Here is a 515,527-nt window from a genome sequence, read left to right on the forward strand (position 1 = left end):
ATGGACTTTGAGCTGGAATACCATTAATTAGCTTACAATTCACAGGAACAAAACGGCCCCACTGTGCGAATTCGCTAAGTATGCATAGATAAGCTTAAAACTCTCAGTTATGCGAATGGCCATGTATACATCCGGCCTCTCGGCATATGATGACTTTCACAGATGAGAAGCCTGGATTCCTCTCACAGGTTTTATAGTGGTCCACTCTGCTTGCTTTACCGCACGAAACTCTCGAACCCGTTCCACAGACAGGTGGAACATGCAGACATTAGTTACTTTTTTACGTAGCACTTCCACAAAGTCTTCATCGGTGGCAATCGTTGAGTTGAGCGAAGATCTCAACTTGGTGAGCGTTGGTTCTTCCACCTACTTCATCACAAGCGCTTTCTCCGTGTCCAGTGGCTGAAAAGATCCATCTTGGGGAAGAGTGCGGCTTCCGAGACAATTCGTGGAATTGGAAGCGATTCTTGAAATGCGCCGCCGCTCCATCTGATACAAAAATTATTTCAAAAAAGACTGGGAAATGAACATTAACATACTCTTTAATGGCCTATGTGGCTATACTTCGTTTCAGCTTCGGTCCGAGCGCGGCCGATGTTATGAGCCGAAGGGCCAATCAGACACCGCAAAAAGCGCAGCGTCATGGCGTGCTCTCTGCTCTTGAAAGGACTAGCCGGCGGAGGAGCGCGCACAGAGACACGGCGAATACCGGCTGGTCCTATCAACCGCATAGAGTACGTCATGACGATTCGCTTTTTGCGCTGTATGATTGGCCCTTCCGCTCATAACATCGGCCGCGCTCGGACCGAAGCTGAAACGAAGTATAGAAGAGCGTGAGCTGTGTCATGTGTCGTGTACCACCGGTGACAACGGCAAAGCTTTGCGTGCCTTGCGTGGACGTAACCACACTTGTGGAGAGAGACACGAGTTTTTTTTCAATGAAAACTCTGCACTTCGGTTGGAAAGAGTACTGTCCATTTTTCCGCAAAATCGAAGTGGAACATCACTGCCTTGGGTGGTAAGGCGGTTCTTGTGTCATGTATCAGGCTTCGTTCAAGGTCAAGGATGTAAGAATGCCTCGTATACTTTTCACTCTCCTATTGCCGCAGGAAGGCAGAAGTGTCCATAACCTTTTTGACGAGTTCGCCAGCGTCCCATAACGCGAAAAAGATCTCTTCGTCTTCGTCGAGATGAAGCGACTGCAGCGAGATGCTCTGCGTTTTTGGGCAATTTTCGCAACGGCGCAGAAAGCAATCGTTCTGTGGAGCGCAGAAGAGGTAGATGCGCTTGAGGTCGTCTTCAGTAAATGTCTTCTTTGGGGCATTTGTTATTGCCGTTAAAAGCAACTGAAAATTGACGCAATATATGCATGCGCACACCTCGTGCTCGGAACTTTTTTTTTTTACCCATTTTGTTCGTAGGGAATAAAATTTGGAGATGCCTAGTTCGGGATGGGGATGGTCCTTCCTAAACAGCTGGTAAGCTTCCTTAATAGAGCGGGTCATAAACCTTTTTACGACTTTGAACATGTCGTTGATCATGGCTTTGACGACGTCCTTTTTGTTGGGGCTTTGAACAGAGCATGCGAGGTCGTCGCGTGTGTCGTACTCAATTGCAACCCTCACGTCTTCGGCATTCGCCTTTTTCCCCATGTAGGGATCAGGGGTTGCCCAAACACCACCTTTGCGCTTCAGTTTTCATGTTTGATCAATCATGTAGGCAGTCGCTTCCGACACCAGACGCAATATTTTTTTCTTCAGGATGATTGGTGGCAGAAGCACGTACAATCGCTTGCGTTCCTGGTGGGAACTACATGCCTTCAGCACTTCGCAAAACGCGGCAAACCACTCTGCGCAGTGCTCACAACTGTCTTCAAGTTCGAGAGTTTCGTGCGGTGAAGCAAGCAAAGTGCACCACCCTAAAACTTGTCAAAGGAATCCAGGAAACTCCTCTGTGAAAGTCATCATATGCCGAGAGGCCAGATGTATACATGGCCATTCGCGCAACTGAGAGTTTTAAGCTTATGTATGAAGCATAGGTAGCGAATTCGCAGAGTGGGGCCGTTTTATTCCTGTGAATTGTAAGCTAATTAATGGCATTCCAGCTCAAAGTTCCTTTTCACGTCACTAATACTCACCGCTTATAAAAAAAGAATTTTAATAATATAAAATACATGCCATAACTAACGCTCAAAACGTTTGGTGCTGTGCGGCAAAGCCGATAGGACGAAGACGTCGGCTCGCTCCGAGTGAAGGCTTATCGTAGCTTTTCCCGCTTGGAGGTCATATGTTACTCAATATTTTGCCATAACAGGTTAGTTCAAGTCACTGCAAAGTGCCAAGGGGAGTTTAAAGAAAATAAAAGATGGAGTTTTTTAAATATCGACGCCCAATCTTGCCACATTTTGAGAAATCAGCCGCATTTCCGCGTTGATAACAAAAATATATTTAAGGGTGGGCATATTATCTTTATATATTCGTAAAGAATATTTAAATACGCGCATTTTGATATGTTTTGTGAAGTATTATGAAAGATGGTTTATTTTCAAAAAAAATTGTGAATATGTCTCTAAAACGCGTTTTTGTGCCATGTTTGATATTTTTGTTTGCATTGAAATATTTTATGGATATTTTTAATTGTTTGTGTATATGTTTTATAACCTTTGTAAAACCTATTAAAAAAGTTATGGTGCCGTGAAAGGTTCGATAAGGAAATGACGACTGTGCCAAGTAGCATTGTGAAATCTTCTCAATTTCCACGCCTCAAGCTTCTCTATTTTATATCTCAGCGAAAAAAGTTGTTAGGGCGTTTATATCTAGCTGAATGTTCCTCCCAAGAACATGGCTTTCATATATATTTTTAACAAAAATATCTAAATTATGACCCGGACCATCATTGCATGAACTGACGTGGAATCACCCTGTATATGCTGGCTGTATACGTCGGAGGAACTGTATATGCTTCTCAAGAGAGTTATACGCGGTTACTCAAGCGAGGCCATGCGATGCGCTAGTCCACTTCGTTTTATTGAGTACATACTTGGAAAATGTAATTCGAAGAAAGTACACGTTTCCTAAACCTACTTGAAGTAGTACTTTAAGTACAATGTGCTTAAAGTACTTCCTGACGTTTTATGTATTGGCCACAAGAACATCCTCAGCCCTAGACAACCTATGGTCATGCGGATCGCAAGTTAGTAAACATACCTCTCTTTCCGTTCCGTTAGATATCACCACATGTTTGTACTTGACCTTTTTTCGGCGTGAATTTTTGTAGCACTTTGCCAAAAACAGTTAGTTCAGTTCGAATGGTATACGCCCGAGCATAGGGCATTTGAGTAAACTTTTATGTGCACGAGCGATTGCACAGCCAAACGTTTGCCCAAACCTGCGCTCTCGCGTCTTCCCATTTCTTAACACTGCGGTAGCAGCTGCTCCTCCAGCGCTAGATTTCTATCTTCGATATAATTTCGGACGGTCGTGAGCGCGCAACCAAAGCGCAAAAGAAGGCCGCATGCGCGGACTAGAAGCAGGCCCTTTACCGCGCTCTTATTGTGCCCTAGACATACAAGATAAATTTTAGCACCCTTGTTCTTTTTTTAACAATCTTAATGAAGTGGCGATATGAGAAGTGAATTATTACTGCAGTACAACTTGTTGCAACATAAAATTTTATTTATTTATTCATTAAGGCGTATTCAAGCAAGCGGAAGCAACCATTTCGTTTTGTTGAGTACCCCTCACATTTTAGGCTGAGCGACGTGAATTGTAGTTCCTTTCAATTTCAAAGTAACGGTCACAAGTTTGGTGCCACGTTCGATGTGTGTTTTGATGCCAGAGAATTGTTCCTAAACAGCATCAGTTCATTCAGGATAGCATTTTATGAAATACCGGGTGCTTCGGAGAAAGCATTAAAAAATCTTTTAAAGTAGGGTGGGTGAGAAGAAGAAAACAACTCTTCCCGGGAACCAATTGCCAGCCACGGTGGAAGTCAGGGTTAGCAGAAAACACACTAATTACCTAAATAATTAACTAAAATTTACTAATCAACTTTTTAATTTACGAAAATAAGCATATAGTTCTAATCAGAAACCTGCTGAGCATTATCGAAAACCACTAAATTAACTCATTTTAGAAGGTCATATGGCAGATGCAGCAGTTTACGGCATTCCGAAACTTTAATTTGACCGCATTTTTAGGTTTCGGTTATCTATCAGAACGCATCTTTGCGCCAATGGTCCTGCCTCCCGGTAACCGAGACGCGCAACGCACGTGCGCCCTACTTCCTTTCATCCTGCGAGGCAGTCGAGGCGGCAGCTTCGCGCCTTGGCGCCATAGGGGCAGGGTCGCTTGCGCAAAGATACGCTCCGATGGGAAACCGAAAGCTAGAAACGTGTCAAAATTAAACGTTTTTTTTTCGGTACGCCGTAATATGTAATGAAAAATGCTGCACCTACCTTACATTTTACTAAAATGAGTTATTTAGGTTTTCAATTATGCGCCAGCTAGAATGGTTTTAATTTAAACCCCATGTAAATTTTCACAAGTTAAAAAGCGAATTGGCAAATTTGAGTTACATATGCAGCTAATTAGCATGCGCTTTGTAATCCCTCAAGTCCACCGTGGCTGGCAGTTTGTTCCCGGACAGAAAATATATTTTTTTCTCAACCACACTATATTTGAGCAAATTTTGAAGATCTTCGCTTGTTGCACCCAGTATAGTGGAATATTTGGCGATATAACATGGTGGGGAGCAAAACGTAAATAAAAAATTCACAGTTCAAGAAAAGCTCGACGCGCGCACGCAACCTGAGGTTGCGGGTACTCCTGCCCAGAGCCGTATATGTAGAGAGTTTGGTCAATGGGAGGCGCGGGCAGAGCCAGGGCGTGCGGCAGACTCCGAAAGATGGCTTGGCATGCCCTCTTGACCAACCAGAAGCCGAAAAGAATCCCCTAGCGGTAATAGCGAGAAACAGTTCTGAGCCGATCGATCATCGAAGGTCTATGTTCGTATATGGTTTTATTAAGTGCGTAAGAGTGAAGTGTAGTAACTCTTTGTGGTTGAAAATGGGGTGCATGTGTTGTTTCATCATGATCATGCAGAAAGATGTAAGAAACGAATGCGCCGCTCAACTCTGTTTTGCGCGGACAGAGTGTGACCGCTCTGACGGCAGATTCCCGGCGCTCGGCGTTTGGCGTAAGGATTATGTGGATCTTTCCGCTAGTCGCACTCAGTGTTGTACACGTTCCTCAAAAAAAGGAACGAAAGCTCGTTCCTCGTTCCTTCCGATTTTTGGAACGCGTTCCCGTTACAAGTTTCATATGTGAAAAAGGAACTCGTTCCCGTTACACTTTAAAAAATAGAACGTGTCGTTACATTACGTTACATTTGTATTTTTCGCTAATTACTATATTTAGTTAAATCAAGCAGAGTTTTATTTTTTTTATTTATCCCATTAATAGTCAGCATACGAGTTCGTATGTCGTGATGGAAGGGCACCAGGAGAAGAAAACACGCGGAAGCAAGGTTTCATTTGTTGATATATTCATGTTAAAAATCTCAGCTATTAACCATGTCCATGTTTGTAGTGGATAATTCAGACGAGCCAAATGTACTGTTACCGAGATTGCACGAGCGTTTTACAACAGCCTCACACGTTTCAATTCAACAGAGTCCCGTGTTAGAAGTTAACAACAGTTGCTTCTCGATGTTGCTGTCCGTAAGACGAGCAAGTGAAGGAGAGGGTAGGGCTTTTGGAAAGTCAGTCTTGAAAGCTACAAATACTTCGTTGTGAAGGTTGGATTTGTTGTTCACTTTGAAGGAGGGGGACAAGAGAAAGAATGAAGGTTATTTTTTTTTTTTTTTGTGCATCTTTTAAGTGAATAATGTTCGGGATACAAGCCTCATGGGCTTTGACGGACCCGAACTTTGTAAAACGAAAAGAAAACAATAAATTATTATTATTATTATTATTATTATACAAGGGTGAGTCCGATATCTAGCAATCTATGATCTTGTTGTAATTGGAGGCCTCGGTATTGAAGTTCAAAAATGGCTGTAGTCGGAATAAGATTTCTCGGTGTATGAGGATTCGTGGAACCAAAGAAAGTAGCTGAGTTTGAAACAACCCTCTTTCTTTGTCTTTTTTTACGACTAAAAGTTTTGCTTTTTATACCGCAGTTTCGGGCACTCAAAAAAGTATCAATACCCACCAGCTCTCCTGCACCCGAAACTCTTAGCAAGCGAGGACCACACTAAATAATCCATAAAATTAGTAGCCAAAAAGTTAAAGAGATCCTGCACCTCGTAAAGGCATTGTTTTTGTACTTTCATATTTTTCCTGTTAGAAATAAATTAAAAATCACCCCACTGGACGAAAAAAAGGAACGCCGTTACTCTTTCCGTTCCAGTAAAAATGTAACGCGTTCCCGTTCCAGTTCCAGCGATGCAAAATGGAACGGCGGCGTTCCTTCGTTCCTCCAAAAAGGAACGCGTTCCAGGAACGCCGTTCCTTGGAACGTCGTTCCGTACAACACTGGTCGCACTCTTCCACCATCATTTTAGATGAGTGTGATTGAAACATCACGTGTACCATATTTTCAGCCATCAAGAGTTACTCCAATGCAGTTATCAGGTTTGTTTCTCGCGACCACCGCCAGGGTATTAATTCCGGCTTCTGGTTGGTCACATTCGAATTTCTGAAGACGCCCTGGAACACGCCCAGCCCGCTTTCGGCCAATGGCGCCGCTTCATTTGTCTCCTATACTTCCCAACGAATGGCCAAACTCTCTACATATACGGCTCTGCTCCTGCCTGGCGTCGACTTCGCCGGTGAGCGATCGGGAACCGTGGCAGTCAATGTAATGGCCAGGAAAAAGGGGTACTGCAGCACTGAAATGATATTTTTTCAGTTTTGATCATGAGAGCTTTTTTGTTCAGTCGTTGCAAGAGGCTGCTAAGGTGCTCTTCGTGTTTCTCTTGAGCCTTGCTAGCGACAGTAAGGAATATCGTCGAGATGAGCATAAATGAAAGGGAATCCTCGGAGTTGATTTAGAAATCTCTGAAAAGTTAGGGTAGCTTTGCGCATTCCCAAAAGGCATCCCAGACATGAAAAATTTCTGAATGGTGTCGCAATTGCCGTTTTTGCTACATCATCCGGAGCGACTAAAATCTGACATAAGCACAGACGAGATCAAATTTGAAAAAAAATTGCGCTATCAAGGATCGACACAGCATCGTGAATATGGAGCTCAATGTACATTTCAGTCTCCGCAGCCACGCAGTTCCCATGTTCTGATTTGGAAATCATGTGTAGTGGTGAAGCACATGAACTGGGAGAGGTACATGTAATGCCCGGCTAAAGCATGTGCAACACCTTCTGGACGGTGCGGCACTTTTCCGTAGAGAGTCGTGGGTATTTGGGGGTGCTGGTCTAAAGGCTTTTATGAGGCCCTTGCTAATGATGATAATTATGACCATGGTGAGTGAGGTAGAGTAAGCGACTATAACGGCAATATGTAAATTTTACCACCTTGTGATATCTATACAATTTCATCTTATGATTATTGCAGAGCCTATTTTACATCTATAGATTCTATAGATGGAATTTAAGTTTCTCTTGCTGGCAATAGGGTGGAGATGCGATTGTTGATTAAAAACTTCTTTACAAATGATTAACCGCTCTAGCACTTTATAGAGTAATTTGAAGTACAAAACTCACATCAAGAAATTTAGCGGAAAATATTAAATGTTTAATTCACATCAGCAGCTTTACCAAGAAAACTAAACTTCCGTTGAAAGTGTCGACTTCGTTGATGAATTTGTTTGATTAGAACTACAACTAGATTTATTGAGTACATGTCCAGGCAAGCTTACACAAATTTATCAGGACGTTGACTTGTAGCAATAGTGACCCTCCTGCTAACATGTCAAGTGACACGAGTACTCACATATGCATTGAAAAAGGCAGCGACCGAAAAGATACCTGCGAAATTCCCATTGTAAGAAAACAAAATCTAGCTTCCCCTAAATGGCATGTTTCTCAACTCAACAGCTGTCACGAAAATCTAGAGCACTTGTTCTTGAAATTGTTCGAAACGACCGGAAGTGCTTTAACTAGTCCTTTGTTAATTAATTACTTACGCGAACAGTGAAGGAAGCAACACAGGTAAGATAGAAATTTCGCTGGTTGAAGAAGTCCTTAGGGAACAAGCTACTTCGTCCCCGCTGGTTTACTAGTTGAAATAAGGACTGTACATGGTCATTTACATCGGCTACATCGAGAAATATGTCACACATGAAAACGTGCGAGGTGGATGGCGCCCGATTGTCCCAGGAATCCGCGTGCCCGTGTCGTCGTCGTTTTTCTTGTTTCGTCCCTGGTGCTGGTACACACGAGCGGACACAACACCTCTTTCCCCTATGTTGAGTTCCTGTACCTGGCAGGCGGATGTTTCGTCCTTGTCGATTTGCGCAGCACAGGTTCTTCAACAGATGACTTCAAGTCGTTACTTTCTCGCTTGTGGTTACACTTCCGAATGTGCTTCAAGTGTCGGCGAACTGTCTCTTCTCCACACTGCACTAGCCATGAGCGTGGACCGAATTTCCTGACCAATGTGCCTCTAATCCATTCAGGTTTTTTCAGGAACTGTCGGATCATGACATGTCCTCCCACCTGCAGCTGGCGGTTTCTAGGTAACTTCTCTCAGTGGTGTAGCTTTGGTGGGTACAACAAGGTCTAGAAGAGTCGGTAATTCCTTCCCGAACAGTGCCTTAGCCGGGGTCATGTTCGTCGTCTGATGGACTGTGCAGTGCTGACGGAATAAAAACCTCGACAGCCGTAGGTTCATTGATCCAGATGGTTCCCGTGCTAGTGCCTTCTTCAGTTCGCCCAGGTAGCGTTCTGCCTGCCCATTAGTTGCAGGGTGGTACGGGGCAGACGTGATGTGCTGAATCCCATTGTTCTTGTAGAACGTTGCAATCTCGGCAGAGACGAAAGTTGTCCCGTTGTCCGACACTACTTTCTGTGGAATTCCAAACGTCGAAAACAGGGATCGCAGCACATCGATTACTGCCGCCGACGTAGGATGGCCTACTTGACGTACCTCCAGCCATTTGGTGAAAGCATCCACCACCACCAAGAAAGTGCGTCCCTCCACGGGACCTGCAAAATCCACATGCAGTGTGTGCCACGGTGTCGACGGTTGAGGCCACGGCGGAATATGGGGTTTTGCTGGGTTCCGCTGTGTACGCTGGCATGGATCACAAGACCCAACGGTTGTTTGAATGTCTTCATCCAACCCTGGCCACCACAAGTAACTCCGAACGCAAGTCTTCATAGCTATTACTCCTCAATGTCCTGCGTGAACCAGGTTCATGGCTTGCTCCCGTGCAGCTGTGGGAATGACAACCCTTGTTCCACAGGGGATGCAACCGCGATGAATAGCCAGTTCTGTGGCTGTTCTGCGGTGAGGTTTAAAGTCATCGCCTTTCAGCTGCTGCACCGTACCTTTTTGTATCGCTGTGTAGAGCCTTGAAAGTATGGCATCCTCCTGTGTTATTTTCGCTATAACGTCTGCTGTCAGGGGTGGTTGTGGCAATGCTTCGAACATTAGAATGTCGCCGGGGACCTGGGGTTCCTCGATGCGTGCTTCGGGACAGGTTTGTCTGTGGCGTCCGGAATGAACGCCTGCAACAGCAACTGTTCACCGAGAAAGACCTGACTTTTCAACGAACCTGGGACATCGCCCTGGCAACGGAAAGTGCGGCCAAGCAGCAGGATTCAATCAAAGGAATGTCTAACCCAACGGAAATTAACACGACGTCGATGCGGCAATCATAGTCGGCAGTACTCCAAAGTTACAGTCCGCGGACAATCTTTTGAGAGTTGCGACGTAGTTGCTGATCGACTCGTTAGGCAGTTGATTTCGTTGTTGGAAGACGTACCTGCTGTAGAGCTCCGAAGGTGTTGGGTCGAGGTGCTGCTGGAGCAGAGACACTAAGCCATCAAAGCTTACTTCACCAGGGGTCTTCGGCGCGACCAACGCGCACGCTGCATCGAAAGTGTCGGGGCCACATAGCGTGAGAAGGAGTGCTCGCCTCTTCTTTTCAAGCTTGATGTCGTTTGCCTCGAAGTAAAACTTGAGACGTTGGATCCAGGATGCCCAGGGGTGCTATGTTGCGCTTTTTGCACTCCCAGGAGACTTGGAAGAGGGAAGTGACGTCAACGACACAGCAAATGCAGATTGGATGTTGACAGAAGAAAACGAAATCAACACCCAATCTGCGTTTGCTGTGTCGTTGACGTCACTTCCCTCTCCCTAGTCTCCTGGGAGTCCAAAAAGCGCAACATAGCCCCCCAGGGGTGCTATGTTGCGCTTTTTGCACTCCCAGGAGACTTGGAAGAGGGAAGTGACGTCAACGACACAGCAAATGCAGATTGGATGTTGACAGAAGAAAACGAAATCAACACCCAATCTGCGTTTGCTGTGTCGTTGACGTCACTTCCCTCTCCCTAGTCTCCTGGGAGTGCAAAAAGCGCAACATAGCCCCCCAGTTCTTGCCTGAGAAGGGCTCAATGACGCCGTGCACTCCTCCTGTAGCCATGCCTGGCTTCCGTTTTTGCTCTCACTACTCGTCGCCAATGTTTACTAGTAGAAATAAGGACTGTACATGGTCATTTACATCGGTTACATCGAAGAATATGTCACACATGAAAATGTTCGAGGTGGATGGCGCCCGATCGTCCCAGGAATCCGCGTGCCCGTGTCGTCGTCGTTTTTCTCGTTTCGTCCCTGATGCTGGTACACACGAGCGGACACGACACCGCTCTTCTCATAACTTAACACTCGTGTCACAAACACAGACTTCTAGATTTAACAAGGCGTGAAATTGGGCTAGTTGGTTCATAATGCAAGTGAACGAACAGCGTTATGTTCGTTCACTTCTCGTTCTTGCTCCCTGTCTTTTTTGCGCTGTTTCCAAGTTTGCTTCTAGATTTAAACCCCGAGCGAATCTGCACGCGATTTTAATACACCAACCGCTGTCGTTCGAGTCCATTTACATTCAAATAATTTCTCATGAACATCAAGGTGATATATTCAAATGCTTGAACCTTCACACTATCTTTTTGAAGAGGGGAAATGTTTCAATCAGTTTTAGCACTAATCTTGTACCTTCGTAATGCTGTCATTTAGACCTCAGCGGTCATTTAGATATACGAGTCGAAGCTAAAACAAATAAGAAACCATACCTCAGAAATTGGGGAAACCATCGCAGTACTCGTATCAGTCGTTGGAAGAAAGAATCTTCACACGTATTGGCAGACCAGACACCGACTCTAGAGCAGTCGCTTGGAGTCAATCCCCATCGAAAACTCAAGAACCGGCTTCTTGAAGCGCCCTTTGGTGGTTATGGAGTCAGTGTCCGAATGGTCTAACGGCCCCTTTTTGCTTGTTTCAAACTTGTCATTATGGAGTAAATTCTGTATGAATTTCGCTAAAAGGTTTAAAACAGCATCTGTGTACCATGTGTTTCACTTAAGTAGTGTTTAGAAAAAAAAAAAAAAAAAAACTTGGTTAACTTCCGGCCCATTATTGTCCGTAAACTTCGCCAAGCGGGCCCCAGTACAAAAGAGAACTCCATGACAACCTTCCATCGAGCTGTAATTAGAAGAGACCTCAACGGTATCGCCAGCGTCGACAGCTTTGGCCCCTCCGACGACGGGCGTGGGAGGCCGCGTTACAATTTGCTACTCTGGCACGCACTTGTACAACAAGCTCACAAGTGACAGCATATAGTAGAGACAGGAACGTTATGGAATCCCTATTTCCCTGTTGGAAAAGGGGGAGCTAACGAGAAGACTAAAGCGCCAGAGGCTCTTCAGAGCGTTTCTTCTGATCCTGGTCCGAGGTGTCTTAAATGGGGAACGACTAACATTTTTCAAATTGTCAAGGGTCAGCATCGCAGCCCTCGACAGCATGGGGCCCGGGGCTGCAACTCCCTTAGCCCGCACCTTAATCCGGCCCTGGGTGAATATGCAGGGAGCCTGTAGCGGGACGAGCAATGGAGCTAGTCTGATTCATTGCGACTTCGAGCGAATTTTTGGGACGGAATGGAACGCAGTGCTGTCAGTGAGACGACGGTTGAAGTAGTTCACAATAAGACTGAATTGTTTCAGAAACTCTACGCAGAAAGTTATATATTGGGTATATGCAATGATAAAAATCCAGCAAACAACTTGAGACATTCCTAGAATTCAGTGGGTGGGAAGAAGGGTGCTGTTGAAGTTGGTTCCTCTAAGTTGCGGTGGTTGCCGATTACAACAATCTCAAGCTTTTGGAGGCAAGACTGACACCTCGGTACCGCTGTCTACTATAAAACGCGTCTTTGTGTCCTTATTCGGGAGGGAGAACAGGTGAGCACGACGTTCCGACAAGCCAGGCGTACTTGTCGTCGCTATTATCAGGCGCTGTTGTTTTCAAACGCGAAACAAATACATTTACTTGCACGAGTGTCGACCGATGGTACGAGCGCTATTGGTCGGCCAAACTTAAATTAAGGTGAGGACTATAAACCAATTAAAAATAGTATGCTTCTATCGATACTGCCTGGGAAGGCACAATTACCGATTGTGAGATCGGCTGTTTCGGTGAGCTGGCGAGTTGTTTCTAGTCCGAGGTGATGATCGCAGAGTGCGAAGAGCGGCCACCATTATCGCCAACTGAATGATGCGGTGCTCCGTGATGGCATAGATCTTAGAGGTGTGCTGAGGCGATTGAGGGGCTTGGTATACCCTCGGACTGAGCATCGCTGCTACGTCGACAATGCGATCCGACATTTTTTGCGAGGTCTTAGAGGGTTGCGCTGCCTGCTGATGCCAGCATCATCCGGACATCATTAAGTACGCGTTGCAGGAACAGCTGCTTTAGGAGTGAGTCATCGATTGTGGCGCTGATCAACAGGTGCCTCAACCGCCGCAGGAACTGGTAAGAACTTTTGTCTTCCAACATTTATGAAGTAAGCAGATTTTGTAGCCGTAGCTGCTTGGCCCGCGTGTCAACAGAGTTGCGCCTGGAGGGTGTCGTGAGTCGTGCCGGATGGAGAGATGATAATATCGCGCACCTCTGTAGCATCAGTTGAGGACAATGCACTTGTCATACGATGAAACCGTGTCTGCTGGTATATGATTCGTCGCAAGGCAACCTGCAATTTTGATTGCACGATCCACAGCTGCGGGTCCGCTGGTCAGAATGGAGCAGACGGCAAGTTCAGCGACTTGGAGTTGTTCAGGTGTGGAAGGTTCAGCCGTCGCAATTGTTGTTCACCGGGGTGTTCTATTGGCAGGTTCCGGGTGACCAATGGAGCTTTCCACGTACATTTACATTATTTACAAGTGAGCTGGATGTCTCTTGAAATCGAAGGTACTACACAAATACACGAGAGCCAATGGGTGTTTTCTTTTCGTTCTGTGAGCGCACTGGCGGAATCCTCTACAACATCACGTCTCTTTTCACCTCATAATTTTGTCAACGCACTTATCTACACTTGGGGGCTGGATGGCTCATTGAGCGAACAGGCAGGAAGCCACCGGAAGTAACCGGCTTGTCCCAGAAGTGAGCTTTTGACAGGCTTTCCAAATCTTCCAAAAAGTGTCGAAGGCGCTGGATTTGTTCTTGTTGATGCAAAATAATAACGGCATGCAGACCCCCGAAGTCTTCAAAGAAGCCGTTTGATGTGGGAGAATTTCGAGATTCTAGTTGATCAAGTGTGCATGTCCCACATTCAAACGCCTCACTCTTGGAAGTTAATACTAAAGGGAATTATCAAAACCCACTCAAAAACAGAAGACAGCGTGGATCAAAACATCGAATAAATGTACTAAGAATCCCAGCTGACGCCAGACTTCTGGGACAAGCGTCGCCCTTACAGTGGCTTCATTTACACCCGGCTCGAGAAGCGGCTAAGCGCTACTCAGCTCCCTATAGTGGAGATTAGTGCGCCAGCGACATTGTAAGATCTAATAACGTAAGATGTCAAGACGTGACATAACGTGATGTCACTTTGCACCATGACGTGCCACTTAATGCCACGTGACACCACCACTTGACACCGTAGTGTCACGTAGTACAGGGAAGTCTAGAGCGCCCCTCGCCCCTCTAGACTTCCCTGTACCACAAACCGCACTGCACCGGTGCGGTGCGGGACCAGACGAATTGGCCGAAACGGCCAATTCGTCTGAACGCTCGGAATTACTGTTTGGCCGTTTCGCGGTATGGCAGCGCGAAGTGGCTCCCGTTCTGAACTGATATTTACCCCGTGTTTGCTGTCGTTTGTGGCCAATGAAGCGTCATGCCGAATTAGTGTTTAATCGCGCAGCAAATGCATTGCGAGACGCCCTGGCTGCCCGCTTCATACAGCCTATCGAGAACATGCTTTAGTGGCGCCCTCTCAAGCCGTCGACAAGGAGTGCGGCAGCCGTGAGCGCTCGCTGAGCTCACTACCCCTCCTCTAGTTAACGGCCACCTAAGCAACCAAGGACGTCATGAAGGAGGTTATTTTTTGCTTGTTTGTGTAATTTTAATTTGCCTATAACTTTTAAAGTAAAGCGAAATTCAAGAAAAGAAGGGTTTCATTAAGTTACTACGTTCAGTGCGCTCAGGTTCGGTGCAAATCAAAAACCAATAAAAAAAAGTCCTTGCAGGGGCGTCGTCAGAGATATGGGCCCATCGGGACTACCAGCCGTCTATGCTCCGCCGTTCCGAAACGGCCCGAGCAGCGTATGGGATATTTCTCCCGAGATTATTATATTATATCTTAGGTTCCGCGTTTTCGGTTTCTATTTTTTCAAAATTCGGTGTACTTTTATCGGTGTTTATTTGAAAATAGAATTTTCGGTTTTTTTCGGTGGATATTTATGCCCACAAAAGTTTATCGGCTTTTTTCGGTGTATATAAAATAAACACCAACGGACACTGGATCAGATGATCCTTGTACGTAGCTCTGATATTTGTGATGACTCAAAGAATAACAGCACAGATACATTAAAAAAGAAATGGACACTTCATTTGGCAAATGTGTGCCACTGTAAAAGAAACAAGAAAAAAAAACATAGAAGTACAAACAAGTCAGACATGAAGCCTATGCCCAATAAACATGGAACTTCATTTTCTGTACATCAGGATTACGCGATCTCATTATAGTACACGCACATGTACTTGCCAAGGTTCTTCTCCTTAATCCGCACTCTTTCTTTTCTGTTAATATGACCCTGAGCTTCAAGAATGCCCTCTCAACGCTAACACCGGGCACTGACAGGCTGAGGAGATGAAGCGCTGCCTGAGCCAACATCGGCCAATCAACCAACTGTGACCGCCGAAAAAGGCACGGTGCGACGTTTTAAAGCACAACACAGCATGCAGAGCTTGCGTCACGTCAGTCTTCCTTACAACGAGTTTGAAAGCACGCTTGTACACGGCGAAGTCATGGGACATTTCGGACTTCACGTTCCGATCAATGATGCGCACAAACCAAAACGTCGTGATGCCATCCGTGTATCCCATACTTTCGGACACGTTTCGATACACTGTCGTTCCACTTTTTTGCCACGGCTCGGTTGTACGACTGGAAGGTCAAAGTGACCTTTTCCGGTTAAAGCTGAATTTTAGAAAATGAACTTGACGAACTTTTATCGGTTTTTATCGGTTTAAATCGAAAACGCCGAACCTAGAAACTGACCTTTTTCGGTTAAAACCGAATTTCCAACAATGAATTCGGCGTACTTTTATCGGTTTTTATCGGTTTAAACCGAAAACTCCGAACCCTAATTATATCTATGACGGACACTGGGCATCCAAAACTAATTCCCCATGAGACATTCCGAATAAAGGAATTGTATTAAAATGAAAGAAGGTTGAAATTTGTAAAAACACTTGTGAGTAGGAAAATGCGTAGCTAAGCTAGTTGCCGCATTAAAAAAAAGAGTAGGGTGTATAGTCACGCACTTGCGCTTGACTATACGACCGACCGAGACAAGAGCGGTTTTTAAGCCTCTTGTAACGGTTTACGAGCCTTTACAAGAACCTCAAACACCGGTCATGTCTCAGTCGGTTGTAGTCTAGCGCAAACGCGTGAACGAGCCTTGAGTGCCTCAAAGACAGGGACAGGGACAGGGGTCCCTGCCTTTGAGGCGCTTATTCTTCCCTCGTGAGTAGACGATTTTGCAACGTGTTCACTTATTCCTGTAGTTTTTGTGCATTTTTATATACTTTAAATCATAACGCCAAGTTGTTATTTCCACCTGTTTTGGCAGTTGGCTTGCGTTAAAAAAAAAAGTCGGTGGGTCAGCCATTTTTTTTTTATTTTTGGTTCATAAAAAAAAGCAACAAAAATATTTTTTTTATTGGGCACTTCCATATTTAGCCTGGAGTACACTCGCAGGTAAATTTAGGTCATTTGGCAGTGAACTATGTCTTGCCTCAATTTTTTTAAATATTTCGATGGGCCACATAGAGCTTACGAGCCAGATAAGCCAATCGAATGCCGGGTGTGGGTCACGTGACCGTCTGGACAGCGACGCTCGGAGATCGCATAATACGCTCAAAGCGTTGGATTGGCTGGGATGTTTCGTAGTGTCAGCTGCGATCCATCGCAATGTGAAATAAAGTATACAAGCGGCCAGTGTTGCCAGATCCTACAGAGCAAATAAAAATAGCTGGAAAGCAACCGGAAAATAACCAACAAACGTAGCAAAACTACAGTGGCTTAAAGGGTCTAGTGTAACGAACGAAACCGGAGAAGCGGCACAGCGTTGGAAGACGGCCGCGGGTGGCGCTGGCGCTTGCAGCACCGTCGTTCCGGCTATGGCTCCGGCTTAGCCGCTTTGCCAGCTTCGCTACGGCCAGCTCCGGCCGATTCGCAGCTGTCGACGACACTGTCGTCTGCTAGTTTCACATTTTTATTCACCTTCGAACACAAACCATGTTTTTGGAAGTTCACTGGAAACAAATAATTGTTTTTGAGGTATTTATATTAGTTATAAGCGTGTTAGGGTGCCTCTATCTGCCGGCCGATGGAGGCACCCTAACGGTGCTACGGATCGAAGCGCCACCTACACCGTCTTTCAAGGAGCTGCCGTTTCCGATGCATGGTGGAGGCTACGCGGTAACCACACTACCCGCTGTAAGCCACTGTAGCAAAACTATCGAGAAAAGTGCTAATAGCAGCTATATTTTTAGGCACGCGTCTTTGGGCAAATATAAGGCTTTCTGAGAGTTATCAGGGTTCGTTGGTTATGCAGTGACATACTGAGTAGAGCGCCTGCACGCTGAGCCCATGCATAACGACATCACCGCATGGACTCAAGGTCTCTGGATTGATATCAACGTTGTTACGCAAAATTGTATGCTGCGAACTCTTGCCAGTTCATATCTGCCAAGTGTTTCCGCGGCGGAAGACGTGATCATTTGGCGCCACTGTGCACCGGGCGACAACAACGAGCCCCAAACAAGGTGGGGCGATGCACGGTACTCTAGGGCCTCCAACGCACTGGAGGAACTCCCAAGCTCATGGAATACTGACGCATAATCATTTGCATCATGCATTGTACCTGATGATTGGAAGATGCGGTGCCGTTGTATAAGTCTAGTAATGCACATTCTGCACTTGATTATATACCTATTTAAATAAGTAGTGTTCCTTGCAACATTTTTGAACACATCATTTACTCCTATCTGGTTCGTTTTCTAAAAGATAATTCATTTTTCGCATCATCTCAGCATGGATTTCGTAAGGCATTCTCGCGTGAAATGCAGCTAACATCTCTTACCCACAAACTTATCTCAGCTTTAGACAATGGATTTTATATTAAATGCATTTTCCTAGACTTTTACAAAGCTGCTCGAGCTGGTTTCTCATGGACTATTATGCTGAAGTTAAGCAAATTAAAGATTAATCGTAGCATCATCGAATAGATTGAAAATTTTCTTTCTAATAGGACCCAATTCATAACCGCTAATGACTTCGAATCTTCACCTTCTCTTGTTAGTTTAGGTGTGCCTAAGGGCTCAGTTCTCGGCCCTCTGTTCTTCCTTACTTACACAATTGATCGACCTAACTCCATTAATTAAGATTTTTGCTGATGATTGTGTAATGTTTCGAGTAATCTCTTCTAATCCTGATACTAATATACTTCGATCTGACCTGAACAAAATCGCCTGCTGCTATAAGGCTTGGAATATGCCTTACAGCAGCAGGAGATTTTCCTGGTTGTTCATATACCAAGTTTTCTAGGGGTTCATATAACAGCTAACCTCTCTTAGGAAACTCATATTAACTATATTGTCAACAACGCTAGCCACATGCTGGGTTGTTTACGTCGTAACTTCTACGTGCCCCCTTTATATTTGAAACTACTTCTCTATAAAACCCTGGTGTGGTCAAAACTTTAATATGGAAGTTCATTGTGAGATCCATGCCTCGACCACTTTACTAATATCTCAAAATCCGTACAAAATCGTAGCGCGAGTTTTATTTTGTCTAATTACCGTCGTATGTCCAGCGTATCATCAATGAAAGCAACCCCACATCTTTCCCAACTTTTTTTACTCCCGAAATGGTCATGTCTAGCTCTTTAATTTCTCTAAAATATATTATCATAATCAGCCTCTAAATGGCAAAATTCTTTCCGAGCCTGCATATATAGGATCACGTAGAGACCATTCTTATAAAGTTTGAGTTCCTCAGTGTCGCACTAACCTGTTTTTTTACTCTTTTATTCCGAAGACTAGCATTGAATGAAACTACCTGCCCACCGGCGGTACAATAACAAACGCAGCCGCTTTCAAATCAGCGGTTGAAAATTACTTACCCTCTTAAGAGCCCGCATTTCTTGAACTTTGTTGGGGTAATTTTTTTTTTTCCTAAGTATTTGTATTTTTTTCATATATTCTATGTTTACCCACTCTCTTCTGTAACGTCCCCCGGGCCTTGCCAGATTTTGAAATAAATAAATTAATAAAAGGACGCTGGGAACGCCGGTTCAAGAAAGGCGAGAGTAACGTCGGGTTTGTAGAACCCAATCGCCGGAAGTCCGTCTGGGGAGGTATACCCCACTCGTCATGCAAATCGGCACTGGATCACCTGTTAGCGTGGTGCCACTGGACTTTTACAAAAAGTGCAAGAAGGTGGGACTGCTTGTAGCTGTAGCTGATTGGTATTCAGCTGGCATCTTCACAAGCAGTACGAGAAGACTTGGCCCAAGCTTAAGGAGGAATTCGGCTTAACGTACTTTCAGAAAAGCTTCCGGTGCTTGGTGAGTTCAACTTACAAGTCACCTATCATGGCATGACCGGGAACGGCAGAATAATTTTCTCGGGGGCTGCGCCGGACCACCGTTGTGCGGTCGGCACTTAATGCGGGACATAAAAAGTGCGGTGACTCGGTGCCACGCTTCGCCCCCGGACAGATGTCGTCAGAGAGACCAAAGGCAAGCCCCAAAGTCGACGAGCGACGCCAGCTTGCAAGCGTTGCTGACTGAGTACTTGGATCTGTTTAAGCCGGGCCTGGGCTCGCTAAAGAAACCACCAGTGAAGCTGCAGCTGCGTCCCGACGCTGTCACGAAGTTCTCGAAGGCACGACCTGTTCTGTACGCTTTGCGAGCAAAAGTATTGGAAGAGCTAGATCGCCTGATGTCGAAGGGGTGCTGTCGCCTTTGACGCATGCAAAGTGGGCAAACCCTATTGTCCCGGTAGTAAAGAAATATGGGAGCATTTGTGTATGTGGTGATTTTAAGTTCACAATGAACGCTGTCTGTCATATATAGCGAAACCCACTTCCCATCAGTGATCTCTTTTTTTTTTTTTTTCGTCGCTCAACAGGAAGGATGTGTTCAGTATTATCGGTTTTAGCAACGGGTACAGCCAGATTCATTTGGACAAAAACCGTCGCCAGATATTTGTAACTACCACGCAGAAATGTCTTCTTTGTTTTTGTTTGTTTTCGTACAACCTGCTGCCATTCGGAATCGCGTCAGTACCAGCCTTATCCCAGAGGAGAAATGTGCTCCCGATGAAGGAATTCCCAGGGGGTATAAGTGCACGTACCTATAGCCGGTGACAGGCTAAGAAAGAAATGGAAGCTCCTCTCACCCCTTTCCATTTCAGCGGAGCGAATGGTGGAGAGGAGGCCGCCTCCTCTCCAGCGTTCGCTCTACTAAAGTGGAAAGAGGGGGGAGGAGCTTCCTGCTTGCAGAAAGGGAGGGCCAGTCGACGCTTCGAACGGCACTGCAGCAGCTACGAGAGAACGGCGTCAAGCTCAACGAAGGCCACGGCAGATTTCGACAATCAGAAATTATTTCTACCATCAAATAGACCTATTGCTAAATTACTAGGTCAGGGCGTCGATTAAAAGTCTTAACCAGATTAATTGCCTCCTTTTATTTACAATTCTGGAAGGCAAGTTTAGAATGCAATCGTATTCAAAGCTGAATAGTGAAAATGGAACATCCAGCGCTTTAATTCACTACATCTACCACGGTGAATGGGGTATTTTTTTTTTACAGCGAAGCTCTTTATTGCTAGGGCCCCGTGAATTTTTTGTGCGCGTCAACAGAAACTCTATTTCCCCGCTAAATTTAGCGGGAAATTTTCCCCGCCAAATTTAACGGAAATTTTCCTCGCTAAAGTTAGTGCGGAAATTTTTCGCTAAATTTAGTGGCAAAATTTACCCGCCGAGTCTGGCGGAAAAACTTTCCCGCTATATTAAGCAAGGAAATTTCCCCGCTAAATGTGACTGGGAAATCTTTCCGCTAAATTTAGTGAGGAAGTTTTCCCATTAAATTTAGCGGGGAAATTGACGTCACGTGACCGCAACACCAATTCAGTTTCCCCGCTAAATTTAGCAGTGAACTTGACGTCACGTGACCTCAACACCAATTCAGTTTCTCGCTAAATTTAGCGGGGAAAATGACGCTACGACTTCATTTCGCATCACCCATGAACAAAAGCAGCGGCAGGAGGAGGGGAGGAGGAAAGGAGGAAGAGGTGGAGGGAAGCGCACCGCCCTCTCTTTGTCGTCGTTCCAAGCCCCGCTTGCGTGCCTAGTTTCCTTTCCTCCCGCCGGGTGGCGGTCCCGTCACACATGTCTAGTTTCCCCCGGCTCCTCGGGGCGGCGATAGTCCTAAACATGTGTGTGCGTACCTTTCATCACGATAAGCACCGATCAAGACAATACATTTGTTCGTACCTTTGTTCAAAATTCCGTGTCACGTCTGTGTCGTGTGCTTAACAGCTTCGCTTGTCATCCACCTTCAGAGTGGAATGGCTCATGATTTTTTTATGATGATTCGGAGAAAATAAAACTGAGAAAGGAATGTCACATCAAATTGAAAATAGGGAAGCGAAATTCGAGTTCCACGTTGATTCCTTTTATAATGTTGTAGACCAGTAAACAAACATTTCTTTAAAATACATGTAAGGAAGAAGTGGTTGCTGGCTTCTGGAGTCGTTTCAACCAAATCACCCGGTCGACGCGAAACGTGCGAGTTCCCCTCGCGATCGAGATCTGTTAAATCCAGTCTTGGGTAAGTTACTTTTAAAAAGTAATTCGTTACAGTTACAGTTACTTTCAGAAAAAAGTAACGAACTCACCGTTACAGTTACCGCAACAAAATGGTAACTCGTTACAGTTACAGTTACATTTATAAAGTAACGACGTTACTTTTCAGTTACTTTTCTATAACACAAAAAAATTAGAAAAAAAAAACTAGAAAACGCCCTCACAACGTTTTATTGCATAAAATGAAAAAAAGTACGCTTTTTACTTCATATTGTAACTTAGCAGCAGTTGCTCCTCGAAGTTAGTGTTTGAAAGTTTCCACGCCGGAGTAGGGGCACAAATCAAAATACGAAACATGCGCAGTGCCCTCCACGTGTATTGTTGTATCACGGTTGATTAACCCGATTAAAAACCGTTTGCACAGAAAAAAAAAGAAGCAAAAACACAACATAGATAGTGCTTTAAGACATTAAGATGTAAGTGCTCAGTCACAAAGTACAAGCGCGTGCGTAAAAATAACTAGATATTTTTTCATAAAATCTACACGTGGCTATATTCGGGTCGTGACTCGCGAGAAAGAACGTATTCACAACTTTGTGCAAGGCCAACTTGAAACTCGAAATGTCGGAATAGACGATTTGAAAAGTGCAAGGAATGGCTAAATTGCACTAATTCAGTGATATATTATTAATAAAACACTGGAAAGTAAAGACAAAAGTAACGTCGTTACTTTCATCGTTACTTCAGAAAATAGTAATAGAACTACAGTTACAAGTTACATTTTTAAAAAGTAACGCGTTGCAGTTATAAGTTACCAAAAAAGTAACAAAGTTACAGTAACGCGTTACTAGTAACGCGTTACTATTTAAGACTGGTTAAATCTAGGAAGTCGGTGTCACTTCAGCGTCCCAAAAAATGTGGTAAAACATGCTATGCCGTTTATTTAGTTTAATTTTACGGAAGTAAAAAAAAATTGCGCGTAACGAGTGATGCGCTTCTCAGCGAGCGATTTGAGATTTGTAAACTATTCTTCGTAAAAAATGGATAGAACGAATTCATCAATAGCCTGAATTCGCCGGGCCATGGCCGGCAGTTTAAGAAGTTCACAACATTTCTGCTTCTCTTTCGAGCAGAAGTAGCGATGTGACAAACTTCTGGGCCACGTATTCGATGCGGGAGGAGCTTTAGTGGCTGACGAGCAAAGGCTCGTCAGCAACTGTAGAGTCACACTTGGATATAAGTGTCGGTATCGGCAAGCCCAATGTAGCTAAAACAAGTGTGCGGCGCTTTGCAACGCAACTTTGCGCGCGTGCTCAGCTTATATGATAGCACGGCATTTACACTGGTGTGTGAGCAGAGCTAATGCCTTTACAGATCCGGAAAAACAAGAGTCAGAGAGGCTGCGCGAATAGCCCTGACGCACGCCGCGCAAGCTGTAATGCATGAAGCTCCATGCTTGTCTTCACACAATTTAAAGTTCCTTAGTTTTTTTTTTAATATGAAAATTAACTTTGAAGCGCTTGTATTCATCAGAAACATCATTTACAATATCATCATACAAGTTTCATTAATAAAGAAACTGTATTTAATCGGCATAAATGCGTACTAACATAGCCACCTCGTTCAATCAACATAGCGCGTCGTCTGCTCACATCCTATATACCCGCTCCGTCACAGGAGGGCGCCCGCAAGGTGGCGCCCTCCTGTGTCCAAAATTTTGAAAGTACGTTGTGGAGACGTTCATTCACCTTGGCGACTGACCACAAACCACTGGTCGGCATTTTTCAACATCGCGCCGTGCCCCAACGGCCGCTGCAGGAATTTGGCGTTTGCGCTGCTGCTAAGGGTCCATATACTCGTCGAGATTCAATACCGTAAGCAAGACCTGGACCAGAATGCTGATGCCATCAGCTGACTGCCACGATCGGCATTGGGAAAAGTGTCTTCCTAGGATTCACAGGATTATGTGCAAGTCATGAAAGCCTTAAATGAATCTTATTCCTACCACGGAGCCCCTGCGCCTGACAACAAAATACCTCGTTTTCCGGCGCGCGCACAGCCGTATCCTGAAGGCCTGACCTAGAGACTAGCACAAGGTGGTGTAGTGGAGATGTCCGGTACATAAAACTATTTATTATACTTGACTACACAAGGTACAGCAATACATGAGCGCGTTGGCCCCGGTGCGGGCGTGTCTCTCCGATCCCGAAAGTGTAACTCGAAACTGTTTACTCAAACGCCCGCGCCCTCCGGCGACATACCTCAGCAGGCTCTAGTTGCCAGACGCCGGAGGCGAAACCGAAACTAAACGTGTGGCGAAACCGAAACTAGACGTGCGATGTCCACACTACTCCCCCTTCCAGAAACGTTGAAAAATTAAAATAATACATGCACAAATCGTTACGGCACAAATCGTACGGGTTGACGAACCCTTCGTCCACCACGCGTCGTCGGAGAGTCTGCAGAATTTCTCGCCGGCGCACTAGTTGGAGTGGTTATTGAATGCTCGAGGTGAGCCGGCTTTAATCGATCCACCGAAACCACTTCTGATCGTCCGCGCACTTCGATTGTGTAGTGTTTCGTGCCACGACGAATGACTTTAAACGGGCCGTCGTACGGCGGCTGGGGGGGTTTTCTCACAGAATCGCGGCGCAGGAATATATGGGTACAAGTGTCAAGTTCCTTAAACAGGTACACGGTAGGACTCTGTTTAGCACGGGTTGGTGTCGGACGGAGGCTGTCCATGATTGTCCGTAAGCGTGACACGTACTGGAGGGGATCTGGAAGCTGCTCGTCTACGTTGGCTGCAACGAATTGGCCGGGGAGCCGCAGGGTAGTGCCGTAGAGCAACTCAGCGCTGGTGCACTGCAGGTCACTCTTGAGTGTTGTGCGCATGCCCAGGAGGACGAGTGGCAGCACTTCGGTCCAGCGTGAGGGCTCGCCGTAAGCGGTGATTGATGCCTTCAGGTGCCGGTGCATCCGCTCGACCAGGCCGTTAGCTGCGGGGTGATAGGCGGTGGTGCGAATCCGATGTGTTCCCAAGAGCGTTAGGAACTCTCTGAAGAGGGCAGATTCGAACTGGCGACCACGGTCGGTTGTGACCTTAGAAGGTGTACCGAAGCGCGCAATCCACGTCTGCAGAAACGCCTTAGCGACGGTTTCCGCAGACATGTCTCGCAGGGGGATAGCCTCCGGCCAGCGGGTGAAGCGATCCACACAAGTGAGTATGTAGGAACAGTCTTGTGAGGGCGGCAGAGGTCCCACAATGTCAATGTGAACCTCGCTGAACCGGGCATCGGGCGGCAGAAATGGAGAGAGCGGAGAAACAGTGTGACGCTGCACTTTAGAGCGTTGACACTGGGTGCATGTGCGAGCCCAATCTCGAATGTCCGTGTTCATGCCCGGCCACACATATCGGGCTTTCACCAATGCTTGTGTGGCACGGATTCCGGGATGAGAGAGGTTATGCAGAGAGTCGAACACTGAGCGTCGAAAGGACTTCGGCACGAACGGGCGTGCGGTGCCAGTGGAAATGTCACATGTGAGGAGCTGAGTGCATGTCGGTAGGGGCACGTCTTGAAAAATTAGCGTGGCTGAAGAAGCACGTAGATCTCTGAGCTCTTCATCATCTTTCTGAAGCGTTGCCATCTTGTCAAAATCAATGGGAGTAGCGGACGTAAGGCTCCCCACGTTGGCGCGTGAGAGAGTGTCAGCTGCGGTGTTTTCCGTTCCCTTTACATGGCGGATGTCGGTGCAGAACTCCGATATGAACGCCAGATGTCGAACTTCTCTTGGGGAGAGCCCATCCGTTTTGGTGGTGAAGGCGTGGATCAGGGGCTTGTGATCTGTCATGATGTGAAATGACCGTCCCTCTAAGAAGTGGCGGAAGTACTTGACTGCCATGTAGACAGCCAGCAGCTCGCGTCCGTAGGTGCTGTAGCGAGTTTCCGCAGGTGACAGGGACTTGGAGAAAAATGCAAGAGGCTGCCAAGTCTCACCAACAAGCTGCTGTAACACCGCGCCAACGCCGCCATCAGATGCGTCCACCATGAGGCGTGTAGCTGCATCTGGTTGAGGGTGGACGAGGAGCGCAGCTGCCGCCAGGTCTTCCTTGATCTGCACGAACGAGGCCTGGGCCTGGTCCGTCCACTCCAACGGAGCGGTGTTCGGTCCCGGGGATGACAGGAGATTGTTCAGAGGCTGCAGTGTGCGTGCGCAACCTGGGAGGAATCTTCGGTGGAAGTTAATCAATCCCAGAAATTGCCGAAGTTTTCGTTTGTTAACTGGCTGAGGGTAATCCCGAATTGCTTGCACCTTATCGCCGAGCGGGCGAAGACCGTCGGAGTTGATGCGATGTCCGAGAAAATTAATTTCACTAGCACCAAACTGACACTTGTCTGGGTTGATGAGTACACCATAGTCTTCGAGGCGAGCGAAGAGTTGTCGCAGATGTTTTGCATGTTCTTCGGCAGAAGTGCTGGCGACGAGAATGTCATCGACATACGCGTAGCAGAAATCCAGGCCTCGTGTTATCTCGTCGATAAACCTCTGGAAAGTCTGCGACGCGTTCCGAAGTCCGAAGGGCATACGGGTGTACTCAAACAACCCAAACGGCGTGGTGATGGCCGTTTTTGCGATGTCAGCTTCTTCCACTGGTATTTGGTGGTAGGCTTTGACAAGGTCCACCTTAGAGAACACCGTTGCTCCGTGAAGAGTGGCTACGAAGTCGTGCAGGTGGGGCACAGGGTAGCGGTCTGGTTGGGTCACTTGGTTGAGGGAGCGGTAGTCACCGCAAGGACGCCAATCTCCAGGAGTGGACTTGGGGACCATATGCAGTGGGGACGACCATGGGCTGGAGGACGGTCGCACGATTCCGAGTTCAAGCATGTGCTCGAACTCTCGCCGAGCCACGTTCAGTCGCTCAGGTGGTAGTCGGCGAGGGCGTGCATGAACGGGTGGTCCCGACGTGATGATGTGGTGCGTGATGTTGTGCTTTATGGGGCGAGTTGTGGTCACTGGAGACGTCAGGGAAGAAAACTCACGCAGCAAATCATCGAAGTCTGACCTGACTTGCGGTCGAAGTAGTGTTGAAGTCACCGCCCCCGTGGCCTCTGCGATGCCGTGCACGGACAGGAGCGTTGTGGCATCTCGTAGCCGGGTGTTGCGCATGTCAACGAGAAGACCGAAGTGGCGGAGGAAATCAGCTCCGAGGATGGCGTGACTGACGTCGGCAACCAAGAAAACCCAGCGAAAAGTTCGGCGTAGACCGATGTCCATCGTCTGAGAGCGCTGGCCGTACGTTGCAATTTTTGTAGCATTCACAGCTTGCAAGTTGTAGCTTGGGCGCCTCAGACGATCGACACGGGAAGCTGGGATTGCACTAACCTCTGCACCTGTGTCCACCAGAAAGCGGGTCTTGGATACTTTGTCCACAACATAAAATAGGCGTGGTTGAGAAGGCACTCCTGATATGTGAGACAATTTTCCAGGTTGAATTTGCGCTTGGGATGGCACGAAATGTTCACTCTTCAAATTAATTTTGTTATTATGAGAACTGTTCATTGAAGGCTCCCCCCGCTGCTCATTTTGGCTAGTTGGGCAGGTGGAAGATGGAGAAAAGCGGCGCGCCGGGAGGCCAGGGGCACCGGCCGCTTTCAGTGCGTGGCCCGGGTGTTTCCCTGTTGAGCGCAGGGCAGGACGCACTTGGTGGCGTTGTCGCCAAAGCGGTGGTGGTACCAGCAAACTCCAGTACTCTCAGGCGCGCGCGACGACCCACGAGGGCGAGAAAAGGAGCGAGGGCGTCTCGGCCGTGGTTTTTCCAGGGTTGCAAGTGACTGCGCGATGCGCTGGACCTCGTCGCGCAGGGCTCTGAATTCCGTGAAGGAAACCAGGTTCTTTACTTCGTTTGAGGCTGGAAGCGTTTGAACCGAGCTGTCGATGGCAGAGATGCTGGGTGACGCAACTTCCACTACCCTATCCGCCAGGGCAGCGAGATCGTCAAGCGTCATGTCTCCGGCACCCGCCAACACCATGCACACATTAGCTGGTAGGCGCTGCAAAAACAACTGCCGAAGGAGCGAGTCGTCGACCGTCGAAGCTTTCTCCCCGAGCAGCTGGCGCATCCCGCGGAGTAACTGGGACGGTTTTCGGTCCCCCAGGTCCTCCGCAGTCAGGAGCTGTTGCAGGCGCTTCTGCTCGGAGAGGGTGGTGCGGCGGACGAGCTCGAGTTTCAGCCGGTCGAATGGCTGGTCGGCCGGGGGAGAGAGTATGATGTCGCGCACCTCCGCCGCTTCCGTTGGGTTGAGGGCGGCGATTACGTGGTGAAATTTCGTTTGTTGGGAGGTTATACGTCTCGTCGCAAATTGGGCTTCAACTTGTGCGAACCAGAGGGCTGGGTTTGCGGCCAGAAGCACGGAAGTTTGAGAGCGACGGTGGAGACGGTGGGGGAAAGCGGTGCCTGGGCGGCCGTGTCAGCCGCGGAACCGTTGGTGGAAGTCATGTTTGCTCACCGGTGGTTGCTTGGGGTCGTGTGACCAAGGTGTGCTGTCCGGAACTCCGGGTCACCAATTATGTAGTGGAGATGTCCGGTACATAAAACTATTTATTATACTTGACTACACAAGGTACAGCAATACATGAGCGCGTTGGCCCCGGTGCGGGCGTGTCTCTCCGATCCCGAAAGTGTAACTCGAAACTGTTTACTCAAACGCCCGCGCCCTCCGGCGACATACCTCAGCAGGCTCTAGTTGCCAGACGCCGGAGGCGAAACCGAAACTAAACGTGTGGCGAAACCGAAACTAGACGTGCGATGTCCACAGTGGACAAGCAACTGAGGCCTTACTCAAAAAGAAAAGACGACGTCACGGCAGCCCACGGATTGGTCTACTGGGGACAGAGGGTGGTAATCCCCGAAAGAGCACGTGAGACGATGCCAAAACTTCTGAATGACTCCCACCGTGGCACCTCGGGAATGAAGGCCCTGGCAAGAACTTTGCTCTGGTACCGAGATTTATACGAAGACCTCGAACGAGTAGAGTAAAAATGTGCTGAATTATTTAAAGGTAACAGCACAAAATTGACACACACACTCAGATTACACGCACATCGTTAGAAAGGAACCTCTCACCTCGCGCTGACTGTCAACTCCTTTTTTTTTTTTGTCTTCTTTTTTTATTCAGATAAGAAAAAGAAAAGAAAGAGAAAGAAAAAGAAATGCTTGGGAGAAGAGCGTTTTATTCTTTCTTCATCCATGAAAAAGAAATGGTTATCACACTTTGTTGTTTTCTTTCTGCTGCTAAGACAACTCTTATTCTGCCTGGTATTTCGTCCTATTCTAAACAATTTCAGTCTTACGCACTTGTTACCTTCGAATAGAGTCTATAGGTAGAAAAACACATCCGAAAGTGATATAGAAGGATCGCTAACACAAGTGTCACCTTGCTTAACGATGCTTGCTGCTTCGATGACTTTTTGTGAGTTGGTGATGATTCTTCATGATTACTAGGGATGCCGCGAACTTTTTTCGAATCAAAGTTTCGATGATCGAATCAAGCGGTTCGAAAGGTTCGAAAGATTTCGATTTTTCGAATTGTCTACATCGTAGAATTCGACAGAAGTCGAATTTTCGAGCTTGTTAAGCTAAGAAGTTCGACGCTTTTCGGACCGTCGAACTTATTGCGCTAAAGAATTCGATCTTTTTCGAACTTTCGAATTTATTGAGCTGCAAAGCTCGATGCTTGTCGAACTTCCGAACTTAACTGACCAAAAATTCGATGAATTTCGAACTTTCGAACTTATTTATCAAGAGAATTCGAAAAGTTTCGAACTTTCGAATCCTGAAAGGTCAGAAGTTCGACGAACTTCGAACTTTTATGGTAAAAGTTCGACGTTCGTCGAACTTCGAAAGACCGGCGGACGGTTTCATTTGAATTCAGGTAGTGAGTACATTCGTAATTTTTTTTCTCTCGAACTTTTACACGCCGTGCTGCGTTCCTTACGGAAGACAATGCCATTTGTTTCAATGTTCTGGCATGCTTAGTTTTAAAGAAATAAATTCCCGAAGGGGCGAGGTAGGACGACGGGTTTTTGACGATTATCGTTTGTGCCAGATTTGAAGCGCGCTGTAGCCGAAGCTATATTATGGTAGAGATGTCATACTTTTTTAAGAATTATCTATGTATAGCCTAGGTAAGTGCCGTCTTAAGATGTGATTATTGTTATTTAACGTAACTTTCGAAGAAATGTCCAAATATGTATCTACATGCAATTATGCCCTAAACTTGATATTTATTTTCATCTAAGTTGTTTGAGGTATCGCATTTAAATTAACACCACAGACAGTACATATCATTGCCATCTGCAGAATACAAAATAATGTGTTTATTGTTTTTTTCACGTTAAGGAATAAAAAAAACTCATGGAAGAAGATTTCTAATAGTGTTCAAGTTCAGCACCTCATTAAAAGAAAACATTTTTTTTTTTTTTTTTTGCTTCACGTTCCTGGGACGTGTTTTGGGAAAAGAAACTTCTTTCGAAGTTCTGAACCTCTAAATATGCAAGAATACAACACTTCCGGCGAATTCTTGATAGTTTTTTTTTCCAGCTTTTTATCTCCGCATTTATTCGTTTTTTTTTTTTTTTTATTATTGGCACAGGTATTTAGGTTGAAAAGACATAGCTTTGAACTTCCGAACCACTAAGCATGTGACGAGTACTGCCTTCTGACAACGAGTTTCTAACAATGACCATTTACACAATCTTTTATGCAGTGAAGAGCGACAGTTGCTATACATATGCATAAATAATTTAAGATTAAAATAAGCGCGACCACGCCCTCTTTCCCCGTATTGTTTTCTTTAACAGTCCGAAATATCTGGAAAGAGGGGGGAAGAAAACTGAAGCCCCCCCCCCCCCCCCCCCCCCCCCCCCGCTACCCTCTTTCCCCCCGTTTTTCCTCTTCTCACGCCACTTGTATGGTAGAACGCTCCACGACCTCGAGTTGTGTCGGCTTTTTGCGCGCCGATTCCTCCGCCCCAGAAAATAAACCTCCAGGACAATTACAAACTTAACTTACTATATGCCAGCGTCACTCGGGCGGCATTCGATCGGATTACTACCAACGTGCAAGGGGTGGCGAGGTAGTTTGCCAGGTCGCTTCAAGGTTTTTCTGAGCCTCAACCTCCTGCTTGCCCCTGGCCGTTTCGAACTGGATGAGTCTCGTAAAACAGTGTGCTCGTGTGATCACTACTGCGTGATGCAGGTTAAAGACCCCCCCCGGGCTGGCGGTCACAATTACTGATCTATGGTCACACGTCACTCTGCATATGCGCTAGCAAATATTACAGCACCTCAGGGACACTCGTCGTCTCATTTCATTGCCTGACCAACTTCGCAGAATCTAGATATCACACCCTAACTTTTCTAAACTTGATTTTGTGAAAACCAGTCAGACGTGAAAACGTTATTTGAAAGTAACTGTAGAGGAACTTGAAAACCGGACTCCGAACTATGAAAACTTGGACTAGAAAAGAATTCAAAATCTTCAAAGTTTTTTTTTTTCGAATTTAGCGTTAAAAAAGAATCGAAACCTTCGAACTTTTCGAACTTTATGCAGAAAGAAATTCGGAATCTTCGAATTGTTCGAACTTCATGTCTATAAAAATTCGAAGCGTTCGAAGTTTTCGAATTTTATTTCCAAAGAATTTCGACATCTTCGAATTTATCGAACCTGAAGTAAAAAAAAAATATTCGAAATATTTGAATCCGAAATTTTAGAAACCGTGAAAGCTTCGACCTTTTCGAATTCGAAAGTCCACTATCATCGAAAGTTGCGAACTTTTCGAATTCGAACCTCGGTCGGTACGAAAATATCGAATTTTTTCGAAATCGAACCTCAGTTCGCTTCGCGAATATCGAAACCTTTCGAAATCGAACCTGGGGTGGTTCGCGACATCCCTAGTTAGCACCAACAATGTGGATGTGAGAGATTCTCGGTCTTATCCATTTCCTTCTAGGCGGTCCTGACACGGTCGTCAGCTCCTCAGCGGCGAATCCTACTTTAGGGACTTCATTCAGCGCTCAGCGCTCAACTTGATCCAGATTCAGCCCTACACCCACGTCCCCTTCGACTGCACAAGGCACTTCTTGACCGCGCGAGACAGCAACCCTTAGGCCATATCTCAGCTGCTGCGGCGGCACAAGAAAGCGAGAGTGGACGAGAGGAGAACGGAAGAGGGAGAGGGAGGACGCAGGTGAACGACATCCAAGTGGGACAGGATGGGTGTCCTTGAACACGCGCGCTTGTCGGTGTCGCCACCTGGCGACAGCCGGGGGAAATGTCCGCCGGGGTTGCGACACCGCGCGACAGAGCAGTGTGGAGGAACCAGCGCATCGCCGCTGTTGTCACTCGTGGGGATTCTCATATGTACGGAGGCACATCATTTATGGATGCAGAATTGCGTTCTCACCGAAATTAACTGATTTAGCTTTGAAAAAGGAAAACGGGTCAAGGTCAGCCGCCTCGGTGGCTCCGAGGCGAGAGCGCTGGGTTCGGATCCCGGCCGAGGTCCCCGCAATCTGACGGAGGCTTATTGCGGAGGAGGCGCCGTGTAACCGAGCTTTCGGTTGCACGCCAAAATATCCCCAGGTGGTCCAAATGAATCCTCAGTCCTCCGCTGGGGCGTGCCAGATGCCCGTCGTTGGTTTGGCACGTAAAACCCCCAAATTTGACTTTTTTGGGTCAAGGTCGAGGAGAGTTGACCGGCTGCCCAATATCCGCGCCGCCAGCTCTGCCGGTCACGCTAAGGTCACCACACAACTGTAAAAGAAAAAGCACAAGAAAAAAAAAAAGAAAAAAAGAAGAGGATGGAGTCAGGATTGCGAGTCAGTGAAAGAGGACTTCGCTATATGCGAAATATTCCGAAACCACTAAAAAATGAAGCCGCACAGAAGGAAGACGTTGCAGCGTAAAACTCGGCGTCACGTGCCTGGAAGGCTGGGACTAGAGCTAGCGTACGCTGCCTTCCCCATAAAACGAAATTCTCCATACGATGGCTTGCTGATAGGTCTAGGGTTGGGCGTCGATTAAAACTTTTAACGCGATGAATCGCCACCCTTTCCTCGATTAATTAATCGATTAATCGGTCTCGTTCATTTCCATGCAGAATATATAAAAAAGAAAAAATTTGTTTTTGTTTTGTTTGCCTTTGCCGATAATGTGACAAAAGGCGCAATATACAATTTTGATTTCGAATCAACGTCGATGTGTGGTTGAGAACGGTTCTAAGACTCACCGATTCTTGCTTCAGCTGCACGGAGCAAAGAGGTTCCTTGATATTCCCCGGCAAGAGCGAAAATCCTTCGATTGTTCACACTATAGTCTCTGAGGGCTCTAAACGGACACTTGAACGGTGGTGAAGTGCCACGGACACCTGTAACCTTCTGCAATTGTCTGGAGTTACAAATCTCGCCCCTACAGTTTACTTTAGGCTAAAATTTATCCCAAATTTTTCCATTCATACAGGTGTACTCGTCTACACGTGCGTGGTGAAAGCGTCTAACTTTTACTTTCCTTTGGTTCGTCAAAAGTTGACCGACTAAAAAGTTAAAAAAAAATTAATCGCGATTCAAGCATTAATCGATTAATCGCTAGGTTAATAGATCAATTGCAAACTTATAATCTAAAGGCACCAAAATTTTTGTTTTAAATTTATGTATACTACATTTTTTAATTTTTTTTTTTAGGTTTCGTAGGCGTGAGAAAATGAGTGCTCAATACAGCCAGTCAGCAAGAAGAACATAAAAAATAGGTAAAAAAAGATATTTGGGGGTTGTGCGGTGCCAAACCAACGAAGTGCTTCGGCACGCCCAGCGGATGAATGAGGGTAAATTTTAATTACCTGGGGATATTTTGACGTGCTACGGAAATCTCGGTTACACGGCACCTTGGCCGCACCAAGCTTCCGTCAGATTGGGGGCACCTCGGTCAAAATTCGGACCCGCCAACCGGGGAGAAAAATTAACATGTCAGCGGTTACATTAAGCTAGGTGTGAGCCAGTATGGACTGACCACTATTATAGTATATGTTTGGTGCTGTTATAAGTTCAAAACGTAAAGGGCACAGTTTCTACAAAAACGACCCGCATATTTTTAGTTTGCTGGAAGTCGAATTGCAAATGACTGCTCCTAGAATTGCTGTGATTTCTTTAAAAAATTACGTTGCACCTTGCTATTACGTATAATGTGATTACAACAGAATCACACCAGTTTTATAATAATCGTTTATTTCTTTAGTGCCCCAGAACAACTGTAAGCTTTTGATGTGGCGCATACACACAAAAAAAAAAAAGACTCAATGAGACATTGTTGTAGTCATGGTACAGCAGTATGTCAAGATCACGCTTGAAGAAAGCAGTCACGAAAAATATCAAAAGGTGATGACGCTAAGTCGTTCTCTGAAATTTGCATGCGATTTAACGGTGTCAGTGTGTCCTCAGAGGACGGGTAGAATACACAGGGCTTTCTACAGACGCGAGCAGGCGCATGAAAATATACAGAGCATAGCATGTCAGCATTACATTGACCGTGGATCACTTTGTGTAAAAATATAATATCACGCGAGAATCTGCGTGTCGATTTTTTTTTGTAAGCTTAAAGTGGTAAGAATATATTCGTAATCATAATCACACCTTCTATTAAAATGCTTGTCGTACAGAATGCGAACAAACCGTTCCTGTACGGATTCAATTCGTGACGCATCAGAGGTCGTCAGCGAGTTCCATATCACATTACCAAACTCAAGTTCAGTACGTACTAGACACGAAAATAAGCGAACAATGCGCAAAGCATTCTTGAAGTCACGAGATAAGCGAGATAACAAACTCAGCATTCGCATGGAAGAGGAGACAATCTGTGTGACATGATAAGAAAAAGAAAGTGTGGCATCAAAAGAGATCCCAAGATCTCGAACCACAGTGACTCGTGCGATTGTGACAGACTGGAGCAGAGATGGCAGCAATGACATTACTGTAATTAAATTACTTCTTGGAGTAATGTAATGAATTACTTCTCTAGGCTAGTAATTTAGTAATGTAATGAACTACTTTCAGGCAGTAATTTGAAGAAAATTACTGATTACTTTTGAAATTACTTTTGTCCTAAATTAGAAAATTTGTTTTCAAGCTTTAACGAACAAGAGAAAAAATATTTTGCACGGTGAAAAGTTGTGAAAGAGCATCAGAGGAAATAATCGACGGCCACCTAAACGCAAAGCCTTGTACGAAGTGCTGAACAGGCGCACAAAAGAGGGCTGGAAAGGCGAAGGAGAAAGCTTGCGTGCAGACATCGCTGGAAGTCAACAGCTTACGAACTCCAGGCACGACAGACCCATGGCGTCACGTCATCACGACGATACTATACTTTGTTCATCCCTAAGCTGACAGTGCGGTGGGGGCTGCAAGCTAACCAGAACCAATCAAACACCGTCTTTTAATCACGTGCCCAGTTCCTTTCTCTGCTCGTGGCTATGAATGAGATCATGGTTAGGTGGCGAACGATAGACGTGTGACTGCTCCAACAAACACGTTGCTTCCACCGTTCATCCCTAAGCTGACAGTGCGTCCGCTTTGGGATGAACGGCTCATGGGCTATAGACATCACCAGTGAGTTAAACATACTTTAAATCCTGAGAGGACAGGACAAACAGATCCCCAGCCTTGTGCTTTCGTCAAGCAAGGTCGAACCGTAAGCTTCGACCATTGTGAACAAACGACCGGAATAAATAGTTAATTCCAAATGCCTTGTCAAAGCCCCAGAACGTTTCGTGCATCCTCAAGGAAAGCAGGTGCCGCTCGCGGTATGCCTCGCTGCCTTCCCTTGGGAAGTTTATTCGGGAATAAGCTAGCCTTCAAACAGATATCGCCCCCCCCCCCCCCCCCCCCCCCCCCCTTTGTTGGGGAAGTACACAATTTAGCAAGATCGTGCCATTCCCAGTGCCGGATTAAGGCATTTGGGGGCCCTGGGCTTAGGCTGTTACGAGGCCTCTACCTATGATAATGGTGGTGGTGATGATGGTGGTGGTGGAGGTAACGATGACGACGGCAATATGTTTATTTTTGAACTGGTTAAATCTAGATATGTTTCATCGTATGGTTTAGATCCGTAGATTCAATGGAATTCAAGTTTTCCTTGTTGGCATTGAGGCGGATGCGATTGTTTAGAAGCGACTTCGCAAATAACCAACCCCTCCAGCAATTTACAATATAGTGATTTTAAGGTACAAAAATGAAATCAAAGAAACATTGCGGAAAATATTATGATTTGTCGTTCCCATCCAGCAACTTAACCACAAAAACAACAACAACAATAAAAAGCACTAAATTGCTTCCGTTTCAAATGTTGACTCCGTTCATGAGTTTGTTTGACTAGAATTACAGCTAGATGCATAGAGTACATGCCCGGGCCAGTTTATACAAATTTGTCACGATGTCGACTTGTAGCACAGGTGACCCTCTTGCTAACACGTCGAGTGACATCATTAATCACACTTGAATTGAGTTATGTAGCGACCGAAAAGGTATCTGCGAAATTCCCATTCTAATTTCGATTCCCCTAAATTGGCATGCCTCGCAAATCGACAGCCGCCACGAAAACCTAGAGCCCTTATTCTTGTAATTGTTCCAAATTATTGGAAGTGTTGTAACTTCTAACTAGCCCTCTGTTAATTTATTACTGGTGTGAACAATGAAGGAAGTGACATAGGCAAGAAAGAAAGTTTGTTGGTTGAAGCAGTCTTTATCGGGATCTAACTACTTCGCAAACGCTCTTCTAACAACTGAACGCTCGTTTCGCAAACAAACACATACTTCCACATTTAAAGCATAGGAGAAACTGCGTGCGATTCTAAGACATGGACCGCTGTCGTTCGGGCACATTTGCATTTAAAGAATTTATCGTGAGAATAGAGATGTTTTCTTTTTGTATCTACACGCTGTCTTTTTGAATGGGAAAAATGTTTCGCATCAGATTTAGTACTAATCTTGTTGTTTTTAAATGCAGTAACTTAGACCTCGGCGGCCATTTTGTTTTGTGACTCAACGTTAAAAAATAAGAGGTTATACCTCAGAGGTTGGTGAAACCATTGCTGTATTCGTATCAGTCGCTGGAAGGAAGAGTGTTCAGTTACACTGGTAGACAAGATATCGACTCTAGAGCACTTCCTTGCAGTCAGTACCCATCGAACACTGTTGAGGGACGTCTTAAGAGCCGGCTCCCTGAAACGCCTTTTTGTTGCTATAGAGACGGTATCCGGAAGATTTACGTTCACCTTTTCGCTTGTTTCAAACTTATCGTTCTGGAATAATATGGAGTTTCGCGGAAAGGTTTAAAACATATTTGAACCATCTGCGTTCCTTGCTTAACGCTTGCTTAACTTCCTGCCCACAATTGTCCGTAAAACACACTAAGGGGGCCCCAGTACAAAAGAAAGCTCTATAACCGTCCTTCCATCAAGCTCCAATTAAAAAAAAAAAATCTAACAAAGGGCATGGGAGGCCGTGTTAAATTTCGTTGTTCTGGCAGGCTCTTGTGCAGTACAACGAGCTCACAAACGCCAGCTAATCTAGAGACGGGAACTTTATGGCATCCTTGTTTCCTTGTTAAGGAAAAGAGAACGAGAAGGCCATTGCGCCAGAGGCCCTTCGGAGTGTTCCTACTGCTTCCTGCATAAACGTTATTCAAGAAAAAAAAAAAAAGCGACTAACATTTTTGAATTTTTAGGGGCCAGCATGGGGCCCCCTGACAGCCTGGGGCCCAGGGCTGCAGCCCCCTTAGCCCGTACCTTAATCCGGCCCTGGCCATTCCCTAGTTGGTGACGCTTCTGCTTAGTAATTATCGGGGCCCTTTGTTTGACAATGCGCAAAAGCATGGACTCTTCTGGTGTTTCGGAAAAATGCTCCTTGAAAGAAATGACCGAGAATAGGTCAACTATACTCGGCGACAACGTTTCTTGGCAATGCAGTGGAGGGTACAGGGTCGCGTTCCCTCTCTCATTTTGAGCGCTAAGTAAAGCTGTGCGCGGGCTCTCTTTTTTTCCACTGCATTGCCAAGAAATGTTATCGCCGAGTATAGTGCTCTCGGAGAATAGAATTAGATTCGTCCGGGAGGCGGAAGGGAAACGTTTCACGTAACGACTCCTTGTAAGAACGAGCTGCCATCGCCCGACTTAACAAAATGACACGGACTGCAACTTCTAAATCAGGAAGACGGAAACATATCATTCTTCTGTTAAGAACCTTCACCGTTGACTAAACAGCGAAACCGGTGAGTCGACTGTCTTTCTGAGTCACGTCTAAAGAAGCTATTCATCATGTTTAACACATGTCGTGTGCGCCAGGAAAACTACTGTTCAGTATGGTTCATTTTGAGGCACATAAGGTTGTTGAGGTGTAAACAAGAAGATCTGAATTTTGGTACGTATAGACCAACTCAGTTCTTTGACGTGACATCACTACGGTGGCGCTGCTGTCGGCACTGCGCATGTGCAGCGCGTCGCTTCTCCCGGATATGGTTCCTGCGCACGCGCTGTGGGGGCAAACGAAGGCTTGTTTTGTAAACACTGTATTGGTGTATACGGTAAATAAAATGAGCGCGAATCTCTGCCTCACGGTGTTCAAAAGTAATGTCAAAGTAATTTCAAAGTAATTTCATTACTTTTGGACAGTAATTGTAATGTAATGTCATTACCTTTAGTCTGCGTTAATTCGTAATGTAATTTAATTACATTTTGGCAGTTTTCGAAAATTAATTAGTAATGTAATTTAATTACTTTTTGAAAGTAATTTTGCCATCTCTGGACTAGAGTACGTAAGTGTAAGATAATATATCACGTTTTTAAGACATTGACAGAACTTTAGTTTAGCTTTGATTAAGATGCAAAAAGAATTCAGAACACCACTCATATACACGTAGTATATCGGCTTGTAGAAGACTGCAGTCGTATGATGACCGAACATTCATAGGGTCCCTATTAAAACACCGAAAATCAAGAGGCCGAATTATGAAAAGGCCGAACGTCAGTACGCCGAAAAATTGAAATGCTGAAAAATCAAAATGCCGAATAATAAAAATGCCGAAAAGACATAACGCCGAAAGCCACGGGAAAAAGAAATGACGCGCTTTGTGACTACCACTTGTTCGTTTTCCGCCAGCTCACTTTCCACTGACACCAGCCTATTTAACTCGTTCTGCAAAGGCACCGATATCAGTAGATAAAACTGATTCAGACATATCTACAACATTTCAGTCATATCTACAACATCGCAAACAGTGCGTCTCAATAAATCGTTATACCTCATCTTTGCAACTATTGAAGTCTGGTGTTCCGCAGGGCAGCATACTTGGCCCACTTCTGTTCAATGTGTACATAAATGACATCGTCAACATTTGTCAACACTCACGTTTTATAATGTATGCAGATGATTCTAGTATTTTTATTTCTGCGACGAATATCGATGAACTGATTATTAAAGGTAATGTTATCTTAGAAAAGTTTCTCTTATGGTCAGAAAAAAATGGCCTCGAAATAAATACTACCAAAACAAAAGCGATTGTTTTTAGAACTGTAAATAAACATATTGATGCTAGTTATTCTCTTAAGATTGGAAACAAGGAAATTGAAATAGTAAGTCATCATAAAACGCTAGGCATAATATTTTAGAGTTTATGCAATGGGATCATCATATAGAATTTCTAACTCACAAACTGGCAAAGGTAGCTGGCATCATCGGTCACTGTCGCTCTCTTTTGCCTACAAAAGTTAAGATTCAAATTTATCATGCTCTGTTCGCCTCACAAATCAACTACTGCCATTTAGTTTGGGGCACAACGACCAAAAGTAACGTCAACAAACTAATAACTCTTCAGAAAAAAATTATTCGTTTCATTGCTAATGCTCCGTACGACACACATGCTGAACCATTATATTTGAGCTGCAATATCATGAAAGTTTCTTGTATTTATGACTATCGTTTGCTATTTTCGTACGCCTTTTCAACTTTGGAGTTTATTGCTTTTTTGTCACAGCTAGCAAACCTGACTGAGCGTGAATCAGTCTTCGATGTTCGTCGTAGAGAATTCTGGAAGGTTCCCCATTTCCGTACAAATTATGCACTGCAGTCTCTTGCTCATAATCTACCCATTGCTTAACAACATTGTAATGAACCGCATCGATATTCATTGTATAACTAAGAAAACATTGCGTGCTTTTTTTGTGTTGTTAAATTAAGAAAAAAAATGTTCTTTAATGTCGGTGATTTTAAAATTTTTATTGGAACATTTTAAATTGTTTGATTTGAATATTGTAAGAAATATTTAGGATTGTTTAAATATGATTGTGTTCCCTGTACATGCAAGGGCACCGGACCCAGTCAAGCTAGCTTCTGTTAGCTTTTTGTCCGGTGTCCTCGGCATAATGTTGCTGAAATAAAGTTCAAAGTTCAAAGTTCAAAACTGACGCTCAGAACGGATTTCCAAGGGTCAACAACGCCGTTGAGGCATGGCACCGACGATAGAAGATATTGGCGGACACCACGTAAGCGTCTTCCGGCTCATCACCACCATGAAAAGGGAGCAAGCTAGAGTCGACGACGACATCGAGCGACCGATCAGAGGCCAACCCCGCCGCTCACAGAGCAAGAAGCAAACGTTGCGCGAAACTTGTTTGGCAGCTGCTCTGGACAACCAGTACAATGTCGACGTTCTAACCTTTCTTCGAGGAATTGCACACAACTTATCTGTCTGAATGCCATAAACAAGGAATCGCTCTCCTATGCAACGAGATATGCAGAAATATATATTTGCTTTTTCGAAGGCTTGAACTATGCAAAGGGTATGCTAAACTCGGGGACAATTTTTCGTGGCTCTTAGAAAAGATGGCGTAAGCGCGTGCACATCGGCCCGCGGAACCTCTCCCCTAACTTTGATCACTCTGCCATAAAAATTTATCTTGCCAAGAAATTTATCTTCCACTATAACTAGGTGATGCCAGCATTTTGATGTTTCGGCATTTTGATGTTTCGATGTTTTGACTTTTCGGCTTCTTGTACTGTTGCATTTTTGAATTTTCGGTGTTTTAAATTTCGGCCTTCCAATAATTCGGCATTTTGATTTTCGGCGTTTTGAATGCCACCCAGATTCATAAAGATCTTGATGTCGTCAGCAAACATTAATAAGTGTGAATTTCGTATGCACGATTCCAGGTCATTTACGAAGACGAGAAATAGGAGAGGCCCCAAGTTCGATCCTTGAGGGTACCCAGATGTTGGTTTGAAAGTATCAGAATAGCTGTCCGAAGTCCTAGCGGTGCTCTAACGTTCAGTCAAATACGTCCTGAACCAACTCAAAGGTTCCGGTGATACTCCGTACAAGGGTAATTTATACAAAAGAAAATCATGGTTCACTTTATCAAAAGCCTTAGTCATGTCGAAATACACAGTGTCGACCTGACCACGAGAATGAACTATAGGAACTGTATATTCAAGAGACGAACACAGATTTGTTTCCACAAAGCGACCGTTTCAAAAACCGTGTTGTAAACTGCTGAATTTCTGTCGGAAATAATAGGAAACATGCGAGTAAATAACCATCTCAAAGACCTTTGAAAAAGCACACAATAAAGATATAGGTCTGTAGTGGTTTACCTTAAACACATCGCCCCTTTTGTGCATCGGAACAACAACCGACCTTTTTAATGAGGCTGGAAAAACGCCAGTTCTCATAGAGAGGCTAGATATGTGTTCTAAAAGAGGAGCTATAACATTCGCGCAACCCTTTACAATAAAGTTTGGTATCATATCTATTCCAACTGGCAACTTTGACTTTAGTTTCATTATTGCTTTTAAGATATCATTTGTGTCAACGTGACCGATCGCCAAAGAATTCTGGCAACCTAGATTGTTAACTTTGGCACTCCCTGAAAATACACTTGAAGAGTAGCACTCTTAAAAATGGCTTTGGAAAAGGTTCGCGACTTCTAAAGGAGAACATGGGTAACCAGTGTCAGTCCGTAAACATATACAGTGTTAATTGCTTCCCGCGTGTGCTGCTTGACAAATTTCCAAAACTCCTCTGGTTTTCGGTGAAGAAAAGTTTCGATTTTAGGTTTATAGGCCCGTTTGTCATGTTTGAACAATTTTTTTACAAGTGTCCGATAGATACCGAACTTAGTGTACCATAATTCCAAACCACTGTTTTGAAACAATTTACGAAAGTGCTTTTTTATGCATGTAGTATTTTAATTCTTTACAAAACCAAGATGGATACCTTGAGTGCCTCAAGATTCGTTTCGGAATAAACCTAGCCATTCCATTCCTAATAATATGAGTAAAAATCTCTGTCGCAGTGTCTGCATTTTCGTCATTTAATACTGCCGACCAGTCAAAATCCCTAAGAAACACGTACAGTCCCATGTAATCTTTCGAAAGATAAATTGTCTTTGCTCGACATTACTTGTCATGAGTTTGCACACTACTTTGGAGGTTAACGGAAAAAGAGACAGAACTAGCGAACAAGGTTAGAAGCCAGAAACAAAATGTCCGCTTGGAAAATTTGAAAATAAGAGCGGCCAGCGACACGCGCTTTGCGACCGAAAGATCCTAGTATGACGTAACGACTCGTCGGATGTTCTTCGTGCTTTTCTGCGTTTAGTTACGTCTTCGCGAAGAAGACGAACGTGATATTAAAATTAACGGGATACAAATACTCTAGAATTCACCTCCAACTCGTTTTTTTCTTTCTACCAATAACCTTTTCAACCTTTTTCTTAATGCCACAGCCGCGACCGTTTTTTCAGTTCATAAGCTTAGTCCATTAAGCTATTGATGGCCCAATTGGACTATTTGTTTGTAGTTGGCATCGAAATCTGTTGATGCGCATAGCCAGGGCTTACATTTGAGGAATTTTTAATTCTTGCTTGAAATCGGCGCCCAATACTGGCAGATCAATTCTGGATGGTAAAACGTACAAAACAAGATTTCATTTTGAATATACGGAATATCATGATACTCAGGAAGTTTAAGAACACAGATGAAAAAAAAAAGCCCGCTCACAAATGTTTTAACAATCGCATTGAGCCTGCAGGGCACGACCCTTTGAATACTGCTTTCTTTATCAAATGGAGACGGCCTTAGATAGCTGTATATTCGCGAATACCATCCTCAAAACTTTCTACTGCGTGCACATGCGCTCCTATGACATGCGCTCAAGTGTTTGCACGCTCTCGTGTAGCTGCGCTCTCGTGTTGCATTCTCCCGTCGGCGCTCTCGTGCCGTGCGCTTTCGAGTTATACAGCCACACAGCGCCTTCCCTGTAATAAGCCTCTGTCGGATTGCGGGAACCTCGGCCTGCACAAAAACAGCGTTAATTCAAAATTCAAATTCTTGACTTCTCTGGAGGGGTAGCAAAGGTATGCTGCCTGGAACACGTCTCCGACTGGTCTGTTTAGCGTCCTATGCTGCCCATACATCAAAAGTGGTCCCCAAGTGGCAACAAATGACGTCACAGAAGCCGGAGTGTCATGCTGTTGACTGTCGCGATCCTGGCGGTTGGCCGTAGAAATGCTGGCGAAAAGTGCGAGCGAACGCGAGTGTAGCTGTCGTCACGGCGTCCCAACTTTCGGCTGCTGTAGCTTCCGTGGACTGTCACAGTGGGGAGCGACCAGCAGCAGAACAGGCGTCTGCCATATCCACCACAGCTGCTGAGACACCACCAGGGTCGCGACCGGCGACAGCATGACACTTCTATGACGTCATCAGGCGGAAATCGAGGGACCACTTTTTTAGGTGCGGTAAACACACCAGTCGGAGACGCGTTCCAGGCACCATAGCAAAGGAAAAGCAACTCAGGGTTGCTTGACAAGCACCTGCCCCCTCCCCCCCCCCCCCACCCCAATGCTGCAGCAGGGACATACACACATACACGAATAATATATATTCCATTACTAAGATACTTACCAACAAAGAAAATATTTGTATCAAAGATAGAAAAGAGAAAATAAGCTAAATCGTAGAATCACTTCATGTTCTTACCATGCAGCGACATCATGAAAACGACCTGTAAAAAAAAAAAAAAAAAGAACGAAGAAAAACGCATATTTTTTTTAGATTACACTTAAGTGACAAAGTTCAGACACAATTTACGGATGTGTCCACCTATCAACGCGTGGATATGCAGCGTTCTTAATGAATGAATGAATATGGCTGAACCGCCATTATTGGGTGACGTGTAGCATCACCTACCTCTGGCACACCGCTCGACGCAGCGGGGAGCGACGAGTTAGTTGAAGAGGTCGGTTCAGTTATCGCTGTCATTTTTCTATTTTGGCAATAATTTTTTATATTAAGAAACGTAACAACCGAAAATAGGATCATAGTGTACAGAGCAGGCTGCAGGTGACGTAAGATACTTGAATTCAAAATTGCAACACGCGTGATTCAAGCAAGATCATCCGGCTCGAGCGCATCCAAGAAGCAAGGGGCATGACTACATCGTTCGAGGAACACAGAAAACAAACTACTTTCGACCAAAATGATTCGTTATTCGAGGCTTACTAATACAGGCTTAATGTAGATCGAACACAGACTTGTGTGAGGACTATTTCACCATATTGCAACGTGCGCAGCTAGCCAAGTAGGCAGTGCGCTTGTCTCCTATACAGAAGCCCGAGGCTCGATGCCTGGGAGCGGACGCACGTTTATGTTATTAATGCGAAAGCATTAACTGTCCCATGGAGCGAACCGACGTCATCAGCTTTGAAGCCGCGCCAAACTGCCCCTTCCCTTGTCCCAATGCCATCTGTAGCAGACATGATTGATATGCTCTCACTCATGGGTGGATCCAGAACTCCATTTTGGGGGGGGGGGGGGGGGGGGGGGCGGAAAATTCTCCCACTTTGTCGTGTGCACCGGGGGGTCCACCAATGGCAAATTGCCCTCCGAGAAGGGGGGAGGGAGGGGGTCAACTTTGTTTGGGGGGTGGAGGGGCGGCCGCCCCCGTCGGCCTCCCCCCCCCCCCCCTCCCTGGCGCGCGTCATCAAGGAACGAGGCTCCCATTGGACGCGTTCAGTAGCGGCTCAAGGAGCTAAAGAGTCAGTCAGTCACTAGACGGCAAAAAACGACCTCCTCTCATGCACCGCTTCCAGAGACGGTGCATGAGGAGTGAAAGGAGGGCAGTATGACGTAATTCGGGATTGCTGACAAAGTTCCGGCGCAAAAGAGAGAAAAACAAATAAAATGGCGGGATAAGTTGTGTTGGTTTTGTCGCGGGTGTGCGGGCTTCCTCGCTTTTGTTAATGAAAAGTGCTCAAGGTAAGACGAATAACGCGTTTGAATTTATTTTCCAGGTAAGGCTCTCATCGGAAAATGCATTGGACAGTATTTTGTTTGGTTTGAATATGATAATACAAAATGTAAACGTTCATTTGACGCCGTGTCTTGATCGCCGTTGCACGGAAACTCGGTGAATATCGACGATAGTCCTGTCCGCGCTAAACAGAGCAAGGCAGGGAATAATAAACGCGACTTTGGTAGCCGGGAAGACACTCACGCAGAGCATGATCACGATTAATGTTTTGTCTGCGTAGGTAAATATGGGTGTACGTTAGCTGACGCTCGCTTGGGCCGACAAAACCTTGATCGCCGAGCGCGGCCGAACTTCCCGTGTATATACGAATACATTTTATAGGAAGTTCGTAACGAAGGGCAGAACAAACGCATGGCCGTATAAAAGTATCGGAACCGGCGGCGGAGATTCACTGAGTTTGATCATTTGCGTGTTGTGGTCGGTTTGCCTTGCTGCATACCCGACCCGGAGGAATAACACGGAGCCAACGGTTTCAACAACAAGAAACTACATTTAATGGGACATGGACGAGACGATTAACATGGTTACCAGCGGCGCCTGAGTCCAGGCAGCGACTTCCCGTGCGCCGCCTCTGATCTGCCTTATCAAGGCGGCGCATCCGATGTGCGCGTGGCTGGCGTGACGTCGCCGCCACGCGGGAAAAGTTCGGCTTGAGCCTCGCAGTCGGGCAACTTGGCTTGGGAGCCGCCAGGGTGCCCACACTTCCCCCCCCTCAAGCTTCGTCCGGCATGTCGATGACGGAGACGTTGTGGGCGTCAGGGGGTGGATGGCGCTGTTGGGCGGACTGACGTTGCAAGTCCGGCCGGCGCCTGCTGGACGAGCGCGGCGGCTGCTGACGAGCGCGGCGGCTCGGTCAGCTCCAGCTTGTCGCTTGTTCGGGATCAGGGCTCCACCAGGTGGCTGCTTTGCCCGTGGTCCTGTAGAGGGTGGCCGCGGTCCACGATGAGACCGGCCGCCGTGTCGTTCAGAGGGCGGGTGTGGCGACGGTTTTGTCCATGAGTCAGCTTCGTAGAAAACATGGAAGCAGACGACATGGGACTCAGTTGAGGGCTGAGCCTGACGTTATCTTCGGACCCCTTCCAGAAAGTTTGAAATAACGGATCTGAGGTGGGCACACAATCTTCTCCCCCCTCTCTTGAAAAAGGGGCAGATCCGTGGAAGTAGAAAACTACCCCCAAAATGCGAGAGAGGCAAAGCCAAGGAGACAAAAAAAAAAGTTCCTCTCTCTTTGGTGTCACCGACGTCGCAGGTTATACCGCCGCCTTGGTGGAGACAAGGGGGTTTCCGGAACGGGACTGCCGTCAGTGTCGTTCCGGTCCTGCGAGGAATCTTCGTCTTCTGCTTGGAAAAATCGTTTAAGGTCGGTGACATGAACAGGTCCGGTTTCCTCACTAGACTCACAGTTCACTAGTTTGTAAGTGAGTGGCGAGCACTTTTCACGCACGCGAAACGGACCTTCCCACCTGTTGGCGAGGGAGGCTGCGAAGCCTCGAGCGGCGTCACTCAGTGGGTGAGTACGCCGGAGTACAAATTCTCCCACCTCGAACTGCAAGTCACGTCGCCCCCGGTTGTACTGTTCAGCCTGCTGTACCCGGGCGACGTCGAGATTTTCTCTGGCCTCTCGAAGGTTATCGGAGAAGCGCTTTCGCAAGTCCTCTGCGAACTTCACGTAGGGGCGAGGCCTTCCTCCAGACTCTGTAGAAAGGAGGCTGTTAGAAAGCGGGAATGCGAGCTCCTTGCCGAAATTTAATTGGGCAGGAGTGAGACCCGTTGACCGATTAGTGGTTGTACGGGTCGCGAATGCCAGCTCGGGCAGTTTCGCGTCCCAGTCCTTGTGGCGCTCTGTGTAGGCCACTAGCATCATCTTAAGGTTTCGATTTACCCTTTCCGTGAATCTGGGGATCCTCGTGTCGTGGCCGCGACGGTCACCAAGCCATGGGTATCCTGCGAGTGTTCCTCAGGAAGTGGAGCACGAGAAAGCGCATCAGCAACTTTGTTAGTTGACCCCGGGCGGTACACAATGGAGTAGTCGTACTGTTGTAGCGTAAGCGCCCAACGAGCAAGACGTCCAGCTGGATTCTTAAGGCCCAACGGCGCCCAACCGACCACAATGGCGCCCAACGTGGGGCCATTGTGGTCGGAAACCGACCACAATGGCCCCACGTTGGGCGCCATTGTGGTCGGTTTGCCTTGCTGCATACCCGACCCGGAGGAATAACACGGAGCCAACGGTTTCAACAACAAGAAACTACATTTAATGGGACATGAACGAGACGATTAACATGGTTACCAGCGGCGCCTGAGTCCAGGCAGCGACTTCCCGTGCGCCGCCTCTGATCTGCCTTATCAAGGCGGCGCATCCGATGTGCGCGTGGCTGGCGTGACGTCGCCGCCACGCGGGAAAAGTTCGGCTTGAGCCTCGCAGTCGGGCAACTTGGCTTGGGAGCCGCCAGGGTGCCCACAGTGTGCTGGCGACGTTTTTGTCGGTTTTTATAGCAGAAGCAGTCTTTGCACCGCCCTGCGAAGGGCTCGATCGCGTTGGATCGCTTCGAACAGCAGCGCTGATGTGTACAGTCACTCGCTTTTTTTTTAAGGGGGGGGAGGGTGCAGGGATTTTATGATTAGAAGAATTTGAATCTCGTTATTTTTACGTTGTTTATCGTGTCCCGGAGGATAAATAAAACATCTCCTTCATTAAAAAAATGTTTCGATTCCGCTGCATAATCGCAAAGCAAAAGTCGAGCTTTTTCCCCCACCTGCAACCGCAAGTGGCAGCCGAAGGAACTACGGCGAGAAGATTACGTGACCTCGCTCGGCTCTAAGCTGCAGCATAACTCCCGCTAATGTCAGCAGAGACAGGAAGAGGAATTCGTCCTCCGAGAGTGCACACGGCACCTCCAATGACGTCACTAGGAGTGCGACCAGGTGTGACCGTGAAGACTGGAAGTGAGTTGAGGGGTGCCAGAAATGCCAATATTTATCTTTTTTTTTTTTTTACGCGACAACTAGGACACGCAGGCGAAAACGGGTTTCTGTTCTTTACTTCAGAAGTGTCAGGGGGCAACTTCCATAAATTTTTGACCGAAGTCCGGAAATCGTTGCACCCCTCTTTAACGACCTTGTCAAGACGTCTTCAATACCGGCGTCAAATAAAAGCAATCATGCTCGGCATCGTCTGCTTCCATTTTATTCGGAGACCGTCTGGCACAGGGGAGGAAACGGAAATTGCGTAGAAACAGCTAAGAAGCTGCGTTCTTTTTTTTCTTTTTTGCCGTTCAGTAGGCGCTTTGAGGACTCCGACTCAAGTTTATTCGTTCGGAGCTGAGGGAGGCGCTATTGAACGCGCCTAATGGCTCCCGTGCGGCGTAGTTCCAAAAAACGTCACCAGAGAAGCCCTCTCCATGACAGCGCAGCGTACGCAGCGACGCGGCCACCGGTAAGAACAGTAATGCCTCGTTCACACTTGCGAACCGGCGGCCGGATCCGCGAGAATTCTGACGCCCGGTGACGGAAGCAGGCAGAATCTCCGGCGGGAGCAAGATCGCTCTGGGACCAATTTTGAACGCCGGAAAAAAGTTTTCTCTCGCCGCCAGCCAATCAGAACGCACGGGGGAAGTGGCACTTGCTGACGTCAGATCCCCGCTGACGAGCTGGCGACGATGGCGACGAGACGCGCGCAGACAAGAAGGAGGTTTGGGAGCTCTCGTCAGCTCTCGTCTGTCCGGGAAACCACGAGACGCTCGCGCCGCGCACTCCGCAGGCGGCAACAAATGTAACTTCAAGCGAGCGCGCGCTCGGCTGTCAGCTGGCGAAATGTGGCCGTCCACGCCACTACGCCGGAGACAAACTAAGGGAGCGGAAGAACGACATTCATGCTTTCGCATTCACAACTCCTAACACGTGCTTAGGCGTCGTCGGATTTTTGTAGAGCGCAGCTCTTAGGCGCCCGTTTCCGGCTTGAGCGGCGTTGAAGTCGGCGTAGCCGCGAGTTGCATTATGGGGCATTTCCCATAATGATATCACACGTGACGTCACATGTGACGTAACGAGGGTCACGAGTGACGTCATGAAGGTCATAAGTTACGTCACAAAGGTCACTCGTGAAGGTCACGACGAAGGTCACGACCTTCCCAGTGACCTTCACGAGGCCTTCACGAGGATCGCGAGTGACGTCTGATGGTCACGAGTAACGTCACGAGGGAGAAGGGAGGGAAGAGGGGGGAGGAGAGGGTACGGAGGACCGAGGAAGGGCATACTCTCCTCTCCGTACCCTCCCCTCCTCCTCCTCAAGAGCTGCGCTCTAATTCGGCATTACAGAGAATTGTAAATGTCCTTCATTTTTTTTTTGTAAATGTTGTGCTCTAGTAAATTCGAGAACTCCGTTGCTTGTTTGAGGTTCGAACGTTGTATACAACGAAACCCCTACGCCGGTTGTTCCAGAAGCCCACGCGTGTACAAATGGGGCTCCACGTGGCGAGCCGGAGTTTCTTTCGCCCCAGCGCTCGATCCTGGGGTTACGCCGCCATCGTCATCGGCGACGCTATCCGTTCTCTATTTTGTTTTGGACACACGTTTTCGCCATTAAACGCTTAGTTTACTTCAGTGATTCGTCGCCTCGTCAATTGTCATTCCTGGCATTTTGGTGGAGGTGCGGGGTACCGCATTCTATGCCCGTGAAACGTATCCCTCAGAAGAGCTGTCAAGCTTGATCCTTTTGAAGTCCTAGAAAAGTAATCCCCATCGACGAACCCGAGACCCGATCCAGCCACTGCAACCAAGGCCAGCCTCCGGAGTTCGGTCAACTATCAGAGCAGCCGAGGAAGAAGACGCCGACGATTAACACAACGTCGCGGCAAGACTGAACGCTACCGAGGTCCATCTTCTACGTGCAGGCCCCACCACAGGTGCCGGCGAATTTCCTTGCAGACCCCACCACAGATGCCGGCGAATTTCCTTGGAGATCGTTATGCAGATGTAGACGACTGGTTAATCCAGTAGGAGCGAGTCCCGTGTCCCAAGCTATCAAGAACGCAGGACTCAACCTCCAGCCGACCAAATGTCGATTTTCTTACGAGGAACTGAAGTTCTTGGGCCACGTTGTGAGCAGCGAAGGTGTTGGCCCTGACCCTGAGAAGGCGCGCGCCGTAGCCGCATTTTCACCGCCGTCGGGCAAGAAGACTGTAAGAAGATTCCTGGGCCTTTGTGCCTACTATTAGCGCTTTGTCCGGGATTTCGCCAAGCTCTCTGCACCACTGACGCACCTCGCGAAGGACGCCGAAAAATTCAATTGGACGGAAGAGCAACAGCAGGCATTCGACAAACTGAAACGCCGCCTTCAAACCCCTCCTGTCTTTGGCCATTTCGACCGGTTTGGGAGATAAGAAATCTACACCGACGCCAGTAATACCGAACTTGGCGCCGTACTGGTCCAAAGGCAGCAAAGCACAGAGCGAGTCGGACGCTGTCTAAGGCGGAGAGCAACTACTCAACGACAGAAAATGAGGGCTTTGCTATCATCTGGGTGATAACCACGTTCCGACCCTATCTGTATGGATGTCCTTTCCGCATGGTAACATACCGCCACTCACTCTGCTGTTTCGCAAACTTAAAGGATTCCTCAGGACAGCTAGCTCGCTGCAGTCTGTGGTTGGTTTGCCTTGCTGCATACCCGACCCGAAAGAATAACACGGAGCCAACGGTTTCAACAAAAAGAAACTACCTTTAATGGGACATGGACAGGACGGTGAACATTGTTACCAACGGCGGCTCAGTCCAGTCAGCGACTCCTCGTGTGCCGCCTCTGATCTGCCTTATCAAGGCCGGCGCATCCGATTTGCGCGTGGCTGGCGTGACGTCGCCGTTACGCGGGATAAGTTCGGCACCTTTGCCTCGCAGTCGGGAAACTGGGCTGGAAACCGCCAGGGTGCCACAAGTCCCCGACTACAGGAATTTGACATGACTGTGGTCTACAAGTCTGGCAGCAAGCACAGTGACGCCAATTGTCTTCCCCCCTTCAAGCTGGCGTCCGAGCGCATTAACGACGGCGATGAGGACGATGTTTTTCTCGGCGCAGTGAACGTCGACAACATGACAGTACTTCAACGGGATGATCCTGAGCTGCGCAATATCATCAAATACCTGAAAGGCCGGCATACAGCGGTGCCCCGAGTCTTTTTGCGAGCTCTGCCGTCTTTCGCCACCCGACGGGTTATACTTTGCAAGAAGAGCTTCGGCGACAACAACACGACATGAATTTTGGTAGTCCCCAGCGGCCTTCGCAAAGAGATCTTCCAAGCCTGCCACCATGACCAAACGGCGGGACACCTTGGCTGCACCCGGGCACTCCACAGGATCCGTGAGAGGTACTACTAGCCTAAGCTTAAGGAGACCGTTCACCTCTACACCCGCTCGTGCCACGAGTGCCAACGACGGGAGAAACCACGGACTAAGCCAGCAAGACTCCTGCAGCCAATCGCTTCCCCGTCTGTGCCATTCCAGCAAATTTGAATGGATTTGCTTGGTCCCTTTTCACTATCCACTTTGGGGAACCGCTAGATAATCGTCGCCACCGATTATCCAACGCGATACGCCGAGATCAAGGCCATTCCGTCGGGAACTGCGGTTAAAGCTGACAAGGTTTTTTGTCGAGTTCATCGTACTCAGACACGGCGCTCCAGAGATGCCAATTGCAGATCGCAGATCGTCATTTATGGCGCAGCTAGCGCAAGCAATTCTTCGTCTCAGCCATACCAGCCATCGTCGCACTACGGCATACCACCCGCAGACCAACGGGCTGACGGACCGGCTTAACAGGACAATCGCCGACATGATCTTCATGTACGTCGACGTAGAGCACGAGACGTGGCACGAGGTGTTGCCCTACGTCACGTTCGCCTACAACACTGCGGTTCAAGAGACCACCGGAGTTACACTTTTCCAGCTGGCACATAGCAGGAAGGTAACGACAATGCGCGACACGATGCTTCCCCACGAGCCAGCTGACGATGACGATGCAGATAACCCGGCGGCGTCGTCGGCGTCGGCGTCGGTGGGATAAAAAAATCCCAGGTGTGTGACACGTGACGTCACACTTGGCAGCGCGCGTTCCATTATGGCGGAAAGCTGTTTCGCCAAATCTAGCGGGTCAATAGCGTCTGACGTCACAGCCACATGTGACGTCAGGCATAACGTAACGATACCGACTAGACCACGCCAACACGCTTGCACGGCTTGGCAACGAACACGCGTTTATATGAGAAGGCTTTGCGAACGGGACCCAATAACCCTACCAGGTTCCACTCTTAAAGGCGAAGCTTAAGTGTCCCCCAAGATTTTGTTCCGCATGCCGTATTTTTGTATGTTTAGTGTATTTGTGGGTTTACCACCTTATTGCTGGCGGTATAATATTTTCACATATGTGGCGAGGGGGGGGGGGGGGGGGCAGGGGGATCATCAAGAAGAGGAAGAGAGTTGTGACACCAATATTTAGTCCGGATGGTACCCGAGGGGAGAGTGTTAGAAGTTAGAACGGGCGATATCGAGGAACTCAGTCAAAACCCTTCCGAGCAGTCAAGAAGAAAAATCCCTTGGGTCCTTGATCGTGCCGGCGCTGCACGATCAGTCGTGCAGTGGGAAAACTAACCCAAGTTACCCGTTCGTAATTGTACCTTTGCATCGGATCATGTTACGCTGAAACAGAGGATCAGATGTAGTCACATCGCGATGAGCACGTGTACTCAGAAAACGAAACACATAAAGTGACTAACACGAAAGCCTCGCTGTCAAATAAGATATGTCAGAGCCCGATAAAAGTTGTTTTAATTTCTCGATAATTTTTGAACAAAAAGAAAAGGGCGGCTAGTCTTTGCTTGGCAACTCTTTCATTTCCTGCTTAGCCCGCATGCGCAGGCCGTGCCCACGGGTAGGGGGGCTGCGGCGGCTAGCGCTCGACGGTCGCGGCAGGAAGCGTGCTGGGAGGCAGCGACCCCGATGGGCGGGGGGCCACTGCCCCCTCGGGCTGACCCAGCGGCCCCCTCTCTCGAGGCACCAGCGCAGCAGGGCGAAAACAACGATTGTCTGCCGCGAGGTGCCTTGCCCCCGCAGGAAATCGTGCTCCTTCCAAGAAGGCGCCGTGGAATGCGCCCACGACGGACACGGGTTCGTCGGCCGCCCGTCATTAGCCGCTCTGCCGGGGCTCGCAAGAGTCGGCACCCCTATGGGCACCGGGCGCCGCGGCCGGCAGCCCGGGAGCGCGCCTCAAGGACGGGCGCCGGAATTCCCGGGACTCTGCGCTGGTGTCCCCGTCGCCAGTCGAAGCCGTGAGCGCCTAACGTCGCCGCGCTGTGGTGAAGTCGCGTGTGTTGTAATCTTGATTAGCACCAGATCGAAGCCAGAAGAGCAGGAAAGGCAGGAAAAATACCGGCACCAGAGAGGCCGGCGCCACCAACACCGACTCCGCACACGACACCCCCTCCGTAGTCTGATAAGCCATCTTTGGAGATGATTTGTGTCTGCGACTAGTCAATCCAGGAATTCTTTTTTGCCTGCTTCCGGATGTACCGTGCTTTTGCACGTTTTTGCTTGAAGGACAAGACGTTTCGAGCAGTTGGGTATTGGCGTAATAGCCCCCGAATTTATTTGGAGTCTTTTTGGCTTGGAGGCATTCATCGTTCCACCAAGGTTTGGGATGTTTAAGAAGATGTCCTGTGGTTTGGGGAATAAAGCTTTCGGCTGCTTTTACTATTGTTGACTTGATTAGATTTTTTAATTCATCGTTATATATTGATACAGGCAAGTCATTAGCGAGCAGGGTGGCATTTTCGTAAAGTTCACAGTTGATAGCCTCAAGCTTCCACAGCGGAGGACGTGAGGTCAGTCCAGGCAAAGGTTCTATTCTTGTTAGATTCACTGGGAAGTGGTCACTGACGTACGGGCAGACTTGTACCGTACGCACTACAAGTAATCAAATTACTTGTAATCGATTACTTTTTGGACTAATTTTGTAATCAGTTGATTACTTTTATTAGGCAGTAATCACAAGAGTAATCTGATTACTTTTTGAAGTAATAAAATTACTTGTAACCGTTACAATTTGACCACGGAAACCCCGGACCACGGATACTACACATGATCCGTTTCAAATCCTGGAGCTGCTGCTCTTTTGTATAACATGCGAGCTCATCCACATGTGAATAATAAAAAGAGCGACGCAAACTTTGAGCGAAAACCTTTGCTCAAGCTTAACAAGATCTAGAACCCCCTCCGCTCCACCCCCTTCACACACACACACTGGCGAACGCCCAAATCATTAAACGTCTTCAAACGAATTCTATGCTTGTGTCCGCATTGTGAAGGTGCAACGACCAGGAAGAGGGAGCCAGTTTTTCTTCTTCAATACTTGTGCAAATGTGAAGTATATGTTGGAAGTAGTTCATTGTTATGACCGCTAAAGATGTCTTCACACAATAAAGTAATCGGAAAAGTAACGATTACTTCTTTAAGTAATGTCCAATTACTTTCGCCGTCAAGTAATCAAGTAATCGAATCGAATACTTTTTAGCCAAGAGTAATAGCAATTGTAATCGATTACTTCTTTTTAGTAACGTGTACAAGACTGCGTACGGGTTGTCAATTATATTTCACTGGGAAAGGGTAAATAAGGCCGGGGAGCAGATGGCCAAATAAAACCAAGAATAAGAGCAGTTTGAGGAACTGAAAAGGTTGGTTCGCCTGTGTTGAGAATACAGTCTGATCTGGAGGACAGAAAACGTTCAATTAATCTTCCCTGACTATCAAGCCGCTGGCTACCCCAAAGAGGGTTCTGTGCATTCCAATCCCCAAGAATAATGAAGGGTTCTCGCAATAGACCTTTTGCGAAATCCCCCAAGCGCCCCGGTCCGTGCGGGAGGAATTGTGGGAAGGACTGTCCCTCGCCTGGCCGCTCTACCTTGAGATCCCATTGCTTTGTCGCTTGTCTCCTCTTAGTCCCCTGTTTTTCGTTTCTATTACCTATTTTTATCTATTCCAGCGTATTTATTTATTGCTTCTAAGTGTTTCTATTCTCTTCGGAGCGCAATATTTCTTGTGTATATATAGTATTTGTGTCTTTATTTTGCCTTTTTCGACGGGGGTGCCGACAGACAACACGCCGCTTCGCGCGTCGTTCCCCGGGTGAGTACTACCGTTGCTACCAATTCCCATCGCGCTGTTAGCTGTTCATTTTTGGTTCATTTGACCCGCGTACGGTCGAGAGGAGCCGTTTTTGAACACCCGCGCACATGCCATAGGGGTAGGCAGAGCTCTGAATCAACAATCGCGACGCGAAAGCCGAGTGCGCTGTGATTTCGCCGCCCGCGCTCGCTCCGTTGACTCGCACTGCAGCGTATGCCTTAAAGTTTTGCTTACTTGACCAAGATACAGCACGCCGCTTTGTCGACACGAACCATTTATCCGAATGTTTGCGAAGCTGAGGCTTATGCAACGCTGCGGCGCCTGACAACTGCGCGCTGCCGGCGCGATCCCTTCGCAAACGCAAACGGCTCAATGTCGCGGCTTGAATCCGTCTATGGCATGCCTTCGTAATTTATCTGCTAATCTGTTGTCTGTTGCCAACGCCCTTTTTCAAGTGCAAAGATGTGTTGCCGTGAATCATTTTTCCGAAAATCTGCGAAGCCGAAACACCGTTCGTCATATCCAGGGTTCTGCGTTTTCGGTTTCTATTTTCTCAAAATTCGGCGTACTTTTTTCGGTGTTTATTTTAAAATTCAATTTTCGGTTTTTTTCGGCGTATATTTATGACCACAAAAGTTTATCGGCTTTTTTCGGTGAATATAAAATAAACACCAACGGACACCGGATCGGATGATCCTTGTAGCTCTGATATTTGTGATCATTCAAAGAATAACGCCACAGGTACATTGAAAAAGAAATAGACACTTTATTTGGCAAATGTGTGCAGCTCTAAAAGAAACAAGAAAAAACCTGAGAAGCACGAACAAGTCAGATATGAAGCCTATGCCCGAAAAACATAGAGCTTCACCTTCTGTACATCACGATTATGTTATCTTATAATAGTACACCCAGATGTACGTTCCCAGGTTCTCCTCATTGATCCGCACTCTTTCTTTCCTGTTAATATGACCCTGAGCTTCGGGAATGCCCTCTCAACGCTAACACTGGACACTGGCAGGCTGAGGAGATGAAGCGCTGCCTGTGCCAAAATCGTCCAATCAACCAATTGTGACCGCCGAAAGAGAGACGGTGCGACTTTGTGAAGCTCAACACAGCATGCAGAGCTTGCATCAAGTCAGTCTTCCTTACAATGAGTTCGAGAACGCGCTCGTACATGGCGAAGTTATGGGGCATTTCGGACTTCACGTTCCGATCGATGATGCGCACATTATTCCAAAACGTGGAGATGGCATCCGTGTATCCCATACATTCGGACACGTTTCGATAGACACTGTCGTTCCACGTTTTCGCCACGGCTCTGCGGTACGACTGGAAGGTCAAAATGACCTTTTCCTGTTAAAACTGAAGTTTACATAATTAATTCGACGCACTTTTTTCGGTTTTAATGAAAAATGCCGAACCTAAAAACTGACCTTTTTCGGTTAAAACCGAATTTCCGAAAATGAATTCGGCGTACTTTTATCGGTTTTTATCGGTTTAAACCGAAAACTCCGAACCCTAGTCATATCCAACGCTGTGGTGCCTGACAAACTGCGCGCAGCGGCGCGAGCCCTTCTTAAGCGCCGGAGGCCCAACGTCGCGGCTTGTGTGCGCTTATGGTATATATGTCTTCTCAATCTATCTCCTAAGCGGTTGTCAGTTGCAAACACCCTTTTTCAAGTGCATAAATCTCCTGTCACCCAGGCAGGAGATTTCTTGAAGTCTCCTGCCGGGGTCTTGAAACTCGTGGTTCCTTCGATAATTTTATTTCTCTAGTCAAGATGTCAGCTCAAGGTATTTGATTTCGCAAGGTCACCTTCAGCAGCAACATGCCCAGTTGTACAGTTTGTTGTGTACCAGGCTGTGCAAACAATACTGCCAGCGCACAGCATGTTTCCTGGCACCGCTTTCCAAAAGACAGCGTCCTGCGAAGCATTTGGGGGAAGACAACTGCATGCTGCTGTCAGGCGCCGCAGCGTTGAATATGCCGAACGGCGTTACGGTTTTACAGGCATTCGGACTAATGATTCGCGGCAACACATCTCTGCGCTTGAAAAATGGCGTTGGCAACTGACAACAACTTAGCAGATAGATTACGAAGGCATACCATAGACGCATTCAAGCCGTCGGCGTTTGCGAAGGGATCACGCCGCAGCGCGCAGTTGTCAGCAGCCGCAGCGTTGCATAAGCCTCAGCTTCGCAAACATTCGGACAAATAATTCGTGGCGACAAAACAGCGTGCTGTATCTTGGTCAAGTAAGCGGAATTCGAAGGAATACGCTGCGGTGCGAGTCAACGGAACGAGCGCCGGCGGCCAAATCACAGCGCACTCGGCTCTCACGTCGCGATTGTTGATTCAGAGCTCTGCGTATACCCCTATGACATGTGCGCGAATGTTCATAAACGGCTTCTATCGACTGCACGCGGGTCAAATGAACCAAAAGGAACAGCTAACAGCGCGATAGGAATCACTAGCAACGGTAGTACTCACCCGGAGAACGGCGCGAAGCGGCGTGTTGTCCGTCGGCACTCTCGCCGAGAAAGGCAGAATGAACACACAAATATTATATATAGACAAGAAATATCACGCGCAGTAGAGAAGAGAAACACTTAGAAGCAATAAAATATACACTGAAATAAATAAAAATAGGTGATAGAATCAAAAACAAAGGATTAAAAGGAGACAAGCGACAAAGCAATGCGATCTCAAGGCAGAGCAGCCAGGCGAGGGACAGTTTCTCACACAATTCCTTGCAAGCGGGCCGGGGCGCTTTGGGAAAATTGCAAATCGTCTATTGACCTGTTAACTGCTCCAGTTCCTGGATTGATAAAAAGGAAGAGGGTGGTATGTACATTGAGCACACTGTAATGAAACGATCAATCAAAAGACGGACCGCGACCGCCTTTAACGTCGTCGCTAGAGGGATCTCAGATCGTGCTATCCCATGGCTTACGATAACGGCCACTCCATCCGATGATAAAGAACACGTTAGACGGCCCTTCTTAAACAGCTGGTACTGTCTTAAAAATTTGTATTGAATGCTTTTAAATAAGTTTCTTGGAGGAAAAATGCCACTGGTTCATGTTTTTTGAAGAAGAAAGTAGACATCCTCTAGATTATAAAAAATTAATCTGCAATTCCACTGCATAAGGCCTCCAGCCATAAGATATTTGTATAAAATACCAGTAGTCCACGGACCAGTGATTCTGACTTTCGTGAATAATCTTTTTTGGGTGCGTTCTAAGACCCTCCATGAGAGGAGGCACCTTCCGTCTGTGACGGGGTAACCTCCATCTCGTCCACCAACGCATCCGAGCCTTTCGCACGGTTCGGCGCGGCTACAACTTTCTTGGGTGGGTTTTGAGACCCATTGTGAGAGGATGCCCCTTCCGTCTGCGACGGGTAACCCCAGTCTCCCCTGTTGGTGCACCGGAGCCTTTATTATGACTCGGTGCAGCACCTGCCTGTGCAGCTGAGACGAAACGTCCAGGGAGTTTATGTCTCAGCCTGGGACCTGGGGACTTAAGTGGTTGCATAAGCTCAGAGAAGGACACATGCGTTCCTACAGTTGCCGTAGGCGGTGCAGGTCCCCTGCGCACTGCCTCGACAAACAAGCCTTTCTGAAACCCAGAGAGGCTTCGCTTCGCTTAAAGGTAGGAAATACCCTCTGTCACTTTCAGAGTTAGAATTTCTTTCTCCTTCTTGGAATGATCACAAGATCTGAAATATGCCGGGTGATGGCCTTCGCAGTTAACACACCTAGGAGCTTCGTGCCAATCCTCAGCAGTGTGCTCGCTGCTCCCACATTTAGCACATGTCTCCTGACCACGTAAGGAACGTGCGTCATGCCCAAACCGCTGGTAACGGAAGCAGCGGATAGGGTTTCGCACGTAAGGGCGGACCCTACAATCCCAATATCCTGCTTTAACAGAGGACGGTAGGCAATTCAGTTTGAAGGTGAGGATGATGTGTTTTGTCGAAATTTCCTTTCCATCCCTTCAGATGGTGATCCGTTTCGCAGCGACAACGGCCTGGCCACGCATACCTTAAAGAATTTCTTCCGCAGAACAGTCCGCGGAAGAAATGCGCGGTGTTATTTCACAAAGTTTCACGGTGTCCGCGGTGTTATTTCACCGTCCGCGGTGAAATAACACCGCGGACTGTGTTCAGTGTCCGGTGGGCAGAAATGGTTCCCTTTGCTTCCAGGATATGGTTAAGGCAGCGCAAAGCCATTGCCTCTTTTTTTTTTCTCTTGAATACCTCTACTAGGAGGTTACCAGTAAATATCTTTTTGCAGTTAAACCTCTCCCCTACCAGGCCTTTCAACACATTTGTAACAAGGAAAGGTGACATCTTAGGCAGTGGTTCGAATACGTCTTCGGCATGAAGCACAAAGATTTCGGTGATATAGTCAGTGTTACTTCGTGACTCCAAAGGAGGAAAACTTTCTTTGTTGCGGACCCTTTCCATGGACCGATGAGAGGTTTTGTTTTGCTTAGAACCCATATAGATGGGAAGGAAAGTGCAGTGAACGGGTGCACCGCCCACCACGGAGCCCAAAAAAGGGGTAGGTAATGTGCCATAGCAAGAAGGGCCTGGCTGACGGCTTCCGACGTGTTTTGGAACATTTTGTTGGTTGGAGCATGCGAGCTACCTGCTCATATTATTAATGAGTCAGCAGTATAGTCAGATACAAGTTACAACCTAATAAAGAGAGTGCGACGGCGAAAAGAGCGCGCACGAGAAAAGCCGTTGTGGAAAGGAGGTTGCCCCTCTGCACTTCAGCTTTCCTAGTTTCCGCCCTTTTCCCCCTCGTACTGTCTTTCTTAGGTCATATATGACTATAGTACCCACATGACAGTGAAAAGCTGACGGCGTCCATCAGTGGACAAAACAGTTGAAAGGGAAACGCTCCGCGTACAGAAGAGGAGAGTAGTGAAGGACAAATCCAAGAGGGAAGCGACGTCATAAAGCGGGAGCCAATGCTCGCGCGGAAGCTGGGATGAGTTTGAACTTGCAGGTTTGCGGAGCGCGTATGCCTAGGTTTGTGCAACAACAATTAAAGGAAGATAAATTGGTAGATCCTTAGGGAATGCGTTCGCATCACCCTTGGGAAACACCAAACACACATATTTTTGGGAAACGTTAACACTGACCCGTAACGAAGTCAAAAAGGAAGCAATACAGAAAAGTGAAGGGGTCGGCGTTAGCGTTTTCCAAAAGGGGACATGTGTGGCGTATCCCAAGGGTCATGCTAACGCATTCCCTAAGGATACACCATTGGATCTTCCTTTATTTCTTGTCCTCACTTTAGCTCAAATGCAACGCATTCTAAATTATTAGCTTTTTATCTGTACGGATTTACTCTACTTGTATATGCCTAAAATATTCCTGTTGGGATTTTATAAAGCAAAGAGTGATGACGTCGATGTAAACCATATATTGTGCAAATGTGTACGCCCTAAACATCCGAGTACCTGCGGGAGTCTTCAGAGAGCAATTATTTGGGTGTTGGTGCGCATACACATTGCCCATTTCAATAAAAACGGCAGAAAAAAGATTGCCTGTTCTCAGTTGTGAGTCATTTCAGTTTTTCTTTGGACTCCTAGGTAAAAATGAGCAACTTTATTAAGTAGGCACTCGTCATCAAGGCGTAAGTAAAAAAGGTCGTATCTTCGTCCACAATGTGCGAGGAAACGAAAGCGATATCTGCAGCACGGTCGAGCAATGCGAGTGGGATGGTGGTGTAACGTACCTGATGACGGAGGTGCGACGTGGTTAATTCTAATAGCCGTCGTGGATGTCCCTCACGACTGCCACGAGTGTTCGGTGCTTCGTAAATAAGTGGGTAAGCGCGGTGGTAGTTTCTCAAATCACCCAACATTACGAGTAGCGACTAGATATCGCCAAAGTGCGATTTCGCATAACGCGAGTAATCTTTGAAAACTAGTCTTTCAAGCAGACGGCAGGAAGACCCTCCCTTCGTCGAGTCGTTATCGTCGGGATGCCGGGGCGCCCCGCTGTTCTCTCTACGCGCTGCGCGGCCGACGGGAAAACCCGACTTCCTTACCTCGCACCAAGAGCGGAGAGAAAAAACGTTTCTCCTTTCTTCACGCCCGCGGCGACGACGACGGACGAAGTCTAAATCTCTACAAAGTGTCACCCGCAAAGCTATCGCTTCAAAAGCGTACGCACTCTTCCACTCGAAGCTACGGACCGCCCAGCCTGCGCGGCGGTACTGTCAAGGTGATGAGTTGGGCGAACGTGTGAGTTGGGAGGCACTGCCAAGCACCGCAGTCTAGGATGCCTACATGTCTGCCTGTCTTAGGGTGAAGACATCTTTTGTTGCACTGAGTGGGCCAGCGCCTGAAGCGCTCGCGCACTCCGTGCGTGACTTATCCGGTAAAATGGCATCTAAGATTAGCCAAGGCTATGCGCTCATGCTGAGTCACATCAAATTGCGCGTACTAAAAAAAAAACAAAAAAAACAACGATTGAGCAGAAAAAAATGGTTGAGATCGTCATTTCGTTCACTTCATTTATTTACACCTTAAGGGCCCGTGAAGGGCATTGCATAAAAAGGGGGGGGGGGGGGGGCATTCGAGATTTGTACAATAAAGAAACGCAAACACATGAAAATCAGAAAAGGAAACTAAAAACTTAACAAAATTAACACACTTAGGACTGCCCAAAATTACACAAATTATACGACCAGTAAGACGAAAAATTAAGTTTAATGCAAGATAGAAAATTATTCAAGTCCAGAGTGGTGGGTATGGATGATGGGAGGTTGTTCAAGTCGCTGATGGCCTGAGGGATGAATGATCGATTCAGTGCGTCCGGAGAGCCTGAAACACGTTTGATGGCACATGTGTTGTTAAAAAAGCCCTGCAATCATATTTAAGCGTCTACCTTTTTTGCGTTTCTGTACGTCTCTTGAGGTTAGGGCAAGCCAGCGGGCACGGAGAGAGTAACTAAATATTAGTGCGTCATATTTTAACCGGACGACGCGGAAACTTCCTCCATCTACGGGGGCGACCCGCGGTGCCGAAAGCGCGCAAAATGTGGTCTTTGGTCCTGGGCTTACTACCGGTCAGACCCGCTAAAAGCTTCTTTTTAGTCGAAATACAAGATATAAGTGGCACGAACCGTTACAATTATTTATAAAGGTAGTTTTTGTTCAGTATTTTATATCCGAAAAGATACAAATGCAGTTTATAAAGTACGGAAACAAGAAATGACCCGTCGACATACCCGCCACCAAGCGGTAGAAGAAGCGGCGCATACTAGAAAAGGTTAGTGGGATCAGACACCGACGAGCGACGAGCGTAGAAAGATCCCGGATGTTTGCGGCGCGCAGCAATTGTATACCGCGGCTCGAGGATCCGACCGGTTCCGAGCGTACCAAAGGAGTTCGGCGAGAAGGTTGGGTTTCGGTTTGGACGTTTGGCGATATGGCAGCGCTAAGTGGCTCCCGTTCTGAACTGTTCATTACCCCGCGTTTGCTGTCGTTTGTGGCCAGTGAAGTGTCATGCCGAATTAGTGTTTAATCGCGCACCAAATGCAATGCGAGCGGCCCTGGCTGTCCGCTTCATACAGTCTATCCAGGACATGCTTTAGTGGCGCCATCTCGAGTCGTCGACACGGAGTGCGGCAGCCATGAGCGCTCGCTGAGCTCACTAACAGTCCTCCAGTTCACGGCCACTCAAGCGACCAAGGACGTCACGAAGGAGGTTATTTTTTGCTTGTTTTTGTAATTTTATTTTGCCTATAACTTTTAAAATAAAGCGAAATTCGAGAAAAGTAAAGTTTCATTAGATTATTTACGTTCAGTGCGCTGATGTTTGGTGCAAACTAAAACCAGTAAGAAAGTCCTTGCAGGGCCCCTTTAAGGTGCGAAAAAGGTGCGAAGATTTTCGGTCGGGATGTGATAGCAACTCATTTTTAAGGTATGGAAGGTGGTAGTAAATGTTATGAAGAAGGCAGAGCTGGGAGACTTTCCTGCGAGCTGCAAAGATGGTTAGTTGGCTTTTTAAGTCGGAAACACTAAACGAAGGATCATGAATAGATAGACAAGATGAATCGGGCAGCCGTGTTTTCAACTGCTTTGAGATTCTTAATTAGGTAGATTTGATGGGGATTCCAGATGGCAACGGCCTATTCTAATTTAGGTCTGACGTATGTGTCGTACGCCAGCTTGCGGACAAGGGGAGGTGCCGATCGTAGGTTACGCCTTATTAGACCAACCACTCAAGTAAAAGCGCGTGTGTACGAGGCACTCAATCGCCTGCTCTGTCGCGCACTCAATCGCGCAGACTTTGATTTCTAGAAGGTGTTCCCTCCCCTTACAAAAAAAGAAAAAAGAAGAAAAAAATACAAAGCATGCGAGCGTTAAAGGGCTCGCAGCAAAAGTGACGCTTGTGTCGAATACACCATCGAAACAAATATCTGTGTTTTTTTTTTTATGCGCTTATCCACGCGTAACATCGTATAAAACTTATAACACGTAATATCGCGCAACACCACTTGTGCTCGTTGTCTGCTCGGTTCTCTTTTTCGCAGCGCCTCCCTTGGTCCCGCGACCCTTCCCTTGCGGATGAGTCACTCCATTCTCGAGAACTAGTTCACGTGACGTCAGGCGTCACGGACAGGTGCAGCAGCAGGGGAGCGGGAAAACGGGAGGCGACAGGGAACGCCGGAAAGGGTTTTCACAAACTAAACTTCTCCAGTTCCAGCAGCACTGGAGAAAATGAACTATGCATTAAAAGCTCGAAGTTGAAAGCGGGCTGTGACTGAAACTGTCTTTTGTGTACTCTGATTAAAGATGCAAGCACATCGAGATTAGCCAGAAACAATTCATTATTTATTAAGCATTGTATTAGCAGTTCAGTCAGCCGTTTTATTTCTGGGCTTGGGTAGGGCAAAAGTAATAAGAAAGAGGGGGGAGGGGGGAGGGGGAAATTAATCTGTCAGGGCGTGCTTTTTATAAGTGTGTAAAACGCTGATCTTCAGTGTATACACCAAACTCGATCTCTCATATTTAATAATAATATTAATGAAAATAATAATAATCTTTATTTCTTTTGCTTCACAAACAAAAGAGGGGAGACAAGGCAAGGTGCATCAAATTTGCAGCTTAACCTTCTACGGCAGAAAGCGGGACACAATTGTCCAAACTAAATAAATAAGAAAATCAAATTTCATACCTTACTAGAGGTTTCAATATAAAAACTGAATCAAGACACTATGTTATTTTGTAATCCGACATGCAGAAAAAGAATGAATTGAGCAATAAGCGTATTGTGCAATCTGTATCGATAAAAGATAGCCGTGGTTCAAGACATGGTGTCAGTGTTTCCCGCGGCGGGTCCGCGGGAAAAAATAAATGTCAATATCAACATCAATATCGAAATTAATGCGCCATCATAAAGCTCTTTCCAACAAAAAAACCTTCTTGGTTCAACAAAAGCGAAATTTCGAATTCGAAGCACCAATTTGAGCACCCGTCTGATCCTAGCCCCGTGCTGATCTTCAATCCATAGGTCGTACCTCTACAGATATAACCTCCCCATATAGTTATTGAACGGTACCGGGTGTTGAAATAGTACTCAGTTTTTATGTGTCTGGGCACCTGTTTCGCTGACATGAATGTTATGGTCCTTGGTGACTCTTTGCAACAATGGTTTCTTTTCTCGAATCAAACGTGCACCGGGCAACAGAACTACTCTTTCACAGTGAATCTTGTTTCGCGACGAGGGAGGCGAAGAAAAATCTACTGAAGTTCTATATTGAGTCTACGAAAGATTCAAGAGATTCCTGCATATATAGCCTTGAAATCTCTAGTTGAGAGGAACCAAACGAACGACTCCTCATATGTGAAATTTGTGGGGCGAAGCACTGTAGTCATCTACGGTGTCTTCTCTCGAATAAATCGAATGAGCAGCGGGTATCGGTCAGTTTATTCGGAGGCAAAAATGACAAATGTCCCGAGCGTGTACACGAACCACGTTGGCTCCGGGGAGTCGCTTTCTGCCCTGTTAACGCCGACCCCGAGTCGATGAATAAACGAGGGCGCTTTAGCGACAACCCCGCGACGACAGCATTGTCCGTCCGGATCTCTTGTCGGGAGGCGTCGACACGGCGTCCCCGACAAAGCCTGGTGTCGGCCGACGGACAAGCAGCCGCGCGACATGTGCACGGCGCAGCTGGTCAGCGATCCCACCGCACCGCAGAGGCAGCACCTGTCCCCGCCCCATCGGGTCCTTATTGACTGTCCCCTGCGGCGCTGTCCGGAGTCCAGTTAAGATGACGTAATCATAAAGGCGTCCCGGAGCCGACGTCCAGTTTTCCTTCCTGACCGGATATATGATGAATGGTGCGTGCCGGACGCGGCGGCTCCTGGTCCTTTGTGGCGGACATTGATCACGGGAGGGCCGGGGCCGGCGCCTGGCGCGACCGCCGAGTGTCGGCCACTTCATCCCGCGTCGAATGCGTGTAACCGGCCACAAAGGACCGTCCTGGCTACTGGGGGAGGGAAGCGCCGCTGGGGACGCGCGTGGCCCTCGCAGATGCATATCGCGGAAGTTCGTGTTCGAGACTTGCCCCCTCAAGCCCTCCGCGCGGCCCTCGGCCTCCCCGTGGACGGGCGTGTTGACCGTCCTTGGCTCCTGGTGCTTCGTGGGGCGACCTCGGAAGAACTAAGGCATGCGACGCCTGGCCTGCTTCTACCGCTCCTCAACCGGAGGACCGCTCTTTGATTATGCCCCGATGGACGGCACCTTGATGCGCTGGAAACGTGTTGTCAGGGTACGAAAAAGAAAGACAAGTTAAACCTCTGTATTTTGGTTGATGCCTTTGTAATCAATCAATGTTTGCCCTTAGCAAAAAAAAACAAAAAAAAACGCGTAAAGTTTTTTTTTTTTTTTCGTTACTGGCGATAGCTATTTATGGGTCCATAAAACATAAAGGCGCCGTCTTTCGTCAGAAGGTACTCAATCGGTCACCTTATATTATTTCTTGTCTCATTGACCGTTCACAGATGTCATATGTTCAGAATTTCACATTGAAATGCCATCGCGTCTAGCATTCCTACTTTTAACATCAACTGCTGGAAACGCCTTTTGCTAGTGGTTTATCAAGATTTTTTTAGCAGTGTACTGACTAGATCAGGAATACTAACCGACAGGCGTATTTTATTTACCTTCATTTATGAGCATTTTCCCATGATAAGAACAACCTTGCAAATGAATGTTTCTTAGTTTATATTATTTTGAAAGCCGCACCGAAGCCTTTATGATTATCCGGTCTTCTCTCTTGGTGCCCCGGACACCAAAACAGAACAAGGGCACACGAACATTCATATGTATCATTTCCAAACTTCTCAACATGTGGAGAAGCCATACATTTGCTGACAATGTACGCCAATATATTCCGGCTTTAAAACAATACTGAGGCCTTCAACTCATTCGATTCTCTGCCTTGGCGCCAAGGCAGTATAAGTTCCGCGAAATTACGTACTTGATTCATGCTACCGAGTATTGGTCGCTTCTCTTTCTTACCTGGAATATTCATTTCAAGCTTCCTGCCGAACTTCAACAAAACCTGCTTGTCGGAAAAGGCAAAAGCTTATCACCAAATTAAAAAAAAAGTGCTCATCAACATGGCATGAACGTTTAGGCAGCTATTGGGCCTACACATACCTGCCCATGTGCGGTCCCTTGCAGTCCTGCGACATTTGACAAGTTCTCAATTGATGCTTAGTTGCTTTGGAAGCCAAACCGACTCCTTCGGTGTTTTCGTCACTGTTCTGCAGTGCCGACTTCTCAGACAAGGAAGACTTAAACAAAACTAAACAGCTGATTCACTTGTATTCCTGAGTACGTGAACTCCGTTCAATCTATCTTTCTCATCAGCTTGGAAAGAAAATCAATCAGGCTTTTTGGGGAGGCCTTTATGACATTGTGTTGCTTTTGGCATACGTTACCGGACTTGTCACTACGACATGATAGTATTAAGATACGCTAAGGCGTGAGCCTTGAAACTAAGTAGCGAAAAACGGCATTTTTTTATGACGGGAAATTGTTTTAAAATTCCATAAGTGTCACGCGATTAGATGTGAGTTAATGGTATCATTAAAAGAAATCACGAACTGTTTTGTGCTTCGGCACTTTTTCTCTTTATGCGTATTCTTTAAGCCCCCCTCCACCGTCATTGCCCCTCAGAGGAGGCGAATGTACTACGTAAAATAAGGTTGCATCAAACACAGTTCTATGCGAAACTTATACCGTGTAGCTCGAAACGTATTTAGGGGTGAAGGAAGGGTTCAGTTCATATTTGTTGAGAGCGGCAAGAAAAGTTCGTTATTCTTCTGAAGTAACAATGTTAAAAGCATACCTTGCAATGAGTTTTTTTATTTTTTTTATTTTTGTTCACCTAGCGTATGCCCTGGAGGCTTCACAGATAAAAAAAAGAACAAAGATTCCAGGTTTACATTGGGCTGTCTGGGAAACATCCTATACTTCGTTTCAGATTCCGTCCGAGCGCAGCCAAAGCTACGTGTGGCCGGAGCCAATCACACGCCGGCAATAGGTCATGCGATCTCGCCTGCACTTTTGTATCACTCCGCTGCGCCGCCGGTCGGCCGCGCCGCCCGCGCTCGCCGAGTATTTCGTCTGCTACGGGTGTATCAACAATATCGTCTGCTACAGGTTTAAAAAGTCCCCTTTCACGTTCTGAAACCTAGTCACAGGGCATGATTGTGAGTACGTAGGCTGGCCGCTGGCATCTGTGTCCGAGCTTTCCACCTGTTCGGCATAGTTTTGAGTTGTAAGCACACGTTGCAAGGTTGACCCGGCCATTGATGTTTCCTTGTATTGTTTGGATATACCAGGGCTCGAGGCGCAGTCCTTTCCACCAGCTTCTCGGCGTTCAATGTGATCGGCAGGTAAAGGGGTGCCCTGATTTCGCCACGTATCTGAATTGTAGTGGCCCGGACGCTTTGATGGTTTACGACGCCTTCGCGGTACGACGCGGCCGGAGTGTCCTGCCGAATTTGAAAGTAGACATTCATCAGGACTTCTCGCGCCTGACGCCCAAACGTGCCTTTGCGAAAGGGCGTTTTGAAACGACTCGGTGAGGAAAGCAGCGAAGCACATGATTTGGTGATTACGGGAACGAAATCACACAGAAAAACCGAGCGCTGCAGCCGTGTTGCCAGCGGATATACATGCTTTCACCAAACCATATGCATTTACATATATTAATAGAAACATAAACTTCAGAGATTTGATTCCTTTAGTTGAAAATCATTCTCAGCAGTGCACATCTGGAACATTGTGCAGTTTTTACGCACAAAATAGTTATTTTAAAAGAAATTACTTTTGTGAACTACTTTGTGGTGCGTAGGAATGCTCTTCTCGAAGTTGCGAACTATCCCTCAGCCTTTGGCTGCCCTCGGACGGAAGCTGAAACGAAGTATAGCTCTTTTTACATTTCGGCAGTTAGGCGTTTTGGATAAATTCTTGGAGCAGTGGGCGCAGCAAATGCACGTTCATCAGTGACGAAACAAGAGTTGATTGAGAATACATATTTTTGAGGACTTGCTTGCAACCCATTAGGATCGACGGTGCCATGAAGGAATGGCACGGGACGGTCATACAGAAGCTCCCAAGAGGACAATGGGCTAAATTATCGCGTTTACATACATTGGGACTCGAAGTTTTTCGAACAGATTTTTTTCCTAAAATAAAACTCTCTTAATTTTTCTGGGCAAAGAAGCTAAGCTTTGTTTTTAGCACACACAATTAGCAGATGTTTATTCAGCGTGAGGTATGGCAACTAGTATTGGTTCACAATATAGGGAAAATTAAGCCGATTCAGTGCCGCACGCGGCACTGAATCGGCTTAATTTTCCCTATATTCGCATGAATCCTGCAATAGTGATACAGTGCCGCACGCGAGTACGATGCTCATCCAGATCAAAACGGTCAGGAGAGGAGATTAAAGCCAGAATACATGGGTTCTAAACGAGCTTTCCCTCCACCTAATAATTTTTTTTTTTGCTTTTGGTTGTTTTTGGTTGTTTGAACTAGTTTGGTAAAAAAAGGAATAAAAAAATCTTTTAACATACACGAACTGTAGATACATATTCGAGTTTCTTCTCCACATAATTGGTGCGTAGATTTAGTCCATTGTTATGCCGTGGTACGAGGTTTTGATAGCCCTCCCCAAAGAAGGTTGCTGCCCATGCTCCCAGTTATTTCATTATGCGTCAGCAAGACCCACACTCGCCACAGACCGTTTAATGTGCACGAAGAAATCTATATTAAGCTTCGGGAAGGGGAACGGAGGTCCTTGATGATGAGGGCCAGGGAAGAACGTCTGTGGTGAGTGACGGTCGTGTTGAACGCGTAACTGAGTGACTGAGGACCCAGACGGGAACTTTTTTTGGTTAAGGCATCGAAAAGCTTATGCCCCGCCATATTAGCTGCCCAAATCTGTGCATTGTGATTATGTGGAGAATCGTCTAGAGTAAGTATCTACATGATGTGTATGTTAAAATATTTTATCACGATTTGTCTTCTTACCCAGCTCGTCAGAAGAACTGAGAACCCCAGCACAAGCCTACTTTAGGGAGGCAGGTCCGTGGCCAAAGGGGGGGGGGGGGGGGTTAGTACCCTGCCCCCCCCCCTAGAAATTTTGGTTCCCCCTCCCCAACACCAAAATTTGCCAGGGGGGGGGGGGGGGGAGAGTTCTCCAGGACGGCTTCACGGGTGTCAAGCGAAATGCTCTCTTTTTTCTTTCTTTTCAGAAACACGTCGGTTCGAGCTATGTGCATGCACACGATGGCCCACCGGTTTAAGTCCATAGCCTCCAGATTTGATAGAGATGCGGTTTTCACATGCAAATGGAGGCTGGAAGACCTGTGATCGTCGGTAAACAGGAGGGTGCTCCTGCTGCACCGCTGTACCAAGAAACATGCTGACAAGCTCTCACCCCGTGCAAGGCTGAGCAGATTTTTCCATGCCCATGTCCTGCGGCGCTGAAAACATCGGCCAACCGGGTCGCTGCGTAAACGACCGGTTCCGGGAGCATCACAAAGAAGTAGAGGTCGCCGCACCCAACAGTCAGCACCCGATAGATAGACACGCGAAGACGGGAATATCGCGGCTGCGCTCCCGACTTTACCGCCACGACGTTGCTGGTAAATCTTTGTGATAGCGTCGGGAGGGAGGTTATAGAAGCCTTTGGAGTGGTAACGAGCAGTTAAATCATAGATTCATCGTCGTTTTTGCTCAGAAAGACCGCTGGGCCCCGGAGGCTCGACTGATGCCCTTTTATCCTTAACCCCCCACCCCTCCCCCTCTTATGCTAGGTTCTCTTTGAATAGCGTGGTCAGATCGCTGGCGTCCGGCAGATTTCAGGAACAAAGTCCGGAACAGGCAGTCGAGAAGCAGGGGGACAAACTTCACGAGTTTATTTCATATATAAATTTGGCAGGTTACGATAGTGTTCCGAAAGGCCGTTGCCTCGCGTCCAAGTGGACGCGAGGCAACGGGCCTCGCTCACAGGGTTCCTCAGGCGACACCAGAGACTTCCGCACCTCGAACGAGCTGCATAGCGATGACGTGGGACTTTTTTTTTTTTTTTTTGCACGCGCCTATACTTTTAATGGGAGCTTGCTTCTTCCCATATTGTTTCTAATGATATAAGACCTAATTCTTAAGTCTGTGAACAACCGTTTGTCTAAGAATTGTCTTTTTTCTTTCTCAGTAATGTCGCGTCGGGTTTTGTACTTGTATTTTCGAGTATTTCCTTGATGACTTTTTTTTTGTTTTCGCGTAAAATAAATTTATGTTATTTTGTTCGTCATCCCTTCTTTGTCGCTCTTCATTGACGAGACTCCCTACCCATCGCTTGGTGAACCGTCCACTCTTTAACCACGTTCCATTTAACATATCTTCGTGACAATGTTTACGTTGGTGAGTCAGTGTGGGATAGCTTCCGCGAAAGAAAATCAGGGGGCGTACCTTGAGGTCTTTATGTAAACGTTATTTTTTGTTCAAATGCAAAACGTGGAATAAACAAATAGTATACAGCCGCAGTTCGTGTGCGGCTTGCCGAAATGCACTCTAGGAAAAAATGGAGGAAAAAAGTAGCAACGGCGCGCCTTCCTCCCTTCTACCGACGCGCCCCCAAGCGGACACGAGAAAAGGGGAGGAACGAAATGTTTTTCTCCTTCTCCAGGCAGACGGGAGAAAGCTTTCGCCCTCCCGACTCATCGTCTTTCGGTTTCGATTTTCGAGCAGGTCGCGCGCGTTGTTTAATAAATAGCTGTTGAGTTGATTGAGCTCCAGCAGCAGCGAAGGCCGCCTGTAATTCCACCTTCTAGTTTAAACGTCCAGAACATTTCGGTTGCATTGACGTTTTTATCACTAATTTTATCAAACGAGCAAACGAAGCCGCTAGAAACAGCGAAGTTCGGAGCAGTGCCAGCAGCGCCACGTACACTGGGGGATGGCCGTCTCCGGATTGCGTGACTCGCGCGGCACGGAACGACGGAACTACAGCCACTGCAGGCTGCAGCACTACAGACTACAGTAGCGAAAGCACGCGGAACTATGTCGACATTTTCGACGTTATGGAAACTGCAGGAACTGCGTCCAAGACAGGCAGGCTTTGCTGCCGGCTGCCCGGGTGCCTTCCCCCCTGAGTTCGGTTCTGTTTTCCGATGCCGAGTGCAACCGGCGTTCAACGTGGTTTTGTGTTTGTGCGTGTCAGCAACATAGCTGCAACATCGTGATGACAGTGTTGGGTTGTGAACAGAAGACTGGAATTATCGCCGATGTGACCATGTGTTCGCGTATCAGTGGTGTAACAAAAAGATGAGATCGTAAACTGTTGGGCATTGATGCCGCTGGTCAAGTTGTGATCGGAGGGGGCGGGCTGTCGCAGGTTGACATTCCGCTTTACATTAAAAAGTTTAATACCACTTGAGGGATTACGTGCAATCGATCAACGTGCGGATAGTCATGTTGGAACGCTGGTCTGAACAGTAGAAGCTCCTATCGTACAGTGGCCAATGTGACTGTCGGAATTGTCTCGTCCCCGACAGCGATTGCGCTCAGGGGCAAGGACTGAACAGTACGAAATCGTGACGTAAAGTGCGTATATTTACAGTATGGAATTTCGGCATTAAAAACAATAGTAGGTCAAATCGAAAAAAAAGCTACCCTTTATTTTGCTGTTTAATTATACTACGGTTGCTGGAGAAACTGCCCTCCGTGGCGCGCTGGGATGAGCGCTAGAAGTTTTCGCGCTCGCCACGGCGTAGTTCCGTACACTTAACACCTGCCGCAAGTCGCGGCTTTGGCTGCATTCAAGTTGATCGAAAAGCAATTTCTCAGTCCGTGAAGCATCACTTCCAGCTTACTGAATATCCGCTCTACAGAGATTAATTCAAGACGGCAATTGCAGCTTCGCGCGAACAGCACAAATAGAAAAACAAATAGAAATACAAGCTACGACTTGCCGTGTGGGGAAACAAACTCATGGCTTCGAACCGCATTCGAGCGGCTTGGTTTATTGGCTTTCAAATAATTACGGCATGATTGAGCGTTTACTTTTTAATAAGAGATTCAACCCCTAAGCCATTCAAAATACTCTCAGAGGTATGACATTGCAGGGAAAAAATCAACATGCTGGGAATATTTTTAATTGCTTAGGGAGTCACCGAAAAGTTCCGCACGTTCAAAACGACAAGTGTAAAAGACGGAAACGCAGAACACGGGTGTAGTGTTCGGGTTAGTGTGGTGTTCCGTTGTATTGATATTTGTGTGTGCAGTGCATGTACTTAATGTATGTTCACCTGATGCTTGTAATAAGTGTATGGGTGTCATGTGTGTATAGCAGAGCCGTGTATTGAGAGAGTTCGGTCAATGGGAGGCGCGGGCAGAGTCAGGGCGTGCGACAGAGTCGGAAAGAGGGCTTGGCATGCTCTCTGGACCAACCAGAAGCCGAAAAGAATCCCCTAGCGGTGGTAGCGGCAAACAGTTCTGATCAAAAGTCTATGTTCGTATATGGTTTTAATAAACGCGTAAGAGTGAAGTGTAGTAACTCTTCGTGGTTGAAAATAGGGCGCACGTGTTGTTTTGATCATGATCATGCAGAAAGATGTAAGAAACGAATGCACCACGCAACTCTGTTTTGCACGGGCGTTCGGACGGCAGATTCCCGGCTCTGGGCGCTTGGCGTACGGATTATGTCGATCGTTCCGCTAGTCGCACTCTTTCACCATCATTTTGGATTAACACGATTGAAACATCACGTGTACCATATTTTCAGCCATTGAGAGTTGCTCCAATGCAGTTATCAGGTTTCTTTCTCGCGACCACCGCCAGGGTATTATTTCCGGCTTCTGGTTGGTCACATTCGAATTTCGGAAGACGCCCTGAAACACGCCCAGCCCGCTTTCGGCCAATGGCGCTTCCGCATTTGTCTCCTATACTTCCCAACGAATGGCCAAACTCTCTACATTTACGGCTCTGGTGTATAGTAGAGGGTCCTCAAGCACAGTAGTGGCCTGAGAGAAGCAAATTAGTTTTTGTAGAACATGAATTGGGCGATACCTAGCGCCACCTAGCCTAGCTACTTGCAATTACTCTGCTTGACCACTCCATCTGGTGGCTAGCGATTTAACCTTCTATCACGCTACGCGATAAACAGCGGCTTCGAGTTCGTTCTTTTGAGAGCGGCTTTTGGTTTCGCGGAGTGAGTTTGCCCTTCTCCGTGATGTGCGGTTGACGAAGGAATTGTAACTCGAGGAACACCAAAGGTAAGACGCAAAGTGCGCGAAGTAACTATGTATCGGTTGTCTCCGTTTAACATCGCAGTGCTGTCGACGAGAAGACTGAGTAACTGCTCTCGAAACGCAAGTTTCTGTACCTGTGGGGGGAGTCTGGCTTCGGAAATAAACACAGTTTGCGGAAAGCTCGTGTTACGCTTTCATTTGCTGCTGCTCTCGTCCCGTACAAGAGACGTAGCGTCCTCGTTAAGCCTTATTGGGCTCGATTTGCTCGATTCGGGGCCGCCATATTGAGATGCAAGCGACGGTGGAACTTTGCTCCCCTGCTTCAGGGACGAAGGTTTCTCCCTTTCTAAAGAAACATAGGTTACAAGACCGTTCCTCCCGTAAGGGAGGACTATCCGTACCCTTTTTATCTAAGAGTGTGTGCTTTGTGCCACATAAAAACCAGAATAGACCTAATTTGTCTAGGCTTATTTTTTTTTTTAATTTTTGCCTCGGAATAACGAATTTTCGAAGTTTTATCAAATATAATGGGACCAATCGGCCGTATAAAAATATAAAAAACACAAAATTTATCTACGCTGATTCTTACTGTACAAATTGCTGAAAATTCTGTGCCGTACTCATATAGTCATGGCCTTTAACAAGTGCACACACCCCATTCCCCCCCCCCCCCCCCCCCCCCCCTCACACTCCAAAAAAAATCTGGATACGGGTTTGTAGGGAGGTCATTGAGAAGCTTGTGCTACGTCGTAATGAATGCATTAATAAGTGGAGGGATTATGTGAAGAAATAGCTAGAGAGTGCATTTACATTCTTTGTATATATATATATATATATATATATATATATATATATACTCCACTTCGCCGAAGTAAAAATAACAACCCTCGCAATAATAATATTATAGTAATAGTAATGGTAATAGTAATAGAGTTATCCATTTTGAGTCGGGAGAGCTGCGGCGCCGGAAGGGGCAATTCGCCCAAGGCATGAAGATGCGATGCGCTGCTTTTAGTAATGATACGATAACAATCTACTGCGGTACTGCGAGCTGCATGACGTTCACGCAAGCAACCACCGATATTATCTTTTGAGTCTTCGAAAATTGCTCATATATACTTTAAGCCGTGACATTATTATGAATGCCAATTATGCATTTATACATATGATGTTATGGCCAAACAGATGATAGAGATATTCTAAACCAGGAGCACATATTTCTGTTAAAACTTAGACTACACGCATTTGAAAAGAAATCATGTCCGCATTTATTTTATTAACCTCAAGAGCTTCCAGGGGACGCATTACATGAGGGGGGTTTAAAACACATAATGCACATCGTATCGTTAGACAGTATGAGAAACGGGCGTAGGAGAAACGAAAAGTGAAACCGGGTGGTACTCGATTAAGATATGGTCAGTAACGTTATAATAACAAAAGTGGCAAAAGCAGTAACTGGACACAAAAATAAAAATAAAAACTATTTAAAAATTATGCGCTACAATGACGCAATGATTTACAAGTCAAGGTCAGCCGTTATACAATTGTTTGAAATGGTCTTTAAATAAAATTGCATTATAACAGACCCTTTCCGAAATTCAATCTAGCCACTTTAATCACTATCATCATCATCTGACAAATGTCATCTGTGCCGTACTAATGGCGGCCTTCTGTTTACTGATGAAGGAACAAGTTGAAGATACTCTTAAGCTGACGATTCGAGGCCTATACATTCGAGACGTTACCATGTTGCCAAGGAGGAATTGAATGCAAGAGCTGCGTAAGCGTTTATTTCTATAACTCGAGCCCAGTCAATCTGTTAGCGCAGAATCGACTTCCAAAGCCCCTTGATGTATAGGACTTTATCAAGGCACCTATCTGGGTTGGCGCTACGTTCTGACTGGTTGCATCTTCGCGGCCATCGACACTGAAAGATGTAATCGAGAAAGAATTGTACAGCTAGTGAAGAGCACATTCTCGTTTGCCTTTGACTTGCGAAGGTGACGGTACCTGATGAAATACTGCAGGCTACATGTTCATTGCCGCCATTAGTACGGCAAAAGTTAAACCGCCATTTCACCCACTAGATGGTACTGAATTTCGGAAAGGGTCGTTTGCTTTCGATATGATTAGGTACGTTGTTCCAGTCACTGATGCAAATTGCGAAAAGGGAAAAAAGAAAAGTGTTGGTGAGGCATTGAAACGGTTGTATTAACGCGACAGCTCGTGTCGCAGAAAAGACGGCGTCGGTGGAGTTGTAACGGGAAAATCTGAATGGACGATTTTTTCATGACGTCACAGCCACATGACCTCGCGCGGGAATTTCAAACTACCCACACCGCTCACGTGACGCGTGACGTCACGCGAGGAGTGAAACTGATTAAAAAACATCACATGTGATGCGAGTGGAATTCCGCCCCATGTTTCAAAGGATTTCACTTTATGAAGTAATTTATTTGCTTCAAAGGAAATAATTGAAGAGCTTTAAGCGGATTCGAATCCACGACCGTACCGCTGCGAGCCTGATACGGTACTGATTTCTTTTTCTTTATGGGACACGGTACTGGTTAGGCCATGTCCACCGTGCATTCTGCTCACTGGCAGAAAGAAAGAGCATGAGAAGTGAATGCGAACGGGACCCGATAACACTACCGCGTTCCACTTTTTTTTTTAATGAGTGACGTAGCGTGGTTGGTGTGATTTGACAGGGCGTCAATAAATATACTTAAACTGGAGATCGGTGCAATAGACTTCACGAAACATACACACACACACAGGCACACACGCACGCACACAAACACATACGCGCACACACGCACGCACAGGCACACGCACACACACGCGCGGACACGCACGCGCACGCACGCACACGCACACACATGCACACACACGCACACACACGCACCACACAATCTGGCTATTTTTGTATTTCCTCTAGAAGATGGAGGTTTTTTTTTTTAACTTTTTAACGCGAAGTAGCTTCGGGTGAGTAGATATTGCGTACGAATCAAGCTGATTTGTCCTGAATGTATTCCAGCCTCGAGATTGCCATGTTCCATGTGGGATTTAAATGGTGCTTGCGCACTCTAAATTGGGAGGATTGATGTTTTTTTATGCGAGAAGATTTATTTCAAGGGAAGCACGATATATGTTCGTCTGATCAAGTCAAGTGTTTTCAGTGCACGTTTGTCTGTTCGGTGTGCTCGTTTAAAGCTAGCGTGTCTGTGAAATGTATGCCCAAATATGATATTTGTTACAGTTGTATATCGCACTGATGTATATTTCATTGATCGAGAAAAGAAAGAACGCTGTTTAAGTAAGGAGCGTGCGATCGCTACGGAGGGCCTTCTGAGAGAATTAAAAATTACGAGGGGTGCCCAGTAAATGTCCGTCTTTTGGCCTGATAAGTCAAACACAAAAGTTTTCTTGAGTTTATTGAGTAGTCCAAAGTGGACTCTATTCCTTGACACTTGGTGTCGGAAGTCGCAACTATGAAATATTTTCACGTGTTGTGTTATTAACAATGGCGTCGGACCAGTCGACGCCTGTGTATCCTGAGTGCATCCTTCTCATTGCTTTCCTTTATTTGAAATGACTCCTTCTTCCCTGGTTGCCTCTTCAGCTTTGTGCTCAGGGGGAGATAGGGTGAATGATCTAGCCTTGACGTTAATTTTTACTATTTCCTCTATCTTAGAGCTCGACAATGGTGTGCCCTCTTCCCTATTCCCTGCCCAATTAGCTGACTTAATGTTGACTTTCTTGCAAAGAGCGATCATACTATCGGAAACGTCTGTTTACACAGCCTTTCCTGAATCCATCAAGTTCAAGTCTTCTAATAAAAAAAAAATAATCGAGAAACGTCTTGTTCGTTTGGCGTTGTAGCCTTTAGATTCTTGAACAAAATTCATGCATAAGTTTCCTCCAAGGGCAAGGCACCGACCTCGGACATGCTGGAGCTGCAACACGGATAATTCCGATCCTCTATCAGATGCGAAAACCAAAACGCATGTTCTATAATCGTGCGATGTGGCTGCAAGCTGTCTGCAGTTCCCCCGGCATTTAATTTAATGGTGGCAACTCGAGGGGTGGTTCCTAACTGTTCATAACCGAGGTAGTGTCATTTGCCAAGGATGATTAGTTACTAAAAAAAGCATGCTAAGTTTCCATCGCACAGAAATCAACTTAAATGAAGTCCTTTTTACTTTTTATTTGCGATCTCTCGCTCGCGTTTTCGATCGAACATTTTTCTTTCTTTGACTCGCGTCTACAGAGATTGCATCTGATATATTTTTACACTAAGTGAACTGAGCTTCATATGCTTTTATTAGAGTGCCTAATGTGAATCTTGTATATTTGTTGCGATTATAAGCGTGCTTTTAAGGAAGCCCAAATATTGAGACGCCGTCCTGTCTATTTTCTGTTTCTACTACGTTTTGACGTTTCTTCTCTACCCCACTCTCAGGTTAATCCAACATGAGTAAAGTACAAAATCCTTCATTATGGTGCGATCGGACTGATGAATCTCTAAAAAGAATCAATTAAGCCTCAAACAGATCACTCTGTTTTACTGTGAGGTAAACCTGACCGAAGGGTCTTGTATTCCGTTGTGCTTGTAAGTTATCATTTCATTCAGAGCTTGGTCGTTGGAGATTACCTTTACAGAGCTCATTTCCATCGTGCCTGTAAGTTCGCCGTTGTCTCTAAACGTTCCTTGCAAGCTTTCGTGTGGCTTGCGAAGGAATCCTACTTCAGCTTCTATGGTGTCTTAAACAAACTTTTTACGACCATTATGGTCACCATAGTTGCTTGGTTGCTCGGCTGTAGCGAGCAAACTAGCCAATTGACGAAACATATTAGTCTACTTGAGCGCAAAAAAAAAACAAGAAAAAAACACACGTAAGAGTCACCACAATGCAGAAATACGGTCGTCCTGCTGCGAATACTGTTTCTGATCCTTTCTTTTTATGTGGATTATTTATCTCGTGACTACAATCCCAATTCCGGAGCTAGAAACGACTGTTCGGGAGTAGCTATGTAAAGCCTCAAGCTTCAAAATTTGCACTTGACGAGGAACTGTCGAAAGCTGTTTACGATCCGTTTAACTTATTTCAGCGAGGTAGGAGGGAGTTTCGCAAATTTTGCCTCTTGTGTGTAGTCCTTTGGGTGAAGACGAAGGAGGATTATATCTTTCGAGTGTGGTCGTGCCGTAAACGTCTCGAGTAGGTCTCAGTTGTATGTAATATTGCACCCACACATAAAGAAGGGGCATATTGTGAGCTCCAAAGCCCTTGAATGCTTAGTGTTTCCTGCAACGTGAGGAAAATGTAAAATTGGTTAGGGTGCTGTCCGATGTCTACTGTTGCAAGATTAGGCTTTGATCGTTTCGGGATTGAGTCGAAGATTTTGGCTGGGCCATTGGAGTGCGGTATATACCAAAATGAAACCCCAGACGAACAACGTACTGTTGCGTTAAAATAACAAGTGACCCATTTACTTACTGCATTATTCATCAGAGTCCCGTCGATGGGTTTCGAACAGCCGGGTGCTTTGTCCGCCCAGGTCCTGCTAAATCTTTATTTTGCCGTCGGGAGACATCAGAACTACGTTCATTGTTGAAGAATACGAGTGACCCTAACGGCGTTTTTAAGTACCGTTTGCTCAAATCATTTTGATGGAACGCGAGCCTGCGAAACTCTCGATAGATTCATTATACAACAGAGCGAACAAAAATAGAAACAAATGAAAACGTGCACGAGAGACGAGTGCTCTTTTGTCTAATGGATCAGTACCAATTGGCCCAATTTTTAAAACTCCCGCACTGAATAAAACCCCCTTAAAGAAAAAAAGGAAATGTTTGTTTGGCAATTGCAAAGTGTCACGATTCAAAAGATAAAAAAAAAAAAAAAAAAAAAAAAACGAAGCACATTGGACGATGTGAATGCTCAGACAGCGAGAGATCGACCTGTTCTCCCATTAGAGATTGACGACAACAGTTCAACGCTACGTCGAAGCAACCTCGGCAGTACATTAAGCGTTTTTCAGTTCCCATCGTTATACTACCGTGCCAGTCCCCCTGAAGCATCGATGCTCGCGCGGTCTCAGAGAGGCTGCACGCCAGCGGTGGCCCGAAACGCGGTCACCGTCCAATAAAACCGCAACAGTAAGGCGGACGCAAAGAAAAAAGCCGGCGGGGGAAAAGCTCCAAGACGGCCGCCAGACGGGTGCAGGAAGCGGCAGGCGGCAACGCTGAAACTCCGCGTCACCTTACGGTGGAGCGCTTGGGCGGTCGCTACGAGACATCGGACCCAATCCGATGCTGAGGGAGTGTCACGTGATCATCCGACGCCGAGGGGGTTCCACGTGACATGTTCACGGCTCCGGTTTGGCTGGGATGGTTTGTAGTGTATAGAGTGCGGTCCGTCGCGAAGTGAGGTGGCGGAGTCTCGGGCGTGCTTGCTGCCCCGCGGGCAAGCGGACCGTCGCCTCGGCGCTGTCGGTCCGTGGGCGACGGGGTCTTTGACCCGGCCTCTCCCGCAGCCGCAGCTCCGGCGGCGGTCCGAAGCGGGTTAACTGTCGTGCTCGCGTGCATTTTGCCAAGGAGAAAGTGGCAAACTGGGCCGCGTACGTGCTCGCACAACTCGCGCCGATGACGACCGCTGCTGCTAGCCGCACTCACGGCTCCCTCGGAAAACCAGCGATATTGCTCTTGCTCGTCGGGATGGCTTCCAAGAAGAAAAAGAGAGGAAACGAAAACGTGGGCAAGCTCGTGAACCAAATTGATAATAAACCCTAAAAAAAAAAAAAAAAAAAAAAAAAAAGATTCTACACATTTAATGTTCAAACGCACAAAACGTTGTGTTTTTCAGCTTTATATATATATATATATATATATATATAGTTTTTTTTTTTTTTTTTGTAGTCTCAGGCAGCGGCGTAGACTTTCCATTTCCCCGGGGGGGGGGGGGGGGGGGGGGGGGAGAGCAGGAGGAGGGAGGGGGGGTGGTGGTGGAGCGTTTACCTTTTCGCCAGAACTGGGCATTGAAGCTAACGAAAGCATGCTGGGATTCTATTTCCCATGTATTTTGTCCATAAAGGCAACGTGGGCATTATTTTGTTTACATGCCACTACAAGAAGCTCGTTACATGGCACGTAAACAGCGTCTCGGTAAGGATCATGGCCCGGGCCCGGGGGGGGGGGGGGGGGGGGGGGGCACGACTCTCGATGCCACTTCCCCCCCCCCCCCCCCCTGAAGTCTACGCCTATGGTCTCGGTTTGAAAAATGGCGAGCCCATAACATCTACAGCTGTTCGAGTGTCGAGAGCGGTACTTTGAGCCAAAAGGCGTCTCCGCCGCACGTATTTGCCAGTAATTCATGCACAAGTAAGTGATTTCAGTTACTTTTCAGAGCAATTTTGAGGTTAAATAAGTACAATTTACTAAAGGTAATTGTAGTTGCAATTTAGTGGCACTTTGTTCCTTCTAATGCCGAATTCGAATTAGTTACGACTACTTTCTCTTGGATGAAGAAAGAATTAAACAACTTAAAACAGGGACAAGATGTAGCTGTGTTGTCCCTGTTTTAATCGTTTTATTCTTTCTTCATCCATGACTTAAACCAACACGCTCTTCTCCCAAGCATACTTTCTCTTCTAGAGCTTCATTCTGGAGGGTCACGGACAGGAGAAAAATACGCCGAGTGGCTGCCGCATTGCCCTTCTGCCAAATGGTGGGGCTTCGAAAGCGCGAAGACAGCTCCACGTTGCCGACTGTCGGCGAACAGCTGAGCAACTGTCAAAGCACCCGCAGAGGTGCGCTCACAATACCCCACAGAGAGCGAGACTGCCTTCCATTGTCGTGGATAGAGTAAGAATAAAATTAACGCAACTGTGATGTGTACAACGGATACGAAGGTAACCACTACTTGAATCAACTGTCGCTGAAAAAACCCACGGTGCAGATGTTTTGACGGCGAACGAAATTCGAGCCAATAAAAGCCCACTTTTCCTCAGTACACATCGCTGTACGAATCTAGTATCAATTGCGTTCATAGTGCGTGTTAGGCTTCACTGGATGCGTATGTCTTTCAATTCACTTCGTGGGGCGAAAGTGCGCAACGAAGTGGGACGCAATATCCAGCACGTAATATTCTTTGAAACCTTCTCTGAGACAATGGTAAAAACACACAGCACTTTTTGGGCTGGATTTCAAAAGACGATTTTGAATCGCAGTGGTGCAGAAAGAAAGAAGAAGAGGGGGCGTTATAAAAAAATAAGAGGGCGGTCGTGATGGGACAACGAGAACAACTCAAAAGATTTTCTTTTTTTTTATTGCAGTAGGCGCTACGCATGTTCGAGGCAGGTGCTAACCAAGTTTTGAACCGAGCACACGCTTGAAGGGTACGCAGATCCCTTAAATAACACAGGGATGGATGGATGGATAGATGTTAATGGCTATACCCTTTGTAACGGGCGGTAGCTTGCGCCACCTAGCGGGTTGCGCCACCAAGCCACACTAGCACTAGCGGCTTGTGCCAGTATACGAAGAGTATAATAATGCCCACACTGGTTGGCGACGCCTCAAGTGTGCGGAAGAAAATGGATTTCGCGTGACGTACTAGTGTAACGCCGCATGGGGCTGGCGATGGGTGAAGCGAACGACGTTCTCTCCTTTTCCTTCTCGATGATGAGCTGTCTTCGCTATATATATAATTATACACTAATTTTTGAATCCAACCACTAAACTGATGCCCTATTTTTGGACTTTTCAAAGGCTTTCGACCGCGCTGCCCACTGTCGCCTGCTTGCCAAACTTTCATGCCTCGGAATTGCGCCTCGGAATTGACCCCTCTCATTCTCTCCTGGATCCAGGATTTCCTCCCCTCTCGCACTCAATCATCACAATTAATAGTTCCTCATCCACCCGCGCTGAGTGTTACCTCGGGAGTTCCCCAGGGCTCGGTTTCTTAGTCCCGTTCTTTTTCTGATTTTTATTAATGACATTCCAGGCAAAAGTTCCTCTAATATCCGCCTTTTCGCTGACGACTGCGTCCTATATCGAAGGATAGCTTCTTTTTGAAGACCATCTTCTACTTCAAAGAGACCTGGACGACATCCAGGCATGGTGCACCAGGTGGTTAATGACACTAAACAAATCTAAATGCAAGTTAGTCCAGTTTTTACGAAAACGGCAAGGATCTCAGTTCCCGTACAAGTTTGAAATAACTTAGTCGAAGACGTCCCGTCGCATAAATACCTCGGTGTGACTCTAACTAACGATCTTATACTGGAACGCTCACATCGAGCTTATATGCGCCGAGGCGTCGCGCTGCCTCGGTTACATAAGACAAAACCTAAAATCGGCTCCCCCATTCGTGCAAAAATTGGCTTATGAGACATGGATTCGACCCAAATTGGAATATTCTGCGGCCATTTGGAGCCCTCATCAAATATACTTATTAAATCATCTCGAGGCAGTCCAGAACCGCGCAGCCAGGTTTTTTTTTTTTTTTTTTGAAGAAATATGATTGGCGAGTTAGTGTACTCCGCCCTAAAGAGCGAACTGAACCTTCCCTTTACTGAACGTCCGCCGTAAAATAGCGCGACTCCGTCCCTTTCACAAAATTTACTACTACGTCCCTGCGCTCCGAGACCCGCTCCTCCTACCCCTCAGGCGATCTTCATCGCGGCTAAATCACCCGCGTCACGTTTCCCGCATCTCAGACAGCACATCCTTTTTTAACTCCTCCTTCTTCCCTCTTGCTATTGTAGACTGGAACGACCTCCCCTTACTTATTGTAACCCAGACGGATCCCACCGCATTTCGCAACGCTCTTTGTTCTTATTTCTGCTAATCCCACAGTGCCGTTCTATTTGTCTGCCTTGTGCTTTACTGGTTGCCATGTATCAATGTTTTCATCCCCTTATGCTCCCCAACACCAGATGACTTCAGTCAAGAGGTGTGGCGGACCCCAATCATTTTAATAAACGTTTTCTGATCTTATGCTCACCATGTACCCAGACTAAAAGGTGTATTGCCGTTGCTCGTGACGATGCCACGTTGTTTTGCAGCACCCCATGTATTCGCATATCTCGTTGTTACTGTTTTATGCTCTCGTGTTATGTAATGCCCTCAACGAGGGCATTTCGGGGAAGTTGGTTGAATAAATAAATAAATAAAAAGTTGGGCGTCCAAGTTACATAACAAAGAAGTGTATATTTTGGGTCTGAAGTGTTTTCGAAAACGAAATAAATGCAGATAATCAAAAACGATCCTTGTTCTCTTCTTTAGTCGGAAACAGTTTGTGTGTTTTCAAGGCCAAGTCTGAAAAAAAAAAAAAATACAACTAGAAAGCACTCTGGGTGAATAAAAGAGAGCGAGTGAAGTGGAGGACGTTTCGTTTTGGGATGTTTAGTTGTGGCTCAGATTGCGAACGGGAGTCTTTTCTTCTGTTGCACTGGTACAACACCTGACGTCGTTCCGTTGGCGCCAGGTCACTGACCGAGAGCTCCAACTCGTTCCCGAGAGCGGCCTTATCGTTTCATCTCGATTTGCATAACTATCATGGCCGCCTTCACGGAGCGGCGCGCCGCTATATCTCACGGTGTCAACCGCGTTCAGTGACTGCTAAAGGCTACCGACACTGAGTTTTCACTGTGTTCGTGACTTCCCTTTTCATAGGTCCGGAAAGCGAGAAGGCAGATGGTTAGCTTTGGTTTTGCCAGTTTATTTGTAGGCACAGTGGTAAGCGTCACAAATTTTTTACAAAAATTGGGTAGCGTGTTAAGTCCCCAAAATGCAAAAAGAAAAAAAAAAAAACTTTTTGAGCAATGTTCTAGATTCGTCGCTATTGTCTCTTTATAGCAACGGTGCATCATTCCAGCACTCATGATGGAAATCCTACAACATTTAAGAATAGGGACGAAGAAAAGAGACACGCACGACACTAACGACACGAAATGCGCTGTGTCAGCCATGGCACACCGCCGTTCGTGTCGGACTGACATATGAATCAACACTTACGCCCATATTAGTTTCTCAGAATACAGCACTTCGAGCAATGCATTTTATCAATACGCGCTGAAGCGCTTATTGGCATACCTTTTTTTTAAAAAATTTTAACAATTCATCAGTGTTTCGAACACTATATAGCTTTGTTAACATTTAGGTTCGTCAACGATCAGCAACATGATATTTGATTAAATGTACGCATCAAAACGGCATGTAAAATTTTTGCTCTTACCCTGGAGCCTCATTACTGTACAATGCATAATAAATAAATTTGGCCCATTCATCATTCACGTGCATCGCAACCAAAACATGAAACTCCCTTCTGCAAAGTCTAACTGCCATGTCATCTTTTTATTCGTTCAAAAAGCGATACATGTAGATATGCAGCCTGTATGACTCATCAACATGTTTTTTTGTCTATCCGTGCTTCTTCCTTTTAGACACACTATCATCCCTCACATGCAAATACCCAATACACATGCATAAACAGCAACTGTTTTTCCCCTGGCTTTTGTGTGTCTTTTTTGTAGCTCTAAGAAATTTTGTATAAGTAGATTTTTCGGTTTTATTCTACATTAGCATTGTATATCGGTATTTTTTTTTCTGATATTAATTTAGTTTTAAATCCCTGTTTTTATCATATGTGCACCAGAATTGCTCTTTTATTTTGTGAAACTATTCTCGTTTATTTACAATGTTGTCACTCTGATGCTAAATGTTGGGATAATTTTAGATCACTAACTAACCTTTTACTACAAAACAATAACACTTCAACAGTTTAGAAACTTTAGAATTCCCGTAAGAATAAATATCTTACACATTAACAACTTGTTTAAGGACAAGAAAGAGCACATTTGAAATTTGTCGACACAATGTCTAACTGAAAAAATCGGGGCACTTACGCCACCCGTAAGGTAAAAACACTGAGACATCTGAGGTGTGACATAAGAGCCGCTTAGGTGTCATTTCGGAGCAGATGGACTGAATGAACGGTGATAATGCGACCGCGCATCATAGAGTTCACATGTGCGTTTCGTATTAAACCGAGTAACACAACGGACAAAATTTCGTAGCATTTTGGAACCCATGAGAGTGTATTAAGTACAGAGAATTTCGTGAACCTGTTAAGCAATTTTGTTGGACACAAACTAGGACTGCCTTCTGGATATTGAAGAACACTAGAAGAGTGGCGCCCCCAAGTTTGAAATCCAGGCAACGACGAAACTGCATGTGTATGGATGAACCTTTCCTTCTCGTTGCTATGATTGTCTGGACGTTTTATGCGATGTTATTGAACACAAACTAACACCGCCTTGTGGCCACTGAAGAAAACTTTCAAAATCTCTCACTCAAGTTTCAAGCATGCAGCTCCACCTAATTTCATGCCCGTGGTTTCACCGGCTTAACACCCACCCAGCGTTTTTGGTCTTATCATTCTTGAACCTTCTGGCATAATTATCGAAAAAGCTTTGCTTTTATGGTTTCCGTTATCAGCAGTCTCATTATTATATTCCTACGTGCCGCCATGGGGTTACGTGCCGTCATGACATCACGTGACTCACGGTGTCTCATGACGTCATTAAGTCGCGTGACGTCACTGCCCAACGTGACTTGACATGGGAATGTCACGTCATGGTGTCAGGTAACGCCAGGTCACAGGCGACGTGATGCGCTGCGTGACATCAGCGGCATGACGTCAACATGAAATCTTTTGGTGGAGGGCCGAAAATGGGCCCGCGTCGATATGAGCGCGGTCGTCGGCACGAAACGCGCGAAGTGTCCCACTAAGTGCAATCGCGGTGAAACGTAGGGCACGGTGATGCAATGATGTTCCTAATATAGATCATAGATCACATATGGGCTTAAGCATGAGCAAGAAACGTCGGAAAATACTGCCTGTGAAGTCGTGGTGTAAAATATTGTCATGGCGTCACGCGATACAAGGGCTTAACGCCGTGACGTCACGTGACACGTCGCATGACGTCAGGTTACGTGACGCCATGGTGTCACATGGTGTCATAGCGCTTGGCACCGTGACGTCACGTGACCACGTCATATAATATTACGCGACACGTGGCGTCACATGATTAATAACCAAAGCCGGTAAACAGCCTCCTCTACCTTCACACAACATCATAACACTCAAATGGCGCTAACTCACCAATTGGGCCCGAGCCAGACCCCGAAAGTCCTTCGTCACATTAGGGAGTTTAAGAATAGGGGGCGGCCCCAGTGCTTGGGGGGCCCCAAACAGATTAGGGGCTCAATCTGATCTGTACCCAAAGCGCCGGGGCGCCCTACTCTGAAGCTCTCTAGTACCTACGATTTTACAGCGCACACAAGCGGACACACAAAAAAGGGGACACTCACGCAGCGCTAACAACTCTGTTACGAATTCTGACCCCGAAGAAGACGAAGCAATATGGAAACGGTTTTCGATTTTAGAACCCACTGCAATATTCTTCGTTACATGCGCATGACCTTCTATTCACACGAGGAACCAGTCACTAACGACGCAGCTAAAGATAATGGCTGCGTTATGACATCCTTTTTCCATTAAGATTAAAATTGTGTCAGGCCGGCTTCCGGACTTGAGTGGAGCGTCGGAGAGGGCATTCTCGTGGTCTTCACTCGACGGGCAAGCTTGCTGTTGGGGGCTTGGATGATTGTGGTCTATCAAATTGCTCGATGAACCCGGTACTGTCGACGACCGTTGAGGAGTATGCCGAATCCCGTCGTTGGCTGGCGATCGTTTGCGTACATGGTCGGCATGGCGCTGTACCACGTTCGATGCAACGTTGTTGGTTACTATGCCTGCCCCTGTTGTTGCCGTGACTTTTCCAGGTATCCGCCTTTCTCATACTCCGTAGTTTCGGACATATTACACCGGGTCTCCAGGTTGAATCGTCGAGTCGTCTGTTTCCTGTGTAGATGTGTCGTGTGACGGAAAGCATGTGTCAACGCGAAAGCGAATTAGGCAGCCTAGCGACGTTTCAGAGGTTACTTCCCCGAGCCAGATTGTGTTCGACGGAAGTTAAAAAGAAGCCTGGCCAGGCTGGTCGCAATGTTGTCGCTCCCGATTGTCGTTAATCACTCTTTGATTGTTTGAACCGCCCGTTTTGCCAGATCATTTAACTGAGAATAAAATGGCGCTGTCCGGATGTGCGTTATATTTTTCTTCGAAATAAACGTAGCAAACTTGGAACTGGTGAGGGCTGTGGGATTGTCAGGGACCAAAATGCGAGGTATGCCCGAACGGCTAAGCAATTTTCGCAAACAGGACACGGTGGATGCGCTGATTCGTTTGCCCCTTTACTTATGCACATATTTAACCTATCGCTGAGAAATGATGTTTTCCCATGTCTTTGGAAAAAGTCAGTGATAGTGCCAATACACAAAGCCGGTGAAGCGTCTAGGGTAAATAACTACCACCCCGTGTCTTTGTTGTGTTCATTTTCAAAGGTTTTATGAGATAGTTTTACATACCCGTATTTCTTTTTGCTTTAGTCAAAAACTAAGCACCGTTCAGCATGGATTTATAGAAGGGCGTTCAGTAGAAACGAACCTTTGTTCCCTCCTTGAGTACACTGTCCTATTTGTTCTTACACGTGGGCAGGTTGATATTGCGTATTTTGACTTATCAAAAGCCTTCGATAAGGTAAATCATGACTTACTCTTGTATAAGCTGTCTTAATACGGCGTTTCGTCGTCTCATTTAAACTTGTTTCATAGTTATCTGTCGGATAGGAAGAGTAGAATAACAATCTTGAATAGATTCTCAGATGTATTTACTCCAACTTCGGGAGTCCCTCAGGGATCGAATTTGGGGCCGCTGCTTTTTCTTATATTCATCAGTGATATAGAATTGTGCATACAAAATGCGAAACTGCTCTTATTTGCGGACGATATTAAGCTTTATCTTAGAATCCAGTCGGAAGATGATTGTGCTCTTTTGCAAAAAGATGTATCACGTATCTCAAACTGGTGCTCATGTAACTTTTGCTGGTCAATCCAGGTAAAACAAAAGTGCTCTCTATGTGTGAAAAACGCGAAAGAAGTTTGCATCGATATTTAATCGGCAATTCTATTATTGAATGTGTGGAACAAGTTCGTGACCTTGGTGTTTATTTCGATAGTAATCTTACCTTCTCATATCATGTCACAGAAATTGTTGCTTCTGCCTTTAAAACAATGGGGATGATATCAAGTTTGACGCATGATTTTTCAAATATATGCGGAGGGCAAGTTCGTCTGCTTCTTGCGCAGGGGGGTAGCGGTGACGTCAGAACGCCGAGCCCTGATTGGCTCATCGCGACCCCCTATCTGAGCGTCGTCTGCACCTTTGCAACGTCGTCTGCTCGCAACGTCGTCTGCGTCTGTCTTACCTTTCCTGCGACTTAAGGAAGTGCAGAGGCCAGATTCACGAAACGATCTTACGCCAAAAATGTGCGTAAGAAAAAACTTAAGAATAAATTCGTATTCACAAAACGAAATTTTCGTAAGTTTTGCGCAGGTTACGACGAAATCCTACGACAGCTCCGAAGCTGTCTTACGCACTTCTTACGATCAAATCAACATGGCCGACAGCGTCACGGTCGCGACGACCCACGGACGTTTATTTTTCTACGTGAGCTTCTCACGCGTCCTGACTTCAAGCAGCAAAAAAAAAGTAAAAATTACTTGAAACAGAGCACGACGAAAAAGAGCGCTGAATCCACAGACACCGGGGAAAAGCTCCAACGGCGACGATTCCACCGAACGCGACCAAACGAGCTGGGCAGTTAGGCCTAGCAGGCACTCCGCGACTCGGCGACCGTCTGCCCACGACCGGCTGACGTGCTGAATGGAATATGCCCGCGCGACCCTTGTGAACCCTTCCCGTGTTATACTTTGATCGCTGACCTCAATTTTAGATTAAGAGGTCAATTTCTTCCTCTTGTTATCTCCTTGTTTCCCGAGGCAACGGTGACTCTCGCCGGTGAAAAAGCGGCGAATCTCCGACAGACGCAGGAAAGGTAAAACAGCCATCGCTCTGACTAGCAGACGTAAAGCAGACGACGTTAACTGCACAAACCCACTGACGCCGTTAAAGAGTGAGGAGTCTCGCCGCACACTAAAGGAGGGAAAACGTATTTGGGAGGGACCTTGGGGGCACTAACACGCTCACTCTCGGTTCTTAGCAAACAAACTTCGGCGCCTCGGGACACCTGCAGTGAGTCCTTTGACTTCTCTCCTTGAAGCGCGTCTGCTAGTTGTTAGACAAAAACAACGTACCTCTCGATTTATTTCGTCTGCCCTCCCTGAAAGGCGAAGTCGAGCTCGCTCGTAAAGTCCTGCACTTCCGAAAGTCGCAGGAAAGGTAAGACAGACGCAGACGACGTTGCGAGCAGACGACGCTGAGATAGGGGGTCGCGGTCAGCCAATCAGGGCTCAGTGGCGGATCCAAGGGGGGGGGGGGGGGGGGGCGGTGGGGGCGATCGCCCCCCCCCCCCAAACGCCTCGCCAGGTAACCCCCCCCCCCCCCCCCCCCGGGGTTCTTCGTCAGCTCGAAGAAAAAACGTAAGCAATCGACGCGAGAAACAAAAGATTAAAACAGCGGTGGGTGGACGCGCCTGCTGGGCGCTTCCAAAGTGGAGTTTATCTCCGTCAAGGTCACGGTACGTCTTCCCGACAGGGACGGCGCCAGGAGTTTCGAAGTGGAGAGACAGTGGGGAGGCGCACCAAATATCAGGGTCCTCGACTGCAGGCACACTTCCAAACAAGGCCAGCACGTTGAGCACAGGGGGAAAATACCTTCAACATATCCAGTCTCCTTTCTCCCTCTCTCTCTGTCTCCCTCTTTCTCTTTGGGGGTTGTCTGCGAAAAATGTGTGCCCTGAAAGCTCCCAAACGCAGACGTCAAGCAGCCTTCCTCAAGGGTAGCGGATTATCCTTCCTCTCTAGCGGCCGCCTTTTCATCACTTTTCGGTTGATGGTTTCTTCGTGGTTCTGGGCTTGTCTTTTGGCATGTCTTTTTCGGCTTGCTTTGAGATGCTGTTGCCCACAGGCTCACTAAAGGTATCTTATTGGCACGGTGTGCTCATTGCCAAGGGAAGTGTGGAGGGGACGTACCGGGAGGAGACGTTCCAGCGGGGGGGGGGGGGGGGGGGGGATGCAGCTTGTACAGTCAGGTGACCAATAGACCGATCTCACCAAGCGTTCGCCGCATGCGTGACGCCGCCATAACTGTAGTTTGTAGGAGGCAGATGTCAGTTTGCGAGACAGCTCATGCCGCCTCGTTCTCTGCTCGCGCAGACCTCCAGCGGGGTTGTCGCGCGTGCAGAAAGACTACAGCTCCCACGGTGCATGGCGGCAGCGGTGGCGTTCTTAAACTAGCTGGTGAGATCGGTCTATTGCTTTTCTTCTCAACTGAGAGGAAGAAAACGCTCTGGGTACAGTGTACTCTGGGTCTGAGCTTCTGCTGAAGACGCTCCGGACTTCCCCACGACCTTGGCTTAAACATAAGCCCGCTTTCGTCCTCGCCTCCATCCCTCACTGAGGATCAGAGGCCAGATTCATAAAAAACCTCTTACCTACGACATCTTAGCTACGATGTTCGTAAAGTTACGATCATCGTAAGATGAGGCAAAAACGGTATTCACAAACGCGTTCTTAAGTGAGAGGAGGAAAGTTACGACCTCTTACGAAGAAACGATGACTTCCGGTGCTGTTGCTATGGCAACGGCGTCTTCGTCAAAACGAACAACCAATTAGAGAGCTAGGCATAGTTCGGAGCACGTGGATTTTTAATAACAAACAGGCTAACCACTCGTTGATAGACGAGTGTATGTCCTGTCCTGTCTGTGTGTAAATGTTTAGTGTTCAAGCTGATTCTCATAACACGGGCGGCCTTTCCACCACCGCTTGTCTGGGGTTCGTGTCCGTGCAGTGGTATATCGACGCTAACACGATTTAAACGCTTCGTTGACTGCTACAAACTCGATCGCTACGAAGTCAACACAACTGTCATCGTTGGTAAAAGCCCCGTGCCAGTCGTTTGCAAAGCGACGTAGATGGAAACAAGCCGCCGCGGCGCTTCTCGCGGCCTCGGAAATGCAGGAGTGAGCCGACGTGAAACAAGATACGTTTGAACTACGAGAGTGTCAGCAAGAGTCACGCAAATACCTGTTCACACTCGGAGCGGACGCGTGCGTTTGATCCGAGTGCTGGATTCAGACTGCGTTTCGGTAAGCGCTTCGGGACCGATCTTCTACGATTGCAACTCGATACTGACGTGACACTTGGCAAAGAAAGTTTGGACCGGCATCGCGTAGCTCCCACAAACTGATATAGCTCGACAGTTAAAAATGGCATACTAATAACAAAGTGTACATACCGTGTTGCGAAGGTAATCCATACGGCGTTTATTTGAGCTCTATATCACACAAAACAAGGAGATAGAATCGAGGAGTCCCTTTTCAACGATAGCGTTCGTCACCGCTGCCTCGGAAAACAAGGTGATCGAGATCCTCTGAAATTTAGTTCAGCTATCAAACTATTCATACGGGGAGGGTCCACAAGGGTCGCGTGGGCATATTCCATTCAGCAAGCCAGCCGGTCGTGGGCAGACGGTCTTGGCCAAGGACCGTCTGAGCAATGCTGCGCCGGAACGGGTTGGAGTGCCTGCTAGGCCTATACGCCTCGCAAGTGGGCTGATTTTCGTCTTCTGCGCATGAGAAAGGAAGTAGCGGTGACGTCAGAACGCCGAGTCCTGATTGGCTGATCGCGACCCCCTATTGAGCGTCGTCTGCTCCTTTGCAACGTCGTCTGCTCGCAACATCGTCTGCGTCTGTCTTACTTTTCCTGCGACTTTCGGAGCGAACTCGACTTGGCCTTTAAGGGAGGGCAGACGAAATAACTCGAGCGGTACGTTGTTTTCGTCTAACAACTAGCAGACGCGCATCAAGGAGGGAAGTCAAAGGACTCACTGGCGAGGTGTCCCGGGGCGCCGAGGTTTGTTTGCTTAGTGTCTGCAAGTTCCCTCCCAAATACTTTTTACCTCCATTCGTGTGCGGCGAGACCCCTCACTCTTTAAAGGGGTCATGAAACGCTTTTCCAACTTTTTCCTGTTTCGCTTTCCTCCTCAACTCATAAATCGCGCATTCCACCAAACAGTTAAAGAAGACGAAAAGGGGGACTCCCCTCTTGCTCGACTCTCGTTTGTGTAATCCCGGACACATCCATTCTCCCCCTAGAAGATTAGCCCGTCGCTCAAAATTCAGACAAAAGTTGCTTTCCCCACCCCGTTCATTCCGAAGCTGACAGTGCTGTTGAAGCTACGTGCTCGTTGGGCCAGCCACACTTGCCACGTGAGCGTGGCAAATGTGGCTGCAGAGAATGAAGTCAGGTGATGAAAGGGAGGCGGCTGATTGGTCCGGCAAGCGCGTAGCTTCCACCACAATGTCAGCTTAGGGGTGAAGGGAATAAGTGAGGTCCGGTTGCGTGTGACGTCAGTTTGGACCCGATAACGCGCTTTTGGGGCCGCGGATGTATCACAGTGAAAAGGCAGAGAGGTTGCGAAGGGGAGGAGGTACGAAATAATCCGCTCTGTTTTCAAATTTTCGCACTGAAAGTCAGGCTTTTGACTTTCTACCTTTTTTCTTTTGGTCCACTGAACGATGTGCTATTAGTAAAATCCCAATCTAAAATGATTTATCCCAACCCAAAAATCGTTTCATGGGCCCTTTAACGGCGCCGGCGGGTTGGCGCAGTTAACGTCGTCTGCTTTACGTCTGCTAGTCAAAGCGATGGCTGCTTTACCTTTCCTGCGTCTGTCGGAGATTCGCCGCTTTTTCACCGGCGAGAGTCACCGTTGCCTCGGGAAACAAGGAGATAACAAGAGGAAGAAATTGACCTCTTAATCTAAAATTGAGGTCAGCGATCAAAGTATAACACGGGAAGGGTTCACAAGGGTCGCGCGGGCATATTCCATTCAGCACGTCAGCCGGTCGTGGGCAGACGGTCGCCGAGTCGCGGAGTGCCTGCTAGGCCTAACTGCCCAGCTCGTTTGGTCGCGTTCGGTGGAATCGTCGCCGTTGGAGCTTTTCCCCGGTGTCTGTGGATTCAGCGCTCTTTTTCGTCGTGCTCTGTTTCAAGTAATTTTTACTTTTTTTTTGCTGCTTGAAGTCAGGACGCGTGAGAAGCTCACGTAGAAAAATAAACGTCCGTGGGTCGTCGCGACCGCGACGCTGTCGGCCATGCTGACTTGATCGTAAGAAGTACGTAAGACAGCTTCGGAGCTGTCGTAGGATTTCGCCGTAACCTGCGCAAAACTTACGAAAATTTCGTTTCGTGAATACGAATTTGTTCTTAAGTTTTGTCTTACGCACATTTTTGGCGTAAGATCGTTTCGTGAATCTGGCCTCTGCACTTCCGAAAGTCGCAGGAAACGTAAGACAGACGCAGACGACGTTGCGAGCAGACGACGTTGCAAAGAAGCAGACGACGCTCAGATAGGGGGGCTCGATCAGCCAATCAGGACTCGGCGTTCTGACGTCACCGCTACCCCCTGCGCAAGGAGCAGACGAACTTGCCCTCCGCATATATTCTGCCGAGCTCGCTTGGTCGGTGGGATTGTTGCCTTTGTTGCCTTTTCCGGGTGTCTGTGGATCCTGCGTTCATGTTCGTCGTGGTCGGTTTCAAGTACTTCTTCATTTTTTTCTTTCTGTTTGAAGTCGGGACGCGCAAGAAGAGCAGGTAGAAAAATAAATGTCCGTTGATCGTCGGCGTCCGAGCAACTGAGCGACGTTGTCGGCCATGTTAATTTGATCGTAGAAAGTGCGTAAGACAGCTTCGGAGCTGTCGTAGGATTTTGTCGTAACTTCCGCAAAAGTTGCGACAATTTCGTTTCGAGAATACGGATTTTCTCTCAAATTTGTCGTACGCATTTTTTTCGTCGTAAGTTCGCTTTGAGAATCCGGCCTCAGCGCCGCAGCGCGGAATACAGAAAGAAGCCGACGAACGCCAGAAGGGGGAGATGTTTCCTCTAATGGGGTTCATACTGCCTGCGGTACGACTTCTCGTGGCGGGAAGCTAATAAAAGAAAGATAAACGGTACGAGCACTCGAAAGGCTGGAGGCTGCTTACACGGGGTCCTCAAGCCGACGCCGTAGGCATTTATTTGTATACAATGCCGTTTCAACTTAGGGTGGCGGGACATATTTTAGGAAAGGCGCCCGCTACCCCTTGTCTCCCCTTGGCGCCGTCTTTTCCAGTTAAACGCGGCTTGTGTGGATTGACGGCAGAGCTTTCGCGCGGCTTTGCAGGAGCGAATATGTGTGTGTCGAACGGACTTGGGGAAAACGAGGCCCTTTCAAAGATGAGGCTATACATAAATTAAATAGACAGTGCCTGTGCCCGTTCGAGTGAACACCGACTCCCAAACGCCCATGCTGCAGTCGTGATCGGCCTTTAGCCCAGTTGAGATTCCCCGACCTTACAACCGCTCTGCCCTATCGTATCTCTGCACCTGTCCTCTCGACCCTGACGAATGGGCTAACCACCCAGAAACAAGTAAGTGTTCCTTTCATACAGAAAATATCCAGACGAAGTGCAATCGAACATAATTTGGAAGGATCCATTGCTGGTTTAAGGTCTTGTCTAAGTTTAAAAGTTATAGTTGCCGAACTGCAACATGCTTTCAAAAATATTAAACAATTATTCGCTTTCGTTCTCTCGAGTTGCATCCAGAACACGTGAAAGCACGAGTTTAGGTTGGCAATGCCGTATGTGCTGCGCTCTGGACATTCCAAATATACGGTGAACAACCGACGAACTTGCATGGCAGCGTTCGTTTCGCTCGCTGCGTCAACAGTGTTTTGACGCCGCGAGCAGCGTCGAAGCCGCCGGGCCATTTTTGTCGCTTGTTTGCAACGTACTCGCTCCGCTGATTTAAGCCGCTCTTCCCGTTGCCGCAGCAGTTGAGCACTAGCTCCAACCAGAATGTCTGCCAAGGCAATGTCTTTAAGCTGCCCTAAATCGACTGCTCACGTAGTGTCGGTCTGAAACCCAAGTTTCAGAAAGGGTGGTGTCACCACAATTTTCGAGATACTTACCTCTAGCGTGGTCACCCGAAAGGTTTTAATTCAAAGAGTTCATCCCCGACATGTAAACCGATACAAAAGCTCTCAAGATCTATATTATGTTATCAGAGTTTAGTAAAAACGATAACACCACAAAAAATATAAACACTCCCCCCTCGCCCCCCCCCCCCCCCCCGCTGTTTTACACCGAGGGACCGCCCCCCCCCCCCCCCTAAAATGGAGGCCTGGATCCGCCCCTGTCAGGGATCGGCGTTCTGACGTCACCACTACTTCCTTTCTCATGCGCAGAAGACGAAAATGAGCCCACTTGCGAGGCGTATTGTGCGTAGTTCGATTGTTTTGTTCCCTTGTACGAGTTAAACTTAAATTTTGTAGTTCAGTATAGAATTCGCTAACAATAACCGATGCTGCACGGATAGAAAGAGTTCAGAAGCAATTTATACGCCTTGTTTACGATAGATATTTTGATAAAAAATATTATTTTGATTATAAATACATTCTTAGAGAACTTTCACTACAGAACTTATCAAAAACAATTGCTCGTGACATTATATCTTTATACAAAGTGGTTCACGGCCTAAGAGATAGCAATCTTGTGTCGTCTTTAAACTTTCATGTACCGGCCTGTGTCGTTAGAAACGCAAGTGTGTTTTATACACCTATTCAAACGAGACCATCCCCTTTGGCTCGAATGAAAATTTTTTAAAATGAGTTTCCCACTCATGGAGACATATTTTTAAATTTTGCTGCGTACAAACGACTACTTTATATGCATATTTCTGGTTTCTGATTTGTGAAATGTTTTAATTTGGAGGGCATATGTCGTTTGAGATTATGTACTGTTTCATGTGTTTTTTCCCTTTTTTAACTTTCTATGTGCCACCACACTGTAACAAATAAGTTGTTCTGGGGCATGATACAAATAAAGGATTATTATTATTATAGGAAAGGCTTCAACTCATTTACTGTGATCATCGACCATCACAATGATCATTTTGTCTTTAACGGAACCTAGAATTCACTATATACCCTGGAGCAGTTTTATTGGGTTGCGGGCCAATTTACTGGTGCCTTTGACCCTGGCATGGGCATCACTTGGGCGTAGGCGTCACAGGCCGCTGACGTGTGCTCTAGTTTTTGTCCAGTCCAGGCCACCAAAATCTAGATCTTGCCATTGCCTTCATAGCCGATGCACCCTGATGAGTATCGTGAAGCAGCTATAGGAGGCGCCTTTTAGCCTCCTCCGGCCAAATGACACGGTCGCCCCCATATACCAAGTCCTGAACCCACTGAGAGCTCAAGTTTCCTCCTATAAAATAGTTGCAGACTCGAATAGAGATTTTTATCCCTTCGGAACCAACCCTTTATAACGTAGCTTTAAACCTGCACCAACACTGAATCTGTAGCTTTCATCTGTTCCAACTCCCTAGCTGTCGCTAAACCAGTGTGTAAGATAGACAGGTGGGGAAACGGCCCATAGAAGCCTACAGCAGCGCCGTGACCGGATTGTGTACTGGTCTGCTTGCGGGTACCCCCGATTTGCGACAGATGGCGCTGCGGCGAGAGGGGAAATAATTTCATGCTATGCATGAAATCCGAAGTGCATGCGAGACTAGAAATAAAACAGCGCGGAGTAGGTAGACTGGCTTTGGGGGCACATTGCAAAACGCCAAACCAGGGAGTACAAGGAGACATGGGATGGGCATCATTTGAGAGCAGGGAAGCGGTGAGCAAGGTAGAATTTGAGGATAGGTTGAGGCAAATGGACGGGGAGCAATGGGCACGAAAGGTTTTCAGCTATTTATACATGAGGAGTGTAGACACAAAGTGGAGACAGCGCACTAGGAAATTAAGAGGAAAGTTTTTGGGCTATAGCGAAGATACCGAAGAGCAAGTCTCAGTTAAGAAGAAAGTTAAGGCCACAGAAAGAGATTGGTGGCTAGAGGGAATGCAGACAAAGACGGCTCTGGAAAGCTATAGATTAAACAAAAGAGTTATTGCCAAAGAAAGCATTTATGACAATTCTAGGGGAAGCTCATTGCTGTTTGAGGCAAGAACGGGTGTTCTGCGAACCAGAACATACAGAGTGAAGTACCAGGAAATTGATACAGTGTGCACTGCTTGTGGAGAGGAGGACGAGACGGCTGAGCACTTGATACTCTACTGTAAAGGGCTTCACCCTATGCCTACCGAAGACAACATAGATTTAATAAAGTCATTGGGTTTTAGAGACAGCGAAGGGAGAGTGGATTTCAAGACTGTAGAGATTACCAAGCAAAGATTAAGTGAATGGTGGCAGAAATCGAGAGAAAACTAGGTATTTTCTTATCCACTGATGGCAAGGGGGTTTCATAGCCTCACTTTCTTTGCACTGCGGAGTGAATATAGATTTCACATTTAAATATTCTAAGCTTAAATGGTAAAACAAAATGGCTAGGTGGCGTAAGCTACCGCCCGATCCAAAGGGCTCAGCCGTATTCATCCATCCATCCATCCAAAAAAAATCAGAATTGGATTTGCATGGAACTCTATGGGAGAGTGCGCAAAATAAACTGAGAGCACGACAGTCCTTCATTGAAAATCCACGAGAAACCATCTCCGTCAGTTTAGCCGGTCGCCACCACTCGCCCACCCGGAGTGAGAGTTCGCAGTGCTCTACGTAGATGGCGCCACAGAAAAAGAGAAAACCGAGGGGGACACAATCCTGTCGCTCATTTGGCTCTCGTTTTCCCACCTGTCTATCTTACACCCTGCACTAAACCCTGTTCGTACAACTACTCCATAGACTTATTCGGCAATCTCACCTTCAGGGCTTATTTCTGTGGCCGCTGATGCTGCAGCTGGTAGGGGTAGCCTGCTCAGGGCATCCGCGTTCGGCATCTCTAGCCCTGGCTTGCATCACAATTTGTAGCGGCAGCTTCCGAAAAGGAGTTCCCATTGTTGGATTCGGGTTGCAGCAATGACTGGAGTTGGGCGGTCGGGTCTCAGCAAACCTAGGTGCGTCTGATGATCCGTGACAAGAGTAAATTTCCGTAAAAAAGGGTAGTCTCGGAACTTCATTACGCCAAATATCAAAACAAGAGCTTCGCACCCTAATTTAGACTAATTCATTTCTGTGACTGTCAGAGTTGCAGATCTGAATTCGATTGGTTTGTCTTGTCCGCCTTGTCTGTGAGAAAGAACAGCTCCGATGCAGTAGAGCAAGGCATCGCATTCAAGCCGTGGTTTTTTTGTTGGAACAAAATGAGTGATAATTTTCGTCAGCTGAGAGCTTCGTTTGCTTTCTGCAACGTCAAATCCTCCGCTGATTCCCACGTCCGTCGAGCTCCCTTCCCAAGCAATTTGTAGAGACCCGCTAACAAGTTTGACATGTTAGGAACAAATCGGGCGTAAAATGTCCGCGTTTCCAATAAGGATCATGGCTGGGTCAAGTTCTCGGGCCGTGGTGCTTGTACTATGGTCTCGACTTTTGTTACCAATGGATGCATGCTTCCTCCTTCAATTCGGTGTTCGTGGTACTTAACCTCCTGTTCCTAAAACCTGCACTTGTCTTTTCCAACGAGCACTGCTGCACCGCTTCCACGCCGTGCTCCCTGAAGCGGTGCAGCAGTGCTCGTAAATTGAAGGCATCGCCGTCAGCTCGTTCCGACGATATTACATCGTTTAGGTACGCCGTTTAGGTCGTCGCAGCATGGTCCCTATCGTTTCTTGAAGTATCACCGGCGTGGAAGATAGTCCAAAAGGACGACGATTGTACTAGAAGAGCCCAAGGTGATTGTTGATCCCCGCAAACTTGTTCGAATCTTCGTCTATGGGTATCTGATTGTACGCATCCCGTAAACTTAAGGTGGTAAAGCAATGGTCGCCGTTCAGGAACGAAAACATGTCCCCAATACGTGGTAGAGGGTACTGCTCTACCTCGCATGCAGGGAACGATTGGAGTAGCTTAATCTGAGTGTGTGACTGGCAAAATCACCCCAACTTCCAACAACCGGTCCAGTTCTGCCGACGCCTCATGTTGCAGGGAGTAAGGGAGCGGTCTTGCCTTGTAAAGCTTTGACGTGGCACCTTTATTAGTTGCAGTCGAGCAGGTGGCCCTTGATCAGTCCGATTCCAGTTGTAAAAAGGTCATGAAACTTGCTGAGGACCTGTTTCATGTTGGCTGTGTTGCTGCTGGGAGGTACAGTGTTGCCAGCAAGATTTAACACGGGGCTGCCGGCCTTGTTCCACTTGGAGATCAAATCACGTCCACGCAAGCATGGGCCACACCAGTTCAGCATAGTTAGGCTTATTAGGCTGAATATTTGGGCGATCTGGTAGGAGTTCATAGTAAAAAACAACGCTAGGAAGATACACTGGACAAGCGTTGACTAACAACTGCCTGCGCGAGAGACAGCGTCAGTTTCGTATCTCTCGTACTAAGACTTAAGTTGCTAGTCAGCGCTTGTCCAGTGTATCTTCCTTCTTTGTCCTCGTGCCAGTCGCGCTGTTTTTTCCTATGAACAGTTGAACTGAAATCTACGAGAGTTCCTCAGTACCAGACTTGCGTGTGCAGTTCACCCTGGACTCCCGGTATTCATCCTAGGTAGCAAGGTATCTTCACATGTGACATTTGAAGTTTAGTCCAGCGTTCGTGGTGGTTGGTGTGGACATCTCGTCAAATGACACAGACGGGTGATCGAGTATCTAGTTCCATCAGCAGGTCGACTCTGCCACAGAAGAAATTGCGCCGCACTGCTGGAACCAGATCCACAGTTCTGCTCTCCATATTCCATTCCTGCAGCTCCTCTGTTTCTGTTTCTTCCGGCGAGCTTCCAGCAGCCTCTAGGGCTTTGGCTTGCACGTGCGATTTAGAATGTGAACTGCTTTGTTCACAATTATTGCAGTTCCGAGTCCAGCGACCAGATATCCTGCAGTGAAAACACGTCGTTGCCCTGTACCGGCAGGTGTTACCTTCACACTGTAGGCCGCCAAAACGCTCACATAGTCGCGCAACGTGGTTGTGGCAGGAATTTTCCAAACTTCCTTGTTTGAGCTTTTTTTCCCTCAGAACTTTCGAAGGCCCTTCTCGAGTCATTATTTTCACATTCATTTCGGCATTCTCAGCCACTGCGGCTATAACTTCGGCATCTGCTAATGCCAGTTCCTTTTTCGATAGCAATTGCTTTTAGAGATTTTTTTTATTGCACGCCACAGACGATCCTGTCCCGTAGCATTCTGTCGCACATAGTGGAAACATTTCAGTTGTCCGCTATTCAGCTAGTTACTACGATGAATTTATGGACACATTCTTTCTGCTTTTGGCAATGATTGTAATACTTAAAGCACTTCGATATTTCGATGGGCTTGGGATAGTCGTACGCATCTAGCGCTGATACACTTAAGCAAACGTGAGAGCGTTGGGCTTTCGTGGAGCTACTTTTCCGCAGTGAACTCGAACCGTCTTGGTTTCCAGTGCCGCTGCGCGCAACGCGCGTTTCTTCGCATCGTTCGTCCCCTCGTTGCCTTCGAAGTGAGCCTTTGCCTTGACGACATACGCACTCCACTTGTACCTGTCTTCATCGAACACCGGTAGTTCGTGATTTACCCTTGAATTGGAGGTCGTTCGGAGCGTTCCTAGGATGACTGAGGAATGACCTTCGCGGTGGATATCTTCGTTGTACTGACTCGTCGCCTCCGTTATAAATTTTGACCCCAGAGAAGACGTGTTTCGGCTTTGGAACACACTGCATGTTTTATTTGCACTTTACTTTTTGTTATCACAAGGAACCAGTCAATAATGACAAAACGAAAGATACTAGATACGTTATCATCAACCTTTCTTTTTTTTTTTGTCGTCGTTTCTTTTTTTTAACTGGTTAAAAGGAACAATTCAAAATCTCTTGAGCTGCATCCCTGAAGTTTTGGCTTTTCCCCGAGCAAGTTAACCGAAGCTCCGCGCTCCACATATGGAGGTGGCAATGCGTCATCGGGGTAACAAGTGCGCTTAGGTTCAAGGAGAAACGCGAGTAAGGTCCGGATGTACTGGGAATATCGCTCGTTAGGACTGCAGTTTGGGCGAGTTCGTTGTTGATGCCTACGATGTTACAGCGAACAAAAGCAGACACACTTTGCACAGGCACACACAAAAAGGGGGACACTCGAACCTCGCCGAGTGAAAACTCTGCTTTATAATATTGTAGGTTCGTTTAGGTTTGTCAGGGAAGGATTTATATTAATAACCACAAGTTCAAGGAGACAGTAAAAAGATTTTATATTGTGTATTTTAACGAGTAAAAAAAAACGACGATGAAAAAAAAACAGTTTGAAGCCAGCGCTGCGTGAGTGACCCGCTTTCTGTGTGTGCCTGTGGAAACTGTGTCTGCTTTTGTGCGCTGTAACATAGGAGGTGCGAACAACTAACTCGCCCAACCTGCAGTCTTCGATACATTCATTGGACACAAAGCCTAGCCGAGAAGTTACGCAACATTCGTGTCCATTCTGTGTCTGCGGTCCATCTCATTGTGGTGACCTCAAAATTCTAGAGCACAAGCTTTGGTCACTCTAAGTTATGTGTCTCCAAAACCCCGGCCTGCGGGCCTAATTCGGGCCGCGGAGGTCTTGCGAGCGGCACGGGATTGACCCCAATCCTTCCAATGATGTCCGGTCCGCGGCCCGCTTCCAGCAAGCAGGCCCGCTGCTAGCGGCGCCAAAATAAGCGCGCATAAAGAGACGGTGCACAGCGAGTCCTCTATTATCCATTCGACATCGTCACCATCAGCATCACCATTCCTAGTTCCCTGTTTCATATCTGTTGAACTACGTATGACAAAATTACTTGCAGTTTCTATGCGTATTGTATTGTGCCAAACGACCTTGGTCGTATATATCGCATATCGACAGCGTCAGTCCTGTCAGTCTCATTTGTCTTCTGCCCTGTGCGAATCTGTCAAAGTTCCTATGCTTTTCGATTTATGCTCGGTGAGTTTTGTGGGTTCGGATTATTGCATATTGTCATAATTAGATAAATATTAAATTTCAAAATAAACTACAGTCTAAAAAATACTTGCGCGTCTACTTACACGCAAAACACTCAAAGAGCCAGTCTCTCCTATTTACGAAATCAGCTCAGCGAATGATGAGGCGAAACATCCGTTCAGACGTAAAAATGAAGTCTGCGCTCTGGCATTACGCAATGCAAGCATGGCCCTTTGCATTGCGTAATGCCGCAGCGCAGACTTCCTTTCTAGGTCTGAACGGATGTTCCGCCTCATTATTCGCTGAGCTGATTTCGTAGATCGTAGAGATTGGCTGTTTGAATGTTTTGCGGGTAATTAGACGAGCAGGCATTTTTTAGAGTGTACAAATATTAATCCGCCTTAGATTTTTTTTTCTAATTTTTAATTTTTACTCTTAGCTTTTATTTTTTATAATTAAATAACCATCTAGGTTTATTTATTTAGCTTTTCTTATTTCATATTTACTTACCTATTTTCATGCCCTTGAAACAGCGACCGAAATCCGGCCGTTTAGCCAAAACGTTTGGAGACCCTTAGGGGGTGTAGAAGAAACACGCCATGAAATCACACCATATCTCATACATTTCAATTCTTGATATGACGATTTCACTGATACATAGAAATACAGCTGTCAGTTTTTTTTTGTATTTTCAAATAGTTCTTTGTCGCAATTAACAAAAAAAAAAACACTATTAGGCTGAACCGTTTTCAACCGGTTATCGTTAATTGATTTCCGGTAAAGTTCCGGTTCCGTTCCAAGATGACAGCAACGATTTCGGTTCGGTCCGGGTCCCGTTCGGCTAAAAATAACGGTTCGATTTCAATTTTCGGTTTGGTTCGGTTCCGGTTCGACACTCTGGGTATATATTTGCCATTGCCGGTACAAAGGCCCTCCTGGCGGTTGGGTCTATCTTTCATTAAGGTTGTTCATGATGGCGCAGAACATTTATTTCATTTGTACTATAGCAGCTTCGATTAAGGTCATTCCTCCCTCCACCTTCCTACGCCAGGGGGTGAGCTCTACGTCTGAGGTAGACTGCTTTGCATCTTCGGTTTCTGGGTGAGTAGCCGGCTAAATACCGTGGGTACGATGGTGCTGTCGAACTCTAAGGTATCCCATGCGGCAGAGCTTTCTTTGGTTGACAACACCGGGTACGTCCCCGGACCATGTTTCGGGGGTGCTGCGTTGTGTGGCGGGATTCTTTGTTGCTGCGAACATTTGGTTGGCGGCATCTGCCTTCTTTGCGGGATCTTGCTCTTGGGGATTGCTATAGTGGCGACCATGAGCGCAGCCACCGTTGACACACTTGGGTTACATTTTGCATTCCGCGGCGGTGTCGTGCTCCTGGCCGCACATGTCGCATCTGGCAATCATGATGGGGCACGTAACACTTACGACCTATCTCGTCACAGTTATGACACGCGAGGCTCCTCAGCCTGTACAAGTCGCTTGGAATGGTTCGCTAGCGAATCTCACAAAGCCTGATGGAACTTTTCCTCCGGACGTAATTAGTGCCGTTTTTCGGACTGACCGATCGCCCTTACTGCGTCGATCCTGTGCGTGTGGCATTGCAATTTCTGGATTAGGGCATCGGGCGTCTCATGGTTCTTGCCACCACGCCGGTAGATGAGCCCCTTAATCGGACTGCTGGCTGCGGCTACGTACGTCTTCATCTCGAAAACCTTTTGGGGCTTTTTGATCGTTATCTGCCTATACTGACGATCGGGGACTTCTTGGTTGTCGGGGAGATGGGGTTTGACTGGTCGTTGGTGTGAATTGTATAATCGTTCTTGATTACACCGAATTTGATAATTTCGTCTCGAATGCTCTTGCTTCTGATCTTGCGCACTTCGCGGCCCACGGGCCTGAGTATGACTCTGCGTGAAGGGGTACTTTGTGATGTGTTGCTCGGCGAGTCGGCAGACATGACGCGGCGTGAGTTGCCATTCTCCCTCGTTGTCTTCTCCGTTTTCGTCCATGTCCCTTCGCGCTATGTTGAACATCCCTTGTGTTGGAGTACTTCTACGAGTTCTTGCGAAACTTCACTCGTCGTGGTAGTGATAAAATCTTGTCGGAAAGAATGCCGAGAAGCTGCTTGTTTCGACTCATTACGAATCGTTTTCTGGCTTTGTTTCTATTGTTAAAATGATTTTTTGTCCTGCTTATTGTGGATGAAGTTCTTTCGTTTTCTAAATGAGGCGAGTTAACTGACGCGCGGGTTGTGTCGACGGCTCCTCGTTGAGAACGATCTGGTACGGAGTGTAAAGAAAGCCGACGCACTCGGCTTGGACTTTCTTTACAACGAAAACTGTTCTCTGCATTTGCATTATCTTTTCATTTCTTGTTTAGAACATCCTTTTTTGTGTAAAGCACCGAAAACCACTAATGCTAAAACATGAATTCTGGATTTTTTGTACGTTCAATGTAAACTTCGACAAACACGCTCGGATTTCCGTAAGAAATAAACCCAGAAAAGGCATAACTCGAGTGCAAACAAAGCAGCGTTCTATATCTGCCGAATAGACTTGCCGTTATGTAACTAACGTTTACTAACAAGGGAAATACCTAAATGTAAACATTTCGACGGAACTTCACCTAGTTAGGCAAGCGATATGAAAGGGGTACTAAGTAAATTCCAACCAATTTCTACATCATGCATGACGTTTCTAAGCCGGGTCGGCTCCTTTTTTACGAGTGACTGCATACGGGCCCAAAGGTCGCAATTTGTCGCACACACAGACACATGTCGCACGTCACACAAACACGACACACACAAAAACAGAAGAAGGAAACAATACTCGCAGAAAGAAGAGGATAACGACAGATTGTGACCTTTGGGCCCCCACACAGTCACCCGTGAACAAGGAGCTGAGGCGGCTTCGAAACGTCGGGCACAATGAAGACATTGTTTAGAGTTTACTAAGTACCCCTTTTAACAAGGGAAAGAATAAGGGGATTTTGAATATATGTCAATGTGAATGATTCGCTGCTTGCCGGATATGATCAAATGCTTGCTACAAGCTATAGAACTAGCAGAAACAACGCTGCTGCATATCTATATCTGGCCGGGAAGGCGGGCGCGAGGAGGACGAAAAAGACAAGAAGACTAAGTTCAACCAGAACGTCTTCTCGGACGACATTCAACGTCAGCAAAAGATACAATTCAGATTCGCGAAAAATAAGCGCCATTTACTTGAGATTATAAGTGCGTGAAGCTTGTGATCCTGGCGTCTTTTTACGAAGTGATTTTCTGCTCGTGTGGATGGGGTAAGCTTTTCTCCGCATCCATAGTTGCGATGTGAGCTTTCTCCCCGCCTCTCGCCTCTGTCAAAATAATCCAATTAAATAATAAAACAACAACAAGCTGACCGATAAGCCGATAAAGCAAACTTCTAACGTTACGTTACTGAAATATGGATACAGAAGTATACAAGTTGGCCCTCCAGTCCTGCGTACTAACCCCTCCAGTTTTAGGAGGGGTTAATACATAGAACTGGAAGTCATCCATATGTGGATCAGAGACAGGAGTCCAGTGTTTTTTTCATCTGTGAAGCGTACATCAAGACTTGCGTTTGCTCAGGAATTCGCTTCGTGGGCCCTATCGCGGGAACCTCTTGCGTCACCAACGACGGGACAAGTCCCCTCCCACTCTCCGCTTTCCGTGAAGCACGAAGTTTTGTGCCGCGTCAGTGTTTTCTGGGTCGAGCGCTGGTGGGCCGGAATGCAGATTTCAGCGACTGTGCGGAAGGAGCCGATGTAGATATGGCTAGCGCCCTGTCTCCGATTGATGCTACAACACGCGCTAGCTTCATGTGATGTTGCGCAACAACTTCGACAAAGAGGTGTTTTCGCCTTTGGGAAAACTTTGGAGAAACCATCGTTACGGTGTATTAATAAAAGACGGGCAGAGACTCATGTTCAAAGCATATTACTTGCGAGCAGCCCGATCGGGGCTTATGAAAATTTTCATCGGTGTTTGGTGCCGTGACTGTAGTACAGGCAAGGTACAGGGAAATGAAAAATCATGGTAACCTTAACGGCATGTAGTGGGACACATCCAAAAGTACACGGTCGGTGTAAAGAAAGGAGTCGAGAACTTCAGCAGCAGCATACTGTATGTATGCCATAAGCGAATATCGGAAATGTGTACTCCATGTCTTCCTTAAAAGTGGATGCCAAAAAGAACAACACCCTAGTTGGTACGAGACCGCAGCGATTGCGTGAACTCGAACAAAACACGAATGTAGTACCAACTTCTCTGTTGCTCCGCCGTGCCCTTTCCGTTTCTTCCTTGCGTTCAGGCTATCGCTGCTTTCCCGTACCATGAAGGATGCCAAGTTCTTCCTAATACCTCCTTCCGCAATCATCGTTCGAGAAATCCAGTCAGCGCGGCAACCGCAGTATAGCGCGTGTCCGTTATAATAAGTTTTGCGTGGTCTCGGGATCCTGAGTGCGCAAGCCATTCATCAGCTGATCAGTTCCAAGGTCATCGACGCTACCGTCAACGGCTACAAAAGCCGAGGGGCGGCAGCGCTCCTACAGAGGCCACGGCGGAGAAAAAGCGATGTTGGTCCAAAATTCGTTTCCTCTTTGCGTTCATGTTAGTACACGTCCAACCTTCTTATGTTAGAATCAACTGCGTGCGCTTAGTTACTCTGCCGTGCGCCTTAGCGCTTTTATGGAGTCCTTTCTGTAGTGCATGTCATTGCGAGTATCATTGTTGTTTCTGTGCGGCGATGTTGAACCTAATCCGTGTCCTACAAGGCAAGAAGAGTTGTTAAACAGTGTTCAGAATATCATTCCAAATATTCAAGAGAGTCAAACTACGATGATGAATGGCATAGGAACTTAAGGAGGGGAAAATGAGACAGCGCTCAAATAATACGCACCAGAACTACAGAATAGGAACTCTGGAGGGCACGTGTGCATCTGGATCTGCCAATACACCAGAAGGTCTGCATTCCCATATATTGACACTAATTAGTAAGTTCATGGCTCTGGAAACCAAGCAGTCTGATACGGAGGTACGATCGCGCAGATCGAACTTCTTGTTTCTTTTGTCATTAGCGACGCAGCAAGAGGCAAGGGCTGGATTTGGAAAGGACTTATTAGTCTTCGCTCCGATAAGCTGAGTGTTGACGCTTCACCAGGTAACACGGAGAAAGCCCATCACCGCGGCAGAAAGAACCCCGATAAGAAATGCCCTCTTATTGTTAAAGGTTGCCTCTTTAGTCTTACCGTTAGAAGTGCTATTTTCCAGAAAAACTATCTTAAAAAGTTAAAAATCGGTAAAGGAGGCAATGCATCCTTTAAATTGCGTTTTGATAAACAGTAGAAATTTTAGATACTGCAACGAAGTGCTAAGGAATACTCTACTTTACGTGTATTCGATTAATTGTAGAGTATGCTGTATTGTTGAAACCCTCTTACAAACAAGCTAATTGACAAGGTGGAAGCAATAGAAGATTGAAGTTCTAGGGTCGTTTCTTACAGCCGTCGTCCTTGTCAAACAACTACGGTTATAACAGCCCCTACTATAAACCTCAAGCTAAACATTTTCTATAACCTTTTACAACAACAAAATATAATCCAAAAGGAGAAATTCCTGATGACGAGTCACTACCTGTCTGAGAGACTAGACCACCCTTTCAAAGCTGATCTCTGTCGCACTGTCACTCATAATTTTTTCTTCGTACTGCAAGAGACTCGAGCGTGTCACCATTCTATTTCCTGTATTATATTTGCTATGTTCATTCTTCAACTCTTTATATACCACCTCCCCTCTAAAATACCCTGAATGGCGCAACGAAATGAAGTGTAAATAAATAAATAAATAAATAAATAAAACAAGTATGGTACAGTGTGGTCCTGGCATCTCTTGGAATAAGTGGCACATTCAGTTGACAGTGGAGCCGCTTGACCACGTAGTTAGAAACAAAGTGTCGAACCGGAGCCGAATAGACCGATCTCACCAAGCGTTCGGCGCATGCGTGACGCCGCCATAACTTTAGTTCACCGGAGGCAAATGGCAGTGCGCGAGAGAGTTCGTGGCGTCTCCCGCTTTACACGCGCAGAGCTCCAGCAGGGTTATCGCACGGTCAGAAAGACTAAAGTCCCCTCGATGCATTGCGGCAGCGGTGGCGTAGTCAAACTGGCTGCTGAGATCGGTCTATTGAACCGAAAAACGAACCGAACCGTTATTTTTAGCAGAACCGGAACTGAACCGAACCGAAATCTTCGCAACCATCTTGGAACTAAACCAAAACTTAACCCCCCCCCCCCCCCCCCCCCAAAAGAAAAAGAAAAGATAACGTTAACCGGTTTAAAACGGTTCACGGTATATATTTTTTTCTTTTTTGTTAGTATTACAAAACGAATATTTGAGAATAAAATATTGGCAGCTGTATTTCTATGTATTGATCAAAAAGTCATAAACAGAATTGCACTGTATAAAAAATGGGAGTTTTCGTGGCGCTTCGTTATTGGCACTATGATTAATCATGTGTCACGTCGTCACGTGACGTCATGGTGTCAAGACATGCTGCCAAGTAATGTCACGTCACTTGACCTTGGGACGTCACGGGGCTCATTGCATCAAGTCGATTTTAATTGTGAACGTCAATAGATTTATTAACGTTGTTGACACGTTACGTCACATGACATCATGACTTCGCGTCGCGAGTCACGTCACACCGTGACGTACTCGATTGTCATGAGCCCGAGTCGATCGTGTTTGTGTTAATGACAATCAGCATCGCCAAACATTCGGAGATTCCCTCGTGTTTAATCAAATATGAGAATAGCCGAACTCTAACAATACCTAAAGCTCAGCCCATGCTTTATGATTTGCCGACTCATCATGTCTATGATGAACACGGACGGTATATATTAGCGCCAGATCACGCCGTGAGCCGCGCTTGTTGTAATTACTAGTTGAGGAGGAGAAAGCTGTTTCTTTCTTCTATTTGTTTTTTTCGTGTGCCATTGTGCGGAGAGAAAAACTGATGTCTTTTTTTATTTTGTTCAGTAAACGGTAGGGATTAGTTCATAAAAGTATTTAGTGGCGATACAAGAATCCCAAACATGTTTTCGCTGCTGCTGAACTACCTGAGAAAGGTTTCCCCGATAATAGCATTGAAAGGATGATTAATCAGTCCGATGTTACATAGAACTACAAGGGTGTACGGGAGGGATAATTGAAAAGAAAGATCCTAGTGGCTTCAGAGGGACAGCCGAACGTTCGCAGCCCCCGTAAGTCTCATAGGAGTATCGTTCTCGAGTTTTGCTTCAAGCTTCGTTTAAACTTTACAGTTTTTGGCTGAAAAATGAAAGCCATGGAGGATTACTGTTAACAGGTTACACAAATATTATATATAATATGATACACCAATAATATAAAAAGGATTTTCTGGAGGAGCAACGAAAAATGAAAATGGAGGGGAGAGGGGGGGGTTTTAAGAACATACTCTGTTGGAAAGGTTATACACAGCTCAGCATCTTCAGCACTGACCATGGAAGCGTGGCACCGGAAACAACTTTATTAGCAAAAACACCCTTGCCAGAAAACGCGCTTTCGTGGTACCAGACGTTCGCGCCGTTCGTCACGATGCTGCATCAGGCAAGGCTAATTTTTGTCTCTCAAATACATGACTTGCACTAAGCGCGAACCTTCTGCAGCGTGAATTTTGCACCACCGGATTTTATTTTCTTAGCAACAAAACGGAAAGACCGCCAGCATAGAGAGCGATAACGTCACGGGCAAACCATGTTTAACATGGTTTGCCCGTTACGTTTCTGGTGAAATGTGTTGTTCGCAGCCCTTGCAAAATTAGATGTCCATATTGTAAAGTTGTGCAGTATATATAGCAGTCTCGGGAGGATTTTAGGCAGCCTAATAAAATGTTAAAGAGCCTGACTGATAAAGCACAGAGTTTTAAACTGAGGGCCCAAGACAAGTGCACGAAGAACCAAATATAACATTAGCCCCCCAAGGCAGTATTTCGCGAAGATTCGAGTTCATGCAAGCTGATGCCCAAATGTGATTTATGTCAGGATTATAAAAATCTTCATCTGTCCTTCGCGCTATTTATTTGTAATTAGGAATATTATTGCATCTCTATATTTCTTCTTGCGGCAAGACATCGGGTCTCGAATTCTTTTGAAGAATACCATTTATTATCTTTTTGTTTCTGCACATGTCGTGTATTTTCTTTCATATCTATCATGATAGCACAATGTCCTTTCTGGCATACCCCGCGGCCTTTTGTTTCACACCGCCAAACAACGGACAAAAAAAGCACGTTTCCATAGATCGGCTAAACAGCTGGCGTATTTTCAAGTATTGTCCGCTCGTGTCAGTCTCAAGCAGTTATGTCAACTCCATAGAGTAAAATATATTGATGATAATAAAAATGCATTCAATTGCATAAATAAAGGGCCGATCACCTTAAAGATATGCATCATAAGAAAATGTACCCCCAAATTATCTGAAATATGTTCTTCAAATCTTTTCCGACGGTTTTATCCTCGATAGGTATATACATAAGTGATTTTGGAGAATCTTAAATACATTTATCATTTCGAAGCTGATACAAATAACTGTGTTCCTGACACACATAACATTTTAAACATATAGAAGTATGTTACTACTTGCTTTGTGATGAACAGCTATTGTATATGTCTGGAACCAGATCAGAGCCGGAGGGAATGCTAGCGTCTACACGGCACAAGAGGAGGATCATAGTGAAGAAGACGAAATGACAACTGGGGAATAGGAAAAAGCAAAAGGTTCCGGCTGGAAATGCGACAGGTCCAGACGGCATACCGATGAGATTTATTAAAAGGTCTAGGAAAAACAAGCAAATTGAAACTAAATCGTGTGATTGACCAGATACTTATGGGAGGGGAGGTACCCAGTGAATGGAAATTGAGCAGGATGAGATTATTATATAAGGGCAAGGCAGACAAAGACAGTAGCAAATCCTACCGACCAATCACAGTAACTTCAGTAATATACAGACTAGCTATACAAATTGTAAGCAGAAGGGAAGAATGGGCAGAGAAAAAGAAGATTCTGGGGGAGCTTCAAAACGGTTTCAGGAGGGATAGACGACTAGATGATAACTTATTCGTAATCACGCAGTGCATAGAGGAAACAATGACAAGTCAAAGGCCATTATGAGTAGAATGTTTAGACATCACAGGTGAATATGAAAATGTGAATCAGGAAAAACTCTGGAACCAACTGAAGGGATATGGACTAGAGGTAACCATGGTTAAGTTCCTAGAACGGGTTTAACGGAGAATGGGGTGGTTATAACATGGGAAGCCGAAACTACAAGACCAGCAGCAATAAAAAGAGGACTTAAACAGGGTTGCCCATCGTCTCCCCTGCTTTTTAGGATATACCTCAGTGAGATGAAAAAAAGGTTAGAGCAGTGCAACCTAGGTTTTGACCTGACTTACATGGAGGAAGGACATAAAGTAAATCAAGTATTGCCAGGGTTAATGTATGTAGATGACATTGTACTCGTATCAGAACGCCGTGAGACAATACAGGAACTGATTAGGATTTGCAGCAGTGAAGGGGACAGTTTAGGACTAAAATTTAGCAGAGACAAGTCGGGTATAACAGTTTTCAACGACGAGAAGGGTGAACCCCTGAGGATACAGGACACATTGATAAAACACGTAGAAAAGTACTAATTTCTGGGAGTAGGGTTAAGTGAAGGAAGATCGTGTATAAAAGACCATGAAGATATTGTAATAAAGAAGGGGAAACGAGATTCAGCTATCATGAAACCAGGGTGTCGAACCAGAACCGAACCGAACCGAAAACCGGAACCGAACCGATATTTTTTCCGGAACTGAACCCGAACCCGAACCGGTATTTTTTCCGGAACTGAACCCGAACCCGAACCGTTATATTGTTATCGCGATGAACCCGAACCGGAACTGAACCGGAAAAAAAATAACGGTTACCGGCTCATGTCAAAACGGTTCGGCCACGCGCTGTTGACAATGAATGTGCTATCAATGCCATTTGTTTTTTAAGTGCCGTCAACTGACACACACCTCGCTTACATATTTTTCTTCTCCACTCAGTCTTAGGAATATAAACGTTGCATCCATGAATCTTGACAAACGCTGTATCCACGAATCTTGACATAGGAACCAGTATTGCGCTGTGCACGGAAGAAAAAGAATTGGAAGGCTGTGCAAAAAAAAAAAAAAAAATCCCGTCATGGGATTTTATTTTTCTACAATCTCGTAAATCCTAATTGCTGCTGTGTGCTCATTTCATTACACGTTCCTAGAACGCGCGAGTTCTTGAAGCTTGCTTCCATCGGAATGAGAAAAGAAAAGGCTGTGGAGTTTGATAATAATGCATCCGGTTTCGTATAGGCACTTAGAAGCTAACATATTTGTGAGACAGCGAACTCTTCTATTTTAATATTTATCCTATTACGTCCTTCTGGCGTTGCGTTCGGTGAAGTGTTTTTCATATTCCGTATCTTGTTTAGTGAAAACTTCTTTAAGGGTCTAATTTGAGTTACCGAAGGCTAGTTCAAATAAAGAAAGCTGTATTTTCTCCCCACTGTTCCTTCAATTGCTTACACGCCGAGGTGGCGGGATAGATAGCGAGTTCTACTTGTAAGTGGGTTTGTAAGGAGGTCGCGGATTTTACAGCTACTGCGTCGAACCCAATTAGATGAAGTCCGAATGCGTAAACGTCGGTGAGGTAACCTTTGAGTGCACATAAAGAAACCATTCCTGGTAGAAATCCCTGAGCCTTACACTACGATGTGTCCCGTTTCGTATGTGCTGATTTCAGATGTTTTATTTGTAATTTATTTTGATGTTGCAATTTGTCATTTATAATTTCCGAACCGGTTCGCGAACCGGTTCAGCGCCCCGAACCGGTTCGCGAACCGGTTCGCGGATCGAATTAATCGAACTGGAACTGAACCGGAACAAAATAAATTTACCTGAACCTGAACCGAAACCGAACCCGTATTTTTTTCGGTTCGACACACAGCATGAAACAAAGGGCACTATGCACCTATAATAGATATGAAGTCGAAAGGGGTGTATGGAAGGGATTCATGGTGCCGGGACAGTCATTTGAGAATGCGGTATTGTGTATGAGGTCAGAAATCCTGGCAGGTTTAGAGATACAGCAAATGAGTGTGAAAGGTTGGCATTGGGGGCACATGGGAATACACCAAATGAGGGAGTACTGGGGGATATGGGTTGGGAATCTTTCGAGAGTAGAGAAGCGATCAGTAAAGTAAAATTTGAACAAAGACAAGCCGAAATCGAGGATACACGATGGGCAGCGAAAGTATACAAGTATCTATATGTGAAAAGTCTAAACACTGAGTGGAGAAACCGAACCCGCAAGCTGAGATTTAAATACATTCAACGAGATGGGGCCGATCAGAGCATATCAGTAGAAAAGGGAGTAAAGGAAACTGAGAGGATATTGTAGGAAGAGAGAATGCTAGGAAAATCAGCTTTAACAATAGACAGGACACAAAAACAAGAAATAAAGAAGGGACAGCTCTATGATAATTCAGTGGAGGATCTCTCTCCTGTTTTAAGCTAGAACGGGGGGTACTAAGAACAAAAACGTATAGGGATAAATTCCAGAAAATAGACACTCTGTGCGACGTATGCAACCGCGAAATGGAAACTATAGAACATGAAATTTCAAGGTGCACGGGGCTTCGTCCCACCCTCTTGGGGGGGGGGGGGGGGGGGGGGGGGGAATGACCACGGATTTGGAGGGGGCACTGGGTTTTCCGGACATGGATGGATGAATAGCTAGGGAAAGAATTGCGGTAAGATTGGTGGAAGAGGTCTAGAGAAGGGTAAAAAAATACAGGTAAAAATAAGCAATGGAATCACTTTAAAAAAAAGGGGGGGGGGACTGTTTTGACAAAATTTAAACAAAATTTAAGAAAAGAAGAGATGACGAAATGTTAGGCTAGGTGGCGCAAACTGCCGGGCCCGTTACAAAGGGTATAGCCATTATCGCCCGCCCGCCCGCCCGCCCGCCCGCCCGTCCGCCCGTCCGCGCGCCCGTCCGTCCGTCCGTCCGTCCGTCCGCCCGCCCGCCCGTCCGTCCGTTGATTATTAGGCCACGGTCATCCAATTTCTGAAAGAGACATCGTAAGTTTTTTTTTTTTTTTTTTTTTTTTTTTTTGCGGCAGCGGCAGCACCTAGCGAACATCGCTAACCACGTACTACGCCTATTACAGTTGCTGCCCTGGGATCGTGCCGTGTCCGACAGTAATCTGCAGTTCAGTGCTGCGGCCTGCACCGTGCAAGCTGCGATCGTCAGCATACGTGTGTAATCGCATCTGTGGTATCACCTCTGGCCTTCTACCCTACATTGGAACCTCGGAGACTCTCCCAGCGCAAGCGCTGTTCAAGCACGCTGAGCCAAGATAAGCGGCGGGTTTCCAAGCGGCGATCATTTTGCGGCAGCGGCAGCACCCAGCGAACATCGCTAACCACGTACTACGCCTATTACAGGTCGGTAACAACTAAATTTTATTACCTTGGCCTAACTTGTGCTGCTGCTGCCGCTGCTGCCACTATTACTGTGTTAGTGTCTGAATTTGTGTTTCTGTAAACTATCAGAAATGGCTGAAACATGTTCCTCATGTCAGTTGCCAGCCAACGATACAGAGACGTTCGTAGAATGCTCCGAGTGTGAGTGCAAGTACCATTTTGGTAAATGTGCCGGAGTAAACAAGAAATCTTTCGCTGGGAAAACCGAGGCCGCTAAAAAGGGCTGGCGGTGTCCAGCCTGCAGGAGTGGTGGATTGCAGGCTGGTGGTGGTGAGGAACATCAGCCTGAACTCGACATGAGAAATCTTCTCGTATCTATCAACCAGAAGTTGGAAAGCCTCCCTCTTCTAAAGGAGAAGGTAGACAGTATGGAGCTCTCCATTCAGTTCATGTCTAAAAGCTTCGAGGAAATTAAACAGAACCTCAATACTCAAAAGACCGAAATCAAAGAACTTAGAAAGAAAGTAACTGAACTGGAAGAGAAGGATAATAGAAGTAAACATGTACAGGATCAGCTCCTGCAGGAGGTTAATGAACTTGAATTTCGGAGCAGGCGTCTCAATCTAGAGGTTCATGGGATCCCTGCGGCGCAGGACGAAAATCTGATTACTTCGTTGAATGAGGTTGCTCATAAACTAGAGGTACCTCCCCTCACCGAGTCCGATATTGTATCGGTTCACAGGCTACCCGCTAGACAAGGAAATGTGCCCGGAGTGATTATTGATTTTGCAAGGAAACAAACTAGAGATGCATGGCTTAAGAAAAAAAATAAGCTAAAGAACAGTGCCCCGCGATTGTTCATTCAAGAGAACCTGACTCGGCGTAATCGGGAGCTTCTTCGGGCAGCTAAAGAACGCGCCAATGCGAAGAACTACGCTTACGTATGGCATACAGACGGAAAGATTCTTGTCCGGAAAACTGAAGGAGCACGCGCTGTTCACATCAAATGCAACGATGACCTTGACAATTTGTAGACAACTCGGAGGCCAACTAAGTTTTGACAAAAATGGCTGTGTCACCCCCAGTAGATTGCAGATACTACGACGATTCATTTTTTAATCAAACATATCAAAGTTATAATTCACATTTTTCCTTGGTACATTTTAATACCAGGAGCATAAACAATAAAGAAGACAATCTAAATTTGTTTTTTGAATCATTATGTATAAATTTTGATGCGTTGCTTTGTACGGAAACGTGGATCCCTGAAAAATCTGAGCCCCCTCATTTCAGTGGCTATAAATGCGCCAGCCTGGGCAGGAAAAATAAAAGGGGAGGCGGGGTTGCGATTTATTTAAGAGAAGACATTTTTTGCCATGTGTTAGACGAGTTTTCCGCTATCTCGAAAAACGTCGAGTCTCTTGTTGTTGACGCCGGAAGTGTTATTGTTTGTGTTGTTTATAGACCACCGACTGGAGACAAATCTGTGTTTATATCTTACTGCGAGGACTTGCTTGGGTTTCTTGGCTCAACAGCTAAGCCATTTTTTATAATGGGTGATATAAATATCGATTTACTTAGAGAAGAAAAGCATGCGTTGGAATTACAAAATGTCTTGTGCACCTTCGGATGTATTAATACGGTAACACTGCCCACCAGGGTGACCTCAGATACCGCTACTTGTCTTGACGTGTGTATAACTAATTTAAACACTCATGAGGTATCTTCTGGCATTTTTACACACGACTTAAGTGACCATTTACCTATTTTCTGTTTTGCACCATTCCTTAAAAAAAAGCAAACTCAACGTAGCGGTTACAGTTACAGGAAAATAGACGAAGATTCCCTGATAAAGTTTCGTGACCTAATCACTGCCATCGATTGGAACAGTGAGTATGTTGAACACGACCCAAATATCGCGTACGCCAGCTTTTCTAAAAAACTTAAAATATGTTATGACACTGCCTTCCCACTTAAACTGACGAACAAAAGAAAAGGTAGATTGCGCAAACCTTGGATGACCAATGAGTTATACGCTCGGATTAAAGAAAAAAATAAAAAATACCATGATTTTCTTAAAAGCAGAGATCAAGATCTTTTAGCAGCCTACAAAAAGTACAGAAATAAGCTAACAACTGATTTGAAAAATACAAAACAAGATTATTATCAACGCCTATTTGTTCGCGTCCAGAATGAGCCCAGAAAAGTATGGGAAGCGGTAAATACCCTCACAAACAGTAGCAATCGCGCCACAGAAATACAATCTGTGATTGTCGATGGCAAGCGTGTGAGCGGTTTGGACTTATCTAACGCAATGAACGAGCATTTTGTAAAAGTTGGCCAGTGTACTGCAGATACGCAAGCATATTACAGCACACCTATGACGACGTCCTTAACAAACTCGATAATGTTATCACCAGTCACCCCACAGGAAGTAGAACTACTAATAACAAAAATAAAAAATAATGTAGCTGCTGGCATCGATGACATTAAACCAATTCCTATTAAATACGTTTACCAAGATATTAGCAACGTCTTATCGCACATCATAAATTGCATGTTAGAAACTGGTATATTTCCTGAGCAACTTAAAATTGCTAAAGTTACACCTGTCTACAAAGGGGGCGGAGAATACTTACAAAATTTTCGACCAATTTCGGTCTTGCCTATATTCTCTAAATTATTTGAGGGCGTCATACAAAGCAGAATAGACCAATTTCTATCTAAGTATCATGTGATTAACAAATCGCAATATGGATTTCAGAAAGGTAAATCCACTGAGCAAGCACTCGTAGAGGCAAAGGACAAAATAATATACAATATCGAGAATAAACTATATACGCTGGGAATTTTTTTAGACCTAAGTAAAGCGTTTGACACTATACAACACGACATACTGTTCAGAAAACTACATACATATGGAATACGTGGAATAGCTTTGGCTCTCATAAAAAATTATCTTGAAAATCGATTCCAATTTGTTAAAATTAATAACATTGTCTCAAGTACAATGGCAATCAAATGCGGAGTCCCACAAGGTTCAATCTTAGGTCCCCTTCTTTTTCTTCTATATATAAACGATATTACAGCAATCACGGGATCTCATGAGCTTATTTTGTATGCGGATGACACCAGCGTATTTTTTGCAGACTCATCCAAAGCCCAGTTAGAACTATTGACAAATAGCTTTCTTGCCGACCTAGCTACATGGCTTCAAGCAAACAAGCTAAATTTAAATACGAAAAAAACGAAGTATATACTATTTGCACCTAAATATAAACGCGACAGTATAAACTTAGTTATACATTTTAAAGATGAAATTATAGAACAAGTCCACGAACAAAAATTTTTGGGAGTTTGGTTTAATCAAGAGCTAAATTGGAACACACACGTGAATAAATTAAGTTCCGAGCTTTCACGGTCGGTTGGATGTCTATATAAAATAGGGAACCTTATACCAACATGGCTAAAGAAAAACTTATATTATTCGCTCTTTTACTCTAAGCTCTGTTATTGTCTTCTAGTGTGGGGCACGACATCGACCACAAACTATAACTCGTTGCTCACACTGCAGAAAAAAATGTTGCGCTTACTTGAAAATTATAAGGGTAAAATACAAGACCTGCATACTGCACCACTTTTTAAAAAATATGGCATTCTTAAGGTGAATCAGATATATTATTTTAAATTATTACAACTGATTCACAGACAAAAACTATATGTGACGGATTTAAGTGACGTAACGCATGCATACCCTCTTCGACACACATATAGGCGGCCCCCTCAGACCCGTACAAATTATGGAACACAAACAATGGAATATCAAGTCAGTAAAGCTCTGAATAACATTAAAGACCACATAAATTTTAATAACAATTTTGGTAAATTTAAAAGGGATCTCAGGACACTCATGGTGGGCAGTGATAACCCCTTATTATTTGAATTTGCATGTAATAACTAGTTGTTTTTATGGTATATTCAAAAATGGATATAGTGTTTAATACGAAGCGTTAACTTTGTAAACTGTGTGCTGCTGGAAAGCGCTGCTTTGGGGACAGGGACCTTTGTCAGGCTTTGAGCCTTTAGTCTCTGTCTCCATTTCGGTTGATTCCGGAAAAATAAACATTCATTCATTCATTCATTCATTCATTCATTCATTCATTCATTCATAAGTGATCTTAGTGTTCATGCTCGGTGCTTCTTGCGACAAGAATGTCTTCTATGTAGGAATATACGAATGGAATGGGCGCTTAGTACTTGATCAAGAAATCGTTGAAATGTCTGCGCAGCGTTTCTCAGGCCAAAATGCATTCGAAGAAATTTGAAGAGGCCAAACGGTGTTGTTATTGCTCTCTTGGACATGTCCTCGGGAGCCATGAAAATTTTATGTTAAACACGAACAAGGTCGATGGTGGAAAAAAAAACGCCGTTCGGTCAAGATTTGCTACCGCTTCGTGTACATAGGTATCGGTAGGGTACGGTGGCTTGATTGAGAGATCTATAGTTCCCGCAAGGACGCCACTCACCTGGTGTGGATACTGGCACCATGTGGGGTGGTGATTCCTACGTGCTGGAGTAGGAACGGATGATGCCCAGCTCCAGCATGTGGTCAAAGGCCCGTTTGGCAGTACAGCACTTGTCGGGAGGGAGCCTCCGGGGTTGAGCGTGAACTGAAGGGCCGGTTGTTTCAATACAGTGCTGGACGTTATGCTGAACATAGGTGGTAAAGGTGCAGGGGCGAACCAGGGATGGAAAGTCATGGCGAAATTTGGCGTATGGAGAGTCGGAAACGAAGAGGAGGAGCAAGTCCTACCAACTGCAGTTTCGTCCGAACTCTAGATACTGTCAGATGCGTTGTGCCATCAAAAAGGCGGCTATTGCGCAGATCTACAAAAAGGTTGAATTTCTACAGAAAGTATGCCCCGAGAACGGGGTATCGCGCGTCTGCAACGATGAATGCCCATCAGAATGTGCGACGCAACCCGGAGTTGATGGGGATGGTTCGCAGTTAGGGATGGCGGTGCCGTTTGCGGTCTTAAGCTTCAAAGGTTTTCCGTTACCGCAGTCTTGAGGAGATTGTGGTACCAACGAGACTTCAGCATGAGTGTCGGCCAGGAAACGTATATTTTTGTCTTTTTCGGTGACTGTGAGTAAGAAGAGACATGGACGACTGCTTCACTGGCCAGCCTCACTCGTCGTTCCTACTGGCCGACTGGGTTGTTTCACGTCTTGCAGGTACATTTCTGTGCGTCAGCCCCGAAGGTGCGATGAAACCAAAACTCTTGTGTGGAAACACTGTGAGGCTGACTAAAGCAACGAGTCGGGCAGCGACTTACCCGTCGGAGAGGTGAGGGCGAGAGTAGAAGAACAGAGACCATTTACGTGAGCTGGTTTACGCGACGTTGAATGCTGCTTCAAAAAGACAGCAGAGATTTTTTTTTTTTTTTTTTTTGTCGTTTGGTCGACGCCTCAAGGATTTGAAGCGTCGAGAATTTGATGGGCTAACTTCGCCAAGTCCTCTATTGTAGCCGCTCTCACCTGATGCCAACATCATGCGGAAATCACTTTGGAAGACGTTGGAGGAACAGCTGACAGAATAGTGCGTTGTCGATTGTAGCATTAGCGAGCAACTGTCTCATCCCACGGAGAAGCTGTGTTGGTTTTATCTCCTAGCTCCTCGGCAGTAAGCAGCCGCTGAAGTCTTCGTTGCTCCGAGAAGCCTGTACAACGGAAGAGCTCGTACTTTCAGGACATTGTAAGGGGTCACTGGAGGAAGCGCGATGATAATATAGCGGACCTCAGCTGCATCTCCGGATAATAGTGCGTGCACCAAGCAATAAAATTTTGTGTTTTGGTCGAAGATTCACCTTAATACGAACTGCGATTCCACCAGAACAAATCATAATTGTAGATTTGCCGTCCAGAATGGTGGCAGTCGGATTGCGATAGTTGCTACCTGCTGTGGATCTCCGGGGGTAGGGTCGTTTGTTGCCATCTAGGTGCGTCTGGCTGCGATATCACGTCCGGTCCGGGCGACCACTTGTGACGAGTCGTGCGTTAAGTTATATGATGACTATTTATTTACATTATTTCCAGTTGATTGTACGGACTGTCCTTACCAAGGAATGACATGGTTGCTCTGCTGACAACACAAGAAGAAGTGCTCACGCCCTTTTGCGTTTTGTTCCTCCGCCACCCCGTGGCTTATATGTGGTCGCCACAAATTAATCAACCAAGCGATTCATGCATTATTGTGCTTCCAAGCAGCTTGCATGCCTTAGGATGGGTGCGCATACATTGGGCGAAAGAGAACAAGTGACTAAGTAATTATGAGTAATACAATTTTCTTGAACTTTTCAGAATTAGTGAAGAAGTTCACGTTGAAGTTAATTAACTTGCCATATATACAAGAAAGAGTGAAAAGCTACATTTAGTTATAAAAATTAAAATCCTACGATAGACTGCTGCGCTTCCAATCACGTCACGTGCTTACAGCACACCCGAAATGGCCGCCCCTTAGAAGTGAGTGAGCACCCTCCCTAGTCATCATGCGTTTTGACGGCTGTAACTACTCAACAGGGTTACTTAACTACCCACTGGGCTCGAGCCATTGAGCGTTACCACCTTGTTGGAAGGTGACAAGCATGGGGTAGTCACGTTTTATAAACTCTTAAATTGAACATTTAAGTGCATGCAGTCGTTGAATACTAAAAGTCACTTCAAAAATCTCGAAAAGTACTTGAAACTTGTTTTCTTTGTGGGTTGGTTACCATTTATTCAAATTTGAACCGGTCTAAACAGGCGTGTGGCTCAGTTCGCCAAAACTGGCAGAAAACAAACATTGCCAAAGAGTACAGGCAACCTTGGTAGGCACCTACTAAAACCCGAGGCAGATAAAAAGTATGGCGGTTGTCTTTTTTGGTTATGTCGCGAGTTTTACCATGTACTGCTAGTAAACAGCTGGCAGCTGGCGTCGTGCTCGAGAAATTTAACTAGATATCTAGAAAAGCACAGGAAGCTACGCACAGGCGTGAGTTGACTTGAATGTTTGCCCGACGAGATACCCTTCTCGTCTTTTATTTTACGGTTCAGTAAAGAGCGTGCTCTCAATAAAGGTGTGATCGGTCAGTTCTGCGTGCAGATCAGTTGCAACTGGCCTCCTCGGTTCCGCCGAACTTGCGCGCCTGTCGTACCCAATTGTTTTGCTTTCAAGTGCAGTGAAGTATGAAGCATTGAACACCACGACTGAGGCCGGACAGGACGAACGTACACAGATATTTGGGATCATGACCGCGTATTTCAGTATTTCTCTGTCTCGGGATATATGATTCGCCTTCACTGGCTCATTTGACACATTTCATCGAGCATACTCGATAAAAAATGCTTCAAACAAAAATTCTTCAAACAAGTGTGTTTCATCGAAGGTGGAGTGCTTTGAAGGGGAATAGGATTTCAGGCCTCCCGGGACGCGTTCCTTTTACCTATATAAAAGATTCCAGGTAAATTTCCAAAAATAAGGCGTTGGAAAACATACACGTGCTATTTGTTTTAGATTTTTTTTTTTTTTTTAAAGTACTGCTGGAGACGCCAGCAGGTGCAGCGCAGAGAACTATGTTCTCGGCGTTCTTTGACGCTTAAAGCGTGTTTCACATGCAGCGATTTTGGCCCTAGAGCGGCACGATTTCTGCCGTCGCGGAGCTCGTGCCGCTCAACCACTGGTGCTGGCCAGAGCGCCGCGACGGCAGAAATCGCGCCGCTCTAGGGCCAAAACCGCTGCATGTGAAACACGCTTAAAGCGTGTTTCACATGCAGCGGTTTTGGCCGTAGAGCGGCGCGATTTCTGCCGTCGCGGCGCTCTGGCGAGCACCAGGGGTTGAGCTGCACGAGCGCTGTGACAGCAGAAATCGCGTCGCTCTAGGACCAAAATCGCTGCATGTGAAACACGCTTAAGGCCGGTTCAGACACTTGCGTTTCAATTCGTTTGACAGCGTTGCGTCGAGAACCGAAAGCGAGTCACCGGCACATCTGTGCTTCGTATGAAGCGTGGAATCCAATTCAAGGAATCATCTTGGCACGCGATATAAGCAGCAGGGATGTCCTGGTTTCTCGCTGCCGCAACGCAGTCAGACGCAGTCAAACGCAACTGTCTGAACCAGGCTTTAGATAATTTAGCATACGTATTTCGTGTTCGTTGCAGTGTAAGGCACGGGCCTGAAAACGACAATTGTGCACTGTCCTCTTGGCGCGAGCGCGAGCGCATAGAACGCATATTTGAAAGACACGCGCTTGAGCAGAAACAATTGTAGCGAAAAGAAGAAAACTGAAATAACGCTTCGGGGAAGACCGGCGGACGGGCTTCGCTAGAATCACCTGCGCGAGCTCAGTGTACTCAACATTTACTCAACCACCGCTGAAGTCATTCGGATATGTAATAAGAGAAAAGAAAAGGCATCAGCGTGTTCAGAAAGTTGTGATTGCAGAAATTGGTTTCGATAATTAATACAATTAATTAAACAGGCTTCTGTATACTTGAAGTGTAGGGAAGCGAGAAAACGAAACTGATCAAAACGTGACGTGTAGCGACTATTCAAATTTATTCAAAACCTGCAGTTCACTTTTGCAATGAATTACATTAGAGATACGAGCGCTTTCCTAAGGGCAGTAGAGGAAAATAATATATACGGATAAATCTTGCACAGTCTTTTCGTATTTATGCAAAATATGACAGTGGTCACCATCCTAATCGGTCACAGAAGATACAGCAGTATATAAGCTGATGGTGTCGACTGGGCGTGTGTATAGGAATGTGGAGTGTCAATATCTCATGTTGTCCCTTGTGCTGTTTGTGAACGCGTCCATGTATAATATCCTATGATGTCTGTAAGTCGCCTATGTGTGAAGTGTGGTGTGGAATATGCACACACGTGCATGGTCTGGCGAGGCGCTCAAAGCAAAGAAGACAATTGGTTTCTTTTTTCTTAGTTTGAGCGCTGTCCGTTAGGCGGCGCGTGTCGCCGCCCACTTCAAGGAGTCGTGCGTTTATGTGTCTACATATTTGAGTGAAAAACATAGAGGCGTTCCATGGCTCCACGGAGAAGCCACAAAGGGTCCGGTTCTCGGCCTCTCGTCCCTGTGGGATCAGTCCCATAGCCAGTTAAATAGGTGTTCCGTGCGGTGAATAGTGCGTGCAGAGACGCGGTGGGGATTACCAGGGACTTGAAAGTGGATAACGATTGCTAACAGGTGAACAGGAGTGTTGAACGATCAAAACCGACGCCGCTTGAATCGGTGATGCTTCGCCTCGCCGCTGTCAACCGAAAACGCCGGATCACTTGCGGCAAGCACAGCAAGCAGATGCTCTGTTCAATAAAGACATAATCCCATTTGTCGCTATACGATTCCTTCTTTGAATGCTTTCTAGCCGCGAAGTAAATGCAGCCGGCCGCGCCGAAAGCAGTCGCGGACAAACCCCCTCGAATGCCCCCCCCCCCCCCCCTCACATCGTCGCCCCTATTCGTAATAGGTGCGGTGCCGGTGCTTCGATGCGCGTTTTGGATTGCATTAGTGCGCAGGGAAGACAGCGAACAGGCGTACGCACTTGAGAATCATATTTTAGCAAAAAGCAGTCCAGCTCGCCAGGCCTTACTCGTATTGCTCCACTGTCGCTTGCCAGCCGCCATGTTGCTTTTGGGGGTGGTCACCGTGACTACCTGTTGATTGCGTGCCGTGTGACTACCCATGGTGTCGTTAGTATTACTAAGGGGGGTAGCGATATCTGTGACGGCTTCTGACTACCCCAAGTGTAGTACCCTAGGACTACCCTTTTGTTGAGGGTGTGCACCAGAGAAGAGCACCGCTCAGTAATAAGGTTTTGGGATGTAGAGGGTGAAAATCGCGCGGATTGCAGTATTGCAGTGTTTTAAATCAGTATGGAGGCGCCTGTATGTTACTTTAACGAGTGTACGACTGCTACAAGAAAATTTAAAGCGTAGGGTTAAGTCTGACTGACACACTTGACTCCGACGGGCTCACACTTGGACGGCGCCGCATATAATATCAAAAGTTGAATGGCTTGTACACGAAAACCGCCGTGTTTTTATCAATAAAATGGCTGAAGTATTGTACATTAGTCATGGCTCGGTACACCACATATTCCAAGATATTGTGCAGTAGAACAAAGTGTCCGCCATTGCAGGCGGGTACCAAAACAACTTACGTCAAACATGAAGGAGCAACATGTGAATGTTTGGGAGGCACTTTTCCAATGCCATGGAGCTGAGAGAGAAAATTTCGACGCATTGTCACTGACGACGATTCTCGAATCCACTAGGCCCGACCAGAGGGAGACCAATCGGGCAAGTAAGGAGTGGAGGCATACTTCGTCACCGACACCGAAGAAGTTCCGGTCAGTTCCGACGCGCAGCAGGGTTTCCTTACAGTCTTCTGGGATCATAAAGAACCAATAGTCCAACATTTCAATTCAGGGAAATTGAGTGTCTCACAGCTTGTCGTATTGTGAGTTTGTGACTTCCTCGAGAACAACTTGAAGTTTGTGATCATGTCAAAACGCTAGTGGTTTTCTGACCTTTGGTGTGTAACTTCAGAACGCCAATGCGCGCCCACACACAGCGCGTGCGACAACGAAAAAAAATTTCAAAGGTCTAACTTTCGTTGCATTCGAAATCCTCCATTCTCGAGGGACCTGGCACCGAGCAATTTTTATTTGTTCGGACGACTAAAAGCAGTTCTCGGCGGAATGAAGTCCAGTATATGGGGTGAGCTAAAACGGTGGTGTGACCCTGGCTTCGTGGTCACAACCACGATGTTTTCTTTCGCAGCAGCCACGCTTTGGAGAAGCGTTGGCGCACATGTGTTGAACGCAATAAGGCCATGTTGAAAAGCGGCAAATTAATTTTAATAATGTATGTATTAATAAGTTAATATGCTGATAAAATATATGGATTTTCACTTTTTTACTCCACCCTGTATAGGCTACGTATCTGTCAATGGAAGGCCAGATTCTAAGTCACAAGGATGATGAAAAAAAAAGTCGTGAATTTATTTAGTCGTCGGGAACATAAAATGAGATTCTTCTTAGTAGTAGGGGAGAATCAATAGCGTTCAGCAGCTCACACAGGGACATGACATCGCGAACTAATCGTGTACTGACAAGGGCGAAAAACCAACAACTTCTCAAATATACACATAATCATACAAAAAAAAAAAGTCTAATGCGGCGACAATATATAACTGCTTCAAGGCATCGTTGTGCAGACTCTAACCTACACGTTTCTCTAACGCCTAAGGAATTTCATACGGTAGAAGAAAATATGAACCTTACTAAACTAACGACGAAAGTAGGCTAGGTATTACCACGAAAGTTACGACTCATGCATGAAATAACGCCTGGCAACCGTAAAAAGCCTTTATTCATTTTCAAAGCCCGATAACTAAAATTAATTCGGGAATAAACCAAAACGCCAGTATTACGTACACGATGAGAGACGCCGTCAATGACACGGACCCAGCTGAGCAACTGCCGTCTTCACGAGCTCAGGGTAAAAAAACAAAAAACAAAAAAAAATAAAAATCATTTAAATTACTATCTGTACATTCATAAAAAGAAAAATCTAAGTGTCCCATCCCTATTGGAAAAACCAGCATGAAAATCAAACTGGTCAAGCTGGTAATTAAGGTGGTCAAGCTGGTAATCAAGGTGGTCAAACTGGTCAATGTGGTAATTAAACTGGTTTAGCTGGCAATCAAGCTGGTTTAAGCTGGGCAAGCTGGAATTTAAGCTGGTCAGTCTGGTCTAAGTAAAAACCAGCATGGTCTCACTCGAATCTGGTTTTAGATTCAATCTGGTGTAGCTGGGAGCCAGTCTGGTCTTAACTGATCAAACTGGTTTTCCATGGAGCCAATGTGGTCAAGCTGGGAGACTAGCTGGTCATGCTGGGAAACAAGCTGGTGAATCTGGTCGAAATAATAATCGTGGTGGTCAAGCTGGTCATGCTGGGAGCGCGCACGCCAAGGTCGGCTAGAGATAGCCGAACTGGCATTGCTGGGAGCGCGCGCGACAAGGTCGGCTGCTGGAACGAGGCCACGTCCTGTTCTTTGTCCTCTCGTTTTTGGTAGACCACCGGGCGCGTCAGGCGCGCTGCAAGCTACCTTTGTGTGCGAGAAAAGAGAGAGAGAGAGAGAGAGTGGTAGAAACGGAGAATCGAAGACGCGTTTGGATAGCTTGGGCAGAGGGCAGATCGAAGGGACGGCTGTGTGCGCGTTGTTTGGAGACTAGTTGAACGACGGTGCAAGCGAAGCGGGTTTTGAGAAGACAGCGAGCGGCAGTCCGTTCAGTGCGGGAAGATGTCAGACGTCCCGACTGCGGCGTCGCTTCGTGTCTTCGAACGTGTGTGTGCCCAAGAATGACGGCGGTGCCGAGGAGTATCGCCAATGCCATCCAAGCCACACGGATTTCCTCGCCTCTGCCGACCACGCAAGTTGCCGCTTCGCCCCCATCGCTGGCGGGACCCAGGTTCGCTTCTCTCGTCCGTGTAGTATTTTCGTCTGCTATTGCCTGTTTTTGGCCTGTGTCTAGTATTTTTTTCGTGTTGAGAGATAAGCAATCTGGTTTTATTAACATTGTAGACAATTTGCCGCGAGAATCTGTGCGTCGGTTAGTACTGTGTCAGCGCCGAGGATGTGTAGCATTTGAGTTCATGTGAGGCTGCCGCAAGTACGAAAATAATAAATTGGATGCCGAGTTGGCTTTTCTGACGAGCTTGGCTTTTTTATTCTGTGTATTAATTTAAACAGGTTAAACTGGTTGGGAAGTTCACCAGCATGACCAGTTTAACAGCATGACCAGCATGCCAAACTGGGCATGCTGGGGCAATAACCCAGCTTGAAGCTGGGACCAGATCAACCATCATGACCAGTATGACCAGATCAACCAGCATGACCAGCATGCCAAGCTGGGCATGCTGGGGCAATAACCCAGCTTGAAGCTGGGACCAGCTTAAGCTGGTTTTTTCAATAGGGATCTTTTGAATAATTTTGAATAATATATTTTTCAAATTTATATCTCGCCCGAAGTGCCGACATATCCACTCTCTCGTAATGCATGCGGAAGGAATCGCTGTGATTTGCGGAGAAAGCTCCCCGAATGCAAGACCGGAAAACTTACCGGGCCATAAAACAGACGCCCTTGTGCTGTCGCGTGAACATGAAGTTGCACATACAGTGGCATGCTCTGTGGGACTACAGACTCCCAATTTCGTGGTGCCAGCTAAAGTTCCGGTGCACTAAGACATGCCGCCGGAAAGACAGCCTCACCTCCAGCCTAGACACCGCACCAACAGCAGACACACGCCGCGAAGCGACCCGACATGTAATCGCCGTCAAGGATACATGAACCGAGCAAAATATAGCAATCTCCCCCCTTCCTTGCGGAGCACCCACCCCTCGACACCACCAATAACACAAAAAAAAGAAAAGAAAAAAGCTTTTTCACGCGTTTGTTTGAAACTATCGACCGCTGGTTTATACAGACTCCATGGTCCCTTATACTTAAGGATTCTTCTCAAATTATTTTAAACACACCACTTTCTTTACACAAGATTGAAGTTTCTTTCCAAAATGTACAGCACGCATTACATTCCGTAATATGTTTGTCTTGTTCCGATGATGGAAAGACGTTTTTCACACTTCTTCCGTGTTCTAAGAAACGGTGATTTAGGCACCGACCCGTCTGGCCCACGCAGCGGTGCCAACAATCGAATAGAAATTTTTAAACAGCCTCTTTTTATTTTGTAACCATTTTTTTTATTTAATCAGTATGCAGCATGTTTTTGCGGGTTCTGAATTACCCTTTTCCAAGGGTTCATGAAAAAAAAATTGAATAAAATCGAGGATGACTCTTTTTGTTCAATTGTCGCACAAAAAATTGCACAGTTTATAAATTTTCGATAGTTACAAAAGCTTCTTAGCCGCAATTAAAAACACAACAACAAAAACATTGACAGTATTTTAATGCTATGTTTTTCTTAGAAGAGAACAAAACATAAAATACTCCGCGCAAAAAGATTCAGCCACAAACTTAATTTTAAATGTGTAAAAATCGCCGAAAATGCCTAAATATGAAAGGGTTGCTCAAGTGTCCGTCTCTCATAATGCTTTATTTAAAAAATAAACATCAATGAACTACATATAACTACTTCAGGTAGACCATTTGGGGTGATTTATACAAACAAAATATTTATGTTTTAAACCATTTTATTTTGTATTATTGTGGCGCTCAAAGTTGCGTCTGTGCGCATTTGGAAAAACCGTAGTTAAACCTCCCCTCAGATACCATTTGTTTTACAAAAAAAGGAAGTTTCGCAAAAGTAAGGTTCATTATGCTGTGTGGACATGTTTCTCTACGTTATAAAAATTTAATTGAAAGCAAATAGCAGGTATGACACCTCTATGACCGTCCTTATCTGAACACACCCTGTACTGCTTTCTACAAATTTAAACATCACCAAGGTGCCATTACAGGCGTTTAAAATAAACAAATAGACTAATCAACTTCAAACAAAGGATAGTTAGTTGAAGATGGAATAGTACGGAAAGCACTAGATTGCATCATAAAACTGAAAATTAAAATAAGGGGATAAAAACCTACACATACTTTTTGTTCACTGTCGGAGTACAAAGCAGCTTGTTGAACCTCTCCCCCATTGAAAATAACCTTTATACTCTCATGTGTAGGGGCCGGACCTTTAGGCAAATGCCTATTTTGTTCCTTTGGTACCTATCGTGCCTTTTCTATATTGAGCACGAATCATGAGTTAAGAAGCGCTTTAAGAGTGGTTTTATCGTGCCTGTAAATGCCTATTTCGGCGTTTGAGCCTAAATTACCGTTTCCCGTTTATAAATGCCTATTTCTTACTTTTTTTGCTTCTCTACCCCAAAATGACTTGTTCTGTTTAGTTTCCATTTCAAGCGAACTGTTTTTCATCTTGCTGCAATGCATGGCAACAGGCTGCTCCAATCTCTGTCCCGAAATCCACCACAAACATCGTTGTTTTTTCTCCACACCTGTAAGCCAAGGCGCAAACGTCGCCTTCCTTCTAGTAGAAAGCCCTTCCCGCCCTTCCCCACGCATCGTCCTTCTTTCTATATCTCGCCGTGCTTTTGTTTTCTCCCCATCTCGCTTCCCCCGAGAGAAGTGGGTTTGTTGTCTTAACAGGTCTGGACAGTGCGGAGCCCGGGAGCTGCCTGGGGGCTGGAAGTCTGGATCTGGCTGATGTACTCCGTTTCGCCCTAAATGAACCAAAGTGGATGCTGGGAGCGTTTCAGCCAGTGCATCGCCGGGAGAGTGGCATGTGACGTAAAGTCTCCGCGTCTCGCTCCGCCTTACTGGAAGCTCCACTGACAACCTCGTAGTACTGGATCGGCTGGGGGGGGGGGGGGGGGAAGGGGGCTGGTTTTATTCGCTGCGATTCATCGGAAGATCGAGAAACGGAACAGAATACCCAACGAAAAGCTTCTTTTTTTAGTGAGTGAGCGCGTGCGTCTGTATGCGTATGTATGTGGGCGTGCGTGCGCGCGTGTCAGCCTACATGTGAGGTGAAGGAAATAAGAAGCCGCGGTTTGCTTCTTTCGCGTGCGCGTCGGTTTCGAACGTTATTGTGTCCGGTGGTCTGTGGTTTGTTGCCCTTTGCTTTCGCTGCCTGAAGCTCCTCAACAATGAAAAAAAAAAAATGTCTCAAAGAGCGTGCTGATTTGGTAATAAACCAAACATTCCCTTTGCTATATACATTACCGACGGGGATAGGGTCTTCTGTCAACCGTGTGAAAAGCAGGTAAGACACCTTTAGGTACCTTGTTTCGGAGAAAAACCAAAACTTGATCGAACGACGATTTAGCGAATGCAATCGAAATCACGACGTTTCATCGAATGACGCTGCAGTGAATGGCGGCTTCGTTTTCCCTGATCGACAGCGAGGGGTAACCGCGCCACTTTAAACGCCTAGCTCGCCACCGCCGAATAACAGCCTATTTGCTAAAATGGCATTCGCATAAACGCTCATCCGCTCAAATATTTTCTAATCACGAAGACTTCAGTCACTCATATAATATGGACCAAGAAAAACACCCTCATCTTTATTAAAGAGATGATGTGGATGTATTTATATAATGAAATCTTTACTCGTCTACGGGTTGGTGCAGAATTTCCTGCGTAAAGTTCACGAGCCTCTACAAAACGGTGTCTTTCCTCTCCCTGCGGCCGAGACAGGCAGACACATTTGTAATACAGAAGTTTCCTTAATTCTGGCAGCATGACTCTCCATAAACACTTTAGTAATTTTTATTGGACGGATACCAGTCACAATGTTTTTCGAAATCTATTAGCCCCGAGAATGAGTACAACCTATTGCTGTAGTCGCAGCGTGCTGATTGGTTGCTGTGTCGTCTCCGTGACGTCACAGTGAAAAAAGCAACCTTGTTCCCGTGAGATTAGGATCGCACGGATTAAACTGTACGCACGGTATTCAAAGACCAAACAGAAAAAAATATTCGAAGTTACGATCAGCCATTACCGGACCGTTCTCAAGGTGACTCGGGAAAAAAAAATTATCCCAGTGACGTCCCAGAGAAAGACCACCAAAAGGAGTCGCACAAACTTCGTGACGCTAATTGAAATTTTAATTATTAAATTAACTAAGCTCGGTAGCAAGACAAAACGCAGTGTCTTTCTATCGGATTGCTGATCTCCAGTACGTGCTTGTTGCCTCCCGTCATGCTTTGGTTGGACGTGTACAGTTGAAACTCGCGCTGGGGGCGAGGCAACTGAATTACCCCTTATCTTGCGCGACATAATCGGCAAACCAACTCTAGAGAGATGAAGCGTGCAGGATCTTACGATGCCCCCATAAACAGCACACACCCAATCTGGGCACGAGTGGTAGTTCACCCAATAGCCCTGCGCCCTGTTACCTAAGCGGGAGATTGTCTCGCAAGAGTGAGCTTTGGCAGAGGAGCGTATGGCAGCTGTGTGCTCTGATGCTGAACAAGCTTACACAATGAGTAGGCTTTTTCACCATTGTAAAACACATATATTTTCAATGTCGGTATATATAGAGGTATTAGGAAGATACTGTTTAAAGCCATACCCGCTCAGGACGCCGCACAACGCTTTTCAACATATCGTAATGTTGTTTTTCCACAGATTCTATGCGAGAAGTGCCACCTGGCACAACACGAAAAAACAGCAGGACATCAAACCAACGCAGAACGCAACGTTCCCTCAACGTCTAGGCAGTCATTTTTGAGAGAAACCCTCACGGATGGAAAGAAGAGCGCATTCTACGAGGACTTGTGCGAAGCCTTAGTCGCCGCAGATATTGCGTGGGCGAAAGTAGGAAACCCAGTTTTCAAAAAAAATTCTTACAAAAATACTCTAGTCAGACCGTACCGTCGGAGTCGACTCAGCGCAAGAACTACCTGCGGCCCGTGTACGAGGAAACATTGAAGAAAATAAGAGATGAACTTGGGGACTCGTGCATTCGGGTCTCCGTAGACGAAACGACAGATGCGACTGGACGCCTTGTCGCGCACCTCGTAGTTGGGAAGCTCGTATAAGGCGAGGGAACAACGCCTTTTCTTGTGTGCTCGAAGACGCTAGAGAGAACAAATGGGGAGACCGTGGCGTACTTTGTCAACACGTCCTTAAAGGTGCTATACCCTACTGGAGTGGAAGACAGCAGGGTGTTGCTACTTTACACGGATGCGGCGGCTTATATGCACAAAGCTGCCCACCTACTGAAGGCTTTCTACCCGCGGATATTGCACGTCACCTGCCTCGCCCACGGCATTCACCGCGTTTGCGAAGAGCTAACAAAACACTCCAAGCATGTAAACTATCTCGTAGCTGCTGTGAAGGCTGTGTTCCTTAAGTCACCATCTCGTGTTTGTGCATTTAAGGAACAGCTACCAGGGGTGCCTCTTCCACCAGAACCCATCGTGACGTGATGGGGAACGTGGCTTAAAGTTGCAGAGTATTACAGTACTGACTTTGCTGGTGTGAAGATGGTCATTAACGGGTTTCCAGCAGACGATAGTATCTCAGTCAGAAAAGCTCAAGATGTCCTGCGCGAGGACACTCTCGAAGGTGACCTGGCGTATTTGTGCTCCGATTTCACGTTTCTGGCGGACAGAATCAAGAGCCTCGAAAGTGCTGGCCAAACTCTGGCTCGGAACATCGGGCTCATTTCGAAGATACAAGAACTAGTCGACGCCGTCCCCGCAGGCCCCGCTGCTGTGCAAGTTCGTTCAAAGCTTCAGTCCGTCTTGAGCAAAAATAATGGGTTTCTGTACTCAAAGAAGTCTCGAAGGTTCTCACCGGGGAACACTCCAGGGTACCAGAGGGTGTGGAAACATTGAATATTCCTAAGTACAAGTACGCCCCGCTCACATCAGTTGACGCGGAACGCTCTTTTTCAGCGTACAAACTGGTTCTAAGCGACAAGAGGCAGAAGTTTGAACCCAAGAATCTTGAGATGGTGCTTGTTTGCTATTGTTTTCATAATTTTCCCATTGTTTCTAGGTGGACTATGCACAGCATGGGACAGTTTGGTACCGGTGCGGGCTTGAGTCGACTTTTTTTTTCGAATGTTGTACAAATTAAATTGTAATTCCTATTGTACCACTTAATTCTGTATTTGTTTGAATGGCAGAGGCCCTATATGCTTTCAGAAACACCCTGTGAATAAAAACTGATTGTGCTTATAAATGCCTATTACCAAGTTTTTAGTGCCTTTTATAGGCGCTTAAAAGGAGATATTTAGTGCCTAAACATCCGGCCTCTACTGATGTGTAATGGAAACATCGCAGCCCTTTAAACCCTTCCAGCCCATTAGACCCTTCAGCTCTTCAAACCCCTTCAGCCCTTCAGACCCAGCTTTTTAGACTCCCTCGCCCTTTCAACCCTTGAGACACCCGAATACTTGTGAATCATAAACAAAACACTGCTGTTGTTAAATACGTAATAGGAAGTTTATTTTAGACATTAAGCTTTACGTGCATTTGCAACTCAGAAAGACGATAACAACCAACATACACTCAAGCCTGGGCGCAAACAGCTGCAGACAGAAGCGATCATAACAAATAGTGGGAACTGAGTTCCTTGTCACCAAAAACTATCTTTCGGGTTATGCCGCCAAATAAATTCGTGATATGTGTGGTAGACCAACCCCTCAAACCAAGTGGGCACATTAGACACACACACTGTCAATAACACGTTTATCAAAGACTGCGAACGTGAAACAAACATCTCACGCCGTCGAGGAAATGCTGAGGACGGTCCTGGTGTTTTCCCTGGTGCCGTCGCGGTGGCGTCCCCGGCGTATTTTACACTCGCTGGACGAGATTATAAAGCCGGACGGACTTTTACACACAAGGAACACGGCATCGAGACAGCTTGTCTTTTTCCCGCACACTGGGCTGCTTGAGGTTGAAAGCGTGGGACGAAAAGCCGACACAGAGCGATCGTTCGTTGCGGCCTTCGGATACAAAATGGCCGGACGACATCCCGACGCATATATACTGAAGGGTTGCGTGAGATCTTCCATGCACCTGTTAAAATTATCTTGATGAATCAGGTGTTTTCCCGAAAATGATTGTGAGACCTTACAGGCCCCTCAAAAACTATGATGGACATTTCAGGCCATTCAGAAATCCTTGATGTTAGTTCTCTTAGAAAACTTCGACAGACCTCTCAGGTTTCCCAGAAGTTCTTGAAGGGTATGTCAAAACCTATCAGGAATATTTGTGGGCCCCACATACAATTTTTCAGTAGGAACATCTACGAGTCCAGATTGAGAAATGGAAGTTTCAGGTGGGATGGGAAGTTCTATATTGACCATTTCATTTCATTTCATCTCTATATAGATAATTTCAAGGGTCATTGTACATATTACTTACTGTAAATATCTGAAATACATTGCGGGAACTAACTACGTCGAACGCTTGCAAATGCCAAAGCCAAACGCCGGACGCCGGCGTTCCCCGTTATAACGCGTTCGACGAAGGCAGTGGAGACAAAGGCAGCTAGCTAGCTTTAGGTGTACCCACTAATCCTTCCAACCAGAGCTCGGCGTTCCGACGTCCCCTCTCGTTTCCTCCTCTCCCTCAGTTTCTCGGCACACAGGATCACCAAGGAAATATAAATAGGAAAGGGAAAATAACTGCAACTATTTCGATACACAGGGCACTGGGAATTGTAATAGTACATGTGAGGTAGTCAGGGGCATACGGGAAGGAGTCAAGGTACCTGGACTATCTTTTGACAATAAGATACTGTGTATGAGGTCAGAGGTTTGAACATGATTAGAAATTCGACAAGGGAGAGTGAGTCATTGACATTGGTTGTCCTTTAAGAGCACGGGGGCAATTTGTAAATTTAAATTTGACTAAAGATTAACTAAAATGGAGGACAAGCCTTAGGTACGTAAAGTAGACAAGCCATTCATTATCCATGAAAGGCATTTAAGTACAAAACGGACAAACCGAACCAGAAAGCTGTATGCAGGGGCGGATTTAGAGGGGGGGTCCGGATGTCCTGACCCCCCTCTTGATTTCTGCATGTGTAAAATTGATGGTGTGAAACGAGGGAGAGGGGGAGGAGGTTCCTAAACAAATGGTACGCTGGCCAACACCTGACCCCCCCCCCCCCCCTCAGGAAATTCCTGCATCCGCCCCTGGCTGTATGTTAAATGCCTACACATCAGTCAGTGATGGGGCTCAGCAAATTAGTTCAGTAGAATTCGTAAATAAAAAAGACAGAAATAAACATTTGAAAGAAGATAATGCAAAAGGGAATCAGCTTAGCAATGTAAAAGAAACAAATACAGCACATAAGAAAGGAACAGGTCTTTAAAAAGTCACTAGGAATCTCTTTTTTGTTTACGGCGAGATCTAAGGACAAAGACATATACGGATACATTTGAAAAAATGGACACATATGGGCCGTATGCCATAGTCTTAGCGAGACGCTTAAGCATGTAGTTTTGAAGCGCACGTGACTTGGCCCTTCCCTTCTTAAAGGGGTAAAGCATTTGACGAGATCGCTAGGATTTGGTGGCGGTATGCAAGAGAGAAGCAAAAAATTATAATAAAGAAACAGGTTAGAAGAATGGCAGAGAAGGTCCAGAGAAGCGTGATAATGCACAAAATGGATTAGGTAGATGATTTACGAGATACGCAATTTGTAACAAGATTTAAAGAAAAGTGGTGTAAATGTTTTTCGGCTAGATGGTGCAAAGTATCGTTCGACACAATGAGTGCAGTCAATACCACCCATTCATTCATCCACCCTATGATAGAAAAACACGCTTACTGGAAGTGTTCTGTTCGTCTTCAAAATGCCTCGCAAGAAAAAGGTAATCTTTACAACGCCTTGCAAGAGAGCAGCATTCGGCTAGGAACAGAAAAGCAAGGTGGGCTCGTTCTGCTACAACCAAAGGCCTAGCGAGGGAACGAGGTTCGTCTCAATTAAATCGGCGGAATATGGTTTATAGAAAAAAAATCAAACCGCTATTGCATTTTGACGGAGTCTGCAGCGAAGCACGGCAAAAACAGCCCCTTTTTTTTTTGTTTTTTTTTTTTTGTTTGCTTCATTTATTATTAGGTTGCTCTTCGGTCACTGGCTGATCGAGTTGACGTCTTGAACTTGAGATTGCCGCAGCTGTTTTCGCCAGCGCATTGAGGGGACCAGTGTTCTCAATTTCTAGTCCTTTCAAAACTTTAATGCTGAATGGGTCCCCGACGGTTTTGTATAGAGCTGCGCTCACATAAGCTGTCATTGATTAGAAATTGAGGTGGAGCCTGATACACACGATGTCTATGCGAAATGATCCTGTAATGAGACGCACCGTAAAGCCGTTGTCGCGCTAATAGAGAGTTTCAGTAGATCGTGTTTTCAGGCCACACTATTTGTAGCGGGAGCACGCGCTGCCACTTCGATGCATGCTCTGAAGCGCGCGCCCGTAGCGGTAGCGGGCCTTTGAAAACGATTTACTAAAACTCCCTCCGATTAGAATGAAAACGGCAGAGCGTCTCTTTCAAACGCCTGGCCTGTACCAGGCGCTCGTTGCCTTTCGATGTGCCCTGACTTCTACGTTCGACGCCCACAAGACACCGAAACGTTATATATGGCAGAAGTGAATAGAATATTTAATGTTCTTAATTCGTTGGAATGTCTCGATCTGATCGATAGCTCAGCCGAGTTGGTAAAGGCTGGGATACGCAGAACGAAAGAAATTTGTCACCCATATGCTGCTGTTTGAATCCACCTCGACGTACCGATATTTTTGTTTCCGTTTCCTAAACCCGGCGGCGACTGGGAGTTATAATGTCATTGATTACGTACTGATGACGTCACCGGCAGTTATTGAGAAAGACGGCCATGCGATTCAGACAGTATGGCTAACCCCTTCCTGTCGTTTACGCAGGATCTGTCAGCTTCTGCAATGCCACTCGAAACAAGTTACCGTGAATTGGACAGCACGACACAGATCGACCATTACGGATTTCAACGAGTCACTATCTCGGTGATCCTCGGCCCATCGGCTTATCCGGGAAGTGAAGACAGCAGCCTCGGGAGCACACCTGCAGCGCGACATCTGGCGTTGGATACTCCCTTCGGCGCGCCGTGGACGACAGCAACTTCAGGTGCTGCCTACGAAGATTTGCCACATCCCGACACCCACTTTAGTCATAGAGTGATATATTAAACGTAAAGAGAGGACACAGAAGCCGATTCGCGGCGCATATATGTGCGTCTAATGTCTTCCGCGCAGCGGCACTTCTGTGTAAAAAATTTTGAACTTAGTTTGCAGGTTTTGCGAATAAATACTTCGGCTGAAAATTGTAATGTTTTAAGATTATTTTGTGTTTTTCATATATATAGATAAGTAATATTTTGCGTCACATAGACCACGTGATTTATGGTGCCGGCCCGCCTGTCGGCAGCGAGCGCCCACGCGTGTCTCGCCGGTTTCGCGTGGCCGCGCCGCGGGTCGCACGAAGCCGCTTTCTACGCAACGGCCGCTTTCTGAGCAGCGGGATGGTGGATGCCGACACACTGATCCGCTCGTTCCTGGAACGAGCTTTCTACGCAGAAGGTTCGGTCAGGTCAGTTGTCTTCCCTTGAACGGAAGGGAAGTTCACGGGTTCGTACCGTTTCGTCGAAACTCGCTTAATGGAAACACCGAAACACGTTCTGCAGACGGCTTTTCATGACACACGTTTCGTCGACACTGTGACGTTTCGTGGAAACTCGTCTAGTGGGCACGCGTTCCTGTGACGTTTCGTCGTCGGCGCATTTTCTTTTACCAAGTGCGTACAGCAAGCACGTAATTCAATGAAAGGCATCCCTTCCTTCCAAACCAAGCGAGACGCAAAAGGTTTGTTGCGAAGACAGCAGGGTTGTGTTCGACAAAACGTCAAAAGTTTGGCCAGGTCTGTGGTTGAAATTAACGCGCGAAGTTTTCAACGAAACCAACTGTCGATGAAACGTCGCATGTCGACGAAACAAACCGTACATGCGACGAACTGGTTTCCAACACTTTATCGTATTCGCTACATGTGTATTATCGTATTATTCTCTCCGCCGCTCATTTCGGACGCTTTCGCAATGAACCGAAAGAACGCGTTGTTGATTATTCAATTGGTCTGTTATTCTTCTCTCGCGTGCCCAGATTATGTCCTGCGGAAGCTACTGCTGTGTTTTCTGGTGCGCCAATAAAGGGAAACATTAAAGCAGCCAAACGTTAAGTTTATTTTCGGTTTGCATGTGACCCAAGATACGTAACTCGAAGCAAACACTCAGTGGAACTCAACAAAATTTTCGTGAGAATGCATTGTTTCTTCAAAATTAACTCCGCATCTTCAATTACCGCTATAAATTACGTATTACCGGCCACTATAAGAACTCCCAGTTCTTGCCCAGTTAGGGTGCAAATTCAGTTAAACAGGACAAACAGAAGTAAGTGTCAAGACCTTGTTGTCTACAAGAGAATATTTGCCCTCAATGATTCGCGAAAGGAAACCTCATGAAATGTTGGCAAGAGATCCAATGAATATATCCTTCGACGCTAATTCAGTTTGTGTGTGTCCCATTCAAGCAATGACGAATATGAACACATTTATTTTGCGTTCTGATTAAAATTATCTTGTAAGGTTACCTCGCCAAGGGCTGGACAATTTCCTATGTTTTAATGGGCTCGGAACACAGGAGCACTGTTAGTCTAGCCATGTTGAACCGCTCAGCAGGAAGTAGAGAATCTATCTGAACGCGAAACACTTAACATTTCGCCTAGCAATACAAAACTAAACAATGTCAAAATCTGAGAAAACATTTCGTAATTTCTTTTGCCCTTTTACCTTCAGTATGCATAATGTAGGCGATAAGAGGAATATAGTTTGCAGGTGAAAGGCTTGGATGCGCTACGCTAGACCTTTGTGGAACGCTTGTTTTTTATGATTTGTGAACTTGACCTTGATTTGTTACTGTGGACGGCTCACATCATGAACGATTTTTTGCTCAATGTAGGCGTCCATGCTAACGATATATGACTGTACATGACATCAGTATCTTGATGACACCAAGCCCTCAGACTTGTGCGTGTGTGACATTTGAGTTGAACCTTCATTTATTTATTTGCATACTGCTTCAAACTACTCCCTCCTGTTTAGGGCACTGTGAACCTGTGTATAGCTTTTGATTGTCGAAATTTATAGTGGTTTCTTGTGTGCCATGTGGGGAACACAGGTTATGCCCACTGTTGCAATGCCTGTTTTGTTTTTTTATCACCTAAAATATTGTGTTATGTTATCTTAGCATCGCCGTCTGCTTCTGTTGTGCCTGTCCATGGATGCTGCATTAGCCATACTTCTTTTCCTGAACAAATGTATTTCGGGGGATGTTTAAGGACGTTGCATCTTGTTAGATTCTGAATAGAGTTTTCATTGTTTGATAGCGGCTCGCCCGCAGTGAGCTTCACGCTACGCCGATTCATGTGTTTTATATTAGCCAGAACTTGGAAATTTGTTTGTTTTATCCGGCGTGTGCCTCTCACTCTTATTATGCTTCTTTGACTGGTAATGAGAGCGATGTTTTATTTATCTCTGCACTTACTTCCCTTGCCCGAGCCGGCGTGAAAGCGAATGGATTATTCAGCATGTTCCTTGTGGAAAGTGTTTGTTAACTTAATTCCGCTAAAAATCTATTACGAATTTTACGATATGCCGAACTCGTTCATATTCATTTATTTTCTGAGTATCTGGTTCATATGAAACGAACAGAGTTTTTGAAGTAAGCAATTTATATACAGGAATGTGATCCAATAAAACGTTTTCGAACCACTTACTGCTTTTGACTCCAAAATGCTCCACCAGCCAGGAGCCAATGTGGCGATTGTGTATATTAATTTTTTTTTCAATATGAAGAAAATACACTTTTTCTGTCTTGTGAAGTTAAAATTTTGCTCAATTACTATCGTTAAAATCAAAATCAAACTGCGTCCACATAAAAAAAAAAAAAAGAACACTCGATCCGAGGATTTTTGAGAGCCTAGCAAGCAGAGGAGAAAAGAGAGGTGAAAAACGGGGAGGAGGAGAATAGTACCGGAGCAGAAACGCCTAAACCGGAACCGAAACTATCTTAACCAAAACCGGAACTAAATTACGCTTGATAACGCCCGCTAGGAGCGCTTTCTGTCACTTGTCTAATTGGGCCGGTGTCCCCTCCCTCCCCCCCCATGGCAGTGTCCTCTCTTTACCTTGTGTATATTACTCTATGCTTTAGTGGACTCGGTAGCACCGCATCAGGCAGGACGTCTATCTCCTTTTTGTTGTTTACGCCGGTTGGTAACAAAGATTTTTGGTCTAAGTGCTTAGGGCGGTGGTTCTCAGCCAATGATGTTCCGTAGACCCCTTGTAAATCGGCTGAGATGATGAAGGACCCCGTTTGTGGTGAGGGGAAGGGAAAGTATAGCTTAATTATGAAGTGATTTAATAAATGGATATTACTAAGTGCTAGTGTGAAGTAGACTTCTTTTACTGACATAAACACGAGAAAACTCACATGAAAATTGGAACGTTTCTTCTCAATCGGATAAAAGACAACTTTTATTGTCGGGCTTGACTGATGAGGTTGGGCTTCGCGGACCCCTAGAATGCCTTCGCAAAACCCCAAAGGTTTGCCAATTTGCATTTGAGTACCACTGGCTTAGGTGATAACTCTGCGTTGGTTTTGCCGATGCCGAGCACTGGCTACGTTTTTTGCTACGCTGTCCGAGTGTTGAAATGTTCATATGCTGCTGCTCCAGCTATCTCGTGACGTTGAACTAGATCCGGGACCTGTGCAGCAAATTTTGTACGGGCAAAACAAAATAGGGGTAGATATTGCTGAGCTCAGTAGTCATTTCGGCTGCCTAGAAATACGCTTAGGGGCAATCGAAGCGTGGTCTTCCAGTTTTTGTGAGTTAGCTGATAAATTCAACAGTTCGCGACAGAAAGTGTTAAGCCTAGAATTGTGAGTGCAAAACCAGAAAGGAAGATTGATGACCTAGAGAACAGAAGCAGACGCAAAAACTTTATCATATATTGCATCAAAGAGCTAGACAACAAGACGGAGGACCAGCTAACCAGCAGTGTTGCCCATGGAGTTTTGCAAGAAAGGTTAGAAACTCACGTTAATAGTGCCGAAATAATTTATAGACTAAGAGGGCGATCTCCTGACAAAACACGTACCGTTATCATCAAACTTGTCAACTTAATTTAACAACAAAATGTACTAAGGAATACAAAAAAATTGCGAGGAACAAATATTTTCATTAACGAAGACTTTTTTCATACAATTCCGGATTATTCGCAAAAAGCTATGGGCCAGTGCGACACCTATAGATAACAAAGCCATAGTGCTCAATGAGATGTCATCATCAGAGAAGGCCAACGCTGGACACAGGTTGGAAACGGGTGCTGTGTAAGCGCTCGGCTTCGACTCAAGTTTGAGCTGAACGTTGACGCAATCGTCGTGTCCAATCTGCGCCCTGCGTTGGCCTTCTCTGATGACGTCATCTCACTCAACACTACGGCCTTGTTATCAAGGAGGTGTTGGACAGTGCCAAGGCGAATAAAGGTGGTGGAGAGAAGGCTACATTATTGTACGACGAATTAAAAATTGGGGACTTAATGTATGTACAGCTAGGACGCAGAGAAGGGTGAGAGAGTAAAATTCCGCTCGCGTGCCATGTACAAGCTGCCAAATTACGCTCAACAATGACCGCTCATGTCCAACAAGAAAGAATTCATTGTTATAAACGTGAACGCCAGGAGTATATTAAATAAAGTCGTCGTTCTATACTTCGTTTCACTGTAAGCGTAGACGCAGCCGATGCTACGAGCTGATAGGAGGTATCAGACAGCATTTAAAGCGCCCCATCATGGTGCTCGTCATGTTTATGTACGTATTCTATGTCATCGCTGAACAACGGAAAAGACCTAGTGTCTCGCGCTTTTGGCTATGCTTGATTATTCCCATCATCTTATAGCATCAGCTGCGTCTGCAATTAAGCTGAAACGAAGTATAGAGCCTATCAGTCAATGACCCGCACACTGCAGTCTTCACTGAAACGTGACTGAATTCTTCCGTGCGGAATTGCGAAATCATTCCTCCGGTCTAAAACTTTTTTTTTTTTTTTTTTTTTTATAAAAGTACGGGAAAGTAGGGGCGGCGCCGTCGCCATAGTTGTTAAAGGTGGCTTAGATTGTATGAAATTAAGAACTGCCACAGATAGAAAAAATAAACGATGCAAAATTAAGCTTGGTCATGCCGATGGCAAACTTCTAGAACCTATATTATTTAGTAATATATATTCTTTATCATTTATTATAATTTTCCGAACAGCTATCAGCACGCACTTGTAAAGGGTTGTCCAAGCTTACTCAACTAGTGGAAATCGCACTCGACTTTTCTGGCTGCCAGGAATGGAGTAATTAGTAAATAAACTTAAAGATTTTCAGACCAGCCTCGTGCGCAATCTCGGAAAGTTATTATTGATGGCGTCTTAAACCTTGCTGATATTGCTTGGACTGCTTGGTTTGAAAATCTCGTGAAACCCCCTTATCACGCGCTCTACTGGAAATGACTTTTTCGCATAACTTGACTCAGGGGTCAAATATCCCACGATAATTCAAGGTTCGTCTAGTTCGCTTCTCGATTTATTTTTTGTTAATGACCATTTACTCTCAAACGCTTACGAGTGCAGAATGTTGCCCGGAATGTCCGACCCTTGCATGTCGCTTTTATCTCTCACGATCATTACGATTGACGGTATAAAGTTTGAATATAGTACTTACAAGGATTTCAATCGCGCTGATGATGAGGCCATTCTGGACAAATGACTTTCTTATGAAACATATTAGATAACGGCAAATAATCCGGCTGTGTTGGTTAATAAATTGTGGCTTTACTTGAAAAGTGTTGCAAATAAATGCTTAGAAAAGTATGCACCTACTAAGGCAAAAAAGGAAGCAATGCAGAATCCTTGAATCGGATCAATAGATATATTATTTACACTAAGAAAATAATATCTGGTTGTCGAACTCAAAGTCGAGGTATACCCAATCAGAGTGGATGCCTCAGACTCGGGTTACAATGTCAGAACCTTAAAATGTTGATTAAAACCGCAAAACATCAATATGAAAACCAAACGAAGGCCGCTTTTTTTAAATCCTCCCCTCGCAAATTTTTGAGTCACCTCTCACCAACCAAAGAGGAGAGGAGAAGTCGATATTAACGGTCGCCCACACACACTAAAAAAAGGAGTGTATCCCTTACAACCCTTGTCACATATACGGCACCCCTAAACTTTAGTTGAGCGTACAGCGCACTGACGTTCAACCGACTCTGCCAACTTTCACGGGCGGCTCGATAGCCGAGTTGTACAACTTTATAAAATAGCTTACGTAAGTGTAAATGACAAAAAAAGTTACCGGGCCTTCCTCGGCCCTACTGCAAAACTTCAGGATTTTCTTTCTGTACTTTTTGATGGGTAGTTTAGCTGTTTAATATCTTATATTGCACCGTCATCAAGCCTCTTGTAAAAGTTGGAGCCGTCTGCTTGATGTCAGTGCGCTGTACGGCGAACTGAAGTTTTGGGGTGTCGTATATGTGACAAAGGGTGTAAGGGCTACAACCGTTTTTTTTAGTACAAATGAAGATGATTATTAAAAAGCGAATTGTTTTACGAGAAAAGAGTCAAAGTACAGGCTAGCTAATTGAAGTCAACCATTTCGTCGTTTACCCTGAGACTGGTTTTTTTTTTAGAAGATCAGAAGTAACAGAAAAAACAGACAGGTCTCAAACTCAGCTACAAGTTTATTTCAACAACCTCCTCTTATATAGTTCGTTCTCGTCGTCATCAACCAATCACATGCGACTTGTCCTCTGCACCGTGACTCTACAGGTTCCACTCTATCACAAAAGAAGTGGACACTCCCAACGTTTCCAAGTGAAAAGGTTCTAGCAGAAGATATGCCTTACAAAGACTTCAAGCAACTCTTTTGTGTCCTCACAATAAACAGGACAACAGCCCACAACAACATCCCACTCAAAACCGGTCACCTCCAAAATTATAGAAAACAGACAAAACCCTCCAATACACACCACAGACGATACACACCAAAGAAGCCTTTCAGGATGACTAAAAAAAAAAAAACACTTAAAACTGTAAAAATTGCTTGCAGCGGTTCCCTATTTGCATGGAAGGTTGCTAATGCAATTTCCCAACGATCTAATCCTAATTGTTTCTCTCACCACCCTTTTAACATCGTTGCTTTCCTTAACAACTACATCCCTTCCAGACCAATCCGTTGTGCAGTTTCTACACTCCTCCAGATGCTTAGCCAACTCCGAATTTGCTGCATTATTTTTAACATTCCTTTTGTGTTCTGTTAAACGATCGTTCAAACACCGAGAGGTTTGGCCTACATACTTAAAACCACACTCCAAAGGAACCTCATACACCACGCCTACGCTACACGGCACCGACTTTTCCCTATGCGCCTTCTGACAGCCCCTCTGAACCGTTTAAAAAGGTGTCAATCTATCTAACCTAAAATCCGCGCTGAATACGACATCCACGCCATATTTTTTTTTGCACATGCTCTAAGATTGTGGGACACTGCGTGAAAATACGGAACCACAGCGTACCTATTCCTGATATCTTGCGTCTTCCCCCTTTTCTCCCTGCACTGTAGGGCAATCTGCCTTTTGATGTACTCTTCCCCATAGCCTGCCATTACCAGTCTTTCCCACTGGTTTTTTAGTGCCTCCGGTCCGAAATGCATGCATGATCTCACCAAAGCATTACTAATCAAAGATCTGACTACCCCGGCTTTTACATTTTTCGAGTGACAACTACTCTTTGACAGAACCGGTTTTGGGTTTTCCTTCCCATACTCCCAACAAAGACCTCGTTCAAATGTAAACGCAAGTCGAGAAATTGCAGGACCTCGCCCCTTGGCCTCTCTAACGTGAATCTCAACTCTGGCGCCGCTGACCTTACTACTTGTTCCAAAACTTGGTCCAACCCTTCCTGAACAGAGCAAACTAAAATATCATCCACAAATCTTTTCACAAAACACTTTGGAGACACCTCTTCTACCTTGTCATACACTTGTTGGTCCACCGTGTTTAAGTATATTTCCGCTAACAAAGGCGCTACAGACGAACCTATACAGACTCCCTTTTTTTGCACAAAATTTCGACCTTCGTATTCCGATACCGTTGACTTTAAATAAAGGTCTAGCACCGAAAGAAAACTATCCACCGCTAATCCTGTTCCTGATTGAAACTTAAAAAGGTTCCCTTCGAAGGCAATCCTCACTCTATTCATTAGTCTGTTTTTCTCTAAAGAGTAATATAGGTCCTTGATGTCCATGGAGAATACCGCGCACTTCCTTCCGTGAAACTTTTCCCTTACTTCAATCAACTCACTAGAGTTCCTTAAGGCAATTGACTTCTCCAAATTAGCTAACTTCAAACCCCGCCATAAGAAGCATGAGACCACCCTCTGCCACGTCCCATTCTCGTTAACAACGGTACATGGGGGCATTTCAATCTTATGATCGTTCAAAAAGAATTTAAGGATGAGCGTTGAACGCAACGGTTTCAAAACGCTTTTCGCTACTTCTTCCATGTTTTCCTCCCGAAAAACCTTGCAAACGCTCTTCCTCAGCTTCCCCATATTACCCTTCCATTCATTAAACAATGACCCCAACGCTTCCTCCGACTTCTTCTGAAAGGCCTGTACAGGCAAAACTGCAAACCTTCCTGTTTTATTTGTCTGCAACAGTTTTAACGAACTCCTTTCTAACTCTTGTTGCACCGCTCTCACGTCCTTGAAATTCCTCCTATCGATGGGGTACGCGTTTCCCATCAATTTTTCCATGCGCCCTACCGCATCTTCGACAAACGCAAGTTCCTCCTCACTATCCACAACCCTGGCGATCGACTGTATGTCAGAAAACACGTCGATTCTAGACGGCTTAACGTTTACACAGTACTTCGGACCTATACCCAAAAACTCCTCCAATTTCTTTGACATCACTACATTTCCCGGGTTAATTATACAATGCTGTTGTTTACAATTTCCTGTCCCCTGTACACACTTCTTTACCTCTGCCCCCCGAGAATTCCACAACTTGAAACTGTCCAAAACATGCCTTCTTTTGACATACCACGCACGGTCGGAATGTGTCCTCATAACGGCGCTCCACAGATGGTAGTCTCCATGCCTCCTGAAGTTCTTTCCGAGAAGAAGATTCCAGAGTCTGTCACAGGCGCTGCGGATGTCTTGAACCCGTTGACCTGTTCCAGACCTGTAAGCTTTGATGACCTTCCTCTTGTCCTTCCACGGTATCCCGGAGGCGGCCAGTTGTTTGAAGAATAGCGGGTCCACATACTTTTTCCGCAGACACATCCCGAAGAACGCAACGTAGGCTTCCAACTCCGCCATCCGACGTCCCATCTTGTCCAGTGCTACTTACGCTTGGCTAATTAGAAAGGCCGGCGACGACGAAAACGTTGGTTCGAAAGAACCGGTAAAAGGAAATGGTAAAAAGCCTGCTTCAGGTACGATTAACGAGAAAAGAGTCAAAGTACAGGCTAGCTGGTGGAAGTCAACCATTTCGTCGTTTACCCTGAGACTGGGGTTTTTTTAGAAGAGCAGAAGTAACAGGAAAAACTGACAGGTCTCAAACTCAGCTACAAGTTTATTTCAACAACCTCCTCTTATATAGTTCGTTCTCGTCGTCATCAACCAATCACATACGACTTGTCCTCTGCACCGTGACTTTACAGCTTCCACTCTATCACAAAAGAAGCGGACACTCCCAACGTTTCCAAGAGAAAAGGTTCTAGCAGAAGATATGCCTCACAGAGACTTCAAGCAACTCTTTTGTGTCCTCACAATAAACAGGACAACAGCCCACAACAACATCGCACTCAAAACCGGTCACCTCCAAAATTATAGAAAACAGATAATACCCTCCAATACACACCACAGACAATACACACCAAAAAAGCCTTTCAGGATGACTAAAAAAAAAAAAAACACTTAAAACTGTAAAAATTGCTTGCAGCGGTTCCCTATTTGCATGGAAGGTTGACTAATGCAATTTCCCAACGATCTAATCCTAATTGTTTCTCTCACCACCCTTTTAACATCGTTGCTTTCCTTAACAACTACATCCGTTCCAGACCAATCCGTTGTGCAGTTTCTACACTCCTCCAGATGCTTAGCCAACCTCTTTTCTCGTTAATCGTACCTGAAGCAGGCTTTTTACCATTTTCTTTTACGGGTTCTTTCGAACCAACGTTTTCGTCGTCACCGGCCTTTCTAATTAGCCAAGCGTACGTGGCACTGGACAAGATGGGACGTCGGATGGCGGAGTTGGAAGCCGACGTTGCGTTCTTCGGTATGTGTCTGCGGAAAAAGTATGTGGACCCGCTATTCTTCAAACAACTGGCCGCCTCCGGGATACCGTGGAAGGACAAGAGGAAGGTAATCAAAGCCAACAGGTCTCGAACAGGTCAATGGGTTCAAGACATCCGCAGCGCCTGTGACAGACTCTGGAATCTTCTTCTCGGAAAGAACTTCAGGAGGCATGGAGACTACCATCTGTGGAGCGCCGTTATGAGGACACATTTCGACCGTGCGTGGTATGTCAAAAGAAGGCATGCTTTGGACAGTTTCAAGTTGTGGAATTCTCGGGGGGCAGAGGTAAAGAAGTGTGTACAGGGGACAGGAAATTGTAAACAACAGCATTGTATAATTAACCCGGAAAATGTAGTGATGTCAAAGAAATTGGAGGAGTTCTTGGGTAGAGGTCCGAAGTACTGTGTAAACGTTAAGCCGTCTAGAATCGACGTGTTTTCTGACATACAGTCGATCGCCAGGGTTGTGGATAGTGAGGAGAAACTTGCGTTTGTCGAAGATGCGGTAGGGCGCATGGGAAAATTGATGGGAAACGCGTACCCCATCGATAGGAGGAATTGCAAGGATGTGAGAGCGGTGAAACAAGAGTTAGAAAGTAGTTCGTTAAAACTGTTGCAGACAAATAAAAGAGGAAGGTTTGCAGTTTTGCCTGTACAGGCCTTTCAGAAGAAGTCGGAGGAAGCGTTGAGGTCATTGTTTAATGAATAGAAGGGTAATATGGGGAAGCTGAGGAAGAGCGTTTGCAAGGTTTTTCGGGAGGAAAGCATGGAAGAGGTAGCGAAAGGCGTTTTGAAACCGTTGCGTTCAACGCTCAACCTTAAATTCTTTTCGAACGATCATAAGATTGAAATGCCCATACGTACCGTTGTTAACGAGAATGGGACGTGGCAGAGGGTGGTCTCATGCTTCTTACAGCGGGGTTTGAAGTTAGCTAATTTGGAGAAGTCAATTGCCTTAAGGAACTCTAGTGAGTTGATTGAAGTAATGGAAAAGTTTCACGGAAGGAAGTGCGCGGTATTCTCCATGGACTTCAAGGACCTATATTACTCTTTAGAGAAAAACAGACTAATGAATAGAGTGAGGATTGCCTTGGAAGGGAACCTTATTAAGTTTCAATCAGGAACGGGATTAGCGGTGGATAGTTTTCTTTCGGTGCTAGACCTTTATTTAAAGTCAACGGTATTGGAATACGAAGGTCGAAATTTTGTGCAAAAAGAGGGAGTCTGTATAGGTTCGTCTGTAGCGTCTTTGTTAGCGGAAATATACTTACACACAGTGGACCAACAAATGTATGACAAGGTAGAAGAGGTGTCTCCAAAGTGTTTTGTGAAAAGATTTGTGGATGATATTTTAGTTTGCTCTGTTCAGGAAGGGTTGGACCAAGTTTTGGAACAAGTAGTAAGGTCAGCGGCGCCAGAGTTGAGATTCACGTTAGAGAGGCCAAGCGGCGAGGTCCTGCAATTTCTCGACCTGCGTTTACATTTGGAACGAGGTCTTTGTTGGGAGTATGGGAAGGAAAACCCAGAACCGGTTCTGTCAAAGATAGCTGTCACTCGAAAAATGTAAAAGCCGGGGTAGTCAGATCTTTGATTAGTAATGCTTTGGTGAGATCATGCATGCATTTCGGACCGGAGGCACTAAAAAACCAGTGGGAAAGACTGGTAATGGCAGGCTATGGGGAAGAGTACATCAAAAGGCAGATTGCCCTACAGTGCAGGGAGAAAAGGGGGAAGACGCAAGATATCAGGAATAGGTACGCTGTGGTTCCGTATTTTCACGAGGTGTCCCACAATCTTAGAGCATGTGCAAAAAAAATATGGCGTGGATGTCGTATTCAGCGCGGATTTTAGGTTAGATAGATTGACACCTTTTTAAACGGTTCAGAGGGGCTGTCAGAAGGCGCATAGGGAAAAGTCGGTGCCGTGTAGCGTAGGCGTGGTGTATGAGGTTCCTTTGGCGTGTGGTTTTAAGTATGTAGGCCAAACCTCTCGGTGTTTGAACGATCGTTTAACAGAACAGAAAAGGAATGTTAAAAATAATGCAGCAAATTCGGAGTTGGCTAAGCATCTGGAGGAGTGTAGAAACTGCACAACGGATTGGTCTGGAAGGGATGTAGTTGTTAAGGAAAGCAACGATGTTAAAAGGGTGGTGAGAGAAACAATTAGGATTAGATCGTTGGGAAATTGCATTAGCAACCTTCCATGCAAATAGGGAACCGCTGCAAGCAATTTTTACAGTTTTAAGTGTTTTTTTTTTAGTCATCCTGAAAGGCTTCTTTGGTGTGTATTGTCTGTGGTGTGTATTGGAGGGTATTGTCTGTTTTCTATAATTTTGGAGGTGACCGGCTTTGAGTGGGATGTTGTTGTGGACTGTTGTCCTGTTTATTGTGAGGACACAAAAGAGTTGCTTGAAGTCTTTGTGAGGCATATCTTCTGCTAGAACCTTTTCACTTGGAAACGTTGGGAGTGTCCGCTTCTTTTGTGATAGAGTGGAACCTGTAAAGTCACGGTGCAGAGGACAGGTCGTATGTGATTGGTTGATGACGACGAGAACGAACTATATAAGAGGAGGTTGTTGAAATAAACTTGTAGCTGAGTTTGAGACTTGTCTGTTTCTTCTGTTACGTCTGCTCTTCTAAAAAAACCCCAGTCTCAGGGTTAACGACGAAATGGTTGAGTTGTTTTAATCGCCTCTTTTCAATCATATCTTTTCTAAGAATAGGGCAGTGCCGGTGTTTGACAAATTAGAGAGCGTTCCTCCCATTCCTACCGTGTAATTATCTCGTGAAGAAATTGTAGAACTTTTACTGAACATTGATTGTACGAAAGACACCGGATATGATAAAACCAAAAATTCGTTTTTGTGACAATGAAATTGAACATCAAGACTTATTTATTTATTTTGAGAAAACCCTGCACCGCCGAAGCATTACACGGTCGCACTATATTATTATTCTTTTATTGAAATCTTTATATTCAGGTTTATTACCTAATGACTGCAAGGTTGAAAAAGTTGTACCCGTGTAGAGGTCCGGTAAAGCTTCTTCCATGCGAAAATAGAGGCTGATTTTACTAACAACAACATACGGGAAACTTCTAGAACATGTATTAACGAGTCATATACATTCTCTTTTAGGTGATTATAATTTTCTGAACACCTCCCCGCACGGATTTCGCAAAGGGTTGTGCACCGCTACTTAACTAGTGGAAGTCGAGCACAATTTTTTTGAGGACTTCAACCTTAAAGGCCAGGTTGACGTTATTTTTCTAGACCTGAAAAAGGCATTTCACGAGAATAACCAGAAAAAAGTATTACTTATATTAAAGTCTATAGTAAAGAAAACCTGGTCTAATCAGGTTGATAGAAATGTTCCTGTACTAGAGAAGGAAATCTGTAGAAATAAAGGACAAACACTCAGATATGTCGACGTCAAATTAGGTGTACCTCGAGGCACGGTAATGGGACCGCTATTTTCCTACTGTTTATCAATGACATACTGTTAAACTATCTTAGAAGGCAGGACTCTTCAAAGATGTCTGCAGTTTGTATACTGAATACGCGTGGATGATAAGCGTTATGTGCGATTTTTTTTTTGTCCTGTCTCTTCTTTTTTTCCTGTTTTCGGTTTTTATTCACTTTACACTGTACCAAATAGCCCACCTATCCATTTTAGTAGATTCTATATTTTCAACTGTGTGCTGAAATGTGCGCAGTTTGATCTGCTTTATTGATTGTCATATAATTTGTGTGCTGGTGTAATGTTGTGTGCTGATGATCTGTGCGATTTGTGATCTTTTTTTTTATGCACCCATTCCCCTGCTGTAATGCTTCGGCGGTGCAGGGTTTTCTCAAAATAAATAAATAAGTCTTGCGGTTCAGTTTAATTTAAATACATATTTAGCCAGCACTGGAGCGTGATGCACTTAATCTAGAAAAACAAATATGTGCGTGACTGTTACTCACATAACTAAGCGAATTAAATTTCATTACAATCTTGACAGACACACGATAGCAAGGGTTAACAACTATAAATATATTGGACTAACCATTCCGCATGGTCTACGTTGGGGAATGCAGATTACTAATATTGTTAGGAAAACCAATTCTAAATTGTTTTGTTTGAGGCGGAATCCGAAACATTGTTCAGTTGATACTAAACTCTTGATGCTTAAAACACTCATTCGGCCACTAATGAGATACGCGTGCGAAATCTGGAATCCCCACACTGCTAAAGAAGTGCTAAATTTCGAACGAGTAGAGCGGCTCGTTTACCGTTTGATTTTTTCCCAAATACCGTCGACTGGTATTTCTGACCTCACTCTACTCGAAAGAACACATACCGCTACTCAAGACTAGGCGCTAAGAAAAAAAAGTTTAAATTTTTATTGATCGTGATAAATGACATTTTGCATATTTGATAAAACAGCGGTCCAGACTCCTGGTGTATCTCGAATTAATTTAAACAAGCATAGTCGTACCCTCATCAGCCAAGGTGCTTCAAGGATTTTCAAAGTTTTCATTCTTTCCTTCGACTATCAGCGATTGGAATCCTTTTTCAGAACGATTCGTCACCTGCCAATCACTTGAATCATTTTGTTCTTTTTTGTTGCGCTATGAATGACGGGTTGTATGGTCTAACATATCTGCTTATGCACCTCTTCTACCCCTTAATGGCTCATAGATTTTGTTAACCAGCACTTTTTTTGGGGAATAATGACTGTTAATGACGGTCATTATTTTCGTCTATATCTTATAAGTAGGTTCTTGTTTCGGCGAGCCATATTCGCTTGTAACGTTTTGCTTCGTGCAAATCTCTTGTCATTAATTTGTACTGTGATTTATGATTACAACGCATGCTTTTTCTTTCTTTTATGCACTGCCATAGATTGTGTTATGCCTTTTTCTATCATAGTCACACAAGAAACTTATGATACATAGAAATAAAAAAAAAAATATTTCCGGGGAGGCTCCTACTAACACCTGCTGCTGTAAGACGTCGAAAGATGTAAGCCTGAGGAATAAATGGCCTGCGCGAGCTACCAAACTGCCGGGCGAAATCGGCCGACCATGAAATTCGCGCCCTTCGAGACCGCCTGTTTGCAGGGCACGGACTCGGGCACAAAAGGAACTCCTAGCCGTTTGGTTCGACATCTCGCTTTCCCAGTGGCAAGAACCTTGTCTTCCCGGCAGGTGACGGATGCGCCTTCCACACGTATGAACCGCACCCCGTCGCCTTCTCGATTTAGAAGGACGCGTCGCCCCGAAGAGCCGTGCAGCGTGGACTACCTGCCGAGCTGCGCGGAATCCCCGGAGACGACAGACTCCGTCTACCGCTGCCCGCTGCCGCCGTGGCCTCGCGCTTGGGCCGAGCTGTTCCTCGAGCACGCCTCGAGGGCCAGCGTAAGGAAAGGCTCGGCTAGCCCTCGGCCCAGAACGCTGCCCGCCAATGAAGCAGCCGCCGCCGCCAGCCTCTGGGCGAGCGTCCTGCCGCCCACTGCTCGAGGAAGCAACTGTGGCGAATAAAGGCGACCCCAATCAACCGATAAAGACCAGTTCCTCGTGCTGGTGACCGCGACAAACAGGCGGCAACGACTAGCAGCGAGATTGCTTTCCATTTCGTTTGGGCTGCGCGCCCACTCTCGCGCCGAACGCTATTTTTTTTTTTTTTTCGGGAAGCTTGCCGATGGCAATCTTTGCACCATCTCTCTTTTTTTTTTTTTCCTGTACCGCACGCAGTCTACGATCCAACGGTTTCGAACAGTAGGGTGGCGGACAGACGTGACGGTGAAATCGCTAGCTGTTCTCGCGTGCCTAAATTTAACATCGAGTGTTCAGCGCGCGCAAATGATGGTCCGACTAAAAAAGGAAGTAGAACACTATCTCTCAAATAGAACTGATAACACAATAGGCGAATTCACGCCGTAACCAATTGAGATCCCGGAAGCACTGTAGCTAAATAAAACAAGATTACTAAACCGAATCATGCACCTAACAATTAACATATGCTCCTGTGCGAGGTTTATTTACGTGGAACGGCAAAGTCAATCGAAACCTTCAGTATAAATATCGCGTAGCCTTATAGAGTATAGCGTCCCGTGATTTCACGAAGGCAACAATCTCCCAAGCATTATGTCCACGGTTGTGGCTAACTTGCCGCCCAAACCAAAAAAAAAAAACATAATATGATTTTTTTTTGCGACCGAATTGGGAGTTTTAAGCAGCCTCCCATCTCCGTTTAACATCCTGGCCAAAGAATGGCGCTTCGGCACCCTCCCCCCCCCCCCCCCCCTATCAGTTTATTTTTGACACAAACCGTACATTTCTGAAAAGAGAAAGCTTGGATAAACCTCATAGGAAGACTTATGCGAGATGCTTTACAAATTAGGCGTTACTTTCAACTAGTTACTTTTTTTCTGCAACGATGTAACGATTTAGGTATGTTTTGGATCAAGGAACAAGTACAATATTTTAGTTACTTTTTGGCGCCATAAGGAGTAAGGGGATTTAGTTACTTCTAGTGAGGAGAGTGTATACGACGCATGTTACGTAGTATGTTTCTCATTCCAGCTTGCGCCTCTAACTTTTACGGCAAAAAGCGCCAGGTAGACAATAAAAAAAGGTGTGCAAAGTATTACAGTATAGCACAGTTTAGCCAAACTGCAACTCGCGAGTCGCATCGGGTCCTTTGCTGGTCTAAGTAGGGCTTACGGAACCATGATAGGGCTAACCCCACCTCCGGCCCCTGCAAGATGAGAGAAAATAAACAACCACTTCAGTTTTGGCAGCCTTGTTCCACTGTGTGATAATCAGAAAAAAAGGTGCATTTGTCACGAATAGGGACGTACAACAAAGAAAAATATCGAGTATTTACTTTATAAGTGAAAGACTTTTTGGCCACCAACTAAGATGAAATAACCAAAAAAAAAAAAAACATTTCCCCGCCCCTTTTTAAATATCGGTCTCCACCTAGGACCGTGTTCTTCTATGGCTTTTTGCGTATGTCTGACTGGCCACCTCTGGAGCCACAGTTATCACTGAACATATTCATTCAGCTATATTTCAGTGAATGGTCCCCTCCTTCTAGATCAGACTTTAACATTCAAACATAACGAGAATCGTTTGGTTAGCTCTTTGGGGGTTAACCGAACGATCCTTTGTGTATTTTCCCGTGTCTAGCTCACTTCAGTGAAAGTGAAGCGCGTTCGTCTTCATACGCCGTAGCCAGTCGCATCATCTCTTTTGTCCTCTACATCAAATATGCTAAAAAAAAAAAGAATTCTACAGTTAAGGGTGGTCAAAACTAGATCAAAGACAGGTTTTCCGGGCGAACTCATGGAAAGTACAAGGTACAACAGCTTAACGCAGGAAAATGGGTACGAGGGAGACAATCACAAACCTCCCTGCTGGCTACTGTTCCCTCCGTCGCCACAACGTACTATGCCCTATCCCTATCTTCAACATGATTCTCATTGCACTGTGCTACGGCACTGCTCTATCACCGCACTGGAGTGTGACGCGCTCAAGATAAGCAGAACCCAACAGGCACACCAAGACGCCCTTTTTGCAACTTCGAAAGAAGATCGCAAAATTCGGGTTGAACGCTATTTCACCTTAAAGGGACCTCTTTTTTTTTTTTTTTTTTTATAAAGAAACAAAACGAAGAGACATCGTAGAGGGAAGGTTGGGCACTGCTTTATGTCACCAGTGATAAACACTCTGAAGTTTCCGTCACCTCAGCTCTTTCCGCGTATTTTGTGTATACGAAAAAAAAAAAAAAAAGCTAGATGGCTGTATTTTTTGTTCTAAATGTTCGATTTCGGCCAGCGCTTCAAAGTCGGCCATAGGACAGCGTGGTGCGTCTCGGAATATCCGTCGCGCCCGCGACATGCCCGCGACGTCATCGGCCTCCCTGTGGCCAACCATGCAGTAGTTAAAAGAATTGACACTTGGTGGCGTCAACCCGTTTCTACCTCGCTTAGTCAGAGTGCCCAAGGATAGAACATATCACAGGTGCATTGCGTAGTCAACGGAGTCGTGCGCGCTATGACAACTCGATGTGCGTCGTCTGCTCCGCGATTGGCCGATATGGCGATATCGGCAACGTCGATTTCGCGGGCGCTAGCTCGCTCCTTTTTGAACAGGATGACATCCTCACGAGACGTCTTAGGTATCTCTGCTACCTCGCACGAGGCGAGATGCTACTAGATTTCCTACTTCTTGTTGTCTAAGGTGACGGCAGGATCATGTGTGACATTGGTAGGGCGGGGAAATGGCTGCTTACCCGATTTACCACAGACTGATCACAACGACCGGACTCGGCGAGGGCCCCAGCTCAACGGATAAATAAAAATCGATTTGAAGGCACCGTACCAGTTGGCATCACACATTTATTGAAGCGAGCAGGGAACCAGGCTGGAGTCCGACGAGGCAGCTCGCGGTGGCATCACTCGAGTATTTCATGGAGCGTATCGCATCAATCGCGGTGTGACTGCAGCAATGTCACGCCACCGCGAAGAAACACGTACACAACGACAATTTTGGCGACGCTGCTTGTCACAAGGGCAACCACTGAATGAATAAAGGGAAGACATCGGCGTAGAGGAAGCTTGCGCTGGTCTCGACACGAAGGTATTTTCCAGGCGAAAGCACAGAGCACGGACAAGACGACTGTAAAATTATCACATCGTCACGCAAAAACTACCACGAAAAAATGCCCCCCCCCCCCAAAAAAATGCGACTTGTCTCAATGGCGTACAATAAACGAGAAAAAAAAAAGCGATCGGCACCGCTTTCGTCGGTTTCGTCAAACGAGGCTTACGTGATCGTCTAGGCGGGGGCACTTAGTACGTCGACAGCGAGACGATCGTTGAATTCTCACATCGTCTCACAGAAACTACCGCGCACGAAAGCGGCTATCGGCACGGCTCTGCGACCTAAACCCGGGTCACTTCAAGAGTCGGCGTCCCTCAGCGAGAACGTCGTTGAAAGCAGCGCGCGCCATGGTGACAAAGGTAGTAAGGTAGTTCATCAGCCCCTGACGTCAGTGACGTTAAAAAATGAGGGGATGTGATTGGCTGGCGGAGCTAATCTAAGGTGGCCAACTATGCTTTGGCGTTCGTTAGCAAACCTTCGGTATCGCGTTTTGGCCAGGTAATCTATACTAGCCAGCGTATTTCCCATATACTGGCGCTGCCGTAGGAGGCCGATGCCGTCACGACATTCCATTGAAGCTTCGTAACCAACAACCCGGTGGTTTCTGGTTATCGTTTCATTCAATCTAAAATATGTTTTCTAGCGTATTCGAACAAAATGGTGATGTTTCTGAGGTTTTACTGGTACCTACGTCATGTGGAAGCAAAGATATGAACTCCAGAATATTGTTCCCGTACCTCTTTAATGTAGCGGCGGTAATGCACGTGGAGTGTTTTGGTGGAAGTGATTGTTTCTGTCATTAAACGGCAGTGGAAGTGCTCTCCGTCGAGCGACTCAACGTCAGTGTCTGTGTGCGTGGCACCAAGTGAGGCCGGAGTGCCTGTGGCGCTAGGCAATTCCCACAGGCTAAGGAATGTCGAGACGCGTGAACCTGCCAAGCTCTCGATGCTCTCCGACAAAGACGAAACGCGCCATAAAGACACGCTTATGAAACAAGTGCAAAGCTACTGTTTGCACTTTGGCACTAAAGCGCAGTGAGCGAACGCTGTTTTATTTAGAGAGCAGACTCACTCAATAGAAAAAGCTTTGAAAAAGCGCTCGTAATCTCAGCTTGATTAGTGCAGTGAAATACGGACGTGTCGACGGCTACCCTGCCTCGCGTCGCCTCTGCTGATACGTTGGTACGTACGTACGAAAACAGGGGATTCGCCAGGTACCCCAATGGTTAGATTAAGTTGTATATTTGGTGAAATTTTATTACTCCTAGCTGTATGCAATCGGCGAAATTGGGGACTGCCATCTTGACCGCACTTATTCTTTTTTTTTTTCGGTTGAAAGGATAAGCAGCTTCTTGAAAGGCAGCAACTCACCTTTGAGTCTGTATTGAAATTGAATTCGGGTTGTATATTAAGAAGCAATAGAGGTGTTTAACGATCCTACTCCTTTCGCTACAAAGAGTTAAAAAACGGTATGCTTCAGGAGATTATATTCAGTGCTGATTACAGTTACTCAAATTTTCACTAAATTAGAGCTCGCCAAACCCGCCAAAAAGAAACTGGATACCGAGCTATTAAGAGGTATCATGTTGTCTTAAATCTCAGAGAGTGTTTTTCATACACGAAACAGAGGAACTAAAATACGAGGCTTCTAAGGAAAATGGCCTATGAATTTTGCACTTATTTCTTACTTTGTTTTCTCGGTTGCCTTAAATCACAAAAACTGTTTTCAACAAAACATCAGAACTTGAAGTCTTGGATAGATACTTTGTAACGCTTCTAGATGATGCATTGATCATTGCATAATTGCTAACAAAAGAACAATAAAATAACAAAAAATCCTTCAAAATAACGTCACAGAAGTCATATTGCCACGAATGACAATTGATGAGAAGACAAATGACTGGCGGAAACTAAACGTTTAGCAGGCCAACTTGTACCCAAAAGAAAATAGAAAAGTGCTAGCGTCGCAGGCGTCGCTAGCGGCGTAACAGCAGGACCGAGCGCTGGGGCGAGACTGTCGGCGGCTCGCCACACGGAGTCCCTTATATACACGCGTGGGCATCTGCAACAATCGGCGTGGAAGATTCGGCGCGTAGAAGATTCGGACCTCGAATAAACAACAGGGTTCGCGAATTCACGAGAACGCGACATTTACAAAAATAACAAAAAAGTGCGTCTGCTCCCAAGCATCGAACCTAGGCCTTTTGCATGGGATCCAAGCACGATAACCATTTGGCCACGGGCGCGCCTGCTCCAAGACCCACGTGGCATTAGCCACCCCTTTAAAAAGAACATCGTCTCGATGCAACGTGCAACAAAACAAAATGCGGAAAAGCAAACAAAATAATGGGAAAATACGGACACTGGTGAAACACGGTCCTATCAAGCGTAGCACGGGATCACTGTACACAGACTTATCGTGCGTATACGGCTTGAGGCACACGACGTGAACGGCTTCAGGTCGTGGTAGGTGGCGTGATGATGTTCCCGTCCCGTCGGGCTTCACCTCGTAGTTCAGATCTCCAAGTTGACGGAGTAACTTGCAGGGTCCGAAGTATCGCTCCAGGAGTTTCTCGCTTAGACCGCGTCGTCGTATCAGGGTCCAGACCCACACATGGTCTCCGGGCCTGAAGCGAACGTCGATCCGACGAAGGTTGTACCGGTTAGCGTTGACACGTTGTTAATCTTTAATCCGGAGTCGGGTGAGCTGGCGAACTTCTTGAGCTCGTTAAGAAGTCACCTGTGCGTCGTGGATCCCATTGTCAGCTATTTAATGGGGCAGCATCGCATCGAGCATGTTCGTTACTTTTCGGCCTTGCACCAGCTGAAACGGTGTTACTCCTGTGGTTTCTTGCACCGCCGTGTTCTAAGCAAACGTGACGGGTACCTCCTCGTACACGCCTTGTGCTCTTCGGCGATAGTTTTGTTTAGCCGTCCTGTTAGTCTATTTTTCTGCGGATGATACGCAGTGGTTGGACGGTGGCTGGTGCTGCTGAGACGAAGGACCTCTTGCGTAAGCTGAGCCATGAATAATGATCCACGGTCTGTAATGAGGACTTCGGGGGCACCGTGCCGGAAAATGATGAACTCGATGAAAAAAACTTGGCGGCTTCAACAGCTGTTCCTGATGGAAGGGTTTTCGCCTCGGCGTAGCGTGTGAGATAATCGGTCCGGCGATTATCCATCGGTTTGCTCACTTCGATGGTTAGAACGGTACAAGTAAATTCATTTCCAATTGCTGGAATGGAGCACATAGCGGCGCAAAAGGCTGAAAAAGTCCTGCCGGTCTCGTCGGTGGCTTTTTCCGTCGTTGAAACTCGTGGCAAGATTGGGTGTAGTGATGGACTGCTTTCGAAAGCTTGGTCCAGTAGTACTTCTTGTGTATCCTGGTAAAAGTCCTGCTGTTGCCAAGGTGTCGCCGTCGGGTCATCTTGACAGGCTTGAAATATCTCTTGTCGAAGACTGGAGGGGATCATCAACAGCCACGCCATGTTGTTGTCGCGGAAGTTCTCCTTGTAGAGCACACCTTGTCGGATGGCGAAGGTTGGCAGTGCTCGTATGAAAACGCGGGGAATCGCTTTTTCTTGTCTCTTTAGGTGCTCGATGAGTCCTCGCAGTTCAGGATTATCTCTTTGGAGTACTGCCATGCAAATGATATCTAGTACGCCGAGGAAACCATCGTCGTCGTCGTCTTCAGTGCAGGCACGACCAGCCTCGACGACGGCCCTTGACAGCCACTCGGCGTCACTTTGCCTTCGGCCTGGCTTCTACACCACGGCCATGTCAAACTTCTGCAGTCGCACACTCCACCGGGCGAGGCGTCTTGAGGGGTCCTTCAGATTTGCGAGCCAGCAGAGCGAGTGGTAGTCTCTAACCACTCGGAACGGACTTCCGCGCAACCTGGGCCAACACCGAAACTTGGTGTTGGCTCAGGTGACGGCGATGCATTCTTTCTCCGTCGTAGAGTAATTATCCTCCGCCTTTGACAGTGGCTGGCTTGCATAGGCGATTACCAGCCCTGTTTCCTCCTCTATTTGGACCAGCACCGCGCCAAGCCCCTCCCAGCCGTGTTACTTACGTCCGTGTGAATTTTTATTTGTGCATGCTAGACGAAATGGCCAAGGACAGGAGGTATTTGAAGTTTTCACGCTCTTCTATGCTCGTAGAACACCTCTGGTGCTCTTCTGTCCACTAAAACTTTATGGCGTTTTTTTTTTTTTGTAAGGTATGTTAGTGGCGCAGAAAACTTCACAAATTCTCGAACGAAGCACCCATAGTAGGCACAGAGGTCTAGGAATCTTCTTACGGCCTTTAGTTCCACGGCTGGGAAAATGCGGCTAGGGTGCGCGTCTCCTCGGGTCAGGACGAACTTCCTCGCTGCTCACGACGTGGCTTAGGAAGCTGAGCTCACCATAAGCCAACCAACAAAATTGTTGACTTGAAAGTTAGTCCAGCGGCTTTGATGGCTTGAAGTACGGCACGGAGTCGTCATAAGTACTCGTCGAATGTGCTTGTGAATACTACGACGTCGTCGAAGTAGACGAGGCAGCTATGCCATTTTAAGCTTGATAGCACGCTATCCATGACTTGCTGGAAGATCTCCGGCGCTCTGCATAGTCCGAGGGGCATCACTTTAAATTCCAACAGTCCTTCGGGCGTGACGGAGACAGTTTTCTCCCGGTCCCGTTTGTCAACCTTGATCTGCCTGTAGCCACTCTTCAAATCCATCGACAAAAAGTATCGGGGGTGGCGCAAACGGTCTAGAGTATCGTCGACGCGGGGCAGCGGGTAGACGTCTTTCTCTGTCACAGCACTGAGTCGACGTTAGTCCGCACAAAATATCAGGATTCCGTCCTTTTTTTACGAGCACGTCAGGTGAAGGCCATGGACTGCTGGACGGCTGGATGATGTAATCATAGAGCATTTCCTGAACCTGTTTTTGGATGACTTCCCGCTCTTTCAAAGAGACATGGTACGGTGATTTATGGACTGGGTGCATGTCGTCGTTAACAAGAATCCGATGTTTCGCCACTGGTGTTTGGCAAACTTTCGACTACGTCCACACAACCTCAATTATTACCAATCGCCGGAGCTTTGGAGCTGGGAGCTCGGGGTCGAAGTCGAGGTGCGGCGGTGACGTGTTCTTGTGCTGTGACTACGAGGTCTCCTCAGATATTGCGGTGATCATGACTGGTGCTTGAAGCTCCTCGACGTGGCTTTGTCCTCGCGGGGTCGCTTGGTGATTGCGCCTTTGGTGTCCATCCCTTCTCCGGGATCAGTCCCTGCCGGCGCATCGTCTGCCTTGTCGACGGCTCGGGACACGTTTGCACTGCTAGCAGGTGACACCTTGGGTGTAGAACTCCGCTCTTCTTTGCTGTTGCTGCTTCCATCGCCAGCAGCGAGGTCGGGCAAGCTGGGCATCGCCTCACTTGGTGGCTCGTCCGCCAGTCCTCCGGCGACTTCCTCGGCGTCAGCCGCATCCATGAGATGTTCCGACGGGTCGTTACCTTCCACAGTATCAGCGACACTCGCGTAGGTCTTAACGCACTGGCCTTCGTCATGGCCGAAGCGACCGCATTACGCACAGCGCAGCACTCTACATTCTCTCCTTATATGGGCCGTGCGGCGGCCCCGAAGGCAGAGCGGCGCCCTGCCTGGAACCATGACGAGAGCGAGGTCTCCAGCGACGCGCAGCTGATGCGGGAAGTCGTTGGCCGTGCCACCCGCCTTCAGCCTGAGTGTCACCGAACGCGTAGTCGACACCTTGTCCTGGCATCCTTGGACACGCCACTTGTCTCGGGTGATTTCCATCACCTTGCCGTGAGACGCTAAAGCTGCCCGTACCTCATCGTTGTGGACGAAGTGGAGCACCCAATGCAGCTTGAGACGTGTGTCCTGTTTGCATGGGTCGATCACTACACAACGACTGTCCTTGACTGTGAGGTGACCGGCGGCGAGGATCTTCTTCTTGCCGTCTTGGCTCTTAAAGGTTAAAGGCATATCAGTACAACATGGTTGTACTGATACGCCCCCAGGGCGACCACATCGGCGAACTCGGCCACCGATGCTCCTCAAATGTTCTCTGAAGGTAATTAAAGATTGCAAAAATAAAGTCGTAGTTAAAATATACGTAATAAGGTCTATTTGGCAGACGTATTATTTTTGAAAGTCATCACGGAAATTTAATCATTGATTGCAACATTGAATTTATTAGGTTCATAATGAACAACAAATGACAGCAAACACTATGGCCTAATTGCACTGTATTGATTTCTACCTTTGTTTATCTACTCACTCTGAGATGAGATTGCGAAGCATGATCTGATGCCCATGAGCCTTTGTCATAACTGACCGCTTCAGATCCAGGTTAAGGTGATTTACAGAGCGAAAACTTTCATTCCGATTTTTCTTCTTTTTATGCCGACCATCGTAAGAAGACACGACCAAATCTCTGAACGTCAATCATTGAGAAATCTAAACATAAACAAATTCGAATGTAAAAAAACAAAAAAAAAAAAAAACTCAAGCAGGGGATTCAGTCTTTTCTTCAGCTACAACACCATGATTGTAGATCTCGTCTTCTGGTTCTTAAGAGTCGTCACGATCGAGTCGCACGTCCTTCGAGAGGGAAAGGACACAAGCAGGAAAACACAGCCAAGGCTAGACGTACAAAAATAATATATTTACTAAACTGAGATAAACAGCAATATACACCCCGACTGAAGTGTCCTAATTCAAATGAAAGGAAAAAGGACACGCGTAGCCATTCGTGTCGGAACAGCGTGTAGTCGGGGCAGACATCTTTTTTTTTTTTTATGGTGGCACGTCTACATAACACGCTGCTCTCCCCCCTTCCCTCTCCATCGTGAGCTCCCGCCACCCTTTCGCTCCCCGAAAGCTTCCAAGGCCACTGACCTAATTTTCTTTTTGCCTAAACGAAACTTACAGTAATTAATTTTTTTTTATATATGGGTGATTTTAATCTTTGATGAAATTTTTCAATTTATTTGAATTACTTAGCAAAAATAAATTAAACCAAAATGGTACTAGTCGATAGTCCATGTAGAGGACTGCTGGTGTGCAGCATTTACTAAGCAATATTTGTGATGAGTCCTAAGATACTAGGCTTGAAGTATGTCACCGAAACATCAAAGTTACGATGTTTAGCTTTTTTTTTTTAATTTCTGGCATGAATTATACCAAAGAAGTTTAGTTTAAACTAAAAAATAGGTCGCGCATTATAATACCCACCCCGACACGCGTGTTCGATTTCAAATGAAACCACCCAACAAGCAGAACTCCCTTGCCGGAATGGCTGAAAACTCAACAGAAAAACACGGCGAAAGAAGTGGCAGTACAAACCAGTAACCTCCTTGGGTACTAACTTGACATCAGGGCGTAAGGTTGCTTGACTAACAGCCAAACCGCTGGATGCACGCTGAGAAGGTAGTGGTAGCATTTTTAATACCGGTCTATAGGGTGGATCGCGGTTTCCTATTAGTGCAACATTTTGCCTGTGCTCGTATATTGTCTCCGGAATCGGTAATTTATATTGGCTCGACTTTTGATCACAGCCGCCCTTTACTTCACTGAGCTTTATTCCTTCGATAGCTCATCTGGTATAGCGGTTGACTTTAACGAAAACGTTTGCTGTCATCTATAGATGACTGGTTTGAGTGCGTGGAGACAGAAAACATTTTCGTTTCCTTACAAATGCAGCAGCGGTGGCGGGCACACCTTGAAGGCTCAGGAGATGACCTTCAAGATTATTCAAGCACAAAGTTCTCTTACGGCCCTTCCAAACTCGCGTTTGCCCAGCAGAAGAAGCATATATCACAGCTTTTCCTAAGCTCCGCAAGACGGTGCTGATACAAAGCTGACATTAGCAGCTCAAACGTAAATGTGTGCGCGCGGTACATGGCTCGTATTTTTGTGAACACCGCGAAGGCTGAGGCGCGCGGGCGCGTTGAGACTCAGTTCAAGTGCTGCTCAGCTCGTGCTCTAGTTCTGACAGTGCTTTCTTTCTCCCAGCCTTTGCTAAGACGCTTCTAGCGAGCCGGCCATGATCATTAGTAAACACTGGAAGGGATTGTCACGAAAAATTCTACTGCGGCGAACGTGTCCGAGCCGTCAAAACCCTGCCAATAGCAAATTAAGTCAAGGCAGGACGGTTTACGAGGAATACTTGAAAGAAAAGCAGAAAGCGACAGAAAAGAAACGATGGGTAAATTTAAACACACAAAGATAAGGAGCAACACTCGGACTTCAACCTCCTTGGAAACGTTATGTGTGTTGCGGTGAGATGCAACAAGTACAATTCGGGCAAACCAGTGCATTTTTAAGCCCGATAATGATGATTTTCAACCATGTACATATCGCCACCACGGTTGAACAGCCGAGGGCAATTTTTTTTTCCTTTATGTCAGTCTCTCGCGACGAACGAAATGGCCAAAGAAGAGTTTTGGGCGCCAAGAATCTCGGAGGCCATGCTCAGGTGCAGCGGCTGGGAGTGATCATGTGATTAATGAAGTCACCGAGAGTTTTTGCGAAGGACACCCATGCAATTTCCAGGGGAGGTTGCCACCATACCCCGTTCCCCCCTAAGCTGACTCTTCGGTGGCAGCTACGTGCTCGCCGGACCACACAGCCGCGTCCCTCTCATCACCAGACCCGGTTCTGTGCTCGTGGGTATGGGCGAGAGCATGATCACGTGGCAAAAGAGAAGCGTACGACTTGTCCAACGAGGACGTAACTTCCACTGCAGCCTCAGTTTAGAAGTGAACGGAGTATAACAGCTGCGGCTGTAAAACATACCTAGACGACATTCTGAACATTTCGGCAACAGCTGTAAGGCGAGTCAATAATAACAGGGTAGCACGTCTGCGCAATACACCGTTCACCCCTAAGCTGAGGCTGCGGTGAAAGCTGTCCTCGTCGGACGAATCATGCGCCTCTCTTTCGTCACGTGATCACGCTCTTGCCCAAACCTGCGCGCACAGAGCCGTGTCAGGCGATGAAAGCGAAGCGCCTGATTGGTCCGGTGGGTACGTAGCTGTCACCGCAGTCTCAGCTAAGGGGTGAACGGAGTATAAGAGTCCGTCTAGCTATTGGACATTGAGAAACTCAATTTGGATTATAACTCTAATTACGCAGGAACGTTTACCAGCTCGTAACCACGCGGGCCTACGACAGGGCGGGTGCCTGCTACCCCACAGTCGTGAAGATTCACTCAAGTGGCATAGACCGACTTCGACCGGCTGCACCTTCAGCCCTTCCATCATGCTGCGGATCCTGGGGGCTAAATTGCTTTCTCCTTCGAGCGCGTGTGCACCGAGGGAGCCCGGGTCTCATTCCCGCAGGGCGCATTCCCTCAGGCTAATTAAGGGCGTTGCGTCAGCGTCTAATGAACGGAGGCAGCTGATCCGCGACGACGTGTCGCATCTGCCATATCGAACGCCGTCGGTGGCACGGAGAGCCGGCAGCTGCCAGACGAGCCAAGGTCAAGCACCGTCGGGCGCTGTGTAATGCCGGCAGTGGAGTCTCTCCCGTGGCTCGAGGGATCCGTCTCGCACGTGCTGCTGCCAATACGTCCGGAACCTTCTACATATAAACGAGGTGTTGATTGCTACGAAGCGAGCGGAGCTTGTATAGTTTCTTAATAGTGCAGCTGAGAGGTACGGAGACAAACGGGGGGGGGGGGGGGGGGGCGATGCTTCCCCCCCCCCCTTTATATTTTCAGTCCTTCACAAGATATTTCGAGGATTTCTACTAAAAAATACGAGGGCTCGAGAGAGAGACAATTACTTTCACCCTTTCCCCCTCCACGTTCCATCTCTCAAGGACTTCCGACGGAACTGTTTTGAAATCCTCCCCGAGTGATTATTTTCTCCAGCAAGGATTCAATATTTAAAAAAAGACGCTAGGCAGATTACCTATTTTTCCCCCAAGAAATATATTTTGGCTTAACTTCAGGCGCACTAGCATGTCTGCAGTTGTACCCAAAGTTTTGGTGAGTGGCGTGCTAAACTGCGTATGCCCCGATATGAATTGATACTATATATGTCGGGGGTAGCATCTAAACTAGGTAAATCTGTGAGTTCTTCGATGCATCGTTATTTAGAACATGTGCTGTATAGAAGAGCACTTTGTATCATCCCGGGGGCCTTTGTCCTTTAAAAGCACAGAATACTGCAGTGCTCTGCATTCCAAGTCTTAGGCTTTTTCAACCTCTGTCGCATGGGCGCTGCCATCTGGAAATCACACGACGCGGCAGCCATAAGGTGGCTTCAACTCGTCGCTCCGCTCTCCCCTCCGCGTCTTGGTGAAGGCGCGTTTGATCGCGTTTCTCGCCTTATTGTGTAAAGTGTCACCAGATGCTTACATTTACTGCTTAATTGCAAGCTATCATTATGTGCACGACTTCTGCAGTTCATTTTGTAACACGTTTTGACTATTTTCACCGTCGACATACTGGATACGCGTGAGAAGGTTAGAATTGGCACAGTAATCAACGTCACCTCAGGCGGATGTTGAGCCCAATTAATTATGGCAGCTAAAGTCTGCTCAGTGATAGTGGCGAAGTATTCTAAACAAATAGCTCAATTTATATTTATAATCGCGCATTTAGTATCTTAATGCCCGCCGCGTAAAACTAAATTCTTCAAGGCAGAAAATGCCTATTTTCCTTCGCTTCTCCCTTCCATGGATTTCTTTCTGGTTTATTTACGTCCTTCTTGTATGCTAAGCATCCAAGTGGCTTATAATCCCCAACCATGAACAACAGGAGAATATACTCCTGTCAGATGGCAACAAAAATGTTATTTACGCCAAATTACATTCAGTGTAAATGTCATTTATGCAGTGCCACACGTGAACTCAAATGACATTTGGTCTAAATATCATTTTCGCTAGCCTGACTTCTACAAACATATTTACGGCTCGCCAATTTGTGCTCTCGTAGGTAGCACTCGACATACGTTATGAGATTCGAAAAAAAAATGATCATATTTGCGAAAGAAGTACATCATTATAACTATGAAAATAATGTTTTTCCCGTATATTTCGTGCACACCTTAGGCTCTTAATTTTTAAGCTACTCACTGCTCTAGTTGTCTTGTCCAGTGTGCCTAATGGCTCGTAACCTGCCGTACGCTCGCTTCGGTCGGCTTTAAGTTTGTCGGTTGAGCAGCACATTTACGCGTTTCACGATATCAATAATTTGTTTTCCAACAGGAACCCTCCACTCCAGTACTCCATACATCGAGTTAAATAAACGTGCTCGCTTGTTGTCAATTCAGACAAGTTTTATCAAATGTGTTTTTCTTTTCTATTTGTTTTAAGCTTGTGCATAATTTATATTTGTCAAGGTTTAATATTTTTAACATTTTAAATTCTCGAAACAAGCTCTCAGCATCAAAATGGTAAGGTACATTGGAAGGGACCCTTAATTTGTTTCTAATATACAGGGTGTTTCACGAAAAGTGGACAAATTCGATATTGTAAAAACTACGCATCGCGCCAAAAAAAAAAAAAGAAGGCTTGTGTCGTTTTGGTCTTATGCCAGGGGCCTATTTAGGAAAATTATTAAAGTGCGGAATAATAAGGTTGTACATTATTTTCGCGTAATTAATTTTTTTAATATTGAGTTTAATATTGCCCTTAAACCCAATATTAACAATAAAGAATTAATTGCGCGAAAATAAATAACAGCTTAATTATTCCGAACTTTAGTAATTTTCATAAATAGGCCCCTGGCCTAAAACCAAAACGACAAAGCCTTTTTCTGGTGCGATGCGTAATTTTCGCAATATCGAATTAGCCCACCTTTCGTGAAACACTCTGTATATATATATATTTGTTTTCATTTAGTGAAAGTAATATTACCTCAAACGAAGCTACAGTAATTTAAATAAGATTAAGATATGAATTCTAGAATAACGATTTCACATTAAGAGTAGTAGTGGAACTGTGATGGTAAGTCCGATGACACTAGATAATTTTGTAACTAAGTAATTAATCTGGCTGGTCCCATGTCATTCGTTTGAAAAATATTACTCCTGGAGTTTTAAAAGTGCTAACAATTTCTCTTTAAATAGAGTTCAATACAGTGTTACTGTCTATGAAGACATTTATAATTTGGACAAAAAATAATAGCTTTCGTTTTGTGAATATTGATGTTGAGATTATCATTTCTTGCCCGGGTATTTTAGACATTATGACATTGGCGAGATTGACGAGGTCGTCACTATTGACGCGGAGAAAATATGTGCTGTCATCAGCAATATGGCAAATTTTGCGAACGAAATTGTTTCACTTTTATTTATGAAGACATAAACAAACGAAAAAAGGCCCTAAAATACTTACCTATGGCACACCTGTGCGCATGGGTTGCATGCCAGACGTATTGATTACGATCGTGCAAAGAGGACTTCAGTAGCAACAAGGGTAAACCACGGCCATCATAAAAATCGAGTCTTTCAAGTTAAATGTTAGGACTGAAGTAATCAAATGTTTTCGTAAAATAAAAAGAAAAATCCAAGAACCAACTTTTCTGCCCGAAAGTGTTTTTATGTATTATTTTTGTTTTGGTAATGCCCATTCTGTCGATCTATTTTTTTTTTTGTCTGAATCCAAAATCAGCGGACGTCAGAAAAGATCTGGACTAAACGAGCCTGGATTACTTTCCTAGACCCTTTGGAAATAATGTAAGGATAGAAAGAGGTAGTTACTGGGCATACTTTTCTTCTTGTGCAGACGATTACCTTAGTTTTTTGCCTTTTGACGGGAAATACACCACTAATTAAACACGAATTGAATATATGGGAAAAATAATCATATTAACATATCGATGACATGTTTGATGGGCCGAACTTGTAAATCGTCACAATCACAGCAACTGTTATTTTTCAATTATATAAAAGTAGAAGCCACCTCAGAATATGGGATGGGTTGAAACAAAATTTAATTGTTACTTCTTGGATCTACGTAGTTACGAGATGCATAAGGTTGCTTGAAACAAAAATTAAAATATATATCTTGTTCTTTCAAGCGAACTACTTTATGTGCAAGCCATGTGTAACATCAGATTTTAATTGAATATTTTAGATCATACCATGAAATGTTCGAAGAAAGAAACATTAATAAAAATTAACCTTAAAAAAAAAATGTATGTTGGCATTTGTACCTTCAGAGGTTCCTCTTGTATTCAAGGTTGTTTTTCGCTAAGATAACTTTAGCGGGCAATAGTGGTATATCACTTATTTAATAAATATATGCTGTAACTTTAATTTCGCATAAAATTTGCGTCATAACGTTAAACATAAAAAAAAATGTTATTAAGATCCAAGCCAGGTGAATTAACGTTAAAGGAGTTATTTTGGTGATGTATCTTATGATAAGTATAAACAAATCATAATTAAATGACCATGTAACGCTTCCACGCTAATTCAAACAAACATGTAAACGAAGTTTTCTTGTGGTGGAAAATGTACATGAAGCTGGCGAATCGCCCAAATGCAGAACTGGTGACGATCGCCCAAATCTCAAAATCCGTCTTTGGTCTTTTATGACTAAGAAACTCGAAAACCAAATCTCTGCGGCAAAAACGGCTTTCAGTTTCGTTCTAGTCAATATATTTTTTCAAAAGTTCTTGAATCATGACACCTTCGTTTTTGCACTATATAAAATAAAATCGTCCCAATAGAAACACTGCGCACATCGTTCGGTTCTCTCCATGCCAGAAGCGCTTGAACGCTTCTAGCGAAAACGCTCGACAGAATTCAATACGTATGGGTCCTTATTTATTACTACGTTGGCACGAGCAAAATTTTATTATGATCTGACGGGAAAAGATATCGAGCCTTGTTAAAGTAATTAATTTTACGCGCCTTTTCAATAACAATACTATTTTTTAATATAAGGTACTTCTTTCTCAAATAGAAAAGCAATAGAGGCTTTTGATATAACCGCCACTTCAATTTGATTGAAGAGATTTGTGAGGCACTTTCAGAACTGTATTGCAAGATTTGAAAATTTAGTATTCTCCAAACTTACTGCCGCATCGAGATGGCTCGTTTTAAGCATATCTAGCGCTTTTCCTGCAGCTACTGATCGAGCTACTTGGAGGCACTTCGAAGCTCCGTCCTCATAACTCCTAAGGAAGCAAATGAGAGCCGTGAGTTCAGTGTCTGATTTAAACATGGCTTGCACTGACGTCTCTTGGTCAGACATGATGAGAAAAATAGCGCGTGTGAGGGAGCTTCCCCTGCGCTAAGGGGCCATTCTAGCCACCAGAAAAAAAAAAGGCGGACTGACGTCACGTGCAAGCCATGTATTGCTGTGCAAACTGTAACAATGCCATGTTTGGAAAACCGAGTGGCGGCGTTACATTCAGGGAGTACTATACGAACTCTGTTGGCCCTACCTAATTTTTACCTAATTTATTTACAAATTTCAATCACCTTCCGCCAACATCTGCTTAATGAATGGGAATTAACGTGAGGGGTAGCGAATAACGTATTTTAGTCTAAGGTGGCAGCAATGGCCAGATGGACGCAGCGCAAGGGCTCCAGACGCTGCTTCCGCAGACGCTGTCAATACATGCCCGGAGAACATTAGAAACGACCAACAAGGTCAGCGCTCGTCTAGGTTTTTTTGCAAAGACCACGGTTGAGATTTACAGGAGCTTGATTACAGTTTATGAAAGGAATGTTTCATCATAGAGAGCCACGTATAAGTGGAAGTCTAAAAAAAAACAAAAACGGCCGCATTTTAAGTTGGTTTGGTCCTGGAAGGAACCCCATTGTGACAACGCCAACGAACATCGTTCGGGTGGAACAGGTTATCTTGGATAACCGGTGCATTAAATCTTCTGTAACAGAGAAGGACGCTAGTATCGCCAGGTGCACATTGTGTCGCATCACGCATTAGTACTTTGAGATGAGGAAGGTATCTGCCAAGTGGGCGCCCAAATCCCTTACTGTAGCGCAAAGGCGTGGATGTCTGCAACGACCTCCTGCAATGCCATAACGAGAATCCGGCAGGCTTTCTGACGTGGCTTGTGACTGGTGTCGAGACGTGGCTCTTTTTATGAAACGGAAACAAAGGCGTAATTGATGAAGTGGTAACATTGGGGCAGCCTCCCCCCGAAGAAATTCCGGACGTTGCCTTCGACCGGAAAGCGGTCGAAGGCAACAGTGTTTTGGGTTTCTGAAGGCATAATCCTCATCGAGTGTCTGGAAGCGAACAGGGGAAAACCAGCTACGGCGCCGCGGATGGGGCAACCCTCAGGTGATTGCGTCGCACCATTCGGAAGCAGTGGCCAGGGAAATACGTGAGAGGTGTACTCTTGCAGCACGACTATGGCGGGAAACAAGCGAGGTCATCGCCACGTTTGGAATTTTATATCTGCCCCACCCGCCATACTCGCCCGACCTAGCACCCAGTAACTATCACCAATTCAATACCACAAAAAAGAAAAGAAAAAAAACTTCGAAGACTTTATTTTATGGACAACGGCGAACTGGAAGCGCATATTCAGTCGTCGGTGCGAAGCGATCCCAAAGAGTGGTTCCGACAGGTAATCGAAAGACCGCCAAACCGCTCGAAAATGTGCAGTCGTCTTCAAGCGGGTTGTTTCTAAAACGTCGACACACGTACTGACCCCTAAACGGATGCTATCTTCAGAGAAAGAAAAAAAATATTTTAAGTCAATGTGGTACGTGGAAGTGAGCGCGTTGGATATGAAATAAAGAAGACACAAAAGAGGATACACTTATAAGGACAGAGGACAAGATACACAGCTCTTTCAAGAAAGAGCTGTGCGTGTTGTCCTCTTTCCTTGTAAGAGAAAGAGCTGTGTGTGGTTGTCCTCTCTCCCTACATCCTCGTTCGTATCTTCTCAATATGGCAGGCCCCACGTTCTTGCACCGTAGAGCCACTACGCGATTATACGCCCTCCTAGCTGTTTTGTTGAATTACCCGAGACTGGGGTGACAAACCTAGGAAACATCAACCGTGGAAGATAAAGAAAAAAAAATGCAGTGTCGGATAATTCAACAAAATTGAAAATATACACCAGCTCGCCTGCACCCTCACTGTAATATCGTAGCTTTGTCTTTGATAGTGCTGCACGCCATCATTGAGGAGAACCATAGCCTTCAATTCGTGCCTCTCTTGGTAATTCCCATTTATTTTTGATTTTATCCTCGATGATTATAGATTATAGCATTCCTGGATCTTATTTAGAAAGTTGGACTGATTGTGCATTGAGATCGCACAGCATTCTATGCATTCATCCAATTATTCCAGCTCAGCCTGATAGATCTCGTTAAGGTTGGCTTCAACATTTACCCACACTAATAGAATGGGACGAACGATGTCATCCCATTGGCTCGGGGTTTAAGAGAGCACTTCAAGAAATGGAAGACTCCAAGTAAACGTTGCAATGCATTGGTTTTATTTTATTTATTTAGGAATACTGCGGGTTCTCAGTTGAGAGCCATACCAGGAGTGCTGTACAATGTTAAAATATACAGACGAAAGGATATGCATATATGAGTTGTCTAAATAAACGAACAGAAAAGGAACAGGCACACAAACGTAATCTTATTAAAAATGTCGTTATAGCATATGTAAATTTCTCAATTGAAGAGAGTGTTGCTGCTTTATTATCTAGCGAAATCCATTATTATATTGCCTCAAAAAATGAATATTTGAAAGTATTGTGTCTAAATTTGTACTGCTGCATATATTGGGTATGTATTTATTCGTTCATTTAATTATTCTACCCTCCGGGCGTGAGCATTACAGAAGGGGAAGTGGTTGCATGGATTATTGAAACGACAGACGCACACACGTCTGTCGTTTCAATATTAAAATCACTGTAGATAAGAAAAAAATACATTCCATGGCTTTTCTAAAATGTCATGATTTATAATAGAGACTACGGGCGCAGCAAAGTATTTCCAATCCAGTCACAGGATATCTATGGTATAAAGTAATTCTGAAGACGTTGGAGCGAGCATATGGGACGCCAACTGTGTGCTGATGATCGAGTCTAGGTGAAACATGAAGGGCAGGTATGATTAGCATATTACGAAGCGTGTCGTTAGTGAAGTAATTCTTTATTCTTCATTTTTTCCTCGTGCCCCAGAACAACCTCGCGGTTTCGATGTGGTACTATGAATAAATTTTATGAAACAAACTTAGACGGGCTATTCTTTTAAGGGTTGATAATGAGGGAGAGAAATATTAGATTTCATATAGTGCTTACGCTGGATGTTTGGTGTAATTAGAAAATATAAATCTAACGGATCGATTTTGGACAGCTTCAACCAAATCAGTCAGTATACACTGACCGGGGTACCAAACAGAAGGCGCATAGTCAAGCTTTGATTGTACGTGGGTTTTATATAGAATTAGTTTCAAAGACTGGGGTGTCATAGAACATTTTAAGAAAAACTAGCATGCGATCAGAGTTGTTAATTATGTAGTCAATGTGAGGACTTCTATGATAGGCTAGATGTAAAGGCCCGTTCACACTCTTGCGACCGACTTCGACCGAGACACCCCAGACCGGTTTTTAAGCCTTTTGCGACTTCTTAGGACCGGCTGCGATGCAGCGGAGCTGGTCCTAAGAAGTCACAAGAGGCTTAAAAACCGGTCTGGTCTCTCTCGGTCTAACTCGGTCGCAAGAGTGTGAACGGGCCTTAATATGAACTCTTTGATACTAATAGGCCGCAACTAATTCGAGGGGATGGTTATTTAGCGTACAATGGGGCTGAGATTAAGCACAACGGAACATTCTCATGACTTTACATTTACTACAGTTGCGTACCATGGACCATGAGTCACACGATTTAGAAAGATAGTTTACATCTTTTTGTTGCAAGTCAGAGTCAGAGTCACTAGACATTTCTTCGTAAATAACGCAGTAGTCAGCAAAAGCATACATTTTTCAGGATACATGAGATGGTAAATCGTTAATGTATATGAGGAATAATAACGAACCGAGCACAGAGCCTTGATAAACGCGTGATATTACTGATACCATAACAGAACTGGCGTTATTAACGTTAGCGACTTGTTTACGGTTAGTAACAAATTAATTGTTAATTAATTAATTAACAAATTAGTAGGACTCGCAGGCACGTAGCCAGGATTTTGCTTCGGAGGGGGGAAGGGGGGGGGGGGGCGCCCATGACAAAATGCTGTATGAGGGGAGGGGGGAGATAAGGTCCCAGCAAAACGGAAGATTTCGGGGGGGGGGGGGGGGAGTCGGGCCCTATGCCCCCCCCCCCCCCCCCCCTGTCTACATGCCTGAGTAGGAGGCATAGTAGACCACATGATGCTAGGAAAGTTAAAATCACCGAGGTGAACAATTTGTGAGGTAGGAAAATGGCTAACGATTAGAGGGACCATGAAATGATTTTAAAATCGAATTTCATCCACCGCACGTCGTAAAAGGTGTGAAAAGAAACACAAAAACACAAAAATAGGGAGCCAAAAAAAATTATTTGCTATAGAACTTTTAAAAGAAAACTGGACTCTTTTGCGCCTTCTTTCCTTTGAAAGCTCGCTGTCTTTTCACTGCGACGCGTCCGCGGAAACGGAGCACGTCAGCCGAGTCCACGTCGTCTATTGGGTAAGAGCCTACCTCACCAGCACCGTGATCGTAAACAATAAATAGCCGGCGAATGTTTCCTAAAAGTTCTGTTAAATAATATTCAGATCCACATTTTGTAGCATAATTAGAGATGTGTGGCGAAAATTGCCAAATTTGGTAATGCTGAGAGCCAAGCGCCATCTATCGTGTGGTAAACGAAGCAACTACTGCGCGTGCGCAGTAGGGCAGGGCCGACTTCAGTTACTTGGGTCGCGACGACCGACGAACGTTTATTTCCTTTGATTTCCTTCCTCTCAAAACTCTGACTGACTGAACGTTTATTTTTCTACGTGTTCTTCTCGCGCGTGCCGACTTCAAGCAGCAAGAAAAGAAGTACTTAAAACAGACCACGACGAACAAGAACGCTGGATCCACGAACACCCGAGAAAAGCGACAACGGCCACGAATCCACCGACTCCGACGAAGCGAGCTGCTCAGAATATAGGCCTAGCAGGCACTCCGACTCGGCGCAGCGTTGCTTCGTCGTAAGACCGCCTGCCTACGATCAGCTGACGTGCTGAATGGAATATGCCCGCGCTACCCTTGTGGACCCTTCCCGTATTATAGTTTGATCGCTGACTTCAATTTTAGATTAAGAGGTGAGGTCAATCTCTTCCCCTTGTTTTCCGAGGCAGTGTTGACGAACACTCGTCGAAAAGGGACTCTCGTCGATTCTATCTTCTTGTTTTGTGTGATATAGAGCTGAAAGAAACGCCGTATGGATTACCTTCGTAACAGGGTATATATACTTCGTTATTGGTATGCCATTTTTATTCTGACAGACTGTACGTCACTGTCGAGCTATAACCTTTCTTTGCCGAGTGTCGCGTCAGTATCGAGTTGCAATCGTAGAAGATCGGTCCCGAAGCGCTTACCAACAGCGCGAATACAGCACTTCCATCAAACGCGCGCGTCCGCTCCGAGTGTGAACAGGTATTTACGTGGCTCTTGCTGACACTCGTAGTTCAAACCTATCGTTTTTAACGTGGGCTCGCTCCTGCATCTCCGAGGCCGCGAAAAACGCCATCTACGTCGCTTTGCAAACGACTGACACGGGCCGTCTTTTACCAACAATGACAGTTGGGTTGACTTCTGGAGTCTTCACCGGAAGACTCGCTGCACTTCCCAACAGGCATACCGGCGTATAGGACTAGTCCCATGCTGTCGCTGTAGCACAACATATCTCATTGAATTTCGCTCAGCTGCGATGCGGCGATGAGAGGCGCCGATTGAGAAAATACGTCGGTGACATCAGCGCAGCAAAACCTACCGGCGCACCCCGACTCGCCGCCGCTAACGCTCCCATTCTCCTACTGCCGAGAGAACTTCCGGTTCCGGAAACAGCGTACGTCACGGCTTATTTTGCGGTCAGTTGGAGAGAAAGAAAACGTCGATATTTCATTAATTTTTTGTGTAGAAGTTAATAAGCCGAGACGAAAACGGATGCCTGTTCGGCATTCAGTGAACATTGGCGGTTTAATGTAAAAGTTATCTGAAAAAAGTAAAAAGGTCATTTCATGGTCCCTTTAAATTAACCGAATCTTTTAAACGTTCAGAAAAGCAAGACAAGGCATTGGGTGTCCGGTAGCACACACCCAAAATGAATTTCTTGTAGTTCATAGTTATGCCAACTCAAAGCATTTCTAGGTCAGTTAAGACGTTATCGACATGTCCAACCTCAGGGCATATTCAATGCGGAGATGGAAGTGTTCAGTATGTACTGGAATAATTCCTTTGCTTTCTCAGTGGGAGGCAGTTGTCTGTGGGTCACTGCGGACCCCGTAGATATATCCCCTGCAGACCGAGTGGCATCTCTACGGACCCTGTAGGGACTCCGTGCAGACCTTGTGTGGCTTCTCTGCAGAACCCATAAGGACCCTAGCTGTGTATACCCTGTATGGCTTCCCTGCGGACCCGGTAGGTACTCCCTGTAGACCTTGTATGGCTTCTTTGCAGACTGTTAAGGACCCAACACTCATAAAAAAAGCTTTTACAAAGCACGATTTTGCGTAAAAACAAACGGAAAAAAGCTCTTTTTGTACGCACCTTATTTGGAGATTAGTACAAAATGACAGGAGCATGATGTTTGCATAAAGTTTAAGCTTAAAGGGTTTTCTGGGCAAATTTTATATCGTGTTTATACAGCCATGTCTCACCGGTGACTTCAGGTAGCGCGTCCCGACCTGGGTGCGTCCTAACTTCGGTGGTAGTTCGCGGCGGGTCCGCCTGGGAGACGGGGGTTGGCGTCCTCGAAACCCCTTCTACCGCATATGTTTCGGCGCCAAAATGGCCAATTAAAGCCAAAATAGAACAGTCACAACCTGTCGAAAATTGATACTCTCAAACCAATACACGCGGCCGTGCAGTTCTTCGAGTGGCCGCTGCGGGAGGAATGGCGGCATTGCGCTGAATACCAGACTCCCCGAGAAATGCTCTGTGCTACCAGATTCTCGGGCTCCAAACCTGCGACCGGCCACTTCACGGCTACGTCATCGAACTGCCAGACTTTGTGAGTATAGAGGAGACTGTAGGCATTCACACGAGGGAGAAATCCTCGCAGGGATGTGCGTGACGTCGACAGCAGGCACAATTTCTTATTCAGCTTCGTCGTTCACCTCGACGAAATGCCGGGGAGATGGATGTCATCGTTTGCAGTCCGATTGAGCAGCTTCCACACTCGACACCACCGCAGATTTAGCGAGCTCCACATTTCGCAGAAAATAGTTCAATGACAAAATAGAAGTGAAAACATATTGATCCGCCGCCAAGCCAGAATTGTTTGTGCCTCGTTGCTCCAGTACAAGAGAACAAACACTGCACGTGTCAGATATGGCTCGTTAGCATACCCTCTCGCTCGAGGTTGCAACCAGCCGGCCAGAAAAGCGGACGCCTATGGGAACAGTTACAAAGGCTGCTCGGGTTTCCCCGAGGATAATTTCGGTTTGTCGGCGACAAGGTCGATATTAGTCGCTTCAGCGAACCCTTCGACACGCTCCCACTGCCAGCCGAGTGTGGCGACGCGGACGTCGCCTCCCACGCGGCGCGCAGTCCGTCCGCTTACGCGCCGAGGTCCGCACATACCATCTGGGTCCGTCGAAGGCCGTCCTGCGGGGTAAACGTCGTGGGGAAGTCCGCTTTCGTCAGCAACTGCGTGCGGCGGCGTGAGGAGAGATGACAAACTAGCAGCGGACGTGCAAAGTCCACCCGCGCAACACTGCGGCAGGCAGGCCAGCCTAAACAGACGTGCTCGCGCCGCTCTCCGCTTGGCCGCTCCGCGCTGCTGATGCCCCGAAAGTCGCCGACGAGGCAAGGCCGTCGCCTCCTCCGCCCGAGCGTTTCTCACGCCTCGGGGAGCACGAGTGGGTGGGCTCGGAGGAGCGGCTCGCACGATTGCTCCGGCGGCAGTGCTCGATCAGCGTCGCGTCCCTCACACACCGGGGCGAGACCTGGGGTGCAGAAAGGCTGGCTCCTCAAACGCGGGAGCAAGACCAAGGAAAGGGGTGTGCAAACTGGTGGCGTGGTCCGTGGACGACTCACTGTTTCCTCACGAGAAGCTGGACTCGCTTTTCGGTTTTCGGTTTGAGCACGACAGCGAGCCGTAACGAACCGTGGCGGACGGAGAGGAGGAAGCGATGTGTCTGGCCCACTTCCACCAATGAAAATGTCTCTGTTCCCGTGCTCGGTGCATCTCGCTGCGTCCGGAAGTCTGGCGACGCCGCGACACCTGATTCCAAGCAAGCCTAGCCTCGAACTAGTGTTGAACCGCTCGTGAACATGGCTGACAGCAAACAGTGGCTTCGTCATGGAACACGTGTGCACAATAAATTAAAGTATGAAATTAGTTCAAGAGCTGTGGAAATACTCGCACTCCGGGGCATCTTCGCCACTCAAAAAATGCCCGTGTGTGTTTCGCGTGTGACTCATTCTTAAACTTCAGTGTACCGCCTCGTAGAAACGTCCATGATTCCGGGCACTCCCCATTATTACTATAAATGCTGCAATAAACTTAACTTGTTACCCTCATCATTCCAATCATGATGCCATTTCCGCATTATGCGCTATATTACAATATGAAGAAGTCGTTTGGACCCTATGAGGGCATATTTCGAGTGGGTCGTTGCAATAAAAAATATTTTACCTCAAAAAGGCGCATAAAAACGTCAAATCAAAATGTGTGTCAATGAACATACTCAGACTGCTGGGTGAACCAGACAAACCGCCATGCGCTTTTTTTCAGCGAGAAACCAAACTATTTCACACCTTTATCACACGGCCAGGCCAGAGGTGACTGTATAAAGTAGACCCCTTTGCAGGGCGCGAATCAGCCAATCAAGCTTCGTTTTTGAGTCGCGAGCAGATTTGTACGTTTCATATATTTTATATTAAAGAGTCCATATTTGGGGATATACATTTACAGCTACTTTCGTATCTGGCACATATATCGGAGTATATTGTCCTTTTATCTATCATCAATGAACCCTTTTCAGAAGTGCGAGCCCTCCAGTAGCTGTCACGTCGGCTATAGACCATTTCACCCTTCGTCGCGTGGTGACGCGGCCGCCATAAGGTGGCTTCAACTCGTCGCTCCTCTCTGCCCTCCGCGCCTCGGCGAAGGCGCTGTATTCGTGTTTTTCGTCGCGTTTTACCGCGATTTTAGCGTTGCTTTTGTGAAGTGTCGTCGGATACCTATTTCTACTACCTAACTGCATCTCATTATTATGTGCACAACTTCTGCACTTGCAGAAGTTGTGCACATAATAACATAATAACAGGGAGTTGCCACGGGGAGTGGCCACTGCAATTTAATGTGGGGCACTGTTACCTGTAAATCCTAAGAGGTACGGGTTTTGAGAGATTCTAGGTTTCAACAGAACATGTCGTTGGGCTTGTTGATGGTGCATACTGTTTGGTGGGAACAGCGCAAAAAAGACGTAGGACCAGGACGAAGAAACACGCCTTCTGTTGTCCTTGCAGATGACGAGGTAGATTTCGTAAAAAAAAGTGTGGCAGGTTCGTGTGACAGTGTGTGGGCGTGGCACGATGTCGAATGTTATCGGGTTGCTTTGTTTGTTCTCTCCCCTTCCTCCTTTCTGTGTTTATTTCTCTTTTTGCATAGCGATAAACTTTCAATTTTAAAACAGCGCCCTGTCTGTGTGTTTCTTCGTCCTGGTCCTACGTCTTTTTTTACGCTGTTCCCACCAAACTCTCAGTTTCCATGCGATGCATTTATTTCGAAGGGCTGTAAGGAGTTAAACTTGTGTATAAGCTTGGACTCTGCATATTTCCTGTCGCGGGGGGATTTGAAGTTATTCTGCAGTATGTACAACTTGAGTGTCTCAAAACTGTGTCTTGGCTCGTTAAAGTGGTCCGCTACGGCTCTTGGAAGTTTAATTACGGTGTCTGCCCTATGCCCTGAAAGTCTCATAATCATCTTTTGCCCTATTTCTCCGCTGTACTGTTTGTTACAACTTACACATTCGAGGCAGTAAACAACGCTGGATGATTGGCATGTGAAGCTAGTATTTATCTTGTGGACGTAAGTAAAAGCGTGCTTGCTACCGTGTTTTGTGTTTGTAGATTCTTCCAAGTTTTGCAATTGCCCCGACAACAGGGTTTGGTGTGTGGGATAGTGTGGTTCTGAATTTTAGCGTGAACTAGTACATCTACTATGTTAGCGTTTCTTCTGTAGGCCACATGGGGACTTGTGGAAAGTTTTGCTTAAGGCGATCATTTCCTGTGAGTGTCAGATGGTATCTGCGCAAGCTGTTATTAATGTTAGGTAACGCGTCTGGTGGTTTGGTTACTAGAGACGGAATGGTATTACTATCGTGCTTTTGACTTTTAGCCATCTCTTCTGAGTGTTTCAGTTGTGACGCTTTACTGTGAGCTTCGTCTAGCATCTGATCGGGATAATTCCTGTTGCTAATAGTCGTCTTCCGAGAATTTAACTTTTCTATGTAATCCCAGTAATTCATGCAAAGTCTACGGAGTCGTGTTGCCTGTCCATTAAATAATAAATTTCTACGGTGCCTTGGATGGTGACTGTTGAAATCGAGGTACTGCTGCCTATCGGACGACTTCTTAAAAGGAGTAGTTACAAGTTTACCACTTCGCAGAGTGATTGTGCTGTCCAAGATGTTAACAGACGTCTTTGACTCTTCAGGTAAATTTCATGGTGGTATGAGCGTTGTTAAGATATATGACATGAAGTTATTTAATCTCTCCTCTCCGTCTTCCCAAAATATTAATATATCGTCAATGTACCGGATGTGTGTCAGTGGTATGTAAGGGAAGTTGTCTTTCTAGATTACCCATAATATATGTTCGCTTACGCTGAGGCAAAACGTGTTCCCATACTAGTTTCATGTATTTGTAGGTAGTAAGAACAATTACATTCAATAAAGTTATGCGACAATAACAGCCTTATAACTGAAATGTATACCTACGATGAATGATGGCATGCGGCATGCAATAGCATGGTAGAGAGCGCCGCCATGCCTTCATCGCGAGGAATGTTCGTACAAAGTGCTGCAACATCCAGCGTTGCAAGGATGGTGCTTTCTGAAAATCTGTGAGTTTCATTCAACTCCTTTATGATCCGAAGCAAATGGAGTGTTTCTTCAATGTACGATGGTAGTCTTTTATGGAGATCTTGCAAGTGGTGGTTAAGAAACTTCGATAAGTTTTCAGTAGGCGTGTTGTTATTTGAAACTATGGGCCGTCCTGATATTTGTGTAGTGTGAATATTAGAGGGGGCAACTTTGTGAATTTTTGGGAGCAAATAGAAACGACCTTTGTGATTGTTCACTAGTTTTAAGAATTTAAAGTCTTGCTTGTCAGCTTCGCTCCCCTTGGTGTTTTATTACGGTGGGAAGAAAACGAAAGCTGATACATACAATTGCACTTGTTTAAATAACATATCTGACAATGTTACTTCCACTATGTCATGGGGTAGCCTATCCAACCTTCAATAGTTTTCTGAAAAAAGGAACATTTAAACACATTGAGCACAATTTTTTTTTTTATCTTTAAGTACATCTCCTGTTGAACACACAATCGCCTTGAAATTATATTTGCATTTAGAAATCCCAACATTTCGATGAACCTAGTATGCAAAAGTTATAGAAGGATGCACTGACATTTCTGACTCAGTAATTTCCGGGGTTGTGATGACCTAATTTCAGTTGTTCTCGATGGGAAGAAAATTAGATAAATCCCAATCAACGCGGCAAACAAAAAAGCTACTACGTAAAAATAAATCAGCGCAGAATTTTAAAACAGCGTTTTGGAATACCATTGGGACGAGGTTCTGAACCTAGCTTTTATATTTCAGCGACATTCAAATACCATGAGCATCAAAATAAATTCCAGGCACGCAATATATACATTTGAACCTGTGCCGTTGCGAGTCATAGCCTCGGAGAAAACAAACTAAAAGTAGTTATTAACGTTTACTGCTTTAAAATGTGCATCTATTAAACGTTCCGATTAACAGTTAGAGACGGAATCCCAACTCCGTCCTCGCAATTAAAGCGACGGAACGTCTACAAATTTCTTGTTTCGCTTATAAGAACATTAGCCGTTGCTTCCTGTCGTGCTAAATGCTGTGCTGTCTGAGTTTTAGCGCAAACCTACCCTCGCGCTAAATGCTTCTGCTTATTTCGTCGCAACCAATATCGCTAAAACCGCTCGAACTGCCTGCGCGCTCTGAGTCCTGCCAGTTGCTTTGATTACGCCGCCAACAATGTTTACGACCTCACGGGGAAACAACGACGCCGCACGGGAGCAGTGAGCTTGGCGGGGCCACTGGCCTCTTCGCGTAGCGAGGGGCAACCCCGCCTGGCTTAAGCTAACATCACATCGGAAAAGAAGGCTGGAAAGCTTGCTGCAGAATAATTTGCACGTCATAACAAGAAGGCCACCATCCCATCAATACACAGTGGTAAGTTTCTGTGTCAGAGAGTAAACGCTTTGCATAATTCTATTTTTTTTTCGTTTTAGCGTTTGCGCAGGAATATGGTGGTTTATCTCTGTGCATTTGTTGATATCATAATGTTTACTAAGTGTTTTTGCATTGCAACCAAGCTGTTTTATTTTGTTTTGTTTTGTTTAGAGAAGGGGCCACGCGTGCCCACCACCGATACGCGTCTCGTTAGGGAACACATTTGTCCTACCGCCACGACCCTGCCTTCAGGTGGGCATGTTCATCTTCTCCCTCTTTTGTGTGTTTGTAGCTGCAGAGATGGTCACTGTCTGCACTTAGTATTTTACGGGGGAATCTCGGGGCTAAACCTAGAAGCTTCGGGGCGGGACCGCGCTATTCGCAACTCCAGCTCGTTTCTCGCCCTTTCACGGAGGAAACGGGAACCGTTCTTGCGAGGGTCTCCAGGTCCTCCTGCTTAGTGGGCACGGCGGAACTGCTTGCGATCATAGCTCGCGAAATGACATTTTTGAATGCAAACAACACTCTCCACGGTCTCAATGTAGTGCTGCAGCCGGTATAGGATTGTGACTTACTATCTAGAGAGTTTTAGTATTGCATACAAAAGCTAACGCAGTCGCCGTGCGTTTGCGTTAGAGTTAACGCAAACGCATGGATTGGCGCATGGCGACGGCGCCACGCTGCCTATGAGTGCCGTCGCTATGCGCCAATGAAAGACCGCAATTTTTGCTCCGCGCAAGGGCAGTGTGAAACGCGCAACGATAAGGCAAACAGACAGTGCTGGCGTTCGCTCGTATGCGCAGTAATAAAACCCAGAACGATTTCACCGGTCTTCTAACGCCAACCAAACGTGCAGCATTGAGCAGACGCGCAAGCAGTTAGACGTTTCTTGATATTTGAAAGGCTGAAATTGTCAAAACGAAAGCGCGTAAAAATTGAAGAAAATATATGTTCTGAGAAGCTCTGTAATTAAAAGAAACACACGGAATTCCTCTTTTGTATTTCTGGGCATTTGGTCCGGAAGGAATTCCGGCGAATTTGGAAGTTTTGCCAGTTTTCAAAAGTCGTGACTTTGATAGCACCCGGACATGTACAAGTTACTAAAAAAAAGTAATTAAGTTACTGAGTATATACCTCAAAAGTAATCTGTGTAGGGTAAAATTACTCAACCGGAAAGTAATTGAGGAAATCACTAATTACAGTAAAAAAGTAGCGAATTACTTTTGAAGTTACTTTATATGTTTTTTTGTGTTTTTTTTTTGTGGTAACAAGAAAATGCATGGGATTTGATCCGTTAGCAAAATTGTACTAGCCAAGTATGAATCGGCTTGTCTTTTCTCAGAAATGCTTTAATACTGGTTCTGTTCTGCGACCATAATTGTTTTCTACTTTTTTGTTTGTTTGGTCAATTATGTCCTGCGAATGTGCCATTTCTACTTTCAGGTTTAACACTGCCTGAGCTTGATTTTCTAGAAAGTGTTCGTTTTTTTAAAGTGTTGCGTCAAGTAAATTTTAAAAAGTACTTGAAGTAAAGCACAAAGTAAGTGAGAGGTTATGTACTTCAAGTAAACTAACAACTACACTGGGTGCAATATACTTGAATTAACGTACTATAAATACAATGTATTTCAAGGTAAAGTACAAGTACTTCTAGCACAATCTTTGATGATGCCCTTCCATATCTATACAGTTTTTTTAACTAATATGCACTGCTCTAGGGGTAATCGGTGGTGCGTTCGTTTTTTTACGGAAACGGCAGCAAATATTGTATGAATTCAAGTTGTCACACGGTAGTTGTCTTACTCTCGCTGACGAGCTTTTTGACACAATCAATTTATAAGGCACTTATTTGTGTCGGTTTTATAGCCCCCATTACTTCACTCAGAGAAACGACCAGATGACGTCTCGAAAGAACGCGTTTGCCCACGGCCTATTTTTGTTCTCAAATTCGAGGAATGTCAGGAGTTTTACTTACCACGTAAAGTACCAGAAAAAATACTTTAGTAAGGTACAAGAACATGCTGAGAGAATGTATTTCAAGTAAAGCACAAGTTTTCTAAACAGTAGTACTTTAAGTACCCTGTACTTAGAGTACTTCCCAACACTGCTTGTTTATTATTTCTTAAATGTAAACATGTCGCGAGAATAACTAAGGTTTCTCGAACGATCTTCGAATTTTTAAAGATCTGCATATTCTGAGTTTAGGGAAGAAAGGCAACGCAAAAGGTCACCATTGCGTAGCCCTTTAGCACGGGAATCATCGAGGAAAGCACAAACTACGGAAGTACCAGATGAGCTTAGAGCGGGTGCTGCATTATGTTGCCTCCTTTGAGTGAGGATGCAGTGTGTACACCTCGTGTAGTGGGCGAGAGTTTCTACGTTGGGGAGAAGTGGGCACCAGCCCTATCTTCAAATGGGTCAAGTCTCCTTGAGCTTCGGCAGTTACTCAGCCTGTCTTGCGTCATGTCTGTTCGCTCCCCGCGCCTTGTAGCAGTGTAGTCGCAATGCGGGGCTCGTGAAAATTTTGTGGGGTTTCGAAGTCTCCAACCCCCCCCCCCCAACTCCCCTTCCTACGCCACATGCTTTCCCCTCTTTGCAAGTATCAGCTTATCTTCCAACATCTTATCACTCTTTTGCAGGAATTTTTGTTGATAGACAAAACTACTACAATTCGAAAGTGATTTGTAATTTGAGTAGAAGTTACTCAGAATAAGTAATTAAAGTAAACTACTAATTACCAAAAAATGTGATATAAAGTTACTAAATTACCCAGAAATGTAGCTAAACTACAGTAACTTGAGTAGAGTAGTTGAACTATGTTCAAGTCTGATAGCGCCATAATCTTTACTCACAATTATTGTCATTTTACACGGATTTCTCAGACTGGCTATGATGTTTTCATTTATTCAAGGCTGTTTTTTATTTTATAGCTTGTTAATTAAAAAGTCTGCAATTGGCACCAGTGATTATAATTTTCCAACTTTGGATTGCCATAGTTGTTAGCGCGTTTGAAATTAGATGATAAGCAACAAATTATATTAGAGCTTGAAAAACCACGCATTTAAATATCTTAATTATATTATAATTATTACAAATTGCGGTAATGTAGGCTACACCAGAATCAGAATAATAAGTCATTTAATCATAATAGTCTTTACAGAAAGGTCTCAATGTTTTCTTTTTAGCACATGAAAAAGTCTGACATCATTATCAAGGTAGACATAAACACAGGATTAATACAAACTCTCAAGCGTCACGTATTGTCTTAAAAACACACATTTTCGTGATCTAACTGGGATTCAGTTTTTAGGTTTCTGTAGTAAGAAAAGTGTTTCTTAATTTATACGTTTTTAAACATGTTTTAAACTCATCACCCATGGCGATATTTAGTAAAATTTGGATTGATTTTGCTATTCATGTGCTTAGAGTAAATCCTAAAGCAATTAATCATCTAAATTCCCGAAAATTCATTAAAGGGCCAGCGCTGCATTATTTTATATGACAATTACCTGAGTGGGAAAAAGCGGCAAGAACACAGAAATGTCAGCGCCTATTTTTTTCAAGAAATACCACATTCTGATACCTCTAAGGTGTATGAAAGACCCTTTCTCTAAAAGATTTGCAAGTGTCTGGAATGGACACGTATGGTACAAAGTAAAGCTTCCGCGAACAATTTCTTTAGCATAATAATTACGCTGTGGGATTCAAACCAGGACCATGCGGATATTTTCGGTCGCGCACCAGTCACCTAGATGTGTTTGCAGATTAGTGTTTGTCCTTCGTCCCCCTTGATCTTCTTCAGGGATTATTTTCGCAATTCTTGTCCAGCTCGCTTGTACCTTTGCATTTAATTGCATTATCATTGTAACCTTAAAGATGCAAGCTGTTCAGCCTTGTTGGTGCTAGACTGGTGGCAGCGGATAAAACCCGTTTGCTCTATACTGACGTCTAACTCCTGGTTAGCCCAATTGGTAGAGAGCTCCACTCGAAATGGAGAGGTTCTTTGTTCTATTCCAGAACCAGGCGGTCTTTTTCGGCCAAACACAGCTAGGTGACCTAGCTGTGTTTGGAGATTTGTGTTTGTCCTTTGTCCCTCTTGTTCTCCTTCTCCGGGGATAATTTGTGTCACTGAGTGAAGCCAGCATACTAGAATGGCTGAGCAACTGGTATACCAGCACGCCTCTCCAACCCTCAATATAACCGCCATTTTGGAGAACGAGTGGCGCCACTTATAGACACGAAGTTGGAGTCGCGAGTAGTCCGTTGAAATTCAAAAAGGTAGGGCGAGGGAAAGGGAGAACGGGGAGGAGGAGCGGACGGAACGCTGGAGAAGGGAGAATGTTTTTCCCTCTCCCCTTTAGTGTTTCGTCTGCTTCTTCCTCTCCAGCCTTCCTTTCCCTCGCCCTACCTTCTTGAGCTGTAACTTACTATAGAAGAAACCGGGACTACTAAGGACTTTTAGCAAACCGCTACCTTGTTCCGCGTACCGCACTACGGAGCTTTTGAGACATGCTTTTAAAGGGGCACTGACACGTCGAAATCATATTTTGTTTTTATTATCCGAAACGATTGAGAACGATGCCGAGATATTACCCTCAAAATTTGAAATTTGGGAATTCAGTATTTGTGAAGTAAAAAAACAATTTCCAAATGCCGAATTCGAAATTCCCGCGCGATCCGCACTGGTGCGTAGACGTCAAATATTGCGGGGTCCTGAGAGTCCACTTTCTTTCACGACTCCCTGCTGTTGCCATGGCGACCTAAAGTGAGGAGGAAAGGAGCGAGCCAGCGAGCGCCGGCGGACCGGTTTTGAGCGGTGTCGCCTGTTTTCCGTGGGAGGATACAAATCCAGGAGACGGCACCACAACGAACTCCCGATTTCTAGTATTTCAAAAAGAAGGGCCGTAGTGCGTTCGCAATTGTGTTAAAAAAAATGTTTTAGGATTGCCGTTATTAAATGTTATAGAGATGTCGCCTACAAAGCTTCTAAATCTCATGATTCTTGACGTCACGAATCAGAAGAAGCGAGGAGGCGAGAGGCGGGAGAATCAAACGCCAAAAATAAAAAGGCGCGCGCGCGCTGGAAAAAAATGTTTTTTTCGCGATGCGTTTTTTTTTTTTTCGTGTCTATGACTGCAACTTGCATTGTTTTAGACAATAAAAAAATACGACCTTGGGGGTGTCAGTGGCCCTTTAAGAGCGCCGTGTGATACCGTGGCCGCGGGGTGCACGCAGACTTGAGACGTAATCCGCTACTTTTTTATGTAATTTTGTAATTGCCACGTTACGTTTACAAAATATTTGTAACTAGTTACTTTAATTACTCGTTACTTCTTTAACAAAAATACGAACATAATTTAAAACTGGAGCAATATGAGCAGGAAATTCAGCAGCATAAAAATGGCGCAAGCTCAAGGAAAAAAAAACAAACGTCGTGAAGAGGAGAATACCGAAAAGAAAACATGATTTTTTGTATGACCGGTCAATAGAACCGCTAGAAAAAACGTGCAGGGCCTATACAAATATGCGCGCGCTTAAAAGCATTCTTCACAGTGTCCGGTAGTTCGGAACGTGAAACACGGTTACGGTTTGCTAAAAGTTTATACTGTCTTAGCTACGGAGCATTCTCGTTGAGTGCGTTGGAAACCTATTTCGTGCCGACACCCAGGTGACCAATGGATGGCGGATATTATGTGACACCGATGAATTTAAGAAATGTTGGCTGATTTCTTTCCTAGAGTGACGAGGTCAGGGCACTGATCATGATACGGGAAAAATTAATTGATTTTGGCTGCGGTCTTCTTTTCCTGTCAACCCGAAATCCCCTACTTGAAGAAAGTGATCATGTACCATCCGAACGTTATGACAGTGGAGTGGATAAGAAGCTGGGAGGGTGTTCGTTTACTGGGATGGGAGCACAATAGCAGGCTCCATTTCGGCCATGCTGTTTTATCAACCTCGAGGTATTGCAAAATGTACGGAAGGTCACGTGGTGCGGCGTTCCGGCTCATGCTGTTATCGATAGTACATTATAACAAATTTCGTGCATCATAGTGTGAAGAAACCATGTGCAGTGCGGCAGTCTCGAAGCTTTGGTTGCAGTCCTCCGATCACAGGATGATACTTTACTAAGTAACGCGAGAAACGCTGTGAAACGCAACGAAAAATACAAATACAACGCCTTCGCCAAGACGCGGAAAGAAGAGCGGAGCAACAAGTTGAAGCCACCTCGTGGCGGCCGCGTCACGTGACTCGAAGATGGCAGCGCCATGTGGGGGAAGGTGGAAAGGTATATAACACTAGCAAACTTTGTTCGCAGAATTCTTGAATACTAACAGAAGTACCCCTCTCCAAAGTGAAATGTGTCGGCTATTGGGATTCGAACAGACAGCAATGCAGTACTTCGCTGATTTGAGACAAGGCATTCGTGTAGGAAGCTTCCCGTTACGTTTCATATTATTACTTGCAGGTTGCATTTATTATTGGTAGGCGGAAGACTACAGTGAAGTTTAATTGTAGTACCTTTAATACACTCATAGCGAAATAATTTTAGATGTTTTGAACGCCGACGTCGAAAGCGTGGTGACTGCACCACTTTCAAGTATGCTTCGTCAGACAGGCTCAGTTCCGTCAAGGTCTGTAAAGTAACCGAGTTCCATATCAAGTCAACACACCAAAGTATAATTTACTCAAGATCGTGAGAACTTTTGAAGCATTATACCGCGGCGATGGAACTGGGCAGAAATGCTTTTCCCGCGCTATGCTTACTATGAACGTTGTCAGAGAGGTGTATTCCCATAAACCGACTGTAATATCCAAGCAGGATGCGTTGATTAAGTTATAATGGTAATTTAATTTTTCCAACCAAAACCATGTTGAAAAGGTGACACGGAAAAAAAGCTGTAAATAGAGCTTGACGAGCCACGAGCCACCTAAACCAACAGTCGGGATGCAGGCACCAAAGAAATTATACAAAAATAAAAAATGACATGCGCACTACATGTTTGAGAAACTTTAGAAAAAACAACTAACGCTATACAAGGTAAGTATCATATTGAAACAATTTACACAATAGTGAAAACACACAGAAAGTTAGAGCATCACTGAAATGAACGCGAAAGGGAACATCGACTCAGGAGATTTTAGCTCTTATTGCTAACAATTTGGCTCGAAATAAACATTTGAAATAAACATTTCCCGTAAGATGCTCACCGATATATTTCTAAGCTCAATTCCTTGCCTACTAAGCTGGTTAAGGGTAGTCGGCAAAGCATATTTTAAACTTTGGTGGCCATAATTTGTTCCAAAAAAGGGTACTTCCCAAGGTTCTTTAATTCGTGTTGGGTATCTATAAAATTTATCTGTTAGCTTCGCTAAGTTTTTAAGTTTATGTTGGGAGAAATTTGTTTCTATTTTATACCTTGCACACAAACGATATTTATACAAATCAGAAATTTTCAACACACCAATTTGACTAAAAAGATCATCAGTTGTACGTTTTAGTGGGACATTAGAGATACTTCTTGATATCTTTTGTGCAACATAAAGATTTTTTTGGAGGTTGGTATAGGTAGTAGGGTGCCACATATGAGTTGACCATACTTTAAATTTGAAGAAAATAATAAATTATATAATATTATCTTTGCTCTAAATGGTAGAATGTGTTTATGACAATATATAATACTGATGATGGTAGATAATTTGGATATGATATAATTAATATGGTCATCCCTTGACAAGTTTCCTTGAAAAATAACGCCCAAAGCTTTAAACGCGGGAACAATTTTTATTTGAGGAGAATCTATAAGAATATCCTTGGTAATATTAATGTCTATTCTTAGGTCGGAATATAACTACCTTTGTCTTAACGGCGTTTATTTTTAATGAATTCTGTCTACTCCATCTATTAAGCTTTTTTGTGTTTCGTTCGCGTTATCAATAAGCTCCGACGCGTCATCACCATCAAACAATAACCTCGCGTAGTCTGCACAAATAAAAAATTTAACTGAGTAACTAATATTTATAATATCATTTATATATACATTGCATAAGAAAGGCCCGAGAATGCTTCCCTGGGGAACCACCGATTCAATAGGTTTCATTTAAGATGAGTGGCCGTTTATATGAACATGCACTCTGCGGGAAGATAAATATAAACTTAGAAGTTTTGATACATGACCACGAAATCCATACATATTTAACTTCTTGAGTAGCAAATTATGATCTGGATAGTCAAACGCTTTAGTAAAGTCTACAAATAAACCGAGAGTGAGTTTCCTTTATCCAAAATTTCTAAGTATATGTTTTGTTTTTGTTTTTAGCAAGGAGAGCCAGTTCTGTGGTTCGATGTTTTCGAAAACCAAACTCCGACGAAAAATTGAGTCATGATTATCAGCAAATGTTGTCATTCGAAGAAGTATAACTTTTTCTAAACCCTTAGAGAAAACAGAAAGACTTGAAACAGGTCGATAATTGCCCAGTTCGTTTTTATTTCCTTTTTTATATAAAACGGTTTCTTCGCTAGTTTCATTTGACAAGGAAACACGCCGTTTATGAAACAGAGATTGAATATGTGTGCTAAGGGAAGAGAAATAAAGTCAATTACATATTTAACTAGTTTGATCTGCAATCCATCGGAGTCGCAACTTTTGCTATTTTTTTAGTACATTATAGACAGATATTACCTCTGAAGCAACCCAGACCTACAGACCTGCCAATAGCCTACAGGCATAAGAAACATGGATTGATTATTTCGAGCATTGATATATTTGCAAGCATCTGACTTGGGACGTTCTTTAAGTAGACTTACATAATAGTCATTAAACGCATTTGACAATGCTTGTCCTGACAGCTCTTGACCATTGTGGCTGGTCTTTAAAACTTGTTTCGTGGCGCACGAACGACCCAATACAGAGTTTAGTTTTTTTCCACACAACGTCGACTGTGTTATTACAAGAAAGAAAAAAGTCACAAAAATAAATTTTCTTAGCATTTTGGAGTTTTTTGTTCAATTGGCTTCGGTAACGTCTAAATACTGTTAGTTGTTCGATTGATTTTGTTTTTACAAATTTCTGATATAACGCATTTTTAGTACGCATTTCTGTGAGCAATTGTTTTGTAACCCATAGTTTACGACTTTTCTATGAGTGCTTAATTTTTTATACGGAAAGCAACTTCATATAGTTTTTTTTAATTTGTTCAAGAACAAATCATATGATTTATCTGCGTTTGTTTCATGAAGGACATCGTCCCAATCCAGAAAAGATAGTTTTTGTCTGATTTCGCTCATTTTATCAGGCGTTATATTCTGAAACTGTATAGCTAACTGATCATTATATTTTATGTTTATAGCTTGCTTTTTCTTTATATACAAGAATATACCCAAGTGATCGCTTATATCAGCTATCACTACGCCAGATTTGATGTATGATGTACCGTAGCTTGTAATAAATAAAATCTAATAATGTCGATGATTCGGTTGTAATTCTTGTAGCAGTATTTATCACATTTTCACATCCGTTCGATTTAATTAACGCATCAAATTGTAATTTATATGTCGTATAAAGTGCATGTTAACATTAAAATCGCCTCCCAAGATTACGTTGTATTTATTTTCATTCACGAACTCGAGAAAAGACTCTAAGTAAGCAAAAAAAGGAGGAGAAGTTTCCACTTGGCGTGCGATAACAGACAGCTATAACGCTCTGTCCTACCAGTAAAGACAGCATCTCGTAGTCTTTGTAAACAAGGGACGTCTCATAATGGAGTTTCACCAAGGATTTTCCGACTATGTCACATAGTTATGACGCCGTCTTGGGGCCCCTCTTTCTTACTGCGTTCGGCATCAACTCGTAAAGGCCCAGGAAGATGAAGGCGATGAAATCCGAGCGCTTTAAAAAAGCTGCATCCAACAAGAGCCCTACTGCCCCTCCGTAACAAAGTTCCCAGCGCTGTCTGTCCACTTAAAATTGGCGGACTCCCCCAAGAATCATCCTCTCCTTTGTTAAACTGAGCGGAACAGACTTCTCGACTGAAAAATTGAGAATTAGCTAGGAATTAATACGAATCCAATTTGGTTGCCGTGACTGTATAGTGTTCGGCAGTGTAGGTGCGTAGGGGAGGCGCTCCAGCGCGTGTGACGGTCTGACCCAGTGCTTACGAGACTTGAGGTGCGTACGTAATACGTGGCCAGCCCGCGATCCGCGTGAATCCTGTTCTTTATGTCAAACGAAATGCTACTTGGTGCACTCAAAGACCGTTGTCTCTGCATGCTGCTTCCCTGGCACCGACAATACCAGTCTGGGGATATGGAGAGGGACTGGACCCTTTAAAACTGCCAAGCCCTGTTCTTAGCAGAGCAGATTGTCTTAACTATACTTTATCATTCTGTCACTGAGTTCATCTTTGTTGTTTTTGTTCCAGACATGTTTGCTTCTTAAAGAGAATTGTCCGGTCAAATTTCATATTTAAGAAAACATTTAGACCTCATTGTCAATGACTGTATTAACATCTTCCACGCCAAATGTGAATTTTGTGTGTTTCCCTGGACGAGTAATTGCATCTCAAATCAAGCGGGCATAAACGGCTTTTTTCCCTTCCACCTTCAGAGCAGCGGAGTGTCTGACGTAACGTAACTCAGAGAACGCGCCGAACTGAAGCGCTTTTCGAATTTTGTCCTCGCGTGAGCGCCATATTGTTCACCCTCGTTGCTGGGCTAGAAATGTTTTTGTGAATGAAAGGGGACATTCGTTGCGCGGTTGCCACGGTCCAGACTTCTGTGCGAAATATACAATGGCGAGTAAAATAGAAGGCTACGGTGCGTCGGGAGCACTGTGTTTAAACCGAGGAATGAGGCATAGGATCTGACAATTGCAAGCCTGTTCTGACGTCAGATCAGGCACGCAGCCAGTGATACTTGCAAATTTCGGCATGATGTTTCGTTTAATTATCCGTCATTGATTACGCTAAATTGGGGCGTCGTTTAATATAATGAAAATGGCCTATGTTAATCTTTAGGCTCCCACCAAGTAACCATCACAAGATCTTAAGAACTTTTGGTTTTCACCGGACAATCCTTTTAACGTTCCTGCCGGCGTCGTAGTCTCAGCTCTCGGGCGCTGCCAAGCTCCACTACAGGGTCGACCGCTCGGCTCCAACAGCAAGCGATGAAGCAGACGCATTTCATTGGTGCTGAAACATGTAGTTCGGTATGAAGCATGTCGAAGCAAGCAAACCAACTAAAGGGTTCTACAACGAGGAGGCGGCAGATGGCGTTCGGCGACACAGCATCGTCAAAGTTGCCGTATACCAGTCTTTTGTTAGCTTGTACATCAACCAAGCTTACGGCACGATCTTGCTTCTCGCCTCCTCGGCTTTACTGTGACGTACGTGCTCGTCAGAAGTGACGAAACACGCGACTTGCCAATGAGGTGCCTGTCCATCTGTTCTGCTGCGGTCAGCGGCCGCCTGCGCCACTCGAGGAAGGTCATAGATCTTTCTCCTCTTCATCCCCGTATCCTTCACTTCCCCGTTTTCGGGAGGCTCAGAGCTGAACAGTGGAGGCCTTGACTGAGAGCCAACAAAGCGTCTGAATGGCTGTCAGCAATCACGTAATGAGCATGCTCCAGGCCTCCGTCAAGGACAAAAACGGAAGAAAACTCTCCCCCCTGCAGAAAAAATATAAAATAAATAAGTAACGGACAAAAGCGAGCTGGTTTTAGCCATACCATCCTCTTAAAGGGATGATGAACCGAAATTTGGATTTCAGAAAAGAATACAAGAGCTGTAGGCGGGACGCTGCAATCCCTACAACACTACTCGTGAGGCGATATCTCGAATGGACGGCCGTATTTTTGGAAAACGAGGTTGAGATTGAACGAGGCCGACGAGGCGTGTGACCGTCAAGATATCTCGTTTCCTCCCCTCTCCGCTTCGCCCCCTCAAGGCGGCGAGGCGGAGAAGACGCGAGGCCGTTCCCTCTCCTTCTCGGAGAAAGAAGACGTAAACATATCTGTCAAATTCGCCTCCTTTTTTAAAAAAAAAAAATAGGGTCATCTGTTCAAGATATTGCTGTATGAGTGATGTTTCGGTGTTTGTAGCATCCCGTTGCACGCTTTGGCCGCCATGTTTTGTGGAATCCAGATTTCGGTTCAGCATCCCTTTAACTGAACAGCACAGTGCAAAGAGTTTCTAAATGCTAGACTCTTAGATCTACTCAGGGATTCAGAGTCCACGTGTTTTATCAACCGATACGCCTGCCAGATTGTTACTGTGACGCCTGTTTCTGTGCCTCATCCTGTTATATTATCTCAACCACTTTTGTTTTAATGTCCATATCTACCAGCGATTATTACCACGATTAAGGCTGTTTTCCTTAAAACAGAAAACTAGTTTTTCTCAATATGTCATTCTGCACATTGTTGAGTATAGCCTCAGTACTAATTTGAATATTTCTGTTGATGCGATGCGTTCCGCCGGTGGTCGCTTTGAAACAACTAAGCAGAATTGAAGCTTGTGTTGGCCATACCTGACAATTGTTGAACGTAGATTAGGTATCGTTTCTGCATAGAGTCAATGGAATCAGCTACATCTTTCTCGCCCGCGAAATATCTCAATGAGCGTTCCCTCTATCGTTACACTTCTGCGGAGAAAGGTAGGAAATGCCTATTTATATTAGTGGACCTTCTCTTCTCCGGTTCTTCGATTAGAAAGGAGATAAGCCTGAAAACTGTTATAACTTGCACTCACACTATTCAGACATTATATAAGTTTCTTTTAATATATTTTATTTTCATTGGTTTCCCTTTGTTACCAAAACAATACAGTCGCGGTACGTACAGTGATCAGGATCCAAAGCCGAAGGTCCTTTTGACATCCCTAAAAAAAAAATATTCCGAAACCTCTCCTGTAGCAGAGCTGTCTCCTTTCCGAAGGTTTCAAAAGCGTTTGCGGTACAGGTTGTTCAGAAGTATATACTGTAGGAAATCGCGTACCGCCGCCGATTCGCCGTTTCCCACGTGGTCCGTCAACAACCCGGGTCCAGCCTGGTTCTTTCACGGGAGCGGGATTCCGCTCCCAGTTTATTGGTACAAAAACACACAACGCTACAAAACACTCAATCTAAAATACAAATACAAGTTACATTATACAAATATTTACAACCGCGCGTTAAGCCCAACGCTAAACACAAAGAAGGCCTTAGGCCTCGCGTCCCGCGTGATATCCTAGATCCGGTCGCCACCCACTTGCCTGCCTGCGTCTCGGTCTCGTCCGGAGTTCTTACAGGCCTCTCGCCCCCTGCCCTACCGAGTATATACCATCGATGGGCGAGGAGGTTGCTCCTCGCCTGCCACGGGGGCGCCTGCAGCGCCCTCCAGTGGCTAGGAGAGAAAGCGGCGCGTCGGGAGCCGAATTCGAGATCCCGATCGACCCCGCGGCAACACGACCATGTGATCGTGTCGCGGCCAAGATTGGCCGAGTGGTTTGATGGGCGTCCTCGTGAATTCACGGTGCGCCATAATACTTTACCTTAAAAATTGAGCTTATCTGACGGGACTGAATAAATGCGGGAGGTGAAGCCTGCCGTCGTGTTTCTTTAGCAGCATCGCAATGAATCCGAACTTTGCAATGTTTGTCGAGATAAAGGTTATGGTGCAGGCAGCCAACAATAAGATCGTAATAATAAAAAAAAAAAGCGAGAGAGAAGAAAAGGACAACCACAGAATGTGTTTTGTTTTTCCCCCCCTCTTTTATTTTTTTTTCCCACCTTGTCATTGTTGTTGTTCTTTTTTCTACAAGCTATATTTCTTCGCTCGTGGTGACGTGGTCGGCGTAAAAGTACAGAGACGATGCGCGTCTTCCCCAACTCACTTTCAAACACCTTGCGGGGCTGAAATGAATTTCATTTCTGCAATCACTACTAAAACAAACAAAAAAAGAACAAAAAACCAACAAACAGGGAGAGTATTTACTGTTTACCTGGTTGAAGGACTTAAGACTAAACAATAAAAAAATGAAACAAGCGTAATGGCAACGCGGGACTGTCCTTTTGTTTTTCGCTAGGTGTGGGTTCTTTCATCGAATCGTATATTACACACCAGCTCGCTCGGGTGTTGTCGCTTCGAATCGTATCTTGGGTCGTTGCCCCTGCGGCCGAAGCGTGCCTCTAGGGACACGACCTTTTCATCTCATCCCCGTGACGTTGTCCGACTGCGCAGCCTTTGAGAATGCCTCGCTTTAGGGCCGCATTTTTTTGCGTGGAAGAACCTCAATGCCACCTTGAAGACAAGGAGTGAGCGTGACGTCATCGATAGCGTATCCCCGAACCGCATCAAGCTGCAGACACGCTGAAGCTCAGCGAGAATGGACACCGCTGTCGCTGGGCCATAGGGACCAGCAATTAGAGCGCGCGCCGCTAAATGTACAGCGGGCCGGAGAGGGCGCAGCATCGGGCTGAGGAGGTCGCCGACCCCGGCTCGGATCGGACGAGAGGCGCTCGGCCGCCGCTCTGAACGGTCCTGGGTCCATTATCCTCCAATCAATAAAGGCCGCCCAGGGGAAGCGTCCGTCTCCCTGGCAGCGACGTCCCTCGGAGCAACACTCTTTCGAGTCGCCAGAGCCCGTTCCGATGCACTCTTCTCACGCTAGACGGCGGGGAGCGTTGTTCTGCTCCGAACGATATGTACCCGCGGTGCACGGGCCCGTGATCGGAACACAACGTCATCGCAAGTTGGCCCTCTGCGGGAAGCGTGAGCCGGGTGGCGGTGGGAGTGGCCACTTCGCGGGGTCAATGTTGTATGCACTGTTCGGCACTGTTAAAAGGGAAAGCTTTTTCCGAAATTCTGAACTTTATGTCTATTTGGAATCCTTCCCCTTTATTCCGTAACTCACTTTTTTCATATTTTTTTTTATTTGATCGTTTGGATTGATTTTCTTAGCGTAACAAAGTGAATTACGCTTTCCCAGGGAGCTTCCCTCTCAGTTCTACAGGTAGGCCGCCAATAAGGAATTTTTGTTGTCTGCGGAAAATGGCGACGTAACCCGGGGTTGATGGGCGAAGCCAGAGCGACCGATATCGCTCCAAGAAAGGCGCCATAATGACGTCACGCACGAAAGTCAATGGATGACGTCTGACCTCTAATACTTGTAAGATGACCGACCCCACCGAACTCTAGCGTCGCCGATTACACCGGGGTCGGCTTGTGGTTTTCGATCTGTACGCTGACAATGTATCCATTGTTTGTGCTACCGTATACGTCGTGCTACAGAGGAGAGTTTCGATTGAATCGTCGGCAGCTTCATTTGGTCGAGCCATGTCCCGGCGTGATCGTCAAATGACGAGCAGTGAATACGGTCTCGCTTCGACCTGAAAATTGCCGATCCGTTCACAGGAAAAGGACGATAAGGCCGAAAATATAAGCGCAGTGAATCGACTTTGCGTACACGAGGAGCGGCGTGCCAAGTTAAGCTGAGAAAGATCGTGGTAAAGGAAACTCGATGGAAAAGTCACGACCGTACAGCCGGTCGTGGGGAAACGGGTACAAGGTCCTAGGACTACCTCCGCAAACATAAACGTCCAAAAACGCATGTGCTCATAGTCGTGCCACAAAGAAAATAAAAAAGTATATAACTTGCTGATAGTCGGGAACAATAAGGAAAAATAAAAGCGTTAATAGCCGAGACGTCATGCTCGTGCAACCCCCCTTGCTACTTACATCGCGAAGCTCTTGGTTCGAATCCTTGCGGTGTTATAATTTCTTATTGCTTCACTTTATGTTCGACTATAACTCTAAATAAAAAACGTATTCCACAACGAATGCGAACCGCGGCGGGACGAGGAGTATGGTGGCGATGGCTACCAAACGACAGAAGACCCGGGTATGGTTGAAACCAAAACTTTATTGCAATCACGTGATGCAGTGACATCCTACTGATACAAGAATGGCAATCAATTACTAAATATTTTTTATACCAAATTTATTATTTGAAGATTAAATAAGGTTGAATACCTGTTAAACTTTTTTTACATAGCTACCGTGAGGTAGCTATGTAAGGCAGGCGCGGTATTCTGCCGTAATACTTAAAAGTCACTCTTTCTGGTCTAATTTATTTAGGAATATTAAAATCCGGCATACACATTTTTATTTTATCACCTCCTAAGCAAAAACAGGCGATGAAATTCTTTTTTATCACTTAGAGTCAAAATGCTTTCACCTAAACTACTACTTTCCTTAGGAAGTGCTTACCTTGAGCTCTAACCCAAGCGAATAAATATGGCAGCCGAGGTACTATTTTGAAGTAAAATTTGAGCGAGAAAGAAAGAGGTAATAAATCTGGTATTTTGGAGAGATTGGCTCTCTTTGAAAAATCACCGGCTACTTCATTGATGGTTCACACTCGCGTTTGACTACAACCCGAATGCGCCAAAACCTGATTTATGACTCTTCTGACAGCCTGTAACCTGCTGTGCTTTTCCGCAGCCGGTCGTAAGCGGACACACGAGTCATAAATCAGATTTGTAGTTATGCAGATAACTCTCCTTGTGTATCGCTTCGTGATTCATTTACACGTTCATGACGTTAAAGGGTGGATACAAATCTTCTACAATACGTGCTGCCCAGAGATGTAGTTTGTTTGAGCTCCAAAGTCCGCATCGTATGCCGCTCGTAATTAAGTGGCAAGCAAAATGAATCCTCAAGCGATTTTTTTTTTTTTTTTAAGAATCGCCAGGGTTACCCCGTTTTCGTCACTATAGCCCCGTTTTTCTGCGATTGTATACAGTCTTTGCAATATCCAGTTGAATGGAAATCGCATTTACGGAAGCTGCCCAGCCGTATGACAGATCCGGTGTGTGTAGTATGTGTAATATTCATGTTGCTAGTAATGCTATCTGCAAAATCAAGACTGAAGAGCTTTGTGGTATCAGATGGCGGTAATTGGTTTCGACCTCTCACAGCTCGTCGAGGGTACCGGTGGGCACAGCGGCAGGGTTACCTGCAAGATATCGCTAAATCCACTTCTGTTGATTCCGCAGCTCCTGCTTCTATTCGGTTTCCCTTCCGCAGCCAACCAGATCAACGTGATAAATTACAGTATCGAAAGTGTTTCGTCATCCACGCTTTTGCGGTCCCCCATGCATGTGGTCTCCGTCATCCTCTGAAGAATCACCACACCACCCACGTCTGCTTCTGACCTAGCGCACATCGACACGTGGCTCTTGGCCTCTGCATCATCATCATCATCAACGGCAAGCTGGGAAGGCATAGCCAATCGTCCGACATCGGATCCCTTCAGTGGACACAGCAGCAGAGCTACCTGCAACGTGTCGCTGAATCCACTTCTGTTGATTACGCAGCTCTTGCTGATTTCCGGTGTTCCTGCCGCCACCAACCAAAACAACGTGATCGATTACAGCACCGAAGGTTTTTTTCGTCATTCACACCTTTGCGACCCCTCATGTGGTTTCCGTCATTCTAAAGGGAAACCCCACCCACGTCTGCTTGTTACCTACCCAGGCATCGAAAGGTCGTTCTTGGCCTTTGCATCATCATAATCGTCAACAGCAATCTGGGAGGCAATGACCAGTCATCCGACATCGTATCCCTTCAGTCAGGGCCGTACCCAGAAAAAAATTTCGGGAAGGGGGGGGGGGGGGGGGGTTCGGGAACAACGGCGGCCATTTTGAAAGTGTCTATTGTCGTATTTTCGCCTATGAATCATGTGCATCGGTGGCATATAATGGAGAGTTACAGCAAACCGGAGAACCGGTCCCGGTTTGGCACCCGGTAGCCGACCGGCGCAACTGCGCGTGCGCAGAGGTGGAGATTAAAATCGGCTGGCTGCAAGTGCACCGACCAGGGCCGTACCCAGAAAAAAATTTCGGGGGGGGGGGGTCAGAGCCCCCTAACCCCCCCCCCCCCCCTGGTTACGGCCCTGCCTCAGTGGACACAGCCGCATGGCTACCTGCAACATGTCACGAAATCCACTTCTGTTTATTACGCAGCTCTTGCTGATTTCCGGTGTTCCTGCCGCCACCAACCAGAACAACGTGATCGATTACAACATCGAAGCTTTTTTCGTCATTCACGCCTTTGCGATCCTTCGTGTCGTTTCCGTCATCCTCTAGAGAATCACCACCCACGTCTGCTTCTGGCCTCCAAGCACCGAAACGTCGTTCTTGGCCTTTGCATCGTCGTCATCGTCAACAGCAAGCTAGACGGCTATAACCAGTCATCCGACATCGTATCCCTTCAGTGGACACAGCCGCATGGCTACCTGCAACATGTCACTAAATCCACATCTGTTGATTACGCAGCTTTTGCTGTTTCCGGTGTTCCTGCCGCCACCAACCAGATAAACGTGATCGATTACGGCATCGAAAGTTACTTTCATTATCTACTATCTTGCTGCCATGTATGTGGTTTCCGTCATCCTTTGAGGAATAGGCATCCACGTCCACTTCTGACCTACCACACATCGTCACGTCGTTCTTGGCCTCTGTATCATCGTCATGATCAGCGGCAAGCTGGGAGGGTATGACCAGTCGTCCCACATCGAATTCCTTCAGTGGGCACAGCGGCAGATACCTGCAAGACGTCGCTAAATCCACTTCTCATGTCTACTCAGCTTATTAAAAAAAACTTTATCGGTATTTAAAAGTAAAGATACCTGTCTCATTCTGCAGCTGTGCTTCAGCATTGTGTCTTATTTTATGTCAAATTGCATAAAGATGTTTTTAATGCTAGCAGGGGACGTTGAATTTTATTTTATCCAGATCCCCCGTGGGGTGATCAGCGGCAGCTAATCTTGCGAAGCCTCGCAATTTTACCGCGACTTAAAATTGGTCAAGACGCGCTTATCGAGGATCTAAAAAAATTCAAAGCAACCAGATTTGAGTAGACGTAAAATTCGAGGAATTAACAACCAGGTTGAAATCGGTAGAGCCTGACCTAGCATCTGTTCCGCAATTGCGAATCGATCTAGACAAACTCATTGATTCTACGGCTAAATTAACCACACAAATTAAAAGCCTTAAAAGCAATCAAAGAGGTCGAATCTGATTTGTATGGCTTTCCCGACGTTCCCGGAGGGTCATGAACTGACTCCCAAGCCAAAGTTATTTCACTTTGCCAGGAGACTCTTGACATATTGTTAGATACTTCTTGTTTAGAACGTTTCCATGGGCTAGGAGGGTTCCGACCTAACCGATACAGGCCAATAATCGCGAAGGTTGCACCGTTGAAACTAAAACTGGTCCTTTTACTTAGCGCGTCTAATTTAAAGAACATACATACTCACTTAGCGAAGCCTTTTCACTGAAGGTCAGAAATAAACTCAAAATACTTTTTGATTTTGCCAAGACCCGAAATGCCAAGTTTTAGCTTAGGTAAACTTTATTTATTTATTTATGTCCGGCTACTGTGCAGCACTAGAGGTGTTATTGCAGGAAAAGGGGGAGGGGGGAGTACAGTTACATGAAAAATAAGAGCGTAGTTTCATATACGCTGCACCAATAAACTAAAACCCAAGCTCACCGGTGAGTGAGCATATGCTAAACATCCGGAAAGCCGTGCCACAGGAAAAAAAAAGGCACGAGCCCTATCACTCACATTCACCACGTAAGTTTCACAAAAGAAAGACAAACACACGCATATTATAATATTCATTGGTCATGACAATCTACCCAACTATCGCGCGACAGTCCGTCGTACAAGATGGAGCCTGATAAGATGAAAACAGTGTCGTCAGATAGTTCGTTCTACTCTTTTATGGTGTTAGGAAAAAAAATGGATATTTAAAAATGTGGGTCAGGGATGCGTATTTTTTTATTTTCTTTGAGTGGTTCAATCTGCGAGAGACAAAGTTAAGTGGTTGAATGAAATTTGGTTTACTAACCCCAGTACTATCATGGCATATTGCATGGAGAAAGTTTAACCGCAGATGTCTTCTTCTTGAGCATATGGGTTCCCAGTCCAATTAAGATTTAAGAGCAGTAACACTTTCTCTGTAATTATAATTTCTTGTAACGAATCGGGCTGCCCTGCTCTGCACTTGCTCTAGCTTGTTGATTAGATAGCGCTCGTTTGGGTCCAACGGAACACTGGAGTACTTTAAGGTCAATCTCACGTTAGGAGAAAACAAGGTTGTTCTTAAATTACCAGGACACTTGTTAAAATTCATTCTTAAAAAATTATCGTGCGGTTGGTTTTAGCCATGATGTAATCAATGTGTGATCTCCAAGATAAATTGGATGTGAAGGGAATTCGAAGAACCTTTGCTGTTTGACGTTTTCTAGTGAAGGTCAGCAGGCTGCGTTTGTTCATAATTGGCTTCATTTTTCATTGAGCACACCATTTTGAAATAGGTCAGTCGCCTACATATAGAGGATCAATTGTCTTATGTTGATCCAGTCACGCTCTGTGTCATAAGTATCGTCGCTTAACAACCAAAGAAAACTTGTCTAAACAAATTTGCGCTGACAAATAATGTATTGGTTTCGAATGCCAGTTCTAGAAGCATTTGGAACAAGATCGACGACACTGCTACTCTTATCTCGGTCACCAAACAAATCATTGTTACTGGCACAGCATATTGGCTAGAGGAGTCTATCTCCAATCTTATCGTGAGAATCCGTTTGGTGTCGAATTTTTCTTCCTGGTGGTGATTATTTTACTGCGGACTCTTTCTATAGATCCCCATTGAGAAACTTGTATCCTATTTTTTTTTTTTTTTGTTCTTCATCTGCGGTAGAGGCTGGTTTTATTATCTTTGGTGGTGATTTTAATTTACCTGATATTTATTGTACAGACCTTAAAGCGTGATTTGATAACGAAGTATTTAGAGCATTTCTTAACCTTGTCAATGACTATGATCTTGATCAGTTTGTTCTGCAGCCCAGAAGGATTGGTTTAAATAGTTCAATTGTTCTCGTTTTTAGAAATCGTGTTTCGGCGGTCTCTCCTATTTTTTTTTTTTTTTTATCCCCGGAAGACCATAGGGCTTTAGTTTCAAATTTGTATTGTACTTCTGATCGCAGTGCTTCCTTACGTTCTATGAAGTATATTTGTTTGACAGAGGCGATTATCATGCTGGTTTCTCTGATAATCTCTATGGATTTCTCCCGGTCTTTGAGGAAATTAGCGATACCGAATACATAAGCTCACTGTGGAACATAATTGTTACTAAAATTAAGAGTCTCGTTGACATTTATGTGTCGTCAAGAGTTATTACCGCCAGGCATCGTCAGGACAAAACACGAATGAACTCCTGGTTATGGAAACTTATTAATAAAAACAAACGTTCACTGAAGCTATACCGCAATTTTAATGACTGCATTATATTACAACCTCGAGGAGATACGATTCACCCTCAAACATGTAATTAATTTCTCCAAGGGAAGCGACTTTTCAACACTAAACGTGAAACGCGCAAAACCCGAAAGAATTTTGGAAGTTCATTCGATCTAATAGAAGGGATATCGTTGGAATCACGTTCCCAATGGTCGCGGGTTGCATTTTATTAGATGACAGCTTAAAGGCTGCCATTTCAACGATTACTTCAAGTCAGTTTTCTCAGTTATCATAACATGTAATTATAGCGATTCTAATAAAGCCGTTGTTTCCACTGATAGAATATCTAGAATTCATTTTACCAATCAAGGTGTTTTAAGCTGCTATAAAAAAATAAGACAACATTCTGTATCTGGCCTCAATAGAATTCCTAAGGCTATTTTGAAATCATGCGCAGATGTCACTTCATGTTACTTGTTTATTTTGTTTACAGTATCCTTACAATGTAGCGCTTTACCACCGGAGGAATCCGCAAATGTTGTCCCCGTCCACAGATCGGGCCCAAACAATTCGGTTCAGAACTTCAAGCCCATCTTACTGACGACTGTGTGCCTAAAAAACATGGAGTACATCATTTATACCAGCCTAATAAAACACCAAAGCCTACTAAACCTATTAGTACGTCTTAGCACGGTTTCCATATATACAGGAAGTTTTTGGACTGCGTAGTTACTCGAGTTCTATCATGACATTTCACAATCGTATTATAAAGGCAGACAGGTTGAATGCACTCTTATAGATTTTAAAAAGGCATTTGACATGGTTCCTCATGCGCTCCTTATGTCGAAACTTCACGAGCTAAACATACATCCGGGTATTTATGACTGGATTCGCGATTACTTAAATTCCAGGAACCAGACCGTGTTAATAATTGGTATAGAGTCCTCGTACCTAGGGATAATATTTGAAGTCCCACAAGGGTCACTTCTTGGCCCTCTCCTGCTTTTAATATATATTAACGATATTGTCCAAAGTGTCTCTTCGAAAATCATATTATATGCAGGCGATTGCATTTTGGACAGTGATGCCGCCGGTGTTACTGATGTGCTCACTTTTCAAACGATTTGGATTAGATTGGTGGCTGGTGTCTTAAAGGGTGCATGCCTCTAAATATTGTTATGTGTATTAGCGTGATATTCACTAAAAAGACTAAAGCGCTGATCACACCCTTGCAACCGAGTAAGACCGAGAGAGACAAGATCGGTATTTAAGGCCCTTGCGACGGCGTAGGACCGGATGCGCTGCTGCAAAGCAGGTCCTCCGCCGTTGCAAGAGGCTTAGAAAACGGTCTTGACTCTCTCCGTCCTATTCAGTGGCAAGTGTGTGGACGGCGCTTGACATTATTTCTTCACCAGACACAATTAGTGGTAAATCAGATGAGCTAGCATCTGAAATATATTTGGGGGTACTTTTTTTTTTTTTTCTTTTTTTTTTTGTGAGACTTATATTACAGCTAAGGGAAGCCGTTATTTGGTTTTTTTTTAACTCAATTTTAGGGAAGTCTTTTTTTCTTTTCTTTTTTTTTTTTGAGGGTGACGTTGTACTTTTCCCACGTCCCTCCGTTCTTGATTATGCGAATGAGATCTGGGACTCGTTCAGGCAGAACTTGATGATCAGATCTATAAAGATTCAAAATTGTGCTGAGATTTGTCACGGCTATTGGTGATTTCAGAAATAGCGCGACTGAACTTAAATCATCTCTGCATTGGAAATCTTTGGGGAAAAGGAGGACATTCCTCCGCCTCAAATTGTTGCATATTGTTTCACAACAATTGTGCAAATTATTTAGGTCCGTGTATATGTTTGAGCCCACCTACGTATTAAAAATTAAAGATAATCTAACAAAGGATTCGTCCTTTCAAATGTATTACATTGGTTTACAAATGCCTTTTTCTTTCCGCAGTTTATAGATGTCTAGAATAGACTGCTGAGAGAAATTCTGAAAACGATATTCTTCGAGCTGTTTCTTTCAGAAAGTTCAAGACCTCTTTATACATTTCTTTACCTTCACTGCTTTTTTTAATCGTTGCGTATTACTAGATATATAGTTGTTAGTTGTTTTTTTTTTCATTTGCAGTGTAACTTTTAATGTCTGTGCCCCCCTACTATAATGCCTCTTTATTTGAAGTAGGTAATCTAACAAATAAACATATAGAAAATAAAACTTTGACATCGTAAGCTGCGTACTTCATTGTGAAAGCACTATAACAATGGGCTGCGTGTATGGCATTCATAGGGAATATGTTCACTTATACTGTAATTAAATAAGGCAGAGACAGAACTGACAAACGTGGAAATTGGACGTACAAAAAAAAAAAATCTCAAAACACAGTTGCCGCAGCAGTGTTCGAAACCTGTGTAAGTAGTAGAACGGAGCACCTATAGTTGCTGTGGATGTCTTCTCTAATTTTGGGTCAGGGTGATTTTACCAGGAACCTGGACGCCCTAATTTCCACGCCACCGTATATTTATCGTTAAGTCTCTTTTATCTAAGCAATAAAAAACAACACTAAAATTATGCCGAAGCATTAATTTTAAAAATATTCGGTTAAGCATAAAGCGATCGTATGACATACCCAGAGAGCCGCATGTACCGCTATACATTTTAGGTCCGATAACTTCGTAGCCAAAATATCTCTTTCAAACGGCGGTTACATAGAACGGAGCAGCACCACCCTTTAGGAACTTCGAATCGCCCAATCCCCACACAAATAATATTTATCTTTGTTGCTATAACGATACCACACATATCAGAGAAGAAGAAAAAACAACAACTGCACTTTGGTGTAAGTACAAACGCTGCGAAAAACGAAAAATAGATTTTCTTATATATAAAAAAAGCAGTTGAAATTTAGAAAAAGATAAATAAAAAAACAGCATTTTTTTTTCTATGTTAATTTCGAATTTAAAATTGTGAATAATGTATTGTTTCAAAACATAAAGGAACACTGCCTCTGAGACCGTTTCAATAAGTGCTTTCTTTTCTGCCTCTCGAGCGATTCTTTAAATGGAAATTGAAGCGGTTCTGTATTTGAGAGGTAAAACACACATAAATCGTCTTTATTCGACTTCGAGGTTTACGAATTCAAAATTATATTTAAGATTGGCACACCAAGTAGCCACAACAGCGCTTTCAAAATAGCGCCGAAGCCCCTCCTTCCCGTCGCGTTCAGAGCGAGGAGGGAATTATGACGTTTTATACAGAAGAACCCTCTCCTAAGCCATCGCAAGAGGCTTTAAAACTGGTGTTGTCTCACCCGGTCCTACTCGTTTGCAAGTGCGTGAACGGGCCTTATCGCAAACGATGACCTCTTCTGCCCCTTGTTCTCTTTCACCGCGGGCCTCTTATTCGAAGTTCCCTACGTCATAGAGATCATACATACTAACTCTAGAGGAAAAGGTCCGCCATTTTCCCATGCAATCTGGCTGCCGCAAGCGGCGGACCTTGCAGGCACACCCTCGGGGTCCCTTACATGGTTACCAACTGCCTTCGATTTCACGAATACAATTATATCATCAGAGCAGTTTCATGAACTTCAACAATCCACGAACTTACCGGTGGAAAGATATTCGCGTTTCTTTCGAAGCTTTCTTTTTGCATAGCGCGCAGATGTACGGCCTTGCGTCAACGCTAAACTAAACCAGATACCCGGCTTCGCCGGTGGGGCGAGGGTGAGCGAGGTTGAGGAATACGGAACCGCGCAACCACCAGATTTCTGAGATTTCGACAGAAGGGAAGTTAATTAAGCGTAATGACTTTATTGCTTTTTATAAGCGCTAAAATAGCTCAGAATTTAGTTTACAACATTAAATTATCACTGTTTATATTGCTGAGAGTTTTCACTCTTCGCTTTTACCATTGCGACTGTCGTCCTTCAGCTGGCAACGTTGCTTTCTTTCTCTCGTGTTCTGTCGCTCTCTTTCGCCATCTTTCACTCGGGACCCCGGGGTGTCGGCACGCGGGATTTGGATTTGCCACTCCTCCTCATCCACCTTTACCCCCCTGCTCTACGTCGATGGGAAACGGACCAGGCCAGGGGTTCGTTTTTTTTTTTTTTTTTTTTTCAGTGAAAGAACAAGAGCGCCCTCGGTTGCTATGTATCACTGTGAAACTGGGTTACTTGCTACCCCACGGAACTTTTTTCGTCTGTCTTCATTGAATAAAGTCTATTATTCGCCCCTACTATATGAGATTCTTCTCACTCCGCCAAACTATTCGTCTTCTAGCCTAGATATCTTAAGAAAATAGCCCGGCCGCGATGTTTTTCCACAGCATATCAAAACGCCCTTCTCCCCGACGCAATTGTGGACTGTAATGGCCTTCCCGGTGACATCATAGCCTCGAGAACTCCGCCGCATTTCGCAAAGTGATTCAGCAATACTGTAATATCCACTCCCCTTTCTAACGCCTCACGGCCTTGAGGGTGTTGTAGATAAATGAATAAATAAAAGGCGGAGAGGTTTCGAACGAAAGGAGGTAAAAAATAGTCCGCTATGTTTTCAACATTTCGTACCGAAAAACAGGTTTCTCGCTCGCTACGCTCGTGTACTTTTACCCGCTTCTAATCCACTAAGACTAAACAATATTAACTATAGGGGATTAGTAAAAATCAAATCTAAAATAATTTATTCCAGCCCAGATTTAATTTCATGATCCCTTTAATATCAGAACTGGCGGTCACAACCCCTGATGCACCGAAACACATTAAAGCAATTAAACGTTTATGAAATAGAAAGGAAATTGGTTAATCAGACGCGCCAATACTCTCAGCGTCAAATGAGGAAGCATTAAGGCAAGTGCACACACAAACACACACACATAAATATATATGTGTATTAAGTTTTAAAGGACAAAACAAAACTGTAGGGCACAGTTCTATTAAAAGTATTGTAGGGCAAACCAAACCAGTTCTGGAATATAATCAATCCGAAACCCTCACCCCTCTGACTATGACGGATGATGAGAAACGGGCTTTATCTGATAAGTGGTGCGCAGATTGATATTAGTAACTACTTTTCTTCCGCGTTTAGTAAAAAATATCGTAACATTGGTTTGAGGCTTCCATCCTTAATCATCAGCACATGAAAGATATTAGGATTGACTACACTGGTGTTTTTGAAGCCATAGAAAATTAGAAACTTTCCTCAAGTTCAGGTGACGACACCATCAACTCCAAAATCTTGAAAAGCACTAATCATATAAAATCTCTGTTTCTAAATGACATCTTTAGAGAATCTCTTGCTTCTGGTAGAATGTACATCTTGAGTGGAAAATCAGCCGTGTAATTCCTGTACATAAGAATGCGGATCAAAATTCGCCTCATAATTGTCGTCCCATATCACTCACCAGTATAACATCCAAGATACTTGAACACGTAATATTTTAAAACGCCATTAGGTACATTGAGTCTAATAGCCTTCGAAACAAAACAAAAACCAGCACGGATTTAGAAAGATATTATCATGCAAAACAGATCTTTCTTGAAATTCGTACATAACATTCATTTTATTTTTTGGAACGTAAACATCTAAACTATGCTATCTTCCTAGACTTGTCACGACCTCCTTATCATTAAACTTCACCATTTAAAATGAATCGATTTATTATTGTTTGAATTGTAGAATTGTTTTCCAATCAACTTCAATACACCGTCATAAATAGCCCAGTGTTATCAACGTAAGATCGGGTGTTCCTCAAGGACGAGTGCTCAGACAGCTCCTTTTTTTAAATCTATATCAACGGTCTCCGTGTTTCGTCCACCATGCGCCTTTTCGCAGATGACTGCAACATATCGCAAAATCACGGATGTCGACATTCACTTATCCTTGCAAACTAAGTTCTCACCTAGTTGATTGCTGTAACGGGTAAAAGCATTTCCTTAACATAAACAAATGAAAAGTTCGCATATTTCCCGTCTTTCGTCGCCATCTTTTTACGTCTACTTTATTAAGGACACCAACTTCAGCACATGCTCGTCTTATAAATAACTTGGTTTTCATATAGCCGGCAGTTTGACATGAATCACGCACACGAAACATATCATTCGTAAGGCAATCAGCGCATTTGGATTTCTGCAACGCAATTTAAAACCAGCAAATCCTAACGTCAAAGGCATCGCATACGTCACCATCGTACGCCCTAAGTTACAATATTTAGCATCTATCTTGCTGAAGCATAATAACGTGTCCAAAGAAAGAGCTTTACGATTTATTTATGCTAGTTTTTTAACACCAATACCTCTGGATTGCATCAGCGAGCGAATCTTCCAAAAATAGACTTAAGACGGAAGCTGTCTGAGTTAACACTGTTTAAAAAACGTTACCATCATCATCCAGCACTAAGAAACTCACTGTTACCATCTTCCATTTTATTTTTTCTAAGATTAGACAACACCTGCCAAAAAGCGCCCATCTTCGCGTCCATTCTTTTTTATGCGAACATTTCCATGCAATTAATAATAACAATGGAACTCTTTGTCGGACCGCATAGTTACGGTAAACAATATTCTTAGTTTTAGAAAGCTGCCAAAGCGAATATTTGAACTCTTTCCGATTTTTATACTACTAAAGTGATAGCGTATTCTTAGTTTGTTAATTTTTTGTATGTATAACTTTTGGTCGTTTTTTTAAGTATATTTATATCATTCTTCGGCTTTGAATTTTTGTCGTTCTTGAGTGTATTTAAAATTTGTTTACTATCGCAATCTTCAGCCTACTCCTTGTGTAATGCGCTCTGGTTGCGCCTTCAATGTATCAATAAATAAATAAAAATAATTAAAACAATATAGAGAAAAATTGTCACATTAATCAACCCTGCTACTGCCTGGAACGTTGAAAAAAATGACAAAGCTCAACCAAAGTTGCAGCATTCTTTGTCAAACGAGTAGGCCTAATAAGTAAGTTCTCGCAACCAAAAGACTAAATTATTTTACAAAATTTAACTGTCGAGTGTTTTTTTGCAGGCTGACACCGGAGAGGAGAGCCGCAACAATCGCGCGACCAGGTGTCAAGATACGACTATAAGGGTTCACACCTCATTTGAGCGATTGGCGAGTGGCTTCTCGAAAGTTCACGAGAGCATACTTGGTTAAATTACTCCTGAAATTGAATATAATTACAATTACAACTCGTCAAGGGGAGTTCATTACAATTAGAATAACTAGCGCACAAATAGTAATCCATTAGACAGTGACTTCGTGTCTTCCAAAGGACACGTTTGTCATAAAATATTTCTTGAAAGACCAGAAGGTTGACTTCCCCTTGGAGTTTTTATTAACGAAGGCGGCACGTGGCCAAATAGTGTATACACTTTCCTTCAAAATGGTCTAGCTCATTTAGATTCAAGACGCCCTTTAGCTCTAAGACCTTGCAGTAATGTAATACCCGTGCCACACGGGCAACTCGAATGCCATTTACAACGAATGACATTTCAACGATCGGCCAATCAGCGCTCAACACTCCGAGCGTGGGGCAGTCCACGCGCGATAGATCGCGAGCCGATTCGTCGATCACACGTATGTCATTCGTTGTAAATGGCATTCGAGTTGCCCGTGTGGCACGGGTATAATACTGGATTTTCAGCCATTTCATGAGAAGCCTTGCACGATTTTGTTTCTTTCAACATCAAGGACTTTTTTTACTCACTTCAACCAGTCAATCTTCTTTCTAAGGTCCGTTTGTTCTTGGAGTACAACTTAGTTCGATTTCAGTTCCAGTCTGATATGGAGATTTCAAATTTTCTAAGGATTCTTGAACTATCTCTCAGACCTAGAGTGCTAAATCATAATTGTCAAAAGTTCATCTACCATCAAGGTGAATGTATAGGTTCGGCGATCGCTCTTGTTCTTTCGGAAAACTACCTCAGAAGCTTAGCTGCTTCTGTCCTTGGCTGCTTCCATCGAAAATACCGTGTACTGGGAGGCAGGGGCGTAGCCAGTGGGGGTGTTCCCGGTTCAGAACACCCCTCTGGCTAAGCACCGTGAAGTGGCTTTCTGGTTCCCGGTATGCCAAGTGTTCCTAGCGGCTCTTGCGTTCTCGAGACGACTACATATGTCTTGTGTCGTTTGTTCACTCAAATGCTTCCGTCTGCTCTCTGGCACGAGTGCACGTTCCGACGCTTGAACCAGGAGCGTGGCAACATGATGGAGGTTTGCACGGTTCCTCAAACCGAGGCAGTACCTCAAACCGTCTGTCTCGGTTCGCCGGGAGAGAAAGTGAAGACCGGCGCAGGCATTCCCTCGACCGGGGTGCGGCGGCGTCCTCGAGCTCCCCGCGCGTCGTTTGTTTCCCTGTCGGACTGTCTGACGACAGGCGTCGACGGCAGCGCCGAAGGCAGCGACGCGTCGCCGTCGACGTCGGGCGTCGCGGCTGGCGCCGCCAGCGCAACCGCCGCCTTCCCCCGCGCCATCGCCCACGAGTGGACTGGACCCAACCCGTTTCCGGGCGAGCACCAGCGCCGCCGTCCGCCCGCGCCGCAAATAACTCAGTCAGTGTGTCGGCCGCGTCGGGGACAGCCATCGACGGTCCGTGTCGCCGCAGCCGCTGTCCGCTCCACTCAGCACCTCAAGCGCACGGCCGGCAGCGTCAGGGCGGCTGGCATGCCCGCGTCTGGGACGGCCGACGCTTCGAGGGACCCCCCGCGCCCCTGAGGAACGCGCACCTGTCCCGCGGGCACCTGCCGACCCGGATAGGAGGTGCCGCGTGCGAGTGCCGGCGCTCCCTCGGGGCCCACCGCTGTGTCGTGTGTGTGCTCCATGGAGCTGGCGGCCCGCTGAACGGCGGCCGCGAGTGCGTGTCCCGGCCCAGTGGGGCCCGTGCCTTGTGGATCGCGAGAAGCCTTCGGGGCAGCCATGATCATCTCGAAGGATCTGTTCATCCTCGGAGACGAGTACCTGACCATGCCCCGGCAGGACAAGTACGCCGTCTGCCAGGCCAGCAGGAGGTGAGTGCCACCCGTTTGGACTCGGATTCATCCCGTGGTCTGGATGACACATCCGGTTGATCACGGCGGGAATCGGCGTGTTTCATTGCTCCGAGCGTTATCAATCGCGTCTACCCTTCCGAGCAGACATCCCGGGCGAGATCGAAGTTGCCGGTGAACCATCTCCAGAAGGAACGTTGCTCGTTTACTTCGCCGCCAGCTTCTGATGCCTCGCCTGTCATCGGCGCTGTTCGTGTGGGATCTAACTGGGGAAGTCAATGAATGGAGCTGGATAATTTTCAACCCGAAATTCGCGTCCAACTTCGATGTTCTCCGCGCTTCTGCAACTCCAAAATCCATCGGGAATCCCTCCGCCGGCGGGCGGCACGCTCACTCCCCGGGGCACGCCTCGTTTGCAGCCCCCCTGGAGAACAGCGCGCTTTTTCCGGCCCTGCACTGGGCTCCGGCGGAGAAAGCACCTGCCCGGGAACGGGGAAAGCACCGCAGCGTCTCGGATCGCGCGCCCGGCTTCTTCGCGTCACGATGCCTCGCCCCCTTTCGCGAGGAAAAACCGAGCCGGGAAAGCGGCCGGCTGGCACCGACCGAGGCGGCGGAACTCCGAGGCGTTGGCCGGCCGGCCACTTTCGCCCTCGCTGCGGCCACGACCGGCGAAAGTCGGGGCACGGCTCCCCAACGCCAGCCCCTTCCCCCCAAAACACAATTAAAAAAAAGAAAAGAACAGCGCCCGATCTCGAGCGTTGCCAACTCGCCGATAATCTGGAGAGCCCGTTTTACGAGTTGTCGAAGATGAGGGGAGAGTGGCCGAGAGAGTTCAGTTCTTCGCGCTTGTACCACGCCACAAACAACCGACTCGACACAAGATCCACGTTGTTGAAGCCTTTGTGGCTTTTTTGTTCAACGCCGAGGCTGCGTGGAAAGTTGGGTCCTAGAGCTTCGGGCTATACTAAACACAAATTAGAATGTGACGTCAAAATAATAATAATGAAGCGAAGGCACGTAATTTTGCATAATCTTCAGCGACTTTGTGGCTTTCATTGACAGTTGATGGAATTCAATCTTGTACGAGAATACCACAGGCACAAGCTTCAGTTTGTTGTGTGTGCCCGGTTCGGTTGTAACTTTCTTGTGTGACATCGCCGTCCGTTTTGAGACGGGCTGCCGTTGTTGGGGGGGAGGAGGTTGAGGTTAAAAGCTCCGTTTTTGCGCTCCACCAACGTTACCGGATACTTTGCGTTCCCGAAGGGTGCAAACACACTCCGGTAAAACTCCCTAATGTCGGCACGCAGGAGGGCCCCCGCCATCCTCTAACTCGCGCTAAAAGTGCACCACAATCTTAAATACTTCTGAAGAAAAAGAAACATCAATAAATATAGTTTTTAGGTTTGCCTATATGAGGTCCCCTCGAAGTTTGCTCTTACTTGTTGCACTGCTGGAAGTACTTTTCGCACGATTTGACTGACAGATGCAAAACGACGTTTTTTTTTGCAACTGAGAGTTGTACGTTTTCAGAACGTAACCAATCGACTGTCTTAAATACACTCGCGCATATTTTAATGTGCCACGCAAAGCATGCACGAGGAGGAGCCCAGCCCGTTTCACTGCGGTTCATAAGGCGAAAACGAGAACGCGCGCGCACTCGTGCTGCTCGTGCCGTCTCGCCATATTTCAAAATGGCGCCGCGGGTTACTCGTGTGTTTGTGTTTCTGCGGCGATATATATATTTTTTTTTTCCCGAGCGGTTGTTGGCTTTTCCTGCGTCAGACTGCGACGGAACCCAGATGTGTTTTTCCTCCACGCCGGCTGCGCGCGCTCCCCCTGGGGGCGTCTCGGGGCAGAGGGGGGGAAGCCGCCGTCGCCGAATGTCGGCCGCCGCCTGGGCTGCCTCTGGCGCGGGCGGCATTCCGGTCGACGGCTGCTTGCTGATAAGCGCCTCGAGATGCTTCTTGGACGGCATACCGAGGTGGCAACTCAATTACGCCAATTTAATTGCTACAGCGAAGCCTAGTTGGTACATTACTATACAAAACAATAAATAAAGGCAAAACAGCGCTAAAATATGCGAAGGACACTGGGAACAGAGTCCAGACAGAAGGCGCTGACTGTCAACTGAATTGTGTATTTCTACGTTCTTATCGGACACAGAATATGCAGTTGGTAGAGCCTTGTGTGTGTTGTGTGTGTACTATACTTTCTTCCTTCGTGTCCTTCGTCTGTTTTGGCACTGTTTTGCCTTTTCGGGATTTAATTGCTACAACTTAATTACCTTTTCGAGTGATTTGTAATTGTGATTCACCACTTTTTTTTTTCACGTACAGTAAATGGAGTGTTAATTTAGTAACCTGTGTGCCTCACCAATCGCCACACGATTTAAATGACTATTGTCACGTGTCGATACAGGCGCTATACAGACAGTGAACTATACCTAAACACAAATACTCGAAGAAGAAAAAAATTGGGCATTACATATGAAAAACAAGCGCTCACCAGATTATAAAGGTTAAGCAGAAATGAAGTGTGATATCAATAACTTTTTGTGGGTATTTCCGGAACGATGGGAATATGTAAACGTTTATTTAAAAAGTGTGAGCAAGTTATACAGAATTGATTGATTTCCTTAAGTTGTTCGGGACCTGGTATTTTGATAATGCATATTCTATAAACATAGGTACTGAAATAAAACATTTGCTATAAAATCACCTTTTTTTTTTCTTCTAATTTCTGTCATGTGCGTGAAAACAAACAAAATAAACGGCCGCACACATGAGTATTAAGTTTTCTAATGAACCGAACCCATGAATAGCTCTGAGGGTAATCCAGCGACCCGGTAAAACATCATGAAATGATTGCGGTTGTTTCGTGCCACGGTTCACCATACGGCGAGTATAAGGGAATAGTCTTTAAAAATAAATTGTGCCCGGTGATATGTATACACTGCTAGCCTTTACCTATACTATTATTTCAACGAAAGCAGCTCCGCTGAAAGAGACTCATAGGTATGTGTTGTCAAAGTGCGTATATATGTTTTAAGCGTTTCTGAAAAAGAAATAACAACGCACTCTACCATATCTCTAGCTCAGAAATTTCACCAACGCAAAGCAGTCAAGTACCGTATTGTGCTTTCGAGACAAACTATGTGGGGTATACGATTTGAGCGATACAACTCGCGGCATATCTCGGATGAGTATCTTTATCTGAAATGAATGTTACTCCTGTTTCTTGTATCGGTCTCGGAAATGCAATTCTCGAGGATAGGGAGTATCGGTATCCGAGCTGGCCCAGCCCCGGCATTGTTTGCTCAAAGATAGATATGGGCAGTATTCACTGAACGCCATATTTGTGGGTGCTTTTTAGAGCGCATGCTCAGAGCGAGGTCACATTAATAGGCTCCTAAGACCGGCAGTCTTGATGGTGTGGAATGCACGCTGAAAGAGAACTATGGAAGCTCGGCGTCCGCACGCGCTCAGCAGTCGCGCACACAGCTATGGCCGCCGGTGAATACTCCCTATTGTATAGCGACAAACTTGCGCGTCCAGTTGGCACGACTTTCTTTTGCGGATCGTTAATAAATGACGGCGCTGAGTTATTGTTGGAACAAAAGTGCCTCACATCGATACGCGGCGACGGAGCGTTAGCCGCTCGTTGTGTACCACCTCACGTTTTAAGCCCCTACCAGCGTAATCAAGGTGTCACATCGCCACGACAGCTTTTGCGAGAGGCCAAGGAAGGCACCAGATCATATCCTCGCTTTGGCGAGTAGGAATGGGCCACCTTTTCACAGATATACCTCTTTGCTAATAAACCGTTCGCCAGTGGGTCGCAGTGAATAGCGGCGGAATAGGGTATAATGTCCTCTTAACCGTTCGTTCAAGCAACGCCCAGTTTATCCTATATATTATCGTTGTCTTTGCGCTGTTGTTGTTACGATGCTTCACCAACTCGCCCAAGCAGCCATCCTCACAATACCCATCCCCAACTTTGCACGTGGTTGCTTGTGAGCGCCTTCTATACTGTTCCTGCTTAGCACGACCGTGAACCGCGGCTCGTTCACACCTGTCTTTTCACGATTCGATGATTCCCAATGCCCGTGGGCGTACACTCCAAGTTGTGGTAAGCGTCTATCAGTGTCTGTCAACACCCGCTGAACAAGAGAAACGCCGAGCAGTGCTCGTGAGGAGCGGAGTGATAGGACAGCCCCCAGGGCTCTCGAGTCCGGTCGATAAGGCTCCTCTTGGCCATCCGGGACGTCGTCCCCGGACGATTCCGCCCAGACGCCGGCCGACCTTCACGCCTGGCTGCAGGAGGTACGCACGTGACGGGTTGTTCCCGAAATAGACGCTTGAATGCGTTACTCAATACTGAACTCCAAGCGGAACGCCTCACCTTGCCCTGATAGTGACGCACTGCTTTTTTTTTCTCTGTGCCCGATAGAAATCTTCGTAGCTGGTTGTGTTATCTGGTTATGCATATGTTTCTTTTACACTAAGGAGCACGTGACAATAAATTGACCCCCCCCCCCCCCCCTTTTTTTTTTCGTGGAGGCCAACTCGCTCTATCTAGGCTATTGGTGTGTCGCTGAAGGAGACCCCCCCGGTTCGGGCACTGGTCCCTGGACCTCTCTGAGACTGACGGAACGCTCTAGCAACTAAGCTGACCTAGCCGTCAGTAGGGCAAGCGGATGTTCACAGTTTGCCGCCAGACTTAGCGTGTACTCCGCAAGAGTGAGTATCTGACGTTTGATAGTTAGCGGGCTATGATTTAGGAAGGTCTCCAAGGTTGAGGAGATCCCCTATCATTACCATCTAAAACACGAACACAGGCGTGCGCAACCGCGCATCTATAGTATGTCCTGATTCACCTATGTCCAGCGGGTCTGTTGGTTTGTCCTCGCCGGCTTTTATGTCTGGGATGGGCACCTTGCCGCTAGTAAATGCTTAAAAAGATTTTTTTTTTTCGGGGTGATGCAAGAAAGTTGCTTTACCTTTCTACGGCCTTCCTGACACTCTCGGGTTCCATAATGAGCTTCGTTGTTCGGACGGAGGAATGAGAACGCGAAAGCTGTGTCTGGCGTTTTGTACAGTTAGTGAGAGGAACACCCGGCCGTCAGCACGCACTCCGTGCCTTCAGTAATCCTTTGGCTGTTCGCGCGCGCTCAAGGTGCGCAAGACGCCGAGGCATGGTGGAAGGTAGGAAATTCGCCCTGGAGGCGGGACAACTGAAGCTCCGGCTTTCTCACCGTGTCATTGGGTACTTTTAGCAAACCGTTACCGTGTTCTACGTACCATACTATACCGCAGCCTTTGAAGCACGGGTTTAAGCGCGCGCCCCGCGGCCACGGTATCACCCGGGCGCGCGCTTAAAAGCATGCTTGAAAGGCTCCCGTAGTGCGGTACGCTGAACACGGTAACGATTTGCTAAAAGTCCCTAGTGGCTTTAGCTTTTGGGGACCGGCGATATAGCATGTGTTGGCGCGTCAAGGCTCGGAGCGCGCGGAGCGAAAGCTCGCACCGCATGCAGTACTCAGGGATCTCGAGCTCGAATCCCGCTCCTGAAATCGCCAACAAGTATATCGCTAACCGATCCTTTAGCTCACCACCTGAACTGGTCATAAAATATTTCATGAACGTTACAAGAAGCGGTGCTATAGTGGGCATTGTTTTCCCTGTCATTTGGTTTGCGGGGACGTAAATTGCCAAAAACGCCTCCTGCATAATGATTTTTTTTTTTTTTTGTGGGGGGATCACATATTGTTTATTATTCGAACGTTTTTCTGAATCGTTTGATTAAACTCCGCATTTGGAGACATGAGCGCCACAGGCACGCGCTGTCTGGTTGTGCATATTGCCGTCAGGTAGCTCCGTGTGTTCACATGATACCCCTCTGTCGGGTTCCCTGAAATCACTGTGCTTAAAGAGGCTTTTAAGATTTTGTATGGCTTACCCTTAAGCGTAAGACTGCTCTATTTATTTAGACTCGTATCTTTTCGTGTGCTCAGAGGAAATTAGACTATCTTAGCTATGCAGGTACTACCCATTCTCGCACTGGTTTCCTTCTGAGTTGTTTTCGGCTAGCGATCCGCAGTTGTATACTTGCACTCAATGGGAGTACCTTGATAAGAAAACCTGCGCGGTATTCCTTTGATCCTAAAATCCCACAAATGAGAAATTCCGTTTTGAATTGAGCGTCACCGCGACTAAAAACGAGCCTGTTCTCACAAGTTTTACTACGTGTGATGTCTTCACTCAGATTTCCTGGCTTGTTTGCATGTGAGCGGGACTAGGCGAGAATATTTATCGACTCTAACGAAGCATTTCACAAACTTTCATAATTTCTTGTTTTCATCGTTATTGTTCTGGGGTTCTGGACATATTGTTCGTCCGAATAAAAGGGGCTGCTGTTCTTAAGGTTTGTGTTGTTTGTTGTCTAGTCTCGTACTGGCTGTGAAAGCTACGTGTGCGAGCACAAAGTATCGGTGCGAGTAGGTAGATATGTTTATCTGTGTCCGCGCCCAGGTTTTGCGGACTGTGTCGACGGAAACACGAACGTGTCAAAGCAGATAACGTTATACTGACACCCCGAGTACAGCGAAGCGTACGGGAATCAGGCCAGAACTCTGCAAGGATACCCGAGGTACTTACTGCACGTGAGCTCGTTCATGGCAGACCTGGTCCTCGCCCTGCGGAACAGAAGGTTCCAGGAAAGAACTCCTTGGCATAATTCGCTTTGCAAGGCGACGAATATGCGTGTGCTGGGCCGTGAAGGATTGTACGCTGGGGCGTGGATTTATAAACCTTGGAATTGTTTATTGGTATACCGAATGGTGAGAGGCGCACTCTTTCATGCGGGCAGGAAGCGATTCTCTCGCAAACTGTTGATACGATCGTAGAGTAAAGTCTAGAAGTGGGAGATGGGAGCCTTGGTAAGCTGGTTGCAGGGAGGAGGCTACCACGCAGGACTGCAGCATCGGTGAAGGCTTTGGCATCGCACGTGTAGTCTCGGCTCTGCTTCAAGCAAGCGTCAAGCACCCATGGTTTCAGAGACGTAGCGACTATATTCTGGGGAACCCGAGTAAAAACAGCGCAGTTTCGCTCGCCGTGATTGATCCCGGCCGCTTTTGAGGGTAAGGATTGTGTTCTGTCGCGGCGGGGGCTGAGAGTGAAAGCTCGACTCGATCAATCCTACCTGACACGTCGATTCCATCGTTTTCTTACGGCATAGGCCGAGGATATTTTCGCAGTTTCACGAAACTTCCCACGGGGCAGGGGGGCAACATAGCTGGTTAGCAAAGAGGACACTCTATACATGTCAGCTCCCGGAGCCCCACGTATGCCGGGAACTTTCGAGCAAACGAAAGTCAGTATTCGCGGGACGCGCTAACGGATTCGTTTTCTAAGTTGTTCGTGCGGAAGAGAAAATCGTAAACCTGCTTGTATCATGGCGAAACAAATATTTGCAGGACCCCTTTCAACGCGTGTTTTCTTTAAGCAGAAGCCAAGCTCGAGGGAATACTTAGGAATACTAAAAGAGGGACGCCGGGACGAACGGCTGCTGTTGCAGCTTGACGAAGTCCTGACGACCCAAGAAAGTTTGTCGGGAAAACGAAATCGTAAACGAAGAAGAGAAGAATCTAAAACAGGAACACAGGGACCACTACTCGTATTCGACGTATTAACACCGCGCTCTTTTACTCTTACTCCGGAGATCCGAGTTTCATACTCCGAGCGCAGCAACTAAACGGAGCATATCTCGTACAGGAGCGCGACACGCCGAAACTATGTCGACAAGCCGCAGGAACCTCTATAAAAGTAAAGAAAAGGCTGGCGGTAACGTAATAAAGATTTTTATGATTGTTTTAATTTTCCTGAAAGGTCTGGAGACTCGCTTCGATCATATTTTGCGGAAAGTTACATTGACCGCTCTATTTATTGAGCATGCGAGCTGTTCGGATTTAAATGCACGACAACATTCTCGAACGCGCCGGTCAACGCAGGAAACTGTCAAACTTGCTAGATGTTCCGGGGTTCCGTCTTGCAGCGAGATAGGGAACCCGTGAATTTGCTATGCCGATAGCGGCACACCGCCGGTCAATAGATAGCACGTCAATTCGTTTTCAGGCGAGATGCAGGAACAAACCTTTTCCGCAACGCTAACTGATGTTTCGGTTTTCCAATTGAAGGGCAGCGGTCGATTGTCTTCTCATCTCGACAACTTTTCTGTCGCTGTGCTATCGGCGCGCTACCGTTCGATAGATGAATTCGTAAAATAAAATCGGTTTTGCCTGCTGGATTAAGCACGATTCAGCTGAAAAAGGGCAGCGGTCCGTTTGCGCCGTTCGTCTCGACAACGTTTCTGCCAGCGCAGCCATATTGTTCGTGGAGCACGGCGCGCGGACAAGTCACTCGCGCACCGACAAAATACTCGGTGCACAAAGTGCGCGTACGGGTGTCAGTCTGGCGGCAGCGCTCCTGTCCGGTTTAGTGAACGGAGCGACAAACTCTCGCGCTCCAGAGCAGGGACTTAACGCGCCCACTATCGCACTTGAAACTTCCTCGAAGGTGCCTATGTCGCTTTGAATGCAAAAAAACCTATTTCACCCTCTGTTAGTCTTATTATTGCGAGCATAACACCGCGAAAAAGAAAAAAAAAAAAGTGATTATAATGTCCTAATGTAACAATATGGATCCCCAACAACTGATGCCGGCCCAAAGTCATTTCTATTGAGATTGAAATTACGTTGCGTTTGGCTTGTCGAAGAGCCGCGTGGCCAGAAGAGGAAGGCTCGGCCGCTGTGCCCCTCGCGGCAGCATCCCCGCCTCGACAGCGTCAGAGAGCCATACAGTACGGGCGGCGGCAGCCAGCGCGGCGAGCGTGCGCCTTGCGCAAAGGGTCGCTCTCCCCTGGAATTTCAGGTTGTCTGACTCGTTGCGGCGGCCGAGAGGGGGCACTTTCTCCGACCTTGAGACGCCCGCCTGGGAGCGGGCCGCCGCCGTCCGGCGTTTCGGCCGACGCAGCCTCGCCCGCCGGCAGTGCTCGGCCGCTGCCGGGAGCACTGGGCATGCGCACGAGACTATCCTCAGGATGCGCCAACCTGCGGCGCCAGGAAATCGTTTGGCCTGGTGGCACGCATGGCGAGAATCCGTGGTCGCCATAGGACCAAGAGGCACTGGAAGCCGCCACCACCCTTGCGTCCGTTCTAGCCAGCGGTGTTTATTCGGCGGAAGAGCCTGCGGGGCCAACCGAGCTTCTGGTTAAAAATGCCCCTCCCCCCTCCCGCCGCCCCCCCCCCCCCTCCCCCTTCGTAGCGTAGCTCGGTGATTAGAATTCAATATCGGGTACTACGAAATACCCATTTTCCAACGGGCATAATAATCTGTTGGTTTGGAAGTCTGAGATAATCGGAGGAAACAAGAGTTGCTTTTTCAAGCAACGGCCAATTACTTTTCGTCTCGAGCAAACACGTAATATAATTTAATACATTTTAACTTATAGCAATTGTAAATGTAATCGATTAATTTCCAGATTATCGCGTACAAGACTGCGTCCATAGCGCATGAGTGCAAGAGCATGTCCCATTGTGACGCTTTCGCAAGTGCGCGTGGCAAATGCCACCTCTGAAGTTCTGAGGTCCCAACCCTTGTCCTCACGACAGTAGGGTATCAGGCACCACTTCACAGTGACATTGTGGCGTTCAACCAGCTGTCCTCCCGGTCGGTATGGTACCGAGTGTCTGTCCTTGATTCCGAGATGTTTCATGACGACCTTCTACGAGATGCTCACGAAGACTTTGCCGTTGTCCTTTGAAATACTTTTCGGGAACCCATGTTGACAGAAGACATCCTGCATTCGATCCAGAATGGCCTTGCTGATAGGGGAGCGCTAATGGTACAGTTCGACCAACTTGGTGAACCTGTCCACCACTACCAGCAGGTACCTGTGTTGTCAGGGTGAACGGGACAGCGGTCCTATGAGGTCCTCACTCAGTTCAGTCGTAGGCTCCACTGCCTATCTGGGCTGTGGCTTGAGCATCTGACAGGGCTTGCAAGAACGCACATAACTGGAGGTATCTTAGCGCATTCTAAGCCAGATATGCCACTGTTGAATATGTCTGAGTTTTCTGACGGTATCCGAAATGGCCGCTTAGGCGATGGTCATGTTAAAGCTTAAGCAACGTCTGACGCAGCTACTCTGGAATCCATACCAGAAGCCTTTCCCAAGTCACCTGATGGATGCTCAGAGCATCTGTGGGAGTATTTGCTCTTTCTCGTCGGTGTTTGATGACATAGTTGAATCCCTGCAGCCATACAATACGACGCACCCGCCTGGGTGTTTGTTGAGTCGTAAAAATCCACTTCAACGAAGCGTGGTCGGTGGGAATTTCGAACTGCGTATGCTCCAGGTACGGCCTGAACTTGTCCACCACCCACACCACCGTCAAAGATTCCCATTCGTGGACTGTTGTGCCGCTCCGCCTCTTTTAGAGTCCTGCTGATGAATGAAACCGGTTGAAGTTGCATGCCCACCAGTGTCCTGTAGTATAGGACGGTTGTAACTTCCAGAGCGCTGGCATCTGTCTTGACCACAAAGGGCCTTTTAAGGTCTGTAAATGCCACCACAATATTGTCGGCCAAGAGGCGTCTACGCTTGTTGAAGGCTTTATGCTGAGGACTCTGTCCAGCTCCACCGGATGTTCTTTTCTAGGAGAGAGTTCAGCGGCCGCGCAAACTCCTAAAACCTGGTATGAACTTCCGGTAATGTCCTGCCAATCCTAGGAATGCTTGCAACTCTTTCACTCTTTGAAGGACCGGGGAGTCGTTCAGTGGTGCCACTTTGTCCGGGTCTGGGTGTCATTCCCCCGGTGAGATGATGTGGCATTGGAACTTGAGAGACTGCCTTTCCATTATGGTGTTTCTGGGGTTAATGGTGAGTCCAGCCTGTGCAATAATGCTTGATTGTGCTCCTGAAACAGATCGACTTATCGATCTGTTTCAGGTGGTCTTCAGGTTAATCGGTATAAATAAGCACGTCATCCAAGAAGGCCATGCAGAATTTGTGCTTAATGCCTCCCAAGACTTTATCGATTAGAGCTTGAAAACTGGCTGGTCCGCCAGCTATCCCAAATAGCGTTCTTTTGAATCCGTGCGTGTCCCAGTGACATATAAATGCCGTCTTGGGTACGTTCTCGCTGCACATTCGTACCTGTAGAAAGCCCTGAGAAATCAAAACTTGTGATCCACCTTGTCTTTCCTAGCTGGGCCGGGACACAGTCCGTCCTTGGCTTCGGGTGGACGGATACATCCGTTTCAGGGTTTAGAGGGCGGTAGTCGACAGCGATTCTGTAACTTCCAATTTTATTGGCCACTAGGACGGGCGCGCATGACCGGTGGCTGGAACTAGGTTGAATTAGTCCTGCCGCAGCAGGTCCTCAATGCAATCATTGATGATCTGTCGCTTTTGGGCGTGGGCTTGGCGGGGGCTGCAACGGGTAGCGAAGGACTCCTCCGTGTTTATGCGATGCTCCATTAATCTAGTGCAGCCATGATGCCTTTTGGTTATGAATTGGAAGGGTTAAGGAGCAGTGGATGTCTCGAGCATCGATTATGCAACGAGTGACGATGTCATTGGTTTTGAATGGAGAATGGCGACATCTCAAGGATATGTCTTTTTTAAATTTATTTATCAGCATTGACAGCCCGTCAAAGACAATGCGGTGCACACGCTGGGCGCGTACGTGTTGCGGGAAGGGCGACGTTTACCCGCGTCAACAAGACGAAGCCCTTTCGAGGATTGCCGCACCACCCTATAAGCGCTGTGATATTTAAAACAAACAACCACCAACACCTTGGCATAGGCTTGTCACCTCGTGCAAAGAGTCGCTCTACATTCAGATTTTGTACTGTTCAAGGGGAACGCAGCAATGTGTCTCCTGGCGGGTGTTGTTCACAAATCCTCTTTAAGTTACTACGAAGCATTTCGCCGAAAATTCACCTACCCAAGCTATAGTTTATTTTACAGTTTTACAGGTACCTATCATCGATCAATAATGGTCTAATTTTATATACTTTCATTGCATCAAAAGTGCCTTGAACTCACACATAGCACGAAAAAAGTCACGAACGAAGAGACACACACGAAAAAGAGTCGCTCCAAAAGCGCGACGAGGCATTCATTATGCTGTTGTACAAGTTTCATTTGAAAACTGTTCTGTGGAGTCAAAGACTTACTCTTGAAGACCTTGCCATCTACTCAGCAAAGATGCATGCGCATAAACACCATTATGTGTAGTCGTTATGGACAGTGGGCCGTTTCGGAAGGGAGAATAGCGGGGGACCTGGCAACACCACCGAGAGACAAGGCCTCCGCACGCGTCATCACAATCAGATCGATCGAGGCCTGAGATTGAGCACGAGTGCTGTGTCAGTGTTCGGCAGGAGCTCGTGGCCAATCAGAGCGTCGAAGGTCGGGCTCGGGTCCAATAGACGAGATAGCGCGATCCGACTCTGATGACGTTTCATAGAGGGAGAGGAGACCACGCGGAGGCCTTCTGTCTAGGTGGTGTTGGACCAGTTCGATTTCTTTCTCGGGCGTCGCAGCTGACAAGTAACTAATAATTACGATAACGGTAATATCGTTTATTGTACATCATATTCATGACTCGGGAATACCATATCAACTTGAGTAACAAACGCACTACCTATGAACAACCGCCCCTGCATCTACTTTGCTGCAGAGCACACGCACTGCCAGTCATCGCGTTCTGCAGAAAGACAATGAAACGTAGAGGATAAGAGAGTTCTGAACGCGATGTTTCGTAAGAATGCGATCTGAGCAGATAGCATTTCCGCCCGTAGACGTTTTCTGTGTCCCGTAAATTGCTGGCATCTTTATGTCGGCTGTGGTGGTTGGCTGTCCGCGTGCTCCGAAGTGATATGGACACCCTAAGCCGGGGCTACATTGCTTATACATCTCACAAAAGACAGTCTGGATACAGATTCGAAGGCGAGTCACCGCGAGATCTGTGTTTCAAATCCCGCGTGGCAATGAGTTCAAGGAGGAAACTTTTCACGCAGCATTCGAACCACGGATTGTATGATGTATGAGCAGTGTGACCCCGGCTGAAGGCTTCTTTCATAAACAGTGCGTCTATTAGTCGGGTGAATATGCTAGGCTCATTGAACCCGTAAGGCGTAATCCGTCAGCTAACGCGGGTACCCCTTTCCGACAGAGCCATACGAAACGGCTAAAACGACTCGAAGACGAGAAGAACGACCCGAGTTCCACCCGACCACGTATGGCGTCCTGGTCAGGCAATAGTTCTCGGTGAGCTCATCAACAAACAGGGAAAGAAACAAACAAACAAGGGGGGGGGGGGGGGGGGGCGGAGGTCTAGTCGGCAGTTTACGTTAACTAAAACCTTGTCAATATTTTGAAGAAAGAAAAAAAAAAATCTTACGAGCTTTTACCAGTATAAAAGTACAATCCATCGCAATCGTTTACCGTCAGCATTCTGTTCGAATGCACTGTACTTTTCCCATTTCAGGCGGCAGGCGAAATCGCGTCCAGAAGGACGCGGGTTCGCCTGCCGCGCGACGATTGTTCCACTGCGTGTTCTCGTGGCAACACCGGTTTTAAGCCTAATGGTGAATTCCACTCGTAGATCCGGAGCGCTTTCTAAAACCCGCGAGGGAGGCAAAATTCCGCTCCGTGGGACCCGCTCCGAATTGACGAGGGGAAGTTGGACACGCATTCTTGGAGCGACCTCCCCCACACACCTCTCGACCATTTAAAATGGGTGCTGCTCGAACTTGACAAGCCCACCAACACCTCATGGCCGCATCTGACTGATCGTTCCGACGACCAGTGACAACCATCACTGCTTAGTTGCAGAAATAACACACGACACCAGGCCGGGCAAAAATATACGTACCATGGAACCCATGTCACAAATAACGAGGAAGACATCCGCGTTCGGCACCGTCACATACCTCTCGGCCGCCTCGAAGCGGCGGGGCACGCACAGCGATTGCCATCGGTAGAGTTCAAATTGCTGGTACGACTTTAACAAACAAAGAGGTAACGAACCATCACTTGCACGGTCGTTGCCTGATCTGTTCTTGCTTTATGGCACGAAAAAAACGCCGGCGGCATGTATACTGTAAAAAAAAGTAAACAATGAGTGGCGGCAAAATGAACATGCCTAACCTTGCGCCTGCCTGCTTCCGATTTTCTGCCGTTTCTTTTTCTTGTTCTTCCTCTCACGATCACAGATGTCAGCGCTTGCGATTTTCCACGCTCTAGTCTTGGCTTTGCATCCCTTATCTACGCGAGGAAGAAGCGTTCGAGCCGTCACAATCCCGCGTAAAACAACTGACGCATCCGAGCAGATCCAGCTCGACCGGCTCGACGCCGTCGACGGCGCGGCCGGTCGGACCACCCACCTCGTCGCGCATGCGCCACCGCCGAGTTACAGGAAATAACGTAGTGCGCTCTGTCAACTTCCGCAAAGATCCCTGAAATCCCGCGGAGGCGCTCCATGGAGCGCGCGCTGCCAGAGATCTATGAGCGGAAGATGACCAACTCGAACCAGTTCTGCCCGCGGAATATGCGCGCTCCAAATGGAGCGCTTTTGGAGCGCTCGAGATCTGCGAAGGGAATTCACCATTAGGAATTGATACTCCGTAAAGAGCAGTAAGGGGAATAACCGCCTTCGCTGAGAAATCACGTCACGAACAACTCGATTTGAATGATTTTGCTACCGAACGTGTACCCCTGTGCTTCAGTTCTTGAGGTTTAAATGGTCCGTTTCATGCCAGCGCACCGAAAACCTCGCATCGGCTATATGCTTGACGTCGGGAAAAGCTTTGTCCACTCGCCTTTGCTTTCGCGGATGTGGATGTTTTGCAGGCATTGTGCTCATTGTGAGTGCCGGACACAGGCCAGGGAGTGTGTCCAACTTGTTGTCCCACAATGCCTAACGTTGACTCATACTAAAAGCCGACCTCAACGATTGTCCATTCAGTGAATATAATGCATACGCTAGAGGTTCAGCTGGTGCGATTTCTAAATGAAGCGGATGACAACCAGTCTAATATCGACTTTCGGTAATATATTTCTATGGGGAAAGGTGAGCGCACTTTTTTTTTCTGCTGTTGATTATTAAAGCAAATATTACGAATCATTCTTTTGTAATAGTTAGCTTAAAGCATTTCTCCGTCGAACGAATAAAAATATTGAGTTGTTTTTCTCTCAAATTAATGGCTTTAAACACCTTGCAAAAATAGCATGCATTTATGTACACTCTCAGACACTGTTAGCTGGAACGCGGCATCGGCGCTCTTCTGCAAATGGGTTTACGTGCCAAAGGAACGAAGCGCCTCTCGAAAATCAAGAGTGACGGCAAGAATACGCACCAACAGTGGACCCGTACGCGCCTCTGCATGTGGGCGATCAAAATAAAGCCAAGAAGCGAGTGCGATTTGCAATGGAATAACATCCGTTCTATTTTTTGTTTCTTCGTGTTTTGGTATAGAGGTAATTTAGTTATAGCATTCAACATATCGCATCTGCAAGCTGGAAAACTTTGAAAATGTGGGAAAGTCAGAAAAGTTTAATTGCCGAACAAAACCAGCGCACTAATCACATATCAGAAACACTTTTTTTTATAGTCACGGTACTTTTACTGTTTTACGCGTTTTTTAACCGTTCCTAAAGTGGAGTAGTTTTACTGGCATATAAATTTCGAAGATTATCAGTATTGGCGCTCCTCGAAGAACCTCTTCGTTTGTTTTCAACTGTTTTTCTTGTTTCGATTCGTCGCATGTCTTTACACACTTGCAGTGGAACATAGGATTGGGCCCGAAAGATCAAGAAGTTATAAGCATCGCTCACTGATCAGAAACATGTTGTAACCAAAGAAGTTACGCTTTTATAATGTTAACGAAGTTACCTACTATTCGCTACGACCCAAGTGACAAATGCACGGGCGTTTTCCAATTGGAATGGACAGGAATACCGCTAGAGTAGACTGCTTGCTGTCTGCTTGGCGCCAGTTGAACCTCTAGCGTACATTGTATATAATAACTCTATGGCATCGTCTTGTATCACACAAGAAACCTTTTCCCATCATTATCTTCATTCGCTCAAATTGCTACTTTTCGCAGAAAAGACAAAAAAAAAAAAAAAAGGATTCCCTTAGCGCCTGTTGGATATAACTCAGCTGCAGTGCTAACATTTTCGGCGCAATGCATAGAAAACCAAGTGAAGGAGGCGCTCTATTGTTTTGCCTTTTTTGCGAAAAGTAGTTAGTTGATCCGGGAGGCCCCGGATCCAGCATTTACTCCGGATCATTCAAAATCGACAGAATTGAAGTTCGAAATCCTTTTGCATCCACCGTGTTAATTTGATTTGGCTCCGTCAGACTTTTACCGGTTCTCAAAACCCAAAAAATTCATTCCTCACACAAAAAAAAAAAAAAAAAATTGGTCTGATGAAGAGGTTACCGAAGCTGGCTCTTACACAGACAGTACCAGTTTTTCTCTATTAACAAAAATACTTTTTGAATTAGTCGAGCATAGAAGGAAGTCGGGCATAGAAGGAAGTCACTTCCAAAAGGGAACCGAGAAGCTATAGGGAAACGTTGGATGAAGTGTGCTCGAGCTTCGAGGGGTTAATGATGAACCATAAAATATAACACGAATAATATTTATTTTGTCGCTATTTTCATCCCCGAAACTTTTTGATATGCCCTGGTGTAAGAAGATATTCCCGATATGTTCTTCCATTATTCTAAATATCAACCCAAATTACACTTTAGACTTCAGGGCCGGCTATACAAACAGCGTCTTAGATGAGACTGAGTGAAAGCATAAAGAAAACATGTCGAGCCTGGGGCGCGCGAGCGCCTGAGACTGGACTTGAGACGCCACTTGGCTTGTGCGCTAGCTTTGGCAGTGCGTCAGGGGGATCGGTGGCCGAGTGGGCTAGCGCACACCAACTCGGAGAACGTGGAGTCAAAGCTCGCGCTGCAGAACGCCGGGAACCTTAAAGCAGATTTATGTTTCAAAAGTAGCGCAAGGTGCGTCGATGCACGAGGCACGTGCAACGTGCAGCCCTTGGGAAGATCATGGCGGCAGAGCGCAGCACTGAGCTAGATTTCAGACGCCATGTTCTTCCCAGAAGTGGCGCGCGGCATGTGTCTCGAGGATTTCCACAGCAATGAATGGCGCCACTTTTCCCAGATATCGGGGCTTTAGGGATCCTGGGTTCGATCCACACCCTTGACCGTTTCAATCTGGATGAGCATGGCACCGGCGTGCGGTCGTGGGTGAAAAATACGTTCAGAGATGGAGGATCAGTCCAGCTGCCCATGCAGGACAGCTTTCTTTTCTCAGTTGCGATCATGTTTGTGGGGTAAATTAAGCATATTATTATTATTATTACTAGTAGTACTAGTAGTAGTAGTACACCACCGCCACCACCACCACCACGACCACCACATCATCATCATCATCACGGCTCGAGCTCGTTGAAACCATGTTTGTCTCGCACCTGCTTGGAACGTATCTGCACGCTTATGTGCACATAACACTAGAAAGAAACACGCCTCATACACTGCCTGCGCACTGTCGTTTGTATGATGTCTTAGCGGCGCAGCTTTAAATAGTTTTCATTCGACCTTGATATGACTTCCGATATCGTCTTCCCTGCAATGAACGCAACACTGCCCTTGTTCGCTGGCCGTCTACAAAGGTGTCCCTCAGCGTACCGCGTAAGACAACATGGAGTGTTTTTTGTGTATTGTTTATTTCAATAAGCTCCCTGTTTTTGAGCGCGTGTGTTATCCTCATGAAAACGAATGCTGCGATGCTGACACGAGACGCCCGCGGAGTCAATGAACCGCAGTGTTTCTTTTTTTTTTTTTTCTTTTTGTTTTTTCATTGACGGGCGTACATGCCTGTTTTTCTTTTTCTCGCTCCCCCCCCCCCCCCCCTCTTTTTTTCTTTTTGTTGAATGGGCAACGTCGTTTATTGTTTAACCAACCGAGTCGTTATTTATAGTCGCGCACGGAAATAACCTTACGCCGGAACTATTTTTCGAGATTTAACGGTGAAATACGGCGAACGAGGTTGTTCACCTCGCGCGTATAATAGTTCTCCCCTGTTATCGAAGTCGAAATTATAGGAAGCGTCCGTTTTATTATTTTTGTGCAAAGCCGTGAAAGCTGTATGCGCGAGCCTGTAACTCGATCTTATGGTTCCACGGGGCGTGCTCTCGCGCATGTGAGACGTTAAAGTGATTGTCCGGTAAAATGCTGTGTTTTAGAAAACAACCAAATTAAATTGTCCTTGCTTTTAGGAATATCTTCCGCGCAGTATACGTATTTTTAATCCTCTACTGCGCGAGTAATTCCATTTTAAACGGAGCCCAACGGCTCAAAAATCACCCGCAAAGCGTGCGGCATTTTCATCGGCAACAGCGGAAGCTCCGATCTAACATCGTGCAAAGAGAGCCACGGCAGTTCTTGATTGCTGTCTCAATAGAACAACCTCGTTCTGAGAGAGACAGGATTTACGCTATTGAAGAAATCTCCGTTCTTCGACGATGATCTATGTACGCGCCATTAACCATGTTGATCAAAACCGAACGCTCGCTACTCTGATGACATTACCCGACTCGACCAGCCACGCATACTTGCGAAATTTGGCGTGCATTTTCATACTGATGTTCATAAGTGGCTTAACAATTATTGGGGCGCCTTTTGATGAAATAAGTATCACATCTGACTATATCTAGGCCCACTCTACGTGAACCAGCGCAAAAACTTGGTAGCTTCCCGACATCATCGAACAATCCCTTTGCTTGGCCACGTGCTCGCGCTATCAGCTTTCACGGCGTTGTTAGTAGCGTTGTACGCTATAGGTATACACGTTTCAAGAAAACCTTCTGTGCGCTGCCATTATGGCGATGCTGGCGCCGCGTAGCGTTTCCGCCATTTTGAGCTGGGCTCGGTGGACGTCATTGAGGTGGTGGGCGAGGACAAGTTGGCGGCGTCTGCTGCATTGCCGATGGCCGACGTTAGCGCTCGTTAGCGACGTCCTTACTGCTACGAAACGTAGGGGCAGGTCTCCCTACACAATCGTGGCATCGAATATTGTAGAACGGGACACGTTTAGTGGTTGGAGCTGACTTTATAACTATCACAGCCTTTATTCCACCACGTCGTGGAAGCCAGCCAGCGCTGCCTCGAGCGCAGCGTTCGTTGATGCAATGTGCAATGACCATGCGGCTCCCGACATCCCTCCGGTTTGCATTCTTTGGAAGTGTTTACATCTTCCTTTTGGCTTTCACTGGGACGAAAATAGTCACTTAGCGTGTGTTAAAAACTTTCCCAAAACATTAAAGGTTCGTTCTGTTCTTCTTTTTTTTTTTTATTGTTGTGTTTCTTAAAAATATTCTTCGCTTTCGCAAGTGACGCTTGGCAACATTGTACGACAAGCAGCGAACGTCCTGGCAGGGGGCGCTGCTGTCGGCACTGCGCATGCGCGGCTGCCTCGGGCGAATCTGGTTTCTGTGCACGCGTAGCGCCCACACCAGGTGTGGCCCGACGCGTGATTGTTTACAAACAGTGTGTTGGTCGGTAAAGTACAGCCGCGAAAACACGGTTACGTTTTTTCTTTATGCTCGTTGTTGATTTGGGTGGTCCCGTGGAGCCGCACAGGGACAGCCTGGGCGGGCGTGCCATGGGCGCGGGAGGGAAGGCCGAGACGACGCGGCAATTAATTAGGAGCCGGGGAATGCGCGAAGGTCGACAGGCGGGCGCAAACAGGGAGCGTCGGAGGGCTGCCGCCCGGCCGATAATCGCCGCAAGACGCGCAGCGACCGGCCGCTCGTTCCCGGGCCTCTTGTCGCCGTCGATTAGGCGCGGCCACCTCCCCCGTTCCCGAAGAGAGCGTCGATGCCGCCTTCGCGTTCGGTCTTGGTTCGATCGGTGCGGAGGGAAGAGCCGCGTCGCTGAGGAGGGACAAAGCCAGAGAGCCCGGCTGGGTGACTGCGCCGCGCTGGCCTTGGGACGGGCCCCCGCCTCGTCGACGGCCGCGATGAGCACGAGCTCGCTCGCTCGCCAGGTGCATCTCAAAACATCGCACGCGCGTTTCGAACTCTCTCATTTGGACCTTCTTGTTTGGACCTTCCGATACCATCTTTTGTTGTTTTCGCGCGAACATAAACGATCCTTTTTGCAGGGTGTCATCATATTTGGTGTCATTGTCCTTTTAAAGACTCTCTCGGTGTACTCCAGTTTGACCTCAGTAAGCGTTCACGCGCACGGAACTTTGCAAATGCCACAAAGCTCGGAACCCGAGTGATGGAAGCCTCATCCGAGGTCCTTGGCAATCTCAGCTTGGCTGGAACTAAACAAAACAGGTCGGTACGACTGAAGCCCGCGGTCAAAATGCACGTATCGTGTTCCTTTACAAGTATACGGACGACCATGGTTGTGCGGACGTGCGCGACAGGTGCACGAGCGAGTGCTACTCTGCCGCCATTTGCTTCCAATTTACTGTTTGGAGCGCGCGCCTTCTCCGTTGACACAACACAAACGCATCGTGAGGCCAAATACTTCGTGGGGCCCTCGGTTCTACCGCTCTCATCGAGTGTCATCAAATCAGGCTTCCATACACCCACCTCAAGGAAAAAAGAAGAAAACAGATTAATTTTTATCTTAAAGACGGAATTTCCTTTCGGCTTAAACAAGAAACTTTCTTTCGGCTATTAGACATCCCCCTTTCTCCCGCTCGTTTTTTTTTTTGTTTTTTTTTTGTTTTTTTTAATAATTTGGTTGGTCACGCGTTGAATTCAAATTCTCTTGCACCTTACTTGACGACTTTTCCTCCTCCCTCTCTGACTCCACCACGTCACATCTGTCACGTTACCTCTGCCTTTTGTATATACGGTATTATTATTCTGATCTGTCATCTGCCCTAGTGTACCTGAAGAAGACCGTTTGGTCGAAACGTCGTTCCTCTCCTTTCCTTTGGCGCTTATCTTTCACTTCGTATCCCCGCAAACAACCAAGGATTGTCGGCGGAGGCCAGTGCCTGCCCATGACCTTAAACTCTACTGCAGACAAGCGAAGACGACGGAGACGAACAAACAAACGGGAAGCGACAGCGGCAGCTCCACAACCCCGTTCACCTTTAAACGGACCGTGAAACAATTTTGAAACCGAATTTCATCCGCCGCAAGTCCTAGAAGGTGTGAAAAAAAAAACCAAAACACAAAAATAAAGAGCAAAAAAAGTATATATATATATATTATTTATTTCTTTATTTTTTTTTTTTGCTACAGAACTTTTAAAAGAAAAGCGAACTTTTTTATACTTTTTTCCTTCGAAAGTTTTCTGCCTTTCCACTGCGATGGATCCGCGGTATTAATGCATGTCAGCCAAATCCACGTCGCCTGGATTTGGCTGAGTCGCTACGCAAGCGGTTTTGTACGGTTTACCTGGCGGCGCCATATGCCGGAGGTCGGATGTTGCTTACATCACGTGACGCGCCGCAGCGAATGCCCGGCTGCGAATCTCACTGTTAACGGGCTGCTGCCACCACTTTTGTAGGCGCGGTTGATACAGGATGGGAGAGCGACGGCGCGCGCAACGTTACCTGAGCGCAAATGACACGGAACGCAATGGCGCTGCTTTTACGGTCTTTATGAGCCGTTATTAGCCGTTCGATACGCATCATCATCATTAAAGAGTAACAGAATACAGAAAAATGCATTTCTGTATCCACGAGAGTGCTAAAACCACTTCTTTAATGCAAACTGCTCACACGACTTTCTCCGCCGTAAGGCGCTGGTTTCGGACGGGGTACTACTGTTTGAGCACACACATACACACGCACGCACGCATTGCACGCACGCACGCAAGCATGCACGCATGATAATGAAGTGAGGCTTTGAACAAAAATAAATATCGTTATGTTATGTTTGGCGTCAAAGCGCGTGCTCTATCCCGTCATCTGACACACCCAACGGGAAAGACAAGTGCGATTTGAGGGGTCAAATAGCCACCGCCTTGACCAGTGGCCTCGACTAGAGTGCCCGATGCTTTAGAGCATAGCCTCCTCTATACTGACAAAGCCTGGCAGATCGCCACGAGGCGCAGCCGCCGAAATTGAAAAGGTAAAGCGGCAGACAACGGATCAGAGCAGAACCAGGTGACGGCCGCCCCGCTGCGGCGAGACGCCGAAACACACTTCTCCCGAGTGATGGAATGTCCGCTCGTGCTCCTCGCGTTCCTCCCGCTACCGCTTCTTTTCTCGTCGGGTTTGAAATTCATGTTTCGGGTTCTCGCCGCTGCAAAAGCTGTGCGCTGACGACCAGGTTCCCCGAGAAATGCTCTGTGCTACCAGATCCTCGCGCTCCAAATCTGCGACCGGGCACTCTATGGCTCCGTCGTTGAACTGTCGGGCTTTGTGAGTATAGAGGATCTTATGTTTAGAGTGATGTCATTCTGTGAAGTACCAATGCCGACAGCACGTGCTCACGGAGCAAATACAACTCAATATCCGGTGCCGCCGCAGCATGTCATTGCCTAGAGCTCGTGACAAAAGCTTGTGGAAATTCCCCTTTGGGGGTTACCACTTAGAAACACAGAAAGGTTCCATGGGTCCGGATAAAGACGTGTTTATTGACTGCAATGTCAGCACGCTTCGCTCTTAGACAATGAAAAGTCTGGGCGCTGGCTCAATTGCCAGTATCACCCGGTCGGTTTCCCGCGCTGCCGCATTAGACAGATTCACGGGAAGTCGGAGGCCCACAAAGCAAAAACCAAGCTCCGTAGAGCCAGGGCCTCCGCCGACGAGAGCCCCTGGCCCACCTTCGGGGCCAGCTTATGTAGCCTCGGAGAATGGACGCGCCCGGGGAGGCCACTAGCAGTCGCGTCCATTATAACTCTCAAGGGTGTGCCGAAGGCGCGTTCACCCAAATGGGCAAGGGAGAGCCGGCCCCCTCGGGGAATTCGGCCTCGTGGTTCCTTGTATCCGGGAGGCCGACGCCATTGGTGACGACGACTCCCACGGCCTGCTTGAAGCTAGGCCTGGATAGGGATAGAGGGAACCCAATGGTTCCCACACTCCCCCCTTCTCAAGGCTAAGGTAGGCCTAAAAATAAAATGGCCTACCGGCTCTCAAAAACAAAATAAAAAAACGAAACGCTAGAGCGAAGGAGCATGCCGCGAAGAAAAACAAAGAAATAAAAAAACGATCAGCGCGGTACATGCTGAAAACTCTAGCTCGCTGCTTGACAGTGGACCCCGGGTGCAGCCGAACTCTGCAGCCCACGCTTCTTGGCAGGCTTACCGGGAGTAGCGTTGCAATGTCCGTGTAGTGGTCTGGCTTGTGCAGGAAGGACGGCCCGGACACTCCATGACGAAATGTTCGAAGAATCACAGAAAGTACGGCGGCTGGGCGTCTCTCCTGGGGGACGCACTAAGTGGCACGGGCACTGTCACTGGGTGCGTGACGGGATGCGAGCTGCTTGCTGTCGGCACGGGTCCACAGCCCGGGTCCGCGACTGGATGCCACGTGTTGCTGGGCTGAGGACGAGTCCAGGCAGCGGGAGGATGGTTGCCGCCATCTTGGCCAGCAGCCGACGAGCCGGATCTGGACACGCAGTCCGGCGACGCTGCGGCGACGATGACGCTCCCTGGCGTCGATGCCACCTCGATGTGGCCCCATGAGTCAGGAAACGCCGGCCACTGGAATGCGGCCTGCCTTCTGCCGCCCTCTCCCGTTTCTTTCCCCAAGAAGGAAGCTTCGGAAATTCCGAGCAAGGTCGAGCCGTCCAACTGAGGACACTCGACCAATCCCTGGGTGCTCAAGGACCCAGAGATAAAAAGAGGCAGAGACAAAAGTGTCTTTTTTGCCGTGAGTCACGTGCCTCGCACTGGCTCGGCTCGCGAAGTTATTGTGAATATAGTTCCACGACTCCGCTTAATGTGAACACGGATGTCCACATACCAAGCTGACTCGCGTCACCCCGGACAATAGATTTGTTGGTGATTGATCGACTAGGCAAAGTTCTTTGTAGCTGCTTTTGCTAACGATGCCTAATCGCTTCGATTTGCGGGCGCAATGAAGTGTCAAATGCACCACCCTGTTCTTTCTTGTGATATTGAAACGATGCAGGGCTGCAATCGGGCAGGCTCGCCAACATTGTTATTTTTCAAACATGTTAGCTTTTACCTTAGGCTAAAACACAAATGCCCGTGGCCAGGTATTAGCCCCGAGAAGTTCGCGTGGCGCCCCCTTACGGCGAACGGGGGTGACGTCACGGCGAGAACTTTTCTCCGGCTCGCCCCGCTCGCCCCGTGGAGGCTGTGACGACGCCAGCTGTCGACGAGCTCGTTTCTATTTAATTTTTTTGGGCGTGTTTTTCGGAAGAAGTGAAATTTTTTTTGTATGTGTTTTCATTGAGGTATGGCCTGTAGCTACAGGCGAAACTTCAACCAACATTTTAAGCATGGTTGACAGGGCAGGCAACGCATGAATCGCAGCTGGTATATGAAAATAAAGAAATATGGCCACAATTGCAGGAGCATCACTATAGATTTACATCTCGCACAATAAATGCTGCTGATGGTCTGAATCAATTGGCAGGTTATGTATACTATTTTTGTTTTGTATCTCCGTTTTTAAACAAGGTCGCCGAAGCAGAAAAGCTGCATGCTGCTCGGGCAACATGCTAAATACAGTCTGGGCCATGGGGAGAGAATCACAAGTAAGACAGCCCAAGTGCAGGGGCAAATTAAAAAAAAACAAGGAACATTTATTATATACATTGCTCGCATTTACCTTTGCTGGATTCGGATAGTATTTCAATGGAGTACACGGGTGATATCCGTGGACTTGTTTATATCAACCCTCAAGTAATGTAAAACAAACGTAAGCGAAGGTGACTAGCTCGTTACTAGTCCGTGAAGCCCTAAAATATAGATTTTACTTAAATCGAATTGTCCTCAAGCTAAAATACCAGAACCTTTTCTCACGCAGACTGTCGCCCTTCACGGGTTCCACATTTTGTGCTACTAGTGCTGCATCTACCGCTGGACAGACGTTTGAATGCTTGCTTTTACTCCTGTTTACCTCTGTTTTCAGAGTCCAGCTGTAGGGAGTTTGGAGGCTGAGGAAGCTTCTTGAGACCTGCAGCAGTGTCTCTTTAAATTGGAAATGACAATTCAGACTAAATGGTGTATTTTCCGAATACCCAAGGCTGGAATAAAAATGTAAGGAAAAAGTATAAACATTCCAAATTACGGCACTATTGCTGTGCATGTTTTGGGCAGTTCAATACATATCATACAGGCAACTGGGGGCAGTTCGGCCGTTTTTGCTGCTACCCTATAAACCAATTTCCAGTAATTGGGCATCTTCTAAAAAATGTGCCTGCATACGTGTATAAAATATATAATTAATTTACGAAGAAGCTACATTTATGTAAAACAACCCTGTTTCATGAGCACTTCAAATATAATCAGACACGGGGCCTTTAAAACATCTACGGACCAGCGTATGCAGAGCGGCAGCGCAAAGTCGGAGTCCCGAGCTAATTTGCCGATCACCCAAAGGCCCATGAAATAAATGCCACTTCAAATGCCTTGAAAGCGGGATGTAATATCGTCTTAAATCCTGAACATGCAAGGGACAGAATTCCAGCGTCTGAAACAGTTGCGCCACCGCTCCACCGATCCTTCGCAAAATTGCCTTGTGTCGTGTGGACGGGCGGGGAGGTTCATCGGCGGAATTGCGTCCGCCGATAGCTTTCGGGATTTGTGACCCCATTTTAAGGGTAAAGGGGACAAGTAGGCTTATAAAATGTACGGAAGCACGTCATTATCGGCCTAACTCAACGTCTCGTACACCGGGTAAACGAAGTCCAGCTCCTCGAAGAGCTTGCGGCACACAACGCCAAACCAGGAAACCGGTGCTGGGAAGCGAGCCGATGCGAGCGGAGTCATCGCCCTGACGTCACGGTACGCCTCACCCAATCAGGGCGCGGCGACCGCAGCGACGCTTGTGTTCGCTCTCGTGGCTAATAGCACAGCGACCTAACTTCGAAAAGTCTTGGAGCCGCGTGCTGGCCTGGCCAACGCGAACAAAGGAGAGCACGCAATTCCCAGCCGCGCGGGACAGCCCCCTTGAACTGCAATGTTCGTAGAGGCCAAGCGCCGTGGCACGAGTTTATCCGCATCAGCAAGAACAGAAACCGATCCCAAATCAAAAAAAGAAACCCCGTGCCAATAGCAATACCAGACTATTTACGGCACCGATCGGCAACAACACGAGTTGCTCGACCCGGCGAGTACGCTGCCCGGCTGCCAAAGCCCGTCTGCAACAATACGAGTTGCTTAGCGACGTTAGTGGCGAGCGTACCGCCCGGCGGACGCACCGCCCGACTCCGCAGAGTCCGCGAAAATATTTACAACTATTCACATATTTACACCCCGGATCGTTCTGCTGAGCATCAAAAACTCATCGGTGCTACCGTCGATTCCCAACGAACACCTCGAGTGCCGTGGTTCACGATCTCGTCCAGTGACCGCATGGCGGTCACCTTAATCGGACACGCAATCGTCTCGGGACGCTGTTCAACCTGTTGCACTGCCCGGTAGCGCGATTGAACTGCTCCCGGACCCCGCGGCGTTTTCACATTTAACGTCACTTTTACGGGGTTGCAACTCGATAGGCGGCCTTTAAGGGTTCCTAACGTCATTGTTGCGTGCGACGCTCACTGACTTTTCGACGGAGTCGATCGCGGGTAAACGGAACATACTAAATTCTAGTAGCCGAAAACCATGCTCACGCCAGTCCTCTGTCCCTTGATAGCGGGAAGGAAAGACGGAGTAAAAGGGAAATTATTTTGACTCACTCAGTTTTCCTGGGGGGCCTTTGTTCCGGGGGTCGCTTGGTCAACCTGATGGCTACTGGTCCGTCGACGCGGCGACGAAGGGCACCAATCGGCGGTCTCCGCAACCTCGCTAGACTGGGACCGGTGTTGCAGGCACAGCGCATTTTCTCGCTCCGAGATACGCTTTTAGTTTGTGCGCTGACGGGGTGTTCACTCTGGGTGGGCCCCGCGAGCCGTCTCGAAGGCAAAAAGCTGCACTTGCTTCGTGTTGCGTCACCGTGCCTTGTTCGAGAACGGGCTTGACCTCGAAAAGCGCAGGTGCGCCTCCCCAGCGAAGTAGGCTGGCGTCGTCCCGAAAGGGAATGCCTCGAACGTATTCCGGGCGTTTAGTCACCTCCGTTTGGAAGCGAGCTCGGCTGAAAAGACACTGCATTGTGTCCGTGCGTGGCTGACGTGGCCACTAAGCCGTTGAATGGCATCGGGTGTTGGGCTTTCGCCTCTCCTTTTGTCCACCTGTTTGATCCTTGGCCGGAAATCGACCTGGTTCGCTATCTTAGCGAAAGGAGATGGATGCTGCTGTCTTTGCAGTCCACGGTAAGCCGCACGTTGGGGCACCAGATGTGGGATTCGCCCTTTTGGTGAGGGGTACCACTTAGCAACACAAAGAAGGTTCCTTGGGTTCGGGTAATGACGTGTTTATTGACTGCAATGTCAGCACGCTTCGCTCTTAGACAATGAAAAGTCTGGGCGCTGGCTCAATTGCCAGTATCACCCGGTCGGTTTCCCGCGCTGCCGCATTAGACAGATTCACGGGAAGTCGGAGGCCCACAAAGAAAAACCAAGCTCCGTAGAGCCAGGGCCTCCGCCGACGAGAGCCCCTGGCCCACCTTCGGGGCCAGCTTATGTAGCCTCGGAGAATGGACGCGCCCGGGGAGGCCACTAGCAGTCGCGTCCATTATAACTCTCAAGGGTGTGCCGAAGGCGCGTTCACCCAAATGGGCAAGGGAGAGCCGGCCCCCTCGGGGAATTCGGCCTCGTGGTTCCTTGTATCCGGGAGGCCGACGCCATTGGTGACGACGACTCCCACGGCCTGCTTGAAGCTAGGCCTGGATAGGGATAGAGGGAACCCAATGGTTCCCACAAGCTCCTCTTTTTGGCGTGCTAAAAAAAAAATCATTGCTGCGAGCAGAGCGGTCATATTTGATCACGTTCTAAACGTTCACACCAAGGCACCCAGCCTCGCCCGTTGGCTTAGTGGAAAAAAAAAGAGCGCGACTGACGAACTCGAGATGAGCAGCTGCTCGGCGCATCATTCGGAAGCAGAGCGTACGACGACGCTGCGGAAATTAGAAAAAAAAAAAAAAAAAAAAAAAGGACACTCGGCCGACTCGAGCTCAAGGGCGTCGGCGCTATCAGCGACCCGCAGTGCGCTTATCGCCTCCCGGGGAAGCTGCTAGACGCGTTGGCACCGGGCGCCTCTGCCTGCGACGCTGCCCGAAAAGTTGCAAAATATCACATCCGAAAGGACAACAGCAAAGCGCGGCCCGATCGAAAGGCCGTCCAAACAGGACGCCATTTCTGCAGTCGGAGCATTTGCTGTACTGGAAGTTGAGATGTTCCAACATCCACCCGCCTTGGCGCTTTTTTTTTTTTTTTTTTTTCGCTGGCGTTTAGGGGAAAGGTCCCACGCTTTGCTGCCTGTGGTCAAGGCGTCCGCTGTTGTTGACGGTCTCCAACCTCCCCCAAAAAACAAGAAAGATGAGACAACGGCGAGGAGGGAAGCTGTGCCGTTTACGTGGTCATAGCCTCCTCTATACTCACAGAGCCTGGCAGTTCGACGACGGGGCCAGGGCCCAGGAGTGCCCGGTCGCAGATTTGGACCGCGAGGATCTGGTAGCACGGAGCGTCAAAGAGCCATTTCTCGGAGAACCTGGACGTCAGCGCATTGCTTTTGCAGCGTCGAGGACCCGAAACGCACTTGTTCGCTCGGGAAAAGTGGGTTTCGGCGTCTCGCCGCAGCGGGGCGCCAGTCACCTGGCTGTTCTCTCATCCTTTGTGTGCCGCTCCACCTTTTCCATTTCGCCGACCGGTTCTCGTGGCGATCTGCCAGGCTTTGTGAGTATATAGACCTTTTGATCGCTTACCACCCCGGCGAAAAACGCTGAGACACTGAGCTGTGTACGCATGCGCAGCGTCTGATATACCGCACAGCAGAGCAACAGCGCGTGCTCAGAAGGCTTTCGACAGCCCAGCAGACAAAAATGGCAGCGCGCAGAATCCGATTTTTGCAAAGGTCTCTAGGAGGCTATGGCTGAGTCCCTAGATAAGAGCTTCCTACAAGTAGCGATATTCCTTGAAGCGCCGGCTGCTTGACGGTACAGGTTTAAGGAAGCGAATGGCGGCGCACATCTGAGGTTTGAACTGAATGTGGCCAGCCTTGAATGGAATAGCTTGCCTGCCTCTTTAGTAAGCATTACGGATGGTGATTGCTTTTGCGAAGCTGTTGCTAATGTTGTATAATATTGTTTCATATCAAAATATAATGTTCCTTTCATGTATAGTATTTTATGTTGATTATAGTGTCTTTCTTCTTACAAATTGTTTTTGTAAGGCACCTCCCTCTACAATGCTTCGGCGGTGAGGGTAAAATAAATAAATAAAAATAAATAAATTTTGTTTACGCGGAATGTGCTTTGTCATTTGTATTGGTAGTCGTTACTTGTAAAAGAAGTATCAAGAGACTTTAGGCTGACCACTCTCGGCGTTAAGAGTTATCAACTCACCTTCTCGCGTTTCTTCTTTTTTTTTTTTTTAACTATTACTATTACTATTATTATCACGAACACGGCAGGCCGTCATATTTCCGCTGCGGGTCGGAGAATGCTCGGGTGCTCCGAGACAACGAGCCGAGTCCGGCTCGAAAGGGTTCCGAGCGGGTGCTTCTGGCGGGAGGAGAGAGTGCGCCCTCTTCCATCGAGGTCAGAGGAGCGGAGCGGCCTTCTGAAGTCGCCGCTGGGCGCAGCCGGGGTGCAGCTGTGAGCGAGCTGCCCCACGCAACACCGCCCAGAATAATCGAAGCCTGTGCACTCGAATGTTGACATCATCAAAGTGAGATCGAGCGAAGACCCTGATTGGGTACGAGTGCTGCGTCAGTGCTCTGCTGGGCGTCGTGGCCAATCAGCGCATCGAAGGACGCTCGACGTCGGGCTCGGGTCCTATTTCTGAGTTGGCGCGAGTCCGAACTCCGATGACGTTGCAGGAGGGAGAGTGGGGCGTTCGGACTCCGGAGGCCTTCATTATATTAGATGGCGTTGCAGCACCAGGGGCCGGCACCCGTAACCGAACATGTGCGTAACGCGCGTTGCTAGTAACGAATTACTTCTAACCTGTTACTTGCTTCGGTAACGAGAAACGTATTTAGCTACATTTTTTTTAGAAAAGGAACCCGCGACGTACTTAGTTACTTTCAAGGTCAAGTAACGAGTAACGGTTTTTCGCTACTTTATAGGAGTAACCTGTAGAGCAACGTTTAAAGTACCTCGTTTTAATGATAACCTGAGTATCCGTCTCTTGAGGCAAAGGCAGATAGGCAACCCGAAAAGCAACTAAACAGTATCGCAGTATGGCAACGTTTATTGCCGAACACGTCAGTCGAACTCTACAGCTGGGAGTGTCCTTCACCCAGCGAACACAGTAAGGTTCGTTAGCTGAATGAACATTTCTAGAATCGTGTACAGACCGAATGTAAATCCGGAGGTTTGCCAACGCGAGAAGGCACCGGCGGAACCCATTGTCAACTTAAAACTTTAGAAGCAGAGAGAACAGAAGAGAAAGGGGAATCTTAGATTCACCAGCTCTTAACCTCGAGCGCAACACTGCCGTTCCTTCGAGCGGGTGAGTAGAACGACTCTTCAGCGTCGTTGGAGGTGTATCCGCAAGGAAGCGGGGAAACATAGCTGATGAAAACTTCGAGAGGCACCTACTGCTTAAAGGCAACGACTACTGAAAGGAAAACAAGAAGCCATTAAACGATAGCAGTTGCGTATTTGGTCGTCAAAGTAACGAGGGAAGTAACTCGCTACTTTTGAGGTAAAGTAACGCGTTCCTTTTTAACGAGCAACGCATTTAGTTCCTTTTTTGAGCGAGTAACGCTTAACGATATTCCGTTACTTTTTTGTGTAACGTGTCTGCCCGTAACTCACCGATCGGGTGCCACTTTTAATCAGGAACACTAGCTTAGGAAACGCAGGACGTCGAGTTGCGAAAATCTCGCTATCGGTTTGCTGCCAGTGAGATGCGTGAGCCGATAAGAATTGCAAAGAGTGAATCGCCAAGCAAGAGGCGTGAGCATAAATGCAATGCGTTTCTTAAAAGGTCACTGACAGGGTATTGATGCGCGCCGAGGTTTCTATTTGAACATGACCTATAAGAGTCCCAACTACCCGAAACATAATTTGCGGCGCTCGAAATTCGTTTTCTTTCCGCCCGAAAACAGAAGGTCGAGAATTGGCTAGTTGGAGTCGCGCTCACTCTCTTCTTCGTGGCCACGTGACGTTCAAACTTTGCGTACAAAATATAGTCGAAGTTGCGGGTCATCTGAGGCACGCATTCACGATTAAAAATAAAAAACGAATACGAACCCCATTTTTGTGGTCGCGAAAAAAACTGCAAATACGTTGATCGAAAAAAAAAAATGTTGCACAGATCGCAGGAAGTGTATATGTACACATCATTCTCAATAGGTCGACATACCGCAGGCTGGACGACGCGATGGTGGCGCACGAAGGATCAACGTGGCGACGGACTTGGGGACGCTACTTCGTAACTGTCGTTCGGGGTACCGGCCAATCGAATTTCAAGCGCAGAACATCGAGAGGAAGGGATATAAGTGGGAAAAAATTGCACGACAAATGGTGCACGCAAATTCGTCGTCGTCGTCGTCTGCTTCACACGCCGGAGAAGCGGAAAAAAAAAAACGCGGTCGGGTGTAGCCACGTGACTTCCGGCCATGAGCTTCCGTGCTCGTGTTTCGATTTCGGTTTCGAGATGTTTTTTGTGGCTTTAAATGAAAATACACGTGGCTCTCCAGCCAGATATTGATCAGGTAGTCTCCTGGCACCATATTAAATCGTTTGGAAAAAAACAAACTTTTTTGGAGGCGGTCAGTGTTTTTTTTTTTTTTTCTTTTTTTTTTTTTTTTTTTTTTTAGCTGTCTGCGGCTGTAGAAGAACTAAAGAAAAGCTCCGCTTAGGGTATCGACACTCTGTTCCCCTATGGGCGCCACCATCTTGAGTCCGCGCAGAGCCGGCGCAATGGACGATAGTTACGCTTGGAAGACGCGACTTCCTGAAGCGCGTATAAGCTGTGGGGAAGCTCGGGCCATATCGTTTGGCTCCGTCGAAGACTGTTCCGACCTTTCTGGAGGACGGAAAAGCCTCCGCTGTCAGATAAAGCTCGCGATAACTGGCAGCGGTGATTTCGAGCGACAAGATGGCCGAGGCGTCCGGAGCAGTGTCTCTCCTCCGTATAGGTGCCACCCGGAGGCGGCGGCGGCGGCGCAACCCCGTGCTTCCCCGTCCCACGCGGCGGCGGGTTCCGAGATGACGGCCGGAGGAGAGCGGCGGTTTTCTCGCGGCAGCAGCTTGCTTGCTCCGCCCGATGTAAAAATAACCCCGCACGCACAGATACAGCGGGGGCAGAGACCTCGGCGATCGAAAACACGCGGCCTTCTGCGCTCGCCGTCGGGGGATGCCGTCGGTCGGCCGTCGGCGTCGCCGCGCCTCGGGCTCGGCCGGCCGAACCATCTGCGGGATCGGACGGGCACGAGCCGCTTCGCCGTCGGGCGGCTGGTGCCCGTCGGCTGGGTTAATCACGCAATCTGGGTGCGCCGCGATTCGACGCTTTTTCCTTTAGCCGGTGCTATCAAACGCACAAAAACCTGCGAGCGCCGTGACGATATGTCATTTTTGGCGCTGCGTGAAAGGGTCCATCGAGTTGCAGCGTCGGCTGGACCCGGACTGGGTGTGAAACAGTATAAATAACGAAGCCGAATCGCCGAGTTTTCGGTATCGGCCGAGTAAGCCCGACGCGGGGCAAAGATTGTACGACGTTCTGCGCGGGTCATAACTTCTGATTTCGTACGACTTTTCAGCCGAACGCTAATGCAGCACGTGCTCCAGTCTGCGCCCCGCTTCGGTCTTTTTGACGTGACCGGGGACAGTGAAAAAGCTACGCAGTATTAACTTGACCATAGCTTCCTCTATACTCACAAAGCCTGGCAGTTCGACGACGGAGTCGTAGAGTGGCCGGTCTCAGATTTGGAGCTCGAGGGTCTGGTAGCACACAGCATTTCTCGGGGAACCTGGACGTCAGCACACAACTTTTGCAGCGGCGAGGATCCGAAATATGGTTTTCAAATCCGACGAGAAAAGAAGCGGTAGCGCGAGAAACGGGAGGAGCGCAAGCGGACATTCCATCGCTCGGAAGAAGTGTGTTTCGGCGTCTCGCCGCAGCGGGGCGCCCGTTACGTGGCTCTCCTCTCATCCGTTGTCTGCCGCTCTACCTTTTCAATTTCGGCGGCCGCTTCTCGTGGTGATCTGCCAGGCTCGGTCAGTATAGAGGAGGCTATGACTTCACTCGTCCCTGCGCCGTAAGAGACTCGATACCTTTGGCAACGCCTAAATTAATGAAAGTTACGTAATATCAACCACGGAAAAAATTTGGCGCAATGAAAGTACACATGAAAGCATGCACTATCCAGGCCATGGTGTTGGTTAGACCCGTCCCGTCGCCACTCGCCACGTCGCCGCCTTTTCTGGCGTGCGCGGGGCATCGTCCAAGAGCGCTCGCCAAGTGGCACTTCGGCTCTTCCAGAAGGGACGTTCTACGCGTTTGGCACCCACTCGGCGCTTTCTTCGATTGAGCCTCCTGGCCGTGTTCCGAACTTCCGGTTCCTTCGACACGAGAAACTCGTGCGGTTATTCTCGCTTCACCCCGAAGCTGGCAGTGCGTCGCGAACTATGCGCTCGTCAGACAAATCCACCGCACCCCTTTGGTCATGTGACCCCGCTCTCTGCTCGTGGGCATGTGCGGGAACGTTTCATCACGTTGTAAAAGGTACGCGCGTATGACTGATCGAACGAGCATCGTAGCTGCAGTGGTGCTGTCAGCTCAGGGATGAACGAAGTATGCGTAGTTGTGACGTGGTTCGTGACGTGGTTCGCTGATATTGAAACTCAGGGAAGTAAACATGGTCCTACATCAGGCACGTATCCGGGGGGGGGGGGGGGGGGGGGGCGCCCCCCTCCCCCCCCTGAGATCTTTCATTTTGCTTGGGCCTCCCCTCCCCCTCCGCCTCATAAAGCATTTTGTCATGGGCGCCACCTCTCCCCCCCCCCCCCCCCCCCCACACACACACACACACAATCTTGGCTACGTGACTGTCCTACATACACCGAGGTGAGAGGTTTACGTTGCTCCAAGGGGCGCGTTTCGGTACCTTATATCGACTGGGGACTGTTTCAAGGGAAAAGGGAATTAGTCAGTTCCACGCCCACCGAAACGCAATCATTTGTGGATGCCGTAACATCTTCAACCTCAGAAGGAACTAGGTATTTCAACATGACAAACCCTCAGACAGCGGTCGATTGCAGTTACGAGTGCCGTTGTGCCATCCGTTGTCGGGCTGAACGGGGAGCAAGAAAAACGAATCAAGTTGAAGATATCTGGACTTCCAGACGAGCAGAAAAACGCGTTCAACGGCACCTAAAAGAAACTTTCAAGGAGACGTTGAAGGTAATTGAGTTCCAGCCTAGACTCCAGCCAACCAACTATCCCAATATGGTACATCACGCAAAGCCTGTGTGCAAGGGCCCGTTCATCACACTTGCAACCGAGTACGACCGAGAGGAACGAGACCTGTTGAAACCTCTTAAAATTTCTTAGGACGAGAGAACACACTGGCACGCTGGGGCCATCTATGCGGTTACCCTGGAGCTGCATTTCAGAAGAGCGAAGGTTTTGCGGGATTTCCGAGGTCAAATGTGCGTAATACAGAGTACACAATTAGCGCGACAGGGGACGAACACAGGAAAGAAAGAGAAGACAGGACAGAGCGCTACTTACAACTGACGTTTTATGAAAGGAAAGAGGAAGACAAAGATACAATTAAGACTAAAATCACAAAAATAGGAAAAGAAAGAGAAAAAAGAAAAGAGTAGCAGTGGGAATAACCTGAGAGAAAGTATTTACAAAAATCGACAAAATTATTTAAAAGTATTAAGTGACAAGCTGGTGGAAAATAAAAATTAAACTTTAAGGCAGAGGAAAGGAAAGAGAAGAAAACGAAGAAGACGAAATCAGAAAATAAGACTAAATATTCAAAGAAAATAATAGAAATAAAAGGAAGAGAAAGATTAAAACAAAAAGCACAGATCTGAAGCGTTTCGCACAAAAGCAAAAAAGAAAAAAAAAAGAAAGAAAGAGAAGAAAAAAAGAAAAAATGGCCTATGAAGAATGCAAGTAGTGAAGTTCTTTCGCTGAGAAGTTTGCCGATGGAGCACTGACGCACACATCCCCTCTGGTGGCTATAACTTGGGCTTCCATTATTTCTCGTGTTCTTTTGTCAACGAATCGTCGCAAGATCAATGTTCGATCAAACAACGGATGACACCCACAATCCCTTGCATGTACAGCTAAATGCCCCGACGGTGCAGATTTGAGAAAGAGAGCATGTTCTCTCTCTCAAATTTTGTGCGTAATACCTATGAGAAACGCTCCTTTATAACTGTAAGCAGTGAGAGAGTGCAGGCGAGCTGGTAGTCAATCGTCATCTTGTAAACCCTGAGATGGGGAACGATAAAAAAACGGACGTTTTTTATCGTTCCCCATCTCAGGGTTTACAAGATGACCTTTATAACGTTGACAAAAGTTTTTCGAGCCAAGAAAGAAAGGATAATGCTCGAGAGAAATAGAAAATACGCCAGACCGCCAAGTGTACACTGCTACCCAATAGATGGCGCCAGCGTGTCCTCTCGTTGTAAGAGATAATAAGGTTCCAAGGCAGCCGGTTCTAAGGAGTCGCAACTGTGTGAACGGGCCTTAACACCAAACGAAGTTCACTCCTTCAGTTCCACATCGAATCTCAGAAGCTACGATAGCAGAGGAGTTAATTTATTTCATTATTTATTTCGTTCCTCCTTCAGGGCTCAAAGCCATTACAGAGGGGAATGAATGCCTAGTTCATTTCGATGATCGACACAAGATGAGAGATAAGATTGTTGCGTTAAGAGACGCTGACGTAATGAAGGGTTTCGGTGGTAGACCTTATGAAATAAGCAAAGCCGGGATACTTTTCTGCGGATGGAGAGGTCAGACAGCCCTAAAGTCATTTTCATAGCTGTCACGCTTGATGTGCGTTGACGGTTATGTAGTATCAAACGAACAGAACGGTGTGATAATGCAAGAGTTTTAGCAGGATCCCAGATCAGGCACGTAGCCAGGGGGGGGGGGGGGGGGGGGGGGGAGGCCATGGGGCCCGCCCCCCCCCCCCCCCCCCTGAAATCCTCTATTTTGCTGGGACCTCCTCTCCCCCCTCCCCCTCATACAGCATTTTGTCAAAGCCCCCCCCCCCCAAAAAAAAAAAAAAAAAAAAGTCCTGGCTACGTGCCTGTTTCAGATAGTGGCTGCGTATTCGAGCTCACTGCGAACTAAGGATTTATAAAGGAGCAGTTTTAAGGAAAGCGGAGCAAGAGAGCAGTTTCTTTTGAGGAAGTCGAGCGCGCGGTTAGCAGTATTAGTTACATATTCAATATCAGTATTCCACTTTATGTTATTAGTTAGGTGTACGCCAACGTATTTATATGAAGATAAAGAATGTAATACAATACTTCCGATGTGGTAAGACGGACAAGTGTTATTTTGACGTGATACGCTCATGGATATAAACTTATTAATGTAAAGTTTCACTTGCCATCTATCATACCAGGAGGGACTTCGTTTAAGGTCAGTTTGGAGTGACTGAACACCAGAATCATTAGTTATTTCAGAGTATATTACACAGTCATCGGCGAACAGACCAATGGAGAACGAGACATGGGCGAGACGGTCATTAATAAAAATTAGGTACGAAAGGGAGCCTAGGACTGAACCCAGGGGAACACCAGAGGTGACGTGAGAAGTGTGCGAGTCATTGTCATTAACAGAAACAAATTGTGAGAGGGTAGTTAGAAAAGAGTTGATCCAAGCGAATATATGAGGATCACTGTTGACGGCACTGAGCTTATATAAAAGGAGGCTATTTGAAACATTATGAAATGCTTTTGCAAAATCTATGACCAACCTGAAATGAACAATCTAGTGAGGTATGGAGATTGTGGGTAATCGTTAATAGTTGAGACTCGCATGAAAACAGTTTTCTGAAGCCGTAATGAGCAGGCGAAAGAAAAGGCTTGTGAATTTAGAAAATTGGCGAGGTGGGAATAGCTCTACCGTTCTAGAATTTGGGAAGGAATGCTTGTTAAGGAAATTGGACGGAAATTACTAGGACAGGATTTATCGCCACTTAAAGCCCCCCCCCCCCCCCCCCTCCCCCCATTCCAGTCCTATGGAAGAGCTCCCAGCTCGAGTGACTGCTGGAAAAGTTTTTCTAGGAATATAGAAAAATAGATTCTAGTGCACTTTAAAAACTTCGGATTAATGTTATCAACACCACATGAGGACGATAGTTCTAAGTTTCGATGCTTTTCATAATACCGGCACACTCTATGACAAAGGCATCCAAGGCACCATAACTCAAGTGGTGCAGATCTGTATAGGTAGATTTGTTGACACTCGAGAAGGATTGTGTGAATACATTGTTTAGCACACTTGCACATTCACTTGGTTCTAACATGTCACCATGCATCATTATCTTTTAGCTGTAGAACAGGTCTTTCCGGGGAATTTACTATATTCTAAAAGTGCCGAGGATTAATACCACACAACGAATAGAAGGTAAAGTGCAGTTGAAGAAAAGGAGTTTGGCTTCAGCAATGGAGTTCTGCATCAAGATTACAAGTTATGCTCCGGTAATTGTTAGAACAAAGGGGCACCAGCGGGCCACGTCTCTGTAAGTACATGCAATTTTATGGATGCACGTTTCAACTTACAGGAACTAGACATAGCACTCGCTACACCCAACCCTAAGTCATGTCCAGGTCCGGATGGCGTACGCTACTCAGCTTTGTGTCAGTTGGGGAAAAAGCTATAATGATCTTTCGTAATTTATTCACCATCTCATGGGAAACTGGCACTATACCCCAAGATTGGAAAATTGCTCGCGTTATACCGATTCTAAACAAAGCGAACCATCACTGGATATCAATTCATATTGCCCGTTCTCATTAACTAGCTACGTAAACAAGCAAAATGGAACGCGTGTTGCTTGCACGCATGGAGTGGGATCTTAAAAATAGGGGTCTTATTCTTCATCTATGAGTGGTTTCTGACGTGGAAGATGCAGTATTGATAACGTAAGTGATCTAGTTTCTAGCATTGAGCAGATGAAGTCAGTCAAACATGTCACAACCGCTGTATTTGTTGTCATGAAACAAGCCTTCGATTTGGTCGGACATGAAGCAATACTTCGCGACAAGGCGATCGGTTTCGGGGGACGATTATTTAAATGCATTTTAGTTAGCGTAAAGGAAGAGAAGCCTACATATCGGCACAAAATGGCAACAGTGGCTTTCACGAGGTCAAACAGAGTGTTCTCCAGGGCGCAGGGTGCTCAGCCTAATCCTCTTTAGTGTGTCTTACATGCCTCCTGAAGATACTCCCAGAATATGTACTCATGTCTTTTTACGCTGACGATATATGTTTCCTGGCGTCGACTTGAGCAGATCTCTATACATAAACGAAGTCAGGCTACAAAAAAGTCATCAGAACTACCGCACGGTACCAACCGAGGCTTGTATATGTCACCAGAGAAGTCAGCGGGGATGTCGCTTACCATGAAACAAGCGTACTTAGAAGGGACCCCTATCTCATGCGTCTCTGGACATATATGTGTAGGCGTAACCCTCGATAGGCAAATACCTTGGGGTCCCGATATTAGAAGGCTGAAGAAAGCTCACCTAGTTTACACATCTAGTTGGACCAGATGGAGGTGCTCTGTATCGGCACTGATGGCTCTAACGCTCTCGTTGTCGGTCTTAAGCGCTACAGTTTGCCTCTCATGCAGAATGTATCGCCGGTCTTGTTTTAAATAACTTGAAAACGCCCATGCACAAGCACTTCGGGCCTGCTAAAGATTGTAAAAATGTACGTCCACCTCTGGAACTTCGGGAGAACCTCGAGCGATATGTCCCGCAATTTTAAGGACGCAAGAAACGTTGCGAGCCAATCTTGGACACATAACCAGTGTATAAACACCACCTGATGTGGTGGACTATCATCTGACCTTGCATAAGTTATTATGGTTCTACAAGACTACATGCCTAGTTAACTTGAGGCAGCTGCGATTTTAGAATGTCCTCCATGGTAGTACTCATTTAGAAACAAGGACAAACCTATACTAGGAATCACAACAAAAAGAGCAACCCCAGCTCCTGCAATTGCACAGGTTTCTCTCGGATATATTCAAAGGACCTACTCGTCGTGTATACTCAGATCCACACCATTGGTTCTACAATACCCGCATCTTTAGCTATGGCGGCATATATTCCTTCCACAGCCACATACAGAAAAGCTAAAATTAGCCACGCTACCTCATCAACAGCGACAAAACTTGTAGCTATTCGTGCAGTCATGAGGGCTGTGAACGTCCACAATATTGGGTGATACTTGTCGACCATGTACTAGTTGTGAGTCAGAGCTGCCTTTCCTATCCAAGAAAGAGCGCTGTCCGCTCTTTCTTGGATAGAAAAGGCAGCCCTAACTCACAACTATACTCGGCGACAACCTTTCTTGGCAATGCAGTTGAAGGTACGTCCCGCGTCCCCTCTCCCATTTTGAGTGTACGCGTGCTCTCCTCCTCCCCCATTTCCGAGGAGAGGAGGAGAGCCTGCGCACACTCAAAATGGGAGAGGGGACGCGGGACGTACCTTCCACTGCATTGCCAAGAAAGGTTGTCGCGCAGTATAGTGCGTGATATTTTACAGGCAATTCAGTATGCCTCTTAAGTTTGGGACACCATTGCGTCCTACTGTGTATTTAGGGCCCCTTCGGAATTACTGGAAACATCTGCGCTGTTTTCACGAGAGTACGATTTCTTTGCTTGTTCCGTTTTCAAGATCTGAAGCCAACCGATTGATCAAATGTATCAATAATAGGATTTCACTATCCTTATTAGAAAATCCACAATACCGCTATTACTTTGAACTTATTGGCCCCAAACTCCGATTCCGAATACCACGAGGACTACCAAGGGAACTTGGAACGGCGTGACATCGTTTGGGGCTGAACGTTGTATATGCTAAATATTATATTAATCAAATTCGAAAAGCGGAATTTTCTGTAGAGAATTAATAGCGCGAAAAGCACGAAGGACTAGTAGAAGGAGAAGAGGGATTCTCCGCAACGTACCACCAACTCGCCCAAGTTCACACCCTTCTGAATCTTCCAAATGTTCATAATGTAGGACAGGTCACATCGAACACGCCTTCTGTGACTGCGGAGAGTCCAGCATTGAAAGGACTGCACTGAAGACCCTCCCGGCGATAAAGGTAGAAGACGCTGGACTCCTGCTTGGAACCGACTTGTGAAATACCCCTTTGACGAAAAGTTTAGATCTCTACGTGCAGGCGTCGATTTTGGTACGGTTCATTTTAGATCGAGCAGCCTGGTGACTTGGGACACCCTATATTACATTTATATACCTTTAATATTGTTCTCGGATATTGACTGAACATGTTCTATTCTTTTTTTTTTTTTTTTTTTCGTTTAAACGAATAACAGTACGCAGGATTACTTTTTGTGACTTTGTGACTCAGAATGTGTTAAAAAGATCTTCAGAATGTGACTGGCGCACACACCATTTCCGGTTCACACGTCTGAGACGGAAAACAAAAAACCTCCTCGCAGCCGAACCCTCACGCAGCTTGCTCGTCCCCTCACTGATAGGTCACAAGCGCCAGCTGAGCTCGGGAGGTGGCAACTCAAGTACATCCGAGTTTCCCCTTCCCCGCGGGTCACATCGGGTTGCTCTCCTAGCAGAGGCTGATCGTCATCTTTTATTATTATTTTTCTTTTGTTCCAGCAATACGATCTCCGCGGAATCATTTCGAAATTCTTCACTTAGAAATAAAAGATCAATACTAGGAGAATTAAAAAAAAAAGTATTCCGCTCATTTATGAAAACAACTTACGTAGAGTCACGCACAAGCCAAAAGCTCCAATCGAGCGAGCGTTTGTTCTCTGAGGAGCGCTATCCTGGCGGTTTTCCTCGGTACTAGTGCTGACGTCAGGACTCGTCCACGTGAAGCAGACAGGGGGGAGCCCATCAACGCAAAGAAACTGCTCCTGTTATCATCCGCGTCTTCTCAGCGTCGTCTGATGGAAGTGGGGAGCACGCCCGCTCGCTTGGAGGGAGCTATTTAGTTTCTTCGCGACTGCATACTATCATATCACCCTGTGGAAGTTTCATTGTTATGGAATTTCTTATGCGGAGATAATCGCTGCCAAATGATACTGGAATCTCAAGTAACACAAAAGTAACGGTAATGGGGTTTCGTTGCCTTCGGTGGTCGGCAACCGACCTCTGTAACGCGTCAATGTTTGACGAACTGTCAGTAACGCGAATGCTTTCCTTTCCTTGTGGTAACGCGCGCAACACTAGCTGAGCGTCTACCTCGCGCTGCACGACATTCTGGGTTACCACTGCGCTGCACTTGGGATTTTTGCGAACATCCTACGCGAATGTTTCTAAAGGGCGTACGGGTCTACCGTTTACTTTTGATCGGGCTTCGCGCTCGTGGTTCAGTGTTTCAGGAACGCAGGTATATGTTTCGTGAACTCATTGGAGGCGACAAAGCATGCGATCTCTTTTCACGGTCATGGCTTCTTCACACCCGCAGAGAAAGCAGTCCGCATAGCCCCTGACACACGCGAACGCTCTCTCGCTCCGACGGAACTTCTCCGGAGCGGCAGTAGTCGACTGCAACGCAACCGGCCCGACCACCGGACGCGCAGTGCCACGCGTGGCCCCCTCTTGCCCGGGCGGAGGGCGAGGGCTGGGGGGGTGAGAGAACGGCTCTCGGCCACTGGACCACGGGGCTAGTAGGCGAGGGGAGGCGTACTTTCCCATTGGCCTCCTCACCTGGCCAGCAGGCCCTAATCGGCGGCCGCCCCGGTTGCCCGCAGCGGGGACCCCAACCTGCCGCGCAGCTTCTTCTCCTTTCGCCCCAAGCTCCGTCCTCTCGCCCCTTCTTGCGCGTCGAGTCGCTAATCTCCGCCCGTGGCGCGATGCCTGCCGCTTTGTTTGTCTTGCTTTGGGGGCTCCCGCCGCCTCCTCGGAGTCGTCGACCCCTTCCGCGCCCAAGACCGGTAATTCCCGCGCTCTCTCGTCGTCCACCCCTCGCTCGCCGCTGGAAGCCGCGCGCGCCGCTCTTCCGGAACGGGAAGTTGGTTCCGCCGTTGGCACGCCGCGCTCTCTGGTGGCACTGCCGCGAACGGGCGCCCGGCGCGCTGCCCGCCGCTTTTTCCTCCGCCTTTTTCCTGGCACTCGAGGAAAGCGCGAGCTCTGGCCGAGCGGACGGGCGTTGGGAGCGCCAGATTTTTGATTTTGTGCTCGAGTTTATCCGAGTTCATCAGCTTTTGTGTTTGAATGGAAGAGATGCCGTCGTCGGTGCTTGAACCCGTTTTCAGGACCAGACCGCCGAGCGGTCGGGGTAAATACGGTTCTGCCGAGCCGTGGTCCTAGCCGTTGGTGCTTGCCGACAGATACCTGTATCTACCCGTTAGATTTGCTGATTCGTTTCGTGACAGCTTCAAAGCCTTAAACGAACTGAAAGCCTTTTTTTCGTTTCCGGAATGCTTCGTGGAGAACTGATGGCAGCCTCGTCTGTGCAGTGTGCCGCATCTGTTGCGCCTCCCCGCTTCCCTCCGGGGAATGACGTTGATGGGGTTTGGGGCGTCACGTGTCCTGTCCACAGGTCGGCGATTCTAGTTGAACTCATTCACTCACTCACTCACCCACAGCCAGTTAAAAAAAAAGAAAAAATCCAAACTCACTACCCATCCCTTTTACGTCCTTACTCACGAACTCACCAAACTCAAGAACTCACGAACACACGTCCCTCATTGAACTAATGACCTCACCGAGCTCAATGAACTCACGCCTTCACCGAACTTGCAGACTCACGCCCGTCATCAAACTCGTGAAGGAACTCACCCTGAAGATGTGGGGTTCTGCCGGGCACTCTTTCCTCTGACGCTTCTCTTTGCCTTCATATCCCTACTAAGGAACTCACTCTGCTGCATCACTTACTCAGGAATAGTTCTCGCACTCACCGTAGTCACGGCGCTGGCACTCGCGTTGCGCCTTTCTTACAACCCCACCAAGGTGGCTGCCGTGTATCGCCGCTCCTGCGGCAGCCGTCACTTTGCCAGGTGAAGGAAGAACTGTCGTCTTCTTGTTTGGTTCGCTTCGACTCCTCCTGCGCACTGGCCACGCGTTTGAGAAAGGCGCGCCTTGTTGGAAAACAAGCAGCGTTGGGAAGTACTTTAAGTACGTTGTATTTAAAGCACTACATGGATTATGTTTCGAGTACCTCTATACGCTACTTGAAGTACATTCTCCGAGTATATTTTTGTACCTTACTCACAATATAATTTTTTTTCTGGTGCTTTCCTAGCAAAATGCAACTCCTAACTTCAAAGTAAATTTCCAAAATTTGGTCTGTTTAAATTTGTTTCACAAAAAGATGCTTCGTCAAGTCTGATGCCACCTGATTTCATCCTACATTCGCCGTCCTATCCGAAAATAACTGATGCACCCCCGATTACCCCTGGGGCAATGCGTACTAACTTTAAAAAGAAAATAAAAAAAAAAAAAAAAAAAAAACATTGTATACGGGAATGAAAGGGCGCCCTATGCGAGGTTGTGTTAAAAAGTAGTTGTACTTTGAAAGTACATTGTATAAATAGTGCTTTACTTCAGGTGCATTGCACCTGGTGTATCTACTACTTTCCTGAAGGTGCATAACCTCTAATTTAAATTTTACTTTAAGTACTTTTGGGATGTACTTTACCCAACACTGGATTCCAGGGCGCCTCATCGCGTGTCTCGCGAATAAGTATTCCTTACGGCATGCACTGTTCGTTTCAAACATTCACAACTACTTCGTGCAAGGATGGAGTGAGCGTCTGCAGCGTTGTTTGTTCAGCTATGAATGTACGCGCATTATTTACACATGCACCGCCGTGGTAGTGTATTTTGTGTCCGCATAGAATGATATTGCGAACTTCTTAAATGGTAGGACGCGGTTTGCTCAGCAATTCGGTCTGTATTTATATTCTCGTCGTTTACATAAATGAATTCGCCTAAAATAACTGCTTGGATGATTTTTTTTTTCCTGGAAGAATGAACGCTCGAAGAGCTTCGTGCGTGTAGTATTTTGGTATTGTCTAATTTTTTTTCTTATCGCGTCTCTCATTTTCTGTTTCACCGCACATACCCGTTCTACTTGGAACAGTCCTATCTTCCTACCTTGTGCCTCGTAAAATGTTATACTTTATGGATCCTAACATAAAATCGCCGCCGGTGTCATGTGCCTTGGTATTCTCGTTGATCAGAAGCTTGTGGTCAAATTTATCAAAGTGCTGAATACAAATATTTACAAACTACACGTACAAAGTTCGATATTTTATTTATTAAATTAAATTCGTTTATTAATTTCTGGTGCATCTTAATTTTCATTTGTGTTCGCTAATTTGTGTGGATAAATTACGACCTAGTGGTGTGAGAGCACGTTCTTTTACGTTCGAGATTTAAATCCATTTAATTTCTTTCGTTTAATTTACAGTCCCTCAGGCACGCGGGCGTTACAAAGGGGAAAAGCAGGGGAAGAAATACAGTAACAAAATACAAATTACAGGTGCACTATCAACGATAATATTATTATTTTTGCAGCTCTAAAAAAAAGTTGGGAGCCGGTAAGGGCCCGTGATTTACCTCACTTCTAACTTCAGATAGCCTAATCGCGATATCCACGCGATACTTGAGGAGAGAAGAGGGCACGCTCACGCACCTCTTATAAATGGTGTACAATTCACTTAAGACTGCTTACGTGTGAAGCGGTAGCAGTCTTTAAATTTTTTTGTGTCGCTAATAATGCCTAGCTTTTCCACGCATTAATGGGCACTTTCGTTTCAATTTTCTCGGATTTGTTTTATTTATTTTTTTTTGCTGCGAAAGTTACAGGCGTAGGTTGGGGTAAAACCAAATAGGGTAACTTCCGTTTCACACGTTCCTTTCCAGAAGTAGCTAAATACCACATTACTCGTTCCTCCACCAAAAAGTAGCGAAAATACGTTGCTCGTTCCTTCTCTCGAAAACTCACCAAGTCGTTACTTTTTTACCAATAAAAGGAACTATATAGATAGTATTAACGCGTTACGTACTAGTCTGGGGCTCGTTATTGAATTTTCTCGTTTATTTTCATACTCAATCACATATGTACAAATCTGGCATGTGGGACGAAAAACATAAAGGAAGCAAAATAGAACACCTTGAAAAAGTAAAAAGAAAAAAAAAAAATATATATATATATATATATATATCAGGGTGTCGAACCGGAACCGAACCGAACCGAAAACCGGAACCGAACCGGTATTTTTTCCGGAACTGAACCCGAACCCGAACCGTTATATTGTTATCGCGATGAACCCGAACCGGAACTGAACCGGAAAAAAAATAACGGTTACCGGCTCATTTCAAAACGGTTCGGCCACGCGCTGTTGACAATGAATGTGCTATCAATGCCATTTGTTTTTTAAGTGCCGTCAACTGACACACACCTCGCTTACATATTTTTCTTCTCCTCTCAGTCTTAGGAATATAAACGCTGCATCCATGAATCTTGACAAACGCTGCATTCATGAATCTTGGCATAGGAACCAGTATTGCGCTGGTCGCGGCTTGCACGGAAAAAAGAGAATTGGAAGGCTGTGAAAAAAAAAAAAAAAAAATCGCGTCACGGGATTTCATTTTCCTACAATCTCGTAAATCCTAAATGCTGCTGTGTGCTCATTTCATAACACGTTTCTAGAACGCGCGAGTTCTTGAAGCTTGCTTCCATCGGAATGAGAAAAGAAAATGCTGTGGAGTTTGATAATAATGCATCCGGTTTCGTATAGGCACTTAGAAGCTAACATATTTGTGAAACAGCGAACTCTTCTATTTTAATATTTATCCTATTACGTCCTTCTGGCGTTGTGTTCGGTGAAGTGTTTTTCATATTCCGTATCTTGTTTAATGAAAACTTCTTTAGGGGTTTAGTTTGAGTTACAGAAGGCTAGTTCAAATAAAGAAAGCTGCATTTTCTCCCCGCTGTTCCTTCCATTGCTTACACGCCGGGGTGGCGGGATAGTTAGCGAGTTCTACTTGTAAGTAGGTTTGTAAGGAGGTCGCGAATTTTACTGCTACTGCGTCGGACCCAATTAGATGAAGTCCGAATGCGTAAACGTCGGTGAGGTAACCTTTGAGTGCACATAGAGAAACCATTCCTGGTAGAAATCCCTGAGCCTTACACTACGATGTATCCCGTTTCGTATGTGCTGATTTCAGATGTTTTATTTGTAATTTATTTTGATGTTGCAATTTGTCATTTATAATTTCCGAACCGGTTCGCGAACCGGTTCAGCGCCCCGAACCGGTTCGCGAACCGGTTCGTGGATCCAATTAATCGAACCGGAACTGAACCGGAACAAAATAAATTTACCTGAACCTGAACCGTAACCGAACCCGTATTTTTTTCGGTTCGACACACTGATATATATATATATATATATATATATATATATATATATATATATATATATATATATATATATATATATATATATATATATATATATATACACATATATACACGGAAGGGGCAAAAAAACGTGAATATCTTCCAGTGACCTGTCGAGCGGAAAGCGATGTTTTCCCGCGTACCGCAAGTTCTACGAACGCGTGAAAAGAGGTCTATAGACACCTGTAGGCAACTGAGCATGGGCGCTGCCGTAACCGACTTTCTCCTTTTGTTTCCCCTTATTTCGGTCACTTTGTTTCATCACTACGGTAGCAAGACAGGTTGTTGCCTGCTTAGACGGTGCATTGTCCTTATCTCCAAGTCAGGCTTTTGTGTAGTCTCGTCAACGGCCGCCGCTTGGAGTTTCGCTAAGACGAGAGAAGGTCAGCAGTGTCGACTCTAATCTGGCGCGCGTGTAAAGCTTCTATATTAAGGCGCTCGTAATCTAGCTCCTCCAATCGAAGAGAACGCCGACGCGTTTGCTTGGAACCGGCAAGCCCTGCCAGGTTTGCCCGCCCCGGTCTTACTCGATCGCAGAGGGCCGCCACATTTATGGACTCGAATGCCACCATGCGGTTATTCGAGGCTTGGCAGATTCGGTCCCTGGGAAGAGGTCGTGGCGCTTGCGAAACAAAGTCCTGTACTTTTTTTTTTGTCTATATGGCGAAGTGCGGTGTTTTCATTTTTGAAAAACATTGGAAATAGGTTCGCTATATCCGGAGTTCGTTATATCTGGGCTTCGTATGAAAAGTTGGAATTGTGTTTATATGAGGGGCGTCCCAAAATCAACAAGAATTCAGGTGATCACAAAGTGTGTGTGATGTTGACGTCTGCCCACTGGGGTTACGAAACGTCATAAAGCGATCAGCGCGCATACGACCGCAGCATGTATTGCGTGTTTTTAGTCGGGAATTAACTTTTTACACACTGGGAACTGGCTGCTCAGAACCGTCTGTAACAGACGACAGGAGACAGTCCGGCGTGGTCCGGGCAGACAGACATGCACATGTTACTGAAGAAAAGTCATTAAATACCGTCACTCGTTACCTACTCAAAATGTAACTATAGTACATTACTCGTTACTGAGGTACAAAGGGAACGCGTCATTTCAGCTTAAAGGTGTTTGGTCCCCCCTGAGGGCTACCAATGACTGGAAAGGTATGTAGCATCCGATGTGGCCGAGAGTGACTTTAGCATCAAACGCCGTCACATGCAAAATTAAAAAAAAAAGCGTCGTTAGATCATGATGTGGCACGTGCTCCTTGAGCGCAGTTGTGTACAACGCTCTCAGGAATGATGATAATGCAATCATTGCAAAGGTGCAAGGGAGCTGGACAAGGATGACGATAATTGTCCCTGGAGAAAGGGAAGAAGGGGAAAGGGGGGGGGGGGGGGGGCAAAGGACAAACACAAATTTCCAAACACAGCTAGGTGACTGTTGCACGACCGAAAAAAATCCTCCTGGCCCTGGTATCGAACCCCCTATTTTATCTTGAGTCTTGAACCCACGCAATACAGATAACCTTTGTTAGCTTTGAGTACCTTTGTTTGAACAATTATCATTACGTTAGTTACGTTGTTTGTGTGTTATAACAGGTTATAGCATCTAAACCGGTCATTACTTGGTTTCCTTTTTACTATCTTTGTAACAGTGACTGTTTTCCTGCATTATTAAAAATGGGCCTAAACTAGCCAATGGGTATGGACCCAGATGGTTTCTTCAATAATCTGTACTCTTACCAATGAAAAATAAAACCAATCTAAATCTGTACCGGGGGCTTCTCCATTCCCAGTGCAGCGCTGTACCGACTGACCTAAACCGAAGTTAGACGTCGGTAGAGCAAACGGATTTTGTCAGCTGCCACCAGTCTAAGGTGTCATTTAGCTGTGTTTGAAGACTTGTGTTCGTCCTTTGTCCCCCTTGTTTTCCTTCTCCAGGGATTATTATCGTCATTCTTGTCCAGCTCGCTCGCACATTCCCATTAATTGCATTGTCATCATAACCTTAAATGCAGGCCGTTCCCTCTTGTTGGTGTTAGACTGGTGGCAGCTGATAAAACCTGTTTGCTCTACTGACGTCGAACTCTGGTTAGCTTAGTTGGTAGAGGGCTCCACTGGAAATGGAGAGGTCCCTGGTTCGATACCAGGACCAGGCGGATTTTTTTCGGTCGCGCACCAGTCACCTGGCTGTGTTTGGCGATTTGTGTTTGTCCTTTGTCCCCCTTATTCCCCTTCTCCAAGGATCATTATCGCCACTCTCAGAAAGTCGCTCACACCCTTTGTCCTTCACACAACATTCCAAAATTTCAGTTCGACGTACAGTGCACCGACGTCGAACCGATGGCCCCAATTTTTGTGAGGGGCTTGATAACGGTGTGATATAACATATTAAACAGCTAAAGTATGTATAAAAGACAGAAAACAAACACACACATAAAGAAACACTAAGATTTTGCAGTAAGGCCAAAAACAAACCGATTATTATTTTTTTTTCAGTTGGTAACACGTAGATTAACTATTTTAATAAGGTGTACCACTCGCCTATCAAACCGCTCGTGAAAGTTGGTAGCACCGGTTGGACGTCAGTGCGCTGTACGTCGAACTGTAGTTTTGGGGTGGGACAAAGAGTGAACGAGCAGCGGCGAAAATCCGCCCGTGCACCGTTGCGTGTTGATTTCTGGGTGAGGATAAAGCCCTTGGCAAGCACACGCGGAAGGACTATTCACCTCCGAGTTTTTGACACGCCCCGTGTATACGTATCGGGAGTGGCAAGGTCTTTTCCCCGAGGCCGGACGCGCGGCGTCGCGGGCCGCCAATCCGGTCTCCGGAAGTCGTCTCCGTCCGCTCGCTTGCTCGGACGAAGCGCGGTTCCGGAGTCTCGGCGACCCTGACCCGAGTGCACCGACGCGGGTCTCCTCAGAATCGTGTGCGCGTCCAAGTACAGTGAGCACGCGACGCTCAAATATATTTCTCCCACACTGTTATGTCAGTGATAACTGAAGAAGAGAGGCAGGTTATATTCCTAACGAGCTTGTTGGTAAGATGTACCAGATAACAGAAAGTATAAGACAGAGAGATAACGAAACACAGACGAGTACATTCTTTCATTCTTTCATGAAAGAATGTACTCGTCTCTGTTTCGTTCTCTCTCTGTTTTATACTTTCTGTTATCAAAAGAGGCAGGTCTCGACGAGCCTCGCGCATCTTATTGTCCTTCCTCAGCCAATAAAATTGGGGCATGAAACGTCAGGAACGATGATAGGAAACCCATCACGAGGCTTGAATGCTATGAGCCACGCCCACGGGTTTTCTTAACTGTCTGTTGTGACCAGAGGTGCCAGGGGTGCTATGTTGCGCTTTTTGGACTCCCAGGAGACTAGGAAGAGGGAAGTGACGTCAACGACACAGCAAACGCAGATTGGATGTTGACAGAAGAAAACGAAATCAACACCCAATCTGCGTTCGCTGTGTCGTTGACGTCACTTCCCTCTCCCTAGTCTCCTGGGAGTGCAAAAAAGCGCTACATAGCCCCCCTGCTCTCGTCTTTGTGTGGCTCGTGATCGGTTTTCGAACCTACAAGCAGGCGCATGCTGGGTTACGCATTGTGCACTGGGCTCCGTGTTTTGAAACAGCGCTAGAGGTTGTCACTAGGGGTGTCGCGAACCTGCGCAGGTTCGAGTTTGACCAAGTTCGACTTTTTCAAACTTCCAACGTGATGTTCGACAAAGGTTTGAATGAAGTTCGACTTTTGTGGGCATAAACAAAAATTAAAAAAAGAAAAAAAAGTTGACTTTATTTGGTGGTGGAAAAATATTTGTTGGGCGTATTAGAGCATCACTGGTTACATTACTAACCAACGAAGGCATTAAACACGCATTTTTTTTTATTTTATATGGTGTAAACATTGGTAACCATTTTATAAAAAAAAATAAACTACTTTCTAAATTATTTTTGTTTCTCCGAATTTGAAATATTAACGTAGAAGCCGGGCAACACTGTCTATAAGTCGAACTTCTTCGAACTTTAGTCAAAGTGCGAAAATTCTGCGAACAATTCGAACCTTGAGGTTCGACTTCAAAATCGAGCTGCGACATAAGTTTGCGATACCCCCAGTTGTCACCGTTTTGAGAGAAAGAGTGGGGCAGTAATTCGAAACCATATACAGCTTTCTTTTTTTAAGTTTAAGCGATTTGTTTAAAAAAAAGCCCTGAAACCGAGACTTATGCGGTTTGTGCAGGTGAGTTACACGGCCAGGGGGACATTGTATAGGGGGCTACTCGTAACGATCAGTAGGCTAATTAAGTGAAGTATTGTCAGTTAACCTTTTAATAAGTGAAAGTAGACATGGTTCCAATTAGAAACTTGGCAAGCGTCATAGAAAACCACTACATCGATAATATTTCGAAATACTTTGAGTGCGTGGGAAGCGTAATAGTGCGCTGAACTTACCACTCCTGCAACAGGCACAGGGCTGGGGGCTATGATAAGAGACGGAAAATTAGCGCGGGCGCCTTACCTTGCTCCTGCTGCATGCGTGCTACCTTTAGCGTACCACTGCACATCTCGCACGCTCAAAGTCTTCCTAAAGATAACTGACTTATGGGTTTTCGACGATGCTTAAGGAGGACCGCGAGATGCTCCGTGAACGGTGACGTCGAACAGGGAGTGCCGCAAGGTAAACTACTCGGTCCACTACTTTTTCATTTATACGTTAACGAGATAGCCCGAGTCAAATTAAAAAGTGAGGTCTTTGAATCTGCAGAAATTAGGGTAATTGCATATATACACGAAAATTACGAAGTAGCTGTAAAGGCGATACAAGAAAAAAAAAAAAAGCATTTATAAATTAGCAGAATGGTACCGAAAAAATCAAATTGTTGTAAACGTTCCTAAAACGCAAGTAATATACTTCAGAGACCAGAGGAAAGAAATCTAACCTGAATCACCAACAAAAATGCACGTGTAGAATTACAATAATTTCTCATGCGTTCCGCTGAAACGCGCTAGAGATGCGAATAAACGAACCTATTAAATGGTATATTCGTGTAGAACAAATTTGTTAAACATTAAGGATAATAAAAGCCAAGACGTATCATATACCCCGCGCAACTGCACACTTCAATGTGGAATAACAGTGTACGGACAGTGTGCCAAATATCTATAACTAAAAATAGAAACGATCCAAAAAATGATAGCCAAAAATGTTGGTTACCTAAGTGAAGAAACTGATCTGCTAAACCATGTGCATGAAGGCCTGGGAATTTTGTGTTTTAGAGACAAGATGAGGCGTGACATTATATATAGTAAAGCATTTTTTGCAACAGCAGACATAAGTTGCAAAATGCCAAAGAAGAACGTTAAGACCGAGTAGAAACTTTATTGAACCATTTATTTATACAAAATATGCAGAGGTCACGAGACATTATTATGTACCGGAGATTTTTTTAATGAATTACCCGAAAAATTACTCACGATAAAATATCCCCAAATAAAAAAAAAAAAAAAAGCTATCGAAAACGTGGATATTTGAACTAGGGATGCCGCGAACTTTTTTCGAATCGAAGTTTCGATGATCGAATCAAGCGGTTCGAAAGGTTCGAAAGATTTCGATTTTTCGAATTGTCTACATCGTAAAATTCGACAAAAGTCGAATTTTCGAACTTCTTGAGCTAAGAAGTTCGACGCTTTTCGAAACGTCGAACTTATTATGCTAAAAAATTCGATCCTTTTCGAACTTTCGAACTTATTGCGCTGCCAAGTTCGATGCTTGTCGAACTTCCGAACTTGACTGATCAAAAAATTCGATGCATTTCGAACTTTCGAACTTATTTATCAAGAAAATTCGAAAAGTTTCGAACTTTCGAATTCTGAAAAGTCAGAATTTCGACGACCTTCGAACCTTTAGGGTAAAAGTTCGACGTTCGTCGAACTTCGAAAGACCAGCGGACGGTTTCATTTGAATTCAAGTAGTGAGGTACATTCGTAGTTTTTTTTTTTTTCTCGAACTTTTACGCGCGCTGCTGCGTTCCTTACGAAAGACAATGGCGTTTGGTTCAATGTTCTGGCATGCTTAGTTTTAAAGAAATAAATTTCCGAAGGGGCGAGGAAGGACGACGGGTTTTTGATGATTATCGTTTGTGCCAGATTTGAAGCGCGCTGTAGCCGAAGCTATTTGTGGTAGAGATGTTATATTTTTTTTAAGAATGATCTATGTATAGCCTAGGTAGGTGCCGTCTTAAGTGTGATTGTTATTCAACGTGAGTTTCGAAGGAATGTCCAAACATGTATCTACATGAAATTATGCCCTAAACTTGATATTTATTTTTGTCTAAGTTCTTTGAGGTATCGGATTTAAATTAACATCACAGACAGTACATATCATTGCCATCTGCAGAATACAAAATAATGTATTTATTGTTTTTTCACGTTAAGGAATAAATTAACTCATGGGAGAAGATTTCTAATAGTGTTCAAGTTCAGCCCGACATTGAAAGAAAACTTTTTTTTTTTTTTTCGCTTCACGATCCTGGGACGTGTTTCTACTTTTAGCCTGTACAAATTTTGGTAAAAGAAACTTGTTTCGAAGTTCTGAACCTCTGAATACGCAAGAATACAACACTTCCGGCGAATTCTTGATAGTTTTTTTTTTTCTCCAACTTTTTATCCCCGCATTTATTCTTTTTTTTTTTTTTCTATTGGCACAGGTATTTAGGTCGAAAAGACAGCTTTGAACTTCCGAACCACTAAGCATGTGACGAGTAGTGCCTTCTGACAACGAGTTTCTAACAATGACCATCTACGCAATCTTTTATGCAGTGAAGAGCGACAGTAGCTATACATATGCATAAATAATTTCAGATTAAAATAAGCTCGATTACGCCCTCTTTCCCCGTATTGTTTTCTTTAACAGTCCGAAATATCTGGAAAGGGGAGGGGAAAGAAACTGAAGCCCCCCCCCCCCCCCCCCCCCTGCTACCCTCTTACCCCCCGTTTTTCCTCTTCCGTCGCCACTTGTATGGTAGAACGCTCCTCAACCTCGAGTTGTGTCGGCTTTTTGCGAGACGATTCCTCCGTCCCAGAGAATAAACCTCCAGGACAATTAAAACTTAACTTACTATATGCCAGCGTCACCCGGGCGGCGTTCGATCAGATTGCTACCAGCGCGCAAGGGGTGGCGAGGTAGTTTGCCAGGTCGCTTCAAGGTTTTTCTGATCCTCAACCGATCCTGCCCGCCCCTGGCCGTTTCAAACTGGATGAGTCTCGTAAAACAGTGTGTTCGTGTGATCACTACTGCGTGATGCAGGTTAAAGACTCCCCCCCCCCCCCCCCCCCCCCCTTCTCCACCCCGGGCTGGCGGTCACGATTACAGTCAGTGTTGGAGGTAACGCGTTACTAGTAACGACGTTACTGGTAACGCGTTACATTTTTTCGCTAACGCAGTAACGTACTCGTTAGTATTCTGAATGACTAACGAGTAAAGTATTTCCGTTACTTTTTTACGGTATCGGCTGTCAAATTTCGTTACTCGTTACTCGTTACTTTTGACCAAAACTGGTGAAATCCTGCACGAGCTTATCTCAAAATCCTGCACCAGCTTATCGCTGCACGGAACCAGCATCTGTCACAGTAAAATTAAAAAAAAAAAAAACTCACTTCACAAAGGCGAAAAATATCTTCGGCTACCAGCTAATTCCGTTCATCATCCTTTTTTTTTTTTCATAGTGTCACCACCCACAAGGCCCCTCCCTCCTCTCCCCCCCCCCCCTGCTTTGTGCAGCAGAAGTGGACAGCGGGGGGGGGGGGGGGGGGGGGGGGGGGGGAGCCGTGGAGAGACATCCGTTTACAACATTGGACAACTAGTGGCGAAGCCGATTTGCTCATTTCTCTAGTTAAAAAAAAAATAAAATAAAATAAGAAACATCCTTTGTGGAATATTTTTACCCTCGCTCTCCCCCTTGCTGCCTGAAAGTTCCTGACCCACTTTTGTACACAGAAGAATCTTTCGCTTGATTAGTCTTTAATTCCCTAAGGTCATGATAAAAAAAAAAAAAAAAAGTTTTAAACCTGGAAAGAAAACTTACAAACACCAAACCTTTTTTTTTTTTTTTTTTTTTTCACAGAAAAATTAAGAGCTACTGCTGGTAAGAGGCAGCAAGTGATTATAGCCAGTGTGCTGGTAACCGGTGTCCTTTTCCAGATAGTGAAGTAAATCAGTCTCTGGTAATAGTATGAACCGGACTGTTACTAAAACCGGCGTACAGATGAGGGGTGTTGGTTGGCTGGTTGTGTTCCAGCAGTCCTCGTTCGCATGCTGTAGTTTATAAAAGCCGATTGACTAACATCTCCTACTCATTCTGCGCGTGATATGGGCATGAATAACGAAAGTCCGTCGCCATGGCCAGCAGGTCTGGATGAAATGTATCAACTAAAGGAGACAGAATCAGGTAATTTACAGTTTCAATGCCTAATCTGCATGTCGAAAATTAAGCTGCTTCGCGCATCAAAACACTATGAAAAAACTCTGTAAATTTTTATCTTTATCCAAGCTTGTTAAGGAGGCTTATCATACATCTCTGCCAAACATATGTACTCGAACAGAAAAGTAACGTGAAAGTAACGTAAAAGTAACGTTCGTTATTTTTGAAAAGTAACGGTAACGGTATATCGTTACGTTTGTAAAAGAGTAACGTAGCTCGATAGCGCGATACTTTTTACCAAACTAACGAGTAACGCTATCTCGTTACTTTTTTTCGGTAACGGGCACAACACTGCGATTACTGAACCATGGTCACACGTCACTCTGCACTGGCAAATATTCCAGCACATCCGGGACACTCGTCGCCTCATTTAACTGCGTGACCAACTTCGCAGAATCTAGATCACACCCTAACTTTTCTAAACTTGATTTTGTAAAAAGTGAGTCGTGAAAACGTCATTTGAAACAAACTGTGGAGGAACTTGAAAACCGGACTTCGAACTTTGAAAACTTGGACTAGAAAAAAATTCAAAATCCTCGAAGTTTTTTTTTTTTTTTTTCGATTTTAGCGTTTAAAGAGAATCGAAACCTTCGAACTTTTCGAACTTTATGCAGAAAGAAATTCGAAATGTTCGAATTGTTCGAACTTCATGTCTATAAAAATTCGAAGTTTTCGAATTTTATTTCCAAAGAATTTCGAAATCTTCGAATTTATCGAACCTGAAGTAAAAAAATAATCGAAATATTCGAATCCAAAATTTTAGAAACCGTGAAAGCTTCGAACTTTTCGAATTCGAAACTCCACTGTGATCGAAAGCTGCAAATTTTTCGAATTCGAACCTCGGTCGGTACGAAAATATCGAAATTTTTCGAAATCGACCCTCAGTTCGCTTCGCAAATATCGAAACCTTTCGAAATCGAACTTGGGGTGGTTCGCGACATCCCTAATTTGAACAGAGGAAAAAAGATTCCTGGGGAATTGGTTCTTTTCGGTAAGTTGAATTGTAGTTAACAACGTGCCGTAAGTAAAGCTCAAATCCAACGTTTCTTATACATTACTGCGGTTTAGTCAATGAGCGTAATACACGGTAACTATATATTTATATATATATGGCCTGGTGCAAGTTTCGTACTCCTCGAATAAAAATGCCAAGTACCTCGTTATCTCGTTACCGGTGTCTTGAAGTTGTTACCGGTAACGCCGTTACTGGTAACGCGTTACCGCCAACACGGAGTGTGATTGACGGCGTTGCAACCGCTTGTAACCGCGCTTACGATCACACTGGAGTCTTCTACAAGAGCTAATTAGGCCTTCAACTGTTCCGATCTGCTTATATTTTAAGGCAGCATTCCTTCACCGAGGGCTCGAAATAATTCTGGCAACGTCGTAAGCGAGCATTTCTTATAGAAAATGTGTAGATTCGATCTCGCAAATACTGCCTAACATAGTTCTACGCACATGGAACGCTTTCCTGGGCCACTTCCACATGGCGCCGGTCTCTTCTCTGGAACTAATCGGTTAGAAGAGCTTGCATCTTGCAAAGCAGTCGATCAAGCGCAAATGACTGAACCAGACTTTCATTCAATTCAATTTATTTTATATACTCCCCCGTTACAAATGAGCGATGAAGACAGGGAAGAAAAAAAAAAGACATGATACGGGTCAACAATAACTGATATATAGATAAAACACTTAGGGCCCCTTCACACACCTGCGTTTGACGACGACCGACAGAGACAATACCGGTTTTTAAGCCTTTTTGGGACTGTTGACGACCGGCTGCATAGCTTCGCAGCTGTAGCAAGCTGTCGCATGCAAGAGGCAAGCTCTTGTAACCGACACCAGTCTTGTCTCAATCGATCGTTTAGTCAAACGTAAGGGTGTGAGCGGGCCTTTATTGGTGAGAGGATAAGAATTTGCGTATCCGGAGAGCAAGTCGTCTGCTGCTTGCATGCGCAGGAGTTGCGATGACGTCAGAACGACACTGAGTTCTGATTGGCTTTGATTGGAAGGATAGTGGGTAGACCTTAATTGTTGATACCTGCAGGTCTACCCGGTATTTTTTCTTCGATCAGCCCATAAGAGCTCGGCGTTCTGACATCATGCCCAACCCCCGTGGAAGAAGCAGACGAAGTTGCGTTCCGCATTGTTTTCTTATTGATCGCATCAATGCTAACGTTTACTTTCTTCATAAGAATTCAGTACAGTTGGAATCGTGTGCTAATTCATCTGAAGCCCGTAATTAGTTCGAGGACGCGGCACTCTCAATATTGCGGCGCTGCGCACTCCATATATTATATTTTTTTTTTCTACAGTTAGTTTCCAAGTCCGTGGTGATGCATGATGGGGAATATTAAGCGATGCCGCGTACATTGTCGCAAGCTCGTACTTGAAATATTCTGCCGCTGCGTGAAGACGCTTCGTCCGTTTCGTCGTTCGGGTTTGTGGCGCATCAAATTCGCCGTCATCGTCCAGCGAACTTCGGTCCTCGCGCGTTTCGTTCCGCAGAAGACCGTCCACTTCCGGGTCGGCGCTGCGCTCGCCGAAGGCCCATCCGCGAGCGAGGCTCCCCTCGGCGCGGCCGACGTGCGCGGCCCGCTTCGTCGGGTCGAGCGTCACTCACTGATCGGCGCGGTTCCTTTGTTGGCCAGCGGGTCGGACCTGGGGCGGACCCGCGTCGGGGTGAACGTCCGGCGACCACTGGGTCAGTGGTGGCACCGGCTGCCCGGGCTTCCTCGTCGAGGTGAGCGAGCCAAAAGTTCGCGGGTTCGACGAACTCGCCGGGGGCGGGAGTGGCGCTGCGGACGCTGCCAAGGTCAGTCAGCCGCCGGAAATCGGGCTTTCCGCCGACCGAAATTAGCCTTGCAGATGGACGCGCTTCCGACGGCGGTTGCCGCCACAGGGTGGGCCTCCGGTCTGGGGAGGCGCCCCGGGCTCGCTCGGGGCTGCCGCATTCCGGGCGCCGGGAACTGCGGTCGACGTCCCCAAGAAAGAGGTGCCGGTCGGCAGTACGCTTTTCGGGTCGGAATCACCACGACGTGAAGGCTGGATCCCACGCGTTGGCGTGTGTTGCTGCTGCAGCAATCAAAAGGAGAGCGACGACAGAAACGGCGGGTCAGCCGTACGATTGCTTCGATAGCTACTTCTTACATTTGCTTGTCACGTTGCGTGCAGCGAATACTCGTCCCGATTACTATGTTGTTGCTGTCGTTTTGGTTGCTCCGAATGGAGCTGTCTCTAGCATGGCCCGAGGTTAATAACTCTGAAGTCTTCGATCCTGTCAACCGGTTATTTACAAACCGATATGCCCCCCCCCCTCACGGCCCCCTAGGGCCAGCGGTAAATGAACGCGTTCCGAATGGAATTTGTCATTGCGTGTGTGTGCTTCTATTTCGGTATATTCCGCCCGCGCTGTGATTTTTCAGCACCCAAAAAGTGGAAACGTGTGCGTATCAATAACCTCAAAACTGCAGGGCTGATGAAATTCACGGCATTTCTTTACTGACGCCGCCTATCTGCGTCAGCCGCGAGACAAACACAATTCGAGGACAGCGACAACCTTATAATTTACCTCGTAAGTCGGTCCGAGTGCTTCAGTCAGAGCATTCCCTTTTGTTTGGAAACAGCTGAAACGTAGTGAAAGAAACGCGGATATGCCTGCGTGCTCGGCGATCGCGGTTCAGCACTTCCAACCGCTATCCTTGTATCGAGGAGATGAACTGTAGCAAATGCGTGTGTGGCACGCCAGAACCCAAACTGAAACCGAAAGCGCAAACAAATTCTGGAACTACAAGGCGCAGTAACGCGAAGCCGTTAGCTCTGCCCTCCATAGCTTTCTCTTCATTGTAGCACAGAGTTGACCCCAAATATAGATAGCAAGGCCATAGGCCCGGGTTTTCTGTCCCGGAGGCCAGCACGGGGCGAAAATTGGACACGAATGCTGCGCCAGCGTTTGAGTTTATCGGTGCGGACGCGAATCCCGGTCCATAGCCTCATATACACGAACTGAACTCTGTTACGTCACGGCACGGTGGTGGCGCGTCGGGCGCACTTTCGGTCTGAGGCTGTGGGCAGAAGTCCCCATCCGAGACCTGTATTCCTGCGTTGTTTTGAAAGGAACCAGACAGAAACCTGCCTTCTCGTCAAAACACCGCGACTGGGGCTGTACCAAAAGAGTCGAGAAAGGTTTGAAGGTCAGTTTTCACGTGCTCGGCTTGTCCGAGAACTTGGATATGTGCCGTGAAAAAGAAAAACCAGACGCCGTCGGACCACGATTGCTTGGCCAAGAAGCACTTTGGGTTGAATTCACGAATACTTGTGGTAATCAGATTTATTTGCTTTGTTCCAACGTGAACGCCAGAAAACCGTCAAGTTGTGCGAATCACCCGCGGGCTACATTCAGTGCGCCTTCAAGTTTAAACGGCTGTCTGATCGTTTGAACTGTCGTCTGCTCTTTCAAACAACACTGCTTGTCGTCCGCTCTTTTAGATGACACCGGCCCGTAGACCGAATGTCGGCCCGGTAGTTGCGACAAGAAGTAAATGCAGGCCTCAAAAGACTTAAGTTTGAAGGTTTGTAAGCAGGCTCGATGTAGACAGTAGATACAAGGAAATGTTGAGCATGGTTACCAGTGACCATCACCGACTTGTTATGCCTAATTCACTTGGTCTGATTCTGCTTGCGATTTTCAGTATCGATGTCGACCATATCAGCTACGGTTTACGCTTTTGTAGCCCGAGCGACGTCGCCACTGAAAATTACGAGCGGAATCTCATCGTGCGAATCAGGCTTTAGCGTACATTCTGCGGCGTCCTCGCGGAATGAATCGCCGTATGTCACATTCTTCACGCGAAGTTTTGCGGTGTAACGAGCCTCGGTAACTTCGCTGAGGCCGCTCAAGCAGTCAGACATTGCCAGGAAGACGTATAATCAACAATTCGAACGCGAAAAAGGGCACGGAGACTCACACCGACGCCGACAACATCGCATTTCAACGGTTTGTTTATGGGCGACGGCGAGCTTCTTGCCCACACTCCATCACGCCTGCGCGGCGCCGGTGGCGTCCGCTAGGGGCACTCCGGTTTGTTTGTAAACATGAGTTGGTGTATACTGATAAAGCCTGGCAGATCGCCACGAGAAGCGGCCGTCGAAATGCAAAAAAGGTGGAGCGGCAGACAACGGATGAGTGGAGACTGAGCCACGTGACTGGCGCTCCGCTGCGGCGAGACGCCGAAACACACTTCTCCCGAGCGAACAAGTGTGTTTCGGGTCCTCGCCGCTGCAAAAGCTGTGCGCTGACGTCTATGTTCCCCCAGAAATGGCTATTTGATGCTCTGTGCTACCAGATCCTCGCGCTCCAAATCTGCGACCGTGCACTCTATGGCTCCGTCATCGAACTGCCAGGCTTTTCGATTATAGAGGATGCTACTCCCGTGCCCGATCTGCGCCCCGCGCAGGCCTCCTGTGGAGGACGTCCAAACTCCTGCGGCGTCGTTGGGCACGATGCGTTGATCGGAGCCACCCTGCCCCCTCCACTTGTACCATACCCTTAGCACTTATGCGAGGTCCGATGCCCTGCCAGAAACGCACGCAAAATACGAATTAGCTTCAATCGGAATGCAATTCAGCCTTAATAGGCCCTTCGCAATACCCACTCTGGCCACTTCGATCACTATTATCATCCGAATGCGTGCCACCCGTGACATGATAATGGCGTTGGTTCGGTGACTCGCGAAGGAGCAGGTTGAATGCACGCATTGAACCGAGTAACGCAAAATTTACACGTTTTGTACGTGTAAACAGAGTGAGACACTCGTTTTGAACTTGCGTCCGATCATTCGGTTTGGAAGTTTGGCCCGCAAGGTTCTACATCTGGTGACTCTGATCTATAGGGCTCTACTCGGATAGACGTCTGTACACACCGCTAGTTTCTTTTGTCGCCACCAAGTTGAAACGAATCGAGAAAAAACTGTGCGGAGAACAAATTTCCGTTTGACGTTCTTCTACGAAAGTTGATTGTGCCCGGCAGAGTACTACTCCTTTACCGCCATTAGCGTGCAAAAAATATTATTTGAGCAACTAGATGACGTTAAATTCCCGAAAGTGCCGATTACAATTTGTTGGGCGGAATCATGCGGTCATAGCCGGGCTGTCGTTGATGCGGCTGTCGCTGATAGCGTTCATGAGATGAACGCGTCTACGGAAGTTCCGAGAATACTTGGAATCCATACAAAAGCGTTCAACGCAGTAACAGAAGAATGGAGCTCACTGCGAATTACGAAAAATGCCGATGTCACCAAGAAAACGTCAACATCGTTTTCGTCACTTCGTTGCTCACAGATAAAGAAATTTACGATTCCCAGTCTGAATGTCTAGCCAGCCTGAATATCGAACCAGACGGGGAATCCAATGGTGGATATTAGGGCTCATTGTATATTCAGACAAGTGGGACATTAAGGCCTGGTTTCGTTTCGTTTTCAGCTTTGTTTGGTATTCATCGTCCATGCACACCTAGACCCGACGACATCTTTCATCTCTTTGAATATTCACGCACGGTGGACATTCGGGCCCGACTTGTGTTTGTTATGTGTAACCAACTCGACCAACAGACACTTTTGGACATTCGATATCTTCAGACATTCAGGCCACAGTGAAGGGCACCGAAGGAGACGATTAAGTCGAGTTTATTCGTGCACCTACAGCTTTAATTGGGATATTTTTCGAAATATACTTTACCATTCTTCTGGCATATGTATGCCACATCAACGAGTGCACAAAGAAAATAAGTTGGTGTAACCAACTTTGATAGACTAAGGAACGACCTAAGTATTGCCTTCGTTCAATGGGTACGCGATTTCCGGAAGCGAGTAAGCAACACCGCATGAAAAACAACGCTATTTTCGTATTCACTGAATTTCCTGTACCTACTGCAAACGACAGATTGAGACTCAGAGGATATATTTAACGATATATCAGTAAGGATAATACTAAGACTCCGAGGCATAGAAGACAACTTCAGTAGCTTGAGACAAGCTCAAGACCGACACGCGGAGCGGCTCTGTTTACCAACACGGCCGGAAGGCCGCGCATGCGCGGTAGCTATGTGGGCAAAAGCAGCCCAGCTCTCCGTGTTTTCGCCATTGCGTTCTATGGCGTACGCTCGCTGTGGACGTTGTAAGGGCGCTTGTATCTTTATTTGTGTGTCGTATTTCCTCACAAGGTATGTCGTATGCTATGCCCGACTATTTGAGCTAGCTGCCCGAGCCTGAACGGCAGCGGTATCGAAACAAACTGTGCGTGGACGGCGTTGCCTACGAGGATCCGTACGCCATAAACAAGGCCTACTGGACTTCCGACGTAAAGTTGCTGCCACGGAAGTCGATTGCTCACGTCGTCGTATATTTAGTTTTTTCGCCAAGCCAGTTCACGGCCGATACGGTGCGGGCGTACAAGTCTCTCGAGGTCTACGATTACTTCAAGTCCGTTTCCGCACTGCCGGCGGGATCAGCAGACTCTGGGTCTGCGGAAGTGTGTGTATTCATTAATTGATTAAATACACACAGCGTCTTCAAGTCGAGGTATGATATTTTTCCTACCCTCATGACCACAAGGCATGACAAGCAGTAATGCTTTGTCCGTTCTGCAGTCTTGGCGGTAACAGGTTACTAGTAACGGCATTGTTGGTAACGCGTTACCTTTTTCAGTAACATAATAACGTACTCGTTATGTTTTCGACACAGTAACGGGTAAGGTACTTATGTTACTATTTCAAGTAACGTAGTTACGTTAGTCGTTACTACTTGCCAAGTCTTAAAGAAATTACACTTCAATTTTTTTCTTGTTTTAGGCGTCAAGCCATGTTTTTCTTTGTTTTTTTTTTTCGTAAGCATTTAGGTGAAACCGTAGAAAGAGAAAAAGTAATTATGTTCAGTTTCTCCATGAACATAATGTTTCTTGATATATGCCCTGTATCGTCAAAACCGTAAAATATGTTAAATTATAATTTAAAAAAGTAACGCAGAAGTAACGTGCGTTACTTTTTATCGGTAGCGGTAACGCGTTCTTTTTATTTTTAGGTAACGTAGCTCAATAACACGTACCTTTTATTTGCAAGTATCGAGTAACGTATTTCGTTTATTTTTCGGTAACGCCTACAACACTGCCGTTCTGTCACCGATCCCCTTCTGCAGGGTAGCACGGGTGTAGCGAGCCTCCGACGAGCTCTTGGCCGGTGCTTTGCGCAAGAACACCACGGGAACAAAATCTGGGTGGTCTCGATAAGACAACGGTTTCTTTGCACATAAGCAGGCTTAGTGACGGAGACTGAAATGGAAGCCGCACTTGCCTTCAAGAATGTGTTCGCCGCACAAACGATCGTTCGCGCGAGGCGACCATTCTTTTCGATCTACTGATATTATCCACCTTCTATTCCTTTCAGAGTCTGCCGGGAACTTGTGGAAACTCACTCCGCTGCTTTTCTTGTACATTTCGGTGCAATTAACGGCAACACAGCTTCGCGGCATGCTGAAATGCCATGACGCCCATGCGAAACGTGCGCGCTTTTGCCCACACCCCCCGGCTCCGGCGCGATCGCAGCGCCGCCGCAGCTCCGTGACGTCAAGCCCGCGTGTCGGTCTATAAATGACGTCTTAGCTACGGGGACAAAAATGGTAGTAACCTGTTATGAGCACATCTTTATATTACCCATCATATCCCAGAAAGCAAGAAAGAAAAAAAGTAATAAAAAACCTCTCAATATAGTTTCTCACAAAAACAAACACTGAAGTTTGACTAGAAGACACTATAATATTGATTAATGATAAAACAAAGTAATCAAGAAGTACTTCATAAGCACAGAACGTGCATTTTCGAGGAACTTTTTGTCAGTCTACCAAACCGGCTTCTCAAGATGGAATATGTGCACCTCAACTGCTGTGTGCCTCGAGGTTCAGTATTAGTTTTGCCAAATGAAAATTATAGTACCGTGGTTTCACTTTTAAAGAATATATAGCGCGAATAATAAAAACGTTTGCAATAAGCGTAATTTTTCTGAACGTCAGAAAACGAATCGAATGCACTTCTGGACACGCATAAACGCATTAAACTTACTGAGCCTTATGATGGAATTCGCACTTTGCCTATTTTTTTTAGCCTTTGCGAATAATGTGATCTATACGAATTGCAATGCTGTTTAATTATTAAGATAGGGTGAGCGTTTTGCCAGATGTTGAGGGAACTAATACTACGATATGGAATAACCATTCCTCCTTCACGCCCACACTTCAAACTTCAAAAACTAAATAGTGTAATCAAGGTTATAAAGACTATCATGTACGGAACATTTTTGTAACATGCGACATTCTTAGAACAGCTGGCCGAATTTAGTATATATATATTGCAAAATAGTGATTTGCGCATGTTTGGAATCCCAGCAAGGTGCTACTTCACTTGTAATATAAAAAAAAAAAAAAAAAACGGGTACACAGAAAGGTGTCACGCTCCACGATTATAGTCCAATTATGGGCAGATGCAAAGGAAATACTATCTACCTACTCATTTTAATGAGCTTTCATAAAATTTAATAAATCCCCAGTCCTCAAAATATAGATAAAAATAGAGCAAGGACACAAGTAGAGAGTGATGTATGATTAATTAAATTTTGATTGTTAGAGCTCTATATTTCAAGAAGGTCACGAATAGGTTCCAAATTGTGGCCTATTCGGCATTGCCATTGCTATGTCATTGCTTTGTCCCCAAATTTATTTTCCAATGTATTTGAAGAGGCTGCTTCGGAGATATCTTAAACTTTAGTGGCGGCTTCTGCTGTTTCGCAAGAGGTATAAGGTTGGTTTCATTTGAAATCGAACACGTGCGGTGATGTGATTGCTGCCCCAATTGCGCCATACTGTGCCAAGGGGCTGACTCTGCTACACCCTGCTACATTTTGCCAAAATATAAGTAATCAGCGCCAAACCTGCGCCAAAAAAAAAAAAAAGAACAATTTCGGTCGCTTTTCAAAGCCGAAACAAAGCTGAGTACCGTGATTGAGCATGCGTGTGTTATGTGGCACGAGTGGCCGCCCGACACAAAGTGCCCTGCATCAATTATGCCCTGCATCAATTATCCATCCGGTCTTGCATGGTTTTCCCGCCGTCTCGCGTTTCGCGCTCACGTCGTCTCGTGGGTCTCGTCTCGCGTCTTTCTTTTAAATATTTTCAACGATAGACGCGGGTGTGTGCGGACGCTTCGACGTGCGTGCCGGGTACCAGCCATGCCGTCATGCTGTGAAACGAAACTACGTTTTTGGGCAGCGGGAGTTACCGTTGTGAGCTGAAGCACTCGCTCCTGAAAGCAACGGCCGTGGGAAAACTATATTTGTTCCCTGCCTTCTGGTCACCGTGGTCGCGCGATGTCGGGTGTTGCAAAGAAGGCAATGTCTGCAGGCTGAACCCGCACAGCGCGATTGTTTGTCTCGAGTTCAGTCGTTGCACAAAACGCTCCAAAAACGTTTTGACCCTGGCTCGCGATGCCTTGCGTCGATGCGCTCAGGTTCTTTTTTTTTTTTTTTTTTTTTTGTGTTTGTTTGTTTGTTTCTTTGTTTGTTTGTTTAACTTGTACCTTGTCTGCCGGCCTGGCAAGCACGCGCCGCTCGACTGTTTTTTGTCTTATGCTCGACAGCTACGTTTTGCATACAATTGTGGGAATCCGTTGACGACGGAGCGGAGTTATGGTTACGGTTTTGATCGAACAGCCGTTGTTTCCGCTCGCGCTACCAAGGACGCGCAACTGCAAGCCTGCCCAAGTTGCCCTCAAGTGCATGCGAACATGATTGCACGACAGAGGCACCAGCCGGGACGCTTGCATGCAATCGATTGTTTTACGTTTGCTTACTTTTGACGAAACTCTAACACGTCGGGAACCAGTAAAACGGTGGCAAGCGGTTTTTCGGAATTGCTCGGCAATGCCTACTGCACCGTTCACTTGTCTCGGCAGTAAAAACAAAAGCAGCGAGTTCCGCTAAAACACGTCACATCAGAACACAACACAACGCAAAGTGCCCTTCGTTTGTGCAGCACTTAAAAAATTTTTTGTTCTAGGAATATCTGCTCCAAAAGCCGCTTTTGCTGCTCCAAAACACTGTTTTGGCTGTCCCGAAAGGTGCTCCAAACTGGCTTCGGCCAATCACATTACTGCACGTGTGTGCTTTTTTTTTGTTTTGTTTTATTTGGGATTTTTATTAAAACATATATCTATTAAAGCACCATTCCCACAATAAATATAAACCACTTTTTTGTCATTTTTTTTTTTACAAATTTTTAAGTGGAGCAAGGTGTAATGCTACGTTTAGGCTGCTCTCTTTTAGTACCCAGCTCTGTCGGTTGTTATAAATAAGTAGGAATTAAAACGCAATATTTTTTCTTCTAAATGTATGACGCACGACCTATTTTTTTTCCCTTTAAAATAAACTACTTTGGCGGACGGAGTTTTCAAACATATGGGGCTCAATGGCACCAGAAACCGAAAACGGGCAAAAATTGGCTCCATTTTCCTATTGAAATTCTCAGAAAATCACTTATAACTTTTGATTAACCTATCGTATCGTGCTGAAACTTTGGCATCTGGTTGCGACCTCTCGCTCTACCTTTGGGCGGAGAATGAGCGTTCGGCGATGCCTAGTTTATTTCTGCGGTAAAAAAGACCGTGTAAATTTTCTTTTGTGACACCCTGTACATTATGTCGGGACAATGAAATAAACTAAAGTGATACCAGTGGATAGCATATGTATAGGTCTACAGGAATGTAGAGGTGGTCGCATTTTCGAGCGCCGCCAAAACCTCAATTTTTTTAAATTGTTTTTTATACGGTTTGGTACGTGCTCAATTTATAGTTTTCCCACTGCGGGCGAGTGTTAGGCGTTTTTAGACACCGGCGGGGTGGGAGTTCCAACGGACCGTCTCACGACGCTGCCGTGAGGTGGTGGAGACGATACTTCGGTTGGGATATCCCCGAGCACTGTCAGGGAAGACCCCGGGGGAGAGTGAATGGTTGCTGCCTCAGGTGTTGCGCCCGCCATCGGCAAGGTCATCCAGACACAGAAATCTACACGGGCGCTCGCGGTCGCGTAGATGTCACCAATATGTCAAAGATACGACGTTTTTTTATGTTTTTTTTTTTTTTATTTCTGACATGAAATATGCCAAAACTGTTTAAATGAAAAAAAAATGAAAAAAAAAAAAGGCCACGAGTTATGCATTTACGAGAGGAATTACGGTGAATTAGTTTTTACGCGTTTATGACAACGGACAGACTGGGTACAAAAAATATCAAGCAACCTGAACGTAGCATTTCACCTTGCCCCAAAACATACTATATGTAAACAAGTAATTCAAATTATTAAAGGGTGATTTTGTTTATTTTGGAAATGGGGCTATAATATATACATACATTCGATTTTAAAGGAGACCACCCATCTAAAATAATAATGTCGTGCGATGTTAGATGGCGTCGCGAAGTTCGCGCTCGGTGGTCTTGGCCACGTATACGAAGTGCGATCAGAAAGCTCCGGGACTGATTTTGTAGCGTAAAAACAGAGGGCAGCACAGTGATGCGCGCGCAGCAGTCGAAGGAATTAAAGGGACCGCCCTGTGAACATTTGGAGCTGCGCTACTCGAGTTTTTGTGACCACGTACATGCACGAGCTGAATTGCGATTTCACCGTAAAGTGCGAAACAAAAGCTAGAGCGAACGTCAGCGTCAAACTCGGCAGATATGAAACACAGACCTTTGAAATGATTCGGCAGGCTTGTGTCAAAAAAAGCAGCGCATTTTGCGAAGTGTTCTCCATGGCACTCGCGCTTCAGGAACGGCAGTACATTGCTAAAAGACGAAGAGCGGTAGGGCGACTTTATCCGACCTCTCCTTGACTTCAGTGACGTTCTGCCATTCTTGAGGCACGAGTGCCATTTAAAACACCTCGCACACCTTTCTCCTTTTCGACATAAGCCTTCTAAATAATTTCAGAGGTCTTTCTTTTAGATTTGCCAAGTTGGACGTAAAATTGATGTTCGCTCTCGCTTTGGTTTGCAGTCAACGGAGAGATAGGCATTATGCTCGTGCGTATGGCCAAACAAACTCGTGTAGCGCAGCTCCAAATGTTCACAGAGCGACGCCCTTTGGCATAACGAAACACGAAGGTCTCTTCCTTCGACTGCTTCGCGCGCACCATTTTCTGCCCTTTCTTTTTGTGCTATACAATATCAGGCCCTGAACATTTTGAACACACCTCGTATGCAGTGGGGACTTTTAGCAAACCGTTGCCGTGTTTTGAGTGCCGCACTACCGGAGCCTCTGAAGCTTGCTTTTAAGCGCGCGCCCCGCGGTCACGGTATCACCCGGGCGCCCGCTTAAAAGCGCGCTTCAAAGGCTCCGGTAGTACGGTTCGTCGAACGCGGCAACGGTTTGCTAAAAGTCCCCTAGTGATCGTTAAGGAGACTTGGACTGTAATTACAGCTTTTATTGTTGGGAGAGGAAATGGCACAACGGTACAGAGTTAAGGATTGTATAATGGAAAGAATTTAGTATAACACAATAAGGGCTGTAGTACGTGTCCTCGTCGTGTTCCTTTCGTTCAGTATTGTTTTATGAGCATGGACTGGACCGCATGTTGTTTGCGCACGAGCGCGATGGCGGATTTATGAGGCAAAAAGGAATGTGCACATGGCTTGAAGGTGACGTCATCGCGCTGCTGATGGTCGTTTCTTATTTCTGACGAGAAGAAACGAATTCGGTGGTGTGAAATGTTGGCGATAGAGGGCGCGCGTTCGTAGCAAGGCACTCTGGCAAGGCCTCCTCAGTGGCCGCTCGTGTGGCGTCAGTGCATCTCATCCTCCATGGGGAGGATGAGATGCGAAGACACTGTCGTTATTAATATTTTTACTGTTATTTTGCGCGACATGATCTTCCTAAAGGAAAGAGCGTTGACAGAGAACTATAGTCCCGCAAAATGTATATTGTATATTTGCGGTACGTAGTTTTTAAGGAAAAAATGGGACCAGCACGAGAAAATCTCCCAAGACGAAAAGACTGCGTGATTTTGTAGGCTCGATGAGCCGTGTACGCAGTCCGTTACTGGGCATCGTGTAGACTACTAAAACTGCGTGGCATTCGTGGCGGGGTGCAGTCTTTCTCCCTCAAATCCATTCGAGTGGTTCGATCTGTCCCGCTAGCGTTCTGTTCGAGGCTTCACCGCACGCCTTCCCGCGTTCACACATTTCGACCACAAGGGGCTCTCGTCGTCATCTGCACCGAAATACCGGGGGAAAAACAAAACAAAACACGTGGCGCAGTAACCGGGAGCGGAGTCGATGGATCGCGAAAGCCGGCATCGTCGCAACCGAGGCAGAAACAAAAGAAGGGGCGCTCCCTTTTTGCTCGGCCCACATGTCGCGTGTCCGGCACTACGCCGAGTTTGCCCCATGGCATCCTCGGGCTGCCAGGAACGCTTCGCTGAACCCACAGCTGCGGGACCCTCGCGCAAGCGGCTCGAAGCTCGCGCGCTCCGCTGGCCTCGCGTTTGCAGTGTCGGTGCCGCGGGGGTTCCCTACGAGATATGTATCCACCGGGTATGGAACGACGGAGCAACTCGTCCGCCATTTCTTGGCGAGCATAGCGGTCCCTTAGGTGGTGAAGTCTACGAACAACGGCTGGAAGGGAAAATGAAATATGTAGCTCGCATGTAATGTCATTCGTGGCCGTGCCAGTATTTTATGCGCCGTGTTACTTTCACAACGCAAAAGTTGTAATTCGAAGAAACCGCTAAGTAGAAAGAACCGTCGGTATCTAACAATGGCGACGCTTGCAAGCTATGTATTGAATTTCTTTCTCGTTTTCTTTTTATTATCTACGTATATTTTGGTTTATTTGGATGATTGCGAATGCTTTTTTTTTTCGTTGCTTCGATTGTCACACTTTGTTTTCGGATTCTCGCCACAGCCGCGTTGAATTTATTTATAGGCACTGGCACGTCAAGAGACCCGCGGCGTGGCCTGACTGGTTCTCCGGCCTTCTAATCGGGCAATGCTGCATTCTCATTGGCTGAGAAGCGAGAATAAGATTATTACGGTGAGGTCAGCTTGAACGTTAGACAAACACAAAGAGAGCGAACTAGTTAACAGACAGGCATCCATGCTGGCTCTATAATGCCCGGTCGAATGAAGGTGTTTTTTTGTTTTTTTGTTTTCATTTATATCTGGACATTTTAAAAACACGAAAAGAAGTGTTGTCGACACGGCCCTCGCATCCGCACTAAACAAGTCGTGTCACCAGATAGCAACAGCACAGACAAGCTAGGAAACAGATATCCCGGCTGCGCGATTCCAGATGATCTTCTTTACACTACACTCTAAGAAAAGCCCATACGTCTCCTTTCCCGCACAACACTCGGACAGCCAACCACAGCAGCCTAAGGAGACAGCTCAGCCAATGACGATGCCGAAACATATGTTTAGACTAAAATACGCAGTCTGGGTTGTGACATTAAGCAATGCAAAACGTCACGCTTGCATTGCCTAATGTCACAGCTCAGACTGCGTTTTTTGGTCTAAACATATGTTTCGGCATTGTCATTCGCTGAGCTGCCTCCGTAAGTTGCGGTGATTGGCTCTCCGAGTGTTGTGCAGGAAAGTAGACGCACGGGCTTTTTTTAGAGTGTATAAAACAAAAGGGAGTAGTACTTTTCTTAATTTGCACCGAACCTGAGCGCACTGAATGTAGTTACTTAATGAAACTTTTCTCGAATTTCGCTTTAGTTTAAAAGTTCCAGGCAAATTAAAATTACAAAAACAAGCAAAAAATAACCCCTTTCATGGCGTCCTTGGTCGCTTGAGTGGCCGTGAACTAGAGGAGGGGTAGTGAGCTCTGCGAGGCGCTCACGGCTGCCGCACTCCGTGTTGACGGCTCAAGAGGGCGCCACTAAAGCATGTTCTGGCTAGGCTGTATGAAGCGGGCGGCGAAGGCGGCTCGCATTGCATTTGCTGCGTGATTAAACACTAATTCGGCATGACACTTCATTGGCCATAAACGGCAGCAAACACGGGGTAAAGATGAGTTCAGAACGGGATCCACTTCGCGCTGCCATATCGCCAAACGGCCAAACCGCACGCGAAACCTGCTCGTGGAAGCCCTTCGGAGCGCCCGGAACCGGTCGGATCCTCAAGCGCAGCACCCCCGCGTACATCCGGGACCTTTCTAAGCTCGTCGCTCGTCGGTGCCTGATCCCACTACACCTTTCTAGCATGCGCCGCCTTTTCCACCGCTTGGTGGCGAGTATGTCGACAGGTCATTCCTTGTTTCCGTACTTTATAAATTCCATTTGTTTATTTTTTTTATATAAAATGCTGAACAAAAACTACTTTTATAAACAATTGAAACGGTTCGTGCCACTTATATTTTGTATTCTGACTAAAAAGAAGCTTTTAGCGGCTCTGACCAGTACTAAGCCCAGGACCAAAGACCTCACATTTCGCGCGCTTTCGGCACCGCGGGTTACCCCGGTAGGTGGAGGAGGTTTCCGCGTCCTTCGGTCAAAATATGACACACTGATATTTAGTTACTCTCTCCGTGCCCGCTGGCTTGCCCGAACCCCTAGAGACGTGGAAACTGCAAAAAATGTAGACGCTTACATATGATTGCAGGGCCTCTCTAGAGGAGGAACTCGCGTGTATCATATATGTATTGCTCTAAAATGGGAGGAATTTCCTCCTACAAAACGTGGTGGAACTTTCCTCTTCAAAGAAGGGAGGAAAATTGATCCCTTTTTTTGCCCAATGAAGGTAACTTTCTACCCTTGTGTAGCTAATATAGCTTCCACCAGATGGCGCTCAAAACAAAAAAAAAAAAAAGTTTGAGAAGCGCCATTTTGTTTTTCAAGCTCCTCCTACTTATGAACTCTACATGGTAGATACACATACATCACAGAAAACAGAAAATGTGTTAAAAAAAATACGCGGGAAAAAATATTTCGGAAATCAACAGACACCCAGCGACGTGTGCGGTTAACTTGGAGGAACGTTGCGGTGGTACCGTACATCCATGACGTCACCCACAGACTAAAAAAGAAGAAAAAAAAAAAAGGTCGCCGGAAGACTATATGTCCAGATCGTATGCTCGGCTCCCAACAAAGCGTATTCCTTGTGCCGCAGAATCAATCAAAAGAAAAACAACGAGAAGACGTCCAACATTGTCCACAAGACAGGATATGCCACGTGCCAAACAGGTGCCGCAGAGACGATTGCAGGCCTCCCAAGACCACGTTCACGCGCACGTTTCGTACCCGGCGTCGCTGGTGGGAACCGGAGCAGGGCATGGTAGCAGCCCTTTGCCGCACCTGTAAATGCAGTGCAGATTTCCGGACTATAACCATCATTGGAAGACGCAAGAGTGCCTTTGCGCGCGAAATATTAAAAATTATAACCACTGAAAAAAACAAAAAAACAAAAAAAAAAAACAACGAAAGCTGGTGTGTCTCTGCTTCGTCTCATTTTAGCATGGACTAACGGTAAAGTCTCTGCAAGGGTGAGCGGCTGGCCTTGACTGCCTTGACTAGACTTCGTTTGACATTACGTCCAGACGCAGCCACTCTAAAAAAAGCCCGTGCATCTACTTTCCTTCACAACACTCGGAGAGCCAATCAGCGCAACTTACGGAGGCAGCTCAGCGAATGACGATGCCGAAACATATGTTTAGACAAAACACGCAGTCTGAGTTTTGACATTAAGCAATGCAAGCGTGACGTTTTGCATTGCTTAATGTCACAACTCAGACTGCGTTTTTTGGTCGAAACATATATGTTTCGGCATCGTCATTCGCTGAGCTGCTTTTGTAAGTCGCGCTGATTGGCTCTCCAAGTGCTTTGCGGGAAAGTCGATGCACGGGCTTTTTTTTTTTTTTTTTCAGAGTGTACGAGGTAATGGAACCAATCATATAGCATCAAAAGCGAAAGTCACTAGGTCTTCTCTATAAATGATTAATCCAGCGATGATAGAAGCTCACTTTTTTTTTTCTTCTGCGGAATTTCGTCATCAGCGACTCTCACCAATCAACATCCAATCTGCGTTTGCTGCGTTGTTGACGTCACTTCCTTCTCCCTAGTCGCCGTGGGAGTCCAAGAAATGGCAACATAGGGCCCCAGGTGCTAAATTGTCTAAACTTGCCGTCGTTTGATTCAAACGAAGACTTCTCGAGGCAATTTCAATGAAAGTTCGGGCCCTTTTCCGGAAGCAGATGCCATTCCTCTCCGTGTATTCGCGCGCTCCAGTGACCGTCCGGCGACACAAATTATCTAGCGTAGCTGGGAAATTCGGAATGCACCCGGGCCTGCTATTGTTCGTAAGCAATCGAACGGCATAATATGGGAGAAAAACGACTGAACCTGAAACAATACCCTGTTATCTCTCGACGCAGATTCGCCGTCAAAGGGCAGCGTACCTCGAATACACCTCCTTCTCTCTCCCTCCGTATCAAAACACTCTGGGCTTTTCTATCTGTTTCCTTTTCACAATGTGACACTAGACGCTGATTTACGTCACTATCTAATCTATTCCCACTGCTAACTGAAAAGAAGATACGCCCGCAGGTTTCGTAGCGGTCGCTTTGTCGTATGCTTGTAGCTTGGAGAAGGAAACCTAAACATATCTTTACCCTTGGACGCTGCTCATGGACGTGGAGCAAAACAGCGTATTGGCAAGGAGGGCTGACCGTGACGCCCCAAGCGGTTAACTTTAGAACTACACGGATGGGGACAACACATACAATGACTCAGCGCTCGGCCGACATAACCGAACGTGGCGTCAGCGTTCGGCTCGAGTTCGTGTTCTCCGGTGAGGGGGAGGGGGGGCTCTTTTGTTACCACTCCGCGCTGCTTGAACAATGAAGCATGCACGTGGCCAGCTCAGCACAAAAGCCGAAGTGGCTTCAAGCTCGCATTCTCTGATGACTGCTTTCGGGATAGATCCGGCACTTAAGGGAACGGTGCAACGATATTCAAATGCAATGTTTTTCACTTTACACGAGCTTACTGGCACTAGTGGGACTCAAGGATACTCGCACGCAACGCCACTGGCCAAGAATTTGTTGCGGTGTAATTTCAAGGACAAAACCGATCATTTTCATTCAATCTCTCCTTTGCAAAATTTGATGACGTAACGTGGGGATCGCAGTACACCCCATTGATGATAGTTGAAAGCGGCTCATAGATTGGACCCGAGCATTGCGTGGGCACTCGATTTGGGCTCGTGATAATTACTAGCTCGAGAAGCATTCGGGTAGTAATCCGCGCCCAATCGCTGCAACGACGAGAATAACCGAGCCATAACAATGTCTGAAACTCATCAAAGCCGCCTCGGCGGCTCCTAGGCGAGAGCGCTGGCCTACGGATCCCCATGTGGCAGGTTCGAATCCCGGCCGAGGTGCCTGCAATCTGACGGAGGCGAATTGCGGAGGAGGCGCTGTGTAACCGAGCTTTCGGTTGCACGTCAAAATATCCCCAGGTTGTCCAAATTAATCCTCAGTCCTCCGCTGGGGCACGCCAGATGCCCGTCGTTGGTTTGGCACGTAAAACCCCCAAATTTGACTTTGTCTGGAACTCAGCGCGTGCCCTGTGCTTTGCCAACACCAGCGCGTGGCTATGATCAACATTGGCGGCATATAGTCGGCTCCAGATCGCGTGGCCGCTTGTTCTGGCTGCGAGTTGAGGGGGTGAACGCTGCTCGTTTTTCTTTAATTTTTTTTTTTCTGGGACTTCTATTGCGTGGGGCGAAAAACGAACGCGTGTTTCATAGGTCATTAACGTCAGGGATCCGTTCTAAGCGGTATTTACGCAAAGTACAAAAATGGTTGCATCGCCCCTTTAACGTCACTTCGTCGATTGTTAGTATTTTTTACATTACACTGTGCCCCGCGCTCTATTGTAGAAGATGACATCGACATGTCTTGTTTTCACATGGACATGCCTTGTGCTGAGTAAACACCGAGGTGTGGGGAAACAAACGGGTCAGAGCGCCCCCTATAGTTCGATCTCCTGCCCAATAGTCTAGCGATACACCAGTTTCGCAGAGTTGCTGGCTGCTCATAATTAGAATTCACCGACAACCCCAAAACAAGCCTGTTGCGTGACGTGACGGGAAAATTTATACCTGTGTTTTTCTCTTGTTTCTTTTTAGGCCGAATATGTTTAAAGCCGGGCTTTCACAAAAAAAAAAAAAAAACAAGTATCTCCACAAGGTGTACCGCAAATGCAGGAGAGACTAAATTTAGCTAACGTACACATCGATAAACACCCCCAAGTTCCTGGGACATCAACGCCACGGCGCATGCACTAAAATGAAAATTTCAACTGAACAACAGCAGACATCGCTATCTTCCCTAAGAATAATTTAGATGACTGTCATAAAATATCGATAAGCAGTAATTAAACTTCTGCGCGCGTATAGTTTTTAATTCCACGGCTGCGCAAATTGTTTTCCATTGAATCCTATGGGCCGCGTTCACAAAATTATCAATTTCTGGTTTTCTTGACAAAATATTGTAATCGATCGTTTTCGCCGTCCCGCAAAGCTCTCCGCAACCCGCTGCGATATCCGGAAACCTACAGACAAGGCCATCGGCGCGCAGGCGCAGTAGCGGCTTCTTCGTAGCTAAGAGCTTAACGGAGGGGGAAACGCAGTCTACGAAAATCCCCCGATATAATAGAACGCAAATCAATTAAACTCGTGATATTTTCTTGAAAACTTTCGATTCCACGTTATGTTCCAGAAATTTGACCATGGTTAGCGAGAAGCGTTTTCTCTCTAAATTTAGCGCGGAAAGTTTATTGATCTACACACACCAATTCAGGTTACCCTCTAAATTCAACAGAGAACGAATTGTCACGCCAATTCCCACTGTACTTAGCGGAATCCTGCGTGTATTCCTAAACGTTTAAAATCTCGACTTGTACATTGAGCGTCTTACTGTCTCCCAAAAGCTCGCAAACACTCAGCACGGCTCACAACACACCGCACAATCTGCCCCACGATAAAAAGCAATGTTCTATAAGTATACCATTTGCTTGATTCCCTTCTAGTAAACATTCAAGAAATTATACTTGAAAGTATTTTTTTTTGTCAGCCCAGCTGTTAAAGGGGTTATGACACGCCAAAAATAAAATATGAGAAAACAATACTGCTATGTTCCCATAATCCTTTTTAAATTTGTCTCGAAAATGGTGCGATAGTTTCGGGAATAAATCGATTTATATGCGGGTCCCCCGGAGAGGCGGATCCGGGCGGAGCGGGAGGCTGGTGACGTAGCCAGCCTCCAACGCGGTGTCCCCTTGCACGCACTCACAGACTTGGCTCTCTTGGCGTCTCAAGCTTCAGCTTCCTCGTTTACCTTCCGCCTTTCGGGCATGCGGTCCGTGACGATTACGTCTACGGCATCGCTCGCCTTGTCAAAGGGTTCGACATTGATCGCAGCAGCGATGAGAGTGATTGCTATCAACAGATGTTGGAAGCTATATCCATTTTGACTTCGACCCGCTGGCGACCAACTCCAGCGACGGCGAGTTACGGACGAACACGCCGTGGCCGCCGTCGTCCGGGAATATCTCGCAGACGCATGCAGGGTGGAAGGTCCACGGGCCGGGGGCGAGAGCGAGAATAGCGTTCCGATTGCCGAGTTACGTGAGGGGTTTTGATCGTACACCCCCATATGGGTGTGCCCCATTACACTCTTTGTTTTTTAGAGTGTAGAATGAGAGAGGGCGTTCATGATCACGTGGTTTATGGACACCGTGGTCTGACTAACTTGGGCAGTGTTGCCTGGTCGTCGGATGAAAATGACAAAAATTCGTAAATTGATTATTGCTGTTACCAGAGCTCTAAAAATCGCGTAACTTGGTGGGAATACTAAGTAGCCTATGAGCATTCCATTTCAAGAATAATTTATCCGTTTAATTTTCGTGTCATAACCACTTTAAGGGCTAGTTTCCCTAGCATCATGTCCGTCAGCAAACAAATGATGACACAGAACTGTGGACAGCTACCGCCACCTATGAGCGACGGCGGCAACTTTTCGAGCCTTTCCACCCTGGCTCGCCGACTTACGGCCGGCCATTACTTCATTCCCGCCATATAGTACAGCTTCGCTGGCCTCCCTTCTTCACCAGAGTGGGATGGGTGAAAGTTTTTTTTTTTTTCTTTAGGACTATGTACGTTAAGCATCTAGTTTTAATAAGATGATACGAAACATAGTAGAAGAATATTAAAGGTGTCGGCCAACGCGCTGTTTCCAAACAGGCCTGCGTTTGTCGACACCGCAGCGGCGAGACGGCACAGCCACTTGTTGGTGTACACTTTGTTTTATATGGAACTTACGCTAAAATCATGCCCTACGTGTACTTTTCTATTTTATGGAAGCGCAAAATCAGTATGCGATTTTCGTGTTGCTTTTTACCCAGGGGCGTCTCCCGGCGCTCAGCCAAGTTTTAGGAGCTCTTCACTTTGGGCGGCAGGCAGGCCGTGGTCCCCGAGCGGACCGCGTGGCCTCCCTGGCCCGGTCCGACGTCCGGGCGGACGGAGGGAGCCCTCCGAGGTCAGGGCGCCCTCGACGGCGTCGTGCGCTCTGTCCCCGTTCGCGAGCCGGCGGGCCGTGCTTGGGCGACGCCGCTGCCCCCTCGGCGGGGCCCCCCGCAAAGGCCGTCGTCGCGCCTGGGAGACCCACTTTCCGAGGCTACGCGGGCCGCCGCTCCGGCCCACGCCGACGTCCACGCGGGAGGGACAACCGGCTGCCGGCCGGCCGACCACAGGGGCACCAATCACTCGAATACGCGGTTGTTCCGTGCCAGCGTGGATACAGAGATTTGAATTGCGCTACAATTACAACGACGACGTTCGTCATGATGGCAGGACATGAGAGTAACCGCACGCCAGAAAAACAAAAACATATTGAGACAACTTTTTTCTTCTTTTTTTTTTTACCTAGTTTTTTTATTTTAAAGTTAGTAGGAATATACACCAGCTCGCCTGCGCTTTGAATGTTCCTTTTTTTTTCTTTTTGTGAAATAAGAAGTAATGAACAGTGAGCAGTATTAGTAAAAATTAATCGTTAACAAAATACTTTTTTTTTGTATTTTTGTGTGTAGTGGTAATCGTAAGTGTAATTAACTATTTTAGAACAGCCTTTTGAAGCTGAATGACATTTCAAAAGCAAAACTGTTACCAAAACCAGTGCGTTCAAGGGTAACTCGCAGCATGCCAGCAGTTTACACCCGCCGACTTTTTGGTTCCTCTCCGTAGAAACGGCGCCCGAAGAATTGTCGTCTGTGTCTCGGTCCTTTTCGTCCGCTCCCTCCGTCCGTTGCAATCAGTGGCTCTCCGTCTCTCTGCATAAATGGCTACGCATTGATGTTGTTTTTTTTTTTCGTAGGTAGTAAATGTACTTTTGCGTTTTTTTCTTTTTTGTTTTTCGAGGTTAATGAGGCACCCGGCAAAGATACTGTAAAAAAAAAGAGCGTTGCTTGTATGTTTATGCAGCCTGCACGCTGGTACGCTTCAACGGGTAACCGGTCGCTTAGCTGTAGATGCGAAATTTAGCCAGTGCAGTAGAAGCGCCAACCTGGGGTTTCTTAACGTGAATCACGCAGTAGTGATTACACGAACGCGTGCCGGCACGAAACTCATAGGGGGAGGGGGGGGGGGGGGGGGTGCTGCGCGTTATGTTTTAGCCAGAACTGGAGATTGAAGCTAACGAAAACACACTGGAATTCCATTTCCCATGTATTTTGTCAATAAAGGCAACGTGCGCGTTATTTTGTTTACATGCCGCTACTAGAAGCTCGTTACATGGCACGTAAACAGCGTCTCGGTAAGGATCATGGCCCGGGCCCAAGGGGGGGGGGGGGGCTCTTCCCCCCCCCCTTCCCCGGATTTTACCAGGGGGGGGGTGGGCACGAGCCCCGTTGCCCCCCCCCCCCCCATAGTCTACGCCTATGCATACAGATCGAAACAGGCAAGGGGTGGGGATTGAACCCAGGATCCATGGGTTCGATCCCGCGGGGGGTCCTGAGTTCCATGGAATCCCAGTTTTTATTCGTACTTGCTCCACCCCTTTCGGAAACAGAAACCTTAAAGCCAGGTAACCAGGCAGGCCAACTGAAGGCAATCTGCCGCGTCAAAGACCGGCTAGGTGGCGCGAGCCACGTACCCGCTTTAAGGAGTTCTGCCGTCTGCATCCATCCATCCATCTGCGCTCTGGAACACCTGAACGGTACGCGGAGTTTTCTACCGATCAGCTCGGCGTCGGCGCCGCGAATCCCGCCTCGCCTACTTCTAGGCCGGTCGCTGCACCAACCATCTCCGACGACGACCGTCACCGTGCCCGGCCGCTCGGCGAATGCGGCGGCGGTGCGGCGGTGCTCCTGGCGCGGCGCCAGCGTCGCGCGGCCGTCGTCGTCGCCGCCGCCGCCGCTGCAGTGCACTGCGCGAGCGTCGCTGTACACCGGGTCGACGACCTCGAAACGAGGAAAAGCTGCTGAGGGAAAGGGCGGCGCCGCTCTCGCAAGCTTGGCTCGCCGCCAGCCGGCAGAGGGCGTTCTCGCAGCGCGCAGCAAGGCACGACGACGACGGCGTTGACTCGCTGCCCGAGGAAAGTGCGAGTTCTTAGGGGTGTTTGACGTCGAAGACAGCGTATCACTTACCAATACCTCGGCGTAAAATGGCTATAGATTAATTTGTTCGTTAGTTCGCTCGTGTGTATACACGAATACGCAGCCATGACCGTCGCGCCGCTAGGGTGACGCTGCCATTGGCTCAGACACTCCACGCGAATCGGGTTTTTGCGCGCGCGCGTTTGCTCACACCTTGTGTGGGCTTGTGTAAAAACAGCGCGTTGACGCTTTCCTTACTTCGGCCGTCGCCGAGAACGCGCCAGCGTTTGACGGAGCAGACTTCATTTCCTCGGCCAGAAATACAATGGAAATGAAAGAAACTACCGAGATTTTCACTCGTAAGGCTGGGATGCACAGCGTCTAGATGGCGTTTCACCGTACTCTATGAACCGTACAGTTTTTAAATGAAAACATGGATGGCGCTTCGGTCGACGGCCGGCAACAGACAACAGAGACACGTTGAAAAGACGTGAAAAGAACGTCTATAACGTCAGTGACCACAAATTTTCGTTCGTTGCCAGGACAATAACAGCATGGAACCAGCTGCCAAAAGATATAGCAGAAAGTATCTGTGTCGAAGAATTTATTTCAAATGTGAAAGTTGTGCCCAGGTGATTGTTTGTAATGTTTTTGTTGTTGATTTTTTCCTTCAAGTTTAATTTGTTCTTATGTCTTGCAGCTGGTATTTATGTCTTCTCGGTGTTGTATATCATGCTTCTATTGTGATGCTCACTCCTGCCTGGACTCTAAGTTCTAACATGAGTCTGCAGTATTTGTAAAATAAATAAATAAAAAAAATGTATAAATAATGTCGAAAGTCTGGACGTCAGGTCCCTTCGACGTAAAATAAAAAAAACACATGATCTCTCTCTCTCTCTCTCTCTCAAAAAAAGTAGATTTTACGTTGACGTAACGTCCCACTGACGACCATAAAACGTCCAGTGCACTTGTGGATTGGACGGGAAGTCAAGTGCTAACGTCATATCAACGTTGAAATAACCTTCTATTTAACGACCATAAAACGTGGAGCTCGTCTAATTTGAACGGGATAATTGATAACGCTATGTCAACGTTTCAAAGGCGTAGAAATACCATGATATCTAAAAAAAAAAAAAAAAAAAAAAAAAAAAAAAAGATCGCCAGATTTTAAATCGGCGGAATATCCGTACACTGGTTGAATATGGAGCGTATGCTAGAAGTCTAGAAAACGTCTGAAACGTGCGTTGCGTCCACTGGAGACGTTACATCGACATACATGAAACGTAAAGATACCACCGCACACCCTAAAAAAAAAAGGGCCATATAGAACGTCAGATCGACGTTTATGGCCTTCACGTCTACTACACGTCCGATATAACGTCGAGAGACATTATATCGACCGTGTTGTTAATATTCCCCCGTCCTAAAACAAAAACTACGGAACGGGAGATCCACTTTTTAGTTTCGCAGCTGGTCCCACACGTAGCCTAAATACAGCATCCTAGAAACATCTCAATAATTCGTTTTCCTCGATGTAGCAAACGTCACGACATATTAAAACTATTTCGTCCTAAAAAGTGCCGTTTGTAAGCAGCATATAGAGGGGATACATGTGTACAATGAGGAGCACTAAAATGTCGTTGCAGATACAACGCACGGCGAACCACAAACATGTTTTTAATCGCGGGTTACAAGTTCGGGCTTTGCTGCGAACACGCCGGTCACAGAATAATAAAAAAAAAAAAATGCCTAGTAGGGTTGAAATGAATCGGTGTTTTATTAGCTCGTGACAAGGATGAAGGAATGTTTTCTTAATTGAGGAAGGGAAACTAGGGGTGGAAGGCACCGGGGTCGTCCGTGGGTCATCCATCCTGGGAGAGAACGGGTTGAACGCAGATAATATGAAGATTAATAACACTTCAAGATGACGCTAAAAGCCGTTTGAGAAAGTAACAGCTCGAGGCTAGTGAAATGGTGTGTCCGCCTTCGTTTGTTTGAGTTTAATAGACCATGCGATATTGTTCGAACGTCTGGCAGCACTCTGTGCGCTGCCATCTTTGTTGCGTCGTGATTCCTCTGCTGTTTGTCAATTTCGTAGCGTTGTCGGTAACAGTCGAGACTATATATGCTGCCCACCGTCATCGATCCTCACCCACACCTGCGTGCTAAGGTTTAGCATTGTTTTACGCTCTTCTTGCGCATGTAGAGTGCGCCGCAATATGGAAGACCCACTGGGAGCGCGTGGCCGAGGCGGTGGCTGGCGGAGGCGCTGCGAGCGCTCCGGGCAATTCCATTCTGCTTCGAGGGGAGGACGCTCACTCGGGACTCAGCACAAAGAGATAAGCGCGTTGCGCTTTAGCCGTGCCCCGAGTGGGCGTCCTGTCTAGCAACCGGCTTGCCGGTTGTCTGGTTGCCACCGTCGCTCATAGATGGCGGCAACCTTTCCAGCCTTTCCACTCTTGCTGGCCGACTTGCGGCCGGTCATTACTTCATTCCCACCATAGTACAGCTTCGCTGGTCTTCCTTATTCACCAGAGTGGAAAGGCTGAAAGGTTTTTTTTATTGTTTTTATAGAAGATAAATTTTTTATCTCACGTTAGATACCAGCATTAAGAAAGCGAGTTTAAGTATGATACGCTATGCTTTCCTCTCCACTTTGGTGCCAAACCTTTTCACATACATTTTCGGCAGCTGTAGATTTTCCAGATCTTTAAATACCTAGTTCTTGTTCTGGTGTTATTACATAATCTTTTCGTGTAGCATGGATTAATGAACGCTAGCTTTACTTGATATCTGCATTCTCAGCCAAAGCTTAGAGACCAGGATATGTCTTAATTCGCTACTTTCAGCGATGGTGGTACCGCGGTGTGAGAATCACGCTCCCTAGCTCCTGGATGATTGGCTTCACAAGAAAGGTGCTTGCCTACTCCTTCCTGGCGGGAAAATATACTGTAAGGCTCAAATACCGTTCGTATATAGTAGAAGTAGAATTACTTACGCGTCGCAGACCGAGCCGGTACTGCTGTTCTACCACGATCATCCAGGTGACCGCCAATTTGATAGGCGCCAGTGCGTCTCCTATAGGTCGTCAAAGTTGCGAATTGATTTCACCTAGTGTGGAGGAGATCTAGCTGCCCTTTCCCGCGCTGACCCTTCGGGCCCCAGATTCTAGCCATTCGGACTCCGTCGTGGGCCCGGCAGTAGCCTAGCGCTCCATGCCTCCGAGATACGTCATGCCTCGGGGGAGGGGTGAATTGTCTAGTCCCGCAGCGAGCGCCTTCCCCTAATCCTCCCCGTTCCGAAATTCGATGCGACCTCCGTTCACGTGGGCTGAAGGAATGCACATCCGCCGTCTCGTTCCACCTCCGTCTAGAGGCTTGAATGCGACGGGCTTCCCGAGCGCATGATGCCGTTTACACGACCGCTTTGAATGCGATAACTGAAGTCGATGCGCTTAAGTCGCATTCGTGTAAACGCGGCTCCAGTTCGCGCGGTGTGCCGATATAGCAGTAAATGACTACGGCTGGAAAACTATGGTCAGTGCTCCTAGCCTCCGACGTCGTGAGATTCTGATTTCCCGGTAACGATAATTCATCTTTCACGCGTGGCAGAAGTGCGAGTACGTTCTTTGTGTCCAACTCCCAGCGTAGGAGCGGCACCCGCGCACGCACTTCTGGTGCACCGGTGAAAGCACGAACGCTACGAGTAAGAAATACGCTCTTCTCAACACTGATTACGTGTAAGAATGCGAAAGCATTCCTACACGCAGCGCATTCCTGCGAGCAGCGCGCCACGTCCTTTTTCACACAGTGCTCCGGTGGTGACATCACACTCCCCCACTGCGCAGGCGCGGCGCCCCTGGCGGCTCCACGGCTTCCGTGACGATGCATCTGCGTTGCTGTGCTTTTCTTTGTGTTTTATTTCTGAGGGGCGTCCGATTTGACTTTGAACGGCCCCGCCGGCTTCCGTGACGAAGCATCTGATATGACGCGTCGCAGCCAATGGGAATTTAAGTGCCGTTTTTCGCTGCTGCAGACAACGGCCACAGACAACGTCGGCCTCGCTCCATGGGATAGTTAATGCTTTCGCATTAGAACAATCTGGTTCTTAGTGCACCTCCCGCCGTCGAGCGCGCAACCTTTACAGGAGCGTATCCATTTGAGCCCCTGTACCGAAACGGGGATGCTTTCCCTGCCAGCGGCGCAGCAGTGGGGGGAAAGCCACTGTTTGGAGCGACCGTCGATTCCGGCGGGGCGCGCTCCGCGGTTGCGATTCGAGTTTTGACGGCGCGCTCATTTCCGACGAACGCGCGCGACTTTTTTGAAAACACTTGTCGGCTTTATCGCGCTGCCGGGGATCATAGTCCTGCGCGCTGGAAAGATAAGTCTTCTCCAACGTGGTTTCTGGGGGCGAATCGGAAGACCTGGAAAGTCGCTGCCTCCCAGAGGACCGGAGAAAACGCTGAGGCTCAAAGGTGGAGGCAGAGAGATAAAAAGAGGGCTCGCTCTCTCGAGTTCGGCTCAGGAGTGGCCTCTGTTGTCGAGGGGGGTCTACGCGCTGTACCTCTCGTGCTCCGGATGACCCGGTGGCCATGTTCGCCCAGCGGAATCCTCCGCTGTGCAGCGCGGGATTGCGATCGCAGCACTGCCATTTCCGATCGGTTGGCGTGCATCGCCTAGCTTCGACCAGGAGAACGCACGCCGGTACGACGCCGGTCCAAATGGATGGATGTTAATAGCTATACCTATGGTAACGGTCGGTAGCTTGCGCCACCTAGCCGAAGTAAAAAAAAAAATCTAAAAATGGAAGTCCGCCCTACAGGGATGCCATAACTTTCTTTCCACCTGCTGTCGGCAAGCGTCAGTCCGCCCTCCGTTCTCTATAAAGAAGCCGTGCAACGATATTCGCTTGGAATGTTTTTCACTTTTCAGGAGCTTACTGGCACGAGTGGGACCCAAGTATACTCGCACGCAACGCCACTGACCAAAAAACTGCCTTGTTGCGGTGTAATTTCAAGGACAAAAGCGAATGTTTTCTTTCAGTCTCTCCTTCGCAAATCATGATGACGTAGCTGGGAGGTCGCAATCCCCCCCCTCCCCCCCCCTCCCCCGGTGACGATGTTGGAAAGCGGCTCACAGGTTGGACCCGAGCACTGTGCGAGCCCTCGATTTGGGCTCGGGACAGCCAAGTAGCTCCACAAGCATTCGAGTAGTTGCCCGTGTTCAATCGCTGCAATGACGCCTTTGGCAGAACCCCTAAGAATATGTCCGGAACTCAGCGCGTGTCCTCTGCATTGCAAACCCCAGGACGTGGCTATGATCAACATTGGGCGCATGTAATCGACTCCAGATCCACGTGGCAGCCCGTTCTGGCTGCGAATTAACGAGGTAAACGCTGCTCGTTTTTTTTTTTTTATTTTTTTTTTACTCTTATTGCGCGTGGGGAAAACGAACGCGTGTTTCATAGGTCATGCATTTCAGGGCATATTTGCGCCAAGTACAAAAATCGTTTCATCGGCCCTTTAAAATTGCTCGAGATTTAACGCGGGACAAAGCTCCCATCTCGTGTCATCTCTTTCTTTTGCACATTATCTTTTTTAGGTTTTTAGCCTTCTCCTGGCTTTCAGTGTGCATTTTCTCGCGATTATGAGAATCAAGCGCCAGAAGCGAACGGCGTATCATGCGAAGATCGGCTGTCGGGAGCAGCGCACTCGACGGGAAAGAGTAGATCTCGATAGCGGGGTGGCAGCTTCCTGCCCTCGTTGCGGCCGTAGTCGGCGCCACTATTCAGTTGAATGCGGCTGCAACCGATTTTGGCTTCCTACCCTTTCAAAAGTCACGTGCCGATTATTAGAGGGTCGGAATCACTGCACAATGGCTGAGCGACTGCATCGAGGAACGTGCAAGTCTTCCATCAGATAACCAACGTCGCAGCGCGACCAACACTACGGGTCGGCGAGCCAATCAAGCAGCGTCGAAAGTGCAACGTCACTGCGATCATCACTTTTTTTAGTGGGTGTGTTTTTTTCCAGTGTGCCATGACGTTGAGGTTTTAGTCCGCCATTGTGCAGGGAGTTCACAGCTGCGAACAGACTACCGTATTTTGAAAGGCGTCTATCACGTGTCACTTTGTACACGGTGTTTCATTTTTATTAATTTTTTTATTCGTGGCTATTCGGGACTTTCATGGCCTAAAGGGGGCATATAATACTTCCCATTAAAATGGTCGTTATTTGAATGATCGTTGTAGAACAGCAGCACGAGGTTGGGTCTGCGACGGGTGAGTAATTCTTCTTCGGCGAAATACCATCGATATAAGAGGAGCCTTAACTGGTAGTTCCACGTCAGGAAGGTGTAAACGAGACCACTCATTCTGACACCTATTATCCAGGAGCTAGGGAGCCCGATTATCACATAGTGGTACCACCACTGCCGAAAGTTACGAATAGTAACACGATGGATCTTGCAAATCTGCATTGCGCTGGTCGTTGTGGTGTTATTGATACGCGCTGTAGCCCCCCCCCCCCCCCCCCCCCCCCCCCTTTCACCCCTTTTTTTTTTCGTGGACCGTTCGTTGCATTTACAAGTATTTAACTGGCGTCTCGCAACGAGGCACGCTTGATATTCCGCTGTCACGAAGGTGTGCTAAGCAGGCACGTAGCCAAGGGGGGAGGAGGGGGGGCGGGCCGCCCCCCCCCCTCCCCCCCGAAATTTTTTATTTTGCTGGGGCATCCTCTCGCCCCTCCCCCTCATACAGCATTTTGTCATGGGCGCCCCCCCACCCCACCCCACCCCACCCCCGAAACAAAATCCTGGCTACGTGCCTGGTGCTAAGTAGAAACTTCGCTCTGGGTCGGCAGAACGAAATGATCCGAGACAAACGCTGCGACAAGCCGAGCTAATAGTCCAGCGGATACACAAAGAGGTTTCCTCTACTGTACGGAACGTTCAAAAGTAGGTTGGGTATATAAAAGAATAAATAAATTCTATATGATTAACGCGAAATCTGTTTTTCCACCTATACGTAATGCTTCTCTTTTCGTGCGGGCACTGATTTCAAGGATTATCCTAGCCGTCACTTTCTTAATTAACTAAACTTGACAATTAAACTTTTAAATTCCTACAATTGTAGTAAGTGTGTTCTTTGCCGTACGTATCTCGATATGTTGAAGTTTCGATGACGGCAAGGCAGCTAGTGGTCTGTACAAGGTTCTGACCCTAGTAAAGTCCTTTATCGAATTCACAATGTTCTTGGCCTTGCGCGCCAACAGTCTGCCAACTCGGATTGATTGGACACGAATCCTAAATCAACGCGGATGCAGCGCTTGTCCGTTGTATCCAATAAACTGTTTGAGTAAAAATCACGGAACTATGTGGCGCTCTCGTGCCCGAGTCCCATTAGACCGACAAACAGAAACAAACGACTGGGATAAGTCTCAAACCAGAGTCTTTCGTGATTTGACAGGCTTTGTAGAATAATGGAGGCTATGCCCAGACACGAGCACCATGCACGTGAGGGTATCTTTGGCAGGCTTGCAAGCACTCGCGCTTACTCTACGAGCACCGAATGACTAAACGCCTGTCAAAGGTACCATCGCGAGGATGCTGCGTGTGTTTGAGGCTTGTCGCTGTCGTTTGTTTCGGTTTGTCGCTCTACTAGGACTCGGGCATCACAGGGGTAGAACGTTTTAGTGTCTACCGTATTCGAGTGTTACGTACCAAAACAATAAAGAAAAAACACAAGGCGGGAGCTTTCTGACTCATAACGGTCATCAGGGAACCATCTGCCGCGCTCCTGAAGTGGCCTTTCGTGGACGTGGTCACGTCCCAGCGGCGACCTGCTCGTGCTCGGCGGTCATCAAGTGCCACGTGACGCTCGGGTGGCCCACAAACAGTCGGCCGGCGAAACAATGAACGGCAACCACAACAGGACCGCAGCGCTGGAGGCGCCCGGGGGCCGACTTGAGCGGTGGCCGACCGGGCAAATGACCCGGTCACGCGGTACTGGAGGCCTGCGGGCCGTTTGCCGCAGTCGTCGTTATCATCTGGCACGGATTAGCGAGGGAAGAAAAAAGCGCTTAGGGGGAGGGGAGCGAGGGACAGTATTGTTATTATCCAGCGCGCCGCGTGAAATTGAGCCCGCGCGGCGGAAGTGTGCTACCCAAATGCTCGGCCAGGGTCAAACCCATCGACGCGGCGTATGAACGGCTTCTGCGCCTCGCAGGACTGGGCTGCCGGCGAGATCCAAGAGCACAAGAACGGCATCGGCGCACGTACGTCGCGTCGACTTTGCCATGCCAAACCGCACGCCTTCCTAAGTACGTTCTCTCTGACGTACGCATTAATTTTCGCGATTCTTCTGCCGCTGTCGGCACCTGTGTTAGCTATGCAAAGAAAAGGTCTCGATTGTACGAGACTGTGTTGTTGAAAGGAACTAGGGAGTGACTTTTCATTAAAGGATCTCTCCGGCCTAAAAACGGCGATCGATGATCTTCACGCCTCGCGCAAGTTTACGCATGTGCCTTCAATTACGCCGCTACATTGTCGAACCGTAAATAACTAAGATTTCATCGGGAAATCAATTGGAGAAGCTCAGATTCAGGATTTGCCGATGAAACGGCGTTAGCGCAGAATAAACGCCGGAGTCACTGTCGCGGCCGAGGTTTAATTTTGTTCTGCGAGAAATGTAAATGCTCGGGATTGCGGGGAGCGGCGGAACCAAAATGTGCGGGCCCTTCCCCCTGGGCTCGCGGTTCAGCGGGCCCTTTCTTCGGGCGGTACTCACGAGGCGCACACGCGACGTGTCTCCGTCGCGTGCTACGCCGGAGCGTCGCCATCGCCTGCCGCCGTCGGACGAGGAAGCCGGTCAGACGCGCTGTTTGTGTGTCAGCGCTGGCGGAAGCGGCGAGGGGGGTTCGTCCCGGGTTCAACGCCCTGCCGGCTGGCTGGCCGCTATCGGTGGCGGCGCGCGACAGCTGTCAGCCGCCTCCACGGGATGGCGCCACCACTGGCCTCATCAACTACGCGTTGCTTGCTCGCGCGCATTCGTAGACTTTTTGCTAAATTTCCCAAGCACCAGTGGGCATGCTATGGAGCAACTGTATATGGCAGCGTAGCTGCCCAAAGGAGCGACACGACGCAAAAATATCTAGATGCACGACGTCAGAAGCGCCGGTAGTGAGGCTCCATTTTGGCCTGGGAGGTTGCCACGGTAACCGTGCTGCTAGCGACGCCGGGCGGCAACTTTTCTAGTCAAGTGTCGTTGATGTCTCCAGCCGTTCATTGAAAAGGGGTAAAAGACGTTTTGTCTTTTACCACTTTTCCCTATACCCCCAGAGGTCTTCCTGGTGGTTATTTCGCCCGGCCGCGTGATAGTTGCAGTATTTGGTTGCAGGCAACGTTACTTAGACTCTCAGTTGTGGAACTCCCTCCGTCAATCACTCCAGTCCGCCTACTGTCGTTTAAAGCGCCATCTAGATTTTTGTTTACGAACTGTGTGTTCCATAGAGTACGGTGGAATGCCATCTGGACACTCCGCTTCGAAACGTACGTATCTCATATAGGATACACTGGAGTTAGCGAAACAACCGTCCGGCGCGTCGAACGACTGGAGGCGAGTCGCAGTGAGTGAAAGGGGGGGCGGTACTGGCTCGTGCAAGCAGCGTCTATGAGCAGTTCCGTAACTGAGGTAATCTAATAACGTTGGTTGCAGGGGTGTAGAGGGAAAGTAATTGTGCATTCAAATGGGTAAGAAAAAGAACAAAGACTGATATTATTTTTTTTTATTGTAGCATTTAAAAAATAATATATCTCTTAATTTTTCCTGAAGGCACTATAAAGCCGGGGTCCCACAGTCTTATACATCATACAAAAGGCAGTCCGCATAGAGATTCGAAGGCGAGTCACCGCGATATCCGTGCTTCGAATGCCGCATGGCAGTGAGTTCAAGGAGGAAACTTGGCAAGCGGCATTCGAACCACAGATATTGCGGTAACTCCTGTTTGCAGACTCTTTTTTGTGTGTTGTATGCAAGCAGTGTGACGCCGGCTTAAGGGTGATCCTGACCGAGGTACCACCCGAACTAAGACCCAACCCGTATAAGGCTACCGTATTCGAACATGTTTGGCAGAATGACCAAACATGCAGCCAGTTCTTGCTTTCTATACTTGGTTTTATATGGTATGCGTATAGGGTCATTCCACGCCAAACGTCCCAGGCGTGACGCTCGACCATCGCCGATTCTTTTGAAAAAAAAATCGCAGGGGTTCTGTACTTTTGGCAATGTTTTTACTTGTGCCTAGTTTCGCGCCTTTTCGGGAAATTCAAGCAGCGCTAGCGCGGCCAAAATATTTTTGTGTACGGAAAATATTTAGGCAAGTGACTATTCAACACATACAGAACCCCTGTGATTTTTTTCAAAAGAATCGGCGATGGTCGAGCGTCACGCCTGGGACGTTTGGCATGGAATGACCCTATAGGCAGTATTCACGGGCGGCCATAGGTGTGTGCGCGACTGCTGAGCGCGTGCTGATGGCTAGCTTCCAGGGTTCTTTTGCAACGTGCATTCCACACCGTCAAAATGGGCGGTCTTAGCAGCCTATTAATGGGGGCTCGTTTTGAGCATGCGCTCTAGACAGCACCCACAAATATGGCGCCCAGTGAATACTCCTTATAGGAAGTATTCACGGGCGGCCATAGGTATGTGCGCGACTGCTGAGCGCGGGCTGATGGCTAGCTTCCAGGGTTCTTTTGCAACGTGCATTCCACACCGTCAAAATGGGCGGTCTTAGCAGCCTATTAATGGGGGCTCGTTTTGAGCATGCGCTCTAGACAGCACCCACAAATATGGCGCCCAGTGAATACTCCTTATAGGAAGTATTCACGGGCGGCCATAGGTGTGTGCGCGACTCCTGAGCGCGTGCTGATGGCGAGCTTCCACAGTTCTTTTGTAACGTGCATTCCGCACCCTCAAGATTGCCGGTCTTAGCAACTTATTATTGTGGGCTCGTTCTGAGCATGCGCTCTAGACAGCACCCACAAATATGGCGCCCAGTGAAGACTCCTTATATGCATAATGCAGTGAACGCTGATGCCGTGGCTCGCGAGCGCCTGCGGTTTGACCCAGTGTTTCCTTTACGTGCGCTCTCAATCAGACGGTCTAGATTGCGCGCTATTTGCTACTCTAACGGTGCACGTTAAATCCCTTTTCCCCTATTTCACATTTTGGCCGCCAGAGTGCCGGGCCTTCCGCCTACACCTCTGCGTGCCTCCTTTCCGTCTCCGTGAGCGTTCGTGGTGCGTGCGCAACTGGTTTTTCGGAACCATCTCTGCGAAGCGGGTGAACCACACTTATGAACCCGTAAATGATGCATTGGCGGAGACATCTCGGTGTTTTTCAGCGTCATATAGCGCCAGTACTGGACTTGTAAGCGCACGCTTCAGGCTGTCAACGCTTCTCTGCATCAGTGTCACCTGGCGGACTAGTTGGTTCAAGGAGTCATGAAACGATTTTCCTACTCCTTCCTCCTTAGCTTTAATCCTCAACTCGAATGCGAATTGTGAAATCACGTCGTCGTGACATTCCTTCGGCACCGGTGCGATGACTCCTAGCTTCCACCGTGCTTTTTATGCACACCATAGAACTTGTCATTCCCCAGTGGCGATAAGTTCCGTCTGGGCACTCATTGACCACGAACGCAAATCTGAATATTCGTCGACGGATTCATTGTTGACGAGCGCATACGTCCGAGTGACGCAGTTCTCGTGTCCAATGCGTGAGCTGGGCTCTGCTGACGTCAGTTTGGCGCCGGTGACGCGCTTTTGGAACCGCGAATGTATCATAGCGAAAAGGCGGAGAGCTTTCGAAGGCAAGAAGGTACAAAATAGTCCGCTATATTTTCAAATGTTCGTACCGAAAAGCTGGCCTTTGACTTCCTAGCCTCTTTCTTTTGGCCACCTAAACGATATGAGATTAGTAAAGTCCCAATTTAAAATCATTCATCCCAACCCAAAATTCGTTTCATGGGCCCTTTAAACATATTCAAGGATGCGATAGCGCGACATGGAAAGGAAACGTGATGTGGAAGGCAGGTCAAAGTGCTATACTAACAACTGAGGTTTGATGCTTTAGAGAGAAAAAGACGAAGATAAAGTAAGGAATACCAGCTCTGAAATCGAAAACAAAAGAAAGTAAATAAATAAAATAAATGCATAGTATTGACATCAAAATTAAAAACATACCCCTCCCCCCAATAGGACCAGCAAAATTAAAACCATAAATAAAACTAGCTAAAAATTAAAGTCTTTTTTATATCAGCTAAATATTTAAGCCACAGCCAGGCGCAAGATGGCTTGCACCTCGCTGTGCATGTAAGGGATTTAATAGAACATGCTCTAACACTCAAGTGGACACTAAGGGAATACCTCCCTGTGCATGTAATGGATTGCAAATGTACACCTATGCTTAGCGACAACAGAATCCCAAGACGTTTTAATGAAAAAAAAAAAAAAAAATTAAAAAAAAAAAACTTGAGAACTGTGCGGAGGCGGGAGTCATCTTGTCCAGAGGTGATGTTTTCATCAGGGCACTGTCCTTGGCGATATCACAGAAAGAACTTTATTACTTTAATTTTTTAGCTAATTTTATTTATGGTTTCACTATGTGTTTTTTAGGGGGAAGGGTATATTTTTAAATTTGGTATTAATATGCATTTTTTTCTTTCTTAATTTTTAATTATTTTTCACTTATAGTACTATTTACTTCATCTTTCTATTTCTCTGTCTAAAGCATTGCGTTTGTTGTTAGTAGCGCTCTCTCCTATCTCCCTCTTCACGTTTTCTCCCCGTGTCAAGGTACCCAATACCTTAAAGGGGCCCTGCAATCATATTTAAGCGTCTACCTTTTTTGCGGTTTCCACGTCTCTCGGGGTTCGGGCAAGCCCGCGGGCACGGAGAAACTAATTAAATATCAGAGCGTCATATTTTAACCGGACGACGCGGAAACCTCCTCTACCTACGGGGGCGACCCGCGGTGCCGAAAGCGCGTGAAATGTGACGTCTTTGGTCCTGGGCTTAGTACTGGTCAGTGCACCTCAAAGCTTCTTTTTAGTCGAAATACAAAATATAAGTGCCGCGAGCCGTTTCAATTTTGTATAAAAGTAGTTTTTCTTCAGCATTTGAGATCAAAAAAGAAGCAAATGCAGTTTATAAAGTACGCAAACAATAAAATGACCTTTCGACATACACGCCTCCAAGCGGTGGAAAAGACGGCGCATACTAGAAAGGTGTAGTGGCCGGGATCACGCACTGACCAGCGGCGAGCGTAGAAAGGTCCCGGATGTACGCGGAGGCGCTGCAGTCGAGGATCCAACCGGTTCCGAGCGTTCCGAAGGCCTTCGGCGAGCAGCTATGGCAGCGCGAAGTGACTCCCATTCTGCACTGATATTTACCCAGTGTTTGCTGTCGTTTGTGGCCAATAATGTGTCATGCCGAATTAGTGTTTAATCACGCAGCAAATGAAATGCGAGACGCCCTGGCCGCCCGCTTCATACAGCCTATCCAGAACATGCCTTAGTGGCGCCTTCTCGAGCCGTCGACACGGAGTGCGGCAGCCGTGAGCGCTTGCTGAGCTCACAACCCCTCTAGTTCACGGCCACTCAAGCAACCAATGACGTCATGTAGGAGGCTAGTTTTAGTGCGCAGCTCTTACCCCACATTCACACTGGAAGCGGATCCGCGTTCGCGAAGCGGTTGCGAAAGCGGTTGTATAAAGTTCCAGTGCAATTGCACGCGCATTTGATGTCATCGTGTGCGCGTGCAATTGTACTGAATCCTTATACAACCGCGTTCGCAACCGCTTTGCGAACGCGGATCCGCTTCCAGTGTGAATGAGCCCTTAGTCGCCCAATTGCGGCTTGAGCGGCGTCGCCGTCGCCGTTGCCTTTGCCGTCGGCGTACTCTCGGCGACCTCGGGGGGGGGGGGGGGGGGGGGGGGTCACCTCACTCTCCGCAGGTCACGTGACACCCCCCCCCCCCCCCCGAGGAGCTCGGGAAAACCTCGGGTTTCTTCGGGAGGACCTCGGGTTCCTTCGGGAGGACCTCAGGAGGACTTCGGGTTCCTTCGGGAGAACCTCGGGGGAGAGGTCACGTGACCGCCCAGGTCACTTGACTCCCCTCAGGTCACGTGACCCCCCCCCCCCCCCCCTCAGTACCCTCTCCTACTCCCCCTCAAGAGCTGCGCTCCAATTCGGCGTTACAGTGAGTTGTAAACGGCTTTCATTTTTTGCTTGTTTTTGTAATTTTTATTTTCCTATAACTTTTAAAATAAAGCGATATTCGAGAGAAGAAAAGTTTCATTAAGTTACTACGTTCAGTGCGCTCAGGTTCGGTGCAAATTAAAAACCAGTAAAAACGTCCTTGCAGGGCCCCTCTAACCAAACGCTTCTCCGGTGTCCTAGCACACTCATACCCATAGACTCTTCGAGTTCAACATATAATTAAGCGGCGATCTGTGAGAATGTCGGCATGCGTTTCGTCTACAACTGTGCGTGCGCTGACTTTTTTCTTTTCTAAGTCTTGGATTTTTAAGATGTTGAAACCTCACCAGCTCGCCTGCTTGTTCTCTTAATTTTTATCAACAAGTAGCTCGCCATGTGCAGAGATCTTCACTCTGGGAATGCTTGAAGGAAGCTTCAGATCGACGACGGCTTTGACGTTGTCTAGACGTATTTCAGAGCATTCATCGATATGACTCAAGAAATTGTCTCTTTGAATGTTGATTTTATTTATATATTCGTTATTTGAGAGTACAGCCAACTCAACTGATGTAAGAGTTATTACAAAATTTAGGAAAAGAAAAAAGATCACAGAATTGCGGTGACACAGCGAGCAAACTAGCTAAAGTGCATCTCCTTGGGCTCTAGAAAATGATCAGAGGTTGCCAGGGTGAAGATATTCGTTAAATTTATATCTAAAGCTGTCGTTTTGAAACCTGCATTGTCTTTACGCTTGGCAATGGCTTAATTTTGAGCACCCGGACGATGGAGGTTATAAATCATTCAAACGATCGGTATGAATGGAGCCTCGGACGCAGTATATGCGTCCGCGGTCCTGTAAAAATCTAACAATTTTAGCTATTACTTCTAGCGATTAGCTCTTTTAGCCAACTCAGTAGATTATGTTCTAGTCTTACAAGTTCTAAAAATAAACCGAACAGTCATTTTTTTAATACCTTATAGCTTATCAATTACATTCTTTGTGAACTAGCGCCACACTGAGTTCGCGTAATCTATAACATATCACAAAACGATTGTAGGCGATGCGCTTAGTATTAGAACCTGTGAATTTGAATTTTCTTCAGAGTTCAAACAATGTGCTTCTGAGTCCTGGCTCTCACAGTTGTCTGAATTCAAAATAATTCCTTTCGCTCGAAGACACTTTGTAGTTCGCCGTTGCTGGCATTATTAGGAATATCGTCGATTGTGCATACTGCATGCAACATCTTCGAGACCGTCCAGGAATTGCACCTCCTTCTTAAAGAAGAAAAAAGCAATTGGAGCGGGTTATATTTCAAAAGGGTCGCTAGAACTTTAATCTTCCGAAGAGTGCGATACAAGTGGCTAGAGCTTGAGGCTCTTCCGCGAGATGGAACTGCCGAAAAGCCGGAATTGGTGTCGATCTTCGAAAAATGCCGTATTGCAGCAGGCTGTCGGAGAACGTGCTCTCCTGTTGGTAGACAATGGCGGCGAACTTGTTTAGTTCGTTCAACTCTACAGATATTGGGACTTTTCCGTCGAGCTTCCTCACGATCACCATCCCTGAGCTATAATCAGTCGGCCCTTCCATGGGCTTGATAATTCCCATCTTGGTCATCTCTTTTAATATCTGGGACAATTTGAAAATTAATGACCATCTGTGATGGCCCAGGTGGCCACTCTGTGGGGTGTCTTCAGTGCCAAGGGTTCCGCATCAGGCCTCAGTTTGATCGCATACGAGATTTTGACGTGATCCTATACAAGAAATAACTTCAAATATTCTCTTTTTTAGTCCACGTGCTTCTCCGTAAGGTACTTGATGAAGACGCTAAGCGATGTCTAGTTATTCCCTCGCTACTGCCGAAAGAAGAGGCTCTCTTAGTTCTACCAACTTTAACATTACTCTCGAAGGTCTTGCTTTTGTAGTAACGGATCTTGTTTATGGCACCGAGGACGGTCAAGACCTTCTGACTTGGACCCTTCGGTACCTTACTGGGGCTGTGAAGTGGAACATCATTAAAAAGGTATTTGTATATCCTATCAGGAATGACATAGACGTCGGCACCCATGTCCAGTTTGCGTTCGCGCGAGATGGTTTCCCTCCAAAGCCCAAGGGAGGTCGTGGTCTGCTTGGGCACCCCTTCAGCCGGCGTTTCAGCCCTCAACGATTCGATGCTTATTCTAGGGGTGCGGAACATCACGTCAACGGTTCTTGAAATCACTAGACATTTGCATCTCTGGGAGTTCGTAGTCTGGGCAACGGACACCCACGCTTCCCCAACAAATTTTGCCGTGGGCGTATTTCTCGCAGTCTTTATCTCCAGCCTTCGAAACCCAGCTATGTGTGGCTAACCGAGAAAGTCTGATGCTGTTCGTCACTCGTCCGTAGCCAGTCCAGCTCCGGCCAAGGGTGGCTGAGCAAGTTGGCTGCCTCGACGACGCTGGAAAGATCGTGCTCCTAACCGGGGCGTCCCAGGGGTGGGGCTGACGTAACGTAGTCTGACCTAGCTGCGCGCTTTCCGACAGACACGGCACCTCGGAGTCTATCGACACCGCACCGCGCGAGTACGGGATGGACGTGCTCTAGATCTAGAGCAATGCGGTTTCTTCCCCTAAAAGTCGGCGGAACGGCGTTCTGCGGAACGCTCAGGATGTAAACCTTCGCATAGATCGACAACATGAGGTACTGCATCGCTCACCTACAAGACAGGATCTCCCGGACCCGGGATAAATAAATGGCTGGGCTGCGACACCCAGGACGTATCAGGTGGACCCATAACTATCTCAGTCCGTTTCGCAAATGCTCACTGGGCACCCTGACTTTCTCGTTCATCATTTCAGACGCGAAGTAGCGGACACAGAAAACTTCCTGCAACGTATTTACGTCAACTATAGAACCACAAAATTATGAGATCGGCGATTCCATTGAGAGATGTGGAACGCGCCATAATGAGTTGCCCGTGGTATGATCGATGGGCAAGAAGGATCGAAATCAGATTGGATGTATGATGTGGCAGCCCTTCTTTCCAGCGCTCTCGCCGGGCGAAAAATTCCCTAAGCGCTGTGGACGCATGCGCGGCTTTCTGGTATCTCGGAGAAGAGGGCTACTGCGCATACTCAGAACGCTCGCCGGTAGACGTCAGCATACAACGGAAGATTGTTTTAATGAGTTATACGAGATATGGAAGACCGTGGCGCAACCACAAGAAACGCCACCGTGCGTTCCACCAATGACACTGAAGAGGATTTGGAATTTACATCTAAGGATTAAACTGGGTGTCAGCCGTAGACCAGGCTGGGCGTCAGCCATAGGCCAGGACCAAGATTTATCCCGAACTGACGTTTCTGGCGCGGCTCCAATCATTGGAACACCCGTACGATTATTACCGGAACGGTAATAATTGTGCCGGGAGCGACGCGAGCGACGTCCCTTGAATTCGGGAGAAACCGACTTCGCGTGACGTATGAGCTTGACGTCACGTAGGGATCATCAGGAACTAAGCAATGAACCCTTACTGCGTTTTTTTGTTTGTTTTTGTATTGGTTGCGATTTGTTTTAAAATTTCGTGTTTTCAGGTTGAGTAACAATTGAACTATGTGTGGCTTAATTAAGCCAGACATGTTTACTAAAATGGAAGTCGGGGAGCGTAACAAAAATCGGTTAATTTCAGTTTTGAGTCAACACGCTTCGCGTTCTCTCAAACACTATACATCCGGGAGCCTCAATGGATAAACAAGAAGGAGCATTTGGTTTCGGTTTGAGGTCACTTCTTAAGCTTATTTCACGTACGGGCGTCTCGTCTTACGTTGCAGCTGGCACGGCACTCGCATTTCGGTTGGAGACAGTAAGACGTTCCTTGCTGTGCACGGTAGTAAACTGTGATGAACTTCCCAGATGAACTGCGTTCTTTTCCTCTTGTTCTTCCTCCTCATTGTAAGAATGCACAATACAAGCGCCAAGGTGCTGTTCTGAACGGGCTTGCAGTGTATGAACTCGCCTGCACGACAGCTCTGATCAAAGTGCAGAGAGCCTCCGTTCGTGCCATTATGTAGATTGATCTAACGCGGTGTGTCGAAACCACGGTGGAAGAAACATTTAGGGGATGACTCTGTCCGACGCGGCGACCACATTATGTTCGATGCCCCGAGCGCGCTTTACTCGTACGGTGGTAGATGGCACCTAAGTATCAGGTCCCTCCCAAACCGACCGCTCCGGTTCCCTCGCTCACCGCTTCTTGTTGTACCCACGGTGGAAGAAACACATTTAGGTGATGACTTTCTGTCCGACGCGGCGGCCACGTAATGTTCGGCGCACCGAGCGCGCTTCACTCGCACGGGGATAGATGGCGCCCAAGTATGGGATCCCTCCCAAACCGACCGCTCCGGTTGTTTCTCCCAGCGGTGGTCCCGCATTACCTCGCTCACCGCTTCTTGTTGTACCTGACCGCCGCCACGCAACTACCAAGTCACCAGAGTTCGTAAATCTGTGTTCTCGTCCTTCTTCTTCCCCTTCTTCATCGGGTTCAGGCTCACCGTCATGCACGATGGTGGCACATGTGATCGACACAGCACCAAAGCAAAACACGAGGCCAGCCACTGGCCGCACACCACCACCACCACACTACCACACCGCGAAAAAGGCGAGCACGCTACGCCGCCGCCACCGTGGCCGCCGAGGAGGGACCGCATACCGCAGCGCCCACCGCGGCGGCGCGAAATTAACTACTCCTGGTTCGAGGCTAGCTCCGAAGCTCCGAACACTATCTGGTCGCTCGCTCCCCGCGGGAAGAGCGGCCAACCAGAGTCATCACCTAAATGTGTTTCTTCCACCGTGGTCAAAACGTACCAGGAAGACATTCTCTGGATTAAAGGCGTGCTTTTTTTTTTTTTCTTCTTCTTCTAGACGTAGGAGTGTTACGTGTGTAAGTTCCAGCGTATGCATAAGTATAACCCGCCAGTTCTGGGTGTGTAGCTTTCCACCCACACACTCTATGTGCCGATGAAGTAACGGTCTATCTACTATAGGGAAACTAACGGGCTTATTTTGATGGGAGGTAAAGAGCGACGCCAGTGACTACTATCGGGGAGCGTAAGAGTAAGGAGTTTTAGCTAATTGTTTTGGAAGGCCCCATTGAAAGCGTGCTTCGAAATGACAGCGTGAGGTCCCGTTATCAATATCCTTCCCCAGAAAAAAAAAAATTCCACTTGTATCTTGATATTTTTGAGGAAACCTTCATATGCAGAACGTCGTTTTATAAGGAACGCAGCGACGCTGCGTTCCTCCTAGAGGACCAGGTGGTGCCTCGAAAAGACATGGCGCCTCCGTGTCTTTTCAAAGCGTCGCCTGGTCCTTCATTCCTACCACTTGTTTTGTCTTGTTTCCAAAAGCTTCTTAACGTATGGCCAAGAGAATTCCAAGCGTCGCCTCTTCTGTTTTCTTTATGTTGTTCTGTTGTTATTTCCGAAAGCTTTCGGAAGCTGGCCAACTCCAGTACCTTCCACTGTGGCACGGCACGCGGGCTTAGGGACGTTCGCGAAATCTGAGTTGCCTTCCGTGAGAATGCAGTTTGTTCTTGAGCATGATCGGCTAGAACCCTCCAGTGATGACCGTGTCCTCGGCGGAGCGCGCCGCAGACTCGTCGTGGGGGGAGGCGTGCGGGCGGGCGTCGGGCGGGCCCGCTGGCGGCGGGGCCCGACCTCTTTCGACGCCCGGCGCTTCTGTGAACAGCCTTGCCGGCGCGCTCCAGATACGCCGCAGACGGCCGACCTCCCTCTGCCGACGAAAACACCGGCGACCGGCAACATCAACAACAACAGGGCGCCAAAAAGGAAGCGAAGTGCGTTCCGGGGAAACGCTTAGCGGGCTTCCGGAACACGCGGCGACTGACCCTGAAAGAAAACCGTTACCGAAGTGGAGCAGCACGCCGGCGTCCCCGATGGGCGACCCCGAACGGGCACGTCGCCGCTGCGGCCGTCTGGCCGGGCCTCGGCGGAGGCACTCGGCGGAGACACGCAGAGCCCGGCTCGGGGCTCGTACCCCGTAGAGGAGACGAGGCTTTGCGCAGACGACGTCATGGGATCCCCGACAGCCCCAAAGCGGCGGACACGCCGAAGCTCAACAAGAGTGCCCCGCGAAATGGCATGACGCGTGTGTCTTTTTCGTCGCCGTCGGTTGGCGTCGCTCTCGTGCACGTGATCAGAAAAACAGTGCGAGTTTTTCTGACCACGTGCACGAGCACAATTGCGATTTGACCAGAATGGCTGCTTCACGCAGCGTCGTTTTCTAGCTTCCTTACATTACGTAAAAGCCTCCGAAACAATCGTGTCTCGGATGACGCGTGTCAGGCTATCTCCTCGAACTGGTAGCCACTTTTAATATAAAGCGTTAAGTGTCCCGGTGACCTGTACGTAAGGTTTCGTAACGTAACGTAACGTAAGAAAACGGGACTGCGTGAACTGGAGTCGCTGGATCCTGAGAAAATAACACCATTGCCTTTCAGCCTGCTAGCTGGACATAAACACATACAAACATACTGACGACGAAACCTCGCAAAGGTTGATCGGTGTCAATTGCCGTGGCAATCGTCATTTCGGTCCACCAAATCATCGAAGCTTCGACTTCAGGGTCGTTCTGAACCAGTAGCACCGAGATCGCTATGGAGCATCCTTGTACTGAAAGCGTGCCTCGCCAATATAAGCGTCTTTTGGCACTGCGCGTGTAATCCACTAATCAATTATGCTTATCTACACAGACCTCTTACATTGGGATTGTTTGTTGTTTGTTTGCTTATTTATTATGTGGTTTCGGGAAGAGGGAAACCAGGAGATGCGTGGGCCTCAATTAATGGGCAAGTTGCTACCTGGTTGTTTGGGAAAATGACGGAAAGAGCGAAGATATAAATGTTCTTGCGTATTTCAGGAAAATTATGATGCCGCCGGGCTCCGACGCCGCATGTGTGGGGGTGTGAAGATGTGCGCTTATTTTGCCGGTGTGTGGATAACAGAATCTCGGTATTCGAGACATGTCTTCATTAAGTAACCTGTCTCCGGGAATTTCGATTGGCTCACCAAGAATGGAGGGGTGAAGGAGAAACTGTTCGTTCCATGAACCAAAATGGTGGCAATACAGGGAGCTTGGTGCTACTTCAGGATCCGGTGACATTAATGTGAACCATCCGTCGGGCTGCAAACCATACCGAGAGGGAACCTCTCTTTGGCTTGAGACTCGGAACATTTAAAACAGAGACCTTGACATTATTCAAAAGGATTATGTCAAAAAGCAGTGAGTTGTGCAAAGTGTTTTGATTGGCACTTGCACTTCAAAGAATGGAAGAGCAATGCTGGAAGACGAAGAAAGGTATAGGCGACCTTTTGCGACCTCTCTCTGTCTTCCAGTGATGTTTTGTCATTCTACGAGCGTCTTAAAACACCTTCCACAACTCGCTGCTTTTTGACTTAAGCCAGCTGAATCATATCAAATGTCTCTGCTCTAGGTTTGCCGAGTTTGACGCCTAATGTATGTTCTCTCTCGCTCTGGTTTGCAGTCTCTGGTAAAATGGCCATTGTACTCGTGCACGTGGCCACAAAAAGCTGTGTAACCCAGCTACAAATGTCCACGGAACGTCGCCCTTGGACATGATGACGCAGGAAGGTCCCTGCTTTCGACTGACATGTGCGCATCACCGTGCTGCCCTCTCCTTTTGCGCTACAAAATCAGTCTCGGAACTTCCTATTGTACCTTGTAAGCCGCAACGACGGCAACACTCTGCCATGTTTTTTTGTTTTTTGTTTTTGTTTATCTGCGCTGGAAGATGCCCTTACCAGGCGTTTCTGTGCTGAATGGTTTGGGAATCACTACGGCACGACATTCACCAGGATCAGTAGTTGATGAAATGTACATCAGAAGTATTTTTGCTTTTTTTTTAAATGCGAGAGCATTACCTGTCCCATGGAGCGAACTGGCGTTATCAGCCTTTGAAGCCGCGCCAAACGGCACGTAAACTCCCCTGTTCCAATTGAGCGAAGCTTCCTGTCTGTAGCAGCGATTTGATGAATAGGGTCCCATTCAGAGAGAGAGAAGCGTTGTGATAGAGGTTGGGGGGAAGGAGAGAGCAAAGGTCTCATTGACTGGCGCGCGTCATAGTTTCAAGGAACGAGGCTCCCATTGGCTGCCGCGCCGCGTAGTTCCAAGGAATGCCACCCCAGAGAGAAGCCTTCCTAATGGCGGCGCAGCGGCCGGCCGCCGGTGAGGGGGAGCGGCTGGCCGCAGAGCCGGTACAGCCCGCCCGGGCAGACTCCGAAGAGGCTGCACGGCCGAGCTCAGCGCTCGCGGTCGCTTCACGAGAGCGCGCGCTCGGCCGTCGGCCGCTACCTCGGCAGGAGTGAAACGTGGCCTTCCACGCCAGTACGCCGCAGATGAACTAAGGGAGCGGAAGAACGACATTCATGCTTTCGTTTTCACAACTAATAGGAAGTGCTTAGGTGTCCTCGGAATTTTATTTTGCTATCGTGTCGAGTAGACGTACTAGGAGGGAGATGATCTCGGCTATTTTCAACAACGCACCACGGAGGGGATCGGCGTTCTCAAATGGGAAATCTCATGGGAAAAAAAAGAAGAAAAAAAGGTTAAAGGGGTGCTGAACCGAAATCTAGATTCCTCAAAACACGCGGCAAAAGCGTGCAACGGGATGCTACAAACACCAAAACATCACTCATACAGCGATATCTCGGACGGATGACCGTATTTTTCAAGTCGCATTTGGCAGGAATGTTGACGTCATGTTTCTCCGAGAGGGAGAGGGAACGGCCTCGCGTCTTCTCCGCCTCGCGGCCTTGAGGGAGCGAAGCGAAGAGAGGAGGAAACTAGGTATCTTGACGTCACGCGCCTCGTCGGCCTGGTTCAATCTCGAATTCTTTTTCCAAAAATACGGCCGCCCATTTGAGATATTGCCTTACTAGTAGTGTTGTAGGGATTGTAGCGTCCCGCCTACATCTCCAGCATTGTTTTATTGAAATCCAAATTTCGGTTCGCCCTGCCTTTAACGCCGATTGTAGCCCCGAACGTTTTGTATAGCGCGGTGCTCAGGTAAGCTTACGCTGGGGGGGATCGGTGGCCGAGTGGTCTAGCGCACACCAGCTCGGAGCACGTGGAGCGAAAGCTCGCGCTGCAGAACCCAGGGATCCTGGGTTCGAGCCCCACCCCTGCCCGTTTCGATCTGGATGAGCATCGTACCGGCGTGCGGTCGTGTATCACTACTGCGTGATGCACGTTAAAGACCCCAGGCTAGCGGCTGTACCGCACTGGCTAAATTTCTCATCTACAGCTGGGAGACTCGTCGCCCTTGTGAGGCAGACCAAGTAGGCTGTATAAACACACACACAACTTTAAAAAAAAAAAAAAAAAGCTTACGCTGATTATAAAGGTGGGCTGCTACACATGTCTATGCCAGTCCAGCCGTGGTCTACGGTCTCGGCGAGCCAAGAAGTGCGCGTTCTACAGACAAACACAGCAATGAACGCTCCCTCACGAGCTTTTATGAAAAGATATAAAATCACTGTCAGAAAAAAAAAAAAAAAAGGCTGGGAGTGTTTATTGAGTGCCCGGCCTGCACCATGCGCTTCATGCCTTCCGCCGTGCTTTGCATGCGCGTGCGCGCTTAGTGTACACGAGACGCCCAAGCGTTGTCGAAAGTATACGGAGCGCAAGTTCGTCTGCTTCTTGCGCAGGAGTCTCGGTGACGTCAGAACGATCGCCGAGCTCTGATTGGCTCCGATTGAAGGATAGTGGGTGGACCTCAAAGCAAGCTGCCTTGAGGTACCCACTATCCTTGTAATCGGAGCCAATCACAGCTCGGCGTCCTTCTGACGTCACCGCAACCGCTGCAAAAGAAGCAGACGAAACTTGGGCTCCGCCTATAGGAAGCTCGCGCTGGAAATTTTCGTGTCGTTTTCACCTTGTTTGTGGCTCTAGTGATGGCGCCTTGTGGAAAACAAAGTCGACTACAGTAAGAAAGCGTGAAATGGCTTCCTTATTGTAATCGCCTTGTCCTTCGGCGTCAAAAAAAAAAAGTGTTAAAAAAAGAGTTTCGAAAACGGTAACTGCCGGTGAGTAGACCAGCTGCCAAGATCATTTCTCCTCGCTCCAGCTCCGTCGCCCGCAGCGTCAGGAATACTTGTGCATCGTCCTCAATGAAATAATGTTATGCTTTCGGACTAACTCGGTGTCGCGAAAAACGGCTGCGATTTTTGTTGTTGTTCAGCGTACAGCAGATGCCAGTTCTATCGTGCGGTCCTATTGCCTGGCATATAGTATACGCCACGCATACCACTAAGCAGCAGTTATCGCTGGTATGGCTGTGACGTGTAGGCGTGGCTATCTGAAGAGAGGCCTAACGCGTGCACAGTCACGCAACAATTTTCGCGGCCCCTTCACTGTTGAATATTGAATTCATATATCTACTCTGGGTGGTAGGGAAGAGCGAACTCGATGAGATCAACCGCTTTTAGAGTTCACTGTCTACTTCTCGAAAAAAAGAAGAGGAAAGACTAGAGATACCGAATTGGGGAAAAGCGAAAAGATTACAGACATTATAAAGTAAGCCATAGGCAACTACACACTTGACGCCAAAGTTTAGAGTATTAGTATTGGTAAGATAATAAAAAGTGATTTCGTGGCCGTATGTCGAATCTTCATATACGTTGGCCATGCACCAAGAAGGTACGTAGCGCGGTTTATTTTCTTCAGAATTTAGGAAATAAATAATTAAATAGAGGAGTCGATAAAAAGTAACAACAAATTCAAATAAAGTGGCAGCGTTACGTCACATGGCGATACATTACCGATATAATTATGCTAGTCTCTGCGGTCGAATCGATGTAGCTGGGCACGTGGTTCCCGTCGGTGGAAGTTCCGGAAATTAAAGAACCTGAATGCGAATTGGCGCGTCTGCTGGGCACGCCGACCTGCAATAGCCGAGGGAAGAAAGGTACGATGGTCGCAGGATAAAAGGGTGCAGATTTTGAAGAAAAGACAAAGACGAGAAATTTTGCGACGCATCGAAAGGTAAGGTAAGATTACGCGTCATGAAACGGACACAGGCAACACACACAAAAACACACACACACACACATACGCACACACACAAACACACCAACAAACACACAAGCACAAACAAACAAAGAAGGGAACTAAGAAGACGTGACGGTCTTGGATTACTCGAAGGTTAGAAATGAACGGGTTTCCTTAAAGATTGACGAATGCATACTCGAGTTTAGATCGTAATCATGGTTTCCGAGATTTTTGGCGTGCAAAGCTCTCCTTCGACCATTCCAAGAAACCAATTGTCAAAAAGAAAAAAAAAAAAGCTAAAATTAAAAAAAAATGTTTTTGCTTTCATTGAGGTTGTTTTTGCTACTGAGTGGCGCTAAGTACAAGGTCGGAAATCACCATCACCGACCTTGGTTGGCTAGCTGCCAGCCTAAAAAGGCGCTTGTTCGCCCGATATATTCTCGTTGCTTCTCACAACAACACACATTATTGAGAAAAAAAGAGAGGTCAGTCAGTAACGAGTCTCAATAAAGTTTCTGGCCAAAAATAGTTTTTGTCGTGAGCGCGAGCAGGCTAAACGCCATGCTCATTATTTCCTCGCATATCGCTTTACTGACTAGGAAATAAGAACTGTTGGATTTCTTTGGTCTCGTTCAGGGATGAGAAAAAAAAAAACTCAATAATGTATCGGAATACAAATACAAAATACTTCGCCAAAACTTTATTTACTTACACATTCAATTACACTGTCCAAAGCAGTATTTAAATACGAGATACAACTACAACGTGAATATTTGATAATCTTCAAACACTTTTACGAACTCATTTTGTTCCTTATAGTCGGACACCTTAAATTTAAATTTAACCCCGTGTAAACAAAAAAGAAAAACAAGTAGAAAAAAAAAGAACGGTGCCGAAATAAAAAAAAAAAGTGGAGTTTATATATGCATATACCAAGAATCAAATGTTTCAAAGAGTGTTGAAGCTATAAAAATAAGATTTGTTTTGTCATAAAATAGGCAGGTGCAACACCAGAAAAAACAATGTATTCAGTACAATTTTAATCTGAACGGTTCAACTGAAGTGCTCAATCAAACCTTTTCAAACAACATGCCATTAATGGGACGTCTAACAAAATAAACCAGTCAATCCAAAAGTAGATAATTGTACCCACCCCGTCCATTTCTTGTTCTAGTCTTCGTTTATTTTTTTCTGTGTTTATTATGAGTAAAGAGCGGCAAGTTTAATGCTCTTTGCATATGACTCCCATCGTGAAGAGTCCATAATATCGCATGTGATTGCGCAGAAGAGTGCCCGAAATTGTGTTTGGGCAGTATTTCCAATATTTAGTTTTTAAGTATTTAAATACAGTTGCCAGATACATTCTTCAATACGTGATAGACCATATGTGAAATCTTTCGAAAGTCTGGCAACATTCTCTGTGCGCTGTCGTCTTTGCGCATGTACGTGCTCGTCGCCCGGCCGGTCGCTGGTTTCTCGCCGCGACCAACATGGCGGACGTACACTTATCTCGAAATTTGGCTTTGAGTGCCGTCAAAGTCATGGACGGGGCCGCATGATTTTTCGAAAGCTTTTTCTCTGCGCGAGTGCTTGCGCGAGCGAAGGTTTCTTCAGAACTAACTACACGTTTTCGCGCCCTGGCCTTTGCCAGCGCCAAAGCCAACTGGTGAGACGGACCATGTTCTTCGTCGCCCCACTAGATGGCGTTGTGCATTTCGCATGTCGTCTATTAAATACAAAATACTAAGAGCATTTTACATATCTATTTTAAATACCTGAATTTGAAATACTGCCAATCCCTGTCTCGTCATTCGCTTGGGACTTTTCCCAAGCGAATGACGTCGTTTCTTTCGTGATGTCTTTGCTTGTTCAATTTTATCCATCGTTTTCTTCAGTCGTATATCCATCGTTTTCTTCAGTCGTGGCAGCCCTGACGATAGCAGTCGTAGCCATGACTTTGCTATCGTCAGGGCTGCCACGGCTTCGGCCCTATTAGCGGCGAGATGTTTTGGTGTCGCCCTCCTACGGTTCCCTCTCGTGGCGTCATTACCTTGCGAACAAAAAGTTCGATGGTGTTTGTAGTGAGCATGGTGGAAGCTTGAAATTATTCCGCTCAAAAACCAACACTGCCAACACCGTCCAAATTGAAGTTCTTACATTACTCTTATTTCTGTCAATAAGAAATCCTTTGCTGACGTCATAGTCAGCATTCGGCCAATCGTGGCAGGCCGACCACAGCGACGCTTTCGATCGCGAACGTCTCCAAAAGCCGCGGCAGAATTTTGTAGGGCATTCTCTCTCGTGCATGGCTAGTTCACATCTCTGTCGATTGCGTTCGCAGCAACCGATGCGACAGCAACGACAAAGTCAGCAGGGCAAATGCTCGCTTTTCAGAACGTGGCAATTGCGACACAAAATGTAGCTTCGCGAAGTTACCATGAGTCACGGTTGTTCCCGTGTTCTGGTCGTTTTGGTTATTGTGAACGCTATATACCGGTGAAAATCTGCCTTTAGTCAACATCAGGGCCGGCTTGCTACAAACCGCGTCTTAGCAAAGCCTCTATGCCATCCGCTCACATTCAAAGTTTAAGATATCTATAATATTCGCAACTTTCAGAGGTGGTGGCACCGTGGTATACGTGAGAATCGCGCTCCCTAGCTCCTGGATGATCGGTTTCCGACTGAAGGAGCAATTACACCTCCCTGACGTGGTAGATTAAGGTACAGAACGCTACACTGTTAGCGCGAACAAGCGATCGCCGGTTTTTTCTGTTTTTCTCTTTGAAACCAAGGGATGTCATCCAAGTTAGTAGTCCTACGAAAAGAGCTCATTTAGTTCTTTAATGTAAGCGATAACATTTCGTGCTCGCTGATACTATTTAGAAGTAAAATGCGAAAATGCGCCGATGTCGTGTTCACGCTAACAGTGTCGCGATGTGTACGTCTCTTATCGCGCGTATTTAAAAAAATTAGAATTACCTTCGCGTTACAGACCCAACACCGTACTGCTGTTCTACAACGATCATACAGGTGACAGCCATTTTGATAGGAATTAGGGCACCCCGTGTAGGCAGTGAAAGTTTCGAATTAATATGAATTAATTTTTACTGACTCGGGAGAGCCGCGGCGCCGCAAAAAGGCAAACAGCCCGTCTAGATGATTGGGATTATGGGACGATACAATATACAAAATGATGACGATGCATGCTCTTCTGATCGTCGCGAAAGTTGCTGCCCAAGTTTCGTAAGTTCGGGACGGTTGAGGCGTCAGCCAGCGAACAGAGTTGACCTTGCTTGCTGTTCGATGAAGGTTTCAGATGGTGGTCTGGTCGGTCTGGTGGTGCGGCCCCTCAATTAGGTGAAGGTAGCGGGCTACAGGAGGTGTCCCAGTCGAGGTAGACGGCTGCCAACCTCAAGGCATTCATGCCCAGGGCTTAAAACGCCGCTCCACGGTCACCCAGTATAGACCATTTTACTGTTTACAAACATGAACTGCTGCTTGCATCCCAAGCGACTTCCGGTCGATCCGTCTTTGCAAGCCTGTGGAGCTTGCTTATGTCACCGGTGCTAGAAAGCACACACGCTACACGGACAACAAAGTTGGAGATTTAACCGAGGCTTTCGGCTCTACGATTTAATGTCTTAGAGGAGACGGGTTGGGTTACAAGAATACTCGAAAAATATTTACCAGATCTCGCGCTTCTTGGTTCCCTTGGCGTTCACCTGGAGAATTGATGGTTAAATGTTCATTTGTGTTTCAAGCAGCTGTGTTAAGATTTGTTCATTCCTTTAACAAACGGGAAGTTCGCTGGGACGTCAAAGACTGGAGCACCGCCTGGTGGCGTTTGCAAAGGGTCTATAGCTTCCGGTCATCGTCGTCATCGTCGTCCATGATGCCGGTATCAGCATCATGAACGGCTTTGTATCAGCACTGTCTTGCGGAGCTCTGGAGAAGCTGTAGTATACGCTCCTTCTGCTGGGAAAACGAGCGTTTGGAAGGGCCGGAGGTGTGCTTTGCGTGCCGAGAACTTCGGAGTCATGGCCGCGTATACGGTCGTTTCGTAGAGCAGACGCTTCACGTCAGTGGTGGCTATTTTTGCCTTAAGTGACCGTGTCTACGATTAGCGTAGCGTGACTTGCTATATAATTAAAGCGGACTTTCCGAGGGACTATCGCGGGTATCAGGCAACATTACACCTGTTCGGTGCGAGGTTAAGGATGTATCCATCCGTCATAAATTTTTTCATTAAACATTTTGCTTAGGAACATTCCATGAACTATCAGCAGATGATCGGAGATATCAAATCTGCCAGCTCGTAGATTGCATATAGTTTAGTTTTAAGATTGTTTCGATGGCACTGTAAATGCTGTGCTTTTGGTTGCTATTTTTAAGTAGTAGCATGTAAACAAGTTTCAATAACCTTTCCTTTGCACGTCGTACCACTAAGATCCTGAGCAACTACGGCATCACCTCACTCGAACTCATGTGACGTGCATTACACCGTTCCACAAACCTGCTCTCCCACTCCAAGTAACCCGGAGTGGCGCGCTGCGAACACGAACGGATAAAACTCGTCAGCGCATTCGACTCCGCGACCGATGGAGACAAAGGACGTTCCTTATCGGGGAATCGAGGGCCAACTGGAAACTGCAGAAACAAAAAGCCCATTGCTCGCGTTTCCACGCGAGACACTTTGAGCGGCCGTTGCATGCTAGGCAAGGTCGACGTCCCCGTTCGTCTGCCATCTAGCCACATCATCTCTGGAGAAGCGCTCGGATGGAATCAGCAGCACGTCTTCTACCCTCGCCGGCAGGCGGGCGAGCGGGCCGGGGTCACGGCGCTTCTGCCGGCTCTGCCAGAAGAAGCGGCCCGCTCATTGTGTCATTGGAGCAGCGCCGGTAGCGGCCCACATCCTCCCCGGGCCGAGTCAACGACCGCTTCTTCGATCCGTCGGTGCAGCGCGCGGCACGCGTCCGCCTAATGGAGTCGGCCGTACCGCTACGCGCCCAGCCAAGGTCAGGGGAACCTCCCCTGCGCTGCGCTGGGACCTGCAGGGCGGCGACGCGCGCTCCGTCGCTCCGGACGATGATGGCTTCTCTGGGGCGACCGAGTGCCTCCCAGGAAGGGCCCTCTGCCGCCACTCTCAAGGGCCTTCTGCGAACCGTTCACTAACGGTGCCCGCGACTTCGCGACTCCGCTGCTCGAGCTCTTGTCTCTGCTGCTACAAAACCTAAGGCACGGCCATACGATGGTTGCCTTCCGCGGTGGGAAGCTTAATTCCTAGGCGGTGCGGATGTCCTATGAACGTCCACTGGATGTTCGTGGAACACCAAAGCATTAGATCATCCTGAGGATATCACCAGAACCGTGTTTGTTGTGAGGGTCCCTCTTGAACATGCGTATCCGTCGAGGTTGCACAAAGATCTTACGAGGGGAGGGACATGTCAGCGCGCAGGTTCCGTGAAGAAGCGGACTGATCTACTCGACGCTTTATCGCAGATGTGTCTCGATTGTTCTGGTGGTGGTTCGGCATTCACCTAGTGTGACGTTGTCGACCATCGTTGCAAAAAGGGACACCGTCAGCAGCGTCTGGCCAGTATTAGCTGGGGCCTAACTTAACCTCCGCAGAGATACCGTCTGCCATCAGTTCTTTGTAAGCCGACAAGGACTATGCTCCGTGGCCTTGAAACAGTATATTTATATGAATGTGCACTGCTGTTCAGAGGTAACTTCGCTGCCAAGCACATGGCACGCAACCGGGTATCGGTAATGGCCCGAATTACATCGCGCATATATCGGTCGTCCATCGTGCCTGTCTCACGCCTTTCGTGTGCCTGCATGCTTCTGTCCTCCGTGACTTGTGTAGGTTCTGCTGGTTCCTCGTCGATAGCTATCGCCCAGTCATTGGGATTTGACTTTTCCAAACATTTCCAAACGCGCCCAAAGCGTCATGTTCAGCTCTGGTTTGTGCCTTTCTGGTATCTGTAAGAAAAGAATAGCGCGCGAAGAAATGAAAACGACGGCCGTAGCACGGTCGTGCAATGCGGGTGGAATGGTACCGTCACGTACCTGAGGACGGAGGTGTGACGTGGTAAATCCTCATAGTCATCGTGGCTGGCGTCGTGGATGCCACTGACCACCGCCACGAGTGCTCGGTGATCCGTGATGTGGGTACGCGCGGTGCAGTTTCTAAAACCATCCAACATTATGCGTAGCAACTGGATACTGCCAAAGTGAGATTTTGTATAGGGCGAGTAATGTTTGAAAACAAGTGTTTGAAGCAGACGGCAGGAAGACCCTCCCTTTGTCGCGTTACGGAGGGATGTCGGGGCTCCCCTTTCTTCTCGATCCGCTCTGCACGGCCGACGGGAAAACCCGATTACCCTTTCCACGCGCCGAGAGGGGAGAGAATAAGAACTTTTTTTCTATAGCGGCGACGACGGCCTACGAGCTCAAAATCTCTGCAAACTGTCGCCCATAAAGGAATAAGAAAACAAAAAAAAAAAAAAAAACGAATATCTAGGATTGTGTTGCCCAGTACGGTGCCGCTTTCCTACCTGAAGCTTGCGCTGTGACTTCGAGACGTGCTCTCCAGCGCTTAAGGACCTGTATACCGTGGCCGCGGTAACCAGTTGTGACGCTCTATTAAATTTCCTCATGTCGTGACCCAATAAATCTAAAGCAGATGTTATTATGTGCACGAATGCAAGCGTACCGAAAGGTACGGTGGCGACGTCGTTCAGTAATAATCGATGACGTGGTGTAATCGGGCGAGAGGGGTCAAGGTCATTCCGTCGATGTCTGGGCTACGTCGAATTTGTGTGCGCTTTGCGAGCACTGTTCATGCGGGCCGCGGTGCTTACGACGTAACCCGTGACGTCACCGGTGCTCGGGAACGATGCCCCGCAGCGAAAACGCTTCGCCTGATCGATGGTTGGTCGATCCCGACATGCGCATCGGTTTCGACAGAGCCACGATGCTTGTCTCGTGCCTTCAACGGCACGGGCTCACTTTTTGAAGTGACGGTTCGTCCGGCTGCTTCGAGGGCCTTTGCGGCCGGACCTTCATGCCCACGAGTGGAGCGGCGGGGCTAATCTAAACGCGCCTGTGGCTGGACGGCGGGGGCAGAACCCCGAGACGCCGTGGTCGCCCCGGGGACTGCACTGCTCGTCGGACGCGCGGCGCGGAAGCAGAGCTCCCCGAGGAGCCTCGACGACGTGCCTCCCCGGGGAGTCCTCCGGCGCTCCTTCGCACGCCCTCGGCGCGCGAGTGAGCGGGCCCTGGAAATGGGTTGCTGTATCAGTCGTTGACCTCGGTCGGCCCTGGCCTGACCGCCACCCGCCCCGCGCTCGCCTCCTTCCGCGTCGGCACACAGACCGACTCAGGCGACCGAGCGACCGGCCCTTGCCTTCCTTCCTCGCCGAGCACTCGTCGCTGCTGCAGTGCGCTCCCGGACGCCGAGCGCGCCGCGTCCTCGTTGCCGACGCGCGCCTTGTCTCCGGCTCTCACCGGGACGCCGGAAACCCAGGAACGGCAATCGGGCCGCCCTGTTTCTTGTGCTCCGTTATCGGCCGATCCAGGCCGCCCAGGCGTGTGACAGACAGCTGACGAGAATGAGGAAGAGGCGATAAGCGGAGCAGCACGCGAGTTCCGGATCGGGGATTTCCGCCCTTCGGGATTCTGGTGCCTTGCGCCCTCCGTCCGACCTGCTGCTGCGTGCCGCCGGGCAGGGCATGCTGCCGCTCAGCTACGGACTCGAGATCGTGCACTTCCTCGAGCCCCGGTGGGCCGACCACGAGTTCAGGTGAGTTTAGCCGTGCTGGCCACGGATACTCCCGAGCGACGAGCGTTCTGTGCGCTTCGTGTACCAGGAGTGCTCCTTGGCCTGTCAGCGGCCATAGTGTATAGTCGTGCCTGTGGTATCTTGAAATGTCCGCAGTGTCTTTCTGCACTTTACCAAAGAGGCGAATCGGTGCCTGGCAAGTGGTACGAAGACTCCTGCAGGGTTACAGGTTCTTGTGGTGCGTCATATCCAACGACATGCATTGCCTAGACCAGTATCTTTGCTCGCTACGGCGTAGTTAGGATGCTGGGGTCTTTCTCAGCGGCATGCGTCTGGTCCCTTGCGAAGAGGCGATCCCGCGCCTTTTTCGGTGCTGCGTGCGTTTCACTGCTTGTGTACTCTTATATTTTGTTTACTGGAGTTTAAAGGGAAGAAACTGGGGTTTCTCAACGACCGTTCATCTCTGTCGGTTATTATGTTTGCTCCTTGTCGTGGACTCGATGAAGCGCTTCAACAGGAGTGAGGAAACCGTTGGGTTATTTTGTCGTCTCAGGGAGCTCGATTGAATATCGTACAATATAGCTGGGCCGCCTCGGCAGCTTTGAGGTGGCCCAGCTATACCGTATATGCCCAACTGACATGCTGAACCCAACATAACGTGCTCGATCCCGGCCGAGAGACCTGGAACGCGGCATATTGTTACGACTCCGGTTGAACGATAAAAGAGTGTCATTTGCTCAAAATTGTCCCTCAGTTCTTCGCTGTGGAGTGCCAGATTTCCTGCCTTGGTGTGGCATATAGGCGCTCAATATTCACCAAATTGCTTTAGTATACCTGCATGTGTGTAAGGTTGAGGGCATGCTAGTAGCGACTTTATTACTTGATGTGAATATTTGAATATCCCCCATCGGCCCGAGATCGAGCGCCACGCGTCTTGTGTTGAAAAATGGAAGTAGCTCCATTTCACTTTTTGTTTAGACGATATACAGGGTGTTTCTTTTTTAAGCTTAGCAAATTTGTTTAAAGAAGCCGTGAAAGCTAAACTAATGCACTTTCTGAAGGTGAGTTAACTGGCAGGGGGACATTGTTCAAGCGGCTGATCGTAACGATCAGTCGGATAATTAACCAACATATGTTAACGTTTTAATTAGTGCAAATGAACGGAGGGGGAAAATTACTAAAAAAACTTTGCAGAGCGTCATCGAAAACCACTAAATCAATCAATAATAAAGAGACTTGAAGCACGTTGGAAGCACGGTGGAGCGCTCAAGCAACCACTTGTGAAGCAGGAGCAAGGCTACCGGAGCAATACCGGAGCAAGGCTACCGGAGCAAGGCTACCGGAAAAACCCCGCCCGCGCGGGTTTTCCGTCTCTGATCATCCGCACTTTTCTCGCCCCAGCCTTGTGCCTGTAGCATGACTGGTAAATTTATCGCACTACTGCACTTCCCGCGCGTTCAAAGTCTTTCTAAGTGCTACTGATTGAGTGGTTTCTGGTGACGCTCAGCAAGTTTCTAATTGGAACCACATGACTATTTTCACTCATTCAAAAGTTAATCGAGAAAGATTCGTTAGTTATTCGAAGCATCGTGACGACTAGCCCCGAATCTGATGTCTCCCATGACCCTATAACTCAACTGCACAAACCGCAATATTGTATCTTTCACGGCATTAAGAAAATAAGAAGAAAAATACTTTAAAAAGAAACACCTCGTATATTAGCCAAAGTAGCGCAACTAAAATTACAGGTGTGATGTCAAAACGACTATGAAATACATTTTCGGCTGGGATAAACTGGGATTTTACTAATCGCACATCGTTTAATACGCCAAAATAAAAGTAGCGTAGAACGCTTATAAAGAGTGATTTTCGGTACGAAAATTTGAAAACATGGTGGAGTCTTTTGTACTTATTTCCTTCGGAAGCTCTCCACCTTTTCACTGCGATGCATGCGCGGTGCCCAAGCACGTCAGCCGAACCCAGCTCACCCATTGGACACGAGCACTGCGTCTCTCGGACGTATGCACTCGTCAACAAGAAATCCGTCGACGAATATTTGGATTCGCGTTCGTATCCAATGAGCGCTTAAAATACAGGGTGGATGTTGGGACAGTCATCGCCTCCGGTGCCGAAGCACGTCCTGACCACATGATTTCTCATTTCCCTTTTGAGTTGAGGATTCAGTCTAAGGGGGAAGAAGCTGAAAAATAATATTATGAGGGTTTCTTTAAGGTTTCAGAAGGCCCTTGTCCTGCGTGCTCGCTCGTGCAATAAAATCCGTTTCTATATCGAGCTTTCTAGAAAATTGCACTTAGCCACTGCCATGTTTTCAGCGTTCTTGCATATGGCCCGTGCTTTACTCCATTTCCGAAGCTATACGAACATGCGCATGCTGGGCATGCATGGATCGCACGCTCGGCTCAACTAGTTTGTGCTACATTGTCGAGGATAGCGTTAGCTTCTACGGTGCACCAGCCCCGTACTGCCCGAGAGCACGTGGTTTCGTATTTGCTTTCATTCTCAGGCGCTCGCGCAATTAGCCTTGGCAGAGTTGGAGCACTGGGAAAGCTTTGCTATCCGGGTTCCGCTTTAAACCGAACTGTTGCAGTGGGCTGCCGCGCAGATTTTACTGGGGCGTTGTTTTCCCGTGTCCATACTTTCTTAAGTATGAAACTGCCGGGGGATTGGTAGTGGTTGTAAAGCATTGTTGATGTCTTTTTTTCTTGCGTTAGCTCCCGCACATTTGCGCTTTCGGGCAACTCCGAAATCACCAGAGCATTTCGTAGCATCCGCGAAGTGATGAACGCTCCTGTTGTTGCAACCTGAGCTCGTTCTTTACACAATATTTGGTCTTCTTAAATGCTTTTCGTATGTTCGTGACGACCTGCGGCTTCCGCATTCATCTACATTTATCTTGGAGTCGACTTTTCATTTCTTGTTTCGAACCCCCTTCGGATTCCGTTAAATAAATTACCTTTCATCCATTGAGCTCCGCTATTATATCTGTCTGTGGCGCATAATCAATCTCTTAGCACCGCGCGATTTTTTTATTTACTCTATTGTTTTTGTGTGTTTCTTGTCGTGTTACTCCAAACGCGAAACCGCGTATTGACGCTGAGTGACGTAATACCCGGGCTTGCCGAGGGGAACATGGGACCGATACGTCTCGTATACACAACGAAAACCACCGCCGAATAAGAAATGTAACCACATCTTGCTCCTCCCTTGGCCTTTTGACGTACACGATATTCTCTCTCGCAATCGCGCGCACCATCACCGCACTCGGAGGCTAAAAGACACGCAAAACACATCCACGCTGTCAGAACGCACGTTGTTACGGTGCGATTTCGGCGTTTGATTGGATTAGCCGGGATTAACAAACTAGGTAAGTATCGCGGGAGAAGTTACGTAACTCTTTTTTGGCGTTGCGTGAGCCGTCGGCTTCTATATGGGAGGGGATCGAACTACATATTAGAGGCTATTTGTCTACATTCTTTTGTCCCTCGAGTTTGAGCCCACCGTACGTTACGAGCCGACTGGACAAGTAAGCAGTGTTGAAGACGCATCATCATAACGTTCGTCGTCTTTCTGTGCATGCGCTATCACCAGCTAAAGCGATCATGCGCAATGAATGCGCCGTGACCTTGCACTTTTAGCGTGTACGTCTGTGTTCTACGTTTGACTTTGCTCGGACTTGCGATGAAACGCGAAGTGGAGCTTGTTAGCGATGCAGCTCGGTGTTACGTTTTAACCAACACGAGGCTGTGGATTATTAAGCCATCTTCCTTGATCGAGTGTGGGGCTACGATTGAACTCGAGTGACGCGTCAGCGTTTGGCTTAGGGCAAGGGTTCGACGCGTGCTTCACTCATTCATCTCGAGACCCTGTCGAACGCTTGCGCAGCGTTCGTTTCGACAGCCTGAACGCTGTGTCAGAGACTTCCACCACGGCTGAAGTGGAGCGCTATAGGACTGCTCCATCTTCTGCCCGGTAAAGGCGTTCCCACCCCCTCCGTCGCACTTTTTCTGTTTTGCTCTCTCTCGCACTTGCGCCTGTATATGGTAGCGCCGCCTGTCCCACGATAGCTGGCGGTAATCTTGAAAGCTTGTAGTTACTTGTCTCGGGGCTATTAAGACTGGACCACGGTGGAGGAAGTCTGGCAGTTTGACGTGGGGGTGGCATTTGCCCCTTTTCACCCCCCTGCGAACGCTCATGTTCGAGACCAACTTGTTGCCACATTTTGGATTTGTTTGGCTCGTTAATTTCGCCAGGCTAATTTACCCAATCTTGCGACGGGCACAAGGTGTTTCGTTCCCCGGTGCGTGAGGGGCAAAATGGCCGCCCGCGAGAAGTTCTCGATATTTTCTGCTTCTAAAGACGCGCAACTCAACCTCTGGTGACGTGAAAAGGAGGATCAATGACAGAGAGGGCTAGCGCACACCAGCCTGGAGCACGTGGAACGAAAGCTCGCGCTGCAGAACCCAGGGATTTTGGCTTTCATTCCCACACCTGCCCGTTTCGACCTGGATGAGCATCGTACCGGCGTGCGGTCGTGTATCACTCCTGCGTGGTGCACGTTAAAGACCCCAGGCTAGCAGTTCGTACTGCGCTGGCTAAATTCCTCATCTACAGCTGGGAGGCGTTGGGTAGACTAAGAGTTAGGCTTCTCTTTCTCTCTTTCTTTCCTGTGTTCGTCCCCAGTCGCGCTAATTGTGTGAACTATGTTCAACCAACTAGGCTATCAAATTATTTTGCTTCATAAACCCCTGATGAATCTATCGGGGTCTTGATCCACAGTTTGGGAAACACTGGAGCACGGGAAACAGAACCGAGACTCGTCGATCATTTGAGCCACCGCTCTCCAGTACGGATATGTTCGACGTTTCCACCAAACACACTGTCAAAGTATAACTTACTGCGAGTAATTTATTATGATGGTGCTGTCGTCGAGCGTGGTGTCGGACCAGCCTGACACCATATTGCACCCATGTGCGAGAGTTGAGCGCTAGTGAACCAGGGGTTTTAGTGGTTTATACACACAATTTATTTCGGTAAACTAAAAAAAAAAGTTGGACACATTGACAGTTTGAAACGAACGTAGCTCCAAAAGTATTATCTATTTAGACACAGTGCAGAATCGTATTCGGTTTATTTTAACGGCACCGTTACGCGTCGCGCGGGAGCGGGGAGTCGGGCAAGTGCTCGCATCGACTCGAAAGTCACCGAACCGTCAGTGCTGGGAGATCCGGGAACCCCGAAGGAAAATTCGCCACCGAGGCTGACCTTTTTCAGACACCGCAACTTCTCTTCCACCGTGGCCTGGACCAGAGCCTCTTACACAGAGACAAAGCCTGGCAGATCGCCGCGAGAAGCGGCCGCCGAAATGGAAAAGGGGGAGCGGCAGGCAACGGATGAGAGGAGAGCCACGTGACTGGCGCCCCGCTGCGGCGAGACGCCGAAGCATACTTCCCCCGAGCGAACAAATCGGTTTCGGCTCCTCGCCGCTGCACAAACTGTGCGCCGACGTTCAGGTTCCCCGAGAAAATGGCTATTTGATGCTTTGTGCTACCAGCTCTTCGCGCTCCAAATCTGCGACCGGGCAGTCATGGCTCCGTCGTCGAACTGTCAGGCTTTGAGAGTATAGAGGAGGCTATGACTGGACATGTTCATGATTCTGCACTGACACCTGGTGGCGACGTGCAAACGCGACGCGGCAGTATACCGACGCCTTTTATATATATAAATATATATAATTTTTTTTTTTTTTTTTTTGCAGGAGTCGTCTTGATGTTCGCCTTGTGGCGCTCGGGTGCGTATAGAGAGCGGCGACAACTGTCGTCCTTCTTTACGGGGATGGGGCCAACACCACCTAGAATAATCAAGGCCTGTGCACTAACGTTTCTACGTCATCTCAGAGAGGCAAACACAGAATGGATACGAGAGCCGCGTCATCGTTTGACTGGGCCCCTTGTCCAATCAGTGCGTCGAAGGACGTCGGGCGCGAGCCCAGTTGATAGGTTGGCGCCATCCACGTGTGTTGACGTCAGAGGACGCTGTTCCCGGGCTCTGATTATTCGACGGGCTGTTGGTGTGGCGGAGGACCGGGCTCTCGACCGCGGCCTACTCCGTCAGCGCCGCTGCCTGAGCGGCGCGGCGACGCGTCCGACTCGACGGCGGCAGCCCGAGCGGGGGAGGACCATCAAGGGGCCCTGCTCGGGTCAGTGCACTGCAGCGAAACAAGGAAGAGGCAGCGCGATAACCTCGTTCGGCTTGACCGATACCCCCGGCTCCCCTCCCGCTCGGACGGAAACGGCACTTGACCGAGCACGGCCGGCTCCCTCTCGCCGCTTCCGTAGATAGACACTGCGCCCAACACCCCTCGTAGTAGAGTAAGTTATTAGACTCTCGATGTTTCCGAGTTTTCTTCCTTTTTTTAGCTCTTCGAAGGGACCGCTACGGCAAGTGTGGAAGCCGCAACTCTGCTGCGCTTAACGGTTGTTGAGAATAGACTGGTCCCTCTGCAAATAGGGGCCTTTTTTTTTGTTGAACGAGGGGGACGTAAAAAGAAGCGCTGCTTGGTGGAAAAAGAAACAGTTTTACTCCTGATCTATCTATATTTTTGGTGCGGAAAACAATTCTGCCACCCTGATGGATCATTCGTATCTACCACAGGTTAAACTTTATATCGGCGTTATTACTATTGTGTAATCAACTTCAAGATCCGGAACGGCCGGTGCCATTTTCTTTTTTTAGAAAATTATTAAGGGCTATGAGGCCAAAATTGCTCCCGAGCTTAGAACGGCGTGCCGCTGGCTGCCACGGTTGCTGCCAGCGCGCCGCTTCAGAACGCGCGCTCTACGCAATGCACCTCAGAGGGAATTGGGTTCTTTCTACACGGCTATGACTAGTTGCCAATGCATGAGTCACGCAACACCACCGTTACTACCGCAGATTCACAATCACGGAGACTTGTATAGAATTGTAGAGGTACCAAAGTCTCGAAGACTGTTGCCTTGTATAGTAGCGATGGCCACATCTCGCGTGCTCGACCACGTTTTCCACTAAGCTTCAAGGACTCCGCGCAATCAAAGCACGACGGGAAGCAACCAGCGAGCGCTAAGGCCAAGCCACTACTTCATTCTTAGCTTTTCTCCCTACTATAGGCTAACACAGCCTACAGTTGCTGTTTAATAGGATGGCATCGCTGCTCTCTGTCAGAATCCTCGTGCGTTTCTCCTCGTGATGCAACGGCGCCATAGAGTGGTCTTCAAACTCTGTACATGTCGCCGCTGGCACCGAAACCCCGTCCGCTTCGTCAGGCGACTCAGTAGTAATTCTCCGCGGGTTGGCACACACGAGTTCTCATAAAGACAGTGACCATCAAGACACGCTTCCACTATGTTGTTGATGTTTCTATACATCTATGCACAGAAAGTGCTAAACCAAGCTATAGGCTCAAGCTACGTACTCCTCCACGACACGTAGCGTGTTATACGCGTCATGATAGCGGTCATACATCGGTTTTTTGCATGTGCGCCGACGTTTTTGTTCGATCCAGAGTTGGCATTTCATCCACCATAAAGAAGGTGACACAGAGAAAGGCACGTACAACAATGACGTCCAACTAGCAGCGTGCGTTGTTGCGACACCAGTCGTGTTGGAAGGACGGTGTTTGGAGGAGGTTTTTGCCAGTGGAATTATTCGAAACACCGCTTCGGCTCTGTGGCCCATCTATGTCCTCTTCTTTGAAAGATGACTAGACGCCAGCGGAATTGGTCACCTGCGCTGCGTGACAGTACATAGAATGCTGAGGGCGCGAGATCAGAACTTTAGGTTTTGGGGAATGAACTGTCTGGGATAAAATAACCTGGAATGCAGTGAGTGTGCCCAGAAACACTCAACCGGCTCTAAATACCGCGTAAGTTTTTCGGGTATGAAACGTCGTTGTATAAAGCGTCACTGGGATAAAAGGTTTTGGGATGAAACTAATCGTGGTAAAATGACTTTGGTACGAATTGTCCAGGATGAACTCTCCTGGGATGAAGTGACCTGAGATGAGCTATGTTAGAACCGATCCTACCCCGTAGCTCACGCAACGAATGTAGGAGTGGTGTGATTGCTGTACCATTGGCGCCAGACGGCGCCAAGTGCCTGCCCTTCACGTAATTGCTGTAATAGCGGAGACGAGTCGGTGTATATTTACCATCTTGATGAATTACCCGAGACTGGGAATATACCCTGCTTCGTATGCGGCTACATTTCACCATCTTGTAACGAGTTCGCGTCAATGTTTCGCTTTCTCAGTACTCTAATACGGTTATTGTTTGGCACCGTTATGGTTGAGGCTTTGGATTACTGCTTTGAATAACGAAGTGTTTGGTTTGATCTTCTTATCTAGCATTGACAGTACCCTAAACTTCCCTCCACATTTCTCGTTGTTCGTGGTCAGTTCAAGCTGTTCAAGCGGGGCCCCCGTTGAGTGCGCTTCTCCCCGCACATTGTTGCACCGTGGGGAAGCAAAACCAGTGGAGCAGATATCGCGATCTTGCTTATCTATCTCCCTTCACCGCAGCATTGCCGCTTGCTTTGGGGGAAAGCGCTGATCCAGAGCTGCTTTCCCCCAAAGAGACTGGTGACTGCTGATGTAACAACTGTACCGTGCTGTAATTTTTTTCAAAATTAAACCACGGCCTGTCTACACGAAAGACTGCGATATTCCGGCGAGTTGCATGCATTATTGCTCAGGACTTCTTGTATAAAATTCAAGATTTGAGGAGGGATACTTAGGTGTAGCGAAGCAATGCCTATATAATTTTGATTTGTTGAAGCTGGGTTCTACGATATGTTTAATTGAAACACCGAGTGCCTTATTCAGTTACAGTCTTAAGATGTGTCTCTAATTGTTTGGGACTCAAAGTCAGAAGTAATGCTGAAACTGAAACCAAATCAGCTTGAGCAGTGGACGAATGAAAGCTTGAGAATATACAGGAAGTTCAGTTATTGTTTTTAGGATATTTATTGCTCACGTCCAGACTTTACTTTATCGTATCTTTACAGATAAACTTCCATTGGTGTGCAAATTATATGACAAGAGCTGCTGAACTAACAATCTCACTTTTTTATTGCAGCCTTTAGGACTTGGAAAAAGTTTCCAACTTTGTGCTCCAAAAATGCTGTATGTTGTAACATGAGTTTTAACATCATCCTCATCATGTCTTGCACCTTCATTCCAATTGTTTAATAAGTTATCTCATTATATCTTTCTCAACCCTCTTCCCGTAACCCCAGTGCAATCCAACTAAGGTGAACGTCCAGGCTAACCTCTCTATTTTTTTTTGTCTTAAAAATCAATTAACCAATATTTCAACATTAAGTTATGAAATATTAGTTGATTTGCCACTAATTTCATATCTAAAATAACCGTTCGTTTGTGCTCATCATGGAATCTCTTTCATCAATGGTCCTTTTCAAATCACGAGGTTGACTCTTGTCACGACCTTGCTACTTGCATCTTTGGTACTTTTTAAAGGGATAATTCAACGAAATTTGAAATATACCCGTCGTGTTCAAAAATAGGTTGAATATGATCCACAATATCCGTAAATGACAATCGCACTTTTGTATTTTGAGCCTGGTGGCTGTATTTTTCGTTATAAACGGCCCGCTCTGGCAAGCGCTCGGAGGGCAGCCAGCGGAGAGCATGTGACATTCAATTTTCGTGCAGCAGAGGTTCGATAAAACGGAAAAAGGTCGTCGGCTACTCGCTGCGCCTGCCCAGCGCCTTCTTCACCCGTGTCGCTGTCAGCGCCGAGATCTTACTGTTGCGCCCTCTTATGATTTTGATTCGTGGCGTCAGGACCAGGATTCGCCTCGCCGAGACCTCACAGGTTGTAATCCTGACCACGGCCGGACTGGATTCGAGCTCGCTGTCTTACGGCCCGGCATGACAGGACCTATACGGTTGCAATGCGGCACTGTCGGATAGTTGGCTGGAAGCGCCGCTGGGCGGCCGGGAGCGGCACCGCAGCGCGGCTTTAGGAGGTGTCATTACTATACTCGGGGACATCTTTATGTGGCTGCGCACTGAAACGCACTCTAGCGCGTGCTTGAGAGTCGTTTGGTTCATCTCTCTTGGTCTGCTTCACCATCTTTTTGTGGAGCCAACGCATCTGCTTTTCGCTTTTTGCTTTTCGGTGCAGATGCAGACCGCTTCGAAACGGGTTTTCTTCCGGCTTTCTTGGATGTGGCGGTAGGTTCTTCGAAGACCCATCGAACACCTTGGTCCCGGTTCCAGGGACTAGGTTCTTCTTACGGTTTCCCGATACATAACTCTTCGGCTTAAAATGCCTGCTGCACACAACCGTAGATGGAGATTGTTCATCCACAATAAGATTCTCCCTTGATATTCTCTTCTTCCACGCGGTGCTTACCCAATCATTGCTCGGCGGCTGGTGGAAAAACAAAGCCAGAAATCTTCCCCGATGCCAATTTTCGGGCCCACCACAGTTTATCATCGAGCCACGTGAAACAGAACCCATTGAGGAGCAGGGGGGCGCCATGCAGAATATTTGGGTCGCAGGGCCCCCACACTGGATTATGCGCAGGCTGTTTTTCTGCGATTACCTATTCTAAAAACCTCAATCGCGAGATTTTTAGAATAGGGGGCCCCACACCTTCGGTTCGCCGAGTAGCTTGGGGTTGTCGCAAAGAGCAGAACTACGCGTGCGCAATGCGACGCAGCCCCACCTGCTTTGGCGACCCAGTGCGTTCGAGCCCCCTCTTCTCAAACTCTCTGCCCCAACGGGCGTGTGGTGTCACCGCTGTATAGGTGAAAAGTTGTTCCAGTGCCGTACGATAGCTAGCCTGCAAAACGTTCACCGTGCGTTGCATTACTTCCGACCCGCGCCATTTTCAAGGTCTGAGCGTATGACGCCTGCTTTCTCTCGCCATTTAAAGCGGAGAACACGCCGGTGCATGCCGGGCTTTGGAGAATGCGCACTGCATGCTGGCCGCGCACTTGTGGACGGTCCTGCAAACGCAGGGGTGCCCGCAGTGGCAGGGTTGTTTCGCTCGTTCGGCAGGGCGCCTCGCTCGAGGCCCGGCGCCGGTTCCCTCCGGGCGGCCATTGCGGTGGTCCATTCGTCTGTGGGGTCTACGTCCGCGCACCACTTGCCGCTCCACATTTCCGGCGTTGTGCAGGCGAATCTGCCCCGTGCCGCAGGAACCTCGGCGTGACCTTGGCGTCTCCATCCGCGGCGGGGCTCGTCTGGCGGCTCCAATGTCAAGGACACGGCGGGAGAGGGTGGCAGACACAAAGAATGGCGGCACGCTTCCCGGCTCCGCTTTTCGGTCAGACTCACTAACCCAGTTCGAAGCCGGCGCAGGCTTTTTTTCTGGGTAACGCGGGTGCCCTCGACTGCCCCGCTTGGCCGCTGCTTCTCGGGAACGCCCGGCTTCCCCGCTGCTGCCCTCCTCCGGCCCGAGTGCCCCCCGCGAGCAGTGGCCGCGTTTCAGTGGCTGCTTCGGGCAGCGCGGAAGGAGCACGCCGGTGACCCCCAGGCTAAACCCCCCCCCCCCCCCCCCCCCCCACCCACCCCGGAGTCCCTCCCGAAATGTTTTACCTCCCTTCCTCAACCGATTAAAAATTCTGGATGAACCCCCGCTGCTCAGACTTGTCCACCTCAACTCTGCACCTCCCTCAACTAGTCCGGAGCCCTGGAGCCCTGGAGCCCACGGAAACCTAACAGTTGCGCAGAAGCACGCTCTCTCCAACTTGGCGAGCAGTGAAAGCTACTGCGCCGGCGAGCCAAACGAGGGTTCCCAGAGAGGCACTTGACAAAAGGCCCATGACAAAATGCTGTATCAGAGGGGGGGAGAGAGAGAGAGAGAGAGAGAGGAGGGGGGGAGGAGAGGAGGCCCCAGCAAAATGGAAGATTTCGGGGGGGGGGGGGGGGGGGGGGAGGGGAGGGGGGGGGGCGGACCCCATCGGCCACCCTCCCCCTGGATACGTCGCTCTGATCGGCCTTGCAGGATTGGCCTCACTCTAAGGTCTCGAGTAGCACCATTTCTGCTCTCATAAAGCTTTCAACTCTGACGCTGTTGATTTGGGAACGTGACCACGAGGCTTCCACCACGCTTTTTATGCGCCATCAAACTTTGATTGGCATGCCCCTCCATGCGGTCTGACGCGCCAAACACGCATTTTGGAACACTGGCTCGCCGTATAACTGCTGTTTCTCGATAAGGTAGAGCACTGTATGTGACTTGGTCCGACCCGAGAACGCTGCGTTGGAACTGGGTCCGTTATGCCGATTTCAGTTCTCTCATGTTGAACTGGTGGTCTCATTATGTTCCTGCATTAGAATTATGCGCGTTAATCTCCATTATCGCACCTGCGGTTGACGTCTGGAACCTAATTCTATTCGTTGCTGCGCCAGGGGTCCGATTTGTGTACCGCGAGAGCGAAACCGAGATTTAATTTGCCTCTCACGAAGTTCGCCAAGATGTCGTCAGTGGTTCGTTCAGTAACGCGGGCGAGGATTGGGGTTTGTCTGCTACGAATCATCAGTCGAAGGTGGAAATGAAATAAGAAAAAAATCCGTCCGCCAACAAACTGAAAAAAAAAAAAGGAAATCGGCTGTAAATACGAACCGAGTACATCGCCGAAGTGATATCAGACGCTGGCTGAAATCGGATCGTCCGTTATTTCACGTTGGAAGTAATCGGCAACCCGCGCTTCCTTTGGTAATCCCAGATTGTTCTGCTGCTTACACTAGGTGAAGTTCACCGGTGAATGAAGGAGCACTCGGAGAAGCACATCTAAGGCCGCGGGGCGGGAACTTTTTGCCGTTTGTGTCCGGGTCAGAACTTTTCACCGCAATAGTGCCCGATCGGGGACTCACGAGCGTGTTGAAAATTTCTCGCATGCTTGATAACGCCCGCTCAGTAGAAAGCTGCGACGGCACGTCCTCCAATCACCAACGATGACGATGCTTGAGGCGGCGCCATGTTCGTCGGCGTCCAGAGGAGCAGACTCGGCCGAGCGGGCGCCACCGTGTTCCTTTTTACCGGCGCGGGGGCCCGCAGCGCCATGGAGTGTCTTTTTTTGAAAGTATAGGGCGCGCGCCAGGCAAGGAGAGTTTATTCTCCGCTTCGCTGCTACAGACTACACGCGCTTCGCTCCATGCGAGAGGGGACTCTATAGGTGCCGTTTGGCGCGGCTTCAAGAGCTGATAACGCCGATTCGCTTCATGGGACAGGTAATGCTTTCGCACTACAACACTTTGACGCGCTTGGGGGGTAAACAGACGCACGTGGTGCGCAAGGAACAGGCGAACTTGCGCACCGTATAGTGCGCATCCAGTGCATGACCCCCCCCCCCCCCCTCAAACAGCAACAACAATGAATGCCTTGTAAAAAAAAACAAAAGGTGTTTTTGTTTTTTTTTTTGTGCGATTTACCTTGCACCTGGTGCATAGTCCGCATTTGGGGCATTACTTCCATTTGTGCTTTAGTTTTCTTTAATAAATGGTGAATCGTTTTCTCCGACAAATAGCTGTCCATGTTAACTAATAAAACCGCCTGATTATAAATTTTTTTTTTTGTCCAAAAGTTTTTATCGTTTTTTTGTGTTTTTTTTTTTATATTTCGTAGTGACGGAGAAATGAAACCAACATAAGTCACAACCGTATTTTTCATTTCCGTGGCATCGCGATCGTTGTTTTGTGAGACGGCGCGGTATCCTTCCATTAACTAGTAGCAATTTTAAAGGGACACTCAAGTAGATTCTGAGATCGTCTATTTACCGTCATAATTCCATTTATGGGCACTAAGCTTCCTAAAAAAAAGTGAAAGCCGTTTACAACTCCCTGTAACGCCGAATTGGAGCGCAGCTCTTGAGGAGGAGGAAGGAAGGGTACTGAGGGCCACGTGTTCTTGGGGGGGGGGGGGGATTTTTTCCGCTAGATTTAGCGGAGAAATTTCCTGTAATGGAGAGGTCCCGGTTTCGATACCCGGACCAGGCGGATTTTTTCGGTCGCGCACCAGTCACCTAGCTGTGTTTGGAGATTTGTGTTTGTCCTTTGTCCCTCTTGTCCCCGTTCTCCGGGAATTATTTTCGTCGTTACAAAACGGTCTTTAATTTCCTGAACCAAATGTAAAATGCGTACTCAGATGTAGTTTAATACTTACACATTCCCCGTGTTTCTGGGGATTCCGGGGCAAGCCATTATAGCCAGAGGTTAGTTATTTCTTTGCATAAGTGATGTGATAAACATTGCCACGGGCTTTTCATATTTTTTAATCAAATATTAATGTTAAAAGGGGGATAATTTTACAGCGCGTACTGAATGTTATATGAAAAGTGGAGGAAAGTTTTTTTTTTTCTTGTTATTTTAAATGTTTTTATAACTATGTTTTGAGGTACAAATTACGTTGTTTTTTTTCAAACACTTGGAAAAAAATTTTGATTAAAGGCTTTCGTTCTTTTCTTCGTTATAATACAATGTCAGGTAAGAACAATTACCCTCCTAACTTTAGTGTTAGAGAAAAAAATATGGGAAGAATGAGGCAATATTGCATGGTTACTTATCTGATTAAAGAATGAACCTCAAACTATGATAGCTTTACCCTATGATTTCCCAAAGCGCAAGGAATATGTTAGCAAAGCGACTTTTCAGTAGGCTTTATTACATTTTTTTTTAAATAAATTAAGAACCATTTTGTAGCCATTCAGGATGATCGTCGTGGGACCGGAGCCTTTAGTTAGGGAATTCGCAAATTATGTTCTTCACTGCAGCAAATATTATACGAAGGAAAATTTTCTCTACAGTGATATTTTTATATATTTCATTTTGCGACGCTGTGACACCTATCCGGTGGCAACGTTGTTTTCGAGTTGCAGGTGCAGGAATTATAGTCATTGTTGCTGACGACCTTCTATTTCTAGCTTTGAAATCACAGTTTTGATGGTGTCTGCACGTTCTTTGACGCATGGATCGGAGTTGCGATAAAGCCGGACTTGCGTCTCGCAAGCGGAGAAAGGGGGAGGTATCCTTCAGAGGGCAAAACTCATCGGCGGGGAGGGATGTCAGTGGACTCACTTGCTGTGAGCGTCATCTTAAAACTAAAGAAAACTTTTTTTTCTTGTAAAGTTGGAAGTTTTGTTTACGCATTGCAGGTTTCTCGGCATCCATAGCATGCCGCGTGTTCTGCCCTCCGCGGTTTGCGGAGGGTGTGTGCGTCGTCTTGATCAGCATTCGTTGTGGCTGCTCTCCTCGGGCAGATTTTGCCACGTGCACCGTGCCGTGGACGCTTGAACCACTGCACAACCGTCTCCAAGTACTCGTGGGGTGGGGTGGCTCGTGATGCCTGTAGCATCGCCCCGGTCGGCGGTGGAAGTTCGGAGTGTACTTCCGATGACGCTGTCACGGTGCTTGACTTCTGCTGTGTGTCACCTACCTTCGTTCTTACTAGTAGAGGCTGGTTCACACACTTGTGTTTGGGTGGGAGTGTTTGTCCGTGTGAACCGCTTGTAAGAACTTACTTTGGGGGCGCCATCTATGAGGCAAGCCTAGAACAACACCGACCGGCGCTTATCTTTCATATTGCTTGGTTATTTCACCGTGGGCTTGAAATAATTCCGAGGACGTTGTAAACGACTATTTCTCATAAATAGCGCGTAGGTGTGATCTCGCCAATTGTGCAATGCGTTCGGTCTAATTATACAGAAGCGTGCTTGGACTAGCTGATTGATGGCGACGGTCTGTTCTCTCGTCGCAAGAGGGCGGGCAAAACGCACCCGGTCCAGAGCCGTTTATACTGAGAGAGTTTGGCCAACGGGCGGAACTTGTCGCCCACTAGAACCAGCGGATTTTGCGATAACACGAAATGGCGTTAGTTCTTTGTCTTGTTCATTCCTGAGAAATCGCATAGAGTTCCTATCAGTCAGGGCCACAAAATGGCGGACGGAAGGGGTCATCCCCCGGTTGTCCGACTACGCTGCTGTGGTTGCCAGGCTAAAATTTTAAACGCTTACAACAACAACAACATCGTGCCGTGGGGTATTCCGGCAGTGACTAGTTCGCCTTCCCTGTACTTCGGAGGAACGCCCATGAGTGTTCCGATGCTTTTTTCGTGCTACTTGTGTACAATGGCGGCGCATGCAATCCCGGCAAGGGTATAGAAACGGCGAGTAGTCTTTCCGTAGACGTCAGCGATGCACATCGAGTGCTAGGCTGCCATCTTTGATGAAACGCCGGAAAAGTGTTTTTTTTTTTCTCGCGACACTCTGACGGCCCCTGAGGCGAGGACGTGAGGATTGACACGCCAGAAAGATGACCCCGGTTTTGTTGGCTCGAGGAGGGCGGGAATCCCTCGTGTCGTGTCTTTCTTGTCGAAACAAAAATGAATTACTTTTCCCCCGTCGTTGTTCATTTTGTCCTGCGAGTGGGTCGACGTGGCCTCGTCGTCTGCATGTTCTGTCAGTGGGTAGCGTTTTGACCGAGTGATCTCCCCTCGGAGGGCGGCACGTGCAAATGACTCGGGAGCTCGAAGTTGTCGGCAGTGTTCGTGATGGACCGTTGCACCGTTTGATGTCAAAGAAGGGCGGGTCGACCACCCGCCGGCAGGATTTTCCGCTCTGGTGCCGCGAGCAACGATGCAACAGTTGCTTTGGCCTATATTCTGGCTTCAACTATGAATTGCAAATTACTTTTCTCGTAGAGAAAATCGACGTTGTTGTTTCCGAAAGCAATTGGCAACCTTCAGCGATGGTGGTACTGCGGTGTGAGAATCGCGCTTCCTAGCTCGTAGATGATTGGACTCACAATGAATATGCTTGATTACATCTTCCTAACGTGGACTTATGAAGGCACTGATCTCGCTTGTATTCCATGGAGCCAGAATTACTTACGCGTCCTACACCAAACCTCGTACAACTGTTCTACAACGCTCATCAAGATGACAGTCATTTTGGTAGGCACTGCTGCGCCACCTATAGCCCTTTTCATCTCAGTAGTTACCTGACCAACGGAGAGAGGGCGCTGACGTACTCTGCGCCATAAGGGGCTTCACTTTGGGTGGTTTTGTTTTCAGCGCGCTCGCGGCTGTGTTGGTGTGTTATGTCGCTTTCGCTTTATTTTGTGACACAAATGTCTCCCTCGTGGTACACAACCAACGATACGCAATGGCACTGGGCCAACTACGAAGTAGTTACAAAACTTGATTGACTTTTTGTTTTGGTTATGTTGGTTGTTTGGCCCGGTTCTGCGGCGAAGCGACATAACTGATGTAGGAGGAGGATTACCATTATCTGTTGCCGCACTCGCCGTATCGGTTGACACTATAGTGTACAAAAAGAAATTAACTAATAAAGATAACAATGCACGAAGGCGTAGTGAAAAAGCGGTTCGACAATTGGCTTACATTTGTAATGAGATGCTGAATCAGGATGAAGAAATCAGCTCGCAAGTTTAGTGCTCACTGTCTGATTTTCGAGGACACCAGCCTTTTCTTAAAAATCGTTGATTGGAAAGCCCCCCCCTCCCCCCCCCCCCCCCCCCCCTCTGTAATGACGTAGTCAGAAAAAAAGCGATAAGGTCTCCACCCGTTTTCTTAAAAAATGAAGAAAAAAAAGTATTCGGGAATGTTTGATGGTTCATCTTAGATTGAGTGGGAACTATTTTCTATTTTCCCTGCTAAGGTATTTAGGATGGGAGATACGTGACAAACACGTCCAGTGAAGTCTGACATCTGTCTTGCATAAAATTTAGAAAATAAAATTAAAGCGCGCGAGAAAAGTGACCTCCGCCAAGCTTAACTGAAGTGGAATGCGAGGCACCACTTCATGTATCTCTGTTGACAAGTTTATACAGATGCGTTTTTTACTATCTTCGGCGTGGAAAGTAATTCCGGCATCGGCAATTGCTGCACACAGGCAATTTCCGTGCAGACGGCTTCTTTTCGGCGCGACATGTTGCATGTCTCAGGCTATCACAAGCTGTCTGTGACTTTTGTTTTCACTGGGGTCCCCACCCTTCGTGTCTCAATAAATTAATTGTTTTAGATATCTTAAGATAATTATTAAAGCGCTTGAGTGACTTGACTTCCGATATGGGACCGAATACAATGCAGTTTCTTTAAATTATTAAATTAACCGATCAAGCGACTGTTTATAACACAAAAACAATTCCCCATATAATCTAAAGCAACTACTTTCGATTTATTATGAAGGCATAGAGCACGATGCCTTCGATAAACACGCATGGTGACTCCTTACATTGATTATATTTGCCGCATTTAAGATCCTAAATTAAAGGCCTGTTCACACATGCAGCGGAGCGCTACAAGCATAGCGCTGACCTCGCGCTAAGCGCGTGCTGACGGGAGCGTTCACCAGCTTTGTATCGCACCGTCAAAACTGTTGCTCATGATAGACGATAAGTAGCTGACGACACGTGAGCAGCGCCAGATCAGCGCTTCGCTGCATGTGAGAACCGGCAATGTAATGTGCCTTGCACTTGTTATAGCGAATGTTACGTCACTATCACTGAGTAAACCGGCGCTGTCATAAGTAGTTATCGTCTAAACCCGTGTGATGTCTCAGAGGCATCTAAATACTCAACCTCCATTGGTACCAACGTTGACCTGCGCTAACGCCCATTCACGTGCCTCCTTTAGCCTACGTCTTCGGTACGCCGACAGTGCAAATAGTCATAATGTGTCATAATACCACGTACAGAAGCTGCGAACATAATCATGGCACCCAACTAGGTAGTCAAGACATTTTTCGGACAACCTTTTACAGACCTTGGCACGAAACGCGACGAAAAACACGCCAAGTGGCCGGAGGGGAGAGCGAAGCGACGAGTTCAAGCCACCTTATGGCGGCCGCGTCATGTGATTCCAAGATGGCAGCTCCCATATGTTGAAGGTTGAACAGGTCTTCGCAAATTGGCACTTACCCACAGAGGGACTGGCAAAGAATCTGAATAGTCAGATCTCGTGTGTTTTGTTTGTTTGTTTATGCTCCAAATTATTGGTAACCAGTGAGTTCGGAAAGGCTTAACACGCACGTTTGCCCGCTGTCGTCGTCGGTTTTTTCCGTTTTTGGTCATTTATTTTATGTCTTTTATCAGAAAAAGTACTTATTTATGAAGATGGCTACTCTTTTTATGAGAGTAGAGACGGAGAAAAAAAGTGAGAGATGATGAATGATGTTTTGGAAAGCTTGTTGCAGGTTAGGTAATAAAGATTTCCTTCGATATAAGTAGAACTAGATATGTTGACTTATCCGAGCTGTTACCAAAGCGCGCTTCCTGTTCGCCTCAAGAGTTTTCTTAACGGTCACTGTGACTGAACTACGGTTTGCTAAAGCGATTTTCTGAGTCTCTCAGCAGAAGGGCACCCAGTATACTTTATGACGGAGTCGATGTATCGTGCCGCCACTAGTGCAGTGATTTGCTAAAACTCTCTGACGTCTAGGAATGAGATAAGTTTCCCGGTTCAAGTTCTTTGTTCACATTTATCAGAAAAGTGGCCATGGTCAGGCTCTGATCGCAATGAGGGCGGACGAAACCTCCTTCACGTAGGGGCGGGCAGCTGCTGGAAACCGGAAGCCCGGAACCCAGACGCAACACAACACCGCCTAAGAGGTGACTGCAAAAAAACGAGCCCTATAAAAACAAACAAAATACAGAAACGGGGTTCGCGTTCCGGTCAGCGCGACCCCTCGTCCCGGAGCATACACCCGCATGCAGCAGGAAGAGCGGATGCATTCAAAGCAAACCGAGGACTGCTCGACGCGGGACTGACCGTAACAAGTTCGGAGCCAAGCGAAGCAACGCGCATAAAAACTTCGACAAAAAAGACTGAATGGAACGGACGAGCACAATAGATGACCTTTACCTCAACTGACCCGTGGCCAGCGTAACCTTAGCATAACATTAACGGACGCATACAAAACTCGGCCCGGAGCCGCAACTGGGCTGCTTTCTTTTTTGCCCGCGTCTGGGAGAGAACACAAACAAAATGTCTTTGACTGCTAGCCAAAAGAAAGACAAAAATACAAAACCTACTTTTTTATGAAAAAAAAAAACAAACAAAAAAACTTCAAAATAAGCTTACCACCAGTTGAGGCAGGCATCGAGGCAGACGTCCAAATGCAGAAGAAACGGTTCTAGTCTACTTCTTTGGTCCAAAAAACACAAATAACAAAAAAAAAAAAAGCCCACATGCGCCAAGGACGTCACGAGAGAGGAGCGCTAAAAAGTGAAAAAAGTATCCTAGGAGCCTAGCTAAAAAAATCTTAATAAAAAATATTAAAAAAAAAATCGAACGAAAGGAAGTGACTGACTTGACCGGGCAGACTAGCCTCGTACCAGCAGCGTCCCACACCCTCCCCTTCCGGCGAGCGAAAATACCTCGGCCTCGTAAACAAGTCTCTGGGCTCAGCCAATAACCCCACTCCCTAGACTGAGTGATGGGATACAAAAAACAAACAAAAAAACACACTAAATTTTACACAAAAAAAAAAAAAAAAAGTGCGAAGGTACCAACCAGACGGACGAGTTGCGCCACAAGCGCGGCAGACCAAACCGGACCTAACCTCTCGAACCCAGCAAACAACCCGCACCACCCCGTAAGGTAGACTGGGAGAAAAAAAAAGGGGGGCCAGAAGTGGTCGGCGGGCAGAAATGGGGAGAAAGGGCAGAACTCGAAAGACGCCCCTGCTCCCCCGACGGGAACCCCCCCTTTTCCCGAGCCGGACACGGACCCCTCTCGCCAGACTTGGCTCGGCGCGGTGCGGGTGGCTCGCACTCACCCGTTGACCCGCACCGGCGGGGGACCGTCTGCCCACTCGGGGCCCGAAAGGGCGAGGACCCCCAAAAAGCGGGGTCCGGGAGGCGCCCCCCAAAGGTCGGTTGTTGTCTAACGTTGCGCGCGGCGGGACCACCGTTTGTCCGCGCAGACTCCTTCCGTCCAGTGTCCCCTGCGGGGAGGCGCGTGTGGTCCTCGGGGCCGCAGGATGTTTACGGCGGAAGCCGGACCAGGACGTCCCGTTTCGGGGTCACTGGGTCAGAAAACAGGCCTCTGTTGACGCCTTCGGCCCGATCCCCCCTCCCGCCGCCGACCTCCACGCCCTCCCGCGCTTCCTCGTCTTGTTTACTGTCGGCCCGTTTATTTCTCCGCCGGTGCTCGCGTGAACGACGCCAAATGCCAGGTTTCGGGAGAAAACCGCGGGGGCGGGGCGGGTGAGGCGCGTAGCTCGCCTTCCAGGGTTCATTGTCCGACCCCGGCACGACGCGGCCAGTCCCTCTTCAACGTGGGGTGCTGGGAGCCACGGGCTTTGGCGTGCCTGCCACTCCGACACGATGAGTTGATGCTTGTGGCGGCTTCGGAATTGACGGCGCGCATCTGTGTAATGACTACGCGGTGACGTATGTTAAAGACTTTGGGTCAGTATAGTAGTTCTGCACTGGCCTAATTGCCTCTTCGGAGTGGAGTCAGCGGTCGCAATTCGAAAGGGAAGTAACGTCCCGCCGTCCGTAACCGCCGGGCCTTGTCTTGTGCGCCTGCTCGTGGTCATATGTGCCGAAAGACCGAACTGCTTGCATGGAGTTAGTGCGTGCAGTCGCTTCCAATGTTTAATGATGTAATCTTTAGAGGTGTGTTTGACCCAGCCGAGCGTGATTTGTTTGATTTTGTGAGGTTGGGTCGTTGACCTGAAAATTGGATGGTGGCACTATGAGCCCATTAGTTGAAAAGTAAACTTAAACAGCCTTGAGTCGTTTATGCTTCCAGGTTACTCCTGTATATTTTTACTCGGATGCTCTCGCATCCCGCATTTATGTATCGTATGTTTCTTCTTTTTGTACCACACAACCACGCTTGCGGTTGAAATCTACCCTCGTAAGCACCATGAACGAGAAGGCTCACCGATAGTTGGTGCTTCGTGGCACATTTACTACGTCAGAAAGGCAAATTTGGGGGTTTTACGTGGATAATTAACGAAGTGCATCTGGCACGCTCTAGCGGACGATTCAGGAATAACTTCGAACAACTGTGGATCTTCTGACGTGAAGCCGAAATCTCAGTTTTCACGGCACCTATACTCCGCAACAGGCCTCTGTCAGATTGCGAGCGCTTTGGCCAGTATTCGACGTTTGAACCCGCCACTTGGGAGATCTGTTTGACCGGCGCTTTATCTCTGAGCCGCCGATGTATCTGCGAGGTACTACGTCAAAAGCAAAAACAGTTGTTGTCATGGTGTCCCGTAAACTGTACTTATCCTTCGTCCTTGTTTCTCAGTGCGGTGCGAGTGCCTCTACACGACTCGTTATTCGACCATAGGCCTGCGATCTCTCTTCCTTTCTTGGTCGTTGCTACTGGCCGATTATTTCCTTTTGAGATCGGACAGTCGTCCGGGACATCACGACTGTAACGTAAATGCTATACGACCACCAGGGCCCTCAGATCCACCGCGCCTCCGACTCTTTCCTGGAACGTTGCTCGCATGCAGGCGCGTGCGGCACCGACTTCCACCGCGGCCACCAGGTGGTGGCCTGGTAGATCTGCTACCTCTGTGAGCAGCCACTTCCTTTTGCTTCTTTAACCCAATGAGAAAAACAACAACTAGGGTTTATGTTTTTGCATGCGCTCGCGCAAACTATTTATATGTACACTGCGCGACACCGTCAGCGGGAACAGGACATTGGCTTTTTTTTTTTCACTTTACTTCGAAAGAGTATCGTTGGGCATCAAATATGAGCGCTTAGGTTTGTGCTCCAAATGGTTACTGTTCTCCACACTAGTAGTTTTATGTGACAGCCTGTTGATCTTAAAGGAACAGAAGAAAAAAAAAATAAGGATCGCGGTGGATTTAGTGTGCGTGATTGCGTTAGGAAGTGTTAGCAAACGCACAAAGACAATGACGAAGCATTTTTGGTGATGGCTTGGTTGGCTCGTATAGCGGCGGCTTTGGTCGTACTTAAATTGGAATCGGAGTAACAGCGAAGCCGCAGGTTCGTGCCCGCCCACGCCTGCAAATTGCTGTTGAAATATATATATATATATATATATATATTTGCGATAAGTCAATATATAGGAATGAGGCATGTAACCAGGATTTTGGATAGGGGGGGGGGGGAGGGGGGGGGGGGCCCGGGCCCTATGCCCTCTCTCTCCCCCCCCCTGGCTACGTGCCTGATAGGAATAAACTTAACCAACTGTTTTCTGGAGAGGAGACGTCCTTTTAACTTTGTTTCTGTATCGAAGCGAGCGTCGAGATTGTGGCACGCAGTTTTCTCACTTGCAGCTACAAGTTCCAAAGCCCGGGCTTGTACGCGACACTTTTATAGGTCACATTGTTGCTCAAACGCAACGGGGCTTTCCCAGCGCGTCACCAGTTCCACCTAGAAGACGGGGCTTGCCTCGATGTCTACCCACTATCCTTCGACCAGAACCAATCAGTCGTTGTGACGTCACCACAACCCCTGAAAAAGAAGCATTGGTATCATCCAGGCCAAAAATGCCGAGTCACACTAGGCTCTTGACGCGTGCGTGGCGTCTGATGTTCCGCAGAACAAAGCGCGAGCTCGGAACACGCGTACCGCAACCCAGTAATGCAAGATGGCGGCGCGCAGAAGCCGATGATTGCAGCGAAGTACGCGGGCGCGAAATAAGGCCGCAGTCCGTTCCGTCGACGCCTTCGCTGCCAGCTGGCGACACCGAGGCGTCGCGGGGGCCGTCCGCAAGGTGTCTGGGCGTTGATGGAACCTTCCCACCGGGCCCAACTCCGCCGAAGAAAGATGGACGGCGGCCGCAGTCAGAACAGGCGGGCGCGATTTACGCGATCCAGCGGCGTTTCCTCCGGTGCGACTTGGGCGTGCGGTCCCGTCTATAACTCAGCGCTCGCACCAGATGGCCGGGGTGAACGACCAGGAGAACGCCGCCGCATTCCGGCCACGCTGTCCATCATCGGAAGGAAAACAGAAAAGGCGCTCTGCATAACGGGCGGCCCCGAAGGGTTCACCCGGCCCAAGCAAAAATAGACGAAAAGTGGCGCCCTCTCGCCTCGAGTGTGTCTCTCTTTTTCCCCCTGGGGAGCTTCTCGCGGTGGGCCAGGCGGGCGTGTGGCGCAGCGGGCAGTTAGCCGGGACCCCAACACACACGCGCGCGGCATGCGGAGCGGGCGGAAGGAGCGACGGACAATAAAGTTTCCGCAGCGCCGCGGCGAGGCTCGAGAGAGTTATTTCCCCCAGAACGATGTGGCGTGGCAAAGGACGCCGCTGCCACGTGCGATCATCTTGCCCCCCTTTTTTTGTTTTCTTCCAATCCTCTGGTGGAAATGAACTCGTGACCCGACCGTCGCCGCTTCCCACTCGAGCCCCCAGAAACGGGAAAACCATAAAGCCGCGCAGGAGGAAGCCCGCGATCGAGTCGGGGCACCACGCCCCTGCCACGAGAACCACAAAAGAGCAAAGCGCGGGAGCGGACCTGGCGATGAAATATGGCCACGTCGGTTTCGTTCACATTCCGTTCGGACTCGCGGCCGCGTTCTCGCTTTCCTCGTCCGTCCTCTGGGTTGCCCGAAAGAGGGAGGCCCAGTCCTCGTAACCCGTCCAAGCTGCTCCTCGTGCTGCCACCCTGCCCCGATTCCGCGTTGCCTCCGCGCCACGAGCGACGCCGCCCGCGTGTCGGGGAGGGAGGGAAGCCCCGCGCCCCGTAGAGGAAGCGCGCGGCCATCGAACGGAAGGAACGAACAGGTTGCTGCGGAGAGCCCCCGCTCGAGTCCTTTCCCGTCCGCCATTTTGTTCTGTTTTGGTTCTCGCGTGGCCCCTTTGTGGGGGTCCGTCGGCCGCGAGACGTCACCGACTTGGAAGGGTGCGCGTCCTTCCTCCGGGGAGGCCGCGGGCGGAAGGCGTCTCTGCTCCGGTCGCCGGCGACGTCGACCGCTCCGGGGCTATCGACCTCCCCGGAACGCGTCGTCTCTCCCCGCGATCGCCGCTCGCGCGCACCGGCTGCTCCTCGGGTGTCGCCGCCGCCGACCGCGGCGGCCGCGTCGCACGTCACGCCGAGGAGACACCCGGTGTCGCTCTGTTGGCGACGTGCGCGGTCAGGAGGGTGTCGCTCTGGTTGCATTCTGGGACTGCCTAAACGCTCGCCATCACTTCTTTAGCTGGGTTTATCGGGCTTTCATTGAGCGGAAGAGCCACGTCAAACCGCTCGCTCTGACGGTGTTACTTTTTTCACGACGCTTCAAATCCAAGCTTCCACCGTGTCCCTGTGTATACCATGGTATACCATGAAATTTGTTCAAGTAGCCGCGATTGCAACTCGTGACGTCACTGCGAGGCAAATCGCGATCGTGACGTCACGGAGAAACCATACGAGAGCGACAACTTTTAATAATTTAGCGCAAGCCGTCTCGTTCAGAGCCACCAGCACGCGCTCTTTGCCCCTTCCTCGCGAGCTGCGCGTGCACTCTCGAATTTCGCGAGACTCCACGATGTGTGGTCAGGCGTGGTCGGGAAGCTCGCGCTGGGGACCCGAGGCCCATATCATCCGGTCAATGACTGTTGTGGACGTCGGTTGTTTCATTGGGCGGTCTCGACTCCGCTTAATACTGCCGGGCTAAAGCGTTGTTTACACACGAGCCCGCGCGGGGTGTGGGCCAAGGCGCGTGCGCTCGAATTGGGTCGATGAGAAGTGGAGCGGTCTGCGCAAGTGCTATGCCAGTAGCGGCGCCACCTCCATGGCGTGACGTCATCACCGCGCGTGTTGGCGAATACTCTGGTCACCTTTAAAGGGCAGGTGCAACGAGGTTCGGTTGAAATGTCTTTCACTGGACACGAGCCTATTAGCACTATAACGTATCCCAAGTATACAAAGAAGCAATGCAACCGACAAAGAGAATCTTTTTGTTGCGGTGTAATTTCGAGGTTAAAAGAGAGCGGTTTCTTTCGGTCTCTCCTTCGCAAAACTCGACGACTTGGCTCGAACTTTGCGGTGTCCGTATACCCTATATAGTTCCTAACTAGGTTAGCTCAGCTGTAGAACTCCAGCGGAAGGGAGTGTACCCACTCACCCCCTTCAGTCTGCCTCCCGTCGTTAGAAGCGCCATCTAGATGTTCGTTTCAAAACTGTTTTCAGTAGAGCACTCGAAAGAGAAGGGTGTAGCCGTTACACCCCTTGTCACGTATACGACACCCCAAACCTTTTTAGTTCGACGTACAGCGCACTGACGTCCAACGGACGGCCCCAACTTTTGCGAGGGGCTCGATGACGGTGCGATATAACATATTAAAGGGCGAAAGTACGTATCTAATATACTACAGAAAAGTAACACTGAGGTTTTGCGCTATGGCCAAGAAAACCCCGATTACTTTGTAGTGGTCAGTCACACTTACATTATCTATTTTAACAAGTTGAACAACTCGGCTATCAAGCCGCTCGTGAAAGTTGGTAGCGTCAGTCCAACATCAGTGCGCTGTACGTCCAACTGAAGGTTTAAGGTGTACTCTTTTTTTTTTAGTGTGAATACGATGAATCACCATCTGGTCGTTGTGCTTCAAGACGCATGTATTCCGTAGAATACACTGCAGTTAGCGTAGCAGCCGTCCCCAAAATGGTGGCGCGTCGAACGACGGGAGGCGGGCCGTAGGGAGAGAGAGAGAGAGAGGGGGGGGGGGGGGGGGCAGGCACTGCTCGTGGAAGCAACGTCTATGAAGCTCCCGCCTTCAGCGCGATCTGGCTGGCTTACGCAGTGCTTTGGTTGAGCGTGCCTCCGCGTTCACACTTTTAACAAGGGCAGAAAGCTCGCGATGAAGGTGGAACTTCTAGTTTCAGCTTAAGGGTGAACTGAGTGTATGGGCAGTTCCGCAACTGAGCTAATCTAATAACGTCGGCATAGTCCTCGAGTGTGGCTATTTGAATGCGGCTCTTATATTGGCTTCGAGCATTCCGTGAGCACTCGATTTTCGCTCGTGAGAGTCAGTATAGCACGACAGGCATTCGTATAGTGGCTTGTTCCTTGCAGTGACGACGATACCCGAACCATAACAATATCTGGAGCTCAGCACGTGTCCTGCGTTTTGCAAGCCGCAGCCGGTGGGTGTGATCAACATTGGCGTCATAAAATTGGCTCCCCGGATCACGTAGCATCTTGTTCTGGCTGCGAGTTAAATGGGTCATGAAACGATTTTTCTACTTCTTCCTCCTTAGCTTTAATCCTCAACTCAAACGCGAATTGTAAAATCACGTCGTCGTAACGTTCTTCGGCACCGGTGGGATGACTCTTAGCTTCCACCGTGCTTTTTATGCACATCATAGAACTTGTCATTCCTCAGTGACGATAAGTTCCGTCAGGGCACTCATTGGCCACGAACGCGAATCCGAATATTTGTTGACGAGCGCGTACGTCCGAGTGACGCGATTCTCGTGTCCAATGCGTGAGCTGGGCTCGGCTGACGTCAGGTTGGCACCGCTGACGCGCTTTGGGAATCGCAGATATGTCATAGTGAAAAGGCGGAGAGCTTTCGAAGGAAAGAAGGTACAAAATAGTCCGCTATATTTTCAAATGTTTGTACCGAAAAGCTGGCTTTTGACTTTCTACCCTCTTTCTTTTGGCCAACTAAACGATATGCGATTAGTATAGTCCCAATTTAAACTTTAAAGTAACTGATCTCGGCCCAAATTCGTTTCATGGCCCCTCTAAGGAGGTGAACACTGCTCTATTTTCTTTAATTTTGTTCTGGGACTTTTATTGCGGGGAGTGAAAAACGTACACGTGTTTCATGGGTTATACACGTCAGGGATTATTTTTAAGCTATATTCTCGCTTAAAAAGCTGTTTTTTTTTCTCAGTGTGTAAGAAGCAGGTACGAAGCACACACCTCTACTGCGAACCCGAAAAAACGAAGTTTGGGGTCTTGAACCGTTCATGTTAGAGTCAAGATAATTGCTCCTTCATTGCAATGCAAGTTGACTGCAAAATGAGAAAGAGGGTCTGACGCTCCTTTTATATCGTAACATTCTAAGCAGATGCTTCTCTCGCTGTATTTTCAGCAGATCTCCATATGTGTGATCATTTTCGTCAGACTGTATCCCGTATCGCCCGCAAATACAATTCGTGTTTATAAACCTGATGAGTTTGCTTAGACCTGCCATGTTCCCAATAAATACAAGGTCAAAATTGTATCATTATGCAGACGATTCAAACTGTTGCAGACGGCATGCTTCAGTCATTCCGTATGCGCTCGTCGTGTGCAGCAGGCATTTCGAGACATCTCGAGGATCGCAAGTAGGCGGTCGCCAATATTTCAGAAACAGCTAATTTTCGACAAACTTCTGTCGAGGTAAGTGTAAAATCTGGGCTTCCTATATTTATTCTTTTTGGGCGTCTAAGTTTCACGTCCGATTATTGAACGATGGTTCTTTCTGAACGAAATCCCGTCTCGTGTATTCGTCCATAGCAACGCCCCTAACAACGGTTTGTTTGGGGCCGGGACGTCACACTTAGGGCGTCCATTGGATAGGAACGTTTCTTACTCCATACAAGCTTGCTGGCTCCGACCCACGGACCAAGGAAGCTTCTTTGTCGCCGCGTGATTTCAAGGATAAAAGCGGACAGTTTCTTTCAGTCTCTCCTTCGCAAAACGAGACGACGAAGTTGGGAAAGTTGCATTGGTGGCCTTTTCGTTTCGAGTAGTCAAGTAATCTAATGAAATATTTTTTAAGCAAGGGTAATTGTAGTCGCCATCGATAACTTTTTTCGAGTAACGCCGGTACAAGACTGCGTGACGCCCTCCGAGTTTTACGACAAGACCGATCTCACCAAGCGAACTACGCAGGCGTGCGCATTCCGGATTGTGTCCTTTGTGATTTCTCGGTATGTCAGCAAGCACAGAAAACAGTTGCCGTCGTCTTATCTCTTTTTATAATAATCTTTATTTGGACTCCTTGAGTCTCAGGTGGAAGGGCAAAAGGTAAACAGATTTACCTGACGAGGCCCCACCGCCCTGTACATTGATAGCAGAGAATCAAAACAGAGTAGAAATGAACACAAGCAAAAAGGACAATAAATCTTATCAAACAATGTGTCACTGTGCGAAACGAAAAACGAAACAATCCTTCTACAGAACAGTGAACTATTAAACCATACCAGGAGCAGAGTACAACTTGGCAGGAGCTAGGAGCTTTCAAGCGAATGAACACAAATAACGGTGATCAGAGCTGATTATACGCTATTCAACCCAATGCATAACCAAAACGAAATTGCCCGTTGTAAATATCGCTTCGTCGTCTGCTTCCCCATTCTTGTGGTTCACGCTGTGGTCCCACAGCGGCCGCGGGAAAAAACAACGACGTCACCACTGGAGCACTCGGGCTGCTCGGACGTCTCAATGAACTTGGAACCCAGTGAACATCTAGTTCAATGGCAAAGAACACAAACATTAGAGGGAGGATCGACTCGGTGTAGCGCTGCGGAACAGCATCGACTGTGTCGGTGGGAAACGGAGCTTGCTAGTGGTCAGGCTTATGCATAACGGTTAGAGGGACCATGAAGTGATTTTGTAACTTTTCTCCAAATAAAGTCCCTAATTCATCTTTAACGCCCACAGAACCCGGAGCAGGAATCCGTTTTCGTTGTAATGCCTCAAATTAAGAAAAAAAAAATATTTGACCGGATTTGGCCATTGACATGTGAAGTCACGTGGGCGTGACGGGAAGTATGCCTTTCTACCGGAAACGGACGTTCTCCGAGCCGAGTAAGAGAGCCGTGTTGGACACGAGCAGTGCGTCACATTGACGTATGCGCTCGTCAACAATCCATTCGTCGACGATTATTTTCATTCGCGTTCGTGCCAATGAGTGCCGTGACGGCACTTACCATCGCTTGCGAATGACGAGTTCCATGGTGTGCTTAAGAAGGACGGTGGAAGGCTCGGGGCATCGTACCGGCACCCAAGCACTTCGCGACCGCATGATTTTTCATTCCGCTTTTGAGTTGAATTGAGCGAATCTAACAAGGAAAAAGTTGAAAAATCATTTCATGGTCCCTTTAATCGGCGATGAAGTAAGAAGATCTGAATAGAATTTCTCGGGAGCGATTGTTTTCTAAAAGTCGTGTCACTCTGGCTGACAGCCTCTGTGACATGGTACAGATGAACTGCGGGGAGAAAACACGTCACACAAGAAAGAAACGATCTACAGAAAGCCCGTGCCTGACGCGCCGTAACAACTCGCATCTGTCAAAAAGGAGCAACAATGACAAATACCTGAAAACGTTAGGTGGAGATGAGCTTTCGTGTACTTCTATTCAATTAGACTTTGTTTGCTCAAGTTCCGAGCGCTAGCTGTCGCCCGACGGTGGAAGCTTTTTCTGCAGTCTCGACTGGTGTTAATGCAGGATGGATCGGTAATGCCGGCCAAATCGAGTTGTGGCATAACGGACCGCCACAAAGTGGATCAGGTTCTTTTGCTGCATTTCTGGCGGTAAGAGTTGCATGTCTAAATTGATCTACATTAAGTTTTCATGTTTTGTTTAAAAAAAAAAAAAAAAGACTGCTTTGGAACAAGTTGACTTCATTTCAAGCGATGCATATTGGTCACCACTGGTCTTTTTTTAGTGATTGTCCCGATCGTTTGAAGCGCAGCCGTGCTTGAAACATGTTGTCGCAATAACTGTTATAACCATCAAAACGCATCGAGCAAAAAGTGTATTAAAAATAACCGCCGCGAAGCAACACGTAGGTCCCGATTGAGATAGACTGCATGCTACGGAGCGGGTGCTCATGGAAATTCCAAAGTACGGAAAACTTTGGCATGCCGTACTATGTTTCGTGCCCTGTAGTCTTGCACTCTTCAGCTGACGTGGAATGGGGGGGGGGGGGGGGGGGGATATAAATTCTGGAGAAAATCGCGAAACAAATCGAAAAACGCTCCTTTTCCTGCCGCTCTGTCCGGCTCCGTTCACCTTTCTTAGCCACTCCTCTCGGGGGTTGCTTTCTTTCGGGATGACATATTATCCGAGGCCTTTTTGCCTGCTGCTGTTATTGTAGCACCCTGGCCCAGAACAGGTGAAGCCACCCATTGAAAACCGCGAGTAAGCATCCGATTAAAAGTACCGTGCTAGCACGAACATTCCCAAAACGACGGGAAACCTAGAGGTACAGAATGCACGGCGGCAGCGGTGGCGTCGCCCAACTCCTGGTGAGGTCGGTTTATTGGCTTTGGCGTCTGACGGCAACACAGAACTTGAGAATTCCAGTGTTTTTTTGCTACGTAAAACTTTTTCTTTTCCACTAAAACCGTCTCGGTCTCGTTCCTGCTGCTTCGCAGTGAATCCCCCACCAGGGCGTGGGCATATTGCCCAAGAGATAAACCAATATATTCAAAACATCACATAGACGCCCAAGCTAGATAAAGTTAGCTGTTTTTCTAGCAATAGATACGAACACACATTTCACGATATTGGGGTTTAAATCGAGGAAATCCAAATAAAATATTACAATTGTAAACTATGATTCTTGGTAGAGAATTATCTTTTCTACAAAAACACACACACAAAAAATGGCGTTTGTTTAGAAATTGATTTCACATTTGGAACTTTCCAAATGTTTATAATTTTTAAATTATGATAGTGAAAGTGATAACACACACAACTGAATGATTCTAATATATTTATGAGTAGCTCCTTTTGATTTTTTCCTAGACATAAAACGTATAAATATGACTTGAGCAGATCACGGAATGAAAATAGGTTAGAGGCCGAAACCACGGGAGGAGAGTGAGTGAAACATCCGACCTCCGACAGCCGCGAGAAACGCCCATTTCCACTGCGGCTGCTTCTGCACTTCATAACTCTAGAACAAAACATTATCCGAACCCGCGGCTGTCAGCTTCCTTCTAGGTAGAAAATGTCCTACAACACTCATATTTTTTGGGGTCAAAGTTAAGAATTGGATATTTTTCCCTGCGCGATTTGAGATGAAATTAAGACGAATTGGAAACGAATTTCTAGTGCGAGCGCAGTATACAAGCGCGAGCGCTAGGAAAACACGTCCTAAAGCCAGGAGCGCGGGTTTGCTCGCGCTTGTAGCTTTGGCTGCGTTCCCAGCTTGTACATGGCAAGCGAAGCCACGCATTTGAACGAGAAACTTTGACGGCACCGCTGCGCTGCCCAAATCAAGGTTGGTGCAAACTAAAGTTACTGGAATCTTGCGCCAAGCGTTTGGTCACCATTTTGGTCCGTGGAATTAGCAGTTTCTCCTTTATATCTTTCTTGGCGAGCCGATCCAAATGAACAATTTGCGAAACCCGAGGCGCCCCGAGCGGCCCAGGTGCATTCTGGAAAACATTTGTCAACGGAGATTTTAGTTCCTGCTTCCTCCATCGTACCGTGACCAGCCGTGGGCGGATACCGCGGACCTGCAGCCACGCCCCTCAACGCAGCGGGGCTCGCCGAGTTTCGTCGGTTTTACCTAAGCCTGTGGATGTGATGCAGTAAGTGTGCTTCTCTTTCCGTGACAGGGCGAAGTCAAGCCGCGTCGCTTCAGCAAAACCAGAGATACCAAAATTACTTTCAAAAAGTAATTAAATTACATTACGAATTACTTTTCTGAGAACTGCAAAAATATAATTAAATTACATTACAAATTACCGCATACTAAAGCTAATGACATTATATTACAATTACTTTCCAAAAGTAATGAAATTACTTTGAAATTACTTTGACATTACTTTTGAATACCTTGAGGCAGTAAGTCGCGCTCATTTTATTTACCGTATACACCAACACAGTGTTTACAAAACAAGCCCTCGTTTGCCTACACAGTGCACACGTCAAATAGCTGAGTGGGTCTATATGTACCAAAACTCAGATCTTCCCGTTTGTACCGCAACAACCTTACGTGCCTCAAGGTGAACCATACTGAACAGTGGTTTTGCTGGTGCACACGACCTAAGTGTTAAACATAATGAATAGCTTCTTTAGATGTGACTCAGAAAGACAGTCGACTCACCGGTTTCGCTGTTCATTCAATGGTGAAGGTACATACTAAAAGGGTGATATGGTTTCCGTCTTCCTGATTCAGAAGTTGTAGTCCGTGTCAGTTTGTTAAGTCGGGCAATGGCAGCTCGTTCTTACAAGGAGTCGTCCCGTGATACGTTCCCCCCCGACGCAATCTAATTCTATTCTCTCGAGCGCACTATACTCGGCAATAACTTTTCTTGGCAATGCAGTGGAGGGGAGGAGAGCCCGCGCTCAGTTTTATTCGGCGCTCAAAATGGGAGAGGGAACGCGTGCCTGTACCTTCCACTGCATTGCCAAGAAAAGTTGTTGCCGTCGTTTCTTTCAAGGAGCATTTTTCCCAAGCACCCGAAAAGTTCAAGCTTTTGCGCATTGTCACACAAAGGGCCCGGGTAATTCCTAAGCAGAAGCATCGCCAGTTGGGGAATGGCGCGAGCTTCCTAAATGGTGTATTTTCCCAACAAACGAGGGGCGATATTGAATTGAATTGAATTGGTTTTATTCAGACACAAGGTCTCGGATGACAAGGCAAAAGGCAGATTCTTGTAGGCTTATTCCCGAATAAACTTCCCAAGGGAAGGCAGCGAGGCATACCGCGAGCGGCACCTGCTTTGCTCTAGGTCGCACAAAACGTTCTGGAGTTTTGACAAGGCCTTTGGAATTAACTATTTATTCCTGTAGTTTGTTGTTCACACTGGTCGAAACTTACGGTTTGACCTTGCTTGACGATAGTACAAGGCTGGGGATCTGTTTGTCCTGTCCTCTCAGGATTGAAATTTTGTTTAACTCGCTGGTGATGTGCCCTTCGCCTGTTAGCCTATGAGCCGTTCATCCCTTAGCTGACGCACTGTCAGCTTAGGGATGAACGGTGGAAGCTACGTGTTTGTTGGAGCGGTCACACGTCTATCGTTTGCCACGTAACCACGCTCTCGTTCATACCCACGCGCAGAGGACGGGGCAGGTGATTAAAGGCAGGTGTTTGATTGGTTCTGGTTAGCTTGCAGCTCCCACAGCACTGTCAGCTTAGGGATGAACGAAGTATAGCATCGTCGTAATGACGCGACGCCGTGAATCTGTCGTACCTGGAGTTAGTAAGCCGTGGCCTTCTAGCGATGTCTACACGCAAGCTTTTCTCCTTCGTCTTTACAGCCCTCATTTGTGCGTCTGTCCAGCTTTTCGTGCAAGGCTTTGCGCTCAGGTGGCCGTCGATTATTTGACTATTTCCTCTGGTGCTCTTTCACGAAATTTCCCCATGCAAAATAATTTTTCGCTTCTTTCTTAATGCTTGCAAACGAATTTTATAATTTAGGACAAAAGTAATTTCAAAAGTAATGAGTAATTTTTTTGAAAATTACTGCCTGAGAGTAATTCATTACATTACTAAATTACTAGCCTAGAAAAGTAGTTTATTACATTACTCATTACTCCAAGAAGTAAATTAATTACTGTAATTTTATTACAGTAATGTCATTACTGTCATCTCTGAGCAAAACTAAACCTACTGTCGATCTCCGTATACACTGCTTTACGCACACCGACTCCTTGAGGGTGTTTGTTTAATACTTCGACAGACGTCGAGGAGGGGCAGCACCAAGTTTAGCATGCGGCTGTCACGATGTTTTTATCTGGTGTTTCGTCCATCGTTCTTAAGCCATCTTCTTTCACTGTCATTGCCCCGATTCATTTGGCCCTCGTCCCCCTCTTCTTCCAACTTTGCGTCGCTGGCCTACGCCTTAAATCAGTTACCGTGTGATAAAGTCATGAGAAGTATACTGACATACACACGTAGGTTAATCAGCGAAAACTCGGCGGGGTACGCTGCGCTGAGGTTACCTGGTGCAGGTCCTCTGTGTCCGTTTGCGGCTGGCCGCGGTCAGATGAAGGAAACCGGTACTAAGATCTTATTTGGCAAATTTTTCCCAGTATGTATCTGAGCCGCTAGGGACGCCTCAGTTTTGTACGTTGTCGATTCCCGGTGACAGGTTGCCTGGTTGCTTTTTAAAATACTCTTCTATATATTTTGTTACCCACACGCCTGCGAAACAAGCGCGCATCTCCGTGCCACCAACACATTGAAAAATAATGTGACCGTCTTGAAATACGCAAGAGCAATATCATTGTGAGAGATATGTGGAGGTAAGCATGATTGATAAGTTGATTGCATACACATTGCATACACTCTGCCAAAGAAGCTTATATTGGCGAGGCACTCTTTCCGTGCGACGACGCTTCATGGAGATCTTGACGCGACTGGTTCAGAACGACCCTTCCGAACCATCGAAGATTTGAAAAGACCAAAATGGCGATTGCCATGGCAACTGAGAGCGCTCAGTTAATCACATCGCGACGCCTGGGTTGTCTGTATGTTAGTATCTGTTTCAGTCCGGCTAGCAGGCGTTACTTTCCCAAGATCCAGACACCTTAGTGCAAATTTACCCCCAACATTCTGGAATCCAGGCGTGCACCGTCTGCAACAGCCCTATTCCAACCCGTGGAGAAATATTTATTGTGTCGAAACATTCAAGTGACTCCTTTGGTCTACGTACCGAACGTCCCCGTATGCGGAATGCACTGGCTACATATAGACACTTTGCAGCAGCTGTTCTGTATTGGCGCCTCCGTAACCGACCTTCAATGTTTGTTTGCTTCCGTTCAGTTCACTTCATGATTGCCACAGCAGGACATGTGATTGCCATTTTGGATTCTATTGTGTCCTTCTCCCTAGTATTGGCCTTTGTGGAGGCTGGTAAACGCCTGCCTCGCTTGCTCGGCATCTAGGTAAGACAAGAGAAGGTCAGCAATGGCTGAAATCTGGCAAGTGTGTAAAGCGTCCATTCGCACATCTTGGCGTGCCGCGATGGCAGCCGTTGTGCTTTCAAAGAGTGACTTTTATTTATTTTGTTGCAGCGTGTAGCTCTCGTCTTATCGACACCGGGACGCAATTGGTTAGCCTCAGCCATGGCGTCATGACCACTTGAAGAGAGGACGCGTCTTCTCTCCCTTTGGTTTTGTTTTGCTCTTGACGCTCGTTTTGCTTACATTACAACTACTTAATGTACGATTTGTTCAAGGCGCTTGACGTTAGCGCTTGGGGGGCCTTCACGTGACGGACAACTACAGCCGATCTTGCCGAGAGGGGAAATGCGGATGGGGAAACGGCGGTGGCTGCGGTACGGCTACGGAAGTCTTCATTTCTTCAAAAATGAGCTCTGCACGAAAAAAAAAAAAAAAAAAAAAAAAAGTGACGGACACGTTTGGGGGTGGTTTTGTTTCACGATAACCGCTAAAGAAAGCCTGTGGTGGAGAGCAGAGCCGTTTATACTGAGAGAGTTTGGCCGATGGGCGGAGCTTGTTGGCCGCTAGAACCAGCGGATTTCGCGATAACACAATATGGCGTTACTTCTTTGTCTTGTTCATTCCTGTGAAATCGCGTAGAGTTCCTATGAGGCAGATCCACAATATGGCGGACGGAAGTAGTCATCCCCCGGTTGTCAGACTACGCTGCTGTGGTTGTCAGACTGCCAAAATCTCCTTAAGAAGGCCAAACTCTCTCAGTATAAACGGCTCTGGTGGAGAGCGGAGGTGGGCGCCCCGCCGGGAGCTCCGGCACGCACGTCCCGGTGTTTCCCGAAGGGGACCCCCGCGTCCACCCGTGAGGTGGCGGTGCGGCGGCGGCGGCCCGTTCGAGGGAGAGGGGATGCGCCGGGTGTGCCGGCGCGGCCCTCCTCAGGCTCTCGGTCGGCTCGGTCATTGAGTCAGTAGTGCGCTGCCGGCGGCGCACGGTGCCTGTGCGAGCGTGGAGTACCAACGGAGCGACGCCCGCGTGCCCCCGGAGCCACAGGCGGCATGGGACCCGCGTCGGTCGCGCAGATCGCCGGAGCGCTGCCCGACAAGGCGGGCGACGGGGACTACGTCGCCTTTGTGGCCCTGCTCGGCAGCCGAAGCATCGATGCAGGGTAAAGCTCATCGCGGTGTCTCTGTACGTCGGGCCTGGGGTGTCTTTCGGGCGCCCAACTTAGGCGCGACCGCTTCTTGCCTTCATTTCCGGACCTGCTGAGGGTCCCGCCGTGAGTAGTTTGCTTCGATTGACGTGAATGAGATTTCGCCGATACTTTTTTTTAGATCGTGTTTGTGGGCTTGTTAGGACTTTGTTTGTGTTGCGTGGACAGTTTATTAACCTAATTTTATTATTTCTACTTATAACAAAATACTGCTAATGAAGATTTTATTTCAAATTCTTCAAGTATCCGCAGTAGTCGGGACCAAGTTCACCTGTCACTGCAAAGGGCCATAATCTCCACACTGTGGGCAAAATTTATATTGTACTTACGTTGAACTCGCAGTACCGTAGTGCTTGCAGCGCTGTTGTTCCACAGTAACATTGTGCCCTCAGTAGCCTTGTACCTGCAATTCTACTGTGACTGCACTACCGCTGAGCCCGCAGTAACTTTGTGCCTTCAGTACCGTTGTGTCCACAGCACCGTTGTACGCTTGTGACCGCAGTACCGTTGTGTCTGCAGTATCGTTGTGCCCGCTGTACCGTTGTGCCCGCAGTACCCTTGTGCCCGCAGTAACGTTGTGCCTGCGGTACCGTTGTGCCTTCAGTGATGTTGTGCCCGCAGCACCGTTGTACCCGCAGTACCGTTGTGACCGCGGTACCGTTGTGCCCTCACTAGTGTTGTGCCCGCAGCACCATTCTACCCGCAGTACCGTTGTGACCGCAGCACCGTTGTACCCGCAGTACTGTTGTGCCCTCAGCAGTGTTGTGCACCCAGCACCGTTGTACCCGCAGTACCGTTGTGCCCGCAGCATCGTTCTACCCGCAGTATCGTTGTGACCGCAGCACCGTTGTACCCGCAGTACCGTTCTGCCCTCAGTGGTGATGTGCCCGCAGCACCGTTGTATTTGCAGTACCGTTGTGACTGCAGCACCTTTGTGCCCGCGGTACCGTTGTCCCCTCAGTTGTGTTGTGCCCGCAGCACCGTTGTACCCGCAGTAGCGCTGTGCCCTCAGTAGTGTTCTGCCCACCGTTGTACCCGCAGTACCGTTTTCACCGCAACACCGTTGTCCCCCCAGTACCGTTGAGACCGCAGCACCGTTGTACGCGCAGTACCGTTGTGACCGGAGCACCGTTGTACCCGCGGTACCGTTGTGCCCTCAGTAGTGTTGTGACCGGTACACCGTTGTACCCGCAGTACCGTTGTGACCGCAGCACCGTACTACCCGCAGTACCGTTGTGCCCTCAGTAGAGTTCTGCCTGCAGCACCGTTGTACCCGCAGTACCGCTGTGCCCTCGGTTGTGTTGTGCCCGCAGCACCGATGCACCCGGAGTACCGTTGTGACCGCAGCGCCGTTGTACCCGCAGTACCGTTGTGCCCCTCAGTAGTGTTGTCTCCGCAGCACCGTCATACCCGCAGTACCGTTGTGACAGCAGCACAGTTCTACCCGCAGCACCGTTGTACCCGCAGTACCGTTGTGCCCTCAGTAGTGTTCTGCCTGCGGCACCGTTGTACCCGCAGTACCGTTGTGCCCTCAGTTGTGCTGTGCCCTCAGCACCGATGCACTCGCAGTACCGTTGTGACCGCAGCGCCGTTGTACCCGCAGTACCGTTGTGCCCCTCAGTAGTGTTGTTTCCGCAGCACCGTCGTACCCGCAATACCGTCGTACCCGCAATACCGTTGTGACAGCAGCACCGTTGTACCCATAGTAACGTTGGGACCGCAGCACCTTCTACCCTCAGTAGTGTTGTTCCCGCAGCACCGTTGTACCCGGAGTACCGTTGTGCCCGCGGTACCATTGTGCCCTCAGTACAGTTGTGTCCGCAATAACGTTGTGGCCGCAGTAATGTTGTGCCCGCAGTACCGTTGTGCCTGCAGTACCGTTGTGCCTGCAGTAATGTTGTGACCGCAGTGCCGTTGTGCCCGCAGTACTGTTGTGCCCGAAGTAACATTCTGCCCGCAGCACCGTTGTGGCCACAGTACGGTTTGTGCACGCAGTATCGTTGTGCCCGCAGTAACGTTCTACCCGGAATAACGTTCTGTTCGCAGTACCGTTGCACGTGCAGTTTTGTTGGCTGCACACGCTACTAACAAGTAACCATGCACTCAGAAAAATACCGGTGTAACCTTACACCCTTTGTCCCATATAATACACTCGAAAACTTCAGCTCGACGTACAGCGTACTGACGACGATCTGACGATACTAACTTTCAGGGGAGGCTTGATAGCCGTGTGGTACAACTTATTAAAATAGCTAAGGTACGTGTTACTAAAAAAAAATAATGTTTTTTTTTTTTTTTTTGCTTTACTGCAAAATCTCCATGTTTCCTTTCTGTGGGTTTTGATACGTACTTTAGGTTTTTAATAAGTTATATCGCACCGTTATCAAGCCCCTCGTAAAAGTTTGGGCCGTCTGTTCGACTATAGTGCGTTGTATGTCGAACTGAAGTTTTGGGGTGCATTATATGGGACAAAAGGATGTAATGCGACACTATTTTTTAGTGTGTATGGTTACTTGTTATTCGAAACGGATCTATGTACGTCGCTCGTTACTCAAAAAGTAGCCGAGGAGTTTACTCTTTACAAATTTTAAATTTAACTTCCTCACTAGATTACTCGCTACTCACTTCGGAAGAAACTAGCGGTGCTGACGCTAAAACAATACGTTATTTTTAGCATTGGGCATCTACGTAATCAGGTGCATTATTTTCGGGTTCATAAGTTCCTTTAAAGGCCCTGTTGTTCCAAAGCAGCGTCGTGTCTTTCAGAGTGAATTGTTGTCTCTGAATTATCCTCGGTTGTTTTTTGGCTTCTGGATGGAAGAGGGTCTTATAGACTCTGATATAGTCACACCAAAACGCATATTGTCTGGTTTAGTTTTTGAGATCGTGTTGAACTCGGTTTTTAAATCGTCATTCGGAGCGCACTGGTCTGCATAAGGAGGGTATTTTCCTGGTAGCAGAGGACGGAATTATTCACGGACAATAACCTGGGTTTAGAACGAGAAAGAGAAGGCTAAGCTCGAATACTTTATCGCGTGGATTTAAAGGCGTTAAGTTGAATTGCTCTTTATATCGGTGAGCGCCGATGGACGTTCTCAATGGCCAAGTGCGCCGATAATCGGAAATTACCGTGGTCAGGAGGTGTCATCAACCCTCGCACCCAGGAATGAGATATTTTCGCTTCCGTTGTGAAGCTAAGCAAAACAAATGCACACACACACAAAAAGGACGGTTAAGTCAATGAAACCCCGTCTTGCGGAAGGAATTATTCGAAACTGAGGCGGCTATGCAGACAGACGTCTGCAGCGCTAAACGTAGCAGTGCTTTCCCATTTCGAATGTTCATCTGGTACTCCGGAGTCCCCGAGCGAGGATTGATTTTGTGCAATGCTCTTGAGACCAAATACTAAAGGGAAAATGTAACTCTCTCGTGCTCTCAAAATGGAACTGCAGATTGTAGCACAGGCGTGAGAAAAAGAGCAATCGAAAATTGCTCCGAATTTGAAGCATGCGAAACTCTTTTTACGCCAATCAAAAAATAAAAAGATGAGATTTACTCCCACGGAAAGCGTTAAAAGCACACTAAGCGTTGTTCGTTCTTTTATTTTTAGGGGTATATATATATATGTTTATTGAATTTGGGATCATATATTGTCTTATTCCAAAATTCGGAAAATTCCTAGTTTTTTTTGTTTTGTTTTTTGTGTCCGTTCAGTTTTACATCGCTGCTTTGTCACCGCAGAAGATAGGAAGTTGTAAGCAACTTGTACGGCGACCTCGCATGTGGTATGCGGCGAAGACCACCCCTCGCGCGCGCTTCTTTCCGAATCGGAATACCGCGCGAAAACAGGTGCTGCGTCATGCCACGCTCCGCGGCCCGAAGACGTTCGGCGCCCAGCCGTTCGGACCGAGGGCTACCGCACACGTCGAGCCTCGATTGGGGGGCCAGCCGTAGTTCCGATCGTTTGACCCGTCGAGCTATTTTCTGACAGCTCCGAATATCCGACCGACGGCTTCGTGCTTCATATGCTCCGTATTGCGCGAGTAGACCCTCCACCTTAAAGGCCGACGACCAGCGTCGAGATTCTGCGAGGCAGAAGATCCTCCTCGCCATGGGGGAAGAGGAAACAGGCAACGGTGGACAGGGTAGAAAGGGGGGGAGAGGAGGAAGCGGGGGAAAAGTGGAGAGCTCGAACTGGTCGTCGGTCTTTAACCAGTTTCGGAGGCTGGTTACCCTAAAGGTCAGGAACACACTCGGTGCACTTGGCAGAGCGAGGACGTTACTGCGATCATCGACCATTTTCCGAATCAACGGTCCGCGTGTTTTGGTGTAAAAGTAGCGGAGCGCAACATGGTGAGCGCGACCGAGCGATTGCTACTTCTTTTAGTCTTTCTATTTCAAATAAATATCTTTTGGAATGTGCTCATCGGGGACGGGAACTCGGGCTTTAAAATTCGGTTTCCGTGAATGGCACGTTTAAGGCCAATAGGAAAATGTGCCGAAGTCCTGTTTTCGCCGGCACGTTTGATTTTCGCGTGCCTCTTGCACCGGTGCAGACGTGTAGCCACAATCGCATTCGATTTGCGGGGCTGCACCGCGCCGTTTGATTAGGAAAAGTGCAGCGCCGTTTCTGAACCTACTGCAGACTCTCTGCACTTGGTCACTTTGGTGATGTAGCCCGGTGGAGCACAGCGGACGACGCTGTAGTAGACAATAACGCCGGAGAAAGGTGCACTTTTTTTAAATATATTTGAGAGAGCGCTGCACCTGAACTGCACCTTTCTGCACCGCCACTTAAGTATCACTTTCTCGCGAATCGAACGGACCCAATATCGCGAAATGTACGTGCTTTTACCAGAATTAAAGCGTTCATTTGTCGTCTTCCAAGTGGAAAACTCTCGCGCGCTCCATTTATTACACGCGTTGAATGTTCGCTACAGTTTTACATGCTGACGTTTTTGATGTCAGCAAACGTGCCGATGCACCCTCAAACCTTCTTGGCAAGGTAGACCTAATGTGGCCGCATTGATCTGTACAGAAATGCTGCTGGACCGTTGTAGACTCATTTTTCGGAAGCACGGGACGAAACCTGGGAGTGGGTTTTCCGGAAAGCTTGTCGTGTTATTGCAGACTACCCATTGGTCGTTACCCGCTGCCAATCATCGTCTACCAAATCTGTCCATGATTGGACAGATGATCGCTGTCCAATCATTTCCGTACGCTCGGTTTCGTTTTCCTAAATATTTGTGAGAGATATATTTCGAATTGCGTTCTGCCACACCCCCATGGATATTCTGAAAACGAAAGGCAGGGGGGCTTCTCGAAATGATTCCCATGCGCTCCTACAGTCTTTGACTTCTTCAGTGTCGTAACATCCAGAAGCACATGTGTGAACTAGCCTTGAAGTTTGAAAAAGGTTTAGGATGCCAGCCGCTCTATTTGCCTGCTTTTCTGTGAACAAGTTCTTCAAAGCGGTACATAGGCTTTCCGCTTACGCTTTCTGTGGAACTGTGAGCTTAATTTTAACACATGCCTAGGTAAAGTAGAGTGCGGTGGTACCGTTTCGTGCGAGATCTCGGTCTTTTACATAAGGCGGTGCACAATGATTTACTCGATGGCTCAGAGATGAAGAGCTGCTCACAGTGAACATGTCGTCAGCACACCTCGTACCAAGTAACCGAACAATGACCTGATGACGCCCGTAAGTTCTTCTCCTGGGAAAGTTGCCGCCAAGTTGCGATGCACCTTTTTCGAATGAAACTAGCGGCCTCGCTTTGTCTCTTAAGATATCTTGCCTAGTAAAATCCGACCCCATCTTGGGTTGAACTGTAGATGTCCCATTGCCGGTATGTATATGACGGTTTAGGTTGAATGTCATAGTTGAGTCAGCCACCGCCAAGTCATCCTTGGTGTGACAAATGTGAGCCATGTTGGAGCGCACCTATATCGTTTCGATCATCCAAGATATGGAGAACGCGCACATAGGCTCGAATACCTGAGCCTGTCAGAAAAAGACGCGAAAGAAAACAAATAAAGAGAAAGCATAGGGCGATGTTTTAACTCGCTCAACTCCCGTGCTTTCTTCCAGTGTCACTGTGTACAGCAGTGGCAACTGGTTCCAGTGGCCGCGGCACACCACACACTGGATCGGCCTCACACGAGCGAGCAGGTGTGTCGGCGTGTGGTCGTGCGATCACGCCTGCGTGATGCACGTTAAAGAACCCAGGTTATCAGTCGTACTATGGCTAAATTGTCATCTACGGCGGAGGCACCTGACGCCTTCCGAGGCACGCGTACCTCCCGTTGACGCGGCATCTACGTAGCGAATTTCATTTTGAGACCTCACCATCACTATAGGGAACGCGATAGCGACACCATGGTGCCACTCACTGCTACTGGTGAATAGATTGATATGTGTGTTTGTGGGTCGTTTAGATGTGCTCGGTTCAGATATGTCTATTTGATTTGTAAATCCTGTAACTCGTGCATGTCCGTACGCGTCACAGGGCGCGTATCTCCTTCGGTATTGGCATAATAGCAGAAGGACGTTTTTTTCTTCCTGTGGTTGTGGAGAGTCTGTTTTCGTCACTTTGTGTACGCGAAGTCTTGCACTGGGTAATGTTTCCTGGGAGGCACGTTCTTTGATTATACCAAGTCCTTGTTCGGGCTGTCTCGTGATGCGGGCGCCTCTCACTCAGTGATGTGATTGCCACGCCATTTGCGCTAAGGTGTTATATCCCGCTACATTTCTCTAAAATAAAGGTAATTTGCGCTAACGTTAAGCTACGTATTTCATTTCATTTAATTTTATTGACCTCAAGGCCATCCAGAGGTTGCATTTCACGTGGAGGGATTTCAAAAGCACATAATACACATCTTATTGTACAACAGTAAAACAAAAACACCCACCCAAAGAAGTGAAACCGGATTGCAGTAGATTAAGATGAACAGTATATGTGGTCAGTAAAGTGATGATAACAGAAGTTACGAAAGGTTATAACTATACACACACACAAAATAATACAATTATTCAACAACCTCGTGCGACAGTGGGTTACTGAGATACAAGCCAGCGTCAGCAATCATACAATGATCGGTTACGATATAATCAGATAAATTGTTTGTCATGGATGCAAGTAGCGAGTTTCACATAATAATGAAACTAATAGGTTAGACCCCGCTACACTGCGGGATCGTTACGGCACGCTTGTGCGAAATTGAGGAAATTTCAGGGGTATATATTTATTTTCGTATCGAACACTGACGGTACTCGAACGTTTCGCAATATTTCTCGTTGTCCCTGGTGTGTGCGGAGGAGTCGGTTAGCTTCGTTAAAGGGGTACTCGGGCTACTTATTGAGCTACCCCAACTAACTGCATTTCCGGAATCACCGGCCTTTACTCTTTTCGGTGTGCTATTTAGTGCCGCGAAATTCAAGAATAGTTATTGTGAAGTCAGCAAGTGAAAATGATAGCAAAACCGACATTCAAATATACCCGCGCCTTTCAGTGCTGTGACGTCGGGGGGAGGGGAGGGGAGGGAGGGGGGGGGGGGAGGCAGGCTTGCAGGTCGAGCGGGCCGTGTAAAAATTTAACAATGCCGAGCCTTTCCCTACCGAAAAACCCGGCATAACTTTTCACTATCTTGATTATAAAACTAGAAATTTTTCATCTGGAAACTTGAAATCCAGATTGCAGACAAAGGATTAATATCTGAAAAACTAAAATGTGAATAGAATCCAGATAAATTTCCAGTTCCATAATCCAGATAGCGAAAACTTATACCGGAATTTTCGAGAGGGTTGTTTCGAGCTGCCACGCGGGTGCTGGAGTGAGTTCCCATGGCGTTTATTTGACACTATGAAACTGCTTGTAATCAGTTGGGAACAACGTCAACAGTCCAAAGAGTGAACTCCCGCCTTCTCCTGCTGTCACTTTTTCATTGTTGCCAGTAGAGACTTTAAATTTGAAAAAAACACTGTGAGAACCAAAATTGAAAGTTCCATAACTTCGCGAAAAAATATTTTCCCCCAATATTTGCGTTACTATTTCACCAATGTTTGGTTATGTGTTGAGCAAAATTTCAGGCAAATCGGGGACTATGAAGGAAACGCCTGAGTACCCCTTTAAGTGCGTTTCTTAGCGCGCATCCGTGCGCTGCGGAGGAACGACACCCGCGGAGTAGACGGCGTGCTCCTGCGTTTCCCGCTTCGCCGCAGTGCAACCACCTGCTGAGGGGAAAAGCACCCTTCCAGAGCGGAATTGTTCACGCGCGTGCGTCAATAGATACAGGGTGCTTTTTCTTTCAAGCTTAACAGAATTTTTTCTCAAAAACCATTAAAGCTACATTAATGCTGTCTGCGCAGGTGAGTTATACGGCCAAGGGGACATAATAAAGAAGGCTAATCGTAACGATCAGTCGGCTAATTAGTTAAAATTTGTTAATTATCTTTTTAATTAATTAAAATATACATATAATTTCAATTAGAAACTTGTTGGGCGTCATCGAAAACCCATAAATTCGTCATTTTCAGAAAGACTTTGAGCGCGTGAGAAGCGTAGTAGTGCACTAAACTTAGCACTCGTGGAGCACGTACAAAGCTAGCGGTTGCGATAAGGCGCCTGCGCAATTTTTCCGTCTCTTATCTAGCCCCAGCCTTCTTTCTGCTCCACGAGCGGTAACTTTAGTACACTACCACGCTTCTCATGCGCTCAAAGTCTTTCTGCAAATTACTGATTTAGTGGTTTTCGATGACGCTGAGGAAGTTGCTAATTGGAACTATATGTCTATTTTCATTAATTAAAAAGTTAATTAACGAATTTTAACTAATTAGCCGACTGATCGTTATGATTAGCCGCCTATACTATGTCCCCCTGGCCGTATAACCCACCTGCGTAGACCGCATTAACTTAGCTTTCATGGTTTCTTTTTAAAAATTTTGTTAAGCTTAAAAAAAAAAAACACCCTGTATATATATATATATATATTTTATTTCTTTATTTTTTGTCGGGTACCTCCGCCTTGTGAATTTCCCTAAAATCATTATCATCTATCGTTAAGGAACTTGGGTGAATACTGATGTGAGTCCTCTGTACCTTGCAGTAAAATTTGAAATTTCCGAAGTTGAACCACGGCTGTGATGGTTTGTGCTATCTTGATGAGTTGCTTGCAACATTGATCGTTGTTTGTCTCGGATTCAAGATGTAGATATGAATAATTTCGGCGAACGAATATCGAAATAGCCCCAGGGACTGCTAAGCTGCAGTATGCGTTTAATTTCTATGCTAACGGGCGTTTTACATAAGTTCACAGGACACGATGAAATATCGCGCACAAAGAGACAAGGACAAAGGAGGAAGGAACACAGAACACAGACGGACGCGTTCCTACAGCCAGACAGGTCTGTTCCTCTTTGTGCGCTATTTTCCATCGTGCATGTCTAAAGGAGCTGTGCAACGATTTTAACCTTGAAAGAATTGGCATCTTCTACTTTTGACATTGTTCATCTTGTCAAGGACAGAAAACACACATCCTTCCTTCAAATAGTTGCTATGACAGGCTATAAATAAACCGGCCTCTTCGGCCAACCCGTTGCTCCCCGCGGCGTCTAGAGAGGTGCAAGGGCTAGTTGACTCGGAGACGTCACCCGATTCAAACCGTTCAGCCGTATTCGTCCATTCGTCAAGTACCCTGCCTGTCCACACTTGGATGGGTAGTCACAACCTTTAGCTATATCTTAGGTATTTGCACTTAATATATACTCATTAACACCGTTTTTATTCCGGTTAGCCTCTTTTCGTTCTGCGTGAACTCCGCGAGAACAAACACGTAGGGCTGTTTTTTTCTCGTCTGTGTGGCTTTTTGTTTAGTCTGGTGAATATTACGAATAAATTTTTCGGTATATGTATTTGATTCGACATTTGTGAGGAGTGATCCTGGCTAGAGTCACCAGACATCTACGCTCCGAGTTTCCGCACTCTTTTCCAATTCTCTGACGCCGTCACGACGGCCACCCGCCTGTTCGCGTTTCGTGATATTTGTTCACGTATACCAGCGGCTCGTGGCCGTCGCTATTTTTGTGTTTTTGTGTTGTGTACGAGTGCCGTTTGTGACAGTTATGGTCGTGAAATGCGACCCTCTGGGCGGTAGCTACGACGTTTCGAGGTCATCGCGGTATCATTGTGCTTTGTTGCGAACTGTTTTAGCAAGCGGAACGACTGAACGCACTCGTGAATATTCCCCTCGAGCACGTTGGCAAAAATTCAGGATAACCGACAACATCGATTCTACGCAATTATTCTGGCCGAATTGTATCGTTAACCTAGCTCGATTGAGAGTGGCTCTAACGGCGGTCGTTTCTCCTCGGCAGATTGGAGAGCTCTTCGAGCGGCGGGGGCGGAGGCTGCCGACTGGCCCAGGGCCCTTCCGGCTCCGGCTGCCAGGGCGTCGGTTCCTCTGCCGCCGCCCAGGCGCTCAGCCAGGCCCGTCCCGTCGAGCTGGCCTTCCGGGGACTGAGCGTGTCGTGCGGGAGCAAGGCCATCCTGCAGGACGTCTCCGGGCTCGTACGGCCCGGCGAGATGCTGGCCGTCATGGGACCCTCCGGTACGTAGAGCCCTCGCGTCTTGCTCCCTCACCTCTGTTTTGAAAGTATGGCACGTCCTTTTAAGCCATGCTCGCCCCATCCTTCGGCGTCAAAAAAAGAAAAGCGTTTGTGAGAGCCCGTTGAAAACGGCATCTCCTGCGGTTGACCAGCTGCCAATTTGATATCACCTCTCGGCTCCAGCTGCGTCGCCCGCAGCACCGGCAATTCTTGCGTCCTAGCTTGGCGCAGCTGTGACCTCTTTAATGTTTCGGCCTTACTCGGTGTTCGAGTAAGAAGTTTGAATGCTTTCTCCTGGTCCGTCCGTCTGAGGCGGCCCTTGTTGTATCCAGGAACCCGAGCAATGGACACAACAAAAATGCTACGAGTGAGAGTAAAAAAAAAAAGATATGTGGAGAAGGTGTTGCAGGATCCAGTCACGTACCAGGGGTTGCCACGATCGGCGGCTTCCTGTCAGCCATTGCACACGAGACAGGGCTGGAACGGGTCTTGCCACCGAGCGACCGGGCACCACCAGAGTCAGTGGTGGTCCCACAGGACAAAAGCGTCTACCCCGGATAGGCTATGCTATTTTCGTGTCCATATAGTGACGATTTTTCTGAATGTTTTATTTGAAGAGTGTAGTTCGTTTTTATAAAATAAATTTTGCAGCACGTTTGGCTTAATCTTGATTGGCAGTTGTTACTTAGGTTTGAGATACGCGACCAAGACTATTTTCGTCTTGGCCCAATTTGTGTCAAATTGCGTTGGTCAGTAACTCGGGGGCCATATATAGAAGGGCCAAGGACCATATGCAAATGTATCCACGCACAAAAAGCATGCTGGGAATGCAGGTACACGTGCTGCACGCGCTCGCATTGTCTGTATGAAAGATTTGAAGTAAATTATTGAGAAAAAAATAAAGCCGATTGGTGACTGATCGTGCAATGCGCCATTTCTTTTATATTGTTGCCGTAAACAAATAGTGCCGCAGACGCCACCATGTGCATCGCACGTAACTTACTACACGCGCAGTATGCATTTTGCTGCTTGTGAATTTTTGCGAAGGATCGATTCGTAGCAGAAATGCGCCGCGGTTGCTACTCAACTGACGTTATTATATTGTCCCCCTTTTTATAAATTAGTTGTTCTTAACAATTTAAGAAATGAAATAAATTTCCTAAGAAATTTGCTACTGCTAAGACACGCGCTACTCATATTATGGTCGGGTCCTGTAAGTTTCTCGTCCGATGGCAACAAACCTCCGCCTCTTGTTGGAATGGCGGCTCTTGTAAGCGCTCCGAATGTCTCCTTATCAAATTAATTTAATGGCATATATATACAGAAAACTTAACCGAACAAGTCTCGGTTGGCTACTCCGTGCAGGAAACGTGAGTGGTAAAATCGCAGATCACAAGGAAGAGAATAACAATGTAACCAAACACGTAGCGACGTATAGGATAGAGAATTTACGACGCTGGCTTTTACGAGTTTTGTAAGTTAGTATAAAGGCAATAAAACGCTCATTAAATGTCAATGCTGGCCGGCTTTGAAAACCCATTTGCCGTGCTCCGCGTTCCATAGTAGTAGTAGTTGACATGCTTTTCAGGCCTAGTCCATTTGCGCGTGCAAAGCGGTTCACTTGAAGGCACCTACAGAGCGTGGAAACAGGAAACGCAAGCTCCGCAATTGTTTTAGATTTGAACCACTATTGAGGATCGGCATACTTGGAAATGTTCCGCGAACACGTCTTCTGCCTCTCCTTGGAAAGGGAAGCGCAGTCGGTTTCGGAAGAGTGCGCCTTGCCTTGCAGGACGCTCGGTAGGTGCCTATAGCTCATGGCTCATAGTTCTTTCTCTGGAGAAGGATAATCGCTGATGACCTTGACGCGACCTCGGAATGTTCTCTCGCTATTCCCCTCGCGTCAACCATACTGGCGTAGATTACTTCAGACATGTAATTTAGTAAAAAAATACGAGCCTTTTTTGTTCTCCAAAGTTAGGTAATTGCATTCTTACCCATATGTAAGCCCTTTTCGTTCGTTCTGGCTACTAGTGGAAATAGATACGCGCACAGAGAACTTCGTAACTTTGCGTTTATTTCTGTATTTACGACTTATATCGCACTTATCCAAGGTGAAGCCGACGTTGCGGCAAACATCCTGTTCCGAGCAGAAATTGCTAGCTTGCAGACACTAGTCTGTCAACAGATTGACTTTGCTGCCATGGCTACGACACAGCAGGGCAATGAGCTGACGAAACTTCAACTTTCTTCATCTTTAAGATTCGAGGCCACCCTCTACCATTTCTTACTCAGACTTTAATTCGTGGTAGGCCAACAGGTCCTCGCCCATATGGTCCACTTGACTCACAAGGACCAGTCTTCAGAGCTCTTCACCGACTTCCTCGTCCCGGAATCCTGGCTATGCGGAAGCTGGTCACATCGCACTTCATTTGCTCAAGAGTGAATGCACATCATGTCATGGGCGCGTTCCTGTCAGAAATACGAACGTGAGAACTCCAGCGTCACACCAAAACTTTCCTGCCGGCCTATCCCTTACCAGATCAGCAATTCGGTCATATCCACATTCACCTGGTTGGACCTCTTCCGCCATCTAGCGGTGACACGCATTTACTTGTCTCCGTACACCGCTTCAAGTGCTGACAGGAGGATATCCCCATAGATGACATTACAGCATCTACCGTGCCTCACGCTCTTATCAAGGAAGGGGTCGCACGGTTTGGCGTCCCTTGCATCATCACCACAGATCGTGGCCTGCAATTTGAGTCGAGCATTTTGCTGACCTCCCACGTCTCCTTGGAGGCGCTCCAATACGCCCCACATCATTTATTCCTCGTACAGCTTCGGACTGGAACGGCCTTTCCCACCAGATTGCTGCCATCAGCTGCCCATCGACCTTCATGGGACACATAACCCATCGCCTATTACAATAATCTGTGGCATTAATGATTTTTTTTTTGTTGTGCCCACCCCTCATGTAATACCTCTCCCTGAGGTCTTTAATTAAATAAAATGATTGATTAAAGTGACCATAATACCCTCAATGTAAGGTTATGGTAGAGTGTTTTCACTCTCACTTAAAGACCGGACTCCAAGCCCATGACACAACTGAGGGACTGAAGTACTTCCAATAATACCGCCCTTGGTCTGTCTTCCAGGGATATCTGGGCTGTTCATCAGCGAAGCTTGTATACGGCGCAACAATAAGTCTTCCTGGGTAATGTTTCTAAGAAACATCCACGTACTCAACAACGGACATCGCAGATTATGCAGCTCGACAATTCAACACGATGCCACTCGTACAACCAGTCGAGCCACGAGCCACATCTCAGCGATGTGCATTCATAACGAAGACCTCCACTCGTGCACACAGCTGTTTGCAAGAAGAGACAAAGCTAGAGAATCACTCGATCCACAGTATGAGGTTCCCTACAAAGGAATTCATCTGGACACGAAGGCGTCTACCTTGGACATTTATGAACGACCGGAGGTTGTGAGTGCAATCGCCTGGAAGCTGGGCACATCGGTAAGACTACGGCGCCATGTGTAGCCAGGCCTGTGAAGCATGCGCACTGGGCAACCCGTATCGACGCGAGACCTGCAGATAGTAACACTCGCCCAGTTTCTTTTCAAGAGAGGGAGCACCTGTGGCGGATCCCTACAGCGAAGAAGTCGATGACGTTGGAAGTCGCGCGAGCACGGACCCCAATTCGGCACTGGCCGTTCTTACTTTTGAGTCTAACAACTCCCACAATTCTTTTTTTTCGCCCTAGCATCGGCCCTTCGCGCACCTTCGGGCCGACACGACGGTTGGGCGGCCTGCGGCGATTGTCCCGAGGGGCCCACGAGGACCGTCTGTCCGTCCGTCCCGCCCACTTCCCAGCGAGTGCCCGGGGTGCACCTGTCGTCGTCGGTCCTTGGACGCACATGGCGAGCGAGCCGGTCTCGGGGTGACCAAGGACGGGCCCTGCTCCGGCGGCAGGTCCACGGGCAGGTCCGGAACAGCCGGAAATTTACGAGAACCGTGGAGCGCCGCAGAGCGCGTGCACCTCGACCTTCCACTCCGTCGGGACTTTGGAGAAGCGCCGACTGTGCCCCCGAGGGCGACAAACCCCGCGGTTCGCCGTACCCTTCTCGATGCGCTTTTTCTTTTTATCTTGCGCGTGTGTGCGGGTTTAGCTTTGTTCTCTTCCCGTCGCTCATTTTGCCCCCGCATTCCTGGCGCGAACGGCCCCCTTTCTCTCCAGCCGCTTCTTCTTAATGCACCCCTTTCCACCCGGCATTGCCGATCTCTGGCCCGCAAGCATGGTGCCGCTCCCGCCTTTTGCCGTCCCCTCGCTAGGCAGGAGGAGCACCGCGCCGCGAAGGGGAAAAGAAGGCACCTACAAAAGGCGGTTCCGAGGGGTGGTGGCACGTCTCGCTAAAAGTTGGTCGGCAAGCTTTGGGTCGTCGCTTCGCTGCTCCGTGTGCGTTATCCAGGCAAACTCGCCTTCGATCTGACGTCATCGCCGGATGAATCTGCGGCGCCGGCGTCAGCATCCGGTTACGTGCTGCCGAGCGTGGATTGCGACGCCCGAAAATAGCTCGGCGTAAAGATGAATGGATGGCACGACAATGCGCGCGGGGAGCTCTTCGGAGAACAGTTGGCGCGACTCACTGAACTCTCCTCGTGGCGAATAGGGAAACTTCTTCGCTCGTTACATGGCGAAAAAAAAAGTGAAATAATTACTTTGCTTAGTGGCTTATGTTCAGAAATTGCAGGTTCATAAGGTTTCGAGAATGTGTGAGCACGTGCTTGAGCGAACACGGGTACCCCCTCGAGCAAGGAAGCCAGATCCTTCTGGCTCCATTGAGCTGCAGTGACCTTGACTGAGCCCCTCCTCCCCCAACGCCCCTTTTGTGCCTATTGTGCCTTAATTATATTTCAGCCTCATGTTCGTTCAAAGGTGCTTCTTCCGTCTCCTTCCTAATACGCACATCGTTTCATCCAGGCAATCCAATCCTCGAATACAGTTTTCTGCCATCTGGCGGCACTTATTTCGGAAACAGAAATTAAATTTGGGTCACCTCTTGTAAGTATTTCGAAGACCTGAAATTTCTCGTTTAATTGCCAGGCTACTTTTTATTTTAATTTTATATTTTGGTTTGCGAAAGGTGGGCATACATACTATACCATTCAGATGAACGAGGCAGCTGCACCAAGCCAATGTATACATTAAAATATAATTAAAATTAAAATACAAAGAAAGTGAAAACACAGGATACAACAACACTCGGCTTTCACGTCACGCCACGCTGGTGGCACCGCTGTCGGCTCGGCGCATGCGCAAATTACTCTTCACGCGAATCTGGTTCCTGCGCGCGCGCAGCTGGTGATCAGACACTGACTTGTTCGCAAACAGCGCGCTGGTCCTGTGAGCCGCCATTGCTGCCCTTTACATTCGATCACTCCGGCGCTTCGAAGTTCCAACCTCAGCTCCAATGAACCGTTTGCGGTCGCGAGTGTGAGGTAATGGGTAATCGCAGCTTAAACGCGTAAATCGCGTCCGGTGGTCAAGACGTGCTCTGTGGTAGCTCGCTGAACCTGCACTGGCATTCAGGTCTTGTATACCACGCTCTCAGCACTAAGCATGCTCCACAGGCGCCCATAGACTGTCCATAGTTTAATGTCAGCGTACCGACTCTCCAATTAAAAAAAAGAGGAGCGATGAACGGCGTCGACTTCGATACTTCGACGACTGTACTATCATAATACCGCTACCTGTATGGTAAAGAGGCGTCAGTTAATCGCGAACGGTGCGACTAATTTACGCGCTTCACGTTGGATGCCGTCGTTTTGCTTGATTTTACGAGCACAAGAAACAGCTTGCACAAGAAAAAGTAACGCTAGTGTGGGAGGTCTATCATATAATTCTAACGAATTAATGGTTAACCACGTTAAGTCATGCGAGCAGATGCGACAAACTGAAGATGGCAGATTTGTCACCACTGTCGCAGTGCGTAACACACTGCTCGTCTGTCTTGGTAACAACACTTGACCGTTCGCTCTTGTGTTACTCGTATAGATTACAGTGACGTGATTGTTGCGCCATTCGCGTCAACTTGCTTACCCTTGCTACATCCTGCTAGATTTCAAGGAAATGCGAGGAATTTAATCGCTCTGGCAAGGAAGGGAAAGGGGGGGGGGGGGAAGGGCGGGAGTGACTTATATTTATGTATTTGATTTAATTCGTCGGCGTGACCGAGCGATGGTGCCAAAAATTGCCGACGGCGCAAAGAGTAAAAACACGTCAGAAATGCTCGGAGCGGCGTCAAATTTCTCAGGGAGGTTCCTGTAAACAAAATAAATTAATGGCTTTGAAAAGAAAATTTGCTAGGTTTCGGTCTGGGCGGGAATGGAACCCGGGCCTCCAGGGTGCGAGACGAGCACGCTTCCCTGACACCATGGCGGCTTCACGGCTCTGGCTGACTAAAGGGGTGCCTATAGTGCGTGCGTCATTGCACACGTCACGTTGCAGCCACCTGGCTGACTAAAGGTGTGGCCTAGTGCGTGTACCTCATCACATCTAGAGCAACATGCATCGAACTCTCCTTTCACAACAAGAACGCCGTGAAAGACTTGAAATACTTTTCAACGTACTTCACCGACCATAAGGCAATGGTCCTCTCAATCGAACTCATTTCACCTCTGCCGACACCACCGCAACCGTTACGACACGAGGATTACACGCCAGACTTTCTGATAACGAAGACATTGTCGCAACCGAAGATGGCAAGACCACGACAGGCCTTCCATCAGACATAGAGGATCTCGTAGCTTGAAATAAAATGCATCGTTCTGCAGCAAAATGATACGAATGTTTCCGGTCTGTGGCCAGCGTGTACGCAAACACACACACACACACACACCGAACCAGCAGAAAGAACTTTAATGCATGTCGAAACATCAGTCGAAAACATTTCACCATAGGGACTATAATGATTTCGTATTCCCACTCGTAACCAGTCGTAAGTGTCTCTGCCGAATTTTTATTGATACTTTATCGCCTGGAGGAGATTTTGTATGGGGTATAAGAACTTAAGTACAGAAAAATAACAAGAAATTAACGGTGCCAGCAGGTAGAACAAGATGTATGTAAGAAATTGTTTTGGCAAAACCTTATTGTACAGTTTTAGAAAACACTGGTCACACTAAACATCTGAATAATAATTGGCGACACGCACATCCCAGAAACCACGAAAACACACACACAAACAAACACACACACACACGCACGCACGCACGCACGCACACACACACAAACATTTATGAATAATAATAAGAAAATTCACGAGAAAGATGCATAGTCGGTTATTGTAGCAATGTCATTTTGCAGAGAATTCTAATGGTTTACGGCCGTTGAGAATAAGGAACATTTAAACAAATCTATCTTACGTAAGTACTCGGACAGGGCCATGTCGCTTTGTGTCCTAGATGAGTAAGGCAGAGGGCAGCGGCGGCATATGTAGTGAGTTTTATCCATGTTAGAACGGTCGTCCGATACACTGAACAAAAAAAGTTAACCGATTGACCTTACGCCTAACTTCCAAGGTCAGAGGTCGCATAGAGTTCAGAGACGGTACGACGGTACTTACTTTTCACATAAAATGCAAGCTTTTTATTTGAACTCTTTCATTTAAATAATATCGGAGACCCTATAAAGGGTCCCATACAATGTCGGGATATTCGCATACTTACCTGACGAAGGTTTTGTGAGCTGATGAAAATAATCCCCTGAAAAGGGGAACAAGGGGGACAAAGGACAAGCACAAATCTCCAAACACAGCTAGGTGACCGGCGCGCGACCGAAAACATCCGCCTGGTCCTCGTACTTTGGCAGAGAAGGAGGATCATAAAGAAAATGCACTAGAATGGGAACACGAGCACAACTAAGACAATTCATAGCAACTTTCAGCGTAGGAGCTAAAGCAGAAGTAAGAAGCGCACGCTAGCTAACATTACTGCACAGATAGATAGTCGCAAATCAATCAAACAGTTTGCAGTAGTTAGTTTTAGTATTCCGTATAGGAGCCAACGCAAGCGGTGTGCTTTTTGCGCTGCGTGTTCCAAACTGTCCGTTCGCGGAACCCAAACTGCGTCTTGGATTGGCGCATGGAGGCGACTCGCATGGGCAGCGTGCAACACGCTCCGCTAACGCAAAAGCACAGCGCTTACGCAGTGTTAAAACTCTCTGTTATATACACAACACTGTGCTGTCTTAATCACAATTAGCGGGAACACGGGAGCTCGGGGCACCGGGTATACTGTCGGAGCCCTCTTAACGACCCGGCGTTCAAGTCGCAGCGCATCCGCAACGTTGCAGTTGCAGCTGCGCACCTGGCCGCTAGAGTGCTCTGATATAGTACCCGATGCCAAGGGCTCCCGCGTTCCCGCTAACTCTGATTGAGATCTATACCTAAAGGCATCGGATTTTTTGGTGTATATTATTCGCCATATCAGCGGGCAATACTAGGCCAATTAATGTTTCTATTTATTTTACTAAATTCGGTTTTAATCGTCATTTATTTTATTCACCATGAAGTTTTCAAGCATTTTCGGCACTTTTGGCCTTGACGCGTGTTCGTTCGCATGCGTTCAAATTATGGGGTGAGCACGGAGCGGACACGAGTACGTTTTGGAATAACGATATTTTATTGGAAGGCGATAATAATGTCAAAGGAAGGTATACTTTCACGTTACGACTTGAGCAATTGTCGCAGCGCATGCACATGAATACATTCCAAGGTTTCCATCACACAATCGGCGGTGATTCTTTCTATCACCCGAACCTGGTAGAAACTGCCTTCAATGTAAGCGCACGGACAAAGGACGTGCCATCAGCTTGAGCGCCGTAGCAGAAAGACAGTCAAGACGATCAAAATCGCCTTTCCAGAACGGGATGGCACGCGCGCCCTTCCGGACAGCAAAACACTCCGCAAATTCTTTAACACCGTGCAGCGTATCATATCGTTATTCCCAACCCTACAGAGTATGCGCTGTAAATCTTGATAGTCATTGTAGAGCTCGGACTTCTAGTTTGAGCTGAGAATAGGAGCTACGAACCAAAAAGACACAGTGGATCATTGCTGAGCTGTATTTTTCTATTGACTGATATGACTCGGTCCTATTCTGATACCCTTTAAGCAGTAGCTTCCTGTAGACAGAAAACAATCCTTCTGGATCGCCTCGACCAATTTCATCCACAAGGTCGAGCAAGGCGTCAACTCTGGGGCATGCCTGGTCATGAATTCTTTTTATCTTGCCACCGAAGAGCAACAAAGCCTTCAGTTGGACGGCAAGGACCTGGTAAACATCGCGGCCGGATTAGCACACCTTATAATATATTTTTCTTTAGTCGCTGCAAGCATGGTGCTGGCGTCATTTTTGGGAATTGGAACTTGATAAGGCGCTGCGCCGCTCGGCTTCCTAACATAGTACCGCCGTCTGGAGCTTATTGCATCTTTCGCCTCTGGCCTCTTGGTTGTAAAGAAAAGGCATCGGAGGTCTCCAGCCCTCGAGTATGTTACCAAAAGTTTCGGAAAACGATAACGGCCCTGGAAAGAATATATATTGTAAGAGGAGAACGGAGTGGATGAGCCGAGGACCTTGAATCCGAATCGCAAGGTTTAATGGCTCTAGGCGGTGTTCTTTTTCGTCTAACGGAGAGATTTTCAGCACTTCCTGGCGTCATGCCGCTTACTCTGACGTCATGCTGCTTAGGTGGCGCTGCTGTCTGTACGAAGGGCGCGCGCTGGCTCTTCACCTCGGGCGAATCTGGTTTCTGAGCATGCGCTGTGTCGACGTCTGGTGTGGGCCTTTGGGGTGCTGAAGAACGTACTCGTTGGACCAATCAACTGTCAGTCCTGTTCCACGTGACCGCGCTTTCTGCACTTACGCGCAGAGAGAGGATTCGGGTGATCGGGGGCAGGATGTTAATTGACGCTCCGATGAGCGCGTAGCTTCCAGCTCCCTGTCCGCTTGGCCGTCAACGGAAAATACAGGGGGATAGATTTTTTTTTTTTTTATTCGAACAAGTTTAACTAAGTGGGTGACAGTTACAAGAGTGGTGTCTTCAGAGTGTGTTCATGGGTTTCGACAAGCCGCTACGATAAACACACTAAATAATATAATATATATATTTTTTTTAATTTGATGGGTTATGTTTAGAGTTGTTCGTTTTCGGGTAAAACCCGATTTCACCCGATTTTTACCCGAACATGTTCCAGGAGAATCGGGTTAAACCCGATTTCTCCCCGAATTCCAAAACCACATAAGCAACCTATTTATTTTTACGCGGCACGGAGTTTAAGGTGCACACGCGCTAGCTACAATACCTCGGGACAACAGTGACCTATAGTTCATTTCACAAGCTGCGTGCAGCACTGTGGACGCTACACGACTCTCAACCAACCGCGCAACGAGCGTGCCTAACTCACCGTGACATTTTACGAAGGCCGGCTAAGGAAAAGCGACAATAGGCGTTGGGGCCTCGGAGGGACATTTCCGTATACACCCGCTTTGAAGGTGGAACCGCCTCGGCACGCCATGTAGCTTCGGCCAGCTTGTGAGATGCACTATCAATCCCCCTTTGACCGCTGAGGTGTCGACGCCCAGCAGGATCTCTCGGGTAGCATGGCCATCTCGCTGGGGTCCAACCTTTCTCTCGAGCAACGTCCGAGCCAGTCAGATCGGGGAAACTTAACAGGTTTATTCCATAGCGAAATATCTGATCGAAATAAGGCGACGGTCGGGGTTTTTCTTGACACCTGAGGGAGAGGAGGATTGCGTGGGCGGAGCTTCCCTTGAAGCGAACGACGGCAATCGGAGCTGGAAAACCCTGATGTCCCCCCGATTACCAGCTTGAAACAGACCCCTAATTTTAACGCCTCAGCGTTAAGAAGCTCGTAAAACGCTCTAATAAAAAATAAAAAAAAACGAATGTATTATTGAGTATAGTTGTAAATTTAACCCGAAAAAACCCGAATTTCGGAATGTTTCCAGAAAAAAACAGATTTCTCCCCGATTATCAGCTTGAAAAATAGAACCCGATTTTTACACCCCAAATTAAAAAAAAAAAATAATAATAATAATAAAACCCGAAAACGAACAACCTTTTTATGTTGCAGTTCTGATCTTACATGTACTCATTCTTAGGGACTGCACAAATTTAAACGCTTAGAGCAAATGCCTTTAGATTTCGGGTGTTCAACGATCGGTCTTCGCGTGTTTGTCGGGTGATTTCGAGGCGGGACTCGGAAAGGGCACCGCGAACAGCCGTCCGTAATAACGCGTGAGCAGAGTGACGTACTCATTTCGTGCGCCTCTTCATTACCTCGGCGGCGCGACGTCTCATCCTCCAAGGGGACAAGCTGTCGAGATCGTGACGAGCTGCGAGAAACGGACCACGTCACACTGCCACGCGTCATTGTGGAGGGCGTTCTCTCGGCGTCCAGTTTCGGGCGATGAAAGCCTCGCAGATATCGAAGCCATTGTGCTAAATTTTCGGCTTCGCCTAACGAAAAGATCGGACACGAGCGCGGCGTCAACATTCGGCTCGTGTTCAGTGAGTGAGGGGCACGAGTTACAGCTCTGACTTAGCACTCGTGACGAATCGTACCTCGCGATGGCATTGTTTAGCTGGCACTGAAAATTCAGCGTTTTTGTTATCTGGGAGGAGGGTGTTGCGAAAGGGTCAAAAGCTGATCGTGAAATATCCCCAAGCCCGTCGGAATTTTCCAAACTGTTTAAATCGATTCAACCTTCCGCAATAGCTGTCTAAAAAATCATTTAGGAGTTAGCGTATCTATAGTTATTGCGTCGTATGATCGGGAAGGCTAATCCCCTCGTCCAATGTCCGCCGAGCCTAATAAATACAAGGTGAAGACGGCACTTGTGGAACTCGGACCCCTTAAAAAAATATCTGTTGGAATTGCTGTCGTGACCGGTTATAACGAAGTCGGTCTATAACGAAATAGCGGCTACAGCGAAACGGTCACGATTTCCCGTTCCCTGTTGCACTTCGTTATAACCGAAGTCAGTTATAATGAAATAGCGGATATAGCGAAGTAATTTCCGATTCCCGCTGACTTCGTTATAACCGAGGTCTCGAAAGTATAGTCAAAACACCGTCGTGTCGGACGCTGATTCGCCAAAAGCTCGTTGACGCAAAATGACTCTCGTAGCCCTTGCGCCATTATAAACCCGCGATCACCATTACCCAACTCTCGAGGGCGCTTCAGAAATATATGGTGCGGCTCGACGTTTTCTGATCGGTTCATTTTGGGCCGCGGGTCTATACGAATGACGGAATGCGTCCAGGCTCGATCGGTGCGCTCTGAATTCTCTCAGTCATTCCCGTATCGCTACCGATTGACTCAAGTCGCGGCCACGCTGCGAATACATCAAAAACGGTGACACTGTCTGATGCGCGTTTCTTTCTTGTACGAAGGCGTTGTCACATTGGTCATACTGTCTGGAGAGAAGACTATACACGTGCATGGAGCATATAATTGTCACCGTTTTGTCGGAGAACACCCTGTCTTTTGCTTGATGTGCGAGAGCGGTGAGAGTGGTTTAATGAAATCAAACCCTAAGCATTCCTAATTTACCTATTCAAATAAAAATTCCGAGCTTTTGTCTCCCTCAAAAAGTTTTATTACATAACCACGCCAACATCTTTCGCTTCTCATGTCGTATTACACCTGAGACTGCGGTGGAAGAAATCGGAAGAACTTTCAGTAGAAGGAACAGACACAGAGAACGTCTCAAGAGACGTTCTCTGTGTCTGTTCCTTCTACTGAAAGTTCTTCCGATTTCTTCCACCGCAGTCTCAGGTGTAATACGACATGATTAGCTACCACCACCTCGCCTGCACTCTCACCGTCTTTTCACTAATCTTTCGCTTATCTTGTTCATTTAAAAACGAAAACAAATATATATTTTTTTCTTCCAAGGACTAGCTCAGTGCGTAACCACATTTTTCGAAATGCTCCCGGGGCTTCGAGGGAATAGAAATAATACAGCGATCGAGTGCCAAATGAATCTAACGCCCTCTAAATGAATATCAGAAATCGCTTTTGCAGCAAGCTCCAACGCTACTTTATCGGGGCTATTGGTGGTACATTTCGTGTTTGTGAATATATCGAAGGAAATACTTAACCCGATCAGAAGTTAAAATGAAAACTAGGATTATCCCGCTGTGTTGTGCGGAGTAGTTCAGCCCTCGATTAAATATGAAAAGCGATTTCGTGGGATGTGGGAAATATGTTTGGACAATGCAGGGACCGAGAGTCAAATAAGAGTTATTTCGTCACTCTCTCATTATGTTTTTAGTAAGTCAAACGTCCCGAACGCTCAAAACAACGCTTTTTTTTCTTGTTTTTTCCCCGCGTTGGTACGGGAAAGGCTACACGATGTTGATCTGCAAGAAAAAAATATGCATGCTTTTCAGCCGAAACTTTTGATTTCATTGCACGTTTCCCCCTTCACAGTTAAAAAAGGACCACACACTCGCTTATTCGCACTAAATTACAATGTCAAATCATGCATTTTTAAATTTTTTTTTTGTTTTATGTTGTTACAGCCGTTGGGCCATCGCTGTAAATAAACACTGCGTCGGGTAACTTGTACCCTAAAAACACTGTGTAAAAAACTTAAAAAAAGCTCGGCAGTTATATTGCCACCTGTGTTGCCGTTGGTGGCTAATTTGCACCGAATCGGCTACTTTCAAGTCTGTCTGGCGACAAAAAATTTAGTTTGGCTCCCTGGCCTCCCTAACTACTTTTTGACCACCTTTTAACTTAAATTCTGGCGTATTAGAAGCAAAAAAGAAAAGTTAGTGTTTTCAAACAGGCAGAAAGATGACGCATTAATTTTAATATTACGACGGGCTTTTGAAGAATACCAAGAAAGACCTGTCACTTTCTCGTCAGCACAATACTGGACAAAGAACTAATCACAAAGCTAAGGTGAACAAAAGCATTAGCTTCGTCAAAATCAGTAATTCTTAGCAAATTTATTTGTTTGTGTTTACGAAAAGGCAGGAAGATGACACATAATTTCTGGGCGTTGCTACGGGCTTTAATAAAATTATGAGAAAAAAAAAAAAGACTCGACACATTCTAGTTACCATGATACTGAGATATCATGATACGTAAGATAAACATAAACACCAGCTGATGCTTCGCTAAGATAAACAGAAGCGCATTCAATGCTTCGTCCGCCCTTCGAAGGCTCAATACCATCATTCCAGGAGCCACAGAAAGCACCAAGAACCGCGCGGACATAATAAAAATTCCACCTCACTTATTTTTAATGCCTTTATTATGAGCACGAATCAGAAATCCCGCAGCTGCGCTGTCTGTTTGAAGCACCTTGGGACCATACGACCTGCCTAAACCCTTGGCATGGAGCGGCCTCGCAGAACGTTTATCACTGCGCGTATGGAACGCGGGTTCCGAAAGCGCGTTCTCTCAAGTTTCGTAAACAAGAGCTGACTTAACAAACAAAATAAAGCTCGACGTCCTCGTGACAATGCTGAGACTAAAGTTTAGACAGCAATTGCAAGAAGAAAACAAATTTTCGACATTTGACGTGCCCGTTGAGCTTCTTCAGCGAATCAACCTGAATTACACTAGATATGGTCGGAGTGTTTAATCTTGACTGGGGGTGCCCAGACTCCAGATTCACATTTTCCCGAATTTTTTACTTTTTTTTTTTTTTTTTGTACAGAGCCTCATTTTTACATATTTATGGCACATTTAATTTTTTTTAAATACGGTGGCGACATATTGGCGCGAAAATAAATAAACTTACTACTTTGAACTCGTGTTTTGGCTGCTTCCATCGACGTCCCAACGGCAACACTGTTTGCCACAAATCTGTTGTAGTCTGTTCCTCTATTTCCGTAGTTTTTTGTTAAAATATATATTTTTCGGTTTGTGTCCTTTCTGTAAAATGACTGACTTTCTGTTGTCCAGCATAGTAGAAAAAGTGCCTGTACTTACAAATGTGACTTTTTTTTTTTTTTGAGTACAAAGCGGGGTTTTTGTTTTGAAAGTTTTAAATTTTTTTTTCAGGTTGCAGGGAATTTTTTTTTGTATATTATATTGTTAACAAACATTGTTTCATAAAATAATTTAATTTATCTATGGCTTCGTTCACTGATTTAATGATGATCCGTTTTGCAGGAATGAGGAGGCTATGTATTTATTATTTTACTGCAATCGGATTTTGTTTACTCTGCTTATTCACCGAAAATTGTTTGGGATACGGGAATAACATAAGCAGTTTTCTTACAGATAACGGGGCGTTTAATAGAATGTTTAAGAAAAACGACGTTTTTAGTGTAATAAAACAGTTTCTTTCTTTTCTTTTTTTTTACCTAGAATACAAGTATCTTTAGACCGTTTATTTACAAAAAAAAAAAAAAAAAAGCTTGGGTCTCGACGAATTACGTGATTACTGTTGTTTAACCTATAAGTTTGAACATTTTGACCAACATTTTTTCGTATATTTTCTGTTACATTTCAAACTTTTTTTTTTTTTTGGACTGTATAGATGGTTTGTGGTCCCGGCTAGACAGGTTTACATTGCGGACGCTAGAGGCGCTCGGTCTAGTGCGCGTACGGCATGCACGTTAGGAGTATCTGCGGCAAGCATCGCACGCACCAACGAGCTTTCCAGCGCAAGAAGTTTGGCAGGCAGTTGGGCGCCACGTGCTGCAGCAGCCGCGACGGCGGCAGCTGGCTCCTCCGCTGTTGGGGGAAAGTGGAGGAGTGGACCGGGGGCAAAAAACTGGGTCACGTCTCGAGGGGAGAAAGTCAGGCCGGGGGACCGGAGGCTTCGTCGCCCCCCTCTCCGGGCGCGCGCCCCTCGCTTTTTATTCGTATGGGCGACATTCCCCGCGATTCGGCACTTTCTCCCGGAGCTTCGACCCGGTTCTCATCGCCGCCGGAGAAAGTGAGCGTCCACAAAAGGAGCCCCCCTGCCCTTTCTCGGGCCGAATGCCGGAGGGAGACGCGCGCGGCGCCGACAGATGGCGCTCGTGCACGTTCCGCCGGAGCGCACCTGAGGGCCGCGACACACTTTCGGCGTGAGCCCCGATGCACTTCCGGGACCCCCCCCTCCCCCGTTTAATTTATTCCGCGAGAAATTGAACCGTTAGTTTTTTCCTTCTTTCGGGGGACCCCCCGCTTGTGTGGCGTCTGGGCGGAGGGGCCCCGCGCCAGGCGGGGGGCCGACCTCATTCCCAGGAGGAACGGGGGACCCCCTCGCGCGACCCCCGCCTCTGTCCCGCCGAAACAAAGCTGCTCCCAGCGTGAGATATCGGGTGTCTTCCTGCCTGCCCAGTGATCAGCGCCCAAGACGCGGCCCAGCCGAAGCCTATTAGCGGAAAGTAGTCCAGGCGCGCGACTGCGCCACACGACGGGCCGCGGGGTCATCGCTGCTGCGGGCCGTGTCTGGGAAGCGCCTCGCGGTCTCCCGAGAGAACGTATAAGCTTGGCTGGCGAACAGCGAACATGACCAACATTCGAGGGGGCGATGATTGAGCGTTCACGCACCGCGGCTCGAAGGACGTGAAGCGAAAAGCTAGCGGTACAGAACCCAGCGATCTCTTGCCTGTTTCGACCTAAATGAGCACCTTGTCGGCACGTGGACGCGTATCCCTACTGCTCGATACACGTTGAAGACCTCGGGAGGCTGCCAGTGCTACTGCACAGGCTAACTTTTTCATGTACAGCGTGTGACAATGTCGCGATACACTGCCAGAATACCCCCCCCCCCCCCCCCCTAGCGTAAGACCTAAGCACACTTTATTTTAAACCGAAGCTTGTACGTGGCCATAGCATCGAGCCACCGGGGACGCTGCTGTACACTTTATGTCCTAAAATGTGTGCAGCGCCCTCAACAGCTTATTTGACGTGCTCTGGGAAGGATCTCATTCGCACCACAATCTTTAAAAATAAAGCATCTCACGAAGTCTCGCGATCGTGCCCTCATCTCCAACGATGTTGCAAAGGACAACCCCCCCCCCCCCCCCAAAAAAAAAAAAAAAAAAAAAAAGCGAGAGCGCTTTTTTTTTTTTGACCCAAAGACGTCACTGAAAGAATTCCCCGACGGCCATAGCTGTGCGCTCGAATTCTCAGTGCGCGCTGATGGCGAGCTTCCACAGTATTTTTGCAACGTTCACGCCGCACCATCGAGAGTGCCGGTCTTAGCAGCCTACTAATGTGAGCTCGTTCTGCACATGCGCTCTACACAGCACCCTCAAATATGGCGTCCGGTGAATACCCCCTCGAGTCCATTTACTATACACCTTTTCCACAAGGGCGCCGCCATCTTGAATGTCGCCACTCCTGGTACGGGTGAAAACATCGTTTTGATCTCTCCACGCCGCTCGAAGGTTTTCACGGAAACCTTCGAAAGGAACGAAAAGCGCCTGTTCACCCGCGTAGAATATGCTTGTACTTGAGGTCCATATTCGGTGACAGCTGAAGAATCTAGTGAGGGTGGGGTACTATGAATTCCCGAAGAATTCATGCCAACCTGCCAGCCATTTCTTTCTATACGGCATTGTAATGACTCCAAGGGGTTAACGACAACGCGACATACATATTTTTAATGCGTTAGCATTAATGCTTCGGTGCATTCAAGCCGTCTTTCGTTTGGACGGTCGTGGTTTGTAATGGACGGGACTGTTTTTCGTAAAGACTGCGGCGCGGCTCCCACCGTCCTCTTCTGCTTCGTTCGTTCACTCGTTACATGCCCATTCCCTCGCTGTGGCGGGGGACGGCCGCGACGACAGGAGGCGTGGTTCACCTGGCATGGGCCGGTGGTTCCGCGTATAACAGGCCGTCCTGCATCTCCCAAATCACTCGGAATTGCGCGCGCGGGCTTTGTCGTCCTGCAGACTATGTCAGCTGCTAGCTCACTTGAAAACTGCGCTCGCGTTATAAACTTAAGGCAACTATACCTAACTTAGGAGGAGCGCACAATGTCCGAAGGTACAAAATTGCTTCCTGCTCGTTATACTTTGGTTTGAGGTCTACATTTCGCGAACAGTATGCAAGCCGTATTACAAAATAAGCTGTTTGTTTTGTTTTTTTACGCACCCGAAATTACCGACGCCCTGGAGAACAGACTGGCTCTCCGAAGGCAACACCGTTGCGAGGTTGGAATTTTTATCCTTCGCGTTGTCGAATCCCCTGCGCTAAATTCTAGCGCATTTCGTCCAAAATTAGCGGAACGACAACAATATTTGCGTCTTCTTTTTTTTTTCTTTTTTACACGTTTTTATGCATTAGGAAATGATCCTTAGACATCACCTTCAAAATTTAAAAATCGGAACGCAGAAAAAAGTAATATAGAAAGGAATTCGAGGACCCTCGCGAGTCGATGACGCAGATGACAAACTGCATGCTGCCTTCTTGCTATTTCTTGCTGCCCCAAAACGAAAGTGTCGTAGCACGACACCCTACAGCACGATGTCGTGCCCGCTTGTTCTCGCTCTCGCGCAGCTCGCGTCCCCGTCGTTGTCGGGAACGATCATACGGGTTTCGATCAAACATCGTCGTAAGACACCAAACCCAACTTAACCGAGTACTCGATAGTGTCTTCCTTGGAGCGCGAAGGTGGCGCGGAAAGAACTCTGATCAACGGAGCCACCGCTGATTTTCCTGTCACTCGCAGTAAAGCCGATTCAGCGTTAGAAAATCGCGATATTCAGAAGAAGCAGGAGGCAAGGAGGGGATGGAGAGCTTGCCTCTGCCGCTTCGGACCTCGATCTGCTTTTGATATATTGAAAGAATCGACATAGTGAGTTTGCATTAACTGGGAAATACCCTTATTAACTGTCATAAATCAACGTTGCGAATCCTTTAACGTTTTTCGCCATATAACTCAATGCAACTGTAGAGGAGGAGTATTTTCAAACGGGCGTTTTGGCGCTTTAGACTTTCGTTTTTCCGCGCATCAATCTTCGTTTTTGTTATGTGGCACAAACCTAAAGCATTCGAAAAAGAGAAAAGAAAGAAAGAAAGGATTCTGGGGTTGCCAGGCTCTTCAACATAACGGCGTGTCTACAAAAAAAAAAAAAAAAAAAGAAGAAGAATTGGTTTTAACACTGATTTTTCGCAGCGAGGTATGTGCTATTTACCACCCGATCTTATGGCGCATTTGGCCTGGGCTGGTTCGCGAAAGGGTTGCGGACGCGGTTCGCGAGCAACCTCATTCGGACACACCGAGACGCGGGTGGCAACTTCTCGGCGATCACGCGTGATCTTCCGGGACTTGCGTTGGGCAACCTGCTTTTGCAATCCAAAGTCCAGTATCGTCTTCCATCCAAAGTCAATATATGGCTATTTTGGCACTGAATGTTTTTCTTCGTGCTGTTTGCACGGATCGCGAGTTGACAGTAGCAGAAGAGACATGGCAACCGCAAAAACGCGCCGACGATTCCCCTGAGCTCTCCCACGAGCGAAGCCCAGCTATCCGCGTCCTGCTGAATAGAAGAGAACCCCCCCCCCCCCCCCCCCCCCCTTTCTTCGAAGCGGCCCCTTCCCGTATCAATAGCTCTCTTCATTTTCGTAATAAGAGGGACAGTTTTTTCCAGTGGCCGGTTTTTCCCTCGTCGCCGTTCGCTCTTGCATTTTCGGAGCGGCATTGGTGGGGATGGTAACACTATCGGTACGGTCGTGGTTCGGTTCGTGTCGGACTCGCCTCTCGTCGTTTGGGTAAGCTGTTTGTTTGGCATTAAGCTCAAACAAACGCACTATGGGTCATGTCTATGTATCATGTGATACGTACACCTCATTTGTTGGATAGGTGCCTTTTATTATTTTTTAGTAGTAGAAGCGTCACGGGTCAAGCTAGCGTGGCTATTTTGCTGTCTTACCAGCTCCGCGGTATAGTATCTTGGCTACGCAAGTACGCTCACGACGTCTACATCGGCTTTCGTGATGGTCAAGCACGGTAGCGTGGGTGGCTTTCAGCAGTTTACGCAACTGCCCAAATGAGTACAACAGCTGTCACTTGGAACAATCGGAAGCGGGTTCGGATGTATACGGGCAAGCACGAACAAGGCAGCCCCGCTACGGGCTTTGTCACCTCGAATAACAAACAATCTTACCCGACCCAAACCACCAAAGCGAAGCCATGCAGTTCAGATTACGTGTCAATTATTTTCGCGGCAGATTGAAATGACGAACGTAAACGTGACGTTTTTTGTTCTCATTCCCCGCTGATTTGTCGGCTGCAACGCTAGGACTCGGTGCCGTACTTGCGTCGAAATTCACCGACGATAGTTTCTACGCAACGACCTGAGAATACAGCGGGGACGGCATAATCGATGTCCGCTTCCCTCGGTTCGCTTTCTGCTGTAGGCCCCGAGAGGATGACAAGGGCAGAGCGTCTCTTTCGAATGCCTTCAGTGAGCGCTTGTTGCCTTCCGTCGTGCGTCGGCTGCGCGTGCACTCTAGAGTGTCACGAGACATGGAAGAGTTATTGAAGGGTGGATGCTCGCGCTGAAGACTGAGGGACCTTCCCACCGCCCGCATCCTGGCGGTGACCGTAGCAGGTGCCTCATGCTGAGTTGCGATGTCGTGTTGGCATCAGCCCTCCTCTAGGCAGTTTCCGTGAGGTGACGTGACACTGCTCCGGCCGACACCATCCAAGTGGTACGCCGCGTAGATTTCGCACGAATGACATCACCACTGGTTCACTTGATTCAGATTGCTCATCAATATAAAAATGAAGGCTGCGTTCGGACATGACGTCTTCAAGTCTCGTCATCGCGATCAAGCGCATACTAGGCAACGCTGTAAAAAAACATTATATATATATATATATATATATATATATATATATATATATATATATATATATATATATATATATATATATATATATATATATATATATATATATATATATATATATATATATATATATATATATATATATATATATATATATATATATATATATATATATATATATATATATATATATATATATATATATATATATATATATATATATATTATATATATATATATATATATATATATATATTATATATATATATATATATATATATATATATATATATCATATATATAGTATATAATATATATATAGTATATATATAGATATAATATATATATATATATATATATAAAGTGAAAGTTGCGCTTAAGCGGTTCGTGCAGGTGAGTTATACGGCCAGGGGGACATTATGTGGGCGGTTAATCTTTGCGATAACTCGGTTATTTAATTAAAATTTGTGGCCAGGGGGGGCATACTTTCCTCTCCGTACACTCCCCTCCTCCTCCTCAAGTGCTGCGCTCTAATTTCGCCTTGCAGAGATTCGCAAACGTCTTTCATTTTTTCAGCTATTCTTTTAATACCCATTGTGGACGTTCGTCACTTGCCTCAGCGCGTCAGCGCACGTGCCCTCCTCCGAACATTGTACGACAACAGCGGCCGGTCAATGCTCAATGAGCCGTGGCGAACTCGTGCTCCGCGCTCGGCCTCCGGAGCCTGGAACGGCGTCCTCGATCTGTCCCTTTACCGCCATTCCAGCCCACGCATCAAAGGGCTTCTCAAATAGCCCCAAATTGCGTTTCAAAAAAAAAAAAAAAAAAAAGAAAGGAAACTCGGCGTGTCACGTTGTTGTATGTCGCGATCCTCGCGTTTGGTCGTCCTGCTGGCAACAAGGGCGAGCGGACGCGAGGGTCGCTTTCATCCCAGCGTCCAAACTGCTGACTTTTGAAGCTTCTGCGAACTGTCCGACTGGAGAGCGACCCGCACCAGAACAGGTGTCTGTCGCAAACACTTCCAATGCTGTGTCGCAGGCAGCCGCCAGGATCGTGACAGGCAACAGCGTGAGACTTCTATGACGTCATCAGGCGGAAATCGAGAGACCACTTTTTTTGGACGCACTAAACGCTCGAGTCAAAGCCGCGCTCCAGGCACCGTACTATTACCTCTCGCGGCCTTGTGGGATGTGTGCGTCCGACGCGAGGTTGCCTCACCGCAGAGCGCGCGTACTTGGGGCGTGCCGAGCAGCCCGCGCTCGTTCGGGTTTCGAGACGTTTGCCCGGGTTCGCGCGAAGCGGCACCGAGGACGTCCGGACGGAAAGAGGGGGGGTCCTTAACGGTAAACCGAGAAGCGGGTCAAGGACGGAGGCGTCCGTAGAACAAAGGGCGGAGCGCGCGCGGTTGCCGACCCCGGTGGGGGAGAGCGCTCGGGTGCCGCTGTTGAGGCGCCGGCGTTTCGACGTCTCCCTCCACGCCCTCTCGACCGGGTCACCAGCCGTCTTCGGGCGCGCGTCGGAATCGTTCTTCCCCCACCGCGCCGCGCACCGTCGCTCACGCGCTCTGGCGCTGCCCCGGGACATCACTCCGCAAAGCTCGATCGTTTCCTTCTCGGGAACGGGTTCGGTTCGCCGATTTTCAACGTGTGTTTTCGAAGATACAGTTTCACGATTCAATCTCTAGACTTGCGCCGCGAATATCTGATTTGTGTTCGAGAAGGCTGGCGAGCGAACCTTCCTCAACGGATTCCATTTCTTGCCGCTAGGTGCCGCCCATTTCGTAGAAATCGCCCATATGCAGGTTTGAGCCTACGATGGAATCGCAGTGGACGCTACGAGTGATCCTAGCCGACACCACACAGGTGATCAAAGGTCGTGAACCGCGCTCTACCTGCACGTTACGTCATCGTACGAGGATGTCGCCAACTCGGCAATTGGGCCCGACACCGAACCGAACTCTAACGCACATTTCGTCTGCAATCTGTGTCTCTCCTTGATGTCACTGTGATGACGTCAGAAACGCTACTGCGCAGGATTTGATTATTCCAGGCGATGTTGGTCGCTGCGCCCCTCCCGAAGGGAACACGGCACTCGCGCGGCATCTTGGATTGACTCCGATGGCTCCTACCGTCCGCTGCGATCTAGCGCATAAGGGGAAGCGGAGTAGAGGAACAAAGAACCCGTAAGATAAAAGCTTCCCTGATTGCCGATATTTGGCCAAGCAGTTACGGCGTTTTCACGGACGTCTTCGGGGCTCTGAAGAAGCTTAAAGGTCTCTCCGTCTTCCCTGGAGGTTTCGTTTTGAGATCACAAATTCAGCGGTATGCATTTCGTCGCGTGTGTACTTGAGCATCCGGATCTGGATTCGGGTGGAAAGGTCGTCTTGATGTGGTGCGTCCCACCAAAGGGCGCCGAAGAACGCGCGTTGAGTGCGAGAGGGACTCCAACGCAGGGTGTAAGATAGACAGGTGGGGAAACGGCCCATACAAGCCCACCGCAACGCCGTGACCGGATTGTGTACTCGTCTGCTTGCGGGTACTCCCGATTTGCGACAGATGGCGCTGCGGCGAGAGGAAAAAAAAGTCGGAATCGGATTTACGTGGAACTCTATGGAAGAGTGCGCAAAATAAACCGAAAGCACGACATTCCTCCATTGAAAATCCACGAGAAACCATCTCCGTCAGTTTAAACGGTCGCCACTGGTCGCCCACCCGGAGTGAGAGTTCGCGGTGCTCCACATAGATGGCGCCACAGAAAAAGAGAAAACCGAGGGGGACACAATCCGGTCGCTCATTTGGCTCTCGTTTCCACACCTGTCTATCTTACACCCTACTCCAACGTTTTAGCCGGAGTTGCAAGCTCGCAACGGGAGACGCGAGTACCCTGACTCAGAAACCCGGTTATTTCAGCCGCCTAGTTCAGAAGTGTGCAAAAAAATACGTTTCAGCCTTGGAGAATCTTAAATTGTCCTAACGCGATTCCACATCCCGATTTCGTTATCGTGCTTCACTGAAAGCCTAAAAACGCACAGTCACAACATTTACCTAGGTACGAGTTGTGCGGTTGTGCGCAAGCATCACTCTGACTGTGCCGTCGGGATTCTCTTTGCAACTATGTCAGTTCTCGGTGCACTGTTTCGGTCATTCAGAAGTTCACCTATATAGAAAACGACCGTTTCTTCGGCTGGATCGTAGCTCAAAGGGGACTGACGAAGAGTTATCCGGCAACTTTGGAAGGGTTGCCAAAAAGACGCTGTAGCTCTGTCAACTATAGCACTGGTGTCTGGGTGTTGGATTCCAGGAAAGGCGTTCATGACAATATTTGCTGTTAGAATGCTTTCCGTTTCCAGTGATTTACGTGTAATTATGCTTCCTACAAAAGACACCAAAATTACGTGAGGATGTATGACAGTGGTTTTGGCTTGTGATGCGCCGAGAATAAAAGGGGGGGGGGGGGGGGGGGGGGACAGAAAAGAACCTAACCTAACCTAACCCGTTCGACTTTTGTCATTTTGTCATTAAATGTTACATAGATATAAATACATATTCAATATCATATGTTTAAAATAAATCATATTACATACATTTGAATGAATAAATGTTTCGAACATCCAGCAAACTCGAAACCAATTTTCTTAAAACCCTATTTGTATTTGCTTCGTATTTTATTAGGAGCGGGGTGATCGTGGTTTATCAGCAAATATTAACTGAGAGTATAGTATTTTGCTCTCATGAACGCAATGAAAGCGTGAATATTGCGAGTTGTTCGTTGCGACTGCGTCCTCGCGTAGGTGCTTTTCCGACCTACGTTGTGGCCAAAAATAGTTAGTTACCTCGTATTCACTTTAACTAACACGTAACCTCAAAAAGAACTCAAATTGCGCGTAATGCCGAATAAAAAGTATATTACTCCCCAACAAAGGTGTCCGTCTTTCAATGTACAACTAAAGGGGTATTCGCACGAGGGAGAAATCCGGGGGATTTCTCCACGGCACGCGCATCACGAGACCAAAACTCCAGGCTTTTTGCACATCGCAAAAGCCTGACCTTTTTGTCGCGATATGCGCGCACCGGGGAGAAATCCCCCGGATTTCTCCCTCGTTGTGACCCACTCTCCCCCGAGATCACGTGACCGCCCTTAACGAGGTCGAATCATTAATTGCGGTGATATAAACAAAATACTCTATATTATATTTTCTCTAGATGTTAGCTTTTGGAGACGTCAATGTCCTTAAAATATATTAAATACCGTAGGTCACACGTAAAAACTAGCCAAACCTTGCTGAAACTCATCGCGGGAACACAGTCCTACATTAAAAAAAAAATACATATATATATATTCCGTAAAATAATGTATATTTTTAATTCCTTAAGTATAATGAAGCTTACTTCGAGCGCGCCACAAAAGGGTCTTCGTGCTTTATTTTGAGAAATAACAAAATAGCGAGCTGTCAAACATTCAATCCCCGACCGGTAGGAGGAACGTCGATTTTTGCCTCGGCCACTTCAATGATCGGTAACTCGGAAACAAAACAGTGAAAGACGTTTACAAATCTCTGTAATGCGAAACTAGAACGCAGCTCTTGAGGAATAGGGAAGGGTACTCCTTTTTCTCCTACCCTCCTCGTCCTCCTCCTTCCTTCCTCCTCCTCCTTTCGTCTTCCTCTCCTCCTGCCGCTGAATTTGTTCGTGGGAGACGTGTCACGAAGTCGTGATAAATTTAGTGGGGAAACGCCCCATAATGCAACTCGCGCGGTTACGCCAATGCCGCTCAACCCGGAAAAAAAACGCCTAAAAACTATGCTCTAAAAAAAAAAGACATCCGCCAACGTTGCAGTTTGCACTACTATCTTTAAGTTCAAGAGTGCTCCCAAAACCTAAATATTTTTGTTAAAGTTAGAAATTCGTTTCCAAAACCGTGTCTGCATTGAGATGAGAACACCCGATCTGTTTGTGAAAACAGCAGTTCTAGGGGGTGTGACTTATCCGCCGACAAAGTGAGGGAGAGAAGGACGCCGAGCTATGACACTAATTCGTAGTGTGGAGTCGTAAAGCTAGCTTCCTTTGTCTTTACCCCCGCGTTCGCTACGAGTCCGCGGAACGCTGGACGCCGGCGTTTGGCAGCCGAGCGCGTTTGAACTGGCAGACAAAGGCCGCTTTACGTCTACCCCCTAATCGTTCGAACCAGAGCTTCTGACGCCCCCCTCTCGTCTAACCTCCTCTCCCTCGGTTTCCCTCCGCATCCAACGGGAATTTGCTCCGTTCAGTGCGTTTTTTCCCATCGCACGAGTGCACTGCAGAGAAACCACGACTGCAGCGTTGACATCGCCATTCTGCGTTTGTCGCTTCGCCGCTACGAAGCCTCCTGTTAATACTACTACTACTACTATTACTACTACTAGTACTAATACTAATAATAATCAAGAAGCGGTTTGAATCATCTCTTGATTTCATGGTTTTAATCGTTGCCCCACACAACAGGCCACACACAAAGAGCAGTAATGAAATATCTTACGTAACTCAAAATTGAACGAGCGTACATTTACATTGCCACATAATAATAATAATAATAATAATAATAATAATAATAATAATAATAATAATAATAATAATAATAATGTTTGTTCCGTGTTCAAGAACAGCCAGTAGCCTTTTTGTTCAAACACAAGGAAAACACTGAGACAAAAAATAAACAAGAGACCGAAATCAGGGCTTAAAGACCTGTCCGAACATGGTACTACAGAAATCGTGATGCGATACGAGTCCGACATAAATCGTGCAACGCTCCGCTTCCTTCCTTTTTTTTTGCCGGAGGGAAAGTTTTTTTTTTTTAGAGCGCAGCTCTTAGGGGCCCGTTTCCAGCCTGGGCGGCGTCGGCGTAACCGGGGGGGGGGGGGGGGGGGGGGGGGGGGGGGGGTCGCGTGACCCCCCTCCGAGGTCACGTGACCCCCCCCCCCCGAGGTCACGTGACCCACTCTCCCCCGAGATCACGTGACCGCCCGGGGTCACGTGACTACCCGCAGGTGACGTGACCCCCCTCAGTACCCTTCCCTACTCCTCCTCAAGAGCTGCGCTCCTATTCGGCGTTACACGGATTTGTAAACGGCTTTCATTTTTTCTTCTTTTGCAAAATTTCGCTTGTGTCCTCCACGGGGGCCCTGAGCATGCTGATCAGGTGGGTCCGGACAGCCATTCACAAGCTTTGTTGGCTGTCGGTCAATCGCTCAAGGCCTCCGCTGCTCTTCAGGTCCCGAAAATGGGAAAGGGAGGCGGTGAGTTAAAGGCCGACCTACAGGATTGTCTTTTACCAGGCAGAAAACGGGTTCCCAGTTTCTTTCTCTCCACTCCCCCTCGCACTCTTGCCTTCTCCTATCTCCACCTGAGCGCGTCTCTGAGCTAATCTACGCAGAAAGGAAGAGCGTCTCCCTCTTTATCGAATGGAAAGGAGGAATTGAGGGAGAGTTTCCTCCTTTTTGCTTTGTTGGTCCGTTTTTAAGTTGTTGCTCCTTCCAGTGGTGAGGGAGGCAGGTTCCGCTCCAATGGTCTGGAGCGTGGTGGCACTACAATAATAATAAATATACTTTTTTGCAAAGAGTTCAGCCGCCAGCGAACGCTGCAAAATTAACGCAACATTAACACAACACAAATCCAAGCAAAGTACATGAGTCAGATACACAAGTTATAGAATTTTCGCTTACGGCTTCGATGACCCCAATATAGAAAAAAAAAAGCTTAACATAAAAAAACAAAAAGGAAGAAGAAAACAGAAAACTGCAATAGTACTGTACGAACCGTCCACTTGTAAAAGATAAATGCATATGTTGTGCGCACATTAGATTCTTTTTAAAAGTCTGTGGGCTTGAGTGGTTGAAGGGTTGTTGTCCCGAACCTCGATGGAAACCCCGGGGGTGTCTTCCGTCGGGGACCGGGGGACCGTGGAACGATGCAGGTTGCTGGCTGTAGGTGGCCAGGGCTCGGGAGAGGGACGACTAAGAAATTTAGTGTTCGATTCGGAACACAATAAAATTTACTTGAACTTTCCCGGGGTACACGATGCAATCAAACGACTGGGAAGAACTGGCCTCACGGGCTTACGATTGCGAGACACGGGGTCAAGTGTCCTACTGCGCACGGTGAGCAGGGTGGCTAAGCAGCCACCGTGCTCACCGTGCGCTGCAGCCCTTGTTCGCCGGCTAAGTAGCCGGCGAACAAGGGCTGCCGCGTACGGTAGGTTAAGGCCTTTCTAAACAGGATACTACAAAAATCGTGAGGCGATACGACTGCGACATGTATCGTGCAACACTCCGCTCCCGTCCGTTCTTTTTTTATTTTTTTTTTGCCGGGAACAGGTTTTTTTTTTTTTTTAATTTTGTTTTGTCCTTTACGGGGCCCTTGAGCATGCTCATCAGATGGGTCCGGACAGCCACTCAGAAGCTCTGTTGGCTGTCGGTCAGTCGCTCAAGGCCTCCGCTGCTCTTCAGGTCCCGAAAACGGGAAAGGGAAGTGCTGCCTTCGGAATCTTAGCCAAATAGATCAGAGCTACTTCGGCGGGTCGTGTCACGCGATAGCACAGATAGAGCGGGTAGGTGTTCGAACGCAAAGGTACAAAACCCTTACCCTGGAGTAAGATCGAGTAAATTGTGGAACGCGTCCAAGGATTCGAGGGCAGCATTGGCAGGTGGCGTGGGACGTCAAGTCTGACGAGCACCGAGGTCACCGAAAAGCGGAGGAAGCGACGAGAAATACCGTGATTTTGGCTCGGTGGTGTTCAGACACACATCGGACTGCCGGACGCTTCAACTTTCACGATTTTCGCCAGAGTCATGGCGCCTCACGATTTTCCTGTTTGGACAGGCCTTAACGCGTCGAACCGCGGGAGAACAACAGTAAGGGGCTCGCAAGCCCGTTCAAACTCGACGATGTTTCGTCCGGTCGGGGGTTACGACAGTGCGCCGAAACCTGTCCCATCCAATGAGGGTCTAGTTAGAATTCCATCAAGTACATGTGCCCCGACGCACTCTCAACCAATTTAACGGGTGAAACCACCCTCGCCAGGAGGCCAACAGGTCAGCTCCCAAGGACAGGTCCCACGACATGAGCCCAAACATAGAGACACGAGCTTTGGTTTGTTTATGGTCGGAGAAAATAAACTGGCTCTAGTGATTCCGGCGAGAATCGCCAGAACGTGCCTCACGGAGAAAGCCGTCCCTCGGAGTGTGAGCGTTAGGTACGGTAAAACCGATAGATAAACGGAGGCCAGACAGAACACACATGGGTCTCGCGATCACAAGCGTAGCGAAGTATCACACCGGATTCCAAGAATACGGGGACCACCTCGGGGGAAGGAGAAGGAGGGTGAAACGTTTACGTATATCTCCGTAAACTTCTGGCGCGCTCGGAACCCCCGCAGCCGGCCCCCCGAGCCACAACATGATCCGATGTCTCCGCCGTCGTGGCCTGCGCCCGAGTTCTGCCTCCACGGCACTTCGTCTAGTTTACGAAACGACCTTGCCGTTGACAAGTGCGTTTAGGGTTTATGCTGGCTGCGTAGGTTTGCGTGCCTGGATGCCCCGGACCTCGGGTGAGGGGGGAGACTTGCGGGCAATGACCAGCCGCGGGAAGGACGCAACTTCGCCCGCGGTAGAAAACAAACTATGGATTCAACACGTACCGGAACGTATAAACAAATGAAGAAAAAAATATTGCCGTTTTGGGCTGCGCGCAAAAATGCGACCACCTCTACAGCTCGTTTCAGTTTTCTTTTTAGAGTCCAACTCGAATATGATGTCGTGAGAGACAAACAAAAGTGTCTTGTACGTATAGAATCGTCGGAGTGGTCTGCCATACATTGTTCACACTCTCGGCACTTCAAAACGACCTATGTGTCCGAGTTTCCGAGGTGCAACATATGAACCTTTCAAACTGGCACTCCAAAAGTATCTTAGAACAACCGTTTGAGTAAACAGCGGTGGACATGATGGGAGATTCAGTTCAGCAGTTCTTGTTCCGCTTCACAAAGACCAAGAGGACAATGCCGAGTAGACTTGGCTTCTTTCGATCGCCTTCCATCGCATTTTTTTTCTGAAAAACCTCTTCGTGTTTAGTTGATATTGACTTTTACATCACTGTGAAAGGCACGTTTCCTATGGGAGCTTTCGTAGATCGGTTCCTTACCTCCGCGTTTCCTAGCGGAGGTAGACGCTAGAACTGAGCATGCGCACCGGTAGCTCTGTCTGCACAATTCCAGGGATCATTTCCGGTCGCTGTAAGCTAGCGGAATGGCGGTTGTGGTTGCAGCTTTCGCTGCCTTGCCAGCTTACTGGTGAACATTGCACCTACAATCTTTCTCTCTAGTATAATATTTTATTTTTACAAGAACTACCATATTGCGGGTGTATGAGAAATGGAAAGTAGTGTTGCAGAACATTTTCGAAATGTGTAACGGTAATCCATTACATTCGGGGCTCGGTAATTTGTAACTGTAATCCATTACATTTTTGAATAACGCGTGCACAAGTCTGATCAGAAGTGCGTGGCGCGCGTTGAAGACCCCAGGCTAGCGGTTTGTGCTGCGCTGGCTAAATTGCTCATCTACAGTTGAGTGATAAGTCTTCAGTTCGGGCAGACTAACTTCCGGTTGTATAAACACACACACAAACGCACGAACGATATCGCCCGAGCTTGCTGGCAACGTGTCTATAATATGACGCGTCTAAAGCTCCGGAAGTCGCATTTTCAAATCGCAACTGTCTCCAGTTGCGTCCACTCCGCACAAAGCAACAAAATGGCGGAGCCCGCGAGGAAATCGGGGAAATGGAATATCAATACTCTAAGCCTATCCTAATCACTTGCTCCGTCAACCTCCGTTAACCTTTTTCGGTGCGCGTGTCGACGCATTCTTCCGTCCGAATAAAGGCTGGTTCACACATCTGCGTTGGTTGCGTTCGCTTGCAACTGAAACGACCGTAACGACAAAAGCACTGGGACAAGCGTTCGCCGTACACAGCACGACAAGCGATGCAAAGGGGTATAGCTTCGCGAAGCAACCTATGAGTTACTGCTGTTGTAGCGGTGTTTTGGTCGTCACGGTTGTTTCACCGTTGCAGACGTGTGAAGCAGACTTTTTACGGCGGATACCTTGGCAGTGCCTTCGCAGCGCTTTCGAGCTTTGTGCTGTGTCTGACGCGTCGTCCATTTGTTTTCCAGGCTCAGGCAAGACGACGTTGCTGAACGCCCTGGCGGGTCGTCTCCGCACGGATTCCGGCTGCACGCTGCTGAACGGGGAGCCGCTGAACAAGCAGCTCCGGCGGCGCATCTGCTACGTTCTTCAGCAGGACATCTTCTTCCCGGACCTGACGCTCAGGCAAACGCTCAACGTGAGTTTGCTGGCGTTGCTGTTGAGCGCGCGGATGCAAAGCCACACGTCACCTGCCGAGGGGCAGGGCGGGGACCAGACACGAGTGTGCTGTGCCCCGCTACGACTCGCGAGTACCCTCCGAACGCTAGGAGTTTGGCAACGACGGGTTTTGGGGAACAGTTGTCCGGATCGTCTTGCCAATTATATACAGGGTGCTTAACTTTAAATGAAACAAATTTATTTTGAAAAACTAAATCGTGAAAGGTAGGTTAATGCTGTCTGTGCAGGTGAGTTATACGGCCAGGGGGACATAAAATGGGGAAGTAATCCTTAAAATAAGTCGTATAATTAACTATAATGCGTTCAAAAACCTTTTAATTGGTGAAAATAAACATATGGTTTCAATTAGATACTTGATGAGCGTCATCTAAAACCCCCGAATGAATCAATTTGAGAACTGTTTGAAGTACGTCGTAAGCGTACATGCGCTAAAGTTTGAACTCGTACAACAGCCGCAAAGTTAGCAGTCCGAAAAAGCGGATGATAATGCCTATCTCCGCTTTGTTAAATGCTGTAGCAGAATGCAACAGCACTTAAAAAGTCTTTAGTGTAGAATGCGTTTTTGGCGAGGCTAACTCGGTGAGAACTTAACACGCAAACGCGGGACGCGAAATTGAAACGCAAAAGCTTTAGGACCGAAAAATCAATATAGAAACTAAACATTATAACACCCATATTCGTGTAAAAAGGCTGTAAGAAGTGTAGAAGTTAGAAAAAACACCCTTTTTACACAGTTGCTGGATGTCCGTGGGTGTAAGATGGGTGTGCTGATGATTTACGCCCCTTACACTACTTTTTTACGCCTCACTTGTGGCGACGGTGTCTAAAATCGTCTAAAAAGGCTGTATGGGCGAATTTTACGCCCTCATTCCCTCGGCGTGAAAGGGGCGTAATGGTGCTGCAGTCGAATACAGCCATCATTTCATAGCCGCCCATGTGTATTGCTTCGATGAAACTGTTGCTGATGTGCGGCGGTGAAAACACCAAGTACGATTAATCGCCCCACGAAGTCGCGTATTATTAAAGAATGCTAGCGAATAATAGCTTTGGCAGCTCAGATCGAACACTCCGTGCGAAACGAGCCGAAAATTACGTGTCGCGCGTGCATCAGTTTTACCAGTTCAACTTCGATTTAAAAAATCGTCTCCGCTCACAAAAAATGAACGAATTTTAATTTTTTTCTATTTATAAATTTTTGTATAGTTTTTAAAGTTCTAAATTTTTGGATCGGCATTTCGTTTTTGGTGCATAGAAGAAGAGTTGTTTATTGTATTAGAAGAAGAAGATAATACAAACCTAAGAGTTGCGAGTCAGCGCCGAGCGACTGCGTTATTTTTTAATGTGCCTGTGTCCCTAAGTGTTTTTCTTTTCTTTTCTTTTTTTTTGTGAGCCGTAACGTTACATAACATCACCAGTCTTGTACACGTTATTAAAACCAAAATAATCTATTACAATTACTCTCAGTTAAAAAACATTCAATTTGATTACACGTTTACTCGAGAAGAAAAGTAATTGACCATTACTTTAAGATAGAGCTCGTTACTTCTCCGATAACTTCAGATTTCAGAAAACGACGTAATTTTCTTCCGGTAGAAAAAAAAAGTTCAATATTGAATTAGAATCACCGAACTAGAATTATCTTCTTAATTCCCCAATTTTGTTCGACTGTTTTCCTGTCGGAGACGTGTTTTTAGGAATCATCGGTAGGAAACTTGTATAAACAAAATGCGCCATTAGAAAGGGTAGTGAAACATAGTGACGGTTGCGGGTAATTTCACTACTTCCAAAAGTATTCAGATTCTTCCCATTACATCCGAATAAATGTGATCGAATGATTACAAAATTACCCAAAAAAAGGGATTTCATTACGAGTAAGTTGATTAGTCGTACCCTACAAATCTGGAATCAGATCCGTGGTCTCTTGATTCGTGAAAAGTGGTTGAAATGAACCGACTCGGCAATTGCATTGCACCGTTTCGTGCGCACCGCTTTACGAATGAAACGTACGTGGCTCTGGGCACGTTTATGATTGATTTGTTCGCACAGCAATCACAGTTTTGTGGTAAAACCTCTAAATATAATTTCCTGTTTTGGACATCATATAAAAAAAGATGGTATGTGCCGCCCGTTTTTGTTTTTTTTCCCTCAAATATGTTAAAAACGAAGTAAGGCTCTGGAAAGGTGTAAGTCGAATAACTAACGTACTCTTTTTATATTAACATTAGCACAGGCGTAGCCTCCTCTATACTCACAATGTCTGGCAGTTTCGGAGCCCGAGGATCTGGTAACACAGGGCATCAAAGAGTCAGTTCTTGGGGAACCTGGACGTCAGCGCACAACTTTTGCAGCGGCGAGGACCCGAAACACACTTGTTCGCTCGGGAGAAGTATATGTTTCGGCGTCTCGCCGCAGCGGGGCACCAGTCACGTGGCTCTCCTCTCATCCGTTGTCTGCCGCTCCACCTTTTCCATTTCGGCGGCCGCTTTTCGTGGCGATCTGCCAGGCTTTTTCAGTATATAGAAGGCTATGACATAGGCCATGCCACATCGTTTCCACGGGCGATTTGAAAGGCCCGTGAAAGTGTAGCGGCGTTGTTTGGCTCGCCGGACGCCGCGTGTCGAACAAGTGCTTCCACGGAACGAAACGGAGAGTGTTTTCGTGCCGCTCTGCCCGTTCCCATGAGTGATCTTTGACGATAGCTGAAATTAAGTAGAGATGTATTACTCTAAATCCTGCTAATATAATAGTTGAGCGGCCGAATAATCGAAGGACCCTGCTACGAAGCTTGTGCTAACGACGCCCTGACTGCTCAGCAACGACGACGTGGGAACGAGACATTTACACCTATGTGGGGGCGTATGGACTACAAAAAGAGATATTTCTCCCCAGATAATTAACAAACAACGTCGCTGCAATATCGTAGAAGTGGTTCTCATATATTTACCTGACGCCGCGTAGGCAGTGAACGAGAAGCTACATCCACGTTTAGATTTTCCAAACAGGGTAATGCACCCGATCCACCGTTCAAGGGGGGAGGGGGGGGGGGGGGGGTAAGGAAGGAAGGGGTTTGGTGTTTTTTGTGTTTTTGTTTTTGCGTTCGATATTTTACGAATGTAACCGGCGAATTGAGTGAGCGATCCAGAAAGTGCAGCGATGCGGAGATGCCGAAGCGGGGTCGAAGTGTTCTATCATCTCCATAACTGCCCGTACATTCCACCGCGAGTTCGGTGACCGTGGTTCGTTTACATTTCTCACCGACCCTCCGACAAGGTTCACCGAATGTTGTTTTGAGTAAGCGAGGCGGAAACAATGCGGCAGAGTATAAAAAAAAAAACCTCCTTTCGTCCTTCGTGCATAGCCACTGACGACCCGAGCCGGGGTTACCTTGCATCTCCCTTAGTGATTGGTTCTCGGACGTTCTTATCGGCTCATGCTGCAATCTGATTGGTCGCGGAGCGATAATGAGATGCTCGGGATTGGCCACGCCTCTCCTTTCTTAAGCTATAACTGACGCATATATAGGCGAAGGAATTCCGTAGTTCTATATTTCATTCCTCGACGTTCCACCGCGTAGGCCCAGAGTATCGAACCCACTTTTAACGCAATACGCAAACGTCAGTCTCCTAAGAAACGATCCGTAATTTCTCCCAATCAAGCGCCTATATAGAGGCTGCATTTCTGGTGCGAAAACATTCAAGACCTTGACGTCGTACAAAAATGACTTACAAGAAGGAACTTTTCTTTTAATTAGTTAAGCCGATTTCGCGCTAACGCGAAAAGCTTTCCGTTGGCGCATTTCATTTGGCGACGTAGTAAAGCAAACCACGTTGAAAATGGTTTCTTTCCCTCACATCTCACCTGCTCCTCGTAAAACGTCCAATGACTCGTCGTCTTTCTTGCCTTTGCTTCGCTAACGATCCCTCAGGCGATTTCGCACTATTCGCGACTCCAGCAACCTATAGGGTGCGCCACCACCAAACAAACATGACGGCTGAGTCCAGGTCGCGTCGGCTCGGCCGGGCCGCCTGAACAGGTGGCGCGTTCAATTTAACAGATTTTCTTTTGTTTAATGCCCAATTTCATAGGTATTTGAACTGAGACGGTTAAGCGTATCCGGTGCAGATAAACTTGCAAAGCATAGTTTTGTTTTGCCGGTGTTTTTTTGTTCTTTTCGTGTCAAACTTTCGTTTCGGAAATTTTGTTCAAAACCGAAACTATGGGCTCCGGAGAGACGGTAATATACAAATCAGTTTTGATCATCTAAGGAAAGCGGCGACGACTATAGAATTGTACCACAGATAGTAACTTTTCAGCTAACTCGCATGCCTCGATTTCGTGGACTTATCTGTCCGCGAAATCAAGCTTTTGTGCGTATCCGTGTTTACAGAACGTCTGCTCGGCCAACAACACAGGCTGCAGGAAAATTACGAAAATTAAGCAACCGCTTCTTGAGCGAAGTACCATGTTAACCCGCCGGCGCCCCACTAAGCAGCTGATACTCGTATTTCAATTCAGGTTTTAGTAGCAATCGAGAAGTCATTTTGACGAGCGGGTTATGTATTATTTTACGTACTATGGTCCCACTAAAGCGATATTAGTATATCCTTCGGGTTGAAATATGAGCTTAGTTGACTAGCTATTAGGTGAGCTGCTGAATAAAAGTATATTTTACAGACGGAGACATACTACTTAAACTTAGCCAAATGGTTCTATAGCCGGCAGCACGGAGACAAACTGAAGAGAGTCTTCTTTGAAGATCCACGCGGAACCTCTCTGCATTGAACTTTGCTTCGAATCCTGAACGGAGAAAATTAGTATTTTTTTGTGGCCGGTCAACCTGACCAATGTAGACGTATATTGCTGCTGGCTTCGACGTCCTCTTAATATAAATATTGGAGGCGCGACAGGTCAAAATGCCGTGACAGCATCTAACGTTGCGAGACTTGTCTCCCACCTTTTGAAAACAGATAATTTCCCTTATGCATCATTTGCAGCGAGAAAGTTTTCCTGAATCAAGTAATTGCGAAATCAACCAAATTCCTTCAGTGTGGCCCAGAGGCTTTTTCGGCGAAAAGCGGCCAAGATGAATAGCCAACGCACCGACCGGCGTGGGTGGCTCAAACTTGAAGCTAACCGAACACAACCAAACTCAACAAAAGCAGCTATCGAACCTTCCCATTCATTTGACTGCAACATTGATGTTCCCTCCAGTATCAGTTACCAAGCAGTTGTCACTTTGAATGTGATTCGAGACAGACAAGAAATCAAAAAGTTTTTCCGTGATTCCTCCCCATCCAAGAAATCGAAAGCACGCGACCGTGTGCTGTGGAGTAAACGGGCTTTTAAACACGTAATAGAGGAAAACAATCTACTGAGGCTTCACCACACTAATGATCACTCAGGCAAACTTAAGAAATATTCAGACCTTCGTCAAATTACATTGTTCACCACCGCGCCGACAACACGTCTCCGCGAAACCCACCAGAGACGCGGAGGGGCGCGGAGCGACCTGGACCGGCTGGTTCCCGGTTTTCCCGCTTGGCGGCGTCCGTTTTGCTGGAGTCGCGAATACTCCGTTTCACGGCGCTCCTCGCCTTGGTGCGTTCGCTGTCCCCGGCTAGACCAATCACGCGAAGTAAATAATCCCACGATCATTAGATTTTTACAGCGGAGCTGTCAAGGGCTAGTTTCCGCAGTATCGTGTCCGGTACCAAACAAATGTCGACGCCCGTGATCGACGCAACACTCTGGTTGCCGCCGTCGCTCATAGATGGCGGTAGCTGTCCAGAGTGTTGTTTGCCGGTTGTCTGCTTGCCGCCGTTATGGTGCCTGGATCACGTCTTTGACTGGTGTGTTTACCGCGGCCAAAAAAGTGGTCCCTCGATTTCCGCCTGATGACGTCATAGAAGTGTCATGCTGTCGCCGGTCGCGACCCTGGTGGCGTCTCAACAGTTATGGTGTGTGTAGCAGATGCCTGTTCTGCTGCAGGTCGCTTTCCACTGTGACAGTTCACGGAAGCTAGTGCAACCGGAAGTTGGGACGCCTAACGGGACGCCGTGACGACAGCGACACTCGCGTTCGCTCGTGCTTTTTGCCAACATTTCTACGGCCAACCGCCAGGATCGCGACACGCAACAGCATGACACTCGCGTCATTTGTTGCCACATCGGGACCACTTTTGATGTATGGGCGGGATAGGACGCTAAACACACCAGTCGAAGACGCGATCCAGGCACCATACCGCCGTCGCTCATAGATTACGGCAACCTTTTCAGCCTCGGCAACTAGACAACTGGTTGCTGCCGTCGCACATAGATGGCGGCAACATCTCTTCGGAGGAAGAAAAGCGGGAACGGAACGAGCGGCGATGTGCACAGCAGCGCGAATGGTTCCGCAACCGCCGCGAGGCCGCTATCGCCTAAAGTTCCACTGCGTCGAGCGCTTCAGATTCCCCTGCGAAAGAAGAGCAGATCGCTCGCCTGGAAAGCCACCGCCGAGAAGAGAAGCTACAGCTCCGCTGCTTTTCCTTCTTCACCAGAGTGGAAAGGCTGAACATTTTTTTCCCCGCGCGTGATAGTGTGTGACACACCCGACTCACGGTATTATTACATCGGTGGAGCATTCTGGATTAGAGTTTTGGTCGCGTAGTTCGTTGGGCCTTTTCAATTTCTACGTGAGCCACACTGCGGAAACAGAGTACGGCTCAAACGTGTACGTTTAAAGGAGCATTATCTTGGTCGCAAGAGTACACGTCACACGACACATTTTGGTTCTTTGTATCAAGTTGAAAAGAACCGGTTTTTGAGCAGCGCCGAACCTGGTAACCAACATTTTGAAAACAGACAACCTAGAAAAAAGAAACCGAAACAAACCGTATTTCGTAGGTTCTTATTACGGTTAGGGCAACTGTAACTGAGCGGCTACTTTCTTCGGTCCGAGTCCCTCGTGTAGAGAAAGAGCAAAAACTGGTCGTTTCTCCAGCCGTCACACCCTTTAGTCGCCGCACCTTTCTCTTCACAAGGAGCTCGTACGCGCCCTCGCTACACCCTGGCCGGTAGTCGAGTCATGGAGTAATAATCTATGCGAAGAGCAAGTCGTCTGCTTCTCGCTCAGGCGTTGCGGTGACGTCAGAACGACGCCAAGCTCTGATTGGCTGAGTGAAAAAAGAAATAGTGGGTAGACCTCAATGCTAGATCCCTCAAGGTCTCCCACTATTTTATTCAACTAGCCAATGAGGGCTCGGCGTTGTTCTGACGTCACCGCCACTCCTGCGCAAAAAGCAGACGACTTGTTCCCCGCATAGTCACTAACGAGGTTAGAGCGGCAGAGAGGAGCTTCGGTCTCCCCACCTCCTGCGCGGGCTTCCATTCGGTCAAAGGTAGGAAAGTCGCGCGCAGTCAAATCACGGCGGGAGGCATAGAGCGCGTGGTTGGACGCAAGGCCTTCGAAATTCGCGTTCTGCCGTTCTCGCCATGTCAGCGACTATTAGCGCCGAGATGTTTCGGTGGCGCCCTCTTTTGGTTACCCTCCGTGACGTCACGACTCGGACTTGCCTCGCCGCGACGTCACCAGTTGTTATTCTGGCTACTTACCATCGGGTGCAACGACGAGTTCGATGGTGTGTTTAAAAAGCACAGTAGAAGCTAGGTGCCATCGCAATCCCAAACTAACACCGACAAAGTTGACAATCTGACAGTGCTCATATGACCATGATTTGGCCAATCGTGGAAAGCCGACGACAGCGACGCTTCTGGCCGCGCACATCGCTAATAAAAACATTGCACGCTTCGGTCATACCCCAGGAAGTCGTCGTACGTGCAAGACGTGTTTGGATGGATAAATAGATCGGTGCAACCGTTTATGTATCCAGAGTCCCAAAGTGTCGAACCGTAACCAAACCGAAACAGAACCGTTATTTTTAACCGAACCGAAATCTTCGCCGCCATCTTGGAACTGAACGGGAACTGAACCGGAAAAAATATATAGCGGTAACCGGCTCAAAACGGTTCACAATATTTTTTTTTTCGTATTGCAAAATTAATGTTTGAGAATTGAAAATTGGCAGCTGTATTTCGATGTAGTGATCAAATTGTTGTATACCGAATTGCAATCTATGAGAAATTGTGGGCTGTCGTGGCGCTCTTGTATCGGCACTATAATTAATCGTTTGTCACGCTATCACCTGACGTCATAGTGTCGAGACATGCTGTTAGGTAATGTCACGTCACGTGAGTCCCGTGACGTAGTCACGTGGCTCACTGCGTCAAGTCGACTTAAATTGAGAACGTCGCCAGATTTGTTAGCGTTGTTGACACCGCGAAGTCACATGGCATCACGACTTCGCACCGCGAGTCACGTGACACCATGGCCTACTCGATTGTTATGATCCCGAGTCGAGTGCACGGATTCATGACAGCATCGCCAAACATTCGGGTAATGGCTCGTGTTCAACCAGAGATGAGAACAGACGAAATCTAACAATCTCTAAAGCTCAAACCATGCTTTACTCTTTGCAAATCCCAGCAGATGACTATCATGAAATCTGACGGTATATAGTTAGCGTCATGTCACGTGGCCGCTTGCGAATTGAGGAGGGAAAGTATGTTTCTTTCCTTTGTTTTTTCTGCGCCTGCCCATTGGGCTGAGAGGAAAACTAATGGGTGTTTTTGCAAGTTATCAACGTCAGGGATTACCTCTTAGCGATATTTATACTGAAAGTTGAGGAACCCAAACATGTTTTCGTTTTTGCTGAACTGTCTCAGAAAGTTGTCCCCGAGGATAGAATAATTGAAAATACTAAATGCTACTTATTATTCCGACGATAAATAGAACTAGAAGTGTGTACGGAAAATATATCTGAAAAGAAAGATCCTATGGTCTTAGAGGGATAGGCTAACGTTGGCAGCCGGTCCAAACCTCACAGGAGTGTCGTTCTTTAGTTCTTCCCCAAACTTTGATCATCTCCGTATTTTGTTTAAAATTCACAGTTTTTGGGTGCAAAATAAAAGAAATGCAGGATTACTGTTAAAAAAAATTAGACAAATATAATTTTCGAATTAACACCCCTAAACTGAGGAGGGGGTCGGTCCTCAGCAATAATTAATATTCCCTGGAGGAGCATCGACAAACGAAAAGTAAAAAAAAAAAAAGGGGGGGGGGGGGAGTTGTAACATCATATTGTGTTGTAAAGTTTCCTCTGCTCCGCATCTTCGGCACAGACCGGAAAGCGTGGTGTCCCGGAAACTACTTTGTCTGCACTGCTGCCAGAATGCGCGTTTTCGTGGTGCCAGACGCTCGCGCCATTCCTCACAACGCTGCACCAAGCAAGAATAATTTGTGTCTCTGGAACACATGATTTTCATTGAGCGCGAACCTTTAGCTGCGTGCATTTTGCACCACGGAGTTTGATTTTTTAGAGCGCAGCTCTGAGGGCGCCCGTTTCCGGTTTGAGCGGCGTCGGCGTAACCACGCGGTGCATGATGGGTAAATTTCGCCGCTATATCTAGCGGAAAATTTTCCCCGCTAAATTTAGCGGAAAATTTTCCCCGCTATATTTGGCGGAAAATTTTCCCCTAAATGGGAGACGAGCAGGAGAGGAGGAGGGGCATAGCCTCCTCTCCGTACCTTCCTCCTCTAGAGATGCGCTCTGATTCGGCGTTACGGGGAGTTGTAAACGGCTTTCATTTCTTTCAGCAAGAACAAATGGCAATGACCACTAGCATATAGTTCGATGACGTCACGAGCATACCATGTTAAATGGTTCAGTTTTCTGGTGAATTGCGATGCTCACAACACTAACAAAAGTGGATGTCCAAATTATAAAGTTGTGCACTATATGTAGCAGTCTCGCGATGATATGCGGCAGCCTAATAAAATGTTAGAGCACGCATGACTGATAAAGCACAGAATTGTGAAGTGAGGGCCCAAAACAAGTGCACGTAAAAACCGAATGTATAGCATTAGCCTCCCGAGACAGTATGTCGAGTATAGCATGAAATACTACTTTGATCTATTGAACAAATAATCACAAATTAGCAAGGGTGATGCTTATTTGCAAATTGAATTGACCGGAATTTTTTCAAGAACAAGCCTCAAACACCAAGCTATATGCCGAAAATGATGACTTGGGTACGCGCTATTTAGGCCAGATTCGATCTGAGTACAAAGGGGCCTATAGACCTTTTCCGTGTACTCTGGTCCCCATGCCAATTAATAGGCATATCCGGTATGGGCGACGAAAAAATAATGAAACGTTTCAACCTGTAAATAGTAAAAAAATAGAGGGGAGGAAAAACGAGAATGTGTGACGGTTACGCTTATATCCTGAATGCCTTCTATTGGCGTGACAAAGGCAAAGCAATGTTTCCGCCCTTACTGAAAGTGACGACAATTCAAGATGGCGACGCCCCTGCGGAAAAGGTCTATAGATTAGAGCGAACAATTTTGATCGCTCCTTTCTGCATGATTATTCGTCTGCATCACGGTGCTGAGTGTGAACAATGCTGGTCAGGAAAACAAGCGTTGTGATTGCCGCTCAATATTTCTTTAAACGGTAGACTACAAGGGCTTGTCCTAACATTTTCGTGACATTTTGAACATATGATTGCTTTTAGCTCAGTTGCGTCGTCATCAAATATATTCCGAGACTACGTCGTAAACTATATTTCACGATATGTGTGACCAGGAGGTGCCCATTTTATGATTTTATGCACCGTAATGAATTTCTAAGTTCAAGACCATAACAACACTCTGATAAATGCCTGCGCTTCTACTTATCCGAAATGATGAGACGGAACACCCCTTAAGACTTTGAAATTGAGGCCGCGCTGTGGCATTACGTAATGTAAGCTTGGCACTTTGCATTGTGTAATGCCACAGCGCAGACTTCACATTTAGGTCTAAACGGATGTTCCGCCTCATCATTCGCTGAGCCGATTTCCTAGATCCCAGAGATCGGCTCTTTGGGTGTTTTCCGGGTAAGTAGACGCTCAGGCGTGTCTTGGAGTGTAGCATTCTACGTCTAATATTACGACCCGAAGTTGTACCAATCACGGGTATTTTAGGCGACCTACCAGACTGATAACCTTTCGATTAAGGGAAAATATATGCGACTGAGGCAATCAAGTATATGTCGAGTGGTAAAAGCAAGACGTTTTGTATGTTAATCTAGCTTTTCTTTTACTGCTTGGCTGAAATTAAATAGCGCAATTTCTTATTTTCGGTACCTGAACATTACAGTGGATTGTGCGGATGATAAAAACCTATAAAGTTTATCGTTTCACGGTTGAAATAAGGCCTATTGGCAAAACAACGCGAAAAATGTGTTCTCAATTTGAGACTCGAGAATTTGAGATTTGAGAACCGGTTGGGGGGAACCGTTATTTTTGCTCCCCGGAACTGGACCGATACATATATCGGTTCGACACTCTGATCCAGACTCCTACCGCCATTTACGACGAGAATGCCATTATCGCCTATGGCAGCCAATGAAAGCCCCCCCCCCCCCCCCCCCTCCCTCCCCTCCCTCCCTAGAAACCGGTCAGGTTATACTATATAACGCTGCGGTTCCGGTTCGAGTCGGGAAGTCTCAAAACGATTCCGGTTGCGTCTGGGTGCAAACCGCCGTCAAAACAAGCCTCGGTTGGCTCGCGGCACTAGTTCCCGCGGGGCAAGGCCAGAAACACACGTCTGCGTCTGCCGGGAAGTGCCGGACGGCAACCGTTCGTTTGGTCCGCGGTCTGGACCCCGCTGTGCCTCGCGCCGGTTGGAAGCGGTGCCAAGGCCCTGCGTTCGTGGCGCTCCGGCGGGTCCCGGCCGACTGCGGCAGCGACGCCGCGGGAGGAAGCTCGAGCCGCCGCAGACATAAATAAAAGCGCGGAGGCCACGTGGTCGCGACTGTTGACGCCCGGCCCCCGCGCCGAGGAAACGCGAGCTCGGCGTCGGACGATCGAGGTTGTTGAACCCCGCCGAGTCTCAGCGCGCGCCGCCCGCGCTCACGTCGCCTTCCTGTTCCCCGCACCGGACCCGACCCGAGCCAGCAGGAGCTTCCTCCCGCGCGAAACAATGCACTGCTCGGAGTCCGTACGGGTGTGCGGAGTGACGTCCACTCGAGAGACTGCGGCTTTTTGGGCCTTCCGCCGCCCAGCGTCGTACGAGGAGCGATCTTTGAACGCGCGTTTAACCGGCGCGGTCGCATTACGCGGGGCACTGCCGTCCCATCAGATTCCACTGTGATGGCCTTGATGCTGTGCGCTACCTTTTGCAGCCTACAGTTCGCACCCGCAAGGACAACTTTGAATGATCACCAACGTTTTTGTTTATCTATAGTACTCGTCTTTGTTCACGACCGTTGTAGGAATGGTACGTAAATGATAACACACAAAGGAATACAAGGTCAAAATTCGAAGCACTTTAAATAGCCATAGAATAACATGTCCCGTATGGAAGCAAACACGGGTCGCTTCACGTTCACCGGGAAGAAACACGAGTCGCTTCACGTTCTCCGAGATGTTTAGAGGAAGATCTTCTCAACCGATGTAGTGTGCAGCGAACTGCCGCAAGTACACGCCTCCGGAAGGGTTGTGCGGGGGCTTGTTTTTGTAGCGGGACTGGCGGAAGCCTAGGGTCCTACGTCAACTATTTTGTTGGATCTGGCTCGATTGGTTCGTTTGCTAGCGTTGATGCCGAATAAAGAGGTCGGTTCCCGTAAAAGCGGCTCTGTTGCTCTGTGAATCGTGCAACCGCCATGATTGAGACCATGGTTTCCGTAGTGAGAGGATACCAACACAGGTAAGAATTTGCGGCACATTTGACTGGAGGCCATAGGCGTTCGCCTCGCATCAAGTTTTCCAGACATGTTCCCGTCATTCCGCTTGGGAAGGCCTGTAGCGCCATAGTTTTGCAGCACACCTTATCTCCCATAGCGAATATTTGAGGTCCCGTTTTAATTGTGCGTCATCACGTTCGCCCCCTTGCTCGCGGATGCCACGCCCTCTCCCCCCCCCCCCCGAAAAAAAAAAAAAAAAAAAGTTAAGAAGAGCAGGAATTCTGCAAAGAACAGCATATTTATTTGTTGATTGTTTTTAGTCCTTTCGGTACCGTTTTAGCGCACATCAACAGACGCGAACATAGCCTTGTATTGCATCGTGGCTCGTGCAATTGCCTCCTCTATACTCACAAAGCCTGGCAGCTTGACGACGGAGCCATAGAGTGCCCGGTCACAGATTTGGTAGCAGAGAGTATCGAATAACTATTTCTCGGGGAACCTGGACGTCAGCGTACAGCTTCTGCAGCTTTGAGGACCCGAAACGCACTTGTTCGGGAGAAGTGTGTCTCGGCGTCTCGCCGCAGCGGGGCGCCAGTCACGTGGCCCTCCTCTCATCCGTTGTTTGCAGCTCCACCCTTTCCATTTCGGCGGCCGCTTCTCGTGGCGATCTGCCGGGCTTTGTCAGTATAGAAAGCTATGCTCTTGCATAATAGAACGCTATAGAAGGCCGCTTGCATGGTCGCCTCTTGCGTACGTTGTACACGGTGGCGCGCCGCTCTCAGGTTTGTCTTAAATCATGAACATAAACTCAGAGTTGTCTTAAATCATGAACGTAAACCAGCTCGCCTGCGCCCTATCACTCATTCCAGTAGCAGAGCGTGTTCTCGTGCAGACGATGCCGTATTCTGCCGCGCTGCCGCCCGTATGACTAGCAGACAGTGTCAGACAGCAGACTAAACGCACCGGGCGTCACAACAGGGGGGCATTAGGCTTGTTAACGTGTACGGCCGATCAGTCAGGTTAATCCAGTAGTAATTGGCGGTGCCACCGGTCGTTGGGCGGGGCCTAGAGCCAATTGTGACCTCCACCTATATTACATATTGCGGCGTAAATTTTGCGCTAAACATTTTCCTTTTTCGGACAAATTTTTTTATGAAATACGCGTCCCGTCTAGGCACTTACATTTTTTTTGTCTGAATTTTAGTGTTACTTTAAGTGTGATACGAGCTGCTCTTAATACTGCTGTTAGTAGCAAATCTTTTTTTTTTTTTTTTTTTGCGCGAAAATTGGCAAATTATAAAGTGGTGAATGTAAGCTCTGGCGCCTAGGAGGTCTTAATATAATTAACGCACGGCTTTCTGCAAAACTTGCGCTGCTGAATCAATTCCAAACGAGAGTCTTTGGCATAGCGCCCAAAGTGTGTTGTGAACATACATATGAGGGATGCATAGTTGTTTAGGAGGATTTGATTAAACTCTTTGTTGGAATGTAGCTCGCTGAAATAATTTGCGTTCGCCAACTTAAATATGTTCCTTTCGTTTGATCCTTAAATTTTCCTTTTCAAGGCATTTTCAAGGCAGGCGAACAGGATTCGTGCCTACTTAGCACGATACACCATTTACGTGCTCGGGGTTAAGAATTCGCGGATCTTTCCATTTATCTTTGTTACCGCAACCGAGGACTTACCCCATGGGTCGGTTTCTCAGCGTTCATAATGGTGCCGCCGGCGACCATCCTCTCAAATGCAGCTTTCAAAAGGGTCACGAGAGACCCGTCGGGCCCATGTGACTTTGAGTACCATCCTGCACCCCCCCCCCCCCCCCCCGCCCCCCCTTTCGTTTTGCCGAGCCCGTGGAAGAGACCTGGGAATTGAGACTCCACCCGATGCTACAGGTCACTCGCGTCTATTATCGAATTCGCTCGGTTAGCCATGCCAGATCAGGCTCAAAAGGAACCACCAGCGATGAAGTTTGGGGGAAAGGTCGCGTACCTTATCTTCTAGGTAATTCTGACTACCCAGGCGAGCTTCTCCTTTTGCTTTTTATGCGTTCACGGTTAAAATATTGAGGTCATCGGCACGGATGCGTGACGCACGACTTGCTTCAGGTTTAGCGTCAACAGATTTCTTGGCATGTTGTGGACCTTAGCGAGCTGGTTTTCATTTGGGCACCTCTTTGCAAATATTGAGAAGAGTTGCGCACGAGGGGGACTCGTCCACGAAAAATACTGCAATGCCTGCCCTCTCTTCTTACCTCGGTTATCTGTCTGCGAGCAAAGGAGGCTCTGTTTCAAGCGGGGAATAGAACCGTAAAAATATCCGTTCGCTTGTGGTAACCCTACAAACTAAGGAATCGGGTTCGCTCCCGCGTTTTGGAGTTCGGGTTGCAATAACAGGAATTTTCCGTAGATCGTTTTCGCCGTTCCGCAGCCCTAGATATAATGATAATCTTCATTTTGGTATGTCCACAAACAGCACTAAGTTTAAAAAGTAGTACACTGTAATAGGAAAAAAAACGTACATGAAAAAACACACAAAAAAAAAGGACAAGCGAATTCATTGTCATTTACACACCAGGGGCTCGATAGATCGTGGAAAACTGTTCATGTCACAAACGAGTATACATTTGAGATTGGTCTAGCTAGTATTCGAATTTCATGCTTGTAATTGTCGACGTCTGGAAAGAAACCAAAAGATATAAAGGGCATTCAGAGCAGGCTTGTGCGTAACGTAGATACCTTAACCGGGAAATGTGGGAAGATGACTGACGAGAACTTCGAACGACCACTGCTGTTGAAGCTTAACAAAATGTGAATGGCAAAACAAAAACAAAAAAAGTTTTTCACTTTGAACATATGTATGCACTTGATTTCGTAATAAAAAGTTAAAAAATGTAACTTAAAAAGTAATCAACTCTGGTAATATTTTCAGACACTTTAATGAAGCAGTAATTGATTACTGTAATCAGTTACATTTTTCATAAAGTACTTTTAATCGGCTACTTTTTTTTTCTGTAACGTGTACAATGCTTATTGAGAGTGACTCAACCGAGATGATGTACGTAGGCAAACAGTGCCTAAAAGCAGTGATAAAACAAAAACTGCGTTAACAATGTTATGTAAAAAAATGTGTAAAGGACAACAATTAAACGAGGACAATAACCCCAGTTTCTGAAGTAATCTGTCGTAGGTGTAGTAGCACTTGCCCTCAATATACCTATCGTAGATAATTCCTATAAACCAAGTGTTTTTGAACACGTTCGATAGAGGAGAATGCAGTATGGTGAATACAATCCCATACGAAACAAGCAAATTCAAGTTTTCTGCGCACCAAGCAACAAAATGGCTGCACGAAACGTGCAGGGAAACCTAATCACTCGGCGAAGCGAGATGCTGCACCAAGAGTCATCAGCGAGGCCTTCCAGATAATTGATACATAGTGATTGAAGTTCAATGCTAAGTCAATAAAAATTCAAAGGTCGACTTGCTACAAGAAAGGCTCTCCCTCCGCTTTTGCATCCGCCTTTCGGTTGCCAAATACACCCCCCTCAGACGCAAATGTGTGGACGTGCTGAAACTCTACAATACTGACATATTAACATCTGCAATTGAAGCAATTCAAAATAGATTTTCTCGTTTCATACTTACACTACCAGCCTTACATCTATGAAACCTAGTTTGAACCTGCCCAACCTTGCATCATGTAAAGATATTTATCGTTTGTGTTTCTTTCGCCAAATCTCTTGTAATCCTCCCTTGCGCGGCAAGTTAATACCTCCCTTCTACATGTAATCACGTCTCGATCACCAACGAAAGATAGTTATATCATCGTGTAAAACTACAACTTTTCATATCTCATTCAAACCCCGTGCTACACGCATGTAGGCACAGTGACAGTGCCATTCCCGGTATATAAAATATATTATCCCCGCATTTGCTGCCTTGAATCTGCGCTTTGGAGTGCTCTCGCTTCGTTCGTATTCGTGAAGTATCTAACGTAGAACATCATTGTCTTGGCCTTTCGTTCGCTCTTTGAAAAGAATGTAAACATGAAAATAGTTTCTCACTTTCTCTAGAAAGGGAGCATGAAAATTTTAAAACGTGGTAAAATATTTTTACACAATACTCTAGTATCCTTATTGCTTCTTTATGTGAGAGACAATATCGTTCTGCATTGTCGAGCACTACTATATTAGATGTATATTTCTGTTCCAATTATTTACTGAACATGAAGGACATCTTTGGTATCTCCTCTATCTTTATCATCATATCTTTATTATAGAATGCCTATAAACAACTCGTTATCAGTGATGTCGCTACTCCTTATAGCGTGCTTCTTTTGTTATTGGTTTAATATTTGGTGTATAGCGGTAGTTTTTACGCGATGCAACGTAAAAAAACAGGATTTAGTTAATGGTAGTTGTTTAGTATCGGCGGGATCCTAGATCGTACAGTTGGTTAAAAGCTCAACTTAAAAGCTTTTATAGTGGTGTTTCGATATATCGATCAAACCATCTTCAGCCGTATTGCCGCTTTGTTACGAGGAGCTTCCTCGTCGTCCTATTTAGTTTTTTTTTTTATTTGTGACGTTATGGAGAATGCTCAGACGCACAGACTAAGTCCAGGGAACGTCGTGTGGGATAATGCCACGGCGCGAAACACCGATAAAAATCTCGCCGCGGAATACCACCCATTTCCGCTAGAAGGATCTGCAGGCTCAAGATGTCTAGGGCCCACGCGCTCCTCTGTTTCTATTTATTTTGGCCACGACTGTATACCGGATCAACGCTGCCCTGTTTACTCTCACGAGCCATCTTATTAAAAAAAAACAAAAAAAACATCCAGCATCTTTTACATATGGTTTTACTCCGTGAGAAAGGCCCCGCACACGTGCCGTCACATAAACGTCTCCACCGAGATTTCCCGGCCCATGAACGTATGATAATTTTTCCGGGTATGCTAAAAATACCCGAATACATATATATAGTGTGTTTCAGAGAACGGAGGCCCAATCGCTCCCGCGAAAACTACTCATCGCAACGAAAAAAGGCTTGGGGCGTTGTGGTCCTGGGACAGGGGCCCATTTAGGAAAACTATTAAAGTCCGGGATAATTAAGTTGTTAATTATTTTTGCGTAATTAATTTTTTTTAATATTGTGTTTAAGGGCATGGTTTCAATAAGAAAATTGCTGAGCATCATCGAAAAACACTAAATCAACAAATTCCAGAACGATAGAAGGCACGCGAAGCATTTTACGGCTTTCTGAAAAAGCGCACATGTTTGACCGGTTTTTAAGTTTCGGGATAGCAAACCGAAACTTAAAAAACCGGTCGAATCTGTGCGGTTTTTCAGAAAGCCGTAAAATGCTTCGCGTGCCTTCTATCGTTCTGCAATTTGTTGATTTAGTGTTTTTCGATGATGCTGAGCAATTTTCTAATTGAAACCATGCCCTTAAACACAATATTAAAAAAGTTAATTACGCCAAAATAATTAAAAACTTAATTATCCCGTACTTTAATAATTTTCCTAAATGGGCCCCTGTCCCAGGACCAAAACGCCACAAGCCTTTTTTCGTTGCGATGAGTAGTTTTTGCAGGAGCGATTTCGCCTGCGTTCCCTGAAACACCCTGTATATAGATACACACGCACACACACACGCATGCACACGCACGCACACGCGCACACGCACGCACACGCGCACACACTTTGATGGTCCGAGACCGACAGAACTACGCGGAGAACGCGTACAGTGTTTGGTTTCGTCTTCGGCCAGTTCCGTTAAGTGGGCATCTCCTGCGGCACGGATGCCAAAGGCGAAGCGACCTTCACGGCTCGGATTTGGGGGCAAGCAAACGCCGCGGCAAGGGTTGCAGTCAGGAGACTGTGGAAACGTGGCTACGGATCCTTAGATGACTTCGGCAGACTTCCTTGCCATATGGAGCCGGGACATATATCGAAGCTAGGTACTTCGCTTCCCTCGCACTGCGGAGAATATATGATATGATAAATTATAAAATTAATTCCACTCAGGAGAGCCGCGGCGCTTCAGAAAGGAAAAGGGCCTGTATCTTGAAGGCCTGCGGCGCCGCCTCTATTAATGATGAAATGGTATTGTCCAAACGAATCGTGCGGATGACGACGATGATGACGAGATGATGAAGAGGGCGAAGAGCGTCAGGCCTAGCAGCGGTCTTCGCGACGGTATCTTCGCGGGGTTGCCATGGGCTGCTGACTTCTAGCAAGCCAGTCTCGAGCGCCTGACGAGGGCTCCCTGCTTGCTCAGCATGCAGACGATCCGGCCGAATTTCCGGCGACGCAGGGAGTCCAGCACCCTCGTAGTGGTGCTTCAGGGGTTGGCGCCGCAGTGTTGTCCGGGCGGCGGTCTTCGCAAAAGCGTTTCTTGATGCCTCCCAGCTTGCTGTCGAGCTTGTAACCGTGCAGCGTTCGCCAGCACCCTGTCGATCGAAGACATGGTGGGTGCCACTGGTCAGGTGCATATCGAATTAAAATGATTGTATAATGTTCTTCAAGGTATTTCTTTTGCATGTTCCATCATCATAATAAATATATACTGTATATATATATTCTGACTTTTGAAATCCAAGTTAAAAGTTCCGTTTTATTCTTTCAGACAGGGCCGGCCCTAGGGGTGGGCGACCTGAGTAATCGCCCCGGGCGCCATAAAAAAAAAAAACGCCGCCGCGCACCTTTTTTTTTTTTTTTTTTTTTTTTTGCTTTTTGATTGATTTGGACATGGCGCCCGACAGATGCTATATGCTCGATCGCCGTTCTGTTTTGGAATGGGGTTCTCGTCTCACAAAGCGCTCGTTTTGGACCACTACTCCCATGTTTACTAGCAACGTGATGTCGTACCTAGTAAATAGGGGCATATAAAAGAAAAAAAAAAGGGGGGGGGGGGGCACGGCCGGAGTTTGCTCAGGGGCACTTGACGGCGTAGGGCCGGCCCTGGTTTTCAGCTGCGTCTAGTCTGGGAAAGCAACCACCAACTGTACAAACATTGTGCTTTGGTCTATATTGGCAGACCACAGTCACGAAGATTCCCACGTGCCTTCTTTTCCAGAGATCGCGTAGAAAGCCAATCACCGTTTGTAACCAACTAAGAGTCCAGTAAAGTATGAGACTTAAAAAAAGACGCCCTAGCTTGAGAACTGTGCGGTGAGTTTCGTCTATTTTAAACTACGCCTAACTCTATTAACGCTGAAGAAAAATAATGACTAAAAGTTAGTTATTTAGAACGTAATACTGAACCCGATGATTGTGAACATACATTCAAAATTACGGGTATTGTTTTCTTTTTTATGTGTTTATGACTAGGTTGGAATGAACCAACAGACACCCGAAACGACAAGGGCGACCACCACAAACGATGTTCGTTCCTCTTTTCTTTTTTTTTAACAGTCCGGAATTGTGATTTAGTTAAGAGGGTGTGAACGCCCCGCTGATAATGTAATGGGAGGTCTGACGATAGATCCGACCGGTAATCACGCGCTCAAATGCACTACAAGGAGCGCACCTTTTCAGCCAGTCCTGTCTCTGGATGCCAATGTCGTCATTATCCCACGCTTCAATGCTGTCAACGTAGGCGTCACGAAACGCTCGTGTTTTCAACTGATTGATGCTTCGTTCGTTCGAAACACCCATTAGATTTGTTCTTCTTTCCGGGCCCCTTTACAGTTGACACCGGAGCTGGAAAACTGTCCGCATGTGACATTCTAACCAGTGTCCAAGAGCGGATCGCTTTCCAGGAGTCAAAATATCAGGTCAAGCCAGGGATCTGTCGCCCGATCTCTTTCTTTTCTTTTAATATCAAAGGAAAAATAAAGTCGCGTACGTTGTATCCGTGGATAAAGCCGGGACAGAATGTGCGACTTGTTTTTTTTTTTTTTTTTTTTTTTTTTACCTGGTTAACACGACACGATGTCACCTGACACCTGTCTCACGTGATTTCATGGTGTCGCATGACGACCACCATGCTTACGACGTCAGGTGAACACTGCCCACTAAACTTAGGGAACATACGCCTCGCCAAAGTTATCGAGACGTATGGGTCCCCTAAATTTGGCGAGCGTGCGACGGTTTTTCATGACGTCACGGTTTTTCGTGAGTTTCTTTTTTTTTTTTTTTTCACGTCACAGTTTTCTCGTGATCCCAGCCATGAAACATGTTGTGTTAAAATGTCATTACTCGGTGTGCTGCGGGGAAGTAGTAGGCTCGTGGCCTTCTTTAACTCCGCAACCGCGAGTTGCCGTTTCAGGGTCCTAAGGACCCTTTAGCGCCCTTTCAAGACCTTTCGTCCTGAAGACCCTTAGGACCCTGAGGGTCCTCAGGGGACCCTGAGATGGAAGTTTGCGGTCAAGAGCCGAATGGTCCTTCTCTCCTCCCGCGTCCGATTGTCCAGCCATGGCGCACTGGGTCACGGCCCCAGGGACGTCTAGGATGTCCCCGGAGCCGGGACTGCATTGCACATCTTTGCTTCTTTTTGCTGTTTTGCGACTTTTGCGCCTTGTGGCCCCTCTGTGTTCGATCTCTGGCGAAACCGGCTGCGGAGATTATCCGTTCCTTTTCGCTTTATGTTCTCCCCAAAATATTTTTAAGTGCCTGTCAAAGGCACGTACTAATTCGAAAACATATCTTCGCTGAAGAAAAATGAAAACAATACTGAACTGCAATGTTTAGTGCCTGTAAAAAGCACGTATATCCCGTAACAAATTTCTAAATAAAAGTTAGTTTAATTCAATTGTTTTTTTCGGTGAAAATTTATTTTAGGACATGCGTGTCCTGTACAGGCACAAAAATATTTTGAGAAAACGTTTCATGGAAGGAAAGGAAGGTGAGGCAATGCACTTTCTGCAAAAACCCGAACGTGTAAACAAATATAAGTGTCTGTTTTATGCTTTACAAACACGGAGTGTTGATTCTGAACACTTTTAGGCAAAGTAAAAAAAAAATATATATATATATTTTACGCGCGAGTGTTTTCCAAAGGGGCAAGAGCTGATTTTGGTGCGGTTCTGTTGCAGTACACGGCACGGCTACGGCTTCCAGAGTCCATGTCCAACCAGGAGAAGATGGAGCATGTGAACCAGATCATCGATGTCCTCGACCTGACAAGGTGTCAGGACACCAGTGAGTTTCCACATTAGAATCCGCTGGTTGTAACGCCAGAAGAGAAAAATAGGGTGTTGTTTATTTGTTGTGTCGTCGCGACTTATTGGACTGTATGAACTGACGGATTTACTACGGTTGATCGAATGCCATTTCATCGAAGCACGTTTTAGAGAATGGGCACGTTTTATCGAAGCACGGTTTAGAGAAAGCAGAGCCTCAGTTCAGAGAAATGCCGTTTATTAAAAAGGGACACTTAAAAAAAAAAAAAAAAAAAAAGAGGCCTTCCTTCTTCTCGCGTGTATCACTGGTGCGCGTGTTAACCCAGTCCCCCCGCTGCGCTCCCGCCGCTTCGCGGCGGCAGTCTGCGGCGGCTCATTACAAAAATGTTAACTCACCTGACTTACCCGTACACGCCGCTTCGCGGCGGCCGAATTCGCTAAAAGAAAGCTCATAGCCATTTTTTATAAACTGGGTTCTCTATAAAGGGATTCGATAAACTGGGGTCGGTAAAACGGGGTTCGCTAAAACGAGCTTCTCTAAACCGCATGCCTCCATGAATCGACTACGATGTCAGCTTTAGCGTCCCAGTGAGATGAAGACGATGTATGTATGCTTTTTAATTCCTGATATTCAAGATTACTCCGGTTCAACCTTCAAAAGAAAAGGCCGTTTTTGCACAGTGGAGTGCTCTGCCGAGAACGAAACTTAGCATTTTGCACCAGTAAGGCATTTTATTTTCTTCAAATGCATCAGCTAACTGCGATTTCAAGTTCTCTTGTACTGTTAAAATGAATGTTGATCACCGTAATGATCACCATCCTTTTGTCTTCATCTCCATCAACAACGTCAACATGATCATCACGCCTGACACGGGCTGTCTGAGTCAGTTTGAGTCTGACCCTCAGTGTGCACAGTCACCACATTAAAATCCCCTCATGCTTTCAGCTTAGGAAGTAGCAGAGGTGTGGGGTCATAGCTGCGATTGTGAGGGCCACAGATGTCGAGCATGGGACACTGAATTTATAGGAAAATAACCAGATTTTAGACTCCACTTTGTAGACTGAAAGTTTGAAAAACATGCATGCACCAGCTACCTGGATCTTTCCGAAAATAATTAATATATATGCACTGAACAAACCGGTTGTTGTGGTTTATTGACTAGACAGCACATAAAATCAAATGACCCTATAGGTTTGTCCTAATGACAAATAGTGTCCTAATGACAAATAGTGTCCTAATGACAAATAGTGTCCTGATGACAAATCTATGTCATTCGTTTCCCCATGTGCATGTTGGTCTATTTGAACTACATAAACTTTTTTTTTCTTCTGGGAGTTTGGGGGATCGGTGGTCGAGTGGGCTAGCGCACTCCAGCTCGGAGCATGTGTGGCAACAGCTCCCACTACAGAACCCAGGAATCCTGGGTTCAATCCCCACCCCTGCCTGTTTCTGTCTAGATGAGCATCGTACCGGCATGAGGTCGTGTATCACTACTGCGTGGTGCACGTTAAAGGCCCCAGGCTAGCAGTTGTGCTACACTGAGTAAATTGCTCATCTACAGCTGATACACCAAACACGGATTGGGGCTGATTAACTTCCAGCTGTATAAACATATACATAATGCAATTAATCATTTTATTGGGAGTGTGGTGCACATGCAAGTTTCGAAAGGCTTCCAATCGCGATTGAAGCAAATTTAATGTAATGTTTGCAATTGATGTAATTAAATAATGCCATTTTACTGGCAGATTATTTTATCTCCTACTTTTTTTTGGAAGGATAGTATGCATAGGGGAAAATAACGTACTACAGAGTTGCAGGGCAGCTTGTAAATTGTTGAAATCTAGATTAAAGCAAGTTTAATCATTATTTTGTGGGTTGGCAGATGTGAGTTACACATGTATAGATGTCTCCTTATGTGATTTTAATAAATGGAGAAATACTAGATTAAATGAATGGTTAATTCATTTCAAACCTATTAGGGAAGTTGCAAAAGTGTGAGGGACATTTTTTGCACAAATAGCAGTGTCAAAGGAAGAAGTTTGGATTCACGCAATTAAATTCAACTTGTAGAACACATCTCTATAAGGTTTTGCAAACAGTATTAATGAGTGTCACATTTTACTTTTAAGCTAACCCACCGCTATCAACAATTAACTATTCTACTATTCGAACTACTATTCGAAAATTTAAATATTTGCACAAGCCTAACCTTCTTATAGTTTCGATATACATTTGGAAGTTTGGACATGGCAGAAAAACCGGTTGAATATGACTAATTGAAGCTGTATTTCGCCCATCGTATGACAGCCTTCTTTGACTGGTTGCAACTCTACATGCTTTCACAGACACAGTTTGCTTAGATGACAGATGCCCGGCTTGCGCCAACGTTGTGTGATAGTGAGGAGTCGGCTGTAGCTTTATTTGTTTGGCTGATGCTCAGTTTTTGTCATGTTTGTCCTTTCTTGCAGTCATCGGGGATGTCATGAAGCGAGGCCTTTCCGGAGGAGAGAAGAAGCGGGCCAACATCGCCTGCGAGCTGCTCACCAACCCCACTGTTATGCTCATCGATGTGAGTGGGCCTCTACAAGGACACCTAGATAGAGTTCATGCACCACTCCTTGTCTGTCATGGGACGTTATAGAGCCCTTATCCGGTGTTGGCAGTGACGCGTTACATGTAGCGGTGTTACCGGTAGTGTGTTACTTTTATTCGGTAAAGTGTATACTCATTACCTTTTTAAAACAGTAACGGGTAACATACTTACGTTACTCATTTCGAATGACGGGTAATGGTGTTACCTCACTCATTACTTTTTCTTCCCAAATCTTCGAAAAATTACATTTCAATTTTTTTCGTCTCCTAGGTGCCAGTTGCCATGTGGATTTTGTAGGCTTTTGTGCTTTTCTTTGCAATTTTTCTTGTGAATATTTAGGTGAAACTGTAAAAAAGATAAAGTAATTAATTATGTTCAGTGTCTGCTTGCATGAACATAATGTTTCTTGAAATATGGCACTTATGCGTAACTCCAATGCCAAAACAGTAAAATGCGTGAATTCATAATTAAGAAAGTAATGCAAAGGTAACAACGTTAATGGGTAACGCACTCCTTTAATTTTGAAGTAACATAGGACGGTAATCCGTTACTTTTTGTGGACAAAGAGACTACAATATTGGTGTTACCGAAAAAAAAGTAACGAACTACGTCACTCGTTACTTTTTTTTCGGTAACACCAATATTGTAGTCTCTTTGTCCACAATATTACAGAGTGCAGACGACAAGATGAGAAACAATTGTAACAAATTTTCTTGAACTGTACTTGCTCTCGTCACTTCTCCAGAAGTGTGGCAGGGCATGCCACATTCTCATTCTATTTCTTCGGGTCTTTCATATTGGTACTAGCTGGTTTCCATGTCAAGGTTATAAAACAGGTTGCGGCGGTAATTTCATTGACTGAGAAAGCATAGTATGGGACTTATGGCCTTTAACTGACATATGTTTTCTTACTACCCTTAATTGCTATTATTAGTTCTATACCATACAGTCACTTTGTCATGAGTGTCTTGTTGCAACCTGTTGGCTTCTTAATATTGATCTTCGTTGGTTTGATGCCCCGCTAACCAGAAACCCCGCTATTTGCCTGTCGCTTAAACAGTAGGTGAAGAGTGTTCTGAGTGTTGCTTTAATGAGGAAGGAACTCGAACGAAATGAAAGCATAGTTGTGTACCTTCGCGATTAGGCTGTGCTGGAAGAGTGCCAAGTGGTAGGTGAGCTCTAAGTACTGTCTGGAAAGCTCTTTGGGGCAGGGTCCTCAAGACTGTGTTCTGCAGGAACCGACGTCTGGCCTGGACTCCAGCACAGCACACTCACTTATGTCCACGCTGAAGGAGTATGCCCACAAAGAGAACAAGACCTTGGTGGTGACGGTTCACCAGCCCTCCAGTCAGATCTTCTACATGTTCGACAGGCTGCTGCTGCTCTGCAACGGACAGGTTGGAACCCCTTGTGAGAAGTCCGAAAAAGCGGGACCACCGTCTGAGTTTGTTGAGCTACTGGGAAAAGGTGGTGGAAATTGTAGGCATGTGCGAATAACGGGTTTGAGTTTGAAGCGAATTCGAAGCGAATATTGGTTTTGACCCAATATTTTTAAATTGAATATTAAATAGTTGCTGCACCTATCATCACGCCTTTCACTGCTGTTGCACCATGCTCGAACAAAATTCCAGCTGCACTCATGAAGGTTGTTCCCAGGCTTCCTCTTGTCCACTTGTAAGATCAGTTAATTTTAACTAACTGTTTTTATGGACTATTAATGGCCTACATTGAAGTTTAAAAAAAAGAAAAGAAAACTGGATTTGCTATAAAATAAAATTTACAGAGGTGTGCAGCTATACCTGATTGAGGGGATATAAGTCTTCTTGCTATGTGCAAGTATTTCTCCTTCAAACTTGAACTTAAGAAGAAAAAAATGATGAGAACAGGTTGTCAGGACATTGCTTCGTAACATAAAGTCTTGCATAATAGCCAAAGTCTAATTTTGCAAATTTGCAATGTAAATTCTTTTTTTTTTAATGCACCCGGCACACGAATGTGCCGTTTTGCTTTGAACATGTGCTCTTAACCCTTTAACAGATAAATTATTATTAAACCTTGTGAAAAAAAAAATATTTTTCAGGAAAGTGTTGTTTAAGGTGCCCCAAGAAAGATAGCCTCAATGGCATTTTTGACGAGAATGCCATTTTATGAAATGGGGTATGTCGCAAATTCGTGACAACAGGCCACAGCACAGTGAATGTTTTCTGTGCCACATGAATAGAATTAAATTTTTCCTCATAAATAAATGTACAGAAAAAAGCCTCCAAGTTATTGGGACAAGACGTCACTCTTTATCTGCTTAAAAACAAACTAGCAGAGTGCCAAAAGCATCTAGGCTCAAGCTTTACGGCTGCAGAAACTCGTTTAAACTACCTTGATGAATTACCCGAGACTGGGGCGAAAACCTTTTAAAATTTTCGTTTAAACTGTTGGAAAGCTTGTTCAAGATGAGCATTGAATTTGCTGCACATTATGACAGAGTGTCCTTTATAACCCAGTTTCTTGTACTGCTGTTTCGTGTACTTTACCACCGGCCATACTCCCGTGGTGTTGGTGCGGATATCATCGTCAGGATCGTATTTGGTGGGCCGCCATCGTTTCTACATTACGAGCTGAGATGAAAAAGAGCTCTAGGGTTCTTCCGGTATAAATTATCTTTCATTGAAATTAATTTACAAGCTGACAGTACTTTTTCAACATAGCTCAAAATGCGACATGTGCACTTTCCTGAATGTCGTGAATTTTCGATAAAGGGAGCAAAGCATTTTTCTTCATCAGGAAGATCCAAATGAATGCGAACGGCAGCTTGAGAAGCAAGTTAGGACTATAGACATTTTAGAAAGACTTTTAAAAACAACATCTTATCTAGATGTCTCTTTTGCATTGGCGCATATGTTGCGATTTCACGACAGGCGACATCGGTCACTTAGATAAAGGCCACTTTTTATAAAATGCATATAACTAGTATGTCCCGAATTCGTGACATGCCGTGGCTGAGCTGCGGCGAAGCGAGCAGAACGCATAGCGCGTTCCCTATGCATTCTCTCTGTTGCTCTTTGATTTGCATGCTCCTCCTTGCGTTCCGAGGTGCAAAAGACATATTTTGAAATGCTTGCTCGCCGTATTACGCGAGAGTACACTTTAAGCAGGGATAATTTGACAATCCGCATGAATCATTTGTAATTGTCGTTTTGTTTTTTTTCAAATTTGAGATTGATGAAGAGGCATTTTCATATAGGAAGAAGATTTATACATCTCGATAGCCGGACATCTCAATAGGTTTATTTTTATGTCAAATGGGTCATTTATATGTCATTCCAATGTAGGCATTGCACTTCCTGTGGTGAAAGCTCAGAGATATAATTACGGTAGATTAAAATTAACATAGACAATAAATGGGCAAGTGGAAGCTTGGGAACAACCTCGAAGGGTTCACCTTGGCTCTCGTTTAATACTAAAAGGCTCGTAGAAACCTCTTTGGAAATATTTGGCCCAAACCAGCGTTCACTTTGTATTAGGTTCAAACTCAAAATCTATTATATTACTAGAACATATCATGAAATTGATGTCCGAATTTGAGGTCAATACTATTGTGAATTCTTAATGTTTGGAAAATCTTTAAAACTGAAGGTTTAAATGTTCCCACATACATTTATGAGAACCAGATTTTATGCTATCTCTTATCACTCTGGGTTTTCACTGAGTAATAGGTACTCAATCTTTTTCAAGCATTGTCTTCAATGGCTACTTGCATTATGGCTGTATGTGCTTGATTATTCTTGCTCTTGACTGACACCCTCTAGTCGGCGACAGGGGACACTGACACCCCCCAAAATATTTAATTTTTTTTTGCCAGGCGATATATCATGGTGCTAGAAGACTGCCCCAAAAAATTTGTGCTACAGTGTCATGTATATTTCAATAAAGTAAAAAAACGCAACTGCTTGAAACCGAAACCGAAAGTGTACTGGGAAGGAAGAAGAAATATAGAGGAAGATAAAGATACCAAAAGTCACGTGGCTGTGCAATTTTTTTTTTTTCAATCAACTTATTTGTAGTTCTTTAGAAGCCACAAAAAATGGGTATCCTATTTTTTTGTCCATTTCTAGAATTGAGTGTGTGCCTTCGATGACCCACGACTTTGATTATCTTTGTTGGCTGTGTCTAAACCATAGAAAACGGCACTTGACCACGAAGAAGAGAGTGAACGCAACTTAAACCGGCCAGTTTTCGATCGGCGGTTTTCGGGCAGAAAGAAAACGAATTTCGAGCTGCCAATTGTGTTCTGGGTAGTTGGGTGCCCATATTTCATGTACTTTGGTCGTCATTCGTCGTCAGTCTTGCATCGTTCGCGAATATAAATGGGTTTTGGTTTATTTACGGCGTTACTGAAGAGAAACGGGTAGCCTGCCATTTTGTTTCATGCATATGGTGCGTACCTACAAGCTTTCATTTCCACCATTGGCGTCGAGCGCTATTCTTGGCGTCTTCATGCCTCGGGGATGCATACGAGTAAGGCTTAGCTAACGTCACAACGTTTTGGTCAGGAATTAGGATTGAGTGAGTACTTATTTCATTTACTTCAACCTTTCGTATGATACAAAATTTAGAACGTAATATGGAAGCTTTATGTGTTGTCTATGATACACATATAATAAATATCTTTGAGTAATCAAAGAATTCATCTCTTCTTCCGAAGGGTGTGGTGTGGTCTGGCAACATTCCAAATCTATCCGAACCGTCCGAATCGCTAGAATATTCGGTCAATTATTCGAATATTTCCGAATCTCCAGATTCGGGTCCGAATCTCGGTTTGGAAAAAAGCTTGTCCCATCACTAATAAATACCCTGTCAGTGTCCCTTTAAGTGTAAAGTGGAAGCTCTTGCCTCCTTTTCCCACTTTAGCAGGGCGAACGTTGGAGAGGAGGCAGCCTTCTTCCTAGCTTTCACTCTGCTAATGTGTAAAAAGGCGGGAGAAGCTTCAACTTTACTCTTAACCTGCCACCATCGACTATAGACACCATTTCGGGGTTTTGAAGAAAGGCACTCGTTTTACAGCAATACACCAACTCATGTTTACAAACAAACCAGAGTGCCCCTACTGGACGCCACCGACGCCGCGCATGTGCGATGGGGGTGTGGGCAAGAAACTCGCCGTCGCCCATAAACAAACCATCGGAGTGGGATGTTGTCGGCATCGGTGTGAGTCCCCGCGCTCTTTTTCGCGTTGGAATTGTTGATTCTATGTCTTCCTGGCAATGTCTGACTACTTAGCGCGGCCTGAACGAAATTAACGAGGCTCGTCACACCGCAAAACTTAGCGCGAATAATGTAACATGCGGCGATTCATTCTGCCTGGATGCCGCAGAATGAATGCTAAAGCCTGATTCACATGGTGAGGTTCTGCTCGCTATTTTCAGTCATGACGTCGCTCGGGCTGCAAAAGCCTGAACTGTAGCTGAGATGTCGACGTTGATACTGAAAATCGCAAGCGGAATCGGACCGAGTGAACCAGGCATAACAAGTCGGTGATGGCCACTGATAACAATTATCAATATATCCTTATATCTACTGCTTACACCGAGCCTACTTACCCGAAGCAAACTCCAAACTTAAGCGTCTTTTGAGGTCTGCACTTCTTATCACAATTACCGGGTTAGTGTTTGGTCTACGGGCCGCTATCGTTTGAACGAGCAGACGACAGGCAGAAGCGTTTGAGAGAGCAGACGACAACTCAAACGATGAGGCGGCCGTTTGAACGTGATGACGCACTGAACGTAGTCCGCAGGTGGTCCGTGCAACTTGACGGTTTTCCCACGTTCATGTTGGAACAAAACAAATAAATCTGACGATTATAAGTATCCGTGAATTCAATCCGTAATGCTTTCCGCCCAAGCAATCGTGGTCCGACGGCGTGTGACGCCCCCTGTTCACGTTCTCGGACGAACCGAGCAGGGAGAAAACGCATGAAAACTGACCTTCAAACTTTTCCCGACTATTTTGGTAAAACTCCAGTCGCGGCATTTTGACGAGAAGGCAGGTTTTTGTCCGGTTTCTTCTGAAGTAACACAGGAATGCACGTGCCCCATGGCGGCTTCCGCCCACAGCCCCCGACCGGAAGTGCTCCCGACGCGCCACCACCGCGCTGTGACGTAACAAAGATGAGTTTGTGTAAAGTTGTTATGGGCTCTTCCCATCACTGGACATGACGTCCGTTGTCCTTATTGTAGTATTTGTTGATGTTGTTGACATTGTAGTTGGTGTAATAAGGCATAGGGCATCCGCAGCAATGCTGCCAACTGCTTGAAAAAAGATTGCCTGCCACTCTTGGAAATCGAACCTGGGTCCATTGATTGTGGAGCTTGCACGTTACCACAGAGCTATGCCCCGTCTTTGGCAATCTGCTTCATTATACGGTTTTTGTAAAAGGAAGGTGAATATGAGTCTCGAGCAGCGATCGCTAGATGGCCAAAGTTTCTGTGACGTCGCGATAGATAATTTTATGTCATTCTTAATTAATTTTAAATTTAAACAAAATTAATTGTTGAAATTAAAAGTATCAACTAGGGGGTGCAAGTCGCCGCCTGACTGAAAGGTTTCAGCTGTATCCATTCCTCCAATACTACCTAGAAGAAAAACCTGAGCATTACATCAGCGTTAGTGGATCCTAACGTTGGTCGATCCCTGAGCAGCCCCAAGTGGCAAAAGTGCTGAAAATCGATGAGAGTTTGGTGCAGAGCGGCAGACGCGGGTGTCTGGGCGTCGCTGCGAGCTGGCGTCATGTTTGTTGCGAGATGCTGAAAGACGCGCTGGCGGCAAAGCTGACGCGTCTCACCGTTTGTTGCAGGGAGAACAGTGAGGTACATACTTGTAAGAACAAAGCCAGTTGAGCCAACGACTTTGCCCAGATGTGTCGCAGCTATCGCTGTGACTTTACAATCGGTTAACACAGGACGGGTCATTTTTTTTCTTTCAATTGTTGAACTTTGTTTCTTCAGTTATCTTCATGCCACGTTGAGAGACTGGTTTGCGTACTCTGTCCCCAAGCACAGTTAACGAAAGTGTTTTACAAGTAGTTTTTTCATGAGAGAATTGTCAGAAACGAGTATCATGGAAGAGCATTATAAACGAGTGTTGCACAATTTCCCTGCTAAATTTAGCAGTGAAATGATGTCACTTTACCACATCATGAGACCCCAAGTCACGTTGCACCAATTTGCTCACTAAATCTAGCGGGTAAGGGACGCGACGTGACGTCAATCTCCCGCTAAACTTAGCAGGGAAATGACATTTTGTGACCACATTATGGGACCTCGAGTCACTCGACTTCAATTTCCCTGCTAAATTTATCGGGTAGGTCGTGTTATGTGACGTCATACTCTCCGATGAACCTAGCGGGAAAATGACGCACATGACGACGTCATATGACCTCCAGTCACGTGATGTCAATTTACCCCTTTAAATTCAGCGGCTAAGTTATGTCACGTGACTTCAATTTACCCGCTAAATTTAGTGGGTACGTAATGTCACGTGGCGTCAGTCTCCCCACTAAATTTAGTGGGGAAACGACATCATGTGACCTCATCATGTGGCATCGTCTCATGACGTCAGCTTCCTCGCTTAATCAAGTGGGGCAATTGACTGTCTCCACGTTATGTGACCTGAAATCACGTGACAACAATCTCTCTACTAACTTTAGTGGGAAAATGACGCACTTGACCATATCATGCGACCTCAAGTCACGTGACGTCATTTTACCGTTAAATTTATATTGGGGAAATTAATGTGACTGCATTATGTGGCGTGATGTCACATGACATCAATTTCTTATAAGGGGGTTCTGTGGGGTGGTAGTTTGCGCTAGACTCATTCTGGCTCCCTAGTCTTTGTCAGCGTGATCAAGCTTATGTAATTTTTTTTCCCCGACGTTTCTACAGACGGCCTACTTTGGCGAAGTAAGCAAAGTGGTGGACTTCTTTAGCAGCATTGGGCTCCAAATTCAACAACATTTCAATCCGGCCGACTTCATACGTGAGTGTAATTTTTTTTAAACAAGTTTTGTAATAGCTTCCATAATATGCTTTCGAGTTCAAGGTGCTGGTTCAGCCAGAGTTTCTACCTTCTAAAGATTTTCTGGGACAGAAAAGTGCAATGATTTTTCAATTCAATTGAACAAAAAAAAAAAGCTTTCTTCAATTTTCAGTTATGAATTCTGAATGTTTTTCTTCATAATCCCTTGACACTTTGTCATTCATTACTGTCACATTGCTGATTAAACTAAATACAGAATATAAATTAACTTTGTATTATAAATTTCAAATTTTTTCATACCCCTTTTTGACGTGCTATATATTGTAAAGTTGCTTGTGATAATTTAGTGGGATAAAAAAAAATGTAATGCAGTAATTTACAAAATCCATATTAATGTTTTTATATCTCATCTCGATTCACTTTATAAGCCTGATAAGAGCAAACTCGGTGAGGTGACAGTGTCTTTTTATATTTCTTTTAAGAATCAAAAGCCCAATATTGTGAAATTTCTCGTGAAAAGCAGATTTAAATGACCTTACCTGTTCAAATTCTGTGTTCTTTGTTGTAGTCGAGCAAGTAAAAAGGGCACCCGAAATCCAGGAAAAAATCATCATGCATGCACAAGAACTCAGGTATGTACAAAGAAGAATAGCTAAAAGGATACAATGAAGCATTATGAAAGAATGCACACAGGGACGGTCACGACAATGCATCTTTCAGTTATGATTAGGATTCTGTATTTTCGGAGTTTATTTTTTATGAAATTCGGAGGGTGCTTCTCCGTATTTATTTTTTACTGGAAATTCGGGGTCTATCGGAGTTTGTTTTTCTTATATTCCCAATTCTCCTATATTCGGAGTTTATTTTTACTCTGTTCTCATTTTTTAAATTAAAAATAAATAATGTTTGGACAAAAACATACATAAATTCATGAAAAAAATCACCGGCACCGAATTTCTGCAGCTGAATTTGACATTGGCACCCTTGCGTTTGGCAGTACTAATTGCCCCACTACAAATCTTGAAAAAAGCGTTACTTCAATAAACGTCTGTGCTTTGAAATAGCCAAGCTCCTGGTTGCATAAAACCTGCAGCTGCCTTTCCCATCTTATGATACTATATCTACACATTCACATCTCTCACTTTTATGAAAACACAACCCCTCCTCCTTCTAAGAAGCACAAATGGTATGGTTTCGAATGTAACCCGGAACAGTAGCTTTTGTCGACGTCCAGAAGTGCATTGGCCCATTGTACTCAGCACCACTGGTCGTGACAAGATAAACGGAAAACCTTTTCTTGTCAGTAATCCAAGATAAAGAAAAAAAAAGAACTGAATTGGCCTCTTTTAGGACCACTAGCCCTGCACTCTGATGAACTTTATTAGTAAAATACACTCTTTTTTATTCTTAATTTCGCCATAGTGACCTCGAAATTCTGAATTTTACGAATAATTTCGAATTTTCGAAAATTTCACCGGCGAGTGTTTGTCTGAGTTGACCTGCTTTATCCGAAAACACAGAACCCTAGTCATGATATATGTAGCGCGCAAATAGTAATTGAGAAAACAGAGTGAAGGCAGAAGGAATAAAACAGAAAGAGGATGAAGCCTATCTGTGTCTCGTCCTCTTTTTGTTTTATTATTTCTGCTAGAAGGTGTAAATGAGCAGCATACGTATAAGCTTCATATAGCTGTTAAAACGGAGGTTCGGGCGAGTTGGTCGTTCATGACTGACAAGGCAACAGCGCACCCTCAAAACAAGCACTCTAAGCTTTCATGCACACAAAAGAAAGAGCCACTTAAACAGCGCTGACTGACAACTCTACGTTATATTTACAATTTTCGTTTTCGTCTTTCTTTGGGACTAGGGTTTCTATGGCAAAAAATTGCCCTTTTCTTCTTCCTTCTTTTTCCTGTGTTTCTTTTTTTTTTGTAATAGGAAGCTAAACCATAAAATTATTGTACGGCTAAGTACTCTAGTTCTTTGTTGGATAACATTATGGAAGGAGTGCTGACACATCCCTCCTTTTGCCTGGCAATGTTCTCTGCTTCCATGATTTCTCTTGTCAGCTTGTCGTAGTTCCTGCCTAACACTGTGCATTTCTCCAGCTCCACTGTGCAGCCACAGTCTTGGCAGTGAATTCCCAGGTGTCCGGAGTTTTTGTTGGAGATAGTGCAGTTGTGTTCACGAATGCGATCGTTGACGCACCGCCCGGTCTGTCCTATGTATTGTCGTCCACAGGATAGAGGGAAGGAGCAGACCACCTTTTCGGTACACTGTATGAAGTTGTTTTTATGTTTCTTCGTGCACTTGACTGTGGTTCTTGTGGGTGTGTTTACTCTCTTGCACAGGCTATGAAGTTTGTTAGGGGCTGAGAAGTTTGTTAGGGGCCATCCCTAAAAGTTCTCATTAAGTGGTAGGGGAGCCTAGGAACACAGCATATATACGTCGCTGCAGCTGCTGGATTTAACCGAGGCACCATATGCATGGGCTTTGGGTGATTGGTGGAGCAGGATACCAGCATTGCCGCTTATTCCCCAAATGTGACGTTGAGGCTGATTCAATTATTTACTCGTGCAACCAAATCAACGAGCTGTAACGAGGCCAAAGAACACTCAACTAGCCCAGCCGGGGAAGAGTGGGCAGGATTGCCGCCGCTTGCTGCTCACATAGTTTCTCGAACGTGTCGCTGGCACAGCTACAAGCAGGTTTTGAAGATTTTTAGTTATAATTTTTCAGCCTGCAAGAATAATAGCTTTTATCACCAATGACACTAAAGCTGTATAAATGGATCTGGCTTATGTCTGCTAGCACCACTGGTCGTGGATGGTAAGCACTGGGCCAGCGGCCATCCCACATTAGTCCATTGATACCTCCGTATTTGCTTAATTGAATATGCTGAACTTTCTTTGCTTACTTTGTGTGCTGTATCATATGGTTTGATTTCCTCAGAAGGGACCCCTGCTTTTGACAGTGATGTTTGAAGGTTGATCTAGCTTGGAGAGGGATGCCGGAAAAAGTTTCGATACAGATGCAGTTAGACCTGCTCATCCAGCATGCTCAGCTCTGACTTGCAGCTCGAAAGCTGACTGCTCTTCTTTTGTGCCAGGAAACACCCTGACTATCCGAAGCAGCTCCAGGAAAGCAGCCCAGTGTACCATAGCCAGGAGGAAGTTGGCAGTCAGTGCAACTACAACGGAGCTTCGGCAAACAGCGTCAACTGCCCCCAGTGTCACAAGCACGTCTGGAAGACCTTCCATCATAAGTAGGGTCATCAGCAGCCATGTTTCACATGCCCTCTAGTATACCCTGCACTTTTTTATGAACAGGGCAAAGAAATTTACTTCTTGTTGTATGGCGTGTGCCATAGTAATCACACTTGTCCATAAAGCGGGAGCGTGCTGCTTTTGGCGAGCGCTCGACTGGTGGCATTTGTGGCAACCAGTCAGTCACGTGGGCAGAGACGGACTTAGCATTTTGCCGCCCGAGGCCGCCTTTTACAATGCTGCCCCCCACCCCACCCCACCCCACCCTCAACCCCGCTTTCCATGGTCAGTGACCTTGAGAAGTGGGGTTTGGGGGAAGGGGGGGACGGAGAGGGGTGGAAAATAGCAAAATTTGGAGTCAACATTTTCAAAAGTAGCTAGATTTAGAGCTAGAATAAGTAGCTAAATTCATAGCTAGATTAGAAAAAAGTTGTTTAATTTGGAGGCAGCCACAAATTGACTGCCCCCTAAATTCTGCCCCCGAGCTGCCTAGTCTGCCTATCGGCAAGTCCGCCCCTGCACGTGAGGCAACAGGTAGAATCCTGCTTGAAGGCTATCCTCTTCGCTCCTTCCGGGCCGCTGACACACTCCACACCAGATTGATAAGAGTCATGGTGAATAATCTTTAAGGCAAAGCATTTCAATTTTATTTTTAAAGTTTATGGGTGACACTTTGCAGGGATTTTGGTGTCGGCGTTTCTTGTCTGTCGTCACCGTGGAGATGGAAAGACTCTTCTCTTGCCTCCAATACAAAGAGAGAGAAGTCAGGTGTTCCCAATGGCCACACAGCGCGAAGAGGGAAGAGAGGAGAGCCCTGATAACCCGCCAGTAAAGGCGCGACGATGCGGAAGTGTCGGCGGAGCGACTTTTTTGTCAGCTGCTAACGATAACAGCAAAATGAGTGCTTTCAAGCATTACTCGTGTTAAACGAAATACCACTTTGGCAGTATCCAGTTGGTGCACGTGATGTTGGAGGGTTTTAGAAACTGCCACCGCATTCGTTTTAATGTAACATCTCTACTTCTCGAACCCAACTCTAAATGTAAAATATGTTCTGCCAAAACACATCGCCTTGCGCACGGAGAGCTTGGACTCGTTTATCTGCATGTGTCCCCCTCCTCCACCCATTGCTGAACATCAGTATTACTCCTTCCCTTCACCGCTCAACAACACTGGGAAAACCTGCATCTTTGCTTGCGTCGTCACTGTCACAGACTCTTCCTAATTAAGCCACCATGCCGAGATTGTATTCCATCCCAAGAGCAAGCGTGGAGGGAACGGTTGGCTTCCACGGCTTGCAACCGGCATTGCTCCCGCACTGACCACCAACAAGAGGCCACCCGCGCCTCTCGTTGGTGGCCGCCCATAAGACAGCGCGAAGCGGAAGAGTGTACACTGCGACGTGAGGAATAGTTGCCACGAATGCCACCAGTCGAGTGCTTGCCCAAGAAATCCGTGTGCTCCCGCTTTATGGACATGTGTGATTTCCACTGTTTCTGGTCTGCAACACTGAGCATGACATGAGTAAATTTTTCTCTAGAAAACATGCAATTTCTAAACTTTATCTTTCACTTGCCCCAATTTTCACTAGATCATAGTGATTAGTTTGCATGCCTTGGAGTGGAGTAGATGTCCAGGCTCCCTTGGATGTAATCGAGAAAGGGCTGCATTCTACTGTTCCTCAGCTTCTCCAGGTTCAAGAAAGAAATATCATTTTTTTGCTATTCTGCTTCTTTAAAGGCCGACCAACGAGCAGAAAGGTAGAAGTTTACTCTTTCCAGTCCTCATTTTCCTCGTCGCCGTTTTTCCCGCAACAGGAAAAAAGGAAATAACCCCTCCTTTTCGTGTCGCCGTTTAGGATTAGGAAATATTAGTTCAGCGGCCCACAGTAATCCCACAAGGAAAGACATAAGTTGCATCTTATTTCCATTGCCCCCCCCCCCCCCCCCTTTTCCCTTCTTGAAACTACCCCTTCACTTTGACCATCGGACTTGAAGAGCACTGTATACTCTGTCCGTTCAGCCCTAAGCCGACAGTGAGGTGGAAGCTGCGCGCTCGACAGACGAGCCATACGCCTATCTTTCCCTACGTGATTGTGTTCCCCGCCTGTACCTATGTGCAGAGAGTTGTCGGGTGATGAAAGGAAAATGGTTGACTACAGTCAGACCCGACTATATCGAACCCGTTTACAACAAATTATTTCTTATACCGAACAATTTTTGTGCACAGTAATGTGACAATGATAATATATAGCAAAAACTACGGTTACGCCGAACAAAAATAGCAGCCACTATTTTTGTTCCGCCAAGAGCGGCGTTTTGCTCTGCAAGCTGGCTTTCCCCCAACGAAAGCTGTCGCATTGGGGGAAAGCCAGCTTGCAGAGCACGCTGGCTTTTTTCTTTTTATTTTCCGTGCGGCCGCGTCGACCGCCCGGAAGAAGAAAAGAAGAGATCTCTTTTCCGGAAGGAGCGGGGAGAGGGTGCTTCGTGCTCCCCCTCCCCGCTCCGTCCGCAATAGAGAATACTATTTTTTCTTCTGGGCGGTTGACGCGGCCGCCCTGAAGAAAAAAAAGCCAGCTTGCCCTGATAGCTGGCTTTCTCTCAATGCTGCCTTGCGCCTTAGGGGAAAGCCAACTTGCAGAGCAAAACTGCTCTCTGCAGCAGATGGTGCTCCTGCTTAGACGTGTTCCGTGCTCTCGGCATAGTTCGGCGCTAATGCGCGAATATGGAAAATACAGTGCTCGTGCAGGTCTGAAAATGATATGAACTAAACCTAAAAAGTGGCTCGTGATGGGGCAACCCTTACGCTCAATGCCTTGTCCCACCGTGTTGCAAAAAGGGGACATGTGGAGCTTGTTTTATAGCAACGTCAGCCTAGGTACATCCCGCAAAACGCGGTGGCACTATTGGAGGGGCAGAACGGGTGTGTTGCTCTAGGAAGTGGTCTCCTCAAGACAGTCAGCTGCTCCTGCATTGAACCTCCGAGTGGTGGGTTTAGCTTGCTCGTGGATCAACTTGAAATCGCAATCCTGTCTCGCGCTCTGCGTCGTCCATTTTGCGGCCAGCGGGCGCTGTGGGCCGCGCTGTTCCAGTTCTGGGTGGGCAACTCAGCGTCTGTGTTTGCCCGCAGGAACCCAGAGGAGGAGTCCTGTCACAAGGGCCTCCAGAACGGCACCCAACAGCAGTACCTGTGGGCCGTGTCGGAGGACGACAAGCCGGGCACGGAGAAGTCCAAGCAGGTGGAGCTCCGGGTCATGCTGGACCCTGAGAAGAAGATTCCCACCGTGTACAGCAAGATTGGTGCGTGGCTGTCGGGTCTCCTCTTTCTCGCTCTAAGTGAAGCTTCAGCCAAAATGCCGAATCAAGGTCTTGCAAGTCACGCATCTTAGTGACCCAATTGCTGCGCCATTTGTGCCAAGCTGTGCCAAAGTGCTTACCCTGCTACGTCGCGCTACACTTTGCCAAAATTTGAGAAATTTGTGCCAACACTGCACTAAAATCAATATCACTTAAAATATAATAGCTTGCCCAGTTAAAAATACCCATTGGGTCCAATTGGATTTTCCAATTGGTACCAATTGCCAAAACCAGTTGTGTTTTGGAATGCCCAGTTGGAAAAAATGCCCATTGGTTCAAAATTACCAATTGGTTTTTTTTCCTATTGGAACCCTGACCGGCTGTGTTTTGGAACGCCTAATTGGTGAAATATTAATTTTTTTTTTTTTAATTGGGACCATGACCGATTGTGTTTTGGAACATCCAATTGGAGAAATACCAATTGGTGTGGTTCCAATTCGAACCATGACCAGTCTTGTTTGTAAGTCCCATTAGAAAAACGCCAGTTTGTATATTTCTAATTCAAACTATAACCAATGGGAAAGATAGCTAGCAAGCAAAAACGATTTTCGGACGCATTAGCAATGTACACAGCCAAAAGTAGGACTCCCAAATGAAATTTCAAATTGGGCATGTCTCACATAAGTACGTCTAGATATGCCAGTTGGATATGTTCCTAACAAATTGGGTTCTACTATCTGCCACACATGTAGAGCCTGTTCTGAAATAACACATTTTAAAACATATTTTTTCTAGTTTTTTTTTTAACAAGCTCTTTCCAGTCACAACAAATTGTGCGAGCTACCCTTGCAAGATATAGGAAACAAATGAAATTAAAAGGAGCAAATTTATTACAATTAAGTTGAAAATGAAACACTAAAGCCCGGTTCAGACCTAAAAGGAGTTTCCTTTTGTCTTCTACCGAAAGTAGGATGATTCCTGCAATACGTTATGACGTCAATGCGGCGTTAGTCCAACAATCCTCCCGTAGAAACACCGCAGTGATGTCATAGCGTCTCGCAGGAATCGTCTCCTAGTTCCGGTAAAAGTAAGAAGAAATTCTTTTTTGCTTTGAACCTGGCTTTGTACAAATAAAGTGTGCGAACTAAGGCCATGGTTGTCCCATCCTGCTCTTGGGCAGCGTCAATGGCAGCAGCTTGCCGCCTAGAACGAATAGAGGTGACAGAAATTAGCAACCGGGAAACGACTGAGATCCAGTGTTCTTACTCTTGCCAAGCTGTGTCATCGCCAGATGTCCTGTGGTACAATGCACCTATGCAGCATGGCATGGGACGTCAAGCTACTTGAAGGACACATTATTTACAAGTTTTAAGATACCTAGCTTGCATTTGTGAATTCGGTCATATCAAGAAATTGTGCCTTCAAGAACAGACAATTTAAATTCATTCTTCAGTGACTGCCGTTTACTTTGTCCAAGCCAAACAGAAAAAAAAAACACTAGAAGGAATGCGCTTATTTAGTTTATCAAAATGCAATAATTTAATTAGGCAATTACCTTTTCTTTTCCAGTTTCCGAGGATTGCCAATGTTTTCATTAATAAATTGATGTAAGCCACCAGTCAAGCACTCCTTAGAAAAAAAACGCCCGTTCGCGTGGAGCTATTTAGTATCTGCATGACTGTACATATCGCAACACTGTTAGCGCGAACACGACATCGGCGCATTTTCGCATTTTACTTCTAAATAGTACAAGCGAGCACGAAATTTCATCGCTTACATTATATAACTAAAGAGCTCTTTTTGTAGCAACAATAACTTGCATGACATCCCATGGTTTCAAAGGAAAAAACTAGAAAAACCAGCGATTGTTTGTTCGCGCTAACAGCGTCGCGCTCTGTACGTGCCTGCTCCCGCAGGCAGCACATGCTGGGCACCTGAAAGCGCTGGAGTTGACGTCATGACTGAGCAGCTGTTTTTCATATCTTCTTGCATATAGTTATATCATTGAGGCAAAGTAATGTCATACTCTGAATCACAACATTAGTGTGCACTAGAATTCACCTCTAACTCACTTTTTGAGAACCTCTTCCACTACCTTAACTTACAAGTCTAATACATATTCTATATTTGCTGCATGCCAAAGATTTGTTCGTAGTGGTATTAAGCCGAATAATAATAATTTCATGGTATCATTAAACAGCTAGTACTCACCTTCTTAGTGTTCATGTTTTCTTTTTCAAGTGCAGCTGGCTCCTCTTCGGAGGTATCAGACAAAATTACCTTCTGGATCCGTAGTCTCCCAGTTTCAAGTTTGGCTTGAAGATCCTCTTCAGAAGCTAGGAATGATAGAAGCAGATTTGTATGTATCATACTGCCTAGGTGCAAGAAATGCATGAGCTAAAAAGTTTTATCATTGTCCCTCTATGTTTGAATTCCACCATGATTCAAAACAAAACCTGGATATGCCAGAGAGAAAAAAAAAAAGCTATCAGGCTCTGCTACACGGCCAAATTGCTACTGAAGGCTTGTGCAAATTTTCATCACTTTCGAATATAGCATCCAATACATTTGATTTCATCTCTGTCAAACACTGACAGTACTCGGAAGTTTAGCACTATTTCTCATGTGCGTGGTCTGCTCTAGCAGGTTAGCTATCATCGTTAAGTGTGCTTCTCATCGCGCACTGGTGCACTGCAGTGAAGTGACAACCGCTAACTGGGCATCGCGATTTTGCATATCCTGTTTCGCCGCTGTGCACTCGCGTGCTGAGGGGAAAGCACCCTTCCTGGGCGAGACATGACTTCTGTGGCTATTATATATAAGGGACTGCAATATTCTGAGGGTATCTTTCTCGAAATTGATAGTTAGCAAAGATAATTGAGTATTGCTAAAATATTTGTATAGACTGCTCTACAGGTATTTTTTTATGTTAACCCTCTTGTTTTGTTATTACCTTCATATGGCTTTATATGGCAGTCAATACAGAAAAACTAAATTATCTGGAGTGGTGGATGGAAGCTTCAAAAAGTCCTTAACGAATTTGGTGGGATTGTTTTAGCACAATAGCGTTAAGGAGCTCGTGTCGCAGAAAATCGGTGGCATGGCAGAAAAGCTGGCGTCGGTGGTGTGGCACGAAAATCCTGGTTGGTCGATAGGGTCATGACGTCACAGCCAGATGACCTTGCCTGGTAATCTCAAACAACCCACTATGCTCACGTGAAACGTAATGTCACGCGTGAAATGAAAAAGATTAAAAAATATCGGACATAATCTAGAATGCTTCTAGCGACATGAATGTTAGTTTGTATAGAGCGTCCTTTTATCCCACGCGTCTGGTGGTTTCCGGTGAGAGTGCTGATTATGCTTTGAAGCCTGCGCGAAAGGATCTTGAGCAGGAGTTTACATGTTTCACTATCGTATTCCACTCTTAAGGGTGAAGCTTAAAAAGGTGCCAACACCCCAGAGATCTTTTTTTTTTGTCTAAAACGATGCAAGCTGTAGTCATCGACATGCAAAAAAATACCACAATGCGAAAAAAAATATTTCCCATGCTCGCGCGCTTCTTTTTATCTTTGGTGCTCTTCTCTCCCTCTTCTCAGCTGCTCGCTACTTTTTTTATTTGTGACGTCAGAAATTATGAAATTTAGAAGCCTTGTTAAAATTTCTATAATGTTTAATAACAGCATTCGACATGTATTTTAACGCTGTTGCAAACGCACCATGGCCCTTCTTTTTTAAATGCAGTCGACTCTCATTAATTCAAACTTGCGGGTAATTCAAACTAACATGCAAGTCCCATCCGAAGCGTCTCTTTGGTAGGAAACTCTTGATAATTCAAACTTTGTTTTATTGACACAAATTTTCGGCCCCCCTCGAGTTTGAATTAACAAGATTTGACTGTATACTGAAAATCGGAGTTCGGAGTGATGTCGCCGGCTGGCGTTTTATCCTCCCTCAGAAAACATGGAGGCGCCGCAGCGCTCAGCACATGTAGCACTGAGGATGATCGGTAAGTCGGGAAATTGGACGAAGTTCTCTTTTCTAGGTGCCTGACGACCTCTCAGACTTCAAAAAGGAAATTGTCAAACTGTCAAAACAACTGGGTTTGGTTATGTGTACCGTAGTTTCGGTTGTGACTCCGCCGGGGCAGACTTTCACACAGAACCGGTGGCACGACATGGCCCTTCATGTCGCTCACAGCGCATTCTCTTTGACCTTGCGCCGTTTCAAAGAATTTGAGATCGCTGAAAGGGCCTTAAAAGAACTTCAAACTCGGAAGTGAAGCATTGTCTGCTCACAGCGATAGGTAGCACATGGAGGCGAGCAGTCAATCGATAATTGTGTGTGACGCGTGCGAACACGACACTTCGGGCCTGGATGGAGGCATGAGAGAAACTCGAGTTGCAGGACAGCTCAAACTTTGACATCACTTCACTGGCGTGGATCGCGCGAGAACTTCAAACGAGACTTTTGGAAATCGTTTTTTACTTCACAAACACCGAGTTCCCAAGTTTCAAACTTTGAGGGTTTGAAACTTGGGATCATTTCAGTCGTTTCAGATAATAAGAAAAAATATGATTTGACCTGTCATGTCATGTCCTTCAGGTTTTTTAAGAGGTCATATATGTTTCATTCACGTGCCGATTTTTTTTATTTGGTATAAGCTCCATATCTATAATGTAATTGATGTCCTTGATGAAATAGAAAAGTTTTTCTAATTTAAGAATTGCAGTTTTATTAGAACCCTCAGATTTTGAACTAAACATTAATGTGGGTACATTAAATTATTCTATTTTAGCATTATTTCAGTGGAATATATTAATTGCTTTACCCCTGACTATGCACCAAAAATAATTATGCACTCCTAATCATACTGGCGTTCATCAGTCAGTATCTTGTTGTCGTGTTTGGTGCTTCTACACACAACTAAGCAGCTTTTTCTGTGTTTGAGGGAACCAAACCTGCCGTATAACTAATGCTAAGAAAAATTTTGACAAAAGGAGGAAGGCAAAGTATCATTGTATTTCAGCTCTGCAGGCCAATGCACGAATCATAACATAATATTTTCAGTGGCATGATATGAATCAAAAGGAAGTGTCTACTTATGCTGCAAAGGTTCTTCTTGCTACCTTGAAATGGACTTTCGGTTGCTCTGAGAGATGCTTCAAAATGACACTGACCAATCACATCACTGTGCATCCACAAAAAAGTGGTTTTTCGAGTGTCTCGGTCTCTATAGCAGTATAATAATGTACAGGAGACTTGAAATTGTATTAGTGGTCATACCCTATGGGCAGGGGTTTGAACTCCTCACTCCTGTGGATTCTTCCGACTGATTGCTCAGGAACACCTCCCAATTTGGGCGCTCATGAATCCGTGTAGCACAAAAGCCTACGGACCTTGCAAACAGTAATGCAGAGAATAGGAAGTGTTTGGCACATAGTTACTCATCACTCAATGACCCAGATCTTCTAAAACAGTGCTTGAACTAAAAAGACGCTTCGCTTGGGGGAATGAATGACTGAGGAAATTTAAAAAGCTTGTGGAGCTTTTGAGGGCACTCCGGGAACAGTTTTAGGACCCGTACCCTAGGGGTTCCTCTAGGATTTGTCGTGCCCCACGGTCGCCTCACGACCCCTGTTGCTCATGCAGCGATCCGGGACGACGAGGACTCTGGGCGGTCGTCGTGGTCGGAGGCCGGCAGCTCAGTGTTCAGCAGCCAGGATGACCTGGGCCGAGAGCACAAGTGGCCCACCTCCTTCTGGACCCAGGTGTCAGTGCTGACCCAGCGCAACTTCCTTGAGGCCAGGGGCCGCATGCTCTCCAAGCTCAACTGGGTCCAGACTGTGGGCCTGGGAGTCGTGTGCGGCCTCATCTGGTTCCAGGTGGATCGCACCGAGGCCACCATTGCCGACATTCGGGGATGGGTGAGTGCGCGGGGTCCACTACTCTTGGCAATGGTAAAGTTGTACAGAAGCCTATGGGCCATGTAGGCCTAAACCAGGGAGTGTTTGGCAGGCAATTCTACGTCATTAGATTGCTTATATCTGCTAAAATATTGCTTTAACGGGGAAAACTCTCTACAGAGAAGCAGGGGCAGTTGAGGAAGTTTTGCAGCTTCATGAACCCCTGAAAGCACCCTGAAGAACACCTGTGTTTTTAGGAGCACAGTTTCAGAACCCAAAATCTAGAGGGAGAGGTTTTCGGCCATCTCGAATGGGTGTAGAAGCTGGCATAGGTACTAGTACTGTGGGCACAAGATAGCTGGCAACGCTTTAACAGGGGCAAGGAACCAGCTATATATGACTTGTGAGGCTGGTGCCTTTCTCTTTTTGCTTTATTTTGCCAGAAAACACCGTATTGGGCAATATTTAAAGAAAACAATCTTTATACAACAATTTCTGCTTCCTTTTATATTTTGTAAGAGTATCATAAAAGACTATCATCCTAACACAATTTCACTGGCTGCCTAGCATATTAACCACTGAATTTTAAAAATAACCTGGTGCCCAAGATGGAAACAAAAGCAAAAAAAAATGCATATAATTGAATTTCGAATTTGCGGGATCAAATCGGAAAGAGCAACATATTTTTGTTAATTTTTGTCTGAGGAACGAGTAAAAGTGCCTCAGTCCTTTATTTAAATATGGCCTATGCCCTCTTATATGCTTGGTTCACCTTGATTGTGCAGATCAAGCTGGTACAAAGGGTGTTAGTGTCACTTGCTTTTTTACTGCTGTGCCACATAGCTTCTAAAGCATGAGGCCGTTAGCTCGCGCGTTGGTTTCAAGGGGTCTCTCCTCTCTTTCCATGCGTCTTGCTCTTGGTGTGATGCAAATCCATCTCCCCTTGGCCTGTTAACTGCGAAGGGGTGCGCTAACACCTCGTTGTGCCTCCTACACACCCTTTTTTCTTTAGTGAGGTTAAAAGCCACATAAACCAGAGTGGCCTATAAGTGAGCTCCCCCTTCTTATGTTGGATTGGTTTTACCATGCAACCAGTTGAGGAGCTCACCACGTTTGCCCACCCCATTAACCCACCTTTTTTTAAAAAAATATATAAGCTATATTGGGGAGAAGACACAGCTATTATAAATGGGACAAATATTTGCTAAAATGAGGAATGATTGCTTATTGCTACTTGTTGCTAGTGTGGCATAACAGCATAATTGTAGGTGGCACCTAAAGGAGGGCAAGAATTAGCATTTATTTTTATGGAATCTGATTACCACAAAATCAATGCGAAGTCGTCATCATATGCAGGGTGTGCCCGAAAAAAATTTGCAGGGTTTTTTTCATTGCAAAAATAAATCATGCATCGCCGAAAGCTCATTTTCCCCTAAAGGTAGCTTTAGAGGTCCGAACCAGAAGCAAAAGTTTCAGCACAGACCAATATTTTATTCAAAAGTTATAAATTATTTTCTGAAAATGTTACAGTACTCTATGGTTCCAGAAGCTGAAAACGGGCAAAAAAGGCATTGGTTTCCCATTGAATTTTTCACAAAATCAAACTTTTGAATAAAATATTGTTTCGTGCTGAAACTTTGGCATCTCGTTCAGACCTCTAGCATTATCTTTCGGCGAAGAATGAGCGTTTTCCCATGCATAGATTATTTTTGCGGTGAAAAAAACCTTGTAACCTTTTTTTGGGAACATTCTGTACAATCGACACAATATTTTGTGAGTTTTCATCCACTTCCTGCTAGAAATTTTCATCTTCCATGTGGCTCAACAAGTTTGAATTTTTCTCGCAAGGCTTCACCTCATATCGTGCAGAACCTCAAGGATTTTTGTCTTCAGAAAGTGTGGCAGGACCACTTCCTTAAGTTCATCCGTTCTTACTTGTTTAGTATTAGCTTTATTGAGATATTTTTCGAGTCTGACTTTCGTGTTCTTAGCTATGCACGTTCACCGATTGCGGTAATTTTTCTCAAGAACAGCTTAAGTTCCAAGATTGAAGTGAACAATACTTAGATCGGAAGCCCCATCAGCCCCCCCCCTTTTTTAATGAGGTAGAAAATCAAAGCATTGGTATATGTATGTTGAACACAACATAAATTCAGCAGTGCTGAAAAGTAAGTTTGTGCAAATATTCAAATTTTCAAGTGTATTTTCAAATAATATGCTATTCGATATTTGCTTTAAGATGAACTCTGATATTCATTTCTTTTTTTATTTAAAGTGCTTATCGCAGTGGGATAGCGTCATTGGGCACGCTTCTTACCAAACACCGGTGCACTGTGGAGAAGCAACATTTGTGGTGCTCACTTCCGTGGGTGCTGCTTCTTTGCGGTGCACCGGTGCTCGGTAAGAAGCGTGCTCGATGGGGCTAAGCCACTGCAATCAACACTTTGAAAAGTACCATATTTTTCGGACTATAGTTTGCAGACTATACACGTTTGTAAGTTGAAATTTTACCCGGCGCAGACTATACAAGGATTTGTTTTTCTTCTAGAATAAGATATGAAGGAGCTTATGAATAACAAAGTATATTAATGTTTATTTATGTGTGTTAAAGCTTCTCTTGTAAGCTAATACAACAGGCATTTGTCAAAGTGTGTTGTGTATAGTAATTTTTAACTATGGATTAGGCACTGCATGCAGACTGTGCAGCTGGTGTGCGCGTAAAATCATTTTTGTTTTTGCTCCAAATTTGCTTTTGCGCACTATACACCAGGTGTGGACTATAGTCCAGGGAATGTGGTGTAAATATTCCAGTCACAAGCTCGGGACAAAAGTGCACTTTCAAAACGGGATGCTGTACGCGCGCATCTGGTGCATTTAAAAAGAAACGGAAACCTTGTAAACATCGATATCTACACTAGAGTAAAATTTTCATAATTAAACTATGGCTATTATGCTCGAACATACGTTATGCAGAGATGTGCTGAGAACCTGCATTCATTATTCATGATTGTCTTGTTTTCTTTTCTCAAATTTAAGATGAAAGGTTAGTACTTGCATTTAGCAGGAAGACTTATATGTAAGTACAAAGCATAACTTGATGGTACAAGGCATTTGGCACTATTTTGGCCTTCAAACATTAGATATAAAAAAATGGCGCACAATAAAAACATGTACATCAGAAACAAGACACTGACAACAACATATATTGCAGGGATACTAGACTATTCAAGGCTTAAGATGTTTAGAGTGGAGACAAAGGACTGATGGTCACTGATGCAGGCAATTTCTCTGGGGAGGCTGTTCCAGTCCGATATAGCGAGTATTTTAAACATTTGGTTCGTGCATATATGTGGTTAATTTTGAAAGGGTGATCTAAGCGGGACGATATATGGTGAGCCAGTAGTAGGAGAGAGTCCCTAAAAGGTGAGGGACTGTAATAAAGTTTATGAATAAATGATAAGCTTGCGAGGTGCCTTCTTGTATGAAGAGGTGACGAGTTAAGTTGATGTTTTAAACTGCTTACACTTGTGAATCGGGACTAGATGCATGCTATAACCTAGCACCTTTGTTTTGAAGAGATTCAATCTTATCTGCCAGATATGTTTGATGGGGTTGCCATATGATTGATGCATACTCAAGTTGAGATCTGACAAGAGCAGTGTAGGCAAGAAGTTTTGTATCTGGGTTTGCTTGGAACAGTGTTCATTTGAGAAAGCCAAGAGCTTGCAACGCCTTGTTAGCAATGTGTTCAATGTGAAGATTCCACGTTAAGTCCGATGAGAGATGAACGCCGAGATATTTGAAGGATGACACATTTTCAACAGCGTCACTACCTCTCTTTCTGGATCACTAATTATACCTTGCAAAATTGCAGTACCAGGAGATCACTGTATGGAATAAATGGCAGTGACTTCTCCTCTTAATTCAACAGATCTACTCCTAGGAGATGTGGAGACAATACCATATTTACTTGAGTGATATGCGCACAGTTCATGTCAATGCCCATGCATCCCCTCTACGATGGGGATCCCGTACAGCCAATCAATATGCTCTTTTTAAGTAATGTGTTGCATACTGAGGTCAACGAAAAAATCTTCCTCATAAATGCAATCTGCGCAGATAGTATTTTTGACATGAGGACGCTCCTTGTCCCGTAAGTAACCGGGCACCTTCTGTCACTTAAGATGATTGGCTATAGACATGCTCCGCTCAGGCTTTGCTAAAAACAGTGCATAATGCAGTAATTTTGAAGAGTTTCAATTCCCTGCATTTTAGAAACAGCGTATGTGAGTCAGGTTTCTTTCAAGTGCACAATCAAGCTTTAGAATTGAAACAATGAGCATTCTTGATTGTCTTAATTGCTCGCAAAACAATTGTGTCAGCCTATTATGGAGGGGTCACTATTTTCTAATTGTATCCTATAGCACTTGCCTGAGGAGCGAAGGTAAAGGTTTTTCAGGAATGTGCTCTAATTCCACCTATTTCTTTTTCAGATCTTCTTCAGCACAACATATTGGATGCTGTTTGCATTATTTGGGGCACTCATATCCTGTAAGAATATTTCCTACCTCTACACCCATAGGATCCCTGCTGCACCAGCATTTCGGTCCTGCTTACGACATCTGTGATACCATGGCAAAACTCTAAGCTTGGAACATAATAAACGGCAAGAGCCAGAGCTTCCTTTCAATATTGGCAGATTACCGTAATGTACTGAGCAAGCACCCTCCCAAAAGTTAGAAATAATCATAAAAAAATAGGGATGGCTGCCTGTTAGGTCTGAGAGCAGAAAAGCAGAAGGGGCACAACATGGTAGGGTACGCCTTTCTTTAACCCGATGGTATAGTATCTGAGCAGTATAGCGTTTCTGTTGGAACTCCTTAGCTTGCTTCGCACTGGGGCTCTCGCATAAAGCTTCAGCACTTTGTACCGGTGCACGTGCATAAAGCTTCGATGCCTTGCATCAGCTTCTCTTAGAAGCAGCTGACACAGAGGAGTACCTTACTTGACTCGGCGGGCTCAGAAATTTGCTGGACTGGGCGCTCAAAATGTCTTTTGCTTGTAAATCGAAAACTAGAGGGTGGCTACTTACCACAACATGGGCGCATGCTCGGCATTTTGTGGTACCCCCGTGTTGCCATTTCGTGTTAGTGATTACATTTTAACGAAAGTGTTTGTGCCCCTTCTCTTTGTGCCACTAGGCTTTTTTAAGTTACAGGCATATACTATGCACTGATCATTTTTCACAACCTACCCCTTCTCCTAATATTGACTCTATCTAAAGTCAGCTCTGTCCCCATATGGAAAGAGCTAAGAGATTCAAGTGCACATTTTACCACTGACCGGAAAGTGCCAAGAAACACGAGATTGGCAAAAATCTGGGCTCCAATGATTTAAAATAAAAAAAAAAAATTGCTGTTTTTGTTTGGTATTTTGGTGCCCTAATTAAAAATATGATGCTTTTGTTCAGCAGATCGACTCTGAAGCATGGTGGTTTTGAAAGCATTGTAATAAAAAGCTCCCCTTGGCCTTAATAATCATGCAGAAATGTTTCAAGTCTGGCAGACCATTCGTCAGTCACTCAGTGAGCTTTGGTCTTTGTTCTTCTTTCGCAATTTATGTTGTAGTTTGTGAAGAAAATGAAGCGATACAGTCAAAGGCTGCGGCTTGTGATCTCGCAGATCCTGAGTGCTGGTCACAGCTATGCACGCGCACCCTTCGCTATTTGTGATTTGCCACAGTAAGTTGTCCCACTCAAAAGTCCACTCCCAATGGACTGAAAGAAATATGATTAGCTGTCAATTAGGTTTGATGAAATGAATCGGTATTTTCGCTATTCCGCTTTTTAAACAATGCAGCTGGCATGTATAGTAATCAACGGTTCTTGACCAAGTATGCAAATTAAATATAAGAACAAAATGTTTTCTTATTTTGCATTAAATATATTATAGGTGCAAGAAAACGGTAGCATGAAATTTTATAGTTCACTTTAGAAAATGCTCATAACGCATGAGACAGGAATCAGTTTTTGTTTACATGCACTGGTACTTGCTAAAAAAACATTTGTGGGGCTCCCATTAATTTCTTTTGCAACTTCCCATATTTTCTCTGACTGAACAGCCACACCCTTTATTGAAACAAATAGAAAATAATTTGGCAACATACCATCCTCTATGTTGGGTTTGCCAGAGATGGAACGCGAGAGCGCATAGGCTTGAAAGTAGTAAAGCATTAAAAAGAAAAAGAATGATACAATGCTACAGCCAATGGCTTAGGATCCAGACACGTTCCATGAAGGTCCTGGGATGTTCTGGTGACATGATCACATAAAGAAAGAAGAGTGATCTTCTGGATTTCTGCTGCCAACCTCTGTTTTAATATCTCTTTAATGAAAAGCTTTAAAGAAAAGCTAAAGAAAAGAAAATCACTAACTAGTAATTTCATATATTTTTTATTTAGAAGGTAGCAATATTTAATGTGGACAATCATTGCAGTCATTCTTAAAATATGTGTGAAAGACACCCAGCTGCCCTTACACCAGCATTCTTCCAACAAATGTCATATCAGTTTACAAGTCTGAAACTTTGGCGTTTTCATGAGATTAAAAATGCAGCGTTGCAAACCAGTGAAGAGCATAGGGTCCCTAGTTTAAGCTGAGCTGAAAGGGTGTTCGTTTGCACCTTTAAAGATATTTGCTTGAGAAACACTACAAAACTACAAATTATCTGCATGAATTTTACAGTGAAAAGTCGATTATCAGCGCAAAAGAATTCGAAGAGGCTGTGGTGGAAAGAAATTTAAGATTGATAGAATTGACGAATTCATAACTTTTTCTATGTTTGAAACACTCCAGATAGGAAGTATGTAAATCTTGATCAGACTTCCAAAGAGAAGCAGGGCCCACACACTGATAATATGCATTTATAGAATGCTTGTAGTTTGTAGGTCAAGTCACTGCCCTAGAAAGACAAGGTTCAAATCCTTTTTCGCATAACTTTAATTCTGGTTATAGAAACATGGAAAGCTTCAAGCCTTTCTTAGCAAAAAAAAACAAAACAAAACAGAGTCGGTTTTCTTGAATTTTTTGGTGACCAAGATCCAAAACACAGAAGATCTAAAAGTATGTAGGGTAAGCTCTCAATGTTGAGACCGAGTACCCCTGCCATTTTATTTGTCTCCTCTTTCGTAAACCTTCAGGTTTAGTTTTAGTCGGAGGGTTCACTTCCCCACCTGCACCCGACTTTCACCTGTGGATTTGTGTGTTACCAGTTTACCAATGGAGGCACGCCTAGAGCCAGTAAATTAACTATTCTTCATATTAACGACACTTCATCCATCTTGATGCTTAATTAAAATTAATATCATATTGTGGCCAATTATCTCGAGTTTTATGTGAAATTGCAAGAAACGCTTTTTCGTCCTCGCCAGCTTCATGGTACCGCACAAAAAGGACAGGATGCGGAAATTTCAATTAATTAACTATTGCCAGTTGTGCCCACTCTGTACCGAGCAACTGAATAGTGGCGTTTACAAGACGGAGAATGGAGTGTCTGTACTCTAGCTCATTCAGTGGCTCTAGGTGTGCCCCGGACCAACTGCCCTGACCCCTGGCCCACCGCCTATATGTGCAGTTCCTCCCGAGCGCGAAGTGATCAATAAAGAGCGGGCGTCGGGGGCCTACCGCCTGTCGGCCTACTACCTTGCCAAGATGATCGGGGAGCTGCCCCTGACCGTGACACTGCCGTCTGCATTCCACCTCATCGCCTATCCCATGCTGGGCTTCCACAGCGCCCAGACCTTCCTCAGCCTCTGGGGGTTCCTGGTGCTCAGCACAGTCGTCTCGCAGGTAGGCGGAGTTTTGGCACGTCTGCGAGTTTAAGCCGAATTGACGCGACCGTTTGAATAGCCAGGCTTTCTCTCTTCTGAGGGTACAGCTTTTTATGGCGGCAGCAGCAAGTGACCCTTTCTGGTGAAACCTGACGTTCTCATGTGCAAAAACTCACCTGATTGCGGAGAGAGAGTAGTATAACCGTGTCTCGCTATCTCTCTCCCCATCGTCGTCTGTCCTCGTACACAAAAGAACATCATCTATGGCGAGACATCGCCACCCTCTACCCCCCTTTTGCCGCTGCTATTGCGGTGAACTGGACAATTCTCTGTGCGTCTAAAAAAGAGACGCAACCCTGGGGGGTGCTTGTTTAATCTTCCTCCCTACCAGGTGCGACCTGGCCACTCAAGATTCGCCCTCCATCCTATGAGTGGGAATGCCAAACATGCCGCGGTGAGCTTAGCAGACGGAGGGGCGCAGTGGTATGAGAGCAGCAAAGGGCACAAGACCCCTACTATCATGTGCGAGAGGCGGCGTGTAAGTGCCAAAAGCTTCGAGTCTCCCATGTTCACTAGGAAGAGGTAAAAAGAAAGCGTCAATGGTTCGTCGGACATGACGAGCTGCGGGAGCACAAGTAGGAGACGAAGTGGCGGAGGCTGCGGGACATGCTCCACATCCTTCTCCTTGCTGCAGCGACCAGTGAATTTCAGAGGGAACTCCTGGACAACCCCCTTGGGTTGTCCAGGAATTGATTGGTGGAAACTGTGGGAAGGGGCACCTTGTTACCCCTTTGAAAATAACCTCGCTGAGTACAACCCCTTTGGGTACTTTGGGTACTCGTGAGTGCTTAAAGTACTTTTGGGTAGGGTACTCGTCGTGGCTTCCGAAAGACCTGACGGCCGCACTTTCCAAGTGAATCTCTGTTCCAGTCTGAGAGTTCCTGAAGTAAATATCGTAAAGCATATCAACTAAACCAGCTCTCCTAAAGGACAGCTTTCAACAATTTGACAGCTACCACTCTCAATTGTAGCATACCTCGTATAGTTGTTTGGATTTTTTTTATGTGATAGCATTTCTGAGGCCACCAAACCGTGAGATTAGGTTCATCTGTCTGTCGCAGCTTGATAGCATGCCCTCTTATTTGTTGAAACCTGGGGGAAGAGGAGAGCATGTTTGCCGAGGGAAGGGGAAGGGCACCTTAATTGGTGGAAACTGTGGGAAGGGGCACCTTGACAGATGTCTGAAAAGCGCACTAAAATTGGCATTGCTATGCTACCCACCAAATTTATAGCTAAATATAAGAGCTCAGAAAAAAATTGTGGAAATATTTTTTTTATTACAAAAAAAAAACGAAAAAAAAGGAGATAAAAGATGAGACCAAATTTATTGAAATTATTAACAAGCAGCTATTATGCGAATTTCTGCAACATACGGTAAAATAATACATCAGGTAATCACTGTGAAAACTAATAATAATCATATCGCACATCACTTCGTCGCAGTTCAGGTGCAAGATTAAACACACTATATCATATTTAGATTCATTACCTTATAAAAAGAAAAAGAACAGGTGTGGTGACAGAGCGAAGGAGAAAAAGGGAGGAAACACAGGCGGTTGTGGTTGTCTGCTCCCTCTATCCGTCATGAAACTGTTTGCTTTGCCCTAAAATCAGACACCAAATGAGCATTGTTTTGCTGTTCAGTATGAATTGTGCATAAGTATAGCTATAAATGTCAAAGATATTATAAAAATAAATTTTCAGAAACTTTAAAACAGAGTAGTGATAACTTAATTAGTGCTGCCCGATGTTCGTTCTGTAGTGCGTGCATGCGTGTGAAGAAGCCAATTTTTTATGTCATCTATCACATATTTCTCAGTTAATACGTTGTCTGTCGCTCCCTTAGTCAACGAAAACCATGGGATTAGTTTAGAATGCAACCAAGCTTTCTCTACAGCACCATCATATACATACTTTTGTGTAATATAGCATCATATTTGACGACCGGTGATTGCAAGTTAAGCATTACAGTGAACCCAGTACAGTATTTAGTATATAATGAAGAGTATGCGGAGAGCAAGTCGTCTGTTTCTTGCACAGGAGTTGCGGTGACCTCAGAACCATGCCGGGCTCTGATTGGCTTTGATCGAAAGGATAGTGGGTAGACCTAAATGCTAGATGCCTTAAGGTCTACCCACTATTTTTTTTTTTTTTTCAATCAGTTAATAAGAGCTTGGCGTTCTGACATCATCGCAACCCCTGTTCAAGAAGCAGACAACTTGCTCCCCGTATTGCTATTGCCATGTGTAGTCAAAGATATGCTAAATTGACGAGCTTTCACAAAAAAAGCACAATAACCGCATGGAACCAGCTGCCAAAAGATATTAGTAGAAAGTGCCAGTGTCGAAGAATTTATTTCAAATTTGAAAGTTGTGCTCATGTGATTGTTTTTTAATGTTTTTGTTGTTGATTTTTTCCTTCAAGTTTACTTTGTTCTTAAGTCTTGCAGCTGGTATTGATGTCTTCTCGGTGTTGTATATCATGTTTATATTGTGATGCTCACTCCTGCTTGGACTCTAACATGAGTCCCCAGCATTTACAAATAAAGAAAAATAATGTAAGGTAATAGTACTGGTGCCACAGCTGATGAAACTCTTACCATTGTTCATCTATGTCGGTATCTTTCAAAACATTGCTGGATTACTCTTGCTGAGGAAATTTTGAAATCAAGGAAAAACTCCTATTTGTTTTGGTCGGTTTTCAAATTTTTAGAAATTTTGCATCCCTAAATTTAGCAGATGGTGGTCTCATGGCGTTGCCAGCGTGGCAGTAGGCTCATTCAATTTATGCTTACCAGCCGCACCCGTTCCATACTGCTGTGCGCCGTATTTGACTTACGAGTGCAACCTATTTGAAAACGCAACCCAGAAGTATGTTGCCCTCCATTTTCTGCACCGTTGCAGGCTGGTGCAGGTAAATCGAATGAGCCGAGTGGTCATGTGATGTCATCAGTGAGACGGTAGTCATGGGACATCATCAAGACAGTGGTTTCATGTCATTGTCAACATATGGCAGTGGTCATTATTTCTTGACGTCTATCTGCAAAATGGCGGTCACATAACATCATCGTGACAGTAGTCATGTTACATCATCAATGGGATGGTGGTCACATGATGCCATCAGCAAAAAGTGGTCATGCCATATCAATGAGACAATGGTCATTAGCCGTCATCAGTGAGACAGTGAGCACATGATGTTATCAGTAGCGCTAGAATTTTTGGGACATGTTCTGATTTAAACAATGTCCCAATAATAGGACCAGCTACTACTAGACATCTGCCAAGTGATTTCTCTCACCTTTTATTAACTTTTGTGTCTTGAGTTGTCCCAAATTTACGTTTACGATACAGAAAAACAATGCTCCTATACTATTACATGTGATTTTCAAGCGGATGTTTGGACTGTTCAATATAAACAATAATTCGAAATACCCAAGTGTGATATAACCGGGCTCGACTAATAAGAATCTTTATTTTGACATGTCTACAAATAGCAAGCACTTAGTATAAAAGGTGGTACACTGTCATGTCATCTGCTTGTACATGGCCGTTTTCAAACGGCGCTCACATTATAAAAAGAACACAATTACACATGTCCAAGTGGCACACGCAATGTCCGAAGGCTCAAGAAGCTTCCTGCTCATCAGACTTTAGTGCAAGCTCTATATTTCGCGAACGCAGAGCGAGAAATATGTCCCACCCGAAACCTGGTAATCTAGAAGGCCTCGTCCCCAGAAGCTTTGTAGTGAAATTTGCAGCATATGATTCCTTCTCCACCAATGAGGAGTTGGCAGAGAAAGAAAATGGAAGGCAGTATTCTGGCACAGCCATTTAGCTACTCTAGGTTTGCTCGGAAGTCTGGAGTGGGCACTTTCTAGCATGCCCTTCACTTGTTTTTTTAAACATTTCAGAAGTAGCGGGCGGGTACATTTTGTAACATGGGCACATGCTCGGTATCTTATGGAATGCGAATGCTCCAGGAGTTCAGTTTATATTTTTTTCCTTCCAAAACATGGACTCAATATCTACTGTTGTATTACATGGACAAACCTCAAGATTACATTCAAGCCATTTGTGTACACCTTATATAAAAAGATTTATATATATTGCTGTGCATAAACTTAAAAAAGTAATACCGTATATATATAGGTCGAGCTTTCTATGAGCATGCCTGTGTGTCTACTTTCCCGCAAAACCCACGGAGACCAATCATTAAAATTAACTTACAAAAGAAGCCGACGAACGGAAAAAGAGAGATAACGTTTGGAAAAAAGAGTTGCAATCCACACAGAACTTCTTTTGCGCTTTGACAACACATCGGTGCCTCATCATTCGCTGGGCCTCTTCCATAAATCGCAATGATTGGCTCCTCTCGAGCGTTGAAGTGAAATACGCGCACGGGCATTGTACATAAAGAGGTTGAGCTATTCTACAATAAATAGGGTACTTTTATTGGGGCGCCACTGCTTTGCTGGTTTCTCCTTGTGTGCTGATGCCCCTCGTGTGCCTCTCCTGCAGAGCGTGGGCCTGTTCATTGGTGCGACCTGCACGGACCTCCAGGTGTCCGTGACGGTGTCTGCCCTCTATTCCCTCTCCACAATGCTCTTCGGAGGCTACTACGCATCCTCCCTGCCTCCCTGGATGCGCTGGCTCCAGTACCTCTCCATGGTGCACTATGCCTTCCAGAACATGCACATTGTGGAGTTTAGCAGCGGGCCAGACGTCAGGTGTGCACCAACCATCCTTCCAGAGCCTGAGTGATCGCACCGCCCTACTTTTGTGGCGCATCTGTCTTTGGAGGAAAATAACCCGGTTCTATTGAAGTACAAGCTAAATTTGAATATGCATGAGGTTTCTTTCTGGAATAGTTGCACCTGTGTGGACCAAATTATATCACTAATAGAATAGACTATGTTGTGTAATTCTCAGCCACTAATCGGCTGAAAGAAAACAATTTTGCTGTGCTCATTTTGGTGAAAGTGGGTTTCGTCTTAAACTTTTTGCAGACCACGTTTTAGGACTATGTACCATCTGCTTTGCACCAGGAAGCCTGCTTTAAACTTGTGTTATAATGAGCCTCCCTTGATAAAAAAGGAAAACATAGGATGTAGGAAGTCGGTACAGTTCAACCTGGAAATATCAAGTTCAAAGGGCATCACAAAATATTTTGATATACCAATAATTTCATATACAAAATAGTGTTAACTTAGTCTCTAATTGAAATTTCCTCGCGTGTTTACCGATACCGACGGTGGTGACAAACAGTTACTTTCCATGTAAAGCATCTAAGAACCGCTAAATACAATAGAACATTGTTACAGCACAGCTAGTGAGAATCGCTGGCACCACCGCTCACGCGCATGCTCCTATGCGCACGCATTGCGTGACCTCGCAGCATGGGTGGCAGAACACAAAAGGTAAATAAAAATGAAAGAGAAAGGCAGAAGAGCAGGACATGTAACATGTGAAAAAAGCAAATCTCTGGGATAAAAGGAAAGTGACATAAAGGAGAAAGACAGGACAAAACATCTTTCCTCTTTCTCGTCATCTGTAGAAAAGTCAAACAAGTGACAAAAAAAAAAGGACTGGTATAAAATCTAACAAAAAAAAAAAAAACAGAAATAAACGGCAAAAGAACAGGATAATTAAAGATAAAGAGGGGGTTCAAGGCATCATTGCACAACCCTTGTGGACACTCTTGACTAGCTGAAGACTATTATTATATTTTTTTTTATTGTGGGAGCTGAGGAGTTGAGGCAGAGTATTGATTTTCTCCTCTGCCTCTACTCCCTTCACTGCCTGTGACCAGAGTCGTTTATCTTCAGCTGAACCGCGCAGCAGCAGCAGTGTTCGGAAAAAGCCCCTCTACCACGGGGTGCGTTGCACGGTTGATGTACTGATTGTCTTCAGTGGCGGAGTATGATACAGACACGCAAGGCACCTATACTTTTAATGAGATTTCAGAGAAGATGCTTCGACTGTTTTATATAGACAATTATTTATAAATACCGAAGTTCAATGTAATCGGGCTCGACTGCATAATGCTTTTGTGACTGTAGGCGAGACAGGAGGGAACTCTTATACAACAATTGATCTCATATGGTTTTTCACTGCTCTGGGAACTATTCTGTTTTTCAACCCAGCTAAAAATTCCCATTAGATCCAATTAGAATTCTAACCGGTTTTAATTGAACCCATTTGGTTTTAGTAGATTCCAATTGGAAGCACATAGCCAATGGGTCTCACCAATTGGAATAATTTTTTCTGTTGGAACCTGAATGGGTTCCAAATGGTTTAAGTTGGTTCCCATTGGCGGTGACCAATTGGCTGTTGGAAAATCTAGCTGCTAATTGAAGCCAATGGGAACCAATGAGAACCGTCTGGTACTTATTCAAGTTCCAACAGGAAAAATTATTTCAATTGGTGAGACCCATTGGCCAGTGTACTTCCAATTGGAATCCACTAAAACCAATTGGTTCCAATTAAAACCACTTGGAATTCCAAGTGGATCTATGGGAACTTTTAGCTCGTTGCTCATGACACCGCAGCAATTGCAGCAACGACTAGGAAGAACGCTGAGAAATGAGGAGTTGTATCAACCTTTTCTTACAAGTGAAAGTCTTCCTTTTTTGTTACTTTGTGATCGCCAAAGGGCACAAACTCCAAACTCCACACCAGGTGAGACTAGGGGAACCCAAGTAACCAAGTGCAGCAGAAGGGCAGATGCTCATTCACAAGCAGATAAAGATGGAAATTTAAATTGTGTGGGCTATTCTGAAAACCTGAATCCCTTCCAAGCTTAGTGCAACGTCATGCTTCTGAGCAATAATTAAGAAGCACAATCCAGAGACGAAGAGGTGAAATAAAGGGGGGATGTACGTGGGAATGGAAGATGGTTTCTATGGCCGGGCTGTCCGACATATTTGCGACGGCTATTGGCGGACTGTTTTTGAACGTAACAGCCAGGAAGGCAAATTGAACAACTGGGACAGTTGTAAACATTTCACTATTGAAGTTCAACGGGACCTGCACTTGTGAGTGTCCTTAACCACCTAAACAATTGCTAAACTGCGGTAGCACATATGCTTTGAAGCAATTCACTGTAATGTTGTCAGCATACAGCGAACTAAAGCCAATGAGCTGGTGTATATCAAACAATTTAGTGAAAAACCCGAGACTGAGGTATTGACAGATGATGACAAGGAAGAGAAGGAGAACGTCTCAAACACAGCTCTCAAACACAGCTCACGTCTCAAACACAGAGCTGTGTTTGAGACATTCTCCTTCTTTTCCTTGTCATCATCTGTCAATATTTCAGTCTCAGGTTTTTCACTAAAATGTTCTAACTAAAAGCCACACGGAAGGGGAATTAAGATGTTGCACCTCCCCTTTAGGAAATGTTGTTTGTGCGACTCATTCAGCAGCTTTCTAAGGCCCCTTCCTCTATCGGCAGGTGCCTGTCGCAGAACTCTCACTTCCGTGCCTGCCACACGGGTGGCACCATCATCCCTGCCCAAGACATCATTGGGGACCACGGGACGCCGCTTCCCATCTGGGCAAACACGCTCGTCCTCCTCAGCTTCCTCGTTGTATTTCGGCTTTTGGGGTACCTGGTGCTGCGCTACATCCACAGGCCCAAGTAGGACTCATCTCGGCTCCCTGCGTGGAGCCAAGAAAAGCAGCGTCGTCATTCTGCTAAGGACCACAACGGGACAGGTGGGGGGCACAGCCAGGCTCGGGAGCCCCTTCCCTCCCGGCACGCGCTCGTCCGGCAGGCGGCCGAGAGACCGTATGCGAGTTGACGTCGCGGTGCCCGGCGCCCTCGGACGGAACCGCGCCCGGTCGGTTCTCGCACTCGGAGGCAGGCGCACAAGGTCCAACGTGCCAAAGTGACATTTCCCCGGCATGCCCACTGCGCACGGACGGCAAGACGTGGTATCGGACGCAGACGCGCGACCGCCGCCGCACGAGTGGCGCACGTGCGCGTGTGTGTGCCCGGGGGTGCGGCAGCGAGCGGCAACCCTCCTGCAAAGGGTGAATGGAGACGCCCGGTGACGACAACGACGACGGCAACGGAGCCCCCCCTGGGGGAGAGAGCGGCGGGACACCTGCGCACCCTCCCCACCCCTCCCTCTTCCTCCTCCTCACCCTCGTTCCTGGTCTTTGCACGCTTTGGTATGGATCTCACGACGACAGCCACGGTGCCACCGGCAGTGACGTACCAAAGAAAAAAAAAAGAGAAACGCGCATACACGCGGAAAGCGAGCCGTTTCGACCCACCCTCACCCTCCACCCCCGCAGGAACAAACCAGCGAGTACTGCCAGGATTTGCGTATCTGCTCGTCCACTCGCTACCGGGGAACAACTCGTTGCTTCAGCAATGCACACCTCTCGCCACGTCGCGCGCGGAGACCGAGAGAGGTGGCAGAGCGCGAGGAGCTCCGACCCCACTCAAATACTCCTTTATTTTTGTAGTCCCAGAGCTTTCCCAGAACGACGTCCCCCGTCCCCTCCCGGCGCTTTCGCGCGGCCTGCCGACACCCGGGTGCCCGAGAGCCGGGCACTTTCCAACCCAGCTGCACCAGCCTTCCCCGTGGCGCGGGCAGACTCGCTCGCCGGACAAACAACGGAAAGTTCTCCCTCGAGTATATCGAACATTATTCTAAGAGCTAGTAATATATACCCATTGGAGCCTCCCGACCGCCCCCTCGCACCGCCGCAGCGGGGTCCCAGCTGCCCCGCAGTCCACTGTGATACGCGTGCGGACTGGACCGCCCTCGGGCTGGGGAAGGCGCCCGTGGGGCCGCCGGGGCCCCCGCGCACCTCGACGCGGTCCCCCGCTTTACGGGCATTACCAGCACTCGCCAGCAGAGCCACCCGAGCACCGCATACTGCCTTAGGAACTTGGTACACACCGCTTTCCTCCCCCGTGCCCCCACCTTTCATTCCTCAAACCCCTCCCCTAAGTCGTGGAATTGCATAACCACAATTTAATAATAAATTATTTTGCAGCTGCATATATCTTTTAAATGTATCTAGGTTCTCTTCAAAGTTTCTCTCTGCATGTTTTTAACTTTCATATGAGTCAGTATTTTCTGCTTGACCAAGTGTTTGTAAATACCTTCACCAATTATGTCCTTATGAATTAAATGTTTCATCTATTTTATTATGCCACGGTGCTCTGCGCAGTTTCTCCTCGTTCGGAAAAGGCCACCAAGCCCCAGAATTCTTTATGCAGCCAAACTTACATTCACTGCAAGTTTGATTTGGAGAACATCTCAATTTTAATGCAGTCAAAACAATAAATAACTGACATTTGTGAGCAGATATGTCAACTGTGCTTTACTTACAAAGGCCCATGATTTAGGGCTCAAATTGAGGGCTTGGATGGGTCCCAGTTCACTGTGTAAGAACTTGCACATTTTCTCATTGGCCCAACAGAAGTCATTAAAAACCGAGCGTGTTGGTAAAGTTAATTTACACAGGAAACAATAAACAGGTAAAATAAACACAAAAAGTTCATTTACACACGAAAGAATAAACAGACATGTGTTTATTTCATGTGTGAATGGCCGAAGAAAAAGTCTCAGATTCTACTGAGATTTTGCTGACCCAATGGGTAAGTATGACTGGCTGTACCCGCAAATCCGTGGGACCGCAGCCTTAAGGCTGCGGTCCCACGGCGGCCATGACTTATGACGCTTTCCGCACGTTTTCGAAATGCGATTGTGGCGTGTTCAAGCTTGCTAAAATTATCTGTTATATATAATCTTGTACTACAACATTATCTTTCTTCTGATGTAGGATTTCTTTTCCTAGTGCAAAACGCTAAATCAGTGGGCACCCGCGAGCATGGGCCTTTTCGGCAAAACATGGTTTCGTAGTACAGTGGTAGAGCACTATATAGCTCCTACGGAGCAGAGTAGCGCAATCCTTTGAACCCCGTGTTTTGCCGACAACATGGCCGACAGAGCGGCTCGGCGCGAGTCACGTGGTACTCAGGGTTCCAGGAGGCGGCCCGCCCTATGGGAGAATACATGGAGATCGACATAACACGGCTGATTAAAAAACTAACGGCGAGTTCACATTTTTCAAAACTAGCCTGTCGTGAAGTTAGTAAAGCGCTAAACGCTTTATCAAAGTTTTAATAATATTGGATGCGTGTGCAAATTTTGAGAAGGCAATTTCCAAGGCAATGGCGTTTGAAGCAGACGATTTTTGCTCGCAGCGGAGATGGGCTTTTCGGGTTGGCCGGAGCGGGTCACGTGAATGGTGTGACGTCGCCGTGTCGTCTGCTGCATGATGCCGCTCAGGCAATTTTTTTAAAAAAGTTACGTCCTTGTATGGCACAAAACTTATCGCATATTATTCTAAAATGTTTCATTATTATGTCAAAAATAATTTCCATTCCGCACATCCCCACAAAACTGAAGAAACAACGATTTTCTCACGTTCTCCATGCATTTCTGACCGCAGTTGGAACCTCCGGGCGTTCGCCGCTAGTCGCCGAGAGGCGGCGTTCTAGATTGCGCTACTCTCTGCGCTACTCTGCTCCGAAGGAGCTATATAGTGCTCTATACAGTGGTACAGGGTGCACAATTGGAGCAATTTCTTTCAAATTTTACAATGTTATAGAAGAAGAGTGCGTTCATTGTCAACAGAGGCCCTTTTTCCGTTTTTCATTTTATTTTGACAGATATTTACTTTAAAAAAAGACTTACCTCGAGGAAGCACATTCAGTCGTGAATTTTTGGCCGCCTACTCGGTCATTTTATTTGAAACTTATTACATGTGTTTGCAACTACGGTCGAAAGAGCTACGCTAAATTTCATCGTAATATGGCCTAAACTTTTTTCGGAATGCTCACGTGAAAAGTGACAAAAACAGTTAATTTTGGCAAACTTCGAATAGCAGATATGTCAACTGTGCCTAGTAGCACGAGATGTTGCAGGAACGTTACTGCAACGTGGCTAATGTTGTGCAACGTTATGCAACGTGTAACAATGTAACGACAATATTACTAAAACCATATTGCAAAAACATTATTTCGAAACATCAACACAATGTTAGACAAGTGAGATGCAACGTTACACTACTTTTACGTATGTTACTGAAATGTTGCTGCAGAAATGTTAGGGCAATATAATCCAGAAACAAAGAGCCTATGTTTCAAAGGTAACATTAAGGAGATGCATCTGTGATAACTTATAAAATGTTACAAAAACATCCCGCAACTTGAGGGGACAACACACCTTTCTGTCTGCAGAAACATATCTCGCCTGTATTTATTTCATAAGATCCACCACCACAATGACATCCCCCTTTGTCAAACCTCCACCTATTGTCAGTCATTCCCGCCTATGTCATCACTAGGCAAGAATCATCTCTCCGTACTTATCGCTGGCATAGCTGATTGCACCGAATTTAAAGATGCAGTGTGATAATGAATTCGGGGTCTTGTTAACAATATTTTGATTTAGTTTTTAATGTGTTTGTTTGCAATTAGATATTTCTGTCCACTCCACTCTGTAATGTCTCAATGCCCTAAGAAAATAAACCGCTACAATATTTCTTCGTCCGCACCCGGCGTGAAGCCCACAAGGGTTAATTTTGGCTCGAAAAAAGTGTTTTTCTTATACAGTCCCCACTCGGTGTATAGTCCACAGGGGCAAATTCAAACTGAATATCTGTTTCCTTAGACGGTCCACATTATGGGGAGAGGTCCTTTTGAGCCCGCTTGTCGTGGTGAATCACAGAGCTCATGAGGATTAAGCTTGACAAACAAAGATTGCCTGGAGGCACTTAAGCTAACAGCCTGTCAACCCCAAGACATCAAAGGCCTGGACGACACACTGACAGTATGACCTGTTTCTCACTTAAGCAAAGCAAAACATATTGTAAATATTGTATTGTAAAATATCTAGAACGAAAGACACAAAATGTATTGTATCCTCTGCACCTGCAGATAGTCTGCAGAGTGAAATATTAACTTTTAGGCATGTATAGTCTGCAGACTATGTTCTGGGAAGTATTCTACTTTTGTGTGTAAAGGGCTGCATTGAATGGATGTAGCAGTTTGGTTTTACTGAAGTAATTTCTGAATTGACTAATGAATATTTAATTAAAATGGACGGAGCATGGCCTCCCAGTAATCAGAAATAGTAAACGGAATGCACAGTCTCCCCAATTGCCGCTTCAGTTTTGGTAGAGCTACACCTGCATGCAGCACGAGCAAGCTCAAAAGTTTTCGAATGGCCCCAGTGAGCAAGCGCCCACGAAGCAGGATGCATGCACCACGTGCCCTTTCGCTCACTCTTGTCCAAAGGGCCGTCTCACGCTGCAAAGCTGCGGTCTAGAGGCTGTAGCCTTCGCTGCACCTTATTTAAGGGTCAATGCAGTGTATAGTTGTGCAGGAATACTTGTCACCATTGTTTTTGTTTCTGTAATTGTAACTGCGATTGTAATTTATTTGCACACGGATTTGACGTGTATGCGACGACGTGCAAGGCTAGACAAGAAGGTGATAACCCTTATGCATATGCGCCTACTAGCAGGCCGCCCCCTACAGTGCAGGAGACAGGAGAAAGGGGACTCAGTAGGGTAAAACAAAACAAGCACACACAGCAACAAGAAAAATAATGGTGCAAGTCACTGGTCGTCACGAGCTCAAAGCCAGTTGGCGAGAGAAGAGCTAGCAGTGGCGGGTGGTCCTCCCACGGAGAGGCTCAGGCTGCCCAGTTCTTTTGCTTGTCCGCACTGCGGAGGACAACAAGATCCCGGAAAGCGGTCCATCGAGCATCCGGCACAGTGCACGCATCCGTGAGGCCCGTCGCCTCTCGTGGGGGGTCGCCGACCAAGGGCACCCACACCAGGCGTGCATCGTACGAGCCGTCCGCTGTGCCACAGATGATCCGTGTCGCACGGCGCTGCACACTTTCGAGCCGTTCCCAGAGGTGCTGCTGGGGCGGGGACCAGGTCGCCGAGCAATACTCCAGTCCAAAATGGGAAGTACGAGGGCCGTGTAGAGCGCTCGCAAAGCTTCCGTTCTACAGTTTCGTCACCCGCGATATGAACTCACACATCTGAAGAGTATGCACAGATGTAGCACTCGTAAACCTGAGTTTTTAAACTTCTGATGATGAAAAGCTTGTACGCGGATCACTTCGTCTGCTCTCAATCGGTGTCATCGGAAAAACGCTTGGAAAAAGGAAGAACGGGAAAACACGGCTGCCATTTTTTATTTTGTGTACGCTGCCTGGATAGATAAATACCCTTTGTAACGAGTAGTAACGAGCGGTAGCTTGCGTCACCTAGCGACGTCGACCAATGTTCACCAACACAACCAAACTTTATTATCGACTAAAGTGCTAAAGTGATTAAAAGCAATTTTATAAATAAAAAAATTATACGTGTTATTAGATACTATATACAATAAAATTATTTATTTTTACGTTAATAAAATGATCAAAAGCGGGGCCATTCTGGACTCTATCGGGCTCTAGGCCTTTCGTCTCTAGCCATAGCCAGAAGTAGCACTTTTCTTTTGTTTGCGCAGCCGGTAGTGTTCCCGCGCAAGGCCGAGGCTTTTGAAAGTGCTATCCGCACCATCGTCACCATCGTCCTATCGTTCAATCGCCGTTCTCCCTGCAAATAACACAAAACAAGGTACGTGATATTTTGTTACTTGTTATTGTGGAGAGTGGAGCGCGTTAAGCGTTCGCTGTCGGAATTGTCCGATCGCCAGAAAAGAAGAATCGCGCAAAACGCTCAGAGGGAACTAGAAAGGTACTGCAAAGAAGATCCCGTGGACTCCAGCACCGATGAAGACGTTTACGCTCCTCCGGTGACGACAGAAGGTGAGGCAACCGAAAGCTTGATTGAGGTCAGAAGTCAACAAGGCTCCGAAGTTACTTCAAACGAAGACGATGACGTTTCCCTGATAGATCCTGTGGACTCTAGCACAGATGAAGATGTTTGCGCTCTTCCGGTGGCGGCAGAAGCCGAGGCAACAGAAAGTTTGATTGAAGTCCAAAGTCAACGAGGCTCCGAATTTACTTCCGAAGGAGACGATGATATTTTCTTGAATGACCCAGACTACCAGTTGTACTGCACTGGCTAACTACCTCGACGGATGCGCATCGTTTGAATGGCTGATCAACATCACGCTGTCTAAATATCCACAACCCATTTTTTTTTTTTTTTTTGCAAGCTTTTAAGATTTAAGCATACAGAATGTTTTTTCTTATTTTTTACAAAATCTTTTAAAAATAAGAGCTGATAGCTACGTGAATGCCGCTTCACTGTATGTTTCTGGGGCTCGGCGTACATTAGGTGAGGGGAGAAATGTCAAAGTATGTTCACTAATTAACAAAAACTGATAATTAACTTTTTATTTGATGGCTTAATTGGCCATGCTGCAATTGCAGTTTTAAAGGAAGCAATCAATAAAGCCCATCACAATGGAGGTAATTTGCGAAAAGACAATGAGCTTTGTGATACTCGTCGCTAAAATTTTGCCGTTCTTCGCTTGATTCAAAACGCGCACCTGATTATGCTTGCTAGAAGAGTGACATAGCCACTTCTGTCCATCTGTCACAATCTCAGAAGAGTGACGCCGGCGCGTCTATGAAAGGCACGCTGTAGAGATAGTGACGATGAACCAGAAACAAATCCATCACTATTCTACGAATCCTAACCAGGCGCGGTTTTCAGCACGCGGTTTTTAATCAAGCGAAGAAAAGCAAAATTTCAACAAAAAATATCTTTTTTTTTTTTTTTGCAAACTGTATAAATTGGGTTAGCCTTTACTAATGGCTCCCTTTAAAACTGCAATTGCAACGTGGCCCATTAAACCGTTTATGAAAAAGTTAACAGAATTTTGTTAGCCAACATATTGTGACATTTATCCCCTCATATAATGCCCTCCAAGCCCCACAAACATACACTGAAGGCGAATCCACGTATAGCTATCAGCTTTTTTTTTTTTTTTTTTCAATTCCGTAAAGAATTAAAGAAACGCCCTGTATAGCTTTACTCTTTAATATGCTTTTTGCAGGAGGGCACTGCTTCTGCCTAGAGGTGACTTTGCAGAAAGAGGCAAGCACTTTTTTTACTCTTATTATGTTTATAGTCAGCTTCTTTCACTCTGACTTTCCCTTTTATAACTACTTTCCAGGCATTGAGTGAGCTTTGATGTAGAAATTATGTTCCTTAATATGTCAGTTTGTTTTGCTGACTTTGACTGCACTTTAGAAACAGTACTGAGAAAAGTGAGTGTTTATCTCGTTAATGTCATTACCAAGCAACATGAAGCCTGCCATGTGCACAGCTTTTTTTAGGTTAGGGGGTGGGGACCCATGTAATTTATTGATCACAATAATTATGACGTTTATGTTATTGACAGAGGACAAGCAGGACATTTGCCTGTCTCATTGAGGTTTCCGAAAATAAGTTTTTGACTTCTGGGAGTAATCTACAGCTAATAATGACACTTGGTGTAGAGAAAGGGTGACACTCCGCTCAAGATGGCGATAAGGGACTGTGTGCCCTCTAGTTTTATGTAACTGTTCCTCTTCCTTCTCTGTTCATTAATATGACATATGTTTGTTTTATGATAACTTTGAGCAGCAACAGATATGGTAACATCAGTGGCAGGTTACTCTAGTGGTTTTTTTGATTGAACTTATTTACCACTATTTTCACAATCTAATATCTGTGTATATAGAACTAAGCGAGTAGCTGTCACACCTATTCCTGGTAAACGTCGATACTGCCTATGAATAGGAGGTAAACATTTTTGTTATAATTTTCGTCTGTGTAATTACTTTTTTTTTTCCTCTTGCAGTTGCCCTACAGATGCAAGAATGATCCGTTTGTAACACACCTTTGCTTATATATCTAGTCAATTTTATTTAGCTCAAAGTTACTTTCAAACTACATGTTTCTTCTGCTAACTTAAGCTTGGTTGTTACCACTCATTATACTTTTTGAGAAGTTGAGTATGTTTCTTAGTGAATTTGCAAATGTTTCCGCAGTATATGTCTGGTCCTGTTGCTGCAACCTTTTTCGTGATGTTTTCTCACAGTTTATTTTAATCGAGTTGGCTGAGCTTACAGCTTCTACTGAGTGCAATGTAAAACTTGGAAGATTTATGAAAATAAACCCTATCTCAACAAATCTTTTGGATTCCTCTAAGCGTCCCACTTTATGGTCAGTGACAGGTGCCTCTTAGAGGGCCACTAAAAAAGTTAGAACAAGTTAGAACGACATGGATAGGACTCCCATGTCATAAAATGCATTTTCCTTGAAAAAAAAATAAAGTATAACTATTTAGGGCGCAAGACTTATTTTGGCAAGACTGATTTTACATGGTTGCGTGAAAGGTGGTTGCTATTTCAAGGAGATAGCTTTCTTTTTGTAACTTCCTATTGGCTGGAAGGAAGTGATGGAGACGGATGTGCATACTTTTCCCAGCAACCCCTGCTTCCTTCTCTGCTTGCCACGAGCAGATGCGAGAGAGAAAAGTAGAGTGGAGGACTGCTTTAAATTGTGTCACAAAGTGAAAATATTGCTGAAATTATACTGTCGGGGGGGGGGGGGGGGGGGGATGCATCTTGTGATATGCATGTTCTATTAGTCAGTCTTCTGCTGTAGAGAGTAGATTATCCACTCCAAAATAATTCAAAATCTTGCAATTGGAGGAAAAATTGTAGAAGTTGTCATGCAAATCAATTGCCCAATGGTTGGGGATACTGGTAATCCATGAAACCTTTTTCTTTTGTGGGTTGTGAAAGTTTAATATAAAAGAAATGAAAATCAACACTAATTAATTTCGAAATATTGAGTCTGAATAGTTACAGTGCTGTCTCCACTATGCTCCGTTTCACTTTAAGTTAAAGCATTAGTGAACGGTATGGGCCACCCCAGCTGATCCAGCGCCGGAAGAGTATCACATGACTTTCCAGTTGTGTGGAACGGGAGGCAGAGCTCAAAGTCGCATCAGACTTGACGCTAAATTGACTGGGATGGCTCGTAGTGTATGCTGCGCTTCAACTGAAGGTGAAACGGAGTAAACAGGCTACGTTTCTGGTAACCGACATGTTGTCAACAAGTGCTGCGCTCAACAGTTACTAAGGTGTCAACTTGGGTATTAAGGCAACTTGGGACAAACATTTTATCTTCAATATACCCATTCATTAGCTAAATGTGTCTAGCCTTTGTTGGTTATAAGTGCTAATTATTTTGGGAATTAAAATCAATGTTTGTCCTTTAAGATCATCAGAAGTTCTTTATTTCTCTGTCACTTAAGGAAGATTTTTTTTTTCCCTCACAAAGTTTACTTCACAATTAGGCTAGATGTCTTTTTTAGTGACTTCTCTGCTCAGAAAATTCTTGTGCAAGAACATTGGAGTGACAAACATCTGAAAGTTAAACATTCTGATTGGCTGAAAAAAGTTTTAAAAAAAGTGGAGCTTTTTATAAAAGCTATTACCTCGAAATAAAACTGGGATAGATCGACATTATTGAAAGCAGATTACAGAAAAGAGTATTCACGTTTTCTCAAGTGAAGTGAATAACTTCTTAGAGCGGCTCAGCAGCAGTGCTATTTGATGAACGACTTTCACACAGGCGAAGGTGGGGTGAAATCGATGAGAGAGCTAGTCTGCGACTAATTTGCCCGAGACGAGGAAAGATAGAAACGAAGCTAGCACACTGCGGCTATGTATATGTGCTTGTCCGTTTTTAGCTGTCCTTGTTGTGGGTAAATTGATTTTTTATAATGTAGCTCATGTAGAAAAGTAGAGGTCAATTGGCAATATATTGGGTGTCTCAAATAGTGGCCAGTCTCTTTAAATCGACCACAAAATTCGGTTTCTTAACCTGTCGCGCTAGGATTTTGTGCACCGTTGCCCACAGGTGGTGTGTTTTTTTCTATAAAAATTGCAAAGAGCGAACTAACTGAGGAAAAAATAAATAAAGAAAAAAACTTAACTGCTATGGAAATGCAGCGAAGCCAACGGTCTTCAAAAATAGGGCGCCCTATTGTTTGAAGACTGGTGCCTTCGCTGAATTTCCAAAGGAATTAACCCTTTTTCTTTCTTTACTTTTTCCTCAGGTAAGTTCGCTCTTTGCAATTTTTTTAATAAAAAAATGCACCGCCTGTGGGCAACGCTGCAAAAACTCCTAGCGCAATAGGTGAAGAAACCAAATTTCGCGGTTGATTTAAAGAGCCTGGCTGCTACTTGAGACACCAAGTTAATGTTACACGAATGTTGAGGACAAAACATACCACAAATGTTTGCTGTGTGGTCATTGGAAATATATAAACAATGTTAATAAATTATGTTCCACTAATGTTGAGGGCATAACATACCACAAATGTTGAGGGCATAACATAGCACAAATGTTGAGGGCATAACATAGCACAAATGTTTACTGTGATGTTACGGGAATGTTTTCAGATAACGTTCCAGCAACATGACATTTTGCGGACATTAGCCACGTATACACAACGTTGGCGGACCACATTCCAGTAACATTGTGGCAACATTCGGTGCTACTAGGGTCATTTGGTAGTACAGTGGTACAGCGCTTAGGGATTGGCTCATTTGAATAAAATTGTAGACCTGCAAAGAAAAACATATTCTGCTTTATCAACAGAGGCCCTTTTTCTAAATTTCACCTTTGATTTTCCATAAAAAAAAGTTTGAATATAGGCGAAATCACGAATTTGTTGATAGTCAAAACCGAGTATTTTGACCCCTTTTGGCAGACATTTAGGCCGATATTTTTAGTATGAAATGGAGATTACTGTACCAGGTCCTGATTATTAGCCCACATTTTCGCTAATTGTGCCTAATTATTGAAAAAATCACAAAAAAATACAGAAAATATAAATTGGATGTCCGGTTGCGCCCTCTATGTGGTGGTGGCTGAAATGTGACTACGCGAGGTTCAGGAACTTGGGTAGTAATTCAATTACAGTAATTGAATTACTGTAATTTAATTACTTTTCCTGGTAATTTGTAATTGCAATAATTACTTTTGGCTAAAAGGAATTGTAATTGTAATTTAATTACTTTCTAGCGTCAGTAATTGCTAAATTTCAGGCACAATTACAATTACTTTTGCAAGATTTTGCGGAGGCGGCGTTTTCCCCCCTGGCCACGGAACGACAGCACAGCCAAAGCGACAGGGGAGAGAGTGTCTCCCAACCTGCTCAAAAGGAGGGAAAAGAGGGATGGGAAAAAGAGGCTGGGATAGAACGGAATGAAGGATTTTGTAGACTGTAAAACGATTTAATAAAGAATTTGAGAAATAATTTGATTAATGAGGGCTACATTTGCGTCCGTTTTCGTTCCTGTCGTAGTTGAATCTGACTCTTCGTCTCGTTCGCTTCCTGTTTCTCCTTTTTCTAGGGGTCTTTCTTATTTCTCATTCCCACACGGGGGCATCGAGGGTCGAAGTCGAGCTGGTTGGCTCCGATCACATCATCGCGTCGAGGCGGGGAGGTTCGAGGTTCTCCTTACGCGTCTTCGCCGCTAGCATATTCGCTTACATATTTCAGTCAAGGGTGGGGTCTTTTTTGTTCATGAAATTATTCTCTTTTCTTTATGAGTTTTTCACGCCCTTCTCCTCTATCTCGTATGTTGGTACCACTAACAGTAAGTCGTGCTACTTTTTAACATCGAGGCAAAGAAGCAGCAGCTCTCATTAACACGACTCACCCTGCAGGCCTTACTTCCAACTGTTGTTGCTACACTGCTCTGGCTTCTCCCAATCCTCGTCTACCTTTTTGTATAAATCTTCATTATTTAGTGTTCGCTCTACCTAACCCTTTCAACCGTTTGTCAGCCTGATTGGATGAGATTCCAAAACTTACAAACCGCGGCCTTAGACTGTAGGGTGCTTGTTTTTACATTTGTTGTTCGTTGAAGGCTTCTTTTTTATATATAGAGGGCTTGGCTTGGCACTTTGCTTTTACACCTCTATCGTGACCCTCCACGCGTTGTCCTTTCGTCCTGGCCTGTGGAACCGTCCCGAGGCGCGCACTGCTGCTTTGCATTGAGAACCTGCAACAGTCTTATCTACAATGGAAAAGGAAAGGCTGCCGGGGCATTGTTACAAAAATTCTTTAAACATATTAGCAGCAATGTAAAAAATATAATCGTGAGGTGCAAACTCTCCGTACCGTCTCTGAAAGCAAATTCAACAAACTGAAAGGCGACCTCCAATTTGCGGAAGGAAACATTTGTAGGTAGGCAACTTTTTTGTCACTTTCAATAATGCTTAGTTATAAAAAAAAAATAATGGCTCGTCTATATCTTCCAGCTGAAACACGCTCAAGTAACTCATGAAATCGAGGCGTCTAAGAGGCCGCAGTTTTGGAATAATTCTTGGATTCTAATTTTCGCGACGCGGTGGGGTCGCAATATAGATTCCAATGTGTTTACAAAAAACCGGAATTGCTCGCGGGACTTATTTTTTGCGAATTGTAGGCGATTCGCAAAATTCGCGAAAATAAAGTCGTTTACAGTGTGTCATAATTTTTCGAGGTTGTTCTTGCCATGCTAAATTCAAATCGGTCTTTTTTTATGAGACGCATAACATCGATACAATCATTGCTATCCTAATGATTGACTACATGACGATCCTAAATTTATTATCTACCTCAGGAGCTTTTTGGGTGTTACCGTGCACTGAATTAACCCAGAATCCCTGGCAATAGAGTTGTTGCTATTGCAACACTAGTTTTGTGGAAGGGACCACAGTTCGCGTGCTACGGTTACCCACATCCGGCATGTTACAAGTCCACAGATAGGGAGAGGCAGCGAATCATCGTGGCTGAAATGTTTTCGTAAGTTGTCGTATATTTAAATGTTTGACGTCATTTACAAGTATCTCTTATTAGCCATTTTTACGTGCGTTTTATGATACCAGTACTGTCGCATATTTGTTTCCTTGTATTATTTTAAGTTTATTTTTTGTTGGTTTGACTTGGATACCATTTGCATAAGCTCTGAGATTCAACTCGCACCTGTGGATTTTGTCGCCATTTATTTTCTATTTTTTGAGAATATAAGAACGCAGGAGTTCATTACTCCAAACCATTAAGTTCTATAATCCATTTAACAAATTTCATAAAAGGAAAGTAGAATGCATACATTTATACAGCGGCCATATAACTCGTTTACAGTTATATGGCCCAAGGTGGGTAAATCTCAGAAATAAGTAATTGTAAAGTAATTGCATTACTTTTAAAAAGTAATTTGTAATTGCAATGAACTACTTTTGCGTAGTAGTAATTGTAATTGTAGTTAAACTACTTTGGAAGCTAAGTAATTGTAATTGTAATTAAATTACATTTTGAAAGTAATTTACCCATGTATGTGCTCTATACAGTGGTACAGGGTGCACAATTGGAGCAATTTCTTTCAAATTTTACAATGTTATAGAAGAAGAGTGCGTTCATTGTCAACAGAGGCCCTTTTTCCGTTTTTCATTTTATTTTGACAGATATTTACTTTAAAAAAAGACTTACCTCGAGGAAGCACATTCAGTCGTGAATTTTTGGCCGCCTACTCGGTCATCTTATTTGAAACTTATTACATGTGTTTGCAACTATGGTCGAAAGAGCTACGCTAAATTTCATCGTAATATGGCCTAAACTTTTTTCGGAATGCTCACGTGAAAAGTGACAAAAACAGTTAATTTTGGCAAACTTCATTTGGTAGTACAGTGGTACAGCGCTTAGGGATTGGCTCATTTGAATAAAATTGTAGACCTGCAAAGAAAAACATATTCTGCTTTATCAACAGAGGCCCTTTTTCTAAATTTCACCTTTGATTTTCCATAAAAAAAAGTTTGAATATAGGCGAAATCACGAATTTGTTGATAGTCAAAACCGAGTATTTTGACCCCTTTGGCAGACATTTAGGCCGATATTTTTAGTATGAAATGGAGATTACTGTACCAGGTCCTGATTATTAGCCCACATTTTCGCTAATTGTGCCTAATTATTGAAAAAATCACAAAAAAATACAGAAAATATAAATTGGATGTCCGGTTGCGCCCTCTATGTGGTGGTGGCTGAAATGTGACTACGCGAGGTTCAGGAAGATGCCGAGGATGGCGCTGATTCTAGCTGTGGAATAGAGTTCCTGCATAGCTACCTACGGTAGCATAGTTGCGCATTCAGCCTCGGCGCGTGGCCGTAGCGCCGGCTTTCCCGCACGAGCTGGATGCTTTGCTCCTCACGTGACTAAATTTGGCGAATAGCGGCGCCGCGCGCGCCGCTGCGCATGGAAAACAGGAAAGGAGGAAAAGGAGGCGGAAAGCAGGGAAACATACGCCGGGGCAAGAGAAACGTCGGCGGAGCGACCGTAACCGCTCATTCAAACTGGAAGCGGATCCGCGTTCGCAAAGCGGTTGCGAACGCGGTTGTATAAAGATTCAGTGCAATTGCACGCGCACTTGACGTCATCAGTGCGCGTGCAATTGTACTGAATCTTTATACAACCGCGTTCGCAACCGCTTTGCGAACGCGGATCCGCGTCCAGTGTGAATGAGCGGTAGAGGTGGCTTTCTTGCACGCCACCGGATGCTTTGCTCCTCACGTGATGGATCTCGGCGAATAGCGGCGTGGCGGCGCGGGGAAAACAAATGCGCAACTCTGTCTGTCGTAGGAACTCATCTCTGTTACGCCACGCCGCGGTGGTGGCTCGTCGGACGCACTTCCGGTCCGGGGCTGTGGGCGGAAGTGCCCATGTGAGACGTGTATTCCTGCGTTGTTTTGAAAGGAACCAGACAAAAACCTGCCTTCTCGTCAAAATGCTGCGACTGGGGCTGTACCAAAAGTGTCAAGAAAGATTTGAAGGTCAGTTTTCATGCGCTCGGTTCGTCCGAGAACGCGGATATGTGCCGTGAAAAGGGAAAACCAGACGCCGTCGGACCACGATTGCTTGGGCGGGAAACATTTTGGGTTGAATTTACGGATACTTCTGGTCATCAAATTTATTTGTTTTGTTCCAAAATGAGCACCGCGGAAAATTGTCAAGTTGTACGGACCACATGCGGACTACGTTCAGTGCGTCTTCAAGTTCAAACGGCCGCCTGATCGTTCGAACTGTCGTCTGCTCTTTCAAACGTTTCTGCTTGTCGTCTGCTCTTTTAGAGGACACCGGCCCGTATACCAAACGTGGGCCTGGTACTTCCGATAAGAAGTAAGTGCAGGCCTCAAAAGACTTAAGTTTGAAGGTTGGTAAGCAGGCTGGACGTAAACAGTAGATACAAGGAGATGTTGATCATTGTTACCAGTGGCCATCACCGACTTGTTATGCCTGATTCACTTGGTTAGATTCTGCTTGCGATTTTCACAAGCGGAATTTCCAGCCGTCGTTATTCGTGCACCCTATGAACGAGCAATGGTGTCCCGATGACCGGGGAACTGTTGCCATCGAAGCCCGTTACTCTAATTAAGTTTTCGAGTTCAAAACAGAAAAGAAAGCGCGAACGAAGTTGGGGCACAGCAGACACCAAACACCGGCCAAGCCTCTCATCCGGGACTTTCACTCTTTCTACACAATCAGGAAGGAGGAAAGCGCCGGTAGCCCTTTCCCCTTTTCTCTCTCGCCCTCTTTCAGTAGAACTCTACTGTGGAATCCCCCTCCTCTCCCCCTCTTTTTTCTTTTCTTTTCTTTCCTTTTTTTCTTTTTTAACTTTTTTGGCGTGTCGAACTTCGACTCTCGTTTCAAAGAGATTGCGCCGCAGAATACAATACAATACAATACAATTGCCAGCTTCGGAAACTGATTGTACACTTGTGAAAAAATAGTGAAAAATATCTATCTACCTATCTATCTATCTATCTATGTATATATATATATATATATACATATATTCCTGACGAAGGCCGGACTCCGGCCGAAACGTCGAAGATTAAATCGTCCGTTGTTGCTGTTTCCACTAAGGGTTTTTTTCTTCTCAGTTTTATATATATATATATATATATATAAAGTCAAAAATGCGTACTGCCGGAGTTACTAATTCGAAGTTTACTACGACGTTTCGAGCGGGGACCGCTCTTCATCACTTAATGAAGACCGGTCCCCGCTCGAAACGTCGTAATAAACTTGAATTACTAACTCCGACAGTACGTATTTTTTACTTATATATATATACATTTTACTAACACAATGTCTGGACATTTACACTCACCAAGTAACCATTTTCAGCTGTGATTTGAGACTGTGTTGTGTTTATCCCGCTCTTATTTATTTATTTTTTGTTTCTCCCGTTCCTGGCCTTCTTAGTATAGGCTTCCACCAGCTCGCTTGCGCGTCAACTCTAATTTCAAGTGAAACAAGTTTGTAAATTAGGGTGACACTATATAGGTTTGAAATCCTACGCCAATTTTATTGCCATTTGGTGGGCCACATACGAATTTTGAAATATATCTTTTCATCCAAATTATCGATTAGTAAATCGAATGGCGATTCGGACGAATTTACTACGACGGGAAGAACGAATTTGCGAATCTCATGGCAATTAGGAAATTTCAGCCATCCTTGGTTTCCGATTGGTCGCGTTCAGTAGTGGCTCCCTCCGCACAGAGTAGCCTCGAGTCAGAATTCGCGGAGTCTCTACTGACCGGCCAAAAAAGTGCGGCGCTTCAATTGCTCCCGCCCAGACGACTTGGTGTATTTGTATACACCCATGACATCGGCCGCGATCGGCGATTGAGGTTCTGTTAGCCGACGCAAGCGTCAGCGGACGTCTCATATTTCCGTACTCTCATTTAGCTACAGGAACAAACAAAAAACAATCATCTAGTCCATGTTCACTATGTTCACCACTGACAAGATAGTCGGTAGTCGACGAGTTTCCGTGCAAAGCCGATCAAAACGAGGCACCAGATCAACGTTTACCTCGTTTGCTTCTACGGCTGCCATCAGGAAAGATCTGGCTTGTCGCGTTCCCTCAACGTCACTCCGAATATTGTTTGTGCCCCACGCACCATCCTGTTGTAGCAATCTTTTTATTGTCCCCATGTGATTTCTTTTTTTATGTTCTTACTGGTGTTTGATCATAGTTTTTGCTGCCGACCCTACCATTCTTTTGACCCTCTAGCAGCAAAGGAATATTATGCCGGCATTACACACGAAATAAGAATGTAGACACTCCGTCCCATATCTCAAATTACATCACAATGTGTTTACACAACTGTAGTGCAGAGGTATGATGAGCAGGGCGTGAGAAAATATTAGTTTCAGTATTTTCAAAAGACCGACGAAACAAAATAAAGAAAGAACCGCCAATCGGCAGCGCGTGCAAGCGGAGGCAGTGGTGACAGGAAGAACCAGGTGTGTCTTTCGTACGGCCGGCATCCAGGTCGCGCTCAGATGTATACTGTTGCGCTTATGAACTCATGAGACGTTGACGCACTGTCGAAGGTGTACTCCTTTTTACTCGTAGGATTGCAACGCTGGGGAATGTAGGCGTGTGATTTCAGGAAGCGCTTCCTACCATTTCTGCGCGCGAGTGCTCCTGCAACCCAAGCATTGTATACAGGCACGTAGCCAGGATTTTGTTTCGGGGGGGGGGGGGGACGCCCATGACAAAATGCTGTATGAGGGGGAGGGGGGAGTGGAGGCCCCAGCAAAATCGAAGATTCCGGGGGGGGGGGGGGGGGGGGCCCATGGGCCACCCCCCTGGCTACGTGCCTGATTGTATAGACCTTTTCCACTAGGGCGCCGCCATCTTGAATTGACGTCACTTCCAGTATGGGCGAAAACGTAACTTTGCCGTTGCCACGCCAATAGAAGACATTTAGGATATAAGCCTAACCGTCACACATTCTCGTTTTGGCTCGCCTCTATTTTTTTACTAGTTACAGGTTGAAACGTTTTACTTTTTTTTCGTCGCCCATACTGGAAGTGACGACAATTCAAGATGGCGGCGCCCTTGTGGAAAAGGTCTATACAGTTACGTCTTCGCGCCCGTGCCTTTGCCAGCCCCGTACACAACTTATGCAGTATCGAAAAAGCATAGTTCAAAATTGACGGTCCCACTTTTCCATACCGCTTCAAAACCCCATCTCGCTCAAATCACTTTGCAGCCGGAAAATTTGGGGCGGCGGGCCTCCAGTTGGGGATTATCCGGTACATTGTCCTCCCAACAATGAACGTGGGCGCGACGCGCCAGAGGGTGAACACGTAAAAGGAGGGGCGTAAGAGTGGAGAAGGAAACTCAAGGTTGGGCTAGAGCACTATATAGCTCCTACGGAGCAGAGTAGCGCAATCCTTTGAACCCCGTGTTTTGCCGACAACATGGCCGACAGAGCAGCTCGGCGCGAGTCACGTGGTACTCAGGGTTCCAAGAGGCGACCCGCCCTATGGGAGAATACATGGAGATCGACATAACACGGCTGATTAAAAAAATAACGGCGAGTTCACACTTTTCAAAACTAGCCTGTCGTGAAGTTAGTAAAGCGCTGAACACTTTATCAAAGTTTGAATAATATCGGATGCGTGTGCAAATTTCGAGAAGGCAATTTCCAGGGCAATGGCGTTTGAAGCAGACGATGTTTGCTCGCAGCGGAGATGGGCTTTTCGGGTTGGCCGGAGCGGGTCACGTGAATGGTGTGACGTCGCCGTGTCGTCTGCTGCATGATGCCGCTCAGGCAATTTTTAAAAAAAAGTTACGTCCTTGCATGGCACAAAACTTATCGCAAATTATTCTAAAATGTTTCATTATTATGTCAAAAATGATTGCCATTTCGTACATCCCCACAAAACTGAAGGAACAACGATTTTCTCACGTTCTCCATGCATTTCTGACCGCAGTTGGAACCTCCGGGCGTTCGCCGCTAGTCGCCGAGAGACGGCGTTCTAGATTGCGCTACTCTGCTCCGAAGGAGCTATATAGTGCTCTAGGTTGGGCAAGCGACGGGAAAAGGGGTTTCGAAATTGGCGCGCAGGTTTTGCAGCATTTGCTCACACTAGAGTTTTAGCTCACACGGACAGCCAACGCCGCCCTGGTGGTTCAACTAATGTCTTGTTCAAGATGGCCGGCGTGGCAGCGCAGCCTTAAAGAAATGGTGAACCGAAATTTGAATTAAAAAAAAGCAAGAGATGTAGGCGGGACGCTACAATCCCTACAACACTACTCGTAAGGCGATATCCCGAATGGACGGCCGTATTTTTGGGAAAAGAGGTCGAGATTGAACCAGGCCGACGAGGCGCATGACGTGAACATATCTGGTTTCCTCCTCTCTTCGTTTCGCCCCCTCAATGCGGCGTGGCGGAGAAGATGCGAGGCCATTTTCTCTCCTCGGAAAAGCAAGAACGTATCTGTCAAATGCGCCTCCTTTTTTTGAAAAATACGGTCATCCGTTCGAGATATCGCTGTATGAGTGATGTTTTTAGGGTTTGTAGCACCCCGTTGCACGCTTTTGCCGCCATGTTTTGTGGAAGTTTAACAAGGAATAGTAGTAACACAGGTATTGAAACTGCAGAACTTTGTGAGTGCTCTGGCAGTGAATTGCACAAAGATAGGATAATAATAATAACAATATTTATTTTTATGTATCCACAAACAGCACTAAGTCTGAAATGTGAAACACTGTCATGGGAATCGAAAAAAAAAGGACAAGCAAAGTTATAATTATGCACACACTATATTGACTCAATAGACCTTTCGCTAAATTACGTAAGCATCAAAGAGAACCTCGCGAACGTAGGTACGCCCGCCTGCACGTGCTCGCCTTCCCGATATAAACAATCCTAAGTAAATAACCCAAATAAAGCGTCCGTGGAACGCGCGTGCGAAGTGCCATTTGTTTTAGATTTTTGCTTTTGATAGTTAGAGCTGAAGACGCCAGCACATGCAGTCCGTGTACCTACGTTCCCGACATTATTTTAGATGCTTGGATAATTCGGCAAAAGGTCTATTTCTCGTTGAAAAATTCTATATTCGAGTGGCATTCTTGTAATTGGGGACGGGTGGAAAAATACCAAGGGGTGAAAAGGACATCATAGTGGGGATAAAGAACAAAGTGCAGCCGACCGGTTGGTTTTTATTTATTTATTTGACAGTAGTGCAGGCATTAGGTCCCAGGCAGATCTGGACATAACGCAGACAAAAGGACGTAGTAGAACATCGTTGATATGTTTCTCAGCGGACCGCGTGAAAAAAAACATACAAACCGGAAAAACATTAAAAAAAGACAAAAAAAAAAAAAAAAAAACAACGAAAAGGCCCTTTCGGGGCCAAAGATAAGACAGGAAGCACTGTCATAACACAGCTTAATTTCACTCAAACTTTCGTGGGTATGTGAGCTCAGGTTTAAAAAAAAGCTTGTAATCTCTGCCTGGCGCTTCCAACGACGTTGGGCGTAGAGCAGAACGCGCGCCTTTCATTGGCCGGCAACCCGAAACTCGATATCTGCGTCCATTCAGTATCTGTGCGCGCTACGCCACGCCCATCGACGTTACGTTGGAGTATAAACGTATCTTTACTGTCAATCCCTTTCAGGGTTGCCAGGTTGGGCTATTAATAGCCAAATTGGGCTACTTTGCCATGCATTTGGCGTCGAAATTTGGCAGTTGGCTATGTGGCTATTTTTGGGCTATTTCAAATCCTAACGCGGCACTTTCTTTTTTCTTGCTTGGTTTAGAGAAGATGTACAGAATACACTTTCGCATGGACAAAAAGCGACAATCCACCCTTTCTGGATTCCCGCTTTTAGGAATTTTCTGCGTGAAGATTCGTGGGCGTGATGCCAGAACATATTAGTAGCTCAAGTCAGCGAGAAAAGACGGCCGCCGTAAATGGGAAAGGAGGGGCGGAGAAACGGGAGCGGAGAGAACCTTGCCTGCTAGCGCCACAAAAGAGCGAGCGGCCAAACGCAGAAACAATCTTTTTTTTTCTCTCTCTCTTTTCTTGTCGCAATCGTGGAGAGGAGAAACTCAACGTCCACCCTTTCCCGTTTCTCCCTGCGCCCTTTCGAATCGCCGCGCCCGTTTCTCCCGGAGTACGAAAACGACGGTGACGAAAACACAAAAACAAGCGTGGTTCGGGGAGCGGCCGCTCATGACCCAAGCGCTCGCTGTCTAGGTCTGCCCTTTCTGCTCTGCGCTACCATATTGGTCACCGTTCGGCGCGCTCCTCCTCTCCTTTTTCCTTCGGCCGCGCGCCCTATGGCTCCGTCGTCGATGTGCCAGGCTTTCTCCGTATAGAGGAGGCTATGCACAAGTGAGCTACCGTGACCTAGATTCAGTTCCGACCACATTGCTTTTGTATTAATTGTGGCTTATTTTATGCTCCCAAGTCCTTTCTGCTTCCTTCTGGTGTCTCTTGTTTCCTCGAGTTTCCCACCATCCTCCTAAAAGAAGCACCACATCCGTGGAAAAATTATACTAAAGGCAACTCAAGACATACTGCAGAATTTGGTGGCGCCCGATAACGCGTGTTGTACCTAATATAGCAAAGGAGGTTATTCCGCGAAACATGGAAGTTTCTTAAAGTACGACGAGCCACCACGAAAGACAACAGGTTTGGGACAATGAATATTCCGAACAAGGCCAAGACCAATGCGCAGGAGCTGCCCTAGCTGTTTCTGTTGCTATCCGAGTTTGCCATCGCGCTCCCGACACTGCCCATGCCGAATGCCGCCGTGGAGAGATAATTCAGTCACGTGTCCCTCACAAAGTCAGGCCTAAGGAAGAACATGTCCTTTACAACTCTTTGAAAACGTCCTCTATGTAAAGTTTGCTTTCCTTGGGAAGAATGAGTTCTGTAAGGACATCAACACTGAAGAAGTTTTTGCCTGTTTTAACACAGAAATCGTGTATGAGGCGAGTAAGCCGGGCACGAGCGATTGCTTCATAACTATGTGACTGCAAGAACACGTGGGAAAAATGTTCGTACTTTTGTGTTGGAAACAAACCGTTCAATGCGTTTTAAGATGTTGTAGATCTTGCAAGCTGCTCCTAAACCCTAGATATGCAGACGCAGTGCCTTCGAATTGAGCTCGCACATGCGAGCGCATAATGTTTTCGGCTCTGCAGAATATGGCTACTTTTGGGCTACATAAATTTATTGCATTTGGCTACTTTTGAACTACACCGTCTGGCTTTTGGCGGTTTGAGCTAGAAACTACCTGGCAACCCTGATCCCTTTCTGAGCTGCCGCAACTCTTTCTCACTGTCCGCCCAACCGTGAACACTCATATGCCTGTGCAAGGTATCCAATGCCATGATCGCGTCCGCGAACGTGGGTGTTGACTGAGTCCGCAACCTCCTCATCACTTTCAGCATCGTCGGCCGTGGTGAGCTCGTTGATGATAACCAATATGCTCAGCGGTTCAGAGGTGACGACGTTCTCTTCAACCGACACGCATTCCGAGTAAGTGAGGGGGTCCCACTTTCTTCATCGCATCCTCCATTTCTTGCGCGTCTTCGGAATCTCAGTTGGCGTTGCACTCAGCCCGCACGTTCAAACCTGCACTTGCGGAAGTGATGCTGGACATTGACGATCGAGACAGTGTCCCACGCTGTTGCAAAGAAGTGCATCGCATCCAGGATATGGTGCGCTTGGTTGGAGTCTTGTCTCGTTCTACCATAGCGAGTGATCGCCGAACAATCCACTTTCAGTAGAAGTTTGTAATTTTTTAGATGCGGAGCATCTCTTGCTCGGGTCTATGTCCCGCGGCGTCGTAGTCCGCACTCACACTACGCATGCGCAACTCTCCTCCTTCCCTCTCTCCAACAGCTGCGTGTTACTCATAGAGATCATACATACTAACTCTAGAGGAAAAGGTCCGCCATTTTCCCATGCATTCTGGCTGCCGCAAGCGGCGGAGCATGCAGGCAGACCCTCGGGGTCCCACATGGTTACCAACTGTGGTGATCATATCACGCCACGCGCGGGCGTGGCTGCCCGACGAACCTGACCTAGCCTGCCAACCGGATATGTCCCCCCTTTACCCGCGCGGAAGAATTCCCCTCGCCCACGGACCGCGGTGACTGAAGAATGTGGGGAGCGGGGGAGAAGACGGGGAAAGGAGGTGAGGCCGAGGAGGAAGACCTGCCCGGGAACTGGCACTTGGAAATAAAAAGTTGAGCTTGGGACGCCTATGGTATCACTTCTCCCAAACTGCGTCCCAACATTGGTGACCCGCGACGCTCAATCGCACAATGAATGATCAACTCAGCTTCGACGTCCCGATGGTTGCCGCCGTCGACGTCAAGTTGCCCCTATTTTGGACCGCGGACCCCCAGCTTTGGTTCCTCCAGGTGGAGTCACAGTTCGCCGCATGGCGCACCACCGCGGACCTCGCAAAGTACCACCACGTGGTGAGCAGCCTGCCGCCCGCAACAACGAGCGAGATCCGCGACCCGCTGTTCTCCCAACGGCGGAGGATGCGTACAGCACGCTGAAGCGGACGCTCATTCGCCGGGTATCGCCTTCGGAACCGCAGCGGTTGCAGCAATTTCTTCGCGAAGCTGATCTCGGGGACCGAACGCCCAGTCAACTGCTACGCCACATGCAACAACTGCTCGGCAGCACGGCGGCCGGTCTCGACAGTCTCCTGCTTCGGGAGATTTTCCTTCAACGGCTTCCATCAAACGTCCGCATGGTGCTCACCTCCACCGGAGAGAAGGACCTATCCAAGCCGGCCGAGCAAGCAGACGCACTTATGGCGGTCGCAACACCCTCTGTCGCGACCGGGCAAGCGGAACCAGCGCAACCGGACCAACTTCACGAGCTCCGAGCGGAGATCTCGTGCCTCACCAGCACAGTGGCGGCCCTACGAGCATCTGGCGCGCACCCCCCAAACCGGAGTGCAAAGCCGGAACCACAGCAGAGCCAGAAGTATGCTGGTATCACCGGAGCTACGGCAACGCCGCACGGAACTGCGTGCGTCCCTGCGAACATTGACGGCGTCTTGCACGGCCTCGACTTTGCCACGCCTACCTCGATGATCTGCTCATTGCGAGCAGCTCGCCGGAGGAACACGAGGAGCACCTGCGCGCCGTGTTCCGGCGCCTGACAGAAAATGGAATCGTCGTGAATACCTCGAAGTGCGAGCTCGGAGTACACGAGCTGGCATTTCTTGGACACGTCATCTCAAGCTCCGGAATTTGACCACACCCACAGAAGGTCGAAGCCATCGAAGAGTTCCCGCAGCCCAGCACGAGGCGCCAGCTCCGCGAGTTTCTCGGACTGGTAAACTTCTACCGGCGTTTCGTCCCCCAGTGCGCGGCCATTCTCCATCCTCTCCACAGCTTGTTGTCTGGCCCCGGAAGTGCTGCAAGCGTGCTAAACTGGAACGACGAGGCGACGATGGCTTTTCGACTAATCAAGGACAGCCTGGCTGATGCCGCACTCCTGGCGTACCCCCAGCCGGGTATCCCACAGTGCGTCATGGTCGACGCCTCGGACACGGCCGTGGGCGCCGTCCTGCAGCACCTAAACGGTGGAGTATGGCGGCCGACTTCCTTCTTTTCCCGGAAGCTGACGCCGACGGAGCGGCCAGCGGCAGTCTCGAACGAAGCGATTTACAGCGCGCGTCCCTGGTTTTGAGAGTGTACGTCAGTGTTGCCCGACTGCGCTGAGCTTTGGAGTTTCTCGTCAGTGGGCTATGGCCAGGGGGGTAAAGGAGGGTGAGGAGGAGTGGCAAATCCCGTGCGCCGACACCCGGGGTCCCGAGTGAACGATCGCAAAAGAGAGCGACAGAACACGAGAGAAAGAAAGCAACGTTGCCATGGTAAACGCGAAGAGTGAAAACTCTCAGCAATATAAACAGTGATAATTTAACGTTGTAAACTAAATTCTGAGCTATTCTAACGCTTATAAAAAGCAATAAAGTCATAACGCTGCATTAACTTTCCTTCTGTCGAAATCTCGGAAATCTGGTGGTTGCGCAGTTTCGTATTCCTCAACCGCGCCCAGCCGCGCCCCACCGGCGAAGCCAGGTATATGGTTTAGTTTAGCGTTAACGCGAGGCCGTACATCTGCGCGCTATGCAAAAAGAAACCTTCGAAAGGAACGCGAATATCTTTCCACCGGTAAGTTCGTGGATTGTTGAAGTTCACGAAACTGCTCTGATGATGTAACCGTGTTTGGGACCCCGAGGGTCTGCCTGCATGATCCGCCGCTTGCGGCAGCCAGAATGTATGGGAAAATGGCGGACCTTTTCCTCTAGAGTTAGTATGTATGATCTCTATGGCTATGGCAGCCTGCGTACACTGTTAGCAAAAATAACACGCCCAGACGTGTAAACCGTTCCCATAGCGGACACGTCGAAACGTGTTCGTTTTACACGAGGCCATCTGTGTTTTTCGTCTACACATGAGGCGCTGTGTAAACTTAACACGCTGCACCGTGTCTGCCTTCCGCAAAACCGTTTCGAGCGTGTTCCTTATGAAACATGGCGGCCAGCGGCCGAGAACAGGCGAGAGACGAGCCCAGCGAGCCGCGCGCCTTTCAGCCGAATTGAAAGCACACAGGGCTTGTTAGTTCTCGTTCGATGTCTTTTATACACAGTAAAGTCTCCAAGCGGCGGACGCTACTTGCAAAGGTACGTACGTGCGATGTCGGCGGTCGGCGGCGTCGGTAGCTTCAACAAGCCGCTAGACAAAAAAAAAAAAGAAAAAAAAAAACGAATGCCGAACTCACATGGATAAATAACTTGAGCAAACTGGCGGTAACTTGCGCCACCTATCGAGATTTCTAGCAGCCTGTTTTTTAAAAAAAAAAGACGAGTATGTTAACACTGCGAACGACCACGACTACACAGCAACCTTACATACAACGCAGGCAACACAGCACACAGCTACACAGCACCGACATGTACACAAACACAACAACCGACACTACGCCCGACACTTCCTACTCGATATCCATTTCTCCCCGCGGCGCATATAAGCTTGACATGTGCGGGTGAGCTCTTTGGTCGCTGACCATTACAAATTTATAGAAGAATACACAAAACACGGCGCAATGGGCAGCCGTGTGTTAGAACTGTTTGCATTTAGGGGTGTCGCGAACTTTTGTCGAACCGGATTTTTAGGTCGAACTTTCGGGGTTCGACTGGGTCGACCGGTTCGACGAACCTTCGACCTTTTCATCAGAATCGACCGGTTCGACTGTGTGGACACTGTGGCCAGACCTTGATACAATCATGTCTAGGTTTGGAGAATTTTTTTTTTTATGCAAAGGGTTATTTTATTTTATAAACAGTTGCAATTAAAAGAAACCAATTATAAACACTGAAGAAGTTAATAACTTAATTTTTTTGTACTGTATTAACTGAAATAGCCAATAAGCGCTTCCCTTAATTTATCCCTTAGCCATCGCCATCCAATCCGAAGCCAACTGGCCAGCCTGTCGCGCATGCGCACACGAGTCGAACCTCAATACAAGGTTCGTCGAAATTTGCACTAAAGGTTCGACAAAGTCGAACCTGGTCGAACTCGAACCTCGGCCGGTTCGCGACACCCCTATTTGCATTTAAAAAGTATGGAGGCAAAATCTATAATGTTAGTTCGTTGCAATAAATAACGATATGTTAACAATAAATCTTAAACCGGTCATGAAAAAGTTCAAATTTTTGTTATTTTCTTGCTTGACCAGTGTTATGAGCAGTCCGACTAGCTTGAATCAGATAGGAAAACAAATTATTGGGATTCTGTAATTACGTATACAATAATAAATGAAAATGATCCTTGCGCAAAGCATTTTTTATATATATTTGTGAAGGACATCCGGACATCCGCCCAACACTTCACTTCCGCTAGTTGCAGCAGTTGCAGTACGGGAGCAGACGCCTTCACTTTTGGGGCGTTTTGATGCAGTTTGTTGTCGTATGTCGTGTCGGTGTCGAGAAGAGCGGTGGGGCTTGGGAGTTTGTGACCGGTGTTATTCGTGAACACTGGTGTGGGGCGCTGATGCGTCTTTTTTTTATACTGCCACCACCCGAACTTTGAAGATACACGGGCCCGTAGAAGTGCATTATGCTGAATCGCGAGCTCCTTCTCTGTTGACGTCGCTTTCCTGCAGAAGCAAGACTTCTAGACCTATCAAAACGCCGAAGCGCAACAGAATTCTGAGCAAGCTCAGCAACAACGGAAACTTCGCTATGACAAGAGCCATCGCCATGTCACCTTTACACCAGGCCAGCATGTATGGCTTCGACGTCAAGAACCAATCACAGATAGCACTACAAAACTTGCTCCAACCTACAAGGGACCTTATCCAATCATCGCGCAGAAGACTCCAGTCACCTATCAGATCCGCCGTGCAACTAATCCAGCTGATAACTCATCAAAAAACGAGAGAGTTGCGCACTCCAGCCAGCTCTAAGTATTCCGTCCTTCATACGTAGACCCTACCCTCCTTGCCCATCTGCGACCCGGACCGACAGCCAGTGCCGAAGCAGAACCCGTGACAACTGGACTGACAGCCAGTGCCGAAGCAGAACCCGTAACAACCGGACCAACACCCAGTGTCAACACAGAACTTAAAACCCCTGGTCCAAGCTCGAGTACCCAACGAGTGCGACGCCTGCCGAACTACTTGACACTACCTTTCTGAATGAAAGCTTCGGGACCAAAGGGCCTTCGTCCTATTAAGAGGGAGTCGGATGTGAGCAGGGCTCATAGTGCCACCTGCCGACATCTTTATTCACAAAGCTAAACCTGGCTCAACCAAGGGACTATGGACGACGCTCCCGCCATGCTATGTTGCCGCCATAACCGCCGTATGAGTTCGCCATCGTTATTAAACCCTTTTAAGTAACGTTTAACCCTGTCCCTGTCATCCGCACCCTCACAATATGAATATTAAAGAAAAAACCGCAGCACAAACGGAAATAAATGTTCGAACATAAAAAGTTTTAGACACGTATACACACCGAACATTTACACGAGGATAGTGCCGCGGGTAGTAAAAGGATTGATTGAAGGATTTGTAGGTCAGCTTTATTTTGCCGAATGCCGCGGCGTAAATCCCCGTCAATTTCACATAAAACACGCGATGTCCGAACAAGTGGTCGGTCGGGTCGGGTCACTCGCGCTGGACTGGTTGAGCGCTCTCGTGACGGGCGCTTTAATGACACGCGAGCTACTGCCGCTGCGCTCTCGAGTCGCGTGCGCTAACGTCGCAGCGCTCTCGAGTCGCGCGCTCTAACGTCGCTGCGCTCTCGTGTCGCGCGCGCTAACGTCGTGGCGCTATACTGTCGGCGCTTTAAGGCCTGTTCACACATGCAGCGGAGCGCTACAAGCATAGCGCTGACCTTGCGCTAAGCACGTGCCGACGGGAGCGTTCACCAGCTTTGTATCGCACCGTCGAAACTGTTGCTCGTGGCAGACGATAAGTAGCTGACGGCACGTGAGCAGCGCTACATCAGAGCTTCGCTGCATGTGAGAACCGGCCTTTAAAGGGATACTGAAGCGAAACTTGAAATACACCTATTATGGTCAAAAATAGGTTCAATATGATCAATGATATTCATAAATCATAATCGCGCGTTTGTATTTTGAACGGATGGCTATATTTTTCACCCTAATGGGCCCGATTGGGCGCGCGCTCAAAAATCGGCCATCGGAGAGCGCGATGCGTCTTGGGATATTGGGCGCATTCGTGACGTCACTTGTGCCAGTCGGGAAAGGCTACGGCGTGAATGTTGTGGGTACGAGCGTTGCCACTTGGTGGCGCGTCGACGATTTACGACCTGTGACAACGTGGCCGTTTGAGATGTGCAAGGGCTGCACGCACGCTGCACCACGGGACCACGGCAAGTCGGCAACCACGGCAGCACTGACAAAACCAGCTCTGAGGCCGGATTCTCAAAGCGAATTCACGACGAAAAAAGTGCGTACGACAAATTTGAGAGAAAACCCGTGCTCTCGAAACGAAATTGTCGTAACCTTTGCGCAGGTTACGACAGAATCCTACGACAGCTCCGAAGCTGTCTTACGCACTTTTTACGATCAAATCAACAAGGCCGACAGCGTCGCTCAGTTACTTGGTATCGGCCACCAACGGACATTTATTTTTCTTCGTGCTCTTCTCGTGCGTCCCGACTTCAACCAGCAAGAAAAAAAGGAAGGAGTACTTAAAACAGACCACGACGATCAAGAACGCAGGATCCACAAACACACGAGAAGAGCTACAACAGCCACGATTCTGCCGACCCAGCGAGCTCGGCAGAATATAGTAGGCCTAGCAGCAACATCGACTCGGCGCACCGTTGCTCCGGCGGTCCTTGGCCAAGACCGTCTGTCCATGACCGGCTGGCCTGCTGAATGGAATATGCCCGCGCGACCCTTGTGGACCCTTACCGGATGAGTAGTTTGATCCCTGAACGAAATTTCAGAGGTCAATATTTTCCTCTTGTCATCTCGATCTCCTTGTTTTCCGAGAAGGCGGTGACGAACGCTGTCGTCGAAAAGGGACTCTCATTGATTGTATCTCCTTGTTTTGTGTGATATAGAGCTCAAATAAACGCCATACGGATTACCTTGGCAACTCGGTATGTACACTCTGTTATTAGTATGCCATTTTTATTCCGACTCGACGCTACGTCAGTGTCGAGCAGTTCGTGGGAGCTACGCGATGTCGGTCTAACCTTTCTTTGCCGAGTGTCATGTCAGTATCGAGTTGCAATCGTAAAAGATCGGTCCAGAAGCGCTTACCGAAACGCGGTCTAACAGAGCGAATCCAGCACTTCGATCAAACGCGCGTGTCCGCTCCGAGTGTGAACAGGTATTTGGCATTTGCGTGGCTCTTGCTGACACCCTCGTAGTTCAAACATGTCCTTTTTAACGACGGCTTGCAGCTCGCGACTCGCAGCAACTAATACCGGCCGTGCCAGAAGCATGCTCGGGCCGTGTCCTGCAAAGAGCCGCAACGAGAACGAGCTCACTGTGGCCAACTACGCTTTGGCTTTCTCCGCCAAGGCTTTGCAAACGCGTTCAGGCCTAGGCGAATTCTGCCGGCACGCCGTATTGCCGCAGAACGGCGCTGCTATTTTGGCACAAGTGATGTCACGAGAACTTCCCCCCATCCACCAGATGAGAATTTGAAATCGTTTAATTATGTTTAAAATTAGTTCTCCTGTGTTTTACAGCGCAATATTTATATTTCCGAGGTGGTGCCTGTCCCTAGCCCATATTTATGCAACAAGATCGGTGCTAAAATTTTGTTTCACTACCCCTTTAATTTCGGCGCTCTTGTGTCGTGCGTGCTAGTGTTGTACAGCCGCCATCAACCACCCGGAGAACCTCAAACTTTTGAAAGATCAGCGCCTTTCTTTTCCGCGACGCCATGGCCACCAACGGAAGTCAACTCACGCAAAAGGAAGCCGGAGGAGCCGAGAAGCGAGACCACGGACCACAACCGAAACCATCGACTGACGCAACCACGGGGAGGGCATGACGTCAGCCATGTAGCTTTCTTAGGTTATCCTCCCGTGTCGCTCGCCGATTTCTCACCCTCCTCTACAACTTCCCTATGAAATATGGACCGCATGTGACCACTGAGCGGCACAGGGTGCGTTTGCGAACTTAAGGGCGAAACACATGCGCGTCAAAACTGTCCGATCCGACGTGCGAACTGCCGGAACGGACGTTCGAGGGCGAGGGTTTTCGTCGCACCGGAGGCTACGAAAACCCTCGCCCTCGAGCGTCCGTTCCGGCAGTTCGCACGTCGGATCGAGCAGTTTTGACGCGCATGTGTTTCGCCCTTTAGTGGCACCAACTTGGTCACGGAAGGGACGTCACACAGAAAACACTGGAGTACCGACCGATTTGCATCGCCTTGCTCCTCGACGGCGCGCCGTGCCTGCTGCCGAGAACCGCGCAGTGGCCACGCACGTCCTTTTAGTGCAATAGCATTCTTTAGCTACAGGATTTCTTGGACTTTCTGACCTCGTAATGCACAATAGGAACGTGCAGTAGGCCATTTGAGCTCACATTCTCACACTCCTTCACATTCGCACCCTCTTCGAAAGACCTGACGGCCTTGACGTCGTCCTAGAGGTCATTCTAGACATCGTCCTCACTCTTAGAAAAAAAAGGGACCAAAAGGAGGTAACAGACCCCCTTTACCACCCTCCTTCCGGCCAGGGGGGAAGCGCTCCGCTTGTTACCTCCTCAGGCGCAGCAGACACTAAGAATGCGGTGCTACACGGTGAAGTTCACCGCGAAGGAGCACCAAGGAGGTAAGTATTACCTCCCAGAGAGTGCACCTGTTTGGGCGCTGCCAAAGCCTGGGCGCTGTGATTGGCTGTGGAAAGGCGAAAACGAGTTCGCTAATTGGTCTCCTCGTATGACACGTCATTCTTCGCGCATGCGTGGGAGAGTTCCTGCCCATGCCGAGCGCGTTCCCCGCCGACGCGCCGACGCCACCGACGCAACGGTCTTTCTTCTCGAACGTTCGACGGAGGCGTCCCAGCGCAGAAACGTTCTTCATTCTCCTGTTCGGCTCAGTCTCTTCTTACGACGTCACCGAGAGCGCACCATTGACTTCAGTCGAAGATCCAAGCCGTGTGCACCGTATGCAGGTAAGGCAATGTTCTGTGCGGGCGGCAGTTGGCGTTGGTTATGACCGCCCCGGGAAGGCGACCCCCGTCTTCCTTAGACAAAGGGTTGGAAGACATGTTGGCATGTTTGAAGGCGTCGAGCGTTCAATAAAATTAGTGTGTGGCGCCAACGCAGACACGGTTTAGACCATCGAAGTTCATAAAGGGCAAGAACAGGAATGACTGTCGCTTGCACTAGCCCATATTTAGAAGGTTGACATCACTGTGGTTGACATCCGCTAACCAGTGGCGTAGCCAGGAGCCTTTTCCGGTGTATGTGTGTGCGGGTGGAGGAAGGGGGAGAGCGGCGCCCCGGCGAGCCTGGAGCCAGGCGACAAGACGCCTTTTGAATCGGGGGTCGCCTTCGTTTAAGGGGGGGGGGGGGGGGGGGGGGGGGTAGGAGGTTTTCTCTTTTGGAGGCCGTTGGTGCGTCGCGTCGGACGTTAAATTGAGGATCTGGTCAAATATTTGAAAATCTCATAAGGTGGTTGTTGTCTTTTTTTTTTTTTCGCAGAGCAGTAGTCGATCAGGCATCCCTTGGCCGCACCGGCCAACCGGCGTGATTAATTTTCAACGTCGTTGATATTTGTAAAAGTCAGTGTTAAACACTAATTTTTAATATCAACGTTTTTTTTTTTTATTTAACGAGGTTTAATAAAGAGTTTGATAAAATTTCACGTTACCTTGAAATACCGAATATAAATGTCTGAGCTAATTATTCGTGCGCTTCACAAACATTAATAGTAGTATATTACGAAATAAGGTTATGAAGTCGCTACCGGCAGCGAGACTAGCAATTATATTGTCTTGGCATTTTCTTTGCGTGTGATCAGGCATTTCTAAAAGTCTGATCATTCAGTAAGCGAGTTAGATATGGCTCAAGTTTACATTATTTGAAGTTGATTGAATATATTTTTTTTTGTCCTGCAGCAACGTTGTAGGGTGATTTCGTCGAGGGTACTTGATGCCTGCTACCTTGGATTCATCTCGCGACAGTTCTTAACACTGTTTACTGCAGGTAAGCATAGTCTGATATTTTATTTTGATTTTCTTGTTCCCATTTGTGCACTTGAAATGGGGCTCTTGATTTTTATGTTGATTTTGTGTGTGTGCTGTTCGTTCATTTCCGAAAGAAAATTGAGGGTACACTTCGAGTAAATGAATTAGAGTAAGACACACAAGGCGCTTGAGTCTGTCTTTTTCGGTGTTTTTTTTTGTGTTTTTTTTTTTGTGTTTTCGTCCTTGTGTGCTGTTCTTCTCATGTCTAAATAAGACATACATTAAATTTTAATCTGGCAAACTACTTCGGCAAAAATATTTACATATTTGCCGAAGTTAGACCTTCGGCAGTTAGAAATTATTCGTGCGCTTCGCAAACATTAATAGTAGTATATTACTGAATAAGGTCATTAAGTTATTGCCGGCAGAGAGTCTACCAATTATATCGTTGTCCTGGCTTTTTTTTGCGTGTAATTAGGCATTTTTAAAAGTCTGATAATTCAGTAAGCGAGTGAGACATGGCTCAAGTTTGCATTATTTGAAGTTGTTTGAATATATTTCTTTCCTCCTGCGTCAACGTTGTAGGGTGAATTCGTGGAGGGTACTGGATGCCCTCTACCTTGGACGCAACTGCAGGTAAGCGTAGTGAGATATATTATTTTGAGGTTCTTGTTCGCATTTGGGCACTTAAAATGAGGTTCTTGATTTTTATATTTTCGTTGTGTGTGTGGCGTTAGTTCATTTTCCAGAGAAAATTGAGGGTATACTTCGAGTAAATAAATTAGAGTAAGACACACAAGGCGCTTGAGTGTGTCTTGTTCGGTGTGTTCTTTTTCTGTATTTTTGTTCTTGTGTGCTGTTCTTCTCATGTCTAAATAAAACATACATTCAATTTTAATCTGGCAGAGCACTTCGGCAAAAATATTTGCCGAGGTTCGGCTGGCGGTCATGGGAGTCTGCTGTGGAGCTGAGTAGCTAATGTGGTGTACCGCTCTGTGGTGTATGCTCTTCCTCTTTCCTTGTCTTAAAGCGCAATTATGTTTTTTCACGTACAATACCAACTCGCCCAACAATCAGCTTTGTATAGATTAACCTGCTGCAGTAGTTGTACCCCTTTGACTAAGATTTGTTAGTCACCTAAGTAAATCGGGGTGAGAAATTTAAACATGACCGGTGAATACCAAGTGCTTACTAATCTACGATTGCCACCCGCCATGTGATAATTTTAGTCAGTGGTGGTTAGTCAACAGTTAAACTGTTCACGTCTGGTATGGTTGATGCTTTATAATACTGGAATCAGTGGCCCACCAATGCTCCAAATGCGTCTTAGAAAAATCTAATATTTCTTCACAGTTTCTTTAAATTGTGGATGATATGTTTCAACTTCATATCACATAATTTCCACATTTGTTTTGTTCCAGGCGGGTAGTCCAACCTACCCGGTGGCTGTCACCTCAAGCTTAATTAATCCTGAGGCGCCCAGCTATGTGGCAGTGGACGGAGGCCTCGAAGCCGCGCCGCCTGCTGAGACAGTCCTGGTTGTATTCTGCCTCTATTTCATTTTTAACAACGAGTACCATCACCAGTTCAGGCGCAGATTCATTGCACTAGAGTACTTAATTGATCTGAAACACTCAAATGTGGAGTCACATGCAACACATTGCTTTCAAACCTTAAAAAATGCCAAAAAGTATTTTCTTTTTTTAATGTCTTTTTATGCAGGTTTAGGAATTTTTTTCTATGTCGTTTGTTTAACGCTTTTTTTTTTGTCTGTCATAAGGCAGGATGGTTGATTCTGAAAGTTACAGAGGGCCAATGATATTGCTTTATAGTTACATTTTTGTAATTTCCAAAATCACAGCTTTTTGCTTCGCGCAGCATTGGCATACTTAATTTATTTCAGTCTACTTTACACTCGGTGCCTGAAAGCATTCGAAGGTTATGGTTCCATGTTCACAGTGATTTCCGCTTGCAAGGTGTAAATACAAGATGGTTTTTGATGGCTTGCAGGGTTTAAATACAAAATGGTCAAAACCGATTTTCGCGATTCATTTGAAGTGGGTTAGATCCCTTTGGCTCTGGCGGTAGTTTGTTGCAGCTCATTAGCAGCAGGAGATACGAGCCTGTTCTTCTTTCCACATTAGAAGAGCAAATCCCAGAGTCCGCTTTCCTCTACTCCAGCGTTCATTCCACTACTGTATATAGGACGGGCATACTGCACTGCTGTCCTTGAGTTGCAACGCACTAGTGATTGCTAGTGTCGTGTCCTGGTTTGTATTGCTGTTTGCAATATGTATGATACAGAATCTATGGTATATCACAGTGCGTTAATTTTGATTCTGGTTTGTACAAGACTCAGTCATTCGAGTTCACCCCGGGGAAGCTTCGCTATTCCAAGCAGTGTTCCAAGCATTCACTGTTATTTTCCGGGTAGGCACTGATTGTTTATGTACGTTTTTGTGATATTTTTATTGACTGTCGCGAACTAGAGCCGCGAAAGTGTTGTTCCAGATGCCTTTATTGCGCTTAGTGGTTTCATCTTAGAACTTTTATAAGATGTCTAGTCATGCCATTGATTTTTATGCCATTTTGTTTGTGACAGCCACAATAAAACATTGTCTTTTACTTTCAGAACTAGGCCGTCTTCTTCTAATATAAAGCCCACCCTTGAAGCGTGTACTATCACACCCACAAAGGGCCACAGTGCCTTTCTTTCGGGGGTAAAAGTAATTCCATCAAGTGTACATTTAACCTGTAATAAGGTGGTGAACTGGGCCAGTTGGTTGCTGTCATACATGATGGGGAAAACAGCTTGGAAAGTGCGGACTGCGAAGAGCAAACACGACAGGACAGCACTGTCCTGTCCTGTTTGTTCTTCGTAGTCCGCGTTTTGTGAGCTGTTTTCCTCATCGTTTACATTTAACCCCAAAGTGGATCATAGTTCCCTCCTAAAGGAGGTAAAAGCCGCACCCTCAATTATGTCGTCTTACCTCTCAAAAGGGTTAAAGTTCCCCCCTAAAGGAGGGAAAGGCTGACCCTGAAAGGATGCACTTTCGACACCAAAAGAAACTAAGGTTACCTCCAAAAGGAGGCAACGTTGCACCCTAACCCAGGGGGTAAGTTTGCATCCTCGTTGCAGGGGGTAACGTTACCTCCAAAAGGGGTTGCCCTATCTGCAAGTCGATTACCCCCTTAAGGAGTACTACAGTACCTTTTTTTAAGAGTATTTGAAATCAACCTAGAGGTCGTCCTTGAGGTCGTTATTGACATCGTCCTTCAGATCGCCCTAGACGTCGTCCTAGAGGTCGTCCTAGACGTCGTTTTTGATAAAGAGGGAAGGAAGCTGCGCGTTTTGATGCGGGGCGTGAAGGATAACATCTTCGGAGGCCTCGTCCGCAACAAGCCGGCAACCGTCAAGGCCTTCGTCAACGAGGCGACAAACATCGAGCGGGCCCTCCAAGCGCGCGCTTCCCACTACCAGCGGCAGCCAAGCGTCACTGCAACCGCGCCGCTTAGCGGCGAAAACGCGCCTGTTACGGACATCCGCGAAATTATCCGGGAGGTTGTCCGGGAGGAACTGCGAAGGTTCCTGCCAACCACCAGCCGTCTGCCAACCATTTCAATCGCCGAGGCTGTCCGAGAAGAAGTGCATCGGGCGCTCCAACCAGAGGTTCCCGTCACCACGGTGGCACCGGAGGAACCGACGTTGAGCTACGCCGCCATGGCCCGACGACCGCTGCAAGCTTCCCGCCAAGCCACGGCGCCGCCCCAAAGAGACGCCCCAACGCCGCAGTACCCCCGACGACAGGAAGATCAGGCGCACGTTCCCCCAGAGCGACCCACACCGAGGAAGACAGACGTCTGGAGGACGGCCGACCGACGCCCGCTATGTTACCACTGCGGGGAAGCTGACCATGTGTACCGCCGATGCCCATGCCGACGACTCGGGCTGCGCGGATTCCACCCAAGCGACCCGCGCCCCCGGTATGGTGAACGCCCTTGGGAGATCGACGAGTACCTGCGACGACCCCAGTCCCCCGAGCCTACGTCCCGCCGAGAGTTCCGGTCGTTGTCACCGCGACGTCCAGCTTCACCGATACACCGACCCCGACGTGAAAGCCTGTCGCCCCTCGCTCCTCGCCGGGGAAACTAGGCGCGGCAACCCCTGGAGGTGGAGTTGCCGAAGACGACCGACGTAAAGAGCCTCCACGAACGACGGAGCGCTAGCACTCTCCCGACGCTACGCATCACAACGACGCTCCTGCTTCGGTGTCCAACAACCTAAACGTTGTTATCGACGGCCTCGACTCATCGGCACTCGGGGACACCGGAGCAGACTACTCAGTCTTGAGTGGGAGGCTCTCTCGCCGCCTGCGAAAAGTCATGACGCCGTGGGATGGACCCCAAATACGAACCGCCGGAGGACATCTCATCACGCCAGTCGGGAGATGCACTGCTCGCGTCGAGATCCACGGTGAAACGTGCCCTGTGAAGTTCGTCGTTCTTCAAGACTGTTCGAGGGATGTTATCCTCGGAATGGACTTTCTCTGCGAGTATGGCGCCGTCATCGACCTAGGGGCAAACCAGTTGACGCTGCGAAAACCTGTTTTACCGCCGGTGGAGACCAACACGATATCAACCGCGATCCGAGTTATCGCCGACCATGTGAACCTACCGCCGCGGTCGAGTGTTTTCGTCACCGTTATAACCGACGCAGCCATGCACGGTGAAGCTCTTCTGGAAGGCAGCGTCCAACTGCTCCTCGAAAAAGGAATTGGTATCGCAAGAGGCGTAACGGATCTCCAAGAAAGACGTACAACTGTTCTTGTGACGAACTTTCGAGAGGAGCCGCAGCACCCAACGAAGGGTACCACAGTGGGACACGTCGAGGAGCTTCAGGCGCCAGCGGTGGTCACCGCAATCTCCGAGGAAACCTCGTCGCCACAGCAGAAGAGCACGACGCCACCGCCGCTCGACATCAACCCCGAGCTCCCAGCTACGAAGCGCCGGCAACTGGTCGATCTCCTTGCCGAATACAGTGACTGTTTTGCCACGACATCGAAGATTCGCCAAACACCAATGGTGAAACATCGCATTGTTACCGACGACGACACACTTCCTGTCCACCAGTCGCCGTATCGAGTCTCCTTAAAGGAAAGGAAAGTGATTCAAGATCAAGTCCAGGAGATGCTTGACGACGACATCATTCAACCCTCAAGGAGCCCATGGGCGTCTCCAGTCGTCCTTGTAAAGAAGAAGGGCGGAACCCTGCGGTTCTGCGTGGACTATCGTCGACTGAACGCTGTGACGAAGAAGGACGTCTATCCGCTCCCAAGCATCGACGATACGTTAGACCGACTGCGTCACTCCCAATATTTTTCGTCGATGGACCTGAAGAGTGGTTATTGGCAGATTGAAGTCGACGAACGTGACCGGGAGAAAACTGCCTTCGTCACTCCCGACGGACTATACGAATTCAAAGTGATGCCGTTTTGACTTTGTACAGCACCAGCCACCTTCCAGCGCGTCATGGACACCGTGCTGGCAGGTCTGAAATGGCAGAGCTGCCTCGTCTACCTGGACGATGTCGTGGTATTCTCACGAGATTTCGACGAACACCTCAGAAGACTTCGAGCCGTGCTTCAAGCCATCAAGACCGCCGGCCTGTCACTCAAGCCAACAAAGTGTCGGTTCGCCTATGGGGAACTAAAGTTCCTTGGCCACGTCGTGAACAACAAGGGTGTTCTACCTGACCTCGAGAAAACCCGCGCCGTAGCTGCATTTACGCCGCCGTCTGACAAGAAGGCCGTGAGAAGATTTCTCGGACTCTGTGCCTACTACAGGCGCTTTGTTCGAGACTTCGCCAAGCTATCCGCACCGCTGACACACCTCACGAAGGACGCCGTAAAGTTCGAGTGGACAGAAGAACACCAGAGGTCATTCGACGAGCTCAAACGAAGACTCCAGACGCCCCCGATTCTTGGCCATTTCGACCAGTTTGCTGAAACCGAGATCCACACCGACGCCAGTAACACCGGACTGGGTGCGGTACTAGTCCAAGTGCAGGACGGAGCCGAGCGAGTTATCGCATACGCAAGTCGGACGCTGTCTAACGCGGAGATGAACTATTCAACGACTGAAAAGGAGTGCCTCGCTGTCGTACGGGCAATAACAAAGTTTCGCCCATATTCGTATGGAAGTTCTTTTCGCGTGGTCACAGACCACCACTCGCTCTGCTGGCTGGCGAATCTGAAGGACCCCGCCGGACGCCTCGCTCGGTGGAGCCTACGACTGCAGGAGTTCGACATGACCGTGGTGTACAAGTCCGGCCGGAAGCACAATGACGCCGACTGCCTGTCAAGGGCCCCAGTCGAGGCCGGTCCTGCCTGCGCCAAAGAGGACGACGATAAGTGTTTCCTCGGCGCTCTGGATGTCAGTGACATGGCAGCACTCCAACGAGACGACCCTGAGCTGCGAGCACTCATCGAGCACCTAGAGGGACAAGGAAGCGCCGTTCCCCCCGGTTTTGTACGAACACTGCCAACCTTCTCCATCCGACAAGGCGTACTGTACAAGGAGTACTTCAGCGACAACAACACGGCGTGGCTGTTGGTGATCCCTTCCAGTCTTCGAGAAGAAATTTTTCAAGCCTGCCACGATGACCCGACGGCGGGACACCTTGGTTACAGCAGGACTCTTGCGAGGATACGCGAAAACTACTACTGGCCCAAGCTTGCGAAGACAGTACACCACTACACCCGATCTTGCCTCGAGTATCAACGACGGAAGAAGCCACCGACGAGACCGGCAGGACTTCTTCAGCCTATTGCGCCGCCATCTGCCCCATTCCAGCAAATCGGTATGGATTTACTCGGACCTTTCCCACCGTCGACGCAAGGAAACCGATGGATAATCGTCGCAACCGATTATCTCACGCGGTACGCCGAGACAAAAGCCCTTCCATCAGGAACGGCTGTTGAAGTCGCCATGTATTTCATCGAGTCCTTTGTCCTCCGGCACGGCGCTCCCGAAGTCCTGATCTCAGACCGTGGATCATCATTCATGGCCCAGCTGACGCAAGAAGTCCTTCGTCTCAGCCACACCAGCCATCGTCGCACCACGGCGTACCAGCCGCAGACCAACGGGCTGACGGAGAGACTCAACAAAACCATCGCCGACATGATTTCCATGTTCGTCGACGTGGAGCACAAGACATGGGACGAGGTGTTGCCGTACGTCACATTTGCCTACAACACGGCCGTGCAAGAGACCACCGGAGTGACACCCTTTCAACTGGTGCATGGGCGCAAGGTAACGACAATGCTGGACGCTATGTTACCCCACGAACCGGCTGTCGACGCAAGCGGCGACGCCCACGTGGTTGCCCAAAAGGCAGAAGTCCGTCAGCTCGCCAGACTCCGTATTAAGGCTCAACAACGCGTCGACACTGGCCGCTACAACCTTCGTCGTCGGGACGTCCACTTCCAGCCCGGAGACAGGGTGTGGGTGTGGACACCGATTCGCCGCCGCGGTCTCAGCGAGAAACTCCTGAAACGTTACTTTGGACCCTACAAAGTGCTTCGTCGACTCGGGGATCTGAACTACGAGGTGATGCCCGACGGAGCAAGAACATCATCACGCCGCCCACCACGACCGGAAGTCGTCCACGTCGTGCGACTGAAGCCGTACTACGCTCGATAGGACTGTGGACCTTATGTGTTCCAAATGACTCGTTAGTTTACCGTTCTTTTTATTTGCTTTGTTTTGTTTTTGAGTTGCATCGGGACGATGCACTTTTTAAAGGGGGGAGTAATGCCGCGCGCGCAGCTGGCCAAGTAGGCAGCGCGCGCGTGGTCTGACGGATATCGCGCTTGCCTTCCGCACAAAAAGCCAGAGTTCGATTCCTGGACGCGGCTACGCATTTTTATTGACACTGTAATGTGATGTTCTGGTGAATTCGAGAACCGTCTTGCTGATTCGAGGTTAGAACGTTTGCCTCAACTGTTTCAGGTTGCACAATAAAACACAGAGAAAAGGATGTAGAATGTTCGTCGGGTGTCGTTTACAAGATACCCTTTGATTGTGGCCTCTGTTATATTGGACAGACTAAACGTTGTATAAATGAGCGCATGATGGAACACAAACGTTGTATAATGAAAAAAGACCCGTACTCCGAAGTGTCAAAACATGTTATCGAATGTAGAAACTGTGTACCGTTGTGGCATCTAACTTCAGTAGAGTTGCGGGAAAAAGATGATCATAAGCGGTTAATAAAAGAGTCAATAACGATATTAGGTCACGGGAATGCAGTTAATAAGCCGTCGTTTGGGTTGGACAATGAACTGCGGCGTTTTCTTAGGCTGTGAAAAGTTCTGACCTTCAAGGTTTATGTCTGTCGGTTTTCGGGTAGAAGGGAGGATGGGTCCTTCTTTTTTTTTTTTCTTTTTTTTTTCGTTTCTTTTTTTTTCTTTTTTGTATATGTGTTACTGGGCTTGGGGTTACCAGTGTGTTTGGCGGTCGGGAAGCGAGGGGTCAAAGATAAGAGAAGTGCGTGACGCAGAGTCTGTTGTCCTTGTTGTTTAGTCAGAGGTTACGTTGGTGGAAAGTGGCATTCTTTGGGGTTCTCACCCTCTCCCCCTTTTTTTTCTTTTGTATCGAAGTGCCTATATAACCAGGTTTGGAAAATAAAAATTTCAGCTGTGTTAGAGACTTTTTAGTGTTGTGTCGTTTACCCGCAGTCTCGGGTTTTTTTCAACCATGTGCAATGTACACCAGCTCGTTTGCGCCCTTACTTTTTGTTCATTAGAACGTTAAACGCGCCGAACCTTCTACGCCGAACGATCCAGAAACCCACGAGGGTACATAAGGGATTCCGCAAGGCGAGCGGAGTCAGTTTTCGCCCCAGCGTTTGACTCTGCTGCTACGCCGACTTCGACGACCGCGACGCTCTGTTATTATCTTTTGTACCCTTTTATTTTTGGCACAAGTTCGCCACATTAAACGTTTATTTATTCCTGTTTATTTCTTGTTTATTAGTCACCACCCATGACAATATGTGTTCAAAGGAGCAGTATCACATCGGACACCGCAATATCTCGTTAAAAAAGACACGAAAAGAAATTTTAGAACGAATTAAACGATTAGCACAGAGCACCTGGCGGATGTCGCTAAAGCCTCGTTCGTAATGCACGTCTGGGAACCTTGACAACCTGATGTCATCCCTACAGCTCTACGGCCAGCACAAGAGAAGAGGGGAGGGAGAAACTCCTCGCTCAACGGGAGACGTCGCTATTCCCCCTCTTCTAGATTATAGAAGATTAACACGTCACCAAAAATTCACACAAAGCCAGCTTTGCGGTTAGTTGCAGTGACCCGATCGTTGGCGTGCCTGGACCGATTTGGTGGCTGGAACGGCTAGGGCATCCTGACGACGTAAGCCTCGCCGCAGCTTTTCTCGTACTCTCCGCTGGCTGCTCTCTGAGCGCTTGCCAGAGTGGGCCGTTTATAAAGAAGAATGCAGCCATCAGGCTCAAAATACAAACGTGCGATAGTCATTTACGGATAATGTGGATCATAATTAGCCTATTTCTGAACACGACGGGTATATCTCAAAATTCGTTGAAATATTCCTTTTAAAAGCCCCTAAAAAAAGCTTTATTTTTTTTTTAACAGTTTGGTGGGGCACACGTGTCTCGAAATAAATTTTACGCGAAAAAAAATTTACCCTGGACCAACGCCTCTATTTTTTTATAGGTGCTCACACGTACTCGAAACGCTGCAAAAGGCAGCACGCTCGCACTGGGATCAGACAAAGTCGTTCATAATTCAAGCGAAAGTGTCTTTTGCCTTCTTTATTTTCAAACTCGCACTCGCCTCTGTTGCTCCACAGCCATGTTACGAGATCAGCACCGGCGAACAGCCATACCGTGCTACATAGAGTGCCTTCATGTGCGCTTCGCATAGAGTGATGCCAACTGCCTGTTTCCCTTTCCCACACCCTCTTCCACCGCCATTTTGTTTCTCTCATTGTTTCCCGTGCGCCGAAAAGTGACCTTTGTGTCCATCGGTAATCCCATCCGAGGGGGAAAATGCTAATCCTCCCTCCGTGGGTTCCACAACGCTGCTCCGATAAGGTGCTTGTTTCCGGGAGGGTTATAAGATAAGGTGCTTGTTTCCGGGAGGGTTATAAGCCCCACGGATTATCGCCGAGGAACAAAATGGCTGCTGGTTGTCGGCGAGTGGTATTACAAAGGGTGGCATCACCCTAGCAAAGCGCACATGAAGGCTCCCTAGTGCTACACGTACTTGGCGCATCATGCGCGCGGTTTTTGCCGGCTACAACAGAGCACGCGGGGCAGAGCGGGTGTCGGCGTGTATTCGCTGATCGCATTTCATTGCACAGTAGCGTTAACAAATTTTTCTCTACAGGTGGTTTTCGGACGGCGACGACTTTGCCGTCGAGTAGAGCACCAACCTCCGGAAAAAAAATGACTATATGATCAGAAATCTTAGAACTACTCGTAACACTGTGTATATTTATGTTACAAAAGCAAAAAGCCGCTTATGGTGCCCATGCACATCCGTTCTTGCTAATGGAGATCATAAGCCGATAGCACATCAGTTTTAAAATCTTATTAACAGACCACAATATCTTTCTGTCGACATGGCACTTCAATTAATTTTAGTTGCTCAGACCAACCCCTGCTGCCTATTAATTGCATTGTTTCATTGCAATGCAATGATGGACCAATCATTGCATTGGTCCAGGTTACAAATACCCTTGTCATGCAACCAGATACCTTCTCGAACATTGACAAAATCCTTGTTGTCGGCCTTTATCTATGGCATGTTGCAGTTGCCGTATAAATGCTATGATACAACAACAGACTTCAAACCTTGGCCACAGATGTGGTAAGTGCTCTGTGTCGGTCTCTTTTTCACTGGTCAGTTGTTTTTAGAGCTTTTATCACCTTGCTGTGCAAAGCTCATTTTGAGACTGCCAGCCATGCGCAGTGTTGGCAAGCGGTATCATGTTAATGATTGCAACATGTATTTTGAAGTTCGATGACGGATACACCAGCGACCAACCTGCCACGGCTTGTGCTACATAAGTAAGGAAAGATTGCGGGATTACTCTCACGACTACTGATCACTGCACGCAGTTGTGATTGTAGCAGAAAATGACGAAACAACTTGTGTTTCTCCAGCTCCCAGGTGTGACGCAGACCGGCAGTCTTCTTGCCCTGGCCACAGATATGGTAAGCTTATTTTGAGGCTGCCAGCCATGCGCAGCGTTGGCAAGTGGTATCGTGTTAATAATTATAACGTGTATTTTTAAGTCGGAGGACGCTTCGACTAGCTACCAAGCTGCCATGGCATGTGAGACACAGGTAAAGAAATATTTCGTGTTTACTTTCACGACGCTTGATCACTACAGATAGTCGAGATTGTAGCAGAAGATGCCACCACACCGTGTGTTTCTCCGGCCCTCAGGTGCGACGCAGACCGGCAGTCTTCCTGCCTTGGCCACAGATGTTGTAAGCTCATTTCGAGGCTGTCATCCACGCGCAGCATTGGCAAGGGGTACCGTGTTAATGATTACAACGTGTACTTTTTAGTCGAAGGATGCTTCGATTAGCGACGAAGTTACCAGGGTTTGCGCGACGCAGTTTAAGAAATATTTTGTGTTTACTTTCATGCAGGGGCAGATTAATGGGTCAGGCCAGAGAGGGGCGGTGGGCATTCGGCTGGCGGACGGGGGAGTCTGCTGAGATATTACGTTACGGCCGAAACGTTGCCCAGGTCTATTTTGTTGACCCAATAGTTGCAATGTCACCAAAAACTAAATTTTTGGCTGGTGTTTATCAATGATTTTATTAAAGTTTACCTTGGAGAACTTACACTCTCAAGAAACAAGGGTGTAAAAGGGTGTATCGTTACACCCTTTGTCCCATATAATACACCCCAAAACTTCAATTCGACGTATAGCGCCCTGAAGTCGAACACACGGCCCGAAATTTCACAAGGGGCTTGATAGCCGTGTGGTACAACTTAATACAATAGCTAATGTACGTTTTACTGACTACAAAAAAATATAATCGGGTTTTCTTGGCCGTACTGTAAAAACTCGGTGTTTTCTTTATGTGGTCTTTGATACGTACTTTAGCTATTTAAAAAGTTATATTGCACCGTTATCAAGCCCCTCGTAAAATTTTGGGCCGTCTGCTCGACTATAGGGCTCTGTACGTCGAAATTAAGTTTTGGGTGTATTATATGGGACAAAGGGTGTAACGATACACCCTTTTTTCTCGAGAGCGTAGGGGGCGGTCGCCCCCCCTCCCCCCTAAATCCGCCCCTGATTTCATGACTATTGAACACGGCAGGCAGTCGAGATTGTAGCAGAAAATGACACAACGTATTTTCCTCCAGCCCCCAAGTGTAACGCAGACCGGCGGTCTTCCTGCATTGGCCACAAATGTGGTAAGCTCATTTCGAGGCTGCCAGCCGTGCGCGGCGTTGGTAAGAGGTATCGTGTTAATGATTACCACGTGTATTGTTTAGCCAGAGTACGCTTCGAACAGCGACGAAGCTACCACGGCTTGCGCGACACTCGTAAAGAAAGATTTCGTGTCTACTTTCATGACTGTAGATTTCTGAAGGCAGCCGAGATTGTAGCAGAAAATGCCACAACAATCTGTGGCTCTTCAGTCCCCAGGACCCAGGTCTTACGCAGACTGGCAGTCTCCCTACCCTGGCCACAGATGTGGTAAGCTCATTTTGAGGCTGCCAGTCATGCGCAGTGTTGGTATGGAGTATCGTGTTGTTGATAACAATGCATATTTTGCATGATGGAACTTAACGCGAGACTGGGGTAGAAACAGAAACTTAAAAGTAGAAGGGACAGAGAACAAGTAAAGAAGAGAACGTCTGAGACGTTCTCTTCTTCACTTGTTCAGTGAAGCAATCTCGTGAAAACGTCATTGCTTTTTACGCTAGCGTGTCAGGAGCAGTCTTTGAAAGCTTAGCAGGTGCCGTCACTACTTTGGGTGCGAAAGTTGGGCAGCTTTCGATAAAAGACCAGCTTCTTCTTTGCCTTATGAGGCTTCGCCTCGGGCTTTCGTACGGTCATCTTTCAAGGATTTTTTTTATTTTTTTTATTTCCAAGTCGAGTGTCGGCAACGTTGTGAATGTGAAGGCTATGCTGGGACGACTCAAGACGGTCATGGAGTCGGTTGTACTTTGGCTGCCAAGGCCAAAGTACAGTAGTCCGTAGTAGCAATCCACAGTCGTTCATCGACTATGGCCATGGCAGAACGACCTGCATTATTGATTGTACCGAGGTACATTGGGAGCGGCCTCTGAAGCTGATGCCTTGGGCGCAGACATACAGTGGCTACAAGGCGCATAATACAGTGAAGTTCCTTGTGGCCATTGCTTCCCCGCCCCCCCCCCCCCCCCCCCCCAAAAAAAAAAAAAGGCAAATTTGGGGGTTTACGTGCCAAACCTACGAGGGCATCTGGCACGCCCCAGCGGAGTACTGAGAAATAATTTCGACCACTTGGGGATCTTTTGACGTGCAGCTGAAAGCTCGGTTACACTGCGCCTTCTCTGCAATAAGCCTCCGTTATATTGCGGGCACCTCAGTCGGGATTCTCTAACCCACCACTTTTGGCGCTTTGCCTCGGGGCCACCGAGGCGGCCGGCATTGTTCCGAATTGGTATACCATGCACGTCTCCGATGCTTACGGAGGCCGTGCCTCTGATACATTCATTATGCGCGAATGAGGAAGCAACGACTATTTGGTTCGAGGCGACGAGGTCATGGCTGATCGTCGTTTTACGCTGGAGACCGAGCTGGAGGAGGTCCAGGCTGTAAAGCTCAACGTTGTAATGTTTGCACTCAATGTTAGCACGAATAAACTTCAGTTGTAAGTCAGCGCCTTGTTTGTCTACCTTCTCGTTCTTGTCCGTGTCTTCACTCTGTTTTCATTTTATCCGGAAATACCTACTAGGCCGAAGTTCTACATTTGTTGCGTTCTGGTGTATTAGAAAATTCTGTTGTTTATTCGAGATCCGAATATTCTAGCCCTTGCTATCCAGTAGGAATTTCTTGAGGGGAGGATGAAGATCAATTCCATTTTAATACTGAATGTGCTAAAATGTTATTCGTTGACAGTGCTCACATTCTGATATCTTTACAAGGGTGAAACGCATTTCAGGGGTCGTGCAAAAAAATTTTGTTGGAATGTTCTTACTTAACGCAAACTTGCTCGCACTAGTGGGACCTAAGTATACTCGCACTAAACTGAACTGAAAGAATCTTCTCTGTCGCCGCGTAATTTAAAAAAATAAAAGCGGCCGTTTTCTTTCAGTTTCTGCTTTGCAAAACTTTATGACGACGTTCCGGGAATCGCATTGTCGGCGATGTCAACAATGCGATGTTCAGAACTTCGTGGTCAAGCTTTGCGATCCCCGCGGTGACGGTATTTGAATGCGACTCCTACAGGGGTCACGAGCACTGCGTGAGCATTCAATTTAAGCTCGCAACAATCAATGCCTCGACATGTATTGGTGTAGTGGCTCGTGCTCAATTGCTGTATAGCCAGAATAGCCGAACTTTAAAGGAGCTGTGCCACAATTTCACTGCTCTGCTTAAATAATTTGGGAGTTCTTGTCTCGATCTCTCTGAAGTAAAGAACGAAAAACCGCCTTTGCCTGCATGTACTAGTTTTTGCTCCAAAAATTGACAAAGATTGGGGTTTTCGGTACCCCTCACCACCTTCACCATCTTCCGAGTCACGTGCCCTGTGACGTGAATGGGGGACGGGCGGGGTTCCGGTGAAGCTCTCTCTCTAGAGCCATCAGCGAGAAGCGAGAACCCACCCGCTCGCGACCACGTGACCACGTGCTTGCGCAGCGCGACCAACATGGCGAAAGGAGGAAGGTCTCGTCCGGGTCTGGCTATCCCCGTCCGGCTCTGCCTCCGTCCTCCTCCGTCTCCTGGCGTCTGATCGCGGTAGCAGATGGAGCTGACGATTTTGTTGACCTCGGATAGATGGCGCCACTAAAACTCCGTATAATAAAAAAGTTTTGTCGATGATACCAGGTTTTTGACGTATTTATTTTTATGTTGGGACGACAAGATTTCTAGAAAAGTTACCTTTTATCGAGCAGGTATTTGCACAAATTGCTATCTTTATTCAAGTCTGACGTCATGACGCGTAGTTCTCATGGCCGCCGCTCGCGGCTGCAGGTCGGGAAATATTCTAACTTTTGCCTCGCGATTACGCGGCGGAATCGCAACATTTCGAAGGAAGGAGATGTTTTTTTGTCCTTTATGACAAGATGAACAAAGGCAAAATTAGAAGCTGCAAATTCTTTCAACGTTAAAATCCTTGCACAGCTCCTTTAACAATTTGTGGACCTCGGCGCGTGCCCTGTGCTTTGTAACCTCCAGTGCGTGACTATGAAAATTATTGGCGGCATATATTTTGCCAGATCACGTGGCCATTTGTTCTGGTTGCGAGTTGAGGCGCTGTTCGTGTTTTTCGAATTTGTTTTCCACGACTGCAATGTCACAAATAAAACAATAAAAATAACTTACGCGTGTCTCATAAGTTATGAATGTCAAAAAAATATCCTAAGCCTGAAAGTAGAAAAACTGTTGCATCGCCATTTTAATACGTTGTCTTGAATTTTTAGAGCTGAATTTTATCTAGTGTCTTTGGTTATAGATTATGTTTTGTGGACTAAAAGATGGCGGGCTATTTTGTTTGCAGACTCTGAAAGCGTTGTTACCATAAACATATTATAGAAATACACTAAGAATAATCCGATGAAATGACTCGCTAGAGTTTCCTTTCTGA

At 46.7% G+C, this 515,527-nt stretch overlaps 1 protein-coding gene and 3 pseudogenes across 2 annotated transcripts; all 4 read left to right on the top strand.

Annotated features, from left to right (window-relative positions):
* The first annotated feature begins 132,620 nt into the window (after positions 1-132,620).
* On the top strand, positions 132,621-133,569 carry LOC120839520 (annotated as a pseudogene).
* Positions 133,570-133,626: 57 nt separating this feature from the next.
* On the top strand, positions 133,627-134,231 carry LOC115320406 (annotated as a pseudogene).
* Positions 134,232-148,535: 14,304 nt separating this feature from the next.
* Positions 148,536-150,209, top strand: LOC115320408 (annotated as a pseudogene).
* Positions 150,210-213,687: 63,478 nt separating this feature from the next.
* Positions 213,688-468,093, top strand: LOC8042767 (ABC transporter G family member 21). Of its 2 annotated transcripts, none has more exons than XM_029980542.4 (15): positions 213,688-214,146; positions 374,700-374,932; positions 405,992-406,161; positions 428,008-428,113; positions 430,567-430,667; positions 431,927-432,088; positions 438,629-438,722; positions 439,291-439,354; positions 441,832-441,987; positions 445,118-445,287; positions 450,937-451,211; positions 455,684-455,741; positions 458,822-459,036; positions 463,595-463,803; positions 466,530-468,093. In XM_029980542.4, exons 1-15 carry the CDS (start codon positions 214,055-214,057, stop codon positions 466,717-466,719), a joined length of 2,295 nt encoding a protein of 764 aa, XP_029836402.1. In that variant the 5' UTR covers positions 213,688-214,054; the 3' UTR covers positions 466,720-468,093. The 2 variants fall into 2 exon arrangements, with proteins under 2 accessions (XP_029836402.1, XP_029836403.1); XM_029980543.3 differs by lacking the exon at positions 213,688-214,146 and adding an exon at positions 327,235-327,320.
* The last annotated feature ends 47,434 nt before the right edge of the window (positions 468,094-515,527 follow it).

The sequence above is a fragment of the Ixodes scapularis genome, unplaced genomic scaffold (genome assembly GCF_016920785.2).
Source record: "Ixodes scapularis isolate PalLabHiFi unplaced genomic scaffold, ASM1692078v2 PGA_scaffold1__304_contigs__length_218370807, whole genome shotgun sequence".
NCBI classification, from domain to species: domain Eukaryota; kingdom Metazoa; phylum Arthropoda; class Arachnida; order Ixodida; family Ixodidae; genus Ixodes; species Ixodes scapularis.

Excerpts from the sequence above, each read along its gene's own strand:
- LOC8042767 (XM_029980542.4), top strand. The coding sequence starts at position 214,055 with ATGATCATCTCGAAGGATCTGTTCATCCTCGGAGACGAGTACCTGACC. Across the intron at positions 441,988-445,117 it reads TGGAAGACCTTCCATCATAA|GAACCCAGAGGAGGAGTCCT; the intron begins GTAGGGTCATCA and ends GTTTGCCCGCAG. Across the intron at positions 455,742-458,821 it reads ATTTGGGGCACTCATATCCT|TTCCTCCCGAGCGCGAAGTG; the intron begins GTAAGAATATTT and ends CTATATGTGCAG.